The 537,216-nt window shown below is 42.9% G+C and overlaps 5 protein-coding genes, 1 long non-coding RNA gene, 1 other non-coding gene and 4 pseudogenes across 51 annotated transcripts; 7 read left to right on the forward strand and 4 right to left on the reverse strand.

Annotated features, from left to right (window-relative positions):
• The first annotated feature begins 2,583 nt into the window (after positions 1-2,583).
• Positions 2,584-17,945, forward strand: Heyl (hes related family bHLH transcription factor with YRPW motif like). Of its 4 annotated transcripts, none has more exons than XM_004851031.4 (5): positions 2,584-2,728; positions 8,804-8,870; positions 10,029-10,112; positions 11,428-11,509; positions 15,112-17,945. In XM_004851031.4, exons 1-5 carry the CDS (start codon positions 2,649-2,651, stop codon positions 15,783-15,785), a joined length of 987 nt encoding a protein of 328 aa, XP_004851088.1. In that variant the 5' UTR covers positions 2,584-2,648; the 3' UTR covers positions 15,786-17,945. The 4 variants fall into 4 exon arrangements, with proteins under 4 accessions (XP_004851088.1, XP_087071363.1, XP_004851089.1 ...); XM_087215237.1 differs by having other exon boundaries at positions 2,617-2,728; positions 8,808-8,870; XM_004851032.4 differs by lacking the exon at positions 2,584-2,728 and adding an exon at positions 2,738-6,441.
• A 1,995-nt stretch (positions 17,946-19,940) lies between these two features.
• LOC101714516 (caspase-3 pseudogene) lies at positions 19,941-24,208 on the forward strand (annotated as a pseudogene). Its single transcript, XR_015452722.1, has one exon. The product of XR_015452722.1 is annotated as a caspase-3 pseudogene (transcript).
• Positions 24,209-51,218: 27,010 nt separating this feature from the next.
• Positions 51,219-68,640, forward strand: Pabpc4 (poly(A) binding protein cytoplasmic 4). Of its 3 annotated transcripts, none has more exons than XM_004851025.4 (16): positions 51,219-51,858; positions 54,683-54,876; positions 56,514-56,629; positions 57,843-57,982; positions 58,344-58,438; positions 59,198-59,335; positions 60,344-60,439; positions 62,596-62,868; positions 63,922-64,009; positions 64,151-64,270; positions 64,762-64,848; positions 64,943-65,070; positions 66,666-66,759; positions 67,037-67,167; positions 67,406-67,508; positions 68,341-68,640. In XM_004851025.4, the coding sequence occupies exons 1-15, from the start codon at positions 51,666-51,668 to the stop codon at positions 67,493-67,495; spliced, it is 1,983 nt and encodes a 660-aa protein (XP_004851082.1). In that variant the 5' UTR covers positions 51,219-51,665; the 3' UTR covers positions 67,496-67,508; positions 68,341-68,640. The 3 variants fall into 3 exon arrangements, with proteins under 3 accessions (XP_004851082.1, XP_012929836.1, XP_012929837.1); XM_013074382.3 differs by having other exon boundaries at positions 51,505-51,858; positions 64,151-64,222; XM_013074383.3 differs by lacking the exon at positions 64,762-64,848 and having other exon boundaries at positions 51,505-51,858.
• On the forward strand, positions 60,691-60,824 carry LOC147827187 (small nucleolar RNA SNORA55). Its single transcript, XR_015452830.1, has one exon. It is a non-coding gene; the product is annotated as a small nucleolar RNA SNORA55 (small nucleolar RNA).
• Positions 68,641-86,319: 17,679 nt separating the features above from the next.
• On the forward strand, positions 86,320-88,987 carry LOC110350457 (uncharacterized). The gene is made up of 2 exons (XR_015452723.1): positions 86,320-88,436; positions 88,605-88,987. It is a non-coding gene; the product is annotated as an uncharacterized LOC110350457 (long non-coding RNA).
• A 1,284-nt stretch (positions 88,988-90,271) lies between these two features.
• LOC101711913 (bone morphogenetic protein 8B-like) lies at positions 90,272-117,769 on the reverse strand. Its single transcript, XM_087215239.1, has 7 exons — positions 117,093-117,769; positions 102,791-102,980; positions 102,256-102,404; positions 97,298-97,492; positions 96,759-96,838; positions 96,151-96,261; positions 90,272-94,036 (listed from the first exon to the last, which is right to left on the reverse strand). The coding sequence occupies exons 1-7, from the start codon at positions 117,421-117,423 to the stop codon at positions 93,887-93,889; spliced, it is 1,206 nt and encodes a 401-aa protein (XP_087071365.1). The 5' UTR covers positions 117,424-117,769; the 3' UTR covers positions 90,272-93,886.
• LOC147827188 (succinyl-CoA:3-ketoacid coenzyme A transferase 2, mitochondrial-like) lies at positions 98,125-101,246 on the reverse strand (annotated as a pseudogene).
• A 4,767-nt stretch (positions 117,770-122,536) lies between the features above and the next one.
• Positions 122,537-476,600, reverse strand: Macf1 (microtubule actin crosslinking factor 1). 37 transcript variants are annotated; one of them, XM_087214991.1, is made up of 102 exons: positions 476,423-476,530; positions 473,073-473,343; positions 351,573-351,634; positions 336,747-336,836; positions 334,901-334,996; positions 332,436-332,513; positions 328,643-328,735; positions 301,516-301,682; positions 300,717-300,829; positions 300,517-300,623; positions 299,576-299,695; positions 299,334-299,429; positions 298,592-298,719; positions 298,410-298,503; positions 297,889-298,043; positions 296,656-296,929; positions 295,440-295,568; positions 294,299-294,376; positions 292,762-292,923; positions 291,287-291,391; positions 290,269-290,364; positions 289,017-289,142; positions 286,241-286,393; positions 283,654-283,808; positions 281,095-281,221; positions 280,389-280,572; positions 279,814-279,983; positions 278,668-278,846; positions 277,434-277,572; positions 276,603-276,796; positions 275,327-275,489; positions 274,057-274,140; positions 271,290-271,397; positions 271,012-271,110; positions 269,051-269,203; positions 268,663-268,751; positions 266,120-266,255; positions 257,140-262,551; positions 256,346-256,495; positions 254,379-254,594; positions 254,142-254,291; positions 252,373-252,600; positions 249,897-250,046; positions 247,781-248,014; positions 246,352-246,576; positions 243,056-243,574; positions 241,889-242,065; positions 241,496-241,619; positions 239,972-240,180; positions 239,220-239,537; positions 234,481-234,647; positions 233,112-233,268; positions 229,895-230,012; positions 226,555-226,617; positions 225,432-225,673; positions 224,017-224,146; positions 223,134-223,333; positions 218,957-219,452; positions 216,976-218,447; positions 187,553-187,714; positions 187,197-187,367; positions 186,054-186,220; positions 182,047-182,206; positions 181,444-181,770; positions 180,307-180,391; positions 179,584-179,825; positions 178,740-178,946; positions 177,097-177,216; positions 176,130-176,237; positions 174,605-174,823; positions 167,087-167,290; positions 165,180-165,411; positions 164,308-164,534; positions 163,145-163,267; positions 162,946-163,047; positions 162,461-162,562; positions 162,194-162,367; positions 161,951-162,106; positions 161,608-161,805; positions 161,027-161,155; positions 159,810-159,983; positions 157,037-157,192; positions 156,748-156,954; positions 156,499-156,618; positions 155,358-155,527; positions 153,878-154,037; positions 152,090-152,284; positions 151,621-151,749; positions 150,541-150,684; positions 149,903-150,091; positions 146,891-147,011; positions 145,995-146,158; positions 144,453-144,615; positions 143,085-143,239; positions 142,379-142,453; positions 141,195-141,212; positions 138,067-138,184; positions 137,217-137,285; positions 128,762-128,973; positions 128,011-128,121; positions 124,703-124,832; positions 122,537-123,983 (listed from the first exon to the last, which is right to left on the reverse strand). In XM_087214991.1, exons 2-102 carry the CDS (start codon positions 473,290-473,292, stop codon positions 123,727-123,729), a joined length of 22,731 nt encoding a protein of 7,576 aa, XP_087071117.1. In that variant the 5' UTR covers positions 473,293-473,343; positions 476,423-476,530; the 3' UTR covers positions 122,537-123,726. The 37 variants fall into 37 exon arrangements, with proteins under 37 accessions (XP_087071117.1, XP_087071118.1, XP_087071120.1 ...); XM_087214992.1 differs by lacking the exon at positions 476,423-476,530 and adding an exon at positions 476,113-476,224; XM_087214994.1 differs by lacking the exon at positions 334,901-334,996 and having other exon boundaries at positions 476,423-476,600.
• Positions 436,231-438,007, forward strand: LOC101711544 (protein SET-like; annotated as a pseudogene).
• Positions 476,601-497,054: 20,454 nt separating the features above from the next.
• On the forward strand, positions 497,055-498,039 carry LOC101713349 (surfeit locus protein 1 pseudogene; annotated as a pseudogene).
• A 23,807-nt stretch (positions 498,040-521,846) lies between these two features.
• Ndufs5 (NADH:ubiquinone oxidoreductase subunit S5) lies at positions 521,847-529,548 on the reverse strand. Of its 3 annotated transcripts, none has more exons than XM_004851017.3 (4): positions 529,366-529,541; positions 529,195-529,271; positions 527,382-527,599; positions 521,847-522,065 (listed from the first exon to the last, which is right to left on the reverse strand). In XM_004851017.3, exons 3-4 carry the CDS (start codon positions 527,595-527,597, stop codon positions 521,961-521,963), a joined length of 321 nt encoding a protein of 106 aa, XP_004851074.1. In that variant the 5' UTR covers positions 527,598-527,599; positions 529,195-529,271; positions 529,366-529,541; the 3' UTR covers positions 521,847-521,960. The 3 variants fall into 3 exon arrangements, with proteins under 3 accessions (XP_004851074.1, XP_004851075.1, XP_004851073.1); XM_004851018.3 differs by having other exon boundaries at positions 529,374-529,539; XM_004851016.3 differs by lacking the exon at positions 529,195-529,271 and having other exon boundaries at positions 529,366-529,548.
• Between the last annotated feature and the right edge of the window lie 7,668 nt (positions 529,549-537,216).

The raw sequence follows: 537,216 nt of genomic DNA on the forward strand, positions 1-537,216 counted from the left end.
AAGGACATTTGATATTAGATGGAGATATTACTGAATGTTACCATTTGGGGGTACTACTTGCATCTAGCAGGGATGCTGCTGAACATTCTGCAATCCACAGAACAGGCCCACACAATAATTATCCATCCCAAAATGTCAGAAATGTCAAGGCTGGAAAACCCTGCACAGGTTTAGCACTACCCAATAAAAAATATCATGGGATGCCATGCTCAGCGGTTCCACCACCTGCCTCAAAAGCACAAGGTCCCAAGTTCAATCCCCGGTACAAAAAAATATATATATATATATATCAATGAGATACTTCACTTTTTAAAATTTTACTCTATGTCTTACCCATACTACACCCAGCAATTCAGGCCAGTCCCATTTCAAAGGCTTAATAGCCATATGTGGCTCTTGTCCATATATGGCTATTAAGCCCCTCGTAATGATGGGATGGCGCTAGGCTTAGTATTAGATCCTATAGCCTAATGTTGAAGAAGTCTATAGGGTAAATAAAACCTCACAGTTTGGCTCTGAGATCAAACTGCCTTGTTGAATTTCAGCCCTTTCATTTATTTATTTATTTTTAATGTAATTTCTACAACTCTCTCTCTCTTTCTTTTTTTTTTTTTTTTGGTACTGGGATTGAACTCGGGTCCTTGTGCTTGTACAGCAGGCGGGGAAACTACTGAGCTAAATCCCTGGCCAGCTCTTCCATTTATAACCTGTTGACCTTAGGCCGAAATGCCTCCAACTCTCTGATCTTTGTTTCTTTTTTGTAAAGTGGGGATAATACTATTACTATTTTGTAGGTTGTCAGGGATGAAATGAGTTAATACTTACAAAACACTTAGAGCCTTTTCTGGTATTACAGTAAGTGCTCAACAAATGTTAAATATTGCATTAGGCACCTTCTGTCCCCATCCACACTTTCTGGGCGGTCTCACCTGCTCGAATAGCTTTAAATGCCATCTGTTACCCAATGGCTTCCAAACTTAAGTAATTGGTTTAGACTTCTCTTCTGAACTCCAGACGCCCTGTTTAACTGTGCACTGTGATGATGTAGGACATCTCACAGGAACACATCCACACCAGAGTCCTTGACTTTCCCCTGAAACCTGCTCCTCTGCTAATCCTTGCTGCCCCAGCCAGGACACAGAGCAAATATCCCACTTGCTTCCTGCCCTCCCAGGGCATGCAGAGCACATAGATTGTGCACCTTCCATACTGATGGAGGTTTCTACTGCACCAGCCTGAGCATTTGGAAGAAGTGTACATAGCTGGGGTGACCACCAGGGCCTCCTGATAGGAACTGCTCATACCAGTTGTGTGCCAGTGTGTTCCTGTAGGTCTGTGTGTGCGTGTTTGTGTACCTTGCCAAGTGTGGGCCCACGTGGCAGGAAGCACAAGCATGTTCTTTCCCCCCAGGTAATGAAGCTTCCCCAATCAGGTCTTGCTATGGGGTGAAAGTTCAGTTATCCTCAGGCAATCAAGCCCTTTCTCTCCCACAGGAAAGGGAAGCTTCCTTCTGGGCTGTTCTGGTGGGCGGGATAAAGGGCAAAGACTTCTCTGGTATCCTGCCCACCACTCCAATCTTCATCTCCTCCTCCCTACCCAAGAAGTCGACTTTCTGGGACGCTCCATTCAGCTTCCTTCTGCAGTATGGGCTTCTCTGGGATACTGACCTCTGAGGAAGGCAGTTGACTTGTTCCCTGATTCCCTTCCCTAGGGGCAGGGCGGCTGGAACCTCCAGTTCATGAACAGTTTGGTCGGTTGTCAAAGAGGGGCCTGGAATGAGAGGCAAAGGTTCGCTCCCTTTCCCTGCCCTCCCCCAACTCCGAAGCTTCTGAAGGGGCCCTCTCCTGGGAGTGGTCTTGGCCTCCCAGGACAGTTCTGTCTCTGGTGAACTGGAACTGGAACCTGATTCCCAAGGACCTGACACCAACCACCACGGGCAAGTCAGGCCCTCGCGGACCTTGGCCAGAGCCCAACCTTCTCTGCAGGCCTGGCGGCAACCTGAGCTTCTGTTTCGGACTTGACCACAGCCTCTCACAGGTCTGAGTGCTCTGTGGTGTTTAAACACACACACACACACACACACACACACACACACACACACACACACTCCACTTGTTTTGGGATCCTAAGGGAGGAGCTGCTGGGGAGTTCCTATTGAGGAGCAGGTCACAGCCACCCTACCAACCTCGCCAAACCAAACTGTCCGAGGGCCCCAGAACCCTGGGAGGCAGGAAGGCACCTGGCTGGCCCTGGGGGAGGCTGGGACGTCGCAGAGCAGCGGCTCCACGCTCCAGCAGCTTCCAGGACGCACCAGGGACAGATTGGGACGCCCCTGCCACCCCGTGGGACCTCCCAGGGCACCTGCCCAAGGCCACCCAGTACGCTGAGGCCAAGGCAGAGCCGGACCTCCCAGCGGTCGGTCGGTGGGGGCGGTGACCGCCCGGGGCCTTCCCACGGCTCAGTGGCGCGTCACCGCGGGGGCGAGGGGGCGCCGGGGCGCCTAGGGCTGCGGTGCAGGAAGGGCCCTGGGAAAGGGCCGAGTAGGCGCCCCGGGGCGGGGCCGGGGCGGGGCCGGGGCGGGGCGGGGCGCGGCGGGCAGACTCAGAGCAGAGCACCCGGCGGTGGAGAGCTCGCAGCTTGCGCCCTCCATGAAGCGGCCCAGGGAGCAGAGGGGCTCTGACGGCGAGTCCGACGGACCCATCGACTTGGGCAGCGAGGGCCACCTGAGGTAAGGCCAGGGTGGGGGGCGCCTCGACCAGTTTCCGAGCAAGGACACTGGCCCCTGGGTCCCGCCTCTGAAGGGGCAGGTGCTCGACAGCTGGCAGGTGTGCGTGGGCGTGTGCGGGCGTGTGCAGCGTGTTGTGTTGCACAAGCGCGGGCGATTCCTGGATGTTCTGGGCTGTTTAGGGTTCTGGATGTTGAGATGGAGGTAGAGTTCAGCTCTGGGGTCTCATGGCCAGTTGGTGATGTTCTGTTGACGCCCCCGCCCCCTCGCAAGAAGGCCACTGATGCGTTTTCCTGAAGACATTAGGGAACCCCCATAGATTGTTGGTGCCACACTCCCTGTCTAGAACCTGCTTACGATGCAGAATAATCACACTTTCCCTATTTTACCTCGTTCAGGTGCAGTCTTCATGTAGTCCACAAAGCACAGGAAAGGAAATCTCTTGTCTTTTGAGCAAATTGGACTTTGGGAGTTGGGTTTGGGTATTGAGGTCGATACTGTCTGACTTGCAAGGACCTAGACTCCAATTCCGGTGCTCTGTCTTCCAAAACAACTTTGTTGGCAGTGTCCTTCAGCTCTTGGAAATATTCCCACCTCCTTCAAACCTGTAGAACAAACTGAGCTGGTACGGTTCTGCTACCCACCAGGTCTGTGAACTCTAAACTTCAGTTTCCTCATCTGCACAATGGGTATAAGCAATAGAACTGACTCAAGGGCTTAGCAAATGCTTTAAGGATGGCAGGGAATGTCTGGATACTACAGGCATGGGTTCCAGCTCCATCTCTGCTACCAACTCCCCTTGTAGCCAGCTTTCTCTCTCCTTCTTTCTCCTTTTCCTCTTCTTCCTCCTTGTCCTTTCTGGTGCTGGGGATGAAACCCAAGGCCTCACACATACTACACAAGTGGTCTTCCACTATGTAGCCTTGAGCTACTGGTTTCTCTGAGTCTGTCTCCTTACCAGTAAAATGTAAGAGGATGGATGTGGGAAGGGGAGAGCTGCCTCATCTCTCTTGCTCATTCAAATCTAACTTTCCAGAACAGAATTGGCAGGGGATTTGGTTCATTCTTAGGGGTGTTTTCTAAGGGCACTTTATGATTTCAGTGGTCTCCTGTTTTCTGAGATCGGGAGATCCTGGCTCAATCACAAACCTCTCTGGGGATATAGCTTAGTGGTAGAATGCTTCCCAAGCATGTGTAGGGCATGCACAGGGCCCTGGTTTTGATCCCCAGCACCATGAATAAATAAATTCAAAGTAAAACATCACCTACTACCAATTATTTGTAACTTATGATAGGGAGTAGGGCAATAGATATTCCTTTTACATCTTGTACATTAGGTTTTGGGTGTATAATATAATGTCCTATCACCAGATAAACCTTTTTAAATTTGTTTAACAGAAACTGCTATTTAGAAGGGAGAGTAGGGAGGGGAATGGGGAAAAAATAAGAACCAAGATATATCATGTAAAGGTACAAGATCCCAATGATGAATGTAACTGTTGTATACCTAAAATGTACAAATAAACTTAATGGGGAAAAAAAAAAAGAATCTGCTGTTTAGAGAAAGAAGTCTCTGAGCCTGTGACTATTAGCAGGGGATGGGTACAGCACCATGTGGTGGTGTAGAGGGAGCCTCAAATTCAGTGTCATCTGGTGCTCATGGATCAAAGGCACAAAATCAATGCCAGAGCACTAAGCTGATCAGAGCTGGCTTCTGTCTTCTGCCGGTTTGCAGCCTGGGCAGTGACTGCCAGGTCACACAAAAACTGGATAGAATAAAAGAGAGCCAGACTGGGCTGTGAGGGCACCTACATGGGAAGAGGTCTCTCACAACCAAATATGGCAGTGAGGGTTTCTCGAAGGTGTCACCGTTAGGGATAAGACATAAAGGGTCAATGGACAGTTTTTTCCTCTACAGCATTTTGCCATTGTAAGCCAGAGCCCATTTTTAGAGACTGTTCATAGAAGAGCAGACCGCTTGGAGGAGGAAAAGCAGTTGGACATCTGGCAGAGGCTGACTTATAGATGCCTCTTTGTGGCACTCCCCAAAGGGCCCTCCCCCCACCGGACATAAATGGTTCAATTCAGGGGCTGCTGAACGATGCCTGCTGTGGCCCAGACCCTGAGCTGGCATCAGGGCCCAGATGTATCCTGCTAGGCCTCTGCCCTCGGGGAACTCCCAGGGAAGAAGAGCTTTATGTACAGAGAAAGCCACATAAACAGTGACAAGGGCCACAGGGCTGGGGCAGCCAGCCATCTCAGGGTCAGAGGCAGGGCATAAATGCCCCACACTCAGAGACAGGCGAGCAAGAGCAGGCGGTGCTCAGTTGCCACCATGGAATCTGTTTGATGCTAGCATCTTGCCCCATCTGTGAGAATCACCACAGAGCTCCTGGCTGCACCTGGCCCTCTGATGCATGTTGGGTACAAACAGAGTACAGCTTCTTCTTTAACCGTCTGCAAACCCTAACCCTAACCCTAACCCTAATCAGCACCAGTCACATGCCAGACTGTGGGGCAGGTCTGGGTGTTTGCCATATGATTTAAGGCACATGGTGGCCTTTGAAGTCAGATAGATGGGAGTTTGGCTCTCTCCAATTTGTGCAAGCAACTTTGTACCTCTTTCTGAGCCTCAGTTTCCTTTCCTACAAAATAGAGATATAAATATCTGCCTCCCAGGGTGAGACTTTGACGTCATTTGTACATAAAGCATATAGCTCCTTCCCTTGGCCCAGGGGAATTTCCAATACATGCTGCTTTCAAAGGAGTGGAGGGGGCGACATACCTGCTGGTCTGAGGTAGCAGGGTCTAATGAGACAACTAGAAGTCTGAAGACTGGACTTACTGGGTTCATTCTTAACTCTTTTGTGTTTGTCACTCTACCTATAAAATGATTATTTTTTCCTAAAAATGAAATGGCCCAAATAATACCTTACAGGCCCATATGCAATGAATGAGACAAATGGATGTAGAAATGCTGTCTGAAACAAAAAGTACTGGCTATGAGATACACATGATGGACTCGTGAATGTTTGGGATACATTGGCAAGACCACTGAATGAAAAGGCAGTAGCTTTGGCTCTACTTCTGGATTCTCTTCTCATTTGGCCTGGGGGAGATCCCTTTCCATCTCTGAATGTTCTTATTTGGCAAATGGGCTCCGTGCCCTCTGAGATCTGTTCATTTGGGGCATTTGGAGTCTGCCTTTGGTTGATGCAAAATGAGTGGGGTCATAGGCCAGGGCTCCGTGGGGGAGTTCCCAGGTGGAATCAGCACTGGGGGTGTTCAGGATTGGCAGCCAGACCACTTGGAAAGCCATCTCGGCCCCAGAGACTGCCCTGAAACTCTGGCTGGGGCCTGAAAGAGGCCAGTGGAGCAGGTCTTGGTGGTCACTGTATCCTTTCGGGTCTGTGAAAATCTGCCTTATTTTCAGACTGTCAGGGGAGAGGCTTCCACCCCTCCTCCCAAGATCAGGGCCAGATCATAGGCTGAAGTGAGTGCTGGCCAGGAGCTTCGAGGAGAAGGAGACTGGAGAACTATTCAGACAGACAGGAAGTAGGACTTAAAAGGGAAAACAATGCTGAATTGGGAGCCAGAAGACATGGGTTCTCATGCTGCCTTTGCTCCTTTGCAGCTGCATGGGCTAGGCAAGCTGAGTTAGCTCCCTGAGGCTCAGCACCCTCATCTGTGAGATGGGACCTTCATGAGGCTCAAAGGTGAGAAACACATGTAGTGGTGCCAAGAAATTTATAAAGTGAGCTTTTCCTGTGAGATATAAGGGAGAGGTAGATGCTGCTGCAGAGAAAAACAGGCCAGAAGAAGGAATAACAGACCTGCCTTGCCCTGAAATGGGCGCATCAGCCTCTGACAGATGGTCCCTGGGGAGGGGTCCGGCTGAGAGCAGTGACGCACACACGGATAACCCAACACCCTGAGAGGAGCTTTATCCAACAATGGGAAACAAAGGGCACATTTCTTAGTGTGCCTTGGCTCTTGAGGCTTGTCCCCAGTGAACCAGGGAAGCTTTTTAAACAAGCTGCCCTACAGATCTCAGGATCTGGCCATCTGAGCTCTGGACCTAGCTGGCTGGGGCTTGCCTCCCCAGAGCTTTCCCAAGTTTTTTGCCAGCTCTGCTTGTCCAGATGTTTGGGTTGAAGATACCCTTTTCCAGATGTGGCCAGACAAAGCCAGGGCACAGCAGTAGGATCCAACAAATACAATCTGGTCTCTCCTTCTCTCTTTGAGGTGTTGATGAAAATGATCCAGCCTCAGATGCAAAGAAGATACCCACATGGGCTGACACCCTCCTAGTGAGCCACATATGCCCCTATTCCACAACGGCCTAGACTATAGATTTTATGGTGTTTGCAACTGTGTTCTTCAGTATGCCAAAGGCAAGGGCAGCAGGAGGATGCTCTACCATGGCTCTGCCATGCCCCAAGCACTTGCTGAGGCCTGGGATGACAACAGTGAATGAAACTGATGTGGTTCATGGCCTCATGGGGCCTATGGATTTGTTGGAGAAATAGACATTAATCTAATAACCATATGAGTACAAAAATAACTAACTGGCATAAATGCAGTGAATGCAGAAGGCTAGGAGTCTTGAGCAGGGGACATCTAGTAGGAAGGTAGATGCCAGAAAAGGCTCGCAAAGGAGGGGACATTTGAGTTGAGATCTGAGGGGAGAGGGAAACAGTAGCAGTGTGTGGAACTACAGGAAGGAGGTGATACACTCACAGGTCGGAGCATGCAGAGCAAGCCAGATTTGGATCTGAGAGGTGATGGGCCAGCTGGTCCACCTGAAGGATGGTGGCCTGAACACACTGGGAAGCCACTGAGAAGTTTTAAGAGTGACAAGGTCAGGCTTGCATTTAAATGACCATTGCCTGCAGAGGGACCAACAAGAGCCTGTTGCAGTCTTCTAGGTGAGAGAACTGTGGTCCTGAGAGGGGTTATGGACATAAAAAGGACAGACATGAGAAGTATTTTAGACATGACTGGGTTTTGATGTGAGGGTGAGGACAGAGGAAGAATCAAAGACAGTGCCAGTGTTCTGAAGTGGGGAATCCAGGGCATCAGGAAGCCAGTAAGGGGTTAAAGGCAAGGTCATGAGTTCCTGTTCAGATGCGTGCCCTTTGGCATCCAAAATGGCAGGGGAGGCATCTCGTCCAAAGCGATGGAGCTGAGCGAGAAAGGGCTGGGGCCCTGGGGCTAAATGGGGTTTCCCGGGCTCAAGAAGGATGCCTTAGTGCTGCCTGGCGAACTTCTCCGTTCTGAGGGAGCCTCTGGAACAAACACCCCTTGAGAGGTCTAGCAGTCAGGCTGGAGATTATTTTGGTCAAAGTCTGGGCAGGAAAGCTTCTTCTCCGTTGCGAGGCTCCTGGGTGGGGGCTATCATCCATCTTGCCGCCAGGGCTGCAGAGGAAGGGCCTCGGTGGGAGGGAGGCCGAGGTTACAGGCCAGGACTTCTGGGAGGCCAGAGCGAGTCCCAGAGCGTGCGAGAGGGGCCGGTGACCCAGATGCCGCCCCCTCGCCCCCGCCGCACCGCGTGGGAGGAGGCGGCAGCTGCAGGCCGGGCGGAGGGCGGAGGGCGGAGGGCGGTGCGCCGGCCCGTGGGAAGCGGCGGCATCTGCTCTTTCCACGCTCCTTCCCGGCGGCTCCCTGTGAAACCCAAGCCGCCCGTCCCAGCCCGGCCCGTGCCCTCCGCCGCCCGACCCCCTGGATCGGGTTGCAGGACCCGAGGGCCGCTCTGTGGTTCGCGGTTGCTTGCTCGAGGGCCGCCTCCGCGAAGGGACTGGGCCAGGCCAGCAGGTCAGGTCTGAGCCAAGATCGGACCTCGGGGTGGCGCGAGGCTGGGACGGGAGGCTTGGGGTGATGGGAGGACGTGGCCCGAGGAGAAATGGGCCCCAGGGAGAAAGTGGGAGCAGGCGCCTCTCCCACGACAGCCCTGCGGTACTGCACAGCCGAGAGCCTGCAGCCCCAGACGGTGCCTCCCACAGCCCGGCCTCTCAGGTCAGCTCAGGCCAGGGATGTGGCCCCCAGCTCTGAGAAACCAGCCTTTCTCTTCCTCTCCAGCCAGATGGCCAGGCCGCTGTCCACCCCCAGCCCTTCGCAGATGCAGGCCAGGAAGAAACGCAGAGGGGTGAGTGTCCGCCCTTAGGTTTGCCCTGAGTCCCCTGGGGTCTGGCCAGGGAAACCTGATCAGAAGCAGCACCCAAGGTACCTAGACCTGCCTGGGTTCGAATCCTGACTCTGCCAATGACTGTCTGGATGACTTAAGGCAAAGTGCTTAACCACTCTGAGCCTTGATTCCTCCTGGTGTAACTGGAGTAAGGACCAAACCTAAGGCAAGCTGAAATGAGTCAGTGCAATGCTTTCTGAGCAAAACTCAACACAGAGTAGCCTGATTACTTTCGTCCAGCTTCCCCTTCCACCTTATCCTCTGTCTCTTCTCTGAATCTAGAACTTTCCTTGGTCTAAGGAAGGGGAGGCAGATGAAAGAGGTACCCTACTTACTGCTCTCCATCTTTTTCTTTTCTTTTTTGCACTGTAATAGGGATTGAACTGAGAGCCTTCACACTGAGCTACATATCCAGCCAGTTTTTATTTTTTTATTTTGAGACAATGTCTCATTAAGTCAGTAAATTGCTCCCACAGGGCTCAAACTTGCCATCCTCCTGCCTCAGCCTCCCAGAATACTGGGTGGGATTACAGGCTTGTGCCACCATGCCCAGCTGATTGCCACTATCCATCTTATCCACCCTGTCTTTCCCCTTTGCACACTGGGAGTCTAGAGACCCAAGACCTGGCAGAGCGCAGCTGCGCTATGCACTTACCATCAGCCTTAGGCAGACCCTTGCACCAACATTCTGCTACCAGAAAGGGGGTTTGCGGTGGATGAGGCCCCTGCAGTGGGAAAGAGCAATACCTAGGGCTCTCAGACCCAGCAGCTAAAGGGGTAACCCTAGACCAGCTGGGGTCCCTAGGGCACATGCTGGTGGTGTGGCTGGTGTCCCCATTCTGATTGGATGGTGGCCTGCTGTACCAGTGGCTGAGCATTTCACATAGCATCCTACAGACCAAGACAAGAGATCTGAATTCTCCTTCCAGCTTGGCACTTTCTTGCTGTGTGACCTTAAGCACATTACTTGTTCCTTGCTGAGCCTCAGTTTCTTCTTCCCTAAAGTAAGACTAGATTAGCTCCCTCATGAGAAAATATAGTGTGGGAAAATACAAGTCAGTGTCCATCAGGGCATGCTGGAACCGATGTGCTTTTGTGTAACTTTTTGTCATTTTTCAGATCATAGAGAAACGGCGCCGAGACCGCATCAATAGCAGCCTTTCTGAATTGCGGCACTTGGTGCCCACCGCCTTTGAGAAACAGGTATTTCCAGTTGTGCTACAAGTCCTGAGTGGGTGACAGATACGGCTTGTTTCTCGTGGAATCTCTTATTGATGGGTAGTGGCTGCTGAGGTGCCATCTGTCACTGGCCAGGAGACAAGGAGAATGGAAACTCATACTCAGATGTCTCGGGTGTTGTAGCTTTATGTCTGACTTGTATCCATTTGAGCTGAATTCTAAATATAAACCTGAATTATAGAAGTTCTGCCAATTGCAGGTAAGGAAAATGAAACACAGAGTCACAAGTACTAGAAATTGTACTGAATCAGGGCCGGGGATTTAGCTCAGCTGCATAGTACCTGCCTGGCAAGTGCAAGGTCCTGAGTTCGATTCCTGGTACAAAAAATAAATTGTACCTTGCCAGGGATCTAGCTCAGTGGTTCCACCACCTGCCTTACAGGCACAAGTTCCCAAGTTCGATCCCCAGTACCAAAATAAAATTGTACCAAATCACACAGCTAGTAACTCGCAGAGCATAATTGGAGCACAAGACTGTGTGACATGTCTCCTGATGTTTCCAGAACTATTTGAAAGTGGAACGGGCTGATCAGGGAGTGAGCACTCTGTCATTGAATATGTTGGGTGGGGAGATTACACTGGGGAGTCAAACGGTTGAGTGAAAAAGCCTCAAAGATTCTTACCCTATGCCTCCAGGGTCCCAGGTTGTCTACCTTCCCTTAGACAGGGAGAAAAAGTCAATCAGTCACTGATGTTTACTAAAACCTCCATGGGACCAACCACGAACTAGACCTGTTGTCTACCCTCAAGGGGCTCACATGGAAAGTATGGCTCTGAGGCTTCCCCTGGGAGGCCTGGTGGTCCTGGAGGCCTAGGAAACATTTCATAAGAGAGACAAAGGAAGAACATATGCTTTGGGGCTGAGGTGGTGAACTAGGTCTTGGGCCCGCAGAGGATGAAGTTGGATTCCCAGGGGAGCTGGTCCAGGAGGCAGGTGGGTGGTGAGGGAAGAAGACGGGGATGTAGACAAGACCCTCTGGGGAGAGCATGCAGAGCAAGAAGAGAGGTGGGCCAACACATATGGAGCAGCACTGTTTTTAAGGAAAAGGAAGAGGCAAAGGGAAAGGGAAAGAAAGACACAAGTGGCATCATGGCAGGGGTTTCAGGAGGAAAGCTCAGCAGTGCAGTGGACAGGTAGACTGAGATGAGAACCAAAGCATCTTTCAGATCTGGAGGTGTCAGGCAATGGGAGGAAGGTGAGAATGCAGATAGGGAGGCTCATGACAACGGCCGGGCGAGGTAAGCTGGAGTCTGCACACTCTGCCTTCTGTACTCACAGGGCTCTTCCAAGCTGGAGAAAGCAGAGGTCTTGCAAATGACGGTGGATCACTTGAAAATGCTCCATGCCACTGGCGGGACAGGTACGGATGCTCTTCTCTCTTGGGAGTCATTTATACACGAAGTATCTTGAGGCTGGGCCCTGAGGATCCACTAGTGAGCGAGGCAGATGTGGTCCCTGCCCTGCTGGAGCTCAGTCTCCAAAGGGGCTGAAGCAGGCCTAGGTGAACGTTTGCTAAGCTCATCTCTCTTAGCCTCTCTCTCTCCACTTTGAGCATGGCCCTTGGCCCCAACCCTTCCCCCAGTCAGCTCCTCCCAGTCTTGAACCTACTTCTGTGTGACAGACTGTTCTATGTGCCTACCCCAGGGCATCTTAAGGAGTAGCCTGAATTGGGCTGGTGATGTAGCTCAGCTGTGCAGCACCTGCCTGGCAAGCATGAGGCCTCAAGTTCAATTCCCAGTACCAAAAAAATAAAAGTAAAAAAAGCTGGGAATGTAGCTCAGTGGAACCACGCCTGCCTGGCAAGCTCAAAGTCCTGAGTTTGATCCCTGGTACTGGAGGGAAGAAAAAGAAACAGCCTAAATTAGCTCTTTCTCCCTGGCCTCCCAGCCTGTGTCCAGTATGGGCCCCAAGGAGGGGACCTGACCAGGATTTCTAGCCACTGATATTTCTTTGGTGTCTCTACCCACTGGCCTAGACTCCTGTACTACTGTATCCATTTCAGAGCTAGGGGTGTGTCGAGCTCACGCCAGACTATTATAGAATACAATGTCACTCATGCCATTATTGCATTAGTCCATTACAATAAAATCATGGAACTGTGTGTTTAAAAAGACTTCCAGACAAATGGGAAATCTGTCTTGAAGCTTCTCTGTGTTAGGTGATTTTATAGTTGGGGAATCTTGAAAGTGGCCACAAAGATAACTGCTGTGACTTTTTAAAATATATGGTTAATGTTTAAATTTTTAAAATATATTACAGTAAAAGTCAAATTGCCATTAATCCCCCATCATTCTTGCCACTTTCTGAAGCAGTTCTAGAAGTCCTTTCTTGTAAGAATCTTTAGTTGTGCCGTAGTGGCTGTCTTAATATCCTGAAATTATTCAAAATGTTTACCTCTCATGGTCATTTTGACTTTGCAGGAGAGCCACAGGTCACATGGTGGCAGATCTGGTGTGTAAGGTGGATGGATAAGGATGCATTGTAATGTTTTTATGAACCTGTGTTTCCATGGGATAGCACACGACAGCAGCATTCACTGTATTTTTTATTACACCTTGTAAAAATATGAAAGACTTTCAGAAAGTGGCAAGAATGATAGGATAAGTGTGTTATAAGTGAGGGAGAGTATATTGATGGAGATTAATGGCAATGTGTCCTTTACTATAATAAATTTTTAAAATGCCAACTTCAAGCTGGGTATGGTGGCACACCCCTATAATCCTAGCACTCAGGAGGCTGAGGCGGGGGGGTCACTGTGAGTTTGAGGCCAGCCTAGGCTATATAGTGAATTGAAGGCCAGCCTAAACTATATAAGGAGGCCCTGTCTCAACAAAATAAAGCAAAACAAAATAAAAATTCAACTTCATCTTTTTTTTTTTCGGTACTGGGTATCGAACTCAGGACCTTGCACTTTCAAGGCAGGCGGTGGAACCACTGAGCTAAATCCCTGGCCCTTTCATCATATTTTTTGATCACCCCTATAAGTCCCAAAGACAATTTTCTACCCTGGAAGAGGACAGTTGCATTTTGAAAGGCCCAGCCTGGTACTTCTCAAGCTGTAGCATGCAGCCATATCCCTGGGAGCAGGCAGAGTTATGGCCACCAGCCTCTCCCCACCCCAGGGTTCTGAGGCAATAGGTCTGGCTTGGAGATTAGGAATTTGCAGAGTTTGACAAGCCTGCCTGATAACCTTGATGTAGATCATCCTCATGAAACTTTCCACCAAAGGAATGCATTGCTGTCCGTGGAGATTTCTGTGTCGAAGCATCCAGAGGGGGACATGTTTCAAATTACATTTGTGGTTACCTTATTAAAAGAAGTGATTAATATATGGGCAGCATTTTATAGCTTTCAAAATGCTTCCGTTTATGTTTTCTCCTTTGATTCTTACAAGAATCTGGAAGGTGAGGTTGTTCTTGTCACTACTGTCTGGCCCAGGACTAACAGGAAGATAAGAATTTGTAGTTTAGAGGAGCACAGAGTATGGACTTGAATCCTGGCTCTACTATTTATTAGCTTTATAACCTTAGACAAATGATTTAACCTCTATTCCTCAGTTTTTGCATCCCTAAAATGGCAATAGCAGGGCATGGGGGTCCATGCCTATAATCCCAGCACGCAGGAGGCTGAGGCAGGAGGATAGCAAGTTTAAGACTAGCCTGGCCAATTTAGCAACTTAACCAGACTCTCTCTCAAAATAAAAAATAAAAGTTGGGTGTGTAGCACATACCTGTAATCCAAGCCCTCGGGAGGCTGAGGAAGGAGAATCATTTTGAGTTCAAGACCAGCCTGGGCTACATAGTAAGTTCAAGGCCAGCATGAACTCATAGCAAGACCCTATCTTGGAAGGGGGGTAGGGATATAGCAAAGTGCAAAGGCCCTGGGTTAAGTCCCCATTATAGAAAATAAAATAAGTAGCAAACACTGAAAGGTAAGGGAATTTATGCACAATAGCCCAGCTAACTATACAGCAGGTCCAGGTCTCATCTGAAAGTTGGCCTGACTCCAAATATAACTGTCCCTCTGGGGGACCTCAGCCATGAACCCAGGACCAGTTTTTGCTGCCACAGTCATGAGGCCATGCTGGCTGGGCCTGTTTGCCAAGAAGTAGTGCAGAGAGGAGCAGTGAGTGTCAGCGCCTTGTGAGGGCCACCTGGTCCCTCACTGACATCAGGCCAAAGAGAGTGCTGGTCTGAGGGCAGCAGCTGAGGACCAGCGAGGGGGTCTGGCATCCCAGGCTGCCTTTGGAACCAGGGGCAAAAGCCAGGTGTAACAAGAGGCAAGGCAATAATGTAAGCAACAGCTACCTCTTCATTTATGTAGCATTTTCTTGTGTGTTATTTCATTTCACTCTCACAGCTCTGTGCAGAGTGTGCTATCCTCTCCCCATTTCATAGCTAAGTAAATTGAGGCACAGAGAGATGCAGACACTTGTCCATGGTCAGGCCTCTAGTTAAGTGACAGGGCCAGGATTTGAACCCGACTTCCAAAGACCTCATGCTTCACTGCTACACAATGCTACCTTCTCCAAGGGATTTCCGAACTCTTGTGGCTGTTGTCACCATCTCCCCTCCCCAAGTCTGCTCCCATCAGCAGGTGGGGTTTATTCTACACCTCCACATGCACACCCTTTTCACACCTGGCAAGTGTCTACTTAATGACATTGTCTTGGCCACTGAGTTTCTCCTTTGCATCATGAGTTCTCATGAAAACAGTACATTTTTATAGCTCCAAGTTCATAGTTTAGTGAACTCATTTGATCCTCACAATTCACCATCCTCCATCCCAGACAATTTTTATTTCCATTTTACACTTGGGAGATGGGCCTCGGAGAGGTATAGGGACAGGGCCAGGGTCACCGAGGGAATGAGTGGAAGGGGCAGATCCAGAACGCAGACTGCCCAGCCCAGGCTCTGCGCTTCTCCCCTGCTCACCATGCACTCATGGTGCCTCGCATTGCAGGATTCTTTGACGCCCGAGCCCTCGCAGTTGACTTCCGGAGCATTGGTTTCCGGGAGTGCCTCACGGAGGTCATCAGGTACCTGGGGGTCCTGGAAGGGCCCAGCAGCCGTGCAGACCCTGTCCGGATTCGCCTTCTCTCCCACCTCAACAGCTACGCAGCTGAGATGGAGCCTTCGCCCATACCCAGCAGCCCCCTGGCCTTGCCTGCGTGGCCTTGGTCCTTCTTCCATAGCTGCCCGGGGCTGCCGGCCCTGAACAGCCAGCTCGCCATTCTGGGAAGAGTGCCTAGCCCTGTGGTCCCCAGCACCTCCTCTCTTGCTTACCCCATCCCAGGCCTCCGAACCACACCCATGCGCAGAGCCTCTGGAGCCATCCTTCCAGCACGGAGGAATCTGCTGCCCAGTCGGGGGGCATCTTCCATCCAGAGGGCTCGTCCTCTGGAAAGGCCAGCTGCCCCTCTCCCTGTGGCCCCCAGCAGCAGGGCTTCCAGGAGCAGCCACCTCGTTCCCCTCCTGCAGTCTTCCTCCCCCACACCCCTTGGTGCTATGGGGTCCACTGCTAATGTGGCTGTTCCCGTCTCCAGGGCATCTTCTGAAGCACCAGCTGGGAGGCCTTTGGGAGCTGCGCTCTGCCGCTCCTGGGCCTCTGAAATCACTGAAATTGGTGCTTTCTGAGCTGCCCCCCTTCCCCCAGGAGCAAGGAAGCTCTAAAAAATGACACTACCCTTTCTGCTTTTGCTCCCCAGACAGGCTCTTCTGTTAAGGCCCCTTCCTCCTCCTCTGCTGACCCAGTCTGTCCACCTGGCTCCTCTCCCCTGGAGTTGATCTGATCCCAGAGGTTTGGTCCCATTTCTCACCTGTGCAGTGAGTCATGGTACCTCACGAGCCCCTACGAACTGTGCCCAGCCCCCTCTCACATCCAGTACGCATGGATCTTGGGTCTGAGGTCAAAGAGTTAGCATAAGGATCCCTTGGCTGGAGGCAGGCTGCCTCATATCCCGGAGACAGTAACTGAGCAAGGGCCACAACAGGTTTCTTGGGCACCCTGCCTGGCCCTGCCTGACTATCTTTGGCCACCGCACTCTCCACTGCAGCCCAGGCTGGGACCCTGGGGGCCCAGCAGGAGCGGCTGCCACTCTCCTGGTGCAGACATCAGCCCTCCTGCAGACCAGCAGACCCCTGCCCCAGGCTGGCTTGACCAGTGAGGCCAGGAGGTTTCTGGGCAACAGCAGAGCTCTGTGACAGGATGTCTGTCATGACTGCCAGGCCACAACAGCACTGCCGGCCAGGAGCCAGGGATGAACAAGCAAGGAGCACTCAGCTCCCTGCCACTGGCAGTCACCATCCTCCCTGTGTGTGGTCCCGCCCCGTGGGGTGCACAGTGCAGACCTCCACAGCCCACGTGGGCATCCTCTTGGGATTCAGCACCAGACGCCTGAGCTGCCTGTTTTGCATCGGCTTGCAGAGCCCAGACTGCTGCCACAGCCAAGGGCTGTCATGCTGGACAAAAATAACTGTGAGGAGGGCTAGGAGGAAGAACAATCCGAGGCGGCTGGGCCCTTCAAGGTCACACCGAAGGTCAAGGGCCTGAGATCCTGTTCACCCAGAGTCTGCACACTGGCTCTGCTCAGAAGCTGTTTCATTCCACAGCTCTGCCTTAGGCCACTTTCCTCTAACGGAAGAACAAAGGGCCTGGTGTCCATTCCTAGTGGAACAGCAGAGACTGGAGCGACATTCGGGGTTGCCACATTAGTTGACAAAGTGCAGAAACATTTCTGTACTCATTGGGGAGGACCCCACCCCCACCCTGTGCTTCTGAGTGCCGCAGGCACTGGGCATTTTCCCTGGGACCACCACCATATGGTTAATGCCCAGTGGACCCAAGGCTTTGGGTTCCCAAGCTGACCACTCATTAGCGCTCATGCCACACTGGTTATTAAATACTCTCCATGTCTCCGACCCAAGGCTCTCTGACCCCCAGCCTTTGATGGCTCCCACTCTCCTCAGGCTACAGTAAGGAGGCTCCTTGCAAACAAAGGTAGTTTACAAAACCCTGGGGCAAAGGGTCCTTTCAGAGAAGTGGGGCAGAGGGCAGAGGTTATTTGAGTGATCCAGAAAGCTCTTTTTAAAAGCAAGTTGCTCAGGAAGGACTAAAGAGGTAAGTACTCCTTTCATTTTTTAGCGAGGAGAGCCAGCTTGATCAGATGCAGTCCTGTGAACCCACCTGAGATGGGCGACAGCAAGGCAAGAGGGCCTCGCTGCAGAGTGGCTTATGGCAGGGGCTGCCCCTGAGAGAGGAGAAAGTGAGGGGAGCACAGTCACAGAGGCACCCAGGAGTTGGAAGAGGGGACAGGAAATGACAGAAGGCAAAGACCAGTCTCACCTGTCTCAGGAAGGAGCTCACTCAGGACAGGAAGAGGAAGTGCCCCCTGCTCCCCTCCCCCTCCCCACCCTGACCCTCCCTCTCCTCCTATCCGCTGCTCTCCAGCTGCTCCCTGGATCCCAGGGTGCCCTGCGGACCTGCAGTTTGGTGACCTCCTAGCCTGAGAGCCTAGCCAGGCCGTGGGAGACACATTTCCATGCTGCAGGTACCCAACTCTGAAACAGTCTGCTGACACTATTAAAAAGAGTTGGAAATGGCCCGGCACTTTCAGGGTTTTGCTTGGTCTCAGGTTTGTTCCCCTGAGAACTTGGTGGAAAGGTGACAGTGTGTTTGTTCCCAGCAGATGGGGTCTTGAGTCCTCTGTCTCTGTTCTCAGGCCTCCGTGGTACCCTGACTCTCCCCACGCCACCACAGGGGTGTTGCAGCCAATAAAGATTTAGTTCTTCTGGAAACCTCCAGTAGATTCTACGTAAAAATCTCGGGAGTCCATCCACTTGCAAGTCCCCAGCCACCATGCTGACCGGCCACATCTCTTCTCCCCTAGAGCACTGTCTCAGCCTCCACAGACTCTTCTAGCCTTGCCTCTTGGTCTGTCAATCAGTTCTTAACAAGCACAGAGAACCTGAATCATGGATCACATCATATCCACACTTCCTCTTTTTTTCCACAGATAGAATCCAAACTCTTCCTCTTTTGTTCCCAGTTCCCGACCCTACTTCAAGCCTCATTTCCCTCCAGGCCCAAACTTTTACTGCCACTTCTGCCCTCCTACCTTGCCTTTATTTCCTCACTATTCCAACCTTGCTCCCTCCTCTAGCAGCACCTCAAATATGCTGTTCCCTTCACCTAGAATGCTGTTCCCTGCCCTAGGCATGGCTAGCATCTTTGAACCCTCATGTCTTGGCTTAAATGTCACCTCTTTAGAGCCTTCCCTAACTACTATCCTTTAATAGTTAATCAATCTCAAAGGTCCCCATTTTTCCCTTTCCTTCTTGGGGTGTTGAGGACTAGGCTACATAACTCAGATCTCACAGTCTTGAGGTGGGTGTTATCTTGCCCCAGAAACAAGGAAGTATGTCAAAGGCTGTATGCCCCCTGGCTATGGGTAGAATGCAGATAACCCAGGACTCCTGAGGCAAGACAGCATCTGCTGAGGACAGTTGTCAATATACTGGCATTTGCCCTTAGAGAAAATCTGGTCCCTCATTAACTTAATCATTATCCACCCATTCTCTGTAGTTGCTGTTCCATGAAACACATGCTACCCCTCCTTCTGCACTTCTCACTGGCTAATAAAAGTGGGCCAATGCCAAGTTTTATTTGAGTCTGTCCACTAGAGACAGTCCTCCTCCTGGCCCCCCTTTACATCTTGAAAATTGTCCATCTCTTTCTTTTTATTCCTCGTCATTCTCCCCAAAAGGTAGCTGAGGGTCTGATCAGCCCTCAGTATCGGGGAGTTTGCCACTGTATATCCACTTGCGTGTTTCCTCACTGGCTAACTGCCCCATCCACTAGAATGTGAGCTCTTCGAGGCTGGGGACCACTTTTCTCTCTGTACCCAACACCAAGCACGGTGCCGGGCTCATCATCATCAGTATCCAGCTGGTGAGATGGGCGTGAAGAAGGCCCTCTGCAGTGAGTGAAGGTGGGTGAGCCTGGGCAGTAAAGGCAGACTTCATTACCAAACCCTGATTAGTGAGCTGTGGCCTTGAGCAGGTTCCTTAACCACCTTGAACTTCAACTTTCTCATCTGTAAAATAGGGAGAATACCGTAATGGCTGCTGCTAATTGAGCAGTAACTGTACCAGATATTCCTCGAGGCTTTCCTTGGAATGTCCCCCTTTTCCTGGTAGGAAACCAAGCCAAGGCACACTCTCATCTTGTCAGGTGTGGAGCGAGTGACACGACACCCACCCAGCCTTCCAGGAGGATTGCTGCAAGTTCAAGACCAGCCTGAACTGCATAGCAAGGCACTCGCTCTCTCTCGCTCTCTCTCTCTCTCACACACACACACACACACACACGCACACACACACGCACATGCACACACGCACACGCAGAACCACTGCGCAGGCCTCAAAACTATGATTTAACTGATCTGGGCAGGGCTCAGGAATTTCATTAGGAGGCATGAAGAGAAGAGATGGGATTTCTTTCCAAGTCAGGCAGATTTCCATTCAGTAGATGAACTCCAGCATAGGAGCCTAAAAAAGACTGATGCTTTCTGGGGTGCTAAGCAGAAATTAATTTCCACAAGGCCCTCTCTGTCTCCTGGCCCCTCTCCTAGGCCCTGGCCCATAGTAGACAACTAGAAACCTGCTGTGCATCTAAGGTTTGAGTACGGTTTGTCTCTGTAAGGGTCCCTAGTGATGGAAGGTGTGGTCCACAGGGTGGCTCTGTCCAGAGGCAGTAGCATCTTCAAGACATGGGCGGGTGGGTGGGAGCTCCTCAAGGTGTTGGTGCTATCCCTTTGGAAGGCTTGTGCCAGACTCTTTCCCTTAGCTTCTGTTGGAGCTATGACCATTTGCTCTTCCCCGAGGCCCTGCCACATTGTGTTTCTATCCATGCCCACACCAGAGGCCCAATCAACACCACTCCCCTGCCACTGCTTGATCTTGGACCTTGAACTTCGAAACTGTGAGGTAAACGAACCTCTTCTTTGTAAGTGGCTCCTGCAGATCATTCATTTCAGTGGCATAAAGCTAACTAACACATATGAGCTGAGGGCCTTGGGAACATATAACTCATTTAGGGTACACACTATATTTTTGTACAAAACTCAGGACGTTAGCTTCCTTTCCTCCTTTCTGGGGAAAGCAGATAGGAAAAAAAAAATCAGGTCCAGCTATCAGCTGATCCCAATAGTAAAAATAAGCCTTTTTTTTTTTTTTTTTTTGAGACAGGGTTTTACTATGCAGTTCAGGCTGGCTTTGAACTCACCATTAGCCAAAGCTGGCCTCGAACTTGCAGCAATCCTCCTGCCTCAGCCTCCCAAATGCTGGGATTACAGGTGTGTCCCTCATACCCCACACACTTGTTATTAAAACAGCCTCATCCAGAACCAAACCTAACTAAACCAGGTTGGCACAGGAGATAAAATTCATTTGGCTTCTGAGGACTAACTGGTGAGAAGATGAGCCTTTTACTCAGGCCTGAGTTAATGGGTACCAGACTTGGGGGTCTCCAGGCCTAGGGCCCGAACTGCCTGGCCCAGTACAGCGAGTGACCAGAGGTATTGGTGTTCCGTATGTGGCCCCAGGTATTGAGGACGGTGCTCTGTGCGGATGTCCCGTGTGGGGAAGCATGGGATGGGTGGGAAAGGGGCTGCAGCAGGCTCCCTAGAATGCAGCCCTGCGCTTGGGGTGCAGAGGGAGGAACCCCTTGGCCTCCCTGTGTGGCCAGAGTTGAGGCCCACTCCCAGCTGCCACAGTGACATCTCTGGCCAGGGCTGATGTCCAGACTTGGATATCAACAGCCAGTGTCCCAGAGGTGTCTAAAGTGGACATGGCCAAACCACACTCTGACATCTGCTGCCCTCGCGACACACATACCCTCAAATCTTTACAGCCTCAGGAAAGAGCAGCATGGTCCTCCTGGTTGCTCACAGCCGAAAGCCCTGGAGTCGTCCCTGACATCCCTCTTTTTCTGCCAACCCACGTCCCCTCTGCTAGCAAATCCCATCAGTTCTGCCTGCAGTGTATACCCAGAGTCTCTGTACTTCTCACACCCACTCTGCTACCTTGTTGAGCCCTTGATGGTCACTGTCTCCCCTCTGATACCATGGTAGCCTCCTGGGCTCCCTATCACCCACGCCCTCTTCCATCGTTCATCTCCTCAGAGCAGCCCCAGGGCCTTTGAACACAGGGCAGCTGAGGTCACCTTACTGCTCAGCCTCCTCCAATGACTTTCCAGGCTGCCTGAAGGACAGAGCCTTCTGCTAGCTCCCACCCCAGTCCTCACCTCCAGCCCTATCTCTCAGATCTCACCCATCCTCCGCTCCCCTCCACAACCCCAGCTTCTTTACTGTTCCTTAAAGGGGACAAAGTCCTCCCTCAGCGCCTTAGCCCTCACTCTGCCCACAGGCTCTGCTCCCAGATATCCATGTGGCTCCCAGATCCACACCACTGGCCCCTGCATCTCTTTGGGTTGTTTTTGAGACACTGTCCCACAGTGTAGCCCAGGCTGGCCTCAAATTCCTGACCTTCCTGGAGGTGGGTTCTGCTGGTTGGAGGCTGTGGGGCTGTGCATTAAGAAAAGTAGCCATGGAGAACACTGAAAACTCAGTGGGTGCAAAATTCATTAAAGATTTAGAAGCAAAGATCATACACGAAAGCAAATCAATGGACTCGGAATATCCTTGGATAATAGATACAAAATGGATTATCCTGAAATGGATTTATGTATAATTATTAATAATAAGAACTTTCGTAGAAGCACTGGAATGTCAGCTCAGTCTGGTACAGATGTAGATGCAGCAAACCTCAGAGAAATGAACTGGAAATATGAAGTGAGGAATAAAAATGATCTTACACATGAAGAAATTGTGGAATTGATATGCAATGTTTCTAAAGAAGATCATAGCAAAAGGAGCAGCTTTATTTGTGTAATTCTAAGCCATGGTGAAGAAGGAATAATTTTTGGAACAAATGGACCCATTGACCTGAAAATATTAACAAAGTTCTTCAGAGGGGATCTTTGTAGAAGTCAGCTGGAAAACCCACACTTTTCATTATTCAGGCCTGCCGGGGTACAGAACTGGACTGTGGCACTGAGACAGACCGTGGTATTGATGATGACATGGCATGCCAGAAAATACCAGTAGAGGCTGACTTCTTGTATGCATATTCCACGGCCCCAGGTTACTATTCCTGGTGAAATTCAAAGGATGAATCTGGCTTCATTCAGTCACTTTGTGCTCTGGTGAAATTGTATGCACACAAGCTTGAGTTTGCGCGTATTCTTACTTGGGTTAACCGGAAAGTAACAACAGAATTTGAACCCTTTTCCTACGACTCCACTTTTCATGCAAAGAAACAAATTCCATGTATTGTGTCCATGCTCACAAAAGAACTCTATTTTTATCACTAAAAAAAGGTTGACTTTTTAAAAGTTTGTATGCCAAGTGAGGAAACAATATAAATGGTACTGTATTTCCTTCTCTAACTGAATACTTCAGATGGTAGTTTGAATCATGCCATTTGCCCAGCAAAAGGACCACAATCCAGCTACCTCAGGCTCAAAATCAGGTAGTTGAAATTGAATTTAATAAGGAACAAATAAATATGGATATTGGAATAATCTCATGAAAAGATTATAGTAATTGTACACCTTTCATAATTAGCAACATTTTGTGATGATATGCTATGAATTTTCAAGTAATTATGAGGAACTTGAATATTGCAGGAATGAATTTTAATGATATTCCCCCTACACACTTGAGACTGTGCACTCTAGTTTTTGTCATACTGTAGAAATGATGATGTGGACTAATGTATCTTAGACCTTGAGGATCCATGGGCATGGTCAAAGGTTTGAAGCTTTATTTTAGAACTGATGTATGAAAAGGGATCAAGTGCATTTTAAAATCACTTACAGCTCATGGTTTTTGTGGTGTTTGTTCTGAGAATGTGCTGCTTATAAAAATAGTTATGTTTACTATTGAGAAAGAAAGAATATTTCAGAGAAAGTATGAGTAAACTGAGTTGATTCTTTTAAGGCTAACATGAAATATTCGTGGAGAGACAGAGTCATAACTATAAGGTGCTAAGATCTACCAGCATGTTTCTTCTCATTTGTTCTTATGCAAGTCAGATGAAATTTCTCTTCTTTTTTTTTTTTTTTTTTTTTTGGTACCGGGGATCGAACTCGGGTCCTTGTGCTTGCACAGCAGACAGCAAAACCACTGAGCTAAATCCCTGGCCCAAGTCAGATGAAATTTACACACCAGCAAACTATCTGAAGATCTACTATGTAAAAACCTCAAACTATTACTAACTAGGATGATATGAAGAAATTCTACAGGAACATACTAAAATATCATGTGCATAAGAAACAGTGAAATGTAAAGAAAAAACAGTAAGCGGATCAGCTGGGCAAGCTGTAATTTGAGAGAAGATGGTTTGAGCCTGAGCAGAGATGTGGGTCTGTCCAAACCAGGCAGAGCTACAGATGCCACTTCAGAAAAATCCTGCGAGATGGTTCCTTCAGGTGCATACAGTGTGTGTAGAAGATACTCCCAAGGCATGCGAGAAAGTAAACCAACTGAGAAACTTCTAAAATGAAGCTTTTCTGAAGAGTCACAAAAATTGTAATATTCATTGTAGTATAATTTGTAAGCATGCTCTTTTCTGTTGAAGTTTACAATCAGTGGGAAAATAGTGGTAACATTTTGTACTGTTACCTGAAATGAAAGGACCACAGCACGTAGGAGTTTAGAAGGATCAAATCAGAGCCTCTCTGGTGCATGTGGGGAAACTGCAGGCCAGAGCTCAGCCCCAGCCAGGGAGGCCAGGCTCCAAGCTTCCTCAGTTTGTGGAGGTGTTCAGCACTGCTGACTGAACCCGTGTGCTTCACCAGCTTTCAGACCAACCCAACATTTCACCAGAACTTTCTTTTGGCTCAAGGAAAGGAACTGACATTTGTAATTGACAACTATTTGTTTTGATAAGATCTATTAACTTTTTCTAAGTAAATGTAGCATGTAATGATATCCTAAGGTGAGTTTTTGTGTGACAATTTTGTAAAAGTTTTTTAATTTGCATTTTTATTTCAGAACATAAATTCAAACTTTAAAAAAAAATTCCTGACCTTCCTGCCTCAGTCTCCTAAGTGCTGAGGTTACAGGTATGTGTCAGGTAAAAGGGCTGAAGGCCAAGACCAGATGAGGCCACAACAAGCCTTTATTAGGGGAATAGATCTGCCAGGCTGTCTCTGAACAAAGGAGAGACAAAAGCAATATGGCCGGGGCAGGGAGAGTCTTTTATAGAGACTGGGGTGGGGGTTGTAGGGGCAGAGGTGGGGTTGAGTGAGGTAGTGACTAGCGAATGGAGGAGCCCATGATGTCACTAGGTGGTAGGAGGTGAGCGAGTATTAGGTTACTTTCTAGGCAGGAACAGGGGCATGCTGGGAAGAAGGGTTTATTCTTTGGTGGGAGCAACCATCTTGGCATGATGTCACACAGGGGAGGGGGCAAGGCACCATAGGAAGAGGGCAGCTACTATACATAATAGCTGCTGAGGTGGTGGGAGACCTATCAGTATGTACCACCTGCCCTGCTCTCCTTTGGATTTTGCTCAAGGTTGCTGCAGTGCAGCCTTCTCTGGGAGCCCCATTTTGAATGCAAGGCTTCTCCACCCTCAGCCTCCTGGTCCCCTTCCATGCTGTTCTTTGGCCATCTCCACACTCACACTAAGATAAATATTACTTTTTAAAATTTTGTGTATTTTGTATCTCCCTTCCTAGAATGCTCCAGGAGGCAGGGATTTTTATGTCATGCTATTCCCAGTACCCAGAGCACTGCTATTGGAACACAGCAATAATACAGTAGGGATGCATCATATGTCACTAATGAATAGTGAATACTGGTTGAGTTCATGATAGCTTGATTTGTTTTTGTTTTTTGAGACAGAGTCTCATTGTGTAGGTCAGGCTGGTCTTGAACTCACTGTGCAGCCCAGGCTGACCTCGAACTCATGGCAATATTTCCACCTTAGCCTCCTGAGTCCTGATGTTATAGCTGTGCATCATCATACCTGGCTGGAGACAGAATTTACCCAGATATCTTACTCCAAAAACTAAATTCTTTTTATTTTTTTAAGCTTTTTTTTTTTTTTCAGTACCAGGGATTGAATTTAGAACCTTGTGCTTGCCGGGCAGATGTGGTGCCACTGAGCCACATCCCCAGCCATCCAGAGACTAAATTCTTAGCAACTCTGCTCTGTTGCTTTCTTTTTTGTTTGTTTTTGGAAGATTTTTTTTTTAAACAGGGTCTCCCTACATAGCCCAGTCTTGGCCTTAAATTCACCATGCATCCCTGACTGACCTCAAACACGAGATGCTCCTCTTGCCTCAGCCTCCTAAGTTCCTGAGATTCTTAGCATGTGCCACCGCACTGTTGTTTTGGTTTAAAATGAATGAATTAGCCAGGCGTGGTGGCAGATGCCTAGAATCTCAGCATTTGGGAAGTTGAGGCAGGATTGCCCAAGTTCAAGCCCAGCCTGGCCTACATTGTGAGTTCAAGGCCAGTCTGAACTACACAGCAAGACCCTATTTCAAAACAAACAAAAACTAAACCAAAACAAAACAAAAGAACTAGGGAATGAATGAACGGGAGAAAGAATGGAAAAAAGTTTTTGTACCAAAATCAGTGAAATTTGGAGTCAGACAGACTGGGTTAAAATTCCTGATTTGCTATCTACTGAAATACATGGTTTGGACAATTTTGTTTGTTTGTTTTTAGGCAGGGTCTTGCTATGTAGTTCAAGCTGGCCTTGAACTCATCATATGGCCCAGGCTGGCCTTGATCGTCAGCACTGGGATTATAGGCGTGTACCACCAAGTTTCTGATCTTCATGGACAAAAAGGGGGTAAAAACTATGTTTTAACAACCTTATGTTAGCTGTCAGTAGTCCTTTTATTATGCATTAAATTCGTTATCCCTTACTGCCCTCTAGTGGCCAGTTAAAATGACAACGTCGTAACTGATGTGCAAAACAAATGCTCCTGGACTGTGGGGTTAAGTCCCGATACTGTAAACCCATATAAAGTTGAAAGTACAGCAAGCTGAAAACGCACTGAGTGCACCTAACCTCCCTCACAGGACAGCCCGCAGCACAGTCCACTGTGGGCGCTGGTTAAGAACCCCGACTGCGTGCCTGCCTAGGACCTGCTGTTTGCTGCCCGGCTCTTGTGCAGGAAGGCATATTGACAGCCCAGGAAAAGTCAAAATTTAAACTATGGTTTATACTGAATGCACATCACTTCTGCACCATCATGAAGTCAAAAATCGTAAGTCAAACCTGCAGCCAGACTTGGTGACGCAGGCCTGTAATCCCAGACCTCTGGGAGGCTGAGTCAAGAGAATGGCAAATTCGGCCGGGGATTTAGCTCAGTGGTTCCACCGCCTGCCTCGCAAGTGCAAGGACCCAAGTTCGATCCCCAGTACAAAAAAACAAAAAAAGGAGAATGGCAAGTTCGAGTCCAGCCAGGACGTCTTAGTGAGACCCTGTCTCAAAATAAGAAATTGAAAAATGAGCTGGGGATGTATCTCAGTGAGAGTTCAATACCCGCTGTGACAAATAAATACATAAATCCAACAAATGTCAAACCTGTAAGACAGAGTCTGTCAGTACAAAGGGCCCAACTGGTGTAAGCCTCAAACTGGTAGTTTCCAAAAATAAAACACCCAAAAACAGGCTCAGCAGGTTTTACAGTTGTCTTCCAGATCTTCAAAGTACATATTATCACTTTGCACCAATCAATGTTACATCTCAACTGGGGCATGGGTGCCCACATGTGTGGTCAAACATGATTCTGGATGTGTCCCTGAGGGTGTCTATGAGATTGACATTTGAATCAGTAGACTGAATAAAGTAGATTGCCAGGTGTGGCCCTGCACACCTGTAATCCCAGCACTCAGGAGGCTGAGGCAGGAGGATTGCTGGGAGTTCAAGGTCAGCCTGGACCACGTAGTGAGTTCAAGTCCAACCTGAACTACATAGCAGACCCTGTCTCAAAAAACCAAAGAAAAAATTAATAAAGCAGTTTGCCTGCCTAGTGTGGGTGGTCCTCATCCAATCAGTAGAAGGGGCAAATAGAACAAAAAGGCCAACCCTACTTCAAGTAAGAGGTCCTCCTACTGGACCACAAGAGCTAGGACGTGTGTCTTTTGCAGGTCTGGACTGGAGCCTATCTGCTCTCCTAGGTCTTCAGCTTGCAGATCTGAGACTTTTCAGTCTCCGCAATCACATGAGCTGATTTCTTAAAATAAATGAATAAATATAGCAGGCATGGTGGTACATGCCTATAATCCCAGCATTCTTGCAGGCTGAGGCAGGAGGATCACAAGTTTGATCCCAGTCTAGGCAACTTAGTGATGTAGTGAAACCTAGTCTCAAAATCAAAATAATTTTTTTAGAAAGGGATTGGTGATGCAGCTCAGCAGCACCACACCTGCCTTGCAAGTGCAAGGTCCTGAGTTTGATCTCAGGTACCAAAAAAAAGCCTGGGTTCAATCCCCAAAACCACAAGAAGGAGGAGGAGGAAGAAAAGGAAGAGACAGGAAACTAGAGGATCAGGGAAGAGCTAGTTCTTTTTTTGTTAGTTATTTGCGTGTGTGTGTGTGTGTGTGTGTGTGTGTGTGTGTGTGGTATTAAGGGTTGAATCACTTTCTTTCTCTTTCTTTCCTTTCTTCTCTCTCTCTCCTCCCTCCCCTCCCCTCCCCTGCCTTCCTTTCCTCGTTTTGCAGTACTGGGACTGAACCCAGGGGCTTTACACTGAGCTACATCCCCAGCCCATTTTTATTTTTTATTTTGAGACAGGGTCTTGCTAAGTTGCAGAGACTGGGCTGAAATTTACAATCCTCCTGCCTCAGCCTCCCAGAGCACTGGAATTCCTCAAGAGCACCACCACCACACAGCCAGTTGCTCTCTTTTGTAAGAATCCCTCTCCAGGGCTAGGGATTTAGCTCAGTGGTTCCGCCGCTGCCTCACCTCGCAAGTGGAAGGTCCCGAGTTCGATCCCCAGTATAAAAAAAAAAAGAATCCCTCTCTCTGGAGAATGAACTGAAATAAAAGACACTTGAGTTCATCTCACTTGAGGGCAGCACTCAAAGACCTAAACACTTCCCACCAGTCCTCACCTCTCAGCCTGTCACCAGCACTCCAGGGGGACCACGTTGCCACTTCCTAACCCCAGGAGGGACTCGCAGATGCAGCAGAGCTGGCTGGAAGGCCGCGCATACCTGAGTCCGAAGTGACTTTGGGAAAAGGCAAAGCTATGGAGCCTGCAAAAAAGATCTGTGGTTGCCATGGATTCCGGGGAGGGAGGGAGGATGGCAGAGCAGGGAGGATCCGTGAAGGTGGGGATGTGTCAGGCACACTTCCATCACAGACTTCTGTCACAGCCTCCCACCATGGAGAGGCCTGGGCTCCTCCGGTGGGGATGTGGGGACGCAGGTGCAGGGGATGCTGTGGCTTGGGGCATGGGAACTCCGTACTTTCCACTCAGTTTGGCTGTGAACCTAAAACTGCTCCCTCAAGATAAATGAAGACCTAAATACATGGAAATATAGAATTTGTTCATGGGTGGGAAAACTGGGTGTGGTTACGTATCATTCAGTCAGGTGTGATGGTGTGCCCCTTGCAGTCTTAGCACTCTGAGGCTGAGGCAGGAGGATCCCAAAGTACGAGCCAGGCCTGATCAGTTTAGCAATTTCATGAGACCCTGTCTCAAAATAAAAAATAAGAAAATGCTGGGGACATAGATCAGGGTGAAATACCACAAAAATAAGCCAAATAAATAAATAAATAAATAAATAATTTAAAGACTACTTTTGTTTTGTTGAGACAAGATCTCACTATGTAATCTAGGCTGGCCTTGAACTCATGGTGATCCTCCTGCCTCAGCTCCCCCGTGGTGCTGGGATTACAGTTGTGTGCCACTACCCCCTTCCTATTCTGATTTTTTTTAAACCTATCGGGGTTTTTCATGGAATTAGGCAAACTGATTCCAAATCCATATGGAAATGTGCAAGTCTAAGAAAATAAAAAGGAAGGGTGGAGGGGTAGGAGGAAAAGGGAAAAGAGAGAAACTAGAAATAAAGAAATACTGGTGCAAATTAAAACTACACACAGCCGGGCGTGGTGGCAAACACCTGTAATTCCAGCACTCAGGAGACTGTAGCTTGGGCTACACAGTGAGTTCAAGGACATTCTGAACATAGCAAGATCCTGTCTCAAAAAACCAAAGGAAAAAAAAAACTACACATATAGGTAAAAATTTTTAAAAATCCACTAGGTGTGGTAGTACACATCTGCAATCCCAGCTATGTGGGAGGCTGATGCAGGAGGATAGCAAGTTTAACTCCAGCCTGGACAAGTTACTGAAACTATCTCAAAATCAAATTTTAAAAAGCAAGCCAGTCATGGAAGCACAAACTTGTATTCCCAGTCCTCTGGGAGGCTGAGGCAGGAGGGTTATAAGTTTGTCTCGCCTGTGTAACTTAGCAAGACCCTGTGCCAAAATAAAAATAGAAATTGAAATTGAAATGAAAAGGAGGAGGTTGTAGGTTAGTGTGACGACCCTGGCTTCAATCCCCAGAGCTGCATTAACATATATTCAGGATTTTTTTTTTTTTAGCCATACTGGAGATTGAACCTAGAGCCTTCATACTGTCTTACTTTTTATTTTGAGACAGGGTCTCTCTAAGTCACCACGTTGCCCAGGCTGGGCTTAAACTTGTGATCCTCCTGCCTCAGTGTCCCAAAGTGCTAGAATTACAGCTGCGCACCTCCATGCCTGGCCGGTTAAGTGTACTGAATGCATTTGTTCCTTCTTTTTCTTTTTCATTTTTTCTTTAAATGCATTTTGACTTCTAATTTTTTTTTTTGTTTTTGGAAACAATGTCTCGGTATGTAGTTTCGCTGGCCTTGAACTATGTACCCCAGGCTGGCCTTGAACTTGCAGCAATCCTCCTGCCTCAGCCTCCCAAATGCTGGGATTATAGGGATATGCCACCCCACCTGGTGACTTCTAATATTTTCAATTTACAATTTACAATATAATCCAACTGTATGTTGAGGCACATCTATACTTGTACACTATTGATGGGAACAAAAATTAGTGCAAATATGGAAAACTGGCAGTTTCTTGAAAAACTAAAAAATAAGCCAAGCATGGTGGTGCACACCTATAATCTCAGCACTCAGGAGGCTGAGGCAGGAGGATTGCTGAGAGTTCAAGGGCAGCCTGGGCTACATAGTGAGATCAAGGCCAGTCTGAACTACTATAGCGAGACCCTGTCTCAAAATGTAAAAACAAAAACCACAACAGGGGTGTGGGGGGATTGAAGTGTGTTATGTATATGTACCAATCCTCTATAGTGAATGTAATCATAATGCACTGCAAACATGTACTAATAAAAGAAAAAAAGCCCAAGTACTAGTTTAATTCACTCACACACATAGGGTAATGGGCTAGATTTATTATCTTAAGTGATGGAAGTATCATTACATCACTCCATGGATATCAGAAAGCCCTGACATAATTTGAAGGCCACTTCACCTGTGCTGTATTTTCCCAAGTACCTATAACTTAAATCTAATCATGAGGAAAACATGGGACAAACACAGATTAGGGGACATTGTGCAGTTTACCTGGCCAGAACTCATCCAGACTACAGATATAAGTCATTTAAAAAACAATAACAGAATCAAAAGAAAGAAAATCAGAGGAACTGTCACATACCAGAGTAGACTGACAGGATATAACAACTAGATGTGATGTGGTGCTCTGTATTGAATCTTGAAACAAAAACAGAATATTAATGGGAAACGTGGTAAAATTCAAATAAAGTCTGGAGTTGTGTTTTTTTTAATAGGTCCAGGCAGGCAAGGGTGTGCCACTCAGTGGAGATGGCCATGGCAGGAAGGGGACACGGCATTCTAGAGCAGGCCACTCGGTGTGAAAATGTCAAAGAGCTGGCGCTACACCAGGAGATGACAGGGGGAGAACTGGATGAGGAGGGAGAGGAAAGCAGAGGCAAGCAGGTCTGGGAAGTGGAAGAGATTGGCCTGGGAGTGGCAGGACTGGATTTGCATTTTAGAAGATAACTGGCCGGAGTGCTGGGAATGGAGCCGGTGGGGAGGCCGGCTTGCAGGTGAGTGGGAGGAGAAGCAGGCAGGTCTGGAGGTCTTTCGAGGTAGGATGAGGAGCTGGGCCCGGTGAGTGGGGTGAGGAGGAAAACAGGCCAATGCCCAAATTCTGCTGGTTTGGGCAGCTGGGTGTGAGGAGGGCTGCTTGGAGGAACTGAGGGCTCCAGCCCCAGGGAGCCCTCCTAGGTCCTGGCCCCAGAGCTTCCGCTGTCCACCAGCTGTCTCCAGGCCTCTGGGAAGGTAGTGAATCACAGAGGCACTGTTGCAGAGGGACGGCCCGAGGATGAGGTGCTGGGAGGAGACCCAAGGCCAGGGAAGCTCAGCCAGGGCAGTGAGTCCTTGGACAGCACGCACCCAGTGCAAAGGTCAGGAGCGTGCAAGGCCCATGTGGCTGGAGCTGGAGCTGTAAGCCAGAAGGAGGCCTCCCAAGGGCCCTGGGCACTGGCACGCACCACCTTCCTGGACCCCGAGAAGCACCTGCATGCTGAGGGCACCAGAGTGGGTACACAGGAGCAGGCACGAGCAGACTGCGGCTCAGGCTGGGCCTCCGAGTCAGGGCAGCCTGCGGTTCATCCCGGAAGCAGCGTGGAGCTCAAGAGACCGGGCAGGCTGTGGGTCCAGGTGCAGGAGTCTGGCAGGGCTGATTGTCCAAACCTAGGAGAAGGGGAGATGCCCAGGGGGTGGAGCAGAGCCAGCTCTACTTGGAGCCTGCAATGGAGGGGCTGTTAAAACACAGGCTACCCAGCTCCTTGCCTGGAGCTTCTGACTCAGTGGGTCTTTGACCCCCGTCCCAATCCTATTCTGCCTGTTGACCTTAATCTTGTTCATCTTTGAGGACCGGGATGCCTGTAGGCCAGAAGTCACACGTCAGGCCAGTCGAGCTAGCTGAAACTGTTTGGATCTAAAGTGGTAGACAGATCAACACCAGGCAACCTCTACCTTCAGTATAATCCCATCTGTGATGGGTGTGGTGGCTCATGCCTGTAATCCCAGTACTAGGGAAGCTGAGGCAGGAGGATCTCAAATTCCAGACCAGGCTGGGCTACATGGTGAGTCTGAGGTTGGCCTGAACTACAAAGTGAAACTCTGCCTAGCTAAAAAAGAAAAAAAATTTTGCATGCTAAATCTCTCTCTCTCTCTCTCTCTCTCTCTCTCTCACACACACACACACACACACACACACACACACACACCCAGCACCATGATAACTGCCACAACAATAACCGAAAAGAACAAAAGGAGCAAAAAGGGATGGCACCCAAATACCTGGGAAATCTACACCTGTTTTCAGAGAAGATATGACCATTCTGCCCCTTTATTAATGTAGTCCTCCCTCTCATTTTATCTTGCATCTGTAACCTCCTGACCCCCCAAAAGGGTGAGGGGTTCACTTGTGAACCTCTGCCTTTCCTATTCTTGGCTAAGAAAAAAGTCTTTGCAGCTCAGTTGGTTCTGTCTTGTTATTGGTTCTACAGTTCTCAGGGGAAAAGGACCCAGTTTGGGGTTCGAAATCAGTAGCCCATCTGGGGTTGGGGCCTGTGAATTTCTTTTTTGTTGTTATGTTCTGTTTTGTTTTGTTTTTGAGACAGTGTCTCCCTACGTTGTCCAGGTTGGCCTGGAACTTGTCATCCTCCTGCCCCAGCTTCCCAATTGCTGGTGCTGTGTCCAGTGGATCAGGAGTCACCACAAACTTTGCTGGGCCTGTCTCTCTCCAAAATAGAACGAGGAAGAGGAGTCAGAAGTCATAGTGTAGAGCGAAAGCAGATTTATTACAGCAGTGCAAAGCCACTCTGGGGACAAGGGGCTTCAGAGCTGGGTGGCCTCTGGATATAGGACCGAAGTCCTGTCTTTATGGGGGGGGGACTGTCTCCACCCACCCACTTAATCAGTTAACGGGCTCATTGTTAAGGGTACAAGGTCATACAGTGCGTCCGGGAATTACTCCAAAAAGTTTAGGAATATTTCTGGATGTTCAAACCTCAGAGTGGCAATGGGAACAGTTTGAGAGCCGATCCAAGGTTATCTACAGAGTGGTGGGCTTGTTGCTTTAGAAGTAAAACCACAAAACTGCCTGCTCTTGGTCAAAGAAGCTACTTTTCTCCTCTCTTCTAAAAGAGTCCATGCCCTTTACTCTAACCTTATCTAAGAGTCCCATCTTCCCCTACACTGGGATTACTGTACTTCATTTCTTTTTGTTTTTGTTTTTATTTTTTGGTTTTGTGAGACAGGGTCTTGCTATGTAGTTCAGACTGATCTTGAACTCACTACATACCCCAGGCTGGCTTCAAACTTGAGGTGATCCTCCTGCCTCATTCTCCTGAATGCTGGGATCACAGGCATGCCCCACCACGCCCGGCTACTGTACTTCATTTCTAACAAATTCCTAACTGATTGTGATGGTCCAGAAACCATACTTAGTTGATAATCACATGGAGAGAATGGAGTGCCCAGCAATAAACAGGAATATCCAAGATGGATAGAGAAAAAGCAACTTGTAAAGAAATTGCCCAGAAGGGACAACTGGGCAACAGAAGTACAAGGAAATCATGGGATTACTTGAAAAGTATCTGTCCCCTCAGGAGGCCATAAGCTCCAGGAAGGCAGGGCCTAAGACTATCTTGGTCTCCACTGTATCCTCTATACAGAGCCTGGGATCAGAGGCATCACATTTGTTAGATGGAAAAGCCAGAAATCAGAAGCCAAGAAGGGAAGCATTTCAAGAAGGAAGTGGTCAGCCATGTTGAATGCTCCAGAAAGGCATCAAAATCGAAGCTGAACACGCCTTACCTACTCTAGAACCCCCACCCCCAGCACACCAATTTTTCCAGAGAACCGATGTCATCAGCCAAGAGCTGCCCCAGCTTTGTAGACACTGCCTCCCACCTTCCTTTCTTCTCCTCCTGGGAGGGACTGTGGAAGGCAGCACCCTCCTCTGTCCCAGCCTAACTCCTCCAGCAGAGACCCGGATCCCACCCCCGCCTCATTCCTTGCAGACTCTGCTTCTGATTCTTCACTCTCTCTGGGATCCACCACCTCTTCCCTTCGACCCTCTCGCCTCCTACAGTAGTGAACCTCCCCCTCTTGCCACCATCTTTAAAAGCCTCCCAGATAAATTCACGGATTGAGCACACACACCATGTCTCTGGTTCCCCTCAGTGCTCCTTCAAGGCCCTTTCCATGTGGGTGTCCCACAGGGTTTCACTGATCTACCTTCTCCCTTCCTCTCCCTTCTGGCATCATACATATGTCACAAACCTATGTGGCCATTGGTTCACTCAGCCAAAATTTCTGGTGTAATTCCCCCACGCCAAACATTGTGCTGGACAGTGCAGTAGAGCCTGAGCAAGTCATTGCCTTGGGCACTTTCTCTCTGAGCTACACCCAGCCACATCACTGCCTTCTGACCTGGTGCAATTGATAATCTAGAAAGACAGATGTACTAGAATTGACAGAGAACCTTACAGGCTCTGGAGGAAAACAGCACAATGCTGCCTTACAGAGGATTGTCATGAAAGACCTTTGCAAGGAGGTGATAATGTTACCAGGCTTCGGAACACTAGAGTCTCCTTCTAGAGGTGGATTCTAGGTTCTTTCCATCCTGAGAAAATAATTGTTTTTTTAAAAAAAAATGCAAAAAGGAAGCTAGGCATGGTGGCCCACACCTCTAGTCCCAGAACTCAGGAAGCTGAGACAGGAGGCTCGCCCCAAGTTCAAGGCCAGCCTGGGCTACATAGAGTTCAAGGCCAGCCTGGACTGCATAGCAAGACTCTGTCTCAAGAAAACCAAAAAGAGGTGTAAAAGGTAAGGAAGTTTTACATTTACTAAAGGTCTGAAAAGATAAGAAACATGCTCTGCACAGCAAGCTCGGGCCAACTGAAGTTAAGAAAAGGGATAGGTCCTGCAAACCACATGAGGGGTCACTGAAAGAGTTAACAGTGGTGTAGACTTGATGATGACCATATTTTTGTACCTCCCACTCCTCAGCCTGAGGTCAGGCCCAGGTCATCCTATCAAAAATCTGTAATTGAAGACAGCACTCTCTGATTGGTTCTACATGCAGGGCTTTGGGAACTGTTCTGTGTGGTGTGTACTGGAACTTTGTAGTTAGCAGGCCACACCTACTTCTCCAGCCACTTTGCCTCTCCCTGAACTCCTGCCTTAATAGTAGAAAAAATACAGGAGACCACTGTTTTACACTCTTGCTTTGGGTCCCAATACACAGCCTGAAAATCAAAACAGAGTCACTCATGTGACCACAGTCACTAACCTGAAACTGGGCTGTTTATCTGACCCAAGAAATCAGATTTAGATAACAGTCAAATTTCCCAAACAGGCCAATTTCAATGGTCAAGATAATGAAGTTCAGGGCCGGGGATTTAGCTCAGTGGTGCTGCCGCCTGGCCTGACTTACAAGCACAAGGTCCCAAATTCTATTCCTGGTAACAACTCCCCACCCCCCCAAAAATAAAGATAATGAAGTTGGCACTGCCTTGACCCTTACATGAAAAAAATAACCTAGCTGGGCATGGTGATGCATACTTGTAGTCCCAGTACTCTGGGTGGCTGAGGCAGGAGAATCCCAAATTGTAGCCCAGTCTGGGCAACTTGGTGACTTCGCAAGAACTTGTCTCAAAATAAAAAATACCCAGACCAGGTATTATGGTGTACACTTGTAATCCCAGCATGAAGGAGGCTGAGGCAGGAGGATCACCACATCCTAGAAGTCAGCCTAGGCTACATAGTGAGTTCAAGGCAGCCTGAACTACATAGTAAGACTCTGTAAAAAAAAAAAAACCAAAAAAACCCCAGCAACAAAAACAAATAAAACTCAAAAAAATTTAAAAGTAAATAAGTAAAAATGAATAAGTACATTAAAAAAGGGGTAGGGTGTAACTCAGTGTGCAGGCCCTGAGCTCACTCCCCAGTAACACACACAAAATCAGTTATTTTCCCTGCTATCTCCATGTTCCTGCCTTACAAGGAAAGTAACTTTGAAATAACCAGATTCCTTTGTTCTGCTTTTTTCAGCCTCCTTCTATCTATAAAACCAACCTCTTCTGCTCAGCCCGTAGGAACTTATTCTATTTTACACAATGAAGTATTGCCTAATTCTAGAATCAAAAATAAAGCCGATCAAGATTGCTAAACTGAATTGTTGTGATTTTGCTCTTTGACAAAGAACGTCTAAAGAATGAGAATGAGCCAGGTGGGGAAGAGCTGGGGAAGAGCCTGTGCAGAGGCACTGAGATGGAAAGGGTTCAAGGACAGGAAAAGGGCAAAGCCAATGGTTGGAGCATCACACACAAGGCTTAAAGTCGAAGACAATCATGGCTGGAGGGATGGCTATCAATATGGCTTTGCCCAGCCTTGGCAGCTGCAGTACAGAGCAACAACTGACTTTGTAGGAGTGAAGCATGGGATGGGGTTTTTGAAACTCTATTCTGGCTGCTGTGTGAAAAGTGGATGGGCACACCTGGAATCCCAGAGCTCTGGAGGCTAAGGTGGGAGGATTATGAGTTCAAGGCTGGCCTGGGCTACACAGTGAAACCCTGTCTCCAAAATCAATGGATCAGAACCAGCAATGGCTGCAGGCAGCCGTTGAAGAAACGGATCACCTCGGTCCAGGTGGGAACCACTGGCAGCAGCTCTCCTCCCAGGGCTGCCCAGGTTTGTAGGCCAAGCTCCCCAGGGGCACCCTCCCTCCACCAGAGTCCCTGTCCCTGGCAGAGTCCACATCATTTCCTCACCATCTACCCCACACTCTAATCTAGAGCCCTAGGAGGCCCTTTCTCCTCACCTTCCATTCAGTCTCTGACTCCTGTGGCTTCCACACCCTAAAGGCCTCTCAGAAGTGTTCTTTCTCCTCTGTCCCTGCTGTCACTGTCCTTGTTTGGCCTCCATTGAATATCCTCCTCATGAATATTTTCCTCCCCTTTCTTATGAGTTGTGCCTGCCACTGAAAAAAGATATGCAGAAGTCCGGCCAGGGGTGGTGGCCCACACCTGCAATCTCAGCATTCTGGGAGGCTGAGGCAGGAAGATCAAAAGTCGAGTCCCACCTGGGCAATTTAGAGAGATCCTGCCTCAAAATAAAAAACCAAAAAAAGGAAGAAAAGGGCTTTGTTTGGATGTAGCTTAGTGTGAAGGCTCTGGGTTCAATCCCCAGTGTCACACAAAATTTAAAAAGATATGCAGAAGTCCTGACCCCTAGGATTCAGAATGTGACCTTGTTTATGTAGGGTAGAAGAACTCATATATTTTCCCACCCATCAAAAGGTTGTGGCTGACACCCCTGTAAGAAAAGGCAGATGGAAAACGCAGTACAAATTTATCTAATCAAAGTTTTATGTGAAGATGGGCATGGTGGTGCACACCTATAATCCCAGCTACTCCAGAGGCTGAGACACAGGCATCACAAGGCTGATCCCAGCCTGGGCATTTAGTGATGTCTTGTCTCAAAATAAAAAATAAAAAGGGCTAGGAAGTAGCTCAATGTGAATGATCTGGGTTGAATCCCAGTACTGCCAAAAAGGAAGAAGCAAAGGTGAATTCCATTATACATTACAGAAGGAATATGGCTCTGCTGACACCCTTGATTTTGGATTTTTAGCTTCCAGAACTGTGAAACAAAGTACTGGTTTTTATGTGTTTGGTTGATTAGGGATTTTTTTTGAGGCAGGATCTCACTATGTAGTCAAGGCTGACTTCAAACTCACTATGTAGCCAGCCTGGCCTGGAACTCACCATCCTTTTGGCTAAGTCTCCTGAGGGCTGGAATCACAGGTGTACACCACCATGCTGGGCTAAATTCCATGGGGGGGCATGTTTTGTTTTTTGAGACAGGGTCTCACTATGTAGTTCAGGCTGGTCAAACTCGAGGTGATCCTCAAGCCTCAGCCTCCTGAGTACTGAGATTACAGGTGTGCGCCACCATGCCTGGCTCATTTTTAAAATATGGTTTGTTGAGACAGGGGTGTAGCTCAGCACCACAGCACTTGCCTGGCAAGCATGAGGTCCTGAGTTCAATCCTCAGTGTAAAAAAAAATTGCTTGGGCCTGGGATTTAGCTCAGTAGTGCCAAGGCTGCCTGGCAAGTGCAAGGTCCTGAGTTCAATCCCTGGTACCAAAAAAAAAAATCTGGTTTGTGGTACTAGTTTGTTATAGTCACGCTTAGACACTGTACTCCCTGAAGAGACAACCCACAATGTGGGAAAAAAATCTTCACCTGCTCTTCCTCAGGTCTACTATCTCGAATCTATAAAGAACTTAAAAAGATCAGACCTCCCAAATTTAAAGACCCAATCCAAAAATGGGCATCTGAAATGAACAGACATTTCTCGAAGTAGAAATAGCAAATAAATACATGAAAAAACAGTCAACATCAGTGGTCATTTGAGAGATGCAAATGAAAACAACGCTGAGATTCCACTTCACTCCAGAAAGAATGGCTGCTATCATGAAATCAACCAATAACAAATGCTGGCGGGGCTGTAGGGAAAGAGGAACCCTGCTCCACTGCTGGTGGGAGTGTCGACTGGTGCAACCACTGTGGAAATCAGTATGGAGATACCTCAAAGAACTAGGACTGGAAGTCCCATTTGACCCCACTATTCCCCTGCTGGGGATCTTCCCCAAAGAATTCAAAGAATCATACCACAGTGATATATGTGCGCCCATGTTCATAGCAGCACAGTTTGTGATAGCTAAAACTTGGAAACAGCCCAAATGCCCATCAACTGGAGACTGGATAAAGAAAATGTGTTTTTTTAATAAAATGGAGTACTACTCAGCCATAAAAAATGAGAAATTAGAGACATTTACAGCTAAGTGGATGCACATTGAGGCAATACTCTTAAGTGAAATAAATAGGACACACATGTGTAAATACCGAATAGTTTCTCTGGTGTGAGAAACTGAAAGTGTAAATAAGGACTAAATGTATAATAGGTAATGTGAAATAGGAAGAAAAGGGACAAGGGGGAAGGAAGTGGGAGGGCTAGGGGAAAGGATAGAAGGGAATGGGATTAATACGAGAAAATGGAAAAATAGGTACAAAATCTTTGTAAATAGGGAGGACTGGAGGGGGTGAAGGGAGGGCTGGGCAAGGGTGAAAAATAAGAACCAAGAGAGACTATGTAAAGGTGCAAATTTCCAATGATGAATGTCATTATATTGTATACCTAAAATGTACCAATGATTAGAATGAATAATCGATAATGTAAAATAGGAAGAAAAGGTCCACAGGGGTAGGGGTAGTGGGAGGGGCAGGGGAAAGGAAAGAAGGGAAAGGAAAAATGATGAGAAATGGAAAAAATGGAAATAAAGTCTTTGTAAATAGGGAAGTGTGGAGGGCATGAAGGGAGGGCTAGGAATGGGGAAAAAATAAGAACCAAGATGCATTATGTAAAGGTACAATTCCCAATGAGAAATGTAATTGTGTTGTATACCTATAATGTACCAATAAAAGAATTTAATACAAAAAAAAGACACTGTACGCCCACTATTTCAACTCCACACCAGCCACCTGAAAGAGCTTTCAATGTTTATACCACCTAGGTATAGTCTAATGTCCCCAGGACCCCAGGAGTATTGAGTTAGGAGATTAGAGAGTGGTGAAATTGGCTGGGGAAATAGACGTGATCTGTTAATTATGAGATCCCGGAACACACGCACAGGACAGTTCCAGATGCCCTGCATGTGGACTTCTCTCACAGGAACTCGAGCAGGTTTTCACTAGGATGACCTAGACCTGAGGTCAGCCTGAGGTGTGGGATCCCAGCGCCGCCTCTCAGGACCCATATGTAGAAGTTCTCAAGGGGTTCCTTGAGATTTGGGCAGTATAAAGGACGCACCGAAGCCACGGAGAGCTTGGCTTTCCCCACGGTAGCCCACCCTGTATTCTCCTAGGTGCACTTTTGTCTTGCTTTTTTCTCTCTTACTTGCCCCAAGCTCACTTTGCAGAGCCAGTTTCTCCCTCACTCTTCACTTCTCCTTTTTCAAATAAACTTTGCTACTGCTTTTCACTTGTTTCCTCCAATTCTTTAAGGTGAGAAGAACTTGCAAATCAGCTCCAGAAGGGGACTAGAGCACCACAAAACCCAGTAACATTTAATTGGTGAGCCACTTTTAGGAGAAGCTACCCAATAACAGTGGGAGTAAGGCATGAAAGATACTTTAAAAGATTTGGCTTCTAGCCACACCTCCACTTTATTTTTCTTTTGGTATTGGGGATTTAACCCAGGGCCTTGGCACTGAGCTAGTTCCTCAGCCCTTTTTTGGTTTTGTTTTTAGGATTTTTGTTTGTTTGGGTTTTTTTTTGAGTCAGACTCTCACTGTGTAATTCACACTGGCCTGGAACTCACAATGTAGCCCAGGCTGGCCTTGGGAGGGAGAGCTGCTGGGTATGGTGGCACTACTACCACGCAAGATTTAGCAGGAACAAGTTAGATCTACCCATGTTGTCATAGGTTCGTCCCCATGAAACTGTGTTAAGTACATAGCATCAATATGACCACAGAGAAATACAGAAGAGTTCTACAAAATAGTGACTCCATGCGGGAGGCAGAAATTTGGCTTTCGCCTTCTCCTGCCAGTGCTGGGATTGAACTCAGGGCCTTCACACTGAGCTACATCCCAAGCCCTTTTTTATTTCTCAGTCTCGGAGACAGGATCTGCATAATTCCCCAGGCTGAACTCAGATTTGCAATGTTCCCACTTTGGCCTCTCAGAGTGCCGGATGAGGATGACAGGTGTGTGCCACCACATACTGGCTCCTGGTAGGGTCACTTCAGTAAGTGTCAGTGAGAGGTATAGGCCAATTTATTAGGCAGAGCTAGAAAGAAAGAGAAAACAGGGAAGGGGCTTCCAGGTTGAAACATTCACAAAAGAAGGGAACCAGCTTTTATGGATTAGCTGAGGTGGGCTAGGATCTGGACCCTCATTATCTCAGTTTCGGTTTAGCAAGGTGGTTCTGAAGTCCTTATCACTTAATCCTGTCTCCATGAGTTGATTGTCTTTGCTCAGGGCAGGTCGAAGCTTTGTGGAGGTGCTGCTGGAATCCAAGGTGACCATAGGTTTAGGGGCAATGGCTGGTGACTTCTGGGTGCTTGCTGGTAGTTCAGTGTCCCTGTAAATCTCTTTATCTTATCTTGGTGTCCTCCATCTTGAAGGGGGTGAGATAGGTTGTGTAAATGTAGGGCTAATCAACCTTGTATTGCCAGCTTTCAGACAGACACTCCCTAAATGATTAGCATGCCCATATGCAGAGCTGAGCAAGGATCTGACTCCAAGCTTTTTTTTTTTTTTTTTTTTTTTTTTGGTACCTGGGCATTGAATTCGGGACCTTGTGCTTGCAAAGCAGGTGCAGGACCACTGAGCTAAATCCCCGGCCCTCCGACTCCAAGCTGTAAAGGAATAAAGAGACTACTGGTACAACCTGATGTAAGGCACATGCCTCTAATCCCAGCGTTCTGGAAGACTGAGCCAGGAGGATTTTAAATTCCAGTCTAGCCTGGGTAATTTAGCAATTTAGGGAGATCTTGTCTCAAAAATAAAAAATAAAAAGGGCTGGGGATATACTCTCAGTGTGAAGGTCCTGGATTCAATCCCCAGTGCCACAAAAGAGAGAGAGAAGAAATGAAGGTCAATCTTTGTTCGGCTCACCCATTGGGTAACCACAAGCCCAAATGAAGAGCCACTGCTTTTCAGCAAAAGCAGCTTTTTTTGTTTTTCAAAAAGCAATAGCTAGGCCGGGGATTTAGCTCAGTGGTTTCACCGCCTGCTGGGCAAGCACAAGGACCCAAGTTCGATCCTCTGTACCAAAAAAAAAAGCAATAGCTAACCGGGCAGTGGTGGAGCACTGTAATCCCAGCACTCAGGAGACTGAGGCAGGAGGATCACCAGGAGTCCAAGGCCAGCCTGGGATACATAACAAAACCCTGACTCAAACAAACAAATAAACGAACAACACCCCCCCAAAAAAAGCAGTGGGGAAGTTTATTTGAAAAAAGTGAAGAGTGAGGGAGAAACTGGCTCTGCAGAGTGAGCTTGGGGAGAGTAAAAGAGGAAAAAGCAAGATAAGAGTACACCCTGGGGGAAGCAGGGTGGGGTATCATGAGGAAAGCTACAATAGGATAGCCAAAAGTCAAGTTAATGAGTAAAAGGTTAAAGGACTGGGAATTTATCTTCAATCCCTATGGTGGTCTCTGTCTCAGATGGATGGATGGATGGATAAATGGATGAATGGGTCAAATTACATTTGAGCAACAAAGAAATTCACTCTCCAAAACAGAGTTTATTTGGTAATAGCAGAGAATTGCAATTCAGGAACCCAGGATACATGTTCTATGGCGGAGCATAGGTACATCCAAAGAGATTCGGGAAAAGAGAAGCTTTTTGTGTGGTTTGGTTTGGTCTTAGGGGTGCTAGGGATCTAATCTTGGTGTTGATCATGCTAGACAAGCACTCTAACATGGAGCTACATCCCTGGCCCAATACTTACTTATTTATTTTTGGCACCGGGGATCGAACTTGGGTCCTTGCGGTTGTGATGCAGGGGGCAAAACCACTGAGCTAAATCCCTGGCCCACTTATTTTATTTTCGGTTGTTTTTGTTTTGTTTTGTTTTGTTTTTTCAGTACCAGAGATCAAACTCAGGACCTTGCACTTGCCAGGCAGGCACAGCGTCATGGAGCTGCATCCCTGGTCCCTTATTTTTGTTTTTGTGTTTGTTTTTTGAGTGAGACAGGATCTCACTCTGTAGCCCACTCTGTCCTCAAACTCACAGCAATCCTCTTGCCTCAGGCTCCCAAGTGCTGGGACTACAGGTGTGCGCCACTATGCCAGCCAGATGTTGCATTTCTAAGAAGGTGATGAGAATGTGGGAGATTTTTACCAGAATGGCTGGAGATTTGGGACTTTTCTTGTAGAAGGCATCTATGTGGTTTTATTCCCACAGGCTGCCAAGGTCACTTTCTTCTGGGTGAGTGAGTTCTTTCCCAATATCAAATTCCAAGTGAAAAATTAGCACAAGAATATGAACTGGGAGCTGGGCATGGTGATCCCAGCTGAGGGAAGCTGAGGCAGGAAGATCACCTCAAGTTCAATGCCCGGAATACATAATGACTTCAAGGTCAGCCCGAACTGCATAGCGAGACGCTGTCTCAAAAAAACCAAACAGAGCCAGTGTGGTAGCGCAAGCCTACCTGAGGCCGGAGGATTGCCACAAGTTCGAGGCCAGCTTGGGCCACACAATGAGTCCAAAAAACGAAACAAAACAAAACAAAACAAACAAATAAACCAAAGAGTATGAATTGGGGCAAGTATAGCTGGCTTCTGTCAAGGGATGATTTGGTCAAACTATAAGTGGAGGCTGTTGAGCCATCCTTCATCTGGGACCTATTTCACAGAGAGACCATAGATAAAGGAGCCAAGCCACCCTGCAGAGCAACCGTGGAAGCTTCTCTTGAAGCAAATAGGAGTAGCACACAGTTTTCTACCAGTTACCAGTGGTCAGACGAAGAAGGAGCTACATAGCAACCTCTCGGGCCTAGCCTCGCTCCTTGGCAAAGGGTTTCTGATAGTATTCCCAGACTGTTTAGGGACTACCTGAAATGTGTAAGCCTCAATAAATGTCAGAGATTGTTATTATTAGCATCATTGTAGGCAGTATGAGAGAGCAAGAAAACACTTAACTCTCAGCCCACTCTTGCCGGCTTGGTGATCATGACTGGTGACTCTCCAGGGCTTAGAATAGTGCCTGGCATGTAGGAAGGACTCTGTGGCATCCGATGTTTGACATTACTTTCAAATAATAGTACTACATCAATTGCTTCTGGAAATGCCACGCTTTGAGAATGCTGTTTAGGGATCCCTAAAAGATTTCTACTTTGCAGTTTCCTTCCCCACTACCTAAACACACACACAATTCCAAGTTCCAGCCTCATTTAGGTGCTCACAGCAACCTTGAAAATTTTGCCTTATATATGATCCACTACCTACCAAATGCTTGTAGTGTACCTGCTACTATGCATATATGCAGTCCACATATGTTCCCTTTCTTTCTCTTTTTCTTTTTCTCTTTGTCTCTTGCTTTGTGGTACTGGTATTCAAACCCAAGGCCTTCACACTGAGCTACATCCCCAGTCTTGTTTTTTCATTTTCTGTTTGAGACAGGGTCTTGCTGCTTCACCAAATTCTCCTGGCTGGACTCAAACTTGCAATCTTCCTGCCTCAGCCACACGGAGTGCTGAGATTATAAGCATGTATCACCACACTCAGCTACTTGACCCCTTTTCTTTTTTCTTCTATTTCTTTTCTTTTTGTAGTACTATGATTGCACCCAAGTTACATCCCAAGCCCTTTTTTATTTTGAGACAGATCTTGCTAAATCACTAAATTACCAAGGATGGGCTTGAACTTGTCATTCTCCTGCCTCAGCCTCCCAGAGTGCTGGGATTATAAGTGTGGGCCACCACACCTGGTTTAAATTTGTGTTGTTGTTTTGTTTTTCAAGGTCTTTTTTTTTTTTTTTGAGACAGGCTCTCAAATTCAAACTGGGCTTGAATTCACTATGTAGCCCAGGCTGGCCTCGAATTTGTGGCAATCCTCCTGCCTCAGGCTCCCATGCTGAGATTATAGGCATATGCCACCAAGCCTGGCTGAGCTAGGGTCTGGCTATGTAGCCCAGGCTGGCCTTGAACTCACAGTGATTCTCCTGCCGCAGGCTCCCAGACACTGGGATTACAGGCATGTGTCAACACGCCCAGCTCTTAAATATTTCTTTAATCAAGACATTCCTTCACCTCCATGGCCCCTAATTTAATAGCTATCCTTTCACAAGTCTGCCCTTACACCTGCTCTCTAATCCTTTTTCATTCTGCAGCCAGAGAGTTAAAAAAAAAAAAAGTAATTTGAGCCAAGGTATTTCCTTCCTAAAATCTTGCAGTTTTAACTGGGTGTGGTGGCACACGCCTATAATCCCAGCACTGGGGAGGCTGAAGCAGGAGGATCACTGCAAGTTTGAGGCCAACCTGAATTGTATAGTGAGACCCTGTCTCAAAACAGCAACAACAAAAATCTTGTAGTTTTGCCTATGGATGAAGTGCAGTTTTGATCTCTGGATGAAGTAGATAAAGTTCAAAGGGTCTTGTGTCCTCTTTCTTTCCCTCCCACCCTTCCCCTTCCCTCCCTCCCTTCTTTCCTCTTCTTTTTGTCACATCATCTGAGAGCAAGCCCTCTTTTCTTCCCCTCACAGCCCACAGTCTATCCTATGGGCACAACAACACCCTACCTCAGGGCCTTTGTCCATGCTGTTCTCTTTGCCTTTGCTTTCCGGACTCCTTGCTCTCTTCAAATACAACTTGATAGCAACACTATTAACATCTATGCAGAAGATTTATCTGTATCATATATATTACCTTATTTCCGCAATGTTCTTATTACATATTAAAAGAGTTTATTAAGAAGATACTTAAGGAGCCAGGAATTTAGCTCAGCAGCATAGCGCCTGCCTGGCAAGCGCTAGGTCCTGAGTTCAATCTCTAGTACCAAAAAAAAAAAGATATTTATGGATTAGGAATCTGAGGGTCAGAGATGGGAACCAGCTTACTTAAGGTCACAGAAGTGATAAACTCTTGCTAGACAGTAAGCTTCACAAGAGCAAGGACTGTGAGTTTTGCTCGTCTCTGCCTAATATTCAGTTGTTTATGTAATGAATATTGGATGGACATTTAGTATACACCATACTAGGCATTATTCTAGGTTCTTGTTTTGGCAAAGCTTATGTACTGGGGAAAGACACACTAAACAGGGAACCTTTTACAGGTCAAGCATGTCTTATGCAAAAAGGTTGGACCAGGAGTGTTTGGGATTTCATATTATAGAATATTTGCATATGCGTAATGAGATATCAAGTCTTAGCAAGAAATCCGTTTATGTTTCACATACACCTCATATACAAGGCCCAAAGGTAATTTTATTTTTTTAATTAAAAATTTTTATTTTTGTTTTTTTGAGACAGGGTCTCATTATGTAGTCTAGGCTGACCTCAAACTCTCAGCAATCCTCCTGCCTCAGCCTCTGAGTGCTGGATTACAGGCATGTGCCACTATACCCAGCTGAAGGTAGTTTTATACAGTATTTTTCATGTACCTACCTCTCCTCTAACCCCTGCCCCATACTGGGGATGGAACTCAGGAATGCTCTACTAATCTACATCCCCAGTCCTTTTTAAATTTTTTTTTTCAAATTTTAAATTTAATTTTATTGGTACATTTTAGGTATACAATATAATGACATTCATCATTGGAAATTTGCCCCTTTGTATAATCTCTCTTGGTTCTTATTTTTTCCCTTCCCCTGCCCTCCCTTCAACCCCTCCATCCCTCCCTATTTACAAAGACTTTGTTTCCATTGTTTCATTTTCTCATATTAATTCCATTCCCTTCTTTCCTTTCCCCACCCCTCCCACTTCCCTTTCCCCTTTGCCCCTTTTCTTCCTATTTCACATTATCTATTATACCTTTTAGTCCTCATTTACACTTTCAGTTTCTCACACTAGAGAAACTATTCGGTATTTACACACGTGTGTCCTATTTATTTCACTTAAGAGTATTGCTTCAATGTGCATCTATTTAGTTATAAATGTCTCTAATTTTTCATTCTTTATGGCTGAGTAGTACTCCATTTTATTTTTTAAAAACCCCATATTCTCTTTATCCAGTCTCCAGTTTATGGGCATTTGGGCTGTTTCCAAGTTTTAGCTATTATAAACTGTGCTGCTATGAACTTGGGTACACATATATCACTGTGGTATGATTCTTCTAATTCTTTGGGGAAGATACCCAGCAGGGGAATAGCTGGGTCAAATGGGACCTCTACTCCTAGTTCTTTGAGGTTTTCTCCATAGGGATTTCCACAGTGTTTGCACCAGTCGACACTCCCACCAGCAGTGAAGCAGGGTTCCTCTTTCCCCACAGCCCCTCCAGCATTTGTTATTGGTTGATTTCATGAGAGCAGCCATTCTTTCTGGGGTGAGATGGAATCTCAGTGTTGTTTTCATTTGCATCTCTCCAATGACCAGTAATGTTGAACATTTTTTCATATGTTTATTTGCTATTTCTACTTCTTTGTCTGAGAAATGTCTGTTCATTTCAGATGCCCATTTTTGGACTGGGTCTTTAAATTTGGGAGGTCTGATTTTTTGAAGTTCTTTATAGATTCTAGATAGTAGACCTTTGTCTCAGGAACAGCAGATGAAAATTTTTTCCCACATTGTAGGTTGTCTCTTCACTCTGTCGGTGGTTTCTTTTGCTGTGCAGAAGCTTTTTAGTAAGAAGAGATCCCACTTGTTGATTGTGCTAGTTTACGGGCAACTGAGGTTTTGTTCATAAAATCTTTTCCTACACCAATGTCTTCAAGAGTTCTACCTAACCTCTCTTCCAGCTGGTTTAGTGTTTCTGTTTTAATATTTAGATCTTTGATCCATTTCAATTTTAGTTTAGTGCATGGTGAGAGATATAGGTCCAGTTTTAATCTTGGGCAAGTTGAAACCCAATGTTTCCAGCACCACTTATCAAAGAGGCTATCTTTCCTCCAGTGAGGGCATTTGGCTCCTTTGTCGAAGATGAGGTGACTGAGTGTGTCTGGAGTTGTTTCTGAATCTTCTAATCTGTTTCACTGGTCCTCAGGTCTGTTTCTTTGCCAGGACCATGCTGTTTTTATCACAGTAGCTTTGTAGTATAGTGTTTTGTTTTGTTTTTTAAATTGGGGGTTCTAATACCCCCTACCATGTCTCTGTTACCTAGAATTGCTTTTTCTATTCTGGGTCTCTCCTTGTTCCAAATGAATTTTTGGATTGTTTTCTCAAGGTCTGTGAAGTATGCTGCTGGGATTTCAATCGGGATTGCACTGAATCTATATAGCAGTTTTGGAAGTATGGCCATTATCACTATGTTGATCCTTCCTACCCAGGAGCAGGGGATGTCTTTCCATTTTCCAATATCATCTTCAATGTCTCTTTTCAGAGTGCTATAGTTTTCTGAGAAGAAGTCTTTGATTTTTGTTAGGTTGATTCCTAGATATTTCAGTTTTTTGGATGCTATTGTGAAAGGAATTGTTTGCCCTATTTCTCAGTGAGTCTGTTGTTCGTGTACAGAAAAGCTATTGATTTTTGTGTGTTGACCTTGTATCCAGCTACTTTACTGAATTTGCTAAAAGTCTAGAAGACTTTTGGTGGAGTTCTTGGGGTATTCTATATAGAGTATCATGTCATCTGCAAATAATGACAATTTGACTTCTTCATTTCCTACCTTTATTCCTTTTATTTCTTTCTCTTGTCTAATTGCCGTGGCTAATGTTTCCAAAACTATCTTGAACAGGAGTGGTGATAGTTGACATCCTTGTCTTGTTCCTGATTTTAGTGTGAAGGATTTCACTTTTTGACCATTTAGTATGATATTGGCTGTTGGATTTTCATAGATGGCTTTTAACAGATTGAGGTAGAGATTGTCTATTCCAATTTTTTGTAGGGTTTTTATCATAAATGTGTGTTGGATTTTTCTCCGTCTATGGGGATAATCATATGGTTTTTGTCCTTGGCTCTATTAATATAGTGTAGGGCCAGGGATTTAGCTCAGTGGTGCTGCCGCCTGCCTTGAAAGTGTAAGGTCTCAAGTTTGATCCCCGGTACCAAAAAAAAAAACATATTGATATACTGTATTACATTGATTGATTTGCATATGTTGAACCATCCCTGCATCCCTGGGATGAATCCCACTTGGTCAGGGTGTATGATCTTCTTGATGATCTTCTGCATTCTAAAATGGAAAACAGAAGAAATGGACAGATTCCTAGATACATATGCATTACCAAAGTTGAACATAGAAGACCTAAAAATTCTAAACAACCCAATATCAATCAATGAATTTGAAAACGTAATTAAAAGCTTACCAACTAAGAAAAGCCCTAATTGCTGACAGGGGCAAAAGAAAAGAAAAGCCCAGGTCCTGATGGCTTCACTGCTGAATTCTACAAGACATTTAGAGAGGAACTACTGCCACTACTATTTAAACTCATCAATGAAACTGAAAGGGAACCAATATTCCCGAATTCATTCCTGGAAGCAAGCATCACCTTAATCCCCAAAGCACAGAAATACCCAACTGAAAAAGAGAACTGTAGGGAACAGGGAAAGGGGATGTTACTAGAACCTCTGCAGTAAGTCCTAGTCTCCTGCGAGCCACCGCAGCACAAGGCGAATTACAGGAAAGGTAGAAAAATGAGACTTTGAGAAGAAGCTGAGCTTTAGGTCTGATCAGTGCTGCTCTGGGCAGCAAAGACGAAAGCCCCAGCTTACTACACCTTTTATTCAGTACATCGGGAGAAACAAATGTAACAAATGACTTGGGACAGAGAGTTCAGTACATCGTCCTAAACAAGATGTAACAAACAACTTGGGGAGAGTTCAGTACATCGGCATAAACAAGATGTAACAATCCAAGAACAATGAGGAACTGAGTAGATGAAGATTTTGTTCCTCCCAGGATGTCTTCAGCTGCTGTACTCTGGTCCTGGAGCATCACAGCATCACCTGGTCATTGAGGTCTCAGTTGTGACCAGAGGCAAAAATGGATTATGTCTCGGAATGCCACAGATGGGCTGTAGGCAGGAGAACCAAGCCTAGACATTAACTTCCTCTCACATACTGGAAACAGTACCACTACCACTACCACCACCACCACTGGGCATCAGTCCCAGGGCCTCGAACACTCGAGGCAAGCGCTGCACCACTGAGCTACCTCCACCCCCACCCCAGCCATAGAAAGTAATTTTTGACCTTTACATACAAACTAAATTTCCAAGAATCCCACTAGCACGTAAATAAAGGGGATGATTGTATCTTGTCTTATTGAAGTTTTATTAAAATTTGCCCATCTTTTCAGAAAAATCACACCACCCGTGGATACTTCTGCATTTCCATTGCCCTCCGTGAGTACATTCAAGGTCATGGTATTCTGAACTTTTCTGATAGTCGTCTTGTTTATTCCTGTCCAAACAGCTATATACTGAACCGCCTATTATTTCACTGTAGTCTGTTGTATGCTCCCTTATAATTACGCATTCCACTGCGGTCTTACACATTACTCCTATGGGCAGGTTAATGCATCCATGGGTCCTTTCCTATTGCCGGAGGACTGGGGTAGTGATGAGGGCGTTTCCATCTATTGGTTACGGAGAGAAGCCCTGGGGTCGGCCACAGCCGCCAGCAGGCGGTCCTCCGCACGCCAGGGGTCGCTGTAGCACCGAGCGGCCTCGCCGGGCCGCTCTCGCGTGGCCGCCCCGCCTCGGGCCCCCGGGCCGAGTGGGCGGGCACGACTGCGCCCAGGTCGCGAGGCGCCCTTCGACCAGCAGCGCCCGGGGCGGGCGGGTATAAATGGAGCGGTGGCTGCTCCAGCCGCCTCTCTCCGCCCCGGGTCGCCGCTGCCTGCGTCGCTTTCGGGCTCAGCAGCCTGAAGCAAAAAAAAAGAGAAAAAGATAAAAAAAAATCTGAAAACGCTTCAAAACCTTAAAAAAAAAAAAAGAAAAGAAAAAGCGAGTCCTCCTCAGAGAGCCCGCGGGGAAGTCACTTGCGCACGCTTCCGGCCTGCCCGCGCCCGGCGTCCGTCTGCGTCCGTCCGCTCGCCGGCCCGGTGGTGAGCCGCGCGCCCGCCTGCCCCCGGCCCTCCGCGCCCGCTCCTCCGTCCCGCCGCGCCGCGTGACACCGGCCCGCGTCCCCGCCCGCCAGCCCGCTGCACCACGTGTCCGCGCTGCCCTTCGCCGCCGCCCGGGGCTGGCCGCGTCGGCACCCGCAAAGATTCGGTTTCCCCTTCCCTGACTGCTGTAATCTTAAACCTCCGGGAGCCCGGGGCCTATATTTATCGAGAAACGCGTGTCCTTAAGGCCAACGTGGGCAGCCTCTGGGAGAATTTTTTTTTTTTTGCCCACCTCCAGTAGGGGATTTTCCTACTTGATAATTTTTTTTGTGTAATTTGGAGCTTCGAGCCAAGACAGCGGGAAATAACGAACTCCCGGGGAGGGCCATATTGTTTTTGAGAGCCTTTGTCTGGGTTTCTGCGTCCCGTGTGAGCCGGCTCCAAAGTCCCCGTGCTGCCTCGGAACCCCCCGGACTGTAGCTTCCCCCGGCGTCGCTCTGCCACCTGTGAGCCGCGGCGCGGGCCACGGCTCCGAGACGTGCCCCTTTTGTCCTGCGGTGGGCCCTGTGAGAAGTCCTCCTGGCGGGGCTCGGGGTGGTGGGGGGCGGGGAGATGAACGCTGCAGCCAGCAGCTACCCCATGGCCTCCCTCTACGTGGGCGATCTGCACTCGGACGTCACCGAGGCCATGCTATATGAAAAGTTCAGTCCGGCGGGCCCTGTGCTGTCCATCCGGGTCTGCCGCGATATGATCACCCGCCGCTCCCTGGGTTATGCCTACGTCAACTTCCAGCAGCCAGCTGACGGTGAGTAGAAGCAGTGCACACAGGTTCGCGGGATATGAGGGGACCCCAGAAGTCATCTTGGCAGGGAGGGGACATCGCGACCGTATGTTGGCACAGAAGCCTCAGTGGCGAGGAGAATGCGGGGATTTAGGACATAGGGCCTGATTTGTTGTCCTGACCAGAGTTTCAGTCTTGCTTCCACCACTTGCTGACCGCATGACCTTGGGCCACTCGGCTGGGAGGGGAGAGGTTGGAATCCAAGGAGGCTGTAAATCGGGATCCGAGTGAAGTTAACTTTATTGTTCTGTGACTTGTCCTGCTTCAGTGAGGTTAAGCTGTTACAGACCATGGCCTTGTCAGTGGGCACAGGCTGGTGCTTCTCTGAGGCAGGTGGATTGAAACAATGCCCTGTAGATTGCAAAGTTGCTAACTCCCCCCCACATTTACCCTGAACCAATAGAGTCTTGATTTTGTGCTAAGGGGTTGCTCCTCTGAGGCAGGTGGGAAGCCAGAGAAACAGTTCTGTGCCTGAAATCGGGAGAGGCGAGAGGTGCATGTGCTAGGCCAGCTCCTCCTCGTACGTTGGCCACTGGTGTGGAGGAGTTCTTTGCTCTGGATGAAGCTGTAGTCTGGGGAAGTATTTTAAAAGTCGAGTGGGCTGGTAATAATTATTGCCTCACCTGTCAGAACTCTGACTTCGTCCTGTCTGAAAAAGATAGGATCCCTGTAAGGGAAGAAGAACTGTAAAGGTTGATGGGAGCTTTGGGATTCCCATTACAGATGGTGGCCTTCCCTTGAGGCAGCCTAGAGGTATGCTGTAGGGATGGCCCCGGTGAGGCCTAAAGAGAGGAAACCTAATCAGAGACTGCATGTGACTTTAGATTAAAAGAACAACTGCAGAGACCATCACTGGGAGAAGCAAGTCATACTGTGGCAAAGGATCTGCAGGTTCCTATTTTTGTCCCCACTTTACTTTGTTCACTGTCAGGCAGTGTTACTCACCCAAGTTGTAGTTGCCACCAGAGATGTGGACTAATTGAGAGAGACTAGGCTAGTCAAATGTGCTGTGAGCTGAGTTCTGTCTCTTGCTACTGGAACACAAAGGAGGTAGTTGAGTGTAGCCTTTTTAGTGGGGAGTATTGGGTGTATTAGCTGTTGCCTGCCTTGACTGAACAAAAGTTGTGTCACTTAGAGATAGTAGAAGCCATTGGTCAGTGTGTCTGCCAACACATACCTCTGCCGGACTTCTGCCTGCTATAAATAAGTGTAGCCAGATTTGTCAGACTAAGCTGACTTGCCCTGTGCAGAACTGTCTGGAAATAGCCCAGGAGCTATGTTGAAATGGGCTTCTTTGCTGCTAACAAATCGAAGTTTGATGTTTCAGATGCTCAGATGTTTACCTGAACATTTCCTGACTTGGATCTGTCTTCCTTTTCCTGCCCTCAGTTCCCCTTACAAGGTAGCCCACCTTCTGATGAAGATGAGGAAGCTTGAAATGAGTGAAAAGAAATTCCATGGCTTATTGGTCATTTGGACTTGTGGAGATGCAGTTCTAGCCTTGGGGCTAGAAGTGGGCTCCCCCACAATACCTGCTTTAATCCCCTCATGGAGTTGTGGGTAGGGTCAGTCAGCCACTGTGATGAGATAACATAAGGACAGTTGTCACCAGTGAAAAGTATTTCTAGCCATCAGGAGATATGTTTTAGCTTCTGGTCTTCTATGTGGTCTCTGGTATAAACATGTACTTGACTGGGGAACTCACATCCCAATACACTAGATGGAGAGCCACCAGGGCAGTTGAATTGCTAGAATTCCATAGGACTCAGATAAAGCTTCAAAAGGTCTGAATACCACTAGGCACAGGGCCTGCTTATACTGTCCACCTAGAAGGTATGGCAATTTTTTTTTCCAGTAATAGAAATTGAACACAGGGACCAGCAAAGTTTCATCCTTTTTGCCCTGAAAATGCAGCAGAGGATGTTCCCTGTGTGTGACCGGTAGTGTCTGTAGGTGATGGATTTTTTTTTTTTCTCTAAATCACTTTCTGTTCTGAGAAATTGAAACTGGGCTGTGTAAGAAACTGGGCTGAATGCAGGGATAGCATCAGAAAATCTGGTATTAGTTTCTTAATCACTAGGTAACTGCACAGCTCAGCCACCCTGAACATCTCTTCCATTTTATAAAAAATGGGATTTCAGTTGTCCCACCTGAATCACACATTCTGGAGTCTCTATATTATAGCTTAATCAAAAAATGAGGTATTGGGCCAGGGACTTAGCTTAGTGTTTTCAGGGCCTGCCTTGCAAGCGCAAGCTCTGGAGTTCAATCCCTGGTACCAAAAAACAAAACAAAAAAATGAGATATTAAATCATTTTCTCTTGGTGCATGAAGGTCTCACCCCTCGCCTATGCTGGGGATTGAACCCAGGGCTTTCACACTGAGCTACATCTGACCCTTTTTTTTTCTTTTATTATTCTTTAAATTTTTTGTTTTATTTTATTTTTTTTGGTACTGGGGATCGAACTCGGGTCCTTGCGCTTACGAGGCAGGCAACGAAACCACTGAGCTAAATCCCTGGCCCTGTTTTTTTTATTCTGAAGCAGGGTCTTGCCAAGTTGCACAGGCTGGGCTCAAGCTTGTGATCCCTGTGTTTCAGCCTTCCAAAATGCTGGGTTTACAGGTGTGCACTGCACCTGGGGAAGGCCCATTTTAATAGAATTACCTTTTATCATTGATTACTTGGCAACATTGTGGAGTCACCTGTTTTCCCAGATAGTGGCAGTCACCTCTGCTATTATGAGTTGATGTTTTACACCCTTGATTGAAATGTGTTTCTTTCTTACAGCTGAGCGGGCCTTGGACACCATGAACTTTGATGTGATTAAAGGAAAGCCAATCCGTATCATGTGGTCCCAGAGGGATCCCTCTTTGAGAAAGTCTGGTGTGGGAAATGTCTTCATCAAGAACCTGGACAAATCTATAGATAACAAGGCACTTTATGATACCTTCTCTGCTTTTGGAAACATTCTGTCCTGTAAGGTAAATATTAATTAAGTTAATTCAGCAGAATGATTTTTTAAAATTTGTATTAGTATATGCTTCCAATTCACAGTTTACCATCATTTGGGGGAGTGGTTATATGTACATATTACAGCTTGTTCTTTGGTTTCTAATTTCGTTCCCTTCCCCTCTTTCCCTTTCTCCTCTAGTTCCCCATCACCTTTTACATACTTGTTGATATTATTTGTCTTAGCTTATGTTATAGCATATGTTTACATTGATCAGTGTTATAAGGATCATGTACATGTCACAGCTTTATTCCCCTCATTTCCCCTTCCCTTCCTGCTCACCCCTTGTCCTCCTTCCTTTGGACCACTTCCCTGTAGGTCAAGAAGCAGAATAATTATTGACTTTTTGTTTTTGTTTTGAGACAGGATCTCACTATATAGTTCAGACTGGGTTTGAACTCACTATTCAGTTCAGGCTGACCTCAAACTAATGGCAATCCTCTTGTCTCAGCCTCCCCAGTACTGGGATTACAGGCACACCCTACCACACCTGGCATTTTATTTTGTTTGTTTTTTGAGATAGAGTCTCCCTATGTGGGAAGGCTGGCCTTGAGTTCACGCTACCCTGCTTCAGCCTACTACTGAGTGCTGGGATTATAGACGTGTGTGCCACCACACCTGGCCATTATTGAATCCTGATATAAGATAAATACCAAGTGGGGAACTGCCATGGAATTGAGGCTAACACAGAATGGTAATTATCAAAATGCTAGACGTGGAATCTTAAAAGTTTCTGTAGGTAATCTCAGCCACATAGCTAGCAGGTGCTGTTGTGTTTGTTTATTCTTTCCTTGGCCTGAAACAACCTTCCTTTGACTTTGGAAGACTCAAAAGGTTATTTTGAGTGCCAGGTGTGGTGGCACACACCTATAATCTCAGCACTTGGAGGCTGAGGCAGAAGATCACTGAATTCAAGGCCAGCCTGAATTACATAGCAAGACCTTGTCTCAAAAAAAAAATTTTTTTTTAAAGGCTTTTTTGCTTTGGGTAAATGAGAACACCAGAGAAGTATGTATGATCTTCAGGAAGTTCTGCTTAAATTCAGCTGGGTCCTGTAGGTAGCACACACCTGGAATCTGAGATGTTTGGGAGATTTTGGCAGGAGGATCACAAGTTTGAGACCAGCCTGGATAACGTAGTGAGATCCTACCTCAAAATAAAATTTTTTAAAAGGCCAGGGGTGTATTTTAGGGGTAGAGCACTTGTTTAGCAAGCAAGTAAGGCCGTGGGTTCAATCCCTGATACTAGAGTAACAAAGAAGTATAGGTTTAGCCTTTTTCTTTTCCTGTTTATGTGAAGCACTTTGTGAAACATAAGATTGTGCGTGTTTACATGTCTGACACTATTCTGGCCTGAAATTCTTTTATAGTCAGGGAATGCATTGGTTTATACCCAGATCTCCTAAATATTTAATAAAAGAAAGTAAGAGGACATTTAGAATAGAAGCCCAGTAGTGCCAACTGTTTGTGAGTTGAGCACTTACTAGGTGCCTGGTGCTGTGCTCTGTGTTAAGGTGCTTCATAGCTGGTGCAGCTGGCTGTCTCAGACCACAGATGTATCTCTCGAGCAGGCCAACAGTGCTAAAATCATCTGCCTTTTCTTTGACAGGTGGTGTGTGACGAGAATGGCTCTAAGGGTTATGCCTTTGTCCACTTCGAGACCCAAGAGGCTGCAGACAAGGCCATCGAGAAGATGAATGGCATGCTTCTCAATGACCGCAAAGTGTGAGTGTCCCAGTCTGGAGCAACAACCATCGCATGAGCCAGCCGTGGCCCCACCTCGGTATTAACTGGCACACACAAGGCGGCTACTGGTTCTCTCGGCCCAAGTGTGGCCTGCTCCTACCTCTCCACTCCAGGGCTGGTGAGTCTCCCTGCCCGAGCTGTGGCAGCCCTTTTGACTCGCCAAGGCGGGCTCCCTGCCCATGCCATGGCCTGCCTGCTGCCTCTCCCTTAAAGGCATCCATCCATGGGTTTGTGAGCACCGGCAGCTGGGGCTGCTGGAGGCAGCTCTAAGCCCACTCTGAGCAGGGGTCTTGGCCAGCGACAGAGTGGAGAGGGCCCTGGGCTGACCAGGCACTGCATATTAGCTCTGTGACCTTGATTTCTTTTGACTCAGGTCTGTCCATGGGTCTTTCACTAGTTGTTGATGCCAAATTGTCCTTCTGATTCTCCATTCTTTAGCCTGTGACTCAGTGACCGATATAAGGCTGGCTCCACAGTAATACTAATCTGGTTACAGTGAAGACCCAATCACTTTGCAGAGACAGTTCGTAACAGATCTCGTTGCTTTGGTGCAGGCATTACTGTGGAATGGAGAGGGCCATGTGGTCATTAAGTACTACATATATGTGTTGGCTATTTCAAGCAAAAGTAATTTCTGTCCTTTGTGGTATTTGAGTAGGCTAGAGGTTGTGTTGTGTTTATAACGTCTGTGTGCCCAGTGGTGAATTAGTATAGGTAATCACAAAAAAAGAAATTTTAAAGTGTTCAGTATATGGAGGCATTTTCCTGTTAGACATACTAAAGTGAAATACAGCAAAATAACAAAGGTTATCTCTTCTTTCAACAATCTCACTCCTAGGACTAATCACTGTTAATAGTTTGGTTTGTATCCTTCCAGACCTTTTCTGTACATGTACATAGATGCACAGAAATGAACATTTTAAAAAAACATGGTCATCAGGTTTCTTCATGAAGGCAGTGTGATGTGGTAGGAGTGGCCCTGGGCTGGTCCTTGCAGGATATCCTTCCTGCCTCTTTCTCTTTCTGCTGGTTACTTGGGATGTCTCTGAGCCTCCCCTCTTGGTTGGTGGGGACCTCATGTATTTTAAACTGTTCTTTAACCTTTTAGCCTTTAACCTGTCTTCCCTGGGGCCCCTGGAAATCATGTTTTGTTCCCCCTAGGTGATCACTGTATTTCATGGTTTCTTTTTAGGTTTGTAGGCAGATTCAAGTCTCGAAAAGAGCGGGAGGCTGAGCTTGGAGCCAAAGCCAAGGAATTCACCAATGTTTATATCAAGAACTTTGGAGAAGAGGTGGATGATGAAAGTCTGAAGGAGCTATTCAGCCAGTTTGGTAAGTTGACATCCTGTACTCACATATCCCCTTTAATAGTCCACCAGCCCTAGAATACATCTGTTTTTACTTAGTCACACAGGCATTCAGACCCAGAAATAAAACACCTTATATGACAAAGATCACAAGGTGTAGAGATAGACTTCAGGCCTTGGCTTGGCTTCATCCTACCTCCTTCTAGTCCTAAGGCCATTTCAGCTGCTTGGTCAGAAGTAGAAGACCAGGTGTGGTACCTCTTTTTCTGTCTTAGATCTGTCTGGGTTCTGGCAGAGATTTGCTTCAAGTGGATTCCTAGAAAGAAGTCTTCTCCATGAGCTGTGGTAGAGATGGTGTCACTAATAGTTCTGTCCTTTGGTAATAGGTAAGACCCTAAGTGTCAAGGTGATGAGAGATCCCAGTGGGAAATCCAAAGGCTTTGGCTTTGTGAGTTACGAAAAACATGAGGATGCCAATAAGGTGAGAGTGCCCTAAGGGTTGGGAAGAGTCTGTAGGAGGTGGCCCCGGTGTGTGAGCAGAGCCTTGCTTAGCACATAGTAGAACAGAGCTAAAGTGGTCTGAGTGGTAGTGGATGCTCGATCTCTGGTATTGTCTTCTTGCGGGGGTGGATGTGTCATTTAACATTTTTTTTTTTTTTTTTTTTTTTTTTTTTTTTTGAGACAGTGTCTCGCTATGTAGTTCAGGCTGGGCTTGAACTCAGAGATCCTCCTGCCTCGGCCTCCCAAGGGCTGGTATTAACAGGCGTGCTATTCAGCTATTTAACTGTTTTTAAAGCACTTGCCATATCTGTCACCTCAGCTGTCAGCTGTTGAATGTAGGACAAATATTTGTTCCCATTTATAGGCAAGATAACTAAAGTCCAGAGAGTTGACCTGATTGTATAGCACAATAGCTACTTAATTGGCAAAGCAGTGTGCTAGGCTCTCAGCATATATCACTTAAATACTCACAGAAGAACCTGAGAAATTTAGTGACAGCCACATTCAAATTAGGGTCATATCACCATGTTTTCCTGCTTCAGCCTCTGAATGCTAGGATTACAGGTATGCACCACTATGCCTAGATCTCACTTAGTATTAACCCCAATGTTTAGCAGACTAGAGAGATGGAATAAAATTAATGAATGATTTTCTCAGGATATGTGGTTGAACTTACAGTGCTCCCAGTGAGGCCAGTGTCTCTGCAACTTGGTTTTAAAGTCATGGATTTCCTCTCTAGGCCGTGGAAGAAATGAATGGAAAAGAAATCAGTGGGAAGGTCATATTTGTAGGCCGTGCACAGAAGAAAGTAGAACGGCAGGCTGAATTAAAACGGAAATTTGAGCAGCTGAAACAGGAGAGAATTAGTCGATACCAGGTGAGGTGGTGTTGGGCCAGCCTGTCAGTAGGGTATTTACCGTCAAGTACATGCAAAGCACCCTGTGTTTAGCAGGCTTAAAAGGATCTGTACCAACCAGGTAAGGCAACAATTACTGAATAGGGACAAGAGACTTTTCATGTAGAAGCTCTATTCCAGAACCCTTGGCTGGTTGCTCCACAGTGTAGATTCCTTTTTACTTAAATGGTACCTCTAAACATGCAGTAATAAAAATAAAAGTTACAACGAATGGTACCCCTTGGTTAAGAGTAGTGGCGAGAGCGCTACGTGCATAAGTGGTCAGCCAGAGCATCTGTGGAGGATAACATGTGCCTGCATTGATGGTCTTATCAGTCTTGGGGCAGTAATTGCTCAACTTTGAGATTGCAACACAATTGTCTGCAGGACTTGTTTTTTCTTTTGTTTTTTTGAGACAGGGTCTCACTATGTAGTTCAGGCTGGCCTTGAACCTGCTACATAGCCCAAGCTGGCCTTAAACTTGGGGTAATCCTCCTACCTTGGCCTCCCAAGTGCTGAGATTACAGGCATGCACCACCACACCAGGCCAGACCCAACTTTTGTATGCATGAGTTCATACTCAACTTGTTGAAACATGGATTGCTAGGCTCCAAACCTAGAGTTCTAATTAATTGGGTTTAGGATCTAGCCTAGAAAATTTTTTCGCTCTACCCCCATATTGGGGCTCAAACCCAGGCCCTCCTGTCTGTTAGGCAAGCCTTCTACCACTGAGCTACATCCATAGCCCATTTTTTAGTTTTAGACAAGTTCTCATTAAGTTGTCCAGGCTGGCCTCAAACCTGAGATCCTCTTCCATCGGTCTCCTGAGTGCCTGGGATTACAGGAAGGTACTACTGCATTTGCAAGAATTTTCATTTCTGACAAGTTTCCAAACAGCTAGTGCTGCTGGTCTGGGGACCACAGTTTGGGAACCACTGTTGTAGAGAAATTGGATTTAGAAAGAAGTTAACAGTGATCCTTCTCTTTCAGGGTGTGAATCTCTACATTAAGAACTTGGATGACACCATTGATGATGAGAAATTAAGGAAAGAATTTTCTCCTTTTGGATCAATCACCAGTGCTAAGGTATTTCAGTATGGGATTTTGGGTTTGAAAACACTGTTAATACAGGTTTATTGATATTTGTTCCACTGAAGGGTCTAAATTAAGTGATAGTTCTGAGCGTACCCACGTTATTCCAGCATATTCCTCCTTGCCTTCAGTTATCCATTGGAGTAGTGTTTTAGAGAATATTTCATTAGGTCAGCATTACACTGTCTCTCACCCCTGAAGTGTGGTGTGGAGTCTGAGCCAGTCCTTCCCAGCTGCCCTTCTCTGCACCTAGATCTTTCCCATTCCTGCTGCTTTGTGCTGGCATGGGGACAGTTGGTGCTAAAACATGAGCAGAGAATATCCAGACAGGTTGTTTTCCATTTGTCTTGGGGCCTGTCTCTACAGCTCTGCCACATTTCTTCTTGAGAATGCAGGGATTTTGAAGATTTTGGAGCTGGGGTTGAACAACTTTTCGTGGTCTCACTAAGAAAAATGGGAGTGGAAGCTGAGCGTGTTGGTACACACCTGTCATCCCAGCACTTGAGAGACTGGTTCAGGATTGCCAGGAGTTTGAGACCAGCCTAGATTACATAGTTCAAGGCCAGTCTAAACTATATATAGCAAGACCCTGTCTCAAAAGAACAATGGGAGTGCAAAGTTTGTTTTTCCTTGTTTTGGTTGATATTCTTCGATCATATCAATTACGTCAGCAGGCTAAGTATAAGCCTCATTTTAAAGATAGGGAATGAATCCTGGAGCAAAAGAATGCTGACTACTTGGGGATGGTATGCTTTGTGGTCGAGGCACTTCAGGAGTGTGCTGGGGACTAGTGACATCTGGGAAGTTTCACATCGTGGAGGTGTAGATGCAGCAAAGTCCTTGGGATGATGAAAAAGGAGGCTGGGTGGCCTTGGCGTGCCCCTTTGCATAAGTTGCTCCCAACACTGGAACATTGTGCAAAGAACCTTTATCAGTTGCAGGGAGTTGACCAGGCCAGCTTAATGGGGTTTGTCCACTTCTCTTGGTCTCACTCCTTGACTGGTCCAATCAGTGCAAGGGATGATACTCTTCTTGTCTACATGCACACCTGACAATTTGGTATCTGTGAGAAGGTGAAAGGACCCTATTTTGAAGTTTCAGATACTGTTCTTTTGTTTTATTTTTATTAGTACGTACTTCCCATAAATAATGATCATATTCATCATAGGAAATTTATTTATTTATTGGGGGGGGTACCAGGGATAGAACTCAGGACCTTGTGCTTGTGAGGCAGCCGTGGTGGCACTGAGCTAAATCCCTGGTCCTGATGATACTTTTCTTGCTTCCCCGTATCTATCCTCTGTTTTACTCCTTATTTACCCTTTGGGTTTCTCGCAGAAGAGAAACAGTGCAATATTTAAACTTGTGCAGGCATCATTCTTGAGATTATGGTATAGAGCATTATTTTCACATACCTTACCGGCCTGCTTCACTAGTAGGAAGTTGTTGGATTGGTGCACATGTTGACCTTCAAGTCTTCCACTTCAGGGGGCTTGTTCAGGCCACTAAGATACAAAATGATGTGAAGCACATATAGACAGACATCAGGGAAAGTAACCCATTCAGCTGAGGGAAAAACAGCCATTAGTGAATGATTTAATTTTACTGGGAAAGTGGCTGCCTGAACCCAGTAGCTCTGTGGCTAATTTACAGCAGTATGTCTTGGAGTACACCATGGAAACTGAGGCTCAGAGCAGGTAAGACTAGAGTGAGATTCTGAGTTCCTTGTCTCAGCTAATTGTATCTCTTATTCCTGTTGAGTTAATTATGGCAGTCATTGATGGCCTTATTATTGAAATTTTGTTCATGAAGGCTTTGGACCAGATTAACTCCACAAATAAATTTCTCCACATTGTTGTCAAGGTTACCCAGGGGTATCCCTGTTGCCTAGGTATCAGGAAATGTCTTCAGATTCTGGTTTTACCATTAGTCATATAATGTTTAGGGGACTTTAGCATCACCTGGGGGCTTAAATAAAATTTCTAGGTACCTTAAAGGTACACCTTTATTGGCTTAGAGTACATCCTGGGTCACAATGCATCCCAGGCCTAGAATTGGTAGCTCTGGAGCAGTCCAGGTGTTTGGCTCTTCTGACTAGCTCCCCCTTCCCCATGTACACCTTTTCTTAGGTAGCTGGTCTCGTTTTGTAGGTAATGCTGGAGGATGGAAGAAGCAAAGGGTTTGGTTTTGTCTGTTTCTCATCTCCTGAGGAGGCAACCAAAGCAGTCACTGAAATGAATGGGCGCATCGTGGGTTCCAAGCCACTGTATGTTGCCCTAGCCCAGAGGAAGGAAGAGAGAAAGGCTCACCTAACCAACCAGTACATGCAGCGGGTGGCTGGAATGAGAGCACTCCCTGCCAATGCCATCTTAAACCAGTTCCAGCCTGCAGCTGGTGGCTACTTCGTGCCAGCAGTTCCACAGGTGGGTCCGCCTCATGATCATGGCTCCTGAGACCTGCCCATGACAGCAGTGCCTATATGCTGCAGTGGTTGGGGAGGGATTACTTTGGGCATTGGAGTTCTAGAATGTTAAAGACATTAAGTACAGGCCGGGGATTTAGCTCAGTGGTTCTGCCACCTGCATCACAAGAGCAAGGTCCTGAGTTCAATCCCCGTACCAAAAAAAAAAGACATTAAGTAAAAATGAGCCAGGTGTGGTGGCTGTAAGGCTATCATCCCAGCACCTTTTTTTTTCTTTTTTAATTTTGCCTCCCCCTCCCTGCCATCCCCACCTATCTCAACACTTGAGAGGCTGAGGCAAGAGGACCACAAGTTTGAGCCCAGCCTGGGCAACTTAGTGAAACCCTGTCTTAAAATGAAAACTTTAAAACAAAAAAACTAGGGATGTGGATCAGTGGTGCCACACCTGCCTGGCAAGTGTGAGGTCCTGAGTTCAGTTCCCAGTACCAGGAAAAATAAAAGAATAATAAAATATAGCTCAGCCAGTGTGAAGGCCCTGTTTTCAATCCCTAGTAACAATGCCCTGCCCTCCAAAAAAAGAAAATGAAGGATTTAACGATGATCATACATGCATAGTAGAAGAGATGAGTGAACTATCCTGATTAACCTGATGCTTCAGTTTTGTTTTTGTTTTTTTGGTACCGGGGATCGAACTCAGGACCTTGCTCTTGTGAGGCAGGCGGCAGAACCACTGAGCTAAATCCCTGGTGTGCTTCAGTTTTTGAGTAGAGATCCTTTATTCCAAATAGTTTAGGGGAGTTGTGGCAAACCTATGGCACGTGTGTTGTTTTTCTTTTAAGAAAGTTTTGTTTTGTTTTTCTAAAGAAAAACCTCAGAATTTGAGTTTAATTGCAGTTGTTGGCACTTTGCACTAAATAAGTGGGTTTTGGGTTACAGTTTGGACACTCATCTCTAAAAGGTTCACCATCACTGGCCTAGGGCCTAGTAGTAAGGTAAATTCTAGTGTGGGTTCAGGTCTGAAAAATAAAAGGGCTTAGGTGGTCTTTCCTTACAGGCTCAGGGAAGACCTCCATATTACACACCTAACCAGTTGGCACAGATGAGGCCTAATCCGCGCTGGCAGCAAGGTGGGAGACCTCAAGGTAGGTGATGAGCAGTGCTTGCCCAGGATGTACCTGGCCTGGTTTACCTGCTTTTCCCTGTGTGTATCTTGTGGGGCATAGCCTAGCTTCTTTTGGTCCATGTTGCTTGTCAGTAATAAGCAGTTTTTGTCTTAATACCAGGCTTCCAAGGAATGCCAAGTGCTATACGCCAGTCTGGGCCTCGTCCAACTCTTCGCCATCTGGCTCCAACTGGTAATGCTCCGGCCTCTCGTGGCCTCCCTACTACCACTCAGAGAGTCGGTGAGCAAACTGGCCTGTAGGAGTGTGGCCTGGGGAGGAGGGAGTCAGGATGATCAGCTCTGCCCTCGCTTGGTCAGTTTGTTGGGCTCAAGTGTGGAGCCCTGGTTCTGTTACCTTAGCTCTGTGTTTGGCTAGGTAGGTACTTCATTCAAAAGCAGAGAGCCAATGTGAGTTCTAGGTGTATTGGTTACTTTCACCATTCTTTGCTTACCAGCGACTCTTGTGAAAAACAGTATTTGTAGAAGTTTGCTAGCTGGATGATGACAGCCTATTTTTGGTGGGTTGGGGGATACAAGGAATCTTTTTTGCAGAGTGTCCTGTACTCCAAGATGTAGAAAAGTTGTGTTAGCCTTTGGCTTATCCTGAAAAGTAGCATTAGTGGCCCCGAGTGTGATGTGTCATGTGAACGTGCTTTGGAATCTCCTTCCATGGGACGTGGCCATTTGGACATTGGCCTCCAACACTGATGTGCATTTGCTGGTCTGTTGTAGGGTCTGAGTGCCCGGACCGCTTGGCTATGGACTTTGGTGGGGCTGGTGCCGCCCAGCAAGGGCTGACTGACAGCTGCCAGTCTGGAGGTGGTATTGGATGCACACAGAAGGGGGAAAGATGGGATTTGACGGGCCTTTGCCCAGACTGATGGGCTTTAATTGCATTTGTTCTTTCCTCAAGGTGTTCCCACAGCAGTGCCGAACCTTGCACCTCGGGCTGCAGTTGCTGCTGCTGCTCCTCGGGCTGTGGCACCATACAAGTATGCCTCCAGTGTCCGCAGCCCACACCCTGCCATACAGCCTCTGCAGGTGAGGCCACCAGATGCTGCTGAAGGCATTTGCCCCATTTCTACATGGTTTAAAAGATGTTTAGCTTTGATTCCTTTAATGGGTATTGGCATCCCTGCCTCCTGTGTTTTTGGTTTTGGGTTTTTTTTTTGTTTTGGGGGGTTTTTTTGGAAATGGGGTCTTGGCTATGTAGCCCAGGCTGGCCTTGAACTCATGGTGGTCCTTCTCCCTCAGCCTGCTGAGTACTAGAATTCTAGGCATATGCCACCAAGCCTGGCTGGGTGCTGTGTTCTGTGTGATGATTTGGAGACTCACTGAGAAATTGTTCTTTCAGAACAGTTCACTGGCCCACAGCAGGCAGCAGGTGCTTCCACTGCTGCTCGTGTGACACCTGTGCTGAGCTCTTTGAGCCCCCAGGTGTCTTTTCTATCTAGGACCATATTTGATCCTTGGCTGCTCTGCAGGATGATTGGGATAGCTGGTCGTGGTGGTGCACACCTGTAATCCCAACACTCAGGAGGCTGAGGCGGGAGCATTGCTGCGAGTTGGAGGCCAGCCTGGAGTTCAGGGTCAGCCTAAACTACATACCAAGATCCTGTTTTGTTTTGTTTTTTTAAAAGATGCTTGGGACATTAAGGCAGGAAATAACTTCAATTTAGAGTTAACAAATCCAGCATCAGGAGTATTAGGTGGGACAGGTGAGATTGCCTAGGCTGAAATTTGCAACCTTTAGAGCTGTGCTCTTAAAATGCAAACCAAGCTACAACCAGTTTGTTTCAGAGCTCAGCAGTTTTCTGTGGCAGGGCCATACTCAGCCTCTAGGTACATAATCTGCTTGATAGTTCATTTTTAGGTGTCCTCCTTCCCCATATTCTCAAAGGAATTTCCAAGAGCTTAATGCTGAGTGTGAGGTGTCTTCTGCATAGGCCCTACTTTGAGGGCTGTGTAATGAGCATTAACGTTGCATGTTGACAGTCCTCAAGCAGTTGATGTAATAAAAACATCTGTCACAATAAAGGTGGTAAAGGCTTTAATTAGAAATGTTTTGATGGCCTCTTTGACCCAGTCTGTATTGGAATTGACACTAAAAGAAAGTTTGAGGAAAGGCTACATGCAGAGATGTTTTCTGTGGTCTGATTTATAACACAGTCTTGAATTCTTGAGTAACCTGGGATGAGTCAGATGAAACATCAGCAGTGGTTGCTTAGCGTTACATTTGTTTCACGTTTTGGGTTTCTTTCCCTTCTGATAGCATGTCCTTTCTGTTTTGGGGGGATTTTGAGACAAAGTTTAGCTATGTATTCCAGGCTGTCCTTGAATTCACAGTAACCCACAATGGTCTCAAACGCACAGTGATCCTCCTGCCTCAGCCTCCGAAGTGCTGGGAATGCAGACATGTGCCACCTGCCCAGCTGGATAGCACATCCTTGCAGTGCAATTGATTGTATTTTAATGTCCATAGCATTCTATACCTCATGACCAAAATTCATGAAAACAAGAATAGCTACCTCCATTTTTCTTTCATATAAAGAATTTAGATGTTCAGATGTTGAGTGGTGAGCCACTGCCCAGCATCCTTTACTTGGTGCTAACCCACTGCCCATCCTGGTTTTCAGGCACCCCAGCCTGCAGTCCATGTGCAGGGGCAGGAGCCCCTGACTGCCTCCATGCTGGCTGCAGCACCCCCCCAGGAACAGAAGCAGATGCTGGGTGAGTCCCCATCAGCCTGTAAGAGGAGGGTGCCCAACCTGGACACCAGTGTCTGTTCACTGAGATCGCTTATTTTTCTTTTTTGTGGTACTTGGAATTAAACCCAGGGAGAACTGGACTATATCCTTAGCCTCCTTTTAAATTTTGAGACAGTCTTGCTACGTTAGTCGGGCTGGCCTCAAAACTTCTGGACTTCCTCCCTCGGCCCCCTGGGTTGGGAATTATAGGTGTGCACCACCAGTCTGACTTGGTCTTTTATTAACTGTCCTGTCCATAGGAGAACGCTTGTTCCCACTTATCCAAACAATGCATTCAAACCTGGCTGGCAAGATCACGGGCATGCTGCTGGAGATTGACAACTCGGAGCTGCTGCACATGCTCGAGTCCCCCGAGTCTCTCCGCTCCAAGGTGAGCTGCTTCTCAGATTCTGCAGTGACAGCTTTTGGCTTGGGAGGGTGGAGGGGACCTGGGCACTGGGTAGAGCAGAGATGGTATTCTGCCACCATGTCCCTCTTGTGCCTCACCCATGATTGAGGCTGCTAGTGTGGCTGCTGAGAAAGCTGTCAGCAGAGATCACTGGGCCTGGGTACCAGGGAGGGGCCAAGTGGCTCTCCTAAGTCACTGACCACCTGGAGGTTTCTCCTAGGTGGATGAAGCTGTGGCAGTTCTACAGGCTCATCATGCCAAGAAGGAAGCTGCCCAGAAGGTGGGCGCTGTTGCTGCTGCTACCTCTTAGACACGGAAAACATGTATGTTTGACTATTACATTTTCAGTGATCATTTTGCTTTGTATCTTTGTAAAAGAGGGAGGGAATGTTTCTGATATTTCACCTGTGGTTTGGCAGGCCATTGCCTGAGCCTCTCACCTGAATCAGTTACTATGGAACAAATGAAGTGGTTTTGAATTAAAGAACAAAGAGCTAGGCACAGTGGCCATGTACCTATAGTGCCAGCTACTTTGGAAGCTGAGGCAGGAGTATTTGGGCCCAGGAGTTTAAAGCCAGCCTAGGCAACATTGCAAGACCTATCTCAAAGGGAGGAAAAAAATTGTTTTCTCAAAGAGCACCTGGTCAGATCGTCTCAAGAATTAGCCTTGTTGACTCAGGTGTAGTGTATGTGCTTAACATGCACAAGGCCCTGGATTTGTTCCCCTGCACCCTTCCCCACTTGCTGGTCTCTGAAATAGTGATGAGTATACAAGGAGTTCTGGTCACATGCCAAAGCCTTACTGCTATGAGCATCATTTCCTGGTTTGGCCTGAGGCTGGGGAGGTTGTGAATATACCCACAGCTTAGTTCTGGGCACACAACAAGGCAGAGAGACCTTGGTGTTGAATCACAATCTCATGCCAGACAGCCCCACAGCAGACTGCAGTTACAGAATGTGCTTTCACTGCCTTATGGAGGCAGAGAGAGAGGGGCCTGGGTGAGTGAAATTCTAACACCTAGTGGTGGGTACAGGCAGGTAGGGAAAGGAGAGTAATGAGATTGAAAAGCTGTCTTCTAGAATACCTCTTTGTCAAGGGGTCTGAAAATTTCTTTTATTTGTGTTGGTGCTTTTTTTTTTTTTTTCCTTCTCCAGGATTGAAAAGCCAAATAATCCTTCATGGAATTCAGCTCAATGTTTGAAGACTTCCTAGTTTGTCCTATGGACCTCAACACCGAGAACCACAAGTTACAAATTGAATAGGTCATTTTGTATCAAAAGGTCAATTATGAAGCACCTAGAACTTTTCAATTATAAAAGTATATTCTCTGGGTTCTGCTACGGCCCAGACATTTTTTTTTCTATTGTGGGTTTTGATTTTTTTCCCCAGAAATTGGTTTTATTTGATGTACCCAAGTCTTAAGTTTCTCAATAAAGAAAAAAATCTCCATAAAACTGCCTCTGTCTTACCCATGTCACTGACCAATTTTATTCTGTAAGTTCTAGTTTTCACTGGAAGTTATCTTAGATGCAAGTAGGTTCAAATGAACTTAACCTATTTTTTTCCTATTTTGTTACTTATAAGCAAATAATTTAGGGTGAGCCAAGGTATCGATATAAATTGGACCATTGGAAAGAATGCCTAATGGCCCCCATTGAACTTAAGAGGGGATATTTAAATCTGGTACTTGATTTAAATCCAGGCCTTGGACCTGGCTCTGGAAAAGCTGGGGCACTGGGTTGGTATGTACCCAAGGACAGAGTGAGAGTTGGCTGATTAGCTCCCTTCCCATGCCCCTATCCCTTGTTTGAGTATTATCAGGTTGGGGCTTGTCCTGTCTGACCTCTCCTACCTCCCGTGGTCAGTTTGTCCTGCAAACAGGTCAGATCCAGGTGCCCAGGTTTTGCAACTTGTTTCCTCTAGCAATGGGAGAGTGCTCAGCGAGTAGATCTGTGGCAATTGCAAACAAGAGCTCAAGTCCTCAGTGTTTTGTGGGTCCTTTATTCCTCCGTGTCATAGTCACCTGGTAAGGTCAGCCAGTCAGACCCTACCCTGCCCTTGCAGTTTAGCTCACTTGGCCTCCAGCCCATCTCCTTTCCACCCTGTTTGTAGTGGCCTACCCAGGCAGTGTCTTTCCTTCAAATGTTCTTCCTTCTTGGCAGGCTCCTTTTGTTCTTTTTCCTTAAGAGCTGGTCTCACCTTAAGTTAACATTGTTTCAAAAAATTGATGTCCCTATTTTTTGACAATGTCATCCTTTGTTCCTATAGTTAATAACTCATAGTGGCTTTCCCCCATTACTAAGGATTGAACCCAGGGAGCACTGAGCTACATCCACAGCCCTTTCTTTTATATTTTTTTTTTCTTTAACAAGGTGTTGCTATGTAATTCAGGCTGGTCTTCAATTTATGGCAGTCCTCCTGCCTCAACCTCCCAAGTGCTGGGACTGTAGGCATGTACCACCACACCTGGCTTACCAGCCTTTCTTTTAAAGCTTATTTTGAGACAGGGTCTCAGTTGCCCAGGTCGGCCTCAGCCTCCAGACACAAGCCACCACTCCTTACTTGTGCTCAGTGCTGGCTGCTATAGCTCGCATGGGGAGAGGTGAAGGGATGGAGCCTGGGGCTTTTAGCAGCAGAACTGGGGATTAGATGGCTGCCTCCAGCAGGTAGGGGTGGGGTGGGGTAGGGTTTGGATTGATTAAGGGTGAGACAGTGGCCAGATCTCTTCCAAGGCCTTATCTTCAGCTTGTATGTGGTGCCTGCCTGCCCTGAGCGCTTGGCCACTTCTTACCCTAGACCCGGAGAAGTGGCTTCGTGGTCTTTCACTCTGACTTCATCCCAGGCTCTGGCTCCCATTTGTTCCCTAAACTCCATGGCCCTGGACCCTTAGAGGAAAGAGTTCCCAGAATAGCTGGGGAATTACAGAAGCAGTCTTAACCGTGGGGACAGGTGTAATAGTGGCCTATATTTACTATGAGAACAAGGCTTGGTGTTTTGGACAATGTCCTTTGGAAAGATGAAAGAAAACATCAGGGAGGCTTTGGAGTCAAGAGATGAGTTTGAAAAATCTAGAGTTAACCAGGGGCAGATAGTTTTTGCATTAGGGAAGCAGAGAAGCTGGAGAAGCAGGCAAGGCTCAGATCGTGAAGATCTTAAATGCCTGCCTCTTTTGGGTTTTGAGGTGCTTTTGAAGCATGCCAAGCAGAAGAGTGATATAATTAGATTTGTACTTGGGATCATGCTAGTGCTATAGAGGGCAGAGATACTGGAAACAGCCTGTTTTGGAAACATGGTAACCAGGAGCTAGATGGAGGTCTTGAGGGACAGGAGAGGAAGAGTGTACTTCACAAGTGATGTGTACCCAAAAGCTCCTTTCGTCTTCTCCCTGTTCTTATAGCAGCTGCACCACTCCCAAATGTGCTTGGATTAAAGGCCCACAACAATACAGTATGATCTCAATTACATTTGCAGAGTAGTTCCAAGTAAGGTCACAGTTTTAGGTCCAGGTTGTTAGGAAATTTGGGGGAATGCTCTTCAACCCGCCTTAGTGGCTGGGTAGTGGCAGTTACAGAGCGACAGGAAGTGCACATGAGTGAAGCCCATGAGGCCTGGCTCAAGATTCCCGTGAGTCAGAATCTGCTGGCCGCCTTGGCGTGGATTCCTGCTTTTCTGTGTGTATTTTTTCTCCCATCACCTGAGCACATATTCATATACCACCAGCTTTGGCAAGCAGTCCCTGCCCTTTATTGAACACACACAGCCTAGGAGACAGGAAAGGGAAGTGCGTCTTTGTCATGTGTTTTTGCTGCTGGGTTTTCACTTGAGCCCTAAGAATTGTTGAGCTGTAGACATGAACTTTTTCCTTGAGTTATTTCAGCAAGATGTTGCAGCAGCTGTCTTCAGGTTTTTGTTGTTGGTTGGAGGGAATTGAACCCAAGGCCTCACACAGATATATCCCTGGCCCAGTTTTTTATTTTCACATGCTCTTGCTAAGTTTCCCAGGCTGATCTCAAACCTAGTCCAAGGAACTCTCATATATCCTTTACCTCCTTATTAATTTACTTTTTGCCCCATGCTTCATCATTTTATGCACATACATACAACTACATATGTTCCCCATGTACTGGTTTTGAGTGGAAGTTGAAGATGTGCTGCTTTATTCCTAAATGCACCAGTGTATTTCCTAAGAACAAGACTGTTCCCTCACATAGTCATAGTGCGACAATTAAGATCACGCAATTTAGCATTGACGCGACACTAATCTTCTGGCCTTGTTCAGATTTCATCACTTTATAGGAGCGGAACGTTAGCAATCTTCCTCCTTAGTCACTGAATTCCTGCTCTTATTTGCAAGTCCCCCCGGTTCTCATTGTCTCTTTCCAGGGTGTTTCCCTGTACTCGAGTTTGCGTCTGGGTTGTGTTTTGGCAGGAACCTCACAGCCAGTGTGGTTTGTGTGTCCCACAAGGATGTTCATGATGGCAGCTCAGAGATGTTATCTTTGATCACTTAGTTCAGGAGATGTCTGCCAGGTTTCTTCTGGAAAGTTGTATATATTTTTAAGGTTAAATTGTATTTTATCCCATTCTGCCCCTCAAGCCCCTCCCCTCCCTACATGCAAAAGCTTTGTTGGAAAGTTACATATATTTTTTTTTTCTCAAAAAGTGAGTGTCTCAGACCCTGTTTGTTTTGGTTTGGTTTGGTTTGGTTTTTTTGGTACCAGGGATTGAACTCAAGACCTTGCGCTTGCGAGGCAAGCAGGGGAACCACTGAGCTAAATTCTTGGCCAGAAAGTTATGTTTTAAGGGCATAAATAAAACTTAAGTTTTTCTCCTCACTATAGCCAGTCTGTTGACAGTTATATTTTTCTTATTAAATATTCCTCATGACCCTTTTTTACCCATAATTTTTTTTTTTTCTAGTACTGGGCATTGAACCCACGGCCCTGTGCATGCTAGGCAAGCACTCTACCACTGAGCCAGATGACCCCCTGTTTTGGTCTTAATCAAGCTTTTTAAATGTTTATCAAAGTCATAGCTACATATACAATAATTTAAAGAAAATTGTCAGGTGTGGTGGCACAGGCCTGTAATCCGAGCACTCAGGAGCCTGAAGCAGGAGAATTACCACAAGTTCAGGCCAGCCTGGGCTACATAGTGAGTTTAAAGCCAATCTGAATTACAGAGCAAGACCCTATCTCAAAAAAAGAAAAAAGTCATTCTGTAGTTAGAAAACAAAACAGCCTTCTCCCCAGCCCCAAACATTGCCCTTTTTCTGTCCTGCCAGAGGCAGCATCCATTCTTTTAACTACTTACTTTGGATTTTATTGCTGTATTCCCAGAAAATATACTCTTGTTGCTACTGCTTCATTTTTGAGTTTTTGGCTGTTTTAGGTCAGATTTTTGGAAGCAGACTTCTGGAGATTTGCATATAGGGAATACACTGGAAATGGGCTCAAGAGCAACTCCTGTAAGAAGGAGGGAAGCAAATGGGGCAGTGAGGGCATGTGACCTGCCTCAGTCACATGGAAGGCTTAGTGATCCCACAACCAGGCAAGGGACCAGGCCTTTCCACCTCCTCATGAGTTCTGCCTGATCCCCAGGGCTGGAGTACCCTCAGTGGAGTAGCCCTTTCTGGCCAAGGCCATTTCTTGCTTGGCTGTCATCCTGAGGCTGGAGTGTCCAGCACTCCTGGGCCTGAGGGAGTCGAGCAGGGGATCTGAGTGGCGTCCCATAGCATCACCTAGAACAGCTCCTCCAGGACTCTGCTTAGTCTCTTCCTGGGAGAAATTAGAGAAAATAAGTGCAAAGTCAGTGGGGTGAACTATAGTCCCCGTTGCTGCTGTTGCTCCCAGATCTATAGCTGATACCCTCATTTCCCCTCTTACTGCCCGTTCTGGATTCTTCTTACCTAGGTGTCTCCTCTGCAGGTCTAAATGGCTAACCCCAGGGTGGGAGGAGATCCAGACTTTTATCTCTCAGGCTTGGCCTCCTGGTCATTATGCCCTACTCAGTCCACTGTTGCCTGTCAAAATTGGACAGAGAAATTCCCCTGGGTGCCAAGATGTTTTGACCAGCACACCTGCCTCCTGACGATCAGGGTCCATCATCCTGCCAAGACTTCAGCTCTTCACACCTGCTCTTCTCGGCACAAGGGACCTCACGTGATCAGGCAGCAGTCACAGCTCACAGTGTAATGGGTCTGCTTGTCTCTGCTAGAGAAAGTGTCCCTCAGAGAGCCAGGACCTCTTGGCCACAAAGCCTTGTGTTATAATGTTGGGAAGATGGTGGGGGGCCAGGAGTTGTAAGCCACCCCATCTAACTTCTACCCCTTGGTTCCAGGCTCCCAGGACATAGCATCTGGCAATACTAATTTGGGGTGGATCTTGTTCTTGTCTGGACAGGGTATTTCTAAGCTGGTATCTCATCTAAATGTTAAGCTCTTGGCATCTGTCAGTCTGAACCGTGTGGCATGTGGTAGGAACAGTGGATCCCAAGTTCATGTGCTGACTGCCTCACTTCTGTTGCTCTAAAATGGGTCCTTTGTTTTTTGGGGGGGGGGTTTTGTTACCGGGGATCGAACTTGGGTCCTTGCACTTGTGAGGCAGGCGGCAGAACCACTGAGCTAAATCCCTGGCCCAAGGGTCCTTTGTTTTTTTATTTGTTTGTTTTTGTTTTTAAATGGGTCCTTTAGTTTGATGTGACGTTGTACAGTGTCTTAGTTTGTGCTCCTTTAAAACACCAGAGACAGTGATTTATAAAGAACAGATTTATTTTCTCATAGGCCTGTCTGGAGACTGGGAAATCCAGTGTCAAGGTTCCAGCAGGTTCAGTTGTCTGTTGCTTCCAAGGTGGTGCCTTGTTGCTGCCTCCTCCCGAAGGGGAGGAATGCTGGGTCCTGCATGATAGAAGGTGGAAGGGCAAAAGGGCTGAAGGCTGCGTGAAGCCTCTTTTATAAGGATCTTGATCCTTTTCATAAGGACAGGTGCTCTCATGACCTAATCACCCCTTAAAGGGCCCCCTCTTAATACCATACCTTGACCTTTAAAGTTTCAGCACCTGCATTTCAGAGATGACACAGTAAGACCATAGCACAGTGTCCTATGTCATTTGATATGGTAAGCATGTGGATCATGGTGAGCTGAGGCTGTGTAGGCAGTAAGAGAAAACCCATATCTAGAATATCTTCTAATGCCTCTCAGGATGAATGACTCCCCCCTCCATGGTAGAAGGGGCTCAGGTAATCAATTTGCCACCAAGTGGCTGGTGGATCTTGAAGAAGGGTGTCAGTGTTGGTGTCAGTGTTCGTCTCAATTGCTCATGGTTCAGACATTTGGTGGTAGCAGTGACCAGATCAGCCTTGGTGAGTTAAGCCCATGTTATTCTCATGTACTTTCTCCCTCTGGTCACCATGTGTATTGGGCAGCTTTCCCCTGCTGAGACAAATACCTAACATAACTTAAGGAGAAGAAGTTTATCTTGGCTCACAGTTTCAGAGGTTTCAGTCCATGGTCACTTGTCTTCAAGGCAGAAAATGGCATGGTGCAACAGTGTGGGGAGGGAAGCTTCTCAACTAACAGCATCAGGGAAGCAGAGAGCAGGGAAGAGCACTGAGAAGAAGGGGCAGAGGTCAAGTAAACTCCCTAAGGTCATGCCTCTATGACTCATCCAGACATACCTAGAAGTGCTTTACTAATCTAGACATCTCTCAAGCCAATCAAGTTGACAATTGAGATTAACCATCACACCATGGTTACTTTGTTCATGTGCTGCTCTGCAGTGGCCCATGAGAGACACCACTTGATGTCTGCTCACAAGAGTCTCTGTTTATGAGTGGCTTAATATTTCTCTTGCTATAGGTGCTGTCTGTGTTGATGGCAAAGTTCTTCTGACTTCTTACCCACTGCCATGGTTCCAGCCACATGCTTCCTAACACCAGTCATCTGCCTGTTTTTTTTCCCGGTTCCTCACCTACTGTCCTAGCCATTTGTCACTGCCCTTGAATTTGTATAGATTCTTCATAGGGCTACCATCGTTTCCATACAAAGCTGTCACTTAAAGCTCTGCCTTTTGAGAGGAATTCCCCTCATCACTGTCCTTTGCGGTAACCTTGAGTAGGGATTTAGTAGCAGTCTACTTGCAGCTTGTCCCCATGTACTGAGCCAACCCATTGGTGACCCGAGCCTGTCCTTTTTCTTCCTTTGCTAGCTGCTCATAAGGGACCTCCTTGTGAGCATGGATGTGAACTGAAGAAGAGACACGGAGAGCTTGGATACCTGCCCGTGTAAGCTTGTTTGTGTCTCTAGCCTAGCTTGTGCCCAACCCTGAATGCACTGTGTCCACCCTATATGCATAGATCACTGCTGGACCCGCCAGTCCATATGGCTTTTTTTCTTTTTTTTTTTTGAGACAAGGTCTATGTAATTCAATCTGGGCTCAAACTCACTATGTAGGGCCAGGGATTTAGCTCAGTGGTGCTGCCACCTGCCTTGCAAGGAGAAGGTCCTGAGTTCAACCCCTGGTACTAAATAACAAAAACAACAACAACAACAAAACCCAAAAACCCAACTCACTATGTAGCCCAGGCTGGCATCAAACTCATGGTGATCCTCCTGCCTCAGCCTCTCAACTGCAGGGATTACAGGTGTATGCTGCCACACCTGGCTACCCTCATGCCTTCTTGAGTCCAGCAGAACCCAGGTTATGATGGACAGTTCTGGCCTTAGTCACTTGATGTCACGTGTTTGGATTTATTTTTTGAGACAGGGTCTCACTATGCAGTTCAGGCTGGCCCTAAACTCAGTATGTAGCCCAAATTGGCCTCGAATTCTCTCCAGTCCTTGCACTTGTCTCCCGAGTGCTGGGATTATAAGCAAATTATAGCCACCAGGCCTGGCTAATAATTTCTTGGAAAATTTTTTTTTCTCATCAACTGTATGTGAATGTTTATTGGGGAATTTGAAAGTCCAAATGAGTTGGGTGGATGCAACATGTCTGAAATTCTAGCACTCTGAGAGGCAAGGCAGGAGGTTTGCAGGTGTGAGCCTATCCTAGACAACTTTGACCCTATCTCAAAATTTAAAAAAAAAAAAAGCTGGGAATATAGCTCAGGGTGAAGGTCCTGGGTTCAATCCCCAGGGCCAAGAAACAAAAAAGAAAAAAGGCCAAGAGGATTTAAAATAATTCACCATCTGAGACATTGAAGGGCATCTAGATTCCCTAGTCCCTAACACCAGTAGTACTCCCACTATTACGGACAACCAAAAACATACCCTATAAATTTCAAATAGCCCCTAGGGGGCAGCATTACCCCACCAAGAGTCACAGATCCAGGCAATTGGGTCCAGTCTTAGGGCCTTCCTGGAAATCTGAGTTTGTCCACATTTGAGTCCCCTGGCTGATCGCTCCCTGCCTTCCAGACTCTTGTCCAGCTGTCTGCCTGTGGTCTTCACTGGGTATCCCATGGGCCCCTCAAACATCACAGGGCCAAAACAACTCTTCTCAAGGGTGGGGGATTTAGCTCAGTGGTTCCGCCGCCTGCCTCGCAAGTGCAAGGTCCCGAGTTCAATCCCTGGTACCAAAAAAAAAAAAAGGAAACAAAACAACTCTTCCCCACACTCTTCCTCCTCATCTTCCCTGTTTTGGTAAATGACACCACTGTCCATTTGGCTGCTGTCAGAAACTTAGGCCTCTCCCTTGACTCCTCTCCTGTGCCACCCATAGAGCACAACGGCCTCTTCACGGCATCTCCTGGGTCGACTGCTCCCTACCCTTCTGCCAGTACTAGGATCCTCCTAGCTGCTCTCTCTGCTTCCAGTGAGGCTTCTGCCCTATCATAGTCTAATTTTTGTGTGGTAGTCAGCACCATCCTTTTTTTTTTTTTTTTTTGGTACTGGAGATCAAACTCGGGTCCTTGCACTTGCAAGGCAGGTGACAGAACCACTGAGCTAAATCCCCGGCCCTGACCATCCTTTTAAAACATAAATCCCAGCCCTATATGGTGTTGCACGCCTATAATCTCAGCACTTGGAGAGGCTGAGGCAGGCAAATGGCAAGTTCAAGCCCAGCCTGGGCAACCTAGTGACTTAAAGAGACCCTGTCTCAAAATTTAAAAATAACAATAAATTAGATCCCTCCTTTGCTTGTGGATATCCAGTTGTTGTAGCACTGTTTGTTGAAAGGCTCTGCTTAGTTGGCTTTGTGGGAGCACATACCTATAATCCCAGCACTTGGGAGGCCAAGGCCAGACTGGACTGCATAGCGAGTTCAAGGCCAGTTTAGACAACTTAGTGAGACACCATGTAAGAAAGAAAAAAACCCAAAACAATAACAACAAAATTCTGTTTCTCCTGCTCAGTTTTCTTGGCATCCTTGGTGAATATCAAGTGACCGTAAATGTGAGGGTTTATTTCTGGACTATAATTCATTCCTGTCCATTCTTAGGCCATTACCACACTGACTTGAAATCTGTAGCTTTGGAGTAAGTTTTGAATTTAAGAAATGCTAGTTCTTGAACTTTGTTTTTCATTTTAAGATTGTTTTGCTTATTCTGGTTCTCTTGCATTGCCGTTTTAATTTTGGAATAAATGTGTCAATTTTTTTTGAAAAGAAAGTGAGCTCAGATTTTGATAGAGATTGCACTAAATCTATAGATCATCTCCGGAGTATCACTATCGTGGCAATATTAAGTCTTCTAATGCATTTGTGTAGGATGTCTTTCTATTTGTTTAGATCTTCAATTTCTTTAAAGGATGTTTTTTGGATTTCAGAGTATGAGCTTTATACTTCTTTTCAGCTTACTCCTAAGTATTTTATTATTTTTTTTGAGGGGGTGTACCAGGTATTGAACTCAGGTCCTTGTGCTTTTGAGGCAGGCACAGTGCCACTGAACTAAATCCCTGGCCCAGTATTTTATTATTTTTGATGTTACTTTGAGTGGAATTGTTTTCTTGATTTTATTTTCATGCTGTTCATTCCTAATGTATATAAATATAATTTGAGTTGGGTTTTTTTGGTACCAGGGATTGAACTCAGGACCTTGCCCTTTGAGGCAGGTGACAGAACCACTGATCTAAATCCCTGGGCTATAATTTGTTTTTATATACTTTTCGGGGGTTGAAACAGGGTCTTGCTATGTAGCTCAGGTTGTTCTTGAACTCACTATGTAGTCCAAGCTAGTCTTGAATTTGTGGCAATCGTCCTGCCTCAGCCTTCTGAGTGCTGGGATCACAGGTGTGTGCCACCACGCCCAGCCACATGTTTTTGTATACTGACCTTGTGTTTTGGAGCCTTCCTGAACCCGTTCATTAGTTTTAATAGTCTTAGTACATTCTTTAGGATTCTCTATATACAAGATTGTGTCATCTGCACACATAGGTTTACATTTTCCTTTCCAGTTGGACACCTTTCACTTCTTTCTAATTTTTTTTCCTGTGGTTGCCTACTAGAACCTCCAAGGTAATACTGAATAGAAGTAGTAAGGGCAGATATCACTGTTTTGCTCTTGATTTTAGAGGGAAAACATCCAGTCTTTTGCCATGTGATTTTTATTTTTTTGTATATGTTCTTTATCATATCAAGGAAGTTCTCTTTATATTCTTAGTTTATTGAGAGGTTTTAATCATTAAAGGGTGTTGGGTTTTGTCAAATGCTTTTTCTGCGTTATTGAGACAGTTGTGTCATTTTGTCCTTTATTCTATTGTGGCACATTATATTAATTGAGTTTTATATGTTAAGTCAACCTTATCTTCCTGAGATGAATCCACCTTTATCTTTTTTTATTTTACATAATTACTTATTTTGCTTTTTTAGTACACATTTGCAGTACGTGAACTTTACATTCATCTTATGGAGCAGGTACATGTACTTAAAACATCTTGATTCTTTTTCTTCCTCTTCCCCTTCTCACCCACCTCCTTTCCTCCATCTCTAGATCCCCTTTCCCCATTTTCATTATTGTTGTTACTGATATTATTATTTTAGTTTATGTTTGTGACATATAATGTTTAGATTCATTGATTTGGTACCTGTACATGACACCTCTTAGATCTTTTTATGTCCCCTTCCCCTCCTGGCCTCCTGCTCCCCCTTGGTCTCTTGGATCTCTTCCTATTTGTAAAAGATCTATCTCCCTGATTTCTTGTATCAGTCTTTTCTTTTTTGCCCTTTATTTGAATTTTGCATTACTCAAATGAGAGAAATCATACAGTGTTTAAGCTTGTGTGTCTGTTTCACTTAACATTATGTTTTCCAGGTGTATCCGTTTTCCTACAAATGTCTTGAATTTTCCTTCCTTATAGCTGAGTATATTCCATTATGTGTAGATAGCACATTTTCTTTATCCATTTATCTGTTGATGGACATGTAGGATGCTTCTAGGATTTAGCTATTATGAATTTTGCTGCATGTATTCCTGTGACATTGTGTCTTTCGTTCTTTGGGGACTATACCTAGAAGGGAAACAGCTGGGTCAAATGAAATTTTATTTTTAGCTTTTTTTTTTTTTCCAATAAATAGTTAAGTGTTCTTTTTTTTTTTTTTTTTTTGGTACCAGGGATTGAACTCGGGTCCTTGTGCTTGCACAGCAGGCAGCAAAACCACTGAGCTAAATCCCCGACCCATATTTTTAGCTTTTTAAGAAATTTTCATAATGGTTTTACTAGTATACATTCCCACAATGTAAATCAATTTGTTTTTTTTTTTTGTACCAGGGATTGAACTTGGGACCTTGAGCTTGTGAGGCAGGCGGCGGAACCACTGAGCTAAATCCCTGGGCCCCCACAAACAATGTAAAAGGGTTCCTTTTCCACCACAGCCATGCTAGCATTTGTTATTATTTGATATCTTGATGATTGCCATTCTTTCTGGTGTAAGATGAAATCCTAGCGTTGTTTTAATTTGCATTTTTCTAATGGCCAGAGATGTTGAACATTTTTGGATATGTTTATTGCACTTCTGAGAAGTGTCTATTTATTTTAGTTGCCCATTTTTGTTGTTGTTGTTGTTGTTTTGAGGCAGAGTCTCCCTTTGTAGTTCAGGCTGGCCCTGAACAAACTATGTAGCCCAGGCTGGCCTTGAACTCGCGGTGATCCTCCTGCCTCAGCCTCCTGATTGCTGGGATTACAGGCATGTGCCACCACACCTGGCTGGTTGCCCATTTTTTGACTAGGCTTTTTATTGGGGGGGTTCTAATTTTTTTGTTTTTATATATTCTAGATATTAGTCCTCTGTCTGAGGAATAGCTAAAAGAAGATTTTTCCCATTTTGTAGATTGTCTCTTCACTTTGTTGGTTCTTTTTGGGGGGCGGGTACTGGGGATCGAACTCAGGACCTTGCACTTGTGAGACAGGCGGTTGCACCACTGAGCTAAATCCCTGGCTGTTGGTTCTTTCTTTTGCTGTGCAGAAGCTTTTCAATTTGACATGATCTCATTTGTTGATTCTTTTGTTATTTCTTGTGCAATTGGAGTTCTGTTCACAAAGTACTTACCCACATCTTTTTTTTTAAGCAAAACCTTTATTGGTACATTTTAGATGTACATAATGATAACATTCATCATAGGAAATTTCTAACTGTACATGATATATCTTGCTTCTTTTTTCCCATTGTCATCCCCTTCAACCCCTCTTCTCTTCTTTATTTACAAAAACTTTGTTTCCATTTTTCCTTCTATTTTCTCTTTTTATCCTTGTCCCTTCCTATCTTTCTCCCTCCCCTCTCCCTTGTCCCCCTCCCCATTTGAACATTTTCTTCCCATTTCCAAATATCTAGTATACATTTTAGTCTTTATTTCCACTTTCAGTTTCTCACACCAGAGAAACAATGCAGTGTTTAAACATGTGTGTGTAATTTATTTCATTTAAGAGTATGGTCTCAAGGTCCATTCATTTAGCTATAAATGTCTCAAGCTCATCCTTTTATATGGCAGACTAGTATTCCATTGTATTAAAAAACCCACACATCTTCTTTAGCCATTCGTTGTTTGATGAGCATTTGGGCTGTTTCCAAGATTTAGCTATTATAAATTGTGCCACTATAAACATGGGTGGACATATATCTCTATGGCATGATGCTTTTAATTCTTTCAGGAGGATACCAAGAAGGGGAATAGCTGGGTTTAATGGAACCTCTAGTTTTAATCTTTTGAGGAATCTCCATACTGATTCCACAGTGATTGTACCAATCTACATTCCTACCAACAGTGAAGAAGGTTTCCTTTTTCCCCATGACCCACAGCATTTGTTATTTGTTGATTTCTTGGTAATAGCCATTCTTTTTGCGCTGAGGTGGAATCTTGGGATTATTTTAATTTACGTCTCTTGAATGACCAATGATGTTGAACATTTTTTTCATACATTTATTTCACATTTATACTTCTTCATCTGAGAAATGTCTGTTCATTTCAGATGCCCATTTTTGGATTGAGTCTTTAAATTGGGGGGAGGGTCTGATTTTTTTGAGTTCTTTATATATTCTAGATTTTAGTCCTTTGTCTAAGGAACAGCTGGAAAAATTTTTTCCCACACTGTGGGTTATCTCTTCTCTCTGTTGGTGGTTTCTTTTGCTGTGCAAAAGGTTTTTCAATAAGATGATATCTCAGTTGTTAATTCTTTGTGATATTTCCTGTGCAATTGGAGTTTTCTTCATAAAGTCTTTGCCTGCACCAATGTCTATAAGAGTTCTACCTAGTCTATCTTCCAGCAGATCTTGTGTTTCTGTTTTAATATTTAGATATTTGATTTATTTTTATTTGAGTTTAGTGCATGGTGAGAGATATGGGCCTAGTTATAATCTTTGGTATATGGAAAGCCAGTTTCCCAGCACCATTTATTAAGCAGGCGATATTTCCTCCAATGAAGGTGTTTGGCTCCTTTGTCAAAATAAGGTGGGTATGTCTGGAATTGTTTTTGGATCTTCTTTTTTTTTTTTTTTTTGGTCCCGGGGATCAAACTTGGGACCTTGTGCTTGCAAGGCAGGCGGTGGAACCACTGAGCTAAATCCCTGACCCCGCATCTTCTAATCTGTTCCATTGATCCTCAAGTCTTTTTTTTTCCTGTACCATGCTGTTTTTATCACAGTAGCTTTGTACTATAATTTCAAGTCAGGGATTGTAATGCCCCCTGCCTTGCCCTTGATGCCCAGAATTGATTTTGCTGTTTTAGGTCTCTTCTGGTTCCAAATAAATTTTAGAATTGTTTTCTCTAATTCTGTGGGATATGCTGTTGAAATTTTAATGGGGATTGCATTACATCTGTTTAACAATTTTGGAAGTATGGCCATTTTCACTGTATTGGTTCATCCTACCCCAGAACAAGGGATATCTTCTATTTTCTGATATCCTCTTTGATCTCCTTTTTCAAAGTGCTGCAGTTTTTCATGTAAAGGTCTGTATTTCCTTCATTAGATTGATTCCTAGGTGTTTCATTTTTTTTGGATGCTATTGTGAATGGTGTTGTTTCCCTAATTTCTCTCCCAGCGAGCTTGTTATTTGTGTATAGGAATGCTATTGATTTTTGAGTGCTGACTTTGTATCCAGATATACTACTGAATTTGGTTATTAAATCTAGAAGTCTTTTGGTGGAGTTTTTGAGGTCTTCTATGTCATCCACAAATAATGATAATTTAATTTCCTAATCTTATTCCTTTTATTTCTTTCTCTTGTCTAATTGCTCTGGCTAATGTTTCCAGAACTATGTTGAATAAGAGTGATGACAATGGACATCATCTTATTCCTGACTTTAGAGTGGAAGCCTTCAGTTTTTGTCCATTTAGTGTGATGTTGGCTGTTGGTTTGTCATAGATGGCTTTTATCAGACTGAGATAAAGACCATCTATTCCAATTTTGTTTTTATCATGAATGGGTGTTGGACTTTCTCAACCACTTTTTCTGCATCTATTGATATGATCATATGTTTTTGTCCTTGGCTCTGTTAATATGATGTATTACATTTATTGATTTGCTTATGTTGAACCATCCCTCCATTCCTGGGATGAATCCTACTTAGACATGGTATATACTCTTGATGATTTGCTGCATTCTGTTTGCTGGTATCTTATTGAAGATTTTTGCATCTATGTTCATTAGGGAGATTGGCCTGTAATTCTCCTTTTTTGGTTGGATCCTTCTCTGGTTTTTGTATCAGGGTAATATTCCAGGAATGAATTTGGGAGAATTGCTTTCCTTTCAATTTCATTAAAGAGTTTGAGAAGTAGCAGAATTAGGTCTTCTTTAAATTTCTTGTAGAATTTAGCAGTAAATCCATCAGGGCCGGGGATTTTTCTTTGTTGGTAGGTTTTTAATTACATCTTCAATTTCACTAACTGATATTGGTTTATTTAGAATTTTTATATATTCTTGGTTCAGCTTTGGTAATTCATATGTATCTAGGAATCTTTCCATTTCTTCTGTGTTTTCCATCTTATTGGAATACAGATTCTTGAAGTAGGTATTGATAATCCTCTGGATTTCTGCAGAATCTGTTGTGATTATACCCTTTCCATTCCTAATTGTATGGATTTGAGTCTTTCCTTTTTGTGATAAGGTTGGATAAGGGTTTGTCAATTTTATTTAATCTTTCCAAGGACCAACTATTCAATTAATTGTTTCTTTATATTGTTTTCTTTTTTTTTTTTTGGTACCGGGGATCAAACTTGGGACCTTGCACTTGCGCGGCAGGCGCCAGAACCACTGAGCTAAATCCCCAGCCCCCTTATATTGTTTTCTTAGTCTCTGTTGAATTAATTACTATTCTTATCTTTATAATTTCCTCCCTCATACAAGTTTTGGTCTTGACTTGCTCTTTTTTTCCTAGAAGCTTGAGGTTCAACATTAGGTTTTTATTTGAGCTTACTCTTTTTCTGATATAATAATTCACCACTATAAATTTCCCTCATAGGACAGCTTTCATTGTGTTCCATAAGTTTGTGTATGTTGTATTGAGATTATCATTTAATTGTAGAAGCTGTCTGATTTCTTCTTTAATTTCATCTGTGACCCATTAGATGTTCAGGAAAGTGGAGGGTTTTTTGGTACCAGTGATTGAACATGGTACCTTGTGCTTGCAAGGCAGGTGGTGGCACCACTGAGCTAAATCCCCAGGCCAGGAGGGTATTATTTAATTTCCATGGGTTTATGAAGTTCTTGTGGTTTCTTTTGCCATTGAGTTCCAATTTTATTGTGCTGTGGTCGGATAATATGCATGGGATAATTTCAGTTCCTTTGCATTTACTTAAGTATATTCTTTGAGCTAGTATGTGGTCTATTTTGGAGAACATCCCATGTGCAGCTGAGAAGAATGTGTATTCTGATGTTATTGGGTGGAACACTCTATAGATATTTACTAAGTCCATTTATTCAAATTTTGGTTCAGTTCTGATATTTCTTTGTTGATTTTTTTGTCTAGTTGATCTATTTGTGACCATAGGGTATTGAGATTCCCCCATTACAATTGTAGTAGTGTTTATTTGATTTTTCATGTCTGTTAATATTTGTTTTATATACTTGGGTGTGCTAGTGTTTGGTGCATATACATTTATGATTGTTATCTCTCCCTCTTGGATTGTTCCCTTTACAAGGAGGTAGTGATCTTCTTTGTCTCTCTTCATCAGTCTTGGCTTAAAATCCACTTTGTCAGCAAATAGAATAGCTACCCCTGCTTTTTTTGGGATTCCTGTTACATGGAGTATTGTTTTCCATCCTTTGACTTTGAGTCTATGAATTTCTTTTTGAATCAAATGTGGTTTTTTTAATGTGTTTCTTGTATGTAGCATATTTTTGGATCTTGCTTCTGATCCAGTCTGCCAGTCAGTTTGAAAATGACATTTTGTGGTAGTTATTAATCTATCACCTTTAGCTGTGTGAATTAAATCAAGATCGAGGACCAACCCAACATATATATAGTGAATAAAATCTTCAATATAACAACTTTACCCTTTGGGATGGGGAATTAGAAGGGGTTGGGGAGGGAGGGACAGATGGGAAGAAGGATAAGGGAAGGTTAGCAGTGTGGCCAGAGGACACAGGTGAGAAGGAAAAAGAGAATACTAGGAAAATAAAGAAGAACTTCAAATGAGGACCAAAACAGGGACAAAAATGGAAGATGAACAATGTGGGAGAGCAAGAGAGTGAGTGTAAGAGAGAGAGAAAGGAAAGAGAAAAGAAAGAAGAAAAGAAAAAAAGGAGAGAAAAACAAATATTTGCAAAGAGTAGGAAAAAAAATTAAAGATAAGGGGAGCAAAAGAAAAGAAAAGAGAAAAAAAACCAAACTAATAATACTAATTTTGGGAATAAAGAATAACAATGAAGATGAAGGGCCTCTTTCAGGGTATGTCTCTGCTGTCACAATAGACAACGTGGGTTGCAGTGTGCAGATATAAGTCAATGAGTCTCAGCAAGCTAGTCGCAGACCTGTGAGATTCAGGCAGATTTCTGGCTGCAAGTCCCAAGTTGAGCTCCCTGTCCTCCTGTAGGGTTGAACTCTGCAGAGTTGTATTGCAGGTTCCAGCTGCCCTTCCCCTGAAGATAGTCCCAGTCCTGATGGGAGGTGAAGATGACTCCAACTTACCCAGTACAGAGGTCTGGTGGTCCGGTGTCCTCTGCGTCTTTGTAGTTGGAACCAAGTGGCTGTACAGAGAAGAGGCCAGAGGAGCAGGGAGGGTGGTGGTGGTGGTGGTGGTGGTGGTGGTGTCCAGTGGATTGCTGCCGGGGGGTGGGGTGGGGTGGGGGCTGATTCGGCGTGTTTTGCATGACTCACAACCTTGGTACAGTGTCCACAGGCCTGCCTGTCTGCAGCAGGCTACTTGAGAAGTTTTCTATAAACAAAGTTTTTATTCCATGTGTGCCATCTTCTGGTTTCTAACTCCAATTAGTTTTAGGTTGGTCTTCTTAGTGTCATCTAGTAGCTGTCAGATGAACTTTCTTGTTCTCTTAATGGTTTTTAAGTCTTCTCTGAGCTATTTATCATAATTTACCATTTTTTCTTCCATTTCAGAAACCCTGACTTCACATTGGTCATTTCTGCAATTTATGAATTCCATACAATTTTTTATACCTAGTATTTCTGTCCAATACCTTTTCATGGAGTTTATATCTTTGGTAAATTTGTCATTCATGTTTTTAACCATTTTGGTCAGCTCTTCCAATTTTTTATTTGTTTCTCCTATATCCACATTGGTCATTTTATATGACAATTTCATGAACTTTTGGGTCATATCCTCTGAACTTCACAAGTTTCTTTACATCTTCTTTAACCAATTTGTAAAGCTCCTCTACTTAGTCTTTGTTTTCCTCTCCACTGGTTTCCTCTAGATCTGCCCTTGGGAGAGTGGGGAGATCTTGAGGGCCTTTTGTTGCCTCGTTTTCCCTGTGTATGTATGTGTATATATATGTAACTTTCTGTGTGTGCACATCTGAAGACTGAGGTCAGGTAGAGTGAGGAGAGATTGTAGTTCATGTGAAGAAAATCCTTTCCTTTCAATGATATGTTTGTGACTTTATTTGTCCAGAGATATTGTTCACTCCTGCTATTTAAATGGTTTGGACTCTGTCACTGTGTTGTGAGGAGAGAATTACTATTGGTAACAGTGTCATCAGATCTGATCATACATCACTTGTATGAGTTACACTTTGTATTTACACTTTCACCTGTTATCAGTTACCTTTACAGCCTACACTGTTTGTTATTAGCAGTTAATCTGCAATGTGGGAGGAGAGGGGAAGGGAAGAGAGAGAGGGACCGGTGAAAGAGGTGTAAGTCAGTAGGCAGAGAGATAGGAGAAATAATAATAAGTAAAAAACATGAGATCAGGGGTCAGGCCCTGTTAAGGTCTTTTATAGTTGGAGTGATGGGTTAATGTTGAGGGTTTTAAGAAGACATTTGTGGGGGGCAGGGCTGGGATGTAGGAAGAGGGAAATGTAATTTGCTGTTAAGGAAAGCTTCGAGGTTATCAGAACCTGTTGATTTGTTTGTGCATGTAAAAGGTGGAGAAGAGACAAGGGAAGACAGGGTCTAGGTTAGATCAGGAAGAACAAAAAGAAAATAGGACAGGAGGTTAACATGAGAGAAGATGGGAATGTCTGAGGGTGAGCAGAATATAAGGAAGAACTTCTTAAAAGAATTTTTAAAATGGGAGAAACAAGTAAAAATAGGAAAATGGTGTTGCTACAGATGCTAGAGTTCAAGTAAATCAAAGAAAAAAATAAAATGAAATGAAAGAAAATCTAGCGGGGACCTGGATCCAGCACTCTGACAAGAGAACATACATGCAAATTTGTCGTGCCTGCCATGCCACGGAGCCTGGGTGTCCACACAGTTCCCTTCTGGCCTTAGTTACAGTCACGTTGCAGGTGGCCACATAAGGACGTGGGCATGCACACAGGGTGGACTCTGTGGGCAGGCGGGAGGGGGTTGCTGGGCACAGGGTAGGGGTGCTTTCCTTGCCTGCAGTGAGTGCTGGAATGAAGCTTTCCTCAGTGTTGGGAGCTGGGGCAGGGGTGGGAGAGGCTGGTCTGTCCCAGGAGTCTGGCCTCTGCTGGGCTACTTGGGTCCTGAAGTCTGTTTGCTACACTTTCATATGGCAGCTGCTCCTCAGAGGAGCGAGGGGTGGGGGTGGTGGACCAGCCATGGCAGCACTGCGTCCCCTTTTCAACTATCCAAATGTTTGCTGTGACCTACATATATCGTCTTTCCTATTAATTTTCTGTTTCAAGATGTCATCCCCTCCCCACTCAGAATACCTTCATTATCAGGAAATCTTCACTGAGCATCTCCAATGTGACTCTGCTTCTAGTCTGTCATGTTAGATCAAGTCTCATTTATCTTTGAGTGGTTCTTTTCCACTAGATTGTGAGTTCCACCACGACTGGAGCCACTGTCCCCAGGGCTCCACAGGGATCTCATTGCCAAGCAGACAGTATTTGCTGAATGAACAAAATCAGTGAATGAAGGACAGATGAGTTTAAAATGACTGAAACAACCCTCTTCATCCTGTTTCACTGTCACCTGAGTGAAAGAAGGTGGCCACACCCACAGGTCTGTGCCCCTGAGAGTCTGCGCACAGCTGCCTGAGGGCTGGGAACAGGGTGGAGGGAGCTGATGGGGTCCCCCTCTCCCAGGCCTCCTCTCCATGGCCAACTCTGGCCCGAACACCAACGGCTCCCAGTTCTTCCTGACCTGTGACAAGACAGTGGCTGGATGGCAAGCACGTGGTGTTTGGGGAGGTCACCGAAGGCCTGGATGTCCTGTGGCAGATCGAGGTGAGTGGCGGGCACAGGCCCCTCCCCGGCCCTTGGTGAGCAGTCCTGTGGGAGGGTGGGGGCCGCTTCTGCCTGGTGGAAGGCGCAGGCGGGTGGGTTTCCCCAACCTCTTTAGTCTCTTCCCCTCACGCCCCTGACCCCGCCTCCTCCTCTGTTCCTCCCACAAAGGCCCAGGGCAGCAAGGACGGGAAGCCAAAGCAGAAGGTGATCATCTCCGACTGTGGGGAGTACATGTGAGGCGCCACCCCGCTCCCTCTCTGCTCCTGCCTGTGTGTCTGGGCTGGCACGGAGGGTGTCCTGTGTGAAGCAGACGGCACAGGGTCTCAGTTCCTCCTTGGGGCCAGCTCGGAGCAGCTCCTCCGCAGCGCGGCCTGGACTTGCTCTGGGTTCCTACAGGTGCGCTGTGGGCCTGGGAGCCAGCGCAGGTGCCGCCCTCCCCACCGTGGACAGCTGATTGTCCCCTGGCTTTCCCAGCGTGCGGTGCCAGGACCTGCCCTGGCCCATCTGAGGATCCTGGACACTTTCTCTGCTAAAATAAATCCTGATTCTTATATTGCTGCCTCCAGCCAGGCCCCACCTATTGAGGCCAGCAGGGGTCAGCATTTTCCCTCTGTCTGTCCTGAGGTTGAGCCTCTGGGGAGACACAGAGGCCCAGCACGGGCATAGAAGTGACAGCCGGGCAGACTGCCTGTCTTCTTTCCTGCTGGGTTAGCCCGGTTCCCTTCTGCTCCTACACAGCCACTCATGCGTCTAGTAGGTGCCTGTAATCAGTCCACTCATTTCACCGCAGAGCTACAGTTGGAATCAGACTCCCGAAGAATGTCAGCACCTGTTCTTTGCCAGGCACTGTGCTTGGTGCTGGGGAGGCATAAAAATCAAGACAGAGCCTCCAGCTGGCATCTTGCCTGGAGTTGGAGTCTGGTACCCTGTACCATTGGTGGCCTGACCTTGCCACCTCGCTGCATCTCTCACTGGCTGAAGCTGAGCCCTGCCAGTCACCAGAAACTCCCCACCTTGGGGTTGCTGCCTGCCCCAGGCTCCCTCCCAGGAGCTCCTGAATCAGGGATCTGCTGGGCAGGGCTGGTTCTCATTTTGAGTTGAGATCTGAATACACCTGGAGAGGAGGGAAGAAGCCTGCTGCCCCCAGCCCCAGTGTCCCCGGGCCAGCTCTGCCTCTCTGCCTGGCTGTGGGGCTTCTGCCCTCACTGGCCCTGGGCTGGCTCCCTTGGCTGGGATCAGGCAGGGACCTCTCGCCTTAACACAAATGTTCTGCTCACTGCTGATCAATCACAGTGCTTAGGACCAGGACAGTGAGGCCAGGGTAATACCAGCTTTTCAAGGCTGTTGTGATATCCATGAAGAAGATGGTGTGATGTCCTCTGCATGGCTGACTCCAGGGTGATGTGTGGGGACATGGAGCAGACTGGCTTGAGGTCCTAGGAGGAAGGACTGTTCACACAATCCTGTGGAACAAGGGCTACAACTGGGGTACAAGGAGGACCATGTCACTGAGGTTTGGCCAGGGAGGCAGTGGTGCCTCCCATTAGAGGCTTCCCCAGAAGTTACCCATTGGGTCCACTTGTGGCCTTATACTCTGAGGTCACCTGGACCTCCAAGGTAAGGTGTCTGTCTCCACCCTATCACCCAGCTCCCTTTGCACAGTCCTGCCCCTGCTCGTGCCAGGTGTGGTACAGAGGAAGAGAGACAGCTCCTGGCCCCTGGACTGGGTTAATGGCCACCTTGTGACCATGTCACCTGACCCAGGCTGCCTGCCACCATGAGGAGGGAGAAGGGCAGGATTGAAGGCATAGACTGCTACTAAAATCTGTGCTTTTAAAGAATATTTAATAACAAAATTTCCTAATATATCAAATTGTATAAATCAGATCCTAAGCAGGCATAGAGTATGACCCTAACTGTGAAAGATAGCCAGATATCATGTACAGACAGGTGTGTGTGTGTGTGTGTGTGTGTGTGTGTGTGTGTGTGTGTGTGTACCAAGAACAAAGGCTAGGAGGGCTTGTTAACACTGGTTACCATGTGTTGGGATTCTGGGGTGCTGTAATTTTTTCCCCTGAAATTTTCCCTAGCACACATGTAATGTTTTCTTGTGAGGAAAAATATTTTTAAAGAAGTGAGTATCGGGGACAAGGCAGGAGGCTCAAATGCCTGCTCGTGACTTTCCTGAAAGAAACCTTTGACAGAAAGTCTCCCTCAGCTTCCTGTACAGAGACAGTGGGCGCTGCTGTTACTAGCAGCGAAGGACCACGCCTGAGGGCCACCCCTGCCACTTCCTCAGCAGCGGCCCCAGTGCCCACACCATGGTCTGCCTCCATCCCCAGGCAGGCAGGAGTGCAGAGCTGCACCTCATCCCAAGGGAGTGAAGTTTGAAGAGAAGCATAGCAGGCACAAGGTGAGGAGGTGAGCAGCAGCCCGGGCACATCCTGGGAGGAGGGCCGTTCCTAGGAAGGCAGGCGGCCCAAACCTATGGGCACCTCTGACTCAAGGGAGGCCTCACAAGGGCAGGGTGGGTGCCAGCACCCCTTCATGAGGCAAGGGCGGGCTCAGGGCTGTGGCTAAGGTCTCCTGTCCACAGCTGCCTTTCCTGAAAATCATAGGGACGGTCTCTAAGGCACATTCCCCACATCCCTGCATAAAGACAAAAAGTAGGACTTTGCAAGCTAAGCTGGACATCACAGGGAAGATATCCACGGGGTTTGCCCCATACCCAGAGCCACCTCTGTACTCCACCTCCCCACAGTGTTTACTTACTGCTCCCAAGGCACTGGGGTGACCACCCGTAGTTTTCTTGTAATGTGAAGTCGAGAGAGTGTAACCCAGGCAGCCAGATGCAACCAAAGAACCAAGTAGCCTTGGTAACAACACTGACACCTCACAGGTTGTGTCCACAGCCACCTCTCTTCTTCAAGACCTTGTCTACTAGGTGCTATTTGGTGGCTGCCTGCATAGCTCATGTGTGAGGAGTGTGGCTATCAGGAAAGCCATGGCCACTGCACTTGTAGCGTCCTGAGGAAAAAGGAACCACATCCCAATCCTCACGTTCCTGCTTTGCACACCTCCCAGTAGGCACGACAGAGGTCAAACCATTCATGTCACGCACTTTCCTGGTGCCTCCAGAACGTACCAGGCTATTTGCTGGGCACTGAAGAGATCAATTCCTGGCACTTGTCTCATGGCTCCCAAGTCTCTGCTGCCTGACACTGGGAGGAAGGAGCCATTGGACAAGTTCTTAAGTCCCATCCTGGGGTGTTAGGCTGTGGGACAGGAGAGGGTCAGGATGACAGAAGGGCCTTTGGAATGACGGAATCCTGCCAGTTTGGAGTGGGATGTCCCCCAACAGGCAAAGTGTTAAAAGCCACAGTGCCCAGCTTGGCATTATTGGAAAGTGATAGAAACTTTGAGGTGGGGCCTAGCAGGAGGTCTTCTGGTCACTGGAGGTGCTTGGAAGAGGACAGGAGGATCCAGGTCCCTCCTCTCTCTCTAGCTTCCCAGAGGTGAATAGCTTTGCTTGGCATCTTACTCCCACCATGATGCACTGCCTCACCACAACCCTCAAAGCAATGGACCCAACAAACCATGGACTGAAACCTGGAGAGGGTGAGCTAAAATAAATCTTTCCTCCTTTTTATTATTGATTATCTCAAGGTTTGAATAGTTGATTTTTTGTGTGTGTGTGTGTGGTACTGGGGATTGAACCCAGGGCCTTAGGCATGCAACACAGGCTTGATTGTCTCAGGTATTTTGTTACAGTAACAAAAAGCCAACTATCACAAGTCCTGTGGGCTCATGTCAAAGATGGGAGACTGAAGTTTGGAGAAGAAGGGGGACTTGTTCAAACACTAAGTCTCTTGACATTCAGGCTTGTGTCCTGTCTATTCCCTGCCAATCCCTGAAGCCCTCGGTTCATGGGGAACTCACTATCTTGCAGACCGCCTGGGCCCACCTTTGCATACGTGGGACGGTGCCTTCATCTGCACTCACACAGGGAGGCCCTCTCTGGTCCCGATGGAGGGGTGCTATCCCGCAGCATGGCCCCAGCCTCTCCCCTACAGCCACACCTGCCTTCCCCAAGACCCGTCCTCAGGGGCACAGAGTGTGAACCCCAGAGATGTGTATCCCAGGGCTCACAGGTGGGTCCACTGGGGCTGGGTGTGGACAGGGGTGGGCCCAGGACCTGCTCTTAATAACACAGTGCAGGCAGCTGGACTCCGTATGTTCCAGTAGGTAAATTACAGGCTTAGCCAGTCCAAAATCAAATAAACACTCCAACTCCCAGAGGTCGCTCCAAGGAGAACAGCAGTTTCCCAGAACTATGAGGCTGAGACAAAGCTCCCCATCCAACCCAGCCAATTATCACCTGTCACTCCCTTGGGACAGGGGCCTTTTCTTTGACTCACAGGTGCAAGAAACAGGACATCCCAGGGTGACACAGACTTTGGTGACCAGCCTGTTCTTGATTCCTAGATGTAAGCAAACACTGACATTCCTCACCCTTGGCCCACACCTGGCCAGAGGCTGCCTAGTCACCATGCCCTGGGTGAAATAGATTGCTCCTCGCCTGGTGGTAGCCAACTGCAATCTGTGCTGAGGGTGTGGATGCCTTGTCCAGATGTGAAGAAGTCCCAGGTAGATCACTGATGTTGGCCACGGGCAAAGGCAGGCAGTTGGTGGCACCTGCTGTATGCCAGCCTGGGCCACCCCTGGAGCCACTGTCCTTGCTTCTCCCTAGAGGTAACCGTCTCAGTGCTCATCCCCAAGTGGGTCAGTTCGGTAAAGACCCCAAGGTTCTTTGCTTCTCTGGTAGTCATGCTCTTCCCCAGGCAGAAGGGCAAAGCAGAGGAAGACACATGCTCTCAAGGACCTCCAAGCTTCACCTTCAGTCATGGGGCCCAGCCATCTTCTTTTGCTGATAAGCCAACTGTGCCCATGGGCCAAGTTAGAGAAATCTAAAAACACTGTACTGAGGCCACGAGCAGGGCTAACTATGCCCTGGAAGTGTCCATGTGCTGCACCTGGGAAGGAGCAGAGCCATCCACACTCAGACCCTGTGGGCATGGGGCCCAAGTCAGTCCACCTAGGGCTCTAGCAGCTCTCAGACCTCCCAGGGTTGGCCATAGTCTGGGCCAGGAAGGCACAGGAGGGCCTAAGATAGGACTTCAGTGTGGACTTCAGACAGTGCAGTTGGCACAGCTGTGACCTGCTGTGTGCATTTGGTCCCAGGTGGTTGGGGGACAGCTAGCCACAACCCCACAAGGAGCAGAAAGACAGACCTGGAAAGGACCAGAAGCCTGGCAGGAAGTGAACAGGAAGTGAGTGTCCCACTACTCATGTCTGAGCTGTGACAGCATCTCAGGGTTGAGGGTTTCCTGCCTCTGCAGAGGGTCCTGATCCAGGGAGGAATGGCTGCAGGAGAGCATGTGGGCAGGGCTTCAGTGGCAGCCACAGGCCTTGACCACCATGTTGCGGTGCTTACGCAGGATGACGTTGTTGCTGCTGTCATAGTAGAGCACAGAGGTAGCACTCAGCTTGGTGGGTGCACAGCACGCCTTGGGGACTGCATCTGGCTTCATCAGGTGCACCTGGCCAGGGAGTGAGCACAGGCAGGTACATGAGCCTGGAGGCCTCCTCCCAGGTCCCGCGTGCTGTCACCTGACCCATCTTGCAGGTCTCAGTCCCCTCGCCTCTCCCAAGGTCATTCTACACCTGCAGCCAGGGTCCCCTGTGCACATCTGCCTCGCCCACCATGCCAGGACACTGCCCAGGCAACTGGCACAGCCATCCAGGTCCCGAACACCTGCTCCTCAGCTCTCCAGGCCCCTTGGCCACCCCTTGCCACATCGACTACCCCAGATGTGGGCAACTCTGTGTGTCCCCAGGACCCCTGCACCTGGGCACCCTCTGCAGCACCAGCTCCTCTGGGGCCTCTGCTTCCCACTCATCTCTGTGCTGCAACTACATCCCCAACGGGTCCCAACATGAGCTGTGGACGGGTGGTCTCCCCTCCAGACTCAGCCAGGAGTGAGCACAGAGCCAACGGAGAAGGCCTAAGGCTCCAGGGCCCCCTTGATGTGTTTGCTGCTCCTAACAACTCCCAGGGCAAGGATTATTCTTTGAAGATGACGAACTGAGCCACTGAGGCCCGAGGCCCATGGCGATCTCTGCATCTTCAGGCCCACGGGAAGGAGCCAGGAGGCGCCAGCAGCCCGTGATGGCCGATGGGCCCTAAGTAGCCACAACCCAGACAGGGCCTTCCCTGAGTGGGGACACCGGAGAGAGAAGTCAGGGCCCAGTTGCTGCCATTCCTTGCTCCCCCCACAGCCCTGGCTTCGCCAGATGGGCAGCGCCAAGGGAAGTGGCCTTTAATCCACCTGGTATCACAGACCAACTCCGGGTGTTCAAGGTCCCGTCCAGCCGTTCATTTGTTTGTTCCAGTGAGGATTTTTGTTTGTTTTTGTTTTGCAGTGCTGAGGGTTGATCCCAGGCCTCTTCCATGTTAGGCAAGGGCTCTACCACTGAGCTGCACCCCCACGCCCCACTTGATTCATTTTTGAGTCACACATCCACATCACATCCTGTGGGAAATGAAATCGGAAGTTGTGGAGCTTGTGGATGTGCATCTTTGGGGACGATCCCATGCCTGTGGGCCACAGCTTTCTCTGCCAAAAGTAGAACCACACTTGTCTCATGTTTGGACATGAGCCAGGAGGGGAGCCCAGGACTCCCAGGGAGTGAACGGCAGCATTTCACGGACACATGCGGCAGCCCAGTAACAAAAGTAGGGCTTCCGCGCCATGCAGCAGGAGCCCTGGTGACAACCTGAACTCAAAAAGGACACCTGGGGCTGGATGTGGTGGCGCAGGCCTGTAATCCTAGTACTCAGAAGGCTGAGGTAGGAGGATGATGTGAGTTTAAGACTAATATGGGCTACATAGTGAGTACAAGGCAGTGGACTACATAGTGAGGCCCTGTCTCAAAACACCGGAAAAGAAGGGCCAGGGATTTAGCTCAGTGGTTTTGCCGCCTGCTGTGCAAGTGCAAAGATCTGAGTTCAATCCCTGGTACCAAAAAATAAAACCAGAAAAGAAAAGAAAAAAGAAACAAAAGAAAAGACATGTGGCAGGGGGGTGCTGGACAGGGTGGCTGAGGGGCTGCACATGCCAAGCCAGGGGCTCAGACCTCGTCTGGAATAATTGGAAGGACACAGTTTCCTGGCCGAGAAGGATGTGTGTGGGCAGGTTCGATTGTGGTAGGAAGACCCCCTGGCTGCTGGGGGGACAGTGGCCCTGAGAGGTGGGCCTGGAGGGACCTGCTTTCTCCTCTTGGCCCTCGGGACCTCGAGGCTCCCTCCCCTTCCATATTGTGCCCCCAGCCCCAGCATCCCCCGGGGCTCCTTTTCCTGTCCAGGCTCTTGGGGCTGCTGGCTCTCCCTGACGTCTTGTCTGTCCTCAGGACCTAAGACCATCCATGAGCCACATCTCTCAAGGCTACTGAGTTTCACTCGGGACCTTTCTGTTCCACTCCACCTGCACAGGTCCCCTGGCCCACCCGACCCCACCATGTGGAGTCTGACCTACATGCCTGGGTCCCCACAGACAGCTCCTCTCTGTGGCTGCTGTCACCTCTTTCCCAGCTGACCAGGCCCCTGTTCAGGGCCCCCATCAACAAGCCAGGGCAGGATGGCTGTGGTACTGACCAGGGACTGCAGGATGGCGTGGTTGGTGGCGTTCATGCAGGAGTCCAGCGGGAAGGAGCACTCTCCCTCACAGTAGAAGGCCGAGTAGCCTTTGGGGGCGATGACCCAGTCCTGGGGGAACAGGAGGTCAGTCCCGTCCGTGTGCTCCCAGAGCCCCCAGCCCAGCTCCTGTCCCGGGACGACCCCAGGCAGCCTGTACCCTCCCTGAGCCTCAGGGCCCCCAAACCCACTCTTGGCCCCTCCTGAGCAGTGTCACCCCAGGGGCCTGAATCCACCCAGCGACCCTCAGCACACAGGGCTGGGCCTGAGCTCTGTCCCCATCGGCCCCTGTCCGCTCTGCTCTCTCCTCCCCAGTCTGTCCCCTCCATCCTGCCTGCTCCACACTTTCTGGAGCTGCAGTTGCAGCAAATGCTCGGAGGTTCTGCCCACCTGGCCTCAGTTTCCCTTTTGCAGCACGAGATTTTAGTTAGCTGAGGGTTCGTGTAGTCTCCATTTTTGTGGTTTTTGTGTACATAAACCATGAAAGTGGCACAGTCTCACTTTACTCCTCCCTCATGAAGGTGACCCCGGAGACCGACCAGGTCAGTCAGGGGAGGAGTCGGACTCACCAGCCAGCCCAGGTCCTGGAAGCTGACGTAGAGCTCGTGCCGCCGGCAAACCTGTCGGCCATGGGAGCCGTGGATGTCATCTGCAGGGACAGACGGCACAGGTCTTTTCTGGTGTTCCTGCTCTGTGCAGTTACCACGAGGTGATCCCAAGGTGAGGGGCACCCTCAGGGACACATTTGTCAAGTAAAGGAGCAACAGGAAATGAAAGCCTTGGTTCTCAGGAGTCCCAGCCCTGGATCCCTGGTCCCCCAACCCCAGCTCAGCAGCCTTCAGTGGCTCCTGATTCCTACAGAGAGGTGCCGTGCTCAGCCGGACCTGCCTTGTCTTCCAGCCTGGGGGGCTCTGGCCCCTCCACTGGGCAGCCAGGGAGGACCCTCGACCATTCCACAGCCTCTCCTGCTTCCCTCTGGAGATGCCTCGGGCTGCAGCCCACCCTCCTTCCACTCCGGCCCCACAGGGTCAGGGCCTCACGGTGAGGCCACCAGGGGCCCCTCCCTGTGAGGGAGGCCTCTCAGACCCAGGCCTGCCCCGGCCCTCACCAAAGATGCCTGGGAGTTTGTTCGGGTGCGGCAGCTCGTTGGTTTTCTTTGGCTGCCTCCTCTTCAGGGGCCGCACTGCTCGAGGGGCGCGGATGGGACTCGGGCTGGCCCTGAAGAAGGTGACCATGAAAGGCTGTCTGGCGCGTGGTGCCTGTCGCCCCAGCAGACTGGCCAGGCCAGGGTCCACGCTGTGCCCTGAGAGAGACAGGACAGAGGGTCGCTCACGGGGGTGATCCTGTCTTGGACACACAAGGACCTCTGTGCTCCTCAGAGGAGCTGGAGGCTGAGGACCTGGGGACCCCTGAGCCTCAGTTTCCTCATCTGAAGCCAGCTAATTTCAGCCCTGGCTCTCTGGAGGGCAGGTCTGGGAAGGGGGTGCGGGGTGCACAGGTGTCACAGTCAGGGATAAGTGTGACCCAGACTTTTGGGAAGCGTTGGACTGGTTTCAGTTTCCCCACTAATTCCCTAGGTAGTCTTTACAGCCACTCCATGTTTCCCACTTGACAGAAGACCCATCAGGGCCACTGACTGATGACCAGAGTCCACTGCTGGTGACGTTCAGAACAGGGCTGGCTCCTCAGGACCCAACGCCCTTGTCCTGGTCTCTGCCTGCACTTTCTGGGGAGGTGAATGTGAGACTAATGGCAGCACCAGCTCCAGGCACCAACTCTGCCCACCACGGCCCAGGGGCAGGGCACTCACTGCCTCCCTGATGCTCACACTGGGCACCAGTGCCAGCAGAGCCGACATCGGAACAAAGGCCCAGAGCCCAGCTCAGCCCGTGTCAGCCCCGTTGGGAAGGCCACGTTCATGGCCAAGGTGCTGGTTATAAAGAAAGGAAAGCTGCGGAGAGACATGGCCTGGGCTTCACCCAAAGGAGTGGAGCCTGTGACACTGGGATCTTAATCCCTTACTCTCCTGGCTGCCCTCCTGCCTGCTCCTGGACCTCGGCATTTTCACACTGCTGCTGGAGATTTCTGATGCCCAGGGCAGATCAGGTGGCCCCAGAGGTGTGGCACGCTGTGCCAGATGACATCCCATCCACCCTGGACTGTCTGTGGCTCCTCCCCAAGTGTCCCCTCCCTATCTCTGTGTTTTTTTGTTTTGGTACCGGAGATCGAACTCAGGACCTTGTGCTTTCGAGGCAGGCGGCAGAACCACTGAGCTAAATCTCCGGCCCCCCCTCCCTATCCCTGGATTCCAGGATATGACCCTTCCTTGGGTCGAGACTCCGATGGGGGCCTAGCGATGGTACCTGTGAACAGCTAGAATCCCCTGCTCTGAACAGCGCCTCTGGCTGTGAGCTGACGAAGTGCTCACTGCACACCAGGCTCTGCCTTCACAGTTCACACCCACACCCTGGGTCCTTTTTTTTCCACTTTAGTGTGTGCAACAGTAGATTGAGCATGGCATGCCCCACAGCCTGGCTGGGTTAGGAGGGAGGATGTCACATGAGGCCCCTTTGGGACTCCAGAAATGGCCACACTAGATCTCCTTTAAGGACAAGCCCCGGCCTTGAGGACCTTCCAGGAGGGTGCCAGCACCACTCTCCTCCCTCTGTCCCGTCCACTACCAGGTCCTATCCCATGGAGATGGTCCTGCCTTCCTTCTCGGACAACTGCACAGCTACCAGGAGAGGAGCACTGGAGGACGAGGGCAGGATGGAGGGAAGCAGAGCCCGAAACAAAATGGAGGGCCTGGGAAAAGAGCGGAGGAGCCACAGGAAAGGGTTTCCCCCAGGCAGCACTTCCGCTGCGAAGTCTCACTCAGCTTTGTATGCTTTTTGTGGCAGCAGTAAAGTGGCACCTTAAATGAACTCTGAGTGGGGTTCTTTTCTCCCTCATCATTTCCCCCTACAGCTTGTGATTCAGTTGTGAGGGAAAGAGTGGACCAGCAGCCTGCGAGGGGACCCTCTTGGCCGGGTGTGATTTGCTGTAAACATCACAGATGGCGGAGCAGGCACCGGCGTCCTCAGCGATGGTAGCAGGGGCTCTGCAGTACTCAGAAGACACTCGAGTGGAGCCTGGGTGTTCCCTGCCGTTTTTAATTAAATTCCCACGGCTCTGGTAGGACAGGGTATCCAGCAGTAGAAAGCCTGGGAGGAGAGCAGCACCCAGCTGGTGCCTGACAGCGCCCCCCTGTGGCTACCACTTCTCCCCACCAAACCCTAGGAGGCGCCCAGGAAACACACGGTGTGGCCAGGGGGCTCCCCGCTCATGGTGCCACCTGCTGCATGGGTCTGAGGTTCGGGGACACGGCAGAGGCACAGCCCGTGCTGGTCTTGACCTCGTCCACCGTCGAGCCCTCCCAGAGCTCCACCAGCGTCAGCCCTCTGTTCGGGTGCACGGCGAACACGGCCTTCTCGGTGATGACACGGTCCACGCAGCGCTTCCCAGTCACTGGCATGGTGCACTTGTTCAAGATTTTGGGGGTCTTTGCCTTCGTGCAGTGCTCCATGGTGACCACCACTTTGGTGTTGGCGCTGGACACCAAATCCATGGCTCCGCCCATCCCTTTCACCTTCTTTCCGGGTATCATCCAGTTGGCCAGGTCTCCGCGTATTTGGAAACCTGCATGGCGCCCAGCATGGTCAGCTGGATGTGGCCCCCGCGAATCATATAGCGAAGGAGTCATCGCTGGCGAAGAAAGAACCCCCAGGAATCACGGTGACCGTCTGCTTGCCCGCATTGATGACGTCCTCGTCCACCTGGTCTTTTAAGGGAAAGGGGCCCAAGCCCAGGATCCCGTTCTCACTGTGCAGATGAACCGTCATGTTGGGGCTGATGTAGTTGCTGGCCAGGAGAGGGATCCCTATGCCCAGGTTGGCGTACATGCCATCCTCGAATTCCAGAGCCGCCCGCTTGATGATCCGCGTCCTGACGTCGCCTGCGTCGCGGGCCTGAGCGCCTTCCCCTGTCCGCGTGGTTAAGCGCTCAGATTCTTTTCTCGTATTTGGGCCCCTTTATCACGCGACTGACATAAATGTTGGGCAGGTGGATGTCTTCGGGGCGGAAAGTGCCCACATCCACGATCTCCTCCACCTCCACCACCGAGACGTCGGCCGCCTTGCACATGGACACGTTGAAGTTCCTGGCGCTCCCGCGAAAGACCACGTTGCCCGCGCGGTCGGCCCTCCAGCCCTTGACCAGGGCGAAGTCGGCGCGGATGGCGCGCTCCAGCAGGTAGTGCCGCCCGCCGAACTCCCGCACCTCCCGCGGCTGGCTCAGCGAGGCCATGTGGCCGTCCGGGTAGTAGGCGATGGGGGCGCCGCCCTCCTGCACCAGCGTGCCGTAGCCCGTGGGCGTGTAGAAGGCGGGCACCCCGGCGCCGCCCGCGCGGATGCGCTCGGCCAGGGTGCCCTGCGGGGTCATCTCCAGCTCCAGCTCCAGCTCGCCCGCCAGGTACTGCTGCTCGCACAGGGCTCTCTCCCCCAGGTAGGAGCAGACCACGCGGCGCAGCAGGACGCCGCCAGCAGGACGCCGAGGCCGAAGTCGTCCACGCCCGCATTGCTGCTGACCAAGGTCAGGTTCTTCACGCCCACGTCCCGCAGCGCTGCGATCAGGTTCTCCGGGATTCCGCAGAGCCCGAAGCCCCCGAGCATGACGGTCGCCTCGTTCGAGACGCCCTTCAGCGCCTCCACCGGGTCGGTGCAGAACTGGACCCGCTCGGGGGGCTTGGTGGAGAAGCGGCGCGCGCAGCCTAGCCGCGAGGACGTCGAGCACCCGGCGGGGACGCGGCGGCCCAGAGCCGAGGTCAGGAGCCTCAGCGCAGCCATCATCCCCAGCGGCTGGAGAGGCGGGGACTGGCTGCTCGCCCCGCCCCCGAGCGCCCCCGAGCGCCCCCAGTGAAGCCGCCGCGCGTCGCAGAGCCCGGAGGGCGGGCAGCGGCAGGACCCCCGCGTGGGGTCGGCTCTGCTGGCCGCGCGTGCCAGGGTCCCGCTCCCCTTCCTGCCTGGGGAGCCGGGGCGGTCACTCCAAACCTTGCGTGCTTCGGAGACTGAGTATCTAATGACCCGGCGCTGCAGGCGACATGGTGGGGAGGGCGACAGCCACCCTCACTGAGCAGCCACCTTGTGCCAGCGGAGCACCCGTTTCATCCCGCTGACACCTAGGAGAGTGAGGGTGGCCCTACAGTTCCTTCACCGCTGGAACTCACTGGAGGGGACAGGAATTGGGCTCCTCCCCGGAACTGGGACTCTCAAAACCCTGAGCCCTGCTCAGCAGTAGAGCATTTGCCTAGCAATGGAGAGACCCTGGGTTCAGTCACTATTGTTGTAAAAAACATTAAACACCTGAGTCAGATCCTGTCATCTCCCACTGCTGTTAGATAAACTGCCCTAAAACCTCCAAACACCTTGTCCTGGTCACCCTAACTCACAGTGACCTCTGCCGACCCCTCCCAGTCTCCTCTCCTTCCAAGCCTCCCCCACCCCCACCTGCTCCTCCAGGTGGCCTCTTGCTGGACCTCAGGCAGCCAGTCTTGTGCCACCTTGGCCCTTTACCCCCACTGCCTGGTACAAAGGAAGCTCTCCCCAAATACTCGAGTGCCGGTGAGCAAACCTCACCTACAGATGAGGAAACTGAGGCGTAGAAAGGTCAGTAACATGCTGAGGTCACCTCAGGACATCAGAGAGCCACCAGCACTCCCCACTCAGAGCCAGTGGTCCAGTTGGCCCCCTCCCCTCCCCCTTCCCACCAGACCCACTGGGTGCCAAGGCTGCCCTGCTCCTGGGGAGGAAGCTTTGACTCCCCCTCCGCAGCTCACAGGCTCAGCAGGGGGACAGGAGGGACAGCAGCCCTGGCTGGGAGCCTCCTGCTGCCCAGGACCTCACTCTCCACCCCCCGAGTCCTCACAGTGGACACAGCCGGGATGGGACAGGCTCCCCAGTGCTGGGGCCTCTCATGGAACCACCTGCTGGAGCCTGGGCACGAACCCCCAGCCGAGCCCCCGAGTCTCACCGTCCAAGGTTTGCACATAGAGGCGGAGACCCAGGTCCTTGTTACGGTTCAACAACCAGCGGTCACTGGCTGCCGTGACGTCCAGCACCAGCCAGCCCTCGTCTCCTGCTCTGAGGGTCTGAAGATCCAAAAAGAACAAGTCAGACTCCCTGTGGACACGAAAGAACAATTAACCGAGGGTGGTGGGCCAGCCCCGCTGCCTTTGGGACCATTGCTGGAGCAGCCACCCTGCCTTGACTCTGGGCTGGGCTCCTTCCCTGCCTTCTGTCACTCATCCTCCACCCCAAACCATGTTTCTGTGCCCATGAGGAGGTGGGGAGACTGAGGCACAGTGGCTCAGGGACCCGTCCAAAGCCCCACAGCCAGGATGGCAAGGCAGGGTGTTCAGGCCCAGCCTCTTTCCAATCTGAGGCTGCTCTCCCAGAAGTACCCCTTTCCTCCTCTGGGAAATGCTCCCCAACCTGGGGCTGAGCAGGACACACTGACTGAGCCTTGACCAGGAGACAGAGGATGGGCCCAGGCCGAGGGACGGCACCTGTTGGAGTGCTCCTGGACCACCTCGAACACGCTGATGTGGAGAGTCGTGTTGAGCGAGTGGGTGCTGGGCACCTTATAAATCCGGAACTCAGCAGCTGTGACTGCCTCCCCGGCCGGGATCTGCATCAGATCAAAGCGGAACTCCTTCCAGTGAGGCTCCTGGTGACCCAGGGCGTGGTCACGTTCCACTGGAAGACAAATCGGGAGACAGGCGGTCTAGAGCAGCTGGGATGGCTTGGGCTCTGGAGTGGGAATCCAGGCAGCTTGGCCAGCTGTTCTGCAGCCTGTTTCAGGTTCTGCCCCAAGCACAGACAGGGCTCCACCAGGTCCACCAGGTTGGTGAGGAGCTCTGGCAAATGCCCAACAGACCCGTGCCCCAAACCCCACTTAAAACCCCCCACTGGGCCCCCTGCTGGCCTTGGGACCCACAGAGGAGACCGTGGACAGGCCCTGCCGTGGGAGCGCCGGGCTCAAGGGGAGGCAGACATCAGACCCAAGGCAGAAGGCCCTGGCCTGCTGGGGTGGGGGTCCAGGGGGGACATACAAGTGGCTGTATTTCAGTGGGACAGGGGCCACCCCAGGCTCACCCTGTTCCTGGGTGGGAAGTAGGGGAGCAGAGAGCTCTGAGCTGACAGCTGAGCCCGGCCTGAGGGCTGAGTGAGAATCTGCCTCGGTGTCCAGGGAGAGGACCCTGCAGAGGACAGGCCAGCAGAGCAAGGCCGAGGGCAGAGGGGCCTGAGTGCAAGGAAGGAGATCCACGGCCAGAAGCCGTAAGTTCCCTTAGAGGATATGGGGAAGGAGGCAGGAGGGTGGAGGAGGGAAGAAGAAACCCGGGGGTAGGACAAGAAGCTCCTGGGGAGGCCCAGTCAAGGGCTGGGGAAGCTGGAGGGTCCCAGGAATGGCAGGACCCAAGCAGGCTTCTTGGGGGAGGTGATTTCTGAACTGGCCCTGAAGGATGGGCAGGTGCCTTGGCAGGCGGAGGGCCTGGTGTGCACAGGGGAGGGCCTGGGAGCTCCCCCAGTCCTGCGGTATGGTGGCATCAGTGGGTCTGGCCAGGTCTGCCTGTGAGGTGGAACCCTGGGCTGGGGACACAGCTGTGCCTCTGGCCAGGGGGGAGCAGCGTAATCTGTGGGGGCACTGGAGGACCCCGTGGAGGCAGCGGTGAGGACTGAGGTGGGGCTCACTGCCAGGGGCGGCCTCTCAGTCTGGGCAAAGGCCGACATTGTGGCATGAATCCCACATTTGCCCAGCTGCACGGAAATGCCCAGGCTGATATATTTAGGGCAGTCTCCCTTTAGCCTCTCGTCACTTTCGAAAGCCAAAAATCTGTGTTTCCGGAGAGCAGGGCTGGGAGCCGCCCAAGTGCCTTGACCACAACCCGACACTGAGATTTTAATTATATTTGAGTGAGTCTTTTAAAAACCCTCTCTGGCTGCTGGGCTCAGTGACCACAAGTCAAGTTTAGCAAAGCACCAGGTTGTGCAGCCGGACGGATGTGGGGAGCACTTCCTGTCTCCGTGGTAGGGACCTGGCCCAGGGATGGACAGGGACACAGCTGTGCTGGGCAGGGCAGAGACAGGCACATTTGGGCAGGAGCAGGTGGGAGGCTTCATCCCCAGACCAGGGAGTTGAAGGTATGGTATGTTTGAGGTCACCCAGCATGTCAGGGTATCTTTTGAAGGTTCATTTTTCAGTCAGAACAGGGTCTTGAAAAATCTTTCTTCTTTCTCTATTTTTTGTGGTACAGATGATCAAACTCAAGTCCTTGTGCTTGGCCAGGCAGGCGTGGCGCCACTGAGCTACATCCCGGGCTCCTGAAATATCTTTTTTATAAACAAATGTATTCATTCACTCATTTGTTTATGTACAACACTGCCCTGGGCAGTGGGAAAACTGCAATGAACTAGGGTGATAAGGTCTTTGCACTAAAGGAATTTAAGGTCTAATGAAGGAAATGGACTAGATTTTAAAAAGAGGTAAAATAGCAATGTCGCTTCTTTTGTAGGTGATATGAAGGAGACAAGGTCATGGGCTCGAGATTAATGAGGAGGGTACCTATGCTTTTCACAGGGCCATTGAGAAAGAGTTAAGCTAGGTCTGGTTCCACGGGTACCTCTAAAAGTTTATTTTCCACAAAATTATAAAAGCTGCTCCAAATGTTCAGTGAACTTGCTTCAGTCTGGGAAAGGAGCAAATAGATCTACTTTCTGAATTGCCTTAATGTGGCTCTCAGAAAAATAGACAATTATGAATTATCAACCTGTGCCGACAGAACTCTGGGCCTCATCCTCCACCCTCTGAAGAAACCACCTCCGGCTCCCACACTTCTGGGAAAGGCTCACTGTGGGCAGGAGGTGGCATCCTTGGCTTTGGCACTGCCCCCCCCCCGCCCCCCTGCTGCCTGTCCCCATCCCAGGCCCTGCACCCGCCAGTCACAGGCTGGGTCTCCCTATGCCAAACCCTGCATTCATCTGCCTGACATCAACAAAACACTGGCTATTTTTGTTCCCTAGATGAAATTAGACTCACCCAGGAGACCTAAATCTGTCTTGTTTCTGACCAGAAGCATGACTTCAAAAGACACCCACCCTCCCGCTCCAGCTGAGAGTGGCTGTCAGGAGAATAGATTCTTCTGTCCTCTCTGACCTGCCCTGCCTCCCAGCAAACCCTTCCAATGGCCCCTGCCACGGTCCACAGGAGGACCTTGGCCAGCTGTCTGTCTGTCTGTCTGTCTCTCTCTCGTGACCTCTTGTACTTTCTGGCTGCAGACATCTTCCTCACAGAGGACCCTCCAGGCCACACTCTCCTGCAGCCCCCTGCTGCCATTTCTAAAGGCTGCTTTCCCTTCAGTCCCACTGGGGAGCTGCCTCCTCGGCCTCATCCTCCGTCCCTCACGGTTCCTTTCCCTTGAGCCAGGGGATCATGTTCCTGGCATAGCTGCCCCTCTGGAAAGCGAGCTCTTTGAGGGCAGAGGCTGAACATGTAGTGGACACGGGAGGCTCCCCCTCCTCAAGGCCCTGTGTTCTAGGGGCCCAGACAGGGGGTGGCTGCCTGTTCTTCCCCAGGGCTGCTTGTCCCCAGGACAGCAGCTCAGTGTGCAGCATTCACAGCCCCTTGGGCTGGGGCAACGCTGGTCTAGAAGTGACTTCCATGTCAAGTGTGCCTCTGTGAGAGGCCACTGATGTTTTCACACTGCTGTGGGACTTGCTTCCTCTCCCAGCTTGGCCTCTGAGAGTGGGGACAGGCTCCCCAGGGCCCTGGAGGTGGACAGGCTGGGCCTGTCTGACTGGTCCTGCTGGTAGCAAAGGCCCAGGGGCTCCACTTCACACCTAGAACAAGACCCTGGTCTCTGTGAACCCTGCAGGCCCCTGGAGGAGCCACACAATTGGTGACCTATCAGTTCTATGTGTTGAAGGGCTTTCTCCCGCCAGAAATCTCAGCCCTGTGGAGAGCAGGCCCAGGGTCTTTTCTGAGCTATCTCCAGCCAGATCTCATTGCTGACCTTCATAAGCTGTTCCATAAATGGCTCTGAACACATAATTACTGGCCCAGTCCTCAGATGGCTTCAGACCCTAAATTAAAAGGAAACACCCTCACAGGCCACCACATGAAGCCCGCCAAGGTCAAGAGTAGTTCCCAGGAGGGCCGGGGATTTTTCTCAGTGGTGCCCCACCTTCTTCACAGGTGAAAGGTCTTGAGTTCAATCTCCCGTACTGGGAAAAAAACAAAAACAAAAATAGTCCCCAGGAGATATGAAGAAGAAGGATGCAATTCCTCCAGTTGAAACCCAGGAAAGAACTGAAGTGTGAGAAGTTTCCAGAAGGACACTGCTTACTGAGAAACATGGCCTCTTGCTGTGAAGAGGCTTCTGCGAGGAGGTGGGCTGTGTGGGCCTCCCCACCCTGTGGCTCACCCCCACCAATGGGCAGGGGCCCAGAACTGGGCAGGCCTGCGGGCAACCCTTCACAGATGGGGAAACTGAGGTCCAGAAGAGGCAGTAACTTTGCCATTTGGTCACGTGTGAGGTTAGGGTCCCCAGGGTGGACTTTCAGGCTTGAGCCAATGTGACATGAGTGGCCTAGAGTTCAGCAGATGGCAACACTGGGATGGAGGGGTCACCTGTCAGCAAGTGGTCACCTGAAGCCACCTTCCTCCAGCAGGGCCTGCAGGTCTCAGGGGCCCAGCAAGGGCTCAGGGAGGGGCTAAGACAGAGAGGTCCAGCCCCACCTCTGTCCACTGGCAGGGCCCAGTCTCCATCGCTCCCGGGGCCCCCTGCCTCTTGCTGAGTTCCTCCTGCCCTTGCCTCTACCAGTCTGTGCAGAGCACCTGCCAGGCAGGGGCCGGGGACACAGAGAGGAAGGGGTGCCGAGTCAGATTTGGCCCATTTTAGGTTTTTCAGGCTTCCCCGGGATTAGGAGAAAGAGGGGCTAGATAGGCAGACAGGCAGAGAGAAACTAGAGTCCCAACTGACACACGATGGAGGAGGCGCACTCTCTTCACACAGGGTGCCCTGGGGAGAAGGGCCAGAGAACACTTTTCTAGAAACATTCAAGAATGGTGGAAAAATTCTGACAGGCAGAAACGGAGAACAGTCATCTGGGCAAAGGCATAAAGGTGAAACAATGCACTGGTTCCCACTGTTAAAGCACTGAACTAAGTGCCAGGCGCCGTGTTAGGCCTGTTACAGATGCCATTCCTCTTAATGCTTATGGAAGTCCTGTACATTAGTGATCAGTCCCTGCGACAAATTACTCAAATGGAGCAGCTAAAAACAGCAATCCTTTATTTCACATCATTTCTTAGGGCCTAGATGTAGGTCAGGGTCTGTCACAAGGTCACAAGGTGTCAGTCTCTCTGAAGACCTCATGGAGTTGCAGAGCTGGCTCCTGAGCTCACACATGTGCTGATGGCAGCACACTTGGGTTCCTCACTGGTGGGCTCTATAGGGCTGCTCACCACATGACTCCCCAGAAGGAGCAAGCCAAGAAAAACGACAGCTGCAGTCTTTTAGAACCCAATCCGGGCAGTGACACAGCAGCAGTGCTGGTCACACAGAGCAGTGGTGGTGATGGAGGGGAGCAGGGACCACCGAAGTCCACGATGGAGGCCACTACCGCAACGACGCAGGGAGATGCATTATTCACCGTTTTATAGATGAGAACATTGAAGATCAAGGAAGATGCCGAATTTGCATGAGGCCACAACCAGGAGGGACTGAGGTGGGATATGAACCTAGGCGTGTCTGACTCTAACATCTCTCTGTTTCTCCTCAGGGCCTCGCCAGGTGGGGGATGTGTCGAGGAACACAGAGGGCCTTAGCTGGGCTGGAATACTGCACTTTGAATGCCAGCCCAGGGGAACCTGAACTCTATTCTGACCTGAAGGAACACATAGGAGAATCCTGAGCAGGAAAAGCCATGATTAGATTTTCACTTAAGGAACTGGAGTTCCAAGAACATGAGAGGCCGCCTTCTCCTCCCACTTCCCTCTGTGTGAACACTTTCTCCTCTCACCTCCTTCCAAGTCACCTCCATCTTCTTTTAAGATCCAGCACAAATGTCTCCTCCGCCTCTCCAGCCTTCCTTGTCCTCCAGCCACAAGACCACGTCTCTCCCTCCTTTTCTGGCCTAATTTGTCTCCCACAAATGAGAGTGCTCTGTCTTTGGCACTGTTGAACCCTCATACCCACATTGGTTGAGTGGTGAAGGCCGTTTCTTCATTCCACGATAACTTATATCACCTGTGAACCTATCTTCCCATCTTTCCCAGTGAAACAAGCAGGCGTGGGGCCTGGCTGCGCTTCCTATTGGCTCTCAAGATAACCAGGAAGGGGCACGGCACACAGTAGGTTTCTGACAGTGTTTGCTAAGGACTGACACAGACTACTCATAAAACCCTTCACAATTCAACTTCCATACTCAGATCTTGCAGCCTTCAGCTTCCCCAGAGCCCTACTGTGTACAGGGTCCTGGGCTGTTCAGATGGAGCTGGCAGTTAAAGGAAGTGACTGAGTTTTATTTGGGTCTTGCCATTAACTGCTGGCCATGGGCTAAACAGAAACCAACAAAGGGGCCGGGGATTTAGGTCAGTGGTTGTGCTGCCTGCCTCATAAGCAGAAGGACCCGAGTTTGATCCCCAGTACCGAAAAAAAAAAAAAAAGCAGAAACCAACAAAGTTGACATTTATTGAGCGTTTACCAGGCACTCTTTTCAGCATGTTCTATACTGGTAGATGAACTCATTTATACCACTAACTAGCCTGTGAGGTAGGTCTCCCATTTCACAGATAAAGAAACTGAGGCACAGAGGAGGAAATAATTTAGACAAAATTCCTGTCAATATTATCTTAGGTTGGGCTCCCTGGGCCACAGACTCTGAGCTGGAAGGTTGACTGGGATGGGTCACCATTCTCTTTGCAGAGAATGAAGGGAGCAGGTTTGGACATAGCTTAATGGTGATGCAATCCCAAAAGGCCTCAGCCAATTCCCACTGCACGGGGGCAGATGGCCCTTTGGAGTTGTTCCTCCTTGCTGCACGGCAGCCAGATAGTCACACCTTCATGGAACACTGCTTGGAGGTGGGGTGCCCCAGGGAGGGATGTAAGTTTGGGCCCAGTCAACCAGTGCCTAGAGAAGGACTCAGCAGTGAGCTGTCGGCAGCCCACACTGCAGGCAGCTGGGCCAATGAGTGACCCCTGCTGACGGGAAGATGGAGGCAGCGCAGCAGCGTCCACTGAGGGCAGTGTGATGGGATGGGACCCAGGCCTCCCGATTCCGGAGCCGTGCTCTTCACTGCTCCACACAGTGGGTGATGGGGGTGGGAGGCTGAACAAGCGCAGCAGGCCTTTCCCTCCCCACGCTGGCTGCCACGAGTGACCACTGCAGGCACCTGTGAAGTTTCGTGCACCTTCACCTGTCCTCGCACTATGGAACAGGTATTAGTATCCTGATTTTAAAGGAGAGAAAACAGATGCAGTGGCTTTAATCTGTTCACCGTCTTGCAGCTCTCAAGGGGACGACCCAATGTGCCAGCTCCAAAGTAACCCACCACTCTGCCGCCCACCTCTGCGGCCAACCAGCCGCCCTCCAGGACCTGGTTTTCACACCTGTTCCTGTGGATCTGGTACCCAGGACCTGAGCTGTCACTTCCACTCTTTGAGACTCAGCTTCCTCCTTTGTCAGTGGGGTTGGGGTAACACTCATTTATTTTCAGAGGTGAGGGGAAAACACTGAGATGAGGGGTCAGCCACTGGAATCCACAAGGCCACACCATCTTGGTGGCCAGAGAGAGTGTGGGGGAAAGGGACCCACCTTCAACCTAGAAAACAACAAATATCTTTGGGCCTGTGGTCACTACAATAGTCACCTTTTAAGATAGGTAAAAGATTGTTAAATGAAAGAAAAAGTAGCAAGACAACTAGCAGTTATGTCCCACAATGTTAACAATATGAATGCAGTACAAACATTAGCATCCATATCGATAAAATATCGGGGCTGGTTTGGGATTGGAGGTGCAACACCAAAGGATTAGCACTGGTTTTCGATGATGTACAGAGTAGATTACTAGGGGCGTCCATATTTATATGTTCCTGAATATGTGGTCTGAATTTTTGCATAATGAAATGTTGTAATTTATACTATCTGAATTATTTATAAGGAATATGCATTAATAAAACCCACATTCCCTACCCCGGGACCAGGGATTGACTCAGGATCTTGCATTTGCGAGTCAGGCAGGGTGCCACTGAGCCAAACTCCCAGCCCCTAAAACCCATATTTTTAAACAGGTCTCTCTTTACATCACATGTTCACTCTTGTTATGTCTTGTATCTAAATGTCCTCCCAAAGCCTCATTTGGTCATAGGTGGGGCTTTTTGGAGGTGACTGGGATTAAAAGTGTGATGCTGGGGGTCGAGGGTTTAGCTCAGTGTTTCTGATGCCTGCCTCAGAAGCACAATGTCCCAAGTTTAATCCCCAGTACCAAAAAAAAAAAAAGTGTGATGCTGGGATTGAATGTGTGGTGCTGGGACTAGGGTACCCTGCCCTGGGTGTGGGAGGCACTAATCAATAGGATTCCACCCTGGAGAGAATATAAAGGGACTGAATGAAGCTGCTGTTGCTTGCTGGCTGTTCCTGCTTCTGCTGCTTGTTGTTGCTTGTGACCCTGCCAAGCCATGAGCTGATTCTCCCCTGTGATGCCCCTCTGCCATGCCACCCTGCTTTGGAACCAGCTGACTATGGACTAAAACCTCTATAAACTGAAATAAACTAACTTTGGGTGTCTGGTATTTTGTCTCAGCAAAAAGAAAAGTAACTAAGGCAGATTTTGGTACCAGAGAAGTGGGGTCGTTGCTGTGACATTACCTGGCCATGTGGCTGAAAAGCCTTTGGAACTGGCTTGTGGGAAGAGTCTGGAAAGGTTTGGAGATGTCAGCTGAAGAAGGATCCCTGCAATGCATTAAGCTGTACCTGATGGGAGATTCTGATCAGAGCTCAGAAGACCAGAATGCTGATAGAAATGCTGCCAGTAAAGAACAGGCTCAGGAGATTTCTGTTGGGAAGGTCTGCACTGGCTGTTGGGACTCCAAATCATGTTTGTTATGCTTTGGCAGAAAATTTGTCTGCATTTTGCTCATGTCCAAAGACTTTGCCTGAGGCTCAGACTAAATGTGCTGGACTAATAATCTTTCTGAAGAAATTTCAAGGCAGTCTAATGTTGAGGCGGTGGCATGGCTACTGTTGGGGCCTTTTAGTCAGATATATGTTAAGAATAAAGAGCAAAGAGCCCAGAAGAATGATTTAAAATGTTTTGAGTTTGGTCAAAAGGAAGCTCCAAAAAAGTTGAGGACTGCAAAGATGGAGAGAAGAACTTGGTTGCTGAGAAGGAACCAAGATGGGAAAAGATGGCCTGAGGACATCAAAGGAACCAGCAGGACTCCAGTCTTTGCAGCCTTGAAGTTGCAAAGGTGAAAGACCTTCCTTTGAGAAGAAAGCTCCAGGGCTGGGGATTTAGCTCAGCGGCACCACGCCTGCCTTGGAAGCCCAAGGTCCTGAATTCGATCCCCAGTACAAAAAAAAAAAAAAAAAGAAAAGAAAAGAAAGAAAGAAAGAAAAGAAAAGAAAGCTCCAGAGCACCATGTTCCAGAATGGCAGCAGCCTAAGGAAGTTTTTCCTTAGGATTTGGTTTTTAGTGCTCAGCAATCCAGGCACTCAACCCCTACAGCCAAGAGACAAGGAAGCTTGGCTATTGCTCCAGCTGGCAGCAGACCTTGGCAACACCCATGTGGTGCTGATTTTAGGTGCATGCAGAATGCAAGAGTTGTGGGGTCAGGAAGGCTTCCACCCAGATTTCAGAGGAAGGCCTGGGAGGCCCGGCAGTGGGCCCCTGAGAGGACAGTGTGTGAAGCTGTGAGTGTGAAGCTGAATGTACAGTGGAGACCCAGAAGGCTGGAGAAGCCAAGAACATGGATTATCTGAGGAAAGCTGCAAAGAGTGAGCAAAGCCAGCCCAAGAGAGAAGCCGTGGGAGCTACAACATCAGCATGCCATAGGGGTGGAGCCACCCAAGCCCTTTGGAGTTCACATCTTGCCTCACATTGTACCCCATGATGGACATGGAACCATGGAAATAAATGTTTGCTCTGCTGCATTTGGCATTTGCTTTGGTCCTGTTCCTTTCTATCCCTCTATTTGTACCTTTTGGAAGGGTAATGTTTATCTTGTGCCACTGAATGTTGGAACTGTTTAACTTTCTTTTCCTTCATACAGGGACTCACAGGTAAGAGTTTGCCTTAAATCTCGGAGGAGATTTTGGACTTGGGCTTTTCAGCAGTGCTGAAACTGTTAGGACTTTGGCACCTCTTGGAGATGGACTACATGCCTTTTGCATAAAGAGATGCGCATGACTCTTTTGAGGGCCAGGGGTGGAATGTTATGGCTTGTATCTAGATGTCCCTGGAGAGACTCATGGTCATAGGTAGGGCTTTTCAGAAGTGGCTGGATCTAGGTGATTAAGGCTGTGATGCTGGGATTAAGGAGGCCCCACCTTGGGTGTGAGTGCTACCTGCCCTGAGGGTGGTTAGCCTGGGTAGAATGTAAGGGACAGAAAGAGGAGACCTCTGTGGCTTTCTGCTGCTTCTGCTGCTACTTCCTGGGGCCTGCCCACCCTGCACGGACTATTTCTCCTTTGTGATGCCCCTCTGCCATGCCACCCTGCCTTAGAATCAGCTAACTGTGGACTGAAACCTCTGTGGACTGAAAACTGTGAGCTAAGTGAACCTCTCCTCCTTTAACTTGTGGATGTCGGGTATTTTCTCTTATCAAAGATAAAAGTAGCCAAGGCAACTTTTAATAGAGTCCATTTCAGCAGCATGGGCCAGGCCTGGGCTGCTTGGAGAAGCAGCTGCTATGTAGGGGTCAAACGTGGGATGTAGAGGCAGGGAGACAATCTGCTGTGTGGCCTTGGGGAAATCCTGTACCTTCTCTGTGGCTCCCTCTCTTTTTAAAGCACAGACGTGACAGTAATTGTGAGATGCACATGAAGGAACAGACGTGGCAGTCCTGGACATGGCTCATCACTGCACAGCATCTCACTCAAGTCCTCACAGCCCCCAAAATGAGGAACTGCGCTGTACAGAGCAGGAAACTGAGGCTCAAAGAGGTGGACAGGAAAGTCCAGATCACAGAGAGCAGATGCTGGAGTCAGGATGCATAATGTCTGCTGCGCCTAGGTCAGAAACCCCCACCCCGTCCTGTCGTCCCAGATGAGGCTGGGAAGGTCAGCCCTGCTCACCCAACGGTGGTCTTTTTGGCTCATGCCTGAGGGGGAAGACATTGTTCTCTGTTATGGCCCCAGCAAACAGAACTGGGCTGGCACAGAGTAGGTACTGACAACTATTTGTTGAATGAATGAGTGGGAAATGAAAGAATTTCCTAGTAGAGAACTAAGAAAAGTGACCCTGAAACCAAAGAGAGAAAGCATCGCCCTTCTAGGTCACAGGGCTGGCAAGGGCAGAGCAGGGCCCAGGCCAGGTCCCAAGTTTTCACTCAGCCCTGATTCTCCCAAATCCAAGAAGCACAGTTCATCACCATGCTGTCCTTGGTCCCCTGAGCCACGGGAATATTTAGTCTGGTTCACGAAAGAGTGAAGGTGGCACCACAGTGATCCGGCCTAGACTTCTGCCTGCTTGTGCCGCTCGAGCCTGCACTGTCTGTTTTTGTTTTTGTTTTGTTTTGTTTTAGTACTGGGGATCAAACTCAGGACCTTGTGCTTGCCAGGCAGGTCAGGCGCTTCTGAGCTACATCCCTTGCCTGACTGCACTGTCCGGAATGTGGCTGTGTCTCTGCACTGACCCGGGTGGGAGGATTCAGGAAGCCCATGCAGAGTGGTCCTCCCTGCCTCCTTCCCTCAGCTGAGACAATCGCACCCAGGGATGAGGTGATGTTGTGAGCAGGTGCCTCTGACAGCTGCAGGACCAGCCTGGGGGGCACCTTGCTTTTCTAACACCATCACTGCAGCCTGGATGGGAAAGCGGGGTCCAAGGAGGGAAGGGAAGGCCCGAGACATACAGAGCTCAGGGCAGGCCCAGGCAGTGGAGACTGGAAGCAGGGTCATGTGCTTGGACAGGGCTCTCCCCTCCCTGAGCACAGGGAAACCAGGCCCAAGATTCGTGTGCTCCCCACTGCCCCATTACTGCATCCAGCCCAGAGGAGCCAAGAGGGACAGCCTGGGATGGACAGACAGGCAGGCAGGGCAGCCAGCTCGGACTACAGCCACTGCTCCTAACTCGGCCCCTGCAACTCCTGTGGCTTCCTAAGGTACCTGCTCCTCGAGGGCCTGAACCCAAGCAGGAGGCCCTGGAGAACCTCAGGTTCTGGGTCCCTCAGCTGCCATCAACAGTCAGAGGCCTGCCAGGCACAGACCCAGCCACTCAGGAGCCAGATGAGGCCGATAGGAGAGGTGGGGCCAGAGCCAGCAGGTGTGGGAGCTGAGCGTGGGTGTGGACACTAAGTGTTGCAGCTGGCAGACCAAGTGGTGGTTCTGGGGCCCTGACCTTTGCGGTTGGGTGGGTGATTACCAGACAAACAACGCAGGCCAAGAGAGTTGTGGTGCAGTGAGAACGCAGAATACAGACGGCCCTTCTGCTGGAGCCACCCTCAGCCAGGGCTGCTGCTGAACAAAGACCTGCTTATTCATCCCACGGCATCCGAGGCGCAGGTCCTAAAGGATCACGTAGAGACAGCGTGGGAAGAAGTGGTGGATGAGCCCTGGGCGTGCTGTGTGGCTCAGGGGTGGCCTTTGGACCTCTCTGACCCATGAAATACATCTGGCAAAAGTTTCATATGTTGCCTGGACTAGTGAGAATCGAAGGCTGGGAAAGCTCATGTGGCCATTCTCCTTCCAAACTCTGTGGTCAGCTTTTAGAATCTATTTCTGGGTTTCAGTGTGTACAAGTTTTGGAGATTTCCTGTCACATCCACACCAAGGCTGGGGTGCACTGGGAAGGAGAAGGGTCCAAAGTGGCCAGGTGATGTTTGGCTCTCCAAGGGGAACAGGAGGGGCTCCTGCCAGTCCACCAAGCTGTCACCTAACTTTCAACCGCAAGGATGGCTGCCTAGGAGCCCCACTTCACAAGGAGGGGCCGAGGCTCAGAGAGGACTAGGGACTTCCCTAAGGTCACACAGCAGGGGTGGGTCCTGCTCCATTCCCAGCAATGGCTCCCACCAGGGCTGTGTATGCTTTGATGCGGGGGATGCTGGGGGAAGCGGCCATGGGCTGGGCAGTGACTCATTCTGATGGGTGGCTCGCCTGGGGGACATTCTTGGGCAAGTCCATTCACCCTGTTCTTGATCCTGAGCCCTGGGTCAGCCTGTTCTGAGGACGGAGTTCTGGTCACAGCCACAGATGGTCTCCTCTGTCCTCGGCCCCACCCTGCCCTCTAAGCAGGAAGGCAGCAGCCAGGTCCCACTGGACGGAGCCCTGTGCCAGGCCTGGCTCTCAGCACTGGGGAGGCACTGCTGCTCACTCCCCCACCTTGGGGGCCAACAGCTCTGGGTTAGGGACAGAGGTGAATCTGTGCCCTCTTCCCACCCTAGTGTAGGGAACATGGTCCAAATCTGGTGCACCAAATCTGGTGCTGTTGGTCCTTCGTGTTTCTCTGCCCAAACTCGTCAGAAAGCTCTCTCCACCCTGAAAGCCTGACTGAGGACAGAAATGTCACAACACTGCACATCCAGCCACCCCGGACCTGTCCTGGTTCGGCTGTGGGAAATGGACAGGGAGACTGTGGCTATTCACACGGGGCTGAGAGGATTACAAGCTACAGTGTGGGTGAAGCGGGCTGGTGGCCCGGGCAAGGGTCCTCTCCCTGCTCGAAGCCCCACTGTCTGGTCCCCACACAGCCTGCTGTCTGCCCCAGCCCAGACCCCTCCTGTCACCAGCCACTGACGGGAGACAAAGTGGATGAGGACCTGACCAGACTTAAGTACTCATGCCTGCAGATTAAAGGGCAGTGAGAAAATAGCTTTTCGACCTTAGGAGCAACTGGCTCCAAGGTTTGAAAAGAGTTCTGCAGACAGGAGGAGCCAGGCTTTGTCTGGGAGAAAGACCAGGGTCCAAGGTGCTGGGGCCCAGGCCAACAGGACCACAGTCCCCAGGCCATGGAGCTGAGGGTGTCCACTCCTTACCCGGCTTTCCCCTGACAGCGCACCCGACCCACAGGCTCCCTGCTGCACAGGGAAGCACCTGCTGTGGACTCAGGGCACTCGGGTCAGCACTGGTCACTCTGATGATGTGACCACGGGTTTTCATGCTGAACTTTGACCCTCTCCTTAGCACCGCCCTTATCACAGTGACAGCACCACGGCCTGTTTACTCATCTGTCTCCCAGGACCCGACTGTCTTTCTGGTGCCACCCAGGTGGGTCTGACACCACCAGGTTCCACTCGTGGGTGTGCTGCAGGTGGCTGAAGGCGGCCAGCTGGTAGACCACACCCCCAATGCTCCTGTCCCCCCACTGCCCAGGGAGCCCTGGGCCACCCCACAGACCTTCCGTGTCCTGACCACTGCAGTCCCCACGCTGGGGCACGTCGCACCCACTGCACCCTGACTGCCGGTCCTGGCCAGGGGGCTGGCACTGCCCTGAGACCCCACCTGCCCTGTTCGCTGGGCGCAGCCCAGGTTCACTCCTCGAGGGCCCGGCTGGAGGGGGCTGTCACCTCCCAGACAGCCCGCAGCAGCTCTCCCCTGGGAGGGCGCCGGGTCACCGCCGGGTCCCTGACGCCAAACCCACGGCCCCACTCACCCATGTTGACGAAGCTCATGACCAGGTCGGCGCGGCCCAGACGCCGCCCCCGGGGCCCGCCGTCCTCGTCGTCGTCGCCGGCCATGGCGTGGTAGAGGTCCAGCATGAAGAGCGGCGCGGACGCGGGCAGCCCGGCGGCGGCGGGCGGCGCGCGGGGCCGGGGTCGCCCGGGCAGCCCGAGCACCGCCAGGATCTCGCGCTGCATGTCGCGGCGCTCGCGCGCGCCCAGGTGACGCTGAGGACAGCCGTGCGGGGCCCGCGGGCCGGGGCTGCTGCCCAGCGCGCACAGCGCCAGGCCCAGGAGCCAGAGCGGCCCGGGGCGCGCGGCCATGGCGGGCGGGGAGCACTCGGCGGGGGCGCACGTGCTGCGCGGCCGGCCTGGGCCCGGGCGGGGCCGCCCCGACGGCGGCTGTGGGCCGGGCTCAGCGGGACCCGGCGGGCGTCGCCTGGGGTCGCGGCGGGATCCCCACGGCTCCCCCGCGCGGCACCTGTCGGGGCTCCCGACGGCTGACGAGGCCGGCACTGCCGCGGGACGGGGTGTACGGCGGGGCCTGAGGACGACCGGCTGACCTGCCTGTCCCTGCCGGGCCGCAAGTCCTGCGGAGGCCGAGTCCGGGCAGCGGCTTTCGCGGCTGGCGAGCTCGGTGGCGTTCGCAAGGCGGACCCGCGAGGAGCCTCAGCCGAGCCCGCCGTCTGCACCGCCCTCGGTGGCCGGACCAATGGGGGCTCGGGGGCGGGTCCAGGGCTGAGCCGACGCCCCCTAAAGGACGAAGGAGCCCCGGGGTGCGGCCCGGGGTGGGGATGGGTGCCCCGCGCAGTTCAGGCGTCGGAGTGGTCAGGACTGCTGGGCTCCCCACCCCTCCGCTGGCCACAGCTTTGGCCTCGCCTCGGAGACCCAGCGTCCCCACGCGGTTCTGGGAAAGCGGGAACCTGTGCTCCCGCGGGTGTGGCCTTTGTCACCCGCTGGTAGTACCACCCGGCTCCACACGCACCCCAGTCCCTCTGGAGGCTTCGCACCGGTGCCCACGCTGGCCTGAGGCTGGGCGCATTCATCGGCAGGAAGCTGCGGACCCTGGGGTCCTGGCCACCGCAGCTCCTCGCCTTCGCCAGGCGCCTTCGGCGGTCCCCGTGCGCCGCTGCGATGGCTCCTGATCTCTGTCGCCTCTCCCGGGGCTCCCACTCACCCTACTCCCGCGCGCTCGGGCTGTCGCCCCCGCTGGTCCCTGCTGTGCACTCCGCTGCTGATCCACTCGCCTCCGCCTCCAGCACGGCCCGCAGCTCTGGAGGCCCTCCTGGAGCACCCAGGAGCCACTTTCGTGCGTCCTCTCAGTTGTCCGCGGTGTGGAAGAGAAGGGGCCTCTCTGCGCACCTTCCGTCCCCTAGCGGCGCTCTCTGAGCATTGATTTGTAGGGGAGGGAGTGGCACCTAGCCTGAGCTCCAAAGGCTCGATGGACTTGCCCTGGGTTCACAGCAGTCAGTGGGAGCAGAGTGCTCCTGCAGAGGGAGTAGCTTGTGTCCAGGCTCCAAGACTCTGGGAAGCATCATAATGGCACTTGCCGCGTGCCAGGCATGTCCTGTGTTTGTTCCTTCTTGTTCACACATCATTATGGGATTCACACTACTGGAGCCCCCTCTTTTTAACAGATGAAACGGAGGCACACAGAGGCTTGGGGCCTTATCGCAGGTCACACGTCACGTCAGTGGAGCTGGGCTGGGGCAGGTGGCACCTGCAGGTTAGATGTTCAGCAGAGACTGGGGAGCTGGGACAAACACAGGCTGGGAGGACGGCACAGAGGGGTCACAAGGGCCATGGGGGTGGCCACAAGGGGCCCTGGGCAATTGTGGTGTTTCCCTTGTGGATTTGAGTTTACATCACTGCACATTAGGGTGTGTTGCCCATCCCCAAATCACATTTTAATGTAGTAATCACTTCAAATTTTTAAATATCAACTAAATTCTTACTATAACACTCTGCTGGTGCTTTAAACACATGCCTGCCTTATCTTTTACCCATCAGGTAAATTTCTATGTGGTCTGCAAGCCCCGCAGGGACATGGGTTTTAACCTATAAGGATAATGCAGGTCAGCCATGGAAAGTGACCGAGGGAAGATGAGAGCCAGGATGCAGAGTGCAGTGTGGATTGGAGGGACGGAGACCAGAGTCTGGGTCTGGACTCGGCAGCAGGTACAGGAATGAAGATGGAGGGAGAGGCTGACAGTCAGCTTCTGGTTGGGAAGGGCCAGAGGGCAGAGAAGAACGCTGTTTAGGAGGCTGAATCTACAGGGCGTGGTGAGTGGGGCAGTGGGCAGAGTCCAGGGCTTGCCCACGTAGCTTGGTCAGGAGCTGAGCCTCCTCCCGCACCCCCTTCACTGTCCTCTCTGCACCCTGGCCACCCTCTTGGCTCCCCCGGGTCCACAGCACACACAGCATTTGGATCCTGCTTTGCAGCCTGTAATTCCGGGCTGTGTTTTGTGCAGTGCTGGGCTCCCAGTTAGACTGCAAGCAGCCCTGCGTTGGGGCTGACTCTTTAGACAGAAGGCATTTCTCAGTTTAAGGTGAGGGTAGATGGCTGTGAGCTCTCCAAAGGGCTTCACGCGCCTGTAACTCTAAATAGCAGCCCGGTCCGCAATTCTATTCAGGAACCACCAGGGTGCGCTGCTCCGTGCTGGGCCCTCAGCCGAAATGAGGCAGACAAGACCCGACCCTTGAAGCAGTCCTCACTTTAACAGGGACGATCATCCTGAACTTGGGCACTTCCCCCTGCAGAATGAAAGCTGTGCTCCCAGAGGAGCGACAAAGTGCCTGGTAGGGCAGAGCAGGACCGGGGGAGGGGGGAGGGCAGTGTGAGAGGAACCCCGGAACTGGGAGGGAACGGAGGTGGGGTTTCTCAGAGGAAGTAGTGTCAAAACAAGGGCTTTCCCCTGGCACCTGGTGACTCTGTGTCCTTGGCAAGTTAGTCCGTCTCAGGCTGTTCCCCACCCATAAAAGGAGACTGGAGATCACGGGAATGGGGCGGGTATTAAATGAGAATGAACATAGACAGCTTAGCATAATCGCTGCCCTGTCGCAAGCCCTCCATGAACATCAGCTATCGTCATCACATCATTCAAGTTGCCAAATTTGTCTTTCCTTGTTTCTCAGAAGTGTATTTTAACCCTTTAATGGTGTGTTTCTACATGGTCTTGCACACAGGAGCTTGATGAGTGGAAATGCTTTCTGTGGGTGCTCCCACCAGCTGAGCTTTGGCAGGAAGACTCAGAGAAAACCTGTAAGGAAAAAAAAAAGTTCCTGCAAGATGGAGGTCAAACTGGTTCCAGCATGCTTCTGCTCCCAGGTGGCCTAGAGGTGGAAGCTATTCGGATGAAAACACTGTTCCACACTAAATTCTCTCAGCTTGAAGTTACCCAATTCCACAGGCAAGAGAAGCCTGACTCTTCACAGGCTGCACACTCCCTTTAATTTGAGCAAGTGACCTAAGTTTTGCCTATTCATTGATATTTTGCCAAATTCTAGTATTTTAAGGAGTATGACCTGAAACCAGACAAGTTGGCACATGCATGTAATCTTAGCACTCAGGAGGCTGAGGCAAGAGGACCACAGTGAGATCCTATCTCAAAAAAAAAAAAAAAAAAAAGACCCAATGACAAAGAATATAGATGTCCTGCATTTGTGCTCCCTTTCTCACATTCTCTAGCCTTTTCCCTATTAGAATCAGTTAATATTTGGTTGTTTTACACACTACAAAATCAAGTAAGGGGTAGAAGAAACAGGAAGTGCCAGATATGAATAGGAAGACAAAAGCAGGGAGATAATGTGACTTGGGAGAGCCCTCCACACTGGCATGGTTGGGCTTAGGTCCTGTTTTCTAAGGTTTGGGTGTCATTTTCTTAACAAGAGGCTCTCAACTGTAATCTGGTCAACCAGCTTCAGTAAAATATATGTTGGAAAATGCTGAGGATGAGCAGGGCTCTGTGGGAGAGTGAGATTCCTCACAGGGATACTGGGCCAAGAGGGAAGCCGTGTGGGAAGTGTTCTGGCGAAGGGAGGCCCACAGACAGGCAGCCAGGGAAGGGCCAAGCTCAAGGGAGTCAGGACGATTCAGTGAAGGATGATGGCCAGGCCAGGGCACTGGAGGCTCAACACATGCAGACCTCATAGATTAGTGAGATTTTCTTGCCCAGCAACAAGATATTCATACCCCTCTCTATAAAGACCTGCTACATACACTGAGCTCCTATAGGCTCACTTCTAACTCAAACTTTCCTGTTTGTAACCCCATAGGTTAATCTCAACTTGGCTGAAATGCAGTTGTTTGTGTATAAATCCCCAGAATCCCTTTGGCAATCCTTTTTGGGGCCCCTCCCAGGTTCATTTGCCTAGGGGCTATTTGCTTTCACTTTACAATAAACACAGCTTTCTGCTTTTGTGCTACAATAAATATGTCTACTCATCTCTCTGCCTTGTATTTCTGGGCTGAGAGAACCCACCACCTGTGTCATTTATTTTGTGATGTCAGGGAAATCACTTTCTCAAAATCCATTTTTCTCTCACGAGCACTGACTAGATCTTATACCCACTACCTATTTGAGTTTACCACTGTCTTCTACAATAATCAGGTGAAGCATGTTTTCATGTGATCCACAGGATGTCCTTGGGGCAGATACCTGCGCTGGCCTGTTCACTTGTGTAGTATGTCGCCAACTTCATGTGGGTAAAAAGAACAACCAGGGAAAATAAGGGTCACCTGACTAGGCAGTTAGGATTGGATCTATAGTTTGGCCAAACACCACTTTCGAGCAGGTGCCCACTGGACCACCCCTCTCCCATATAAACTGTGCCTGTCAGCTTCTGGGTGAGGACCCCAACAGTAATCTCTGACCAGCTCACTTAATATAAGTTCTTTCTCTGCCACTGCCTTGCCTCTTGATTCACCTGTCTTTGTTGAGTGGCCAGCAGCACTCAACAAGGCTTTTGTGTGGTAACAGGATGAGCCGTTTTGCTTTTCACCTCCGAAATTTTATCATTTAAACAAATTTCAGCATACTGAGAAACTGGTCCCAATCTCTCAAACCCCAGGATTTTGTGATTTCTAATATAAACATCTTACAGGCTAGTGTTTAATTATGTAAGTAGAACAGATACTCCACATATTTGTGTTAACAATATGTTTGCTGCCTTGTGAAATAAATAAGGATAAATTTTTTTTTTTTTTTTTTGGTACCGGGGATTAAACTTGGGTCCTTGTGCCTGCACAGCAGGCAGCGAAACCACTGAGCTAAATCCCCAGCCCTAAAATTTTTTTTTAACAATCCATGAGCTCTATAATTTATCCGTAATAGCTTGATTTGCATGGTGTGTCTGAATACCTACAACCCCATCAGACCCTGGATGACATTTAAATATTAGGTAAGAGTTGAGAAGAAAATCAGGAATTACAAAAACATTTGTTACTGCAAGCAATTTTAATATAAAAGTGTGTCTTGTTTTAAACAGTTCATTGGTAGAGCTTCAGTTTCTGCCTCAATTAAAACCAATTGAGATAATCACACAGCAACATGGTCGGAGCTGAAGAGAAACAGCAGCTAAAAAACAGGAGCCCCAGACAGCCCCTTTGTGGTCACTGGGTCAGTCGACTTTATTACGCACAAAAAAGACGGAAGCAAACAGGACTGGTGAACAAGTGTGCTGGTGAGCGCCATTCAAGGATGAGCGAGTATTTGTCTTAGGTCCACATTTTCAGAATAGGCTTGTGGAATTCGTTCCTCTGTGGGAAGTTGATGGACCATTTAAATAAATAGCAAAAATGCAGATAAACAAATTTGTAATCCACAACGCCACCAAGGAGTCTCCCTCACCAAAGGTCTGGGGCCTGGTGAGCACAGGAGCTACTGGTGGCAAGGCTGGATAGATACAAATCAGTTTAAAACCCCAATGTTCTGACATTTTCTGAACAGTTACATTTACCCCTGAATTCTAGTAGCTATGTGTCCTTCACACACCCAGTACTGAGACAGTATTCCAAGACAGCATTGCAATGAACTCCTTTGCTGTACTGTGTGTAAATGCTACCTAGATGAGGTTCCCTCTCTTCGGCTAAAATCACACAACATTAAAACAATGGAAACACAACTGAGTGCCTTCCCCCCTCCGTTCTTGCTAATTGAGGTGTCTGTGATTTACAAAAAGAGTTCCTTAAACACTGCAGGATTCTTATTTGTTTTTTTAATATAATTTATCTTGCTGAGACAGCAAGTCAAGTTTATAAAGAAGATGAATTTAGGCATAATCCTAAAAGATAAAGCAGGTTTACAACCCTGCACCACACAGAAACCCTATTTAGAGGCTTTTCTTTTTTTAATACATATTCGCATTTTGACCTTTTCATTTGTTTTCCTCAAATATTTCATTTCTGGGCCCCATCTATGACAGGGTTACCAGGAGGCAAATTTTATCTACATAAATATTCACATGGAAATAGTAACTTACAAAAAGAAAAAAAAATAAGGCAGCTTCATAACACAATTAATTCTTTTACACTTTTAACAATATAACCTCTCCCATTCAGAATAAATATACATCCAATGTATGGAGCAGGATTCAAAGTGGGTAGTGGCATGGGGTGCTTGTACAGTGTTATCGCTTGGGACCTGGAGTCCTGGGGGAGGCAGTGGTGGTCTTCTTAGACATGGTTGGGATTTTGGAAGGTTTGGTTAGCCCTCTCCTGGAGCTGCCCTGGCCACCAGCAGCGCTGCTCTCTGAGGTGTCTGAACAGGCCGACTGCGTCTCTAAAAGGTCAAAGTCAGAGGCATCACTTCCTCGCCGGCTGCTGGCACGACTCCCGGCTCTACTCCCAGCCCGGCTTCCAGGGCGACTGGCTGACTTTTTAGGGTCTGCAATTCAAGAAAAGAGCAGATGATATAATAGATTATAACAGAGACAATATGGGGGCAGCAGAAGTGACTAGAGTTCAGGATGCTGATCCTAACACTACCCAATTTGCTGTGTCCCCTTGGGCAAATCACAGCTTTTCTGAACCCTGGTTTCCACATCCACCCATCAGTCACTGAGCCTTTCCTGGCCTGCGAGTCTGCTTGAGAAACTTGCTTCTCAGAGTGGAAAGCAGATTCAGTCAGCAGCACTGTGATGTTCCAAGCCCCCAAAGCAGTCAGGTGGGGCTGCACAATCGCCCCAGCACCAGTGGATGAGCAGGTGAGTAGGTAATATGCGAGCAGGTGGAGAATGGAGACAAAGGAAGGGAAACACAGCCGGGAGAGATGCCAAAGCACCTAATGTAGGTGGTAAGAAGACGGAATCTTTCCATTACTTTCTGAGTTCACCACCAGCCATAAGAAATCCTAGCAAACTGCCTGCCCAACTCTGGCCCTTCTTACTTTCATACTTTTTAACTGTGATGCCAAGGACAGGTGGCCTAGCTTTATGTATCAAAGCACCTGCTCTCAAAAGGCAAAGCTAGAGCCGGTTGTAGCGATAGGAGAAGCAGCAAAGGTCTCTTGAACCGCAGGTCTCTTCAGGCATCGCACTGAGTGCTGTTTTCATTACTGGCTCCTCCCCTTGCCCCTCGACCCAATGCAGACTTCATGGGACTTACCTGCTCGATTAGTTTTGGCACCTGTGGAGGCTGGGGAAGAACTATTGCTGGTATCACCAGCAAGGGATGTTCGGCTAGAATGGAAAGTTGGTGTTGGTCGTTTCAACTTGCTGCCTGTTGATGGAATTATCTTTAAAAAAAAAAATTAAAAGGTCATATTTACTTGATGAAATCTTTGATAGATATTTAATTTTAAAAGGTCTACTTAAAAGCCTCTTTATATCCGCTCATTTGAAAAGCAAATTTAAAAGTCCAGGAAAACAAATACCTATTTTCTCAGTGTCCTAGGTCATGGATTTTTTCCCCCCCCCGGTACTGGGGATTGAGCTCAGGACCTTGTGCTTACAAGGCAGGTACAGCATCACTGAGCTAAATCTCTGGCCCTAGGTCGTGGATTTTGATGATTTTCAAAATAAAGACGTTAAATTCCAATTTAAAATTTCAAAATTTTATTCTGACAAATTTCTACTAGAAATGGAAAAAAAGTGCACCCTTCAACAGCTCAGCTGGTAGAGCGGAGGACTGTAGACCTGACAGAAATGGAAAAAAAAAAATCTCCAGATAGTAAGATTAGTATAATTATAATGAAACATGGTAAATGAATAAAGAAAAAGATCCAAATAATCATATGAATCAATGTTTTGGGGGTAGAAATTTGAAATACTGATAGATTCAAGTATTACTCCAACTTTTATCAGTAAGTAGGTATAATAACTTTAGTGAAGGCCTCTTGTTAGTCCATTTCCTCCAGAATTGGTAAAATGCAGATAAAATTACTTGACTTGTGGCTCAAATAGATGACGAGAGGCACTGGAAGTGGGACTGTGGTGTCAGGAACATGCCCTTGAACATGTAGCCATGAGACCTGGGTTTGTACCTGGGCCTGGGGATTGGACTGGTCCAGTCTGAATGAACCAGGCTGTGTCTCTGCTTCTCTCTCAGGAATCTGGACTCTCCTACTTCATTTCTTTTGCAGTCCTTGTTGTTTAGCCTACCCTGGGCACAATGGCTTCCTTGATGTTTGTCCAAAGGCACAGGGAGGTCTCTGGTCTTGACCACCTTGCTGTTCTTCCCCAGCAATATGTGTGGCTCCCTCCCTCACTTCCTTCAGCAGCCCTAGTTTCTGAAAGGATGACCTTTTCAGAGGTTTTGCCTCACTACTCCATATAGCTTGCACCTTTCTAATTTCTTCCTCTGCCTTTTTAACAACTCCCACCCCAGTACTGGGACTTGAACCCAGGGCCTTTACACTGAGCTACACCAAAAGCTCTTTTTTACATTTTGAGATGGGATCTTGCTAAGTTCTTAAGTTGCCTAGCCTGGCTCCCTGATGGTTTTTTTTTTTTTTTTTTTTGGTACTGGGGATAAAACTCAGGTCCTTGGGGTCCTTGGGCTTGCGCAGCAGGCGGCTAAACCACTGAGCTAAATCCCCGGCCCCCTGATGCTTTTTTTGGGGGGGAGGGGGCATAGCATTTACCTCTGCCTCATGTATGGCATACTTGCTCACTGCCTCTTTCCCTTGCACTACAGTGTCAACTTTATAAAAGCAAGGACTTTGTTTTATGCGCTTATATATCTTTAGCACCTAAAATTATCTAGCACAGAAGAGGGGCTCAATAAATCTTTGTTGAATGAATAAATGATTTGTAGAGGCATTTCCAAATCTGGAAGCGTTTTATATTATTACTGCTACCAGTAGGAGCTACATTTCCTATATGATTTTCTAAAAAAAGATATTTAGGGCTGGGGATTTAGCTCAGGGGCAACTCGCCTGCCTTGCAAGCACAAGGTCCTGAGTTTGATCCCCGGTATCAAGAAAAAAAAAAAAGATATTTAAGCAGACTAAATTTGGAGAAGAAAGAATATTTGAAGAATATTTGTTTTAAATATCATTCATGCCACATCATAAAATCAGTTGTGTACAGTTTTCCAGGACCTTTAAGATGTATATACAGATAGAAGAGTAAAGCAGCCCATCTCATTGTGTGTGCTGCATTTCTTTAATTTATAATGAAAAAGCAAAAGCGACAGGAAGTAATTAACAACTCAAGCACGAGCTCTCCTGGCCCAAGAGGCACCCCAGTTTCAGAAGCTATCATTCCTGAGCACTGCTGCTGGGAATCCACAGCCCAGAGACCCTGGGCTGGGTGTCCAGTCAGGACTCGCCTGGCTACAGGATACCAATGAGTAAATAAAGATGAAACTTCAAAATGAAACAAACATTACAACTTAAAGACAAAACAAGGCCATCTATCGGAACTGTATGAGAATTTGTACTTCAGAAATTAAACATTTAAAATTTTAGAAGTCTTAAGATTTTCATAAGACTGGAGCCACTATGGAAGAAGAAATGCAAAATCAGCACCTTGAGTCAAGATTTTAGTGGCAGTGGGTCCCGGGATCATGTTCTAAACCAGGAAGATTTCTGAACTGGAGTTTTTAGCTGGGAGTGAGATGGACCCCAAAGCAGCAGTTCATTCACAGCCACTGGCTTCTTGTGCCTCCTCAGTTCTCTGGCTGAAACTTTGCCTGATGAAAGTTCTGTGCTTTGAGGCGCAAGAACCCAATGCTTCCCCGTAGGAGGTAGAACGCAAATTATACTGCTATCAGGCAAGCTGTGCTGGTCCATGTTTTACTTCTGAAACACTGTTTTCCAAGTGTTTAGGCATTTTAATGGCTCCACTTAAAATGCTCATTTGCTGACATGGGTGTTCAAATGAAGGTGACAGAAACCCACATGCCTAGGGCAAGGTATTTGGAACCTAAAATCTGAGCCTCAGCAGTGGCCACTGATACTGCGCTTGGCTGAAGTAGACAGCACCCATGCTTTGGACCAGTGTGGCAGTACCAGCCACCCTGGGGAGGTGTCTCAGGGTAGGTGGCACCTACCACTCTTGTTCTAAGCAAAGATATACAACATTGGTGAACATACGCCATAGTTGAATTTCAAGAGTTCATAACTCATCTGGGTATCTGACATTTGGAGAGTCCAAGAGGCTTGATTATAAACAATATTAATAAATAAATAAATCATCAGGAATAATCATTATTTACCGTGCTGAATAAATGAAATGCTAAAGACTGTTATAAAGTTGTTAAAAGTTTTAGGCCTCTCTTATTGATCTCCAATTTCAGTGACCCCGAGTTAGAAACCCATGAAAACACTAGACTGGCAAATCAGCTGTGCCAGCAAGCACCAAAGACAGAAGACAGATGGGCTTATGTCAGGAAGAAGAGCAGGGCAGGGTCTTGCTGTAAGCGAGGGTCTCATCCTGACTGTGTCGCCACTCAGCAAAGCCATACTCTACCTCGGGGCTGGGCAGCTGGAGGTCAGGACAATGGCTGTCCCTGACAGGGGTGCCCGCTTTACTGTTTACCAACCAAGGTTTGTCATAACAGCGAGAGAACTGAAGTGAAGTCTGTGAAACAGAAATCCAAAGGGAAGGACAGGAACAATTTAAAGTGGAACAGAAAGGGAGCAAATTGGGAACAGAAAAAAATAAACGGAAGACACTAAATTTTAAAGAAACAGAAAACAAAATAAAATGCACATCAGTCCAACGGAACAAGAGGGATTAGATAGAAAGGCAACAACATTTTTCATTTATAACCCACTGTAATAGTAAATTTATCTCCAAAGTTAGTAACAGCTGCACAGACAGTGCCTGGATTTCCAAAATTAGTGACTGGATAGGCTCACACTCAAACTGGGAATAAGAGAAAGAAGTGTACCCAATGTAACCAGCCTGAATGCAAATTTTTTTTTTTTGGTACCGGGGATCGAACTCAGGTCCTTGCGCTTGCGCAGCAGGCAGCGAAACCACTGAGCTAAATTCCCAGCCCTGAATGCATATTTTAATAAATGTTCTTTATAATCATCTTAGGCTGTGTATCTGTGTACTGCCAGGGCTGGGCATTCTGGTCTAGGAGGTGCAGTTGGTCTGTACAGTATGTTTCTATGGCTCCTCTTCTCCCTAGTCTCTCAGAGGTTACCATGAACAGCGAACGCCTGCTAAGATGGCAATGGAGAAGGAGGTGACAAGGGGCGTCAGCACATACCTTTGTCCCGCTGGCTGGGGTGGCTGGTGAAGAGGGCATGGATGTACAACTGTGGTTACTTTGACTAGCACTTGAGCTGGAGCGGGTGGGAGAAGCTGCCCGGGAAGATGGTTTGGATCTTCGACCCCGTGATCGGAAAGGGGTCATTCCCTGGGATGCTCCCTCTGGTAGGATGAACTTCTCTCTAAGTTCAATGTTAGTTCTACCTCGTGCTAAAATGGGAATAAAGACACATGTATAAAGTCAGTTAATCTTAAAAATGTATCTCTGATGGTCATATTGCTGCTTGACCCCAGATAACAGTTAACTACATTATAGGCTTTGTACCATCTGTTTCTTCAAAAATAAAGATAAATTCATGACTTAACAGTGTTGCCATAATTCTAATCCCCAGCAGACATACTGACTAGAAAGACCCTGGCTTGCTGTAATAAACAAGTCTTTGTGTACAAAGTACCATCCTGTTCTGTTGTCATGGTCTTGCTCTGCCACTGTCCTCTGGGATAAGCATACTGTAGCTGGTCAAGGTGAAGCAGATGCAATAGTCCACAAGCCTCTGACATCAACCAAAACTCCCTCTTTTCTCTCTCATAGGACATGTGTACTTTTTGCTCAACTTTTTGCAGAGTATGTGGTAATGAAATAGTGGAGAAAATCACATTAGTCAAATCAACATTGTCTAGACTCTTCTGTTTGAATCCAGGCAATAACAATCCTAAAGAAAGGGCTCCAATAACTCAGGACAGTAAAATGATGAGAACAGAATTATTAAGAAGTAAACATGTGGGGAGAGAGAGAGAAAGAGATCAAGACCATGCACAAAATTTTCCAGTGAGAAATTGTTAAGTCAAAAACTAAAAGCAGTAAAAAGCTTAAGAGGCAAATGCAAGTAGGAAAGGAACATCCAGGTGGAAGACCCTGGAACCAGTATGAATGCTCACAGGTTCTGACTCATACCTTGCTAGAGCTGTAAGACCAGAAATTAAAATGTGGACTCAGTCAGAAGATTTCAAGTATAGCCATTATAATTATTAAATGAGAAAGACAATACTAATGAAAAAAAAAAAAACCAATCCTTTTGGAATATGTCCTTCCATTATTTCTCACTGAAAGATAAAATCCTACAATAATTTTTTACCAGTTCATCCACCCTAGACTTTTCACTTTGGGAAAGCACTAGAACTAGACATAGCTAAACATGGGACTGCTGTGGAACCCTGGGGAAAAGGAGCCATGAGAAACAAATTATTTTCTCCTCAACATATTACATGCTGATATATCAAAGTATCAGGTTAACATGTTCTGCTGGCTTGAACCACCAGTGTTATATGAATGACTGTCCCATCAGGTGGCCTGCACCACCCAAAGGGACTGTCCCATGTCATCTTATGGGACAGTCATGCATTTACCTCTGGTGGTTCAGAGCCACTCAATATCAAGACATGGATTGTGACCCCATCATGAACATGTTAAAAGCTCTGAGATACCAAAACTTCCCAGTCAGAGGCCAGGCTCACTAGAGGTGACCAGGCCAGTGGGTCTCTAAGGGGGCCAGCTTGCCTCATTGGTCTATGACTTAATGGTCCCTGAAGCACTCAAACTGTGTCCTTCCATCATGATGCAGTGTTTCCTTCCTCCTCAGGTGGCAACAAAACATGCCTTTCAAGGTTCATTCCCTGGCTACTAGTTCTCTACTCATCCGTTTTCCAGACTTCAGGTCTTTTCTCTGTATCTACACACATTAGCAGACTTTCATTCTCAAACAGTTTCCTTTAGCACTTTGAAATTTCAGTCAGGCAGCATACCACTAGGTACTATGGGAGCATGACTGACCTACACTTACTCATCTTCTGATGCTGAAGTGCCCAGCAATGGTAAATGTGCAGCAAGCACTGAGGAGCACTGAAGGGAAATTATTAATCAACTGAGAATACGGACACCCCAAAAGAACTGTATGTGGTTCTACGCCATAACAAATTTCAAGTGTGTGGCCTGAATCTTTAGTAAACATGTGATAGTTCATTCCCGAGCAAACTTCCAGAAAATGAAACAACAGAGGACACAAGAGGAAGACTGAAATGGCAACTTAGGTATGGTAATGATATTGTAAATGTTTTCAAAAGGGCTGCTGGTCTGGCCTGGTGGTGCATGTCTGAGCCAGCTACATGGAAGGGTGAGGCAGGAGGGCTGTTTGAGCTCAAGAGTATAAAACTATCCCAGGGCAACACAGTGAAACTCTGTCTCAAAACAGCAACAGCAGCAAAAAGCAGAGAGGGCTATCTGTAATAACAGTAACATTATGTTCTCCATGCACTGTTCAGTTTTACAAATGCTATCTCATACAATACTGGCCTTGACTGTCACTAGCACCCCTCCTTACAAACAACAGAATGGAGCCACCCACAGGATGAGGTCACCCCAAGCTGTTCCCAGTCACCCTGCAGCATCACCTATATTTGCCATCCCTGCTCACCTCCATCCCCACTACTCAGGGAAACTGCTGCCAAAGGACACTGAACACTATCAAATGGGGGCATTTTTAAATTACAGAAAGGTTTCAATGTACAGGAAAGTATAAACAGAACAAAAGCTGCTGGATCTCAAAATCCAGGGGACATCACCTTCAAAATGCTGATGTGCCTCTATTCCTTAGCATAATGGTGTATGTATTTTCATTACAAAAATGTCAGAAATGTCGCCTCAGTCTGTATACATCTCATATGAAATTTCAACTAGCTGTGAAGTATAATTTCATCATGTGGATACCAATTTATTTAACCAGTCCAATGTTGGATTCTTTTTTTTTTTTTTTGAGACAGGGTCTTGGTATGCAGTTCAGGCTGACTTCACACTCATTATGTAGCCCAGGCTGGCCTCAAACTTGAGGTGATCCTCCTGCTTCAGCCTCCCGAGTGCTGGGATTACAGGTGTGTGCCACTGTGCCCAGCAGTGTTACATTAAGTTTGTTTATAATTATTAAAATATATTCAATGCCCTAATAACTTATAGGACACATCCTTGCACATATTATGGTATTTCCTTAGGATAAATGTCTACAAGCAGATCTGCTGAGGAAAAGGATGCACATTCAGGGTAAAAACATGTAAATTCATGTATAAACTACATATCAAGGTTGACACATACCAGGTGATCTCCAAAATGTTACATATAGTACATTCAATCAACTTCCCCTTGGTCAGTCCTCTGTATTACTAAGGGGGTGGCTGGTAAAAGTGTGACAATCTGCACCTGTGAGGCCGAGTTCCATCCCCATTACCACACACACATAAGTCGGAAAATTTGATAGGTAAAAGCATCTCTGCTCTTGTAACTAATGCAGGGAACTGCTAACTGGTCTTCCTTTTTAAACACTCTTCTACCTTGGCTCTCAGAACACCTGCTCTCTTCATTCTCCTGCCTCCCTGCCTGCTCCTTAACCTTGCCATTCTCTGTAGTCCTGTTCTCCCTCTTGACCTTTCCCCTTGGTGGAAGCTCATCCCCTGACACTTTAGGGTCTTTCCTCACCCCTCATGCTTGTGTGGCTCATGAAGTGTCACCTCCACCCACCTCCAGCTGGGTGACAGCAGCTGCTTCCAGCCTGTCATCTTGTTCCCCATCACAGGCCCCCCACACTCAATAATCAGGGTGAATTTCTAAATAAAAGCTGTGTGTGTGGAGCCAATTTACTGCTTCAAGCAGAATCTCCCAGACTGAGCTTTCTGAGGTTTCTTAGGAGAGGGCTTTGGTAAACACTGGCCTCTGCACCGCCCCTTGGCACAGCCTGAATGCAGCCAGCACTGTCTGCTCTGAGAAGCCCTGCACTAGAAGAAACACACTTAGCTTTAACTCAGCATCCTCCAAATGCATCTGAACAAGACTTGTTTTCCTGAGGGCTGCCTCCTGGGGACCAGGCAGGCACTGTGGGATCAAGTGCCCCGCACTTGGTGGCCGGTGTCCATCACCTGGTCCCCGCTGCTGACCCTCACCAGTCTTATCTGGCTGCCAACCTCATACACATTGCCATCGTCAAGTAGGACTACTTGCAGTCCCGCTGCTAATGCTTCTGCTTGCCAGAACCTGTGGCTTCCTGGACTGAGAACATCCCACGCCCTCTGCACACCTGTCCAGTGTCCCCTGCCTACTACACAGCTGAACAGGTCGCCTGGCCCTTATGCCCCCTCTGCTTGCATGAGTAGATCCATTTCCCCTGGCTCACTCATGGTCTCACCCGAAGGCTGTGAGCTTTTCACAACAGGGACTGTCATCCACATGGCTTGTGGTTGGGGTTAACACATACCTGTGAAATGGAGTGGCCTCTATTTCTCTAAATTGACTCCAAAAAGGAGTAGGTTTTCAAACAATTCAAGAGACAAATCTCTCAACCTACATGAAGCCTTCCATTAAGAAGTGCTCATTATTTCATTAGGGATTAAGACCAGAAGCTCAAAGCCTTGTTGAAGTGTAGGATTCAGGGAGCTGCAAAGCTTGCTCTCTGGCACACCAGCACAATGCAAACCTGTGAGTTTCATCACTGAAACCACAAGGTTAAGTTCATGCATGCCAGGATCTACTGTAGATAGAACATAAAAGAAACAGCAATTTAAAAGCACAGAGACAAGGATCTATAGAAGCCAAGACTGGTAGTACATGCCTGTAATCCTAGTTACGAGGAAGGCTGAGGTAAGACAATTGTTGAGTTTGAGCCCAGACTGGTTAACTTAATTAATCTGATCACAGGATCCTATGCTGAGCTCCTACGTGAGACACAGAAGCTACCATGGAGCAGGGGCACTCTGATGCCTCATTAGACGGCGGATGAGGGCTCAAAGGGTGCCTTGCTTGCCTCCCAGCTTCAGGATGCTGGGAAAATCCAGTTCATCATGTTCCCAGTGTGTGCTTACATGTCATGAAGAAACAAACACAAGACATTCCCTGTTTACTCTGGGGATCTCTAGCCAATGGTCACCTCTAGGGGAGTATTTCACTGGCTGGAGAAGCTACAGGTAAGAGCAGATAATACAGTCTTTAGGCACCCGTCTCTCTTCTTTATTAAGACCCTATACCCTTAAGTTCACAATATTAAAATCCTATTTTGGGTGCTCTCCTCTCAGGAAAGGGGACAAAGAATGATTATCCTATGGCATTGCTGACCAAGGATAGCTTAATATGCCACAATTCCCAAGGGAATTTGTATTTTAAAAGAAAATAATTGAAGACGAAAGGAAATGACTCTTGGTAGGAATATTTTACACACATATTTTGGAGAAATAAAAGCTATTTCTTCAGAAATAGATGTAAAGCAAATGATCTTCAGAGTAAAATAGGAGTTAAAGAGGCAATTAATACCTTTACTCTGAAGAAGCCCAGAAATGCTAGGGGTGGGGACAACAAACACAGTTCAATAATTAGCAGCTGTGAATTAGTTTTGGGTGGCAATTCCAAAGGCAAAAAGTAAACATTTTTCTCAAATTAGAAGCCAATGTCAAATCCCAGTTAAGTTTACTAGAAAATGAATTTAGTAATAAAGATATTTTAGTATTTAGATTGCTTAAAACAATTCTCTTGCACAGGAAATTATATTCCTAAAGTTAGTAAAGGAGAATATTCCTAATAGATGTTATTATTATTATTATTTTTAGTGCAGGGGATCAAACCCTGGGCCTATTTGCACGCTAGGCAAGTGCTTTACCATTGAGATGACCCAAAATGAAAACATTATAGTAGTTGTGTGGTACAGTGTGAATGGACTTAACCATACACTTAAAAAGTTAAAATCATAAATTGTTTTTGACACAGGGCCTTGTTATGCATTTCAGGCTGGCCTTGAATTTGTAGTAATCCTCCTGCCTCAGCCTCCCCAGTGCTGGGATTAACAGCTGGCAAGTTTTAAACATGTATTTTACCAAAAAAAACAAAAAACAACAAAAAGAAACAGTTCTAAGTCAAATTGTGTCTTTTATATCTATATAAGTAAAAATTTCTAGATCTTCACTTATTTGGGGGAGGTAAAAGAAAAACACATATGGTACTCTCTCTAGGTCTAGGAATATCCATTTTTTTTAAGGCAGGAGCACTGTTTTTATTTCTACTCATGATTTCCTTTGTCACAGATGCATTCAGAAACTAAACTGATTGTGGCAGTACCAGAAGTTGTATAACTGGCAAATCTACCTAGTAGAATATTTCTACTTTTTACATCTGGCTAAAGGAACATACGGATTAAGTTCTTTCACTTTTCTCAGCAGCTATGTAAAAGCAGGCAACAAATGATACCACTATCATTTGTTGCACAATGGAATTAAGATCCTTGTCACAATTTTTGTCTTTTTTTTTTAAAGCAAAACATTTACTGGTACATTTTAGATATACATAATGATAACATTCACCATAAGGAATTTGTACCAGTACATGATATATTTTGCTGCTTCTTTTTTCTCCATTCCCCTCCCTCATGTACAAAAGCTTTGTTTCCATTGTCTTTTAGGTGTTTTCTTTTTTGGTACTGGGGATCGAACTCAGGACCTTCCACTTTCGAGCTTTCGAGGCAGGTGCCGGAACCACTGAGCTAAATCCCCGGCCCATCTTTTACGTGTTTTGAGACAAAGTGTTGGTCTGTAATTCAGGCTGGCTATGTAGCCCAGGCTGGCGTCAAACTCACAGCAATCCTGTCTCAGCCTCCTGAATGCTGGGACTAGAGGCATGCACCACCACACTTAGCCTTGGCACAAATTTTGTACCATCCATCCTCAGTATAACATTTTATATGGTCCAGAGGCCCAAGTAAATACAGAATAAATAATATAAAATTGCCAGGCGGGTTTTGAGGCCAGTCAGAGCCACATAGTGACTTCAAGGCCAGCCTGATCTCTGTAGCGAGACCCTGTGTCAAAAAAAACAAAACAACAAAAATATCCCCACAAAAACAAAACCCCAAAACTGTATCTCTACCTATAAATAAGATTCACCACAGTGCTTCCAGAAGCCACATTAATCCTAGAGAATCACAGATAGCTTCAAAGTAACTTCTCTTTTTGGTACTTACATTCATACAACTCACTACCATTCACTACAATCTTTAGGTGCTCACTTCCTAGCCCTATTTTTTATTGACTAGAAGTAACTCTGACATCTAAACTCCAGGGAGTGTTGTCCTTCACAGTCACTGGGTGGCCGTGATCACTAGGTTCCATGAGGGTAGGTGCTCCTGGAGAGAGGCAGGACAGCCTTACCTTGCTTGTTCTAAGGAATGCTGAAAAGGCTATCATGGTACACAGAAAACAGCCACTCCCCGACCCTCCCAAATTTCCTTGGGGTTCCAATTCTAGACAGTGAGATTAGGATAAGGCAAAGCAGTATTCTCCTTGGTCAGTAGCACAATGCTGTGAATAGAGCAGGCAGCAAATAAACAGGCACCGGAGGACTCCAAAATGCTACATGCAATGTATCTTTTGTTTAGTCCAATTATACGTGACAGGAAAAAGACGACCTTATTAATAGATCTGTAAAGGAATAATGTTTTTACTTAGTTAAAGTTAAAATGACACATTTTAGGGCTGGGGATTTTGATCCTTTCATTTAAAATAATGAAAAAAGATTTTAAAATAAAAATCATTGGTTTATGGTATAAGTTCTTCTAAAACTGATGAAACTGTTTAAGTTTTTATCAGAAAATGTATTTCTAAAATTAACCTATTTAAAAAAAACCTTCTAGTGGAAATTATCATTGCTTAGTTTTTCCTCTGATTATTAGAGGTAAATGCAGAATGAGTTAAAATAGCAAGAACAATTTATAGGCATATCTGAATTCATGTACGAATGGTAAATTTTAACTGTCTTCTCTAAGTGCTTTGGAGTATGACTATAAACCACTTCCAAAGAAGCTATGTAATTATACTGGAAACATTTATTTCTACTTGGCTTAGGAATAAGCCTGAATAAATTTAGCTATGCAGGCTGGACCACCAGTATACATACAATAAGGGATATGTGAGCCTCCAAGATATAGTGGTCAAGAGCACCTGCTGTAATCTGGGCCAGGCTAGATTAGAATCGTGTTTCTGCCATTACTGGCTGGATGTGTCTGAGAAAGTTATTTAAACTGTCTATGCCTCAATTTCCTATTTTGTAGAATGAACAGAGAGTATCTATATGTCATAGGGTGGTTATAAGAAAAAAATGTGTTATTACTTGTAAGATGCTTATAGTAGTGTGTGGTACAGAGAGCTATAGAAACATGTGTTAAATAGAAATTCAGAACAAATTCTTTAGATACTGTCTCAGTAGGAGTATTTCATGCCTTGTCAATGTAGCCTAGTTGGCAAAACGGTGGTTTTGCCATTTCTCGCATTCACCAAGGCGGCAGATGTCACAGAGCCAAGGCTGTTACAGTTTAGGAAGCAAAGCCATTCTCAAAGGACTAGAATGTGGGAAAGATGGTCAAAGCACAAAAGCCAACCTATGGGAGACTGACTGGAAATCGAAGAGCTGGAATCAGAGCGCTTTATTTTACTCCCAGGATGGTGAACTAGAATAAAAAATATATAAACAAACAAAGACAGAGCCGGAAATGCAGAAACTCATCAAGAAAAATAAACTGGCAGACAGCAGGGGAGCCTCCTGTACACTCACATGCAGCTCTGCTAACAGGAAAGAGGAAAGGATATAGCTGACCAGGATTTAGCAGGTGGGATTTGGTCATCCTCCCCTGGGTGCTCATATTACACTGACAGATTTCTTTCACCTTTGGGCTGGTGGGCTAGCCTTTTCATGGTTAGCAGGAAGATACTCCACAGGCTTGCCGAGGTGACCATCTGTCTTCAAAGTGTCCGGGCTGCTGGTAGGTGTCCTTTAATCTCCCTTCTGCTTAAGGGAGCTCACCAATCCTTCCCTGAATGGGAAGGCCCCAAAACTCTCCCTAGGTTTCAATCACAGGAATTCCAGGCAAAGGGATATGAGGTTGAGATAGAAGAATGCATAGGACCACCTCAGGCTCCCTGTTTTGGCTGGTATTAATGTAACAATCCAAACTGAAACATTTGGGCGATACTAACTGATCCATGCCCAGCTACATACCAATAAAATCTTTATTCTCATTTCTGTGTTCACCCCAACAGCATCAACCTCTCCAGTCTTTTTTCTCAGGCACCCCAAGTTTTGATCTGTGCTAGTGGATCAACACTTGAGCAGCTTGACAACAAAAAACAAAAAACAGACCCACCATCAATACTTTCTAAAGCACAAAGGATCAGAGGCGGGAGCCTAGCTAACATCCCACCATGTAATTCACACTCAGGATAGTTCTTTACCTCGGCAGGGATCATTTTTCACTAAAAATTCATCCAAGGCCATCCATCCTCCACCAACTCGGACCATCACTGTGCTGCGCAGAATGCGGACCAGCCGCAACTGCTGAGAATCCCCAAACTGTAGAATCAAGGGAAAGTTTAGTTAATAAGTAACACTCTCAAGTAGACCTATATTTTGTTTCCCCCAGGCAGACTGTATTCAGATGGGAACGACAACACCATAGTTTTGGCAGAATTTTAAACTCTTTGTTTTGTACTTGGACATTTTTATAAAAGGGTTAACAAATAGAAAAGCAGAAACATCAAGCAACAGACCAGTGTCTTGAAATACTTTCCACTGGGATAAAGTTAAGTCCTGATGGCCACACCTCTGCCCCTGTGTCATGAGGAGAGGGAAGGATAAGCAAATTGTGCACTCACTTTGATTTTCTTAAAGATTCTGCCCAAATTAGCACCCACATTCTGTTATGCTCATTTATTTTCCTAAAAGAGGATGCCAACTTCTGAATACAGTGTGCTCAAAAGTTAAATGGAGAACAGCAAATACTATGTCAAGCCTTAAGGAAGCCCCTGCAAAGCATCGTAATTGCAAGCTTAGAAGGAAATTTGATTTTTCTGGTTTTCAGAAGTGAATCCTAAATATTCTCTTAATTGTGATGGCATCAGCAGAAAAGGTTTCTTTAGCTGAGCAAATGCTTAGATAGTATTTAAATAAACATTTTAATCTCCTAAAATGATTATAAATAGTCTTCAATAATCATTCTGGACCTTAAAACATATCTTCCAATCTGTATTTTTTCCTTTCGTTTCTGCCTAACATTCCTCCGTCCCAGCGCTATATTAACATTTGGAGTTTCCTACTGTGTAAATTGCCCTCTTCCCAAAATGAAGTAAGAAACAATGAAAGAAAAGCATACTGAAATTCCCAAACAAGTATCAAACACTTGCTTAATTCAGAGAATGTGCCTGGGAGGTGGAGAAGAAACTGTTTAATTGCCTAATTAGGTTTTTCAATGCTATACAGGAGAACCATAACTCTGAAAAAAGGTAGAAAAATTGAAAGTGAGAAAAGGATGTCTAAGGACATATAACTGTCCTCCCTCAGTATTAATAAACTGGTGGTAATTCTACACATTCCCAAAGCTCACGTACTATTATACAGGCATAGAGACAAATATCTTTGTTCCTTCCCCCCCTAGGCATTTGCTTTGAAAATAAATAGCTCTTCCCAATTTGTCTCAGTCTTGGAAGTTTTATATAAGGTGACTCTGGTGACAGGATGGTGGCTTAGACACAGTACTATCTAGAGCTGTGAGGAAAGACATGCCCTGGACCAGGAAGGCAGCGCCGCCTGTCACAGAGGGAGCTGGTTTTGGGAAGCAGGGACCCCAGCACAGTGGAGTTTTCTCTGCAAAGGGGAAGAGAGACAAGGATATGCACCTGCATGCCCTCTACAGTCAACAAAAGGAAGCTGAGAACTTTAGAATATAAGGCCCTACAGTTTAATATTCCATTCACCTCTTTAATATCCTACAGAAGCTCTACCTGAAAGATTCTAACTTGCTTCTACTGAGCACTGGGGAAAGCAAGACTGACCTAAGGCACAGGGCAGAGTAGGTGGGGAAACTGAGGCTAAAGTGACAAGTAGTACGGTAGTTACAGTAGCTCTAAAAATGGGTACCTACAAAACAGGGCTGTGAGAGGGGCGGGGAACTCAGAACCAGAGTCCTGGGGGCCACTAATCACTACTTCCTCCTCCTATAGGGACTGGGGTTTTGGCCATGGCTTTGACATTAGCTGTGTGATAGTGGCATGCAATCTTTGAGGCCTCAGGTGCTTCGTACAAAAAATGAACTTCGTAATTCTGTTTGCAACATTAGAACTTATCGGATCTCTCCTGGGCAATAGGGCAGTGGAAGGTGTCAGCAGTCCTTCAGAGGGGCCCTAGTACCCAGAGGCTCAGTAGAAAGCAGGGCTGCTGGCTACTCTATTGCAGTGATTTACTTAAAGCAAATCTGACTATTCTCATCTTATTTTTTTTCTATCCCATTTTCCCACTGGCCCAGAACATTACTGTGGTTAGTAATCACTGCAGTGCCTGAAAACTTCAACTCTTAGTGTTTCTAATTCCATAGCAGAGAGGCAGGTTTTACTCATGCAGGTGCCTTCCACATTTGAAGACACAAGACCCAAGATTCTCATTAAGATCTGAAAGGTTAGAGTTACCAAGTGGAATCAAGGCATCCAATTTTTTATGTAAGTCTAATTTGATCCCATTAGATTTGGGCTGACTGGCCAGAATCAGCAAGCTTTAGACTATGGTCAACTATGACTTCCATACTACAATTCTCAGGTACGTTCTAATTATAAAAAACAATATATGTAGAAGTAGCTAAAAATATTAATTAAATTTTTTGTTTGTTTGTTTGAATACAGAATCTCATGCTGTAGTTCAGGCTGGACTTGAACTCATTATGTAGCCAAGGCTGGCCTTGAACTCACAATATTCCTCCTGCCTCAGCCTCTCAAAGTGCTGGGATTATAGGTGTGGGCCACCATACTTGCTGAAGTTGTATCTAAACTGACAGTACTAAAGTATCCCTAGAACTTTTTAACTTAGTGCACATTATAAAATTTGTGTTAACTATCAAAAGACGGATATAAATGAGAACTGTGCTGCTGTTAATCTTCCAATACAGAAGTTCAAGACTAGGCTTTTTTATAAGAGGAATGGATTTGATACCATGGCCTCAATTTTCCCTGACATATTACTTATAACTCAGTGGAGCATAATATAACCATCTTTAACCAATCTAATTTTAACCTTTTTTTTTCTTTTGGTACCAGGAATTGCACTCAGGGCCTTGTGCTTGCCAGGCAGGCGCTGCACCGTTGAGCTACAACCCTGGGCCTCCCATTTAATTTTAAATGAGAAAATTTTACTTTTTAAAAAAATCCTTTAGCTGTTGTGACAGCTTTGTGATTCTGGGCTGTTTTAGCAGTTTCTCCACTTGGTAAGACAACCAGAGGTGACCAGGCATGCTTTACATTACCATCCTCTCCCCACAGCAAAGAACAGGCAGCTACACAGACCATACCCACTGAGAACATCGCAAGGCACACTGTACCTGATTGCCGAGGAAGAACTACAGACAGTAAGAGTAAAGGATGGGGGGAAAAAAGAGAACATTTTGTCAAATTAACTCTAAGGAATGAAAATTATATCATGTTACCAGTCTTCTAAATACACAGACTGTATTCTTACTGAGCTCCTGTGTCAGGAACATGATTTTACAAATTAGTCAACCCTAAGTTTCCACTCTGTGTTGCTCTTGTTAGCTCATTTTTCTCACAGGTAACTAAACAGACAAGAAAATAAAACCTACCAGGCAAGCACAGGATTAGTCGGCACTAACGACATGCTCTGGATTGGGTTCCAGGCAGAGACGCCCAGCACTTCTCAGCTGACAGCAGCCTGGTGTGGATCTGGCACACTCTGAGGACATTTGGAGATGCCAAAGGAACCTGGACATTCCTGTGTTTCAGTCTAATCTCCTTGCCAATCATAGATTTTTCTTAGGACTCCTAGCAAGCTAGTGAATATATTTTAGCAGCCCTGTTTTTTTTTTTTTTTTTGGTACCAGGGACTCGGGTCCTTGCGCTTGCAAGGCAGGCAACGGAACCACTTAGCTAAATTCCTGGCCCAACCCTGTTTTTTTAATCCTTTCTACATTCCTGATTCTGGTTCTCAAAGAAGCTCAAATGCAAGTACAGTTCACTGTCAGTTACAGCCACACCAAGCATTTCAGGTTAAGGGAAAGTGGCTGCCTAGAGGATGTAGGTCTCATCTGTAGCCCAACTGAGAGCAGGCACAGTATTTGCTGAGGCCTTGATGCCGTCCCTACAACCATCTCCGAGCCTGGGAGCAACTCCAGCTCAGGATAATCAGCTCTGTGGGATGAATCATCAGTTGTTAGATAGATATGATTGTCTCCATAGATAACTTCATCCCCATTAAGGCTCATGTCTCCTATCTTGTCAAGAACAAGATACAGTCTACTGGGCATGGCAATTTTTCAGACAGAACTATGTAGGGCACAAAATAAGCTTAGCCCAACAGACACCCAACATTTGATATCTAGAGATGAGGGCTCAAGGGTGACCACATCTCAAGTCCATGGACACTGGCAGTCAAGCGCCAGGAGCGAGAAAGTGGGATCATCCAGTCTGCTTTGTGCCAAGCTGCTTTCACTCGTAAGGGCTATATCTGAGGAAACAACCACCACAGGGGAATGGTTCTTCTTTTCCTTACCCTGTATTTATTCTCTCCGATCTGCTCCACCTGAAATCTTTTTGCACACTTGCACTGAGCCACTTGTCTTGTGACCTATTGGTTGTGAACAACAACAACAAAATTATAAATGGCAGAGGAAGACTGCCTAGTCAGAGAACAAAAAAATTTTTTAAAACGTAAACAGAAATCTCATTCATTCTTCAATGCTGTGGTAGTGGGGTTTGAACTCAGGGTCTCTGCACTAAGAGTTATATCCCTAGCCTAGGCAGAACTGAAATCTGTGATCCTCCTGCCTCAGGCTCCCAGAGTGCTGAGATACAGGCATGAATCATCATGTCTGGCACACTGCACCCCTTACGTGCTACTTTTGAACACCCTGTCCCTCAATTCTGAGGTAGAGTGGGTGGTCAGGACTAAAATTAGTCCATCCGAAGTGATATGCTACCTGTGAACCAAGATGAGCACAATTCCCTGGAAAGGTTCTCTGGAGAGTTCAGAGCACCACAGGACATGACTATGGAGCAATCCACCTAGACTGAGCTACAGCTCAGCAGCCAGGGATCCTCTGGGGCTCCATCAGCAGTTGGTCCCAAAACAAAACTCCAAATAATCACCTCCCCAAGGCAAGTAGAAGGGATGATAATAGTAACTGCACCCAAACAAATTCAAGACAGTATAAACTTGATAGTCAAAAAAATACACTCAAAATAGTTATTCCCCATACCTCATCCTCAATTTTATCTGCATCGGTTGTGGGTCGGTAAGCATCCTTATTGGGATGGAGAGCAGCCACAAATTCATAGTAGTCAATATAGCCATCGCCATCCCGGTCAAAAATGTCAGCCACTGCGGTCATCTCTAACTTGGTGGTAGGGAACTCTGGAGAAAGGAACCATGGTTTGAAACATTAAGGTGGCTTAGTGGTTGGTGAGGAGTTATATAAATATTTAACACAAAAAATAAATTGTACTTTGATTTTTTTGAAAAATAGTATATGTTCACTTAAAAAAACTCTAAGAGATTCAAATTATAAAGATAAAAATCACTCAAAAATGTAGCAACCAGGGGGTAGTTACTGTTAAGATTCTGATATATTTGCTTAGAGATTCCCCTACCCACTGTGCAATTAAGAAAATAAAAGCAATATTTTAGATATACCAAAAGGCATAAAATATTACAACTCGTCTTAAGAATTTACTTATCTACTCCACTATCCTTAGATGTTTAGATTAGTCACTATTTCAGAGCAGTGAGCCTCTGGAATTAATAGGATAAGTTGTTTTTTTCTTCTATGTTTAGATTACTGCCTTAGATTCTTGACAAATTTCTTTCCACAGGGCAGTGTGAGTATTTATGGTACTCAGAGTGATTTATTAAAACAAAAATTGGATCACACTATTTCTCAGCTGAAAACAGATGGTTCTGAACTCTCCCACAAGGCCCTGCATGAACTGGCTGCTGCCCCCGCTTCCAATGTCCTCCTTGGCCACAACACTCCAACCACGCTAACGTTTCCATTGCTAGAACACGTCAGAGTCATCGCCACACAAGCGCTGTTCCTTTTATCTCTTACTCCTCCCATAAATCTTCATATGGGTTGAATCATTTTCATCATTTAGAGCTCAGCTCAAATTTTACCTCTGCAAATAGGCTATCTGTGACTATGGTGTGTGACTGCATAGCTCAAGAAATGTTCTGTGATCTTAGCAAGTCATTTAACATTATGCTTCACCTACATGTTCTGCTAACACCGTGTGAGCTGTTGCAGAGATGACAGAAACTGCTTTCATGAAAAAATTATTTTTTAAATGTTATTTAGATGCTCATTGTTCATAAAAGATTACTTCTTAGCCATACCTCAAATGTGTTTTGCTTGCCCCAATGTATCTATGAAGACTTTTTTTATTCCTAGTGAAATGGGTCTTCTCTTCACCAAAATGCTAGACCACTTTTAATACATGGTTTACATTACTTCTTCCTCAATACTATAGCTTTTACTTCAGAAGATTATCTTGTAGAATATCACAACTTCTACAAAGTAAGCGCAAGAAATTCAGGTGTGACTTGTGTTTGGAATTGCAAATGGACTCACTGGATGCTAAAATGCCATCAATAAACTCCTGACGTGTTATCTTCCCATCTTGGTCCTTGTCAATGCGCCGGAAGAAATCCATCACCCGGGACTTCTTGTGATTCATCCAACGCATGTACTTTTTCCTCCATACATCAAAGTCAAAGTTGGCAAATTCCTTCAACTAGACAGAAATCAGAAGTGTCAAAACGATCTATTGTTTTGGATCTTCCAAGCTGCCCAGGGCACACCAAAACTTTCATTCAGTGAAGCCATGCAGGCCTTCAAGAAGGGCAGCATCAGCATATCTACATGTGTCTCTTCTGTGAAGGCAAAATCTGGCTCCTTCACTTAAACCATGGTTGCTTACATGAGCTGCTGTATAATGCAGCAGCAGGAGAAACAGTAACTAAAAAACTACCTCAGAAAATACGGAGCACGCAGAACAAGAATGGGTGGAGCCAGGCTTGCTTTCCCTTTGGGCTTTGTCAAGAACCATCCTCTTAGATGTAAGGAAATGGATTCCATCCCAGAGGAGAGGTTTTAGGACCACTTACAGGTTGCTTTGAAAGGTACTATAAATCACACACAGGGCCACATCAGAAGGCTCATGTTTCCCACCATTTTCTGAGACTTGAGAAAATTAGAGCTAGATTGAAAGAATAGGAACCAAACCCTGTACCCAAGCATGTATCTTTGAATGGCACCAGAGGGAACAAACTGCCCACTTGATGTCTACGTTAAATGTTTGGCCTTCATAGAAAACAGCAGGCCTAGATAGTGGGCAGGGTGATTTTCAGCTACTTGGATTCCATTAGCAGTTCACATTCAGAATGACTTAATAGTGTGTAGCAGTTTTCCCACTGGTCTTTCAAATTCCAAAATTGGAAGGAATGGGAGAAAAAGGCATCAGAACCAAATATGCTTAAAACTCAATTGACCTATGGAAATAACAACAAAAAACGCAGAACACTCACTTCCGGGTATAGCTGCTTTGACAGGCACAAATAAAAAAATACAAAAGATATTAGAGGCTTGTTTTAAAAACTAGGAAATGCAGTATTATATTTTTTTATATGGGGTAATGATAATTCGAAATAGACTTGATTTCTGTGACCTAGTGAAGATAATAAGATTGTAACAAATGACTCTTATTTCATAACTGTGTAGCATTATCTGTATCTTTATATAAAGGGTTCAATAATGGTTAGTTCTGTGAAAAGCTACACATGTGGAGAAAACTTTTCAAAGTTATGTTCCTGATTCCTGACTAAAGCAAGATGCGGAAGGCGATCAGGGCAGCGGCCCAGCCCTCGTATAGACTGCCTGGTTTCTTGTTTTCTACAATCAAATCCCACAGCCTCCTCTGTTGTGAGTGGTTTTCCTAGGAATGTGTCTTTTCTCATTCAGGAGCTTGAAGAATGGGTACTGGCTCAGCACAGGTCTGACTCTACTTCTGGAGAAGCAGGTGGAGGTACATGGTCACAGTAAGAGGGACTCAGAAGGGCTATGTTTTGATTAGGAAAAAAAATATTCCTCGAAGGTCACTTATTGGAACATTACCTCCTCCAGTCGATCCAAGGCATCGTTCAGCTTCCGCTGGCGCTCCAGTGCTAACAACCACACCTGCTGCCAGCGGGCAGAGAGCTGGTTGATCCGTGGGTTTTTCGCTTCAGACTGTGAAAGAATTGGCATGGGAGGAGGTGTGGGCTGACTCAAAGGCTTCCCTAAAAAGAAAAATAATCACAAGATTAGAAAAGCTGGTTTTGTCCTTCCACAGAGAGAAACAACTATGTGCATGAACTCAGATCTTTATAATGCTATCCAGTCAGTAACTGAGAAAAGAAATGCAGGACTTGGCAAAATGAGGCATGGAGGTGTACTAACACCAACACTTGACCCTCCTCCCAGCCAACAAGTGTTTACCTGTCTCCTATGTATCGCCCACCAATTCTATTCTACCTTAATGAACTGGGGAGATATCAACTCAATGAAAAAGCAGTGGGTAATACAGGAACTTATTTGTGCTATAATTAAATCAGTGCAAAGCAAATGTAAATAGCACTGATGACCAAAACACTGAAAAGACCACTGCTGAAAGAACAGGCTCCACTACCTCAAAATTTCATACTAATTCAACAAACAGTAATCTAGTGTAAGAAAAGCGAGTTTCAAAAGAGATTTGGAAGCTGGGTGCGGTGGTGTACACCTGTAATACCAGCACTTAAGAGGCTGAGGCAGGAGGATTACCCTGAGTTTGAGCCCAGCCTGGACTACACAGTAAGTTCAAAGCCAGCCTGAACTAAGTGAGACCGTGTTTCAAAAAAAAAAAAAAAAAAAAAAAAAGATTTTGGTTCAAATCCAATATGAAAATCAAAAAGTTATTATTTTTATAGAATTTTGGAAAATGTTCATCTTCAACTAGCAGAAACATGCTAATTAGTGGGCTAGAAACATACTGCTACCACCGCGAGACTTCTCGATGAAAGGAGCATGGGTAGGTTCTACATTCTTCCTTTTGTATGTCTTGGTGACCCGGTCCACATCAGGTTGTTTTCGTGTCATCTCTTCCATAAATGTCTGTTAAGTACAAAAAATGGGAAAGAGTTGAGTTTTCTTTTGCACACAGGCAACTCCTTACTACTAAAGGCCAAGCCCATGACATACTACAGAAGTGACGGATTCCCTTGCATACTCTCATTACTTTTAAGAAATTTAATTTTGGGGCCGAGGATTTAGCTCAGTAGTTCTGGCACCAGCTTCGCAAGCCCAAGGTCCTGAGTTCGATCCCCAGTACCAAAAAAAGAAAAAGAAATTTAATTGAGCAAGAAACTTTATTAGGACTAAAGACCTGAAGAAGGAAGACATGGCCTCTAATTTCAAGGAACTCACAGCTCAGTGATAAAAACCAAAGACTCAGAGTGCTAATCCCAGAGAGGTCTCAAGGGATGCCTCACAAGACCATAAACGTTTAACATTATGTAATTCTTAACCAAGATTTTTTATGACTTAATTGCTTGGTGCTGGACTGCAGAGTACATAGGAAACAAAACAACACTGCAGGGAAGGGCGCAGTGTGGTGCTAACACTGCCTCCTTCGCCCGTTACACAGTCAGTACATTTGTGAACAACTATTTTCAAGGATGAAGTACATGAAGAGTAAAATTAGGTAAGAAATTTCTGATGAGCAACTTGAGAACTCATGAAGAACTGCAATCACTTACATCAAATCAGCCTGACACATCAGTTTCACAAAAACAAGGTCAAATATCCAACTAGCTTTATGTTGCCTTCTTTTTATGTTATAATAAACAAATCTTAAAAGGGAAGTTTTGTTAGTTATGTACATTAAGTATATTACATGTTTTATATGAGACCCAAAACAACTTGTCTTCACTCAGTGGGCCCAGGCAAGTCAAAAGGTTCAACACTCACACATTAGAAGATGATGGGGGGCAGCGGGGTGCAGCGAGAGACCAGCAATAAGCAGAGATTAGGAAACCATTGTAGTAATTGAGGCAAAACATTTGAAGGCCTGAACAAAGGAGAAATGATGAAGCCAAGAGGTATTTTGAAAGCAGGAGAGTTAAGATGTGGTGACAGGTTGGATGCAGGGGGAACAGGATACAGGGGAGACCTTACAGGCTTCTGTTTTGGGGAACTGGTTAAGGAAAGAAGCAGGTCTGAACGGAAAGGGTGGGGCCAGGCAAGGGGGCAAAGATAAAATGGAACTTTATTTAACTGTTTTGAGACAGGATCTTGCTATGTAGTTCAGGCTGGCCTTTGGCTTGCAGCAATCCTGCCTCAGCCTCCCAAGTGCTGGTACATGTGGGTGCCACTATGCCTAACATAAAAATGGAATTTTAGAGCCACTTCTAGCTTACTTTAAGTCTGGACTTCAAGAGGTAATGGTGGGCTGGGGATTTAGCTCAGTGGTTCTGGCGCCTGCCTCGCAAGTACAAGGTACCGAGTTTGATCCCCGGTACCAAAAAAAACAAACAAAAACTTTCCTTCTTAAGAGGTAATGGTGCTGGAGGTGAAGAAAAAGATGTGGAAATCCAGTTTATAGAGGACTCCTAAAGCTGCTGGACTAGATAAATCTCAGCAGTTTGAGAAGTGTGCCAAGAATGGAACTTCAGAGAACACCAACGTTAACAAGTACAGGAAGAGGGACTAAGAACAGTTAGAGAGATTAAAGAAAAAAAAGTAGAAGGACAGTGAAGTCAAAGGAGTTTTAAGAACAAAGAGCCAACTATGCCATATGTCCAATAAGACAAAGAGGAAGACGTGTATGGAACTGTGAGGTGGTCTGATGGGGTGAAAGGTAGACCACAGGGGCCTGTGGATTGAATGGGAACCAAGGAGAGAAGACAGGAATGCGAAGCCTTGGTGGAACATGAGGGAGGCAACAATGGCAGTAACTTAAGGGCAAACAGGGTTGAAGGAACATCTCTGAAAGCTTCAAAGGAAGAGTACACAGAAAGGGAGAGCTCAGAGACAAAAGGGGACTGTGGGGATAACTTATCTAAATGAGGACTCACCTTGACCAAGAGGAGGATGACCTTGAGATTACGAGTGTAGGTGTCAACATAGGTAAATCTCACCAAAGTATAGTGTGTTCTCACTTGCCAGAGTAATTTTCTACACAAACTAAAAAGGCTATATTGTCCAAGAGTAAAACTAAGTAAACTAAGTACATCCAAAGGAAATTACCATGGTTAAAAACTATACTTGCTTCCTAAGGACAAGCTATGAAGGTAACGTAACTGAGCTTTCACTCATTGTCTGGTGTGATGTGTCAGCTTAGCCCTTCCTCTCGGCTCAGGGAAGAGCTCTTTCTGAAGTCAGGTGTAATGAAGATAAGCCCTTGGCTCCAAGGAGGGCCAGTGGTGTGCATGCCCTGTGTAATCTCCTTGAGTGTGGGTGATACCTATGAAATGATGGAACAGTTACTCCTTTGATTACATTTCATTATATAAGATCCTGTCACAGCACACTGGATAGTTTTTCCTGTTGGTTTTGAAAACACAGTGAGAGGGCTCTGTGGTTATGACCCAAGGATAGCTTCTAGGACAGTGATGGGAAACCTTTTAGAGCTTTCAATGGTACAGCCTGCTGTGGCAAGTGTGCCGTAGGTTCACCAACGTTGCTCTAGGGGCTGAGAGCCACCAAGAAGATTGATAATTCAATCCTACAACTGCAAGGAACTGAGAGAACCTGGAAAAGGGCCCCAGACTTGACGCTGAGAACTGCAGTACTGACTGACACCTTGATTTCCGCCTACTGAGATTCCTAAGATGACTCAGCCAACTGATGACTGGACTCTTAACCCATGGAAACTAAGGTCAGAGTGAAATGTTTTAAGCAGCTAAGTCTATAGTAGTATGTGAAGCACAATTAAAAAAGGAGTGCACAGTGCAAAGGAAATGGGCTCCATGACTGCACAGAAAACACCAGTGAGGTTAGGATACCTGATGCTCAGCGATAAGGGCTTTAACTCTATCAATATTCTGAGGGATTGGTTCCTGATCTCGCTGAATGAGGGTGGTCTCAGCCCACTGGATCCATGCCAGAAGTTCTTCCAGGAGCTCAGCATTAGCCACCAGCTCTGACAAGGCAGTTTCCAGGCGCTGCTGGTGTTGCTTTGCCCATGTCAGGACCTGTGGAAAGAGAAGAAAACCATGGTCTCTTTTGGTCAAGCACATCCCTTGTTCCAAAGCTCCTTTTCATCTGATCTGCATGACTTTTTAGAGGAGAGACCACCCAAGCAGTTAAGAGGCTTCTCTCTTACTCCAGTGAGAAAATTCAGCTAAGAGGTACAACAAGCAGCCAGTTCTCCTATGAGTAGATTCAGTACATTCTAGTACACATAAGACTTCCCAGGAAGGAGGAAGCAAAACACACAATGTGTCTATCTGAATCACACATCACTATACCAGTACTATTCTTCCAGACTGCTGCACATTACCAAGACATCTTTACTAAAACGCCAACTTAAATTTTGTTCAGAAATGCATAATGAGTAAAAAATTCTGTATCTTAGGGAACAAGAAAGTTGTGTATTATTTTATTACTACAATCTCATATCCCTGGGTATATGGTGACTCACTTCCTCAAAGCGAGCTCGGATGATTGTGATCCAGTGTTTGATGGTCGTGATGCAGTCAGGATGGCAGACAGCCAGGATCACTTCTCCCATGGCTACTGCTGCATTCACATCCACTCGCTTTTCTTCCACTTTCTTCATAAATTCCTAAACAAACAAGATATAAAATCAAACACTAGGGCCGGGGATTTAGCTCTGGTTCTGGTGCCTGCCTCATAAGCACAAGGTCCCGAGTTAGATCCCCGGTACCAAAAAAAACCCAACAAACAACCAAACACTAAAGAAATGTACTCTGTCAGCACTATTCTCTCACACTAAGAGGGGAAAGAAATTTCAGCATATTTTTTTCACTATACATTGGCTTCTAAAAGCTTGTATGTAGGTGTCTCTGTATTTTCTTTTCCAGTTCTACAAGATGTGGAAAGGTGAAAGGTATTCTCAAAAAAGACACAAGGAACACAGAGGTATGTCCTTTTCTCTTCTGAGTTAGTTTCTCTCTTTTAAAAAACCGTATCTTTATTCCTTTCCACATTTATAAACATATTTGTCTTGGAAGAAATATAACGAAAGCTATAAAACACTACGATATTTTTTAAATACCCATATCAGGATACAATGACAAAACTAAGACTAAAATCTCTGGGTAGGTAACATGGAAACAAGAAAAGGAAACAGCATTTCCCACTTCATTAGGGCAGACTGAGGCCCCAGGTAACGGGTTATATTCTACAGCTTGGTAAGCAGTTCTTGGAGTCAGACCAAGGCCCAAAGCTAGAAATGTAAGTCAAACAAAGGGGAGAAGGAAAGAAAGGGAAATGGTCTGCATATTCTTTCTATAACAGTATGTTATTTTATTTGTTTACAACCAACATGAATCACTTTTGGAAACATTAATTATGTTCAAGGTGTCACAAAAACCACCATTCACTTCCCTTCTCATTCCCGCTAATGAATGCCCCATTCTGATTTTGCTCCTTTTTATACGAGGCTTGCTATTTCCAATCAAACCCTGCTTTTCTGTGTGGTGGGTCAACCCTCACTGTGATGCACAGCACAGGTCGCTGAGCCCTAGGCCTAGATTACCTTATGAGTATCAATGAGAGACTGCAGGGCTTCTGTGTCATCAGGAAGTGCCCCCCGGAAGCGAAGAGTTTGCTCTGCTTCAGAAAGCCACTCCAATAGCATGTGGACTGCGTCTCGAAACTCTTCAGCCTGAAATAACCAAGGATTATTTGGTTGGACCTCTCTCTGAAGCTGAGGTCCTAGACTTGGGGACATGCCAGGGAAAGGGTCTGGGACTGAACTCTTTAGTCTATCACAGGCAGTTCCTGCCCTGGTCAAAGCTCCACCAAGGTTATCTTTCATTTGTAGTTCTTCAAAAACCAGCTGCACTTGTTATTTCTCTAATGTTAATGAATATAAAAGTCCTGAAGAACATTCAGAGCATCAATTTTTTACTTATGTTCAATATTGGCTGATCATCATCATAAAGAAACTAGAACAAATATGCCCAGATTCCCTGGCTTGGGTTGGCTCCCAAAATGTCTCTTACTTGTTTTAAGGCCTGCTCGAGACGGCTTTGCTTGGAAACGGAGAGTTTACAAACAGTGTCCCAGCGAGTGCTCAGTTCCTGTAGCTGTCCTTTTACCCAAGTGGTGTCATCTCGACTATTCTCTATCAGTTCTCTACCTGACCGCTTCAGGACCTGAACAGTTCCTGTTCGCTTTCCTAGTTCCTTCTGGAAAACCTAGAAAAGTAGACAGGAGAAACAGTCTGTCTTATAAATATTTTGTTTGTGTTCAAGCAGTAAAACCACAGAGAAAAGTAATCATTTCCTTGTTAGGATCTAATCATGTGTCTTTTTTATCCACAGAGACAGGCAGAATGATATATAAGAAATAAGATGTGGGTCAGGCATTTATGAGTTGCATGACTCTGGATAACATTTCAACTCCTGGTTTCCTTATCTGTAAAATGGGAATAATTATACTAACATTTCTAAAATTATGGGATCTACACATGAACACACCTGAAACTTACAGAATAAGAATTTGATAACAGGAAACAAGGAGATCTTTTTTTCAAATGGGAGAGGGGAGAAGAGATGGAGGGAGTGGGGAGGAAGGGAAGGGGAAAGGGATTAAAAAAAGAGACAATTGAGGGGCCGAGGATTTAGCTCAGTGGTTCCGCCGCCTGCCTCCCAACCGCAAGGTGGATCCCAGAGTTTGATCCCTGGCATCAAATAAAAAAAAAAAAGAGAGAGAATTGAGGGAAAAAAATGGAAATACAGCTTCTGTGAATGGAAAGGGAAACAAGAGCTGGAGGGAACAGGGAGGGGTGGGAGGAGGAGGAGGAGAATAAAGAATTAAGATGTGTTATGTACATGTACAAACTACCTCAGATAAATGCAATCATTATGTACCGCAAACATCTACTAATAAAGAAATTAAAACGTGATATAAAAAAGAACTTGATATAATTTCTAGATAAAGTTGAATACTTTGTGTTGAAACAGGAGGATATATTGTGCAATGCAACATGACAGGTGTAGGTTACATTAAATAGTGCCAAAAAGAATGGTGAGCATGGTGTTAGGTTTCTTAGGTTCAAAAGTGGTTTAAAAAAAAAAATCTGTAAATTCTATTTTAGGTGTTAGTGGAACCTTAAGGGTCTCCTCCTGAATTTAAATTCATTTTGTGACTCAACCAAGACAAACAGAAAGAGAGAGAACCTCAAAGTAAAAGTTTATACATTGCCAAATCTGAATTAAACTAATTTTGGTAAATTCTTTGTGACTGATGCAGAATCTCAAAAAGTTTAAACACAGAAAGCAAGGAGCCACGGCAGCAAGGAGAGGATAGAGAGGAAGTGGATAGGAAAAAGAATTAAAATGTATTATGTTGCAGGGAATTTAGCTCCGTGGCACAGTGCCTGCCTGGCAAGCACAAGGTCCCAAGTTTGATTCCCAGTACTGGGGAAAAAATAATGTATTATGTATTAGTAGCAACTCCCCATAAGGACTATTATCATTATGTGCTACAAAAACGTACTAATAAAAAATAAAGGGCCAGGGATGTAGCTCAGTGGCACTGCGCCTGCCTAGCAAGCACAAGGTCCTGAGTTCTATCCTCAGTACTGAAAAAAGAAAAAAGAAGAGAAAAAAACCAAAAAACCCAACAAAACCAAACCTTGGGGGAAAAAACCCAAGAAGCTGCCTCTCAGCACAGTACAGCCTGTTAGTCTTTCTTTCTCCCCTAGTTGGTTAACAGAGACCAAAAGGCACACAGAGGTAGAAGATCCATAGCTTTGGCTTCTATGAAGCCTCAATGTCGCTCTTCACCTTGTGGGCATCCATGAGATTCATGACGAGGTCAAGGTCCCCATGCACGGGTTGGTCCTCTGCCAGCTGTGGCTCTACCTTGTACAACCAGTCAACCAATGCTTGCAATGCGTCCATGAATTGGCCTGAAAACAGCAGTGCTTCTTCCAACTTATGCTGTCTGAGAAAAGAACAAACTCCACCATTTTTAGGGATTCTTTCTTTTTGTTGAGACACAGCTTCACTCTGTGGTTAGGTTGGCCTAGATCTCCCTATCCTCTATCCTCAGCCTCCCAAGTGCTTGCTGGGATTACAGGTGTGCAACACCAGGCCTCGCTTTAGCAATTCTTTATATGAATAGCTCACAATTCTAACTACTGAAAAGGAATACTGCTTGAACTCTACATAGTGACTTCATGTTAGAACAATTAAGAGTAAAAGGTGACTGAGAGATGCAGACATTTCTTTTTCCATACAGACATTTAAAAAAAAATTTTGTTTTGTGTTGTTTTTTGAGACAGGGTCTCACTATGTAGTTCAGGATGGCCTTGGACTCTCTATGTAGCCCAGGCTGTCTTTGAACTTGCTGCAATCCTCCTGCTTCAGCCTCCCAAGTGCTGGGACTACAGGCTTGAGCCACCATGCCTGGTTTCACAGACATTTTTAAACCACTCTTTAGAATGTATTAAGCATAGTACAAGAGATGGGTATGGATGCCCCTGGAATCTTATAATCCAATAATAAAGGACATACCCTAACAACCCGAGGTCTGTGTTAATTACTTCATAGCTCCCTAAGCAGAAAATGACAGTTTTGGTAATGGCCTGGAGTCAGGAGTTGAACTCTTAGCTCTATATCATTTGTGTGACCCTGGCCATCTCTTTACCTTTTTGAAGCCCAGCTGCCTCATCAAAAAAGGTAGAACAAACAGTACATAGAAATTGTAATATTTAGCATAACATAGTGGTAGAGTGGATGAAAGTGTAACATAGGGCTAAAGTATATAGGTTCAAACCCCAGCTCTGCCACTTAGCTGAGTGACCTTGAGGGAGTTAAGAAACCTCTTGTGAACATTTCCTTATTTATAAAATGGGATTAAGAATAGTACCTACCGCACTGGTTCTGAGCTTTAATTTGGAAGCACTGTTTGGAACATACTCAGTAGTAACCCCTAAGGGTGGTTACTGTTATGCTTAAATGTATAAAGAAAATTGACAGAGTGCCTGACACAAAGTGAGAGTGTACAAAAAAATAAGTTATTGGTGTTACAAATTTGTGATTTATAAATATTTAGTCATGGAACTTCTGTTACTGTTGGCATGATTTTATAGGCCTCTCCCTTGCTAATACAGTAAGGTTCAAGTTTAAAATAAGAACTGTAATACGCTTTATTCAAATAACACCATAACAGTGAATTCATGATGCATGAACTTTATCATCACTTTAAGTCTTTCAGTTACTTTTGGCATGCTACTACCCTAAAGGGGGCATTCATGCTCACCGCTCTACAGACTTGCCACAAACAGTATCCCATTTGTCTCTGACTTCTCCCAGTAAGTTGTCAAGTTTCTGCGTATCATCACCAAGCAAAGTCTTCTCTTTCAATGCTCTCCCAGTTCTAATTGTAGTATCATACACAGGCTGTTTGCCACCAAGAGTTTTCTGAAACTCCTGTTTTCAGAAAGAAAAAATTAAACATATGATAAAATAAACAAATAAAACGATGTTAAAAAATAAATGTTACAAGGACCTGGGTTCAATCCTAGCACATAAAAAAATTAGATGAAGGGCCAGGGATTTAGCTCAGTGGTTCCGCTGCCTGCCTTGCAAGCGCAAGGACCCAAGTTCAATCCCTGGTACCGCCCCCCCCCCAAAATTAGATGATATCTTAATTTAGATCAACAACAAAAAATCTGAGTTTTCAGATTAGAAACCAAATACAGCTGGATGTGATGGCATATGTCTGTAATCCCAGCTACTTGGGAGGCTGAGGGAGGAGGACTCAAAATTCAAAGCCAGATTGGGCCAATTAATGATACTGTCTAAAAATGAAATAAAAAGGGAGTGCGGATGTAGCTCAGTGATAAGAGTGCTTGCCTAGTGTGTGAGGCCCTATATTTAATCCTTACTATTGCAAGAAAAATATACAGCATAAAAAAACTAAACCACACTAAAATTAACAATAACCTATCCTAAGAATTTCTTAATTTTGTGTTTATGCAATATACAGCAGTACACAGCAATTCTAAAAGCCTATAGTTTCAACTAGTTACTCCTACGACCGCTTTGCTTTTACTGTTACTTAAAAGAGCAATGTCACGGTTAGACAGCACCTAGATATAAATCCCCTTGGGGGGCTGGGGATTTAGCTCAGTGGTGCTGCTGCCTGCCTCGCTAGTGCAAGGTCCTGAGTTCAATTCCAGGTGCCAAAAAGAAAAGGAACCTTGGGGCTGTGTCTGGAGGTGTAACTCAGTGGTACAGCACTTGCCTAGCATATGCTAGGCCCTAGGTTTAATCCTCAGCACTGAGAAAAGAAAAAAGGAATCCTTCAACATCTTGTATTTAGCTCTGATTTCTAATCTTAAGTATGCTATAAGCTTTAATGAATATCAGCTCAGCACTTAAGAGCAATTAAGTTTTACCTTATGCTTAGAAAGCTGAAGTTTAATTTTGTCTGGGTCATTGGATATCTCCAGTTCTGAGTCTAGGTGACTCTCTGCATCTTCTAGCCAGTCAATCAACTTCTTCCAAGCTTCATGGAACTAAAATTATATAAGAAACATGTTGCAACAGGAACAAATAAACTACACAATCCATTTATGAGAACCATCCCAGAAACTCAAACATGCAGCCCAAGCTCATTTAATGAATTAACATCTTTTATAACTTACTTGTTTTGCCCGCTTCCTGGCATCATCTAGTGATCGTCCTCTTTCAATAGATCGCTGGACAACTTTCTCCCACCGAGACTGGACACTAACTAACAAATTCTTGATCAAAACAACATCCTGTTTTTGGCTAAGAAACTTTAACTGATTCCCTGTTTGATCCAGCTCAATGATGTGGTCTCGATGGGCATTCACTTCATTAGCAAAAACCTGAGGGAACAACATTGCTCTTTAAGATAAGAAAAAAAACTACTCCCTTTAAAAGGAAAGTAACACCATGAGTCGTAGTTACCTTGTGCTCTTCCATCTGGAAAAGGACAGTGTTTAAAATCAGGCTGGGAGGAGAAGCGATGTTTAAACTCTGCTCTGCTAGAGTGAGCCAGTTGATAAATTCTTGTAGGGAATTCTGGAATTCTGTTGCCAAGTTGAGGGCCTCTTCCAGCTTTAACTGAATTTACATATAAGACACACAAAAAGAAAAAGTGCGAAATTCAGGAATTATAGCTTCAATAACAAAAGCATGAATTGTACGCCAAATGAAATGACCTCTAAATAGGAAGCCTCATTTAGCCTCCAAACATGCCTTGTTTGTAAAGAAGTGGACATTTTAATGTTACTGTTTGAAACTGAAACAACTGGATAAGAACTCTGTGTAGAAAAACAAAGTGTATAATTAGCAGCTAAGTTTCTTTCTGGGACATGTAAGAACAGGCTAAACTATTCAACATGTGTACATGAACAGACCATTGTGGGGAGAGCTGCAACCTGCTCTGGGCAGGTGTCAGTTTCTTTTAATGTATTTTTTTGTGACGTAAAGATAGCTAAATGAAGTGCACACGGCTGTAAAGAAAATATCCACTGTGGTGCTGTCTGAATATGTTTTCAGAAATATGGCACACAAAATGCCTGGGTCTCAAATGTATGCTTATCCCACCAGTAGAAAAGGTAATGAGAAAAATTACAACAAAAACTGGGCAAAAATCTAATACCACTCTATGTAAATTTTCAGACACTTTGATCTAAATCAGAATGGCAAACAAATGGCACTCAGGACAAATGCTATTAACCAGGAACACACTTCAGTTCTAGAGTCCATAAACTCCATCCTCAGGGACTTCCACCCCCATGATCACTTTTTCTGCCAGCTCAACCCCCAGGCAGGCAAAGCAAAACAAACAGGCTGTTAAAAATTTATATCCAAGCTGGACCTGGTGGCACATGCCTGTAATCCCAGCACTCAGGAGGCTGAGGCAGGCAGTTCACCAAGTTGAAGGCCAGCCTGAACTACATTATCAAGACCCTGTCTCAAAAAATTAAAAAAAACAAAAACAAAAAAAAACAACACAAAAAAACCAACCAATCAACAAAGAATATATCCAAGCTGGGTACAGTGGTAAATGCCTGTAATCCCAGCTACTCAGAAGGCTGAGGCATGAGGATCAAAGTTCCAGGGGAGCCTGGGTAATTTATGAACTTAGCAAGGCCCTATCTAAAAATAAATATACATATTGAAAAATCTGGAGACTTAGTCCAGCACTCCTTGGGTTCAATCTTCAGTACTAGAAGGGGGAAAAATATATATCCAGAATATGTTAAAAATGAATGTATTCATAGAAAAAAATTCAAAACATACACCAAAATGTTAACTGCTATTAATTCTAGCTGATTGTATTAGATTATGATTTTTATTTTTCTCTTTGTGCTTTTAGGTTACTTTTGTGATCTCTCAAAAAACCTTTGGCTAAAGGTTACAAAAACGCACAGGGCTAGGAATGTAGCTCAGTAGTAGAGCACTTGCCTCAAATGCATTAGGACCTGGGTTTGATCCCTGGCACTGGGGCTGGGGGCAAACAGGAACTACACATTTTAAACAAGTCAGGTAGAAAATGGAAAGTAAGGTCGACCTTAAATCTGTCATAGAAATTAATATGCTCCAAGTTCCTAGCAATATAGCAATGTACAGTTTAATAAATGATTTCATAATCCTCAAATGTAATGCTCCTACAAAATCAGAAACAGCTATCCTTGACACCTGGCTTTGCTTGATCAGTTCTGATGATGACCAGCTAAGTCTTAAGGCATTCTGCCCTACTCTTAGGAAATGTCTTGATTATGAACCAGAATCTGCCTCAATTTCTCTAGTCTCAGTTCTGCATTCTGCCTGTGCAGGACTGTACACAGGTTAGAATATACTCATGTCCTTTGGCCATTCTTCATATTACAATCACCCAACCCCATGCTAGAAGGATTGAATGAAATTAATGCTTCTCTCAAAATGCTCATTTATATGTGTGAAATTCTGTCTTATGTCCTTCTGCTCATTAACTTCGTAACAATAGGGTCCATTCATTTTTTGTTACCACTATAAATTAGCACAGTGTCTGGCACATACTTCTAAGTAACTATTTATTGAGCAGTTGTGGCCAACAGGTTTGCATGCATACTTCAGTCAGTCTGACTAGCAAAAAACAGAGTAAAACTCTGTACTCATTAAAAAACATTGTTTTTAGGGAAATGTCTTGATCTTGATTGCTTTTCTCTATTATACGGAAGAAAACTTGATTTGGGGGGAATAGTGGGAAGTCCTGTAATTTACTTCTCTTTCAATTTTTAGTAAATTTCCATGCACACTGTACTTATACTAGAAATTAAATTCCTTGTGGAAAATTATTAGTCACAATCCTTACATGCCCTGTTCCCACCCTCCTAATCCCAACTCACCAACTCCAACAAGACCTTGTTTTAAGCAGTAACACAAATGGGTTGTTCATACGGGACACAAAGCCTATCATTGGAGAGTACTAGGCAGTAACATCTTAACTGGTAGAGAAATAATTATATAAGCAGTTGTCAGTAGAAATACTCATCAATGCATATTGACAAGGATGGAAAGAGAAATAGAAAAGATAGCTGGAATAGTATGAAGACAACTCTGAGGGTATCAGGTTCTACAACTTGTTACAATATACCAATCTTTGAAAAACCTTCATTGAAACAAGATGATAATTAGACTACCATTACTATCACCAAGTAAATTGTTCAAATACAGTGTTCGGTGGCAATACCTTTCTTTCCTCCATCTTGCTGCTGACCACATGCCATTTCTGTTCCAAGAGTGCTACACTCTGTTCCGTCTTTGAGCCAGACCCAGAATCATCACGGCTTAGGACCATGAGCCTGCCTTTGTCAAGTAGCTGATTGTAAGTCTCTTCCTTGGCTTTCAACTGGGAATACAGTTCCTACAAAAAAAGACAAGAAAGATATCAGTACCTATTCTCCAAAGACGCTAACTCAAACTTCACCAGTACAGTCTGGAAAAGCCCAGGAAGGTCTCATCTTCATTTAAAAGTTGCTTTTGTATTCAGTTCAACTGCTGAATATATCATTCTTCCTTGATACTAAAATAATTGTCACAAGCACGTAGAATAAAAACATTTAGGATCAAAAATGACACAAATAAACCACAATAATTTATTTAGAAATCATATTGTCAGCCAGGGATTTAGCTCAGTGGTTTTGCCACCTGCTGTGCAAGCGCAAGGAGCTGAGTTCGATCCCCGGTACCAAAAAAAAAAAAAAGAAATCATATCGCCTTTTGTTCTGAGTTTTGTTTTTTTTTTTGAGACAAGGTTTTGCTGGCTTTGAACCGGCAGAGATCCTCCTGCCTCAGCCTCCAAGTACTGGGATCACAGGCATGCACCATGCCCAGCTTCACCACACTTTCTTGAAATACTGTCAGAATCTCTGATTTCCCTTAACTCCACTGCATAGTGTTCTTAAATACAAACATACCTGTGCTACATATTTATCTTTTTTTTCTGGTAATGGAGACTGAATTTAGGGCCTGGTACATGCTAGACACATGCTCTACAACTAAACTATGTGCCCATCTCCTTATCTGTCTTCTTGATGCATCACCTTCTGTTTATATTATTATGTCGACCAGACAGGTCAACTCAAAATTTAGCAACTCACTTGTGCCCTTTTGGCTGACTTGCTCCAGTCACTACTGCCACCCATGGTATGGTATTATAGCCGGTAGATAAGCAGCAGTGCCCAAGTGTGTACTATATGTTGTTGGTAAAAATGAGCTCCTTTTTAGACGCTTAGATATATACATCCCTGTGAACTAAGAAAGAAGCCACTTGGGCTTGGGATTTAGCTCAGTGGCACTGCGCCTGCCTCCCAAGTGCAAGGTCCTGAGTTTGATCCCCAGTATCAAAAAAAAGAGAAGACAATGAATGTGGGGTGCTTATGCTCAATTTGAAGAAATCACCAATACCATATGTGTATCAAGTTGCTCCCTAGCAGTTTCAGGAAGTCCTCCTGTGGGCTTAGAGGCAGACAGCTGGCTCTCCATTTTAGTCAGTTCCAAGAGGAAATCTTCAATTTCACTGTGGAAACCTTGGGCCTTACGAGAGAAAGACATATCAGCAATGTAAGCAGTCAAGTATCAGCTTCAAATATAAACTGTAAAGAATCCTATAAGGATTTGTGAGGGAGGGACATGGGGATCCTCAGGTAGAGTTATTCTGTGACAGGTCTGGCACAATCTATTTGTTTACTGCTAGAATCTAGTAGAATCCTTCAGATCTCACTGTAACACAGTACATATCTGACCAACGGACTAACTGATTAAGGTACTGTTGAAGAGGGAGGAATTTGATACAGGAAAAAATGAAATCTGACAGGGTTGGTTATAGTGAAGATCTACTAATCCAAGAAGAGTCACCTAATAAAAACTTCTTTTCCAACAAATCTCATAGGGGTTTCTACCAGTGGTTTTCCTCTCTCTGACTTAGGTGTTCTCCCAGCTACAGTCACATGCAGACCTCCTCCTCCTAACTTGGATGGTGCACATACTTGCTGCAGTGTTGACTGAAGCTGCTGTTCCCTCTCCTCTGTTTTCTGTAGCACTGACTCCCAGCACTGGTTCATAGTTTCCAAGCGGCTTCGTAGGCTGCTGGCATCATCTCCAGCACTAGATTCAAGCAGCTCATTACCAGCTTTATTGACTGTTTCCACTGTGGCTTGATGAGCCAAAACATCATTTTTTAGAACCTAGAAGGTGTCGAATGACATTAATTTATCTCAATGAGCATCATCAAGCCTGGTTCTCTAAGGTATACAAGACATCAAAAAGCTGTTGGTGGCAATATCTGGTCTCAAAGAAACAGAGCTGGAGATGAAAAATGAAAATATTTACATGATGCTTTGCGAGCTCAACTTCAATGACTTTTGGGTCTCCACTTATGGGTCTCTGAGCATCCAGCAACTCTTCAGTGTGAGTCAGCCAGCCCATCAGTTCCTCTAAGGCATGCTGGAACTGGCCAAGGGCCAAGAGAGCACCTTCTAGCTTATGCTGCTCAGAACAAGACAAAAAGGGAAGATTCGTTAGGGGATTAGAAAGTAGCAGTACTTTGTTTACACCCTCAACCACTCGCCTTACCTGTCTGTAGGCAATTTTCTCACCCAGGTTCTCCCAGAGGTGTTTGAGTTCTGTCAGTGGTTCTCGTATAATGTCTCTGTCTGTTTCATCAGTAGCTTTCTTTAACATTAGTTCGCCCTGGTGATTGAGCTTCTCCATCTCAATTTGCTGTTGGTAAACTTCCACTTTGAACTCCTGTCAAAGATGTACTCAATGTTAATATCAAACCAAGCCTTTAGAAACTACCAAGAAGCAACTTTTCCGCCAAAGCTATTCTGAGATACAAACCTTCATCTCATTTAGCTGATCTTTAACAGTGTTGAGGTCAGTGCCGACAGGGGGCATAGTGCAGAGTTTGATCACAGTATTATCCAGCCAATCAAACATAGCCTAAAATAAAAAGACAAATGTAGAAAAAAAATAAATAAATAAAAACATGGCACCTGGAGAGATATCATTAACCTCGCTAACATTATATTTCATGATAACCTGGGCTTGGAACCTCTGGCAAACACTGCCTTAGTAAGGGCAGCTTTGTTGTGGAGCTAAATGAGTATAAATATGGTAAGAATGCATATGAGGACAAAAATGGCAAGAGGACTAGACACTTTTCTCATTAAAAGGAAAATTTGGCTGGAAACGTAGAAACAGCAGTGTCTCAGGTTTGAAAACACTGTGGTTCTGTGAAGGTGATCCACTTTTGCAATGTTTAGAAAACAACCAAGGCAAGATAGGACCTGTACTTCCTTGGTGGTCACCTCATGGTCTCTCACCTGAAGGGTGTCTTGATAATGCACAGCAGCTTGCATAGCATCCTCGAGTTTTTCGAGCCTCTCTTTCCATGTTTTGTTTAAGTTCTCCCAAGCATTATTCATCTAGGAGAAAAACATTCAATCAGATTCTTTAATTAATACCACCCTTCAGACTGAATCCACTAATGTTTCACCTGAATCCCTCAACCATTCTCCACACCTCATCAATGCTCTTCTTCACTTCGGGCTTCTCAGTTTCACCACAGGCAAAAATCAAATCTGCTCCAAGGATTCGAATAAATTCCAACTCCTCATGCAGACCGTCTGTCTCCTCCTTAATAGTCTACATGTAAAGGAACAGAACATGAGTCATAGCAGAAAGCAAAACAGAACTTTCCAAACTTACAGCCCATTGAGAGCAGACACTGAACAGAACTGTCACCCTCACAAACTTTCTTATTTTTTTCTCGCAAACTTTTAATACTCTTCATCTTTTGTTTTATCTAGATAGCACAGCTTCAGGCTCAAAGTGGCTAGTTGTTCATGTATATACAATATACACATATATATCAAATATTACATATACACATATAAATGATGAGCATACAATGATAAAATTGCAAGAGTAAAAATTTGGAGAGTATGGGAAAGATACAATGAGCTTTGATAATTTACTAACAGCTCACCCTTTTCTGCCTTCAAAAGATTATAATCCAGAGCCAGAAGTCTGTTAAGAGAGAAATATAAACAAGGGGGAAACAGTACCCTGCAAGTCACAAATGTCAGCAGTGACAGATGAGCATAACAGTAATGTTGGGCTATATAATCGTGAAGAAAGCTAGTTCTGTTCCAGATCCTAAAACATAGTTTCATGAGATGACATAGAAGAGTGAGGAGAGGAAAAGTTTCTGCATGGAAAAGTATCTAAAATTAAAATAAGAAATATGAAAGACAATACCAAGATATGCTTGGTTGTGCTAAGTGGGCTAGATGAAGTAAGATGTACACTCACTATAAACTAGACTACCCAGAAAGGCTAGAAAAAGAAGCCAGGTGTGAGGGTGCACACCTGTAATCCCAGCACTAAGGAGACTGAGGGAGGAGGACTGCTGGGACTTCAAGGCCAGCCTGGGCTACATAGTGAGTTCCTACCTTGTCAGGGAAAAAAACAAAACAAAACAAAAAAGCTAGAAAAAGGTATGCCATCCATTGAAAATCCAAGTATTTGTTTTCAAATGGAAAAAGTCTTAAAAAAAAAAACAAAACGAAAACTCCCAAAATACTTTCAAAGTACCCAGTTTGGCTAAATCAGCGAACACAACATACTTGAATAAAATGCTTTGCTAAAGGACACACATAAGAGAAGTTTTGTTTTTCTCTTACCTCAGCAGCTTCAACCTGTTGCTTGATGATGGATGGGTCAATGCCTGGGCTTTCTAAGTCATGGACAATATCCTGGGTGTCTCTGATGGTGGTCAAGAGAGCTGCCATATCATACCAGAATTTCTCCGCCAATTCAAGGACATCAAGGAATTTAATTTCTCGTTCTTCAGCCCGAGCTTTGATGTCCTCCCAGAAGAACACCATTTGATCCAGTTTGTCCTGAATTTCTGAGGGGGATAAAGAAGAGACGTGAACAGGACTTCTCTAAATACTTCAAAGCAGTCTCATCAGAAAATACATCTAATTCTGACATTTTCAGTGAAACTAAAAGCTGCCCTAAAATTTTCTAACTGATGGACAGTTTTCCGTCTTAGCTTTAACACTATTATTTCTACACTAACATTTACTGCTTCTGTTGGTCCCCCACAAAAAGGGACCACAGAAGCAGTACACAAATCCAACATAAAGGTGCCGCTGAGATTTAAAAAACAAAAAAAATAAAAACTCTAACTTACAAAAAGCCTGAGAGGGGAGCTCTACTTCCAGTATTCTGTGCTAGACTTGTATGCTTCCCATGGAAAGCGTTATAAAAGGTAGTTATGTTCTATCCACTATTGATACTGTAGTTTACTCACATGAGGGGTTAAAGGAGCATTTGTTTTCTGGCCTGGGAATCTAACTACCAATTGTAACCTTGTTTGAATGGGAAAATGTGTCCTGAATTCTAAATGACTTCCAAATGCCTTTGTGGAATACTCATTATTTGGGGCTGCCTTTATAGTCAATGAAATCTGGTAAGATGCTGGAGATAACTGCAGCTTGGAATTTATTCTGTTGACTTTTCTTTGAGAATAATTATATCCACCAAGCACCTTTTGCAGCCAGATCCTTGTCTGCTCCCTGAGATCGCCCAATGAGCTCTTCTCCACGGCGCTTCAGGGCCTCAAAAGATGGCTGCAGTTTTTCAAGTTCCATGGTGGCACTCTTATTGTCACTGATGCACTCTCTGATCTTGTCTACTTCAGCAGGGATCAGGGGTGGCATACGGAGGCGAGATGACAGATTCTCCAGCGTCTCCAACATGGGCTCGATTTTATCATGGAACTAAACAAAGTTGGAACATCAGCCAACACTGCAATACTTTGTCATACTTTGTAGCGAAATGTTAGGGAATAAGGACAAGGTACAAATCTACTACTGCTTGGGATAGCCTGTGCTCAACCTAGGCTGGTAGCTCTAAGTGTTGGGTTTAGGAAGGAAACCATTTTGGGCATAGTACACCAGAAATGGCTCATGGGGGGGGGGAGTGTTTAATTTAGGCGTCAAAAGAGGTTAAGCAATATACCAGAAATCAACTCAAATCATTAGCGCTGTCACACTATTTTTCCTACTACAACTAATATGACAAAAAGGGACAAGACCACGAAATCGGTGAGTCAGAATGTCAACATCTCAGATGACACTTGCATGCAACAGATCAGACCAACAAGTTAGATGCCCTTCACCAGCTGTGCACATGGATGGGGAACTTAATATGCTGCACGAGGCAGAGTTTAAAAGTATCATGGCATACAATTTAACAACTCACCGTATGGAACAGCCAGAAGGAAATGTTGGCATGATGAAAAGTAAGAAAGCCCAAATCTCACCTTATTCTAAAAGAACTATTACTACCTTCTCACTTTTCTGGTATTTTGAATAACATGACTAATTATAAAGCAAATTCTCATTTAAATCTGATGCAGAATGGGGAGAAAAGACAGCAAGCCAGTTAAGCATGCCTCTTAGAAGAAGCTATCTAAACCCAACTCTGGATTCATCACTTACTTAAAGTAAGATTTATCAATTTTATGTAGCCTATTAGATTCCATAACAAAATTATTTCCCATCACTTCTGGAATCCACCCCAAATGAAAGTGATAAAAATACACTGCAATGATACAATTTATTCTAATGTTAAGGGAAAATTCTTTATAAGTAATGGCCTCAATTTTCAGCTTTATAAGAACGCCCTAAGCCCAGTGGGGGTGGGTACCTTACCTCTGTAATCTGTTATGGTGGGCGCAGTCAACACAACAATGAAATGTGACGATGTGGGGAAGACAGGAGCAGGCAGCAACAACACAAAGTAACACATTCCACAATGTGAGTGAGAGATGGGACGGGAGGTAGGGGGAAAAACTTGAGTAAGTACAAATATTAACCAAGAATAATGACTAAACATAGGAATAAAATACCCAGACATGACAAAGTTCTACTAACAGTATTAGTTGAAAAGTTATGTAGTTACATGCTTTCAAGTGCACTAAAGTGTTTTATGCTTCTTTTTAGCTCTTTTCCCTAGTAAAGCATCTTTGTCTCAATTAGAAAGCTGGTAGTTTCTTGAGTAAGAAAGCTAATGTGCTATATCATTCTAAATCTCCAAGATAACAGGCCCAACAGCAACTGGACTTCTGTTGAGGCAGTAGCTGCTTTAGGATCTATCAGATAAATTTATCCAGAATCACCCCTGCTAAAAGATCATCACAATACGAAATTTTCAGGGAAATTAGCAACAAAAAATTATATACACCAGCAAAGATGCATTTTACCCCCCACAGAGCGTCAGTATGCCGATGTTCCTGAGAATACAAATGCAAGTAGGCAAAGCCTGCTGCTACTCTGTTGATAACGTATTACTGACACACTGGTCTGTATAGTCCAGAGTACACAGGCAAACCTGACACAAAGACCTGATTAGACTAGCAGACAGTTTTAAGGTCACAACAGTATAATATACCTGAGCAGACTGGGAAGTAGCCTCATCTAGAGCCACAGCCCGCTGACGCACTTCCTCTTTAATTTGGGCGTACATGTTTTCTGCTTGCTGGTATTTATCTTCCACCATTTTCCCTTCCTCTGGGTTTAACTCCTTTAGTTGTGGGCCAATCTTTAGAAGCTTATCAATATGAGGTTTGTGTTCAGCAATGGATTCCCTCAGTTGCTAAAGAAAGATATACGGATAAAAACATAATAAACAGGGCCGAAGGTGTAGCTCAGTGGTAGAGTAGACATTGTGCATATATGAGGCTCTGGGTTTGATCTCCAGCACCACAAAAAACAAAAACATAGTGAACATTTTATACCACTTTATTTATTTAGATACTTTGACCAGAGCTAGTATCAATTTTGAGAGGAAAAAAATAAATTGTGAATAATTAGAAAAACCCAGCATCTCACCATTTATAGGGAAATGGAAAAACACCTGTCTTCTTGGGCTCTAGTTCTCTTAAATTCTCATTCATGTTCTCTCTGACAGGGTCTCACTATGTAATTGAGGCTGGCCTTGAACTTGTGATCCTCCTGCCTCAGCCTTCCAAGTGTTGGAATTATAGGTGTGCATTACCATGCATAGCTAGTCTCTTCACTTTCTAAAACTAGTTCAGGTGTTCTCATCACCCTGGAAAGCCAGCCATGTCATACCAGTCTATTCTATTCTCTTCTTTACTTGCAAATAACTTTTTGTGCTATATTTTAATTTATATGGTTTATTATCTATTTACTACCCCAGACTGAGGGATATCAAACAGGATAAGCTATGAATTGCAACCATTTTGGTAATCTGACCACTCCTTGACTTTACTGTTAGCTACTTCCAGTTTAAATCTTTCACTTTTAGGAATATAGGAATAATAAAGATAGGCCGGGGATTTAGCTCAGTGGTTCCACCGCCTGCCTCTCAAGTGCAAGGACCCGAGTTCAATCCCCAGTACCAAAAAAAAAAAAAAAGAATAAACATCAGCACTAAACTAGAAATAATCATTAAAAATGCATCATTAAAGGTAATGAGTTGAAATGTGTATAAATTTCCCTGTCATTTTAACTATGCAGCAAATACTCTCTGACACTCCTTGATAGCTCTCACTCCAACTGGGGCCTAATGAGGTGGAGACATCCAACCACAGGCTCTGTGTGACAATACTGAACATCTGTGGAAATAGTTCAAATTTCTTTCAGTTTTAAAAAGGTGCAGTTTTGGCTTCTGGGCTGCCATACCACTGCCCCCAGCACAGAGGAGGCTTTCAGGCAGCTGTACCACCACCCCCAGTGCAGAGGAGGTGAGTCATGTGGGCGCCAGCAGCACACACATACACACACACACATCATCCCCATGCCCCCCTCCCCCAAAATGAGAAGACACGTAAACAAGTCTCAAAAACCAGACTTCCAGATCACCTATAGCAACCCCAAAGGGAAATGAGATGGAACACTCTGATACTCAACCACCTGGACTCCCTGAACTGGCAACAAAAGAGGATCTGGAAAAAATGAAATCAAATAATTTCTCAGATAACAGCAGAGATTGTGCCCATAGTGCAAGATATGATTATATAAATCTAGAGAGGACACAGATAAAAAAATAGAGGAGCTGAGGAACATGATGGAATCCCAACATAGGAAAGAAATGGAATAAATAAAACAGATGCAAACAGATTTCCAGGAGATTAAAAACTCCATTGAAAGTTTATGCAGCAGAATGACCCAATGTGAGGACAGAATTTCAAATATAGAAGATAAGATTGCAATTAGTGACCAGGAAAAGAAAAATTCCTTTAAAATTGTAAGGGACCACGAGAAATCAATCCAGCAGCTGCTAGACGATGCAAAGAAGAATAACAAGACTTGACTGGTGTCAATGAAGAAAGAGGAGAGAGTGCAGACACAAAAAAACTGTTCACAGAAGTGATGGCAGAAAACTTCCCAAGTAGGGGAAAATAACTTGACATACAGATAAGTGAGGCATATAGGACTCCAACTAGACTTGATAAAAAAAAAAAAAATCTACACATAGGCATATAATAGTTAAGATTCCAGAAACCCAACAGAAGAGCAAAATTCTACAAGCAGTGAGAGAAAAGAAACAAATCACCTACAAAGGAAAGCCCATCAGAATCACAGCACACTTCTCAATGCAAACCCTAAAGGCAAGAAGAGCTTGGAGTGACATATTTCAAGCCCTAAAGGAAAGCAGCCTCCAACCCAGAATGATGTACCCTACAAAACTATCTTTCAAAACTGATGGAGAAATAAGAAACTTTCATGACAAAGAGTACCTTAGGAACTTCATGAATACCAAACCAGCACTCCAAAAAATTTTAGACAATATCCTAGGAAAAGACAACAAGGATCACAACCCCAGGAAGCCCAGCAGAATGAATCCAATGGGCATGACAAGAAATTAAACACAAAGGGGGAGAATCCAACAAAAAGAAAAAGTCATGACAATGATAAGTCAATATGTGTCAGTTATAACCATCAATGTTGGTTTGGTTTTTTTGTATCAGGGATCGAACTCGGGTCCTTCTGCTTGCGAGGCAGGCACCGGAACCACTGAGCTAAATCCCCGGCTATAATCATCAATGTTAATGGTCTCAATTCACCAATCAAAAGAAATAGACTGGCAGAATGGGTCCAGAAGCAAGACCCAACAATATGCTGCATACAAGAAACACACTTAATTCAAAAAGAAAATCATAGACTGAAAGTTAAAGGGTGGAAAACTATTCTCTATGCGACAGGAACCTGAAAAAAAGCAGGAGTAGCTATCCTCTTTGCAGATCAAGTGGATTTCAAACCAACACTGATTAAGAGAGACAAAGAAGGACACTACATCCTTGTAAAAGGAACAATCCAACAGGAAGAGACGACAATCATTAATATATATGCACCAAACACTAGTGTACCAACTATATAAAACAAATACTAATGGACATGAAAAATCATATAAGCACTAATATAATAGTAGTGGGGAACCTGATACCCCACTGTCACAACTAGATCAACTAGACAAAAAATAAGCAATGAAATACTAGAACTCAATCAAACTCATGAACAAATGAACTTCACAGATGTTTACAGTGTTCCACCCCACAAAATCAGAATACACATTCTTTTCAGCTGCACACAGGTCGTTCACCAAAATAGACCACATATTTGCTCACAGAACATGTTTAAGTAAGTGCAAAGGAACTGAAGTTATCCCCTGTATATTATCAGACTACAGTGTGATGAAATTGGAGATCAATAGCAAAAGAAACCGCAAGAATTTCATAAACACATGGAAACTGACCAACACATTTCTGAATAACCAATGGATCACAGAGGAAATTAGAGAAGAAATCAGATACTTCCTATAATTAAATGACAATGCCAATACAACATATTGGAATCTATGGGACACAATGAAAGCAGTCTTACAAGGGAAATTCACAGTAGTGAATACTCATATTAAGAAAACAGAGTGACCCCAATTAAACAACCTGATGCTGAACCTCAAGCATCTAGAAAAAGAAGAGCAGGACAAACCCAAAACTCATACTAGGGAGGAAATTATAAAGATCAGAGCAGAAATCAATACAATGGAGACTAAGAGAACAATACAAAAAAAAAAAATCAATGAATCCAGGAGTTGGTTCTTCAAAAGAATAAACAAAATTGACAAATCCTTAGCCAACCTTATCAGGAAAAGGAAAGAAAAGGCCCAAATCCATGCAATTAGGAATGAAAAGGATGAAATTACAACGGACCCAGTAGAAATCCAGAGGCTCATCAATACCTACTTCGAGAACTTATACACCAATAAGATGGAAAACACAGAAGAAATGGACAGATTACTAGATACATATTAATTACCAAAGTTGAATAAGAAGACCTAAAACTTCTAAACAACCCAATATCAATCAGTGAAATTGAAAACATAATAATTAAAAACTTACCAACTAAGAAGAGGCCAGGTCCTGATGGCTTCACTGCTGAATTCTACAAGACATTTGGAGAGGAACTACTGCCACTACTGTTTAAACTCTTCAATGAAATTGAAAGGGAAGCAATACTCCCAAATTCATTCCTGGAAGCAAGCATCACCACCTTGATCCCCAAAGCAAAGAAAGACCCAACCGAAAAAGAGAACTACAGGCCAATCTCACTCATGAACATAGATGCAAAAATCATTAATAATATACTGGCAAACAGAATGCAGAAGATCATCAAGATCATACACCCTGACCAAGTGGAATTCATCCCAGGGATACAGGGATGGTTCAACATATGCAAATCAATCAATGTAATACACTATATCAATAGAGCCAAGGAGAAAAACCATATGATCATCTCAATAGATGCAGAAAAAGCATTTGACAAAATCCAACATGCCTTTATGATAAAAACAAAAAACTGGAATAGAGAGTCTCTACCTCAATCTGGTAAAAGCCATCTATGAAAAACCAACAGCCAATATCATATTAAATGGTCAAAAACTGAAATCCTTCACACTAAAATCAGGAACAAGACAAGGATGTCCACTATCACCACTCCTGTTCAATGTAGTTTTGGCAACATTAGCCATGGCAATTAGACAAGAGAAATAAATAAAAGGAATAAAGATAGGAAATGAAGAAGTCAAATTGTCATTATTTGCAGATGACATGATACTGTATATAGAAGATCCCCAGAACTCCACCAAAAGTCTTCTAGACTTAATAAACAAATTCAGTAAAGTAGCTAGATACAAGGTCAAAACACAAAAATCAATAGTTTTCCCCTAGACAAACAACAGAATCACTGAGAGAGAAATACGGCAAACAATTTCTTTCACAATGGTATCCAAAAAACTGAAATACCTAGGAATCAACCTAACAAAAGAAATCAAAGACCCCTTCTCTGAAAACTATAGTACTCTGAAAAAGAGACTGAAGATGATATTGAAAAATGGCAAGACATCCCTTGCTCCTGGGTAGGAAGAATCAACATAGTGAAAATGGCCATACTTCCAAAACTGCTATATAGATTCAATGCAATCCCAAGTGAAATCCCAGCAGCATACTTCACAGACCTTGAGAAAACAATCCAAAAATTCATTTGGAACAAGAAGAGACCTAGAATTGCTTTCTAGGCAACAGAGACATGGCAAGGGATATGACAACCCCCAACTTGAAACCATACTACAAAGCTACTGTGATAAAAACAGCATGGTACTGGCAAAGAAACAGACCTGAGGACCAGTGCAACAGATTAGAAGATGCAGAAACAATTCCAGACACACTCAGCCACCTCATCTTCAACAAAAGAGCCAAACATGCTCACTGGAGGAAAGACAACTCCAGACTCACTCAGCCACCTCATCTTTGACAAAGGAGCCAAACACGCTCACTGGAGGAAAGATCACCTCTTTAATAAATGGTGCTGGAAAAACTGGATTTCAACTTGCCCAAGATTAAAACTAGACCTCTCTCACCATGCACTACACTAAAATCAAAATAGATTGAAGATGTAAATATTAAAACAGAAATGCTGAAACGGTGGGATCAGAGGTTAGGTAGAACTCTTGAAGACATTGGTGTAGGAAAAGAGTTTATGAACAAAACCTCAGTTGTCCGTGAACTGGGACAAACAATCAACAAGTGGGATCTCTTCTTACTAAAAAGCTTCTGCACAGCAAGAGAAACCACCAATAATGTGAAGAGACAACCCACAATGTGGGAAAAAATCTTCACCTGTTGTTCCTCAGGCAAAGGTTTACTATCTGGAATCTATAAAGAACTTAAAAAAATCAGACCTCCCAAATTTAAAGACCCAATCCAAAAATGGGCATCTGAAATGAACAGACATTTCTCAGACAAAGAAGTAGAAATAGCAAATAAACATATGAAAAAATGTTCAACATCACTGGTCATTTGAGAGATGCAGACGAAAACAACACTGAGATTCCACCTCACCCCAGGAAGAATGGCTGCTATCGTGAAATCAACCAATAACAAATGCTGGCGGGGCTGTGGGGAAAGAGGAACCCTGCTCCACTGCTGGCGGGAGTGCTGACTGGTGCAACCACTGTGGAAATCTGTATGGAGATACCTCAAAGAACTAGGACTAGAAGTCCCATTTGACCCAACTATTCCCCTGCTGGGTATCTTCCCCAAAGAATTAAAAGAATCATACCACAGTAATATATGTGTACCCATGTTCATAGCAGAACAGTTTGTAATAGCTAAAACTTGGAAGCAGCCCAACTGCCCTTCAACTGGAGACTGGATAAAGAAAATGTGGTTCTTTAATAAAATGGAGTACTACTCAGCCATAAAAAATGAGAAACTAGAGAAATTCTAGCTAAATGGATGCACGTTGAGGCAATACTCTTAAATAGGACACAAATGTGTAAATATCAAAGTTTCTCTAGTGTGAGAAACTGAAAGTATAAATAAGGACTAAAAGGTATAACAGATAATGCGAAATAGGAAGAAAAGGGTCAAAGGGGAAGAAGGGTAAGTGGGAGGGGTAGGGGAAAGGAAAGAAGGGAATGGAATTAATAGGAGAAAATGAAAAAATGCTAACAAAGTCTTTGTAAATCGGTAGGGATGGAGGTATGGAAGGGAGGGCAGGGGAAGGGGGAAAAATAAGAACCAAAAGAGATTATGTAAAGGTGCAAATTTCCAATAATGAATGTCATTATATTGTATACCTAAAATGTACCAATAAAGTTAAATTTTAAAAAAAAAGGTGGTTTTTTTGGTTTGTTTTTGCAGTGCAGGGGATTGAACCTTATATACACTAGGCCAGTGGTGGCAAACCTACCATATGCGTGCCACATTGGACTGTTTTATATCACTGAAAGCTCTGGTACTGTGTTTTTCTTTTAATGTATGAGTTTTTTTTTTCTTTTTGGTACCGGGGATTGAACTTGGGTCCTTCTGCTTGTGAGGCAGGTGGTGGAACCACTGAGCTAAATTCCCGGCCCAAAAGCACATTCAATATTTTATTGGTTTCCTAAGTGGCCCAGTCAATTTTTTTTTTTTTTTGGTACCAGGGATAGAACTAGGGTCCTTGCGCTTGTGCAGCAGGCAGCGAAACCACTGAGCCAAATCCCCGGCCCCTGTATGAGTAGTTTTAAACCTCAGTATTCAGGTTTAATTGCAGTGTTGGCACTCTGTGATAAATAAGTGGGTTTTGGCTTACAGTTTGGGAACTCAGCCTCTAAAAGGTTCACCATCACTGCTCTAGGCAAACACTCTCCCACTAAGTTAGTTCTTACTTTTCCTCAGTAAAAGGATCTTGATGCCTCCATAACCTTATTCTGTAGTCAATTCATATTACATGCCAAAAGAAATAATTCAGCATGCATTTTTTTTGTGAAAATAAATTTTAACTGATTTAACTTTATAACATAAATGTTGTACCTAGTAGGCACTAATAAATATGTGGTTTTTGAAAAATATTACAGAACTCATTTCATTCTGCAATGCAATAAACTTGCTCTGTTCCTTACCCTCATTTCTTCTTGCTGCTGCCTGAGCTGTTCATGATCAATAGCTGGAGGAGGTAACTGTGCTATTAATGCTCGAGTTTCCTCAATCCAAGGGCTAAGATCTTCATAAGTTTCCCAAAACTGGTTCACCAAGACCTGTGCCCGCTCTAGGCGGGCATAGCGCTCAGAATTGAGTAGGCTAACGGCTTCATATTGCTGTATTAGAGATTCTGTCTTTTCCTAAGGGGTGAAAAATTGTAAAAATTAATTTAAGATGTTACTATTAAGAACTCTTAAGAAATGCAGGTATACCTATTAAAAGGAACACATACTAAATTATTAATAAATATGAACTAATATAATAAAGTTATGAGTGACTTTTTCTTTATATTTATTCAGATTTTTAAGTTTATCTATCATATATATATGTAATATTCTTTGTTTTGTTTTTTTTTTTTGGTACCGTGGATCGAACTTGGGACCTTGAGCTTGCAAGGTAGGCACCGGAACCACTGAGCGAAATCCCCGGCCCCATATGTAATATTCTTTTAATTTAAAAAATATGAACATAGCATAAAAGGTAATAAAACAGCACAAAAGAAGTTCAACAAAATTAACCTTTTAGCAATGACACACAAAAGTACAGGATCATTATGACAAGTTTAAAACTGAACACTTCAGAGGCTATGATAGAATTCTGATTTTATCAAAAAGACTCCAAGGGCCGGGGATTTTAGCTCAGTGGTTCTACTGGCTGCCTCGCAAGCGCAAGGATCTGAGTTTGATCCCTGGTACCAAAAATAAATAAATAAAATAAAGTCTCCAGAAACCTAGCATTTATGTTTCAAATGTTCAGGATGAGGAGCTCGCTCTATCTATCTATCTATCTATCTATCTATCTATTTATGGGGGTACCAGGGATTGAACTCGGGTACTTGCGCTTGCGGAGCAGGCAGTGGAACCACTAAGCTAAATACCCGACCTGAGGAGCTCAATTTATGAAGATTTCTAAGGAATCAGTGGTTAGCTGTATCCTTTATAAAAAATAAACTGGTCTACAAACTATCTTGGCCAATCCTTTCAAAACTAAGTATGACCTTTAGAGCAAGAAGAAGGCATTAGTATCTGCACATGGTTCTGAAAACACCTATCCTAAGTATCTTAAACAGTCACTCAAAGCTCATGCCTATGGACTAAAGATAAGCAGCAACTGTTAGGATGAAGATGGTTTTGCAACATATTTCACATTATACAGCACAGCTGTTTAGACATTTGTGTACATAAGGTGAGGAATCTTCAATTCTATAGAACATTAAGTTGGACTTTAAAAATCAGTAAATATGAAAATCCAGCAGGAAAAATGGTTAAAGCATTTTTTACGGCCAGGGATTTAGCTCAGTGGTTCCGCTGTCTGCCCTGCAGGAGCAAGGACCCAAGTTTGATCCCCAGTAGCAAAAAAAAAAAAACCACATTTTTTCACAATTATACTTCTAACTCACCATGATAAAGAAAATGAAAACAGAGTGAACAAATAACTGTAATTCACCTGTAATACAGCTTTCTGCTCCTCTCCACATGTACCAAAGATTTCACCACGGTGACTGAAGAGTTCATCCATAGAGTCTTTGTGTCGAATTATGTCAATGGAGAAAGCCTTTGAAAAGTAAACTATAGTTAAGTCAAGAAGTAAAAAGTCCCAGCATTCTGGGAGGCTGAAGTAGGAGGATCCCAAGTTTAAGCCCAACCTGGATAACTTACTGAGATCCTGTCACAATATAAAAAATAAAAAGGGCTGGAGTGTGGCTCAGTGTGAAGGCCTAGCACAACCAAAAAAACCCCAAAACCCAAAAACAAATAAACTCCACAAACAAAAAACCCCTGAGCTTGTTTGTGAAAGGTAAAATGCAAAATTATGAAAAGTTATTTGCTTCAAAGACATATAAAAAATTGTTCTGAGGCAGGCATGGTAGCACACATCTGTAATCTCAGCATTCTGGGAGGGTGAGGTAGGAGGATTTTGAGGTTGAGCCCAGCCTAGACAATCTAGTGAGACCCTGTCTCAAAAAATAAAAAAAGGCTAGGGCTGGGGATTTAACTCAGTGGTTCTGCCACCTGCCTTGCAAGCTCAAGGCCTTTGATCTCTGGTACACCCCACCCCCCAAATAAAAAATAAATAAATAAAAGGGCCAGGGGTATAGCTCAGAGGGCACCTAGGCCCTGGGCTTAATACCCAGTATTGAAAAAGAAAAAAAAAAAATCGACACTTTGCCAAAACATTTTTTCCCTCTTATATTACCCAGGAAATTGCTAACTATTCTTCCTGAATTAATAGGGCTATTTTTCACAAAGAAAAAAAAATTTCCTTACCCAGAACAAGCACAAATAAAATTAATTTCTACCTACATCATTCAACTTGGTTTGACCTAGGATAGTCAGAAACTCTCTCCTACTCACTCCAAGTACTGAGCATTCTCTTAGCTCAGGTCACAGTGGGCACTTGGCATTATACTCACCTTCTGTACCTGCAGCTGAGCTGTGGTCTGGTCTTGCTCAAGTCGAATTGGACCCAGGGCCATCAGTTTCCGTTTTGTTTCAGCAACCCAAGCTAGTTCTGAATCCGCAGCTTGTTCATACTAACAGACATTGTAGGAAAATGTGTTACATACAGCCAAGTCTGCTTCTTAGAACTGTAACTTATCTAACACAAAAAGTCCTGGATTTTCAGAAATATGGCTTGTATCTCATAAAGGAGTCAAAAGTGAGAATTTCATAAATCACAAATAAAGGTGTATACAAACTAGAACCGATCATCCTTCAGTTTCTTTAAAAGAAGCTACAGAACCCAGCTAGTGGTCCTCCGCTTAGAAACAACAGAAAAAGACACCCTTTAAGAGAAATATGTTTCTAATTAGAGTGTTTTCATGAGGCTGCACTCTTTCTGCCAATCCTTTTTATACCCAATCACTACACAACAGTTTTAGATGTTTAGATGAAGTTTAAAAGGGCAGTAAGCAGCTGAGTGAAGTTAGCTTGGAAGTACTTGCTCAGCTCCAGCAGGACAGGACCCTAAGAAGAACACCAGACATTTAAATGACTACACAACAGCAAAAACCAAGAACATGTTCTACATGACTACTGATCATGAGTGGCCCCCATCTTTTATTTTCTCATCTTTGCCATCCTATGCTAATATAGGTTGAGTATCTCTTAGCAGACATGCTTTAAACCAGAACTGTTTGAGATTTTAACATTTTCTGGATTTTGAAATATTTGTATAGACAGTTTTACTGGCTGAGCTTTCCAAGTCTGAAATGAGATTTTCAGATCAGGGATGTTCAATATATGTGTAAAGAGAAACATAAGTTCCTCTCAAACACAGTAAGTTGGCAAGGACCCGAGTTTGATCCCTGGTACCAAAAAAATAACAACAACAAACAAAACAAAACAAAACAAAACAAAACACAGTAAGGTGTATACTGAAATATCAGGCTAAAATTAAGGATAACCCTAAAAACATTGCGGATGTACTTGGAGTCAGAAAAAACTTCTGCACAGTTCTGAAAGCATTTGTTTCTCACTGTGAACCTGTGGAGTCACGTTATATGTGTGTGTATGCACACGCACATGTATGCACTATGGGACATTAATTGGCACACAGTCAACTATAGAGAAAAGTAAATTAACTTTTTTCCAGAAAGCAGGAAGGAAAAAACATCAAGAGAAATATGACACCTGTGTTTACTGAGAGGGTTCTATTTTGGATGGCTCTGCTATTTTGGTTTGCATATTTGATAGTAATTATAGTTCTTGGTTCCTTTCCCTTTGACATCTAATGCTAGCACAACTGATTGTGTCAAACTAAGACTACCATGCATTTGAACCATTTGGGTCTAGGTGCTATCAATTCCTCATCACTGTCAGCCCGATCACTAAGAAACGGCTTCACATAGACACTTCTCTATGTTTTTCTCTACTGAAAGAGGTCAAAAGTGTTTTGGGTCAAACTTGGACCCATCCTCACAAGCTCTACCCATATTTCCATCACTGAAATGTTTGTTGCATCATATTTACCCTTATCTCATTATTCACAGTATCAAACTTCATACATCTATCCCCATTGCATAAAATATTAATGCAGGGGAGTTATAAACATTACCTGTTGTGATCTCTGAATAGCAGCATCGATTTCATCCACCCTTTGTCCAACAGTGTCACTGATCAGTTTGTACTGCTCATTGGCACCGGACACAAGTTTATCCAGCCCTTCTCTGGCTCTCCAGGGCACCAGCTCTAAGAGGGCACGGCTCACCTCATTCACTGTGTCCAACACCAGCCTGTGCTCCATGACCTCTTTCTTCAATTCCTAAGGAAGGAAAAAGTTTTCAGGCCACACCTTGCTAAATTAAGCACATTAGCAGCTGTGCTGGGTAGAAAGTGCTATCTCTACTGCACATCCAGCAGGCCACTGACCTCCTTCTTTCAGTTACTTTTTTTTTTGGTCTCAGATTTTTCAATCTGAAGCCTGACTTTAGGCTTAGCTGCTGCTTATTTAGAACTATCTCTGAGATTTGAGTCAAGACTCTCTCTGGGTAAAAGAAATAGTGCTCCTTTTGTTTCTCCTTGCTTTAATAGAAACAATAAACAATCCTTTAACCACAGGCATTTGACTTAAAATACATGCACAATATTTCAGTGCTTCTAGAAGATCCTATAGGAGAATCAAATATAACCACAAAGCACACTTGAAAGAATGAGTTGTGAAGGTAAATTATAAAATGTTACATTATGAAGCAAACTCCCTAGGAATTTGAGATTCAATTTCTTTCTTCTTTAGACCACAGTAAGTGCTCTTATATTACACGTCTTTATGTCAAGTCTTATTGTCCATAAGTAAAATAAGAGGAGGCAGGCAGAAGTTTTTGTTTTAGATGTAAGGTAAAGGTGATAAAAAGGATTCTGACAAATCTTTCCTTCCTTTACCATGTGAAATAATAGCTCACCTTCTGTCTTTGCTGAAACTGGAGTATCTGCTCCCCTGTGGGAGACTGTCCTCCACTGGCTGCCAGCTCCTCCTCCACCTCTCTCAGCCACCCAGTCAGTTCCTCATATGTGGACTGGAACTTGGTGGCCAGTTGCCGGGCTTGCTCTAAAGTTCTGAGAGCCTTCGAGCTAGCAACTGTGATGTCCACATAGCGGGTTTTTATTCCATCCAGTTTCTCCTGGATAAGTAACACCTCTTCACCTGCAGAGAACAGCGAACAATTACTCACATTTAAGAAGTCTAGGGATGATGCTGTCCCTTTCATCACCTATCTTTAACCCAGAGCTTAAATTTCATAGATGCTCTTTCCCTCTGGTAGTGATTTCACTTAACATCCCACACTAAGGTTAAACTGAAAATAAACCTTCAATTGATAGAGGAAGTCACTTTAGACTGGAATCTAAGTTCAGCTGCAGGTGTTTTTAGATGTTCTCAGCACCTTGCAGTGAATGCTGGCATGTGACATACTGGCAGGCAGGGGAAGCATCGTCTACTACCAGATGTGAGACAACAAAGTCTTGTTGTTTTCAAGGAACACAGGTCATTAGCATCCTTGGAGCACTCGGTAATACAATCAGGGAATAACAAGCTTCTCATATATACAATCAGAAGTAGGTTGCTGCAGGGTATGTGACTGTGTTTGATACCAGAGAGGTACTAAGAGATGCACTTTTCAAAGTACCTGTGGTTTGTTTTAGAAGAGCCTGACCATTTTTAATAGCTTGATCTACATTCTTCTTTCTATTAACAATCTCTTCATTTAAAGCCTGAAAAGAAAGAATATCATTAATTCCAAAACTATGGCAAAACAAAGAAAAAAATGCGAGATCTTTAAGAGACCAAATTTAAAATAAAGAGATTAGCACCAGGTTAGTTTAAAATCAGATATTTGATTCCCTTATTATCTCTCTGGTTATCCCACTGGTTATCCAAAATAATTAAATCATGTAATTAGAGGTAAGCTTTCTTTTGTGGTGAATGAGATGTGACTTAGGATTTAATCAGTTTTACCAATGTATTGGTACCAAACCTGGACCCAATTAAATAAGAAGTGAAATTCAGCAAAAATGTCTACTGAGTCTAAAATAGAGTAAGACAAAAATTTTTTTTTGGTACTGGGGATCGAACTCCGGGCCTTGCACTTGCAGGGTAAGCAGCGGAACCACTGAGCTAAATCCCCAGCCCAAGACAAAAATATTTAAGAGGAAGAAGGAACAATTTGACTTAAATCAGGATCCTGGGTAAAAATTCTGCATATTTCAAGTTGATGAAGTAAAAGAATCTTAGATTATTTTAAAAAGTTGCTTTGCCTAGTTTCCCTAACCTCAAAGAGGTTTCACAAAGATAAACTGAAAAAGACACCCCACATATACATAAAACGATGACACAGAATCCCTAGAATTTGAGTATATAAATTCTAGAAATAGTCTAAAAATTCTATCTACACGATCAAATCCTGGGCACTATTTAGATAATATTGGTTTTGTTAAAGTATATTCTTTCATAAATCTGCTCAAATGGAAACCAAGTGCTATATTACCTAATGATGTAAATTATGAATTGAGATGGGGTCTAACTATACCCTTTACCATCTTCTAGAATCATTCAGTCAGTTTGTGAAATACAAATATTTTCATGGGCCTTCCAAAAAAGATTAGTACTAAACACCATGTATATAAACCGTGTACTTCTGTATAAAATAACGTTGAAGTGTTTGGAATGAAGAAAAAGAAAAAAGAAAAAGAAATGAAGTGAAACACAAACCAAAATGGCAAAGTAACTTAGTAACATAACCAATAAGAATGGAAAACACAAATACCAGGTGATCAGCATGCTGTTTCTGCAGGACATCCTGTCTGTAATCCTTTACGAACACTGAACTGAGCTTGTCCTCAACCTCAGCCAGCCAGTTGAGCACTTCCACCTCATCCTCCCCAAACAGTCTAGCATTGCACAGTGCTTGTTCAAGCAGTGCTGCCTTCCGACAGCACCGGTCTTGAATCTCACTGTATCGGGCCTGCAACAAGTCTAGCTTTTCTGACAGCACACCCTGTTCTGCAGGACAGGTCAGGGAGGACAAAGACTGTCCAATGTTCACTGCCTGGTGCACATCTGTTGTATGGTTTTCTATTTCTTCCTCCAGAGCCTAGAAATCCAGATGGAAAAAATGAATAGCAGGAACAAAACAAATGAAAGGCAAACATGAAGCAACGAATAACAAATGACATAACAAATTAAATAATTTAAAAAGTCACCTACTGAGGGGCAGAAATATTAGTTAATTTCTTTTACTTCAAGGATGTGGCTTTTCCAATTAATAATTTTGACCATATCTTAAATTAAAACAATGCTGCAGGTAATTTTAATCCCTAGGATTTCTACCTCCAGCTCTGTGCTTTCATTTATAGTAACTCCTTCCTACCTTATGCCGAATGATCTGTTGCTGTATTTTGGCAGTTTGAGTGCCAACAGGCTCCGAGTTAGCAAGCTTTTTCTCTGTGACAGATAAGAAGTCAGAAATAGGCTCAGCTGTCTCATGGAATTGTTTGGCCAGAATCAGGATATCTTCCAGCTGTTTTTGCCTACACAAATATAGAGAAGAGGCAGAAAAAACATTAAGATTCGGTATTAAATTCAGTAAAAGGATAATCTTTACCAGGTATAGTTTAAATGCCAACAGTAAATAGAACACACGGGGCACTCTGCTGTAGTAAAGGTTTACACAGCATTATTTTCTTATAATCTTGTCATAACCTTATAAGGTGGGCAAGGATATTATCCCACTACTATAAAAGAGAAAACTGACTCTGAAAGCTTAAAGAAAGATTCATCCAGTCACCACATGACTAGGGATTATAATCAGACATAATGTCCTCTCTCCTTATCACCTTGGCACATATCAAAATGTAATGTACTGACTGAACACACAGCCAAAATAGTTTTAAAAGACAAAAAAAAAAAAAAATCACTCTGTCTCTTGCTGCCACTGCTACCTTCATGTGTGAGTAAAGAGAATGAATACCTGAAGAGTTGAAGTAGTACAGTTCTACAGGCTAGAACTCCTTCCTCATCATCCAAACATCTAGCTAGGCTTCTGGTAATTTCAAGATGAGAACATAACTTTACATTCAAAATTGAGACATAAAACCAAAAAAAAAAAAAAAAAGAAAGAAAGAAAGAAAGAAAGAAAGAACCCAAATCTCAGACTGGCTGAATTTGCAAATACAAAAAGCCCAAAGACTGAAAATGCAGCCAGGTTCAGTGATACATGCCTGTAATCCTATCTACTCAGGAGGCTGAGGCAGGAGGATTGCAAGCTCAAGGCCAGCCTGGGCTAGTGAGATCCTGTCTCAAAATTAAAAATATTTTAAAAGGCAGGGAATGTATCTTAGCAGTAGAGTGCATAGCATGGGCAAGGCCCTGGCTTCAACTCTAGGACCACAACACACACATGGACTCTAAAATAAACTTTATAGCTCACTTGGAATCTTAACTTTTATTTAATATAACACCTATACTAAGCTTAGATTTCAAGTACTCTATAAATTAAAAGCAGCAAATTGCAAAGGGGAGATGCCTGGATGCTGGAGGCATCCAAACAAGAAAGAGATAGGAGCGAGGGATATAGCTCAGCAACACCGAACATGCCTGGCAAGCACAATGTTCTTAGTTTGATGGGGGTGATGGGGGTGATGGGGGTGATGGGGGTGATGGGGGTGGTGGTGGTGGTGGATGGTGCTGATTTTGAATTACTAAGAACAGACTGAATGACGCCATCTGACAAGGCCTGGGAATATGTTTTCTTTTTTTTTTGGTACCAGGGATCGAACTCCGGACCTTGTCCTTGTGAGGCAAGCGGCAGAACCACTGAGGTAAATCCCAGGCCCTCTTTCTTTCTTTTTTTTTGTACCAGAGATCAAACTCAGGACCTTGTGCTTGCGAGGCAGGCACAATGCAAGGCCTGGGACTATGTGATGGTACTTCAGTAAAACTTTACTGAACACCCACTTTGTGTTAGGCCTATGCTGAATGTAGTCAGAAACTTATTTTGATAAGACATGGTTTAAATAAGAAGATTTGGTACTTTTATGTAACAGAAATTCAATTATATTTCAATATAAAGAAAAACATATTTCTATTTTTTTTTTTTGGTCCCAGGGATCGAACTCAGGTCCTTGCGCTTGCGAGGCAGGCGAAAGAACCACTGAGCTAAATCCCGGCCCAAAAAACATATTTCTAAATGCTAGCGTTTTTAAGTGGCAATCTGGGAACAGAATTTCCTTTCCTAGTTCACTTATGCCAATCTTCAAAATATATCTTGAATCAATACAACTAAAAAATGTAAACTTAAACACCATTATTAAGCTGGAATTAAAAAAAAAAATCTCTCTAGTATCTATACCTGACTCATCGCAGATTTTGGAATCTGAAAGTTCAAAGAACTTAATGGAATAAAAACTTATGCTATTGAGAGCACTAAAATAATTTAGAAGCAGCAAATAATCAAAATTAAAGAATCTAATTGAAAGTCTTTACAACGCCTGTAACGAAGCTACTTATGGTGGCATATTCCTGTAATCCTAGCACTGGGAAGGCTGAGGCAGGAGATCACCATGAGGTTGAGGCCAGCCTGGGTTACATAGTGAGTTCAAGACCAGCCTGAACTACCCAGCAAGACTTTAGCTCAAAAAAAAAAAAAAAAAAAGACTTTAGCTCAAAAAAAGAAGCAGGGGTGGGGATATTTTTAGCTCAGTGGTTCTGCCATCTGCCTCACAAGCATAAAGTCCCGAGTTCAATCCCCAGTACCAAAAAACAAAACAAAACAAAAACCCCAAAACAAAAACAACAACAGAAAAAGAAGCAAATCATGACTTTAAGGAATTTATGGACCAGGAAGGTAAGTACACAAATATTGGCTATGACGAAAAATATAGATAGAGTTACGGCAATTAAGAAGCAGGAGAAATTATTCTATGCTGGGCGAATAAAGAACAGTTTCATGTTAGGGGGTAAAAACAAAAGGCATTTCATAGAGTAGGATACAAAGTCAGGAAACTGACAGGTGATATTGAAAGAACACAATACAGTTTACCTATTAATACAAGGAATGAGAAGAATAATAATGGAAACTAAGTAAGGTTGGTCAGGGTCAAATAGAAGACTTGAATGTTGAGTTAAAGCTTCAATTTTATTATATGGGGAACACAGAGTCTTTGAGACAAGATAGACATATACTTGAAAATGGCTCACCTGCCGCTGGGGGATGGGAAGAGGGAAAGACCTGAGGGTAAGCAGTAGAAAAGTGATTAGTTAGGAAGCTACCTCAATAGCCCAAAATGAGAGCTCATAAATCATGAACTGAGGTAGGAGAGAAGGAATTAGAAAATGGACAGTCAGGAAAAACAATGTAGAGGTAAAAAGGACATCATTTAGCATCCTTATACATGTCGGGCTCAAAGCGAGGATAGAGTGAAAGTGGGGTTGAAGTTTTAGGCCCAGGTAACTGGAGGCCAATGGTATATTAATGGCAGGGGACAGAAAAGGAAAAAAGCAGTGTAAATCTGGAAATAAAAATAAGTTAAATTCTTCAATTTTATTTCTCCTACTAATATGGGCAAGCTGTATTTTGCAACTCAGATGGTAAATAATCAAGTCACTGGCAGTTGGAAATAGAGACTGATGAGATAGTCATTTAAAGACTGCTGTTTCCTACTTAGAAAATTTAAAGGATACAACAAATGATCAAGTTTGCTACTCTCTTACTGATCTCTAGTATTTCTCTACTGATGATGAGGTAGCATTTATTTCTAAGACAGAGTACAAGCTAAAAGTAAAGACATTCATGTGACTTATTAAAGCTCAAGTGACACAAGGATTCCTTACAGTTATGGAAACAGAAAACACTTCCTTGGAAGAGGAAAGAATACTGCTTGTCTTTTGGTCAATTATTGAAGAATATCTATGCATCTTTTGAATACCCATATAATTAACAGAATAGAAGACTAGCCCCTAGATGCAGAAACATCTAGTATCAGAAAAGGCTAACAGAAAAGAAGTAGGAAAAATTTCAACTCCAATATCAAAAGCATCATTTAGAAATGTGAAGGGGGAGAAATGTTTCAAACACTCCTAAATTGGCTGGATTGTAGGAGTCTGTGTCTGTTGTTTAGAACTGCAGTAGAACAACCATGCCAATCAATAAGTGTTCCAGCTTCAGAAATTTATGGCTGGCTGAAGCTCAATTTCTGAGAGTGATTCTGGTTATGAAGATTATCTCTGAATACTTATCATTCTTCACACAAAAGCCGTAATACATCTTCTAAAGCTCCATATGAACCATCCAGGAGCTTGTAAAGCACTTCTATGATAGTAAAGTCAAACAGGATGTAACAAACTCAGACCCATTCCTCAAAAACCCATTGGTCTTACCTGGCTGCTGCCTTGCTGAGTAGTTCAATCCACCTACTTTCAAGACTCGCTAGCTGTCCAGTGATTTTCTCTCTATCAGCCAGCTCAGCAGACTGAGCTATTCTGTCTCCTTCTGCTTGAAGCATGTCTACTGTAGCCTTCCGATCATCTAGGAGCCGTTGGAGCAACTATGATACACACGTATGAAAAGAATAGTAAAAGTGAAAAGAATAGTAAAAGTTAAAAAAAATAGTAAAGATAATCTAAAAATCTGAAATAGGTAGAAAAAACAAAAACTATCCTGCCAAATCCCAAAATTAACTGAATAACACAAGTTTTTCCATCCTTGAGGCAAACATGAGATACAACATAGTTCCTACCACCTACACAAACTTTTCATACGCTAAACTTTTTAAATGGAACTGTGACTGTCATTATGTGATAAACAGGAAACTCCCTTTGAATCAAGAGAAAAGTATATAAAAAACATTAAGTGAGGTGAGAAATTAAGATAATCACTTCACAATGTGTATACAAATCAAAATATCACCTCCTAGGGCCAGGGATTTAGCTCAGTGGCACCACGCATACCTAACAAGTGCAAGGTCCTGAGTTCAATCCCCATTATGGGGGAAAAAAAAAAAAAATCACCGTCTACACTGTAAATATAATTCTTATGAATGATACATCAATAAATGTAGAAAAAATAAAATCTCCTTTGAGATAAACTTTTATAAAAAAGAAATATGCAAGCCAGGTGTGGTGGTTCGCACCTGTAATCCCAGCATTTGAGAAACTGAGGCTGGAGGGTCACCACTTTGAGGCCAGACTGAGCTTATGTAGTGAGTTCAAGGCCAGCCTGAACTACACAGGGGGACCCTGTTGCAAAAACCAAACAAAATGCACTGAAATAAGCTGTAAATGAAACACTGAAATTAGGATACATGAACAAGTCAATGTGTTCAGTCTAACATATGCCACAGTAAACTAGCAGATTCAACTAAGATGATAAAATTTGCCATCTACTTTTCTTTTCAGGATGATACAAAGTAGGCTGAGATTCTACTAAAACTCCTGACTCACTCCTTAAACTATAAACAAATATGTTGTCTACCACTCCCCACTCCCCACGGGTGTTTTATTTCACCGTCCCAACATTCTCACCTTCTGTTCTTGTATCTGTGCTTTCACCACTTTGTACTCAGCAGATGGAGGTTTCTGATTGGCTATCAGGTCCTCAGTGTCTGCCAACCAGCTAAGCAACGGGTCCAGGGCATCTTGAAACTTCCCACAATGCAACAAGGCCTCCTGTAGTTGTGCAATTCTTTGCGCAACCTGTGTCACAGACACAAGGCTCATTATGAGAAAGAACAGTTTTCAAGTAACTACTGATATCTTTTAGGAACTATGGATTTCAACAGCTAAATTTTTATTTGGATTCAGGTTCCAAGGAAACTTTACATTTAGACGTCTCAGGTGTCTGCTGGTCCTAGCATACTTACTGTCTCCTTGCCACTCACCTTTTTATTCAGTGTATTCCATCGAGCATTGATCTCTTCCATGTCATGTTCTAAACCTTGCACATCACAGTTTTTTCCTGCACTCTGAATTAATCCCTGGCCGAGTCCATTCACCTGCTGCAATTTCATCTGAAGAGGATCCACTTGTTCTTTCTGAAACATCTGAATAAATGCAAACCAAAGATTTAATTTAAAAGCCATCAGGCCCTCTACACCATATTGGTTATTCTTAAGAGATTTATGAGTTAATGAAGGAGGACAAGGAATAAAATGAAAAAAACAAAACCAAGTCATTGTGCAGTGAAGTATAACGGAAACATGTATCTTTCAATGTATCCTCTTATGAATGTTGAATTACAGAGTTATGGTACTACATAGGTCTTTAACCCAATGACTTATGGTTTTTAAATTTTTTGCTTAATTTTTAATGCAAAAAACTATAGGAATAGAGATGCATCAGATTCAAAATGCAAAATACTGTAAAATAAGTGCAAAGCATATGAGTCCTAAAAAGGATGAATGATACCAAATGATGAATATTTAAGATGAAAAATACCTTAGAGAATAGACTCAACTGATTACTAATAACAGACAATGCTCTTCTCTGACCAGGACCAATAAATCAATTAGTCAAAACACATTAACAGTGTGAAAAAAATGCCAAGCTCATAGTTTAATCCCCCTGTGGCCATTTAACTCCGTTCTGTTTCAGGGCCACAGACCACACACAGCCAATACTCTTGAAACAGTACTCCGATTACAAAGGGAAAAGGGCCAGCAATGTAGGGAAATGTCCCTCACATCTTCGGACACATGTTCTGAGTAAGATGCAGATAAAAGGTGATACTGTGTATGAAGATCATCTTCTTGGGAACAGTGTTAATAAGCAAAGCACATACTTTACTATAGCTAAGCACCATTACAACCTGGGACATTTCTACAAGGAAACAAAAAGAATCAAAAGAAAATGGTCCTTTGATAACACTAAGGGTCTTAAGAAAAAAATAAATACTTTTCACTAAAAGCGGATTTCTTTCAATTTACCAGAAGATTAAATAAAACCAGCTATATTCCAATAGCCTGGATATATTTCTGCTCTTTTCTTCCATACAAAGTTGCTTCAGTTTCAGTGCAACAGGTGAGTCAATTAAAGCCAAAGGATGATAGCAAACAGAAGAGGACAAAAATAAATGTGGAAGAAAAATGTAAGTTTGGATGACTAATTTTGGTCTATGTAAGACCACACAACACATCACACTAGGATTAGGAATCTGACTCTGGAAAGAATGGTTGGATAAATGAGTCAGCAAAAAGGGAAAGCCCTAGGGAACACTGGAAAGGGAAGGTTACAAAGGTAATTACCACTGCACTCCATTTTGTACTATAATTTGATTATACCATATTTTGTTAGGCAACACTACAAGGCAGTTCAGCTAAAATGACAGTTTTTCCAACATGGTTTCCAGAAAGAACAAGTGCCATAATTTCATTTTGTATCATTAAAGATGTTTTCACCAAAGGAAAATCAGAAGGGGGAACCTCCTAAATTAAAAGTTGCTTTGGTAGAATGAAATGATGGCGACTGGGGGAGGGGGTTTGGCAAAGCAAAGAAGGCAGGGAAACAGGTACAGAGGGAAGATGTCAAGTCCACTACGGCCAGCAAAGCTTTCATAAAGTAGAGCCAATTCTAATTTTGGATTTACACCAGGCATTTCTGTAATCCTAGCACTTGGAGACTGAAGCAGGAGGATTGCTGTAAATTCAAGGCCAGCCTAAACTAAATAGTGAGATCCTGCCCCAAAAAACCAAAAATAAATAAATGAGTAAATTTTTGGATTTATTTTGCTTACAAACATTTCCTATAAAAGCATTAGATATTCCTTCATTTCTCACCTCTACTCTATGGATTAAGCTGGCAGGGAAAATGGGTATTTGTCTCATCAATTTCCAGAAGCTGAAAGTTGAATAGGAAAGCACGTCTAAATAAATATTACCTAGATATTTATTTTGAGCACAAGCAGATTATTAAAGAAAGTAAATTTAAAAATACTTGCTCTCTTCTCTTCCAAATAAACGGTTTTGCAAAACCAATGTTTTCAGATACATTAAACTTCCTACTCCTTAGTCTTTCAGTTAGTGAAATGAGACGGTGCCATGTTATTAACTAAGCAAGCACTGGCAGACAATTTTCAGAGCAATAAACTTGCAAAAATTATTGCAATGCTGTAAGATGCAATAGGGACATAAAACAGAAAATTCCCAAAGAACTTCTAAAAACACTTTTATCTTTGGTGACATTGCATTCTTTCAGTGTTACCCTGATTTTTTTTTTTTTAATGTCCTTTGTTCTTTTTCCTTCACTTCTCAGCCCCACCTCAAATGTTGGAGTCTCTGGGGGTGGGGATGAGGTAATGATGCCAGTCGTAGGCCCTCTTCTTTCTATACTGTTCTGGGGCAATTCCATACATTCTCATGGCTTTAAAAATTAACTCTGATAAACAGGAGTCTCAACTTATATCTCTCTTCTGAATTTCAAATCTATATATCAACTGCCTTCTTACTGCCATACAAATGACTCACAAGCATCTCAAAACTAGCAGTTCCAGAGCAAAACAGTATCTCCTTTCCTGTCTCTGAATGTTTTCTCTCCTAAATTGCTAATTTATTATTGCTCTATCCACTGAGTTGTACAAACCAGAACCTAAGTCATCCTTGATAACTCCTCTCCCTCACCCTTAACACAAAAAAATTATCAATTATCAGGTCTTATTATTTCCATCCTCAAAATATTTGAGTCCATCCAATCATCTTCAAATCCCGATATCTTTTTTTTCAAAGTGCTCGTCACAGTGTGTGTGTGTATATAAATTTTTTTTTTCCCTTAATGTCTTGCCTCACCCACTATATGAGTTCCACAAGGGCAGGAACATGCCAATTCTAGTCACTGAAGGAGTGCAATACCTGGCACAGAGTAGATACTTGATACATATTTATTCCATGGATGAATAATTCCTTGTATAGAAATGTTAGGTGTTAGGGAAAGCAGACAAACCTATGAAGGTTCTGCCAATGAGCTGAGCATTCCCACTGAACTGATATAGCGGTCCTCCTCAATTTTTGCTTAAAAATTCCTTTGGAAAATTTTAATTTTACAGAACTATTTTATTAAAAAAATTTTTTTTTCTTCTTTTGAACTTTTGACTGGGACTAAGAATGAAGAAGTCTGTGAGTGAGTAGGAATTTAACCACAGACTGCTTTCACTTGGCCTCAGATCTCACTATAGAAATTTCACTGTTGCTATTAGAAAAAAAATGCATGTGTGTGCATCTGTACATACATGTACATGTAGTTCACTCTAAATCATATGATCACTTATAGAGTTCTAACTGTTTGTGTATGGAAGTGACAAGTTTGATTGCCTTTAAAACATTACTTCACCAATTTAGCACATCTGTATACTCATGTTAACTCAATAATGATGTTTCAATATTTTCAAAATAGTCTATACATTTTTTTTTGAGACAGGGTCTCACTATATAGTTCAGGCTGGTCTTGAACTTGTGGCAATCCTCTTACCTCAGCAGCCTCCCAAGTGCTGGGAATACAATGCCCAGCAGTTTCTATATTTTTATTAGTACATGTTTATAGTACATAATGACTACATTCATCTTAGTGAGTTGGTACATGTACATAACAGATCTTAATTCTTTTTTTTTTTTTTGGTACTGGGGATCAAACTCAGGACCTTGAGCTGGTGAGGAAGGCAGCGGAACCACTGAGCTAAATCCCCAGCCCAGCTCTTCATTCTTTTTATGTCCCCTTCCTTTCCTCACTCCCCCCCGACTCTTTCTTTTTTTTGTACAGAGATGTAGGTATCTGCTTGCTTCCAGATATTCCATAAAGTAACCACAATTCAAAGATGGATAACCTTATAGGCAGCTACCAGTTCCTTTTATCATTTTATTAGTCACTATTTCACAAAATGATTATCTCTTGCAGCTGGAAAGATCCTGCGATCTTATCTACCCCTGTCTACAGATTGCAGAAAAGATTCGAGGATTTCTCTGAATTTTTTCCCTTTACATAGATTTGACTGGCTCCTTAAAATTTAATCCCTTTATTTCATTGATTGTTGTTGTAGGTTTCATGCCAGAAACATTCTGTATTATAAAGAATGCCAGTGCTGCTGGGTGTGGTGGTGCATGCCTGTAATTTCAGTACTTTTGGACATTAAGGCAGGAGGACCACGAGTTCAAGGCCCACCTAGGCAACTTGGCAAGACCTTGTCTCAAAAAAAACATCCAGTAAAAAAGTTTATTGTCCTGACTTTGGAAAGGTTACCAGGATCTCAGTGATTACTGGAATCCCAAATTCATGCTAAGCAGGGGGATCTGTGGCAAATTTGGTACCTTGTAGGACCAATTAATTATTTTGTTGCTGTTAGCTACACATTTAATTGGTACTGTAGCAGACTAGGTTGCCCTGAAAAGCTCTGCAGTGGGGAAGATGAGAGAGCTCATTTTTCTTCTAACACCCTTTGATACCTCAGGAGATTGATAGTCAATAATAGTGCATGAAGGCTTTGAAGAAGGCATTGTTTCTGGTCCCGAGGATAGAATAAGATCAAAACAATTTCCTCACTCAGCCCTAACTGTATTAGATTAAACCTCTAAACCTTTCACTCTTTACCAATGACCAAATGACAACAGTAGAAAGTTGCTAATCTTTAATTTCTCTGGCTAAGAGGGCTCAAGATGTGGAACACTTCTCAACTGTTTCCTAACACATTCTACATTCTGACATCAAGAATCTTAAAGCTAAGAAAGACCCAGGAGGACATATTAGCCTAATTCTCTTGTTTTACAGATTAAGAAATGAGAGATCCAGGAAAACGACTTGCTTAAGAACACAAACATAATTTCACAAGATGACTGACTAAAATACCTCTATTTTTCCTAAGTTATTATGCCTGTGGATTTAAGAAACACATTTGCATTTAAAAATGATTTTAGCCAACCTGCTGTGGTGAATTCTACCTAACCAGCACATACATCTGAAGGGAAGAGGGGAAAATATGTCTGTTTTATGCACGTGGGGCTTTAAATGCTGTATCTCAAAGATTCTTCAGACTGGCTTTACCAAATGAAGACCCAGAATATCTATCCAATTTTCCAGACTACTTCAGGTTTCAAAGTTCACACTGTGGCCTCTAACTATGGACATCATTGATCAATGCGCACCTCTTGATTTTAGAACAAAACAAGCTTGCTGTGCATTTCAAAAGCAAAGTCATCCTTTCCTGCTAATAATCTATTAAAAAATGTAAACCAACAACTGTTTACATCCCTGGTGTCTTTGGGCTTGGCTTACCTGAACAAAAAAATAAAGCATCAGGCCGGTACCAAAAAAAACACAAAACATGAATTACAAAGTTTCAAAATTTTTCACCAGACAAAATTAAGATACACTTACGCCTAAACTTAATAGAAAGTCTAGAAATTATAAACCCACCCCTCTCCCACAAAAATTATCTGTGCAATTTCTCATTACTGCCAAGTCAGAGAACTAGCAGATCTCCCTTTCCTCTCTAGAAGAACCTAACTCAAAACAATGTGAGCAACAATTACCTCATTTGAATTTAATCCATCAGTTGCAGCCAGAGGCACTTTCCCATGTAGCACTGTGATAGGCACCTCTTTTATTCCAAAAGCTGAAGAATTAAGGTCTTCCTTGAACCACATGTCAGTGGGAGAAACATCCTCAAGAACATGAATTCCTTCTTCTGAGACAGGCACTGAGTCAGTGTGGGCACTGACTCTCAGGAAGGGTCTGCCAGTGGGGGAAACGTCCACAGCAGGCACTACAGTAGCTAGGGTGGCAGACCCTTCTGGGGTGGGCACTGTAGCAACTGGGGTGATCGCTTCCCCTGGGATGGGCAATGCAGCAGCTAGGGTGGGAGGTTCCTCTGGGGTGGAACCTGTGACAGCTAGAGTGTCAGGCTCCTCTAGGGCATGCCCTGCAGGAGCTGGGGAGGCAGGTTCCACTGCAGTACAATCAGGCTTCTCTGGGGTGGACACTCTGATCACTGGAGAATCAAGCTCCTCCAGGGCAGACAATGCAGCAGCTGGAGGGCCAGGCTCTTCACAGGTCTGTCCCCTAGCAGCTAGGGTGACAAGGCTTTCTAGGGTGTCATCTTCTTCTGTGATGGGTACTGTAGCAGCTGGAGCAGTCCCCTCTGGGGAAGACCCTTCAATATCTGGTACAGCCTCTTCTGTGATGGTTGTTGCAGCAGCTGGAGCAATCCCCCCTGAGGGGTACATTTCAGCAACTGGAACATTTCCTTTGGGAGCAAATACTGCAAGAGCTGGGGCAGCAGCCTCCACTGGGGTTGACAGTACAGCAGCGGTGACGTCCTCCTTTAAAATGACCACTGAAACAGCTGGGACATGGCCCTCTGTGGTAGTCACTGAAGCAACTGGGATGTCCTCCTCTGGGAAGGGAACTTTAGTGGTCACTACAGCAGTTCCCTCTGGGGCAGGCACTGCAGCAACTGGGATATCCTCCTCTAGGGTGGGCAGGGCAGCATCTAGGGCACCTTTTTCTACAGAGAGCACGGTAGTAGATGCAGCATGCCCCTGTAAGCTGGGCATCCATTCCTCTAAAACTGGTTCAGTACTACTAGTTTTGGTAACTTGTTCCTCTGGAAGGATACTCAGGAATGAATCAAAATCTCCCCTTTTCATCTCCTCTCCATGTGATGATGCCACATTCAGCTCAGGCTTTGTATCATTTGGAGTTTCTACTCCACCTCTACTATGTCTCAGTTCTCCAGCCAACAGGTTTGGACTCAGAGTCTCTGACTCTGGTGACTTTCTCTGGAGATCCCGAAAGACCTGCTCCGGGAAGTCACTATGACAATGTGCTGGGGCTCTGTCTCCCAAAACCTTGGCTTGACAATCCAGCTCTTTTGCCTTACCAACTTCACCACAAATTTTCTTCAAGGACAATTCAGAAGGGTCTACATTTCCCAAGGATGTCAAACTGTTACTTTCTTGATTAATAGCTCCTGTCTCATTTTCCAAATGTTTATCTGTTAGTAAGTTTGAATCAGATAACACCTCTACTTCAGGTCCTGAGGTTAAATCTGTTAGCTGACAGCTAAAAGCAAAAGTGAGAGGGACTCTCTCAATATACTCAACATTCTCAGCATGGCCGTAGTCTGCTTGGGTCAAATTGCCATTTTCTTTGGCTAGCTCAGAAGCAATAAAGCCTGATAGCTTTTCTTCACAAAAAGCCCTATGATCAGAGTTCAGCAGATCTCCCGGATCCAGCTCTCTCAGTGGCTCCAGGTCAGCTGGAGACTTAAATTTTCCCATAGTCTCGGGGCTAAAAGGCACTTTTTTACACTCCTTGCTAACTATGGAAGCGTCCCTCATGCTATTAGGATGAACAATAAATTCCATAGCATTAGTCACCTGAGAAGAATCCAGGGCATTAAAATATTCACAGTCCAATGCAGTATCACGGTCCTTTACATTTAGAAGGCCTCCATGCTGTTCCTTTCTTAAGGCAGCACCTGGAAAATAACTAATTATAAGTGAATTTTCTGCATTCTGGGCTGGGGCCAGCCCTTCAGAAGAGGCTTGATTCTGCAGCTCAACTGGAGGAGTTACTCCTTCTTCACATAAACACTCTTTTTCAAGTTCAAGAAACATCTGCACTGAATCTGTGTCAGAGAGCTGCTCTGCATCAACAGGATCAATATTACATTCTAATTCCGAAGTAAGACCCTCTAGTCCCTGAGCAGTTTTCTTCCTTTCATCAACAGCATCCTCACCTACAATAACACAACTGCAATTCAGGGGCAGTGTATCCTTGGGAACAGAAGACAACTGGTCTGTACTTGCCTGTGGGTCACCAGAGCAACAAATCTGACCAAGAGGTAGGTGGTCAAGAGTCCCCAGGACAGCAGCTAAGCAGTTAGCTACATCTTCCACCACTGGTACTGTGCTTGTTTGTTCTCTGTCTTCAAAACTATCTGCCAGGTTGTTCTCATTTGCCATTAGAAGAGTCTTTCCTTTCTCTGACAGTTTTTCTTCCTCCCACTCCTCAGCCTCCATCATGATCCATCGCTCATCCTCCTCAAACTTTAGCTCAGACTCTGTTTTTTCTCGCAGGCTGGGAGTTATGAGACTATGCAATTCTGGATCCAACAGCTCTTCACTAAGGCAAGGGGAGAGAGGTGGCATTTCCACAGTGCAGGCTGTATCCCCAAGGGGGTGCTGCTTCTCACTGAAGCCTCCTTTAGCTGAACTTTTGATGGCCCTGGGCCAGGTCGCACTTGAGAATCTGTGCTCCTCCATTACATCTGTGTTACCACTTGCTGCTGCAGCTTCTGACTCTAGAGGCTGGAATTCATAGGGAGAGCTCTCACTGTGCTGCTGGAATCTTAAGTCCTGGCAGTCTCCATTTAAATTTTTCACATCTTGCACTTCTAGAATACTTATAGATTTAGACACATGTTCCAAAGTTACCAACTCTGACTGAGGCTCTCCGTGATCCAAATGACCAGAACTTTCTGTTAATGCAGAACTGAATTCTTTCTTCTCTTGTAAAGAAGCATTTGAAGCACCAGCTTCTGAAACCTCACTGAGAGAAGCTTCCATCCTTTCTGCAAATTCTGGGAAGTTGGGTGGCATGAAAGACTTCCACGATCTCCTGTTAACATTGTCTTTGCGCTCTGCATTTGGCCTCCGTCTGGGTGGCACAGGAGCTGACTTCTGCACATCACTGCTTAGTTTTAATGCATCAAATATTATTCTCTCATCCAGCTTTTTGCCTTCTGATCCTCTAGATTCAAAAACATTAGATGCTGCTCCTAATGTACCATTGCTGGATATGGTGCTTCCTTCCATTTTTTCCATGGTGCTTTTTGAAGTCTGATTAAGCTTTGACCCCTGGTCAATCTGTTCATTTATCCTCATTGTATCATATATGGATCGCTGTGGAACATAGCAATCCTCTATATAGCCGTCCTCATCCTCCCCTTTCCCCAGGCAGGTGGGGTTCCGCCTTAAACAGTCTGGCCTGCTGAGTGGCTTACCCATACTTTCTCAATCAAGATGAACCATCAGTCTTTCAAGAGTTTTTTCATAGTTCCCCCAAAACGCATTCTCCATGAGTTAGTTATAAATCCTTTTATATGTTCACCTTCTAAACCACCAATTGCATCTGCTCTCCAGAAAGACCTGAGAGTTCAACTTTGAAAACATTCTGGGAGAAGCTCTAAGACAAACAGCTTTTTCCTCACAGGCTACCAGCCTCATTGTTGCAGACAGAGAAATGGTCTAATTTGATTAACAGACATAATTCTTTGTATGGCTTCTGGTTTTATTCTATTTTTAAAAGAGCACTGCTCTTTTGAATTCAGTCAGCAAAAATCATTTGATATTGACAAGTCTTATTCAATATCTAGTTCCACTCACTTCTCATCGAAGCAGAGTTGGAAGCAGCGAGTTTGTACTGACTGTAATAACAATGGCACAGCCTTTCTGGTCTTCGAGTATGGGCCAAGCTCCTAAGAATTCCTTTCATTTTATCCTCTGTTCAGTCCTGGAGAGTCCAGCTGGTCTGAATTAGCCATTCGTCCTCCCTAGTTGGGGTGTTTGGATTTGAACTGGGCTGGTCGGCGGATATTCCTGCAACTTTAAACACAGGAAGTCCTTCACTCGGGGCCAGCTCGGGGCTTCCTGTCTCCAAAACATCATGGCATTGTTGTGGCTCCTAGGCCAACCCTGCGCTGTGGCCGCCCAAGGCGAGTGGAGCCCTGCGCCGGGCCTTGCAGAAGGCGAGCAGGCTGCAGAAGCGGGCGAGAGGCTGTCAGAGGGGCTCACTCAGCACCGCCCGCTCCCCCCGCTCCGGGCCGCGCGCCCTGAGGGCCCGGGTCGCCTCACCGCAGGCTGGCAGGTGGCTCCCGGTCGCGCCGGCCTTGGTCCCGCGCTCAGGAAGTTAGTTTGTCCCTCCGGCAGCTGAGTCCCGTGTGCTGTGGGCGCCGCCTCCCCCGCCGCCGCCAGTCCCCGGCCCGCAGCCGCCGCGCCGTGGACTGCATGATAAGCAGCCGCCTCTATTCTCCACAGCGCCGCGGGTCCTGAGGCCCCGCCGTCCTCCCTGCCCGCAGCTGTCACGGTCCCGGCATGCAAACTTCTGGCTGGGAACAAAAGGCTCCGCTCCGGCCGGGCGGGGGGCGAACCCTCCTCCCTTGCGCAGCGCGGCCAGCTCCTCGCTGCTCACTGGAAGTGCCTGGCTGGCGGGCGGCTCTCCGCTTCCTTCCCGCGCCGCCGCCGCTGCACCGCCCCTGCGCCGCCCCGCCCGGGCAGCCCCCCTGGAGGCCGGGGAGCGCGCGGCGCGCAGTCAAGGGAAGGAGGGCGAGGGCGAGGGCGGGGGCGGGGCCGGGGGAAAGAGCGATTCCCCCCGCCCCCCCGAGAGGGGGTGGCGGCGAGGATTGGAGGCCGAGGCGCCGAAGGAGGGGCTTCTGCGGGACTCTGAGCTTCGGGTCCCGGGCGCCTTCCCCTCGGCTCCCGAAGTCCACACCCCCCGCCCCCCGGGGCCAGAGGGGAGGGCCCGCCCCGCCCCGCCCCGCCCCCCAGAGGGCGAGCCGAAGGGAGCCGCACCAGCGCGAGTCTCCGCCGAGCCGCGCAAATCCCCTGACAAAGGAGAGCCCCGCCCCCCCCCGCTAGCCCGGCCCCCTCAGCCCCCGCCTCGTTCCAACCCGCCTGGCTTAGAGCCCAGCCCAAGGGCGGGCGAACCCAGAAGGGGCGTCCCCGCCTTCCTCAGCCGGCCGGTTCTGGCAAGGGCACTCGGGGCCCCATTGCGCCGGGCCGGGGTAGGCTACAGTCCTTGCATTCGGTTCCAGTTCTGCCGCCAAAGGGTGACCTTAGTCTCTGCATTGTTACCTTTCGCGAGCTCCTTGCCCGACCGAACACTCCACCCTTACACCCAGCACCTTCCTGGTGTCCCAAGGAATTCACTTACGCTCGGAGACCAAGTTATTGGATAAACTCTAGGCACACACTACCTTCTCAAGTATATCATCAGGCCTTGGTACATTCTCCCTTAGGACTTCACCCATAGAGATATAAACTGGTGTCAATGACGGTGTGCGCATGTATAGGGAGCGGTGGCCCACACCCAGCCCAAACACCTGAGCGCCTTTATTGCTGCATACTTCCGAGAAACCTGAGCCTCCTTGGAGCCAGATGAAAAGCATGTGTCTGTATTTAAAGTCTTAAGAAAATATTAAAGTGTCGCACAATCCCATCCACAGTCTCAGCTTTTGGAAAAACCATCCAGTCACCCGCGACTGTTAAGAGTACTGTAAAAAGGGCACTCCAGGAGACTGTCCACTAGAGGAAGCTGTTTTCTCTGAAGATGTGCAGTGTACTCTGGTCTTTGTGATGATCATTCTAATTTTTAATTATTTGAGACAGGGTCTCGAAATGTAATTCAGGCTGGCTTTGAACTCACAGCAATCCACCTGCCTCAGCCTCCTGAATGTTGGGAATCATTCTCTTGATGAAGAAAAAAAAAAGTACTGGCCAGGTGTGGTGGCGCATGTCTGTGATCCCAGGACTCTGAAGGCTGAGGCAGGAGGATCACTTCGAGTTGGAGGCCAGAGTGAAATACGGCGTGAGACCAGTCTCGCAAAAAAGTCATAATATTAAAATATCTGAATCCCAGTTGGACGATGTAGTCAATATAGATGGTAAAACTTATGAAAAAATTATTTCTACTCTTTATACAAACAGTAAATGAAGTTGGTGTACAGAGATCTATCTGGCAATGAAACCTTGAGCTGAGCCCTAGGCTTTCTTGGGGAGCCAGAAAGGTCATCAGCAAAAATGAGATGCAGGCTGAAGTCTGATCACAATTAAGCTACTAAGAGATCTTTTTCTGGAAAATGTTTTACATTTCATTTCTCACTTCAAAAGATGCAGCTGATCAATTTTACTCATTCAAAGACAAAAGACCCTTTCCCAGGGCCAGGGACTTAGCTCAGTGCCTGCCTGGCAAGCGCAAGGTCCTGAGTTCAATCCCCAGTACTGGGTGGGGGGGGGGGGATTCCCCACCTGTAAACTGAAAGAGGGTGTAGGGAGGTAAACTAGATTTTGTCTTTTTTCTAGTCTTAATATTCTTTAGTTCTAAAACTATTAAAGGAGCTTTCCAGAATCCTGTGTCCAATTAGACCTAAACTAGAAACCTTGTTCTTTGAAGAACATGTAGTAGAAAGCAGTATAAATACTTAACTAGAGAGCAAGTTCCAGGAGATCTAATCAACATGAAGTATCTGAAGGGCTGGAACGTGGGAGGAAGGAAATTCTTTCTGGATGTCTTCTTAAACTGGTACACTAAGATCCATGGGCAGATTTTAAACCAACAAAGAGCTTTCTCACAGCAACTGAAAGAATAGGGTGTCCCCGGAAGGAGAGACTTTTCTGACCTTGGAGGTGTATGAGCAGAAATTCAAGCAATCATTTGGCAGAGATTTGGGGAAACAAATTTACAAATCCTCTACAATCTGTTCAGGATGTTTTAAGGTCCCTTCTAACGCTGGACCCACTGTGATCCGAAGGATTGATCAGCTTACAGATCTGATACTTAACAGTTCAAGGAATCAGGCTTTAACTTTCTTTTAATTATTCAGTACAACTGGAAAAACCCAGGGAAGTTAAGATCAATTTCACTAGGAAATCTCCCTGGCCAAATACATCCACTTAAAAGTGTTCGGATATCATAACAGTCTGTTTAGCATACCAGGGCCCCTCTGGTTGGAGGAATCTGAGGAATTCTGGCTCTGGACTAAGAGTGGGTGGTTATTCTATTATAAAGAATGATCTTGATGTGGACTCACAAACTTGATGGCCAGAAATTCCTTTCCTGTTTCCTCACCAACTCAGGTGCCAATCAATTCAGCTATTTCTTAGTTATTCCTTCCCTGTATCTATCCACCTTATTCTACTCTCATCAATGTGCTACATAAATAAATAGAACATTCCAGCAATTCTGAAGTTCAGATTCGAATTACTTATCAGCTTTAGTCACACTCTCTCTAATTAAGGCATTAGGAAAATATTTCCAAGAAACTTTCCAAAAGTTTAAACTTGGCCTATAGAAAGGACTACAGATAGTCATCCAACCCCCTCACCAGAAGAAACCTCAAAAACTTAAAAGCCAAAGAATTCTTCCCGAGTGCTTTGCTCCTTTTTAAAATCATCTGTTTAGAAAGAAATCAAGAGAGGATGTACAGTACAAGGTTTTTTCCTCCATATCTTTTTTTTTTTTTGGTATTGGTTCATGAGTTTCTCCTTAGTTTTTTTTTTTTGGTACCGGGGATCGAACTCGGGTCCTTGAGCTTGCGCAGCAGGTGGCGAAACCACTGAGCTAAATCCCCAGCCCTTCTCCTTAGTTTTGGTATGTGGAACTCTGCCAGTAGCCTGAGAGTGACTGAAATAAATGCCTGATACAGCTTTCAGGCTCTTATTGCTCTGATAGTTATAAAAGAAGAAGAAGAAAGAAGAAGAAGGAGAAGGAGAAGGAGAAAGAGAGGAGAACGAGAAGAGGAGGAGGGGGGGAGGGGTAGGGGAAGCATCTGTTCATTTTACACGTGGTGTGTAAACTTTTTAAAAGAGAGATACAGGAACTCCAGAGTACTTCTTCAGATGCTTTCTCCCACTCCTGAAACCATAAATATATGCATTCAGACAAAATTTCAAATTAGTTTCCAGTTAGTTGATTACAGAGCTTGAAGAATTCTCTACTCATGTTGAAATTCTTAAGAACAGAATTTGATGATGGATTTTCCTTCAGTGAACCTAACATAAAAGAATAGGCCTAGGGGCTGGGGATTTAGCTCAGTGGTTTCGCTGTCTGCTGCGCAAGTGCAAGGACTGGAGTTCGATCCCAGGTACCCCCAAAAAAGAGAATAGGCCTAGTCCTTCCCGGACCTTTAGCTCATTCCTGCTGTCTTCCTAATTAAAGGCAGCTGGGTGGAGTCTCCTCCCATCCTAACACAGCTCTCTTTCCAAGTTTTGGACCTGGCACTTTGTGTTTGTCTGCTCTAGATCTGAACCAGCAGCCCACTAAAATAATCTAGAGGCCTCATACCCACTCTTCCTTAGATTTCAAAATCCATCTTGATAGGGACTCTCTCCTATGAAGAATTCACTCCAAATAAAAGGATATGGAGGGCTGGGGATTTAGCTCAGTGGTGCCAGCGCCTGCCTCGCAAGCACAAGGTCCCGAGTTCGATCCCTGGTACCAAAAAAAAAGGATATGAAGGGGGCCGGGGATTTAGCTCAGTGGTTTTGCCGCCTGCTGCGCAAGTGCAAGGACCCGATTTCGATCCCCGGTAGCAAAAGTAAAAAAAAAAAAAAAAAAAAAAAAAGGATATGGAGGACTGGTTAGATCTTGTTCATTTTAAATCTACAGAATGCTTTTCATCTTAGGCTATCTAGACTTTACAAGCATTATTTAGTGTCAAGTGGGAACTCCAAAGTATTAGTCTGTGCCTGTTAGGCATCAGTCACTACCATCCTTTGGTGCTTTTATTATTATAAAGATGGCTACATGAGTGCCTCATAAAGCAACACAGCATGATGTGGATCTTGTTTTAAATGAGAAACTAAGGATTTTGATGTTATTTGAGCTCTCATGTATTCCCAAACCCAAGAGAAAACTTTCCATACACCGTGCAGGAACTCTCATGACCCCTGTAAACCCTTTCTAGCTTGTAGACTTTCCAAAAGACAGTGTATTAATTCTTCTAAGATTAACAGTTACCAAGACAGTGGTAATGACAAAAGCATGAGGTTTTGCAAGCTAGAAAAAACCTGACTGGGCCAGGGATTTAGCTCAGCGACACAGCACCTGCCTGGCAAGCATGAGGTTGTGACTTCGATCCCTGGTTCCAAAACAGCAACAACAACAACAACAACCACCACAACCCCAAAACAAACAAAAACAAAAACCCCCACCTTGATATATACCTGAAAGAATTAAAGTCAGCATACTACAGTGATATTTGCACACCCATGTTTATTAAGACACAATTCACAGTATTCAGGATATGGAACTATTTGGAGGAAAATGGATGAAACTGGAGATCATCATACTAAACAAAATAAGCCAGATGCAAAAAAGGCAAGTATCATATGTTTTCCTTAATATGTGGAATCTACAAAAAGATAATATGGAAGTAGAAAGAGACTATTATTAGAGGAAGATAAGAGGGCTGATGGACATACAAGAGGATAATGGGAGAATTTAACAAAAAATAAGTTATTAATTATATCATTAAGACAGCACAATGTTGACACAGTTTTATTGAGGTAAAAAGGTGTCCACTACACTGCAAGTCAAATAGCAGGTTACAAAATAGTATATGTGACAGTGCCAAATTTTAATTTTCAAAAATGCATTAACATATAGATATCAAGAAATTGTCTAGAATGGTGTTCACTTAACTGTTCTAATCCATCTCTGGGATTGGGATGCTACGCAAATTTTTCTTTCCATTTAAGAGTATTTTTTGACTTGTGCTATTATAAAATGTTTCTAATTTGAGGAAATTAACTGCTGTGAGATAATGAGTATGTTAATTAGCTTGAGTGTTGTAATGATTTCACAACATATATGTACAGTATCTCAAAAATGATACTGTATGCCTTAAATATGTATAATTTTGTCAACTATATTTAATTTTTTAAAAAGTAAAATTCTGGGGGAAAAAAAAGGAAAGCATAGTTCCTAAAAAAGCAAATTCTGGGCCGGGGATTTAGTGCAGTGGGTTCGCCGCCTGCTGCTCAAGTGCAAGGACCTGAGTTTGATCCCCGGACCAAAAAAAAAAAAGCAAATTCTATTTCAGCATGGCTTAAGTAGAGGGTGTACGAAAGGAAAAAATGGGAGATCAGAATGTTAAGTAGCTCAAGGCCAGTCCACGAAGGGTGCCAGGCCAAAGAGTTTATGCTTTATTCAGAAAACCATACTATATCAATATTTAATTAACTGAAACGTGTGTGTGTGTGTGTGTGGTTAAAATGGAACTACCTGTCTCATTTAAAAAAAACAACAACAAACCTTAACTGATAAATGAAATTCAGAGTGGTAAAATACACTTGTCTAAAATAAGACAATTAGTGAAAATAAGGCTGGATTCAAATTTGCTATCCTTCTGCCTCAGCATCACAAAGTGCTGGGATTATAGGCATGCATCACCACTCCTGGCTACAAGGTTGTAATCTTAGTTTTTTTTTTCATTTGTTTAACAAATATTAATTGGGATGGATCTACTATGTGCCCTAAACTATGCCAGGTAATAAGGAAAAAGTGATGAGCAAGACATGGTGGGGAGCCTACATTCTAGTAGTGGAGACCTTTGCTCACTTTAATTGCGTAACAGTACCCTGAAAGAAAAGCAAACAGTTCTGTAAGAGCATGGGTCAAGGGCCCTGACCTGGCCTGGAAGTTCAGGGGAAGCTTTCCTGAGAAAGTGATGGTGTGAACTTTCCCCTGAGACCAACTGACAGTAGTCTTTCTGCTTTCTTTCTTTGTTTTTCTTTCTGCTTTCAGGGGGGCATGACCATCACAAAGTTGCTTGGCATAAAACGCATCCCTGGATCGAATCTCTAAGGAATCTTAGTGCAGGAGTCCCCTCTCAAAATATAGAAAAATGTAGAATAAGTAATACAGAGATTTTTTTGAAAACTGACTCATTTTGTTACTAAAGCAAAAGCAGTTCTTAACATTGATCACAAACATACAACCTAGGTTTGAGTTTAAAAAATTAGGCTGGGGCTGAAGGTTTAGCTCAGTGGCACCAGTGCCTGCCTGGCAAGTGCAAGGTCCTGAGTTCAATCCCTGGTTCCAAAAAAAAAAAAAAAAGTAGGCTAAAAACCGCTCATCTTTAGGGTATGAACATCAAAACACTCACTTGAATGGATACAATGAATTCAAATACAAGAAAACATGTCAGTTCAGTTTCTTTGAATTCTGTCCTCTTTCCTTGACTCATACACACATATGACCAAATATTATAAACATGTATTTGGTCAAACTGTAAATAAAGGCTTTCTGTAAAACATCTCAATTTGGTATGAGACTTAGAAGAGAGATGAATTATTTGGGTTTAAACTGACTGCCTCTGAAACTAAGCTGATATTTTTCTCCTATACCTCAAATATTTTATTAAAGACTGATTAATACTAAGAGGTGTCTTTCCTAAAGATGCTGATGGGATACTTGCCATTTTATGGCAAGAGAGGAAGATTACATGGTTTATTAGAAAAGCTAATTAGGTCAAGGATCCTGAGATCATTAAAGCTGATCTGATGGGTAACTGGTGGCTGGGGTGGTCACAGAACTGGTAATGTCTTCTGGTCAGTTCTGGTTAATGATTTGAAAATAATATTGATTTATAGAGCACATAAGCCAAGGCCAAAGTGGCCTCAGAAAAACTTGCTGTCTCTGGGCTTCTAATAGGAATGAATACCTTCATAAATTAATGAATAAGTGAAAAACATGTAGATACATATGTGTACATGAAATATATTTGAAACTGTGTTAAGAATTCATAACCTAAACTTGCCGATGTACTGCTACTGTTTGGAAAAAAGCCCTACACTTATTCTGTAAAAAAAATGCTTAAGAAGGCTATCTACCCACTTGTTTCACTGCTGCCATAAACTCGTTTTATTTTATCTTCATAATTTCCATTTTTCCAAGAAAAGACCTAATCTAATCTAGTGTTGGGTCTTAGATCAAATCTTCTGAAGAATGGTCATCCCTAAACACAAAAGGAGATAACTGTTCTTTTAAAAAAGATTTTATAGCTGGGCATGGTGGTGCATGGCTATAATACCAGCACTCTGGGAGGCTGAAGGAAGAGGATGACATTCAAATTCAGCCCGGGCAACTTTTCAAGACTCCTGTCTCAAAATAAAAATAAGGGAATACATATAAAATAAAGGTCTGGGGATATAGCTCTGTATGAAGGCCCTGTGTTCAATCCTCAGTATCAAAAGGAAAAAAAATTGTGTAATATTCTAGTTTTTATGTCTGGATAAACTTAACTTTTTCTTTAAAAGGATACTACTACTTACTGAGCACCTAATATAAGCCTAGTTCTTTGGTCTATACAACTTCATTTAATTCCCATAAAAACTAATTATTTATCATTTTTCACATACTATAGTTGAAGTAACCAGGACATAAAAAGTTGAAGTAATTTTCCTCAAAGGCACTGAGCTTGTAAATGATAGTACCAGGATTCAAAGCTGAACATTTTCTTTTTTCAATTAAAAAATTTTTATTAATACATGTTTGTAATACACAATGACTACATTTCTACTTAGGGAGTTTGTATATGTACATAACACATCTTAATTCTTTTTTCTTCCCCCTCTCCTCCTATCCTTCCCTGTTCCCTCCAACTTCTGTTCTCCTTCCTGTTTGCAAAAGCTCTATTTCTCCTTTTTAATTCTCCTTTTTTCAGTCCTTTTTCTTTCTCTCCTTCCTTCCATCTTTTGTTCCCCTTCCCACTTGAAAAAAATATCCCTACTTCCTATTATCTATCTTTTATTTTCCTCCTTATATTTTGGGTTTCTCATATAAGAGAAATGATGTGATATTTAAACTCTGAGTGTCTGATTTATTTCACTTAACATTATGGTCTTGAGGTGTATCATTATGGTCTTATTGTCTCAGGTTTATCCTTCTTTATGGCAGAGTAGTACTCCACTACATGTAAATATCACATTTTCTTTATCCATTAATCTGTTGATGGGCAAGATTTAGTTATTATGAATTGTGCTGCTATAAACATGGGTATGCATGTATTACTGTAATATGATGACTTTAACTCTGTTGGGCAGATACCTAGAAGGGGAATAGCTGGGTCAAGTGGAATTTCTAGTTTTAGTTTTTTGAGGAATTTCCATACTGATCTCCATAGCAGTTAGACTTGTTTACATCCACTAGCAATGGAGGATTTGTTTTTCCTTTCAGCCTTGCCAGCATTTGTAATTTGATTTCTTGACAATGGCCATTCTTTCTACAATAAGATGGTACACCTCAATGTTGTTTTAATTTGCATTTCTCTAATGGGCAACAGAGTTGGATATTTCTGACTTAAAGCTGGGTTATTTTTTTCACTACACCAGACTGAAGCATGAGGAATCTTGTTAACTGTCAACTAATTGAGTAAATGACTATGGCTCTAAAATGATAAGTAAATACAAAAGAATCTATGAGATCTGGCTTTCTTCAATTACATATGAAGTGTCAAGTTTTTTTCTTAGTTTTGCTTTGTTTGGGCTAACACTAAAAGACTCTGCTAACACTAAGAGACTGCTCTCTACATATGCTGATTACCAGAAAAGAAAAGAGTTTACAGGGAAGGAGATGAGGAAAACCAGGCTAAGATTATACAGTAAGTCCCAACTTACAAACATTCGAGTTGTGAACTTTCACAAGTGTACTGCATAAGATTCACAGGTGTATTATTTAAGACTCACTTTGTTAGATTACAAATCAATCTGATGTGTCAGTGTTCTCCTGGAACAGAATTCGTAAGTTGGGGGCTTACTGCAATTTCTTCAGAACACAAAAAGATATACTTCATGTCTTGCAAAGCAGACAGGATTTTGAATCCTTATGAAAAATAAAGATCATTCATCCAATCAGTCAAATACTGGGGCTGGAGATGTGGCCCAATGGTAGAGTGGTTGCCTAGCATGCACAAGGACCTCAGTTCGATCCCCAGCACAGGAAACAAACAAAAACAAACTGTCAAATATTCACTAGTCTCCAAATATGCTATCTATTCTGAGAGGCAAAACACACACATATTAAGATGAGATATGGACAAATACATATAATTGGAAAGTAACAAAATTAGGCAATTTGTAGTAAATTGCAGCCAAAAGAGCCACACGTATTAAGTGATTTAGGTGATCGGGAGAAACAGTGAGCTGGAGTAATTAGAAAAGCTTAGTAAAGAGATGAGCTATACCTTCAAGTATGGGTAGAAATCAAACAGTTAAAATGTAGGAGGAGTGGGTTAAGTGGACAGGGTGGATGGTCTATATAGGAAACAAGATTGGAAAGACAGCAGGGATCAAATACATAGCCCAAGACTGGAGAAGAAAAGACTGGGGGCACAGAAATAAACCAGTTCTGAAGGATGCCACTATTTACTTCATATCAGATGGCTGATCAGTGGGAAAGATAAGCACTCACAGAAAGAGTGAATACAGGAAATTCACCTTGGAGACCCAAGTTTTAAAAGGCTACAGAATAATTTATGTCTGCTTTTTCTGTGAGAACCATGTGCATACACACTGGCTGTCCAATCATACCAGCTCTCTGCCTTCCTAACAGAAGGTTCTTTGTTCCAGACAGCCAGGCTCAAAAAAAGACAGAGTCTGATAAAATCACACTGAGATCAGTACTCTCAGCTGGTGCAGGGGCTGATTCCATTCCACAACACACCCTACCGGAAGTAGTTTCAGATACACAGCTGACTGATTTCCACAGCTGACTGATTTCCACCTTGCGGCAGGGTGGGGTGGGGACTGGTCAACCATAGAGAGAATTCTTTAGTTCCTGACTCAAATTAGTTCACCAAGATCCTGATATTATCCACTAAATCTGTATAATTCACTCTCAATAGCAATTATTTCTTAACTAATTTTTGAAAAAGGGGAGGAAAACCACAAAAGTTTCACTAGGCAGCATTCCAAAACTGTTTCATCAGTTAACTCTTCCTTGCCATGGAATCTGGAGGAAGACAAAAACCAAATCCTCTTTCTACAAGTGGGGTGAGTAATTTTTTCACTGTAAGGGGCTATCCTATGAACTACAGTATGTTTAGCAGCGCTCACTAAAAGCTAGTAGTAGGCAGCTTTCTCACTTATGACAATAAAAAATGTATCTGAATACTGCTGAATAGCCCCCCAGGTGACAACATGAACTGTGGTACCAAAAGGACTTTACAATCCCAATTCTATCCCAGTACCACAAAAGGAGGAGAAAAAAACAAACCATAAGCCAATCTCAACTTGAATGTTTACTTCCTGTATGACTTGGACAAATTGTTTTTACTTCTCCAAGTCTCAGTTTTCTGATTTGCAAATTGCGATTTTTAAATGTCAGATTTACAGAGGGGTCATTAGAAATCATGTAGATTCAGGTCTTTCTTGCTGTACTTAGCACTACCCTACAACTACTGCAATTCTCTGTGTGTATTCCCCATTGTTAACTAGAGACCACCTTAAGACACCAGCACCCAGGCAAGCCCTGGCACAGAGCTCAGGCTCAGTAAGGACAGGATGAAAAGGGCTGTGAAGCCCTTTTCTTCTAATCTGCACAAAAGGATTCATGAAGCATCACCATGTAGTACTCGTTCTCATTCCCTGGAGCCCCACACTTGAAATAGTACTAGTGGCAGGAAAATAGTTTGTGAGGGCCTGGGAATAAGTGTACCCTGTTAATTTTGCACAGCCAATATCAGAGATTCATATGTGAATAAACAAAACAAAATGCTATAGCAAAGTCTTAAGGAAGGTGGGGAGGAAGTACATTCTCCTCATAGCTACATTTTTCCAACCAGGACAGCTGAGACTTGGGAAGAATCCATTTGGGAGGAGAAAGCTGTATGGGATAGTGATGCTTTGGTGCAGTGACCTGCCTCGATTGCCTGTGGGACTCACTTTTTCCCTGAAGTAGCCAACTGTAACAATCAAGGGCCCATCTGAGCTACTCATCACACTTCCCAGAGGTTCAAGGCTTGCAGCTCGTGCACTAGCCAGCTACTCTGAAAGTGCCCAGGATAACCCTGGCACAATAGCACACACCTATAAATCCTAGTTACTTAGGAGGCTAAGGTAGGAGGATCACAAGGTCAAGGGCAGCCCAGACAAATTAGCAAGACCTTGTCTCAAGACAGAAATTAAGCAGGGGGTTGGGGACATAGGTAAGTGGTAGAATGCTGGCCTGGCATGTACAAGGCCCTGGGCACAATCTCTAGTATACAAAGTAAGAGAGAAAAAAAAAGCCCAGGATGCTTTTCTCCTTCGTATGATATGGTCTCAATGTGTTTGCCAAGCTAGTCTCAAACTTCTGGGCTCAAGGAATCCTCTTGTCCAGCTTCCTGAGAAGCTGGGACTATGGGCATCTGCCACTGCTCAGTTCCAGAATATTTTTCTGTAGCTCCAGGGCCAGGCTGAGACCATTACCATACACTTGAAGACACAACAAGAAACAGTACAGTTCTACAAATATGTGCTGATCTCAACCAAGTTCACAAATCAAATGCTCAATAATAAATACAAGAACTGTATAAGGTACATTCTAGTTTTCCTGGAAACAAACTTTTCTTCCTTCTTATACAAAATCATGTGATGAATTTTAGTTCTGAATGCTAGGTGCTGATACTGTATGTGAAGAATTTCAGTAAACTCAAATCAAACTGCTTAGTCCTTTTCTTTGGTTGAAGATATATTTGCTTGTTGCTTCATTTTATTTTTCATTTTCTGTTTTTTTGAGACAGGGTCTCATTGTGTAGTTCATGCTGGCCTTGATCTTACTGCTATGTAGTCCAGGCTGGCCTCAAACTTGTGGTGATCCTTCTGCCTCAGCTTCCCAAATGCTGGGATTACAGGTGTGTGCCACCACACCCAGCTTGCTTGTTGCTTTAAAATCTCCCATTGCTATCAAAATTTCCAGACATTTTTGTGAAATCTATCACTGCTCTCTTGAAGACTTTTCATTTTGTTTTACTACTTTCGCTGAGGCATAAGACCTCTTTAAGATGACATAATGGCTACAAGCCTGGGATTTTGCTTGCAATGCTTATATTTTAAAATATGAAGTGGCAATCCTTTAAAGGAGAGCTGGAAAAGATTCAATAAGAAACAAACTTAAAGGCTTCAGAGGCTCCTTTGCCTTCCCTCCATCCAGTTGGTATAGTGGGAGTGGAGAGGATTATTACACAGCATTGGAATTCGTCGTGGGGGTGGTGGTGGTCACATAAGGGTTATAAATATCTGCAGCCAAACTCTAGGTTGGCTGCAGAGAACAACTGATACACTGTAGTCACCACTTAAAGGCACAGAACAAGGAAGCTCCTTGAAGTATTTCCACAGAGGAAGTTCTTCTCTTCAGATATGTATCATCAGCCAAACATCTGCATCAACAACTGTAGGCAAATTTCACATGCCAGGGAAAGTGACTAGGAGATTTAAAGCCAGACACAGATTAACACCAGCTACAATAAAGAATCCAGGGGGCAGCCGAAAGGAAAGTTGATTTAGAGATGACTGTTGCCAGTATATAGTCATAATCAGATTATCAGGAGGCTGCTTGCTATATAAATATTTATCTTAATCCCCTAGTCTAGTATCCAACTGAATCACAAGGCAAGTGCCTCACACATTGGTGGCAATTTCCTTCTAGGGCAGTGGTTCTCAGGAGGGTGATTCTGGCTTTCAGGGGAGATTTGGCAATGACTAGAGATATTTTTGAAGCTATTTCTAGTAGTTACAGGTCAGAGATGCTGCTAAACCTCCTACCTACATTCCAAAAGACAACTCACTATAACAAAAAAACCCAGCCCAAATGTCAATAGTGCTGAGGTTGAGAAATCCAGTTCTAGGGTATTTTCTTCATTTCTTTGGATCCTACTTTTATTAGAGGTGCCTTGTTTAAGGAAGAAAGAAACAAAACAAGGCAGGCCATGTGGCAGCACAAGGAGGAGGGTGAGGCTGGGATTGAGTATGCCTACTTAGTTATCTTATCTTGGCTTCTGTAAAACTGGGGATGCCTAAAATTCCAAGGGACAGGTCCACCAGATTTCCCTTCTCTTCCAGGGCAGGCAGATAATACTGTCCTAATTTGCTTTGTTCTCTAGTGATTATACTCACTGATAAAACTGCAGATGTGCTGAAACTGCGTTTGCAATCATTTGAAAGGAAGGAGCAAGTACTTATGCGTAAACTGGCAGTCTTTGAGCTCCATGCTGGGCCCTGTCTTCCAAAGGTTTTCACATGTACTGATGGGACAGCCTAACCTTGCCTACTACAAGGCAAAAATTGAAAAAAGGGATGTAAATAAAGAATTTCCTTGTTCTGGTTTTATAGTAGGATATGTAGCTCTCCCAGACAGAAGCTACAAATGTACTGAGTCCCTGATCCTGAGCTCTGATTAGTCTGAATCAGGAGTGAGAATTGTCATATGGAAGCCTGTTGCTGCACCTAAAGCCCACCAGTCCAAAGAGAAGAAAGGAAAAATTTGGCTTGGATGCTTCAAATATACCATTAGGTGAAGTGAATGACTGTGAGAAACTCACAGAACCTAAAAAGGTTTCCATTTTCTGTTTTGGTTTTCTTGTCACTGAGAGATAGAATGAAGCCTGGCCTGAATCATACTCATGAACAGAGTGAATGAAGGTGCATACAGGTTTCTTGATGCTGCTTGTCAACGTGATGCCAAAACCACCATTTGCTTTCTGCCTGAAAGATCTGCATGGTTCTTGTCAGAGAGCAGGCATACAAGGGAGGGACACAGATAATACTCAAAATGTCAATTCTTGACAAGTAAAATTCCCACAGGGAATTTCAAAATGAGGAAAGTCTCTTGTTAGCACTGGACTTAATGGATTTTTACTTTTTCTAACCTTCCCAGGAAGGTGACATTGGGAGAATTCTTTGGCTCAAGTTTCAGTGATGAAAAGGTTCCTCCTTTCTCCTTAGCCTCCTGAGAGGCACATACTATTTCTTTTCCTCAATAATCACAGACTCTTGTTCATGAAAACAGAATTTCCTGAAGAGGTTAGCCAGGCCTTTCCTCCCAGTTTTCTGAAAACATCCTCAATACTCTCATTACGACTTCTGGAAAGGCTTCTTCCTCTCTCCTTCCAACTGAGAGCTGAACCCAGTAAAGGTCCTAATATAGGAGGGCTGGGGTCCTTATTTGCTCACAGTACAAAAGACTCTTTTCCAGGCTCATCCGATAGGTCAGGTCTTCGCTGGCTGACCAGGTTCTATATTCAGAGGTAACTGAGGGAAAGAAAATCTTCCCTAGGAATAATGACTTTTAATTGTTCCATGTTCTTTTAAGGAAGAAATAATTTTTCCCATAGACTAACTGCTGCGGCACGGATTTTTTAGCACAACTGCACAGTTCCCATAAGCCTGGAGGTTCACTTGACTGATCAAGACTTGACTGATCTGTCCACTGCAACTACTCCCAGTGGAGTTAGCCAGGTCAAACCAGAGCCTGTGGTTCTGTCCCACAGATTCATATCCTCTCCTCATGAATATGATCTGTTGACAGTATGATCTCATTAATGAAAGAAAGGGGCTAAAAACTTAAAACTAATAGTTTCAAATATTTATCTTCATTTTTTTCTTATTAAAAATAATCTGTATGTGAAGGCAGGGTCATAATTTATGTGTCTGATCTACTGCTGGACTACACAGGTCATTATCCCAGCAATGCAAAACTCGTATCATGAAAATGATTCAGTCCTTAGAATGGGTCCAAAAAGATCTCCCCTTTATGCAGCCTGTAAGAGGCTGTGGAATTGACAGAGGAGTTTTTTCCTCTCTCATTGTTTTCACTTCCCATGAGCTCAGCAGGAGCTCAGCCAGCAGTGCTCCTCCTCTCTTACCCAAGGACCTTTGCTGGAAGGAGGCAAAAACTCTTTAAAGCTCTTGACTTCCTTACAAGGTGGTCTGACTGATGGAACAGGGCTTTTTTCTGATGTGCATACCCAACTTGAAGGGGTACTGATCATTTTACAGTAACTACAAACTGACTTAACAGCTGATTATAATGGCACTCCATGCCTTCCTACTTTCCTACCCTGGATTCAGGCTTGCCTTGCCAACACCAGTCCACTACAGATAAACACCCTCTGCCAGTGCCCAGCTGACTGTCTCCTCCCAGTCTTTATATTCATAGTATTTGTGGTGGGGGCTTATTCTTAGAAACCAATGAAATGAGTTGGTTGTAACAAGGAACTAAGTTGGTACTGAACTCAGCACTATAAGGCAACATATGTTGGGACACAAAAAGTACAGTAATGTCCAGTTATTTCTTGAAATCTTCCAGCAATATAAAAATTCAGAATATTTCCAGAAACCAAGGAAAAGATGACTTGTTAACAAATTCAAGCCCTATGTATGCCTAACTGGAGGCTCTTCCTTGTATTTTAGCTAATAGTTAAGGCAATTTTAACAGGCTTGTTTACTTCATTTTCTAGGTCACTGAATTAGAAGGGAGAGGCAACAGACTTAATCCACTCTGTATCCATGGGGTATTGGTTCCAGAACCCCCCATATATAGAATCCACACATATTTAGATCTTTTATAGAAAATGGCATAGTATTTACATCTCCCCATACACTTTAAATCATGTAGGGCCGGGGATTTAGCTCAGTGGTTTTGCTGCCTGCTGTGCAAGTACAAGGACCTGAGTTCGATCCCCAGTACCAAAAAAAAACCAAACAAAAAACTGGAGTTCTAAGTCATGTCTAGATTATTTATGATACCCAATACAACGTAAATGTCATGGGAACAGTTAGTATACTGTATTATTTTAAAATTTGTATTATTTTCCATTGTCTTTCCCCCTTAAATATTACCAGTCTGGGGTTGGACGAACCTGCAGGTACAGAGCCAACTATAATTCTTGAAATCATGGTGGTTGGGGGGAAAAACTCAGAAATGACCACCCCCCACTCAGCTATACACAGCAACCCAACCAGTACCACAGTGAACAGGCCTTCAGGATTTCAATACAGCATTCAACTACACAGTAATATAAAACATTTAAAACAGTCCCAAATGTCTCTAATATATTTGAGAATATCACCATAGTAGAGAACAGTAAAAAATATTTTTTTTGGTACCGGGGATTGAACTCAGGACCTTGTGCTTGCCAGGCAGGCAGCAGAACCACTGAGCTAAATCACTGGCCCAGTAAAATCTTTTTAATGTTAACCTGCATTCAGAAATAAACAAACAAACTTAATGGTATGTACAATTCAGCACTGAGGAAAAAAATATAGCATTGAGAAAAGTAGGAAAATAAAATTTAAAATAATTCTTACACAAACTAGAATCTGGTTAAGAAATTATTTTGGTGCCTAAGAAGATAAACTTTAATTTTCTAAGAAATTCACTTGGTTGTCAGACAGTTAAAATTTTAAGTAATCCAGATCCAGGTGTGTTGGATAATGGATACATACTTACAGAATAAAGGCTCTGCTGTGAAGGAGCTGACAACAGAAAAGGAAAGAAAAACGCACAAGCTGACACAGGAAAGGCTGTCCTGTCCCTGGAACAATGAGGCAAGGGTGTTTCAAAAAGGAACATATACCTGCTCATGGGCTTGAATTTTCTCACTTTGCTATGGGAGCACATGCCTGTAATCCTAACACTCTGGGAGGCTGAAGAAAGAGGATTGAAAAATGAGCTCAGTCTGGGCAATTTAGCAAGTCAGTCTCTCTCTCTCTCTCTCTCTCTCTCTCTCTCTCTCTCTCTCTCTCTCTCTCTCTCTCTCCAGACAGATAGGCAGGCCGGCCTGGGGATATAGCTTAGTGTGAAGGCCTGGGTTTAATCCACAGGACCATAGAAAGAAAAGGAATCCAAACAATAATTTCTGTATACTATCTTCAAACGTGGTAAGGGGGCCTTCAATGTCTCACTTTAATGCTGAATGTCCCTTAGGCTCCTAGAAAGGCCCTTCTGAGTTTTGGGTTTTTTTTGGTACTGGGGATTGAACTTGGGTCCTTGCGCTTGCGAGGCAGGTGGCAGAACCACTGAGCTAAATCCCCAGCATGGCCCTTCTTAAACAGGTATCTTTCCGCAGCTGGATTATGTCTACCATGTGGCTCGGACCTGGTGCTAACACTTTTCCATCCATGCTTGCTTCTATCTATCTATCTATCTATCTATCTATCTATCTATCTATCTATCTACCTACCTACCTACCTACCTACCTACCCATCCATCCACTTACCTACCTACTTGCCCAGGCTGGACTTAAACTCACTATCTTCCTGCCTCATCCCAAAGTTTGAGATTACAGGCAGGTGCTACATAACCAGCTTCCATCCATGCTTCTAATATAGAATATGGATTCGCAGAAGCTTCGAGAACAAATTTTACTCTGATGGCAGGAGTGTTAGCTCTGTAAGTAGGAATAATTAACACTAGTGATGGAAATAAAAGTGCTCAAAATATCTTTTCCCAATTTATGCCATGTACTCTGAAGGGCACAATGGCAGAGGGTGGCAATTTTAGATATTTACAACAAAGAAAGCTCTTGTAAAAGGGCTTACATAGTGGGAGCCAAGACCCAAGAGAAAAGTGCTGAACCAGCAAATATACTTTAGGTTCCAGTCACCTAACCATTCTCTGTTGTTTTAATTCAGACTCACAATGCTGGCACTGGAAATTCTGATGCACGTGAATAACTAAAATATTTTAGTAATTAAGACAGTACTTCTTTTACACACAAAGAACTTGTACTTTTTAAGGATCTAGGGTGTATTTTCTCTCTTTTTTTGTGAGACAGGTTCTTGCTTTGTAGTGCAAGCTGGCCTTGAACCCATGGCAATCCTCTTGCCTCAACCTCTGTGTTGAGATTACAGGCCTGCGCCACCATGCCTGGCTCATCTGGAGTATATTCTTAAACTGCTTGCTGAAAGTGGGAAATTATTTGAAGCATGTTTCATTTAGTAAATTTAGTAAATTCATGAGAATTTTATGTTTTACTACATAATACATCAATAATTTCCCCCTGAAACCTGTAAAATCAACACTGTACAAGATGAGCCCATGTCCATCCTTATGGCTTCTCATAACTTATTTTGTTATTTCCTTTTTTTTTTGGTACCAGGGATCGAACTCAGGTCCTTGCGCTTGCCAGGCAGGTGAGGCACCACTGAGTTAAATCCCCAGCCCCTACTCATAACTTATTTTGAAAAACAAGCCCCCCCCAAAAAAAGAAAGAAAAAGAAAAAGAAGCACCTGAAGATATCTTCACTGCAGTTACCAAAACAGCCAATTTGCAATCTCAAGAAATCATAAAAGGAGATTCTCTGCATAAGAGACAAGGCTTAGGCATTTCTTTCTGTATGTTTAACTGGTTATAAAAACTGAAATAAACCACAACAAAAAACTGCTCAAATCAGTCTGCTCAGAAGTCCAAGATACTGTTTAGTTTTCAAATAGTGTGCTTTGGTGATAGAAGAATAAGGAAATCGGGGAAAAATGAAAATGCATGCTCAACTGGCATATAAGGTAATGGCAAAGAAATACACAAGATAGAAAAAGACTTCAAATAAACAAGGGTGAGACTTACTTTAAAATCTGCTAATTGTTGGTTGATGACATCCACTTCGGTCCCCACCACCCACTGGAGTGCCTCTCCTTCCTCTGCTGCAGTAGTCGCATCATTCAGTGCTTTCAATTTCCTGTAGAAGTCCTCTACACGGCCCAAGGTCAGCTCTAGTTGCTCCTGGCGAGCTTTCCCCCTCTCTGTCAGTTTGCTGCACTGTTTGTTCAGAGCTTCTAGCTCCCTCTTGAGACCCAACAAGTCCAGAGTCCCCTCTTCTTCCAGCATTTGTTGGCACTCTGCTTCAGAGGCTTCTATGTCAAACTTGAGGACTTGGATTTTGTTAAGGAATAATCGCACATCCTCAATTTGGGACTGGAGGCTATCTGTGTCTCTGCCAATAGCACCCATGCCATCTAGCTCATCGTCCAGGTCTGCCAAGTGAGAAAACATCTCTCGGACTCGGCAGTGAAACTGGCCAATGCCCTCCAGCTTGTTTTCCATTGCCATGCAACCACTGTTCACTCTTTGCTTCACTTCTAGGAACTCTTGCTGGGCAACCTCAGCTTGATGTAGAAGTTCGGAAGCATCAGATCCATCTGGGGCATCTTCTACCAGTCCCTGAGTGAAGTTCCTCAGATAGTCTACCTGAGGTTCTAGGGCCTGCAGCACTTCTTGCTGAGCCCTTAGCTTCTCCAGGTTCTTATTGCTACAGGCTTGAGAGCCCAGAGCATCAAAGATTTCAAGTTGATGTTTGGCTCCTTCAACCTTCTTTTCAATATTCTTCAAGCTTTCCTGGAACTCCTTGAGCCTCTGACTCATTTCTTCAAGCAGCCCTGCTTTGGCCTGTAGCTCTAGTGTAATGGCATCCATGTTCTGGTTGATCCCAGCCTTCTCATCCCGAATATCATCCTCATCTGTTTCTGAAGAATTGATCAGAATGTCAGCAGCACTATTCAGTATTTCCAGCAAAGAGCGGCGCTTCTCCACCTCACTCAGCATCGCCTTTGACCTCAGGAGACCGGACTCAAGTTGGACTGGGTCCAGAGTGACTTGCAACTCTGACAATTTGGCCTTACAATCTTCTATCCATGGCACAAGGTCTTCCACATGCCACTGATACTTCTGAGCTTTCTGCATACAGTCCTTGAGTCTGGACTGTCTATCAGCAGTTTTTTTACTAAGTTCTTCCCAGTGGCTTTTGAGTTCAACCATCTGGTTTTGTAAAGTCCTTTTTTCCTCTCCAGGAGGTACAGACAGCAGCAGAGATTCCCCCTCAGCCACAATCACCTCATACGAACCACTGTGTTGATTAAGGCTCTTTTGAAACTCTTCATTCTCTTGCAACTGAGACTGTATCTGCTCCAATTTTGCAGAAATTGGGCAGTTTTTTGCTTGTTGGCTTTGTTTCTCATCCAACCAAGCCCTCAGCTCATCAAACATTTGCTGAAACTGCTGGGTACTGGCAAGGGCAGCCTGGAGCCTGTTCATGCGATCAGCTAAAATGAAAAAAAATGAAACTGAAATTAATCAAGCCTGAACATGGCATTAAAAATGTTTGCTGAGGGTATATGAGAATCTACCATAGAGAGCCATGCAACTAGGCTCCTTCACATACTGTATCTTATTCAATCCCTATATCAATCTTCCAAGGTAACCGGTGTACTTCTAAGCCAGTATAAACTGATATAAAGAAAATAAAAAGGTTTTTTGGTGAATGTGCGTAACTCCATCTACTAGTACAACTATAGGCATAAGTCTACCTGATGACTGACTTTGTATTAGAGCTTTTATCACTAAGACTGTGCTGTGCAAAGCTCTACATATATCTAGTGTTCAATGTATAATAACCACAGCAGTTCTGCCATTGGAAGAAGAATCTGGCTAATACAATTCTGAGTCCAAAAGCTACTTAAGGGTCATCCTAGATTGCAGAGGCTGCCATTAAACCACTTTGTTTTTTCTTAGCACCAATAATGACAGAAGTGTGTTCTTCGTTCCAACTCACCTGCAAGGTCTTCTAAGCCTTGGAGTGGCAGGCTGACTGTCTCTAAACGTTTCTTCAGCTCATCCTTGAGGTACTGTTCACCAATAAGCACTGAGAGTGCATCACACAGTGTCTGGGCCTCCTTAATCTCACTGTCAAGTTGCTCCAAGTCAGATCGAATCTCACTGGTCTCCTCCAATTGCTGCTTTACAGCCTCAGGTTGAGCGCTGATGGCTGACTGGCCACTCAGTCGCTGTCCAACTGCTTTCACTTTCTCTGATAAGTCCTGCAGCAACTCTTGGTACTGGGTGCTTTTGACAATAGCTTGGTCAATTTGGCTGGAACGGGAATTCAGTTTATTGGTTAGGTCAACCCACTTCTGATTGATGCTCTGGAGTTCTTTCTGTACTTGGCTGGTGGATGGAGAGACATCTCCCGGGCCTGTTAGGATGCCCTGAGCTGCCTCATTCAGCTGCTCATGCTGTTGCCTGCGTGCTTCAAATTCCTTCAGCATAAACTGTAATAGAAACGACACCAATATGTTTACACAGAAAAAACACATCTAAAAGCAGTGTCAAAACAAAAACTGACTTTGGATTATGCCAACCTCTTTTGAAAAAAAGCCAGAAAACTCCAAGGACCAGACTACTAGACTGAGGGTGTATTACTTTTTTTTCTTTCTTTCTTTTTCTTTTTTGAGATAGGGTCTCGCTATGTAGTCCAGGCTGGCGTTGAACTCATGATTCTCCTGCCTCAGCCTCCCAAGTGCTGGGATTACATTTGTGTACATTATACCTGGCTGAGGCACTATTATTTTTAACAACTGTTTACTAAAAATTTATTTTGAAAAGATTGTTGATTGTATCTATTTTTTTTCTTATGTGTCCTATTTTGTTTTAATATCAGTTACTAAGATAAATGTGGGCTGGGAAACCAGAATGGTACTTATCAGCTTTGCTACACAACACCAGGCCTCTGATTTCAAAGTCTGGAACATTTGGTCCCAGAGCCAGCTATATGACTTGCTGGTTTGTCATTTCAAGTCTCAGTCCCTCCATTTCTTAGTTTCTTTATTGGAATTTCAATAGCACATATGATCTGTACATTATAGTATAACACAATTAGATAAAGATTTTCTTTGAAACAAGGACCAAGCTTTTATATCCATTTTCTATCCTCTGCAGCTCTCATCAAAAAAATGAGTACTGTATTACAGACTCTGGTGCTATAGCACCTGCATTCGAGTTCTGGCTACCACTCACTAGCTGTACAAACTTAGGAAAGTTTTTCGAAGTTGTTCACACCTCATCTTCCTCATCTGTAAGATGAGAATACTAAAGTACTTATCTTGGGTGTCGTAAAGATTAAATGAGAGCTGGGGATACAGCTCAGTGGTAGAGTACTTCCCTGGCAAGAATGAGGCCCTGGGTTCAAGCCCAGTAACACAAAGGAGAAAAAAAAAGATTAAATGTGATAATTTATGGAAAGTCCTCAGCATTTACACTTATACAAAAATAAGACACGACCTCAAGAAATAACAATTGTATAAACAATAAACTACAATAAAGTATAATAAAAGTAAAAATGATAAAACACTGACACGAACATGGAACATGTTACTGGGAAAGCATGGAGTAATGTTGATTAAATCTGTTGGGCATAACAAAAGTAGAAAAGGGAAATGAGAATGATGCCCCAGAGGTGACACCAAGGAATGAAGAGAAATTCTTCAGACTGTAATAGTGGTGAAAGGAGTGTGTTTGGGAGGGGTGAGTTACGACTATCAAAGGCACAGAGCCATTCAAGTTATAAGGGAAAAAACAACTTTCTGGTGTAGGTAGAAACCTGAGTATATGGGGACATAGAAATAAGGCTGATAAGACAAGTGGGGACCAGACTGTGAAAGGCCTTACATACTGAGCAGGTATTTGGAATTTGTTCAATAAGTAGATAAGAGTTATTGAGGATTTTAATATACTCAGGTATGTGATTCAGGGAGATAATTTGAGCCAGGTGTTGTGGTGCACCTCCATAATCCCAGATACTTGGGAAGCTGGGGCAGGAGGACCACAAGTTTAAGGCCAGCCTGGGAAACTCCATGAGACCCTGTCCCAAAATAAAAATTAAAAAAAGAGGCTGGCAGGCTGGGGATTTAGCTTAGTAGTTCCGTCGTCAGCCTCACAAGCTCAAGGTCCTGAGTCGATCTGCGGTACCAAAAAAAAAAAAAAAAAAAAAAAGAAAGGCTCTGGCCTGGGATTTAGCTCAGTAGATTTGCCACCTGCTGTGCAAGCGCAAGGACCTGAGTTCGATCCCTGGTTCCAAAAAAAAGAGGCTCAGTGGCAAAATGATTGCCTAGCATACATAAAGTTCTGAGTTCAATCCCCAGTACCCACCCCCTCCACACACAGATATTGATAACTGTGTGTGTGGAGGGAAGGGGGAATCCATCAAGAAGCTGTTCTGATGATGTAGTCTAGAGATAAAACCTATAGGTGGAATGGAGGAGATGAGAATAATGGTTTTCAAAGTACTGTTCAGGGAACCTTTGTAGGCTGAGGCCCTTTCAAGGAATCCTATGGACTCAAAAACTATTTTCATAATAATACTAAGATGTCATCTGCCTTTTTTTGTTTTTGTACTGGGGATCGAACTCAGGACCTTGCGCTTGAGAGGCAGGCGGCAGTGATCTGCCTTTTAAAATCCTTTTTTTCTTATGAACGTTTCATGGACCTTTCCAGAGGTTATCCGACATCTAATACAGCAACAGATTTGAACATATCATTTATATTAATGTGATTATCTTATGACTTATTTATTTTTGGTATGGGGATCAAACTCGGGACCTTGCGCTTGGGAAGGCAGGCGGTGGCACCACTGAGCTAAATCCCCAGCCCATTATGGCTGTTATTTTTAAACTAATAAATACATATTTTTGAAATTACTATTTTAATACAGTAAATATCAATAGATAAACATAACCTCTTTAAGGTCCTCAATAAATTTTTTTTTTTTTTTTGGTATCGGGGATTGAACTTGGGTCCTTGCGCCTGCGAGGCAGGCAGTGAAACCACTGAGCTAAATCCCTGGCCTGTCCTCAATAATTTTTAAGATTAAAAGACTGTTTTTAGACCAAAAAGTTTGAAAATCACGGGCTCAGAAGATTTTTTTGGTTTTTAATTTTTTAGTACATGTGCTACTGAAGTGAGCCCTTGTTTTTATTTTTGTTTTTGTTTTTTTTCGGTACCGGAGATGGAACTCAGGACCTTGCACTTGTGAGGCAGGCTTGGCCTTGAACGCATGGAGATCTTCCTGCCTTAGCCTACCAAGTGCTGGGATTATAGGCATGTGCCACCATGACCAGCTCAGAAAAATGTTTTTAACTAAAAGAGCTCTATAATTATGTGACTACAGGGGTTGAAAGGGTTCCTTCAAAAATTACTCTTAGGCTGAGGATGTAGCTCAGTGGCACTGAGCTAGCATGGCAAGGGCAAGGACCTGAGTTCGATCCTTGGTACCAAAAAATTACTCTTAGGTTTTAACTTAGGAGGCCTGATGAGAGGAGAGAAGAAATGGAATAGGTTTGGGAATGAAGTAGAACATGGAAAAGATTCTAGGTAGGGCTATGTCACTGGAAGTGACATCATTATTTTTAAGCTTTTTTTTCTTTTTGAGACAGGATCTCACTATGCAGACCTGACTAGCCTCTCCAGTAATCCTCCTCCTTCAGCCTTCTAACTAGTAAGATTACAGGTGTGTACCACTATGCCTGACTCTGGAAGTGTCATACTTTTGACCAATCTAAATTTCTATGACGTTAGGTGATTAAATACACTTTTTTATTTTTTGTGGTCTGGCCAACAGAAAATCTAATGCCAGCACACATAAGATACTATGTCAAGTAACATGGGTCAGTACTACTGGGGATTAAAATTCACTATGATTCTATAATTTAGTCAGAAAAATATTTCCTTTGTCATATTCACTCATCTTGTTGTCTGTTAATGATAACAGAGTTATTGGCTGTTTGGTATGACAGGCATCATGATAAACATTTCATTAAAACTAAGTAAAATGAGACTTTGAGAAATTAAAAGATTCACCCAGGGTCATATGAAATCTACTTGCTGTGAGCAGCATTCAAATCCAGGTCCACGTGACCCCAATTTCTTTGCTCTAAGTGTTAAGCACTAATGCTCACCTGGACCTGCTGCTTTTGTGCATTCAACATGTTGGGGTCAATAGACAGGGGCCCCAGCACTCCCATCATCAGCTCCTTCTCCATCAGCCAGGGTCGGAGCTGGGATTCTGCCACCTGGAAGCCAGCCAGATGGCTTGCAGATTCTTCTAGCTGCTTTTGCCGGGCCACAGTCACCTCAGTGGCTCTTTCCCATCGGGAGTCTGTATGGAGGAAATGAGAGAATGCAGTTCCTTTACTCTCAGCAACAACTGGCTTTGTCTCTAAATTATATTCTTCACATGCTACAGGAAATGACCCAGAAACATTATTTAACATTTGTTTAAAATTAAAAATAGCTTTTAAAAAGTTTTAACTAAAGTAATGCAAAACATTCTGTATCTTCATTAGAATGGTGGTAACATGGAACTGCACATGATAAAACTGCACAAAACCAAACACACACACACACACAAACATGTAGAGAGCATGTAAAATGTGCTACATATATTATAAAAGTAGCCTATTTAAAATTTACTGTATTATTCATGCTGATAAATTTTTTCATACTAATAAATATTTACCTATATTTCTTACGCATAGTTTTTCCTAACCCCTTTGTTGAATATTTAGGTTATCTTCCATTTTCACTTTTATCATCAATGCTTTCTTTAGTTTTTGATCAGAGTCAACTCTGTTTGGCTTGCTCTAGAAAGCTAGACTTCTTACTCCAAGTTTCTAAAAATTTTCCTTATTCAGGCTCCCTCTATGGCCCTATATGGATCTCTTCCTTAGTTACAAAATTTAACTGAACTTAATTCCTATTTTATAAGATATGCTCAAATTCTCTATTTGTTTTGGAGACAAGCAGTTTAAGTGAACATGAAATACTCCTGTGACAACTTACTGAGCTCCTCTTGCATTTTCTTCCAGTGTTCTGCTTCTTGTGAATTGGGATATGTCATAAGGAATCCAGCCAAGGCTTCCTTTACTTTTTGGATTTTTGGAGAATTCTGTTCCAATTCAGCCAGGAAGGCCTATGAGAAAAAACATCAGGCATGCCATGAGCTTCAGAGCAGGAAATAAAAAGTCATCTGTGTGTGTATTGTGTGTGTGTGCGTGTGTGTGTGTGTGTATGAAATGACTGGAAGACTGATTAGTAACTATAGGATATGCTCTGATTCTATCCATGACTTATTTTGTGATTTTAAGGTAGTTAACCTTTCTGCTTCAATATTTACTTTAAAATGAAAGTCTAGCCAGGTGTGGTGGTGCACCCTGTAATCCCAGCACTTGGGAGGCTGAGGTAGGATTGCCACAAGTTCAAAGACAACCTAGACTACATAGAGTTCAAGGTCAGCCTGAACTATACAGAGAGATCTTGTCTCAATAAAGGTTAAAAAATAGGCCCAGGGATTTAGCTCAGTGGTTCCGCCGCCTGTCTCGCAAGTGCAAGGTCCCGAGTTCAATCCCTGGTACCCCCCAAAAAATAAAAAAGAAAAAAAGAAAATAAAAATAAGTCAATCCATCAACTGAACCTAATAAGTAGGAATTTGCATTCCCTTATACACTATATGATGATGGCAATGTTTTGGTAGTTGGAGCACATAACATGCTACGGTCAACTATGCTCAATTTGTTTGTTTGTTTGTTTTTGGTACTGGGGATTGAACTCGGGACCTTGTGTTTTCAAGGCAGGTGGCAGAACCACTGAGCTAAATCCCCAGTCCCAATGCTCAACTGGAATATTAGAACTTTTGGAGAAAATTTCTTACAGGATCTTCTATGGTTTTACATCTTCTGACATTTTTCCTTGCCCCTACGTTAGTCTTAAGAATGAAGTATTAGGGGCTGGGGATTTGGCTTAGTGGTTCTGCTGCTTGCCTCACAAGCGCAAGGACCCGAGTTTGATCCCTGGTACCAAAAAAAAAAAAAATCACACAAAAAAAGAATGAAGTATAATTAGTGTTTTAGGTCCCTCCAAGAATAGAAAAGATGCTTTGATGAGAAGGCTCTCATGTAACATCATACAGCAAATGAGATCTCATTCTCAAAGAACTGGTAAATCTGGGGGTGTCTATTCTCTTTCTGCAAACATATCAGGTTTTGTTTCTGAACCTGACTTACAACAATTTCTCATTTCATAGGTAAGAAAATCCTGCAGGAAAGTTAAGGCGCGTTAAACATTTGGAAGCGATATACACTCTCATCACAGCCTAGACAGCTGGCCATATCTCACTCTTAGATTCCTTGCCTAGGGCAGGAACACTGGTGTAGCAGTCATTCCTTTTAGTGTTGAAATAGCTAATATAAACACAGTACCTTGTTAGATTCAGCTTGGGCTTTCACTGTTTCTGTCTTGGTTGGAGACAAAGTGGCATCCATGGCTTTCAGGACTTCCTCTTTTGATTCTAGCCACTGCAGCACTGAGCTTGCCTCCTCCTGAACTTCCTCCATTCTGCTGAGGATAGCCTGACGGCTTTCCTGCCGATCTTGAAGTACACCCCCCAGTTTCTCGTACTTCACATTTACATCTGACATGTCACACTGGATCTCCGTCAGATCTAGTATCACAGACACAGAAATCAGATTGGGAAAAGTGCTCCCTGTGGCTTCTCACTCTGGAACTTCTTGTCAGGATTAAGCATCTGTCCTACTCCTTTAGTTAACTAGTGATTATCTTCCTCCTAAACCACATACAAGTTTTTGTTTATGAAAAGCAAAAGAGCTCTCAATCTGCTTTCTGGTTTAGGCATTACACAACTCTAGAGTATACCGTAAGATGCTCAAAAAGAGTGGGAACAGCAAAAGTAAGGGGAGCACAATAAGAAGTCAACCATAGCATACTATCAGGGTTAATGGACTTGCAGCATTTTTCTGCTCTCTTTTCTCACAGCTACAAAGAAGTCACTCTGGGAAGTTGAGAGCGTCCCTAGATTACCTCTAGAATAGCTTCTTTTTTTTTTTTGGTACCAGGGATCGAACTCAGGACCTTGTGCTTGCGAGGCAGGCGCTGGAACCACTGAGCTAAATTCTCGGCTCAAGAATAGCTTCTTTATAATTTATTTTTTATTTTATATTTTTTCTGAGAATCGAACTCAGGACCTTGCATGTGCAAAGCAGATATAGCACCACTGAGCTAAATCCCTAGCCCACTTCTGTATAATTTAAAGATTCCTTTTTTTTTCCTCAAGGTCTCTCCCTATTGGTCTTATCTGGTGAGCTAGTATTTTCCCTCAGTACCGTCAGATCTGGGACTGCCAACCTATTTAGCCCATAGCCAGCAAGCAGAGCAGCATCACAGTTGCTCCTCCCCAGACTTTTGCCCTCACACCCCTCCTGGCAGCAGCAGTTCCTCCACACATATTGGAAAACACAGAGATGCAAACGAGAACATTGTCCTAACACACCCAACAAAGAGGCACTGTTGAAATGGCATTCTCACCTTTGCAGGTGTGGTATCCGTTTACACTGCCTACAGAGCTTCCTACAGAGGGCAGTATGGAACCTGAGCATAAGGACAGAGAGACAAACAGGGCAAGACCAACATGTTAGGAATACATACAGGCACTGCATTTGTTCTTAGACACTCACTTTAAGCTTGGGTATTAGGAAATTCACACAGCACAAGACAACATACTAACGGAAAGAGACAAATCATTTTAGCTGCCAGCCAACAAAATGTCACTTGAGGTGTTTCTTCAGCAATAATGATTCTTAATCTTTTCTAAAGGAAATTAAATTCTTAACTCTCCAACTAGAATTCTCTGGACCCTTCTCTAATTTTATGAAGTACTATTAAAATTATTGAGTCTTTTTTGGAGTGAGGATTTATAATAAAGCCAAAAAAATTCACCTTTAATATCAATGTCCTTTATTGTAATAAAAGTGAACAGTAAGTACAATTAACTTTTTTTTTTTTTTAATTTTGTGAGACAAGGTCTTGCTACGTAGTTCAGCCTGGGCTTGAACTCACTATGCAGGCCAGGCTGGCCTGGAACTCACAGCAATCCTCCTGCCTCAGCCTCCCCAGTGCTGGGATTACTGGCATGTGCCACCATGTCTGGTTTAGTAAGTACAATTAAGAACGTAAAAAGCAGTATCTATTTAATAAAGACATAAAAATTAGCTCTTATCATATTGTTCCTAAAGGAAGATTATGTTTTTCCTTTCCTGACCTATTCTAGTTCTCCTTACCCCACACAGAAAAAAAAGAAATTTTAAACGTTAATAAATCTGGCTCATAAGCATTCTCATAAATTCTGCTTTGGGCCTTTGGTTCTAATTATATTAATTTCACCTATATTCTCAAGTTGATCCCTTGTATTTCAGAAGAACTTCCAAGTTCAGTAAAAACCATGTCACAAAATTATAAAGATTATGCAGAAATCTGGGGAATATGCACAATATAGTATTACATTAAAAGGGGGTACAGCTCAGGGGTAAAATGCTTGCCTAGCATACATGAAGCCATAGGTTTGATCTCTATATTGAAGAAAAAAAGAATAAAGAATAAAACTCCTATGTACACTGATTACACTACACAAAAGTCATGTACAAGGTTAAATTAAAAACTACTTGTTAGGGTGGTGATTATAAGACTGAAATCTCAATGTTATTGTATTTTCAATTAAAAACCAGATGAAACAGAAAAATTATTTTCCATTGTAATGTGGTGATAACCAGGAAAAATAAAACTGGATTAGTAATTAGAAGAAAGTTCTAGCCAAGACTGTCACGAACTCAGTATGTAAGCCTTAGTCTATGGTCAGCATTTGGTTTACTCTCTAGGATAAGAAGACATTATTGTCTCTTTTGTAACTCTCACAGGATTATTGCAAAGAGGGCATAAGATGATGTACATGAAAAGTACTTCATGAAACAAAAAAGCTATACAAATGTAATGAATTGGAATGTTCAGTTTTTCAGTGTTGGAAGAGAATAATGAAAGAACTCAAGGTGGTGATTTTTCTCACTAATTTTAAAAGCACCTGGAAGTGCTTTAGGGATTCTGTAAATGTTTGGTTTAGAGTTAATATTTGGATAAATTTCTAACTATTAAGAAATGGCAACAAAACATGTTCAATTGTGGTGAAGGTCCTATCTTAACCTACTACCTTCAACCAGTTTATGTAGCTTTTTGTGGGAGAATAAGCAGCTCCTGATAGCTCTACATGTGTATTTAAACTTCTTTTTTCAGCTATTCACCAGTATTTTTTTTTTTTGGATACCAGGGATTGAACTTGGGACCTTGCACTTTCAAGGCAGGTGGCAGAACCACTGAGCTAAACCCCTGGCCCTCACCAGTATGACATAATATTCTAACTTGTACATGAACATCCCTGTATACTATTGTTCAAAGAAAAATAACTACAGTGTATTAAGCAAAATGATAAAAAACATGACTACAGTGCTTTAAAAGGCATCAAAAATGACTGATCTAAACCAGGAATCATCAAACCATAGTCTACCAGTCAAACCTGGCCCTTCAGCCAGGCATGGTGGTGCACACCTGTAATCCCATCACTTGGGGGGCTTAAGCAAGAAGATTGCTGTGAGTTCAAGGCCAGCCTGGGATACATAGTGAGTTGAAGATGGGCCTGAGCTACATAGTAAGAATTTGTCTCAAAAAACTGAAAGCAAACAAACAGAAAAAACCAAACCAAACAAACCAGGCCCTTCATCTGTTCTTGCAAACAAAGTTATTCGGGACATAGCTACACCTATTCATTTATATACTCTCTGTGGCTGCTTTTGTGCCAGTGGCAGGGGTACATAATTATGACAGAAACAGTATGGTCTGCAAACCTAAAATATTTATCTGGTACTTCACAGAAAAAGTGTACAGTTTTCTGATCTAATCACACTAATACTTCACTGAACTTAGAGGTTTATGTATTAGAGTATACAAATCATCTGTTTTCTAAAGTGTTGTTACTTTTGGATAGTTCCAAGAAATCTTTAACTTTTAGAGTTTTTTTTTTTGGTACTAGAGATTGAACTCGGGACCTTACACTTGAGAGGCAGGCGGCGGAACCACTGAGCCAAATCCCCAGCCCTAACTTTTAGAGTTTTAAAGAAAAGTAGCTGTTATCACCAGGAAAAAAGAAAGTCAACTTTTCCTTAAGTATTTAAGTGACTACAAAAGTATAATATCATAGTCTGCTAATAAAACCTATGGATGGGCCAGGGATTTAGCTCAGTGGTTCCGCTGCCTGTCTCTCAAGTACAAGGTCCTGAGTTCAATCCCTGGTACCAAAAAACCCCCAAAAAACCAAAAAACTTATGGTTTCCGATTAACAACTAGCAAGTGACTGTGAAATCATATCAGATTTTGCCTGAAAGATTTAACTTACAGCCAAAAATTATTCTCACATCTGGGCACAATCCTTGTGTCTGATTTGAAGAACTGCACCAGTCTCTGTTGTACCAATGCTGACTCTCAACACCTAGCTTTCCCTTAGATCTCACACTCATATGCACCCAAGGCTGACCCAAGACTAAAGATGATGCATATCTATCCTGTTCACACATCAAAGTGTCACAAGATGAAAATCCTATTTTAAACTCTTCTCTGTTCATTTGACAGTTCTAACTGGGCCAAATGGACCAAATGGAACAATGTTGTGTAGCAAACAGGAAAAGAGATCAGGCTGAGAGGAAGACTGCTTTGTGGCCCCCGTTTTTATAGCCAAGCTTGATTTTGACTTTAAATAAAAAGGCATCTCCCAAGGCCAAAAGCAAAGAGTGACATTTATCCGCTACATTTTGAAGAGCCTACTCACCTGTCTTGGCTGGGGAATCAGGTGCTGTGATCTCCGTGATGAGATTTTCTAAAGACGTGCCTTTGTGATTGATTTCTTCTACTAGTGTTCCTTTACTTGTCCAGTCATCTAGGAGACCCTGTTTTAAAGGACAAAATAGCTAAATTTAACACCTGGGGGACTTTTCCTCATAAGGAGGACAACTGTTCTATATAAATTACCCAAAGTTTTGACAAGCATTTAAGAGACCATGCTCTATATTTAGCCACTGTGTAATCCTGATATAGCCAGTCAAGGAATGAAAGAACAGAACCTAAAATTTTTAGGATATTTTGATCATTTGTTCATTCATCACTTATTTCTTTTTGTAGGTGGTAGTGGCAACTGAACCCAGGGCCTCACATGTGCTAGGTAAGTGCTCTGCCACTGAGCTACAGCTCCAGCTCTTTCTACTCTTTTATTTTGAGGAGAGGGATTTACTGACTTGCCCCGACTAAGCTCAAATTTGCAAGTCTCCTGCCCTCAACCTCTCAAGTGGCTGGATTACAGGTGTGCAAGGGCATACCTGGCCTCTCATTTACTACAGATCAGGCATTATGTCAAGCACTGGGATACAAGATAGGATTATGACAGTTTGTAGAACCAAGTGGTCAGATTACCAATTGCATTATAATATGATAAATGTTATTACAAAAATATGGTGAACTTTTTTTTTCTTTCTTTTTGGTACCAGGGATTGAACTTGGGAACCTTGTACTTCCAAGGCAGGTGGTGGACCCACCTTTGACACAAATACACAATGTAAAGCATAAGAAAATCAAACATACACACAAGTATATTAAGTCTGACTGTACTGTACTTCTGTACACTATCACACTGTACAGTAAGCATACAGCAGCACAACTGTGACAAGTGACAGACACATGAGCCACTTCCAAGATTTGTTCACATCTATGATGTTTGTAATGCAAGATCAGTTCATATCTGCAAGTTCACAACTCGAATGTTCATTAAATCAGGGACTTACTGTAATCACTCTTGATTCTTAAGGGCCAGTCTCAAAATTATATATGGACTTGAAGGAAATACATCTGTTGGACACCATGTGAACAACTATTATTAAGTTGTGAGCATGTGGAATTATTAGGTTGCTTTGAAGGTGTTTTTGGAGGGGTGGGACCTTGAAGTACCACAAAAAACTTCATGAAACACTAAGGGCAGCCTCTATAATTGCATGAGCCAATCTTTATAACATGTGTGTACGTATATATAAATATTAATGCAAATATGTATTCCAAAATGTATAGAGAGAGCCCCCCAAAAAATGTATTCATACTTCAGGAAAAGAAAAAATAATAAATGTCTAGAAGCTAATGATCCACTACAAGCACCTCTTATAATTGTAGAGGTCAAAGGCAACTTGTACTAATCTCATGATGTCTTAATAAATTTAATATTTAAAAAAATTATTTATTTCTTTTAATACAAAGCTTTGGCATTAGCAATTTTATGAAAAAATAAAATGTACTAAAAATAAACGCTTGTGTGGCATGATTGGTAAAGGATGCACAAAAATAGGTTCTTTTTTCGTCAAGGCAATCAGTCAGAAAGCAGTTTTTTCTTCTTCAAAACCATACTACCTCATTGGCATTCAATAAATTTAATATTAAGGGCCGGGGATTTAGCTCAGTGGTTCCGCTGCCTGCCTCACAAGCGCAAGGTCCTGAGTTTGATCCCTGGTACCCAAAAAAAAAAAATTTAACATTAAAATATTGATATAAGCTTTTCTTTTCCTGGAGTGTGTATACATTTTTTTGGCAGGCTCTGTATATATTCTACTGATCTGTTTTTCTGGAGAACCTTGATTAACACAGATGTGATTGAAATTCATTAATGAGTTCCAACATAATTATCAATTTATTTCATTTAACATGTATTAGACTGTTGAACCAATTTAACCCTGTCAAAAATAAAAACCCACAAAAAATGAAAAGCAATAAACACTAAGGGCAGTGTAAAGCAAGAAAGTTGGGAACCTCTTTCTTAGGGAATTGTAACAATAAATGTGCCTGGCACTTGCTTTGTGACAATAAATAAACTCTTCTTTTATCTGCTCAAGATAAAGCCTGCTTTTCTGAGAAAATAAAGACAAATACATAAGTGTTCATTAGAGGCAGATGTGGCTTATTTCAACAAAAAAGAAAAGATGTCACAGGTACAGGCAGAGGGTGGTTGACTGTGAATCAAAGATGATAAAAAAAGAGTTCTGCAGGGGATGAGAGGAAGACTAACTGCATTCTTGAAGGTATCTTCCAACCATGTTATTCTGATTTCTTTAGTAGCCACAGTATTGCTAGTTCTTTTCTCCTTAATTTTCTGATGATATGTCTGGTTACTTGATCAAGGATATTTGGTTTAATGCTCAAGTACACAATAAGAGTGTAAGCTTCTTAAAGACTGGACTTCGACCGTTCTTATTTATTTATTTACTTACTTACTTATTTTGGGGGGGTTTATTTTTTGGTACTGGGGATCAAAGACCATTCTTTTTTTCTTTTCTTTTCTTTTTTTTTTTTTGGTACCAGGGATCGAACTTGGGACCTTGTGCTTTCAAGGCAGGTGGGGGAACCACTGAGCTAAATCCCCACCCCAAGACCATTCTTTTTTAATGATGTCTTTTCCATTACCCATCACAGCATGAAAGGCATTCAATAAATAGCTGAAACTTCATAGATTTTCTTCCCAGATGATTTTATTTTATTTATTTTTTTGATACAGGGTCTCTATGTAGTTTTGGCTGGTCTTGAACTCACTATATAGTCCATGCTGGCCTGGACCTTGTAACAGTCCTCCTGCCTCAGCCTCCTGAGTGCTGGGATTACAGGCATGTGCCATCATGTCTGGCTTGATTTTGATTTTTAAATAGATGTTGTAGTGCTCAGTGCTGGGTAGAGAGGGCTAGGTGGGAATCACATGAAGAGAATGGAGAAATTTCTAATGCAAATGGGTATCTGGGATTCTTCTTTTTTTTTTGGTACCGGGGATCGAACTCAGGACTTGGTGCTTGCCAGGCAGGTGCAACATCACTGAGCTAAATCCCTGGCCATCTTGGATTTCTTCTTTTTTTTCCTTCATCTTGGATTTCTTATACTACCTCTACTCAGTAGCTGGAGATGAATTGGTACAAGCTTCCAAACTACTGTTTACCCAGAATACTGGAGCACTTTTGTTTACCTACCTTCAGGTGCTCAATCTGCTTTTCCAGCTCTTTAGCACTCATGAAAGTCTCTGAGGGTGGAATATTTCCTTCAGTTTCTCTCAGCCATTTTTGGAAAGTCCGAATCAGCTTCCGGAACTCATTTAACTGCTCCTGGCAAGATGATGCATCTTTCCCTCTGTCAACAAAGAAGTTTTGTTACTTGTTAGATTAAGTTTTGTAAAATCAATCTGAGGTGGAACTAGGTTCATTCTGGGACTTCAGGCATTGGTTTCCTAATAGGGCCCTTCCTTCCCATAATCTGTTCCATAGCAAGTTCGGCTGAACAACCACATATAATGTAGGAGAAGCATCAAACTCAGGAATCTGTTGCCCTTGTTTGGACATTTCTGGAGAAAGGAGTCTTCAATCTTACTCTAGGCTAAAGTGAAAGGGAGAAAAACTAAAGGGAGCCTGCTATTTAGGTACTATGATACAATGGAAAGAATGCATGCTTTGGATCTCAATTCCAGCTCTGCTACATTTTAGGTATTTGACTCTTTCAAGTCCTAACTCAGATGCTGAATCTGAGGCTCAGAGAAGTTAGGTGGTTAGCCCTATGGTAAAGCATATCCAAGAGTAAAATAAATCGAGGAGAAAGTTTGAAAATGGCCATGTCTGTCAGTCAGATGTTAACTCACAGATTTTGGTTCACTAAACGGCAAGAAAAACAAGCCTTAGTGGCCTTTGTCTTCAAACTCTCTACTTAATAACCTGCTGCTAAGTGTTGGTTTGAGTGACTGTTTTCCTCTAGCTATTAAGGCAGCCATCTGCTAAATTAAGATTTTATTTATGGCAAACCAAGATAAAATCTTATTCATACTCAAACTCAGGTGAGGTTTTTTTTAATGGGAAATCACATATTCCCTGGTGTGTCTTGAAAGAAAAATTTGTACTATTCTAAAACAGCAATTAAAGTGATCTGAACAAGCAAGTGGAATGCAAATATATCCCCTAATTATGTCCAGCAAGTCTCCTCTAATTTTTGTTTATTTCAAATTCTGCCACAATCCTACTTGCTGCCCTAAATTTGTTCTATTTCTTCAGAAAACCTGGGCTTTTGGCCAGAAAGGGTAGAAGGAACTCAGCTCCATTACTGAGAAGGAATTCACTGGTTAGCAACACAAAAACTACTAAATATCAAATGGATTGGGTAACTTTGGGTAAAAGCGGCATCTTTCCCTACCCCAGACTCAGGGCTTCAAGTACATTAGGCTCCCATGACAGTAGCAGAATTATGGATGCCTCCTTTATGAGGAAGAAAAAGATTATTCATCCTAAAGTAAGAACCTCCCTCCCCCGCTCCAAAACACCAATTCCTTAACAATGACCAAAACAGGTGAAAACTCACCTTTCTTGAACTGTCTTCTGAAGCTCTGTGAAGTCCTTTTTGAGATTCTGTACCTTGTTCTGGTGTTGGGACAAGTCCAGTGCAAAGCCACAAGAGCCCAGTGCAGTGACCAGATGCTCAAGAGTATCTAGGTTCTCCTGTTGGTCTTCCATTTCCAAAGTGAGCTCCTGTCCAGTAAGCAAAGAAATATATTAAATCATCTAATTCTTATAAATAAATATATTCAAGAAGATGACAGATACTCAGAAGCCTGGGGAAAATTCTCCCTAATCTGTAGAAAAAACCAGAGCAAACAAGAAAAGAGGCACACTTGCTAGGTTAACTCTTAGATCAAAATAATAAAATTGCTCTCCTCCAAACGAATGGAGGATAGCTAGGAATTACAAGAAGTCTTGTCTTCTTTTAAAAAATGTGTGAAGACTTGAGAGGCAACATGACAGGTTGAAAAGAACGAAAGTTTAGGAGTCAAACAGATCTGAGAATCAATCATGACTGTGTCACCTAACTAACTTGTGATTTTTTTCCAGCCATAGGGATTGAAGCCGGGGCTGTTGCATATCCCTGCCTCCCTTGTTTTATATTTTATTTTGAGATACGGTTTCATTAAGTTGCCAAGGCTGGGCTGGAATTTGTGATCCTCTGGCCTCACAGTATGCTGGAATTACAGGTATGTGCCCAGCTAGCCTGTGGTCTGAAGTCACTAAACTCTAAGGTTCTACAGTCTCTTCTGTAAAACAGAGAAACATATTATGCCCATTATTAACACTCTACTAAAGACATTAGCCAATGCAGATAAGGGAAAACCAAAGGAGTGATGAAAAGATATTTGCAGATTAAATGAAAGTATACTTGTAAAAAACCTAAAAGAATCAATTCAATAAGGTAGTAGGGTATAAAAATTACATAAAAATCAAGAATAAAAACTTCTCTTACAACAAAAAAGGCTCAATCTTAAGTCATCAAGTAACAAGAAAACACAAAATCTAAACATTAAAACACTTCTGAAAGACACAAAAGCAGACTTGAATGAGTGGAAAGACACCCATAAATACATACGCATGAATAAATATATATGTGTGTGTATATATTATATATATTATATATATATTATATATATAATATATATATGAATAAATACATTCAGTGTGACTCAGACAAAAATATCAGAGTTTTTCTCTCTAGAAATAATAAAGCTTAAGCTTACATGGAAAAATAAATGTACAACTATAGTTATGAAAAATCCTGAAAGTAAAAAAATTGAGGAGGGCTAGCAGCCCTACTAGATACTAACACAATAAGAAAGTCTCTGTAATTAAAAGTAGTATGCTATGGCACATGAACAGACATATCAGTGAAACAGAATAGAAAATCTACACGTACTCAGCATACAGAGCTTGCCTAAGCATGCATGATGCACTGGGTTCAATCCCCAGCACTGACCAAAAAAAAAAAAAAAAATCCAGAAGTAGTTTCAAATACATACAGAAATACTATATATGATAAAGATGGCTTTTCAATTCTAGAGAAAAGATAAGTGTTATGGCTTGCATCTAGATGTCCCTGCAAAACTTCATGTGCTCATAAGTGAGGCTTTGGGGAAGTACTGGGTCATGAGTGTGTGATAACGAGATTAGTGGCCTGATTGGTTTAATACAGATTGGTTTAGCATTGGTAGCTGAATGGATTTAATGAAAACAGATGCCCCATTCTGAGTGTGAGTGGCACCAAACAATAGGCTTATAGCTCTGATGATATCTAAATGGAAATATAAAGGAATATAAAAGGAAAGAAGAAAGGGTGTCTCACTGCTGCTGCTGCATCCTAACTCTTGCCTGCCATGCTATGGACTATTTCTCCTCTGCCATGCTGCTTTGCCTTGGAGCCAGCTGACTATGGAATGAAACCTCTACAAACAGCTAAAATCAACCTTTTCTCCTTTAGCTTGTGGGTATCAGGTATTTTGTCCCAGCAATGAGAAAGTAACCAAGATAGAGTTTTTAATAAGTTGTACTGGGAACAACTAGATAGATCTTGGAAAAAGATACAGAAATAAAAAAATCCATACTTGGATATGTTTTACCTATTATACTAGCAAAATTTCATATAAATGATTTTTTCTTTTTGAGACGGGTCCTGCTATGTAGTTTTAGTCTTGAACTCACTATATAGCCCCAACTGGCCTTGAACAGTGATTCTCCTGCCTCAGCCTCCTGAGTGTTGAGACTACAGGTGTATACCACCATGCCTGGCTATACTAGCAAAATTTCAAAAGCTTGATAACATATTATCAGATAGACTGTAAGAGAAACAGACACACATTCACAGACACTGCTAGTGGGGGATACAAAATGGTACAATCCCAAAGAATAGAAACTTGGTGTATTTAATAAAACACACAGATACTGTGTGCAAGGTTGTGTGGTACTGGGGACTGAACTCAGGGCCTTCACACTGAGTTGCATTCCAAGCCTTTGATTTATTTTGAGAGAGCATCATGTTAAATTGCCCAGGTTAGGCTTGAACTTGTGATCTGCCTCAGTATCCCAGAGTGCTGGGATTATAGGTGTATAGCCATTATACCCAGCTATGTTTATTTTTTGATGCAACAATTCCACTCTAGAAATTTATTCATAAAATATGCTTTCAGTAATATGGTGGAAAATGTACATAGTTTAATGAATTGTATAACAGCATAGTTTTGGTTTTTGTTGTTGTTTTGAGATAAGGTCTCACTATGTAGTCCACATTGGCCTTGAACTGACTATGTAGCGCAGGCTAGCCTTGAACTCATGGCGATTCTCCTAACTCAGCCTCCTGAGTGCTGGAATTACAGGCCTGTGCCACCACACCCAGCCTAGAACAATTTTGGAAACAACTACTGGAATCCCCACATGTGTAAGAGTCTCATTGAATAAACTATGATTTATCTGCACAGTAAGGGTATGTATTTTAAAAAATTAGTATCTCCACAATTGATATTTAATGATTTCCAGGAAATTTAGGTATAAGGACAAAGTGCAAAAGATCCTACAGTATGCCCTACTTTTTTGTAAGAAAGAATGAGAAGAAAGCATGTTCATTAAAAAAAAAAAAGGAAAAAAACCCCTATAATTCATTAGTATCAGGGTAAGTGAAAACGGGATAGGAAACAGAAAGGAAAATGACTTTTAAGCTGTATTAATGGTTCATATATTTAAAAATAAAATTGTACCAATAAAGACAAAAATCTTCACTTCTGTTTAGTATGCTGTTGGTAGAAATATTAGTGTGATTCCAAAATTCTTTTTTATTTATTATAGGATAAAGGCAGTATATTAGAATTGTTTGGAACTAGGATTCTCCCTATAGGGAAGAATATACAAAAGATGAAAAGATCCCTCTGGTGTTTAGTTGGTATTAGATTATCAGTGTGATCTCATGATATAAAACATATGGCCAGATATTAGCTAACATTATCCAGTAAAAGGACTCAGGAGAAATAACATGCCAGTAGTTCATCCAGTGTCCAGATTTTGGTCTGTAAATTGTATTCCCCACCAAAAGTTGGACTTCTTAGAAAAAAATTATTGATTTCAGGTATGGGACAAGGACATTACAAAGTGAACCTGAACTATTTTTTTTTTTTTTTTACTGATCTTTTATTTGGTTTTCTGGAGATAGTGTCTCACTATGTAGTTTAGGGTAGAATTGAACTCACTATGTAGCCAAGGCTGGTCTCGAACTCATAGCAATCCTCTTGCCTCAGCCTCCCAAGTGCTGGGACTGTAAGTGTGCACCACCACACCCAGCTTCTGAACTATCTTATTTTAGAAGAATGTAAGAAAGAAGTTGTATGTTGATAAGGACATGTCAAAAAGACATAAAGGTTCTCACTGACCAAATTTCGGGAAACTTTTCCCCATTATACGATGACATAAGTGCTCATAATGATACCATCTCTCTTTTATGTTTCTATAAAGATAAATAAAACAATTGGTGAATCTAGGTAAAAAGTATACTAATATTTATCAGACCATTCCTTCTACTTCTTTGTAACTTTGAAAATATTCAAAACAAAGTCCTCTAAATTTAGGAAACCAAACAAAATAATGAGATACCACTTTGAAACAGAAAAAAGCTTGGCTGAAAGCCCCAAGGCAGTGACATAGGATATAGGAACACTGAGGTACTACAGGTCGGAATGTGAGCTGGCACAACCTCAAAAAGAGCTCAGACTAGCCACTACTTAGTCAAATTAAGTAAATGCATATGCTATGACCCAGCACCTCTTCTCTTGGGTATTTATTTTGGTTAGCTGTTAATACTTTTCATTAAATATTTCTACCTCTGCACCTTCTAGGTACGCGGTAGGATTACATTTCCCAACCCCCTGAAAAAGTTAAGTGTGGGCATGTGAAACTTGCTTTGACTAATGAAATATAAATGCCTATGCTGTGCTCCCCTCCCCCTGCAACAGTAAACAGGAACGCTTAAGTCAGAGTGAAATCTGTCAACATGTATCTGTGAGTGGCTACAGTGAGCTGTGTATGCATGCTAATTTGGGTTGAACATGTAGTATGACTCAAAATTAATCCAGGCTGTTTTTTTTTAAAAACAAACCTAGTTTACAAGATGCCTGTGGTAATTCTCCATGATGGTGCAGGTAAAGCTTCCAATATCTGACTGGTACTGCACACACTCAGTAAATGTTGGTCTCTCCCCTTTATTCTGCAAACACAGCAAATACTGTATATCCTTACCTGGATCTGTTGGGAGAAATGTGCAATATCCTGATCTGGCTGATTCCCAGAAGCCAACATCCGACTTTTGTTTTCCATAAACTGCTGCAGCTTGTCAGAGAGCTGTTCAAACATCTCTGCCTGGGGCAGGAGCTTCTTTAAGGTACTCTCCTTCTCCTGCTGCTGTAGTCGGAGCTGTTCAAAGCGCTGGCTCACCTCCACCAGTTTGCCCTGTAGCACTGCCGCTGTGGTGCTGTCTGCTGTCTCCATGAACTGGGTCACCATCTCACAGGTGGCCTCCAAGCTGCTCTTTTGTCTAGCAATGTCCTGCTTCAATTTCTGTTATTGGGAACAAATCTGTCAGCTTTTGGCTCACTTATTCCAGGATACCTGAGCTACAAATTAATAATCTTTAATAACTACCACATTCTCCTTTCCAAAGAAGGGCTGGAGAATTGCAACAGAGCCTGCAGAATGCTACATGTCTTACCCCTTAGTTCTCCACCCATTCCACTATCTTTGTCATCACCATTTTCCTCAGTTTAAATAGTGGTTTGGGGGGAGAAGGAAACTGAGGAGAAATATCTACATATTCTACCACTGAGCTATACCTTAATAACAGAAATATGTTTACATGGATTAGTCCTCATCTCTAAATCTTATTAGAACATTCATAGGCATGAGTTCTCCTCCTGCTACTTTTTCAAAGCTATATAATTCATGACTCATGGCAAACACATCCTCTGTGCTAACTCTTGAGACACAGGTCTTACCATATTATTGGCCAGGGCTTCTTGGACGACGCCTGATGACAGTGATGTCACCTGCTCCCCTTCCAGGTTTTGTTCAACTTCCCTGATGGATTGCAGCAGGCTCTCTAGGCTTTCCTGGACGCTCTGCGACTGAGCAATCGCCTTCTGTAGCAGAGCAGAACGCTCAGCCAGACTGCAGGAAAGGCTCTGGAAATGGCTGAGTATGGAATCTGGAAAATCAAGGATGTGAGAAGAGTAAGAGTAAATATTATTTTTGGTTTTTACTTTTAAAAACTAATGTGTTTAAAATGTACAAATTAATTGTAATAATAATTGACAGCAACACAAACAGAAGGACTATGCTTGAGGTGCATTAATATTAGAGCCAAATTTAACAAGCATTAGTCATTTAGCATCTACTAAGAGTAAGAAATTGTGCTAATGTGGAAGACTAAAGATAATGGGATAAAAGAGCTTCAAGCAAAAAAAGAGAAAAAAGAAAAAAATAATTAAGGCTTTGGTCTCTGCCCTCTACAAACCTAAGATTCTAAAGCAGAGCATGGGCAGAGGATGGCAATACTAACTAGCCATAAAAATAAAATTGTAAGTGTTTCATTGGTAACAGAAGTACGTCCTAAAGAAACTCAGAAGGAAGAATTACTATGTTTTATTTTTTTCTTTTGAGGGATGAGGATGGTGGTTAGGATTTTATAAAGGAAATAACCTCTCAGGTATAACTCTTTGTCTTCTGGACAAGTCTGACACACACACATATAGTATAAAAATAATGTTTTAAAATATACAAATACATTATGAAATGGCTAAATCAAGTTATTTAACATATGCATTACCTTACATACTTATCACTTTTTGTGGTGAGAACACTTAAAATCTACTCTCTTAGCAAATTCCATGCATATAATATACTATTATTAACTATAGTCACTGCGATGTACCCTCAGGTATATACCCTCAGGTATATCTCGAAGCATGAACAAGATTTCATCATGCATGGTATGCATGAAATGTTAGCAGCTAAGCAACAGGAAAAACTTCACAAGGAATGTAATACATAAATGACTGGTTTACTTGGGAAATAAAGGAAGCAGGGTGTGGCTAGAAGGTAGATGTCTGGGAAAAATGGCTGAAGCCACACTGTAAATGTCTTTCAACAGTGTAAAAACAAAGTTAATTGGAGGATGAGCTATTTGATAAAAGTCTATGGCAAGGCTGGGGATTTAGCTCAATGGTTCCACCGCCTGCCTCGAAAGCGCAAAGACCCAGTTTGATCCCGGTTTCACAAAAAAAAAAAAAACAAAGAAAAGTCTATGGCTACTCATGGCTGTAACCTCAACTCCTAACTGAGCACTCAGATGCATGTATGACATAATGTATTACGTCAGTGGTGGCGAACCTATGGCATATGTGCTACAATGGGCTATTAATATTGAATGCTCTAAAAAGTTTGTCATCATTATGCTACCTTGTAGAAGAGAGGCTAATTTGAGGAATTAAGGGAACAATGTTGCTGTCCCTACTTAATACCTGTAGTTTCTTGAATATGCTTAGGGTCCAGGGCTGGCTCCCCTTCAATTTCCATAAAGTCACGAGCTACTTTTTGGAGCTTTTCTATAGGAACTTGGTGTTCAGCCAGTTCCTCTTGCAACTTCTGCTTGTCCATGAAAAAAGACAAAAGAACATCTAAGTGAGCAATTAAAGCCAATTCTGGTAAGTTAGAACTATTAAGCAGTTTTGTAAATATTTCTCAGTTTATTAACAACCCTATAAATATTAGAATAAAGTGTTTAGGGATCAGATATTCTCCAAAGCATCCCAACCACCACCTTTAATCTATACAAGTACTGGCTTTTCTTTGGGATACTCAGAGCCATGTGATCCAAGGCTTTGATGCTATGATCATAGTCTGTTCAGGCTTACCTTTGTCATTGTGAATTGCTGTTGCAGGACTCCAGGATCAGAAGCAACAGTATCTGAGAGGAGCTTCTCCACATTACCCTCACAAGTCTGTATCCAGGACTGTAGGCTGTCAGCACTGCTCTGGAATTGCTGATATTGGCCTAGTAGCATGTTTAGGTGAGAGCCCAATCGTGTACACTGTGCAGAGAAAGAAAAGCAGACCTGAAATGTTAGGCCAAAGGTAGTAGCTTCCTGAGTAGAGTGCAGAGAAAGAAGCCTAGGAGCGGGAATACATCTCAGTGGTAGAGCACTTGCCTGGCATGGGTTCAGTTCCCAGTACTGCAAAACGACAACCAAAAAAAGAAAAAAGAAAACAAAAAGCCTGGTTGCTACAGAAACTCACTGTAACTTGTCACAAATGTAGTGCCAGGCACCTTGGGTAGATGGGTAGCCTCAGTTCCTAACCCCAAGAGGGGTCCTCATAGTTTGTTCCCCACTATTTCTCTCACCCTTATTTTATACCCAGGAAGACTTTACATGTTGTATGACAAGCTGTCAAAGAAATCCACATCAGGTTGCAGGCAAAGTTAGGGACAAAAGTTACAAAAAGTGTTCCTTTTGGGGGATTAGAGATGTTGGCAGAAAGTATGACGGGTAAGAATCTACTAGATTCTAATTTTAGGAGGGAGAAGGAATTCTCTGGATAGGGAAGAAAATAAGGATGACTGTGTAGTTAAAGTTTTCCTGCATTATGTCTCCTGGGACAAGACAATACTGGTCAGAATACAGGACAGAAAGCATCTCCACCCTAACCACTGGTGTGAGACATACTCCCAATATCAGCAGAATCAGGTGTTAGCCCATTAGGCTACACATTCTGCATTTTTTGCATAGTTTATGAAAACCCACTGCCTGTGGTCTATATACAGTTTACCCACTGTGTTCTAGGGTTCTTATTCTGAGCCCCATTATTGTTACCCTGGAGGCTGACAGGATCTCCTCTATTTTTTTCCCCCCCTCAATACTAGGAACTGTACTGAGCTAGCCCCTTAAAAAAAATTTTTTTTTTGAGACAGGTCTCAGTAAGTCACTAAGCTGCCCAGACTGGCCTTGAACCTGTGATCCCCTTGCCTCAGTCCCCTAGAGTGCTGGGATTATAGGTGTGCACCACCACACCCAGTGTCTTACCTTTGAGTGGAGAGCAGTGTATCTTTCTGTTGCATCCTTCAGCTTCTCTTTCACTAAGTCTCTAGTTGTTGATGGTTCTTTGCTTTCCTCAGAGCTGTTTTCTGCATCCAAGACTTTCTGCCCGGAGATAGTCACAAATCTTAGGTCTCCTTTGTGGGAAATGACATCCTCTGAGAAGCTTCCCTGCTGATTTAGTAAGGAAGGTAGTGCTTCAGGGCCAATGCCTCCCTTATGCATGTTCTCTAGCTCTTTCTCAGACTGTTCCAGCCAGCTTTCAAACTCTCTGTGGTCCTCCAGGAATTTCTGCAGCTCATCCCGCAGTGTCTGCACCCGCTTCAGGTCTGTCTCGGACTGTGCCAAGGAAGCTGCATATTGCTCCTTAAGATCTCCTAGCTTCTCCTGCAGCTTCTGTTGATCCTCAGGTGTGAGATTGTGGCCATGCTGCTCCAGGAAGGCCTGAGCTGATTGGGTGGCCAGAATGAAATTTTGCTGCTGGGACAGCAATTCTTGGTGATGGGCCTGGTGAATAAACCCCCCCGACCAAAACAAAGGGAAGTCAGTAAGGAAACTTGAATAATTCGGTAATGCCTACAGCTACAGGTGAAGAGAGGTCTCTGTCTCTACTTCAACAAGACACCATAGATGAAATGAGATACACGAATACCAAAAAGATGTTATATGTCTTGAATAAAGACATACAGATAGTCATGGGTCAGAAATGTGGCCAGAACCTGACTCTCTTCACTAGACCCAAGTCTATGAGAATGTATAAATGGCCAACCAATAATGGAAGGGTTGAGTAACTAGATAAGCCATATGTATGACAATATAAAAATGCAAATACTTAGCTGTGAAATGTCACTTACATGTTCATGAAGACTTCCTACTAGGAAAGGCCTTGAAAAGTTAATTCATTAAATAGAGTATATTTCTGGATGTTATAGGTAATTTGCACTCTTTATTTTTATTGTTGTAGTGGTTTTTGTAAGCTTTATTTTTTTATAATGCTGGGGATTGAACCCACATCCTCACACATGCTAAGCAAGTGCTCTGCCACTGGGCTACACCCCTGGCTTTGCACTTTTTTATTTGAATGTGCTATGCCTATGGACATACATGTGTACCCTTTTTTTTATTCTAGTGTATAGCTGTGGGGTTTTGTTTTGAAACATGTTCTTCCAGAGCCTAACAAAAGACAGTAGGAGCTCAGTCAGTGTTCCTGACTGTGTATTTATATGCAAGTACCTAAAGCAGGACTGAGCCTAATTTTCTTTACAATACTATTTAGTTAGCTTCAGCAACCTGACAGCCTCAGTGTCTTACATCATCTAAGCAAAGTTAGATATTTTCCTTGAACTACTCAAGAGCGGTATGACAGCTCTGTCTGTATCACACCCACATGTCTCAGGTTCCAACCCATCACCCAGGAGTAAGTGGTTTCCTTCCTGGGCTGGAGATGCTACTTAGTTAGGCAGACTAGTCAGCAAGAGGTGTTAGGAGTCTCTATGACAGCAGAACTATCTCTGTTCTGTAGTGTAAGACTACCAGGGCTTTGGGAAACACTGCAGTGGATCTTCTGAGTACAGAAGTAGTAAGCAAGAGGCAGGATTTCTATTAATACAAAATAAAGCAATGAACCATACAGGCCTCTCAACAATATTCCTGGTAAGCCAAATTACAAAGATGTCACTATGAAAATATGTGATCCATGTATTTTGCAAGTGTCCTAAATACATAATCTTCTTTCAATCACTTAATATATTATGCCTATACATGCCAGTCAATGTTCTAAGAGATGGTTTGTCTTACTGGTTCCCTGGTTTATTTCCAATGTCTGGCATGTAGTTGGCACTCAGTATTTAGTGAGTGAATGCATAAACAGGTAGAGATAAATGGCAAGAAAGAAATGGTTTCTGCTTTCAATTCTAGTGTCCAGAAGGCAATATAGACCCAAAAAGAACAAACAAACAAAAACACCAAAAAAACAAGCCAAGAAAAACCAACCCAGAATGAGAAACACTACAATGTAAGAAGGATACACTAACTTTGGGGAACAGTAAAGAGTGCTTCCTAGAGGAAGTAATCTAAGCTGAGATCTGAAGCACAGCAACAAATTAGCTAAAACAGGTGCCTTTCCTTAGTTTCTTTCTTTTCTGTTTGGTTTTTTGAGAGAGTCTCGGTGTGTAGTTCAGGCTGGCCTCAAGCTCACTATGTAGCCCAGGCTGGCCTTGAACTCATGACAGTCCTCCTGCCTCAGCCTCTTGAGTGCTGGGATTACTGATGTGTGCCACCACACCTGGATTTTCTTATTTTCTATACCAGAGATACAAGAAGATTCCAAGAGCATGTAAAGGGCCAGGAGAATGAGAACACAGTATAGTCAACCAACTGAAAGGTATCCGTAGCTAGAGACTCAAGTGTGAAGGAAGGGAGAGATGAGGCCATATGAGGGAGAGAGGCAGTAAACCATGTTTTAACCAGAGGAATTTCAAACCATGTTAAAAAGTTTGGAATTAATTTGAGGGTAACAGAATCGTTGAAAGGGTTGAGCAGGGATATAATATTTTAGAAAGATCATTTAGTAGCATAGGGAATGGATTGGAGGGTAAAAACCAAGAGGCAAGAAAACCAGTAGAAGTTACAAAAATAATAAAGTGAAAGCTGACATTAGGTAAACCACAATATTTCAATAGTGATGAAGTAGTCTGGATAACTCTAAAAGAGATACAGGAAGCATGGGATTTGATGAAAAGATTCAATATAGAATAGTGAGGGAAAGAGGAATTTAGGGTGATGTCTAGTTCAGGCAATTAAGTAGGAAGATAGGAGAACACATTTAATTAGGGAGGGAGGTATAACAGGAAGTAAAAATTCCATTTTCTGGTTAAGGTGCTTGTGGCTCCAGATTACAAAGAAGCAGATGAATTTGTAAACTGTTTTAAAGCTCAGGACTGGCATCAGGGCTGAAGAGAAATCTGTACATGGAATTAATTAGTGCAACTGGTAACTGAAGTGTTGTGTGAGTGGATGAGACTACCCAAGGAAAGTACATTCTGAAAGATGAAAAGGATGGAAGCCTAACGGTACCTCAAAAACCAGCCAGAGGAAAAGAAGGGTGATGGAAACTAAGGGAGAAAGTATTTCAAGAGGAATAGCCAATAATCTCAAAGCCACTGAAACATCAAAGAAGACAAAACAGAGTACTTCTCACTGGATTTAGGGGAAAGGAAGTTGTGGTAACTTGCCCAGGGTGGAGGAGATTCCCCTAGCATAGCAAGGACAAGTTGACACCTCACCTTCATCTTCTCACACTGCCTGTCCAGGTTCTCCGGGGCATGGTTCACCCCCATGTGGCCATCAGTGGTATCCACAGCTCCTTTCATAAGGCTGGCTCCAGAGAGCGGCTCCATTCCTGGAAGGCTGGTCTGTGGCTGTCCACCAGATGAGCCCATGGAAGTCACCCAATTCAAGAGAGAGTCAATCTTACTCTTGTTCTCTGCCAGTTCCTTTGCTGCTTTACTCTGAAAGCCATAGAGGTAGTCTAGTGAGAAGACCTTAGTTAGCTATTAAACCACCTATTAAGTAAAGGTGGTGAGATTCTTGCTAACGAAAAAGAGCTGTTCTAATTCTGGGTATAAACTGTGTTTACACATACAAAAACTTATACCTTCTAAAACACATTGAAAATAATTATTTAAAATAATGTCTAGTTTTCATCTACATCTCACTGCTTCAAGAAAAAAAGGAGGAGTACTAAATCCTAGGATTTAAAAAGACTATTAAAAGATTGATTAGTCTTGCCACCCCACCAAGATTTCACAGAATCCTTTCTAGATATGTGAAAGTGATACACTGGTTTGACAGAATAAGAAATAGCATAGTCACATTCAGTTAACTGGTTATTCCCTAAAAGAAAAGCAGACTTCTTTCATCCTTATCTCAGTCAAACAGAACTTGTAGTTCTTAAACTTGCCTCTTGAATTCTATTTACTGGCTCTTCAACATTTTAATTAAGTGGGTCATGCCAAGTTGCACATTCATATATTTCAAAATTCCTCTACAGGAAGCTTATTTTTCTTTCCCATGCTCTTTGTCTCCCTCAGTGTCACAGCCTAAGGCTGAATGAAGGATGCAATGTAATCTGCTGGTGCTGATGCAGGGGCAGAGGACCACTAAGACTTTATTATTCTCTTTGATTTCTCCTGGTGCCACAATTCATATCATAACTATAGACACAACTGGACATAACATGTGGCCCACTAAAACTTCACAGATAGGGGCCAGGGATTTAGCTCAGGGGTTTCACCACCTGCTGTGCAAGAGCAAGGACCTGAGTTTGATCCGTGGTACAAAAAAAAAAACTTCACAGATATCTTTCCTAGCATCTTAGATCACCAATGTAGATTCATGTTACAAATATAATATTTGATTTTTCGTCTCTTAGGGTAATACCTTACTTAAGTTCTTTCAATAGCCAGAGTATTGAGTATACAAATAGCAAGGTTGTTTTGTTTGTTTGCTTTTTTTTGACTAATACGTACTTCTTGCTAACCTGAAGTCCTTCTGGATGTATCTTGTAAAAAGAAAGGCTGACTCAAGGATCTGGTCCTCAAGCAGCCCTTTTTTGTGACTATGCTCACTACAAGGCACTTTCCCCTCACCTTTTATGCACATACAGAAGTTTTATTTTGGCAAAACATCAAGTGTTATAGCATGGTGGTTTACCTTTTCAGTCTCCTGCTGTAAGGCTGAGCTCACTGCTTCCTCCAACTCCTTCTGGGCCACCCGTGTCTGTTCCTGGAGAGCCTCACATTGCTCCTTAGCTTGATGAAGTTTTTCCTGAAGAGCTGTCAACTCCTGGGGGCTCAGTTTCGTCTGGTTCTCTTCCAGAAACACTTCAATGTCTTTGACAACAGTGGTAAATGAAGTGGCATGATTCTGAATGTCTTCCTGTAAATCCTTAACACATGAAAAGAGGGATAGGCAGAGTCTTCAACTTTAGTGTAAGGATAAAGTTGCTAGGAGGACATATTTGCACATAGTTCCCAACTAAAATTTATTTAAGGTTTACACCTAAACCAATGCAAGACATTTTAAAACAATTAATTTTCTAGGCAAATATTAAGTACAGACAAAAAAAGAGATTGTCCATAAATGTGTTTGATAGCAGAGCTGTTCATTTTGCAGTGAGTTCACCACAAAGAGATCATTTATTCTTTTTTTTTTTTGAGAAAGGGTTTTGGTATGTATGTAGTTCAGGCTGGCTTTGAACTCACTATGTGGCCCAGGCTGGCCTCAAACTCATGGCAATCCTCCCACCTCAGCCTCCCAAGTGCTGGGATTAAAAAAGCATGTGCCACCATGCCTGGTGAGATCATTCATTCTATGAAGAAGAGTTGACAGCATGATTCTAGCAGAGCCAAGGACGTTTTGTTTTTTTGTTTTTGTTTTTATAGTAGTCTCCCTCTTGGAGAGAGCTTCACTTCACTCTCCCAAGGTTTCAGTAAATCATGGTCGACTATGGTCCAAAAATATTAAACAGAAAATTCCAGAAATAATTCATTAAGTTTTAAATTGTATGCCATTCTGAGCAGTGGGATGATTCTCACTCCATCCTGCTCTGTCCAGCCCAGAACATGAATCATCCCTTTAACCAGGGCAACCACACTGTATATGCTATCCACCAGTTAGTCACTTGGTAGCTGCTTCATTAGCTGCCTGATAACAGTGATTATATTCTAGAAACCCTTACTTTACATAATAATAGCCCCAAAGTACCAGAGTAGTGATGTTCTTCTTTTTTTTTTTTTTGGTACCGGGGATCGAACTTGGGACCTTGTGCTTGCAAGGCAGGCACCAGAACCACTGAGCTAAATCCCCGGCCCTATGTTCTTCTTTATTACAGTATACTGTAATAATTGTTCTACTTTAGTGTTAATTTTGGGTGTTAATATCTTACTGCGCCTCATTTATAAATTACAGTTTATTGTAGCTATATATATATAGGAAAAACATCATATAGGTTCACTACTATCTGTGGGTTCAGGCATGCTCTGGAAGTACTGGAACACACCTCCAGCAGGTAAGGGGGCACTACTGTACTCTCTTGGTTATCACCCCTTCTCCTTAATGTGGCTACAATGTCCTACATGATATGGGGCCCCGCCTATTTCTCCCACTTCATTGTGCACTAAGCTTCTTCTTGTTCTTTGCAGCCCAGCTGAAATAGCTTTCTTTCCCTTTTTATTTTTTGGCAGGGGGAGAGAGGGGCAGTACTGGGGACTGAACTCAGGGCCTTTGCACTGAGTGACATCCTCAGATCTCTTTTGAGACAGGGTCTTGCTAAGTTGCTAAATTGTCTAGGTTGGACTCGAATTTGTGATCCCCCTGTCTCAGCCTCCCACAGTACTGAGATTATAGGCATTTGCCACCATGCCCTGCTTTCTTTCTGTTCTTGAATATGCTGTGCTCAATGCCATTCCCACCTCAAGACCAATCATAAGCATCTGGTTGGTACATTTTCTTCTTTCCACTCCTTCATGCACTAACCCCTACATAGCTTTCACTTCTCAGTTAAAGTGACACTTCTTCAAGCTAATCTCTTCTCATATGCTAGACTAGACTGGGTGCCTCTGGTATGTATTCTCGTGAAGCTTTCTAGATACCACAGTTATTAGGTGTTCATTTTTTTGTGAGAATATACGTAACTATCTATCTCCCTCACCAGACAGTGAGCTTCATTAAGGTAGAAATGATGTCTGTTTACCACTGCTGCTGGCATAATGCAAGCTTTTGTAAGTATCTGTCTTCTGAAGGAATGAAAAGAGTAACTCACACTAACCTTCAAGTCACTTTGGTTCTTCTGCAAAGCAGAAAGATCTTGTTGGGAGGCTCTGCCCTGATGGCTCACCAGCGCTCTTTCTGCTTGTCCTACCCAGCTGCATAAATCCTCCAGTTTCTGATGACAAGTATTTTGTTGTTTCTGTAGAGTCTATTTGAAATGCAAAAGAGTCAAGAGACAATTAAAAATTCTTAATTTACATATATGTAACTCCCTGAAATGTAAAACAAGAAGATTTTATCTTAAGGATGGAAAAGATGGTGCAAGACCAGAACAGGAAAAGGCACAGAAATCATATTCAGGAAGCTCCCCTTATGTGAACAGTCTGTTGATCTAGGCCTCTGGATGGGATGATAAGCAGGGGCAGTTAAGAATACTCTTTTTTTTTCTTTTGGTACCAGGGATCAAGCTCAGGACCTTGCGCTTGTGAGGCAGGGGCTGGAACCACTGAGCTAAATCCCCGGCCCCAAGAATACTCTTTATTTAAGTTTGGGTCTGGGAGCTCCTTTGCCAGACTGCTACCATTATCTTTGAAAGTGGGAAATACTGAAAACCATGATTATGGTGATAATTGTGGTAAATTAGTGGTTTTCATTAATTCCTTCTCTAGAACCAGATGATTCGTTATATGTTAAGTCAAAACATGGAAAACTAGAAAAATTGGAGGAGAAAGAAGACCTGAATAATTCATAAGCTAACTGAGCTTAATAATTAAACTGACATTATAAATCAAATTCCTCAAAACTACAAGGACCCCAAAAATAGAATGATTATAGGCCAGGCATAAGGAGCTTGATTTGGCTATTTTGAGAAGGAAACTGCCCAAGAATAGCCACTGGCTCAGTCCTTGAGGTGTCTACACTGATATCACAGAAAAAGGCAGGCCCCAGGAGAGAGATGGAATATATTTCTGTGCCTGAACCTTTCCCCAGATCCCATCTCAGCTGCATGACACTGAAGCACCTAATTGAGTAATTGAGCATGATGTGTTCTCCTGACATCCTTCTAAAACCATTTTCCACCAGTTTCTGCCTTCTGATGGTGTTTTAGTCACCTGCACTTACAAACAGGTGCCAGATTTGGCCCTCTCTCTCCCTCTTTAGGATAAATAGAAGTTCTCTGGAAGAGAACTCCTAAGAGCTCTTCAGCTGTAAAACAGGATCTTCATGGGTTAGGATGGGTGCAGACTGAATCTGAAAAAAGCAAAGCAAACAAGTTAACACACAAACATACACATGCATTCAGGGCAAATATAGAGAGAAGCAGAGCATTTCTGACAATAACAAGGTTAATGAACATTGTGGAATTAATTTTGTGCTCAAGGAGAATGTTCACATGCAGTACTATCACTTGCTGCAGCTCAGAGGCCTACTCTGGATCTGGGCTGGGTCTTCAGTTAACTGAGACCAATCTACTTCATTAAGTATCCACAGGCTGCACCATGCTATAAAAATTACTAGACTAGGGCACTGTGCATGTTCAGATTTGGAAAGTAATTGTAAGCATTTCATTAGGATTTTATTTGAATTTCAATTAGTTTAAACATCTGTCCAGTAGTAGGGGACATGTGGTACTGACTAAATTTCCTTCAAGTCTGACTCAAAAGTTCAATTATATTTTGCACATTATTTAAGAAAGGAGTCCCTGAGACAGATTTCTTGGTGATAATGACAATTCTAACATTATTTTGCTGTATACCAACTTACTGTTCAAACAACAGAAGAAGCAGAAACATCATTCAAGGTATTCTAAGGTCATGATGTTACTATTAATGCACTTATGCTGAGTTTGAGTTTGTTGTGATGGAAGATTGTAGAATGATTATTAAGAGTTTTTTTAAAAAACTGTACAGCCCTGCTTCCATACACCATTTTCCATAACTGAATAAGTACCAGGAACTACAATGTGAAGAAAGGTTCTAGAAAATAATAATTTAACAATTGTTAATAATTACTATCACTCTGATAAATATTTCCTTGTTAGCTGTTTGAAGATTATCAAGACATTTTATTGCAAATCATTTGAACAGTTCCAGACCAAAACTGATTTTCAGAACTATTCTTAGCATGAGTTCAGAGTATCTTGATGTTCTTCACAGCCATTAAGAGTGAAGAAGGAGAAAGCAGTGGGAAGAAGGGGCTTGCTGTTATGATTTTCCTTTGAAAGTCAAAGACAGTGAGACAAAGTTAAGAGTACAGCCTCATGAAAACGAAAACACTTGCACATACAGTCACACATGAACACACATATATCCTCTCACACAAACACAAAATCAAAACCATGGAAAGAAAAACAGCCAGAAAAGCTTCTTTCTGGGTCAGAGCCATAGTGGCCTGAATGACATGAAATTTCAAAACTGGTAATGCCAGGCTGTAGGAATCATGATACTGTACATGGAAGCTGACCAGAAAACCCCCAAACAGGAGACATCCCAAAGACAAAATAAGCTCAGCTGCTGGTTCAGTCTGACATTAACCTGGGCTTCCTGCTGCATTTGTTGAAGGCAGCCCTGCAAGGCATCCGTCTGAGCTGCAGTCCGGTCCACAAGATCCTGGAAGGACCTCTGCAATTCATTCAGAAGCCTCAGCATTTGTCGATTCTGCTGAGGGGACAAATCCTGTGCATGCTCAGAGATAAAGAACTGAATATCAAAAGCAAGAGCATCCAACTGAGATTTCCTTTCAGCCATGGGTTGTTTCAAATCCTAAGGTCAGTAGGAAAAGGAAAAAAAGAAAAAGAAAACTTATATTTCTTTTTCCATGAGAAAAACTGTTGATTCTAATCAAAGAACCAAGAAAATGAGAGGATAACTTCCTCTACTTTTATAACTGGCACTGATGATCCTAGGGTCAAAATAGCATTGGAAGTTTCTATCAGTTCTCCAAATTCCTCATAAATATAATTAAGTTTCCTTTACTAGACCTTGATTTCCAAATGCAGTAAGTTTTCAATTATTTATGCTAACAGAATTGTACTATTGCTAATCTTCTTAAGATTCCTTTTAAAAAGTTTTGGAAAGTATAGCATGGATTTTTGGTCTGAGTGTATCTCATCTATTGTACTTTCTTAGATCTAAATATCTACTTGTATTTGTGCAGCAGTGAATTACTGGGAGGCTAGTACTAAGAAAATATACAACTTGATAATACTTGAAATACACAAATCTGATTTTTAGAGTAAACAATTGCTATTTATACATTCTTAAACTATGAGGAATTATAGTCAGATTTTCTTATAAAATAGTTACTGTTCTCTTAAAGTAGCACAAACTGTCCAAACAATAGTCACGTTTTTAGACAATGAAAATCATGTAATTTCTCACAAACATTTAGTGATCGTCAACTATGTTATAAAATAAAATATTCTGTAATACAGTTATTATTATGCAATAAAAACAGGGTATCTGTGAGCACACAGGCTTATGAAATTTCCACAAAGAAAACAAGATTAGACTGTCATTCTCTTCTAGAAGAAAATGCATAGAAGTTACAGTTGGGAGAGGGCACCAATGCATGCTTTTCTTAATATCAGGAAAAGAGAAAGGACAGATGAGGAGGAGGGGATACCTCTAATTCCTCCTGACTTTCTAAAGAGTTTAAGAGTGGGACCTGTCTCTACAGCACAAGGCTGATAAACTAGTGAATATTATCTGATGCAATGTTAAGTATAGCTACAAAAATAACATTGTTACAGAAAAACTCCCTAGATTCACTGTATAACTTTCTTCTCATCGACTAATAGGAAGAATCAATTAACTTGGAGCTTAAGAAGAAAAACATTTCTCTACATCAGAGGGTCAGCAAATTATGGTCTCCTGGCTAAATCTGGCCTACAAAGCTCAAAATATATATTATGTGGCCTTTAAACAAAAGTTTGGCAATTTATGCTATAGGTCACTGAACAGAAATTCTCCTGAAATTGGTACATGCATGTGTGTGTGCACATGCGTGTGTAGGATCAGATTTTGGGCAAAAAGGGACAGATCCTAGTTAATCAGTTACAAAGAGAAGATGAAGTTGATAATAATAGGCCATTCCATAGACTCTCTCAGAGAGTAGCTGAATGGAGAAATAATCATAATGATTAATCATAAGCTCCAGGGAGATGACAATTTTAAAAACTACATACAGCTGAAATAGAAAATCAGACTAAGACAGTGTAGATACTAGTTTCCTAGAACAAAAATAAAATTGATATAACTCAAAGGACAAATAAAACATGGCTGGGAATGGGTAGAGAGTTTACTTTATACTGTTGGAGAGAATGAGTCAGGCTGTCGACATCTGTTTCATTGTCACATTCTTTGTTGTTCAGAATAAGACTGCTATTGCCAACCCAGGCTCTCAGATCTTGAAGTTTGCCTTCTAGCTGTGTGTGCTGATTTAACACTGTAGTCTAAGAAATAAACAGCAAGTCAGGTTAGAAAACTCTTCAGGCCAGCCCAGGCTTTAAGAGCCTTTATGAATAAAAACAAGACACTACCTTTTTTACTTCCACAGCGTTCTGGAGATGGAGCAGTCTGGTGCTCCAAGTGTTGCTCACAGAGCTGAGAGACTTCTGAAGATTTTTGGCATCTTTCTCTAGAGCTTTCAACAGCTGAGTAGGGACTTCTTGAGGTTGGCTGACAATAATCGCGTTCACAGAGTCCAATTCCTGACTCACCGAGGTGGACAGGTCCTGTAGTTCCCTGTCTAATACCTGAGGGGACAAATGAGAGTTACCTTCAAAATCAAGACCAGCAATCTTGCCATATGGGAATCAGCTGTGAATACACTTCTCTTGCCTCATGTCTATAAAGAGATTTAGGGCTTAGAAAATGTTTTTATGTACATTCATCAGTTTCCTTGGTTCTCACAATCACTAATTCATGAGGTCAGCAGGACAGACATTATTATGGGTTTACAAAAAAAGATACCTCAGTACTTAATTTTTTTTTTTTTTTTTTTTTGCCTGAGCTGGAGCCAGGACTTAGGTCTTCCAACTTTGTGCAGTGTGTATCCTCCAGTACAATTCTCTGCCTCTCTGACACTGGTATTATTCCTTTCCCCTGGAGGTGCTATGCACAGGGTGATTTTATTTCTGAAACGGAAAATCAGATTTTTCCAAGAAAGGTAGGTACTGATATTGGACGAAAATAAAACTGATGTAACTTAAGCCAGGCATGCTGTTGGATGCTTGTTAATCCTAGCAACCCGGAAGATAAGGGAGCAGATCACTGGGACTTTGAAGCCAGCCTGGGATACACAGTGAGTTCAAGGTCAGCCTGAATTACATAGTGAGAGCCTGTCTCAAAAAACCAAACCAAAACAAACAAAATTGATACAACTCAAAGGACAAATAAAATGTGCTTTGGAACAGGTAAAATGTTTACTCATACTGATGGAGAGAGTGTTCTCAGATCTCTGTTCTCTGCTGGTGTTTCTGAATAAGTTTTTCTTTCTGAAGAGTTTCTAATTTGTTAAAGATACTTTTTCTTTCCTTTGTTTCAGCCTATCTTTTGTATTAGAAACTTTCTAGATGCTCATGTTTAAAATAATGCCCTAAAAAGCTGATGACACACTACATGCAGACTGCAGTTTTCACTGAGGATAATGCTGGCGGGCCATGCATTTGGGAAATTGCTCTATCAGTACTACTAGGTCTTTCCCTGTGGCCTGGTCAAATCATGGGGGATCCTACTAATTTGAGCATGGAATCCTTACTTTCAATTATGGCTATGTGCCTAGTCCAGACACACTCTGGATGATCTTCCTCAGAGGATGAACCTCTAGTTTTCTGTTGGAGCAGGGCATATACAATTGCCTATGTGAAATAAACTGGAAATCTGAGGGTCGAACTGCTTCATAAGCAGACTTTCAACCAATTACAATCATGCTTACCTGTTCATGATCATCTCTGCTTTCTGGGGCTACCAGAAAGCAAGGTTTTGGGGAATTCTGCAGTGAAAATTAGGTTGTTTCTTAGCTTCCTTCACTGCAAGTTTAAGACTGGGCTATCTCCAGTTTGCTTCCTAATTTCTAAAATTTTACTGCTGTTTTCTCCCCTTTTTGTGAGTTTGTGCATCTTAAGAGTATATATTTTTCTGATGTCTTACTGGAGTTCTGGAAAGTAACAGATTAATTTATATATCTAATCTACTTATTTATCCCCTGAATATTTCTTGCTTAAATTACTGCAAGTTTCCTAATCAATCAATCTGCCTTTGACCTTCATCATTCAATCCAAGATCACACAGATAACAAACGTCTGTCCAAAGTTTATTCAAATTTGTCCATTACACATCCTGTCTAGTCTGACCAAAGCTAGCCCCACAATATCTAATAAGAGTCTGAGTCTATTTACCCTGGAATGGAGAATTAGGCAGGTTCTTTAAAGCCTTGGAATCCTCAAGGAAGATGGGGGCAGCTAATTTGAAGCCAACAGGCCTGGTGGAAGTCTCTGGAACTTACCTTTGCCTGACACACCAGGTCCTGTAATTCTGCCAGATTAAGTCCCAAAGGTTGAATCTGTTTGGTCCTCATTTCAATGTCCCGTAACAGAGACAGATAGGATACCAGCTTCTCATCATGTTCTAAACAGAGTCGCCGGTTAAACACATTCTGTGGAGCCAAAAAGAAAATGTATTCAGTTGCCTCATTCTCCTTTAAGTAGGCTTTTAAAGTGGGTAGTTTCTTATTAAACAAACAGAAAATAGTAATTTTTACTACACATAAGATGGAGTGAAATGAAATGTTCTGTCCAAGTCAATCCAAATCAATAGACAAGTGATTTTATTAATTTCCTCAGAGAGTGGAAGCTTGTAACTATCAACTGACAAGCATCATTTTAGTAACATTTCCAAAAGCTATTCCAATTTTCAACTAGCATCCTCCCAGTATTTCAAATTAGCACCCATGTTAGTTTCTAATTTAAAACTCCTGGCTGAGGATGTGGCTCAATCGTACAGCACTTGCCTAGCAAGGCCTGGGTTCAATAATGAGCACCACAGAAAACATGCAAACAAACAAAAAAACCTACAAATTTCAAAAATACATTCACAATCAATGAATACCTAGTTTTCTAACGATTACATTATAAACAGACCATGATAAACAAAGTTATGTTAAAGAATTATCTAGTGCTCTACATTGAATATATTCATATAATTACACATATGCCAACTTAGTATATGGTTAAAGAGTTGTAGGATTAAAATGGTCATATTTTTTAAAAAACACAAACATACTCCTGCTGGGAGACTTACTTGAGTTGCTCTCAAGGGTTCTGGGTTTACACCTCCACTCCTCTTTCCCTTTCCTTCGGGTGCAGCTATGAAAAGAGTTTGTTCATTGAGCTTTTCCTGTGGTGTCTTCCCATCCAGTGTCACTGTAGAGCATGATGTCAGGGGACCTGCCATTTCTTCACTGATCTCCGGAACAGTAAGAGTAATGATGGCATCCTGATGCCCAGTACTCTCTTTCTGTGACACACCTTTGAGTAGTTTCTCTGGAAGAAGGGACACCAAGACTCTGGGACTTTTCTGTGTCACTCTGCCTTCAAGGGACCCTGTTTCTGGACCTGTAACTACAGGGTTTCCCACTTCTAGAAATTTCTCTTCATTTGTTTCCTGAGTTGTTACTATTTTAGATTTGAGAATTTCACAAAGTTCAGGATTGTCTTTGCTGTCCTGATAATGAAGGTCTTTCCTGTCTGAGGATTCTAGACAACTGTCTTCTTTTGGATCTACTCTAGCAACTGTAATTTTTTCTAATTTAAGAGCACTTGTCGGATCAAAAGGTACTTCTTGGTCTGACTTTTCTTTACATTCTTTAGATGGGAAAATCAGGTCTTTGGCTTCCTTGGTCTCAGAAGTAACACAGGAACCTCGGTAAAAGCTGATCTCTTGTCTGGTAGTTTCTTGGACAATCTTGTGTGCTTTGGAAATTCGTGATGTATCTGTAATTTGAGGTTTTCCAGCTAATTGTTGGTGGTGCAATTCTTCAGGTCTTGGGGTCACAGAAGAGAATGACTCACTTTGGGCCCTACCAGCAATTTTTTGAGATAAATTTTCTTTTGTTTTAAAAGTCAAAGAGAGGCTTACATTTTTTACTTTCTCTTCACTGACTTGTGTGGAGGTAAAGAATGTTAAAGCATCTTGATTTCCTACAGAAATTCCTTTAGGTGTCATTGGGAAAGAAGAGTCTTCAATTTTACAAATAACAGACAACTCCATATCTCTATCAGCTTCTTTCCCTTTTTCCTCTTTGAGCATTTCCACAGATCGACTCTTGATATTGGAGTCATGCTCATCTCTACCTGAAGTTTTCTGAGTCAACTTTTTTTCAGAAAAAACTGCTGGTTTGCACGTGTTGACACTTTTCTCTACAATCACTTCCCTCTTCTCTCTCTTACTTTTCTCCCTAGTATTCACTGGTTGGTCACTCAAAAATCTGCCTGGTGGTTTCCAATTAGACTCTTGTACTTCTGAAATCATTTCTTCTTGATTTTCTGTTACTTCTTCAGCATCCAGACCTGAGGTACACTGTTTCATATGAGTGATTATTTCTATTTGTGTCATTACTTTTTCCTGCTCTACATTTGTATTTTTTTCCATGTTATTTCTATCCACTTTGAGTTTAAAATCAGAAACTTCTGAATAAGGATGTGGCATTGAAAGTTGACTTGAGGATTTCCTATTAAGGTTACTAGGAATTATGATGCTCACAGATCCTGCAGTAGCTGGAGAAACTCTCCCTTTTTTATGATCCTTGCCCTCCAATTCAGAAATCTCTCTGCTCTTTTTTGCCTGCTCCCCACTGGAAATTTTTCCTTTAAACTTTTCTTGTGCAAAAAATCTCTCACTTTCTCTTTTATCACAACTCATCTCAGCAGTCTTGTTACAAGCAATTAACTTCTCCTTTCTTAGAAATTCATCCTTTAATTCACATACTTCAATTCCATCTTGTTTTTCGATAACAGCTATGTGATCACCAGACTTCACAGTATCTGTTTGGATCACAGTTGCTAGTTCAGGGCTGATAAATCCTTTCTCAACAGCTTCCTTTAAAGTCACTCTCTTATCATTATATATGTCAACAATTCCTCCATTTAACACTTGATGAGATGCAATAATTCTGGCCATGTTCTCATCCACCAATTTGTGTTCCAAAGCTGATGCCAATGTCAGTTTTTTTCCTGTAGCTGTATCTATGATTCCACCAGTATTTGCCTGAGCTTCCAAAACCTTCAATGTAGATACAAAGTCTACCTTTCCAAGCTGAATTGCTTCAGACAATGGAAGTACTTTGTCACTCACCCCATCTTTAATGTCTGAGAAGGGAATTACTTCCAGATATCTCTGTCCAGATTCAATATCAATCTTGCATTTCTTGACCAATTCTGAGTATGGAACAATTCTGTAATTCTCAGGATCTACAACCCCATGCATCATTCCTGAAGGCAATATTGCTTTATTAGTTATCAGTCTTTCTTTGTTAGCTTCTGCCAAGGTCAATCTCTGGCCAGAAATGAGATCCACAAAATTTTCACTAAAGCTCTGAATGTCTTGTATTTCTTTTTCAAAGTTTGGGGCAACAAGATCTAATTTTATGGCTTCGGAGAGAGGAAGTGTTTCCTTTATTTCAGGATGAAAAAATTGATGGAGGTTTACTTTCTCAATTTTTTTGAGTTCTTTGGCTAGATCTTCGCCAATCAAGCCATGTTTACAGGCATTATCAACAGAGAGTCTCATCCCAGATGCATGGTGAATAATACCTCCATCTACCACCTGCTTAGTCAACAAATGAATGACCTCTGCTTTCTCCAAAAGACCTCTGTCAATGGACTGTACAACTGTTAAAGGGGCTTTGCTGTCAGGGTCCACAACTCCTATTGTTTCCATTTGTAGACTGATTAATCTCTCCCTAACTGGTTTTTCAGTGTCTTTGCCTTTGGAAGCCTTCTCCAGAGTTATAAGCTCTGTCTGATCAGTAAAGTCTACCAGGCCAAGATTTGAGGCCAAAGTTACTGAAACTCTTTTGCCTCGTTTCAGGTCAACAATTCCACCAGTCACCACCTGCCCCTCTAAAATTCGGCTGGCTGTTTCCTTGTCAAGAAGTCCAATTCCAACTGCATCTTTTACAGAGCACAGCGTATGGGTCCGGGGGTCTAAGACACCACTTATAGCTTTGTCTGTCATGAGAACTTTATGTAATAATTTCTCACCCATCAAACCTTCATCAATGACTTCTTCAGTTGTCAAAGACTCACAGGTCTGAGAGTCGAAGAAGCCCCGAAACATGTTCATTTTTTCCATAAGTTTCACAGCAATGTGGCTGGGCACAATGCCTTGGGCTACTGCTTCATTTAGTAAGAGCTTCTGACCTGTTTGTTCATGAACAATACCACCATCTAGTAGCTGTGCACATAATATATTTAAGGTAGTGTCTTCAAGCAATTCTGAAGGATGATTACACAACAGGGAAGTTTCACTGTCATTATCTTCTGTCCCTATCTTTTCTAATATCATACTACCATCTGCAATGTTTTGTCCTTCTTGGCTTTGTTTATGATCACCTCTAGGCAGCAGCTTTTTATGTGACACTTTCTCTTCATCCAAAGAATGAATATTCGTATCATTTCCTGACTTTAATTCTGATTTTAAACCTAGAGATTTCTCTACTTGAAGTTGTGATTTTTTGCTTTGGGAATTTACGAGAGGTCTTTCAATTTCACTTGGGGTATATTCAACCTTAAAAGTCTTTGCTTTTTCTTTCTGACTTGTAAGGTAAGTTTTTCTGGGAGCTTGCCATTCTTCCTCTAGTGTTTCAACAGAAAAAACCTCTTTGCTAACCAAGGGCCCTTCTTCAGGAGGTACCACCAGGAGGAGTCTTCTGGTGTCATTTTCTCTGGTAGACACTTCTGTTTGGATTTCCTTTTTAGTACCTGACAACTGCCTTTGTAACTCTGACTTGACTTTATTTATAACTTTCAAAGCATCGACATTTGCATTAACCACATTTTGTTCTCCTACCAACAGATGCTTTTCAGGATTCTCTACAGAATATCCTGTTCCTGTATCAGTCTTTTTGCCCTTTGCTTCAGTTTCAGAGCAGTCTTCCTGATTGATACCTTCTTTGTTCTGAGATGAGAACTGGAGTTCACATGGCCTCACAGTAAGCCTATCATTGAAAGTTTCTGTGATGTTCCTATTCACTGATTCTTGCAATTCCTCATGAGTGTGTAGTCTTTCATGCCCAATTCCAAACACTACTGGAAGACCTGTGTGATATTCATCTCTGGATGTTAGAGTCTCCATCAGCTCTTGGTCTAACAGAAGCAATCTCTGTCCATTCTGCACATTAATATAGCTGTGAGTCATCAGGTGAAACAACAGCTTCTCACTATGGTTTCCCGTGGCCTCAGCTTGGCCTTTCCTGCATGGTAGAGCTGCTGCTCCAGAAGTAATGCTCAAGTCGTTTCTAACTGAAGAGTCTGTCAATTGCATGTTGGGCATTACATCAGGTATACAAATTGATTTTAAGTTATTGGTGAGATCTTCGTCCAAGATACCATTTTCTATTGCCTTCTTCCAGGACCAAATCTCTGTGGTTGCTGGTAGAAACAGAGCCTTAATATGCTGTCGATTACTAAGGATATTATGTGCTAGTTCAGTAGACACAATACCTTGTTCTAGGGCATCTGTAATTGGGAGGATCTCCCCCGAATCAGGCCATAACAATCCCATGAATGACCAGAGGGATTCTAGAATCACAAGGGCAATCTTAGCAGCTACTAGATCATTGCTCACTGCTTCATCTATTGTCATGCGATGCCCAGTGACAGTGTTGATGATGCCCCCTGTCTGCAGCTGCCTTATGAGGATAGCACAGGCCATATCTTGGTCAATCAAATTATGTCTTACAGTCTCTTCCACTGTAAGTCTATGTCCTGTTCTTGGATCTACTATGCCACCAGCAAAAAGCTGAGCTTCCAACAGCCGGACAGTGACTTGCCTATCTATTAGCCCTTCCTGAACAGCACGGAAAATGTTAACCTTCCGGCCTGACTTCAAGCTCACCATTCCCCCTGCTAACTGTTTCACAGGCAGTAATCTCAATCCTGATTCCTTATGGATAATACATCTCTGCATCAGATCCAGCAAACTGATTTTCTCAGCTGTGTTGGGGTCTATCAAATTCTTGGATGATCTCAGGTGAGACTCTATCAACGAATGAAGCCAAGTGGAAATGAGGCCCTGATGAAAAGCCTCCTCCAGGTTAATACAGTCCTCACTTGGGGAGAGACTGAAACCTCCACTTGCCAGGTGAGCTTCTAAGACTTTCAGTCCAACTCTCTCACTGATTATTCTCTTTTCAATTGCTTCCACCACAGAAAGAGGGCTTTTGCTTTCAGTATGCCTGATTACTAAGAACAGAGCATCCTGTAGCTCCAGGAGCTGCTGGTACATCTGGGAATTAATGAGGTTTCTGAGTAGACCCTCCTCCAAAGAGAGCGTTTCACTGGTCTCAGGGGCTATGAGGCCAGACATGATAACCTGGGACTCCAGGAGCACAAGGCCTGTGTCTTGGTCAATGAGGCCCTTTTGCATGGCTCTGAAGATGGGAAATATCTCCACTGTGCCTAGGTCAATCACTCCAGCAACTGCTCTGCAACCCTAGAGAAAAAATGAGAAAGAAAAAAAGAATCAAGAGTCATTGGTGAAGCACAACTATTATGAGGAATCATTCAAAGAACTACAGTAAATAAAATTCTGACCACAAGAAAAATGTAACCTGGGATAAGTCCTAACACATAGGAAATATTCTGTAGCAAGCCTGGCAGTGTTAATGTTAATTTTTTTTCCTAAATCGCAAGGCTAGAAGTTCAGAGATTACTTTTGAAACATGATACATAGCATTAAGCACATCTAAATGATAAGCTCTACAAAATGGCAAGCAGTTAAAGTGAGAGGACAGCTATTTCTAAAACTAAGTCACCGCGAAGTTTCTTTCATACACATACCAGGTCTCAAAAAGTGAGAATTCAACCCCATATAACAACGTCTCAGTGTTGCAACCCGCGCAGAAGACTCTGGAAGTAGCATTTCTCTGCTGACGGTACAACAGGATGGGTCCACAGGAAGACATGAGAGAGTTAAGCACCCCAACAGCCATGAAATAGCTAGGCATCCCAGTAAACAGACCTGTGAATACTACTTAAGCAACTGGCAATTGGGATAGTCACACTCTTGGTGGCCAATGCTAGCTTCTCCTCAGGCAATGGCTGTGAGTTAAATTAGTTCCAGAACTTGGAAGTAACAAGTCAATGATGGAACAGACTGGGGACCCTTGCCTCTTGAAACACTATTAACTTTTCCTCTGGTCTAGGGAAGAATGGATAGTAGAACCATGATGACAGCTACCACTTCTTATTAGGTTTTCTGAGGACTAATATTTAGTCCATGTAACAATTCTATGAAAGCATTTTGTCGGGGGGTGGGGTGGTTACCAGGGATTGAATTCAGGTCCTTGCGCTTGCCAGGCAGGCAGTAGAACCACTGAGCTAAATCCCCCGCCCCTATGAAAACAGCTTTTAATCTTCAGTTTGCAGATAAGAAAATGAGGTATAGGAAGTTAAATAATTTGACCAAGGTCACAAAACTAGTGAGTTCCAGAAATAAACCAAAGTGAGACTCTTAAATCTTGTGCTTTATATTGCCTCCACTCCATAGTTCCAGAGAAGCACACAGAGTCACTTCTTACACAGGAGTCAGGTCCTAAGATCAATAAATAAAGCAAAGCTTATACATTCTCAAAATTACCCTTGTACACACAAATACTAGAAACAGTTCCTGAAGATTTCCAATTTTGAAGACTCTTACTACGGAAATATGGTATTTAGAGTTCATGTTCATTATCTTTCTTATTCCTTTTTTGCAGTACTGAAGGTCAAATCCTAGCACTGGACTCCATTTCCAGCCTTTTTTATTTTGATAGGGTCACACTAAGTTGCTCAACCAGAACTTTAACTTGTGATCCTCCTGCCTCGGCCTCCCTCTGTGCTGCAATTACATGTACTACTATACCCAGCTTGAGATTTTCTTTAGGTGGCTTGTGTGTTCCTCATCAGACAGTGTTACTTTCCGAACATTATTTAATGCTATTTTCCCCCCAGTTTTGAGATTGAATTCAGGGTCTCATGTAAGCAAGGACTGTACATTGAGCTATGTCCCCAGCTCTTAATTAACTCTTAATAACTTATCCATGGAAGATCTTGGTGAAGTAATTGCCAATCACTTCCTTGTTTCCTAAATAATGCAAAAAGTATACTTTGCTCATTCAGTGTATAGGAACAGAACCTGAAGGTCAATAAACACTAGATGAATAAAATGTAGATGGATAGATAGTAAGAAAACCCTTAAAATCATTAAGTCATTTCCCCCAAATTTTAAAAACATGCATGAAGAATTTCAAGCTTAACGACTTCATACTGTGAGAATGCAGAACAGATAGCAAATGAGGCAATAGTAGATTTGGTTCACTTTTCTACTTCACTGTATGTGTTTAATGGAATAGCTGACAATTGACATATGACTGAGATATCTGAGAGATTCCTTTCAGAAAATCCATGTAAAGCCTTTTCAAAAGCAGACAATATGACAAAGAGAAGGACTATGGTAAGAACTTTTAATTTCTTCTGTGAGTTTCAAGGAATTCCAGAAATGCTGATATTGAAAAAAAGCCTGGATTGTAGCAAAAGAGAAAAGGCCACACTGTTTCTTCCAATGCCCTCATAACGAGAATAGGCAGGCAGCACTGAGCTGGGAAGTAATCCAGAGAAATCCATTCAGTGCAACCAAACATGGACATTCTGACCTGAAGAGCATTAATGACAGAGAGAAAGGAGGAAAGAAAACATAAAAGGCTTCTACTTACCAGAGTTGCAGGGCACGCCTCGGGCAGATAAGAGATAGAGCTTTATGGAGCAGCTCAGCCGTATCACACACACAGTGTAAGCTTGGTGTTAGCGTCCAGCATGCGACTGTTTGTTTTTTGCAAAAAAGAACCCCAAACAGGTCGTCCTCTTTTCCCTTTGTGCATTTGTGCTTAAACTCCAAAGGGTTAGTGAAACTTGTAAGCAAGGATGTCAGTTAATCAGAACAATACTTCACATGAAACACACACACAGTACAGGGGGACACATCATGCTCAATGTAGTGGTGCTCAGCAGCTTATCTTTCTTATTTTCTTATCCCCCCTCTTTTTAACCTTTCAAAATGAGAACTGGATATTCTCAGCAAGCAACTGTTAAAACTTTTCACATACTCCCTTATATGGTGAAGCAACAAGCCATTAAAAGTGGGTCACCTTACATAGGGAATGTTATACCAGCACATACTTTTTGGAAATATACTATCAAATCAGAGCTGGTTTTGTTTTGTAGTCTTTATAGCTCTGGCTAACTGTGTACAAATTTATATCCAAGGACAAGAGTCATGGCATATTTTGTCTGAAAATCATTTTGAGCATTATTTGATTCAAATGTGATGATCACATGAGCTTAAATTTTGGTCCTCCCCATGTAAATTGGCCATTGCTTCACAACATAGGAAATAAGCAGGCAAACACACATATATATCCCAAAGACACATGTATATAATACGGTAAGTGTACACATACACAAGTATCCAGAACTTAGGACAACCAACAGCTATTATAACGACTTTCATATGGTCCAGGACATGAACATGGAGTGGTAACTGGTAAAGATGTCACGTGATGGGATGACCATGGGTGAGGGGAACCAGTGTTTCAGTCAGCGAAATTAATCTACCAGTTAGTTGTGAAACAGTACACTGTTCACTGTACAGAGAGAAGAAGTTCACAGCTATTTTTTCCAATATTCACCTCTTTTAGCTACCAATTTAGGGTAACAATGTCACAAAGGAGTAATCCTATTGTCCTTTGATCAGATTCATGACTGCTTTTTGCCAAAAAATGGCAAAAAACAGTGAGTCAAGTCTAAAGACTGCCATAAATGCCATCTGGTGTTTTTGACTGACTAACACATCATGGAACCCCATTAAAGAAACACAGGACAAATGGTTGCTAAGGTAAGGTTAAAAATTAAGTCATATTGGTCATAGGAAGCTAGTGATTGTGACTCTCAATCAATCAGCACAGCTGCTTTCATACCACTTTAGAAGTACCTTCCCAACACATGGAGACAAAAACTAAAAATACCTTTTGTTCTGTTTGCTGAGCCAACTGGCTCTGGAGCTGCTGAAGCTGGTTTGCTGAGCCATCACAAAGGTCATGGTAAGTTTTGTTCAGTGCATTCAATTGCTCAGAAATCTGCTCCTTCTCTTTTTCCGACAGCCTAGAAGATGCACATTAAAGTTCTTTAAGAAAAAATTGTCCAAACTCTCCTTTACTGCCTCAAAACTGTTACTTCAGTAACAGTCTTGAACAGTCTTGAACAGATTACCTGGCCACTCTTCTGTATTCCTTGATGACATCTCGTAGTTTACTGGCTATCTCAAATCAAGTCATGCTAATGCTAGGCCACCCTTGGCTTACAATCCTGCAACCTCCTCAATCCAAATGACCTCCTCTCTACTCAGCCTTATCAACACACAGCAAACCTGTACCTTGCCATCATCTGGCATTATTCTACTTCATCTTAGACTGCAACAATCCACTATATGATTATGCCTCATCTTCCTATTTTGTATTTCTTTACTTCTTCTATACCATACTCTCTTTAAAATAAAATATTTTAAACTGATAGTCTAACAAACTTTAGAATTTTTATTTTCCTGTTACCTGTCCAGCTTTACCAAATTTTACTATTTAACTATACTTGATTTTAGATGCTTTTCCAAGAAAAGATATTATTGATAAAATTAAAGTCAACTGTGTATTTGTCATCAAGTCCATTCATTTCCATGTCTCCCCAGAGTTAATAATCTCTTGGGCCGGGGATTTAGCTCAGTGGTTCCGGCACCTGCCTCGCAAGTGCAAGGTCCCGAGTTTGATCCCCAGTACCAAAAAAAAATAAGCTCAGTACAGAGTTAATGATCTCTTGAACTGGGGTCAGTCCTACAACTTGTTTTTTCATTCTGTATTATATGTGAAAATGAACTATGTTGACTCAAGTTAGAACTATTCATCAACTCATCGAAACTCTCCAAGCTCTCCATGATTCTTCCATTTGTTCTTAAATCTATCACTTCTATTATCTTCAGTTTCTTCTCTTTGGAGTCCAGATGCCCCCACCTGGGTCCATCTTCTTAATCAGTTCTAGTGCCACTGGGCTAACTCCCCAGCCCTCCTTACTATTATTCTTCTACTATCCACTCAATATTCTGAGCAAACATCCCAACGCAATCAAATCAAGTTCATCTGAGGCTCAATAATGCTTAACAATCTTCTTGGGAGTTTGCAGCCAATACCTTCTTCCTTTAGCCCCAGCACTCCTTAATTTTCATGACATCCCTCTGCCTATTTCAAAGAGAACATACATATACACAACTGGATGCTACTTCTCTCACTGACTGGCTTCACGCCTAACAAAATTACCTTACGTACACCTTGCCTAATTCATCCCTCATACTTCAGAGGAAAAGCTGTCTCAATTCCTGATCAAGGTTACACTTTCTATCCATCATGAATTTCACTCTCTCCCATCCTCTGGAAGCTTTCTTTTGTTTGTCCTTATAACTCAGGCTATAAACACACGTGTCCCCAATCTTCTTAGAAAACAAGGCTTTCTTCATTATATATTTCACTTAATTATTCGCTGCATTATCTCTTTTGTTCCTCTGGCCAAGCTTTGAAAGAGTGGTCTAACTTCACTATTACTGATTTCCTACCTTTCATTTGTTGTTCCTCTTACTAAATCTGAAATCATCTCCCAACTTTTCGCATGAACCCTCCAAAACTTCTAACTTGCCAAATTTAATTGATAGTTTTCAAACTTTGACTTCTGACTACTCCCCCCCTCTTTAGAACTCTCTTGGGCCGTGGGATATTACTCATCAAAGTTTTCCTTTTCCTTCTCTTAGGCTTCCTGTATACACTGAAAAGCCCTGAAAGCCCATTTTAGGTTAATCTACTATTTCAGTTTCTACTATGCTGATGACTCAGATCAGTGTCACTTTAGACTTCTGTCATTAATTCTAAACATATATGCAGCTGGCCTTTGGATCCCTTTGGGGAAGCACATAAGGCATGGATCAATGTAGTCACCTAAGAAACACTAGTTATCTCCACTCTAACAACCTATAGTTTACACTCAAAATGTCTGATACAAAAGGTACCCTCTTCTCCTTCAACCTATGCTTTTCCTGTATTCCCTATCATGGTTAGTAGCATCATTATATAACCCAAGTCAGAGGCCTAGGAATTGTATCTGATGATTTTCACACGTCATCAAACCCACAGACTCACTGTCCTTAATATCTCTTGAATCTTTGTCTCCTTCCCTCCAGCCTTCTTCATCATTTCTTCCCCTCATTATCAGGACAGCCTCTTAATTTGGCTCTCATCTTGTAACCTTGCCCATATTAATCCTTTTTCTGTGTAACTGTTCTGGAAACTCTATCCAAAAATCCAATCATTTAAAATTTCTCCCCATCATCAACAGGGTAAAATGTAAACTACTCAGTATGACCTCCAAGGCTCTTCAAAATCTGGATCTTGCTGCTTTGAATTCTCCAGTCTGAATACTCACCATGACCCTCCCTGAGTCCCAAGATGAAGCATACCTTACATTTAATACTCACTTATGACCATGCTTAGCCAAGAAGATTTGTGAAGTTTTAATGGCCTCAGAAATTTGTTCTTTCTTGGTTGTCAACTCTTCTGCCAGAACCTGTATGGTAGGGATAAAGAGGTAACTCAAGGATTAAAAAGTATAACATTATTTGAGATAATTTTTTTTAAAAATCATAGGAAAAATACAACTTAGGTCAGATATTATTACTGATGGGCTATGGCTGGTCTTAAAAAGGCAGAACAACAAAGTTGACTTTGAAGTTTCTCTAAGTGCTCAAAATTATCATTTACTAAGGTAACAGCTGCTTCTGGAAAGGCCCACATGTGACTTGCTGTTTTTCTGGTGCATTCCCACACATTATTCCACCTGCAGAGTGCAACTGGCCTTTCACTCACCTGCTGTTCCCAAATAGCCTTTTCAATATCTGTGGATTCTTTGGTGTGGAACAAATCAATTTTCCCTTGTGTATTCCTTGCCAGGGTAGATACCCAACCCAAAAGTTCTTTAACCTTCTCCACATGCTCTTGTTTTTCCTCTTCTACCACTTTCTACAAAGGGAAATAGAAAATCAGTACTCTGGTCAATGTCTCATTAAATTGGCATGACTTCAGACTTCCTAAAACAGACGCAAAAATTTCTACTTTGCACAAATAGTACCTTGCATATGTTCACAATTCTTAGGCTTACCAGTGAAGAGACTGAAGCCAAAAAAGATTATAAAGTAAGCATTAACAAAAAGGATGTCTTTTAATTTACACAGGGAAAATATGATAAGGTTAATGTTTTTAATAGTATTTCTATGAGTGGTTGAGTATTCACAAACTCTGCAAACATATAGATTTTTATAATTATAAAAGACTACACACAACAAATTCAATCAAATCTGAAATGCATAATATATGTACTCCTAATCTTATTTCCCTAGAAGTTTGATACATATACTTCTAATCTTGTTTCTATACCATACTGTGTATTTGTTTTATAGCTTTTTTACTGAAATCATAATACATTATAAATATCTTTCCATGTCAATTCACTTAAATCTATTTCATGTTGGGCATAATGGTGCATGCCTACAATCCCAGCCTATGGCAGACTGAGGTAAAAGAATTGCTGCGAGTACGAGGCCAGCCTGGACCACATAGTGAGACCCTGTCTCGTAACACCCGTTCCCCAAATCTATTTCATTATTTTAAACAACATTATAGCTTTCCATAGCATGAAATCTGGAAGTTTCAATATTTTCTTTTAACAAATTATATTTTATTAAAGGTCTCTGATCACATTTCTACCATAAAGATATTTAGAAGGGGAGGTAAGTGTGGTGGCACATGCCTGTAATCCCAGCACTCAGGATTAGGCTGAGGCAGGAGGACTGCAGTGAGTTCAAGACCAGCCTGGACTACAGTGACACCCTGTCTCAAAAAAAACTAAAAACCAGGAGTGCTGGATAAAATACAGTCAACCCCCATTATTCACAGATTCTGTATTTGTAAATTTGTCTTCTCACTAAAATTTATTTTTTCTCAAAAATCAGTACAGTATTTATGGTACTTTATGGCATTCCGAACAATGCACAGAAGGGTAAAACATTTTAGTTGCCTAATGCATGTTATGGAGTAGAATAAAGTGTGGCACTTGACCTTCTTGTTTCGGTTGTCTTACTGTAAATCAGTATAGTTTTGACAATCTATTACATGTCATGTTTCCTACATTTTTTGTGGTGATTTCACTATTTAAAATGGCTCTAAGGTAGTACTGAAGTGCTGCCCAGTGTTCCTCAGCACAAGAAGACTATAACATGCTTTATGGAGAAAAAACATTTTTGTTCAGACATGAGTTACAGCGTTGTTGGCTGTGACTTCAGTGTTACTGAACCAACAATACATTTTTTAAAAAGTGTTAGACAAAACATACATAAAACAAAGTTATATATTGATCTCTTTATAAAAATGCAAAGATCAGCAAGAATGTAACTATTTCTCTAAAAGCAATGGTTCAGTATTCAATAATGCGGCAACTCTGTAAAACATGATTATTGAAAATAATGAAAACCCACTGTGCATGCATGTTAAATTTTTGTGGGTTTTTTTTGGTACCAGGAATCAAACTCAAGACCTTGCGCTTGCCAGGCAGTGGTCCCACTGAGTTACATCCCTGGCCCTGCACGTTAAATGTTGACAGATGAAGTATAGATGATGATGATGATGATGATGATGACAACAATTTTGTGGTACTGGGGATTGAACTCAGGGCCTCAAACATGCTAAGCGAGCGCTCTACCACTGAGCTACATCCCCAGCGCTAGGATTTTTAACTGAACTTTCAAGATGATTCAGGACCCAAATATCCTCACCTCTTCCTCCTCCAATCGCCGGAGTGCATCACTGATATATTTCACATGCTGAGTTGTTAAGGTCACCAATGCTGTGTAACGAGTCCTCAGGTCCATGAACTAGTTCAAAAGAACAATTTAGACAAATTATCAGCCAGAAAAGTAAATTTTAATAATTAATTTTCATGGAGTCATATGCTCAACAGGAAGGTGGGCCCTAAATCAAACTGCAAGGCCTCCACAAATGAAATCTTTCTTAAAGGAAGACAGTGGCGTATTCCCTTTCCCCAGCCATTCACCTCTTGTGTAATGGCATCTGAAGAGGAAAGCATGCGACGGCGTTTGCCAGGGGACTTCTGCTGTGACTCCACAAAGGCTTTGTATGTCATCAGTTGCAATTCGTAGTCCTGAGAGAGGAAGAGATTTCATTACATTTAGTTAAGGAGTTTTAGCTTATATATATCATGCAACAAACCACAGCATTTTATTGCTGGAAAATATGCTGGTAGTCATTCAGACTAGAGATTTAAAAATTTCCTTTAAAAGGGCCAGACAGAAAACATTAGGCCATACTCTATTATAACTGCAATTTTAAATAAATGCAGCTACAGACAATAGATAAGTGAAAGAATGTGGCTGTGTTGCAATAAAACTCTACTTAAGGACCCTGAAAAATTGACGTTCATATAATTTAAATGTGTCGTATTTTTTGGTCTTCTTTTGATTTTTTTCTATCATTTCTCATAGCCAGTACGCAGGCTAGAGCTAGTCCTTGGGACCTGTTAACTTCTGAGCCTACAATTTATGGTTCACCTTCATCTCATTCATGGGGAAATTGAAACCTCAAGAGGGAAAATAAATTTCCCTAATTAACTCTGTAGGTGAGTAGCAGATTAAATTAGAATCTGTCTTTTAATCCCTCAGTAGATGTTTTTCTCATCTCTTGTGCTACTGTGCCACTTCCTCTGCAACCCTGAGTGCTGCTCTAGTCCAGGGCTCTTCCTCTCGCGTGACTGGGGTAAGAACTCCTTATAGTCTCACTGCTTCTAGTCTCACCTCCAATTTTCATCCTGCCGCCATAATACCTTTTCCAAAACACAAAGATGACAATATTGTTCCTCCAATTATCAGGTTTCAATGACCTAGAGCAAAGCTTCCCAAACATTAACATGCATACAAATCATCTGGGGACCTTATTAAAATGCAGAATCTGACTTAGTAGGTCTGAGAGCCTGCATTTCTGGCAATCTCCCAGGTGATGCTGATACTACGGCTCAAAGACAACATTTTAGAGAACAAACACAAAAGCTAAAGCCAAAATAGCTAAATAAGACCTTTCATAGGTGAGCCCCAACCTTGCTGGTCATTTTCCACAGCTGCTACTTCTCAGGTTCTATATTTCTTCTTCTTTTATTATTATTGTTGTTGTTATTGTTATTACTATTTTGGGCTCCTGTGTGTATGTAGAGCTGAGGATCAAGCCCAGGCCCTTGTGCCTGATAAGCAAACCTATACCCCAGGCTACATGTACCATGTATTTTCTAGGTACACCAGAATACCTGCTATTTTCCTTATATAATCATGTATTTTCATTCCTCCTGTGCCTTTTATTAAAGAGTTTCTTTGCCTACAATGTTATACTCCTATCATCTATTTAGAAAATTCTACACGGGAGAAAAACAAAACAAAAACCATGAAATGAGTCCTTAAGGAAACATAAAAAACACAGTAGTTGTAATAAAATATTAGTAATAACAACAACTACTCCCATTTGCTGAGTGTATTTTCAGTTTGAGGCAGTGTCCTATGTATACTTATCTTATTTAACCTTAATAGTCACTCAGTGAGATACTGTTCCCATTTTATAGATACAACAGAAACTCAAGAGGCCAAGTATCTGCACAAAATCTCAAACCTGGAATATTAGGATTTGAACTCAGTATTTTCTGATAACAATCATCTGTTATTTACCCAAAAAAGTATGCCATCATTTGTTGAACTATTATAGGGCTTGCCATTGTTTTGAGTATAACACTGTACATACAGTGAACGGCAAGTCAGAAAAAAATCTTATCCCCTCCCCTAAAAAAATCTTATTCCCCTAGATCTGAAGATTCTAATGAAAAAAATCACATAAGTAAATATATAATGATCTTAAATTGTTTTTCTTTAGAGTTGAAGTCAGAGAAAAAGGGGCCAGATTATGTATGGCATTATAAATGACATAAAGATTTGAAATTTTATTATGAATATGATATGAAATTATCAGATCATTTAAAATAAGGAATTCTGTGACCCAATTTACCATATTTCATCTGTCATAAAATGTACATTTTCCTCACATTTTCAGTTTCTCTAACATTCAACTTATCTTATAATCAATGGTATTTCGTATAATTGCCAGTTTCTTTTTATTCTGGTATGCAAAAAATTATGATGTATAAAAAATTATGATTATAAAATCAATGGTGTCTCAGTGACAGGGAATATGTTCTAAAAAAATAAATCCAGCTCCCACGTGGGAAAATACCCTGTTAGGGAAGGAATAGAAGTAAGATACTGGTTTAGCAGTACTGCAATAGTCAAGGGAAGATTCTTTACTTAGATGTGAATTAGGGAGAGAGAGGAGCTATAATGATAGGTAGATTCAGAAACAAATGGAGACAAAGCCAATAAAGAGAACTTATAGACTATGCATAAAGTTTAAGGCAAAAAGAAGGGTTAAGAGTGATTCTTGGGCTTTTTGCTCCACCAGTTTGGAAAACCAGAGACACTATTTCCTGAGATAGGCAAGACATGTGAGAAGTGCATTTGAGAAGAAAATACAAACGTTCTGTTTTTGACATGGCAAATTTGACAGGACTGTTGTCATTCAAATGGAGGCTCTTGAAATCACAGACAGTGTCTGAGCATCCTCAAACAAGGGGCTACAGGAAGTACACATGTATTTACAGAGGATGGAGTGATCCTCTAGCAGAAGAGTTGTTTAATTTGTTCAAAAACAGAATTAAAGTCACAATGCAGATTTTTTCTAAGCTTGAGATCACTTATGTGTGGTATACTTACTTTCACAATAGTGGAGTATTGTTGGGAAAATTTTTGACACTGGTCCAGTTTTGTCTGATTTCTCTCAATTTCTGCAAATAGATCCTAGGAACGTAAGTATCACAACATTATCATCAGTGAAACAGCTGAGCATTTATTATGTACTAAGGCAGCAGTTAAAAAAAAAAATCTCAGCTGTATCGGAATCATTAAGAAGGCTGGTTAAAATACAGGTTGCTGGCTGCCAGCTTCAGTTTCTGATTCAGTAAACCTGTGGTGAGGCCCTAAGAACTTCATTTCCAACATATTGCCAGGTGAGGCCAATCTTTCTGTTCTGGGGTCCACAATTTTTTTTTTTTTTTTTTTTTTTTTTAGTTGAGACAGAGTCTTGCTGCGTACAGTAGTTTAGGCTCGTTTTCAACTCATTATGTACCAAGGCTGGCCTTGAACCTTAGCCTCCCAAGTGCTGGGGTGACAGGCATGCATCGCCATGCATCATCTGGCAGCTCCACACTTTGAGAACCACTGTTTCTAGTATTTTACATGTATCACTTCATTTAATCCTAATGACAATAACTTTATAAGGTAGTTAAGTGATTAATGAACTATGTTCATTTTATGGGTAAGGAAGTAGAATACGGAGAGGCAAGAAATGTATTCAAGGTTTCACAGCTAGAAGGTAAGTGAGACAAAACTGGAGCTGGGACAATATAATCTTAAGCACGATGTGACACATAAAAAAAATACCAACCAAATACGGTTTGAACAAAATTAATTTTCTTCCACTCATAACTTCCCCTAGGTTTTCAAAATCCCATAGTCTTAATTCTTGTAAAATAAAGTATCAAAAAAACATCCAGGTGTACTTGTGCATGCCTGTAATCCCAGCACTCTGAGAGGCTAGGGAAGGAGGACTGAAAGTTCAAGTCCAGCCTGAGCAATTTAGTGACTTTGTATTAAAATTTTAAAAATTTTTATAGGACTAGAGGTGTGGCATTCAGTGCAGAGGTCCTGAGTTCAATCCCTAGTATTGCCAAAAAGAAAAGCTAAAAGATTTAACTTGTCCACCTAATGATTTCAATATATAGTCATATATAGTCAGGATCAAAGGAACCCAACAAGTCCCGCTGGCCTAAATGCTAAACTGGCATCTTTATAATATCTGTTTGAACCACTCTAAGCAGTGACTTAGAATGTCTTGCTCTTTGGGGAAGCTTTAAACTGCTAGAACATCACCCTCTTTTATGATGAACTAACATTCTCCACTACCATGGTGGTAAGCCATACCCACCGTCTGCTGGCTGAGCTGCTCCGACAGCACTCTGCTGTCCTCTGCCTGGCCTGGCTTCATCATTTCCTGCTGGGCAGTGGTTTCTTCAATCCACTTGATCAGAGTTCCATGGCAGGCTCTGTAATCTCCCAGAACTTCTTGGATACTTTCTAGCTCAGACTGACTGGAGGAGCAAAGGGAAACTGATATCAGAGATCTTATTACAAACACAATACAGGAAATGTAATTCCCTCCTTTTGCCTGGGCTTCCACTTAGGCTTGACAGAACAATGCAACTTCATTTCTGGAAATAAGCGATGCAAGACTGACACTTAAACATGTACTTACTGCCCTAAAAGTGAGAAATCAGTTGGAACCAACTAGCCCTGGAAACCCTCTCATGGCTTGGCATCCCATGATAGTCCTTGTCCCCTGTTTCATCTAGATTGCCAAATAGGTGGTACTGGTGGTACACATGTATGTACCCATGAGAGAGTATGCTTTATGAATACTACACAACAGCTATGCTTTATGAAATCACTGTAATTTCTTGGGGCAGAGAATGGGAAAAGTGAAAAATAATAGTTGCTATTTACACATGTATGTACCCATGAGAGAGTATGGTTTATGAACACTACACAACAGCTATGCTTTATGAATCACTGTAATTTCTTGGGGCAGAGAATGGGAAAAGTGAAAAAAAGTAGTTGCTATTTACTTGTATTATTTTAATCAGCCTTGGGATAATAATTCAACTTATATGAATCGATAAGCCCTTCTGTCTATTTCCCTACCCAGCTTAGCCTCAGAAAAGTATAGCTTTCTGCCTTGTTTATTCAATCTGTCGTCAGAAAGAATCTCAAGTAACAGAAATAACACCACCAATTAGCAAATACAATGGAAACAAGAAATTCTGCAAAGCCCCACTCTGAAAATGGCTCATATTTAGATTCAAATCTAGTAAAACAAGAACCACAATCAGGATCATTACATGACCTTCATGTCTATATTATAAAAGCCATTGTGAGTATGGCTTAACTAGATCAGATGTAGGATCTAGGAAAGGCACTGTTAATAGGACCATCACTGCTAATTCCAAGGCAAGCTTCAAGTCTGTCTTGGGGTTAATGGTCCCCATTTTCTGTCACTTATCTTATTCATAATTAATACTATTCTTAAATTTCTGTACCTCCCTATCAATTCCTGCCTTTAAAAATGAATACATAGATGTAACTCTATTTTTTTAAGTCCTGGTTCCCAAACCCTAAGAGGAGAAAAAGTTGGGGCCGCCACTCACCGGGTCTCCAACTGGGCGATGACACGGTGCCAACGTTCCTGTAGCTGAGAGCCTTTTTCCTGATAGCGCTCCAAATCGAGGCTTCGCTCTGGTGTCAGATGACTCAGCTGCTCTACTACTACCTTGGCCTTGGCGATTTCTTCATCCAGGACTGAGAACACTGAATTCTTGTCCTTCACATCACTAAGCCAGTGCTATTAAAATATAAGCACAGAAACAGGTTAAATATTTTCCATGCTTAAAAGCACTCGGACTAAGGGAAGAACTAGGACATTTCTGCAGTGGACTCTACAGTGTAACTGTGACTCAGAAACTAGGTCATAAAGTATTTGTGCCAGAAATGCCTACACAAGTCATGGTCTCTGCTTTTTTGATGCATGCCGGACAGCCAGGGGCAGGCATATCATACAGAAAAATGTGCAAAGACCTTGTATTTGAAATCAGGATAAATTATTTATCCAGTTGAGTCTCTCACCTATAAAGAGAGATAAATATCCCTCCCCAGCCACCTCACAGAGTGGATTGTGAGAATCAGGTGAGGTAATAGCTAAATGCTTCACAAACCTGCATCACAACCACTGTTTGTGTTCAATCAAGTCATGATTTTATGCGGTGGGGGGGTAAATTCAAAGGAATAGTCTTTTCCCTTTCTAGCTAGATATATTTCTTAATACTTTCTTCTTTTTGTACATGTTAAAATACATTAAGTATGATATTTTGTCCAGTTCAGATGCAAAGTTAAGTCAGTATGCCATTCAAAATTGCATTTCTCTGCTAGCTGAAAGCAATGGCTATGTTAGATCAACCTCCTAAGAAACCAGAACAACTGACCCGTAATGTGGACCGATGGGATTCCAGAGCTGAGAGATCTGCTGGTACTGCTTCTTCTTGACTCAGCTTGATTTCATAACCTTTGACCAAGAGTTCAGCATCCTGTATGCTACGCACTATGACATCAATTGTCTTTAATCTGTGGGGATAAAACTTTTCTTCATCAGCATGTGAATTTTAAGACTTTAGTTATATACTAGAATGCCATAGAGAGGTTCACAAATGTAACTTACTAAGTCGATCTCACCATTATTGGATAATGAGGTTTTATAAAAACATCTTGTAAAGAGATAAAAATACCTCCTCAATCCTGCTGGCAATTTAAGACAATTCAAAATGAAGTTCTAGGGCTGGGGATTTAGCTTAGTGGTGCCATGCCTGCCTCATAAGAGCAAGGTCCTGAGTTCAATCCCTGGTACCCTCCCCGTCATGAAGTTCTAAGTGGGCCCGGGACACACACACAAGTGGTGGACTCATGGAGAGGTTATGAGGCCAGAAACCCACATAACACGGAAGTGTCTCAGATGTGTCATGCCAGATCATGGGTAGAGATGGGTGGGTAGGAGGAAGACATTTAAACACTAACATCTAATTAAGCTGGAAACTTTTTTTCTTTTTTTCCGGTACCAAGGATCAAACTCAGGACCTTACACTTGCCAAGCAGGTGCAGGGCCACTGAGCTACAACCCTGGCCCTGGAAATTTTTCTTTTTAATGTTTAGTCTTTTTCCCTTTGTCTTAATGCCTTTAAGAGTTATTCTCAGAGGTATCTTTTCAAACAGAAATAAGGTACAAAATAATGCTAACACTGCAAATTCATTCCTAATCCATATCACTTATTCAACGCTGTCCAAATGAACCCACTCTGTGTTACTAGGAACTAAAGTCAAGACTTCTTGCCATAGGTGTGCCCTCTTAGCTGGCCATGGTGGTTCATGCCTGTAATCCTAGCACTCTAGGAGGCTGAGGCAAGAGGACTGCAAGTATGAGCTCAGCTTGGGCAACTTAGTGGACTTAGCGAGACCATCTCAAAAATAAAAAATTTAAAAGGGGGTTGAGATATAGCTCAGTGCCAAGGTCCTGGGTCCAATCCCCAGTACCAGAGAAAGAAAACAAACAAACAAACAAACGATTTCCAATTCTTCTGAATTACTCATGAAACACTCCAGGCTCTTCCCCATCTGATCCCAATGAAAATATATTGCTGTATGGACCCAGAATTTCAGCTCACTCACTTATTCAGATAGACAACAGAGAGACCGTAGACATGGTCCATCTTCTCCACCAGCAGATTCAGCTCTGAACGCAGAGTTGGGACACTTGAACCAGAAGGAGACTGATGGAGGAAGCTGTTGCATTTTGTGCAAACAGCATCCAACTCAGATCTCAGTTGCTGCAAATCCTCTTGAGTGTGCTGTCAGGAATAAGAACACAATAAAGGCAGAGACAGAACTAAACAAGATATTAGAAAACAGGCCTTATTTTATTTTATTTTTTAGACAGGGTCCCACTATGTAGTTCAGGCCTTAAATTCATTATGTAGCCAGGCTGGCTTCATAGAGCTACCTCACACCATCCCAAGCACAACTGTTCTAGTAAACATTCTAAATTCCTTCAGTAATGTTTGCTGGGAAATTTAAAAATATACTAGTTACTACCCTATAGCCCATATTTTATACTAAGTTGCTAAATGTGTCTTCAACCTTTTATTTTTCTTTTATTATAATACAGGCCAAAAACCAGGACCATGACTTGCATGCCACAGAGTACTTAATAAAGCAAAATTTGTTACTTTTATTTCAAGAATACTATATTTTATAGCATTTTACTTTTCCTAGGAAGTTCATACTATATGTACTCATTGTTTAAATTTCTAAACAATTCTGTGACTTATGCATTATTGTCTCCATTTTACAACAAAGAAAACTAAGAATGAGTTAGTTTACTCAAAGTCACAAATACTATGTGCAGTGGAGCCCACGCTAGAATCTTAGTCTTTCTGTATATTTACTGAGTCATAGGACTGAATGTCACTATGCTTAGATATAAGTCATAGAAAGCAACACAGGCACATAAGGGATAGAAGTATCTCTACTAAGTAAATGTAAAATACATAGCCCAAATGCAATGCTTAGAACAATTTACCAGTCCCCCTGCCTTCTCAAGTCTATAGGAAACTAATCAATTCAGCAATACACTTGAGACTGAAAACATGCTTCTCCTTAGGTAAAAAGTGTGCATAGGATGCAAGGAAGAATTTCTGAGTTGTACTGTCATGAGTCTCTGGCCTCATTTCCCAGGGTCCATACTCTTCTGCCATCCAATTGACGTGAAAGCACTGACTCTGCCGCTAGCACCCACACCTTTCTCCTGGGGCTTACCTCTTGCTCTGCAATCCTTAACGCAATCTCCTGCCGGGCATCTCTGTCAGTCCTAGAGCTGGCTGGACACTGAATTTGTTTGATCAGCCTCTGCTCACACTCCTCCAGGCGAAGCCGGATATTTTTCAGCTCTGATATGTATATCTTAGCCACAGTTTCCTCCTTGTCCTCTGTGAATGCACAGGCACAGAGAACCATTAAGCGCCATTATCAGTGATCAACAAAGCTAAGGACAACGAAGCCCCCTCAGACAGAGGGTACTAATAACTCCAGCAGACCAGATATCCCACTGATGAAAGCTAGGTCTCATCTCTTTTAGAGAAATTGCCTGATTCTATAGTCCAAGCATTTTAAATGGTCTTTTAAGGACCCAAATATGTTATATTCACAAGAAAATGTGACAGGTTAATTAGTAATAGCAACCGAAATATCAGCATCCACAATTTGAGAATTCATCTCTATAAGGTTTTCTCTAATTCAAGGTGGTATTACTTTGTAGTTTGTATGAAGGGTCTAGCACCACCTCTTAAGATCCTCATTCCATTGTTTTCCCTCCCTTGTCCTAGTGCACACACCATTCTCCATGGACTTCATCAGGTGCTGGAAGTGGGCTTTACAAGTTTCCACCTCCTCTTCTAAGCGCAGGCGATCAGACACTGAGAAGAGTGCAGAGTCATGACTATCCTGCAGAAAGTCTTCATAGTGGGCTTGGAGGTTTTTCATTACCTGGTGGCACTCCCCTGGTGCTAAGGAGCGAAGCTAGACAGAAGAAGCCAGAAGTATCTTCAATAAAACAGGAACATAACACTTTCTTCCTATCTATTAAGGTCTACCATATACGTATACAAAATGGTGCAGAAATTGTAATTGTAAACACTTTTGATTTTCACAAACTGAATCCATCCATGTAATGAGTATTCAGATCAAAAAACACAATATTACTAGCACCCCAGGAGCACTCTTTGTGCCTCAGTGGATGTGACAGTTAGTAACTTAGTCCACCATTTTGTATCTACTACATAGTTTTATGCAAAGAAGATGTCTGTCCTGCAGAGTGAAAAGAAACCTGCAACCTCCCTTTGCCAACCATGTTATTTATTTCCATCAGGAATACCCTTAACTATTTAAGCTGCTAATTCTAGTGCCAAAGATTCTCAATTCCCTAAACCTGAAACAGAGCTTTTGATTCATTCCCTTTGGCTGGGAAGAAGTAAAGAGAAAAACTTCTTCTGAAAAACTTCCCAATAGGATGCAAATGAGAGGTAACATTTTCACAATTACCTTTTCTAGGTTCCAGGTCTGCACAAGGTCAAGGTCTTTCTGAAGGTAGTTCCAGGAGATAAGGCTTTTGGTGTTAACATGTAGCTGATGCCAAAGGGCCATAACCTTCTGGTAAGACTGTTCCACCCTAAAACAACAGGGAACCTGGCTATAGCTTTTTATAAGACTTGAGTTCCACAAGAGAGGCCTTCTTCAAAAAAACATGACTGCTTTTACTAGAACTGAGCTTACAGTTAAGCAAAGGCAATGTGCTCTGACAACATAGGAATTTTTATAGATAAATTAACTGAGATCTCCAATTTGGATTTGCTACAGTATTATGTATATCATATTCATATATATTTAATAATCTCAAACATGTTACTGAATATAGTACAATTACAAGTTAGAAAGGGGTATAGGATTAAAACTGATTAACATATGGTAAGTGCAGGTACCAATGTCCCCAAATAAACCACCTATCATCATGTAATCTTAACATGCACTAGTAAAATATTTATAAAACATGGAACTCCATTAATAGACAAAATTTTGGGGGTTTTTATTCATTGAAAATACATAATTTATTTTATTTTTTGGTACTGGGGATCGAACTCGGGTCCTTGCGCTTGCACAGCAGGTGGCAAAACCACTGAGCTAAATCTCCGGCCCAAAAATACATATTTTAGCCTGGCATGGTGGCACATGCCCATAATCCCAGCACTTGGGAGGCTGAGGCAGAAGGATCTCCACGAGTTTGAAGCCAGCCTGGACTACATAGTGACTTCAAGGCCAGCCTGACCTACATAGCTAGACTGTCCCCAAAAAAAAAAAAAATTAAGTAAAAGAAATAACCAGGGAGCACACCAGGCAGAGAAAAGTGCAGATAAAACAATCCCATTTGGAATTGTAGAAAAATGATGATAATAGTAATGTTTAAAAGTGGTTTGCTATGTTCTATAAATTTACAAAAATGCTAAAATGTTTAAAAGTTAATAGCAGGCTGAGGATGTAGCTCAGTGGCACTGAGCCTGCCTGGCCTGGCCAAGTGCAAGGTCCTGAGTTCGATCCCTGGTACCAAAAAAAAAAAGTTAATAGCAATTTAAGTTTATTTGGTATTCCAAAGGAAATTACAGCACGCTGGACTTGAGAAGGAGTTTTCTTAAGTATCCCAGGCCTAATTCAATCTCAATGTCTGGAAGACCTGCAGACACACAGATACTCACTCTTGCTAAGTTACCCTGATTTTACTCAAGTTGAGAAGATATTAAGTATAAAGAATACGATGGGAAAGTAGAAGCAGGACATTATTTAAATGAGATTAAGCCCATTAATTTAGCTTCCCATTCTTAAAAAAAAAAAAAAAAACCCTGAAATTTCACTACCTTGAAATAAAAAGTTCAGGGAATCTCAAAAGGCTAAAAACAGGGCCGAGGGTTTAGCTCAGTGGTTCCGCCACCTGCCTTGCAAGCACAAGGTCCCGAGTTCGATCCCCAATACCAAAAAAAAAAAAAAAAAGGACTAAAAACAAAAAGAAAAAAGCAAAAAATAAAAGAACATTAGAGAATCAGCTCATCAAGTCCAACACTTGGACTCATTCACTCTTTAATTCAACAACCATTTGGTGAGTTCCTACAATGTACCAGGAATAGTTCAGTTCTAGATTACAAACCACCTGAAGGAAGCAGAAAATACAAAAGTCCTCAGGTAAGAATACCCTTGCTGTGTTTGAAAAACAGGAAAAATGGCAAGAGTGCAAGAAGTGTGGCAGAAAATGAGGTCAGAGAGGTGAGATGTGCCTGGTTCACAATGATACCCTGGAATGCTCAGCTGCATGTAGTAACAAATTGAAGAGTCAATATTAAAACAATTGTGACAAAACTACATTCAGAAGAGAAAAGAAGTTATGCGTGTGTGTTTAAAGCTAAATGTTAATTTCCCATAGTAAGAAAGTTGAAAAAAAATCAAAAAGTATCAGGAAAAACATCAATTTTTTTAGAAATTCGGAGTTAAAGCCCAGAAAAACCTGCTAACAGAATTGAAAATAGTTGTCTCTGCCAGGTAGAACCCTTGGGTGGGGGAGATGACTGCTCATTTTCTGTTCCTTCCCTCCTCCTCCTCTCGTTTACGAGACCAGGTCTTGCTGTTACCCAGGCTGATCCCAAACTCCTGAGCTCAAGGGATTCTCCTGTTCCGGCCTTCCAAGTAGCTGGGATTAGAGGCACACGCCACCACACCTGGCTAGTTTTCATTATAATAAGCTTCGCCGTATAACCCAATTTTCTACATTGTGAACATAAATCACTTTAATATAAAGTAGCTGTCACTACAAAAATCAACCCTCTGAGAGTAAGCTGTTTGTAACCAAGAATTCTTTTAAAAAGGAGTATCACTGAATTATTGAAGATCTACTGTGGCTGGCAACTGAGACTTGATTTCCCTAACAGGAGGAGGACTTTCCCAGAAGAAACGTTACAATTTTCTCGCTCTGTTCAGGGAGATCACAAATGCAGTCTCATGGCTCCTAAGTTCACCTAAGACAAACAGCACAGATGGCGACACTTAGCTGAGCACAGTTACCTGCTGGCCATTTCAACAGCATCCTTATTGGGCGCGGGGATGAGGAAGCAGACTGATGGCACCATTGCCTCATTCCCTGTGGGACTGATCACCTTCCATTTGGTCCGCTGAGAATTATCTTCCAGCACACACTCATCGTTCTTGCAAATAGTGATCTGAAGGGACAAAGTCGTAAGTTATTGCTAATGGAGAAGCCAACAACTTATTTCCGGTACTTGATCCCAAGGCTATGAAATTCTTAAGGAAAAACAAATCTGTTTAAGAAAAGATCTGCATCACTTTAGTGAGGATTTCTGATTTTATAAATATACAATACATCAAATAAATCAAAGAAACAAGTGTTTATTAAATTCCTGTTGCATGAGAAATAACTTAGTATATGAGTTATAAGGAGACTATAACACCCTCAAGAGCCAAGAGTAGTGGCGCACACCTGTAATCCCACCACTTGAATGGCTGAGGTAGGGAGAATCACCATGAGTTCAAGGCCAGCCTGAACTACATTAACAAGATCCTGTCTCAAAACAAAACAAAACAAAGCAACCAACAAACCAAATAAACAAACAAAAATCCTCAAGAGGAATTTCCATACCAAAAACTATTAAGAGTAAAAATTGTCCAAGTGCCCATCAACTGGAAACTGGATAAAGAAGATGTGGTTTTTCTTTTATAAAATGGAGTACTACTGAGCCATAAAGAACGAGAAACTAGAGTCATTTATAGCTAAATGGATGCATATTGAGGCCATACTCTTAAGTGAAATAAATAAGACACACATGTGTAAATACCCAATAGTTTCTCTAGTGTGAGAAACCGAGAGTGTAAATAAGGACTAAAAGGATTAATAACTAATAAATGATACTTTGAAAGTGGAAAAGGTCCAAAGGGGAAGGACCTTTGGGAGGTGGGAGGGGAAAGGGAAAGGAAAGAATGGAAAGGAAAAATTATGAGAAAAGAAAAAAATAATGGAAATGAAGTATGTAAATAGGGAAGGGTTTAGGGGTGAAGGGCACACAGGTAATGGGGAAAAAATAAGAACCAAGATACATCATGTACAGGTACAAGCACCCAAAGATAAATGTAAATGTACTGTATACCTAAAATGTACCAATAAAAGAATTTAAGAAAAAAAAAAAAGTCAAAATTAAGGGACATATATAATCACAGCATTACTTTTTTGAAATTTCTCACTCTTTTCCTATCATTCCACTCAGATTCCTGAAATGTTTAAGCATTTTGGACTCATCAATATTTTCTCTTCAAAGATATGTAATCAATATTATTATTCCTATTTTGGAGACAGAAAAATGCAGTCTTACTCTTTTCCTTTTATTCACTTATTCTTTTGCATACAAATTTTTGTGGAGTACCCGGTATTGTGCCTCCAAGTGTGCTAGATCACTAGAAATAAAAATGGCACAATGGTATGCATATTGTGGAATGTATATTCCACATACTCTGCTGGGGTACGCAGCCATGATACTGTCTGACAAATGCTATTCACCAGGCAATGTTGCAAAGGACATGACTTGAGTCTTGGTTAGGTGCAGAGGACCATAATACTGATTATGCCCAAAGCAAGGTGTAAAGAGTTAACCCCTCAATTGGCTTGTTTATAGAAGTGAGTCTGGCTGATACCTACATGCCAAGGTCAGGGTAACTCACACCCAAATTCTGTTTCCACAACTAAAACCTTCAGACTAGAAGGATAATGTTCTAATTACAATCATATATTTTGTCTATTCTGTTCCTAATTTGAGAATGCTTTGTCTTATCTTTTATGAGCCTTGTTTATATTAATTTCCATAGACACCACACATTGCCTTTACCCAACTGACTGCCAATAAAAGTCAGTGCCTGAAACTGGCCAGTGCCTTTGTCGGTCAAACCAGCATTGATCGTCCTGGCACCCCCACTTTCTCTCTCTTAGTTCTGCTCTTAGTGTATTTTTTTCTCAGGCCTTCGTTCCACACTGGCCAGGTAGGGGCTAGGAACCTGACTACAGGGGTCTCTGGCAGTTAGGGAGGTAAAGACAGACTATTCCAGATCTTAGAGCCACTCTGAGGAGTTTAGGACTTTCTCCCACAAACGATGACAAACTGTAGGACTTAAGCAGAAGAATGTGATTTATTTGTTTGGTTTTGTTTTAAAGTATCATGCTAGTGGTAGGATAAAAACGCTCTAAAATTAAGAAGGGTGACAAAATAATTCAAATGAAAGAAACTTATGATCTAACTTAGGGTGGTAGCAGCAGGAGCAGAAAGTACATTTAAGGGCTATTTATAAGGTAGTATTGACTTGGTGGTCCTACTTACTAACTGTGGGGATAAGAAGGGCAAGGAAGATAAGGATATCTCCCAAGTTTCAGGAAGTCCCACTCTTTGTCAACTTGGTAATTGGGGGATGGTGGTGCCAATCGCTGAGGCAGGAAGCAGGTCAAGATTGAGGTGAAGCCTTGTTTTTTAATAATCAAAGGGATCTGAGCATTGTTAAATTCCAAATGTCTATAACTTGCTCTTTTCCTAAAATCATAACCCTTACTGAAGGCCTCCCTTCTCTCCTTCCCTCAAGAGGAAAGGCTCCTCACCTCAATCTGCCGATAGTCACAGATGGCCTTCACAGAAATGGTGCTCTTTAGCACATGGTCTGGACTGCGTGGCTTTAGTTGAATGATGGCTTTTGATCTCCCAACAAGACTGGCAACGGAACTCTTGGACTGTATAAGCTGCTCCTTTTCATCCTACAAAATGAGAATAACAAAAAGACATTAATGGTGCTACTCAGGGTCAGCAAGTCAACAATGAAAACTCAGTGCTCCACTCCCTTGAGAATGTCATTTCTCAGTTAAGTAGGGATCCTTGATGGAGCTATCTTAAAGATTTAGACAAGAATAAAGAAAAAAAGGAGAGAACACTGCTGTTTTCTACCAAGTACTTTTGTACTCTAAATTTGCATATTTCTCCCTGTTCCCCTTTTAATGACCCGTAAGCCCACATGCAGAAATAAAACAAAGACAAACTTCTAGTTGTCAAATACATCTATATAGCTAATAAAGGATTTCTTCAAATATGGTTCAGAGAATGCGGAAGTTAAAAACAATATAATAACAATATTATATAATATTAATATATTATTATTATTATTTCTCAGTGGTAGAAATCAGCCTCTCCCTTTCTACTTAGGAGAAGCTAAAGTTAAGCAATTTAACATTTTAAAAATAATTCCATCTCCTAAGTTCTATTCTACATATTTTACTTTCTTAAATCAAGTTAAGCTTTCTAGAGAGATCTTAGTTCTTTAACCAACAACTCACAAACAAATGCTGAAGGCATTTGGTGAAGGCAAATGGTGAAGGCATCATGATAATTTAAGGTGTACCTTTAGAAGCTTGCCATGCGGTATTCATGTAAATTGGATTGGTTTGAATGAAGTAACATGCAAAGCTGAAACTGTCAAATCTCTGCAAACCCAATTATTTTAAAACCTAATGAACTTCTTGGTCAGCAAAACTGATAGTAATCTACTACCAAATTTCATTAGAGAGTAAATGATAGCCTTTATCTATTAAACAGGATGTTTCAATCCCATTGTGAGGCATAACCGTTCCTAGAAGAAGGCTTTCTTAGGATGGATGTAAACATGATGAGAGTAAAGAGTTAATGTTAAGAAATGTCATTAAAGAATTAAGAATATGCCAGTAAAGAAAAAGAAATGCTTAAACAAACTACCTGTGCCTGTCCCCGGGAGCATGATTGGAAGAAATACAACTTTAACTTATTAGTTAAGAAAGAGGAATGGAATACATCAGAGAAGACAGCCATACTTCCATACTTGAGAGCTGGTCTACCCATTTCAGTTTCCTTACAATAAAGATGTCAATTTCTGTCTAACCCACATCTCAAGCTGCAGAGACCAAGTGCTGAGCATGGTAAAGTTCTGAAAAGAACCAGAAGCCAGGACAGATGCTCCCGAACCTGACGGACAAGCTGAAGACAAGCTGAGGAGCAGACCCAGGTGACTCCATGCCCCGATGACGCCATCAACCTGATGCCCCTGACCTGGAGAGGAGGGAACAGAGCAGCGACCCTCGAGAAGAGAAGATAGGACAATTGCAGAGTTACCCTATGACAGGAAGGTACTCTGTGGGAAGGAAGAGATAAATGCCAAGGATTATATTCCTCCTTCCTACTTGCAGTACCTCTCAGAGAGACATTTTAAAGACAACAACTAGAAATTTAGGCTTTTATCCTTCATCACAAATTAATTAAATTAACATTCTATATGCCCAGGTAGAGACTGAATGTAAACCCATACACAGGTTTACAATACTTGAAAGTGTTTAAAGGGGAAGAGTGTGGCTCAGTGCTACAGCACTTGCCTAGCATGTTCAAGGCTCTAGGTTTAATCCCCAGCACTGCAAAAAAATAAAAAAATAAAATAAAAACAAACTGTATTAGGTTATTATTCTGAATCTAGTCAGAAATTTCTATTGAATTGTGAGAATTCTCTAGTTTCTCACACAGGAAAAGTAATTTCCCTATTGCAAACACATTTCTGTCTTAATCTAAGGTAGAACTGTGCTCTTGTCTTGCCAACTCCATGTAATACATTCAGTAAATGCAAGTAGTTCTGCTACTGATTTTACAACCAGTACTCCTGAAGGAATAATTCATTGGAGAAAATGAATATAAAGTTGATTTGGATTAAATACTGGAAGTAAAACTATTTTTAAAGTTAATATTGCTACATAAATAAACTGGATAAATACTGCATTACCTCTAAATAAGATTTTTTTTTTTTGGTACCGGGGATCGAACTCGGGACCTTAAGCTTTCGAGGTAGGTGGTGGAACCACTGAGCTAAATCCCTGGCCCTAAATAAGATTTTAATATTGGCCTTAATTAAATCAGATTTCTAATACTTCATCATTATCAAAACAAAATAACCAAGGAGGAAAAATTAGACTCAGGTTGATTTTACTTTTTAGAATTCTCTTTTGTGTAAGAGAGTAAAAACAAACTGATACTAGCTAATCTCTGTCAACCCTGTTTTTCATGCTTTACACTTCATCCTTGGTTCCAACTACTGCATTAAAATAGGAAAGATGCAAAGAAAGTATGATGAGCACCAAGTGGCTCAGGGGGAGATGACTGGTAGCATACCCAAGGAAATCTTGTTAAAACTTCTTTAAGGAAAGGAAAGCGAAAAAGAGAGAGAACAAAACTCATTAAACTGTTTGAATGTGAGCCAGACTTTGTTATAAGAATGGCCCACTGCTCTGGAGCTCTCAAGGATATAAACAGCAGCAGCTGACAGGTTTACTGTTTCTCAGAAATAAGCATCCCCACTGAGACAACACCCACCATGGAGTCCTGGAGCAGGTCCTCAAGGCGGGACAAGCTGGTGTTGTGGTCACAGGAGTATTTTCGTTTGATGGAGTCTTGGAGGTTCTTCAAGAATGTCTCAAGGTCTCGGGCATCACTGAAGAACTGTGGGAACACAAAGGAGAGGACTTGTGTGTGACACCTCAGAATGCCCAGATTTAACTCAGAAAGAATCTTACTATGTTGACCTGGGCAAACTCTACTGGCTACACTCTACTGAATCAGTGATCGTTCATTACTAAGGCCACAACAGTATAAACTGAAAGGCCTAAAAAGCTGTAAAGCTGTATCAGTCAGGCATGTTGGCACACACCTGTAACCCCAGCACTCAGGAGGCTGAGGCAGGATTGCCAGAAGTTCAAGGCCAGCCTGGGTTACATAGTGACTTCAAAGCCAGCCTGAACTACAGAGACCCTGTCTCAAAAAACAAGAGTGCTACTGCCTGTCTCGCAAGCACAACTACATAGTAAGACCCCATCTCAAAGAAAACAATGCAAAGCAAAGCAAAACAGCCACGCAGCTAAAATGTTCAGGATGATACACAAAGCCTAGAGTTTGAATGAGCCATTGTTTCAATTCAAGGATATGATTACAAAATGATCAGAGACTATTTAATTTAGAGCAAAAACAGAGATAATATCTTATTTCGTCCTCTACCCTTATCCAAAATAAGCAGTGTATTCTTTCATAGTGTGATGGATTGAGGAGTAGGATGAGGTCTTAAAATTTTACAGCTCCTCTCAGCAAGAGGTGGAGTCTAGATCTCCCCCATGAAGTGGGGCATGGCCATGTGACTTACTTTGACCAATGGTTATCAACAAGTGTGACAGAAATGGAAAAAGTACTTGTGCACCGGGTCTTGCTCTTTCTTGCTGCTTCTAGGATACAGGCACTTTGTGAAGAAGGCTATGCAATGCTAGAGAAACATGCTCTTGCAGCCTGTCACTGCAGCCAACTGTCAGACATTTGAGTGATGGTATTTGGGATCAAGTAGTCCCCTACATGTCTGCTAGCTGCCTGCAGCCACACATATAACAAGCAAAATGAAGAGAATCACTCAGCTGATCCAGCCTCAAACTGGGCTAACTAAATGATTTTTGTTTTAAGCAATTGAAGCTTTTTTTTTATTTAGGTAGGTTACACAATTAATGAAAGCTAACTGATACAGATGTGTTTTTAAACTCACCTTCACCAAAGATGTGCACACACATTCACACAAAGCCCATCATACCTGAAAGTAAGCTGTATTCTCCTTCACATGCTGTTCAACACACAAGCACAGCTGCTTCATCCACTGTAACTGGGACTGGACAGCAGCACTGTATGCCTGCAACAACCAAGCACACAGACACAGGGCATAAGTTGAACAGACTCAATGTACAGTATATGTGCGATGCTTCTCCCACATACAATTCTGCTAATGATGGAAAAGCCAACAGAAGAGACAAAGAGATACATGACTGGCATCTGCAAAATGCTTCCCATAAGAAGGATTGCCTTTTATGCAAACTGGTTTTCTCAGAAGGAGTTACACAGAAAAGGTCTCTTCACATGCACCAGCAACTAAATCAGCGAGGCAGAAAAACCTAGGCATAAATAAATCCCTTCCAGGCTGGGGATTTAGCTCAGTGGATTTAGCCTGCTGCGCAAGCACAAGGACCTGAGTTCGATCCCTGGTACCAAAACAAACAACCAAAAATCAAAACAAAACAATAAATCCCTTCTGGATTCTTCTACTCTTTCTCTTCTTTGGGCAAAACCATTATACCAACTAGAGGCAGGATGAGTCTGGATAGTTATATGAAGGAATATTGTCCAAATCACTTTCCTCCATGAAGTCAGGATCAATATTACACTGTTTTTCCTAGTATTCTTCTTAGACTATCAAAACTGTTTGCAGGTTTTTAAAGGCTACAGAATAGTCTGAGATAAAAAGGAAGATGCAGGACAAATGATCCCTGACATTTCCTCCCAACCAGTGATGGGAACCTTTTAGAGTGCCCAAATTGTAACCCAAAACCCATGTATTTATCAAAAAGTGTCAACACCACAATTAAACCTGCATACTGAGGTTTTATTTTAGAAAAACCAACTCATACATTAACATCTTTTGTCTTAAAAACAGCACACATACCATAAATTCATCAACACTGCTCTAGACCTTTCAACAGAGTGAAGCCTCCAATCTGAATATTTTTATAACAATAACTTCTGAGTATTTGACTTTCACACATGTGCAAGTTACATACCTCTACTGTCTGCTTGGCTGGGTGGTTTTCAAGTGACAGCAGTTCTGCTGTGTCTTGTAGAGACTGAAACACATCTTGCTTCTCCTCCAGTTCCATCATCAACTCCTGAAAATTCAATTCGGTTTTAGAACTGACTTAAGTGTACTAAGGGAAGGGGTAGTAATAAAGAAAAAGTAGGGTGCCCTGCCCTATTTTAAGGAGCCTACAACATAGGATTGGTGCCAAACTGAGACGTATAAACAGCACATGCTGAATTTTGGAAAAGGGCCAAATGCTGGAATTAGTAGAAAATGATTCACAAAGGACACGGACCTGAGCCAGATCTGAATAAAGTAGGGGAACAATGAATGAACACTGAAGGCAGAGAAAGGAGATAAACGTGGCTGGGGAAGACAGCTCACATCAGCACCACATCAGTGCACGATGAGAGCGGGATTATTGACCCAAGGGCTCTGCTCAGACAATCCCCTCAGCCTGCAATGCCTCCTCTGCCCCTAAATTCTATTAATACTATGGGACCCAATTTAGGTGCCTGTTTTTCTGTGAAATCTTACTATCAGATTTATCCTTTCTCCTTGATGCTTCCAAGGCACTTTCTTTATATGTTTATTATAGCTTAATTTCAGTTTTCACAGACTTCACTTCTTTTTTCTTCAGAAGAATCATATGACCTCTCCAATTAGAAGAAACTCATTTTTTAAGAACCTCAAATTAATGAAATTAAAGTAACTAAAGTGAGTGTTAGTAAAAACATCTTCTATTTGTATTGGGTTTATGAAATTATTAACAACCCGAGGTATGACAATACTGAAAACAGCAAAAATACCCCTACTTGCTTGTCTACACCTTTCATTGAAAAGTAGTGCCTCACTGTTCTGTGACTATTCCTGTCCACTTTACAAATTAAGAGGTTGAGATCGGAATGTTATTGAATGAATTAACGAAGAGAATTCAGGAATTTGTGGGAAGCCAAGAGTATAACCCAGTCAAAAAATACTAAGTCCTCTACATAGTACATTGCCCAGATTAACTTACTGAGTCTTACTCAACCTTTTATACAACCTTATAAAGTGGATATTATCCTCTTTTACAAAGATCCAGAGATTAAATGACTTGCTCAAGGTCATGGAGCTGGTTAGTAAAGAAATGAGAACTTAAACTTAGGTCCGTCTCACTCCAAAGGATATAATCTTAACCACAAACTGTACTGCTTCTGAAATGACTGACCGTGCACATTGCTGCTCTTTTCACCCAAGACACTGCCTTTCTAAATGCACTCCAAATAAATTAATTCTGAGGATCTATTGCATCTCTCTCCATATACATTTCTCACATGCATGGATGCATTAAGGAGGATCCCTATTTCCATTTATCAGACTGCAATTCAGAAGCCCAGGCTCCTGAGGCAGGCTAGCTTTTCTGTTTCCTTCTGCTGCTATTAAATAAACATGACAGGCCTGCTGCGCTAGACTCACAGAGAAGTAATTCCTCTTGGCTGAGATACTGGGATTGTTGTCACTCCAGTCATATGCTAGTTCTTCCTCCTCCTTTTCATTCAACCAGATCAACTCAGCTGTAGCTCTGGAGACAAATTTATGTAGGCTCTGAAGGTGCCTCATCCGGAAACTAGAAGTCTCCTAGATAAGACAAGGGTTATAAGGTTAGACTGCCCGTCTTTGGATCTGTAGATAATAGCAAATTTAACATCAAAGAAAATAATCTGGGAAATGAATATAGCTTGCTTTTTCTCTTTCATTCTTTATGGTACTGAGGACTGAACCCAGGACCTAATGCATGTTAGGCAAATTTTCAACTGCTGAGCTACACCCAAGCTCCTAGCCTGCCTTTTAATTTCTGGGTTCTTTTCTATAGACTCAAGTTTTGTACAAGATGGATCATGTCACTCTTTGGCAGGAGACAGAATAAGGCTTTTGTGGGGACTGAAGGAAAAACAATCATCCTGGGCCTTTCCTACTCCAGAGAATCTTGATACTCAGAAATGAAAAAAAAAAACCAACAGCAGATAGGAAGTAAGTCCTGTTATGGTTTAAATCTGGAATGTCCCCTGAAAGCCTCATGTATTCACAGGTGGAGCTCTTGGAAGGTGATTGGAACATGGAGGTAAGTTCAGTTGCTAAGGGTGCTACTGGGAGGTGGGGCCTGATTGGAAGAGGCAGGTCATTGGGAAAGTGACCTGGAAGAGTGCATCTCTTTCCCTGGCTTCTCCCTTCTTTCTCTGCTTCCTAGCTGCCATGAGATGAGGAGGTTTTCCTCCACAGCAGGCTCTCCCATCATGCTCTTTGTGCATTTGAGTCTGCCAAACATGAACTGAAACTTCTAAACCTGTGAGACAAAATAAACCTCTCCTCCTTCAAGCTGTGGGTGGGTATCAGATATTGTAACCCAGTGATGTGAAAGTGACCAAAGACAAATACCCTATTAATCTCAACCTTTTTTTTTTTTGCTTAAATTCTTTTATTGGTACATTTTAGGTATACAATACATTTACATTTATCATTGGGTGCTTGTACCTACCTGTACATGATTTATCTTGGTTCTTATTTTTTCCCCATTCCATGTGCTCCCTTCCCCTCTTCCACCCTTCCCTATTTACAAAGACTTTGTTTCCATTTTTTCCTTTCTCACAATTTTTCCTTTCCCTTCTTTCCTTTCCCCTTCCCCTCGCACTTCCCCTACCCCTTTGGACCTTTTCTTCCTATTTCGAATTTTCAACTATTCGTCAAACTTTTCATTTTTGTGTCTTAAAACACATATGGCCACTGCTTTGGTAAATAGGATAGCTAGGATAGGTTCTTCTTATTTTAAATTTTCCACAGCAGTGGTTTCTAACTCATAAAGAAAATGGAAAACATTACACAAATGTTCAACTAAACAGTAAATGATATAACCTAATAAAGAGAAAAATAAAACACAGCCAAACCATGTGCTTTTGGTTATTTGGAGGGAACTGATTCTTATAAGCAGAAACTAAACCAGTCAGTCAAAACTCACCTTCAATTTACAATACTGCATTTCCAGCTTTCCAAGAGTTTCAACATAGCTGGAATGGAAATTCTGAGACATTTTTCCCTGAAAGGAAGGAAAGAAATTTTTAAAAATTTGGAGAATGAGTAAATTATAATGTATGGTTTCAACTGTACAAATAATATGTCTGTGCACAGGTAAAAACTGGCTGCTCTGGGCCGGGGATTTAGCTCAGTGGTTCCGCCGCCTGCCTTGCAAGTGCAAGGTCCCAAGTTCCATCCCCAGTACCAAAAAAAAAGGACTGACTGCTCTTTGAAAGTAGAAGCTTAGACAACAAATCTCTGGATCATAATTTATAGCCTGGGGCAGCAATACGTGGGCAATAGTTCAGTAGGGTAATCACAACGATGTGAGAGACCTTCCAGGAATTCTGGGAGGCTTTAAAGCAAAACCTACACCTGATGATTACCAAACTACTGAACTGCTTTCTTGAAAGGGAGAGCTGAAATAAAAAATGGGAAGATCATCAGCTCTCTACTACATGCAAACAGCAAGGAAAAAGAGCATGAATTTTTGGAGGTAGAAGGCTTGAGGTATTTTTTGTTTTGTTTTGTTTTTTAAGACAGGGTCTCACAATGTAATCCAGGCTGGCCTTGAACTTTCGATATTCCTGCTAAACTTCCAAAGTGCTGGGATTCCAGGCATGCGCTATCATGCTGGGCTTAACAGCCTGAATTTAAACAGTTTCTACTAATTACTAATTCTGACCTTAGCTTCCACTATCACTTTTCTTTTCAGTATAAAGGGCTCAGTTAAAAAATATTTTTTTTTACAAGGCTATTTCAAAGATTAACAGAAACACTTAATGTAGAAAGGAAATTTTCTGCGAGGTATTATTCATTATTCTCATTCTTTTTGTTTTGTTTTTTGTTTTTGGCTTTTTGAGGCAAAGTCTCACTATGTAGCTTAGGCTGGCCTTGACCTCATAATGATCTTCCTGCCTCAGCCTCCAGACTTCTGGAATTACTGGTGTGTACCACCATACCTGGCTATCATTCTCATTCTTTTCCAGAGGCCCTTCTCCTAAGAGATAGCTGCATCATACATACCCAGCCTACTCCCTGGCCCACTTGTCCCAAACATAATGTTGATTCTGAATACTACACACCTCATACAATCTGGCCTCTTTGACACTTGAGCCCAGTTCTTCTACACTGGTGTGGATGTGCTGCTGAGCTTCTAGTTGCAACTCCACACTAGGCAGGTCATTGCCCCACTCTGCTCGCTCCAGTTTCATCTAAAAATGAAAAAATATAGATAGGTTGTAATTTATCACTGAGTAGGCAGGAAAAGAAAATGGTCAAAACCAATGTTTAGACAAGGTGGCTAGGGGTAGAAGAATGGGCAAAAGGACATCTAAACCATCTCCATCATTCCACGGCTTTTTACAGGAGAATATGCCACAAATCACCCCTATAGAGCTGGAGAAGAAAGCCCACATACTGCAGCAGTGGAAGGGTATGAGAATATAGTCCTGAGTTTATCAATCAGAAAGGGGTCTTAGACTAAAAATGCTTAAACTTTATAATTTAGGCATTTCCCTTTATGGAGTATTTTCATTTCACAATCAGACTAGATATAAGAAAAAAACATTTGAAAATATTTTGTTTCATTCATTCACAGCATCAACTATTAGCCAATGTAATAAAATTTTAGAATAGTAAGCTTGTCTTTAAGTATTTTTATTTATTGGTACATGTGACCATCTTGGGATAGAAAAAATTTAATATAAAACAAAAGGCTTAGACATCAAATTTGAACCATTATCCTAGAATACAATAAATAGCACCTTTGGAAATATAGAACAGAGGGGGCTTGCTTAAACTTAAACCTTTAAGCTGGGCATTGTGACACATGCCTGTAATCCCAGCACTCGGGAGGCTGAGGAAGCAGGATTGCTGTGAGTTCAAGGCCAGCCTGGGTTACATAGTGAGTATAAGGCCAGCCTAAACTACATAGCGAGACCTTGCCTCAAAAAAACAAAAAGAGAATTAATAATAAAAAATGAGTAATTTCCTTTGGTAATGAAAATTTCATTAATGATAACCTGAGATTTACAGACACTGTGATTTTTCCAATGAGCTCTCAAGACACAGCTGAAGGGAACACATTCCCCAAAGCCTCCAAATTAGAGAAGCCTATCCTATACACAGAGGTACTGTGAGAAACTGTACTGATCCTATACATTTAAGATTTAAGGAGAGGGATCTTAGGTCCAGGCAGGATCAGTAATTAAAGGAAAATGTATCAAGGTCCAGCAAACTGCTGGGTCCAGTAAACATCAATGCACTACATGAGCTTTTTGGACACTGGCATACACCCACCTGCATCTCTTCTACCCAAGATAGCAGTTCATACACAAATCGGAGATTGCCTTCGTCTTCAGAGGAGGAGATAGACACAAGTTCAGCCCGAGTCATGGGCTTTCGGAACCAGGAGGTAGAAGAATGGGTTCCCTTGGTCAGGGAATCTGCTTTCAGATGAGTAGTGGTTAAAGTAGAGGATGGAGCCAATTCAAGTGAAGTGAAATGGCCCTTCCGGTACAAGTTTGTACACTCTAGACGCAAAGTAACAAGCTCATCCTGTAGACGCATGACCCTACAGTGGAAGAGGAGAAAAAAGGAAGAGGCTTAAATTTATAACACACATAAAATAAAATTCTCACTATCCTTAGACAAGAACATGGTAAAAATAAAAGTGAGATCATAACAGAAAAAGTGTTTTGAAAACATGTTATATGTTTATAACATAATCAAAATCTTGACTATCCACTAGATAAGAATATGGTAGAAATAAAAGTGAGATCATAAGAGGAAAAGTGCCTTGAAAAAGTGAAAGTGTTAAATGAATGCAAAAGGATATTATGTCTTCATCAATTTGGAATAAATTACAGAGTTAAGAACTACTTTCACAATCTTTTTTTTTTTTTTTTTGGTACTGGGAATCAAGCTCAGGGCGTCAGGCTTGCTCAGGTGCTGTACCACTAAGCTACATCCCCAGCCCAATTTTCATAATTCTTGAGAGGTATAACAGAATAAACAATAGACCACCATGTGACTTCAGATAATCCTCACCCTCTCTGTGTATCTCAGTTTCTTCTGCAGAATGAGTGCACTGGATCACCAGGATTTCTAAACCAGATACGCTATTTCAGTCTTGCAGATCATTCTAAAATAGGTGGGGATATCCACAACAATTGAGGAATCCTGCAGGCGCTTAGTGGGAGGGGTGTGCAATAATGGAAACTTTCCTCTACCATGAGAATTTTCCTGCCCAAAATATGTACAAACAGTATCCCCATTGAAACATGGATCTCTAATGCCCAAGTTGTAAGATTCAGGGTCTATCTCTTGCTCCACTCTTGTTTCTTCTTTTTTCTTTTTCTTTTAGTCTTTTGAGAGGTCTTACTATATAATCTTCTCTGGCCTTAAACTTGTGGTGACCCTCCTGCCACAGCCTCCTGGCTGCTGGAATTACAAGCATGTACCATCACATCCAGCTTGACTGCTCTTGATTAAGCAAGAGCAAACCTTCCATGTGAGTCCCTTGTTCCTTACCTAAAGGCCAGCTCTTCTAGCTGGTAGTAATTTTCATCCCGTAGGATTTGGAGATCCACCTGCAGCTGCCTGATGAGACTTTCACACTCCTGAATGTACATGATGACATCTGACTCGCACTGTACTGTCTGTCCTGACTCCAGATGAACAGCATCCTGCAAGAGAAATGGGAAATAAAGGCAGGAAAACTAAATCCCACAGGATTGAGGGGGCAAAGGGGCCCACTGCACTTCCAAAAAAAAGGAAAGTAACATAACTAGATTCCCCAACTGTTAATATGACCATTAGAGCAGAGGATGAGAAGTGGAAAACACATGAATAAGAAGTACGACAGCTGGGCATGGTGGTGCACGCCTGCAATCCCAGCACTTGGGAGGCTGAGGCAAGAGGACTGCTGTGAATTCAAGGCCAGCCTGGGCTACATAGTGAGTTCAAGGCCAGCCTGAACTACACAGCAAGACCTTGTCTCAAAAAAAAAAAAAAAAAAAAAAAAAAAAAAGTGGGACAAAACAGAGACTTACAGCCTGCAGAGTATTCTTAGCTAGTGTCAGTTTTTCTTCACAGTTCAAAGCACCATTCTGGATTTTGTTTGCAATTTGTAGCAGCAATTCCAGCCTAAAACAAAGTAAAAAACCATAGTCAAGTGAAAGGCTTACACCAGCAAGGTAAGAAATATCAGATCACACCCAAGCCCTGTACCCACCTCTCCACAGCTGGCCGGAGGGATTTCTCTCGCTCCAGCATCTCAATGATGAGTTTTCCCCACTCTTCTTCCACATCATTGGGGTGATAACCTTGAGGCAGCTTAATTCTGCCAAATTCAATCCACACCTGAAAGAGATACTTTTCAGTCCAAAACCACAGCCATGCTCTCAGGCCCATTTTCATGTATACTTTTTACTTTGATTCTTCCTCCTTTACCCAGCCAACCAGCAGCTTTTACCCACTATCTAATATGGAAAAACAATCAAATATTTAGCAATGCCTCATCTTGAAGTGAGAGGAAAAAAAAAAAAAAATCACCTCTAAAATGTAGAAATTACCTGTTCTAAATCCTTCTGTTCCTTCACACTTTCTATAAATCTTCCTTGTCAATAATCTCCATTCTACAAAGTTAAATCCCTATCTACAGCTTCAAATTCTCTAGGCATCAAAATGTGAAGGGAAATCTCTTCCCTTTTCACTCCAGGAAAAATTGAGCTTTCTTGTAAAAAAGCAGAGAAACCCACAAAACTCAGGATTTCTGAATAAATGTATGCCATTTAATAAGTTCTTTTAAAAAAAAACAGATGGTTGATACTGCTGCTTTATTGTAACTTTTCAAGACCACATTGAGGGTTCTGCTGTCTATGCAGGTTGGAGACAGAACACAGGGAATCTGACTGGGCAGAAAGCAACAACAGTGAAAACCAGCAAACTAAAAGTCAAAGATAAAATTTCCTTACCTCTAATAATTTATATAATTCCTCAATTCTTCCTTTTTCTCTCTCCTTGGCCAAAATTTCTGTCTCTTTGAAGTGTATATATTGGTTATAAAGTGCCTACAAATTAATATTTGATGAATGAATAGATGGATACAAGAAAAGGGCCTAGTTTTTCATTATACTTCACCCAGAACCATTAGCAACAAGGTCAGGCTTATTCTATGGAAAGAATTTATAAGAGCAATTTAAGTGCGTGACTTTACCTTTAGTTCAACAGGGTTCTGGGGGAAAGATTTATCTGACATCAGAATTGTATGCTGTTTGATCCAGGGAATGAGGGAGTCCACACGGCTTTGGTATTCTTGCCACCTAGAGTCCACTTCCTATTGCCAGAAGGTAAACATCACAAATCTGATTAGCAATATCTAGAACAAGCACAGGAGAAAGTAGCTCAGGTCACCCCAAACCATATAAAATCCTTTTCCTCTAATTGCCTAGGCAGCTGCTCACTTTAATGGTCACAGTCCCAGTTTCAAAGCTCCTCAAGGACTCTCAGGCCAGCATTCAATATCCCGACATCTAGAAAGGCTACAGACCAAGCTACTAAAAATATTCAGAAAAGAGATCTCTGATATATCTAAATATGCTAATATTAGTGTCTGAAAAAAACCACTGCCCCCATAGCTGGGGATGAAAACGATATTCTCTGCTGGCATTTAGCACCAAATAATCTGTGCTAGGTGATACAAAATCTGCAATACCTAGGGGGTCTTTCTTAGGGACTCGAGGCAAAGTCTATTATTATCATTATTAATGTTGTTATTATTTTGTTTTTTTGAGACAAGGTCTCACTGGCCTTGAATTTATTATGTAACCCAGGCTGGCCTTGAACTTGTGATGATCCTCCTGCTTCAGCCTCCTAGGTGCTGGGATTACAGTACTATCACACCTCTCTACAATGCCCATTGTGATAAAGAAAATGTGGATTCAGGCAGCTTTGTATAAAAGTGCCCTGTATACAATGAAAACTTAAGAAACACTATCCACGGCCGGGGATTTAGTTCAGTGGTGCCAACGCCTGCATCACAAGCGCAAGGTCCCGAGTACCATCCCTGGTACCAAAAAAACAAAGAAACACTGTCCAAGCAGTGCATTCCGGCCAAATAAATCAAATCCAGAGGTACTGTAGAAAATGTTCTTTTACCATAGCACCGATCCCTTCTCCACCTTCAGGGACTTTGGGGAAGGCATCATAGATTGAAGAGACATAAGTGATTACAGACTTTTCGTCTGGAGATGGTACGTCCACATCTGAGAGAACAGACAAGAAATGTGTTAGTCAGAACTGCAAGGAGAAGAAACAGTGGCTTTATGGCTAACATACTCGGTTCAGTGAACTCTCACCTTCTGCATCTAGCAACCGGGTGACCCCTAGTCTCTCGGCCACTTCAAAAGCCTGTTCCAGATTCTCTCGGTTGCTTTGGATTTGCACCCTCTCCATATCCACCAGATCAGGTCTGTAAAAGTTCACCAAGGCACAGAAAAATCTGTCACACACAAGTTCATACAAAGAAAAACACTTAAAAAGTTCCCAGAGCTGAAAAATACTGAGCAAGTTAAGAAACAAAGCAGGAGGTTTCAATTCCTATCTTCCTGGGCTAGGGATTTAGCCCTGTGGTACTGCCTCATAAGCGCAAGGTCCCGAGGTTCAATCCCCAGTACAAAAAACCCCCCCAAAACAAAAAACCATACCCAATTCCTATCTTCCTCCCTCAACTTACTCCAAGCCACTTGCTTGTCCTCAGCCCCCACACTTCCTGGACTTCGCACTTGCTCTTTCCTTCAACTAGAGTGCTCTGGCCCAGAGGTCCACACACCTCATTCTTGATGTCCACATCAGAGACCATCCCAGACCACATTTGCCCAAACTACCACTGGCCCCTCACTATCCACTGCGTGACATCAGGAGTTTATTTGTTTGTTGCCTATTCTCTCCCCTGGAAGGTAGAACTTTGGTTATTCTGTTCAGTGCTATCTTTGCTCAGAGCCTGGGATAGTAGGAGGTTAATAAAGATTTCCTTTTCAAGTGAATACATAAATCACAGCTTAATTTTTGATTGAGGAGGGAAATAGCATTATAATTTTTATAAGAAAGAGGTAAGAGGAAGCCTTTCCAGAACCACTGAAATTCAACTGTACTTACCTGTATCGGTGAATAAGTGCATTGAACATCTTCCCATCACTCCAGCAGGAAGAGAAGTTGGTGCATTTGATTCCCGTGTAACCAGCTGTCACCTTCTGAGTCCACAGGAGGAGCTTCTCCTTGGCTGACATGTCCCCTGACTCCCCACTAATGTAGATGTCAGAGATCTGCCAAAAGACAAGGAAGGCATGGAGTAACTGAAAACAAATAAATAAGATGAAGGGTTTCAACTTTCTCTTCTCTAAACACTGTGGTTCACCAAGGAAGAGGGTGATCCAACTCTGGCAGCTATGTAGATGACAACTCCAACATACACTCTCTTGGCTTTTTTGGGGCGGCAAAGGAATGCACATTAAAACCATAAGAAGTTATTTTTTACCTATCAAACTAGGAAAGATTTGTTTGTAATGATACTAAACAGAATTGGGGAGAATATCTAAAATTGGATATTCTCATCCTACCACCAGTGAGAATATAAATGGCATAAATTCTCTGGATGTCAATTTTGATTCAAAAGCTTTAAAGAGGGCCGGGGATTTAGCTCAGGAGTTTCGCTGCCTGCTGCTCAAGTGCAAGGATCCGAGTTCGATCCCTGGTACCAAACAAAAAAAAAAAAAAAAGAGGCACTTTTTGGGGCCAGGGATTTAGCTCAGTGGTTCCACCGCCTGCCTCGCAAGCTAAGGACCCGAGTTTGATCCCCAGTACCAAAAAAAAAAACAACAAAAAACCCCACAAAAGCTTTAAAGAATATATACAACTTGTTAGAAATTCATCAGATAAATGTACAAAAGAAATTTATACAGGGCCGGGGATTTAGCTCAGTGGTTTCGCTGCCTGCTGCGCAAGCGCAAGGACCCAAGTTTGATCCCCGGTACCAAAAAAAAAGAAATTTATACAAAATATGATAAGCAAGAGCAAAAAATTAGAACCAAATTAAAATGGGAATAATACAGACCATCTCTGGGGGAGAGGGGGTTGTGACAATCAAAAAGACTATAAAGTGTTTAACCCAAACTCAGGGTTATGCTCAACAAATAGGAGTTCCTTTACTTCTTTTTTTTCCCCTTTACTTCTTCATTGTATGGATGAGGGTCTTCAATTCTTCCCTGTCACAGCACTGACAGTCTGCATCATCATTTAATTGAACTTTGTCTTACACTTCTGACTATTATTTCATATATTTAATCTTACCTCTTCAAGAATGTAAGCTTCCTGAGGGGCTGACACTACATCTTAACAATCAAAACTATCTAAAACTCAATAGCAGCCCCTATGAGACAGGGCTCCTTGCCGCTGGGCTCATTTAAGTAGCAGCCAGGATGTTGTGCAAGAAATAACCTCCAACTCTTAAGACACTGAGCATGGCCCTTCCAAATATTGCCTATTCGCCAGTGTGTTGTGCTGGGGACCTAACATGCTTTAATTTATAATTATTTGGAGGCTAGGTGTGGTGGCACACACCTGTAATCCTAGCACTTGGGAGACTGAGGCAGGAGGATAGCTGTGAATTAGAGGTCAGTCTAGGCTACCTAGTGAGTTCAAAGCCAGTCTGAACTACATAGCAAGACCCTGTCTCAAAAAACCCAAACCAAACCAAAACCAAAAAAAATCAAAAAAACCCCAAAATAATAATAATAATTTATAATTATTTGGTTTATAAATGAAATGGTAAAAATAAACAAATAAAGGATTTGAGGGCAAAGCCTACCTAGAATCCAGAGTCAAAAGGCTAATTCAAAACAGTGTGTAAAGTAAGTTTAAGCTAATGTTAACAAGTGTTTCCCTGCAGTAAGATTATGAATAATTTTATTTCCTATTTTTCTTTTTTTTAAGACTTTAAAAAATGACCACACTTTATTTTTATAATGAAAAATATAAAATAATCCTGATTAACAAGAGAGGAATGTCCCCTCAGGCAAATCACTAAAGCCTCTGCACTCAGCTTTTCCCATATTTAATACAGGATAGTAGCTTTTTCATGGGGTCCATCTATGGATTAAATAAGATGATGTTGGTAGTGCTTAGAGAACCAGTATTTCTTTCCCATAATAACAAAAGAGTACTCTCAGCATAATCTTGGGTCCCAGTGTTTGGAGCAGGGAAGGCATGGGCATGTCAATATATATGTTGTCTGTCAGGTGTAGCAGCCTTCCTAGTGGATATCAAGGATATCAACAGTAAGACACCTCTGAGTATGGGAATACCAACTATACAAATTCAACTCAAGGGGGCTGGGGATTCAGCCCAGCGGTTCTGGCACCTGCTTCGCAAGCGCGAGGTCCCGAGTTCGATCCCTGGTTCCAAAAACAAAACAAACAAACTCAAGAAATGAGATTATCCATCAGCACAACATACAGTATGTCCCTGACTTATGATGGCTCAACTTAATGAATGTTCACTTTTTATTTATTGTCATCACTGGGGGTTGAACCTAGGGCCTCATGTATGCTAGGCAAGTGTCCTACCACTAAGTTACCCCCAGCCATTTTTTATTTTTGAAACAGGGTCTTGCTATGTTGCCCAGGCTGGCCTCAAACTTGCCATCCTCCTGCCTCAGCCTGCTGAGGAGCTACGACAAGCATGTGCCACCATACTTGGCTTGGACCTGATGATTTTTCAATTTTATAATGGCTCCAAAGTATGATACCATACAACTATTTTTTTTCACTTTTAATATAGTATTCAATAAGTTATATTAGATATTAAATATTTTATTATGAGAGGTTTTCCATCATGTTAGATGATTTTGCTCAATTGTAGGTTAATGTAAGTGGTGTTCTGGGCAGTTTAAGGCAGGCTAGTTTAGTAGGTTACATATATTAAATGCATTTCTGACAGGATTTTTTTGATTTATGCTGACCTTATCAAGATGTAACCCCACTGTAAGTTGAGGAACATCTGTATTTTTAAATCTGAAAAAATGAGGTAAGGAATTTAATACTCTATTGAGACTAAAATAACACTGTAGACTACTAAATGTTGTTCTGAAGACAGACTATGAAAACGGAAGAGTACAGGAAGCTTGCATGAAGTCAAAAAGGAAATCCAAGAAGTACTGCTCCTACACCTGCAAAGGTGAAATGCTGCCCTAGATGGCATATTTGAGGGCAGAGCATCCTCATCATGCCCTTGACAGGTGGAGCCTACAGGAGAAATCCGGCTATCACACTTTGATGATGCAGGCTAGTTAAGACCATTTCACAAATCTACTTTCCACTCTCCAGTCCTCTGCTCTGACTCCATGTTCTCCTGACAACCTTAAGATTATTATATGCTTCCCATACAAATACTCCAAAAACATGCACTGAGTGGTAGATGGCAAATACACAAAAATGTGGCAATTAAAATTGTTTTTTGTTTGTTTGTTTTTGGTACCGGGGATCGAACTCAGGTCCTTACGCTTGCGCAGCAGGCGATGAAACCACTGAGCTGAATCCCCAGCCCAAAATTCTCTGTTTTGAGGGCCGGGGATTTAGCTCAGTGGTCCCGCTGCCCGCCTCACAAGCACAAGGTTCTGAGTTCAATCCCCGGTACCAAAAAAAAAAAATTCTGTTTTGAGAGAAGGTTCCACTATATAGTTCAGGCTGGCCTTGAATTCACTATGTAGTCCACACTAGCCTTGAACTCACAGTGATCCTCCTGTCTCAGCCTCTTAAGTGCAAAGATTACAGGTGCATACTACCACATCCCATTTAAAATTCTTTCACATCAACCAAACTCTTGCTTCTGTGATCAGTGTGAGTCAATCCCACAAAATTCAATCTACTCTAAGAATACTTGAAGTGCATATGGAGGCAGTATGAAGCTGCAAAGCTGAGGACTAATATGGCTCATGCTGCCCAAGCCATCAATCATCCTGTGACCCTGAAAGAATCAGTCCCTCGGGCCGGGGATGTAGCTCAGTGGTTCCGGCGCCTGCGCAAGGTCCCAAGTTCGATCCCCGGTACCCCCCCAAAAAAAACATCAGTCCCTCTCTAGTACCAATTCCATTCCAGTTCCCTTTAATAAGATCTCTAGCTGCCTATTTTAATGGCTAAATGATACTCAACAATAACATATCCTCATACTTTCATAGCAACTATTTCATGTACATATTAAGAAGGCAAAATGTTGGGAATAGGAAATAAATTTGGTGAAGTAAAAATGAATTTGAATAAGCAAAATGAAATCTGAGTATATGGGCTCTTTATCAAAAAACTAAATTCCAATTAGTTAATTGACAATGTATGCCTGGCACAACTATACCCCATCTCTCTGATGATATTTCCTACCTGCAAATCACAGTATTACTCTATACTGCACTTAAACTACTTCAATCAACAGCTTTACTTCAGATTTTCAGCACAGCTGTAATGAGACAGGGAAATACTTGGCTCTCTCAGGGAAAGGAAAAACACTCTGTTAGGATTAGAGCTCTTTCTAGACTAAAATAAATGTGAAAAATGGGATTATCATTACAACCATCTCAGTAATTAAATATGGCTTCTGCCCATCTCTTCTTATATCACTCACATGTCATGTGTATGCACAGTGTTGTCCTTTGGGCTCTGTGGAAGAATTGACCTTAATTTCCCAAAGGCAGAAATTCAGCTTCAGTTGTAGGAAGCTTTCTCACTTATATGGATTTTAAGCAGGAAGCCATTCGGGGAGAGCATAGCCTCAATACTATGCCACAGACTAAGGTACATCTACTTGAATTTTCTTTCACTCACACTTTCCAAGGTCTGGTTAATTCCTTTCCTGAAGCATGGCCAGAAACTTAATATTTCCTAATTTTTTACAAGTATATGTTTGCAGTACATAATTACATTCATTGTGGGGAGTTGGTACATGTATGTAACACATCTTAATTTTTTTTCATCCTCTTTCCTTCCCTTCCCTCCTTCCTCCCTCATCTCTTGGTCTCCTTCCCTTTTGAAAAAGATCTATCTACCTGTTTCCTATTATCCATCTTTTATTTATACTTTGGGTTTCTCATTTAGGAGAAACCATATGATATTTGTTCAGTAAGTACTTTATTAATTGGACAACATCTCAGGCTGGGGATTTAGGTCAGTGGCACCGCGTCTGCCTCGCAAGAGCAAAGTCCTGAGGAGTTCGATCCCTGGTACTTCAAATAAATAAATAAATACAAAATAATAAATAATTGGACAGCATCTTAACCCTATGCCAGACACCATAGAGAACAAAATAACACACATATTATTTATTCATTCTGTCATTTTTCAAGCAATCACTGCATACTAGGAGCTGTTTAAGTTCTTAGTGTCTCAAAGTAAAGACAGCCACAGACCTTAAGGTCAAGTGATTTAGTTGGGGAGATAATTTAGAGAGAGAGGGATGTTGTGACAGAGGTAAGTTAGCAACCCTAACTAGCAATGACAGGAACTTCTTAGAGATGATAGCACCTCGGCCAGAGTTTTAGTGAGTGTAAGTTAGCCAAGCAAAAAAGGATAAAATAAACATGTTTGTCCAGTAAGAACTTAGTTGAGAAATGTCCTATTTGATTAAAATAAGGCTATCCCAAATGACAACAGATGGGTGAATGTAAGAGAGACAGAGAAAGGCCTTTGTAGTCGTCTTTAAATTTAGAAATTTATTACACCTATATACTTATTTAAAATTAAGCAGTGTATCTAGTTCATTAATTTAGCATTAATACTTTTTCTGCCTTTACGTTTAAAAATATGCTATTCAAACTTCACATGCAAAACAAAACAAATACAAGAAAAACTTCACATGTCATTGATATCAATGTCTTTTTCATCAATAAAGCTATTTTGTGAGTGAACTTTCTAGAAAATGTTGTCTACATTTCCTCTTAAGATTTTCAAGATATAATGGCACTTTTCAGAGTCTATGCTATCTCAGGAAATTTCACTCAAAACCATAAGAATGCAGTTATATAACACTGGATTTTTTTTTTCTCATTCATTTTACTGATGTTTATTTATAATCTTCCTAATGTGACCAAAAGCTCTGTTTGTGTATTTTGCTTTGTTTGTTTTGAGACAGGGTCTTGCTATGCCATCCAGGCATAAGTTTTACTTGTGGTTCTTGGGAATATAACCTCCTAATCAAAGTGTTGAATGTAATTTTATACAAGCCTTAACATAAAAAAACTTTTAAAAAATTACTCGTATCACTTACAAAACATACACAAACAGTAGTAGCCAGGCGTGGTGGCATATGCCTGTAATCCCAGCACTCAGGATGCTTAGGCAGGAGGAACGCCATGAGTTTGGTAGTGAGACCTCGTCTCAAAAACAAAAGGAGGAGGAGGAAGAGAAAGGGGGGGGGGAAAGAAGAAGAGGAGGAAGAGGAGAGGAAGGGGAAGGGAAAGGGAAAGGAGGCAGGAGGGAAAGGAAGCAGGAGGGAAAGGAAGGAGGAGGAAGAAGAAGAGGGAGGAGGAGAGGAGGAGAAGGAAGTCCTCAATAAAATTTCAAAGACATTCTTCACAAAACTAGAAAAACAAATCCTAAAACTCATATGGAAATGCAAAAGATTCAGAAGAGCCAGAGCAATCCTAAGCAAAAAGAGCAAGGTTGAGGCACCACAATATGAATTTCACATTATACTACAAAGGTACAGTAAACAAACAAACAAACAAAAAAAGCCCCCAAAACACCACACAGACCAATGGAACAGAACAGGGGACATAGAAAGAAGAGAAGACAGCTCTTTAATAAATGGTGCTAGGAAAACTATCTATATATAGAAGATTAAAACCAGATCCTTACCTTTCACCCTGTACAAAAATCAATTCAAAGGGCTAGGGATATAGCTCAAGTGGCAGTGCTTCCCTAGCATGCACAAGGACATAGGTTCAATTCCAACTATCACCAGAAAACAAACAAAAAAATTCAATTCAAAATGGATCAAAGACTTAGGTACTAAGGTCTGAAACTGAAAACTACCAAAGAAAACAAAGGGAAAATACTTGAGGCCACAGGCACAGGAAAAGACTTCCTTGAACAGGGCTCCAATAACAGAGGAAATAATCAACAAATCAACAAATGGGATTACATCAAATTAAAAAATTTCTGCACATCAACCTTTAAAACAAAACTTCATATGAACTTAAAAAAAAGAGCTTTATTAATAGGATTGTTATTAAACTTTTCAAAAAGAACAAAAAGTTGTTTGCACAGCAAGGAAAACAACAGAATAAAGAGACAGCTTATAGAAATGGGATAAAAATCTGACAGCTACTCTTCTCACAGAGAATTAATATCTAGAATATATGAAGAACTCAAAAAAACTTAACTCCAAAAACAAAACAAACAAACAAAAAATCAAACAGCCCAGTCAATAAATGAGCAAATGAAATAAACAGATACTTTTCAAAAGAAGAAGTGCAAATGACCAATGAGTATATGAAAAAATGTTCAAAATCTTTAGCTATTAGGGAAATGCAAATCAAAACAACACTGAGATTCCATTTCATCCCAGTCAGAACAGCTATCAATCAAAAGTCTACAAAAAACAATAAATGGCTAGGATGTGGGGGTAAGGATGTAGGGAGAGGAATACCTATACACTGCTGACGGCAATGTAAATGAGTACAGACAATATGGAAATCACTATGTAGGTTCCTCAAAAAAAAAAAAAAAAAAAAAAAAAAAAAGAGCTACCACCATTTGATCTAGTTATATCACTCCTTGGTATTTACCCAAAAAATTAGTCCGCATACTACAGAGATACCTGTATACACATGTTTATTGTACAATCCACAATATCCATGTTTATTTACAATTCTCAATAGCCAAAATAGGTAGGTGTCCATCAACAGGTGAACAGATAAAGAACTTGTGGTATATATGCACTATGGTGGTTAAGCTTAATTGTGTCAACCTGATTGGCTTGGGAGCCACCCAGGGGATTAGTAAAGTACAGTTCTGGGTGTGTCTGGATAGATCATGGAAGCATAACCTTGAGGTCTTTATGTGGTTCCTTGTTCTTTCCTCTCTGGTACTGTTTCCCTGCTCTGCTTCCTGGCATCTTTGTTCTAACACATCCTTCTACCATGATGTTTCTGCCGCAGAACCAGATAACCATGAACTGACTTTCCTGAAACCATGAGCCAAATTAAATCTCCCCTTCTTTTAAGCTGTGGGCATCAGGTATTGTGTCTCAGCAATGGGAAAGTTAACCAAGACATATACAACAGTCATAAAGAAGAATGAAATTATGTCATTTGCAGGAAAATGGATGGAATTGAAGATCATCATGTTAAGATAAATAAGCCAGACTCAGACAAGCATCATATAGTTTTCATAATATGTAAAATATAAAAAAGATGATATGATATTCAGAAATGGTGGGGCATACCTGCAATCCCAGCACTCTGGGAAGCTAAGGCAGGAGGATCATAGGTTTGAGCCCAACCTGGGCAACTTAGCGCAAGACCCTATCTCAAAATAAAGATAATTTTAAAAAGCACACAAGGTAGGAAGCAGGGAATGTAGCTTAGAGCAAAGGCCCTGGGTTCAATCCCAGTATTTGGGGAGGGGGTGTTAAAGTAGAAGAAAAACTATTATTAAGTAAGAGGAGTGGAAGTGAGATGTGAGAAACGGTAATGGGAGGATGGAGAAAAGAATTATTAATTATGTCCTTCAAAAATCATGATGTTAACATGAATTTGAGGTGAAAAGGTATCCACTACCCTCCATTATGTGAAACAGCAGGTTACAAAATATTATATATGGCATTGACAATTTTTTTTCACAAATGCATTAACATGCAGAGATATCTAGAATGGTATTCACTTAACTGTTTTAATCTGCCTCTGGGTACATATGCCGAGCATATTTTTTTTTTTGTTTAAGAATATTTTGACTTGCATCATTATAAAAATGTTCCTAAGTGGAGAAAATTAAAATTTCTGTAATTATGTAAGTGATGGATATGTTAATCAGCTTGATTATGGTAATCCGTTCACAACATATATGTATCTCAAAACATGATGCTGTGTACACCTTAAACATAAGATTTTATTTGTTAATTATACAAAAAAAAAGCAGAAAGTGAAAGCACAGTGCCCAGCTAGAGGGACCCAATGGCAGCTGTGTTTGTGTATTTGTGAGGAATAGAGAAAAAAGAAGGGCTGGGGATTTAGCTCAGTGGTGCCACTGCCTGCCTCGCAAGCACAAGGTCCCAAGTTCGATCACCAGTACCAAAAAAAAAAAAAAAGACTGAGAAAAAAGGTGTTTATTACCAATATGAGAGTTAGGTAAAGGTAAGAGTGTGTTCTCTTCAGTATTTAAATTCAGAGTCTTGAAGATCTCACAAGAGACTATAACTAGAATGGAAAGTCTAGATCATAGGATATGAGCATTTTTCCATTCCACTAGATGTTGTCAAATTTCTCTCTAGCACCAATTTATACTTTTACCCACAGGCTATGAGAAGGTTTTCCCATCACTCTACGTCCTTGCCTACCCTAGGTATTTTCAGACTTTTTACTGTCTGTCAATCTGATGGGTAGCTTACCTTTTTAATTTTTATATCCTTCATCAGTAGTTAGATTCTTCTTACAGCACGAGGCATTCTGATTTCCTTTTTTGTGAACTGCATGGTCCCGGGCTTTCCGCTATTTTTCTACAAGGACACCTGCCTTATTCTTGTTTATTTGTAGAGATTCTTTCAATAATAGTACTAATGACTAACGTTTTATTGTGCTTTACTCGTACTACCTCATATAATTCTCACAACAACCCTGCAACATACACATATACTATTCTCATCCTTAATTTACAAACAATTAAATTATAGCACAGAGAATTAAGTAACTTGTCCAAGGTATATTGCTAGTAAGTGACAGAGCTAGAATTCAAATCAAGCCAATCCAGCTCCACATTCTTAACCACTTCACCTGTATAACATTTCATATGTACTCAATATTAACCCCTTTTCAGTCAGTATATGCATTAATAACTTTACCATTATTATTAAATTTATTTATATACAATTTACTTTTGTAACTTTTCCTTTTTTATACAATTTTATTCTTCTTAATGTCCCACCTGAAATGGAAATTTTCTTATATATGCAAAATGAGACAGAACAGTGTAATATGCCACTCTGTAGCCATCACCCAGTTTCAACCATTATCAACACATAACTATTTTGTTTCATCCACACTCCACCCACTTCACCCCTCCCCTATTATGAAGCCAATCCCACACATATTCTTTCCTCTATAAACAATTCAGTAGTTATCTCTAAATCTCTAAAAGATAAGGACTCTAATATCACAACACTGTTACATCTAAAAAATAATGATGTTTTAGTAATACTGTTAAATAACTTCTTTTTTTTTGTGGTACCGGGGATTAAACTCAGGATCTTACGCTTGCCAGGCAGGCATGGTGCCACTGAGCTACATATCCCTGGCTTGTTAAGTAACATTTTTTAAAAAGAACAAAAGCCATTCTTTTTTTTTTTGGTACCAGGGAACAAACTCAGGTCCTTGCACTTGGAGGCAGGAGGCAGAACCACTGAGCTAAATCACTGGCCCCAAAAGCCATTCTTGAACAAGGCTCTGACTATAACTTTTAACTTCTGCATTCTTCTAATAATCCCTTTGTTTTTGCATTTTTTATAATATAAAACTAATATTATTAAAATAATACTGTCTATATGAATTTTTTTTCTTTTTTTTGGAGACAGTGTCTTGCTATATATACTCCAGGCTGGCCTTGAACTTACCATGTAGCCCAGGCTAGCCCCAAACTCATGTCAGTTCTTCTGCCTCAGCATCCTGAGTACTGGAATTACAGATGTGCACCACCAGCACCCATTTATTGTTGTGGGGAGCAGGAATCCTGGGAATTGAAAGCAGGGACTTTGCACTGAGCTGCATCTCCAGCCCTTTTTTATTTTAAGACAGGGTCTGTTCTCACTAAGTTACCCAGTCTAGGTTCAAACTTGTGATCCTTCTGCCTCAGCTTCCCAAGTAGCTGGAATTACGCATGTGTGCACTGCACTGGCTTCTCTATAACTAAAAAGGACAAATGGGAAAGGGATGGTTGTAAACTGAAAAGGCTGAGCCCAGAAAACAATATACCAATTGATCTCTCATCATTTCTAGCCCCCAGCATTGCCGTCTACTCACTTGAAGTTGTAGGAATATGGCAAGGACACTGATACAGAGTCAAATTCTTCATTCTATGTGGTCCACTAACAATGTGGGCAGGAAATTGGTGGTGGGAGCCAAGATGGGGAGGAGGATAGGATTTTCAACATTTTTCCTTGTTCAAATGAGCCAGGTATTAAGGGTACTAATGGCAGCGAGGAGTGAGAATTCCTGAGAGAAGGAAAGGGCAAGAGAAGACCTCTGTCTGACATCAAAGTATAATCGCTATTAGCCTGTTTCCATCCAGCTCCAAATCCTACTCTACTTATCTTTCTGAAAACCATTTTGTCAGCTGGTCTCTGTCACCCTGTTTCTGTATTAACTATTTTCAGACTAGGAGAGTATTAATTGCATCAGTCAAACAGGAAAGCAGGCTACATTTATCTTCTATTATCTAATCCTCACACTCAGTAAAAATCAACTCCCATTTCTTGATATCCTGAGAAGCCGCAAAACCCATTGTAAAGTTTACATCTGGCCCTAGCCTAGTCCCACTCCCATCATTACACTGTGGACTAATCAACAGGAGGGAGAATGTGGGCTGAGTCCTAACAAGGACAGAGACCACTGTGCAACTTGAATTGTTTTCTGAGAGGGCTTACTGTGCTGACACATTAAAAACAAAACAAACACCAAAAGAAGCAAGCAAACAAAACAAACACCACTGAGCTGCATACAGACTCCTTTTTAGGAAAGTGCTGGTGCATGACTGCCACAGCTGCTCTTCTGACTGTGTCCTCCCCACGCTCCAGACAGACACTTGCTTTGAGCCTTGACCCATGATTACACACAAGCCTATAGGGTCAGAACACCCTTTGTCTCTTTGGCTGTTGCTGCTCTAGAGTCTGTGAACAGCTTGCTAGTGAGGGGAGCAGCTCCCTAAAGACACAGTTCCTCCACAGACTATGAGAGTTTTAGCCCCTTGACTTTAAGGACATTGATTCTGTTAAGATTTCACACTAACAACAACAAAAAAAGATTTCATACTAACTCTTGAGAAGTGACTTATGTCATACAGGATGGTCCAGTCCCCACATCATATGATGAACACAGAGCTTCAGAAACAGGTAACTGCCTTAAGATTCTGTCACTCAGCTTTTCAGCCTTGTTTATATCTAAGTAGTCTGGCTGTACCTCAATGAAAAAGTATGGGGGTTAGATGCAGAGGATGGCTGCCTAGAAAAACATCACACACCAATTTGACTCACATGCTCAATAGCAAAAGAGTCACACTGCTATTGACTCTTGTCAACCAGACTGTGATCCAAAGGATTCTCCCAATACTTTTTTAAAAACTCCTCAGTGCTGGGCATGGTGGCACATGCCTGTAATCCCAGCACTCAGGAGGCTGAGGTAGGAGGATTACCTTGAGTTTGAGGTTAGCCTGGGCTCCATAGTGAATTCAAGGCCCACGTGAAGTATATATAGAGACCCTGACTCAACAAAGCAAAACTAAACTAAACTAAACACTCCTCAGAGTTGTACATAATTTTCATTCTCATTATGGAGATCCAACTGGTACAGAGATGCTACTGTTACCTATAGTCCACTATGTAAGGTTGATTTCCACCAAGAGTACCTAAAATGTTTTACTCCAAACTTGTGAAAACCCCACATTATAGGTATCCTATAATACTGTTAAGACTCCACAATATCAACTTTAATGGCAGCAGTATTAAAAGAGGAAACTAGCTTGGCAGGTGGTTTTATCCCCAGCTATTCAACATCTACTCCTTAAAAAGATAAAAACTGACTTTGACTCTTCCTCTTATCTAATGAAACCCAAATACTGTACACCCCAACCCCATAGCCTCACTGTCTTCCTTGCTACCTAACACACACTTGCATGTACACATATTTTTATGAGGCCCATGGAGCCTCTTGCCTATCCATATAACATACTTTTTCAATGCCATCTTTTCTCTAAACTGTTAGAAGTCTCCAAACTCCCAACAGAGGACACTGAGATGGCCTTCCCATGGGGTAAATCTATCCCCAGGGGAAATTTTCATCACAGATCAGCATTATCAGGGCAGCTATGCAATATCAGTTGCCCATAGCCTAGCCAAGAAAGTGCCCTACTTCATCTTCCACCTCACCTTTTGCTGTTCTGAGATTCCGAGCAGAGGCCACCATGCCAATAAAAGTTCTTCAGCCATGAGTGAACTACAACATCAATCCTCTACACGCTCAAACATCTACATGCTACATGTTATGCCACCAGGATCTTGGTGTTCCCTTATCTCATCATCCAGATTTCTGAATTCTCATTGATTCTTGACCTTTGGAAACATTTATAGCTACCAAAACCACCACCTATGTCTGACCACATACTTCACAAACAAAATGTTAAATATGTTAAAACCTCAAACAATTTCAAGCACAAAACAAGCTTTCAAGCCAGACATGGTGGTGCACGCCTGTAATACCAGCCCTTGAGAGGCTGAGGCAAAAGGATCACAAGTTTGAGGATACGTAGTAAGTTCGAGAGCAGCCAAAACTGTATATCAAGGCATTGTCTCAAAAAACCAGGTTTTTTTCCCTATTCTATACCCACCCCCATTAACTCCATGCCCTAATCCTGCAAAGCAGAGGAGGATGAGCCTTCTCCTCCCAGACAGACACAAAATGAGTGCTGTCATTAGCCTTTTCTCCACAGGAGAGGGATTACATCACTAGTAGTAGGAGCACAGCTCTCTAGAGAGAAGGGCAAGCGCACTGAAGACAGCTGCCCACCTCCATCCCTTCAACATCCCTCAGCCTTCCATACTAATTTCAGAGACTCTCTGAGACCTCTTTCTCCCCTCTTGTGCTTCATCACAACTCTCTGCAGCAAAGAAGCAGGTAAACAGCCCTGCCTGAGAGTAAGGACTAAGTAAGTAGTGCTGCACCTTAAGAATCAACCCTGCCAGGTGGCTCCAGCAATTATGCTACTTGGCTAACCAGAAGCACAAATTCCTCAGAGACAACAAGACTTGGTTGCAAGTGTCGAAGGATGTACCTGAAATAGATGCTGCTTGCCAAGCCCCAGAAGTCAGTAACTTACAGTACCCTACATGGGGGGAAATCTGAGAAGCACCAGGATTCTCACTGCTCACCATAATCCATTTTTATAGGCTGGAGGACCAGGAATCCAGGACAGTGGTTACATGCCCACCTACCTCCTCCACACCCCATGATGGGGTGTGGCTTGCCTCCAAAGAAAGAGTGCCATCCTCTTCTGAGAAGGATGTAGAGCTCTTTTCAGGTTCTGTATCTTTAGGCTGGATCCCATGTAAGTGTAGCCCATCACTACCGTAGCCAGAGGATGAGGGCAAAACGCTCACAGTCATGCCACTGACAGACAAATCACTCTGAGAAGCCGGTAATCTGGGACCCTGAGGGGGTGCTCGACCCACATGGGCAGGCTCTGTGCATCTAGGGCCTCCTGACTGGCCCAGTAGTAAAAAAGAAACAGAACTTTCAGCAGTCCGGGAACCTGTCTGAGGGGCTCTCAAAATACTATTGGTTCCTTCCCCCACATTCCACCCCTCTGAAAGTTGGTCCTGATTTCTTGTGTCAGTGGAGTAGTCTATCCCAGGCAAAGTGCTACTCCAAAATCCAAGCAGAATGCCTCCCCTTTCCACTGCAGTCTCTTCTTGCAAAGGCAGAAGCACAGCTCTGCTGCTGCAGGATGCTGTCCGTGGAAATTCCACCAGTTGGCTCACTGATTTCTCACAGTTCCTCTCTGCTGGGTTATCAAGCAGGTGAGCAATGACAGTCATGCCTTCTTCCAGGGAATCCCAGACCTCTCCAGCAACTGATGACTCATTCTCTAACAAAAGGTGAGCAGTCTGGATCTCCCCTTGGAATCTCTCCTTCACCTGCACAATCATTCCCGGATCCCCCCCCTGTGTGTTCAGGGCTGAGTCCGTAGGCAGCAAAATATCTGAGGGGGGATGCTTTGGCCCTCCCACTCCGTCCTCTTTGAGACTCACTGTGAACTTCGTTAGGCTTTCAGTCTCTTTAGTGACTCCAGGTCCTTCCAAGGGTTCTTCCTTGTGAGATGCCTGCAGAATAGGGATTTTCTTCCCCTTCCACTTCCTTTTGAACCGAACCCTTTTCTTAGGAGATATAGGAGCCTTCTCTGGAACAGCTATTGACTCTTTCGGCTCCTTAACACAGCCCAGTGAATTTCCCATTTCTTTCCTCTCCTAATCTCAGCAAAAATGCAGCTAAACCAGTCCTGGGATCCCAGAAAAATGCCAACGTTGGCTTCATCGGGTCCGATGCACATTTATAAACATGCACTATGCCGGCAATCCCTCCAATTCTTTCTCCCTCCCTCCCTGCCTCTCTATCTCTCTGTCTCTTCCTGCTGCTGCCGATTCAGACAGCCATCTTACAGGCTCAGAGCTGCAACAAGACAAATTCAAAGCATCTCACTGCAGTTCAGAAATCACTTGACCTAAAAGCAGACAGAAACCGGATTGGCTGCAGCTTCCTCTCTCCAAATATGAGGTAATTGGAGCACTGCCCTCAGTAACACAAACAGAAAGCAAAAGGGAGCCAGAAACCTGGGGAGGGGGAAAACAGGAGAGGGTGAGGAGGAACAGGGGAATGTAAGAGTAAATGGGAAAGGGAGGGGAAGAGAGGTAATGTGAAGGGAGGAGGATGAGAACAATATCAAAAAGGGAAAAAGCAACCAGCTCAGCTGGTTCCAACCAGCAAGGAAAGGGAAGGATCACGGAGAGGGAGGGCTGGGAAAGCTGCAATTATGGCTTCTAAACTACGAAATCAAATAATTTTAATTGTTGCACCAAGATGTACAAAGGAAAATATTAAGAAGATATACATAATCTCAGTTTTTTCAGATCATGATACAATTATTTTTACCTAATTCATTAAATTTTTTAACGATACAATTATTTTAATCAAATTTTAACCCAAAGAGACCAGAGCCTACTCCCAGTTTAAAATAAAAAGAAAGAAAAGAAACAGGCTTTGAAGATCTAGCCTCTTGTAGCATTTACTTCCCTCCTCTTCCCTAAAAAAAGGAAAGAAAAGATTTGTTAATTCAATTGGCCAATGACACATAGAGGAAAAACCTGGCATCCAGTTTTGAGTATAGTATGTAAAGCTTAATGGGAATGATATTTCTTCCAAACACAACAGAGAAACAAGATCTCCGATGACCAGCATTTGACACAAATGCTCAGCAGTAATCACGGATGGTGCAGCTGCCACCAACAGCTAACACTTTTTTGCACACCTGTTATGTGCCTGTTATGTGAACAAAGATTATCTCATTTAACCCTCACAGTAACTACATGAGATCAAAACTATTGCTCTATATTCATTCACGCAGATAAAGAAATAATGTTTTAAAAAGTTGATTAATCTGCCCAAGGTTAAACACCTACTAAGTGGAAAAACCAGATGTGAACTTGTTTAAGACTTTTTCATTTCAACCCCATGAATGTTACCTCACCTTCTAATTATAGCAGGGATGGAAATCTGTACCCAGGGATGGAAATCTCCATAAAATAGATTCTGAAATAGCAACTGGACTTCGATTGGGCCATGAGTGCCAACAAAGGAGTAACGCTCGCCACCAAATGGGAGAAAGAGGAGCTTCTGAAAATGAGAAAGATATTTACTCCAACTGCATCAGAGAAGGAAGTCTAAATTAGATTGTAAAAGTCAGACTAAAACATTAATCTGTGATATCAACAGGATTTCTTCACCTATAGTACAGTGTCTGACAGATGAGCAAAAACTGTAATTCAAAGGGCTCTAAACGAAGTCAAAGAAAGGAGGTTTGTTGCATGTTTCTTCCATGTCGCTGCTTTTTCCCTCTGTGGTTCTTGGGATTGAACTCAGGGCCTTATGTTTGTGAGGCAAGTGCTCTATCACTGAGCCACATCTCCAGCACAATTCTGTTTTTTTTCTTTTTCTTTCTTTTTTAAGACAGATGTCTCACTATGTTGCCCAAGCTGGCCTTAAACTCCTGCTTCAGGCTTCTGAGTAGCTGGGACTATGGGCACATGCTGCCATACCTGGAGTGCTGTTGATTCTGTACCACAAATATCCAGACCACACAACAGAGGTGCAACCTGCTTGGCTCAGCATAAGCCCTCAAGACTTGTGGCAACACAGTTCTACCCATCTTTCCTGGGGACCTTCAACATGGCCTCCACAGAAGGAAAGCAGTGAGAAGCCCTAAAGTGTATAGCCCCTCTGAAGGCCCCCACCTGCCTCCTAAGTACAGCGGGGAATTTTCCCTAACTTTTCCTTTAAGGCTGACTGCAAGGCTGCAGTGCCATCTTATGGCTGTCAGCGCAGCATGAAACAAGAGAAGAGGGCATGGGAAATTCAGACAGCAAATAATTTAACTGGCAAAAATCTGACATTATAGCATGAAGTTCTCTAGGAAGCTTCACTCCACCAATGAAGAAAATGGGAACTTTTAAATTGCATGTCCCAAGGCCTGAACTTGAATTTTATTAATAAAATAAATATACGCAAACCAAATGCTTGAAACTACTGAAAATGAGGCAAGAGAAACAGCTGCTTAACATAATTCCTACTACTATAGCATTTCTCTGAGAAGCTTCACAGAATCTAGCACATTTACCTCTGTGAACATTTTTCTTTTTTAAACTTCTGTCGGACACATTAGGCCTTTGCTTCCTCCTGCCCCATAGAAAAACTGATTTAGGATAGAAGCAGAGATTGCAGTAGAGTATAACTAGGTTCAAATTTCCAGCTCGGTTAACTTACAAGCTAAGTAGCTTAACTAATTTACTAGGTGATTCAATTTCCTTACCTGTGAAATGTGGACATTACCACCTACTTAATGGAATTGTAGACAGAGCTAATGAAATAATGTCTATAAAGTATTTGGCTCAGTGCCTGGCCTACAGCAAATCCCTTTTTTTTTTCCTATCTGTTTGGAGCTAAAAGCTATCAGACACCCTCAGGCTACAAGGGGATCCCAATATACTCTTTCCTGATAAGGCTCTAAGGAATGGAGCTGTGTTCCCTGACCCAAAGCCTGAATGTTTGTTTGTCCTTCTTAGGAGCAGCTTCCACTATCTTACTAAGTTAACTCTGATCACAAAACTGACCACTTTCTCAATTAGGTTGGGTCCTACTGCTTTCTAGGAAAGCAGACTTTTGGGTTCTACCTATTCTTCATATCTTCTCCTTTGGCTTTTTCCAGTTAACTGTTTATTGCCCATAGTTCTCTCCTAGAACAGCCATTCATGAATGAAAGAGCTCATTCATTCATTCATTCCACAAACATGAATGGTGCCTCATCTAATATGCAGAGCATAAAGTGCCATGAAGTGCACAAAAATTTAGGCCTCAAGTCTAGACAGCTAAAACTGCCCTTTACCTGAACTCTTTGGATTTTTTTTCTAAATGCTAGACCTATACTATATTTAATGAACATGAGAGTTGGAAAACTAATTTTGTTACAGTATGACTCTAAAGAACTGGTACTATCATGCAGAAAAACTAAATAACATATAAAATATATAAAAATGGTCTTGGGTAAAACTAACATAAGGAATCCTATTTTATTATTGGGATGGGCAACCCAAAGAAGTCAGATGAACTCTGTTTTAGTTTCCTCATCTGAAGAAGGGGCTCAAGAAAATAGCACAGTGTATTTATCTGGTCTATTGACCTCATGGGTTTGAGAATATCATGAAATAATCCATTCACTTAACAAATATTTACTGAGTGACTATTCTGTGCCAAGCAAAGACTAGAAGAGACAATATCCTTGCCATTCTTAAATTCACTCCTGGTCCAGAGATCAGACAGCAAATAAACAAGTAAATACGTATTATGTCTAACAGTAATTTTACCCAACAAAAATACTGTAGGTCATACAGTCCTGAGAGCAACTGGGCAAAATACAGGCAAGTCGAAGGAAAGTCTACAACCTAACAGTTCCAGTCCAGGTATCTATCTCAAAAACCCTGTCTTTCATATAGAATGTTCACTACAGCAATGAGTGCTTTATTTATACAACTAAATACTATACTGCGAATAATAGCTCTATTGGACCACTATTGTGGGGGAGCACCACTCACACTATATTCTACATAAGTTAGTTAATATGAATAAATCAAGCCTCCCTTCATCATCATAGATAAACCTCAAAAACAAATTTTAGTCTAAAACAGAAGCAGGATATACAGAAATTACTATCTGAAATATAAAACATGCAAACACTGCACATATGGTTTATAGTACCTCAGCTGCTATAAACACACAAAAGCATATATAGAAATGACATCCACAAACTTCAGATAGTATTTATCTAGGGAGTAGACAGGCCAAGGAAATTGGCTATATCAGAAATGTTTTAGTGAAAAAGAGTGAAAAAAACTCCAAAACAAGTATAAGAAAATATTAACATGTTTAATTGTGAAGGTTAAATACACATATGAGAATCTCCTACACTTTTCTGAGTACCTGAAATTTTCCTACCTAAAAACTCAAATTAAAATACAAAGAATTCCTACCATACAGCGTGTATTTTAAAATACACGTTAGAGCACCTTAGAAACCATAAACCTCTCTAAGAAGATATCAATACTACCAGTATCATCAGTGGTGGCAAATTTTTAATGATGAACCAGTATCTCCAACTGAATGCTCCCTTGAGAGGACACTTACCACTATATCTACAGGTGTAATATTGTTCTACTTCATCAGCACCTGTAACAGACTGGCTGAAGTGACTACTTTGCTGATCTCTAACATGTGACATCTCTATTAACATTTGATATCTCTACTCCATATCCATTTGGCTTGAGTTCTCAATAAGAACAGCTAACAGGTATTTATACAAGATAAATTAAAACATAAACACAAGATAGTCAAATCAGCATTACTTATCAGATCCAAAAAATGAACACATGACCATCAACTCCTGAATAAGTACACAAAATAATCCAGAATACTATTCAACAATAAAATAAACTACTGACACATGCTACAACATAAGTGAAGCTCAAAAATATTATGCTTAGTGAAAGAAGCCAAATGCAAAAGATCACGATTCTATTTATATGGACTATTCAGAATAGACAAATCTAGAGATAGAAAATAAATTAGTGATTGCCCAAGGGTGGTGATGGGAGGAGGGAATAACTGTAAAGGAACAAGAGGGATAATGAAAATGTTCCAAAACTGGATTATGGTAATAGCTATAAAGCTCATAAAAATCGCTGAATTATGCAATTAAAATGGTTTGATTTTATGATATGTAAATTATACCTCAATAAAATTTTTATAGTTATAAAAAAATGAAGTTGTGTAAAATAAAGAATGCACGTTTTCCTAAAGTAAACAAACAATATGATAACAAAAAATAACTAAAAAGGTTTTTAAAGCAGCTAATTATAAAGAAAGGGAAGAAACAGGGTGGAAAGGCCAAAAATAGGAGCTGGACTTCTCTGAATACACCATGTATTCTTTTAAAACTTCCCTCTGAAACAATGTAAATGATCTACATAGAGTGAAATAGAACAAAAAGAGCAATTTCGGCTGGGCATGGTGGCACACACCTATAATCCCAGTGTTCCCAGTGCTGGGGAGGCTGAGGCAGGAGGATCGCTATTTGAGGCCAGCCTGGGCTCTATAGTGAGTTCAAGGCCAGCCTAAACTACATACCAAGACCTTGTCTGGATAAAAAAAAAGCAATCCCTGGGCCAGGGATTTAGCTCAGTGGCACTGCGCCTGCCTTGCAAGCGCAAGGTCCTGAGTTTGTTCCCCGGCACCTCCCCCCAAAAAAGCAATTCCTAAAAACTGAAAACAAACACCAATGAACCTAACTGTTCATTTAGTTGGTGACTTAATGGCACAAAGAACAATTACTTCCAATGGCTTTAAAATATTTTAAGGACAGAAAGAACTACAAAGAGATCAGAAACTTCTAAGTAATATTGTTAATAACATTAATACTATTATTTTCTTTTTCTTTTTCTTTTTTTTCTTAGCTCAGAACCACTGAGCTAAATCCCCGCCCCCTATACTGTTATTTTCATTCAGGTATATTATATATATGTCCACATAAGGAAAGGGAATAATTACATTACTGTTGTTAGGATCAAGAAATTCAGTGTAAGAAAAAAAAGAATACAAAGTAAAGAAAATAAATAAAACCCGAAATCCTAAATTTGATTCAGAAGTATCAGTATAAATTAATGACTTTTTAAAAAACAGATAAATACAGGTACTGTTCAGTTTTAACAGTAGGAGAACCCTAGAAACAATGAGCAACCTAGCAGCACTTGGATTGTGGTCAGAAATAAAGAATTAGTTCTCTGAAGAAACAAAATTTCGGGCCTGGGACAGGAAATATACAAATAAAGTATGAGACATCTTATCACACAAGAAATAAAAGAAATTATCAAAGGCTACTGAGGTCATGCTGAAGGACTGAGAGTTAACTTGAAAAGCTCATATTGGCCAAAGATGCAGCTATCTGAGTATTAGGAAGAATGAGAACTATAGTTGACAGGAACATATTAAGTCTGTTAAAAATTCATTGAGTTGCAGTGACATTTTTAAAAAAGGGTCAATAAAGAAACTTTCACTGGTGACCTCTGAAGAATCTTAGGGAACCAGTTGACATAGAAAGTCAGCTGACATAGAAAATCAGCAAAGCTGGCTGCAAAAGTAGGCATGACCTGTTAATTACAAGATCCCAGATACATGTGAAGAACAGTTTCCAAAGCCCTGCATTTGGACTTCTGTCATGAGAACTTGGACAGGCTTTCACTAGGATGCCCTAGACCTGAGGTCAGCCTGAGACGTGGGATCCCAGCGGTGCCTCTCAAGATCCAGTTTTCAGGTTTCCTCAAGATTTGGACAGTATAAAAGGACAAAGATAAAAAATAAATAAGTATTTTTTTAAAAAAAGACAGAGATGCCAAGAAGAGTCTGCTCTCTGGCTTTCCTCACAATAGCCCACCCTGCTTTCCCCAGGGTGTTCTTTTACCTTGTTTTTTCCTCTGCAGAGCCAGTTTCTCCCTCACTCTCCACTTTTACTTTTTCAAATAACTTTGCCATTGATTTTTGCTTGTTTCATTCAATTCTCTGAGATGAAAAGAACCTGGAATCCAACTCCAGGAGAAGTGAGCAACCTAAAACCCAGTAACATTTGACTGGTGAGCCACTTTTAGAAGGAGTTCTGCGATAACATAATGTTCTGAAAACTGACACAGGGAAACATGGGATTATCTATTTTGCCTATCCCTCAGGGTAATCGGTGAGGTGAAATTCTAGTTTATAAAAAGTATTCCAGCTAAATAATGAAGGATTAGCAGAATTAGAATATCACCATTTTGCAATCTCTAATGAAATAATGGAATTAGCAATGGTGATCAGTATCTACAATAAAACTGTTAGGTGTTGGGCTAACAGGAAACACAGAATAAATCAGTCAGGTTGATAACACCCAAATGCACTTATCAATCTTAATATTCCCGAAAAAAGACAGTATGTGCATCCTGATGGGAAGCAATAAAAGTACAGATCGTCACCATCCTTGCAAAACAACCCAGACCAAACCAACCAACCAACCAACAAAACCCAAAACCTAGACTTGATTTCTTCAGCAAATCACTGAGAAGTCCATTTAATGCAATATGTAGACCTTGTTTGGATGCTAATCCAAACTAACTATTTTTTTACATGAAGTAATTCAGAACATCTAAACATTGATCAGATATCTGACAAGTTTTACAAAAGTAATTTTTAAGTTGTGATATTTTGGTGATTTGCTTAAACAAAGAGCCCTTATCATTCAGATATACACACTGAAATATTTATGGATGAAATTATACAAGGTCTGGGATTTCCTTCAAAGGGGTACAAGGAGTAGATAAGGATGTAGATGAAATAGTTTTTTAATTATATTAGCTAATAATTATTGAGGTATGCATATATGGCACTTCTTTAGACCATTTCCTCTATTTTTATAAATATTTAAAGTTTTTCCTAACAATTCTTTTTCCTAGTGCTGGGGATTGAACTCAGAGTCTCACTATAGTAGGCAAATACTCTAACAGTGAGCTATATTTCATAAAATTTTTTTAAACAAAGAAAAAAATATTTTCATCATGGAGTTGTTCTGGAAGAGAAATATTCCATTACTCCCATCTCCACTGTCTCATCAAAATTTTAACAACTGATTATTCATTATGTGACCCTTAGCCCCTCCCCCCGCCTCCCTTTTTTTGAGACAGGGTCTCAAAATGTAGTTCAGGCAGCCTTGAACTCACTATGTAGCACTGGCTGGCCTCGAACTCAGAAATCATCCTGCCTCTGCATCCTGAGTGCTAGAATTACAGTTGTGTGCCACCACACCCAGCCAAATTTCCTCTTTTAAATAGATTTAGTTGTAATCAGGGTAAACAGAAACACAGTGGATATTACCTCATGCCTATGAGACTAACATTAGGCACTTACAATGAGGGCAGTTTTAAGGTTAAAAAACAAACAATACTTTTCTTTAAAAAAAAAAAAAGTCCTCTGTTCAACAAAGACTTTGGTCCTACCTTGCCAGAGATTACTCATCAAGGTCAGATTCCTGGTTATCCCTATATTTAAAGCTTGCCTCAAAACATCTTGTGGAAGAACCAATACAGTGAAAATGGCCATACTTCCAAAACTACTATATAGATTTAATGCAATGCCGACTGAAATTCCAACAATATATTTCACAGAACTAGAGAAAACAATCCAAAAATTCATTTGGAACCAGAAGAGACCCAGAATAGCAAAAGCAATTCTAGGCAACACAGACATGGCTGGGGGTATTACAATCCTCAACTTGAAACTATACTACAAAGCTACTGTGATAAAAACAGCATGGTGCTGGCAAAGAAACAGACCCGAAGATCAGTGGAATAGATTAGAAGATGCAGAAATAACTCCAGACATACTCAGCCACCTCATCTTTGACAAAGGAGCTAACCACCTCATTGGAGGAAAGATAGCCTATTTAATAAATGGTGTTGGAAAAACTGGATTTCAACCTGCCAAAGATTAAAACTACACCCATACCTATCACCATGCACTAAACTAAGACAGATGTGGATTAAAAATCTAAATATTAAGACAGAAACACTAAATTTGCTGGAAGATAAGTTACGTAGAACTCTTGAAGACATTGGCATAGGAAAAGACTTTATGAACAAAACCTCAGTAGCACAGGAACTTGCACAAAGAATCAACAACTGGGATCTCATCTCATTAAAAAGCTTCTGCACTGCAAGAGAAACCACCAACAGAGCTAAGAGACAACCTACAATGTGGGAAAAAATTTTCAGCAGCTGTACCTTAGACAAAGGATTACTATCTAGAATATAATAAAAAACTGAAAAAAATCAGACCCCCCAAAATTCAAAGACCCAATTCAAATATGGGCATCTGAAATGAACAGACATTTCTCAGACAAAGAAGTAAAAGCAGCAAATAAATATATGAAAAAATGTTCAATATCACTGGTTATTCGAGAGATACAGATGAAAACAACACTGAGATTCCACCTCACCCCAGAAAGAATGGCTGCTATCAAGAAATCATCCAATATCGCTTCTTGGCCTTTTGGCTAAGATCAAGTGAAGAAATCATCCAATAATAAATGCTGGGGGCGTAGGGGGAGAGGAACCCTTCTCCACTGTTGGTAGGAGTGCAGACTGGTGCAACCACTGTGGAAATCAGTATGGAGATACCTCAAAGAACTAGGCTTAGAGGTCCCATTTGACTCAGCTATTCCCCTGCTGGGTATCTTCCCAAAAGAATTAAAAGAATCATATCATAGCGATATATATGTGCACCCATGTTTGTAGTGGCACAGTTTGTAATTGCTAATGCTTGGAAAAAGCCCAAGTGCCCATCAACTAGAAAATGGAAAAAGAAGATGTGGGTTTTTTTATAAAATGGAGTACTACTCAGCCATAAAGAATGAGAAACTAGAGACATTTATAGCTAAATGGATACACATTGAGGCCATACTCTTAAGTGAAATAAATAGGACACACATGTGTAAATATCAAATAATTTCTCTAGTGTGAGAAACTGAAAGTGTAATTAAGGATTAAAATGATTAAAATGAGTAATTGATAATTTGAAATAGGAAGAAAGGGGTAGGGGTAGCAGGAGGGGGAGGGGAGAGATCAGAGTTACAGGCTGGAATCTGGAAAGAATCCTTATATAGATTGTGTTTAAAACTATAGGAAGAGATGTAGATAGAGACTAGGCTGGAGCTCATCAGTGGGTTGGGAAGGAAGAGTCATTGAGATCAAAGGAGAGAAGGATGTGTTTCCAGAAGAAGCACATACAGCTATGTACAGTACACAGTACTCGATAGTGTGATAAATGACTGTTACTGTTTTATGTACTTATCATAACATGCTGTGCTTTTCATCCTTTAGAGCATAATTCTTATATAAGAGTTTACTGTAAAACAGTGTGCTGCTATGCCAGTGGTAAACTCATGTATCTCGTGTTTAACCGCGTGTTTGGATAATATCAAGGGGCCATCACAGATGTTTGATGTATACCTTCTCAGTTTGCACTTAGAAGTTGGCACTCTGGTACTTTGCAATACACATGGATGAAATTGCCTAATAACATATTTCTCAGATTATATTTCCATCACGTGTCACATGACTGTATTGAAATTTAAATTTAAAAAAAAATTGGCCTATGTGGAGTCTACTAGCTAATTAGAATTTTTTTCAGTCCACTATTTGTTCAATATTAGTTTTGAAAATCTTTCTAAAACAAATCATATCCTTTGATGTCTTGTTAATGCTTGAGATGTTTTTTTAAATTATATGGAAAAATGTTTAAGCACTTTTCAGTTTTGCTTTGGTTGAGTTCTATTATATTTGAATAGTATTATAGTTTTTTTTCCTTGCATTGCTTTTCTTTGAATAATTTTAGTTTTTGTATATGTGTGTGTTTAGTGAATGATAGTAAAGTTATACACTAAAAAAAAAAAATCTTGTGGCACCACAAAAATGGACATTACCTCCACATACTCTTGACCCTGCCCAGGGTGCAGTGACAGCACTAGCTCCAAACCAGAGTCTGAAGAAACAAACCTATGCTCTCAAGTTTTCTCAGGTCCTAGAAATTCAAGGACACTTGCTGTTCTGCCTGCAACCAGAAGGTGGCACTAACTATCTAAATAAGAAGTCACATTGGCCTCAGCCCTGGAGTCAGTGACTTCAGTTACTACAGTAGTCTTCTTTGCCCTCTGCAGGAGTACTCTCTTTAATTCATCAGCCTACTGCACAGCAATTGGATAATGGAGAGCTGCCAGAGAAACAGCTTTGTTTGGGTGGGCTAGAAGTGATTTAAAAGAACAGCCTTTTATGAAAAATATGGCTGTTCTTTTCCAGCACCAATCCAAACTTTAAAAGGATTTGCCATCTTAGGCATGGAAAGCAACAAGAAGGCCATGTGGCTATGTGAATACTTGGAGATGACACTGCTGGTGGGTATGATGACTGCCACAAGGCTGTGCTTACAGAGCATATACAAATCCAGCCACTAAGGTGCTATAACCAATCAGACTTGTTTAAAGATTAGAGATGAGGAAAAGTCCTACTTCAAAGCAGGATTATGAACCTTTGTGCCATGAAGTCCAATACCTGAAGTCCCTAAAAAGCCCAGTTTTGACTTAGCTGAGCAAACAGACTTTCAATACCTAGAATGCCAAGGACAGGGGCAAACCACAAACAGGTAGAAAATCCCTCCATTTCATTATGCAAATAATTAGGAAGTTCTGGATTTAGGATATAACAACTTGTATCCAGGCCAACCTTAATTTTCCATCCTAACTCCCACCCACCTTTGTTCAGTGTCAAATACAGAGACAGAAGGTTGGGTGCTGCCTGGGGGAGGCAGTGTAACTTCCTAGGCTGTGTCCAAACTGAGCAACGGCAACAAAAACTTCATAAACCTTACCTGGAAATGCAAAATAATGGTCCAGATCAGGCCCAGGGTCAGCTTGGGGTTGCCATCTGTGATGTCATCATTGCGAATATTCACTAGCTTCACCTGAAAAAGAAAAGTTGATCTCAAAGTCCTGGGACTTTAAGTTTTGATTTGATTTTTACACATATGCGTTATTTACATATAGTTAAGTTACCTTTTGGTGTAAGAGTCTGAGTTTCAAAACGTGTAAATTCATGTAACCACCACACCCACCAGTTCCATCATCCCAAAAGGGTCTCTTATGCTGGCCCCTAGTTATGCTTTTTCCAGAATGCCACACAAACAGAATCATACAGTCTGTAACCTTTTTATGTTGGGTTATCTTTTTTCTCCTCAACACAATGCCCTTGAGATTCCAATCCAAGTTGTTGAATAGTTTGCATATTTTTTCTAAGTAATATTTCATCTGTGTAGATAGCATACCCTGTGTTTATCCATAGAAGGGCTTCTGGATTGTTTGTAGCCTCTTATATTCACATACAGGTTTTTATGTTAGCACATATTTTCATTTCTATAAATTCTTAGAAGTGGGATTGCTGGATCATACCTTTATAAGAGTGGCTACACCGTTTTGCATTCTCACCAGCAAAATAAGCTTGAATGGACATGGCATTATAAGTTGCTTTTTAAATTAAATAATCAGAAAGGGGGGGAGAGAGGGAGAGAGGGAGAGAGGGAGAGAGGGAGAGAGAGGGAGAGAGAGGGAGAGAGAGGGAGAGAGGGAGAGAGGGAGAGAGAGGGAGAGAGGGAGAGAGGGAGAGAGGGAGAGAGGGAGAGAGGGAGAGAGGGAGAGAGGGAGAGAGGGAGAGAGGGAGAGAGGGAGAGAGGGAGAGAGGGAGAGAGGGAGAGAGGGAGAGAGGGAGAGAGGGAGAGAGGGAGAGAGGGAGAGAGGGAGAGAGGGAGAGAGAGAGGGAGGGAGAGAGAGAGAGAGAAAGAGAGAGAGAGATCCGTAACAGCCTGGCCTGCTCTCACCTCCAGTTTCCTTCCTTTGTCACAAATATCCCTACCTGCTATACCTCCCCATCTCTGCTTTACCCCAATCTCATTCCAAAGATACAGTGTACAAAGATACACAAAGGGTCTCCCTCTCCGTTGTGTGATCAATTGTGCCTGTGTGCTAGAAACTAAAGGGTTTGGTTTCCTGGGACACAGGATTTCCTGTCGTACTGTCATGGAATTTCTGTTCAACTGTGACAAACTGTCCTTCAGCTGTCCTCCCTTTATCTCTTCCCTGTGGCTGGGTGAGGTGGCATATACCTGTAATCCCAGCACTCAAGGAGGCTGAGGCAGGAGGATTGCTCCAAGTTACAGGCCAGCCTAGGCTACACAGTGAGTTCAAGGCCAGCCTGAACTACATAGTGAGACCCTGTCTCAAAGAGAAAAAGAGGAAAAAAACAAAAACAGAAACATGATCTCTCAAATAGAAACCTCACTTCTCCCATACACAATGTTATGTGGGCTAATTCTTTCCCTTTCAGTATCTCAGTCTCCTGTATCTTGGGATAAGGGTTGGTGAGTGGGGATGGGAGAATCTCTCTTTCCAGCCTGAGAATTCAGTTTTTCTAATCAACAGTCATTAACAACCTAGAGCTTGTGGACTGGCAGTATCAACCAAGTCCACATTCCCCAGTCCCACCTCTGTCAGGTTTCCCCTCTGATTGAGAAGTCTACCTCCTTGGGCAGACCACCTTCTAATCTCTACTAATATTCCTCCATGACTTCAGCAGCTAGCTCTTGTTCTTATTTCCTACCTCATTATCTGCCCTCTTCCTTCCTTCTTTTCTTTCTTTCCTTCTTAAATTTAGACAGAGTCTTGTTCTGTAATTCAAGCTGGTCTTGAACATACTCTGTAGCCTAGTTTGACCTTGCACTCGAAGTGATCCTCCTGCCTCAGCCTCCCAAGTCCTGGGATTACAACCATGCACCACCATGCCTGGCTCCATCTGCCACCTTTCCTGACAATTTCAGCATCATGTTGATGATTCAAATATCACCCTATTATGCACAACTTGCTGTCTTCTTGGGTCTGAAGGTTTTCGTTTCAACCTACTTTGGATAACTAACTGTATAGCCACAACCTGGACCTCACCCCTACCAAGAAGTGCTCCGGAGATCCCTCCACTCTTCTCTGAGTCCCAAGTTCTTACTTGCCCAGATTTCCATTCTGTCTCAGTAATCAAATTGATTCTTTGTCCTTATTAACACTTCTAGCTAATCGATTCTTCTCAATTTACCTTGTCTATTAAAGCCCCATGAGGTTGCTTTAACTGCACACAGACATGTTAAAGCTGCTTCCTCTGGCACCCTGCACACTTCTACAGCCTCCACTTTTCCTATCATTCATCATTTGTTAGTTTCTTTCAACAAACACTTATTAAGTGCCAATTATGAACCATTCATTATGATAGATGCTGAACGTAAAATGTTAAGACCATCTCCCTGTCTTCCTTGAACGTACAGTAAACCTGAAGCAAACAAAAATAACAGTAGTGAATGTTACATTAGAACATCAGAACTGCCTGAGTTAATGAGAACTGCTGATAAGAATAACAAAAATGAACTGACTCCAAAAATGGGCAAGCTGTTTAATGTCATGTTGATCATTGCTGTTGCTTGGCAACCTAGCTATACCAAACCTTTTCCTCAGGTCACTCTGAGGAGAGGAACCCTCTGACTCCCTCAGCTACCTTCCTCCCTACTATAAGCCATCTCTGTACCTTCTCTCCTCCTCTGTCCTCCTCACAGTATCGCAAAACAAGACACTCTCTTTTCTTTTTAAAGATAACAACATCAATTGTGCTCCCGTTCTAATGCTCCAATCCCCAGATTTGGTTTCATCAGTTACAAAGCAATGGGAGAAAGGAGCATGTGTAGAAACCAGCAAGGACAGCAGGAGGAACACTAAGCCACAGCTGAGTTAAAGTCTCAGCTCTAATCTATCTTGCATGGTTTGTGGCAGGTCATTCAAGCTGTCTCAGTCTCTTCACCTATAATCGAAGAAACTGGACTACTAGGTCTTTAAGGTACCTAATAAAGGAAACGATCTATGATTCTTAATACACTTCACACTTATTTTCAGTCTTACACTCTTCACTGGCTTCTCCTCCTTTCTAAAAATGTATTGTTTTCTTTCTTTTCTTATTTAGGGAGGGAAAAACTTTTCTTCTTCCTATATGTAGGTCCACTATAAATACTTTTCTATTCTATTAAAACCATTCTCTTGCTGGGGATTTAGCTCAGTGGTTCCGCTGCCTGCCTCTCAAGTGCAAGGTCCATCCAGAGTTCGATCCCGGTACAAACAAAAACAAAAACAAATAAACAAATAAACAAAACTATTCACTTAGATCACCACTGCTTAAGGGCTATGACCTTTTTCTCAGACCTGATGTATACCCAATAATCCAGACTACTCCCTCACCCTGTTTTCATGATAATATAGCATTTTGTGATGCTACATTTTTTTCCCCCCATTTTCTTCCCTGGTTTGTTTTTTATCTTCATTTTGACTAAGGTGGCCTACAAGATTCCATCTTTAGCATCTTGTTCATGAACACTGTCCCTCAAAGCCACAAATTCTATGTAAAGTCTACTAAATGACTTGTTCAACCATAAGACAACTGCTCATGAACAAGTTAAGATTCAGAACTGGGTCAGTCAGATTTATTATTTACTCAGGGCTTCCTAGTGGCACAAGAACATCTCTAAATAGGACCTGAAGGCCAACATTTCCTGGTAAAATAGGGAAAGTATGAGATGATCTTACCTGTCGTTGCTTTAGGAAGTCGAGGGCAATCTGCACATTCTGCAGCCTGTGAAAACGCATTCTGCCCTTCTCTCGGGGCTACAAAATAAAAAGGATGCTAATTTTAGTTATACCAATTTATTCACATATGCCCTTCCTTCTTTCATTGCAAAGACTAGAAGACCACACAAGAATTGTTCATGACTAAAGCCAGGCGTGGGGCACTACATAAAGCATCCTTAAAAGCAAGACCTGTGTGTGCTTCACTAGTCTCTCCGTGGCCTCCAAAATGCCTTGCACACACTATGCATCCTACAGACACAATCCTGTTAGACTACTAATGTTGAGCCAGTGTCACAGTGTCTCCACAGGTTCTTCTATAGTTATAGGTGGCAGAGCTTGATTCTGAATATGAGGTTAATGAGAACAAAGATTATATATAGCTCGCTGGCTCCTAAAATCACAGGTAAATGCTACTGTAGGGAAAAGGCAGAAAGTCCTAACCGCATATTGCATAGGAGAGGTGGAGCCAACCTTATTACAAACCAAGCCAAAGGAGCTCAACTAGAGGTAGCCAATTTCTAATCATACAGAAGAGGAGTTGCATATGCTAAAGAAAATTGGAAAAAAAAAATTCCAAAATGGAGAGAAAAATTAGGAAATACCAATCTCCCATGAAGACAGGTATCACTGTAGAAAAGATGCCCTATATCCTGCCATGAAATACCCAGAGTAAACAAAACTTTTATAGCAGAGGTCTGTTCAAGATATTTAAAGACAATTATTTTCTGCTTTCAATCATGTGTGTCACACAACCCAGGGGAGAAAAGCTTTCTCCATTCAGTACCTCTGGTACCCTGTACTGGCCTCCAATTATTACCTACTGGAAAGTGAATAGTCTGTTCATCTAGCAAGTACTACTGGAATGGCTATCTGACTCTGAACATGTTCTTCTGCTTTCTCTAAATTTTTATTTATTTATTTTTATTTTTGAGATAGGGCTTGCTATGTAGCCCAGGCTGGCCTCACAGGCATGCAACACCACATCTGGCTCCAATATTGCATTTATTTTACTTTTTAACTAGGCACAAGACTGGCATAACTGTCACTAGATAATACCTAATTCATTTATACATGCAAAATGGTACCATTAAAGGCCAAAATAATAAGGTGGTGGCTGTCTGCACAGAGGAAGCATTGTTCCAGGTTTAAATGGGCAAAAAGTAGCCCAGCACACAGAGGGTGGTGGGAGCCCCTGTCTAACCATCCTCCAATACTTCTAAACAAGATTCCCTGAGGACAATGATCTGCAGAAATGCTAGGGTTTCTCTAAGCAACAGGATGATTTCTTGAATCAAAGGTTTAGGGGGCAAAAAATCTTTCTAGCAGGAATCACTTCTAAGTCATTTCAGCTCAACTAGTTGTGAATATGGCTTAAAGGATAACAGGGTCAAAACCTATGGCACACATGCAGCAGCAGGCTATTTGTACCACTGAAAGCTCTAAAAGGTTCCTCAAAAGGCAATGAGAAGTTAGATCAATTAGATGAAAAGATAACTTTAAACTGGGCATGGTGGCACACACCTGTAATCCCAGTACTCAGGAGGCTGAACTCAAAAATCAAAACAAAACATGGCTTTAAGAGGACAGAAGCCAGGTGTGGTGGCACATGCCTGTTATCTCAGCATCTGAGAGACTGAGGCAAGAGGACTGCAGTGAGTTTGAGGCCAGCCTGGGGTACATAATGAGTTCAAGGACACCCTGAACTACATAGAGAGACCCTGTTTCAAAAAAACAAAGTAACAACAAAAAAAGGGAAAGAAAATGGGGCTATTGTCTACTCCCTGATTCTGAAGAAAGATTATGGATTGTAATTTACTGTCTATAAGCAGAAAATGTTCCTCTTATACATGCTAATCTTTAATTCTAAAACACCCTCCACCAAAAATAAAAACAAATAGCCTAAAATCATGCAAGTTAAATCTCTGTCCTTTACAATAACTAGAAATATTATTGGCCAAGCCATAGTATATCCATGCAGTGAGTTTGCAAACAACAGACTTTCAAAAACAAATGGCCTGTGTGGTAGAGCCTAGAGGCCAGATTGGTGGAGAAAGAGCACCTGTTAGTCTGGATTGTGGAGCTGTGAGCAATTAATTGTCATGCTGTCAACTAAACTTTCCACGGTTTTGAAAGCCACCAGAAAGTTACGGGTCTCCAGGTTACAAAGGGACTTGGTATCTCCAAACATCATGACTCTTTTTGTGCCAACCATTCTCAGATAACCAAAATAATTCCCACTCGAGGATCATCTAACAGTGGCAAGAGGCACAATTAGTTTTAACCACTTTCTTTGGGACCCAAATTCCCAAGTGGAAATAGGAGGCAATTGGTGACTGAGTAACCTGGGGACCTCTGGAGAACCTCAGCCTCTCTGATGGCCCTGCAGTGCCAGCAGGGACGCTAGCATTCCCAGGAGGACCTACTACATCATCATCATCTTCCTCCTCCTGCTCCTCGTTGTTTGCATGGCGCCAGGAGGGCATGCTCACCAGACGGAGGGTCTTCAGGCCGGCTGGCTCCTGTGGCCACCAACCAAGGCAAAGACACAACAGAGGAACAGGAAATGCACAACACAAAGATGAAATGGAAATGAATGCAATATCTAAGAAAAAGGTGAAAACAAATATGAAAATACCCTCCCACCTCCAAAAGAGATACAAAACCAAATCAAGACCAGAACAGATGGTTACACTGAACGCTTTTTATGTTGAAACACATCTTCAATTCTCCATGGGCACCTACCCTCTCTGTTTTTGTGAATCAACTAAGAGAGAAAATGATGGATGAGAATAACAATGAAAGAAGTATTTGGATGGCTTTGAGGGAAAAAAATGATAGCCTGTATCTTTCTAAATACTTACAGAATTTCAAGGGTTAGGGAAAAAATATATATTGGAGCAGTTTTTACCTGTTTTGTAAGCAATATCAACAAAAAGGATCGTTTTTCAATATAAAATCATTATAAGTTCATCAAATATATCATATTTATCTAATATATAATCTTATGAGTGATAAAGAAAGAGTCCAACATAATGAATATGAAATTCTGATTATTTACTACATTTATAAATAAGGGTGAGAGAAAAGCCAGAATTACATGTGCTAGCTGTGCTATAAGAGCTGTGAATTTTGGCTACTAAAAATATATATAATTAATTCTGCTGCAAGATGGGGGAAGGAAAGGAGGAGGAAGAAAAGGAGGAAGAGGAATAGGAAGAAGAGGAAGAGGAAGCAGCAGCAACAAAACAAAAGGCCCAGAGGAAGCCAAGTCCCAATCCTAGAAGGAGCAAACATCACTTAAACAGTGATATCTTATGTGCCAAATTCCGTTCTTTAAACACAACAAACAATGACTAAGAATTCACCAAAGGCAGCAAGTAGGCTGGGATTCAGACTACTGAAGCCGTGTGCCTCTTCAGTTCTCTTTCCCCACAGATATTTCCAATATTCGACACTGCGCTTTTCCAAGTGAAAATTACACCGTCTATGACACTAGTAAAAGATTATAGTAAACCGAACAGGGACACTTGCTTCCATCAGGCTCAAATATATGAAGCAAAGGGCACAAGGCTAGATTATTTTGATCCCTCAAACATAGAAAGGGTAAGAACTATGATCCGACAAGCTAAGAGCTAAGCCAGGATTTGCCTTCAGATATGAAAGTGTTTCCCCAAATAATCTTTAATGTATTTTAGGAGGAGGCAGGCATATTTCATTATCCAAGGAGCCTATAGGTACTGCTCTCCAGGGCTTGGCTCAGAGATGAACCTCTCCACTCTGTGCAACTCAGTGAATCACAGAAGGGAGAAAGTGACACAAGCTGGAAAAAAATAACTCAAAACACACCTGGGGTTTTAAATGTACTCTTCAGGTCCTTAGCTGAATACAGAAAAAATTTCTTGAAAATCACAATAGATGAGGAAATGGAAAGAGTCTATATAGACTGCAAATAAATGTGAACCTAAGGTTCCTAAAATACCAATATCTACAAATACATGAAGAATAAGAAGAAATACGCAGATATAAAAGAAATATAATTGATTCCTGATTTCATCAAGGCATGAAAATATACAATATACCAATAAAAATGTCATTTGTAAACTATAAATCTCAGAAATAAAGCCCACCAATAATATCTTCTATGTCTTCCTCCCAACTAGTTGAGCAAGCATTGTGAGGCCACTGGCCCAGCATTCAGCAAGATGAACTCATCTGGCACTAACAGGGCCATATTTATAGGCCACTGGTCAGGAGAAGAGAGACACTCACCAATTTGATGCCCGAGAGGACTTCTAGCAGAGAGATCAGGTTGTGGCCATCTCGCAGGTCTTCATAAAGATCATTGATGTGCTTGCGGACCTGGGAAGGAGAGTAAAGTAGACTGGTTTTTATTTGATTTGGAATCATTTTATGAACCATACAAGAATTTCTGATCCCAGGTAAATACAAATTAAAGAATTTGAAACCAGAAGCAATAAAATAATAAAATTTGTGAATCTTCAAGTTGAAGTAAAATATATATGAAATGGTAACACCAAGCTGGGCATGATGGCACATGCCTGTAATCCCAGCACTTGGGAGGCTGAGACAGGAGGACTACCACAAATTGGAGGCCAACCTGGGTACATAGTAAGTTCAGGGTCAGCCTGAACTGCAGAGCAAGACCCTGCATCGAAAGAAAGAAAGGGGAGGGGGAGGAAGAGGAGGAGGAAGAGAAAAGACCACAAGTGTTTGTGTTTAGTAAAGCCAGATCTATTAGACACTGTAAACAAAACTGAGCAATATTCTGGACAAGGAGAAGGGGAATCTTAATTATCCTGAAACATCTCAGGAATTACTATGAGCCAAAATGTGATCAAATAGCTAATGATGGACAAAGTTCAGCCAGAGTCACACAAACTTTCCAGTGTGCTGAAAAGAAACTAAATGTTGGGTACTCAATGCTTCCTAAGGTCTCCCTCCAATTTAAACACTCTCTTAACAAACACTTCTAAAGTGAATTGGAGAATTGTTTTCCTTGCAGAAAAACTGATTTCAATCTTATAATTTAAGGTATGGAAACACAAATCTCACTTTGGAAAAAAGTGTGGTTAATATGAAGCACTCTGCTAAATGATTTCTATGTTATTTCATCTATCCATCACATCTGTGAAGTATTATTATGGGGGGCTAAAATAGGGTCTTGCTATATAGTTCAAACTCACTATGTAGTTCGAGGCTAGCCTGGAACTTGCAGCAATCCTCCTGCCTCAATCTCCCAAGTCCTGGGATTACAGGCATGCACCACTGCAAAGTATTATTATTATATTCTTTGTTACACACAAGGAAACAAGTTACAAAGAGATTTAAGTGTTTGCCCAAAGTCATCACGTAGACTGATTGTAGAGTCTTTAACTATTATGCTTTATGATCAGCCACCATCTCATTTCATTTGTTCAAAGTCATCAAATAGAACGACTGATTTTAGAGTCTTTATTTCATATGCTTTATGATCAGCCAAAATCTCATTTTATTTAATCAAAAAAAGTACCTTCTGAAGATTATTATCCTCATTCCATAGAAGGAACAGAGAAGTTGAGAATCTAAAAAGTTTGGGTCATATAACTCTAAATTAGGCAAGATCAACACTTTTTATTAAGTGGGAGTTGGTCTTCTGGGGTTTTTTTCCTCTAAGTTTATCAACAACTTTGCTAAGTGATGCTTACAACACAGAATCAGAAGACTGCTAATTTGGGTAGGGTATTAGAAGATGCTGCTCAAAGAATATAGAGTTTCAGCTAGGAATAAGTTGTGGAGATCTGATGTAAAACAAAGTGACTCTATGGTTAATAATAATTAACTATATACTTGGAAATTGCTAATAGGATAGATCTTAAATGTTCTCACCATTAGAAAAAGAGAACTACGTGACATGTTAGATTTACATAATCATCACCATAAAAATAAAATTTTTACTTGCCAATTATATTTCAATAAAGCTGGAAAGATAATCAGAAGGTTGATAGAAATGGCAAGAAGATTGACTTTTTACACAAATAATTTTCTAGACAACAACAGAAATAGTTACTTGCCAGGGATTTAGCTCAGTGGTTTCACCACCTGCTGCGCAAGCGCAAGGACCCAAGTTCGATCCCCGGTACCAAAAAAAAAAAAGAATGAAGTTGAATAGAAATAGTTACTTGCAGAAGTATAAATTTACTAGACTTTTTCAGGTAGAAGCTAGGATTTGAATTTTAAAAAATATTTTAACGGAAAACTAAAGTCCTTTCCAATTATAATATTCAAGGTAGCACTCAAAGCAGAATGGGAATTGAAAAAGATCAAGGCTAGAGACATCTGGGAAGACTTCCAGAAAGAGATGAGACTTAAAGGATCAGCAAATATTTCGGCAGAAAGAAAAAAGATTTAAAAAAAATATGAGACTAGGTACAGAAGAAGAAATATGCAAAATGTGTGTTTGCCTGTGTGGAGAAATAAGGTGACAGGTAGAATGTCCATCTGGAGAAAATGCATCATTACAGACTGGACAAAAACTTTCAAATACTGAAAGAATATTGTAGTAGACTTAGGCATGAACACTTATAAAGTTAATCTGCAATACTATACCTTTTTAATCTTCCCATCACTTTATTATGTCTAGACAGTGAATACAACAAGACACTCAGCTCAGGCATGTAGCATTTGCTGATTTCCATCTTATAAATATTCCCACCACAACCAATTTCAAGCTGTGATGTTGGGCCAAAATGTATGGTAGCACACCATTATTTTCACAATAGTGACACAACAGACATAATTAATCTCAAGAGCCCAGACAATAACATGAGTAAAATAATTACAAAGAGCTTTGAGTATGTATAGTATTACTTTTATTTTAAATATAATTTGTTTAGATATAAGTTCACGTAACTTTTTTTTTTTTTGGTTTTTTTTGGTTTTGTTTTTTGGTACCAGGGATTGAACTCGAGACCTTGTGCTTTCGAGGCAGGCGCCAGAACTACTGAGCTAAATCCCTGGCCCAACATAACTTAGTTTTTAATAATGGCTTAGATGCCGAGGATTTAGCTCAGTGGTTTCGCCGCTTGCTTCGCAAGCACAAGGACCTGAGTTCAATCCCCAGTACAAAAAAAAAATAATAATAATGGCTTAGAAATCAGCTCACAAAATTGCTGAAAATTTAACATTTGGCTCCCGTGAGTCCCTATAGACTGCCTCCAACATATCAGTAGCTCCAAGATTTCAAGCTTATATTTGGAACAATCAGCATACTCAACTAACAGAAATAAGATCGTAAGTGTTGGACAGGGAGTAGATTTTAAAAGTTCATTTTAAAACGTTGAATTTAAAATGGCAGTGAAGAGGGGGTAGGGAAAGGAAAGAAGGGACAAGAAAAAATAATAAAAGGAAAAAATAGAAATAGAGCTTTTGTTAAAAAAAGGAGGTAAGAGGGGTTGAAGGGATGGAGAGAAGAACGGGGAAAAAAGAAGAACCAAGATATATCATATACAGGTACAAATTCCTTATGATGAATGTTATCATTATGTATATCTAAAACGTACCAATAAAATTTTAAAAATAAAATAAAATGGCAGTGAAAGAACTACAAATGGAAATGTTCTTGAAGCAGCTGGAAATAACAAAATTCAATTTGGGTCAGCTGAGAACTTGAATTGAGAAGTATGCATAGAGGTGCTAGCTAAAGACATGGGAAATCTTGAGTTTTCTGGGTTAGGGACAAGAAAAAAGAACAGAGCGCTAAGGACTGAGCCCTGAGGTCCAAAATTAGAAAACAGGAGAGATGGAAAAGCAATTAACAGGGGTGGGGCATGGTGGTAGAACAGAAGCAATGAAAGAGATGGGGAGGAAAAAACCAAAAACAAAAAAAAAATTAAAAATACTAAGAGTTTAACCAAGGCAGGGATGACTTGTAGAACTGAATGCTAAAGCAGGAAGGGATCAAAGAGGACAACTAAGAAAAGACTTTTGAATGTTCCTACAAACCAGTAAAAGTAAGTGTGTGTGTATGTGAATAATCTTCAAAAAAGTGGTGCATGCTGGAAATGTAGCTCAGTGGTTCTGCCGCCTGCCTCGCAAGCACAACTTCCGGAGTTCGATCTCTGGTACCAAAAAAAAAAAAAAAAAAGAAAAAAAAGTGGGGCAATGGAAATGAATGACAGTTTTAAAAAGTCAGAAAATATTAAGTAGCTAATATTAAGACAAGGGACAACCAAGTTAAATGAGGTTTGTTTTTCTTTTTAAATCACACACTTCATCTTCACTTTAGGTATTATCGCAATAAATACTACACATATACTTGAAGTTATGTATTTATGTGATTTTATTTCTTTTTTTCAATCTCAGGAAACTAGTACATTAACTTGATATGCATGATTCTTCTTTTTGTTTTGTTTTGCTGACATGTTGCCCACACTGGTCTCAAACTCCAGAGTTCAGGCAATCCTCCTGTTTCAGCCTTCCTTCCAAGGAGCTTGGACTGCAAGTGTGTGTGTGACAGACACCACACCCAGCTTTCCCCTGTAATTTTTATTATATTTGCTATTATTCTTCCATAAGTACTTTCATTTTTTTTCCTTTTTAAAAAGCTCTACATAGCTGGGAAACTGACGCACAACAATTTTGAGTTGAAGGCCAGCCTGGGTGCACAATGAGTTCAAGATCAGCCTGGACTACAGAGCGAGATCCCGTTTCCCGTTTCAAAAACCAAAAAGAAAAAAACAAACTAAAACTAAAAACTAAATAAAGAAAGAAAAAGCTGTATATAATTTGGAAAAAAGGAGGGATTTATTTTTGATAGATAAGATCTGAACATAAGTAGAAAACTTGGGAGTGGGCTTTAAGAGCTTGAGAATTTAGTGAGGCCATGTTATTGTGAGGTTAAGTACCCCAGAGTCCTGAAAAGAAAAAGGAGGCACCTTTAAATGTAAAGTTAATTGTACATCAAGGCCTTAACAGCTCCTTAAAATTCAAGATTTGGACTGGCATAGTGGCACACACCTTTAATCCCAGCACTTGGGAGGCAGAGGCAGGATTCTTTGAGTTCCAGGCCAGCCTGAGCTACACAGTGAGTTCAAGGTCCACTTGAACTACAAAGTGAAACCCTGTCTCAAAAAATAAAAAAATTAAATAAAATTTCAGTTTTGCTTTACATCTATGACAGCAAAATTTAAACACATTATAAGAAATTTAGATAAGTACTAGTGTATTATGTCTCTCAATGTTCCTTTCAGTATAATAACCATATAACTACGAAAATAAAATGAAACTATCTTAAAGACATAGAGATAACGGGGAAGGGAATATAGTTTTTCTGGTTTTTTCCCCCCTCCCTGGAGAATTTCTAACAATAGTCTGTTTCCAAAGCGTATTGGACACAGCTCTGCCTACCGAAGGATAAAGAACTAGTTAATGTTTACTGCGTACTTCTCTATCAGAAAATTTTCAGATGCAGCGATGAAACATGGAAGGCTCAATTAACACCCCAAAATCATGAAGCTACCAGAACCCAGGCTGATCTAATCCAGGTCTACCTCATTCCAAAGTCTTTCCTTCAACACATACTCATTTGTTTCTGACATTTTCCACAAATCTCTCAAGACAAATTACAGTAGTATAAGCATCACAAGTTTAGAGCAGTCACCTAGTAAAGCCAACAGTACTCAAGAATCAATATAGGTGTTATTTCCAACAAATAATCACGCTTGTCTCTCAACAAATAAGTGAACAACTTCAACTATCCAGGGCCTCACCTGTTTGCACACCCTTAGAAAAAGCACAATTAAAATTAATGAATGTCTCAAAGAAGATATATAAATGCCTAACAAATAATGAAAAGATGTTCAACATCATCAGCCATAAGGAAAATATAAATCAAAACCAAAACGATCATATCTTCTAGGATCCTTATAATTAAAAAGACAAATAATAAGGATTAGCAAGGATGCAGATAAAGTAGAATCCTCAGCCACTGCTGGTGGGGATATGAAATAGTGCAGGCACCCTGGAAAATAATCTGCTGGTTCTTCCAAAGGCTAGCCAACGTTACCATGTGGCACAGTAATTCCATTCCTAGGTGTGTAACTCAAGAGAACTGAAAACACATGTCCAAACAAAAACTTGTAAATCAATATACATATCAGCATTGTTCACAACAGCCAAAAAGTAAAAACAACACAAGGAACAGCAAGGAATATCCTCCAGCAATACAGAGATATGAAATACTAATATATGCTACAACATGGATGAACCTTGAAAACAGTAAGCTAAGAATTTAGTCACAATGGATCACATATCGTTTGACTTCATTTATTTGGGATATCTGGAATAAGCAAATCTATAGGGACACAAAGTAGACTGGTAGTTGCCTAGGGCTGAGGGAAGCCTGTGAAGAGTTTGGAGCTGATGCGTAAGGGATACAGCATTTCCTTTTGGGATAATGAAAACGTCCTAAAAATTGATGGTAGTGATAGTTGCACAACTCTGTAAATAAACCAAATGTCACTCAGTGGTATTCTTTCAATGGGTGGCTTGTGTAATGTGCTAATTAAGTCTTCACAAAGCTATTTTAAAAATTAGCAAATGACTAAATTTTAAGACAACTCCACCTTAACCCAGGTCAATCACCTTCAATCCTCATGCACCAATAAACCAAGGAAAATCTGCTCCTTTTCTTTTTGTTTTTTGGGGTTTCTTGGGGTTTTTTTGGAAACAGGGTCTCGCTCTATAATTCAGGCTAGCCTTAAACTCGCTACGCAGCCCAGGCTGACCTCAAACTTGCAGCCATCCTCCTACATCAGCTTCCCTATAGGCGTAGGCCACCACACCTGGCTTCTTCCCGTTTTTTAAAGACTGCCTTAAAGTTTTGAAAAATAAACAGCTTTCTTCAATTCTTGAGTGGCTTTAACAAAGGAAATAAACTGCACTTATGTGCTTAGAATCAGAATCTGATCCCACAGGGACTTTAAACATGACTTACCTCTAATTTATCCAGTTTACAGATGAGAAAACTGTTGTCTAGAGAAGTACCTGAAAAAATCATTTAGCCAAGAACCATCCATCAGAGCTGGCCCCAGATCTCTGTCTTCTTATTCCCATTTGTGTTTCTTCCTTTTAAAAGGTTTCTACAATGCTTGATCAGTCAATATGACATATCATCAGTATTATTAAATAATGAGAAACCCTCTTAACAACAACAAAGAAGCAATGATTGTGATGTGGTATTCTTTGATATCTACAGAAAACTTGGTCCAGAAAAGCTTTCCTATAAAACTATGTATTAAAAGGAAACACAAGCAGTTCAATTTCCTTGTACCACTGTATACTGGAGCAAAAAACAGGTGAGAAGAGAAAGTTTTAAAGACAAAGTATGGCACACTCCTGTAATCCCAGCACTCTGGGAAGAAGGGGGAGGAAGATCACAAGTTTGAGCCCCACCTGGGAAATTTAGCAAGACCTTGTCTTAAAATAAAATTGAAAAGGGGCTAGGGATATAGTTCAGCGCAAAGGCCATCAGTTCAATACCCAGCACCACAAAACAAAACACAACACAACACAGATACAGAGAGGACCGGGAATGTAGCTCAGTGACACAGCACCTGCCTGACAAGTGGGAGGCCCCGAGTTCAATTCCCAGTACCAAAAAAAAAAAAAAGATAAAGGGAAAACGAGCTTCATAATGAGGTGGATTTCCGATTTGGCAGATTCCTAAACTATAAAAGGGGAATTCCATACTGATTCACTGACTAAGTGCCTCTTTGAGGAAAAATCTAACACTAAAAGAGATTATATTTGTCTTAGACTTCCCACTTTGGAAAGATCTGTGCTCAAATGCAAGGAATGAGTGAAGGCTGGTAACCCTTATGCAATTAGGAGTCGGTGAGTCTTTGCAGCTAAAAATTCAATGGTCTATTTTCACTTTCTTTTTTTTTTTGTCTTTTTTCGTGCAGGGGATCGAACTTGGGACCTTGCGCTTGCGAGGCTGGCGCCGGAACCACTGAGCTAAATCCCCGGGCCTCAATGGTCTATTTAAAAAACTTCCTAAACTGAGGAACCCTAATCGTGGTATTATAGATGTTAAGTTAGGTAGAAATATTATAGGCAGACAAGAGTAGGCCCTTGAGGAAATCAATACAGAGAATGAGAACACATTACAACTGTGGCTGGAGGCTCATCTGTTGGAGGCCAGGCCTCGAGATAAAGGAATGACCAAGCCTGCATACCTCCCCAGGGGATAAGATAAATGGGATAGGCTGGTCCAATAAAGTCTAGATAGATATCAGTCACCCCAGTGGGTGACCAAGACCTTCTAATCCATCTGGTCTTTGTTCTTTCCATGTACATTGCTATGTGAGCTGCTTCCTTATTGCATCATTATTACCTAAGCAGCTATATTTGTAATTTTATTGTTTATTCATAGTTTTGACCCACATTGTACCAACCTCCTGATTTTGCTGTATAAAACTTCCTTTGAGAAGTGTTCTAGTTGACAATCCACTTTCGGGTCCCCTCCTGTCTCTCAGGAGCACTCTCTCAATAAAGTTTTTCTACTCTTAATCTTCATTGTTCCTTAGAATTCATTCTTCGATTTTGGGGGACACGAACTCAGCATACCACGTATCTAGTAGGTTGGAGTTATATCATTTCCCCTGTATCAGAGGTACTAGCCTACCCTGATTAACAGATTCTCTGAGGATGAGGGTGGTTCTAAAGTGCACCAAAGGTAACTATACTTAATAGGCTGGCACTTAAGCATAGAGTAGAGAATCAAGATAAAACCTAAACCCGGGTTGGGGATTTAGCTCAGTGGCACCGCGCCTGCCTCGTAAGTACAAGGTCCTGAGTTCAATCCCGGTACCAAAAAAAAAAAAAAAAAAAGCAAAAAACCCTCAACCCCAACGCAGGCCCAAAACCTTCAGTGGGAACTGAGGTGAGTTTGGAGTGAAATCAAGCCCTGACAGTAACCACATCCAGGCAGAGAGACCCACAGCCCACCACCATCAGGTCACACTCAGAAAGGACAATACTTTTCCTCAGTCTTATTATAACCAGGCACTGTATCGTTGTTGCCCCAGCCTCCTCTGACATTTCCTACTGACGTGAAGACTCAAAGAAGTGAGAAAGTTCATGAAGCATTTGGGGAGAAGCAGACAGTTTCTCACAGGCACAGCAGAACTATGCAGCAGACAGTAACGAGAACCATTAGTTCTCCTGTGTTCAACTAGATCCTCAAAAACAAAGGAAAGTTATAAACAGTAGTGAACATCTGGAGTTTGAAAACTTTTGCTGGTATATCTGGAATTCAAACTAATATTCTAGAAAGTTTAGTGCCTTTTAGATTGCATACATGAATAAAAATGAAAAGAATTAATTCTTAGATTAAATATTTGCCTTTCTTTTACATGTGCTAACCTTTTAAGTCAATAGGAACTAACCAGAAAGAGAATTTCTCCTCCTGAGGCACGTACACGCTCATCTTTTTTTTATTTGGGTTTGTTTTTTTTTTGGTACCGGGAATCGAACTCGGGTCCTTGCATTTGTGAGGCAGGCATCGGAACCACTGAGCTAAATCCCCAGCCCCCTCATCTTTTTTTTATGTTCTCTTTAAGAAAATACACTGCATTGGTTACCAAGATCTGGGATGTGGCATAGATAATTTAAATCTCTAGATTTCTCTTTTTGATGGTTCTGACACAATAAACATAACTCCTGGGTCTGTGGGCTTGCCTTATAAATTAGGTTTATATATTTCATAACATGTGCATTCTTAACAAATCTCTTTTAAGACTGAATAAACAAAAAATAAATAAATAAATAAATAAAGACTGGATAAACAACAAAACAACATTCTTAATTAATAAAGATGAATCAGTTTTCTTATTCCAGAACAAAATGTTTCCCAAATGAATATCTGAGACCCAAGAGATCCTATGTCAATTAAGCCAAGAACCTGGGGGGCTTAATTGTTTTTGGTTTTATTTTCTGAGACAGGATCTTACTATGTAGCCCAGGCTGGCCTTGAACTCATGGAAATCTCCCCACCTCAGCCTCCCAGGTGCTAGATTAGAGGCCACTACATCCAGCTCTGGGAGGCTTAAGTAGTTTTGATATTACATTAATCTACTGGACAAAGACAGCATTAATCTGGTCATACTTGAACAGCCAATCAAAAGATGCCTGAGTTGCAAAAATCAAATCTTGATCCCTAATCTACCTTAAAGTTCAAAGAATTCCAGCTTAGAGCAATGATTCTAACTAGCAGTGAATCTCTCTCTCTCTAAAATATTCCAAAGTGAAAAAAAAATCCTGTTGGGAAAAAAAAAATGCTGCTGGAATCATAAGGCTGGCAGCCTGAGAAGCGATGAAAAATAGCCAAGGGTTTAAGTAAAGCTCTGGCTGGTCTCCAATGTTTAACAATCCTATGGTGTGTTCCTCTACCCCCCCTCCCATCCCCCACCCCAGCCCTGCTGGGCCTCCTGTCATCACACAGCACTGAAGCTGAGGTCCAACAGGCAGCAGCAGCAGCGACAAGTGAGCAGCAGGGAGCCACAGCCTTTGAATTCAACGACAAAGTTCAAGGAACAAACTTGAGGCAGATTAATTCGGTTCTTCCTGTGGTTAGAGCCAGGTACGAAAGGAGAGTAAGTGAGGGGCATGTTCAGTGAAAGACCTAGTAATTCTGACTGGAGGACTCATGACTGACTCTTAGCTCCACTCCTCACTAGCTCTATGGTCTTGGGAAAGTCACTTTACTGGTCTTACTCTCATTCTCCTTATTTGTGAAAACAGAATATAAAATACCTTTTTCTGTCCGTGGGGACACTGTAAGGATCAAGTCTGATAAAACGTGCTTCATGAACTATAAAGCACCACCAAATATTATTTACACAAGGTAACAAATAATGGCTACTTCTCATGGCTCTGTGTAGCACCCAACAGAGGAAACTGACACATGAACACACAGGCGTCTCTTCAAAGCAGTACTGACTAGGAATGAAATTGCAGTTGATTTAGTCTGAGGGACAGAAGAGTCTCAGGAAGCATTTACTGGAGTTCAGCCTAGGCAGGTAAGTAGTAAGTAGTCAGTAGCTAGGCACTGCATTCCAGCGAGAGAAAAACAAAGAGGTGTGAAAGCGCACAAGGATTAGGGGGCAGTGTGTTGTCATGTGTGGCTATAGTACAGGCTACACGGGAGAGTCTACCTGGAAATGAAAATGGACAGGCAGGTTGGAAACAGGCTGTGCATGGCTTTGCACTAGGAGAGTTAGGTATCATCAACAAGAGACAACGAGTAGCCCCTGAAGGAATTTAAAGAAGAGAATAGCCATTTTTGTTTGTCTTTCTCTCTGCCTCTTTCCCTTTGCCCTGATACTATAAGAACATAGTATATTATCTGCCTTCAAGCTATAATCTACCAGAAAGATATAATGTACATAAACGCTATCACAAGCTGGGTATACATAAAAGCTACACACCACTTAGAAAAAAAAAAAAATCTCACCACTTAGGAAGCTGAGCTAAGAGGATCTCTGAGAGTTCAAGGCTAGCCTGGGCTACAGAGTGATTTCAAGGCCAGTTTAAACTACACAGTGAGACCTAGTCTCCAAAAAACAAACAAACAAACAAAAACTGCTATCATAGAAATGCATAAGGAATATAGCAAGGAGCACAAAGAAAAGGGTAGCTGACCCCACATGCGACAGAAAAACATTTAAGGTGTTAAGTCAGTGTTATACAAGCAGAATAGACTTTGGGAAGGTATTCCAGGCATAGAGGACAGCAGAGCAAAAATATACAGCCATAAAATAGCATGCCACATAATTTAGCAAGAGCTTAACATATGATGAGAATTTGGCATTATGAGCCTAGAAAGGTGGGGGGAAACAAGGGCTAGTACTCTAGGTTAAGAGCATGTGTCAGACTTCAGACTGCCTGGATCCTAAAATTTCAATCCGACTCTTTCTAGCAGTGTGATCTTGAACAATATACATACCCTCTCTAAATCTCATTCGTCTCACAGATAAAATGGGCATATTAATAGAGCCTACAGCATAAGGCTACTGGAGGATTAAATGAGATAATCCATGTAAAGGACTTAGTATAAGATGCTGGATTTCTAGGAATCCCTCAATGAACTATTACTACTACTACTACTATAGAATATTTTGCTAGGAACACTTACAGTGGTCAAGGCAGGAGACAAAGAAGCCCTGAACAAGAACAAGGGTTACAGATATGGGACAGACAGACACAAGCAGTCTTTCTGAGCTGGAAGTTACTAATTAGGCTTGGTAAAAAGGGAGAGCCTGGGGGCAGTACTGAATCAAGTACTACGATTCTAAGTCCCTAACCTCCACAACTAGGTACATAAGCAGACATATTTATCATTCCTGAGCCTGATGGTACACACCTGTGATCTCAGTATTTGGGAGGCTGAGGCAGGAGGATCACTTTGAGTTCTAAGGCCAGCCTGGGCTACACTGCAAGTTCAAGGCCAGCCTGAACCACACAGTGAGAACCTGCCTCAAAAAAAAAAAAAAAAAAAATTAAAAAAGAAATATTCATCATTTGGGATGTGTCAAATACAGCATATTCCTGGGTACATGAATGTGCCCAGTATACTGTGAGGAATGCATATTGTTTGGCTTGGGAAAGAATGAGTGAAACAGCAAAGCTGTGTGACTGCTTCTTTATTCAGTACTTGAAGTTTGAAAAATCACCCTTACCTTTAGTTCTCGCTACTTAAGTGCCCTGAAGAGCCATGCTTGATTTAAGTACTCATCTCCTGAGCTACAGTTTCCTTAACAATAGACAGACATATGGCCCACAGAGGAAAGAAAACCCTAATCCATCATATTTTTTGTCAATACATTTACAAGCATGTGGCTTCAGGGATGCACCCGTTTGAGGTTTAGCTACCACATCTAGTATGTAACAAATGAGAGAAATGCAGAAAAATGAAGTAGGGGACACACAAAAAGAACAGGAAAATAAAGCCTCATAAAAAGAGAAAGAGAGAGTAGTGGCCTGATAACTTTAGTTTTCATAAAGTCCAGCTTTATCTAGACATCAGATTGTGTGAGATCATCCCGTATGCACTTCTAATTGTGCTTCTTTGTACTTCAGCAACCAAACAATCCCTGTGACTAAAATAAGTGAGACTGCTCAAGAATACAGAGAACAAGGCAAGAAAACGGCCAGCGTTAGGGTCCTGGGAACACCACATGGAAGGTCAGAGAGAAGAGGCAAAAAAAGCATTCAGAACGGGAAGGGGTGACTTGGGAAAAAGCAGTGTCCTAAAAGTCAATGTAAAGGTTTCAAGAAACAAACAGCAGTGTCAAATGCTTCAGAGAAACCAAATCAGAGGAAGATGAAACTAGGTTACTGGACATGGCAATTAAGAGATCACTGGCAACCTTTCCCAGAGCAGCAGGGATTATCAGAGCTCACAAACTGTCCTTCAGAACTGACTGATCAAGTAGGCCTACCAGTTATCCTCAGGTGGGTCTTTAATGTGCTTCTGCTTGACTTTTAATGAAGTTTTCTCCCACATGGTTTGTATCTTGAACTACATGGTGGTAAAATTCAAACTGAACATTTACGATTTATGAGCTTTAGAGAATAAAATCCCTTGCCGGGCATGGTGGTGCACGCCTGTGATCCCAGCACTTGGTGAAGCAGGAGGATTGCCACAAGTTCAATGAGTTCAAGGTCAGTCTGAACTACACAGAAAATAAAATCCCCTTTCTCCCATCCTTACTTAGTAATGAGATTTAAAAATAAAAATACGACATCACTGGTCATTTGAGAGATGCAGATGAAAACAACACTGAGATTCCACCTCACTCCAGAAAGAATGTCTGCTCTCAAGAAATTATCCAATAACAAATGCTGGCGGGGTTGGTGCAACCACTGTGGCGATCGATCAGTGTGGAGATACCTGAAAAAACTAGGATCAGAGGTCCCATTTGACCCAGCTATTCCCCTGCTGGGTATCGTCCCCCAAAAATTAAGAGAATCATACCACAGTGATATATGTGCACCCATGTTTATGGCAGCACAATTTGTAATGGCTAAAACTTGGAAGCAGCCCAACTGCCCATCAACTGGAGACTGGATTTTTTTTTAATAAAATGGAGTACTACTCAGCCATAAAGAATGAGAAACTAGAGCCATTTATAGCTAAATGGATGCACTTTGAGGCCATACTCTTAAGTGAAGTAAACAGGACACACATGTGTAAATATCAAATAGTTTGTCTGGTGTAAGAAACTGAAAGTGTAAATAAGGATCAAAATGTATAAAAGACAATGTGAAACAGGAAGAAAAGGTCTAAAGGGGAAGAGAAAGTGGGAGGAGTAGGGGAAAGGAAAGAAGGGAAAGGAAAAGATATGAGAAAAGGAGAAAATGGAAACAAAATCTTTGTAAATAGGGAAAGGTGGAGGGGTTGAATGGAGGGCAGGGGAATGGGGAAAAAATAAGAACCAAGATATATCATGCAAAGGTACAAGATCCCAATGATGAATTTCATCATATTGTATACCTAAAATGTATACCAATAAACTTAATGGAAAAAAAAAGTTAACCAAATAATAAGCTATTTTTCCGTAGTTCATTATTTGGAGCTATAGAATTAGGAGGATTTTGTACTTACTGCTTATACAATACTACCTTGATAATTTTCTTTATGGTAAAGGAAAATCATCTCTTTAAAAAAATAAATGAATAAATAAAAATAAAAATATAGGGGTATATCAAACAATTTTTTTTAAGTTGGCAATAAAGTGTTCTTAGAATCATTCCAAGCATCCTCAACCTCAGCCTTCTGGGGTAGTAGCATATAATATGGTTGTTTCCATAGCCATGACTATAATGGAAGGAAGGAAGGAAGGAAGGAAGGAAGGAAGGAAGGAAGGAAGGAAGGAAGACAGACGGACTGGAGGGAGGGAGGGAATATGCACATCTTCAAGACTGGCACAAGGCAAGCAATGTAAACTATCCAAGAGAAGGGGAATTAGACTCAGCTTAGGAGCCCTAAGAGGTGCTAGGGCCACATACATGACATACATGAAGGAGTCCTACCTTCATCAAGTGCTTGTTGACCCACTTGGTGAATGTTTTCTTCTGAACCCGGTCCCGCTCATCTGCAAAGGAAACAGAGAAGAAGGGCTCAGGTATGTGCAAGAAACAAGTTCTGGGGCCGGGGATTTAGCTCAGTGGTTACAGCATCTGCCTTACAACCGAAAAGTCCCAAGTTCAATCCCCAGTAAAAGAAACAAGTTCCCAGTCCCCTGCTTGCCCACACCTGTTTTTTAAGGACCACTTTAAAATGTTGATTCTTAAACCAGGTGTGAGAGTGTATGCTTGTATCCCAACACTTGACAGGCTGGAGCAGGAGTATCACTGCAAGTTTGAGGCCAGCCTGAGCTAAAAAGTGAGTTTGAGGCTAGCCTGAACTATATAGCAAGATGTCTCAAAAAAACAAAACAAGTTGGGGATTTAGCTCAGTGGTTTCGCCACCTGCTGCACAAGCACAAGGACCCAAGTTCGATCACCGGTACCAAAAACAAACAAACAAAAAACAAACAACAGTTGTCTTTAACCACAGAACGACAGGACAGTCAGTGACTTATTAGGAAGGCTCGGTCTGTCCAACTTTTCTCTGTGGTTCTGACCATGCTGTTATTTTACAGATTAGAATCATGTGCTTTAAAAATCCTATCACAGCAACATCTCCTGAGCACCATAATCTGAGCAGAGTAGGAAGCACAGTGATTCTTGATTGCTTCACAACAAGCTCTAAAGGTCAAAGCTGTGAAGGCCATCATAAGGAGTGGGGAGGCCTTGGCACATGGGTTTCATCTCTCTCTCCATCCACCAATCTGCTTGAGCAATGCTCCACTGTCACCTTCCCCTGCCCCAGTTATTTCCTGCATGCCACCTCCCTCACCAGCAGAACTCTCAAAGCTGTCTAGTTTACAATCATTGCACATCTGTTCCCTCCCTTCCTTCTCCTAAGAGGAAACAGAGGCAAACTCCCCTACTTTCTCAGTTGTTTTCACCTAACTGTCAATACCTGGCCTGACTTCTCCAGACGCCCTGTCCTGTAGAGGACTCACTTTTTCCTACTCCAGCCAGTTCTCCAGAGTCACTTCTAGAATATTCAGCCCTGATCCTTTTTTTTTACTAGAAGCCACACTATAAACAAAGTTAGTATCTTACATACATCTACAGTATTCTTGAGATAATGGAAAATCCATTACCTCATAAGATAGCACACCAATTTAATAGTTCTATTAAGTGCCATAATCTGCTTCCTTTAAATTCTACCTATTGGATTTTATGTGGGACTGTTAAAAAAATTTTAAGTCGACTCTATTTTTCACTTTAGGTTTACAAATATTTGAAGCCAAGATTCTTATTAGATTTTACCACTATCACGCCAACATATTTTGATCTTTTTAGCTACCAATTCAGTCATCTAGTACCTACATCATCTTTTTCAGGCCCATGTCACCTACAAACTAAATCAGAATCAGTTGGACTAGTTCCAGCTAAATCACTGGCACTAATACCATTTATTTTCTCTGCATGCTACTCTATTTCTCTTCCTCCTTACCTCTCCAAGTACTATTTATTCTTTAAAATCCAATCTGTTCATTCACTCATTTATTCTTTGGATAAATATTAAGGACCAAGCTGATAGGTACTTTAGACTCTAATAAAAGAAATATTAATGTAGCTGGGCATGGTGGTATATGCCTATAATCTCAGCACTTGGAAGCCTGAGACAGGAGGATAGCCGTGAGTTTGAGGCTGGCCTGGGCTACATAGTGAGTTCAAGGCCAGCCTGAATTACATGATGAGACCCTGTCTCAAAAAAAAAGTCACAATCCCTACAAAGAACTTCAATGCCGTTTGATATGTGCTGTAACAAGTAAGCAGACAGCACTCCCCGAGTAGGGAAGGGAAACATGGAAGGTAGTGAAAGTTTTCCAGAAGCGTAACTAACCTTAAAAGATGACTAGAAGTTAACCAGAAAGAGAAGGGAAATGGGCAAAGTTGTTACATGAAGTTATTATCTCATACAAATTCAAGGAGACAACAGCTTATATTCAGAGAAATGCATAGAATTAATAATGGTTGAAAGTCAGGATGTTTATTAAGTAATGAAGAGACTTAAAAACTCGGTAAGATGGCATGTGCCAAATCATGACCTTTCATATTGTGTCTTATAGGTAGGAAGAGGCACTGAAAGATTTTAAATAAGAGACTGACATGATCAGAGCTGTGTTTGAAAAAAATTATTCTGGCTACCTTTCCTGACAGCTTCAGTTCCCAGTAATCTCTTTGTCCTCCAAATTTTACAGTACTTACTATATTAATCACTAAATCAGCATTTATATAATTTTAATATTCTTATTCTTACATCACCAGTGAGATCATTAACTTGTTGAAGAAAAAGACCATGCTTTACTTTATTTACATCACCCACAACATCCAACAGCTAAAGCTTTACAAATCAAGATCTAAAAACAAAAACTAAAACAAAGAAAACTTTCTCAATTGGCCAGTGTATAAACAGAAGACTGGCTAAATAAAAAATGAAATAAGAACTGAGTTACCTAGAAGAATTCAGTGCAATATGTAAAAACCTCAAAACTCTAGTAAGTATCAGCTGTGTGCTGGGATGTGCAGCCATGATGGAAACATTATAGCTAACTGGAAGTTCTGACCACTACATTTTCACCAATAGCAGACCCATACTGCTTAGCTACACTAACTACCCCCATCATAAGCACCTCTGATTCTAGTTTTACAAAATTCTCACACCAAAGACACAGGTTTTGTTTCTTGGTTTTTTCTCAGAATTTCTCTCATAAAAATTATACAAACAGGGCCAGGGATTTAGCTCAGTGGCGCCGTGTTGTGCTTGCATCCCAAGCGCAAGGTCCTGAGTTCAATCCCCAGAGCCAAAAAAAAAAAAAAATTATACAAATAGGTCATATAATTCACAAATGAAAAAAGCTGACAAATTTTCTTTTAAATTAGTAGATTCTGTTTTGTGGTTTTTTTGGTACTGGAGATCGAACTCGGGTCCATGCGCTTGCAGGGCAGGCTGCAGAACCACTGAGCTAAATCCCCAGCCCTAAAATTAGTAGATTCTGAATAGGTGGAATTTACTTGACTTCTTTTTGGTCCACTGCCTTGTTCTTTTAGACTTGAAGATGTGAGTTGTGTGACTAAGTCTTTCAAGCTCACTACCCATAGGTTTTTCTGTTCATCTCCTGACTTAAACATCAGCATAAGGGGCTATTTTGCAGTGCCTACCTACATTTTAACAAGGCCTTCCAAGAATATACTGCCCTAGAGCAGTGAATCTATGGCACGCCATAGCGGGGTATCTGTTATCAATGAAAGCTCTAAAAGGTTCACCTGCAGCTGAGCCTGGTGGAGCACACCTGTAATCCCAGCACTCAGGAGGCTGAGGCAGGAGGATTGCTGCCAACTCAAGGCCAGCCTGAACTATATAGCGAGACCCTGTCTCAAAAAATAAAATAAAAATTAATTAATTAATAATAAAAGGTTCACCATCACTGCCCTAGAGAAACTTGATAGCCACACATCAATCATGCTTCTCAAAGATAAATAACTGCCTTTCAATTTTGGAGGAAAAGAATCAAAGTATATTTTCTGAATAGAATTATTAAAAGCAACATGACTACATGCCCTTCCAAAACCAGCTGAGCTATATGTTCCCCAGAAAAGGGTTTCATAGAACTCCTTTGCCTGTAGGAGTGAAGGATCTTTTTTTAAGATCCTATGTTAGCAGGCTTACCAACTGAATGAAAGCTCATTTCCTAACTTAACCACCAGCATAACAGGCTATTACAGTGCCTACCTAGAGTTCAACAACAATATTTTAGCAAGGAATTTCAGTGGGAAAACCAAGAAAAACCTTAACTATTACACAGAACTTCACCATGCTCGAAACAGCTCAGACTTTCAAACTATTCAGCAAGTTTTAGGTTTGGCTTCCTATACATAAATCCCTACTTCAATTCTAGGCCTAACCTAGCTCACTCCACCTAACAGTGAAGGTAAAATTCTCAGAAAATACCCTTATGTGAGAGGGCAAAATTCATTTGGAAATTTCTTATAATCTCAGGTCTAACAAAGGTATTTATCTAGTATCTTGGTTTTTTGTGGGGGGTTTTTTTGGTACCGGGGATCAAACTTGGGTCCTTGCACTTGCACAGCAGGCAGCAGAACCACTGAGCTAAATCCCCGGCCCTATCTAGTATCTTACTTGCTTGGTGTTATTAATTATTAAATTTCTAAATTATAAGGCTGTAATTGGAAGGATTTAGTACTTGTTTTCAATTTCATTAAGACTACCACTACACTGCATGCCTCTGGGCACAAAGCTACCAATATCTACTCTAATTTTCTTTGTTTCAGTTTCACTGGCAGAGATGTCCCTCCTTGTAACCTAAGTCCATCCTTCTATCTCACATCTGGATCCTACCTCTTCCCTCTTCTTGGGAACTTAACTCAACAAGTATCCCCTGCCTGCATACCTTCAACTCCCCCTCTCCGCCAGCTCTCTTCCCTGGGCTTCCAGAACAAGTATGATGACAAAGCTCAGACTCTACTTCCTCACCTCCTACTCACTGATCTGGCTATAGCTTCCAACCCCACAGATTCACTGTTCCTGCTCTGCCCACAGTCACTGACTACCAACCTAGTGGGTGGTTTTGCATCCTTTCTCATTCGAATTCTCTGTGTCAGAAGACAATGCTGATCATTCCTTTATCTTTTAAACCAGTTGTTCTTTTTTGTGGTACTGGAGATTGAACCGAGGACTTCTACACTGAGCCACATCCCCAGTCCTTTTTTATTTTTTAACCTTAAGACAGGGTCTTGCTAAATTGCCCAAACTGGACTTGAACTTGTGACATCACCCCACTCCTGCACCACGCCCCCGGCCCTCTCAGAGTGCTGGGATTATGCACCACCATTCCCAGACATGCTCTCCTTGAATCTAGTGTTCCTCCTCCTTTGGTTTTTCTCTCTCTTTTGCTCACTCCTTAAATGTTTATTCATCTTTGGTCCTCTATAATTTTTATTCTATATTATAGCTTCTTAAGATATCCATGGATCTCCATTGATGGGCTTGGGGTGGGGATCATAAAAACAACAAAAGTATATGCAAAGCTTTTGGTGTTATAGTGGAGGGGATCATTGCTTTTAAAAAATTAAAAGTTAAGAATACCTATTCTCTACCTTCTCCCAGAATGATTTAATCTATTCCCATGGTTCCAACTATAATCTATACACAGATAATTCCCAGATCCATATCTTCAGCCCAGGTCTTTAACACCACTCTCACATATCAAATTGCCTCCTAAAAATTTCATGCTCATCTCAAACTCATTCATCTGAAACAGAACTCTTTTTGTTTCTGACAGATTTCCTTGGTACAATCCATCCTTCTCAATGCTGCCAAGACTTATTTTGTTATGGTCCACCTTAAAACCCTCCAATGAGTCTTTATTCTGCCTATATATTAGTAGTAAAAATCTATTGAACACATACTTATGTGCTAAGCACCTTTCATATATTCTTTCTAATGCTCAGCAACCCTTTAAGCATTACTTTAACAGAGAGATAAAGTCCAGAGAAGATAAGCAACTTGTCCAAAACCACAAAGTCAGGAATGGACTCACATTTGAACCCAACTCTTTCCAGTGCCAAACCCTGATGCCTCCATTCAGGATAACATTCAAACTTTTAGCTTGATATGATTCCTTCCTGCCACTTATTTCTCTCCACCCTTCCATGAAAACTTTTAACTTGCAGCCTTTTTTTTTTTTTAATCCCCCAAATGGGGCATGTTTTCTTGTACTTTCATGCCTTTGCACATACTGTTCCTTCTGCATGGAATATACCTCCCCTTTTTCATTCTTAGCATTCAATTCAATTCAACTGTCACCGCCTCTAAAATATTTTCCCATCCCCTACATACAATGGTTTAGGTGATTATTGTATAATATCACAATTTACTAGTCTCTGTCCTACTCTACAAGGAGCAATTTGAGAATAGGAGTGGTACAGAATGAAAGCTGCATTTGAGATGCAAAGTTCTATGTTCTGATCCAACAACCTAACCTATCCACAAGGTCTCACTACATCATGAAATCATTCAAAAACAAATGAAAAGAAAACCTCTGCTTGTTTCCCTGAGGGCAACCAAAAAAATCACAAGTTCTTAGGAAGCCCAGAAGCACCAGTCATCTAGAAATCTAAAAGGATACACCCAAGCTGACAGAGAAGGGGAAGAGGGTGTTGAAATAGGTCTATTCTGTGACCTTATGAAGTTTACAATTAGTAGTAAGAGACTATTATGTAAATAATTAAAAACACTGAGCAAATAAGCTATCAGATACACACTGCACAAAATGATACTAAAGCATAAACACAGAGTTAAGTAATTCAGTCAGAGAGAAGAGTTCAGGGAAGGTGGGAAGGTGTGGTATCTGAATTAATTCTTGAATGACAAGTAGGATTCTGGCAGGCCAAAAAGGGGCTAAATAAGGCATTCCAAACAAGAAAAAAAACATCAGCTGTGATTTGGATATACCTAAGTAAACACCATATGTTTAGGGAATGCTATGGCTAGATAGATCATACGTTTAGTAACGTAATGAGAAAGTAGGCTAGGAAGGTTACTAGATGAGGTCAAATCATGGAGGACCCCGATAATGACAAGTATGGGCTCATTTAAAATCGACAGATGTTACTGAAGTTTTCTAAACTAGCATGTTTTGGGAAGATAGGCCTGGTTTGGGGCTGAAGGCCAGACTGCACCATAATTATACTAAGAGGTGGAAAAACCACTTAGAGATCTACTGTGACAGACAAGAAAAAAAACCAAAGGCAGAGGCAGCAGGGAAGTAAAGAAGACAAAGAGATTCACAAGACAATGTAGAGCCAGAACCAATGACCCTTAAGTATCCCTTAGATGTGGTAGGGTAAAGAAAGGGAGAGTTCAAGACAACTGTTCCTAGCCAGAGAAATTAAAGAAGAGTTTTATCTTTAGATAATAAAAATAAGAGGCACAAATTTGATGTGGGTAAGTTGGGTCAAGTAAAAGACAAAGAACAGAATGTTAGCAAGAGCTTCCAGCAGATAGTTGAAATCTTAGGTCTACAGTCCAGAAAAGTGGTCAGAATTGAAGACACAGATTCCATAGCTGAAGCTATGGCAAGTAGAGTACACAGCCTGTTTCAACAAATTTTTCTAACTCACTACTTGATCCACATAGCCCTCCAGTCAGAATCCTTGAGTGACTATCAAAAGACCAAAGGATCAAGTCCAGCTCTTTAGTTTTCTTATTCAACAAAGCCCTCTACAGCCCTATGAAACTCAACTCCTATTTCGATTTACTATGTTTTAGGTACAGAGATAAGACCTGTACCTCTCAAACCTCTAGTCTTCATACTCAGCTACATCCCAGCCCTTTTTTATTTTGAGACAGGGTCTTGCTAAGTAGCCTAGGCTAGGCTAGAACTGGTGAGCCTCCTGCCTCATCCTCCCCAAATACTGTTGGGAGTGTAGGCATGCATGACCAGGCCTGGCTCCTTCCAACAATATCTTTATATTCCTCCCTGAGTGACTCAACTACAACCTTTCTGATTCCATTGTTTCCAAATATAATTTTCACATCCCTGCCTTTATTTACCCCTTTCACCCACCTGGAATATCTTTCTTCCTCCTCTTAGATTATCCAAGTAGAGGCCTCCTTTCAAGATCTCGATGAAAGCCCACTCCTCCCTGACTATTTCAGCCACACCAGCCACCTCCTTTAAGGGCCTGTGGCACTTAATAGTTTGCTCCATTTATTTGGTAGGTGTCGGATATCTCTGCATGTGAGTCCCATTTCCTACCTGCTCTGGGCCCCTTCTAGTCAAGATCCATATTTAGCAAATATACACTGAGAGCTCAATACATGTCAAGGTTATAGCAATATAATTAATATAATATAATAAATATAATATAATAAGTGGAGATTCAGCTGCTTAGATGAGCTCAAGCCACACATGAGAAGGCATACCGGGGAGCGGCCCTACAAGTGTGAGGCCTGCCCCAAGAGTTTCGCCAGATCTGATCACCTGACACAGCATCAGAGTCCATAGAACATTTCGCCTAGGACTGGAGCCCAGCAGTCTATGAGGAACCATGCACAGATACAAAATTCCCTCTGAGCCTTTGCTCTTGTGTCCTACCCACCACTGCACTGACACATAATAGATGCTGGATGTTTGTCAATGCTTTCTTTGAAGTTTTTAGTTTTTCTAAAGCTCATGAGAAATACATGTGTTTTTTCATGAAAACTGAGTAATAGGGTCAGGAATGTAGCTCAGCAGCACAGCAACTGCCTAGCAAGCATGAGGCCCTAGGTTCGATTCCTGATACCAAAAACAAAAAAACGGAGTAATAACAATTCCATAAATATAGAAGCACTTTTTCATTCCCCTCTCTAGGGCAATGCTTTCTGTGTGCTGTGAGTCTTGGATTTTGCTCTGTAAATTGGTCAAAACTATATCGTGCCAGGTGTGAATGCCCACAACGGATGTCAAGAAAAAGGGGAGGTGGGAGTTAATGAGGTAGAGTGGTGTCATGTCACACTTGGTATGCCAGAGACCAGAACTGTTGCAGAGACACTGGAAGGTCCGTGTGGGCATTGGCCTGTGAACAGACTCAGTCCAAGGATTCTGGTGGACCAATGCATCCCATGTGAGGAGTTCCTATGAAGTCTCCCCAGTAACAATGGCTCTTGCCCAGGAATGATCACCAGCTCCTGCAAGGAGCCTGTGGACTTAATGAATTTCACTCTAGGACAGCTCCAAGAAGTCCTTTTGACCTTATGGCTTGATTTTGCTCCTCTGCTTAAAGACAGGGTCTCGATAGTTTCAGTTTCAATAAAAGTCATTTGTACTACTGTTGAATTTGATGCCAAAGTGTAAATCAGTGTCTGACTGTGAGTGCTATAATATATTATAGTAGAATGGGAGCTGCATGTGTCATTAAGTGTTTGATATCTGACTCAAACCTAGAGGCTGCACTTGTTGAAAAAGTGAGATAAATTTAATAAACATTTCTGATCCAAAAAAGCACAAAGAATTGTGTGAGGCCTATCTCACTTAGCATTTGACTTAATCCTCACAATGCTATCCAAGTGTGCATTACTTATCCTCATAACTCAGAAGTTTAATGCTCAGAGGGAGCATTATTATTATTATTAATTTTATTATTATTCATTATTATTAACTTTTCTAAAGTTACACAGTAATTAGAATTAAGATTTAAATCCAAGTCTGTCAGGCTCTGTCAGACGTGTGATCACTACATGCTACTGCCTCCATGAAATTATTATAAGGCAACACAATATAGTCCTATACAGTCTCCAGGGAAAAGGAGAGATACAAACTATCACTGTAATAAAAATTCAAGAAAGACATCCAGCCAGGTGTGGTGCTGCACACACATAACCCCAGCATTTGGGTGGTCGAGGCAGGAGAATAACTGTGATCACTTCAAGGCCAGACTGCACTACATACATAATGAGTTCAAGGCCAGCCTGGACTGCATAGTGAGAGGCTATCTCAGGAAAGGGGGAAAAAAAAAAAAAAAAAGAAAGACATCTACCACCAACGGTTAGTACAGACTGAGAAAGTCTCAATGAGGACTGATTGGATTTATGGAAGTGAAAACTCTAGAAACTTCAATGCAAATTTAAATTTTTACCTTGTATCTTAGAAAAATCTGATCTATATCAATGACAGTTCTCTGGACTATTAGGAATCAGAAAACATGGGGTAGGGCCGGGGATTTAACTCAGTGGTGCCACGCCTGCCTTGCAAGTGCAAGGTCCTAAATTTGATCCCCAGTACAAAAAAAACCCTGTAGAAAACATGGGGCAAAAGTTATATAAGGAAATAAAACATGCTCACACTTAGCAAGCCCAAGGCTGAGGGTTTGCTGACCAGCACCCACATTACCAAAAGAGACAGAAGCCAGGGTGGTAGCAAAAGAGCCCCATAGATGGACGGAGAGACATACATAGAGAATGGAAGAGAGAGAAAAGATAAATATTTTCTAGAATACTCACTGGAAAAACTAAATATTTCATATTACAAAGAGAAACAGAGTTTTAAGAATCCTCAAAAATCATCTTAAAGTCATCAAGGCCCAGAGAGATTAAAGAATTTAGACAAAGTCACAGGGGCACAACCAGGTCTCTACAACTTGGATTTTCTGATCTCTAGTCTATAGCTCTTACCTTTTTCTGAAACAGTATCCATCTCCTGTCATTAAGCCTGAATTACATCAATAAAATGAGTTTGGACTAAGCCAATGGCTTTACCAATCTATGAACTAGCCATCTCAAACATCCACCTGGAGAGCTTTGTAAAAAGTACAAGTCAAGCAAACTGTGCAAGAGCAGTGTCTGTATCTCTGGACAAAATTCAACCACGCGATGCATCTCTGGCTCCCTTCTCAGAATGGGGCCACAGGCCTGTGGCCAGCATCTAGGCTCACAATAGGGAGCTACTCTCTCCACCATCAGGCACCCTAAGCAAAGAAATAAAACATATGCAAAGGAGTCTTTACTCCAGCAATCCAGGTGTCTTTTTGTGTGCCTGGTTTCGTACAGGAATAAGTGATGACTAACACTGTTTAATATTATAAACATTGCATACACATTACTACAACTGCCAACCAGGATTTATTAACCCTTAAATAGGAGGTACTGAATTAAATTCATGATTCGGAGTGTATTTTTGTTTGTTTTTGAGACAGGGTTTCCCTACGTACTTCAGGCTGGCCTTGAACTCAATATGTAACCCAGGCTGGCCTCTAACTTTCAACGATCCTCTTGCCTCAGCCTCCCCAGTGCTGGGATTACATCGGGCACCACCACACCTGGCTCAATAAAATTCCTGATTTCCTTACACTTCTCTGTTGATTACAGAAAAAGAGCCTTTGGGCTCTACACTTATCTCTGAGCACTTTCTGATATAGATTACTAAGGCTGGGCGGGGGTGGTGCATACTTGTAATCCTAGCACTCAGAAGGCTGAGGCAGGATTGCTAAAGCCAGTTTGGGCTACACAGTGAGTTCAAGGCCAGCTTGGACTACACAGTGATACTCTGTTTCAAAACCAATAAACAAACAAACAAACAAACAAACATACATACATCAGATACAGATTACTCTTTCAGGTCCCAGGGTAAAAAGGCTAGATAAAAGATAAAAGGCTAAAGAGCATGACAATAATTGGCTAAAACTGCCACCCTTGTGCTCCAAAAATAGTATAGCACCAATTAATTTCTTAAAAACATTGGAAGCACTGGCCTAGCAGTCAGAAAGTATCTGCTAGACATGGCAGCATATACCTGTAATCCCAGGACTCAGGAGGCTGAGGCAGGAGAATCACTGCAAGTTCAAGGCCAGCCTCAGTTACACAAAGAGTGAAAAGCTAGCCTGGACTATATAATGAGACCCTGTCTCTGAAAAAAAAAAAAAAAAGGACAACAACAAATCAAAACCCCAATCCTAGCAGTCAGGAGGTATCAAAACCCCAGTTATGCTCCTCTCCTCTCCACTTCTTCTGAGGTCCCCTCTCTATCAAAATGATGGTGATTTCAACGTTAATAAAAAATTTGCCTAATTTGGATCATGATTTTATTCCACTTTAGAGACTCAAAAGTATAAAATAAAAAGATAATAGATTATTAAACCAGTGGTTTCCCAAACTTAGATCTCACAGGCTAGTAAATGTTCCAAAGAAAGTCTAACATGAAGTTGCAAACTTTTTACTTTGCTATGGATATCTTTAAAATTTACCATCTAGGGCTGGGGATTTAGCTCAGTGGTTCTGTTGCCTGCCTCGAAAGCACAAGGACCCGAGTTCAATCCCCGGTACCAAAAACAAACAAACAAAAAAATAAAATTTACCATCTAATAACTATGCTTCATAAAATAAATGCTATTTTAACATTAAAAAGTAGGAAGACAATTTCAGAATAAAGAACACTTCTTTAAGTGATTTTAGCTTCATGAAAAGCACACTACATCCCTCTTCTACTTTTCATTTTACAAAAAGATCAGTGAATTGATGCTTAGTCCAGTACCAGTTTGTACATCCTATAGTTTGGAAATCAGGAAACCTATGGCCACTTGCTCAAGGTCAGAGAATGTTATTTAAAGAATGTTATTTAAATGAACTCTTTTCCCTGTCAGAGGAGATCTAAGTCATAGTTAATAGGATTCTCTCCCTAGCTAGCTCTTCTATAGGTCCCTGTCCGCAGATCATCTTCAACTGTTTTTCTCTCTGTTACACTGGCAGAAGAGAATGTAAGAGAATTAGCAATAGGCCCCAAAGAGGAAACATAGGCCATGACTCCTCCCTTCCACCACTCCCAGCTTGCTCAGGGTAGACTCTGAACGTAAGAAACCAACTTCTGCTAAAAATATACCCTGGACTTTCAGCACCATGCAACATATCTTAAAAGTAGCTTCCTGACACAGGCAGAAAGAAGCATGAGCATGAATTCAGTCTCTATAAAAAGTTCCACTTCCAAAGCTTGAGCTCTTAACTGCCAGTCACTACAAGCTTAAAACGTTCCCCAGGAAGTAGGGAACCCCGTCTATCTCACTCCACATTTTAATAAGCCCAAAGGTTATAACACCTTCAGGACTTTAAAGGCTGTGTATTCCTATGAGTCAAAGAGAACAAGGCCTATATAGGATTCTCAGGCCCAGACAAGAAAAAAAACCCCTCACATACTAACCCATACAGCACATGAGGCAAACCAGGTGGGCGTTGAACTCGTGCTCATCTTGGTAACTGGGCCACATGGTGACCCAAGTCAGTCGGCCCCACCTAAAGGAGGATGTCCTGAAGAACCTCCAGCTAGTGGCCTGGGCACCCCCTGCAGGTCCTCAAAGAGGGCTGTGAGGTGAAGAGAGGCAGGCAGCCTAAGAGCTAGGCAATGAACAGAGAGAAGAAACAGAAGTAGCTCCACCCACAACTTCCTACTGACCTCCTTCTTCCCTTGAGGTCAGAGAGGAAGCTCCTCCCTAGGGCACTTCCAAACACAGAGTCTAGGTCTTCAGGCAAAGAGCACACTATCCCAAAGTGGCATCAATTCAGCATTCGCAGACCAACAGCACATTCAGAGGTGGGAGCTTTCATACATAAAAGTCCAGTCAAAGTATCAAGGAAGCAGACAGAAGCTGGTCCTTGAGTTACCTTCCATTTGAAAAGCAGAAGCTTGTAACCGGGTAAATCTTCGACTGTTGCTGAGAGCTGGGAGGCTATCATGGTTTACTGCCAAGTCAGGAACAGTGCACCCATTGCCCAACTACCTGCTCCTCAGGCTTGCCTCTTCTCAAGCAGTGCATCTAAAGTGTGACCGAAACTGAGAAGGTCTCATGATAGAGCAGGCACCTACGATGTCCACTGCCAAATTTCCTAGATTCCAAAGGGAGGCTCCCTTCCCCGAACTTTTGGCTGCCCAAAGGGAAGAGTCACAGATGATTCCTTGTACTTTAGAGAGCACCCCAGGACCAGCCATCCTCTGGCGGAGATTAGCTCCGTAGACTCCAGCAACTTCAGAGTTACTGTTTGCTTGTGTTCCGCTGTTTCCCCTCTGCCTGCCAGGAATGGCATCCCAAAACCTCCTTCCTCTTCCCAGATCCTCCCACTTTGTCTTTACAGTGAGCACACTTAACTCAGCTGTGCCAGAAATCCCTTTATCCATCAGTGGAAGGCTGCTTGCTTGTTTGTCCAACTTGTTTTCCGAGTCTTGGCTAATTGTACCAGACACTGGAATGTTCAAGAAGCACAATGAAAGGCTTTTTCACTCAGATAGCCCACCCCATCTACTGCTTCTTTACAGTTCTGACCCAACTAGAGGTTTGAAGAGCAGAGCCTCTGTGGATGCTAGGACAGACAGACAATCCAATCCTGCCCTGTACCACTCGAAAAGGCCCCACTCATGATAAGGGTCTAATCACCGGCCCTCTCCTCTAGCTCCCTAAATAGAACAACTTCTTTAGGCTAATGCTGCCTTCAAACCTGTTTCCAAAGGCAAGGAGGGAGGGGCAGCACCCAGGAATGCAAGTTTCTGGATATCAGCCCAAAAGACTACAAGTGAAAACGAACAAACATCAGCTTACCTAGTAGGCTACTCGGTTTAAGTAAGCCCTGTGACCTCCACAGTCACCTGACAACTTCCTTCACTCCCGACATGGCATCCCTCCCACCTACAAACTCCTAATAATCCTGTTACTGGTTACTAAGAAAGGGCCTCACAGCTGACTTTATCCTTCCTTAACTAAGCTCTTGGTCACCCTGATAACCTATGGCAAAAGTACTCAGTTTATCCCCCTTATTACCTACTTCTTAGCCTTGGAGAAGAGTCCTCCTACAAAGCTACCTTGCCCTAGGAAAAAGAATACATAAGAAATAGGAAAGAGAGAAGAAAAGGGATGAACATTTCCTGATTCATATTTAGTAACATTTTCTTTTATCATACTGAAATTCCCGGAGTGCAAGGACTCTTGTTTTCATACCTCAGTCTCTAGCACAGTTGGTTGGCACTAAATAAGTTAAGCTAAAATTAACTGAGTATCTACTTTAACTGTTTACAGGTAATGTGCCAAGAACTTTCAATAGCATTTCATTTAATCCCAACAACAGTTTTCTAAGAAATGAATTATCATTTTAATTTCAATGACAAAATACACTAAAATATAAAAGGTTAAGTAGCTTGACCAAGATTAGCGATTTATTTGCCCTTGGGCCCGGGATTTAGCTCAGTGGCAAGGTCCTGAGTTTGATCCCCATCCCTGGTTGGGGGAGGGGGATGACAGATATTTATCTGTCCTGCTCCAAAGTTGTGTTTTTTGTTATACTCTGTTGTCTCTGAGAGGGACCTAACCCAGAAAAACTAAGCTAGGTGTAAGAGCTGCATATATATATGGTGGTACAATATTCTCAGGGAAATTAAGAAATAAAGTCCTAACTTTGGCTGACTGGAGATTTAGGGTACATCTCAAACAAATATATGGGGCAACTTCTAGAAAAATTGAATAGGTTCTGGGCTTCAACAGTGAAGCTGCTAGTGACAGAAGAGGACAGGACTTTGATCAAGACCATCAGCTCTTAATTATCCAGGGAAGATGGACTGGTAAGGTGCTTATATAGGCCATTCTACATTTTTGCCCAACTTTTCATCACTTCACGTTAAAAGTAGGAAAAAGTGAATCTGGCTGCTACCAGTAGATCTTGAACAGTTGAGTGGAGGGAAAAGGCTCAAGCCAATGTTAGACATATGGCTGGAAGTTATCAGAGAATTTATAGCTACTGGCTTTCTTATAATAGCATAGAAAATTAAAGCTATATATTAAATTTCTTTTCTAAAATGCCAAAGTCAGCCAGGTGTGGTGGCGCATGCCTGAAATCCCAGTACGGGGGAGGCTGAGCCAGGAGGATTCCACAAGTTCAGGCCAGACTGGGATACACAGCGAGTTTAAGGCCAGCCTGGAATTCACGACGAGACCCTGTCTTTAAAAAACCAAAACACCCTCCCCTGGTTGCTTTTGCTGTCTTCTGCTACCTTGAAGCCAGTCAATTATAGACTGAAACCTCCATGAACTAATCATTTTTTAGCCATCCTTTTCTTGAGCAAGTTCTAGTAAAGAAATCTTGCCCAGTCCCAGTGCCTACATATGTTGGCTCCATTCCTGGAAGTTCCTCTGGCAGCTTTCCACCTTGTCATTTTGCCTCTCCACTCTCCCTTTCAGATATGCAGCATATTCAGGAAGAAAACTTATCCTCCCCACCACTGGGTCCTCCCAACTATCTGCAAGGGTCCAAAGATTCTGCCAGTACTAGTAGCAAGAACTCTTCTTGTGACACGGATGACTTTGTTTTGGTTCCACACAACATCTCGTCAGACCACTCATGTGAGAATCTTTTCTCCTTATTCACACTGTATTTCTTAATTTACTAGATTAACATTTTTAAACCCTCATATCATACTTTCTTGTGTAGAGCACCTTGTCAAATGGGCATTTTATTTACTTGTTGGTATTGGAATTATATACCTACCTTTCTAAAATCTACTCAACTATCTTCTACAAAAAGCTAATTTTGGATTCTGAAGGTACATGAAAATTTTATAAGAAAATATTTGTATTTTTGTTTGTATCCAAATAGAAAGAAATAGAGAAGCCAGAAAAAGGAGTGAAATTACTTTAAGGAAAGGAATTAAAGAAAGAACTCATTTGGCAAAGAAAAACAAAACAAAACAAAAAACCTAAAAGTCAGAGGAGTCTTAAAAACAGTTTAGGTATTTTTTAGGAAATACATTCAGGAAAAAATTCAGGAATGAGCTTCAAAAATATTTAGGAAAATTTTTATAAAGGAATTAGGACCCAGGTTAGATAAATACAGTCATTGTTCTTTGGAATAGTAAAAGACACCAGAAAATGAACAGAAGATGTTAGATAGAATTGTTTTGTTTTGGTACTGGGGATCGAACTCGAGTCCTTGCGCTTTTGAGGCAGGCGGCAGAACCACTGAGCTAAATCCCCGGCCCTAGATAGAATTGTTAACAAAAAAGAAACTGATTTGGACATGAAAGAACAGGATCAGAGGAGCTGGAGATTATTTGGTTACGTTACTAACTGAGTAATGTCAAGTACTGTGTGCAGAAGTTTACACGAAGAGGTCTGTTTAGTTGTTTGTCAGATACTTATTTAATAAAGTGCTTCTGCTGGGTGATGTGCTTGTTGAGGAGGCCATAATCCCTAGACTGAACAATTTAAGGAAAGCATGGACCACATATGCACAATTTATTATCAGTGCTGTGAGAACAAAGATCAACTAACTTAAAAATCATCCAGTACAGTGGCTGGTTTTATTTATTTACAAGAACTAAAATTTTAAAAGTTATGAAATATTTCAAAAGAAAATTCAATACTTGATCATATGCTCAAGTCACCACTGGGCTGTGTTGCTTTTATATATGTCAACATTTTGCCATATTTGTTTTAAATGCCTTTTCTAAGGATAAAAAATACCATAGCTAAATACCAAAAAAACCCACCACCCATCCTACTATTAAGGATATAAAAGCAAATAGAGAAGTCTTTCTAATGTATAAAATGATTCATAATATGTTACTAACTTTATGTACTCCCACATTGGTTCTGTCACAATTTACTAATTTCCAACTACAAAATTTTGTTTTGTCCCAGCAGCCCTCAGGAAGGTAGCATGTCTTCAATGATAATTTTTTGTAAAAAAAATTGTAATAGAAAACAACTACAGTAAGACTCCAACTCAAGAACATTCCAGGTACGAACTTTCACAGGTGTACTGTATCAGATTCATAGGTGTACTGTGTAAGACTTACTTTGTTGAATTGTAAACGAATTCGACTTATGAACATTCTACTGGAATGGAACTCATTCATAAGGTAGGGACTTAATGTACATAGTTCTGGCCATTTGCAAAATGTATTCTAAGAAGTAAGTCAAGCTGGTTGTGGTGGCGCATGCCCGTAATCCCAGCACTTGGGAGGCTGAGGCAGGAGGACTGCCATGAGTTCAAGGCCAGCACCCACTACATGGCAAGACCTTGTCTCAAAAACCATGCGACATTATAAACCCTATTTTGCAGATGAGAAAACAGGCTCAGATAAATGAATGTCAGTTGGTAGGATCACAGCTATGACAAAAATACAGTCTGATTCCATGTTCAACCAGCTCTCAACCACAATTCCATACTACCTCCAAGTACAGGTTACAGGAATATAGTGCCAAAAAGCACAGAATAAAATTAGAAATCTTTGTTTTGTTTCTTCTCATACAGACTAAAAATCTGAAGTTGTGTGGAGTTAAACAACCTGTTGAAAATTACATAGTAATAAGCAGAAAAGCCATGACTTAGAGCTCAGATCTTTTGACTCCGAGTTCAGTGGTTTTTCTACTATCCTGCACAAATGGGGGGGGGGGGGGAAGCAAAGGAATAAAAAGATAAAGACTCCACCTTGATTGAAGCATCTAATGCTATAATTATTTAAGCAAAGATATATTAGCTATATGACCACTAGTTTAAATATTTATTGAAAGCCAGTTGTGGTGACACACACTTGTAATCCAAGCACTCAGGATGCTGAGGCAGGAGGATCACTGCGAGTTCAAGGCCAGCCTGCACTACATGAGTTCAAGGCCAGCCTACACTGCATAGTGAGACCCAGTCTCGAGACACCAAAATTTTAAAAAACATTTTAAATTGAATGTCTATTACATGCTTAATAAATCTATAGACAACACAAACGGAAGGCGCACAGCTAATACTATAAATGGAGAAAGTAAAGTTCAAAGAAATATGAAAAAGGCTGAAATATGAAGAAGGCTGCACCAAATTTCACAGAACAAAACTTAACTATGATATCTACAGACCAAGTACTAAAGTTCAAAAAGACCAAAGGCATAGCACTGACTAGAGGGGAGATCACAATTCACAATAAGGTTTGGTTATTTTGTAAATGATCTGAAGTTTAATATGACCCAATAGAAGGAATAAATTGCTTTTTTTAAAAAAGTGATGCTATCTTAGGTTTTACTTCATGCATTCCAGATCTAGGGATTATGTGTGGTCCTCCTAGTGGGATGCTGGAAATAGAAAGTACCTTAAGAGATCAGATTTTCCAAACCTTTCATTTTACCAATAAAGAAAACAAATAAAAACCATAGAGAGAGAAAATTTCTTCTTTTCATAAACACAAAAAAACTCAAATGTTCTTCTCAGGTAACTATAAAGCCCTTTTCCTATTTACACTGTAACGATGAGAGATAGTATAAATTAAGACAACACTGCATCATTGAGTTAACTTATACCTAAGCATCTACCTTAGAGTACATATCAAATAACCCAAGCCTTCTAAACATACACAGAGCAGGGCATAGTTCTCACTACAGCTAATGGCTAATGCTATGTTAATTCTTTCATTTATTTATTCAAGTAATATTTACTGACACCCATTTTGTTTTGAGCACTTAAAATACAGAGATGAATGAGACTCCTTGTTCTCTAAGATCTTATAGGCTAATAGAATCCAACTGGTGGCAAGACAGGGAAGCTAAGCCAGATGGTAAGACAAGTTTGAATAAGTAAAGCACCGAGGCACAGAAGAGGAACTCCTTCCAGTCAAGGAAGACTCCAGAGGCAGTAACTGATTACCTTGAAGGACAAACACCAAGAAGCCCAGGTGAAGAGAAGATTTCAGGCAGAGAGTTACGCTTTTTTAAATAACTCTAGAATGCTGGGTGCCTCTAAGGCCAAGACAGGAAATGAAACTTGTGAAACAGGAAAGCAACATAAAAACCCTTTCATTTCAGGCTGAAGAGTCTAAACTTTCTTCTAAAAGCAGTGGGGAAGCCTGGATGGATTTTAAGCAAAAGAGTGACACAGACAGCTCTGTTTTAGAAAAATCACTGTGGCTAGAGTTACAAGACAGGATAGGGTGGATGAAGGAGGTTATTTCAAGTCTAGAGGAAAAAAAAAAATACTCACATGAAGACAGTAAGAGGTTCTGGAAATAATGTGACAATATTTGTGAACACATGTGTAGACAGTGTATATTAAATATATTTAATATTTTAAATACTAATTGAGTTTTAAGCCCTGTCTTATAGATATTATATGGCTTTAGTACAAACTGTGCCCTCTTTATCTTGTTTTTATCTGCTAATGAAGCTGTGACTTGGGGAGATGGGTGTAAAAGCCACATATCATTAATCACCGGTGATTTCTTCACCACCTCTCTGCCACACTCCCTTCATCCTCCCTTTCACCCCCGACATGACCACCACACATTTTCAAACCAAAAACCAAAAATTTAACTTCCCAGAGGGAGTACTAGGCATTTTTAAATATAAGCTAGCCTAATATCTAAAAGAGGCAGCAGATTTGATCTTTGCTAGGCAGAATCTGGACTAAAAGGTATGAGTTACAAAGGGACTTCAGTTTAAGAAAGAGTTCCCTAGCCAGGCATGGTGGTGAAAACCTGTGATTCCAGCACTTGGGAAGCTGAGGCAGGAGGATCGCTACAAGTTCGAGGGCAGCCTGGGCATCATAGTGAGTTCAAGGACAGCCTGAACTACACAGCAAGACCCTGTCTCAAAAAAACCAACTGATTACCCTCAATATCTAAAACCATGTCCATTCTTTATACTATGTAAATGTGAAAAGAAAGTGCGACAAGAACAAAACTTTCAATACACACATACCACACCAGTATTACAATATCGCCATATACCGATGTGCCACCCACTCACTACAAATTATGGACTGAACATCTGAGCCCACACAACTGAGCTTTGCCTGGAATCTGTTAGGCACAGGACCTATATTCTATAATATATTCCAATTTTTTTTTAAGAAGGCCAGAAAGAGACTTTTCTTTTTGGTAGTTGCTATGTAGAGTTCAGGCTGGCCTTGAACTCACTACGTGGCACAGGCTGGCCTCGAATTCATGGTGATCCTCTGGCCTTGGGCTCCCGAGTGCAGGGATTTACAGGCGTGTGCCACCACACCTGAAGGAAAATTCTCATATTTTTAATCATGTATACATTTATGATCACTACAAATATATACAGGAGATGGTGGACTATTCAGTCATATCCAATTGGAAGGAAGTACTATAGCATAATAAATTATTTTTTGAAATATCTTTAAATAAATGGAATATATCTTAAAATTGGAACAGTAATATGGGCTAAAAACCTCTTAAGTATTTCCATATTCCATGGAAGATTTGGTATTCATAACTTCCAACTGAAGAGCTCGAATTTGCTTGCAATCTCAGCACTGAGGGAGTTCCTGAAGCAGGGGGAATCACAAGTTTCAGTCTTGCAAATTCAAGTTCTGCAATTTAGAGATTCTGTCGATAGGTAGGTAGGTAGGTAGACAGATAGAAAGAAAGAAAGAAATATAAATAAATGGGCTGGGAGTATAGCTCAGTGGCAGAGACCCCCCCCTCCCATTTGAGTCTCCAGTACTACAAAAAAAGAAAAGAAAAGCTATAATTTTACAGATAAATTGAACATACATATTCCTAACAGCTATTAGTTAGTAGAGTCAAAGTTGTTTTACATAAATAAAAAGCTTTTACAATGCATTTTTTTCTTTTCATTTCAATATATTTCATTGCTGTTTACGAAATTAGTATTTCTAAAACAAAAATGAAAGCACTTAAATGATAATGGCTCTTTTCTATAGAAAATCCAAAATATTAAGTAATTAGTGGCTTAGAAATGTCATTACCATAATGTAACGGGAAACAAAGGTACAGCTTTTTGAGTCTACGTGACATTTTCTCATTGCATATGATATATAATAGCACCAAATAACTCAAGCCTAGCATCACTGCTTTCTAAGTTCAAATGTAGGAAACCCAAAGAAAGGAAAAAGTGAAGAAATAGAAAAAGAAAAGGCACACTAAAAAAAATGAAACAAAAAAGAAAAAAACAAAAGGAAAGCCACTTTGGGGTACCATTTTAAGTGCACCATCATGTGAACAAACATATTTCCAGATGTCCATCTCTGTTTCTACTGACAGAGATACACACTGGGATCTTGACTATAGTATTTAGTCAAAAGCTTTTCCTGGGAATTACTGGAAAGGACACTGGGAAATGACGGAATAACCTAATTCTGTTATTCATGAACTTCTAATGAAAAGCTAAGTAAAAAGTCATCAAATCTCCATTTTAACTTGTCAGAGCCACAGTAACAAATGTCTAAATGCCTTGACATAAAGGTAATGAGCTGACAACAGTGACTCAGAATTAAGTTACTCAGAGCTGATCCCTACACTGGGCAGTTAGAAGTAAAGGGAGCACAATGTAACTAACAGCAATATGGGAAGAAAAAGTGCCCTGGCACCATTAAAAGTTATTATTTTTGGTTTTATTTTCAATTTTCAGAACCCAATTCCTTGGAGAAGAGAACAGTTATCTTCTAGCACTGAACAGGCCAACTTGGATGCACAGCTAAACTATGCAGCTGCTCCAGGGGAAAGGAACAGAATCAAACCATCTCAGAAAGAACTCAAGGACCCAGTGTTCCAGGATGCACCTCAGCAAGGAACACTACTCAACCGCTTCCTTTTATGACCTTTCTTCCTCTGCCTTTTCTCACCCCAAAATACACTAAATCCAGAAACCACTCCAATCCCACAAGTCGTCTCAACTGTATCTGGAAGACTATGATAGAGTTACTGGGTTTGGTTAAAAGTAAGGATCCAAGCAACTACTGTCAGATTGAGAGAGTAAAAAAAGGGGCCCGGGGTTTAGCTCAGTGGTTCCGCCGCCTGCCTCGGCAAGCACAAGGTCCCAAGTTCGATCCCTAGTACCAAAAAAAAAAAAAGAGAGAAAGTGAAAAAGGAAGACCTGAATCTCTGAGGAAGATACACAAGGCAGCAGAGCAGCCACTTCCCTCCAGCTTCGGGCCCAGACATCACCTCATCTAACCAGCACCCTGGAGCCAGACAACCCTGAGAGCAGGAGAGTCTAAATCCCAGAGATCCGGAGCCCAGTTTCCTCAATATGTCCACACAGTCCAGTCTGACAGGCAGCCCAGCTGAAGGGCACACTGGCCCTTTAAGGACCTCCAGGTCCTCACAGCCCCACAGCTGACTAAAGAATGGGCACCAGTTGGTTACCTGCTCTTCCTCTGGCACACCTCTTCCAGTACAGAACACCGGCAATTCCAAGAATGTGAGTCAAAATAAAGATGGTTGGTGGCAAAAAAGATGAATCTAAAAAAGGCATTTTCAGGCCTGTCCTTTCTTCTCCCTAAGTTAGCCACGAGCCAGCTCAGGGCTGCCTCTAGATGCCTTTCTCCTGAGGTTACTGCTGTCCTGCGCTATCAGCACAGAGGCAGAGGCCCAGGGCTTCGCGTCAGAAGTTTCCTGCCAGCTTGTCCTCCATCTCGCCTCTGACTGCTTTTGAGCAGGCAGTAGTGGCCTGGGACTGAAACAGAACAGTGTATCTCAGACAAAGCCCAGGAAACAACCAGCTTAGGCGTGGGGGAGGGGCGGGGAAGAGGAGCAGAGAGCAGAAAGGACTGCCCCAGCCAGTGTCACGCTGACTCAAACCTCTATCTTAGGCATCCTCGGTCAGCTTAAACAAACCTCAGACCCTTCTACAAGAAGGGAGTGTGCCAGAGGACGTCACACCCCTAACTTTCCATTCCCAGCCCACTTGGAATACCAGACTTCAGGATGCAGCCAGCACAGACGCACTAGGAACTTCTTGCAGGGAGCATCCTGGCCCAGCTGGAGGGCAACCCTTCCACAGCCACAACCCGGGGGGTGTGTGCCACTGCAGAGAGAATGCACACAGAACAGACCCCAAGAAACAGACCGGACAGCGATGGTCAGGAGAGCCAACTGCTGGGACATAGTGCGGGAGGGCACTTTTCCAGGGTTACCTGGAAAACCTACCAATCAGGAACTCAAGGACAGCAAAAAGCAATGCCTTCCACAGAACCAGGGCATGGGCACAGTAGAAACAACCAAAAACACATTACCACTATATACTGACTAGAATGGCTCAACTTAAAAAGGGTGATAATGCCAAGTGTTGGCAAGGATGTAAAACAAACAGAACTCTAAGACACTGGAATGGGTGTTTTAAGTTGGCATACACACTCTAGAAAAGTTTGGGTAGATTCTTATAAAGTTAAGCATACACATACCAGAAATCTCACTCCTAGGTATTTTCCCAAATGACAACACATATGTCCACACAAAGACCTGTATATGAATGTTTATAGCAACATTATTCAAAATAAATAAAAACTGGAAAATAACCCAAATATCTACCAAAACTTATAAAACTTATAACTGGTAAAACTTTTAAAGTTACTACATCCACACAATGGACCGCTACTGTGCAATAAGAAGGAACTACTATGTGCTTGCTTCGCCAGCACACTAAATACATTCAACCACATGGGTGATCTCTAAAGTATTACTCTACATGAAGAATACAAGCACAAAAGACTATGTAACTGCACAATTCCATTTATGTGAAATTCTAGAAAATGACTATAAGAATAGAAATCAGAAGGGATCAGGGAAGAGAACTGATTACAAAGAGAACTGAAAGGGGTGTGGAAATGTTCTGTGTTTATTATGATAGTAGTTCCATGGCTGTATACATTTGTCTAAACTCATTAAACTGTACACACACAAGAGTGAATTTTATACATATAAATTATTCTTCAACAAACCTAACAAACATAGAACACATTTAAAGATTGGAAAGTTTACACAACCTAAATTGAATATGCGAAGGTCTCACAATACCACTGCATCTCTCTGTATCTACTTCTCTCTGAAAAGGTATTTTACAAAGTATGGTGAGGACACACAACAGAACCCTGAAGAATACATCTGATGTCCTCTGTGATGTCTAGCATCCTCTACTTAGAGAAAGTAAAGATTATACAGTTTCATCTGTCTACCAAACTAGTCTTTGTTTCTAGGATGTCTATTACACTACGGGTGCTGCACTGTCACAAGCATTAAAAAAGGCAAATTCCTTTATATATCTGTTGTTACCTTTTTTTCCTAATAAAATGGAAGGGCTTTAGATCTGAATAACCCACTACAGAGATAGATAATAAAATATCCTTTGATGGAGGAACCAATACAACAGGAACTTTTTAATACAGTATCAAGATATCTATACTTGTGTAATAATCTCATTTCATTCATCAAATATTCACTTCATACTATGTGCCAGGTCCTGTTCTAGGTCCCAGGGACATAGTAAGAACAAAACAAAGACCTTGTCCTCACAAGAGGACAGAAAAAAAATACAAACAAGTAAATATACAATTTGTCACATTAACGCTATGGAGAGCTAGGTGTGGTGGCACACTCCTGCAATCCCAGCACTCAGGAGACAGAAACAGGAGGATCACCAAGAGTTCAAGGCCATACTGGGGTACACAGTGAGTTCAAGGCCAGCCTAAACTACATAGCAAGACCCTGTCTCAAAAAAACAAAAACAAGCAAACAAAAACTACTATGGAGAATACTGAAGGAGGTAAAGAGCAGAAAGGGGTGCCAGTGACAGTTTATACTACAGATACAATATGGTCAGAGAAGCCTCTCTAATAATGTGGCATTTAAGCAGTGCTCTAAAGAACATAAACAAAAAGTCTTAAGACTATCTGAAGAAAGGATGAGCCAAAACCAGCCAGTACGAAGACCTTGAGGCAGAAGTATGTTTGATATGTACAGGGAATATCAAGAAAGCTGGAAAGGGCCAGGGATTTAACTCAGTGGTTCCGCCACCTGCCTCACAAGGCCAAGGTCCCAAGTTTGATCCCCGGTACCAAAAAAAACCCAAACAAACAAACAAATAAAAAAGAAAGCTGGAAAGGTTGGAGCTAAAGGGAGAAAGGAGAGAGTATCAAGAGATAAGGCCAGAGAGGGGGTCAGATCACCTAGGGCCTTGCAGGCCATTTGTTAAACCTTCTGTTTTTATTTTAAGTGAAAGGGGAAGCCTTTTGGGGTTTTATGTGGGACAGTGACATGATTTAGCTTGGGGTCTGGTACAGAAAGCTCTTCCTCCTAGGAAATGGGATGCAGTGGGAAAGGGGGCCGTCCTCTATCCTAGCATGTAACACATCAAAGTTCCATGTTCGTGGGGAACCTGGGGCTAAACCATTCGTAGATGACCTGCTATAAAACAGAGCAGTGAGGGAGATGTAGGGTCAAAAGAGAACTCTCCTGGCGTGTGACAGATAAATGAAATGCAAGTGTTTGCTAAAGTAATAAGCAGGGCCACGGATTTAGCTCAGTGGTTCCGCCACCTGCCTCACAAGTTCCGAGTTCAATCCCCAGTACCAAAAAAAGGGAATAAGCACTCTAGAGGAAAACACGATGCTGCAGTACAGTACAGACTAACTTAAGGCTACCTCTCTGATTAAATAGATGACTTCATTCATTCATATAATTAAAACATACAGAGCCTATGCAAGATACCATGGACAAAACGATTACTGCAACACTCCCCTTACAGCGGAGAATCAGAGAAGCTTCCGGGCCCTGATGTTCAAAGATGGATGAGTCTGTAGGGGAAACTAACATTTATTAAGCAGCCACTATAAAGCACCTTATTTTTTAATTAATTTAATTCCCATAAATATCCCTGGGACATATATACTATTGTCTTCATTCCATACACTAAGAACTTGAGGCTCAGAAAAGCCATTACTTTGCTAAGGTCACAAAGTAAGAAAGAAGATGAACTATCTAAAAACTTGTATCTGCCTGATTTCCAATCAATGTACTTTATCATACTGCCTCACCTTGCTAAAAAGTTCAGGCAAAGTAAGCACAATGTGTAAACTTAACTTTAGGCTAAGCAATTTGGGATATTTATAGTTTGAAATACGTCTTTTATAAGGGTTAGCATCTGAATAGTTCTACCAGGCTCTAAAGAAAGAATTTTAGGGCCAGGGATTTAGCTCAGTGGCACCATGCCTGCCTCACAAGCAGTTCAATCCCCGGTACTGGAGAAAAAAGAAAAAGAAAAAAAAGAAAAGAAAGAAAGGAAAGGAAGAAAGAGAAAGAATTAATTTAACTTCAGTATAACACAGTACATGCCAGTGCAGTTTATGTCACCACTTCACAACAATACACACGTTCACCATATTTTCATTTCCCAAAGTGAAAGCCATTTCTCTACCCTATTCTGCTGGCAGAAGTTATTATAAAACTGTCATTAGAAAATAGAAGGAAAAAATGGAAACAAAGCTTTTGTACACAGGCAGGGGAAGGAGGTTGAGGGGGAAATGGGATAAAATTTATTTTTAAAAAAGAAAATAATAAACCACATTCATGCCATTCAGATATACCTGGGAAATCCAAAGCACTCAAATATCAACGTACATTCCTAGTCGGTCTTCATTTTGTTTTGGTTTGGTTTTTGGAGACAGGGTTTCACTATGTAGTTCAGGCTGGCCTTAAACTCACTATGTAGCCCAGGCTGGCCTGGAACTTGCAGCGTTCCTCCTGCCTCAGCCTCCAGAGTGCTGGGATTACAACCATACACTGCCACACCTAGTTTAGCCTTTATTATTAGAGAAGATAGTGAAAAATATCTAGACTTATTAAAGATTTTCCTAAGATGGTATGCTATATTTTGGATACATTACTTTTCTACATATGACAGGTAAGAGGTTTGTTTATGACCTTTCGGTGTGCATGTAGGTATAAATGTATGAAGGAAAGAGAAGGGGAGGCCAATGCATTTGTGAAAATAAATAGACGTTTTATTTAGCAAAACTAAGACGGATCTGTATACTGTCATTACAGGAAGTGGTTAGAAACTGGCAGGAGACAGCGACTGGTTTTCCTTTTAGAGATCTTTTATTATAAAAAGAACAGGCCATATAAAGTCACATTTAGCACCCCCCCCCAGGATATCCCTCACTAACAGCAAATTGGGGCAGGGTCCCAAACCACCAAAGAAGCCTTATGGAAGCAATGCTCAGACCGGCAACAGGATCTTAGACCTGCCTCTCTTTGAGATGACTTCACTCACAGGAACTCAGGATGGCCTCCCATAACTGTTAACCACAAGAAATCCCAAAACAAGGCAACACCCCAGAACCTTTTCTGTGTTTGTAAATAAGACCAAATCAAGCCCACAAAAAGATAAGCTGCATGTTTTATTTAAACTACTATGGAGTTTTATTTGGTTTCAAAATGTTATCAACAAGCAGCATAACTGCAACAGACACAAACTGAAAGTTTAAGATGTACCATAATCTAGGGGGGGAAATGTGCCCACAAAGAAAGAAGGCGTTAAAAAAAATAGCAGATAGGGGCCAGGGATTTAGCTCAGTGGTTCTGCCACCTACCTCACAAGTGTAAGGTCCTGAGTTCAATCCCTGGTACCAAAAATAAAAAATAAAAAAATAATTAAAAAATAGCAGATAGGGCTGGGGATTTAGCTCAGTGGTGCCACCACCTGCCTTGCAAGTGCCAGGTCCCAAGTTCAATCCCCGGTACCAAAAAAAACAAGAAAAAAAACCCCCAAAATTGCAGACATAGATAGGTATGTCCACAGACATAGATACATGGACAAGTTACTCAATTTGAGGGAATCCCAATTTCCTATTGTAAAATAATAATATAACTGATAGAGCTATATGAAGGATTAAATAAATTAATGCACTTAATGTGCCTGATATATAATTACTCAATAATTACTGGCTATTACTGTCATTATTTTAAGGAGCAACAAATAATTTCTGTCCACAAAGGCCTCTAAATGTTGCTCAGACTGTACCAAACTTTGGCACACTGATAATTTATCTAATTATGATCTAAATAATCTAGCACAATTTATCTAATCCTAGTCTCCTACCTGCCAATCCTGTCCTTACTCATCACAAGATTAACCTCCCTGAAACATCTTCATAACTTGATTATTCATAATTACATTCTAAAACTTTTAATTTCTTCCTGTCAGCAATTTAGGTCCAAAACTGTGGCTTCACAATATTTCTCTCACTAACCTTGCAGTGTTCTTCCTTTCCATCTCTAATAATCAAAATCCTATTCCTATTTTAAAGCCGACACTTCCACAGAACCATCCCTCCTCCTCTGTTAGAAATAAACAGTCCTCCCTGGAGCTTTTATTATGCTTTATCTGTTTCTCTTTCATGTTTAGCACTTTACAATACAGGTTAGAACAGCTTAATTCTTCACATGGTTAAGTTTTTGAAGGTTGATAAATATCTGCTCTCCTTTATAAAATTCTAGTCACTAAATGACTATTTCTGGAATGAGTGAATAATTAATGAAAAAGAGTGGGCTCTAACAAGCACTGCACAAGCCTGTAATCCCAACACTCAAGATTTTGTGGTTAAAATCGATGTGTTCCTATTTCCTATTATCTATCTTTTATTCTGCTCTTTATTTACACTTTGCATTTCCCAAATAAGAGAAACCATGCAATATTTAAGCTTGCATGTCTTTTTTATTTCACTTAACATTATGTCTCCAGTTGCAGGGAGACTGATCTTTTGCAAATGGAAAGGGACCAAGAGATGGAGGAAGGTGGGAAGAGCAAGTTAAAAAGAAGATGTGTTGTGCACATGTACCAACTCCCCACAAGGAACATAATCATTATGTATTATAAACATGCACTAACAAAAATTTAAAAATAGATGCATTCCCATAAGGAATGTTTATATTCTGAGAATAAGCATAGTTTGTTGGATTCAGTTTTGTTTTTCTTGTGTGTGCACTCCCCTCTATATTTCATGATTGCACAACACTTTTTTTTTTTAAGACAAGGTCTTGCTATGTAGTTCTGGCTAGCCTTGATCTCACTATGAAATTCTTTTTTTTTTTGCACCAGGGATTCAATTCAGGTCCTTGGGGTTGTGAGGCAGGCAGCGGAACCACTGAGCTAAATTCCCGGCCCTGGACTTGATCTCACTATGGAGCCCAGGCTGGCCTCGAATTCCTGGTGATCATTCTGCCTCAACCTCCCTAGTGTTAGGATTCCAAGTATGCACCACCACATCCAGTGCTTCAGAAGCTGGTTTATAAATTCAGAAAATAGGGCCGGGGATTTAGCTCAGTGGTTTCGCCACCTGCTGTGCAAGCGCAAGGACCCGAGTTTGATCCCCGGTATCTAATTAATTAATTAATTCAGAAAATATACTTCTGCATATCTCTCCAGATATGGATTCTGCCCAACATACTCTGGTTAGCCTTTGTGCCTACCTCAACAACTGAAGCTCTTAATCTTTGAGAAAGAGAAAGAGAAAAAAAGAAAGAAAACCAAGCTAAAGAGAAAGGCTAGAAAATAAAGTGGGGGCCGGGGATCTAGCTCAGTGGTTTCGCCGCCTGCTACACAAGTGCAGGGACCCAAGTTCAATCCCCGGTACCAAAAAAAAAAAAAAAAAGAAAGTGGGAGATGTTCTGGATAGCATTTCTAGAACTGGACTCTTTTTATTTTTAGGTACCAGGGATCGAACTTGCGCTTGCAAAGCAGTCATGGCACCACTGAACTAAATCCCCGGCCCTAGAACTCAACTCTTAAACCCATGTGCCTCTCTGTCTCTTTGCCCAAGACCCTCATCATAATCTGTTAACCAATCCTAGAATCAAATTCTGACTTCATCATCTCTAGCTGTGTGTCACTGAACCAATTAATCTCTTTAATCCTGTTTCTTCATCTATAAAATGGGAATAATAAAATTACCTCTTTGCAGTGTTAATAGTGAGGGTTAAATGAGAAAGTGTGTGGAATATTTGGGAAATAGTAAGCTTTAACTATTGAAAAGACATTAAATGTTAATTAACGCTAGCTATTGTTACTGTCATTGCTCCACAAGAGCTTTGTGCCCTAGCAGAGCATTAACTCATCTTTAGTGACAAAGATAGTCAAGGTAGAGTGTTTAACACTTTTTTTTTTTCTGGTAATAAGGTTTTACATTTATTAAAGATAGGAAAAGAAAAAGGCTCTGCAGAGTGAACTTGGGCCAAGTAAAAGTAGAAAAAGAAGTATGCTCTACAGGAGAAAGTGGGCTGCAGTGAGAGAACACAGTAGCCTAAGTGTTTACCACGTCTAAGCCACCAACTCAATGGATAAATCAAAGTATGTGTCAAGGGCACTGCTTCAGAAAGGGAAAGGAAGAGACTATCTAGTCGACCTCAATAGCCGTATTACCATTCTAAGTAATCCCTCTCTCTAGAATATTGACCATTTCCCCCCAACAAATTAATAAGATGTATAGCTATTAATTTTTTACAGGAAACTCTGGCAGTCAACACATTAAAATACAGAGAGAATGGGGCTGGGGATGTAGCTCAGTGGCGCTGCGGCTGCCTTGCAAGCACAAGGTCCTGGGTTCAATGCCCAGTACTGAATGAATGAATGAATGAATAAATAAATAAATAAATAACACAAAGGAAAGAAGCTCCATCTATGGGGACTGCTCCTGAATCTTGTCAACGACTGTTACTTTTGTCCAAAAATATTTCTCATTCCCAGTGAATGCACAGTAAAGAAGAGTTCGCATCTCTTACTGATCCTAAATGTATTTTTCAAATGCTTTCCAAATAGAAACCAAAAGCAAAATGGTCTCAATTTGAAATATCTTTAGTGTGGTCTGGCTAAGAACAGGTGACCAACCTTAGCTGACTGGACACACTTAAGATGGCAGAATGACATGAGTTTTATATGGCCATGCAGCTCATAAAGGGTCAAGAGCTCAACAATGAGGTAACCTTGCAGGCCTGTGTCTGCCAATAAAGTGATGTTCAAGGTCAGAAAAAGCACCCAGCTGGGTCTGGTGATGCAAGCCTGTAATCTCAGCACTTAAGAAGCTGAGGCAGGATGATCACTGCAAGTTCAAGGCCAGCCTGGGCTATGTATAATAAGACACTGTTCTCAAAAAACCAATGAGCCCAGGCCAACATGAGAGAGGTAGACAAACTATCCATGGAAACCAGGTTTTGCACACAAACAGCCAATTATAGGTCTCTATAAGATTGTTTTCCAGACCCTGACAGTAACCCTAAATGAAAAGGTGAAAGAATTTGCCACCTGACAACAAAGGTGAACCTGTCAGCTTCTTTCCACCTGCTTGCTGACCCCTGGAGCCTGGTCAGAACACTAATCCACAACAAAGAGTTACTTTAGCCTTTCTCAGGGTAGTCTACCACCAGGCTCTGCTTCCTACCTAATAAAAACTGCTTCCATGACCTCTCACCAGGAAGGATCACAGTCAAATGAAAGGTGCCCCACAGGGACTCCCCTAGTAATTAGTAATGATCTGGGGACCTTAAGGGAAACTACCTACTATTTCTGTATTTAAGGTTCCTAATATGTACAATGTATATAAAAATGTTTCTCTGAGTGGTTATCAAGATTAAATAAGGATTACCTGTACCTGTAAAGTACCTAGGCATATATCAGATGCTTAAGACAATTTTCTTTCCTTTCATTTTTAAAAAAATTGCTACTCAAATTTCATTCATTAAACCAATTCTATCTCAGCCTTTGATTTCATTCTTCACCTTTCATATGGAATAATTTAATACTAATATCCCTAACTATACAAAACAAACATTAAGGGACATGAAAAACCAAATAAACACTAATACAGCTGTAGTGGAGGACCTCAATACCCCACTGCCACATACAGACAGATCATCTAGACAAAAAATCAACAATGAAATAATAGGGCCAGGGATTTAGTTCAGTGGTTCCACCACCTGCCTCACAACTGCAAGGACCTGAGTTCAATCCCCGGTACCAAACAAAACAAAAAAACAATGAAATACTAGAACTGAACCAAGCTTTTGAACAAATGGACTTTATAGACGTCTACAGAGTGTTCCACCCCACAAAATCAGAATATACATTCTTTTTGGCTGCACACGGGTCATTCTCCAAAATAGACCTCATGTGGAATAACTGAAATACTCAGTAAACCCATGAAGTTCTTAATACAAGTTCACAGCTTTTGTTTCTACTCTAATTCCTTAAAAGACAAAACAAAACAAAACAAAACCTCAAGGTACAAAGACACCAGGACAAAGACAAAGTATCTGATTGGTCTTCCCTAGGATTAGTGACAGTTTCTCTCATTTAGATCCTAAACCCTCAGCAACCCCTACTGGACAAAGATAGAGAAGAGTAAGTTTTATAGCCAAGACAAAGGACAGGCTGTTACTCTTACTCTAGTGAAATACACATAGAACCATCATTATACAAGCTCAACTTGTCTCAAAATCTACATACACCCATGGCACAGAAGGCAACAATGCTGAGCCCAGTCTGCTCATTCCTTTCATGGAAAACAGAATCACACAGGTGGCCGGCATAATGGCTGCCCCAAATGGACCCTCAGTGTTTATGGCTTTGTGATGAATCCTTACAGAGAAAACAGCAGACAGAGAGGAACCAATTCTTGGCACACAACCCCTCCCCCTTGCCCCCAGCACCCTGCAATTTTCCATTCCCAGATCTGACTCACTCTCAGCATAGCCCCAACTATCCGCCAGCAGCCAGGGGTACTATGTCTGCCTGGTGAGTAACGCTTCCCCAGTGCATTCTCCCAGCTGCCTCTGACTGAACAAGTCATAAAAGGAAATCTGGGTAGTAGTTTAAGTTTTCAGAACACATGGCCCATCCTGAAAACAGGGAAAGCTCCTCTCAGCCCCCTGTAGAGACTCAGAGTTACTGGTAAATTCCCTCTAATGACGGCCAGGTGGCAATGCAGAAACAGGCAAAGGCAGAAATGCCAGTGAGTATAATAAATCCCTCCCCTCTAAAATCCAGAGACCATGAGCTAGATGTGGTGGTTCACACCTGTAATCCCAGCACTGGAGAGGCTGAGTAGGACTGCGCTGAGTTCAACGCCAGCCTGGGCTATACAGTCAGTTTGAAGGCCAGCTTGAACTAAGATAGTGGGATCCTGTCTCAAAACACCTAAGTGAATAAATGAAATAAAAATAAAATCCAGGGACCACAACTTCTACTTGGGATAAAACCAAGTGATGGGCATAAGGCAGCACCCAACCCAGCCTACAGGTTGGTGGTTATGGTTCATTCCACCACAAAATGTGGGTTTAGCACTAGCTCTGCTTTGTGGAAAAATAAACCAGCCCCATTATCAGACTATCTGCCATCACCCTGACGTAAAGCCAAATCTTAGAGGAAGAAGTAGCTTCTTGTGTACCTGCCCATCCTCACTCAAGTACCCAAAGTAAGGTGAGGAAAAGGACATCATCTGGTTTTATACTCAACAACTCTGAGACAGTAGTTGTAGCTCAACTTTCCCCCAACTGTTTTACCCGGAGTAGCAACTCCCTAAAACATCTACACACCCAGCGCAAACATTCTGGAAATAGCTGCCAAGAGCTAAGTAAGAGAGAGGAATGGAGGACGATCTTTAAAACAGACAATTTACTTCAAAGATACTCTGAGCAGGGAAGGAGAGTAAGTAAAAAGAATTAAGATGTGTTATGTACATGTTCCAACTCCCTACAATGAATGCAATCATTAAGTACTAGAAAGATGTATCAATAATGATAAATATTTTTAAAGACATTGTGAGCAATAATCTCTGGTGAATGGTTAAACAGCAAAATCTTAATTAATTAGGACCCAACTAGGTCAGTACTCTATTGTGTGGCCAAAAAAAGGTCCAATTTCCCAAATGCATCAGATCTCTGATTTTAAAAGTTTTCTTGAAATCAGGGTCCTTTAAGCAGAGTTACCTACATTTTTTCTTACCTATAATCTGGCATCTCTGATGCTCTTTACCTTGCAAGAAAACCATTAGACAGTTTAGTTTTTTGTTTTTGTTTTGGGCTTTTTTTTTTTTTTAAACAAAATCCAGAATATCCAAGCTCCAGATTTATTAGGAAGGACAGAAAGGAAGGAGGGAGGGAAGGAGAAAGGGAAAAAGAGTAAAAGAAAGAAAATTACATATGGTATAACTAGTTACTAATGACAAAACAATACAAAAATTTTCAACAAGAATGAAACAATAGCACCCTCTGATTAACTCTGGATTGACAAGAACATTTAATTAAGTATATTATCAGATGTTGGCAATGTATTTATTAATTAATTAGGGAACTAGAAAATGAGGTCATAGATCTGGTTCTGTTCATAGCTTATTATATGACTTTACGATCATTTAACCACACCCGATCAGCTTACTCATTCATTATAAAATGCGTTGACGTTCTAGATTCTAAATTCTTTTTCAGTTCTAAATTTCTGTGGTTCTATGAAATATTTAGTTGCCTTGGTGGCATGTAAATTTCAATTCCTAGCACTAGAAAAATAATAATACTAATAAAATATTAAATTTTAGCTTCTTTCTGCTAAATGCCAGCAGGAAATGGGAAACAATAAGAAACAAGGTAAGCTGTACAGAGAACCAAGAAAAGCTTGAGAGGGGAAAAAGTGGTACAAGATGAGGCTGAGAATGAGACTGGTTTGAAGTCTTCAGGCCCAGATGAGGCTGAAGACAGTGTGCCTCAGTGGAAACAGGGTATAAAGTGAAATTCGGCATAATGAACGATTGACTCTTCCCCAATGTCCCAGATCCTGCTTGGCAAGGCCAAAGCCCTGGTTACCAGGCTTCAAAGGCCCTAGGCAGGAGACTGGCCAATTCCACGCTGGAGAAATCAAGCACAGGTGTACCTGGTTATTCATTAAGAACATACCAGTCAACAAGTGCCACCAATCAGCCAACTCCAAAACACCAAAAAACATGACAGACATTTTAAGAGAACCTCTAACATGAAAGAGACCAAACAATCGAAGACTGACACAAGAGACAGCATTGGAAGCCAAGGAAAACACTTTTGTTGCTGTTTGTGCAGCCCTGTAGAGCAAACCCAGGACTAAGCTATATTTCCAGTCCTTTTTTAATTTTTTATTTTAAAACAGGGTCTTGCTTATTAAATTGCCAGGCTAGGTTCAAACTTATTCACCTTTTCTTTTGGTTTTTTGAGACAGGGTCTCACTATGTAGTTCAGACTGGCCTTGAATTCACTATGCAGGCTGGCCTCGAACTCACAACTGCCTCTGCCTCCTGAGTGCTGGGATTACAGGAATGTATCACTGAACCCAGCTAAAATACTAAAAAACAAAAAACCGGGCCCAGGGATTTAGCTCAGTGGCACCTCACCTGCTTCGCAAGCACAAGGTCCCGAGTTCAATCCCGGTACCAAAAAAAAAAAGCTGAAAACAGGGCCAGGGATTTAGGTCAGCGGTTTCGCCACCTGGGGCGCAAGCGCAAGGACCCTGTTCGATCCTCGGTACCAAAAAAAAAAAAAGCCGAAAAAGAAAACAGAAAGGAACAAATTATCAAAGAAGTATTTAATTAAAGATGCATTTTCAAATTTTGTGTGTGTGTTTCCAAGTTGTAAAAGCTGAGAACTCAACTTAGCACATTAACAAAGACTTTCAAAAATGCACAGCAACATAACATTTCAGAATGGGGGCAAAAATAAAATCCCAAAAGCTACTAAAAAGAAAAACAAGTCTCAATCAAAAAGCAAGAGCCAGGGAGCTAGGAATGTAGCTCAGTGGTAAAGTACGAGTTTAGCATGTACAAGGTTCTAGGTTCAATGCCCCAGCACCACAAGCGAGCAAGCAATCAAGAACCTAACAGATTAGACTTCAGCAGCAAACAAGGAGGAGGAGTACCCCCAAAGTTATGATGGAAAGTGACCTGCAACCTAGAACTCTATTCCCAAACTCTTAATCAAATGAAAATAAAGATATACTCAGATAAGCAGTCTCAAAAATATTTATCTTCTATATACCCTTTCTTAGGAAGCTACTCTAAAATACACCCAACAACAACAATGGAGTAAACCATGAAAAATAACCTGAGTTTCTGGTAACAGGGGGCCCAATAGGGAGGAGAGGTGAAGAAATTTCCAAGGGTGATGGTAAAGTCCTAAGATGATGTTTTGTTTTGTGGGTTTTTTGTTTTTGTTTTTGGTTTTTTTGGGTACCAGGGATCAAACTCAGGACCTTGCACTTTTGAGGCAGGCGCTGGAACCACTGAGCTAAATCCCCAGCTGTTTTGTTTTGTTTTGAGACAGGATCTTGCTATGTAGTTCAGGCTGGCCTTGAACTCAAAGCAATCCTGTCTCACCCTCAGCTGGGCTTATAGGCATGTACCCCATGCCTGACTGATGACAGCTTTAAAAAAAGGTGTTAAAAGCAACCCAGTCTAAAGTTGTATTTAGGGTCAGGGATGTAGCTCAGTGGTGCCACACCTGCCTGGCAAGTGCTAGGTCCTGAGTTTGATCCCTGGTAGGGCATGCATGCATGCATGCATAAATAAATAAATAGATAGATAAATTAATTAATTAAATAAAGTTGGATTTTTAAAAAGCTACTAGAGAGTGTTGTCAAAGAAAATACTAAAAGAGAATAGAAAGGAAAAAATGGAAACAAAGCTTTTGTAAATAAGGAGGGGAAGAGGGGATAAAAGGAAGGGTGGGAAATGGGAAAAAAAGAAGCAAGACATATCATGTATAGGCACAAATTCCCTCCGATGTAATCATTATGTATATTTAAAATGTACCAATTTAAAATACATACATACATACATACAGAACTCAAAGTTTATTTGATATGTTTTATTAACATACTGAAACAGCAGTCGAAGAGTCTCATGGAAGAGTCATGGCAGTACATACATAGAACAGTAAACACAACAGGATAAAATAAAGCCAGGCATGGTGGTAATACCTATAATCCCAGAACTTCGAAGCCTGGGGCAGGAGGATGGCTAGTTGGAAGCCAGCCTAGGCAACTTAGTAAGACCCTGTGTCAAACAAAGAAAAAAAAAAGATAAAACAATTATTAAGTCCAGGAAAAATAGCTAAGAAAGGAAATGGAGTCATACTACTCACTTCAGCTTTAAGCAGTATTTCTATAATCCTAATAATCTAAGCACTGAATATCATGTAATGGCAATAATGTATGATAATGGCAACAAAGGTACACAAAAAGTGTGGTGTAGGAGATGGAGATAAAAAGAATGAAACTCTAATTTTCTATAATAAAAAACTAGCAAAACCAAAAAATCAAGAATCATGATCCCAACACTGGGGAGGCTGAGGCAGGAGGATCTCCATGAATTTGAGGCCAGCCTGGGCTACATGGTGAGTCCAAGGTCAGCCTGCACTACATAGTGAGAGCTTGTCTCCTCAAAATAAAAACAAAAGGAGGAAGAGGGATATGGGAAGGGGAGAAGGAGGAACAAGAAAAGAAAAAAGGAGGAAAGAGGAAGAAAGAAGAGGAGAAGGAGAAGAAGCAGAAGCAGCAGCAGCAGCAGCATTATCATCATCATCAGTAAAAGAGTATATCTAAAAAATGTAACAGAAAATATTCAAAGAAACAGCTAAATGACCTGGAAGCAGTTCTCTGAGGTGAGGAGGATAGGACAAGGATTATTTCTGCTATAAGCATTATAGTAACATCTGATCTTTTAAAGTAAAAATATGCATAATTTTAACTAAAACTTGGGCTGAATTATGGAGCATTTTAAGCGACCAGATTAGTTTGGATATGTAATAATGAGCCCCTAATGGAGTGATTTTCCTCCCCAGCCAAAAGTAATCAGATATTCAGAATGCCAGCCCCAACATGGATGCCCTAACATTCTGATTAACTGGGGTTTCAGAATACTTCTCCCTTCCCTCAAGATGAAAGGCCTTCAGTTGATAACCAAAGGACAAAGGATCTACCTATCTTTAGCGGCAGGTACAAGAAATCTCCTCCTGCTCCAACTCATCTGACTCAGTGGGTCAGGGTGACCTCTGAAACAGAATTACACAGACTGTCCTCAGGGCATCCAAATCAAACCTACCCCAGGAAGAATTTCTCCCTTCAGGTATGTTATTTCAAGGAGAGATGTAGGAAGAAGGAATGCTAGCAAGGAGGAGGAATATTGGTAACATTCTCTTAGAAATAAGTTCTCTGACTCAGTCTCGCCTGACTGAATTCCTTTCAACTCTGCTCTGAAGATCAGTTTTCATCTCACAGCGTATGTAGTAGTACTGTCAAAAAACAGAACAAGTACTATCAAAAGGGACATTCAGAGAATAAGAATGGTGGTACACACCTGTAATCCCAGTACCTGGGAGGCTGAGCCAGGAGGCTATCCATGAGTTCAAGGCCAACCTGAACACACAAAAAGACCCTATCTCAAAATACAAAACAAACAAACCCAGAACTCCATTATTAGTAAGAAGGAGGCAACAACTGAAGGCAGGACCAAGAAATAAGTAAAGCTTTTCTTCCTCCCCTCAAATTGCAGTTGTTAATGTTTCCTGTCTTGCTTTTATCTTATGCTTTTGGTGGTGTCCTTTGCAACCTAAAAATCTCCTAACTCCACACATCTTCAGATGAACAATTGGTAAAGCACAAAAGCAACAACTGATACTGCTAAGACATCTCTCCCAGCACCTTCTTTAAGAGGCCTGGAACTGAAGGCAAAGCACTAACAATAAAGATGCTTTCTTTTCTTTTGCTTAAACTATTGATTTAGCCTATTGATTTAATCTCACAATCATACAAAGTAGTCTGGTAGGTGCTAATGCAGTGACTAGGGGCACTCTTTTACAAATTCGGAGCCTGCACCAGGCATGGTGAGGCACTTCTGTAATTCTACCTATTTGGGAGGCTGAAGCAGGAGGATTCCACAGCCAAGGCCAGACTGAGCAACTTTGTGAGACCCTGGCTCAAAAAAATAAAAATTAAAAGGGCTAGGGTTGTAGCTTTGGTAAAGTATTTTCCTAGAATCCATGAAGCCCTGGGGTTAATCCACAGTAGCACAAGGGAGGAGGGGGATAGAAGGAGCCTGAATACTTAATCTACTTTACTGCTTTGCAATATAAAAAGATATCAATAATTATTTATCTTTCCTCTTGACTGTAACTCCCCCTATCACTTAACAGTTTTATACATACACAGCATCGGAGAGCCCTCTACTTGAAGGGGAGAGAAATAAACTTAGGTGGGGTAGAGCAAAGATCCAACTCTTGTCAAAACACCAAAGGGAACAAGAGTACTCTGGGCAATAATGTTAAATCCCTGAAATCTGACCTTCAGATGTCAAAGCAAGTTCCTGTATCTAAATATATCAAGGAAACTGTCACGCCTCTAAACCAACCACCACAACATGTGAGGCTGATTCCAAGACACAGACCTGCTGTTAGCCATGGAACTGATGCACAGAGTGTAAGAACCAAACATGGCATGGAAAGAAGTCCACGACCGGCGCAGGGTGCTGTCAGCCAGCTGTCAGCCACAGATACACCCAAGACAAGCACAGACTCGAACCACATGCTCTGAGGCCACAGGAACAGCACTGCCCTGACTAGGGCTCCTGAGAAAGGAGCTAATAAACAGGAGATGTTTCCCATGATCTATGCCAGTCAATCATCCTGACTGCCTAGGCAATCACACCATTCACCTTCCAGCACCTCAATCAAGGTTCCTGTCTCCACCTGCTTCTCTGACATCACCCTGTCATTAAATATTCTTTGAAATTTCTTTGATGGAAAAATGAGTCACTTCTTGCCAACACAGGCCCGAGCCTCTTTCGGGCACGCCATTTTTTCTTGCAAAGCTCTGGGGGCAGGGCGCCACCGAGAGGCTCTTCCAGCTACTATCTCCACATCTCCCAGGAAAGAATGCCTCAGTGTGAGCTCACAGCCTGGAGGGAAAATGGGCAAGAGAAGAAAGAAGAGAGATTCTTGGTGGAGCTGGGAATAGGGCTGGGAACCAGAACATCAACTGGATACTCTAGTTAGAAGAATGAAGAACTAGAGCAAGACACAGACAGGCCCTACTGAGGTAGAAAGCAAACGCCTCCGAATGTGTACCTTAAAAGATCTGGTTCCTGACACAAACTGCCATCAACTACTCTTCAGGAAGAAATGACTACACAAACCTGAGGCTCTGGGCAACAGTAACCTACCCAGTGTTCAAAACAGCCATACTACAAGTTCAAGATTTACAGTGGCAGGGATAAACGACCAAGTCAAAACTGATGAAACGCTATTCACACATATAAATCATTCTAATAGTGTGACACCAGCTTCACTGGGGCTGAGTTAGCATACTGTACAAGTCACCCTTTTAAAGTCTACACTTCAGTAGATTTTAACATACTCATAAAATTGTACAACCATCACTATTATCTAATTGTAGGACATTTCATCACCCTTAAAAGAAACCTTATACCAACCAGCAGTCACTTGCAACTCCCCTTCTCCCAACCCCTAGCAACCACTAATCTACTTATTGTCTTTATGGATTTGCCTATTCTGTATAAATAGAATAAAATAGTATAAGGCCTTTAGTGCCTAGCTTCTTTCACTTAGCCCAATAGTCTCAAGATCAGTACATCTCTACTTCCAAAATGTTCTATGGTACAGATATGACACATTTTGTTTATCCATTCATCAGTTGATAGATATTTGGGTAATATGCATTATTATGAATACTGCTATGAATTTTTGTATACAAGTTTTCTGTGAATATATATTTTCAATTCTCTTGAGTATGTATTTAGGAGCATCGCTAGGTCATGTGGCAATTTTGTTTAACTTCTTGAGGAACTATCAAATTGTTTTCTAAACCAGCTGCACTGTTTTATGTATCAGGGGTTCAATTTCTCCACATCCTCACTGGTTTTTTTATTGTAGCTATTGTAGTGGACATGAAGTGGTACCTCCTTGTGGTTTTGATTTGCATTTCCCTAAAGATTAATGATGTGGATCATCCTTTCATTGTGCATATTGGTTACCTATATATTTTCTTTGGAGAAAGAGGTATTCAAATCCTTAAGCCTGTTTTTTTGAGTGGGTTGTCTTTTTATTATTGAGTTCTAAGAGTGCTTGTTTGTTTGTTTGTTTGTTTTGAGACAGGGTCTGACTATGTAGTTCAGGCTGGCCTGAACTCAAGGTGATCCTTATACATAACTAATTCTCAACCTTACTGGTAGGAATCACCATTCTCATTTTACAGAAGAGGAAAACTAAGACTTTAAGTAATTGTCCAAGGTCACACAGCTATTTAATAGCAAAGGTGGATTCAAATCCAGGCCTCCTCAACTTTCTAGCTGGTGCTTTTCCTACCAGTCCCATGGCTTTCCAATTTCCCAAATCTCTTAACTACCCTTCAACCCAAAGCCTTCAAGAAAGAATACACAGGGCCGGGGATTTACCTCAGTGGTTTCGCCGCCTGCTGCGCAAGCGCAAGACACTGAGTTCAATCCCCGGTACCAAAAAAAAAAAAAAAAAAAAAGAAAGAAAGAATACACAGATAGATACACAGAAAGGCAGCTGAGTCCTACTCAATTCTATTCTGAGTGGAATAAGTTTTCCTAGACCAAAGGGAGCAACAAGGAGGTGAGGGAAGAGAGCTGGTAGAATATGAATAAAAACAAATGGACATCAGTAAAGAAGCTGTGTGGGAGTTCACCTTGCTGCTGAAAATGAAACTGAATAAGAGCAAGCAGCCCTGGCCAACAAAGATAAGATGACTTCAGTCATGATGGCAAACTTTTTTCCTGAAGATTTCCTATTTCTCCACTGTAAGAAGTTAAAACAACACTTAATTACCATTTAATCATTCTCCACAAGTTCGCTGTGGGTTTTTTTTTTTTAACTTCTAATACTCTAAATGTCTCCAGCACACTCCTAGAAAACCCTGGAAAGGAACTAAAGAGACCATCAAGAGATGACTAAAGCTGACAAGTACAAGGAAATGTTCAAATAGCATAAGTCTACAAAGCCACTTTACTATTAAGAAGTTTTATATGAAGGTCACATGCCACTTGTTTCTTCATCTTTCTAACTGGACACCTAATTCATGCCATGGCCTTGCCTCAGGAAGGGACTCTAGGAGAGAGATAGGAGACCAGAATTTTCCTCCTGAGGGTCAGGACATTAAAACTGCTGGAATGTGTTTGGTAAGGGGGTGGGGGTGGGGGTCGGTCTCAGCAGCTGAAAGCCTCCACAGGGAATTCAGGGAGAACAACTGCTTTCCCTCAACAGCAGTTATTAATTTAAAAATAAACGTGTAGCTCTCATGACTTAAGAATCTCCTGGGAAAGAATGGTGCCAAATCCAGCAACTATTTGCTCTACTGGAGTGAACTAGAGAGGGAAAAAGAAGAATAATGCTCTTACTATCCCTCAAAAAATACAACAGGACAACAACACTGAGATTCCACCTCACCCCAGAAAGAATGGCTGCTATCAACAAATCAACAAATAACAAATGCTGGCGGGGTTGTGGGGAGAAAGGAACCCTTCTCCATTGCTGGTAGGAGTGCAGACTGTTGCAACCACTGTGGAAGTCAGTATGGAGATACCTCAAAGAACTAGGACTAGAGGTTCCATTTGACCCAGCTATTTCCCTGGTGGGTATCTTCCCAAAAGAATTAAAAGAATCATACCACAGTGATATATGTGCACCCATGTTCATAGCGGCACAGTTTGTAATAGCTAAAGCTTGGAAACAGCCCAAGTGCCCATCAACTGGAAACTGGATAAAGAAAATGTGGTTTTTTTATAAAATGGAGTACTACTCAGCCATAAAGAATGAAAAACTAGAGTTGTTTATAGCTAAATGGATGCATATCAAGGCCATACTCTTAAGTGAAATAAATAGGACACACATGTAAATACCGAATAGTTTCACTAGTGTGAGAAGCTGATAGTGTAAACAAGGGTTAAAATGATTAAAATGAATAATTGATAATTTGAAATAGGAAAAAAGGTCCAAAGACGAAGGAGTGAAGGGAGGGGGAAGGGGAAAGGAAAAGAGGGAAAGGAAAAACTATTAGAAAAAAAAAAAAAGGAAATGAAATCTATGTAAATAGTGAAGGGTGGAGGGGGTGAAGGGTGTACAGGTAATGGGGGAAAAAAAATAAGAACCAAGATACATCATGTACAGGTACAAACACCCAATGATAAATGTAGATGAACTGTATACCTAAAATGTATCAATAAAAGAACTAAAAAAAAAAGGAAGAAATACAACAGGACAAAAGACATGGGAAATCCCAAATTGACTTCCTTAAGAGCAAATATAACTATCAAACATTTCTATATTTCTTCTGCTTCAACTTTCAGGAAGAATACTGACACATCTGCATCCTCTGTGAAATATGATTATGTTAATATGTTAAAGTATTCTGAAAAGGAAAAGCTACATTGTGACTGTCAAGTGGTCTCCTGCCCAGCATCTATGGGCTCCCTGTCTTCATGAGGACAGGCACACTACCTAGAAACCTCGCGTTCCTCTCATGGAATTGATAAATAGAAGCCAGGAAAGAGTAAACGTTTCCCTGACAGCCTAGATTCTACAGAAATCCCCTTCTGTTTCAGTGATCTCATTTCTCAACTTGATTGAAGTAACTTACCACCCCAGATTCTTGGAAACTGTCATTTTACTTATTTATTGCCATGGTAGTACAGCTTTCCTTTGGAGCCAAAGAGCTACAGGATTTCACCATTATTCTCACCCAAATGATTCTTAGTACTTGAGTGTCACTGAGAACATGCTAGGGCACTTTAGAAGGCACTGGCTCTCCTATTCACAATTCCTGATAGAGATAGCAAAGTAAACAATGCACAGAACAAAGCTGAAATGTGTCCACAAAGTCACCTCTTGGAGCTGACTCTGAAAGCTGGCTATGTTACCAATGTCAACCAGAAACTGGAAGTGAAGATTGTAGCCCTGTCTTCCTCCATGAATACAAACACTCCTACCACCATCATCACCACAATCTCTTTCTCATTAGCAAATAAAAAAAATTTTTTTGAACAATTCATGGAGTAGCTCCCGGACCTCTTGCTGATGCTGGGTTATTGTACAGCAGTAACTAGGGACTGAAACAGTTTCATTTATATACGAAGCACCCATCTAAAAAACTCCTGCTACTGAAACACTTGGTTGGTCAGCAAATGATCCCAAACTCATAATATCATAAAAAGACACATGAGGAACTGAGCCCCCTTGGGAAAGTCAGAGGATACCTGTGTCCCAAGCCACACAGCTAGTTACTGACAAGCTGAAACCATCACCCAGGTTCCTGACATCTAGTTGAATGCCCTTCCTCCAGATCACATTGCTTTGCCTTTGAAGGCTTGGAAAGGAGCAATCCTTTTCGATCTTTTTTTTTGGTACTGGGGATCAAACTCAGGACCTTGCGCTTTCGAGGCAGGTGCTGGAACCACTGAGCTAAATTAAATCCCTGGCCCTTGCAAGATCTTTTAACTGTTGTTTTTTGTTCTGTTTTTCTCCACAAGTTAGTAGAGAATCTGAGAGGAGGAAAGTTCATTATGATTACAGAATCTAAATAAAGAGGACTATGAAGAGTCCTCTCCCCAAGCTCCTTTAATGAATCCTGAACACTGAAAATAGTTAAAAAATAGAACAGACAGACACACAAGTAAGCACTCAAGGTAAGAGAAGAATTGCTGAAAGCTATAAAATGGGTTTAGAAGAAGAAGGTAAAGACTAAAACACCTGGAATAGGAATAAGAAAAAAAGGCAGAAAAGATATAGTAGAAGGGCCAGGAATTTAGCTCAGTGGTTCTGCCACCTGCCTCGCAAGCACAAGGTCCCAAGTTGAATCCCTGGTACCAAAAAAAAGATATAACAGAATCACAACACACTTGCATTTAGTAATACGAAGCTAACCAGAGAAAGACAACGAATTTAAATAGGACAGAGTATTACCCACAATTCCACTTAATGACATTTTTATTCCAGGTGAACATGACATAAGAGGACTTGACTCAGAAGCTTCTACAAATCTCAGTTCACATGTACATCTCACACTGTGGGCACCCTGAATGTTAAAGTTGATTCTAGTATTTTAGAATACTTAATTTTTTCATATAAAATGTCCCCTACTCACAGCCAACTATTCTATGTGGTATCACAACTCTGTCTTTTCATGTACACAAAATCATGTTTATATACTTTGTTTTTTGTCTGTGGGGGTTTTTTTGGTACTAGGGATCGAACTCAGGACCTTGCTCTTGCAAGGCCGGCACTGAAACCACTGAGCTAAATCCCCAGCCCCATGTTTATATACTTTGATTTCTAGGTCATTTATTTTTCAAGAACAATTTTGATTAGTTGGTATTTTCACTTTATGTGCAGACTTTGTAACTTAACTTCCTCCTGCAAAAAAGATGAGACTTCACCTTGCAGAAGAGAAGAGAGACAAGTGGAAAGCCAGCCAAGGAAGTCCTTCCTAACAGCTGGACCAAGTAGAAAGGGGCAAGAAAGAGACAAAAATCTACATTTCTATGTCACTTCCTACTAAACTACTCTACTACTCTTGCAATCTGGGCAAGGAGGTAGCAGCTCATAAGAAGGCCAGGTAACTCCACATGTGTCTTACTAATAGCTAAGGAAACACAGTGGCCAGGCATCCGCTCGAACCTCCAGTGATAACACTCTTCAGACCTGGTTAGCGATCACTGGGCCCAGCCTCGGCCCTGGGGCTACCCTCCTATTTACTGAGATGCTTCCTATTTCTCTTACCACTTTGTATTTGGAGGGCTAGCGGCAACCCGCTACGGTTTGTTTCAGGCTCCCTTGGTGCACAAGAAACATTGCTGCGCTCAGAAAAAGAATGAGAAAGTTTCCGGTACCCGCCCCCCAAAAAAGAATGAGAAAGTAGCTAACTTTCTGTACTCATGACTTATGCCCACCCCGCAGATAGGAACTGCTTCTGCCAAAGAATAAGTTCCTCACAATGAAATGAATTCTCTTGATGACTGATATTCAACTAAGAATCTGAGCCCCTATGATTTGTCCACATAAAGATATATCTCTTCCTTTATCTGACTGATGAAAGGTCACACCTAATGGGAACATCTGCTTTCTTTTCATTTTAAAAAGACAAAGGTCCAATTTTGCTAATGGTTAGAAAATCACATTTAGAATCAGTAATCAGGAAAATGAAGCTACACTTAGGGGCTAGGGGTATAGCTCAGCGGAAGAGCTCTTAGCCTAGCATGCACAAGGACTTGGTTTGATCCCCAGCTGCTGAGCTATGCTCAGTATTTGCAATAGACAGTAATAGTAATGTTTACTGACATGACCACTTATAATGTCCTAACTACTGTCCACATGCTAACTAATTCAATCCTCACTGCAGTGTACTTTATAAAAATGGTACTATTCCCATTTTATAGCTGTGAAACTCTGGCCTAAACAGAAAAAGTATCTTGCCAAATCACACCAAGTGACGCTGCAGGATTCAAGGACAAATCAGTACTGCACCACCTGTGAGACTCACTTTTGTTTGTTTTGTTTTGTTTGTTCTGGTACCAGGGATTGAACTTGGGTCCTTGCGCTTGGGAGGCAAGCCGGGGGAACCACTGAGCTAAATCCCCAGCCCTGTTTTGTTTTTTTGAGACAGAGTTTTGCTGAGTAGTTCAGGCTGGCCTTGAACTTAACAGCAATTCTGTCTGAGCCTCCCAAGTGCTGGAATTACAGGTGTGTGCCACCACAACAGGTGGAGAATCACTGTTGTGGATGGACTTCATGAAAGATCAGAAGAGAAAAAGGCTAGTAGAAGTAATCATCAAAAATTGGACAAATGGGACCAGGGATTTAGCTCTATGGTTCCACTGCCTGCCTTGCAAGCACAAGGACCAGAGTTCGATCCCCGGTACCAAAAACAAAACAAAATAAAAATTGGACAAACTTTGCTGTTATTCACTTCTGCACAACGAACAGCAAAATACAATGAAATTTCTATTGAGCTATTTATTGTGTTCCCCCAAACCACTCAAACGCAGCACCTTCAGAGACTCTCAAGTCTTGTCACTGCAACCTATGGGAGGAAGGGAAGGAGACAGGGAGGCAGGGGAGGTAGGGGAAGAGGGAAGAGAGAAGAGAGAAGAGAGAGGAGAGACTGCCTTAATCAAAAGCCCTTTTCTTCTGGCAGACAAAAGGCCTTGGTATTTGCAGGGACAGACTAGTTATTCTTAACACTAACCAAAGATTCTTTGGCAGAGGAAAGAAATATGAAAATATTAGGCTTGTGCTCTGGGCCTCTGTAGCCTACTAAGAAAAGCCAGCCCACTGGAAAACAAGCACAGTCGCCCCTCAGTAACTATAGGCCTTCAGTTCATTCTAAAGTCTAGAAAGAGAACAGAGGCCTGCTGCTGATTGTCTATCCCCTTTTCGCCCTTCCCTCTCCCAGAGAAGAGACTTTTTGAAGTGTATACAGAAAAATCCATCTGAAGATACAGACACAGATAAGTTCTGACACTGAGGAAAAAGCAGGAAGTTGTGGGTGGAAGAGGGTGGCCATCAGGCCTGACTCCTGCACTCTCACTGACCTCTAGCATCTCACCCCAAATCAAGAGAATTTCAGCACTTTCCAAAGGAAACAGTTATCTCACAATTCTTCCCAAGACTTTCTCCACTTAACACTGGGGTTTGGAGACACAGGGTGGTCCTGAATGGTCGGTCCTAAGTGGTTTCCATTTTCCCAGCAGACAGAGAAAAATTAAGAATATTTTGTTAAATTGGTCATGAAAGAAAAGAGGAAGGGGAAACAGTCGACTTAAAGACAAGAAGCCCCAGCAGTACTAACCTCAGATACAGCTGGGCTAAACTCGCAATCTGTAACACTCCAACTTCACCCTTTGCACAAACAGTTAACAGTATAATAAAGTCCCTGGGAGCCTTTGTTCTGTTGTTCTTATTTTTTGAGACAGGGTCTTGCTATATAGTTCAGACTGGCCTTCAGCTCACGGTGTAGCCCAGGCTCACCTTGAACTCGCAGTGATCCTCCTTTCTCCGCCTCCCAAGTGCTGGGATTACAGGTGCGCACCACCATGGCTCCCTGAAGCCTTTATACCCAGCCAACAAGCATCTTCACCTTGTTGCTTTTCACAGGAAATTGTAAACTAAACTACTAGGAGGCCACAGGTCTGATGATACACCTAGCAGCCAGGACTCTGTCAGAGTGTATGAAGAATCTCAGCCTGGTCTTGAAATTCCCTGAAGAGAGCAGCCCAAAATAACGTGTGATTATCATCTATAGTATCACCAAACCTTGACGTGTTAACCCATGAGGTAATAAGGCCACATGCAGCTCCACTGCTGGATCATCCCCTGATTACCCTGGAAATAGGTCCTAGTCTTGCTCCCAGGCAGTATCAAAGGCCAATAGAGTGAAAGACACTGTTTGACCAAGCACAATCCACCACCAAGTTTTGAAAGTCTGACAGAGACATATACTAGGCTCTCAAATATTCAGATAAACAAAACACTTCAACTGCTATAATTAATTATTTCCCATACAGAAAGTAGAAGTACCAGAGAAAATTCCAGGCAGTAGGAAAAGAGGGAAAAAATTTTTCTCTGCTATTCCCTGCAATCAGGCACAAATCCTGCAACAAATAATGCTCCCTTCTATATAAAATTAATTACTTGACTGTCCTCCAACAAAGGTAAATAATGGCCACATTATCCTAAATCAGGGACAATGATTCTTCTGCAGCTGATCGGAAACATACAGAATCCTCCAAGAGATGGCAGCACAGTCAGGGAAGTGTCAGTTGTAGCATTTTCTACTAATTGCAACAACATGAAACGATTGAAATATTCAACAACAAGGGAAAGGCTAAGTTAAGTCAACAAGTTAAGTTAAAATTATAATGGCTGTAAGGAAAAACTAAAAAAAATCCTTTTAATGTTACATGAAAACGCCTTGCAAATAGATATGTATAGTACATCCAAAGTGAAAGCAGCTGGATACAAAAGGCCACATAACTCTATTTATATAAAATATCCAGAATAGGCAAATCCAAAATAGGCAAATCAGATAGCAGATTAGTGGTTCCTAGGGCTTAGGGGCGGGAGTAGAGACTGCTTAATGGACACAGGATGTCCATCTGGGGTTATGAAAAAAATTCTTGAATTAGATAATTTTGATGGCTACATAATATTGTGAATACAATTTAAGGTCAATTAATTGCATACTGAAAAATGATTACAATGGTAAATTTTATGTATATTTTATCACAATTTAAAAATTGCATCAAAAAAGGAAAAAAAAATATTTTAAAAAATTGTTAATTGCATCCAAAAAATACACACAAAAATTAAAATTGTGTAGAAGTAAATATGGACCAGAAAGGAACACAGACAAGTCCCAACATGTTACAAATGGGACTTTAGGGCCGGGGGTTTAGCTCAGTGGTTCCGCTGCCTGCCTCGCAAGCACAAGGTCCTGAGTTCAATCCCTGGTACCAAAAAAAAAAAAAAAAAAAATGGTACTTCAGCCGGGGGTTTAGCTCAGTGGTTCTAGCACCTGCCCTGCAAGCACAAGGTCACGAGTTCGATCCCTGGTACCAAAAAAAAAAAAAGGGACTTCACTGATGTTAGACAATAAAATCAAGAAAGGAAAATAAAAATACCAGAAGCAAACAGTCAGTTCTGCAGCCACAATCACAAGCCTGCAAACAAGTGTCTACTGAGTGGGGGACAAGTTACATAGTTCATCAGGCACCCAGAACAGCAGGTGTGTACGCTATGGGGTAAGTGAGAGGTCGAAGGCCAACCTCAGCCCAGGCTTCTAATCCTCCTTAGAAACACTTCCTAGGGCAAAGAAACCATCTGTTTCAACAAAGCCTGGAGCCCTAGAAGCAGATTAACTTCCTTCCTTGCTATCCTCCTACAGATGGGCTTCATCTAATAGGAACTGATTTTATTTTTTAAAAATCCCTCTAAATGACAGAAAATAAATTCTATGAGGGAGGGGACTTCGTTTTATTCACTAGTATACCCCTAATACTTAGAATAAATGATTATAAATGGATCCTTGATAAATTATTTGCTGAATTAATCCAATAAATGCCTCTTTCCTATAATAGTTGTTTTATCTGTGCCATATTTTCTGAAGTCTCTCTCTTGTCATTTGTCCTCAGAATCCTGCCTGGCTTCCTCAAATCCAGTCCACCAACAAATACTTGTCTAGCTGCCTGTTTATGCATAATATAACCAGTTCTGTTACTATGTCGTTTGTTGCTAGATCCTATTGCCCAGCACAGCACCCATGGAAGGTACTACACGTATTTGTCAAAACATTTGAGTACTGTTTATTTATTCATTTAATGGTGCTGGAGATTGAACCCAGGGCCTTACATATGCTAGGCAAGTGCTCTTATCACTGAGCTATATACCCAGCCCTATTTATTTATTTACTTACTTACTTTTTGAGACAGGTCTCATTAAGTTGCCCAGGCTGGCTGGCCTCAAACTTGTGATCCTCTTGACTCAGTCTCCCAAGGAACTGTGATTATAGACGTGTGTGATCACATCCCTGGTCACCATACTTTATAAGGACTCAGTAATGAGCAATTAGCTAGGCTTGAGCGAGGCACCTTCAGAGTTATAAAAATATGACGTCTATAAAACAGCCCCCTCAAAAGACTCACAATTTCAGTAGACAAAACTAGTATGGGAAAGTGATACATGAACTTGGACTTCAAAAATCAGAGATCTTCATGAGACCAAAGAACTGACATGAAGCTAGCAGCACTGGATAATCTGAAGTCAGTATGAAGAACAAGAGTGTTCTAGGTAAAGAGAACTCTACAAGAAAAAGCAAGAGGGGAGAAGAGTGAATGAGGGATGTCAAGGCACAACGAGAAGATGGATTTCTTTGGACTGAAGGTGTGGTTCTAGGAAATTATGTGACATAAACCTAGATAAGTAAGAAGGGGTCAGGGCATAAAAGGCCTATTTATAAAATATGGATTTTCAGTTACAGGAAATACTAAGGAAGTAGATGCTAGAATTAACTGGAAGGGACAGACAACACAAGAAACAAAATATGAGGCAGCTGCTGTAATTAAGTGTGAGGTAATAAATGACTGGACTAGAATCAAGGCAAGGGAAATGGAGAGGAAAGGGCAAATTTATGAGACATTCTGAAGAAACAAAGTACTCAGTGGTGGACTGAAAATGGGGGTGTAGATTAAGAAAGAAATATCAAAGATGTCTCCAGGGTTTCTGATCTTGGAGACTGGAAGAATGTGAACACAGCTGTCAAAAACAGGAACTAAAGGAGAGAGGCCAAGTCTAAACTGGTTTAGAAAAATATTGAGTTTGCACTGCAGTGTGGTGGCACGTGCCTGTGATCCCAGCACTCGGGAGGCTGAGGCAGGAGGATCACCTCAATTCTGAGACCAGCCTGGGCTACACAGTGAGTTCAAGGCCAGCCTGACCTACACAGGGAGATCCTGTCTCAAAAAACCAATATTGAGTTTGAGGTGATATGTAAGTACACATACTCTATGGTCAACTGAAAAAGTAAAGATTGAAAGTTTGAGGGTATTTTTTTAACATACAATGGACTATTACTCAACCTTAAAGGGGAAGGAAATCCTGTCATATGGGACAATGTGAATGAAACTTGAGGACAACATGTTATGTGAAAAAAGGCAGTCATAGAAGGTCAAATACTGCATGATTCCATTCACATGAAGTATTTAAGCAGGCAAACTCAGAAAAGCAGGAAGCACCATGGCGGCTGTCAGGGGATAAGGGGAGAGTTGCTATAAATGACTATAGCATTTCAAGTCATACAAGATGAAGTAGTTCTAGCGATCTATTATACAAGAATGTGTATTCAGTTAACAACACTGCACTGTATTTTAAAACTTTTATTTTTGGAGATAGGCTCTAACTATATAGCCCAGCCCAGTGCCAAACTCACAATCCTTTTGCCTCATCCTCCTGAATGGTGGTACTACAGGTATGTGCCACCACACCCAGCTTCTATATACTTAAAACTTTGCTGTTGGGCTGGGGATTTAGCTCAGTGGTTCCACTGCCTGCCTCACAAGCGCAAGGACCCGAGTTCAATCCCCGGTACCAAAAAAAAAAAAAGCTTCTGCACAAAGAAAGAGTTTGAGGTATAGCTCAGTAATAGATAGTGCTCAGCATGCAGGAGACCCTGGGTTCAACCCCTAAGGCTCTACCACTCCCCCATATACCCAACTACAGCCATCAGATAGGTAAAAGAAAATAATAAAATGCCTTCACTGATGCTAAAGGAAGAGAATACTGTAAACAGGCAGGGATACAATCAACAACAGCCAATGCCGATACTCCAACACAGAACGGGGTCAACATTCCAAATTGGTCAGTAAAGAGTTATAAAGATGGAGCCCTGAGCCAGGTACAGGAGCCAGAAGAATTTCCAAGAAACAGATGCCCTACACAGAGGTAAAGGGGTTCTTTTTTTTCCCTCTTATCACTGACAGATGCCTTGAGCTGCTGGTTGCAAGCTATTCCACGGGCCTCAGGCTGGAGCACATCTGAGCACCCTCAGCAAGCACTGTAAAACATTAGGGTCAGATTCAAGCTGAGCTGTGGAAGTAAATGGATCTCCACTTCCAGCTCCTCATTTCTCTCACCTCACTGCATCCTGAATAAACTAAAATCAGGTACACCGTATAATTTAGCTGTAGCTCTAGATACTTACAGATGATCATTCACACTGCTGCCACAGTTAAGACTCTTAACTTCCTATGAAGCTGACCCCCCCCCACACACACCTGCCAAAAAAAACCACTCCTAAGTGTTTAGATCATTCCTTTGGTCTTAAAAATATCAAGTGCCCTCTACTGCCTACATTAAACCTTAGTCCTTTAAAACACAGATTAAACTTTCTATCTCAGCCTTATCTCTCACCCTAAGCAACTATCCATTTTCCCCAGACTCCACTATGTATAACGCTTCTCATTCTTTTCTGGAAAAAGAGCAGGCTTTTATGACTCTATTTCTTTGCACACCCTGTTGTATTCCCAGAATACCTTTTTGCCTGCCTGCCTGCCTGCCTGCCTGCCTTCCTTCCTTCCTTCCATACAGGGGATCAAACTTGGGACCTTGCACTTTTGAGGCAGGCAGTAGCACCACTGAGCTAAATCCCCGGCCCTCTTTTCTCCTGTCTTAAATAGCAAATACCTACCCAACTTCAAGTCTGAGCTCAAATACCAATTCCACCACAGTGCTTTCCCAATAACCCATTATGCTGCTAACAATAACCCATTATGCTGCTAACAGTGATCATACCACCATTTTTTCTCACAGTATTTTGTTCATATTTCTATAAATTGTGCGTGATCAAAAAATATGGTGAATATATCAGGCCTGGTAGTACATGCTATACTCCCAGCGCTCAGGAGGTTGAGGCAAGAGGATCACTGCCAGTTCAAGGTTAGCTTGGTCTACACAGCAAGACTCTGGTTCAAATAAAAACAAAACAAAACAAACAAATAAAAATATATAGTGAATTTTTCCATTTAAAAATTAAGAACAAAGGAATGAATGTGTTTAAAGTACGGAGGAATATTTTAAGGATTAATGGCAGTGTCTTTTACTGTAATAATGTTTTAAATTTAAATATTCACTGTATATTTTGATCCATCTGTCTGTCTGTCTGTCTGTCTGTGTTTTCTTGAAAAGGTCTGGCATACAGGAGGTTCTCAATGTAAAGAAGGAGATGGGGACTTCCAATGAAGGAACAGAAAGCATGGAATGCCACTGGGAGTGAGACAGTTAACTGACAACAAATTATAAAAAATGATCTTTCAAATCAAAGGATTTCAAGTTACGCCAAGCCAGGAAGTCTAAAAGGTTCCTGCTATTCTACAGTGAGTGAAAGATGGTGTTTAACCACTGGTATTCAGTCTGTGGAACGTCTCCACAGTTGCTCTGATGAGTAACAGATGTGCAACTGGGATTATTAGACTCGGTTTCTACCTGGGGAGTGGCCAACAGAAACTGTGGCAGAATAGTGCGGACAAGGGCCTTCACTTTTCAATACTAATACCTCCAAAACAACACAAGGCAAAAGACTGAGAAAATGGTAACTTACACTTTGTCAGCCGTACTACCAAAGAACTGCACCAAACATGTCAAACCAGCAGCCAACAGAAACCAACCCCTAGGTGAATTCCTGCTGATGGCCCTCTCTAGCCTGGTGACGTGCAGTAAGGACAGAATGAACTTTAACAGGACAAACTGCCAACCATTCAAACAAGCACAGGTCCACCAGATGCCTAGTGCTGTAAAAGATGTTGACAGGCCTCACCCAAGAAGCACGCCGCCGACTCCCAAAGTCCCTGCACTGGATGGGATTACTCCATTGTGACTGATAGGTTTGCTTAATGGCTCTGGGAATGGGAGGGGCAGGTAATTCTCACTGTGAAGGATGCAACCCTGTTGGTGACTCAAGCCATTTTCCACTATCCTGGCTGCGACCCCTGCACGTACAAGTCCCACACATGTGCCTTCTTCTCTCAGGCATCAAGCTAGTTGCCAAACAACAGTAAGCTTATCTGTTATCACCTAGAAAACCTCACATTGTCTGCTACAGGACATCAACCCTAAAGCAGTAACAGGAACATACCCTCACTGATTCCATGATTCTACCCTGAGGTCTCAAGTTAACAGAACCCAATTTGCACGTGACTAGTATGTTGATTCAGAGAGATGTTGACAGGGAAGTCTATTTTATCAGTCAAGCTGGTCCAACTTAATTTGCTAGGTGCTAGCTTAGTCAAAGCAGGAAACAGGCTGGATGTGGTGGCACACACCTGTAATCCCAGCACTTGGGAGGCTGAGGCAGAAGGATTTCTTCGAGTTTGAGGCCAGCCTAGGCTACATAGTGAGTTCAAGGGCAGTGTGGACTACATAAGGAGACCCTATCTCAAAAAAACCAAAATAAATAAATAAAATAAAATTAAAGCAGGGAAACAGAATCTTTATCTGGTACTAATCTGGATTCTAACATAGGATTCCTACACGGCACTAACTGGGTCAGTCTTGGTACTGCATTTCCTAATCAATATCAGCAGATCTCTCAGCACAAGAGAAAAAAAGTACTAGAGTTGGAAGGCTCATTGAAGTCATTTAAATGCCTGGAGCTTCTGGAAGAAAAGCTTCAGAGTACAACAATGCAGTGATATGATGAGGACATGTTGGAGCTGCTGACTAAGTGACAGAGACAATTGGCACCTGTTCTGCCATGAAATTAACTGGATAACAAAACACCAGAGCCAGCTGGCCTGTAAGCTTGAAGATAAGCTATCCCTAGAGCGCAAAAGCATTCAATTTACAGGTATCCTCCTCTTACCCCACAAAAGCTTATAAAACTCAACATTCAGAGCCTATAATACATGTATTAAGATCCAATAATTCCAATTTCAGAAATCTATCCAAAACAACAAAAATCAGAGATTCACAGAAAAATTTATTTACAAGGATGATCGTTATCACTTTAGCAATGAAAAGTTAGAAAGGTATATACCTCACAATTGGGTAATGTTAAAATAAATGATACTATTACTTGATGAAATTCTATACAGCTATTAAAAGTCATGCTATATAAAACAAGCACAATGGCAAATGCCTGCAATCCCAGCTATTCAGGAGACTGAGGCAGGAGGACTGTGAGCAAGGCCAGCCTGGGCAACACATAGAGCCCATCTCAAAACAAAACAAAGCAAAATCATGCTATGGAAAATAGTTAAAGGCAAAAAGAATGCTCACAAAATAATAAAGAGCAAGATACTAAACTGCATTATAATAATAACAAATATATACAAACAAAATTTAAAATATGTGTGCATAGAAATAAGACTGGATGGAAATATAGTAATATATGAGCATGGTAATCTGAGGGTTGAGGTATTTTGGTAATCCCCTCCCACCCCCCGGCTTTCAAGTGGATGTTCAAAGTAAAGAGAAAGATGATTTGATGAACATTCTAATAAAACCAAAAAGGTCTGTGTTCATTCTTAGTAGTCACCTTTTTCACTAAGTCAACAATATCCTTGCTGTGCAAAATATACTGAGGACCCCTCATCTGGAACTGCCTATAGACAAAGCGTGCCATCTTTCTAGTGTATTTAGCAGTATATTTTCATTCTTTGTGACTGGATTTAAGTTTGGCTCCAGATGTCAGAAGTATGGCAGGCTTGGGAAATGTAAGTTGAAGCCCTCTAGAAGCAGCAGCAGCAGTGGAATATACTCCACCTACAATCCTGGCATCAAAGCACCAAAGATTCAGAGGAAATAGGGACCAAAACTTCAAAAACATGTACAACATCTCTATTCTCCATGGGATTCCCTTCAACAGTTACTCACTAGGTAATGACTATACGCTGAACCATGTCATGAAAAGCAAAAGTCAGTACCAAAATGAAGAGGAGATCCAACGACCTCTTTCTGTCAGCCCTTCTGGAATACACAAAGATGTAGGTAAAATGAAAAGGGACGCAGCTAAGCACAAGTGTATGAAACTCAACCTACAGGAACATTTGATTGGTATCTAACTCTGCCCAACACCCCCCATCACTGCATATTATACATTTTCTGCAATGAAGACTACTGAACAGTACATATATTACACACGTGAATGAAGTATTTACTGAAAGATTAGAAACACAACACAGTTTAAGAAGGGTAGTAGGGAGAAAAAAGATCTATTACTCTCATTCCAAAGCACCACATTGTTGCTCTCATAACAGAAAGGTGCATAGGTGTGTTTTATACACACCCTTGGGTGGGCGTTCTTCCCTGCCTTATATGGTCAGCAGCACACCGACATTAACCATTTTGGCTGACATACTCCCAGGCATTATTACCAAGAACCCTGTTCTCAGGCTAGCCAAGCCATGGATTGATACAGGTTAAGCACCCAGAGCACTGTCTAGTCCATAAGTAACATTTACTGAATGCTTACATTATGTCTAGTATCAGTACTGCTGTTGTCATCTTATCTCAAGCATCCTAACTAAACTATGGTAAGAGCATGTTAAGACCTGGAGCCAAACGTGGATGGATGGATGGATGGATGCACAATTCATGACCCAGAATGTGACCTGGTCCACCTCATCCTGGCACAAAGCAGCAACAAAGACTGTGATTCAAAGAAGTATTTGTGAGAGGAGCAAGCAAGAGGTAGAGCCCTGACCATTTTTCAAACACCGAACCTAGTATATACACATAGCTTCCTGTTTAATGCCCACAACAATGAGTGCTTCTGAGTTCATCCTAGAGGTGTAGAACCAGAAGGATGTGGTACAGAACCCAGTATCTGGAGTGGGAAGAGTGGAAGAGGAGGACCTGCTACTGTGGTCTTTTCTCTGATTTCAATCTCACACAGGACACTTCCCACAATAAGTATGCCTTGTCTGTTACTCATTCATTCCTAGCAATGTTATTCATTCCTAGTACAAACAGGGAATGGAGGGAGAAAAAAAATTACCATATAGCAGAGATGGCAAACCTACAGCACAAGTGCTACAGCACGCTGTTTGTATCACTGAAAGCTCTAAAAGGTTTTCCATCACTGTATTATAGGGTGGGCTGAGAAAACATGATTGTCAAGCTAGTTTCAAAACAATCACTTTCAAAAGCAGAAATGTTTCCAAAGGTGCAATTTCAAATTTTTACACCCCTGAAAAAAATTAAGCCAAGAGCCACATGTTTCATTAGCCTACAAAGAAAGGAGAATCAGAGGAAACTTTGGACCAAAACAACTCTTACTTAGTAAAAAAAAGACTCTCTCCTCCTAGCATTGCCTTACAGAAGGAGAAGGGCTTCCAGGAATTATACCTGACTTTTGTTCCTAAAGCACACACAACAGAGAGTTATGACTGGTGTGGTCTCCTGAGAGCCTCAAGACTATACCTGGGTCACTCCTAAACCTAATTCACATAGACCATGGCCATTCTACTATGGTTAACTGTTTATCTAAACCCTTGACACAAAGGGAACCAAAAAGAAAAGTTATACGTACTCTCAAATTCTATGGACAAGTAAATCTCATATAGTTCCATCTACTCTACCACCTATCTGTCATCAGAAAGCCTTAGTGGTTTTCTATCAGAAGAATGACATTAAGGATAAAAAAACTGTAAAGCTACACTGGAAAGCTCAGTGTCTAGGAGAAGCCCAAGATTCCTACTGAGTTCTTCTACTAAAGGAATATGCAGGTTGATCAGGTTCTGTATGCCTGCCACCAGTTTTACAAACAAAAGAGGGAAAAGCTCCTGCTGTTGGATGGCCACTACCCCCAGGAATATAGAAGGATTCCTCTTAAAACTTTAAATAGGGCAAGAGAAAGAAGCTTTTGTGTGGGACAAGGGTACAATCCAGCACCTCCCTTCATGTAGTTCCTAAAGTCTCAAGGACTAGAAGAGCTGCTGAGAAGAATCACTGATATCTGCCCCCTATTCCCATCTCCTCCCCATGAGACTGGGTGAAGAATCCAGACCTCTTCTGCCCTCTTAAAATCTCCTTTGACAGGGAAATGAGAGAACAGTTAATGTAATTCATTCTTGGTAAGACCTGTCTGATATATGATGAGCTTGCAGAGCCCTGAACCTCAAAGGGATTGGCTCCAAGTGTCAGAAATTCATGAGGGGGAAAAAAGTTCTATGAGTGAGGGAAGAGAAAAGGAAAGAGAATATAGAAATCAACAGAACAGTTTATATCTGAACAGGCTGAATATGCCTTATTGAAATTCTTGAGGGCAGAAGTGTTTCAGATTTCAGATTTGGGGAGTGGGTCAGTGTACAGACTTTACCAGTTAAGTGTCCCTAATCCAAAGATTTGAAATCCAAAATGCTCCAAAATCTGAAACTTTTTGAGTTTCATGTCAGCACTCAACAAGTTTAAGATTTCAGAGCCTTTCAGACTTGAATGTTCAACCTATAATATCCCTCTATATCATAAAAAGTTCACATATGTTACCTAGAAACAGAGTTCTTCAACAGCTAGTAAATGAAGGTAAAATATCACATATCCTGCCAGAAAGGGAATCCAGATCTCCTGCCCACACCCTGTCTGCCACTCCTCTCAAGCCTGAAAAAGCCCCCTTTATCCTTTTCCTCCCTCTTCACACCACATGTTCCATTAGCCCTGCAAAAAAAGTCAAGACAATTAAGAGGAAACTCTGGACTAAAGCAACTCTCATTTAGGGAGTGAAAAAGGACTCAAAATGTAGCTCTGAGTCCAGAATCCTGACTGCTGATGAAAGAGGAATTATGAGTACCCTCCTAGGCACATGGAAATATAACTACCTGTCAATTAGAAAAGGATAAGTAATGTTTCATTCATTTTCCTCCTTAGTAGCCACAAAGAATCCTGCATTGTCACATCTGATTACATTCTTCTCATCTGGTCGGTGAAAAGTTTGTCAAGACATAAAGAAAACACTATGTTCTTTAAATATTATTTTACTAAAAAACAGCCTGCGGGGCAAGGGATTTAGCTCAGTGGTTCCGCTGGCTGCCTTGCAAGCGCAAGGACCCAAATTCCATCCCCGGTACCAAAAAAAAAAAAAGCAGCCTGCTTCAAAGTCATTAATTTCACAAAGCCATCTATATTCTTTCACTGATCCCCTTCCCACTTTCTGTTTTTACCAAATGGTACCCTAACTCAATGTAGACACAGGCAATTAGAAAACCTGCCCAAGAAACCTAGCTAGTCCTAGGTGAGGCTGCAGGGCCAATGACAAGAGCTTTCTTCACTGCTGGGTTGCCTCAGAGAAAGCAGCTGAGCCCTGCCCAGCTAGGTAGCAGCGGGTATTTCTTAAATGTACATTCAAACAAAAGAAGCGGGTGCTGCTGAAATACCCAAGGGGACCTGACTCCAACTCACTTAGGATTGCATTTATAAAGTACTCCTTAAGCACAATTGCCTTAACTTATAAAGAACATGGCCAGCTTAGAGCAGGAGGTTTTTCTAAGCCTGAAAGTTGTCGATGGAAAGTAAAGACCCACACAACAAATAGCAGCACCACAGTTGAGTGTTCCCCAAGACAGCCAGGACAAAGGGCAGCCTGAAGCCTGGAATACCTCGCAGGTTGTTGAGTCCCTCCAGGAACTTCTGGTACTTGTAAGCATTCATGTCTGGCCCAGCTGTGTTGCTTCAGTGGCTGGAAACAGGCACCATGGTACAGTGACAGCTGAGAAGTGAGAGCTGCAAACCGACTGTCTCCACTCCAGCCCCCAGGAACTGGACTTTGACACACTTATAAGTGACGACACCAGCAGAGCCTCATTACGTTACAGCCCTTTGTGCACCCTCATTTGTTGCTGAGAGCGGAAATACCTCCCCAGGAGAGGCCAGCTCCTCCTTTGTGCAAAGGAGCTACAAGACCACAACAGCCTTTGTCTATCATCTGCCACCTTGGCTCTCTCCAGTCCCCGGACCAAGCTCCACTTAGATTATTGCTCCTCCTGCTTAAACTCTAGGAGAAATGCTTAAAAGCTTTTTAGGACACCAACTAGGGGTTCATTTAACATTTGACAATGAAATCTTTAAAGGGCCACACACACCACAAGAATGTCACCACAACAGGAGCTCGTGGGCAAATATCACATGATAAAGGGACAGGTTTCGCAAAACAAATGACCAACACTGCACTTTACTTAAAGCAGTAATGTTTACAGCCTGGAATACAGCCACACAACACAGGTGACCGCCTATCAGCACAGGCCAAGGTGAGAAGAAAGCAGCAGAACCTACCAAGCTCATTCCCTAAATGCTGAACCCTAACAGTCAGAGGGACAGGACCTTCTCCAGAGATAACTGGGGAGAAAAAGCAACTCAGACATTACCACATGCCCCCCACTTTAGGCACGAGTTTATGCAGCCACTTTGTTTTTTAGTTGCTTTCAACCTGCAGAGGTTGTGGGTCAGGTGTTACCCCTAAGAATATTTAAGATGACTCTGTGTTCTGCCAGGCATGGTGGGCAAATACCTGTAATCCCAGTGCTCGAGAGGCTGAGGCAGGGGGATCGTCACAAGTTGAAGGCCAGCCTGAGCTACATAGTAAACTCAAGACCAGCCTGGATTACACTGTCTCAAAAACCAAAAAAAAAGAAGTCTATATATCTCAGATCAGGCATAACCCTCAAAGGGTTCATGTATCAGTAGCTGCTGCAAATTTCTTTCTACTCTGCGAGCCTCAAAAAAAAAAAAGATAGGGCCAGGGATTTAGCTCAGTGGTTCTGCCGCCTGCCTCGAAGGCTCAAGGACCAGAGTTCGATCCCCAGTACCAAAAAAAAAAAGACCCCTGCAACAATCACGGGCTCCTAAAATTAAGGCTATACATATTATAATTAGAGGAGAAACATTGATATTTCTATAACATTTTTGTTATAAGGAACTCAAACTGGCTTATCTTCGTTACCATACTCATCTTTGAAAATGTTTTTATGTCACATTTCATTGCAACTTTTCATTTATACATGAGAAGGGAGACAGAAGCTAAATAATCTGCCCCAAAGCCAGATGTGATGGTACATTCTATAATCCCAGCTACTTTAAAAAAGAAAATCCCAGCTATTCAGGAGGCTGAGGTAGGAGGATTACAAGTTTGAGGCTAGCCTAGCCAAATTAATGAGATCCTATCTCAAAATAAAATAAAAAGGGATGGGAATGTACCACAAGGAGTGCTTGCCTAGCTTGTGTGAGGCTCTGTTTATAATCCTCAATGCCATGAGGGAAAAATAAAGTCTGTCCCAAAGTCACACATCAGCCCAATGAGAGGACATGGAAAAAACCTGTATCATAGGGCTGGGGATGAAGCTCAAGCGTAGCTCACCTAGCTGAGAGGCCCTGGGTTCAAGTTCCAGGATGGGGCTGAGGGCTGGGTGGCAAATCTGTTTCCCTAATCTGAGCTTGGTAGCCCCAGCTCACCTTACCATGACAGCCTTGATATCCTAGAGACTCAGGAGAAACTAATGGAGTCAGCCCTCACTGAACAACCCCTTGAAAGAGACAGGCACCTACCCCACTCCACACCCCCCACCAAACTTTTTTTTTTTTTTTGCAGTACTAGGGATTGAACTCAGGACCTTGCGCAGTGCCACTGGGCTAAATCCTCAGCCCCTAACTCTTTTTTTCAAACCTGGCTGGCTCACAGGCTGCCATGCAGTGATCTAGGTTAGAATTCACACTGTACCAAATATAATTTTGTGCAAAACTTACAATTAAACAGGTTGGATATAAGTGGAGAAATCATGTGACTAGATTATGAAAACAAAATGAGGGCCAGGAATTTAGCTCAGTGGTTCTGCCACCTGCCTCACAAGCACAAGGTCCTGAGTTCGATCCCCGGTACCAAAAAGAAAGAAAGAAAGAAAGAAAAGAAAAGAAAACAAAACAAAACAAAATGAAAGACACTCACTTAGAGGGATCAGGCAAAGTAACTTTAATAGCTGCTAGAATAATACAAAGGGAAAAATAATAAAAATAACCCAAGCTTTCGTGCCTTCCAGTGCTACCAGATAATAGTAACAACAAGGTAGCCAGCCACACTGTACCAATCTGAGTATATGGAGTCTCGGCGAAACACAAACGTAAGTTTCCTTTTCTTAGAGAACTTACGGCCAAGATAAATAGGCTAAAAAGGATTGTAATGCTTAAAAAATATAAGACAACAAGATACAGTAAAAAGGACAAATATAGATTCTACAATGTACTATTGTTAAAATCATAGTATCTCTAAAATCATCTGGTCCAACAGACCAGATCTGCTTCACGGAGCCTAGATTCTTCATTTGTGAAATAAAGCTGTGTGCGAAATGAAAAAGAAAAACATTAAATAATATTCAGATCATGTGTGCCTCTTTTTCTGGAGCTTTTCAACTTATTTCTCCAGTAAAAATATAGATCACATGGTATGCTGAAAAAAACTTTAGTTATAAAGTCAATACCTAGATTTGGAGTCTATCTCACAACTCAACTTTGCCTCTAACAAGCTGATGTGAGCAGGAACCCCAAGTTTTTATAAAATGCTAGTTCTCAATTTTTTTTTTTAAACTGAGGACTGAGCCCAGGGAGCACTGAGCTACATCCCCAGCTCTTTTTTATTTTGAGACAGGGTCTTGATGGGCATGGTGGCACACGTCTGTAAACTCAGCACTCAGGAGGCTAAGGCAGGTGGGTCAACATGAGTTGGAGGCCATCCTGGGGTACAAAGTGAGTTCAAGGCCAACCTGAACTACACAGGAAGACCCTGGAGAGAGAGAGAGAAAGGGAGGAAGAGAGGGGGAGAGAGAGAGAGAGAGAGAGAGAGAGAGAGAGAGAGAGAGAGAGATTGACTGACATTGACATTAAATTGCCCAGGTTGGTCTTAAATCTCCTGCCTCAGTCTTAATTTTTTTTGCGGGGAAGAGGTTACAGAGCTCTCTGAAAATTTGATGGAAACTGAAGATACTCTTCCCTAAAAGAAGACACAAATTCAACTACACACAAACTTCTGTTGACTAGTGGAGAGGGGTCAATGAACCTCAAGTAAAGAACTCCTGATCTTATTTCTAAGATCTCTTCTGTGTCATGATTTAGAAGCAATTAGCACAATGCAATCTGAACATAGTGCCAAAGAGAACATGGTATAAAGGAACGAACAGTCAGCCAGAGATGAGCTGGGTCCTCTGCTGTAAGTCTACTTACAGATTCTCCCTACCTTGAGGAGAAAAGCAGATGAGACAACAGCAATCTAATAACAAGAACTGATTTAAAATAGCCACTCTAACTAAGTGCATTTAAAAGACAACACATGCTGGTTTGCCATTTCCTCTGAGTTGCACCATTAAACTTGTTTAATAGCATTTCATCAGATAAAAATTAAACAAATACAAGGATGTTTGGAATTATGAAATAAGTGATGGTTCCAGCTTGAAGCTCTTAAGGATGAAGATAGGGTTTGGGGTGGGACAAAGGTCTGGACTCCACTTGCATCCTTAGAAACAGGGACCTTTCCCCAGAAACAGCATTTCAAAGCTGCCGAGTCCAATACCTCTATATCCTCTCCATGACTGCTTATCGTTTATCTCCCAGTAGGTCTCACAAAGGCGAACTATGAGCAATAACGTCAGGTGCTAAAAGAGATTCTGCCCTAAGTTCCAGGCACACAGGGCTTCAATCTGGCAGTCTATAGGCACTCTCTAGCCAGCTGCTGACAAAGGAGAGAAAAAGGTCCTGCTGCCTCCAACGGCCTTTACAAAGGCACAGACACCTAGGAGTGGAGTGGAGCGTGACTGAATGCAGCCACGCCAGAAAGTGCAGGCTACAATGCATGAGATGTGGTCCTGAGGGCTTCTGACTCTTCTGTGACAGGATGACTGTTAAAAAGGAATACCTTGCCGTGCCCTGGAGTGGGCTCACCTGGAGTGGGCTCACGGACAGAGGACAAAATCCTGCTTCTAACACAGGAGAGCAAGTTTGCCAATACAGTACAACTGAGAAGATCTAAGACAATGAGAGAATGAGTCCTAAATTGGAGCTCCTACAATTCCCCAAAGACCCTCTAGAAACCAGTACCTCCCACAATTCGTTTGAAGCAATCCTCCCCAAAACAAAGTCCTCTTCCAACGAGCACCCCACTATCAGGCCAGGGAAATTAAACCTTGGCAGCCAGATTAAGGAATCTGTTCAATCATTGTTTCATATATACTTGTTGCATTTTTACCAGGTACTAGACACTGACTTACATTCTGGGCACACAAAAATCAGTTTCCTGAAAGACAGCAAGGGAAGAAAGGAAAAGATTCTCAGATTCAGAGAAACAGGGGTCATGGAGTCACCAACCTAAAGGCACAGCTAACTTCCAACTGCTCACTCTCCAGATGAACCCTGAAGGGACAAGGTTAAGGGACACAAAAAGTAACTCCCCTCACATAAATACATCAGTTTTCTTTGAGGGAGAACTGATACCCTGACAGCCAGTTGCCATTATTATTCCACAGCAGCTGCTGGCCCAGGAAAAGAGCAAAAATGTCTCCAGTGACTTCAGAAGCCAGTAACTAAAGCAGATGCCAAGTTCAGAGTACTATTCAGGGAGCAACAATGATCACTTTCTTCACTGTCTCCCCAAGGCAGCAGAATCTGAGGGACAGAAGGGTTCAGTTACACCTTGTCCTTCTGCTGGAGAGAAAATAAGTTTACCATGTGAAGAAAGGTTTCTCCCAGGGCCAAAGCTGTCTCTATAGGACTGAAGTGAGAAAACAAAGAAGCAGGTCTCATGCCTGGACAGAGAGGACTAAGCTGGCAAGATCAAAGGAAACTTTTAAAGTAAAAATCTGGCCACAAGGGCCCAAGAAGCTCCACCCACCCGGCCCTCAGCCAAGGCCTACAGAAGCGCTAGTTTGGGTTAGACCTACTCAACAGGGCCCAACAACAAGTACAAAGAGAACCCGTACTTTAGAGCACAGCCCCTCAAATCAGCTCACTCTTCTTGGTCCTTCTCTTTTCGGCTGTGTGGTCCATGGAGAAATGGATGCATCTTGAGCTATTTCCTCCCTATACTGGTTACGTAATACTACAGGCCAAACAAGATGAACAATGAACAAATTGGGCATAACAGCAAACACTTGTAATCCTAACTACTTGGGGGGCTGAGGCAGGATCTCAAGTTTGAGGCCAGCTGGGCAACTTAGTGAGATATTGTCATAAAATTTAAAAATCTGGTGGCTTGGCTCAAGGGTAGAATACTTCCCTAACATTTGTGAGGCCCTAGGTGCAAGCTTCAGAACAAAAGAATTAAAGGAAAGAAAGAAGGCAGGTAGGCAGGTAGGCAAGGAGGAAAAAGAAAAGAAAGAAATACCAAGCAATTGGCAGGTACGCCTACATGTTGTCAGATTCTATCCCAGTCTGAGATGAAAGTTCCCTTCTCAGTCTATAAAAATCACAAAATAATCTAAAAGCCTCAATATCAAGCATTCTGAAGACCTAAGAAAAAAATCAGAGATAAGAATCACCTACTACCAGAAGGTGACAGACCTCCAGCAGAGATGAGAGAGAAGGAAATTTATTTCAACAAAAGCACAATGAAACAGCCCCAAGCATGCAGGTGTAGTAGAGGTCAACAGGTTCTCCAGCTCCCCCATGACAGCTACTTCATCCCCTCTCAAGACCTACAGGACTAGCTAGGTGTGGTGGTACATGTAATCCCAACACTTGGGAGGCTGAGGCAGGAGGACTGCTGTGAGTTTGAGGCCAGCCTGGGCTACATAATGAGTTCAAGGCCAGCCTGAACTATATAGCAAGGCCCTGTCTTACAAAAAAAAAAAGACCTACAGAATACAGGTGCATCTCCAAGTCAACTAAAAGTAGACATCTGCTTCAGAGAACTACATTTGGTTATTCTGACACACCTAGAGGAAGAAAAGTACTTGCAGGTTCAATTACTCTGAGCTCCTCTGCTAGAAAATCAAACATGTCTCTAAAAACACAGGCAGCAACTTCCAGTAGCATTCTTTTGTTGCTTCAGAGAAGAGGAAGGAGGCAAAATAAACATTTTTGAGAAGTTAGAATCCAGATACTAAAAATAATATAAAGGAATTTTCCTCTGAAGCTGCCCTTTGCTAACAATCTAAGAACATCTAAGGTAAGATACATGGTGGTGATCCAAGGATGGTAAAATAGGAGTCCTGAGAAATCTGTGTAAGATTTCTGTGTGTTAAGGAAATGCCAAAAGTATCTGCTAGACAGAACTGCAATGAGAGTATCAACATCTATTTAATGAGTAGTGGGTATGTCTGTACTTGCTAATTATTTGTACCTGTCTATATGCTTGAAATATTCATAGTAATACATTTAAAAATGAAAGCAGTGAATTACACTATCCATCAAATTTACAAAGATGTATTCCCTTCCACCCACAAGTCCCTATCTAAAAACCTTCTCTAAAGATAGCCATATGCAAAAGACAACTGTAAAAAAATATAAAAAATTTTTTTAAACTCAACCATTCAGAAACCAGAATTCACCCTAGAGACAATGGAAAACCATTAAAAGAGTCACTTGGAAGTGACTTTTTTCCCGGTGGTAATGGGAATCAAACCCAGGGCCTTCACACTGAGCTACAACTCCAGCTCCTTTTATTTTTTATTTTAAGAGAGAGCCTTGCTAAGTTGTCCAGGAAGGACTGGAACTTGTAATATTTCTGCCTCAGCCTCCCAGAGTGCTAGGATTACAGGTATGCATCACCTCACCTAGCAGAAGTGACTTTTTCTATAATCAGATTTTAATTACAGAAAGAGGACACTAGCCAAGTATGGAGGCGCACACCTATAATCCCAGCACTTGGGAGGCTGAGGTAGGAGAATCACTGTGAGTTTCAGGCTAGCCTGAAATACATAGCAAGACCCTGTCTCAAAAAAAAAAAAAAAAAATCAAAGGAAAAAAACAAAACAAAAACAAAGAGCATCCTAGGGCCAGGGATGTAGCTCAGTGGTAGAGCACTTGCCCAGCATGTTGAAGGTCATTGCCTGGCAGGCCAATACTCAGTATCACAAAGAGAAAAAAAAAAATCTGACAGTGGTGAAAAGAAAGGAAGCAAGACAGAAGGAGGACCAGCTAGGACACTGTTATAGTGATATGTTGAAATATAATGACCATTACAGAGACATGTACAAAGTACTACAAGAACTCAGCTGAGAAGGCAGGTTAAATTTTTCCTGGTTGGGATAGGCAGAAAGTAGGATACCAAAGCTGGTCACTTGTAAGGTGGGACAAATGACTACAGTATGAATAAGAGTTTGTGAGGCAGGTAAAGCAGAAAGCATATTCAAGAGGGAAGAAAATGGCATCAACAAGGGATGAAACTGAGGATCCATTTCTAAGAGATGTGGCATGATTGCTAGCAGAAGCCAGAGAGGATGAAGATCTGAAATAGGGAACGGGTCCAACCAGGAAAGCAGTTACTGAGGTTTTTCTGAGCTAGACAAACAGAAACTTGTGTCCAGTTAGATGTGGAAAATGAAAGAAGACAAGAAAGCAAGCAAACAAAAAAACAGAATTCCCTAGTCTGGGCAAACAGGTGGAGAGTGATAGTGATACAGTACTGGTATCTGAGATGAGTATATGGGAAGAGAAGCAGGTTTGGGCAAGGGAAAGAAGGGAGATGATGATAACCTCAGTTTGGGATAGGTTATATTAGAATTTCTAGACTTCAAAGAGGAAAAGTACAGTAGTCATTTAGAAATACAAGCCTGGCCAGGTGTGGTGGTACACGCTTCAGCAATTGAAAGGCTGAGGCAGGAGGATCACAGCAAGTTCAAGGCCTGTCTGGGCTATATAGTGAGTTCAAGGCCAGCCTGAATAGAGTGAGACCCTGTCTCAAAAAAAAAGAATGAACAGAAATACAAGCCTGAACCTCAGGGAAAAGCTCATATTTAGAGACTCTGATTTGAGAGTCATCATTATACACATAACGTTGACAAATAAAATCATCTAAGCAGTAAATTGGTCCAGGGAAAGCACAAGATCCGAAGAGTGGCAAATAACTGTGACACCTGAAAAGAGGTTACCAAATTCTGCAAGTAAGTCATCAGAAGCGATACTGATTTCAACTGGGATGATGGGCACGAGCTGGTTATGGTAGGTCAAGATGGCTAAAGAAAGATAAGAAACAATATTAAAATTTAATGGTTAAAACTAAGCAAACAAAAAGCAGAGAAAGCTACCCTGAAAAAAAGACAGACTCAGGGTCGGGGATTTAGCTCAGTGGTTCCACCGCCTGCTTTGCAAGCACAAGGTCCCGAGTTCGATCCCCGGTACCAAAAAAAAGAAAACTTTTTTTTTTTTTTTTTAAAGAAACTTTTTCTGAGGATGGAGAAAACCTGAATAGATTTATAAGAGAAGAGTCACTAACTAAAGAGAAAAGACTAAGAATCTGAAACATACAACACTCAAAGACCTGCCTCTGAAATAAATAGGCAGGAATGATGAAAGGACTAGTAACGATTACAGATAAATCAAGAGGTAAAGGTGTGGAAAGTAAAAGACTTATTCGGTGGAGTGGTGAGTTAGAGAAGAGTGGTGGAAGTCTGAAATAAATGCTGCAGGGAAAGGGAATAGGAGTCAACCAGAAGAGAATCAAGATGTGGTTGGTGCTCATAAATCTGTAAAGAAGCCTGTCAGCACAGTGCTATGCCTCAGTGGAGAAAGTGAACATGGGTCCAGCCCTACAGAAAAAGAAGGGAAGGAGGAAGAAACAGACCCAAGTATATCTGTATAAGGATTGTACAGGCTAGGTCAGTAAGATGCTGACCTCATAAAAGGGCTGGTAGACTGGAAGCAGCAGAGCCCAGGTTTCACAGGCAAACAGTAATGGAAGAAGTGAAAGAAAGGTTATGACCAGTCTATCAGATTTCTAGAAGGAACAGAGCAATTTCAGGTAACCTAAAATACTCTTCCTTCAAAAGATGTATTCATCTATAAGACCAAAACTGATGCCATACTCATTTCCAGGCCAAGCTCTAAACTGGTTCTTCAAATAGATGATACCTCAAGGGGAATTCCAGTGAGAAAGGGAAGGAGTTGGGTTCTCCTCCTAAGCTTCCTCCTTCCTTTGAGATTTGATCTGCACCTCTGGGCACAATATCAATAACTTTTCTTTTTATTGACTGGGGATTATTGGGTGTCCTCATGTATGCGGAATTGCTGAAAATAAAAATTTAAGAAAACTGTTTAATTACTAGTTTGGCAAGTCCCTCAGGGGTCTTAAGGGCAATTGCTTCCCAGGGGTGTTCTTCACAGCTCTTTAGATACGTCCCCCAGAGCTAAGTAAGCTACAGAGTTAAGTACAGCTCAAACATAAAATTCAACAGGGACCGCTTTGCAAGCGCGAGGTCCTGAGTTCGATCCCTAACACACAAAAGAAAAATTCAACAGGGAAGCAGAAGTTGGAACCTGCTAACAAGGTAAGTGACATTCAGTGCAAAGAGAAAGGTTGAAGGTTAGGGATGTAGCTCAGAGGTACAGTGCTTGCCTAACATTCTCCTGGGGTCCCAGTACTGGGGGAGGATGGTGCTGAAAGGTTAAATTTAATCCTTGATTCCTTGCCTTGCAATGAGAGGAAAAATAAAACAAGCTACTTATTTACTCCCTAAGATTCAGGCTCCCACCTAGCCTATTATTGCAGTCTGGTACAAAAAGCACAAAGAAACTTGAATCCCCTTAAAGACCTCCAAATTAACCAGATCATTGCCCACCCCCCATCAAATGACTGCTGGCTTATACTGTATGATTCACTCTACAAGCTCAACTTCCTTCCACACCTTCCATCATCCAAAAGACAAAGGATACAGTGATTATAAAAGGTAACTTCTGTTATTAAAGTGGTCTGTAAGAAGGTTAAGAATCCAAGAGCTGTTTAGGCACTTGGATAAGCATCTGGGATTTGGGCCTCACACCGGCCTAGTCTGCCATTCCATTTGGAGGGACATGAGCCCTGCTGTGGAAGATGTTTGTTTAATGAGGCTCTGGTTCACCTTCACTTGGGTCTCTGCCTTTCTTTGCTCACAAACACTTAATTGTCCCTGAAAAGTAGGTCACAGTGCCTTGTGGAACAATCTGGAGACTGCTAAGACCCAGCCTATCACTCCAACAGCCCAAAGAGGGCCAAGCCGTGTCTGGGAGACCAAGACCAGTCAACAGTGCATTGTGCCAAGAGCACTCTAGGTGCTCTAGGCGGCAACCTGGCTACTGCCTTTCCTAGGAGGTGACTCAGCGGCTGGGGAGAGAAGACGCCCAAGATATGAGGCTCATGTGAGTTCAGGAAATAGCTGCTCCACTTGGATGGCTAATGAGGTGTTCCTAATCATCCCCAAATGAAGGGAGCAAGAGGTGAACAACCAGAATGCTAAACTCTTCCCCACTGTTCATATGGTCCCTTCTGTAGAATACCAAGCATAGCTCAACCATAAATGGAGTTGCCTGAATGTCTCCCCACTCCTTCCCCCAAATATATGCTTCAGGACACCCAAAAATAAACACTGCCTCTTACCATAACCTAGAAGCACATTCTTAGCACCATAAGCTGTCATTTGGGCAAAAAGAAGCGTTAAATCTTTGTGCCAAACAGACCATCCATCCAAAACGTTAAGGTAAGAGAGACTCCTCTCTCAAATCTCCAACCTTCTAACTGGCTAGTTCACTAAATATAGGATATTGCTTCAAAGTCAAAAAGAAGGGGCTCCAGAGAATGAGGCGACAGAGGGCTGGCAGTCTGGGAAACAGCCACTAGAGGGTCAGCTGTCCAGCTGGCTCTGGAATCTGAAGATTTCTAAACCTAACAACTGCTTTTCTCAGCAAGAATCAGAAGTATGTGTGGCAGCTGCGGAGGATAAAGGCTGCGGAGCCCAGCTTCAGAAGCCAGCAGCAAACCACTTCCTTGGCCATGGTTCCCCACAAAAAGCAAATGCTGCCAGGACCTTCACCCTGGGTCCGGATACCACCTCAAAGAAAGGAATAGGAAAAGGAACTGGTTATCTCTTTGGCAGGCAGTGTGTGGACACCCCTCTCTCTCTCCCCAAGGTCTCTGGTAGTGAAACCAAAACCAGTGACAACCCCAACCTTGTAAACTCTGTCTATATAACTTCTAATTATCTTGTAGTCTCACGCACATGTCCTCCTCTTGCTCCCTCTTCTCTATCTCCCCTGTGCCCCAGCATACACACACTTCACTTCTCCGAATCTAAAGGTCCTTTAGACTCAGAACCGTATCATCGAATACCTAACTTCATATTGTGTTTTATTATTAGATTTAGTCTAATGGACTCTATAATCTACTGAGGAAAGAACACGTCTTATGACTGTATGCTCTGAGCACCATTTTAAGCATTTTACACATCTTATTTCATTCAATTTCCTCAAGAATCCACAATGTGGGTGCTATCAGTAAACATTTTACAAGCTGGCCATGATGGCACAGGCTTGTAATCCTAGCATTCTGGGAGGCTGTGGCAGGAGGATCACCGACAGTTTGAGGCCAGCCTGGGCTACATAGTGAGTTCAAGGCTACATAATGAAACCTTGTCCCCCAAATAAAAGGAATTTGCCTAAGTTCTGCTAATAAATGGTACAGTACAGATAAGGCTGCGGGCAGCCTGAGTCCACATCCTCAGCCCCAGTGTTCTACACCAGTGGTCCTCAAACCAGCACCACCCACATCCCAAAAACTTGTCAAAAACACAAATTCTCAAACCCCACCCTAGACTCAGTACAGACTGACTTATACCAGGGTAGGACCCAGCAATCTGTTTTAACAAGCCCTTCAGGTGTTCTGATACAGGCACAAGTTTGAGAACCACAGCAGTATATTCTCACGCTATGCTTCTTTGGTTTTTCTGTATTTGAGCCACACTCAATATAGAGAGGAGTCCAGGAGGAACTTAATAGCGTAAAAATAACCTGAACAACTTATTATAGCATAATGGTTATGAGTGTGTGGATTATACAACCAGACTGCCTGTCAGCGTGCGACACAGCTCTGCTGCCTATCAGCTGTGCGTCCTCAGGCAAGTCATTATGCCTTTCTGTTCCTAACTTTCACTAAGTATAAAATGGAGATAAGTTACAAAGATTAAATAAATTAGTATTAGGGATGGGGTGTAGCTTAGTGTTGAAGCATTTGCCTGGCATGCATGAGACTCTGGGTTCAAACCCTAGCACCATATATAAAAAAAAGTTAACAGGTCCGGGGATTTAGCTCAGTGATGCCACTGCCTGCCTCACAAGCACAAGGTCCTGAGTTCAATCCCCAGTGCCAATAAAAAAAGTTAACAAAGCATTTATAAATTATCTCATAGGTTAACAACAGCTTAGCAAATGTCACATAAACTTTTATTAACTATGGTCTTTAACCCATTTTTTCAATTAGATTCAACAAATAGTTACTAGGCTTGCATGTGCCAGGCACACACATTCTGCAACATCTCCCCAGCTCATCATCAGTCTTCCAACAAATGTTCTGATGCCCTTGGTATATGCAGTACAGTATGGCACTAACGTGTCCTTTAAGGATAGCACAAAGTCATAGTCCAGATATGTCATTTACACAAGTAACTCTAGCACACAGTAGTAGTAAGAATCATAAGATAGCACACTGTTCAGTGCAAAGACACGGGATTAGAGGCTGTGAGATTTACTTTCTGTTCCAGCTCTGGGTGACCTCAGGCAAATCATTTAATTTTCCTGAGCCTCAGTTTCCTCAGTTGTAAAACAGTGATAAAAAACTATCTCTGAGGTTCAAAAGAGCTAGTATATGTGAAGCATTTTGTGAAAGGTTGTGTGAGGTGTCCATTTCAGCACTATTATTTTTAAGTATATTTATTTCAATAACACTGCATAAGTTCAGGAAGATATTACTTGTACTTGAGTTAATTAGGAAAGGCTACACACAAAAAATGGTATGCAAGATGGATATGGAAAGACAAATAAGATGTAGAAATGAAAAGGCCAATCCAAGCATCAGAAACAGCACAAGCAAAGGCATGAAGTGGGAAAGGTAATACATGTACAGGAACAACACTAGTCCACTGAGCTGGAATAGGAAGACTAATGGGAGATAACATGAAAAAAGTAGGAAAAGAATAAAAAAGAGGAAAAGAATTTGTCACCCCCCCAAATACACACACATATACAAGCATCTCTGACAATTCAAGTAGGAGTCATTGATGAAACAGTTACAACTAACTTAAGGATTGATCTGTAAATTTGAAGTATTTAATACACACTGAACTCCATTTACATGGGATGATTAGAGCCAACTATATCATATATGGAACATGGAAGACCTATGCATTCGTTGAGCAAGCAGGGGACACATCATAGTGGTCATTTACCTCCCCCACCACCACCTTTGGTATGAGGGATCAAACTTAGGACCTTGCACTTCCTAGGCAGGCAGGGTGCCACTGAGCTATACCCCCGGCCCTGAAATACCTATAATTACAAAGCTTGTATAGATTACTCTTCATCAGAGCTTCTCACTGGGAATTCAAGAGACAACTCATACATTGTTTAGAATGCACACCTGTAATTCCAGCACTCGGGAGGCTAAGGCAGGAGGATTGCCATGAGTTCAAGGCTAGCCTGAACTAAAGTGAGATCCTGTCTCAAAAAACAAAACAAAACAAAAAGATTGTTTTGGCCTTTACAACCAATCTTTTGATATGATTATTCAAATAAAAGAATGCATTCATTTAATACCAGCCAAAAAATGAAATAAAAAGGCCTCAACCTTCTCGGTCATTTTTCAAGCATTTGTCTGGACCTCAATTCAAATACAGTATAATGTACCTTCACTTTGTATCATTTTCACTCATTGTTTTTGCATTTGAGATACTGGGGATTGAACTGAGGACCTCTGCATTGAGCTACAAGCTTGTTTTTTATTTTCTATTTTGAGACAGGGCCTCCCTAAGTCACGAAGTTAGCTGGGCTGGGCTCAAACTTGCTAAATCTCCTGCCTTAGCCTCCTAGAATTACAGAGGTGTACCACCACACCCTGATCACTATTTTTGTACAGGAAAGTATTCTACTTTTAATGCAGCAATTCTTACTTGCCAAAAAACATCTGAAAGAAAAAAATAAATTTGGCCTGAGGAGGTAGCTCAGTGGTATAGTACTTACACAGCATGCACGGGGCCTGGGTTCTATTCCCATCATCACAAAATAAATAAATCAATAAACTTAACACACTGTGAAAAAGTCCATTTTTAGTCAACAAAGAGTAAATATAACCCGTTGAGCAAGTCAAATATTTTATACTTAAAATACAATTCTCAGTTTTGCATAAAGAAAGTTGCATTAGGAAAACACATGCACTTTCTAAGGAACAAGCAGAAGGCGAAGTTCAAATTTTAAACTGAACACTCAAGTGTTTGCCTTTTTCCCACTGTCACACAAGTGCCCCCTACTGTCAGTCGTATTTAATAAATGTTTCTCTAAAGCTTTTTTTTTAAGATTCATTTTTCAGCTAGGGTATGGTGGCACACGCCTGTAATCCCAGCTACAGGGAAGGCTAAACCAGAGAATGGCAAATTCAAGGCCAGCCTGGGAAACTTAGTGAGACTCTGTCTCAAAATAAAATTTAAAAATGGATGGAAAGGAGCTCAATGAGAGTGCCTGGTTAGCACAGGAAGCCCTGGGTTCCACTCCCAGTACCAAAAAAAAAAAAAAGATTATTTTAGATCCTCTCCTATAGTGCCCTTTCCAAAGCACTTTTTCTTTCTTTCTTTTTTTTTTTTTTTGGCTAGAGATTGAGCCTAGGCATTCTTTACCGCTGAAACACATCCCAGAACTTTTGTTTGAGACAAGGTCTCCTAAGTTGCCCAGGCCTGCCTCAAACTTGCATCGTCCTCCCTCAATCTCCTGAGAAGTTGGGATTACAGGTATGCACCACCATGCCAAACACGAACGTAATGTTTTAGTCCTATGTACATACACAGTATTAATAAGTAAAACTAAATGTGATCTTTATTAATGCAATATGGAATTAATTTGCTTACATATGTTGACAGCATAAGATCAGCCTGAATAGCACCTGAAAGTTAAATGGTATAGAAGCAGGAATATGAGAGCAGACTTATTTGGGTAAGGGAGTATAATGAGGGAATATAAACCCAATGACACTGTAGTCCTCTCAAGCACAGAGAACTGAGGATAAACCAATATAAATTCCCTTTCCCCTATAAACCAACCAGAGTCCACAGCTAGAGGTCAAGGAGTTTGAAGGGGCTCCACCTCTTTCTCACCCTCCACCTCATGTCCAGCGTAAGTATAGTGCACAAAAGCTTGGGCTCCTGGACTTTTCCAGGTCTCTTTTAGGCCTGATGATAGGCAGAGAAAGAGACACTCCAAGAACCTGCCTAAGCTATAAAGATTCTTCTGCTAAGGTTCTGTGTATCTCAACCCCTCTGAAGACCTTTTCCATCATCCTGGGCTCCCTGTTATCAATCTATATATCCTCATGGTGAGCTGGGTGAAGGGGAACCCAGAGGGGAACATACAGCTTCTACACTGTGTCAACTATCAATGATGAGATATCTGCATGTATATACACATGTACATATATGTATGTATGTATGTATCTTTACCTACAGGCACACGTGTGCATGCATGCACACACATACCCCTTATAAAATGCTATGCTGGTTGAGCTACACTGCCATTCATTGTGTTCACCACTCCACAGCTATACAGACTGGAATTCTCTCACAGTCCCTCACCTATACAAAATAAACCAAGATTCTGGTTATGTCACCACCGAAAGAATACCAAAGGAGAGAAAGTAGGAAGTTACACACATACAAGAGCCATCTGCCCTTGGGAAACATTAGGCTAGGAGGCAATATATTTTCCCCTAGAGTTCTGCCAGGCCTGGACCCTCTGTAAGCAGTTCTGTGGGTTAATCATTTGTTAGACTCCTATCAAGGTAGATCCTATTGATACGGAAAAGTTTTAGATAACTTAATAGATTGAATATTAAGGTAGTTGTAGAAGCAAAATAAGTAATGCGTTCTTTTAAGATTTGCTTTTCCTGTAACTCTTTGTTTAAGGTGAAGATTATCTGACTCTAACCAGTAACTTCATTAACCTAACAAAGTTACCGTGCCAGGATGAATTTACAATGTATATGGCCTATCTTGTGTCTGTGACTTGTAAGTAGGAACTGGAATTGTATTTACATATCAAAGACCACTAGGGATGAGATAATGGCTAAAAGGGACATAAAAAGGGAAATGCTGAACAAAGGGGGTGCAGATATTGACCAGACTGGTTTCTGGCATGCCCGTCCGCTCGCGAGAAGAAATTTTATTATTTTATCCAAATTCTGTGTCTCTGTGTATTTCTTTCCGAGATTTCCGTAACACTATGACCAAAACCCAGAGAGGCAAAGTCAACACACAAACAGTATTGTTCTATTTCACCCTCTTCTTCCCAGCTTTGAAGATAGTTTAGAGATTCAATTCAATAGCAGCAGTATTTAAAATAATCATTATTAGCCATTCAAATGACTATCAACAGGTGAATGGATAAATAAAATGTACTATATGTATATAATGGAATATTATTTAGCCTCAAAAGGAAGGAAATTCTGATGCTGTAACATGGGTGAATTTTGAAGGTATTATGCTAAGTCACAGAAGCACAAATACTGTATGATTCCACTTATGTGAAGGACCTAGTGCAGTCAATTTCATAGAAACGGAAAGTAGAATGGTAGAATGCCAGGGAATGAGAAAGGTAAGAGAAACTATTATTTCATGGGAACAGAATTTCAATTTCAGATGATAAAAAAAATTCTGGAAATAGATGATAGTGGTAGTCATACAATAATATAAATGTATCTGATGCCACTGAGCTACATACTTAAAAATGGTTAAAATAGTCCATTTTATGCTATGTGTATTTTACCACAATAAAAAAAACCCATATTGCTGTCAGACATAACAGTACACATTTATAGCCCCAGCTACTAGAGAAGCTGAGGCAAGAGGGTCTCAAGTTCAAAGCCAGCCTAGGTAATTTAGTAAGACTCTGTCTTAAACTTTTAAAAAGGGATAGGGCTGTAGCTCAGTGCTCCCTGGGTTCAAGCCCACATACCTGGAAGAAATTATATTGCTATGATGACTCCTACTGATGAAAGTTAGCTATAATTACATACCTAATATGTGCTGAGTAGTGTGCTTTATATATATATTAACTCACTTAACCTTTACAGAAATGCTGCAAGATGGTTATTACCACAAATATTTTGCAAATAAGGAATTAGGAGCCAGGTGTGGTGGTGCAGGCCTGTGACCTCAGCACTCAGGAGGCAGAGGCAGGAAGATTGTTGGGAGTTCAAAGCCAGTCTGGACTACATAGTGAGTTCAAGGCCAGTCTGAACTATATAGTAAGAACCTGTCTCAAAAAAAAAAAAAAAAAAAAAAGGAAATTAGGAAAAACACAGCCAGTTGAGAGGTTAAGAGACTATCTAGGGTCACAGACCAAATGAGTACCCAGAGCCAGAATTCCAAAACCAAGACTCCAAGGATTTTTTTTTTTTTAAAGGTACTGGGGATTGAATTTTTAAGAACTTCAAGATCAATTTTAAAATCTGAAAGTTAATTTAAAAAGAAAAATAATCTAAGAAAGTCTGTTTTTAAAAAAAGGACTAGAAGTTAGTACATTACAAGATTAGACCCTAGGTCCCCAAACATTAAGCAAAGCTCCACTTGATGCAAAAGGGATCACAGTGGCTTCCTGCCCATTCCTCCTCTGCTTTCGCAGCAGAAGGAGCGAGAACAGGCCAGACTGGATGGATGGCTCTTGGTTCGGAACACAGGCGTGCTGCACAGCTCCACAGGTAGCACCACTTCCTACCAACCCCTCCCAGAGAGGAAGGCACAGGGTTAGCTGCTAAGGACAGAGGACAAGAAACCTGGACAGCCAGATTCCAAACTCAGCTCATGTCCCTCGGTCAGGGCTCAAGAAGGGCATCCTGCCAGGTTCCATTCCAAGGGTGGTATCCTTCCACCAGAGAATAACAATTGCTTCCTAGTGGACTTAGGTACAAGAAAGGCTAGCCAGACAATGTGACAAGAGAGGAGTTCACAACATGTAGGTCTCCAGGAGGACCCAGCTTTTCTGACCTATGTGAGAGAAAGAAGGCACTCTATCACCATAGGTCAACTAGGCATAGCCCAGCAAAGGGATTCAAAACAATCCTTTTAGGTCTGTGACTCTCCCAGAGGAACAAGGAAGCTTGGGTTCATGGATATGCTTTGAATTCTTCAAATGAAAGCCATTCTGATGAAAACAAAAGCTGCCTCCTTCCTTCCCACCACCTCACCCCAACTGATTTATAGTTACCAAGTGTCTCCTGGTATTCAGAAAGTATGCTCTCAAACAGGAAATGAAAAAAATATCCATTTCTTCCAGAAGGAAGAGGGAGGAATCACAGTCTTAGACAGGAAATCAGCTGATCAGGCTCTAAGCCATGGAGCTCAGGGAAGCAACTTTTCCTTCTCTTACCAGGGATATGAAGTCTATTTCCTCTCAAACTTCAGTCACCTCCTGTGTAAGTATTTCCAAGCCAGGCCATCTTGTTATGGAGTCCTGGGTATTCACTAATTAAATGGAGAAAAGGATAGCACCCCATGCCTTAATGCCAAGCAAAAGGACAAGCCACAAACTTCCTACTTTTTGTTGATAGAAGGAAAAGAACACAAAAGTTACATCTGCACAATAACCAAAGAAACACAAAGAATATTTTCCAACAGCTACAGGTGACCCAAATATTTAAAGTCTTTATCCACCCCATCTGGGGTTGTGCTGGGTGTGGGGCAGATACCAGAGGAGCCATTAAAACTTTCTCGTTTGACAACAGCAATCATCATCATAACTGCTGGACAGTTCTGCAGTGCCTGGCTAGCAGGGGCCCAAGACCTGCTTTCCCAACCCCAATCTAATCTTGAGTCCTTCCCTTTGCTAAGGGCTATATCTTCATTTGAGAGGACTGAGCAAGTTATCTCTGTCCCTACAAAGGTCACAGTGACTAGAAGCCTTATCCAAGGTCATCAGCTAGGAAGGCATGTTCTCCCACAGCAAGGAACTGCAAAACAACTGTTTTTCAAAATATTCTTGGGCAACAAAAGTCTCTATTTCCTAGCCACAAAAACTGCTTTATCTCTCTCCAATTCATCCAGATTTTTCTACTGTCTCCCAATTCAGTGTGCCAGGCATGCATCTGTCTGCCCTTAATGCATTTAAAGCAGCCATCCAGTATTCAACTTAACATACATCTAAAAACACTTACTTTGAGCTGGGCACTGCGCTAAAACATCAGGGACACAAGGATAAGTAAGCCGTCATCCCAGCTCTCAAGGTACTCAGACTTATGGAGAGCAGAAAGGCAAATAACTAACCAGGCATGGTGGTGCATGCCTGTAATCCCAGCACTCTGGGAGGCTGAGAGGCAGGAGGATCGTAAACTGAAGTCCAGCCTGGGCAACTTAGTGAGATCATCTCAAAATATAAAATTTTGGGGGATATACCTCAGTACAAAGCCCCAGGGTTTAATGGGGGATGGGAGGAGCAGGTGGGCAAATAAACTTATTCAGAGAGATGAGTAACATCAAAAGGCAGAGTGTGGAGGGCCTGGAATTTAGCTCAGTGGTTTTGCTGCCTGCTGCGCAAGGGCAAGGACCAAGTTCAATCCCTGGTACCAAAAAAAAAAAAAAAAAAAGACAGAGTGTATGTTTCAACTCCTTTGCCTATCAGCCACAGCATCTAGGGATACTTGGCTTACCCAGTAAAGGAACTTTTCTCTCAAGGAACCCCTGAAAGTATGTTTACCTTCTTCATTCCCAACTTAACATCTCCAAATGATGCTGTCCACAATTCCAAGGCTGTAAATTGCTATGGCATGTAAGAAGAGCTCCACAGTAGAAGAGAATCCTTTCGTCAGCTGAGGAAGTTCTACAAAACCACACCCTGAAAATTTGACCTGAACAATGAGATGAGTGTGTAAACCTTTCCCTGATGTTTGTTCCTCCCAGGGCCAGAGAATGGAACATGTAGGAGTATTTATCTCAAGAGACAGAAAGGAGTAGACATCAAAACCCACATTATTCCCATGGACCAGATCTCTCCCACCAAGACAGTCTCAGTAATTTTCTTCTTCCCTCCGGATTAGTTGGCAGCTAAATCATCCCACAAAAAGTAGGGAGGCATCTAGCCTAAATAATGTGCTTTTAAAAAGATTTTTTTGAGGGCCGGGGATTTAGCTCAGTGGTTTCGCCGCCTGCTGTGCAAGCACAAGGACCTGAGTTCGAGCCCCAGTACCAAAAAAAAAAAAAAGATATTTGAAAACTAAAAGCCCAATCATCACAAATGTATTAGGGTCTTGGCCATATTTGTACTCTGTTTAAAACACCATTAAGCCCCATCTTCTGATAATGAGATATCTACAAACAGGGAAAAAAAAAAATCAAGTCTCAGAGTGACCTTTTCCCTTGCAGGGACAGATATCAGCCCCCAACATAAGCCTTCTCTGGGTCCTCATTACTCAGAACAAAAGAATAAAGAATGGAGTGAGGTCTCTTTATCAATAAAAAGAACAGATCGTCATATTAGGAGGCCCCAAGACCCCTAAATCAAGCAATCAAAATATTCTGCCTCCTCAGCCATAAGAGTTTAACAATCACATTCCATTTCCTTTTCTCTGCCTTCCTACTATTTGGGGAGGGGAGAGGAGTAGAAAGATGGATTCTATTCAGGTCTGGGTAGCTAAGGCAGGGTGTCTACTGCACCTAGGCCTCACAAACTGAAGGGTGAGCGATTTACAGTGCATGGTGGGAGGTACCAGTGAAGGAGGGAAGGAAGAAGTAAGGGAGTATGGCTAAAAACAGGAGGTTTATACAACTTCAGCAGCAACCTAGCAGGTGCAAGGAGGCCGGAAGCCTTTTCTCCAGACTCATTCTAATGAGAAAGTGAGTAGCTGGGTGGTTCAGTTTTATTGCAAAGTTAATAATAAATGGCAATTAATAACTGGTTTGCCCCCAGAGAAGCTGGTTTATCAAATTAGCCTACTGCTAAGACGCTGCTCTCGTTACACCATCCTTTTATTTATGGTTTTAATAAAGCCAAACCCCCGCATGCTCCCATCCATCCCCTTTTCTGCCCTCCTCCTACACTTAGTATCTCTCTTCCCCAGCGTTAAGTCTGAATCCCATCCAGTAAGGGAGGAAACACAACCTGCTGCACAGGCATTTCGTGTGCCGACACTCCCGGCACACACCCCATCCTGACAGGCAGCCAAGATGATGTCAGCCAGCTGAGTGTTCCCTCAGGCTTCCGGCTCTGGGCACCTTTAAAAAGAGTCGTATTAACAAAATCTAATCCCATCAACATTTGGTGATTACCTGCTGAATGTTGGGCACTGCACTAGTCAAAATGGGGAATAGAAGAATATATCATAACCCACAAGCCCCAGCAGCACCATTTAATTGGACAAATACATGAAAAATTAAATAACAAAAAATAAAATACAAGCCAGGTCTGGTGGCACATACCTGTAACCCCAACTCTCTGGGAGGCTGAGGCAGAGGGATCGCGCAAGTTCAAGGACAGCCTGGGAAATTTAGCAACTATTATTTATTAGCAACTTTTTTTTTTTGGTACCGGGGATCAATCTCAGGACCTTGCTTGTGAAGCAGGCAGTGGAACCACTGAGCTAAATCCCTGGCCCTAGCAACTATTATTTATTTTATAAAAAATTAAAAGGGGCTGAAATTGTAGTTCAGTGTGAAAGCCCTGCATTCAATTCCCTGGGCTGCAAAATAAAATCCCAGAGGTGGTACACAGCATTTCATGGTCAACTAACAAATGAGTGTTACAGTCATACTGAATTCAGAAGCAGAATGAGTGACCACAGGTAAGTATGGTTTTCCAAAGGATTATGGGAAAGAGAGGCCATGAGCTGAGCTCCAAAGACATGTAGCACTTTACTAGGAAGTAGGAGAAGGATCTTACGGGAAGGGTGCTCTAACAGAGACACAAATCCCAAGCTTTAAATGAAGACTCATAAGTAAACCGGACACAGCCAGCTGTGGTGGCATATGTCTATAATCCAGCACTCTAGGAGGCTGAGGCAAAAGGACTGAGTTCAGGCCCAGCCTAGACCTAGCAAGACCCTATCTCAAAATTTAAAAATGTTTAGGCCAGGGATGTAGCTCAGCAGTGCACTGCCTGCCTGGCAAGTGCAAGGCCCTGAGTTCAATTCCCAATACCAAAAAAACAAAGTGAAAAAAAAGGACCCCTCCACCACCACCCCAAAAAAAACCCTTAAAATTTAAAATTTTTTAGAAGGGCTAGGGATGTAGTTTAGTGCAAAGGGCCTGGGTTCAATCCCTGGTACTAAAGTAAGTAATAAACAAACAACAAACAAGTAAGACACTCCTGAAACATGAGGAGATATAAGCAACATGAAGTACAGGAGGTACAGGGAAAGTTCCAGGGTAAGCCTGGGAAAGACAAAAATGGGAAGAACGTACACTCACTCACACTTGAACAGTTGTGACCCTGACCAGTGGGACTAAACGGAGAAAAGAAAAACTAGAAAACTTTCTTTTTTCTTTGTAATTTCTACTTAAATTCATTATAATAAATAGCTATAATTTTGTAAAAATCATAGAGATAAACACAGTAGGCCTGTATTTCTTTCTCTTAAGTTCAAATTCTAGGACATTCTCTTTTAAAGTAACTAACAATGTCCCACATCTGACTAGGCCAAACCCACTAGTTAAAAAGTGCCAACTGACATCACACTCCCATTCTTATTCACAAACAATAAGGGCTCACAGCATGCAAGTAAAGGTCACTTCCCTGACCCTTTCAGTTGGCAAGATTCCAGAACTAGAAGATTTAGAGAAAAGGAGACTCGGGGCAGGAAAGGTATAATAACATGGTTAAGAGTTGGAGTTCTGAAGTCCAACAAAGCTAGATTTGAAAGCCTGCTCTACCATTAACTAGGTATGACCTTGGACAAATTGTTTCACTGACTGAGCCTCACTTTCTTCTTCCGTAAAATAAGGATAATGCTTTGTGGGGTTTTTATGAGAATTAAATAGAGTAATGTATACAAACTGATTAACACAGTCCCTGGCACACAGTAAAAACTCAACTAATAGGAGTTATTATTATTATTAACCCATTCGGCCCAGAAAACGGAGGCATCTCCTACCTGATCTACAAACCAAAGTCCATTTGAGATATTTCCTAAATGCTACCACAACCAAAGTTCAAATAGGACAAGAGGTGAACCTGAGTTTACCAAGGCAATCTTAGTAATAAGCTTCCTTCCTTTCTTTCCTTTCCTTCCTTCCTTCCTTTTTTGGTACCGGCAATCGAACTCAGGACCTTGCGCTTGCCAGGCAGGTGCCTCGCAGCTGAGCTACATCCCCAGCCCTGTAATAAGCTTTAAAAGACCAGCACAAGTAATTTTCATATACACACTTCTCTCCAGGCTAGAAAACAGCTAAACGATCTGTTAAAAATTGAATGTAGGAGGTGGAGGAGGCGGCTCGGGGAGAGCGAGCAGCGAGCCGAAGCGCGAGTGAGGGAGCTGAACCGCCCGCCCGCCTCCCCTCCGCTAGCAGGAGCCCCGGCCGGGCCGGCAGGGGCCCCCCGCCCCTCCCTGGTCGTCAGGCCGCGAGGGCAGAGCGAGCGAGAGCGCGAGGGGGAGGGCGAGCGAGCCGCGCCGGGAGGAGGCGGCCGGACCGAGCGGGCGCCCGCGCATGTGGCCTGAGGGAAGCGGCCTGCCCGCCCGGCCCCTTCGCCTTCCCTTCTCTCCCCCTCCCTGCTCCCCCGACCGCGCAGCGGCCAAAGTCAGTAAAAAAGAGCTCAACTCCAACCACGAGGGGGTCGACGAGACCTCAAAAAAGGAACAACAAGAAGCAATTGAACATATTGATGAAGTACAAAATGAAATAGACTCAATGAACAACCCAGTGAGGAGATATTGAAAGTAGAACAGAAATATAACAAACTCTGCCAACCATTTTTTCAGAAGAGGTCAGAACTGATCGCCAAAATCTCCAATTTTTGGGTAACAACATTTGTTAACCATCCACAAGTGTCTGCACCGCTTGGGGAGGAAGACGAAGAGGCATTGCATTATTTGACCAGAGTCGAAGTGACAGAATTTGAAGATATAAACTCAGGTTACAGAATAGATTTTTATTTTGATGAAAATCCTTACTTCGAAAATAAAGTTCTCTCCAAAGAATTTCATCTGAATGAGAGTGGTGATCCATCTTCAAAGTCCACTGAAATCAAATGGAAATCTGGAAAGGATTTGACCAAACGTTCAAGTCAAACAGAATAAAGCCAGTAGGAAGAGGCAGCATGAAGAACCCAAGAGCTTCTTTACGGTTTACCCATCATTCTGATGCAGGTGCAGAGGAGTTAGGAGAGGTCATCAAAGATGATATCTGGCCAAATCTCTTGCAGTACTACTTGGTTCCTGATATGGATGATGAGGAAGGGGAAGGAGAAGATGATGATGATGAAGAAGAAGAAGGATTGGAAGACACTGATAAAGAAGGGGATGAGGATGAAGGTGAAGATGAAGATGATGAAGGGGAAGAAGGAGAGGATGAAGGAGAAGATGACTAATTGAACACTGATGGATTCCAACCTTCTTTTTTTTCAAAAAATTTTCTCCAGTCCCTGGAAGCAAGTTGCAGTCTTTTTTCCCCCTCTTGTGCTCAGTCGCCCTGTTCTTGAAGTCTCTTCTCAAACACCATGGTTCTCGACTTACTTTGTGGGGAGATACCTTGAACAGAATACAATGGGAAAAGGGTCTCTACAACCTTCTGTCCTAAATTCACTTTGATCCCCTCCTGTCTCACACAAACTGTATGGAATCAACACCACCGTGCTCTGTGGGAAAAAAGAAAACCCTTCCACTCCCTTCACTCTGCGGGAAGCTGGAGAGCGCTTGGCCCCTGTGTAGTAGTGCATATAAGTCTAGCTCTTTTCCTCCTTTCTCTGTATATTGGGCTCAGAGGTTGCACTGTCTCTATGTGAATATGGACAGTTAGCATTTACCAACACGTACCTGTCTACTTTCTCATTTAATAAAAGAAAAAAAAAAACTTTAAAAAATTGGGTATAGAACGTCAGCAAAGGGTGGGTTTGAGATGCTTGGGTGGGTTAAGCGGGCATTTGACAACATGGCTTCTCCTTTGGCATGTTTAATTGTGATGTTAACAGACATCCTTGCAGTTTAAGATGACACTTTTAAAATAAAATCCTCTCCTAATGATGACTTGAGCCCTGCCACTTGATGGGAGAATCAGCAGAACCTGTAGGGTCTTATTTGGAATTGACATTCTCTATTGTAATTTTGCTGGTTTATTTTTAAATTCTTTTTTTGTTTTCTCTGGAAAGGAAAAGGTGATATGCAGTTTTAAGTGTTCAAAGTGAAAAAAAAAGTTCAAAGTGTACAAGTTGCTTTGTTACAATAAAACTACATGTGTATGCGAAAAGAAAAAAAAAAGAAATTGAATGTACTGTATCTCCAAAAGAGATACTGAAGTCCTAACTCCTAAAAACTACCACGATTTGCAAGCGCAAGGACCCGAGTTCAATTGTCGGTACACAAAAAACAAAAAAAACCCTACTACTGTAACTTTATTACTGTTTCTGAGGTGATGTCTTACTATGTTGCCCAGGATGGTCTCAAACTCCTAGGCTCCAGTGATCCTCGTGCCTCAGCCCCCCAAGTAGCTACAACAGGCCCATTTAGCTTGTGACTTTACTTTTAAAAAGGGTGTTTACGGGGGCAGGGGATGTACCTCAGTGGCACTGCACCTGCCTTCCAAGCACAAGATCCTGAGTTTGAGCCCCAGTCCGGGGGGTGGGGGGGTTACAAATAATCAAGATGAGGTCACTAGGGTAAGCCCTACCACAGTAAAACTGGTGTTCTTATATAAAGGGGACATTTAGACACAGATCCCTACTGCTGTTGTGAAACATAGAGAACGCATCATCTACAAGTCAAAAAATACCTGAGGCTACTGAAAGCAGAGAGAGGGAGGAACAGATTCTCCCTTATGGCCTTCAGAAGGAACGAAGTTTGCTAACAATGTGAATTCAGACTTCTCCCCTCCAGAACTGTAAACCAATAAATTTCTACTGAAGCCACCCAGTTTGTTTTACTCTATTATAGCAGCTCAGGCAATTATCATCTTTTAAAAAGAAAAAGAAAGGCATTTATCCTATTATAAACTATGTATTTTGAGAAGTAATTTTAATCTAAAAATAAAAGGGGGGTCATTTAAAAATGGCTACCTGGGCTGGGGATTTAGCTCAGTGGTTCCGCCAACTGCCTCGAAAGCACAAGGTCCTGAGTTTGATCCCCAGTACTAAAAAAAAAAAAAAATGGCTACCTGTATACTTCTCATCTCCTAAGAGTGCGGCCACCATTACAGTCAGTAGGACTAAGTGAGATTGTAAATTAAATCCTTTTAATCTAGTACATCTACTTTCCTAATCATCACCTGTATGAAAAAAAGGAAAGAGAACTTTTGGATACTGAGTATCCACTGAGTGCCAAAATACATAATATCTTACTCAAATCTCACAACATCCCCACAAGGTGCGACCTATTCTCCCCACTAATGGGAAAATCAATGTTTAGAATGGCTAAATAAGTCGCTCAAGGTCATATAGCCTGAAAGTGGCTGAGCCAGAATTTAAACCCCTTGTTCTTAATTATACCAGCCTGCTTGAAGAGTTTTTAAAAATTTATTTTTTGCAATGCTGGGAATCAAATCCAGGACCAAACAGGCAAGCACTCTACTATGGAGCTACATGCCACCCCGCTTCTTTTTTTAAGACAGGACTTCCCCAAGTTGCCCAGGATGGGCTCAAACTTCTGATCCTCCTGCTTCAGCCTCTCAAGTAGTTGGGATTACAGGTGTGCACCACCATCCACACCTTGAACAAGTAAATTTTTTTTTTTTTCAGTTTTTTAAGACAAGGTCTCACTATGTAGTCCCAGCTAGCCTTGAACTATGTATGTAGCCTCGGCTGGTCTCAAACTGACAGTTATCCTTCTGCCTCAGCCTCCCCAGTGCTAAGATTATAGGCACGAGTCACCAGACCCATTTTTGGGGTTTTTTTATTTTATTTTATTTTTGAGACAGGATCTCACTATGTAGTTCAGACTGGCCTCGAACTCACTATGTAGCCCAGGCTGGCCTCAAACTCTCATGGCAATCCTCCTGCCATAGCCTCCTAAGTACTAGTATTACAGGCACATACCACCAGCCAAGTTTGAGCAAGTAATTTTTGTTATTGTTGTTGTTGTTTTTTGGGGGGCTTGGTACCAGAGATCGAACTCGGGACCTTGCGCTTGTGAGGCAGGCAGCAGAACCACTGAGCTAAGTCCTCAGCTTGAGCAAGTAATTTAAATCAATTCCCTAGATAACAATTTTCTTTTGAACTTTTGATTAAAATTACTATGTATTAAATGAATCACTGACAAGACTAAAATCTCATCTAATCCATCCATTTTTAGAAGGAAAGAGACCTAAAAAAGGACAGTTATTTGATCAAGGTCACAAATTTGTGGCAAATCAGGTATCCAATCAGTTTCCTGATTTCCATTACATCATATAAATTTGAGATCAATAGCACATGAAAACAGAAAGCACAGTCACCAAGTAGCACACGTCTGTAATCCTAGCACTAAGGAGGCTCAGACAGTAGGATCACAAATTCAAGACCAGCCTGAACTACATAGTGAGTTCAAGGCCAGCCTGGACTACATAGTGAGGCCCTATCTCAAGAAAGAAAAAGAAATAAGAGAACGAAGGAAGGGAGGGAGAAAATAGCACAGATGCAGGAAACAGACTCCCTCAGTTCAAATCTCAGCTTTGTCACTACCTGGCTATGTGGCCATGAGTAAGTCACTGAATCTCTTCTATTCTGTTTCATCATCTGCAAATGGAGATAATGCTTTTTTCACATGGCTGCTCTAAGGATTGAATGGATTAACAGATGCATGAAGTACTTAAAATAGTGCCTGGCACATTAATAAAAGTGCTGTGTTAACTGCTGCTGCTGCCACAACCACTGTTAAATAATACTAAGCAAAACACAGAGCATAGATACACTGACTACAGCTTTATAAAACTGTAGACAAATGCGCTCATTCAGAGATAATGAATGAGAGAAGAAGCTATTTCTGTAAGTATGCCTAATTTGATTATTAGTAATAACATTCACTGAATATTTACTCAATGCCAGCCTCAGTGTTTGGTATGTTACAGACATTACTAAATTTCATTAAAAATAAGACACCATCAATTGCTATAAGTTCGCCCAGTATCTTATTTACTCTCCTCAATATCCCTATGAGTGGGCTGGGGATGTAGCTCAGTAGTGCAGCACTTGTCTAGCATCCACAAGGCCCTGGGTTCAGTCGCCAGCACCACCTAAAAAAATAAAATAAGTCCTATGAGGTAGAATTTTCTACTGTTCTACAAGTGAGAAACTGAGTCACAAAGAGGGTAAACAATATAACCAAGCCTATAAAGTTAATCAATGGCCAAACCAGGTTTCAATGCCAGGTCTGTTATACTCCTAAGACCTTTGTGCTTAACCACTTAATCACAAACTTGGTGTTTCTCATTTATTTTCCCAATACTGAGAACTGAACTTAGGGAATGCTAAGGATACACTCAGCTCCTTTTATTTGTGATCCTCTTGCCTCAGTTTCCCAAGTACTGGAATTACAACCACCACACCCAGTATGCTTCTCAAACTTTAATGTACACCAGGTGTGGTGGCACATATCTGTAATCCCAGCACTCAGGAGGCTAACGGAGGACTGCCACAAGTTCAAGGCCAGCATGGGCCACACAGTGAGACCCTGTCTCCAAAACAAAACAAAACAAACAACAACAAGCTTTAACGTGCACATATACATCTGGGAATCTTGCTGCAATGAAAATTAATTCCACTGGCCTGTGGTGGACCCTAAGGTTTCTTGTTTTAAAAAACAGTGCAAGCCAGAAAGATCCTGCTTTCTAACAAACTTGCAGAAGCTGCTGACCCTGAACCACTACTGAAGACCAAACTACTCTGCTTCACTTGGCAACTCCTCTTCTGTCTCCTGAATCTCCACACTCCTCCCAGGCCCCATCTTGGTAATCAGTTAATGGAAGGGGCCAGAATTCCCAGGTCCTTCCCTGGCCCTCTCAGCTTGGTCTTTAACTTCCTTCCTAAGGTAGGCAACAAAGCTACTAGCGAGGAAACTAACAAGGTTTCAAAACAAATGACTGCAGAATCTAAGGAGCCTTCTGTAAGGAAAAATAAAATCTGAACCTTATGTCTGGATGATTTGGGGTGACTCGCTGCCAAATGAAATGCTTCATCACCTCTCGGTCTTTTAAGGGCAAGTGAAGCTTCTGGAGTAAACTGGGTTATTTACTCCCATCATTTCTCTGAGGGTGATAGGTGTGACTTGCCTCTGCCCTCACTCTCCATTTAGGTTTCTGAGCAACACAGGTAATTATGATCTGCCTACTTACTACTGTACTCAAAACAGCTAGTTTCAATTGGGCTGTCTGTTCTCACTCTGCCTGTCCTACATCTCAGATGCTGCTTTTGCTGTGGTTTTGGTGCTTAAGAGCACTACCAAGCACACTCAGGAGTGGCTGCACGCTACTGTCTATACCTGTTCTGGAACTCTGGCTAAAGAGGAAGCCTAAAATATGAGTTATATAGAGTATAACCGAGGGAAGGTACTGTGCAGGTGCAGGATAGTGTCTCAAGAGCCCTACAGACTTCTCTACTACCACAGGCCCACTGCTCCATGAGGTTGTCTTATGGGAAACAGCTTCCACAACTCTACATGAGCTGTCTGACTTGCAAATCTTAAAGCAATTTAGGCCACAAATCCAAAAATTATTCTGTGCTTTAAGAGGGCCCATTGCCAAGTGAAGTTAATCATACTGGGTTCAGTCACTTATCAGCTGTGAGACCCTTAGGGAAGTCATTTAGGTTCAAGCCTCAATTTCATCTGTAAAATCTACCAGTATCACTGGAGTGTTACTGTTATAAAGAGCGTTAGTAAGGGCTCAATACAGATTCACCTCCTTCCTTTTCCTTCACCCATTCCTGCTCACAAGGATAAAGCCAAGACCCCAATACACATTAATGCCAAATCACATAAGCAACTGTGACTAAGCATGGTTTCATTAAAAAAAAAAAAAAAATCACTCACATCATGAAGAGATCTGGCTGTAGCACTACTAGTTATATGACCTTGAACAAGTTACTGTGACTCCTTCCCAGGCCTCTTTTCCTTACCAGGAACAAGAGTGACATGAACTGACCACGAGATAATAGCAGGAGTTCCAGGTGTAAGTTGAAATAGAATTACATTTCAAAGGGAAAAGTGAGTTTGTAAAATGGAGGTAAGGGGCTTGAGTTGTTCTAAAATTCTATGAGATGGAAGTTAGAAGATGGGTTAGGGAACCTTATTATATACATTACAATTCCCCATCTGATCACAGCATTTTGGTCTTAAACTCTGAATATACATCATATTTAATACACACAAAGCACTCAGCAGACAACCAAATCCTGCACATATTAGAGAGTCAGAGCTTTAAAAGGAACTCCTAAAGAACAGTTGGTTCAGTTTCCTGCCTTGGAGAATGAAGAATTAAACTATCCATGGCAGTGCCTGCCCAATATACTCCTCACAATCTAATCCTATAACCCTTAAGCTCACTGGAATTTCTTTTTTCTTTCTTTCTTTTTTCCCCCCCATTACCATGGATTGAACCTAGGGCCTTGTACATGCTAGACACTCTACCATTGAGCTACATTCCCATCCCTGGAACTTCTACTATTGTCTAATACAAGTTGAGCATTTCCTAATTCAAAAAGCCACAATCTGAAATGCTCCAAAATCTAAAATTCTTTGAGCACTGATATGATCTCACAAGTGAAAATTCTACATCTGACTGGTTGCAACCAAAATGCAGGTGCACTAGGCCAGGCATGTTAACACAACTGTAATCCCAGCACTGAGGAGGAGGCTGAGGCAAGGGGATCATCACAAATTCAAGGCCAGCCTGGACTACACAGTGAGACCCTGTCTCAAAAAATCAAAATAGATAAACAAAAATAAGTATTTTTTTTAAAACACAGGTGCACTAAAAATATTTTATAAGGCTGGGAGTGGTAGAATATGTACTTAGTACGTAAGACACTTTGAGTTCAATCTCTAGCACCAAAATAAATAATTTTTAAAATAAAAATATTATATAAAATTACATTCAGGCCATATAGTATATATGAAGCAAATAATGTTGGGTTTAGGTTTGGGTCCCATCCCCAAGATAACTCATTATGTAATACAAATAATCCCAAATCTGAAATCCAAAATACTTCTGGTCCCAAGCATTTAGGGTAAGGATCATATTCAACCTGTAGTATATTGTTTTGTTCTGTTGAGACAGGGTCTCACCATGTAGTTCAGAGTGGCCTTGAACTCAGTATGTAGCCCAGGCTGGCCTCAAACTCACGGCGATCCTCCTGACTCAGCCTCCCAAGTGGTGCTGGGATTACAGGCATGTGCCATCACACCCAGCCTCAACCTGTACTATATTCTGATTTTAGACATAATTTTGCAGGGTGAGCAATCATGTATACCAAATCTTTGTGCACAGCAATCGCTTAAACATTCCTCAAGTGCGTACACATGCTAGGCACTGTGTTCAGCAAGGCTAGAAAACAGTGAGCTTAATAGAGGAGCTAACCATCAACTAAGGAAGGAGAAAGATTAACCATATGGGAAGAGAGGGTCAGGAAAAGCTTCCTAACAATAACGCTATCTGAATTATGTTCAATACGGTAAACTGGAATGTGCTGGTAGATGAGGTTAACAGGTGAAAGAGGAATTCTAGGCAGAGAGAAAATCATGAACAAAGAAAACCACAGAGACATTCTCCCACCTAGCATGCTAACACAGCTGAACATAGCCCCATCCTGACAAAGAGAAAATGCATGGAAAATGAGGTTACAGAACCAGGCAGGGATTAAACCAACACAGATTTTTTATTCATGCTTGGACTTTATCATATAGGCAATAAAAACCAGTGAAGGGATTTTTAAACAGGGAATAGACATGATTAGTTTTGTATTTTTCCAGGATGCATGTGAAAAAAAGACTGATAAAGAAAAAGTGGAGGGCTGAGGATTTAGCTCAGTGGTTCTGACGCCTGCCTCGCAAGTGCAAGGTCCCAAGTTTGATCCCTTGTACCAAAAAAAAAAAAAAGAAAGAAAAAGTGGAGTCAGGCCAGTTAATAGTAACTATGCAGCAGTCCAATAATAGATGATAAGGGCTTGCACTCCTGTATTAGCAGTGGACTGAGCAGGAAAGATGACAGATGGAGAGATAGATAGGAGATAAAACTAATAGAACTTGGTGAAAGACTGGACTCTTGGGCAGTGTGAAGGTCAGGAAGAGACAGAAAACCTGGGCTTCTGGCTTAGACCACTAGATGGATGGGGAAGGCATTCATTGAGGTGGGAACATAGGAGAACAAGCAGGTCCAGAGAGAGTCAACGATGCTCATTTTGGACACACCAAGTTTGTGATGTTCATGGACTACCTCCTGGAAAAACTCCTCTGTAAAAGGTGCTAGAAGTTGCTAGACATACTAAGAAATATAACAACTACCACCCTTTACAATGTGGCTCAATTCGTGAAGTGTATCATATGTATCCTGTTTAACACAATTGAGACCTTCAAAGAGATCACAATTAAGTTGGGCTATTCTATGCATATGAGGTTAAATAACAAAAGCATAAGAAATGCTGTAATGGGGCCGGAGACTTAGCTCAGTGGTTCTGCTGCCTGCCTCACAAGCGGAAGGTCCTGAGTTCAATCCCTGGTATCCGCCCCCCAAAAAAAGAAACGCTGTAAGGTGGTTTCTGTTTATGATGAATTGCAAGAAAAACACTTGTTATATTTAAAGACCATAATCAAATCACCACTCAGCACTCCAATCTCTCGAACTTTTATTTAACTTTCCATATTATCACCGGCATATTTGTTGAAGGTATTATACATCTTTACAAATCAGAAAATGAGATACAATCAACAAGTGGGAATCTAATGCTCCCTCTGTCTCTCACCTGCAGGAAAGGTGGAGGGGGATTTCCAGTCACTGACAGTTCCCTATTCCTAATAAAGGCAGTACTACATGGATGCTGTTACTATACAATTAACAGTAATAAAATCAATAAAAACAATGAACCAATCCTCTGAGAGATGTGAGGATCTCAAAGCACCACAGCTAGACTAGTCTGCTCCCTCTTTTACATTTGACAAACTAAGCAGCAACAGCCAGAACAGGTCCATTGTTCTTGCTTTGTAGAAGTGGCTCAGGCCAGGCCAGACCAGCTTCTTCCCAACCAACACTGACCCAGTGTCCAGGCTGAGGTGGCCTTGGCTGCTGCTTAGTTAGTGGTGTTTGTAAGCACACAAGTGTTTGTAATAGGTCTGGGACGAATGTCCTCATGTTACAAAGATAACTGTACAGAGGAGCCAAACCTTCCAGGTGCTCTCCCCACAGGAAACTGGAGCCTGCATCTTCAGCCACAGGTCACCACAGAGTGAGGGCCCCAATTGGATCCTTTCCTGGATCCTTTCCTGGCCATTGGAAAAGATAACATGGTGAAACGGTCCCACAGGACCAAGGACATTAGAGAGACACTGCCTGACACCAAAGGGCCATGGGTGCCAGCTCCTGCCATAATCCTGTCTCTGTCAGTTCCTTCCCCCCTTTGACTCAGTCTCAGTAAGATACGATTTTGCCAGGCATAATGGTGCATGCCTATAATCCCAGCATGCAGGAGGCTGAGGCAGGAGGAGCGCTGTAAATTTGAGGCCAACTGGGTCTACACAGTGAGGCCAAGGCCAGCCTAAACTACACAACAAGACTTTGTCAAAAAAAAAAAAGATAGCTACCTGAGGAATAACCATCCATTATTTGTCATTACTATATGTTGTAAACCCTTAGAAGGCAGAGTTTATGACTCTACTTATTTACTTATAACAAACTACAATCAAAGTTTCTTTATATAAGCATTTTTGTTAACAGTGATGACGGTGATTCTAGAGAATTTATAAATGCAAAATAGCAGACCCTAAATAGGCCATCTACTACAAAATACACACACACACACACACACACACGCACACACACACACAAACACACACCCCCTTACAGGACAGAGACAAAAAATGCACAAAGTAAGTCAAACAAGAAACTGGAACAAAATCAAAGATCCTCCAAATTAGTGGAGACAAACCTTCCACTCCCTGGAGTGACTCACGTCAAGTTTATCTGATAGAGTCCAAATTTTAAAAACAAGGAGAAAGCAAGTCACACTGAGGAGAACATGGCAATTGACAACCAAAGCATGTGGAACCTGCCAGAAAGTGTAAGACTTGAGTCAATCCTGAACTGGACCTAATATATTAGGAAATACCCTCTACACTGGACTAAAAGTGAAAAAGACCCAAGCAAGTGGAGGACAAAGGGTAACCAATACTCTTTTTAGACATAAAGGTCAGAGAAACTCTGAAGGACACTATCACCATCTTAAAGGTAGTAATTATACTGAACCTCTTAAGCCAGAAAGGGTTCTGAGTCATGAGAACAATCCATCACGGTTTTCTCCCTGCCAAAATAAACAAGAAGGAGGCTATATCTCCCACAATAGCCCTCTGTCCAAATCTTGCAAGAAACTTGGGTCTTCACAAGGCCAGTCCAAACAGAATGGGGTATACTAATCCCACAATATACACAAAAAGCAAAGCCCACAAATGTTTCCAAACTCAACTACCCTGGAGAATAGTGAAGGTGGTCTATGGGATTTATACAGACGGTAGCCCTGAGGTTCACTCTCAAACCAATGAATCTTGCAATCTCCATGACAGATACCAAGTTGGGGGTGGGGTGGGTAAAGAGTCAAGGTGCCCCTATCAGGGGCTGTGGTTGTAGCTCAGTGGTAGAGTGTATGCCTGAGGCCCTGGGCTCCATTCTTATCTCACATACACAGAAACACACACATATATACACACACACTGCCCCGTGCACAAAAATCAAACTAACAAATACACAAGAATTAATTTCTGCTCAGTGCTTTGCTAACTGATATAAAGGAATGCAAAAGTTACATACATGGTTTTTGCCCTGAAGGAGCATATCATTTTGCTGGTTTTACAAAATACAAGTCAGGCAAAGAACCAAATAATCGATAATCAAGTAGGTGCTACATTTTATGCATGCATGCATGCATGCATGCATGTGTGCACGCACACACACCCATATACACACACACCCCACATAAAACTCCACCCTTCTCTCCTTTCTCCTGACTCTTGGCAAATACCAGCCCCTACTTCACAGAGAGAATAAGAGTATCAGGGAGAATTCTCTCAAGTCCCTACTGTTTGTTTGCCTGTTTGTTTTGAGACAGGGTGTTGCTCTGTAGTCCAGGATGGCCTTGAACTCACTATGTAGCCCAGGCTGGCCTCAGCCTCCCATGTGGTAGGATTACATGCGTGTGCCACCATGTCTGGCCTCAAGTCCCTGCTCTTCTAACCAACCAACTGTACCACCAGCATTCTTGTCTTTTCCTCTGGTCTTTTTCTTTTTTTTTTCCCCCGCTCTGGTCTTTTTCAAAGGCAACTCTTTCGACTCAGGATCCCAATGCTCCATCCTGTATTCTCTCCCTTCTCTGAAGTTTATTAATCTCTCCTTCTCTATCCACTCCTTCCAAACAACACTTAAAAGTGCTTGAGTCTTCCTATGTTTCAAAAAACAAACAAAACTCCCTCCCCATAACACAAGTGCTTCTCCATAAGGCCTTCCTCCTCTCTGCCCTTCAAAGTCAGTTTTCAAAGTTCACTGACTCCTCTGACTCCATTTCTGTACTTCCCATTCACTTCCTGCAACTCCACAGAAAATGCTCCAGTAAAAGTGACCTTCACGGACTGGGGATTTAGTTCAGTGGTTCCACTGCCTGCCTTGCAAACCCAAGGCCCCAAATTCGATCCCTGGTATCAAAAAAAAAAAAAGAGTGACCTTCATAAGGAACAACAGAGTCCATGACCCATAGTCTAGGTCTGGCTTGGCCTCTGTGCAATCTGACAGAGACACACCCTACACACCACACCCTCCTAGAAATTCGCTTCTGTCCTGTTCCTCCTACCTCTTTGGCTACTCCCTTTTTTTAGACGGCTTCCTTCCAGGGACCTTCTTCCTCTACTCCTGAAACTACCCTCCCTGTGGAATTCCCCCAGAATTTTTGTTTCCAACCTCTTCTCACTGTACATCCATTCCCTAAGTAATCTCCTTCTCTAGTCCTGTGGCTTTGAGTCAATAAACTGATCTCTGCCTCATCTTGAATGCTCTCGCGCTGCACAGGCTGGGTCACTAGCTGCCTACCTCACCATTCTACCCAGCATCTCTCAGAAACCTCCACCCCAAAGCACCCGAAACTGAACTGAACTGAACCTCTCCGCATCCTTGATGGCACCATTTCACCACAAATAACCTTCCTCTTATATTCCCTATTTTAGTTTATGACTCCACTCACCCACTCACAGATATCCAAGCCAGAAACCTGCAAGTCATCCTAGGTTCTTCCCTCTCCCTAATATACACCATTCAGTTAGTCATCAAAACATATGACTCTTACCCCTCAACATTCCCGACTTGCCCACTTTACTACATTACCTTTTTAATTTTTTTTTATTTTTTTAGAAACAGGGTCTCGCTATATGATTACAGGCATGCACCACCATACCTGGCTACATTGCCACTTTAACAGCATGAGTTCAATCATTCTCTGTCTCAATTTTGAGAGCGTCCTGTGGTCACTACTCTTGCCCTATCTAACCCCCCTTTATACTGCTGCCAGAGAAGAAGTATTCCTAAAATGTAACCCTAATCATAGCCTTCTTTCCCAAAAGCCTTCAGTGGCTCCCAAAAGCCTTTAGGAAAAGTCCGAAGTCCCCAGTACAGTGCCACATGCCTGTAATCCTTTTGGGAGGCTGAGACAGGAGGATTTTGAAGTCAAATCCAGTCTGGACAGTTTAGTGACTTAGTGAGACCCTGTCTCAAAATAAAAAAGGACTAGGGATGTAACTCAGTGCAAAGCTCTGAGTGCAACACCCAGTACCACCACCAAAAAAAAAAAAAAGCCCAAACTCTATATAGTACAACACACAAAGCAAATCAACATTTTTAGCTCTGCCCACATTTTCTATCTCATCTAATTTCTCCTTCCTTAATATCCTATACTTCAATCTTGCCCTATATTCCCTCTCCTCAGCCCCTTCTGTTCAGGCTGGCCAGAATGCCCCTGAGCCAAACTTTTTGTTTTTTGTTTTTGTTTTAAGGCAAGGTCTCACTATGTAGTCCAGGCTGGCCTCAAACTCGTGGCGATCCTCTGCCTCAGGTTCTTGAGTGCTGAGACTGCAGGTGTGTACCACCATGCCCAGCTGAGCCAGGGTCTCAAAATCTTTAGGTAACAGCTCAGGCTTCAATTCCTCTGGTACCTTCTTACCCTGGCTACACTGGTATTCCTCTTCCCTACCACAGCTCCTGCATTTACCTATAATACAACATTCCTGACAACAAAGGCACTGTCAGTCTGCCAACATGTAGCCCCCATTAGCCTCTAAGATCACAAAGATGTATGGACATATCTTTGTTTCCTGGGCACATGGCCTAGTCCCGGTTCAGAGTAGAAATTCAACAGATGTTTTTATTTTTGGTTTTTTTTGGTACCAGGGATCGAACTCGGGTCCTTGCACTTGCGCAGCAGGCAGCGAAACCACTGAGCTAAATCCAAAGCCCTCAATAGATGTTTTTAATTAAGTGAACAAATAGCTCCTCCAAGCAAACCCTCAGTTTATACCCTGGATTAGCAAATCAAGATCTAACCCAAGATTTCAGAGGAGATTTACAGGATTTCTTATACTAGTCTTGCCAGGTATTTATTACCAAAAGCATTCAATAATGTTATCCAGGGAATGGATAGGTGACCTGGGGCACTCAGCATTTGCTAATTTTTTAAAAGTAAAGGCTGAGAAACATAACCTCAAGTCCCAGCCCTCTTACAAATTCAGGGGTGAAATCTTTAAAAGATTATTCTTATACAAGAAAGAGAATTTTGTTTTGGAAGAGCTCTAGGATGACGAGTAATTCTTTTAAAGGTAAAATGTTAACTGGGAATATAGTTCAGTGGTAGAGTACTTGCCTAGCATGTGTGAGGCTCTGGATTCAATCTATAGCATGGCCAAAAAAAAAAAGAGGTAAAATCCTCTAGAAGCAACGTCAGTATCTAACCTTAAGTCCCTGCACCTGTCCAAAATGTTTCCCAACAAACCCCTCTCCTTAAAAGTCATCCCTTAATCTAACCTTATGACTTGATTGCAATAGTGGCCTCTCTATTGGCTGGCTTCCACAAAACAGATATCCACTCTCATCCACATCTACATAACCTCCACATCAACCCTGCCCATTTTATAAAACTTGGGTTCTTCGTTCTGATATTTAGGACCTTCTGCCCCTAGCCCTAATCTTGATCTCATTCTTTCAATGCTTCTAAGTGGCCCATCATTGTCCCCAATACCGCTTACCCCAACACAGTAACTCTTATAGGCACTAACAGAATATAGCACACAGGGAGCTTTTCACTGTTGTTGACTGACTACAAAACATAGCCAAAGAAAATCACTAACTACATGTCTAAGTCCAACATGTTCCCGCAGGTTGGAACCCATCTGAACTTCAAAAGACATTTCAGGCAAGCTCATTCTTTTCATCAACACAGAGATTTACCTTTCTGAACAAAAATCACTATAGAAATCAGCTATGGTAAAGAGGGAATCCAACAATACAGCTGGCAAAGCCCTTGACCAAAAGAAAGATGATGCCTGGGGCCGGGGATTTAGCTCAGTGGTTTCACTGCCTGCTGCGCAAGCGCAAGGACCCGAGTTCGATCCCCGGCACCAAGAAAAAAAAAAAAAGATGATGACTGACAGATTCATTAACTTGTCTTAGGCCACTACTGAAATCATCCCTGCTAAGTGAAACATCCTTGATGACTGACACATGGTCATGCACAAGAAAGCAATTTGAACACAGAAAGCATAATAAATGCTTGTGCCCAAAGAGCAGATTTATACTGTAAAATAATTTTATGTAGCCAGAAGAAGTGAAGGGTGTCAGAACCAAAGCTGGGCAAAGGGGCCTGTCCTTAAATGCTCTATTCTCTCCCAGGCAGAGCACATCCACAGGCTGGTCAGCCTGCCCAGCCTGCCTTTTTGCCCCAACCCATAGCTTCCCACACACACACCTAAGGAAAGCATTTCACCTAAAACCGTATATACATTCCTATATTTATGACAGTCTTCCACATTAAACATGTTACTTTCATAATATGAAAAAAAATTTAAATATAAATCAAAAGCATTGATATGATTGTCCCTTATATTGAGAGAAATTTCCTGCCAATCAACAATATACACAAGAAGTATACCAGGTGTGGTGGTGTACTCTTGTAACCCCAGAACTCGGGAAGCTGAGGCGGGAAGGTCACCATGAGTTCGAGGCCAGCCTGAGCTACATAGTAAGTTCAAGGCTGGCCTGAACTACCTAATGAGACTGTCTCAAAACACTAAATAAATAAATAAATAAATATATATATATATATATATATATATAGGCCCCACACTATTAGCACATAAACTAGTGGTGGCAAAACTACAACACGCATGCTGCAGGAGGCTGTTTATATCACTGAAAGATCTAAAAGGTTTACCATCACTGGCATAAACCCTCATTAAGGAAACAGTTCTATCAGAAGTGAGGCAACTCAAGAATACTATAAAACACCTGGGTATGGTGCCACATACCTGTAATCCCAGCATTTAGGAGTCTGAAACAGGAAGATCAAAAGTTCAAACCCAGTGTGGGTTACATAGCTAGACAAGGTCAGGCTGGATTACACACCAAGACCCTATCACAAACAGCAACAACAACAAAGAATACTACAAAAGTATTGTATGTAATTCAGAGACTGTGAGGTTGATTTTTTTTTTTGAGGTTGATGTTTTAAGATCAGAAAAGGGAACCATCAATGTCTGATGGAGTAACAGAAAAAAGCTGTATGAAAGATGCAGTTCTCCAGCTTTAGCTTTAATTTAAAAAGAAAAGATGGCAGCCAGGTATGGTAGCATATCCCTGTAATCCCAGCACTCTGGAAGGCTGAGTCAAGAGGATCACAAATTCCAGCCAAGCCTGGACAATTTAACAACTTAGTGAGAACTTGTCTCAAAATAAAAAATTAAAAAAGGGGCTGCAAAAACTCCAAAAACCTTGGGTTCAATCCCCAGTACCACAAAAAATAAAAATAAGAGCGCCGGGGATTTAGCTCAGTGGTTTCACCGGCTGCGGTGCAAGCACAAGGATCCAAGTTCGAGCCTCGATACCAAAAAATAAAAATAAAAATAAAATAAAAATAAGAAAAAAGGGTAAGATTTGAATAATCAGAAAGGGAAAGGTCATTCTAGGCAGAGGGGACATAAAGAAAGGCACCGAGGCAGGTGTGAGGAGCTGAGGGAAGGACTGCTGAGACGGCTGCCATCAGTGGTCCAGTTGATATGCAGGACAAGACAATGTATGGAAAGCTCTGAAAGCTAGACACAAAGAATAGGAGGTTCATTGTAATTTATTCCAGAAACTGAAAAGAAAGCTCTGGAAAGAAAATAACATTTTATTAGAAGCAAAAATAAATAAACCAGAATAAACATTCTTACATCCTAAAAGCCACGCCAATGGGCCTGAAGTGGCTATTCCAGACCATGAAATCAGTAACTATACAACTGAGGTCCCAACTCCAATCAAAACCATGAAAGAGCCAAGTGTGTTGGCACAACCTGTATTCCCCTACTGTACTCTGGGAGGCTGAAGCAGAAGGATCACACGTTCCAGACCACTTTAGGCAATTCAGCTACTTAGTGAGACCCTGTCTCACAAAGTACAAAGGGCTGGGGGTGTAGCTCAAGTCCAAAGATCCTAGGTTCATTCCCCAGTAGCACACATATATAAAAACAGAGAAAGATAAGGTTGCTAGAAAGATAGCTACATGGTAGAACATTTGCCTAGCATGTGCAAAGCAAAAAAAAAAAAAAAGTGAGCAAAAGCTTTAGCGCATCATTCACCCTAGTTACAACACAGCTCAATATATATAATTATGAGAAGCTGAAAGAAACAGCCAGAAGGGCTGGGGATTTAGCTCAGCGGTGCCACCGCCTGCCACCTGCCTCTCAAGTCCCAAGTCATGAGTTGACCCCCTGTACCAAAAAAAAAGAAAGCACCAGGATTTTTTCTTTCCCCCATAATATGGAATGAGAACCCAGAGCCTTTGGACTGAGCTACATTCCCAGCCTTTTAAAAAAATATTTTTATTCTGAGATAGTATCTCACTAAGTCACTAAGTTGCCGAGGCTGGACTCGAACTTCTGATCTTCCTGGCTCAGCCTCCCAGAGTGCTGGGATTATACGTGTGTACCACTACACCTGGCAGGCCAGGACATTTGATCTTGGATGTTTCCCAGATGTGTACCAAGATCTGTAAAACCTAGAACTAGCACTGAAAAACACCAGGATAACAGGTCTCAGCTGATGCAGTTCCCTTACTTGTGTTACAGCACTGGCCAAGCAAGTCCAAAATGAAGGCACCAGTTCTCATAAGCACTATTACTACATGTACACATTTTATCATTTCAACAGCATGATGTGGCCAAAGCTTGAGATTTCCCAGCTAATGGACTTGACTCACTTTCTGAATTCATGGTGTCCATGTCCAGAAATAGCAATTACTCTATTGTTCTGTCTAGAAGCAATCCACTCCAACTCTAGGACTCATTCTAAAAAGGAACTTAAACACTGAGTCTACATTTAACTGGGAGGTTTCTTCAGGGCATCACTTAGGTAAACAAACCCAAATCCTCAGCCTACATTTTTCAATCACTGTGTTAGCAAAATATCATCACTATACTACATTACTTTTCAGATACTTACACAATTCTAAGAATCTTATATAACATAAAACTAGGGGCCAGGGATTTAGCTCAGTGGTTCCGCCGGCTGCCTTGCAAGCGGAAGGATCCAAGTTCGATCCCTGGTACCAAAAAAGAAAAAAACAAACATAAAACTTCTCCCACAATAAATGGAAAGTAAATTCTCCACAGTTCACAGATCTGGAAATATAGGTCAATTCCACTATGTAACTGTACTTCAAGTGGCTGAAAACTAACAACAATGATACTAACAATTATAACAACAATTACATTTTACTAACATTTTCACAATTATCTTGCTTAAGCCAAATGCATGCTCTAATTTTAAAACTTATTAATGTGAAATCTACATCTAGAAATCTGGCACCTAGGTCCTGTTCAGTCTCTATGCCTAAACTTAGCCATCTGTATAAAACCATCCTTGCAAGAAATAAAACTCAAATAAGATAAGGAATACAAAATATAAAGTATTATATACATATAAGTGTTGTTAAACACACCAACAGTACATTTGTATTCTCATGAAACCAAATAAGTTGAATATTATCAGCCCTGTTTTAACAGATTAAAACCCTAAAGATCAGAGAGGTGAAGGAATCTTTCTAAAGTCAAAGAGTACAAGTGCAGAACTGACTGAAGCCCAAGAATGAAGAAATCTAAAGTCTAGTTTAGTAGCCTTTTCATTACAGTATATCAAACTTCCTTGTGAGTTGTGCATATGAAGCCAAGAGTGGTGGCACATGACTATAGACTCAGCTACTTTAGAGACTGAGGTAAGAGGATCACTTAAGCTCACAAGTTTGAGATCAACCGAAGCAACATAGCCACAACTTGTTTCAAAAAAAGTTGTTTATTTTAAAAAGTTGTAAGGGGCCAGGAATTTAGCTCAGTGGCACTGTGCCTGCCTTGCAAGCACAAGGTTCTGAGTTTGATCCCCAATACCAAAAAAAAAAAAAATTAAAAATAAAGTTATGTATTAATATGTAGAATGTAGACCCTTCACAACTTTTTATATGGAGTGCAGACCCTTCACTCCTATGTGCAGTAAGTTCTGCAAGTTCTTTTCTGTAATGTGCTAAACAAAGATCATCCTAACTAGTTTCATATAACCTGTGGCACACCTAGTGACAACTCTTAAATTTCTAAGTACCAGATAGTCAATGTTACCAATGTTGAAATGTGAATGTTCTTTTATTCCTAGCCTACTCTAGCACATGAAGATTCTTTAGTCTTTAAGGTTTTATGAAAGCAGAAAGTCTAATTCTGTCTGAATCAATGTATGTATTTCTCTGCTTAACCAACCACCGTGAATCCAGTTGTGTTCGTTTTTAAACCTCAACTCTAAAACCTAAAACAATGCCCCTATATGGCAGCTTCCTCAGAAGAGTGTCTATTCTAGAAGAGAAATCAGATCCTGGTTCTACATCTCTGATTATTCCTTCTCAGTTCCCTCTAGTATTTATTGAGACCTCAGTCCACAGAAAAGAAAACGCTGTGGCTGGCCATATCATCACCTGGATGAAATAGTCCTTGAAACAACTCACCTCTCTTGCTTGCATATTTACCAACCAACCATCTGATTACTAAGCTTCAAAAGTACTTTGTTATAGAAAGAGGGTGCCCTGGACAGCAATGTAAGAATCCCAATCACTGGACAGATATTCCCTTACTATGAATTAATAGAACTAGCTTACCAGTTGTTGCTTTTTCTCAACTTTCAATGACTCCCCCACCACCTATGAAATAAAGCCATAAAAGAATCTACAAGTTGGACCCTGGTTCTTCACAGCATCATGTGCTCCCACCAAAACTCTACCCCTTTAGTCATACCCTAACTACTTTCATTTGTTAGACACCTCCATTCACTCACACCTTCAAGCCTTCAGATGGGCTACTTATGCCCTCTCCCCTCCCCACTTTCTTTCATCGGGCTAAATCCTATTCATTCCTAAAAGTTTCCTCAAGTGTTGCCTCCTTTGTCAAATCTCCCAGTGGGTCTGGGGGGTTTAGCTCAGCAGTAGAGTGCTTGCCTAATGCGCATGCACAGGAGGCCCAGTACTACAAAAAAAAAAAAAAACTTTCAATGAACCCTGTGGAGCTATTCTTCCTTCCTGTTTCTATAGTACTTCACTCATCTTTGTGCTAGCACTTATCACAGTGTCAAATTGTTTGCATGTATCTTTCCTTTGCTAGATGTGAATAATCAAGGGCAGCAACCAGATCTCATTCATATTTCTGGCGTCTCCAATGCCTAACACTGTGTCACAACCAGAAAAAAATCAGTAATTGTTTGTTGGAAGATATATCCTGGTTCTCTCAGTTGCTGCCCACTCTAAAATATCAGGATCCAGAATTATTATCTAATGCCTCCTGTTTACCAGCCAGCTATTTGAAAGAGCCTTTGGGATATTTAGGAAATGAGGGAGAACATTTATGACCATGCTGAATCATCTAAACCTGCCAACTCCATGCTCACTACCAATACACAGGGCAACAGTTGCCAAGCACAGTTCTGGAAAATTCATGCCTGATAACCATTCCTAATGCAGCTGTGATAGGCATAGCTCTGTTCCCTTCACACTGCAAATGCATTATTTCCCTTTTCACTTTTACCTCTTCCAGGGACAGCTTCTGCAGGTGAAAAATTTAGTATTCCTTCTGTATATGAGAATACTACTTTGTAGAATGAAGTGATTAAAAATTATTGGCAAGAAAAAAAAATTATTGGCAAGAGAAAGAAGAGTTCCAAGTAAGCTAGAGGCCAATGAGGGTCTAGGACTCTATCATCATCATTATCTATTTCCCCATCTCTCTCCAAAATTAATCCTTTGTATTATCCTCAAACTACTTCCCTGGTCACTCTATGGATTCCAGCACACTCCTCTGTTTAGGGAAACAGTTCTCCTTTCTAATTTTTTTTTTTTTTTTTTTTTGGTACCGGGGATCAAACTCGGGTCCTTGCGCTTGCAAGGCAGGCGGCGGAACCACTGAGCTAAATCCCTGGCCCAAACAGTTCTCCTATTAAGGTAGCAAAGACATTTTTTTAGTCTGGGAAATGCAAGAATTCCATATGGCAAAGTAACAAAGGCTGAAAAGCTAAGCCACCCTGCCTTACCAATGAGTATGGGGGTGGGGGGGTCCTGCACCTATCACAGACTCCACAACCCTCTCATACTACAAGTTAACTTACTTTGTCCAACCTTTTACTCCTCTCCAGGAAAGGGATCTGCCTAGAAAGAATCAAATCCTGTACACACCTAAGCAAAATCCTTCAGAGGAAAGCCAAACTGAGTGAGCCAGCTGAAATGACTGAACACCAGGGACCCCTCCTGAAACAAGCCCTACTTCCCCCTTCTTTCTCCATTTCTTTTGTCAGGGAGTGCAACTTCCTTTCAGCTGAGGGCCACCGGCAATATGATCCAGTGAGGTACTGAGATTTCTTCACCCATTTTTGTTTTAATTCTGCTGGTTTAAAGCTGTCATAGCCTGAGACAGTCCCAGTGTATCTCCCCTCTGAAGAGTGTGATGTTGCTCAAAAGCCTGCAAAGGAAACTTAATGGAACTATTCACTGGGCAGTATTTTTTCAATGAAGTTCAGCAGCACAATCTAACCTCTTTGTGCTCTAAAGTGAACCGCATTTCTTAAAAGAAAGACCACAGGGGGCTGACAGAAAACTTGCTGCAGGCAGGAAAAACTGGACAGCTTACAGGAGCTGATGCAGAAGGGAACAAGTTTGTTCTAGCAAGTCCATTTTAGCATTTTGCCTATTTGTTTTTTTCCTGCTGTATTCCCAAGCAGAACTCTCAAGCCACCAAGAAAAAAAAAAAAAAAAAAAAAAAAAAAGGGAGAGAGAGACACACACAGGTTTTACAGCTTCTTCATTTGTTTCCCTTCACTGGGTAGGTGTCGTAAACAAGAATGCTGGACTCAGTCATAAGGGCTGAAGTTTCCTCTCCTTCAGATGAAAAGAAATGAAAGGCTAGTCCCAAGGGCCTGAGCTAAATAAAATAGGAGAAAAGTGCTGCCTATGTAGTTTCTGGGAAAATCTCCACCTTTGGGAAAAGCACAACTGCCACCCAAAGCAAAATCCCAGAACTGGATGCTAAAGATCAAAGCAGGGGTCTCCCGAGGCCACACACCCCTGGCTGCCACTTAGGGAACCTACAACAGTTAGGGAAATGCAGTCCCCAGCCCCTCTGGCCTGTCAAAACTTTCTCCGCATTATACTCAAGGTGCAGATTAGGCATTAACTTGCAGAAGTGCTTCGCAAGACAGCCTCCAGGGGCTGAAACCCGAGCCCCAAGACCAATCTTTACTTTTGAGGGGGGAAAAAAAGGAAAAAAGCAATAGCCCCCCTAGCGGGATCAGGCCCGGACCCAGAGGGAGATGGGGGGGGGCTCCCCACCAAAAATTGCACACTCAAGGGCACCGACGCCCGCCTGACCCCCAAAGACCCTCGGAGACTCGGGGAGACAAAAGCGGGCGAGCGCTCAGTGGGCGGGCGGGCGGCGGTCGGAGCTCCGGGGAGGAAGAGCGCGGAGGGCAGACGGGTGGCTTCCCTCGTGCCCAACTCCTCCTCCTCCTCCTCCCCGCGACTCCCCACAGCGGTCGGTCTCCCGAGCCGGCTCCTCGTCTCGCCTCCCACCACCTGGGGCCAGATAATAGGGGAACTGCTGTAACCGGGGACACGAAGGCGCCGGCCGCCGCAGGACAGGGCTCCCGAGGCTCACCTCAACTCTGTAAAAAAAAAAAAACCGGCCCCAGAAGCGGGGGCGCGACCCCGCCCGGCCGCCCCACCTGCCGCCAGCCGAGTGCCCAGGCTCCCCAGCCACGCCGCGCCGGCCGGACTCCGGCCCCAGCCCTACCTTTGTAGCGCTCCAGCACATCCTCGTACGCCTGCACGAACTCCTTCTCCTGGCTGCGGTTGGCCGGCTGCTGCCCCGGCACGTAGCCGGCCATGGCCGCCCGCGCCGCGCTCCGCCCGGGCCCCGGGGGACGCCGGTTCCAGGCCCGGGCGCTGAGGCAACGGCGGCGGCAGCCCCAGCCTCGGCCTTTGTGCTCGCTCTCCGCCTGCCTGCCTCGCTCGGTCCGGCAGTCGCGCTCCTCTTGCTCCTCGGCCCGCTCGCGCTCCGCCGGCCACGGCTCGCGTTTCCGCCTCCCCACCCCTCGGCTCCGCTCCTCCCTCGGCCCGCCCCGGCGCGGCGGCGGCGGCGGCGGCCCCGGCCCCTCCTGTCAGGAGGGCCCCTCCTGTCAGGAGCGCCGGCCGGGCCGGCTCCCCGCCCCTCCGCCCGCGGCGTTCTCGTCCCCCGGGTTGCGGTCGGCTAGGCCCGGGCCGCCCTCACGGATCCCGCGGAGCTGGAGTAGGGAGCCTGCGCGAGGCCGGCGGGGTCGGAGGCCCCCGCGTCGGGACCGAAGGCAGGCGGGTCGACGCGGCAGGGAGACCTCCGGCCGCCTCGCGGGGTGGGTGGCTGGGCGGGCAGCCCCAGTCAGTGCTGACCCACCCGGGGAGCCGGGACAAAGGAGGCAGCCCCCAGGCTGGGGGGAAGCCGAGCCGGGCCTGTGCGGCTGCTGGAGGAACCTTGGGAAAGCGCAAGACGCCTCAGCTCCCAGAGCTAGAAGCAGGACAAGGGCTAGACCCAGACAGGGCTGCGGTGAGGCCGCAGGGAACTGTGCGGCCACAAAGGGTGCCCGAAACAAAAGGTTGTCCAGAAGCAGAAAAAACTGAAATGGAAGTGAGGGGTCAGACGCTTCACCGAAAAGTAAACCAGGCCAAGGAGCAGAGCCTGAGAAATGACAACTGAAGGAAAAATGAAAACAGGATTCTGACTGCACTGTGGGGTGAACAAGACAGACAGGAGGTCTTAAATCTAGAGAAGGCAAACCAACAGGATTATTAAACTGTGACAACCATCCGAACAGAGAGACTTAGATCAGAAGGGAACAGACTGAAGGAGGACTGTTAGAGAACAAAGAAAAGGATTCTGGAGCATAAACAGGGAAGCCAATTATTTTCTGTCATCAGGGAAAAGGAAACGGTAAAGGAAGGAAACTGGTAAATAGAGGTAGGAATTTATTTGGGACCATTTTGAGAAGGGAGTTCCAACATCATGTGCCCTCTGTTCAGTTGTGTATCTATTGTTCAGTCCCAACAGTGGTGAGAGCAGTAAATGAGAAAACCAGGTAAATGTAGGTGGACACTTTTAAGCCACAATTGGCCTAAAATTCTACCATTACCCTCCCCACGTTAACTTGATTTTTCAGGGAATGGAGAGGGGATTGTGGTAAGAATTTAGGCTGGTTGATATCACAATAAGGGCACATAAGCAAGTTTAAAAATAAAAATTATTCACCACTGAGCAGCCAAAATTGAGACTTAGGCTTTCACTTCAGTTCCTAGTCTGAAGAGTTTGAAGGAGGGAGAAGATTCTCACCCCAGGGCAGGGATTGTACCTTTGTGCCTGGTGAGCAATGCCAACTACCTAGTCAATACTCAGTACATTCATAACAAGAAAAAGAAATGATGCTTTTCACTTAATAGGTGTGCTAATTAGGTTTTCACATCACATCATGAGCAGAAATCGGGTGAGCAAGTCATTAATCATATCTTTTTCCATCAAATATTGCTGAGCTGCCCAAGTTCTAGGCATGACCATACAGGGAAGAGACTGAAAGAGGAAAGGGAGGATCTGTGGACAAATGCTCATTTCCTTCCAATTTAATCTTGTGTGAGGGGGGAAAAAAAGCTATTTCACATTTTGTTGTCAGCTAATGAGCTCAGATTATGAAAAGAAGGGTAATAAATTTAAGGTATATATATTTTTTCAATAAATAAACTTTTAGTGAAAAACAAGATGAAGGAGTTGGTGATTGATAGCACAAGCACATTTTTCATAAACAGCAGAGATTATAGAAATGCTAACTCTGGGGATCTTGACTGTATCAGTGCTGAGTCACTGCATTTCCTATATTATTTTATACCAGTAGGGCTAAGAAGGCCCAGACACAAACACACATCCACACACCTCCACCCTCACCCCCTACAGACATCTGCCTCCTTGTTTTTTTCATTGCAGCAAATAGACAAGTCTCACCACCATCACCACCAGCATCCCAGGGCTGCTACATACACTGACTGCTTTGGGAACAGGTTCCTCAAGAATTGCGATTGCTGCTTGCTAAAGGTGAGGAAATAACAGAAGCACGAAGGAAGATTCCACTCTGCGAATCAGGCTGTTAAAATGTGGGCAGGGACCCCCCCACCCTCCCAGTTAAGATTCTCACTATGATACATGGTAATCAAAGAAGAAAGTTCTGGTTTGGGTTGTGGTTAAAGTGGCTTCCCTCGCTCAAGTTACTTTCTTGACAAAATTTGCATTTAAATGCCCCCCAAGAGTTTGAAGTAATGCCTTCTTCTAATGAATGGGAAGGGGTAAGTCTGCATGTTTGGCTGATGTTCCTGTTTTATACAGAGAAAATTTTACAAGGCTAGAGGAACAAATGGCTACTGGGAGGATGGGAAAAAAGGAAGCCTGCGACAAGGAGGTTTTTCTTTTTTTGTTTTGTTTTTCAAGCAAGAGTTAATTTATAGCCAGACCACACAATTGAGAAAGCTCAATTGTGCTTTCTCCTTTTGGCCTGTGATTCTTCCTTTGCTCCTGATTGGTGAGCCTGCTGTCCTATACAGTATTTCTAAGGAGGTTGCAATGGAGGAAGCAGGAGGCAGGATGCACTCAGGAGACCATCTAGTGGGAAAGAAGGGTAAAACAAGAAATAAAGGACAAGGACTTCCTTGGAGTCTTCCTCTTCTTGTCAAGCGTCCTTCTCTCAAAGCCCTGCCACTTTAATTCCTTTCAGCTCAAAAGTAGTCTTTGCCTCAGGCTTTCCCCCCTGCTTTTCTCCACTGGCTGGAACCGTTTCTCTCCTCCTTTAGCAGACTCACTTTTTGGGGGGTGGAAGTGGGAGACTGAGAATCCAATTCAGTGCTCAGGATGTGAGGGCACTGGCTGTGACATCTGTCACCCCACTGATCGCCATGATTGATTCGGCTGATCTGGCTGGCCAGGCGGGTGTCCCCTTCCTCCCTCACCACTCCATGTGCATCCCTCCCAAAGCTGTGCACTCCATCTAAGAGGATGACCACCCCCCCAAAGAGGAAGACCCTTTCCTCAGTCAAGGGTATACCAGCAGCTGTGCTCCCCCGAACCTAGGTTCTCCCTAGAACCTCCTAACAAGCTCTCAATTCAGTGTTCAGTCAAGGCTCAAGGGCTGAGGGCACGTACTTTGTGCACACAGAAGAAAGGAATGCAAAATCATTTCTCTGCTAGTGCCCCTCCCCAACCTCTGGAAGGCTCACCCACAGCACTTCTTCAGTTTGGCTCATGCTACACTATTTTGCATGTGTTAATGGATGCTGTATAAATAAATGTGCTAGTAGGGTGTGAGAGAGAGACAGAGAGAAAGTGTGCGTGCGTGTGTGTGTTCTTCCACTCCTTCTTGCAAGGGTAAGCTGTCTCCTATGCTTTTTACATTCCCCAATAGGAGCTGATGCCAGATATGGAAGGGGCTGCCCCTGCTCTTGGAAGAAAACTGCCTAGTTCTAGTCTTAGGAGTTCTGCCTCCAGGCCTAACTCCACCAGTCTCTCGGGCACAGGCTTTGTCCAATCTCAGCCAAAGCTCCCTTTATGCCCAGCTCCTGGAAACCCTTTCTAAGCTTTGCCTCAAGTTCCCAAATCTACGCAGGGTAAGAAGCCTTTCCCCACTCTCACACTGCCCTCTTCTGTTCAGAAAGTGAAAGAGCTCAATTTAAGAAGCCTGGATGGTGCCAGCCACCCAGGAAGACAAGATCCTTGCCACCAGGCAGCATGTCACCATAGCAACCCTCAAAATGGTTACCCAGCCATCTGGGTAACCATAGCAACTGGCCAATTCTCTCCACCTCAGCCTCTCCCTAGGCCGTCTCCCCTGACTTATGAGAACCAGTCCCAAAGAATCTCCAGTCCTTACTGGTGGACATGAACAGAGGTAGACCCCTGACAGGCAGCTGTCCCAAGGGGCCTTGGAATGCCTCACTCACCTGGGCTTCCCAGGCACAGTGGAGACAGTGGGTGTGAAGACACTCTGTGAACCTTGAAGTGCTGCACAGATGTTAGCTATCATTACTCTACTGTTCCTTGGAATGAAGGAGGCAGTGAGTTGCCCTAAAGCCATTCCCTGCTTGGCCCTGACTGCCTGGGAGATCTTGGGCAAGTTAGTGAACTCTTCAGGTGTCCACCTCCTTCCTCTACAGTAGCTCTCTGCCCCCTAAAGCTGTATTGAAGATGGGTCCAACACAACACGTGACGTGCCAAAAACAGTTGGCATTAGGACCATAACAATACTAATTAGAAAAGGTACTGGCCACTCTGATGTTTCCCAGCCTCCGTGTGAATAAAACTGCTGTATTGTGCGTCTTGGAGGGGGCACCATAGCTAACATGAGCCTCACTCAACCACATTCAATTTCCCTTCCTGCTCTGGGGCAGGAGAAGGTTTCATCCTGAGTGGGGTCCCCTGAGTGGGGTCCCCAGAGTTCCTACCAAGCAGGGCTGCAGGCAGTCTGCACCCTTTGGGCAGTTGGGAGGTTCCCCAAACTGGGAGGTGTGGCAATTTACCTATGAGGTAGCCCTCCATTTACATGATCTCCCCTTCACACACCCTGCCCCAAAACCTCTAAAGGGGTAGGGACCAGAGCATAGAACTCAGCACAAATCCCCAAGGCCCCAAGAGCCCCTAGAAAGCAATGCTCCCAAGTGAGAACACATTTACCACCATCAAGGTAGGCCTGGGGCTCCAGCCACTCTCATAAAAACAGAATTCCTTCCTCCTTGATTTTAAAGATTTCCATCATATTATTGCATCTCAAATTCAGACTCTCAAAATTGACTCTTCAAAATCCATTTTTGGGATACTTTCCTCAATTAAGGTTGCAGGGTCTTGATTCAAACCCAGGGTCCACAAGCTTCAGATGTTTTGATAAAATACACAGACACTACCCTCAGAAATCATCTTCTAGTCACAGATCAAGACAGCTGTAGCCTGAAGCTGACCTGCAGAGACCAAAGGATCCCACAGCAACATTAAGAGGGACCCACTGTCCCCAGGACTGGCCTTGGCAGTAAGAATTCCTCACAGAGCCTCTAGGCAGTGGATCAAGGGGCACTGGCTCTGATGTTCAGATGTGGGCTCTGAGTAATGTGGGCAGGTAAATTGATATATTTACACTGGGGGGGAAGGTGGTATAATATAATGGTTAAAATGTGCGGCACCTGCAATCCTTGCACTCAGGAGGCTGAGGCAGGAGGATCAAGAGTTCAATACCAGCCTGGGCTACATAGCTAGATCCTGTTTCAAAAAACCAAAAGAAGAGAAGAGAAAAGACAAGGCAGGGAAAAGTACATGATTACCCTAACATTTCTTTTACATAACTGGGAAGGCAGAGATAGAGTATACAAGTGAAAGACTGGCCATGACTGGCCATAATTCTTGTTTCTGGGTGATAAGTGTTCAGCAATATATTATTCTCCCTACTTCTCTAATATATGTCTGATGCATTCTAAGAAGTGCCTAAAGCATGGCACTAAGCAGGTGCAAGGGGCATTACTATACATGTGGGGTTCCACACTCTGCGTAGTGCTGACTCAGCTCTACTATTTGCTTACTGGATGATCTCAGACAAGTTCCTTACCTTTCTGTTGAGAACAGCAACTACTACCCAGGGTTCTGTGAGGATTAAATGACGTATGTAAAATGCCTGGCCCATGTCTAGGACTCTGCACAGTGGCTTTTCCAGCAATTATTTACTAGGGGATTCCAGGTGGCATCAGCTCTCAGAAGCTCCTGAACTGAGTCCAGAGTTCACTCTGCAACCCACCCTATGGATTCTTTAACTTTGAGGGGACGGGGAGTTGAGACAGGGTCTCCCTATGTCATCCAGACTGGCCTTGAACTCACTATGTAGCCCAGGCTGGCCTCAAACTTGCAGTGATCCTCCTGCCTGAGCCTCCTGGGTGCTGAAATTATAGGTATGTGCCATCATGTCCATCAAGGATTCTTTAATTTTTAACTCCCACCAGCTGTTCTCTTTTCATTTTCCTTCCTTCCATCTTACCAAGGCCAAAGAAAGGTGAGCAAGAACAGAAACAAGTAACAGGCATGTACTCTCTGTGTTCAGATTGTCTGGCAAGTTATTTCTTTTCCAAGTCTCAGGTCAAATGTTGTCTTTAGCCGATCATAGAGGTGCACATCTATAATCCCAGCCCTCTGGAAGGCTGAGGCAGAGGATCACAAGTTCAAGTCCAGGGCCAAGGATTTAGCTCAGTGGTTCCACCGCCTGCCTCACAAGTGGAGGGACCTGAGTTCAATCCCCGGTACCAAACAAAACAAAACAAAACAAAACAAGTTCAAGTCCAGCCTGAGCAATTTAGTAACTTAGCAAGACCCTCTCTCAAAATAAAAAATAAAAAGGGTCTAGGGATGTAGCTAAGTGTGAAGGCCCTGGGTTCATACACAGTACTGCCAAAAACCAAAACAAAAAAAAAACAGCATCATTGCTCTGAGCCTGTAAGAGGCAGGAGTAGGAGGCCCTTCTCGCTCAGAACTTCCTCCAGACTCTCTTTGGATTAAGCGTAGCACAGCTCAGGCTGGACCCTGACTGCCTTCACAGGCAGGGGCTGGCTCTGAAGCCTAGTCTGAGCCCAGGACAAGGCACTTTCCAGCAGTGTCTGTTAAATGAGCAAGTGCACGATCAACCAATAAGCAGGGGATAAATCAGGACATCACAGATGAATGAGTCTGTGAGTAAATGAATGGCATTCATTAGAATAACTGCAGACTCTGGGCCAGCTCTCTTGCCTCCCCACACCCCTTAACAAAGAGAAAGTGAGGCTTGGTGAGGTTAGAAACTCTGCAGGGTCTCCAACTGGTAAGAGAGCGACAAAACGAGGATTCTGGGACTGAGAATTTAGCTCAGTGGTTCTGCTGCCTCCCTCACAAGCGGCAAGGTCCCAAGTTCGATGCCCTGTACCAAAAAAAAAAACGAGGATTCTAACTAACTCTAAAGCCACTGAAGAAGCTAAGACAGGAAGATCACAAGTTCCAGATCAGCATGGGCAATTTAGAGAGACCCTATCCCCAGCACCTTACTTTTTTTTTTTTAAAGTGAGCAACTGTGGAAATGGACAAATGAGGGAATAAGAAGGGAGGGTGCGCCCAGAGACACATGCACTGAGGCTCCAGGGAGAGCCCTTTGACCACAAGGTAGAAGACCATTACATTCTGGAGTAGGAGCAGAGCACAGTTGAGGACAGAATATCAGCACAAGCTGGGCATGGTGGCACCCGCCTATAATCCTAACACTCTGTGAGGCTGAGGCAGGAAGATTGTAAGTTGGAGCTCCATTTGGGCAATTATTTAGTGAAACCCTGTCCCAAAATAAAATAAAAAGAGGCAGAGATATAGTTCAGAGCAAATGTCTTGGGTTCATTCCCCAGTATCACCAAAAAAAAGAGAGAGACAGAGAGGAGAAAGAACATCAGCCCATAATCACTGTTACAGGGGCTCTAGACCTTCTCTGCAGCAGCATCCTCAGGCCAGGGAGAGTCCAGCCAGGGGCACCCCTTCCAATCTGACAGGAGAACCAGGGTAAAACTGCCTGGCTTTTAACTGACAGGTGACAACAGGCAGTGGCAGGGCCAAATCATGGCAGGTCCTAGCCACAGCAAAAAGGAAAAGAGGCCACCAGCCAGGCTCAGCATAACACCTGGATTACTAATGCTAACATCTAGGTACGTTCACAGACCTTTCTCCAAGGGAAGACTGCTGAAATACACAGAAATCCAACCCTAGATCCTACTGCGGTGTCAGCTCTGGGCCCATAAGCCCGAGAAATGACAGCCTTCTGCAGTTCTTAAAGTAACTAGCACTTTCCCTGTGTTCCTAACCTCTGGAACAGAGGCATGAGCCAGAATGCCATGCTAAACCTTTCTCTGCATCACCTGAAAGTCACTAGAAAAGCAATGGCATAAAGTCAGCATTGCACCTTGCAATGCAGCAACCACCTCCTAGGGTCCCACAGGGCCCCTGAGCCGCACAGAAAAGACAGATTGGCTGTCTGTTCTGCCACCTGCACAGAATTCTGCCCACGTGGTCTTTTTCTATCCCTGCAGCTAATGTGACCCAGATTTACTTTCAAAGAGCCAAAGCTGAGCTGGTGGTGTGTAGCTACAATTCATTCTGTCCCACTTTCAGGGGACTCTCCTGCTACTGAAACCAAGCTCCAGGACAGGACCAGGGATCTGAGAACACTGCTAGGAAACAGAGAAGCTGGGAAGGGGGAGGAGCCCCTCAGAAGAGCCTGGGGCAAGATGGGTTGTCTGCTCAGGAATAAGGGTTCCCAGTGAGGCTGGTTTTAGGGTTCCATTTCCCATGGCGACATTCCATTCTTCCTGTCCACGGCTTAGACAGAATAAACCATTTCCATCTGTTCTCTAACAAAGGCCTGGAATGAACAAAAGAAAGGGACAGAACGAAGATGCTCAGGGCCTCTGGCCTCCTAGAGCCTCCACTGCCTCTTCTGGTTGCCAGCGACGTTACTAGAAATGACTCTGCTAAGTGCAGTAACTGACATGTGAACCTGTGCTTCTCCATCTCCTTTTGCTCTCCATTCAGTGGTCACTGGAAGCAAGTTCATTGCCTCCCTATTACACATAAGGAAACTGAGACTCCAAGAAGTGAAGTCATTTGCCTATGTTTTCTCGTTTGATTGTTTTGAGACAAGGTCTCGATATATAGTTTGGTCTGGTCTTGAACTCATCATGTGGCTCAGGCTGACCTCCAACTTACAGCAATCCTCCTGCCTCAGCCTCTTGAGTGCTGAGATTACAGGCATACACCACTACTCCCGGCTGTGTACATTTTCTGACGCTACATCTAATTGTCTCCACACTTGCCTGGCACACAGCTGGGGCTCAATCCATTTTTGTACTGAATAAATGAACAAATGAAGAAGCTGAGAGGTGCCTGAGGGATGTCTTCGAGCTTTCCCCTCCTCGGAGCAGGCTTTCTCCTCTGACCTGACACCACCCTCTCAGGGTGTCTGCCTCAGGGCAGAAGGGCAAGATGGGGCTTGGAATGTAGCAATCTCGAGATCTGGTGGGGGGAATGAACTTGGAGACAATAAACTTTAATATAAAGCCAACAAGAGCTGGAGAGAGGGGCTGGGGATTTAGCTCAGTGGCACCATGCCTGCCTCATAAGCGCAAGGTCCTGAGATCGATCCCTGGTACCAAAAAAGAGCTAGAGAGGGATCTAACAAAAGGATCGGGGAAGGCTTCCTGGAAGAGGCCACAATGGAGCAGATGTTGGGAATCACTGCAGCAGCACCTGCTGAGGGCCCCTGAAATGAATCCCACAGATGCTTCCCACTGGCTAACTAAGAGACTCATCCTTAGCCTGAGTCCCTGTGCTCCCTGCCTTCACGATACATACAGGGATGTAGTTAACATTTTCCTTCTGTTCTCTCAACTAGACTGAGTTCCATGAAGACAGGACCACATCTTTAGCTATCTTTGAATATATCATGACAAGAACAAGAAAGGCCTTGAATATGTGATGTAGGATGAATGAATACCTTTTTGAATTTTTTATTTTTTGGTACCAGGGATCGAACTCGGGACCTTGAGCTTGCAAGGCAGGCACTGGAACCACTGAGCTAAATCCCCAGCCCGGATTAATGAATACCACCTGATGGATTGTGAATCCCTTCTGCACAAAACCCGACCCTACTCCAAAAAAAAATTTACTTCTATCTGCAGGAATCTAGTTATAATAAGTACACAGAACTGCAATGTAACAACTGTAAATGGTGAACCCTAGAGTTGCACGGTACAAAACTATGTGAAACCTGTCCTGCACCTGTTTTTCTTCCACTCTCCATAGGCCCCCAAGGAATGCAGCCCTTTTCCCACCCCACCCCCCATTTCTACACTTTGGGGTTATACTCCCTGCTAAAATAACCTCCCCAGCTTCCCCTTCCTGGCTGCCCTCCATCAGTAAGGATAGTCTGCTGTTTGCTAAGGAGAGAGAGCCAGCAGGGAAAAGGCCAAATTCCTTCCATCTTTGTTGCTGCCCTCCCCTTGAGGCCTCTCTCAGAAGTGACTAGAAGTCTCTCAGGTGATTCAGAATACCAGGTCAGCTATTAGGGGGTCATCTGCAGAAGAGTCAGACTGGCCTGCTTGCCTAAGGAATGCAAATAGCTGTATGTTTGGACTTAGAAGCTCTGTGTCTGTGTGACTCTGGGCAAGCCCCTAAGGCCTCTGGGCCTCAGCTCATACAGAGAAACGGTGCTTTCATACATGACTCTTGTTACATTTCAGTGTGGCTGGGCTTAGAGATTTGGGAATGGGCCTGGCAAAGAAGAAGAAGGAGGGAAAGAATGGATAGAAAGGATGAAGACAGGGAGCCAGAAGGAAGAATCAGGTTGCAGAACGTGTGGAGCCCCAAGAATCTTCTTGACTTTGCCCACAGAGACCAGCAGGTTTCTTGGCCCTGACTTGCCTCTCTCCTGTGACAGATGGCGCCAGCAGGGCGCCTCCATCAGGCCTCTCAACCAAGGGCAAGGCTCTGAGACCAGCTCAAAACACAGAGGGAGCAGGGAAAGAGGAGTCACTGCATTTGGTAAGACTGACTCAGACACCCCCACCTGGCTTCCTAACCCAGACCCAGGGGAAGGAGAAAACTGTACAGGCCACAGATGGCTTCCAGGGTGAGCCGACTTCATTTCCTCCCAAAAGAGAAGAGCTGCTGCAGAGAGCCTGAGAGCATTCAGTGTCTCCCAGTCATGCCCCTCACGCTTGGCAAGGCTGCTTTTCTCACTACTCTGGCGGGGCCCCCACAAGATTCTAAAAATCACACAGAAACTTCAGCCAGTCCCCAAAGTAGCAGTCCCGCCTCATCTCTGCTGCCTCTCTTCTCTCCTTTGGAAGAAACGCGCCTGACTGCAGCACACAAGTTATTTTTAACCGTGGTGATCTCCTCATTTTCATCCTGACCAGCCCAGCCCCCTACTCAAGACAGACTCAGGATACAAAGATCGAAGCCAGCACCCTTCCTTTCCTTCACTTGATCCAGTGGGGTCCTGAAAGGCTCTGCCTGGGAATTAAACCCCTTCACATCCACTCTTAGTCTAGGCTCAGAATCTTAAACAGCAGGGCCTCCTCAGAGAAGATGGAAGGAAAAGGCATCGAAAAGCGACACAAGTAACAGAGAGTGGTGGAGGATGGAGTGGGGCATATAAGGAAGAAGGAAGCATCAGTGCTGCCTTCAGGAGGAGAGAACTATGAGTCAGAGGCTCCTGAGTCATAGCCCCTCAAGACTGGGGACAAGTAAAGCCATTCCTTCTTCTTAGGGACAGCTCTGAAGCTCTAGAACTAGCTGGTGCTGCTGGCCCATAGGGCTTGAGAACTCCCTCCAAGGGCTCCCTATTGCATAATAGAAGTAGATCCAAACTGCAGCTTGCCTGCCACCACTGTCTCCTCCCTCAGAGCTCGTGCTTGCTAAAATCCTTCCCTGCTTACTTGAGCCCACATAACCCTCTCCCTATCTAACTTCTCATTATAGCCCACTGCCTGTTCCTAATCACAATCTGTCACGTTACCCTCTCAATACTCCTTACACTCACTCAGTCATTCAACACTGGTTGATCTCTAGCATAAGCAAAGACCTATTCGAGTCATGTCGGGATCAACACACAAACAAGCCACCGTCCTGAATGGTTAAGTCCTGAGGGAGGGACAGGCTCCCTGTGAGTTAACCGCTGTACTGTGCGAGAGAACACGGAGGAGCCAAAAGTATGAATATGAGAGCGGAGGAGGGAGCTCTGGATACCACTGGGGGCATTAGGGACAGAGGAGGCGGCAGTTAAAAGAGAAGGAGGGGTAACCAGCATCTTGCAGAGAAGAAAATGAAAGCATGGAAGTTGGATCCTGCAAGCTGCAGACCTCTGGAGAACAAGTTCCAGTACAGTATGGCAGGGTGCTGGGGGGATAGAGGGGACAGTAGGTAGGGTGGAAGAGGTAGAATAGAGCCTGGTTTTGATGGGCCTTTATTCCACATTCAAGAAGGACCCAAAGATGGTTTAAAAACAGCTGAGTAATAGGGTTAGGTTTGTGTTTGAAAATAAACTACTGGGCCAGGGATTTAGCTCAGTGGTTTTGCTGCCTGCTGGGCAAGCACAAGGACCCGAGTTCAATCCCCAGTACCAAAAAAAAAAAAAAAAAAGTATGAAAATAAACTACTCTGCTGGTCATGTAGAAGAAGTGGGGAAGACTATTAGGTGGTTAGCTGGAAGGTCAAGGTGATGGAAGATAAAGTGGAAGGGGCATTATTTGAGAGACACAAAGGAGGCAGAGGGACAGGACTTTACCACGGGTAGAAAGCAGGTGATGTCACTAAATTAGCTGCAGGCATTGCTCTTTCTTTCTATCCTCACTATGATACCAGTGCCTCGGGAGATGTTGAGCACACCCTAGGGAGGCAGCTCTGGATACCTTCAGCACAAGCAGTGACTTTCTGCACGGTGTCCCTGAACAGGGGCATTCTTAAGGAGACTGGTGATCAGAGAAGATAAGGGAGTCACACAGCTGGTCAGTAACATCTTGCCTCTCTGCTCCAACGCCCACACTCATAACCAGTGCACCTGCTTGGCAAAGGAAAACTGGGCTCTTCCCAGCACAGGCCCCCCACTCCTGACGCAGAGCCGAGGGAGGTGCCCAACACTTTTGGAAGGCAATATGAGTGACACTGCCCTCTCAAAAGACTTCATTGTGAGAAAATAATACAACAGAAGTCAGAAGTTATTATTCTTAACCATGTTCACAGCAGTATTGCTTACTATGGCCAAAAAGTAGGAGGAAAAGAGTAGGGCTTGGAAAAATCATGAAATATTATACAGCCTTGAAAGGTAACTATAAGGTCTGATGTTATATGGAAAATCTCTCTGATATGAGAGTAAATGAAGAGTCAGATCCAGGCCACGAAGGCAACTACATAAAAAACATAACAGAGGGGTAAAGGAAGAAGATCCAGAAATGAGAACAGGTCTCATGTTAGCACAGGGGAAATAGATTTTCCCCTTCTGAGCTTTTCTTCAACACTGTCATCATTTTGCCAACAGTAATAAATTAGATTCCAGCTGGCTTGATCTGAGGACCCCTCCGCCTCCCACCCAGGCAAGGGATGCACAATGGCCCATGCGTCCCACACATCCACAGCATCCAGCTTCCGGGGCACCTCTCTTACCAGCAACTCTGACTACAGCACGCTCTGCGGGGTCCAGCACCGAATCCTGGCTTTTCCTCTTTTTCTGCTCATGCAGTGGCAAGTTCCAGGGCAAGGTGTCCCCCGGGGGACAGGGAGACAGGCTCCCTGATCGCTCACTCCGGTAAGACCGCTCGCTCCGACATGACCGCTCACTCCGACAGGATCGTTCACTGAGTGTTTCTTCATCGGAGGAAGACATGGTCTAGGTGAGAGCTGCAGCAGGAGGGCCTGGGAATCCAACAGCAGGGATCTGGAGGAGGAAAGGATGAGTGTGAAGGATCGAAGGGATCACACAAGGAACACTGGGACTTGGAAAGCAGAGATCCTAGTCCTGGTTTTGCCACTAACTTGACCTCTACCTATCTGAAATTCAGTTTCTCCCCCTGCAAAATGAGATAAGGATAATACATGCCAAAAGCAATTCATGCCAGGCATAGTCTCATACTTCGGAGGCTGAGGCAGGAGAATCACCGCAAGTTCAAGGCCAGCCTGAACTACACAACAAGACCCTGCCTCAAAAAACCAAAAATAACCAATTCAGGGAATTTGGGAGAAACGATATAGGTAACATATATAAAGATATCTATATGTTTTAAAATACTGTATGAATGTTAGCTCCCACTACTAGTTACCACTATTATTGTTATTTAGAACACACAAGATTAAATTCGGGGCCGGGGATTTAGCTCAGTGTTTTCACTGCCTAGCGCAAGGACCCGAGTTCAATCTCCGGTACCAAAAAAAAAATGATTAAGTTCACAGGCCTCATAGATTAAAAAAAAAAGTTGGTTCAAATCTACTCCACCACTCACCAGCTGTCTGACCCTCGAGAAGCCATTTAATCTCTTCAGCCTCAGCATCCTCGTCTGTAAAATGGGGATAATGCTAGCATCTAACCTTCCAGGGCTGTTCGTGGAAGCTAAATGAGATCCTGCACATTAAGTGCTTAACACTGGCTGGTGCCCAGTAAGTACACAATAAACAGCATCTTATGCTACATTCCCCTTCTACTTAGCTCCCAGGAATCCTATAAAAGCAAAATGGGGCAACAGATGGGACATACTTTCAAAAAGCTAAAGCAGGAACTCAATGGCAGGCATGAAACAAAGCACAAGCTAGAATAGAAATTCCTGCATTTCTCCAGCAGACATATTAGACACAGTACTAAACTTAAAACACCTAGGTATAAATTCTGGTTTGGCCGTTTACAATTGATGTGATCAAGGGCAAGTCACTCCACTTCTCAGAGACTCAGTTTCATCATCTGCAAAATGGGGGTAATATTCTACCTTAGAAGATATCTTAAGAACACAGTGAAACAGGCTGGTGCCATACTTGGCACGGCAGACAGCAGGCAGTAGGTAAAATATTCATTGGCTCACTCCAAGGGCTGGTACGGGAATAAGTCGCACAGTGTGGGGGTGGGGAGATGGTACAGTTTTTCTGGTCAGTTTAACTAGTAGAGGGAGTTGAGTGGAAACATAATCATTCTGAGGCCAGCTGGGCTCCACCAGCCAGAATGGGCAGCCTTCCCTCAGCCAGGCCAAGCTCACTTCCTAGAACCATCTGCTACACATGGCCCACCACCCCAAGGGCTCCGTAAGAGCCGAGATGCCTCGCATGCCTGCAGCTGTCAGCCTTCCTAGGGCCCCAAATCCAACCTGAGTAGCCAGCTCTCACTGGCTCCAGGGAAGGCAGGAGATGTGGACGACTGGTATGATGGGAAATACCTGCACACAGGGCTGTGTGGGGACAGGGAGGGGGCCTAAATGGCTGGACCCTACGGATCTCTGGCACAGCTCCTCCTGGATTCTGGGACTCTCCGCCTGGAGGCAGCAAGGGGAAGAGACAGCCTCCTGGGTCACTGGCAGATCCCCATCATAAGCACCGAACTCAGAGATAACAAAAGAAACATTAAAAGGTTCAGGAAGGCTCTAGGCAGCCTAAGGCAGACAAAACTGCCCTGCCTGGTCAGCGCGCCACCCTCTATCAGCAGCAAAGGGGCCCTCTTCCCAGGGAGGACCAAGAAGGGATCTGCTAGAGGTGGAAAGGAAAGAACTCAGGTTCTGGCACCGCTCTGCCCTTTATCCCAGCGTTCCCCTCCCCCCTTTACCTTCCGGCGCCCCTCCTAGGCCCTATAGCCAGGTCAGGTTCTGAAGAGCCAGCCCCAACCTCTGGAAACTCAGGCTGCGCTGCCACCCTACCCTCCGCCCCAGGCAGGCAAATGCTCCTCCTCTCAGACCACCTGCTTCATTCCAGAGCCGCCCATTCACCTCCCAAACGCCCATTTTACTACAAAGACCCGCTGAGCCAAGGCCTCTCCAGCAGGAACCATCCGTCCCGTCTACCTGGCTCGGCCTCTGGATCCTCTTACACACACACCTGTTTGACCTCGGGTCTCCGGTCCCACCCTTCGGTTACCCAGGTCATGCCATCAATTCCCATTCAATCGAGCGCGCGCCCACGCCCCCAACCCATCCCGAAGGCCGAAGGCCGGGTCTGTGACGGGCACCGGCCCTGGCGCTGGCCCACTGCGGCCTCCCCACTTCGCCCCATCCCTTTCCCCACGGCCGGGCGAGGGGTGCGCCCGCGACACGGTGGCGCGGGTGGGTCCGCGTGCTCGCCGCGAGTGGCTGACAAAGAGCGGGGACGCGTGCCGAAGGACCCACAGGGAGCCAGGGCCAGCATCGAGTCCCGGGCCCGCAGGCGACCTTCCGCGCCCGGCCCTGCCCGCTCCTGCGGGTTCTTCGCCAGGCCCCGGCAGGGCTCGGTGCCCGTTTTCCCAAGAAGTCCGCCTCTCGGCGGCCCCGCCAGGGCACCCAGCTCCGCACGCGCTGCGTTCCCGGCGAGGGGGCCGCAGGTGCGAAGCCGGACGGTGATTGCCGTGCCAGTCACCCGCTGCCCACGGCGCCCGGTTGGGGCGCGGCCACCACGCGCGATCCCTCGCCGCGCCCCATCGCGCCCTGCACCCTGCGCGCCGGCCCGGGAGCCCCGATCCCGCGCCGCGCCCGCGCCTTACCCTGCGAGCCGGAGCGGGAGGAAGACTGGCCGGAGAAGGCGGCGGCAGCGGGGGCGGCGTCGGGCGCGCCCGGCGGGAGCGCGGCGGCGGAGGGGAGCGGCTCCCACAATGGCCGAACTCGCGGCGCCGAGCCCCCCACCCCCAGCGTCCTAGCGGCGGAGGTAGCGGAGCCGGCGCAGCCGCCCAACCCGCTCCCCCGCCCCCAGCGCCGACGCCGTCCCCCGCCCCCCGAGGCACTCGCCGCCCTGCACCCCACCCCGCGCCTCAGCGCGCCCCGCGGGTCTGCTGCCCCGTGCCGTTCTGCACTGACCTCGCGTCCTCCTGCTGACCCCGAGCGCCTTCTCTCTGTCGCTCCCCCTGCAACTCCTCCCAGGCGGCACCCAGGGTCCCCTAGGCCAATTCACACCCCCACATTACCCGCCCTCGGCTCCGGCGACCTCTCCGCCCTGGCCTGGCGGCCACTCGCTAACCCAGGCCGGCCTCCGGCCTCCCCCCCCCCCCCCCCCGGGAGCGCTCTGCAGCCAGGCCCAGAGTCGCTCTCCAGGATGCCGGCTGCCTCTCTGCCTGAGCCCATTCTGGAATAACCTTCGCCTGGCCTCCTTTTGCCCACTTCCCCTAACCCACATTCTGTCCCCACTTCTGGGTCCCCTCGAGGAGAATGCCCTGCAGGAATTGAATGCAGGAAGAACCCGAGGGAGACTCCATCTTCCCCGCAGAGAAAAAGGGAAGAGGGGAGCCAGGCCCCAGGCTGGGAATTCAGACTATAGATTAGACCCAGCCAGCCCTAGGCGGAGCCTTGGAGGAAGCTTCATTCACTGACAGAGCACTTATTAAGCTCCTTCTGAATACATGCACTGATGATACAGAAAATAAAATCCAGGAGTACCTTCCATCCTCCTGCTACAGAACAGTGAACATCCGCCGGGTGTGGACATGCATTGCCTGTGATTCCAGTACAGGTACTTGGGAAGCTGAAGCAGGAGGATCGCCTGGGCTACATACAGTAGTGAGTTCAAGGCCAGCCTGTACTATAAAGCAAGACCTTATCTCAAAAAAAAAAGTGAACATGTCCAGACAGGGAGGGAATTTGTCTAGATCATTGCTCTAGTAATCTGCACAGAAACAGCCTGGTAACTAGGTGTTTTACATGTTTGATGGCAAATCTAAAAATTAATTCATTTAGCAAACTTCTACTGACCATCTACCATGTTCCAGGCCCCATGCTGGGTATGGAAGATACAAGGAAGAGCAAGATGCATCTGATCCTTGCCCATTGACTCCACTGGGCTGACAGTCCCGCGGGACAGATGGCCAGAAGTCCACATATCCCATGAGACAGCGTTATGATCTTTCATCCATAAATGCAGAACCGAGGTTAGGTGATTTACTCAAAATCAAATAGGGAGAAAGTGGGTGATCCCAGGACTGGACCCCTGTTTTCAATTCCATATCCCTGGTTCTTTTTCACTATAATGGTTGGGGAAGAATGTGTGTTGGCATAATTTGCAGATGCCCTTGCACTTCATGCTGAGAAATTTGGCCTAAATTTTATGATTATGAATAGCCAAGAAAGGTGTCAAAGTAGAAGAGTTAAAGTAGTTGACAAGCAGGTGCCCGGTGAGTATGGATGGTGACGCAGGGAGACCACTGCAGCAGCGCCTCAGGCTGGGGTACATATCGGTGGCAGAACCTTTGCAAAGCTTGTGCAAGGCTCTAGGTTCCATCCCTAGCAATACACACACACACACATGCACATGAGCACACATACAAGGTAATAAGGCTCTGCACCTTGGTTAGGACAGTGGGAATGGGGAGGGATGTTTTCTACCTGCTAGGTTTCTGTGTTTACATTCAGCCTGTCACATTAAATAAGAGAAGGAACCACTATTTACTAGCAATGCTCTGGGCATTTTGTAATATTATGCCATTAAATGGTCGCCAAAACTCCTTTGCAGTAAGTATCTTGAATATCTTTTACAGATAAGGAAACAAGACTTTGAGAGATGAAATGACTTACTGAAGTCCACGAAGCACACTAGTGTTGGAACTGTTTTTGAGTTCAGGCCTGACTCTTGCCAAATCTCATGCTGTAACCATTGCCCTGCGCTTGTTGTGGCTTCCGACAGTAAGAACCCAGGTCCTTTGAAACACCAAAGATCTCTGAGATACCACTGAGAATTTTTCTGTTTTTTCCTTTTTGTTTTTCTTTGTTATTTTTTGGTGGGGGGGGGTTGTTTTGAAGCAGGCTCTTGCTAAATTGTCCAGGCTGACCTTGAACTCACAATCCTCAAGCCTCAGCCTCCTGAGTGCTGAGATTACAGACATGTGCCACCCTGTCCAGCTGCCTTGCAGACGTCTTCAGAAAGATCAGAAGTCCACAGTTGTAACCTAAATTGTACCTGGGCCAGTAGTACAGGTTCCTATGTAGGACATCTTCACAGAAGCCTGCAGAGTTCCAGGAAAATTCTGCAGCCTGATTCTGAAGTTCCTGTGGGACCATGGAATATTAGCCTTCACAGAGAAGGAAATCTTGTTATTTGCAACAAGTAGGATGAAGCCAGAGGACATTATGTTAAGTGGAATGAGCCAGGTACAGAAAGACAGATGCAGTCATGATCTCACTTACATGTGGACTTTTAAGTCTTGAACTCAAAGAGGCAGAGAATAGAATGGTAGTTATCAGGGGGAAGGGAAGTTGGCGAGACGTTGGTCAAAGGATACAAAATTTCAGTTAGGAAAGGTTCAAACAATTTATTGTACAACATGGTAACTATAGTTAATAAGAATGTCATGTGAGCCAGGGACAGTGGCACAAGCCTGCAATCCCAGCTACTCAGCTACTCAGAAGGCTGAGGCAGGAGGACTGCAAGTTTGAGGCCAGCCTGGGCTATATAGCAAGATCCTGTCTCAAAAAAATCCTGTCAGGGCTGGGGATTTAGCTCAGTGGTTCCAGCGCCTGCCTCACAAGCTCAAGGACCCGAGTTCAATCCCCGGTACCAAAAAAAAAAAAAAATCCTGTCAACAACAAAAAACAATCATGTTGGGATTAGGAGTGTAGCTCATTGGTAAAGCACTCATCTAGCAGGGTTCAATCCTCAGCACCACCACCACCCCCAAAAGGCAAGCATGCTGTAAGTGCTAACTATTTGTAGCTTTGTCAATTAAAAATAAATTTTAGGGCTGGGGATTTAGCTCAGTGGTTCCACCACCTGCCTCACAAGCACAAGGTCCCGAGTTCGATCCCTGATACCAAAAAAAAAAAAAAATGCTCAAAAATAAATTTAAAAAATAAAGCTCCTATGGGCGATGAGGCACAGAGGCATAAAACTGAAGAGTTGGTTTCAGCCTAGAAGCAGTGCCATGCTGTTTGCTTGATGAGAGGAATATGGACGCAGGGAAGATGGGGACCTGAACTCAGTCTCCACAGGCCCTGGAGGTGTGAGCAGGACCCTGGGTGAGAGGCTCACCTGGAGGCTCAGGAAAGTGCTGAGGGATCATCTAGGAAGCCAGAAGGCCCAGTCACTCTGCCTAGAGGGCATCAGAGCTCAGTGCCCTTCCCAAATCTGACCCCTGTCCTGTCCTGAATTATTCATGTTGTGAGCTGAGAGAAGGTGGAGCTTCCGGAAGCTTCTGGGTTTAGGACATTCAGCTGTGAATCCCCAGGGCTGTGTCTTTGGCTCCCACAGCACTGCCCTGGGATTGAGCCACTGGTGAGATATGCCAAGTTTTTTGTAACTGGCAGCTGCCCAGTAACCTTAGGCTACTGGGTTTCAATTCATTTCAGCAATTTTTTATTGAGGAATACTATGTGCTGGGGAAACTTCTGGGTTCTGCTGGGAAGACAGAAGTAAATCCAATCAAGACTTTGTCCTTGAAGAGTCACAGGATGGTAGGGGTGGCAGGCACTTTAAAAAAATTGCTTTCCGGGCTGAGGATTTAGCTCAGTGGTTCCGACACCTGCCTCGCAAGTGCAAGGTCCTGAGTTCGCTCCCCAGTACCAAAAAAAAAAATTGCTTTCCACAAAACCCAGCAGGTCTGGGGACACCCCCTCCATCTCAGCAACTCAGCCAAGGCCCCTGCTCACTCCAGCCAGTGCAGGTGCCCCTGGAACCTCATGTCCCAACACCTGAGCAGGGTCCTTCTTGGGGCTTCAAGGGGGCACAAAACAACTTCTTGTTTTGTTTTTGGTACTGGGGCTCAAACTCAGGACCTTGCACTTTCAAGCCAGGCACCGGAACCACTGAGCTAAATCCCCGGCCCACAAAACAACTTCTTACCATCAGGTCTGTGTGGCATCATAACCTGGGCCCCCAGCTGGCAAGGTGAGCAACAGCTTCCAGGTCACACCAGGAGATGACATCCATCCACAACACTGAGTAAGCATAGACTCCATCCCAGGTATCAAGCTTACTGCTGGTGGATCAAAACTGAATCAGACCTGGGGCCAGGGATTTAGCTCAGTGGCTCTAAAACCTGTCTCACAAGCGCAAGGTCTCAAGTTGAATCCCTGGTACCAAAAAAAAAAAAAAAAAGAATCAGATAGCTACTGCCCTTGCCCTCGAGCTGCTCACAGTCTGGGTGCAGAGAGAGATAGAAATCAGCTTGATTCTGCTGAGATGGGGAGTACAGAGCACTATGAGGAGTGGAGAAAAGGAATGTTCCCCAGAAGCTGGAGCTGGGTAATTTTTTTGTTTTTTGAGACAAGGTCTCGCTATGCAGTTCAGCCTGGCCTTGAACTCACTATGTAGCCCAGCTTGGCCTCAAACTCATGGCGATCCTCCTGCCTCAGTCTCCCAGCTGCTGGGATCACAGGTGTGTGCCACCACAGCCAGCTCAGAGGCTAATTTTATCAGGCCTGCATCCTTGTCTTTTAGGTCCTTGCCTAAATGAAATGCTTTCAGTTACCTAGCTTAGTGGAAAAGCTTTATTCTTCCATACTGGACCTCTCTTTAGACCAGTAATGGGGAGTTTGAGACAAAGTCTTGCTATATTTGCAGTGTGAACTTGAACTCATTATGCAGCCCAGGCTGGTCTGAAACTTGTAATCCTCCTGCCTCAGCCTCCCCGATGTACTACCCTGCCCAACTGCCACATAGATTCTTTTTCCTTTCCTTTCTTTTTTTTCTTTTTTTGTTGTTGTTTTTGTTTTTTGGTTTTTGGAGACAAGGCCTCGCTATGTAGTTCAGACTGGCCTCGAACTCAACATGTAGCCCCAGCTGGTCCCACATAGGTTCTTTTTTTTTTTTCAGGTACTGGGGATCTAACTTAGGTCCTGGCACTTGTGAGGCAGGCAGTGATCCCCGGCCCCACATAGATTCTTGACAGCTGTCTCCTACCACCTGTAAGCAGGTTCCTTTTCCAATTTATTTCAACTTGGAAAATGGTTCAACTACCTACTGAGTTTACTCAAATCCAATGTCTAGAACTTTGATTATTATTGCAATGCTGAGGAAATGAACCCAAGGCTTTCTGTGTGCTAGGCCAGCATTCTAGCCCTGAGCTACTCCCCAGGAGGCCTAGATACTCATTTTGTTTTGTTTTGTTTCGTTTTTGAGATAGAGTCTCACTGTGTATCCCAGGCTCAGATCCTCCTGCTTCACCCTCCCAACTTCTGGAACTATAGTCATGCACCACAGTGCCTGGCTTAGAAGTTATTCTTGGTTTTTGTCCCTCTCACCCTGCTCATCCCCATCAGCAAGGTCTGACAACCTGCCTCCATAATACAGTGTATCTTGAACTCATCTGCTTCTTCCGTCTTTCCATCGACACCTTGGTCTGACCACTGCCCTCTCTCTCCTGGACCAGTGCATCAGCCTCTGAATGGCTTCCTGTTCCCACTCTTGCTCCCTCCCCTGTTTCTATTCCTGTGGCAGCCAAAGATGAAGGTTTTTTTTTTTTGTTCTGATACTGGGGATCAAACTCAGGGCCTTGCACTTGCCAGGCAGGCCCAGTGCCACTGAGCTACATCCCTGGTCCCCAAGAATGAATATAAATCATGCCAGGTCACCACACACAGCTCCAATTTGCACTTTATTTTATTTTTTTTTTTCCAGTACAGAGGATAAAACTCAGGACCTTGCACTTGCCAGGCAGACCCAGCGCCACTGAGCGATATCCCCAGCTGCACTTTAGATTTAAATAGAAACACTTTACAGTGGCCCTTAATGCACACCATGACCTGCCCCTTGCTTATCCCTCAGACCTATCTTAGGACCCCTTGCTCACTGTATTCCAATGAATCAGACCTTCTTCCCTCTGTTCCTTCCTTCCTTCTGGTCCTCTACCAGGTGAGTCTCATTCCTATTCTAGGGCTGTGTGTGTGTGTATGTGTGTGTGTGGTGCTGGGGATTGAACTCAGGGTCTTCACACTGAGCTACATGACCAACCCTTTTTAATGCTGTATTTTGAGACAGTCTCTGACTAGGTTACTATGTCGCTCAGGCTGGGCTCCAACTTGTGATCCTCCTTCCTGAGTGCTGGGATCACAGGTGTGCACCACCATGCTGACCACCATGGGGCTTTGCAGAGCTGTCCCGGATGCATGGACTCCTGCTCTTCCTAAGGTCTTGGCATAACTGGCACCTTATTCACAATCTAGGATTTATCTGAAGTCACTTTCTCTTTTTGACCATCTCCCTAAAGTAGCCCCTAATTTTAAGCTTTGTTTTATGTTCTTCATAACGTATATTGCTTTGCCATATGCATCTTGCTTGCTCCTCTTCTTTCCTTTCTTTCCTTTTATTTTTTTCATTCACTCTTTCTTTTTTCAGTATTGGGGAGCACTCCACCACTGAGCTATATTCCCAGTTCTTTTTATATATTTATTTGTTCTGAGACAAGGATTCACTTCAGTGCCCAGGCTGGCCTGGAACCTGTGGTCCCCCTGCCTCAGCCTCCCAAGTAGCTGTGATGATCAGCCTGTGCCACCACTTCCAGCTCATTTCTTTTTTCTTTTATTTTAGTACCAGAGATCAAACTCAAGACCTTGTGCTTTTCAGGCAGGTGGCAGAACCACTGAGCTAAATCCCTGGGCCTACTTATTTGTTTTCTGTCTCCTCTACCAGGATATAAGTTCCGCAAGAATGAAGACCTCACTGCTCACATCTGTATTTCTTAGTGTACATGTTCCTTCATGTAGATTTTTTTTGGTAGGGAAGCAGTACTGGAGTTTGAAACCAGGGCTCATGCATGCTAGACAAGTCCTCTATCACTAAGCTACATTCCTATTCCTGTTTATTTACTTGTTTGGTATTATTCATTTATATTGTATTTTGAAAGAGGGTCTTAATCACTAAGTTGCCCAGGCTGAGCCTGAATTTACCATCCTCCTGCCTCAGACTCCTGAGTAGCTAAAATCACAGACATGCACCACCATGCCCATGCCCAGTTTAATATACACTTGTTAATGAATGAATGATTGAGTGAATGCAGTGAGTGAGGACAACAGGGAAGAGACTTGATATGCAAAACTCAGTATGTTCTTTTTTTTTTGGTACTGGGGATCGAACTCAAGTCCTTGTGCTTGTGCAGCAGGCGGCGAAACCACTGAGCCAAATCCCCAGCCCTCGGCATGTTCAAAGATTTGAAGTTGACAGAAAATAAGATGCTCAAGAAATTGTACAACAGGGCCGGGGATTTAGCTCAGTGGTGCCACCACCTGCCTCAAAAGCTCAAGTTCCCAAGTTCAATCCCCATACCAAAAAAACCACAAAAAACAAAAAAAGAAATTGTACAATATTCAAAATAGTTGGCATGAAGAGAGATGGGGGTGAATTGTCCAAACTAAGGCTGGAAGAGCCAGGCATGGTGGTACATGCCTGTAATCCTAACACTTGGGAGGCTGAGCCAGGAGGATAGCTGGAAGTTTGAGGCCAACCTGGACTATATGGTGAGTTCAAGACCAGCCTGAACTACATAGAAAGACCTTGTCTCAAAAAAACTATAAAAAATAAAAAATAAAAATAAGGGCCAGGGATTTAGCTCAGTGGTTTCACTGCCTGCTTCACAAGTGCGAGGACCGGAGTTTGATCCCTGGTACCAAAAATAAATAAATAAATAAAATTTAAAAAAAATAAAAATAAGGCTGGAGAAGTATTTACGAGAGATTATAAAGAATATTAGATTTTGGGGCCAGGGATTTAGCTCAGTGGTTCCGCCACCTGCCTCGAAAGCTCAAGGTCCCAAGTTCAATCCCTGGTACCAAAAAAAAAAAAAAAAAAGAATATTTGATTTCTGGGCCAGGGATTTAGCTTAGTGGTTTCATCGCCTGCTGTGCAAGCACAAGGACCTGAGTTCAATCCCCAATACCAAAAAAAAAGAGTAAAGAATATTTGATTTCAAACTCAAGTTCCAAGAGAAGTCACTGGAGACTTTTTGTTTGTTTGAGATAGGGTCACACTATGTACCCCAGGATGGCCTTGAACTCACTGAACTCACCGTGATCTGCCTATCTCCACTTCCTGAGTGCTCCAATTACAGGCATGTACCACCATGCCCAGCCACTGGCAGTCATCGTCCCCCACCCTCCACCGCCTTCCAGGTACCAGGAATCAAACTCAGGACCTTGCGATTACAAGGCAGGCGCGATCCACTGAGCTAAATCCCGGGCCCACCACTGGGGACTTTTAAACAGGGAAGACTTAACCCAGTTTACATTTGTCTTAGTCGATTTTCTCCTGCAGTAAGGGAATACCACAGGCTGGTAAATTAGAAACAATAGAAGTTTACATGGTTTACAGTGTGGGACACCAGGAAGTTTAAGATCCAAGAGGCCACGTGTCTCTAATCCTGAGATCCTGAGATAGAAGAATGGCAAATTCCAGCCCAGCTTGGGCAATTTCTTTCTTTTACTTTTGTTTTATTTTGTTTTGTTTTGTTTTTTTCCTTCAGGACCAGGTATCCAACTCAGGACCTTGTGCTTGTGAGGCAGGTGTGACACCACTGAGCTAAATCCCCGGCCCTTTATTTTGTTTTGCTTTGAGATAGGGTCTCACTATGTAGTTGGGGCTGGCCTTGAACTCACTATGTCGTTTAGGTTGCTCTCAAACTCATGACAATCCTCCTGCTTCAGCCAACTAAGTGCTAGAATTACAGGCTTGCACCACTGTCTTGCAGCCTGGGCAATTTAGCAAGACACTGTCTCAAAAAGAATTTCTTTTAAAGGGCTAGGGTTGTACCTCAGTGCAAAAACCCTGGGTTCAATCCCCAATACCACAAAAAAGGGGGCTTACATCTGGTGAGGGCCTTTTTGCTATGTCCTAACATCAGGGAAGGCATCATATGGCAAGAGAGCATGAGACAGAGAGAGGAGGAGGAGGAAAGGGTATGAGCCCCAGCCCTTGTAACTCACTCTTGCAACAACAGCCTCAATTCTTCATGAGAGTCACGGCCCGTGACCTAATCACCTCCTAAAGATCCTCCCTTTCAAATGGTTACCATAGCAATTAAATGTCATCAGATGTTTTGGAGGAGATGTTTAAACCATAGCACTAGAAGAGGGAATGATACCATGTGTTCATGAGTTGACGGAATCAATATTGTTAAAGTGGCCAGATTACCAAAAGTGATCTACAGACTCACTGTCATTCCCATCAGAATACCAGTAATATTCTTCACAGAACTGGAAAAATGACCCTACAGTTCATTTGGAAACATGGAAGACTCAGCCAAAGCAGTCCTGTGAAAAGAGCAGGGCTGGAGGCATCACAATACCCAATTTCAAATTATACTGCAAAGCTGTAGTAATGAAAACAACATGGTGCTTGCTCAGAAACAGCCACCTATACCAGTGAAATGGAATAGAGGACACAAAAAGAAATCCAGGCAGCTACGTCCATCTGATTCTTCACAAAGGAGCCAAAAAATGTGCGTTGGAGAAAAGATAGCCTCTTTAACAAATGGTGCTGGGAAAACCAGATATCCATTAGGTAGAAGATTGAAACTAGGAACCTATCAGGGCCAGGGATTTAGCTCAGTGGTTCTGGTGCCTGCCTCGAAAGCGCAAGGTTCTGAGTTCAATCCCTAGTACCAAAAAAAAAAAAAAAGAAAAGAAAAAAAAACTACGAACCTATTTCTCGCCCTGTACAAAAGTCAATTCAAAATGGACTGAAGACCTAAGTATAAAACCTGAAACTTTGGACCAGAGATTTCACTCAATGACATTGCACCTGCCTTGCAAGCACAAGGTCCTGAGTTCAATCCCCAGTACCAAAAAAGAAAAAGAAAACATAAGGGAAGCACTTGAAGCCATGCCCATAAGCAAGACTTCCTCAATAGGACTCTAGTAGCACAAAAAATAATAGCAAGAATCAGCAAATGGGACTATATCAAGTTAAAAAGTCTTTATACAGCAAAGGAAACAACCAACAGAGTGAAGAGATAACCTACAGAATGGGAGAAAATCTTTGCCAGCTACCTTTTCAACAAAGCATTAATATCTAATATATATTAAAAACTGAAAGCTGGGCACGGATAGTGGCTCATACTTGTAATTCCAGCACTCTGGGAGGCTGAGGCAGGATGATCGCAAGTTCAAGCCCAGCCTGGACAATTTAGTGAGTTGGCAAGAACCTGCCTCAAAAAAAAAAAAAAAAAAAAAAAAGGTTTGGAAATGTAGCTCAGTGTGAAGCTAGGTTCAATCCTCAGTTCTGCAAACAAACAAGCAAATAGGTATGGTGGCGCATGCCTGTAATCCTAGCACTTGGCTGACTGAGGCAGGAGGATCCCTGCAAGTTCAAGTTCAAGACCAACCTGGGCTACACAGTGAGCTCAAGACCATCCTGAACTACATAGGGAGATCTTGTCTCAAAAAAAAACAAAACAGGGGCTGGGGATTTAGCTCAGTGGTTCTGCCGCCTGCCTCGAAAGCACAAGTTCCCGAGTTCCATCCCCAGTACCAAAAAACAAACAAACAAATAAACAAAAATGCACACATAAGAAACTTTGACACTGGGCTGGGGATTTAGCTCAGTGGTTCTGCTGCCTGCCTTGCAAGCACAAGGTCCCGAGTTCAATCCCCGGTACCAAAAAAAAAAAAAATTCCAAGAAACTTTAACACTAAAACATCAAATAGCCAAATTAATAAATGAACATTTGGATCAAGCAGATACTTCTCAAGATTACAAATGGCCAATAAGTACATAAAAAATGTTCAACATCTTTATAACTAGGGAAGTGCAAATCAAAACTACTGTAGAATCCATTTCATTCCAGTCAGAGTGACTATCAAGATTACAAGGGCCGGAGATTTAGCTCAGTAGTTCTGCCACCTGCCTCGAAAGCACAAGGTCCTGAGTTCAATTCCCAGTACCAAAAAAAGACTAAAAAACACACCAGGTGTGGTGGTGCACAACTGTGATCCCAGAACCCGGGAGGCTGAGATAGGAGGATTGCCATGAGTTTGAGGACAGCCTGGGCTACACAATGAGTTTGAGGCCAGCTTGAACTACATAGTGAGACCCTGTCTCAAACACCCCTCCCCCCAAAAAACCCTATAAAACACAATGGCGGCATGTGGTGCACACTTATAATCCCAGCACTCAGGAGGCTGAGGCAGGAAGATTGCTGCAAGTTTGAAGCTGGACTGGACTATATAGTGAGTTCAAGCCCAGCCTGGACTACATTGCAAAACCCTGTATCAAAAAAATAAATAAATAAAAAAGGATGTGTTGGCAAAGATGGGGGCCGATGCAAGGGGACTTTACAATGCTAGTGGAAATGTAAATTAGTACAGTCACTATGGAAATCAGCATGGAGGTTCCTCAAAAAAACTAGAACTAGAACTACATATGACCCAGCTATATCACTCCTTAGTATGTACCTGAAGGAATTAAAGTCTGCATACAGCAAGTATCCTTTGCAGTGCCTGGTGCAGCTCAGTTCACAATAGTCAAGACATGGAACAAGCCAAGTTGCCCCCCAACAAAGACAGTTTTCAAAAGCCGTGTGTCGGGCTGGGGATTTAGCTCAGTGGTTTCGCCGCCTGCTGTGCAAGCGCAAGGACCCGAGTTCGATCCCCAGTACTGAAGAAAAAAAAAAAAGCCGTGTGTGGTCCCAGCCTTGGTCTGTACAGTGTGGAAGAAGAGTGTTGCAGGCAAAGGAAATAGCAGGTGCAGAAGCACACACAGGCAGAAAGGCAGGAGTGCAGTCCTCGTGTCTGAGGAGAGCCGGTGGGGGCAGGAAGGAGCGGGGTGGGTGGGCAGCTTGGGAGAGGATGAGGCCGGCTGGAGAAGGACAGGAGCAGGTCCAGGGGGCCTTGTACAAAGCAATCTGAGAATAGTCTAAGTGTGACTGGGAAGCCACTGCAGGGCTCTAGAAAGCCACGTGTTAAGTCTCCTTGCAATATGAAATGCCGTGCAGTTGTTGGTTATCACTATAGGTTTTCAATCTCAGGGGAGACAATGCAGGGCCTAGAGCCCTCTTCCACTGCGCAGGAAAACCAGTTCGATCTTTCCAGTTTCACATTCACAGATCAGGGGCAAAGAAACCAGAAAGCACAGCAAGATGCTGAGGCTGAGGCTGAGGCTGAGGACGGGGCATGAGCAGGCACCAAGGACTTTGGGAGTAGGAGCCAGGCTGGCGTGAGTTGAAGGGAGAGGAGATGAAGGGAAAGAGAAATGATAGAGTAGTAATAGAGGGTGTGGAATCGGCAGTTTGTTGGCTGTTTTATTCATTTGTTTTGAGACAGTCACCCTCAGGCCCCACCAGAGATGACCCTGGCAGGGCCCGCCGCCAACACCCATTGCTTCTCCAAGCTCCTGGGCTCCAGCTAGGAACCACTACTTATAGCCTACCTCTCCTTTGCACTCCTCTCTCCATCCCTATTCCTAGGGGCTGAGTCACTCCTCCTCTGAGACCTTCTGCTCCAGCCTCCTGATTCTGCCATGCAAAACTTGACATATCCACTTGCATGGAACCCTCACAGTTCCAGCGGAGTGCCGCGTGCTTTGCATTTATTGGCATGGTCAGTCCTTACAACCTTCAAGGTATGTGCTGTTCTCATCCTGTTTTACACAGGGTGGGGAATTGGGGCTGAGAGAGCACCAATGTCTCCTGGAAGGTCTCACTTACAGCTAGAAAGTGTTGGAGGAAAGATTTGCCCCAGATCTGTCTGTTGCAAACACTGACCCACTCTATGATGATGTTACTCTGCCCCGTCTCTGTCTGCCTCTCTCTGTCTCTGTCTGTCTCTGTCTGTTCTGTCTGTCTGTCTCTCTCATATTGAGGATTGAACACATACACATGCACTCTACCATTGAGCCACATCCCCAGTCCTTTTCATATTTTGAGACAGGGTCTTGCTAAGATGTCCAGGCTGGATTTGAACCTGGAATCCTCCTGCTTCAGTATCCTACATAGGTGGGATTACAGGACTACAACATGTTGTCTTTTAGATGTCAGGAATAGAGCTAGATACTTTGCAGATCATTTCTCATTTGGACAGTGGATTGTGGCATAAACAGCAGAAATGGGGCTCATAATACTCTGTGGGGATTATTTTCAAGGGAGAACTACAAACCAGGCATGGTGGCTCATGCCTGTAATCTCAGCACTCTGGGAGGCTGAGGCGGGAGGATTGCAAGTGTGTGCCTAGTTTGTACAACTAGTTAGTTAGCAAGATCCTATCTTGAAGTAAAATATAAGAAAGGGCAATATAGCTCAGTGAGAAGATTCTGGGTCAAATGCTCAGTGCCACCACTGAAACACAAAATTCATTCATTTTGAATGAATCTAGCCTCTCTAAGGGAGGTCGAAGAAGACCAAAAGCAGAATCAGGAAAAAGAACAAGTGTGTGGAACTAGCCCAGGCCAAGGCTTGGTTGTAGGAAAAAGACAAACCCTAAGTCTCAGCCTGAGCACACACTTGTGATCCTGGCACACAGGAGGCCAAGGCAGGGGGATCTTGAGCTCAAGGACAGCCTGGACAATTTAGCGAGATCCTTTCTAAAAAACAAACAATTCTTGCAGGCACAAGGTCCCGAGTTCGATCTCTGGTACCAAAAAACAACAACAACAACAACAACAACAACAAAAGCCCTGGTTTCTGAATCAGAGTCCACACTCATGGCTTCTTCCCCAACCCCAGTGGAAGAGGATTTTGTAAACTAAGCTCAACCCAATCAAGACATTCCAGGGCCGGGGATTTAGCTCAGTGGCACCATGTCTGCCTCGAAAACACAAGGTCCTGAGTTTGATCCCTGATACCGAAAAAAAAAAAGGCATTCCACTTCTCGAACACAATAATAAATTCAGAAAAGACATAAGAAGCTGCTTTATTCTTTATAAACAACTGTATACTATTATTTTATTGTATGAATGTATCAAAATTAAGCCAGTGGCCAGACATGGTGATGCACACCTGTCATCACAGCACTCTGGAGGCCGAGGCAGGTAGATCCCTGTGAGTTTGAGGCCAGCCTGGGATATACATAGCGAGACTCTGTCTCAAAAAAAAATAGATCAGGGCTGGGGATTTAGCTCAGTGGTTCTGCCACCTGCCTCGCAAGTGCAAAGGTCCCAAGTTCGATCCCCGGTACCAAAAAAAAAAAAAATAGGCCAGTGCACTATTTATAGTGACTTCCAATCTTTTCCTAACAGTCATGTCATAAATAACGTTGTATACATCAGTTCCCACAGATATGCTGTATATGACTCACAAATTCTCAGAAGGGGAATTCCCTAACCCCAAAGGTGACTGCCTTTATAATTTTCAAAGATACTACCAAATTTTCTACTGTTAAGTTTATACCAACCAATTTATACTCCCTTCTGAAATATATTCTCTTTTTTGTTAGGTTTGTTTTTTTTTTTTTTTGAGACAGGGTCTCTTTATGTAGTTCAGGCCAGCCTCGAACTTGTGTAATTTTCCTGCCTCAGCCTCCTGAGTGCTGGAATAACAGGCGTGTGCTACCATCCCTGACTCTGAATTATATTCTGGTTTTTTTGTTGTTGTTTTTAGTACCAGGGATCGAACTCAGGTTCTTGTGCTTGCAAGGCAGCCGGAAGAACCACTGAGCTAAATCCTCGGCCCTCTGAAATATATTCTGATCAAAGCAATATTATTGAATTTTTAAGTGCAATTTTTTTTTTTTTTGGTACCGGGGATCGAACTCAGGTCCTTGCACTTGTGCAGCAGGCAGCGAAACCACTGAGCTAAATTCCCGGCCCTTAAGTGCAATTTTTAATCCTTGACAGAGTGATTAGTAAAAAATGGAAAGCCAGCCCAGTTTTAATCTATATTGTTCCTATAATGAGCGAGAGTAAGCCAGTTTTCATAGGTTTAAGAGTGTTTTTTAAGGGGCCGGGGATTTAGCTCAGTAGTTTCACCACCTGCCTCACAAGCAGAAGGACCCGAGTTTGATCTCTGGTACCAAAAAAAAAAAAAAAAAAAAAAGAGTATTTTTTAAAATCCTACAACCATATTTTAAAAATTCTCTAAAGAAGTAAACATTTATCTCCCTGACCCCAGATCTATGAAGCAATTGCTGTTAAAGTGTTAGTGTATATTCTTTCAGACTTTTTCCCAGAAGTGATCTTTGGCTGTTTTAACTGATAAATTGTTTGATATTAATAGGTTGAGCTGAGGTGGAAAAGGCTCCCATTTAAGTACCTTTACCTACTGTCTTCACCCCAAATTGGTTCATTTACCCATTTCTGCTTAAATACAAAATTCCCCTTCGTATCACAAATAGCTGTGTATTTCCCTGAACACATGGTATTACTATTCATCAGTGGCAACAGATTCTTGGTTGGCTGCTGGGTTCAGTGAACTGTAAGGACTAGGAGGGTTAAAAAGACATAGAAGCTGGCCCGGAGATTTAGCTCAGTGGTTCTGTCGCCTGCCTTGCAAACGCAAGGACCTGAGTTCCATCCCCGGTACCAAAAAAATAAATAAATAAAATAAAGACATAGAAGCTGGGCTAGGGATTTAGCTCAGTGGTGCCACCACCTGCCTGGCAAGCGCAAGGTCCAGAGTTCGAAAACCAGTACCAAAAATAAAAAGATATAAAAGTCCCTGCCCTGCAGCTCACAGCCCAATCGGGAATCAGGATATAGGTAGAAAAAAATAATTTGCACAGTACGAAGAGCAGTGACCTTTGATCCGGATTTCCTGCACTGGATTCCTGCAGCATTAGCTGTCCAGGATGAGAGGACATAATCTAGGGTCAGTTGGTTTTTCTTGCTTTCTGCTAGGGCCACAAAGAGTGAATGGTGCAGGTGTGTGAGCAAGAGACAGTCTCAGTGACCCCATTAGGCTGCAGGCCAGAGTGTGCAGGCCTCCCACAGTCCTCTGCGCACCTCCATTAGTAAACATTTGCCTACTTCTCTTCCATATCAGATGTCAGGAGCAGCAGAATCCTGGCATCGATGCACTCAGTAGTCTATGTTGATCTATAAGGTTTGGGGTAGCAAGAGGTAGAATAGTCCAGTGTTTGGCCTAGGAACACTCAGGTTGAAAACTGATACGGCATATTTTATTTTCTCCACATATGTTTGTCGCCTTTTTGTTTTTCAACTTTAAAAACTCAACTGTAGGGGTCTAGGGATATGGCTCAGTGGCGCCGCACCTGCCTGGCAAGTGCAAGGTCCTGAGTTCGATTGCCCATACTGCAAAAAAAACCCCAAAAACCCAAAACTCAACTGTATTGGGGTACAACTTTTTTTTCTGAGGCAGGGTCTTGCTATGTAGTTCAGACTGGACTTAAACTCACTATGTAGCCCATGCTGGCCTCAAACTCACCACAATCTTCCTGCCTCAGCCTCCCGAGTGCTGGGATTACAGGCGTGTGCCACCATGCCCAGCCTGGGGTACGATTGATATACATGACCCATGTTAAGGGTCTGGTTAGAGGAGTTTTGAGAGCAGTATTCACCCACACAGCCACTACCACAATCATAACATAGAACAGACTCACCATTTCTAAATGTTGCCTCATACTAATTAACTTATTTTTAACTTTTATTCTAAAATACCCATAAATTTACAGGAAGTCAGAAAGATTGGGCAGAGAACCCACGTACTCTTCACCCATTTTCCTACTGTGGCTGCATCTTACACAATTAGAATACAGTATCAAAAGCAGGAAATTTACACAGTATACTGTGAATAAATAGTTCTAGGACATTTTATCACAGTTAGATTCTCGTTACTACCACTGCAACCAAGCAACCTCTCCACAAAGACCTCCCTCCTTCCGTGTCTTTATAGCCACACTCCCTCCCCTCCTTCTTCCTGCAAGCACTGCTCTATTTCCACCTTTATAATCTTGTCATTTTGAGAAAGTTATGTAAAAGAATTATACAGCGTGTCCTCTTTTGAGATGGCTCTTTTCATTGACCCTCGAGAGGCATCTAAATTGCTGTATCAAGCTGGTCCCTCCTTATTGCTGAGTAGTATCCCATGGTGCATTTGCTTCCTAGAGCTGCCATAATAAATTATCACACACTTGGTGGCTTAAAAACAACAGACAGGGTTGGGGATTTAGCTCAGTGGTTTCGCTGCCTGCTGCGCAAGCGCAAGGACCTGAGTTCGATCCCCGGTACAAAGAAAAAAAAACAAAAACAAAAACAGACATTTATTCTCTTATAGTTCTGGAGACCAGAAGTCTAGCATGGAGCTGTCGCAGGGCCACACTCTCTCCAAATGCTCTAGGGAAGAATGTGTCCTGCCTTCTGCCAGCTTCTGTTAGTTCCAGCACCTCCTTGGTTTGTAGTTGCATAACTCGTCATCACTTTAGTTTTGTTTTATTTTGTTTTTTTGAGATAGAGTTTTGCTATGCTGCCCAAGCTGGCCTCAAAATTCAGGCCGGGGATTTAACTCAGTGGCGCCACAGCCTGCCTTGCAAGTGCAAGGTCCCTAGTTCAATCCCCAGTACCAAAAAAAAAAAATTCCTGGGCTCAAGTGATCCTCCTGCCTCAGCTTCCTGCATAGCTAGGACCATAGGATCATAGGCATGGACCATCATGCCTGGCTCCAATCACCACTTTTTTCTTAACATGGTCTTTTTTGGGTGGTGGTGTTTTGAGACAGGTTCTCACTATGTAGTTCAGACTGGGTCTTGAACTCACTGTGGAGCCCAGGCTGGCCTTGAACTCATGGCGATCCTCCTGCCTCAGCCTCCTAAGAGCTGGTCTTCCATGCACCACCACACTTGGCCAACATGGCCTTCTTTACTATGTCTGTCTGGGTCTCCTTCTCCTTCTTCTGCTATTTCTGCTACCTCAATTTCCCTCTCTCTCTCTCTCTCTCTCTCTCTCTCTCTCTCTCTCTCTCTCTCTGTTATTTTTTTTTTCTGGTACTGGGGATCAAACTCAGAACCTTGCACTTTCGAAGCAGGCGAGGTGCCACTGAGCTAAATCCTTGGCCTACCTCTGTCATTGTGATATGTATGTGTGTTTGAGTGTGTGTCGAGGATCACACTGAGGGCCTTGCATGTGCTAAGTAAGCACAGTATGCACTGTGCTACACATCCAGCCCTCCTCTCGTCTCGCATAAAGACATTTGTTGAATTTAGGCCCCACGCAGATCGCCCATGATGATTTCATCTCAAGATCTTTAATCACATCTGGAAAGTCCTCCCCACCCTTTAAAGTAAGGCCACACATACAGGCGGTGGCTTTACAAAGTTAACAGGAGTTAAAGGTGACCAATTACACATGATACGGATGTACCACAGTGTGTTTAACCATTTAGTTGAGGCGCATATGGTTGTTTCCAGCTTTTGACCATTACAAATAAAGCCTCCATGAATAATCATGTCCATGTTCTTGTGCAGATATGTTTTCGTTTATCTGGGAAAGATGGCAAGAAGTACAATTTTTGGGTTATGTGGTAAGGCTATATTTAGTTTTTGATTTTTTTTTTTTTTTTATTTTTTTGGTACTGGGGATCGAGCTTGGGACCTTGTACTTTTTGAGGCAGGTGGCGGAACAACTGAGCTAAATCCCCAGCCCTAATATATTTAGTTTTTAAACAAAACGCCAAATTGGTTTACAGAGTGGCTGCTCCATTTTACATTTCCATGAGCAGCATGCGAGAGACTCAGTTTTCTCTCATCCTTACCCGTATTAGGAATTGTCCCTGGTTTTATTTTAGCTGTTCTTACAAGTAAATAATGATACATCATTATGGCCTCAATTGGCATTTCCAGTGGCTAGTGATGTTGGATATTCTTCCTTGTGTTTCTTTGCCTCCTGTACATTCTCTTTGGTGAAATGTCTCTTCAAGGAACTCTTACATATTCTTGCTTGGAATGTAAATTAGCACAGCCATTATGGAAAACAATGTGGAGAGTCCTCAAAAGTTAAAATTAGAACTGTCATATAATTCAGCAATTTCACCTACCAAAGGAGAGGAAATCAATATTCCAAAAAGATACTTGCATTCCCATGTTTATTGCAGCACTATTCAAAACAGCCAAAATATGGAATCAACTGAGATGCTCTTCAGTAGGCAAATGGGTAAAGAAAATATGGTACATTAGACAATGGAATACTATTCAGACATGAAAAAGTGTGACCACCTGACATTTACAACGACCTGGATGAAACTGGAGATCATTATGTTGAGGGAAACCATCCAGACACAGAAAGACAAGTTTCAAATGTTCTCACTCAATCTTGGAAACGAATAAACCAACCTCACAGAAAAACAGGATGAAATAGTAGCAATGAGAGGCCAGGAAGTGGAGAAAGAGACCCAAGGAGGGGCACCACGCACAGAGCAGAAGGATCGCTCCTGGCTCATCTTTGACCCGGTAAGTAACTATTGGGCAAAACAAACCATGATACATTTCACAATGACTAGGACATGTGAAAATGATTAATGGTTGCAGAGACGGAAATGCTCACTGTCAATTTATAGAAACAAGATTGATTTTTGTATGTTGATCCTTTTTCTGTGACCTGCTGAACTTGCTTATTAGTTCTTGGGGCTTTTTTGTTTTGTAGATTCCTTGAATGTCATCTACAAACAAGACAGTCTTATTTCTTCCTTGCTGATCTGTATGCCTCTTGATTTTTTTGTCTCTCTTTTTTTTTGGTACGGGGGATCAAACTTGGGACCTTGCAATTGTGAATCAGGCGGCAGAACCACTGAGCTCAGTCCCTGGCCCTATCTCTCTCTCTTTAGAGAATGACATTTTTAAATTTTATGTTTTTAGTACATATTTGCCACACATAATGATCACATTCAGCACAGGAAATTTGCACCTATGCATAATATATCTTAATTCTTTTTTTCCCATTCCTCTCTACTACCTTCAACTCTTCATCCCCTCTCCATTTACAAAATCTGTTCACATTTTTCCCTTCCGTCCCTCCTCTCCCCCACCGCCCGTTCTTCTCCCATTTGACATGTTCTTTCTACTTCCCAGTGTCTAGCCTCCATTTTGCTCCTTATTTACTCTTCCCACACAAGAGAAAAAGAGCAATATTGTTTTTTCAAATTTTTAATTCATTTTAATTTCTGAAACTTTAAATTTCAAGACCATTTGGAGGACAGAGTAAAGCAACACTTTGAAATCAAATGTACACATCACCAAAACCAGGGAGAAAGTGAGTGATGTCTCTCGCAAGGTACAGAATCCCCATCTAGCAATGAAATCCAATATGTGTCTCTAAGTCGGGGAAGAAAGAGTAGGATGGCATCCTCCCACCCATGCAAGGCCACGGAGCCTGCGGGAAGGTCATCTCTTCTGGCACCGCACCAAAGGGGCTTCCGGCAAGCTCAAAAAGAGCACTGTTTAAACATGTGTGTCTCATCTATTTCATGTAAAATTATGGTCTCTAAATGTGTCCGTTTACCTAAAAATGTCCCAAGTTTATCCTTCTTTATAGCAGAGTAGTAGTACTCCATTGTATATAAAAACCACATTGGACCGGGGATTTAGCTCAGTGGTTCCGGCGCCTGCCTCGCAAGCGCAAGGTCTCGAGTTCGATCCCCGGTACCAAACAAAACGAAACAAAACACATTTGTCCCTGGTGGCAAGAACGATGGCGGCGGGGGCTCCTCGAATGCTGGGGCTGCAGGCCACGAGGCTGCTCGGCGCGGCGTGCGTGGAGCCGGCCTGCGCCTCCCAGAGTGTCCTCGAGGTTCCCCCCGCCCAGGGCAGTGCTGTAAAACTTCCTCAGGGGTGGCATGGATGCCAAGCAGGTGCGGCAGCTCTGCAGCAGAAGCCCCGGCCACAAAGGCAGAAGCTGACTCCGTCCTCCATGAGTCACAGGATGCTTCTCATCCCTGTGACCACCTTTGGCCTGGGCACGTGGCAGGTCCAGCGTCGGAAATGGAAGCTGAAACTGATCGCAGAATTAGTCTCGAGCCATGGCTGAGCCCATTCCTCTGCCGGCAGACCTGGTGGAGCTGAAGAATCTGGAGTATAGGCCAGTGAAGGTCAGGGGGCACTTTGGCCACTCCAAGGAGCTGTACATGATGTCCCGGACCATGGTGGACCCTGCCCGAGAAGCCCGCGAGGCCAGCCGCATCTCCTCCTCAGCCGAGACTGGGGCCTTTGTAGTCACCTCGTTCCACTGCGCTGACCTGGGAGTCACCATCCTGGTAAACAGACGATTTGTCCCCAGAAAGAAGGTGAATCCTGAGACCCAGCAGAAAGGCCAGGTTGAGGGAGAAGTGGCCCTAACTGGGGTGGTGAGGCTGACAGAAACCAGGAAGCCCTTTGTCCCGGAGAACAACCCAGAAAGGAACCACTGGCATTACCGGTACCTGGAGGCCATTGCCAGGACCACAGGCGCAGACCCCATTTTCATAGATGCAGATTTCAAGAGCACTGTCCCTGGAGGACACATTGGAGGTCAAACCAGAGTCACCACGTGGAATGAGCACATGCAGTACATCATTACCTGGTATAGGCTGTGTGCAGCTACATCATACCTATGGTGTAAGAAGTTTCTACACCAGACACCTGGTTTGTGACAGGCTCAGTACAGCCTTGCCCCTATTTAAAATAAAGAGCTTGCTTGTGAAAGAAAAAATAAAATAAAATAAAAATAAAAACCACATTTTCTTTATCCATTCAACCATTGATGGGCATTTGGCCTGCTTCCAAGATTGAACTATTATAAATTGTGCTGCTTTATAAACATAGGTTGATTGGTTGTGGTGGCACAGCCCTGTAATCCCAGAACTTGGGAGGCTGAACCAGGAGGATTGCTATGAGGTCAAGGCCAACCTGGGCTACATAGTATGTTCAATGCCAGCCCGAATTACAGAGCGAGACCCTGTCTCAAAAAACAGCAACAACAAAAAAATGGTTATACATATATCACTGTGGTATGATGCTTTTTTTTTTTTTCGGTATGACGCTTTTAACTCTTTCAGGAAGATACCTAAAAGGGGAATAGCTAGGTCAAATGGAACCTCTAGTTTTAGTTTTTTGAGGAATCTCCATACTGATTTCCAAACTGGTTGAACCAATTTACACTTCCACCAACAAAGGAGAAGGGTTCCTTTTTCTCCTCAGCCTCACCAGCATTTGTTATTGGTTGATTTCTTGATGACAGCTATTCTTTCTGGAGTGAGGTGGAATCTCAGTGGTTTGGTTTTTTTTGGTACCGGAGATTGAATGCGGGTCCTTGCGCTGAGCTAAATCCCCGGTCTCCCCCCTTATTCTTAAAGGATTGTTTCATGAAATACAGGATTCCAAGTTCACAGCTTTTTCCTTTCAGCACTTGAAAACTGTGCCCCTTCCTCCTCCTCCACACTGCCTGATGAGAAATCCACTATCACTGAATCGTTTCCCCTGCAGGTCAAGGGTCATTTCTCTCTGGCTGCTTTCAAGAGGTTTGTTTTTTTTTGGTACCGGGGATTGAACTCAGGACCTTGTGCTTGTGAGGCAGGTGGCAGAACCACTGAGCTAAATCCCTGGCCCTTCAGTTTATTTTCTTCTGTTGTCCAGATTAGATAATTTCTAGTGTCTTGTCTTCAAATTCACTGACTCTTTCCTCTGCCTTCTCTATTTTGTTATTGAGCCTATTTATTGAGTTTTAAATTTTAGTCATTGTAGTGTTTGGGCCTAAAATTTCCATTTAGTTCTTCTTTGTGTATTATAGAGACACAACACCGGACACTCTCAGAGAAACGCTCCCCTAGGCAGCTTCCTTGTTGGGGAGCATCACAGAGTGCCCTCACTCAAAGCCTGACAGGAGCTGACCACACACTAGCTGATCTGCCCTAGCCTGTTGCTGCTAAGCTACGAACGCGAGCTGTATGTGGCTACACGATTGCTGTAGGCTACTGGAACCAATTATTTGTGCATCTAAACGCACCTAAACATAGAAAAGATACAGTAAAAATACAGCGTAAAAGAATCCTGTACCAGAACTTTCCATGTACAAGCCCGCTGACCCATCCTATACCAGCTCTTACCATGTACAAGTCACAGACCGGAAGTTGCTCTGGGTGCATCACTGAGCCAGGGGAAGCGGCATACGAGGTCTGGGACCTCACTGAGCACTGCCCTGTACTTCCTGGGTAGACTTGGGGCACACTGCGTTTATTGTAAAGGCTCCTTCTGAGCTTACTATAACTTTTTTTATTTTATGTACTTTTAAAAGGATTTAAGGTTTTGACTCTTTTTTTTTTTTGGTACCTCGGATCAAACTCGGGTCCTTCCACTTGCGAGGCAGGCGGCGAAACCACTGAGCTAAATCCCCAGCCCAAGTTTTTGACTCTTATGATAACACTTAGCTTAAATACACCCACGGTACAGTTGTGTAAAAGTATTTCTTTATATTCTTAGTCTATTAGAATTTTTTTTGAAGATTTTTTTTTCATTTCTTCTCTTTATTCCTTTTATTTCTTTATCTTGCCTAACTAATTGCTGTGGCTAATGTTTCCAAAACTATATAGAACAGGAGTGGTGTGAAGATTTTTTTTTTTGTATCAGGAATTGAACTCAGGGCCTTGTGCTTGCCAGGCAGGCGCTGCGCCACTGAGCTACATCCCCGGCCCTTATTTTAAAGATTTTTAATTTTGTACTTTTAAAACTTTTTTTGTTAAAGGCTAAAACACAAACACAAACATTAGCCTAGGCCAGTGATGGCAAAGAGTTTAGAGCTTTCAATGCTACAAACAGCCTGCTGCAGCATGGGTATCATAGTTGGCCACCACTGGCCTAAGCCTACTTAGTATCATTGATGCCACTGCCTTCCACCCCATGTCCTATCCCACTAGAAGGTCTTCAGGGGTAATGACATGCATGGTGCTGTCCCTCCTATGACGGCAATGCTTTCTTTTAGAGGCCCCACCCCAGGAATTGAGCTCAGGACCTTGCCCTTGCCAGGCAGGCAAGGCACCACTGAGCTACATCCCCGGCCCTAGAGTCTCTCTTGAAGGACCAGCCTGAGCCTCTTCTTGAACAGGTCCCACTCTGCAGAAATATGTCCAGGGTGGTTTGCTTTGTTTCTTTTCTTTTCTTTTTTTAATCATAGATTTCCTTGTAAGCAGATAATGCACCATGAACATTCATTAATTAAAAAAAAACACAACCTTTTGGCATCGGGGTCCCTGCTTTCAAATATTTATTTACTTATTTATTTTTTGAGATGAGGTCTCACCCTATTGCCCAAGCTGGCTTTTGTTTTGTTTTGTTTTGTTTGTATTTTGAGACAAAGTCTTGCTATGTAGTTCAGGTTGGCCTCAAACTCACTGTGTAGCTCAGGCTGGCCTAGAATTCATGTCGATCTTCCTGCCTCAGCCTCCAGAGTGCTGGAATTACAAGTGTGTGCCACCATGCCAGGCTCAAAGATGAACCTCCTAAGTGTCTTCTTAAGGACAGCATTCATATACTCCTTGATGATATCATGTGGAGCCCAAGCATGTGTTTTGGTTTTTTGTTCATTTTGGTGCTGAGGATTGACCCAGGGCCATGTGTGTGCTCACCATGTGTTGTACCACCAAGCTAGCTACCTCCCCAGCCTCAAGCAAGAGTCTTGATGCAGTCAGAGAGGTCACACCTTCCGGAACTGCCCAGCAGCTTCTCAGTGTGCTCCTCTGCTGCAGCAACAGCCTGCTCAAAGGTGTAACCTAGGTACTGACAGTTAAAAACTGCCACAACTAGGGCTGGGGATTTAGCGCGGTGGTTCTGCCACCTGCCTCGCAAGCACAAGGTCTTGAGTTTAATCCCCGGTACCAAAAAACGAGTTGTGCCAGTTTATTTATTTATTTTGGTACTGGGGATCAAACTCGGGACCTTGCACTTGTGAGGTAAATCCCTGGCCCTACAACTCTTTAATCCATTGGATTGATCAAAGAGGAGGTATTTGAGGGAGAAATGCCATTTTGAAATTGGAATAAAGATTGCCAATAAAAGGAGGATGTGTGGGAGCATTAGCATTTGAAAGCAAAACTTTGGGAGGTATTTCTCCTTTTCGGAGGCAGGGATCAAACACAGGACCTCACATGTGCTGGCACTTCCTCCACCACTGAGCTAAATTCCCAGCCTGCACCTTGAAAGATAGGTTATCCTCCAAACATTACTTTCCATCTCCCTGCCAGAGCGAGTAGGGAGGGCATCTTGGAAGAGGAGCTGGGTCATCCATGACTTCATCGCTCCTGTGGGACCCTGGCAGTGTGTGTTATTGAAGACCTGGGGCTCTTACTATGCCAGATCACGAAGGATGACAATTTATGGGCTGCAACAACACCCCAAGCAAGGCTTATCCTGTCCTTAAAAGCTGGAATCTTGGCGCTGAATTGGCCTCCTTGTGGATGAAAGTCCTTTTAGGCATCTGTTTCTAGAATAGCAAATGCTCCTCCAAATTGAAGATTTGCTCTGGCAGGTGATTTTCTTCCACAATCAGCTTATCTAGAGTTTCCAAAAATTCTTCAGCTGTGTTAACATTGGCACTCACAGACTCATCGCTCACTTTCACATTGTGTGAATAAAGATTCTTGAATTGCTTAAACTGCCCAGAGCCAGTAAATTCAACATCACAATCGAGCATTCTTTCAACATTGCAAGATTTTTGTTTTGACCCTGATTACCATGGTGCTGAGATGAATACACTTCTATGTTTGACCCTCAGTCCAGGCATTAGAAGCTTCTCCATAGCTGGTAGAGGCCTTGAATTTTTGTTAGTGTCTGGTCCTGCAATGAAGCAGATTTTTTTTTTTTTTTTTTTTGGTACCGGGGATCTAACTCGGGTCCTTGCGCTTGCGCAGCAGGCGGCGAAACCACTGAGCTAAATCCCTGGCTTTTTTTTTTTTTTTTTTTGAGACAGGGTCTTGCTATTTGTTGGGGACCAAGCTGTGTAAGGAAATGTTGGGGACCAGGCTATGTGACTTAGCTCCCGCAGGCTTGAGGCCGGTGTGGCTTGCTTTAGGAATAGGGAAGTATGTGGAAGACTGCATGTTTCTTGGCTATGTGGGGAAAGCTCCCAATCACAGTACTCCTGAGGCAAGATAACATCTGCTGAGGACAATGCAAAGAAATGCAGGAATCCAGGTATGGGGAAGGATTTAATCCCCATTAACTTGCTCCTCATTTTTTATTGCCCTATTTTAACTGCAGGCCGTTCCAAGACAAGTACACTATCCCTCCCCCTGTGCTTCTTGCTGGCTAATAAAAGCAGGCCAACCAAGGCAGGCTTCTCCTGGTCCCCTTTATACCTTGAATATTGTCTCTGTCTCTTTCTTTTATTCTGTCTTCCCCCCATCCAAGGGCCCCAGCAGCTATCTAGTCCAGGTTGGCCTTGAACTCACTATGTAGCTCAGGCTGGCCTCGAACTCATGGCAATCCTCCTGAGTGCTGGAATTACAGCCAGGTGCCATCACACCCAGCTGAATCAGATCTTTAACAGCTTCTAGCACTTTGGTTTTGGTTGTTTGTGATACTGGGGATTGAGCTCAGGGCCTTCTCACCAAGCTACATCCCAGCCCCACCCCTTTAATTTATTTGGAGACAGTGTCTCACTAGTTGCTGAATTTCTCAGACTGGACCCAAACTTGGATCCTCCTGCTCAGCCTCTCAGAATGCTGGGATTATAGGCAAGCACCACCACTCCTGATTCCAGCACTTTGTTCTTGTTCTTTAAGATTGCAGCTGTGGTGGAATGGGACATGTCTAATTGGGAGAAACAATGACTTTTCACCTTCCTGGTCCTTAATCACTTTTATTTTCATTTCCAGGCCAATCACTCAAAATAGACACTTACCGGCAGCATTAGCAGTGGGCTTCATACCTCAGGAGCCATGCTGAACAAAAAAACACAAATAAAACCCAACAGAGGAGAAAAGGATATGAGACTGCTTCTGGTGTGACACAGGATACTGCTTTACAGTAAACTTTAAAAGTAGATGGAGAACAACCTAACAATGAGAAGCAGAATACAGTAAAGATGTGCTATATTTTCACTGTTGTGGTTTTGAGACAAGGTCTCTCTATGTAATCCGGGGTGGCCTCGAACTCAGGATCCTCCTGCCACAGGCTCCTACTGTACTTTTAAATATCTGGCAGCTCAGTAGGTTTTTCTGCATCAGCTTCATTACAGACACAGAATACTGTGTTGGGCTATGACTTTATACTGGATAAGATGTCACCAGGAGGTAAGAATACTTCTGCTTCATTATAATCTTACAGGGTCACGTTATACATGTGGGACATAGTTGACCAAAACATCATGTGCCCATGACCAAATTGATGTGTTGACATTTCCAGATACTTTGTATTTTTTTCATTCGTTACAAGTATGTTCACGTTTGGACACATTGTACACACTGAGGCATTTTTATGACGGGTGCTTCAAAATCCTCTTCCAATAATTCTAATATAATTTTGGGGGGGCCAAGTCACTTTATTGGGTGCTTAGAGGTGGGGAGAAGGCAATGAAAATACACTTAAGGCAATGAGATCTGACGTCCTTGGCAGGGCTGGATCTCTCCAGTTCTGCTATCGCCAGAAGCTCTAATATCATTTTGATGTGGGTGTCTACAGATTCTATTTCCTTATTCAAATCAGATTTCTCAGGCTCTTGGTGTGACAAGTGACTATGGATTGAGATTCTGGAATCTCCACTTGGCCTCCACAGACACCTGGTGCTGGAGGGGCTCCTTCCGGCTGCTGGGCAGTGGTGGGAGTCTGGTTTCCTGTTAGGCCTTCACTGATGTGGCACCCGCTGGGTGGGACTCCACTGACACTGTGGGGTGAGATGGCCTTGTTGCTGACTATTGGTGAAAGACCCGAGTGAATGATGAGGCCTCTCCTGACTGCATGCTGGAGGGGAGATGGCACTTTTTTACTCGCCTTCTCCCCTTGGCCTCTGCTGTGGAGTCTAAAGTCCATCTATCTCTCTTGGCTGTGCCTTTCCTGGCCCTCTGACTAGAGAAGGCAGGCTTTTCTTGGGGCTCTTTATTTGTCAGCTTTGAGTTGCTGGCATTTCCAGACCAAAAAACATTCAGGAAGCTCACTGCTCTGCTGCTCCTTGGGCCCTCGGGTACCCAGGTGGTCTCTTTCTTCTTGTTCAGCCTTCCTGTGTTTGTTTTATACAGTGTGTGGGTTTTTTTGGTGGGGGAAGGTGTAGGTTTTTAGCTGTACTTAGCAGGAGGACTAGGGAGAAATATATCTGCTCCATCTTTCCAGACGTGGAGTTGTTTCCCATACTTAAAAAACCTTGGGTTGGGATTTAGCTCAGTGGTTCCACCACCTGCCTCGCAAGCTGAGAACCTGGGTTCGATCCCCCGTACCAAAAAAAAAAAAGGGCTGGGGATTTAGCTCAGTGGTTTCACCGACTGCTGCGCAAGCACAAGGACCAGAGTTCCATCCCCAGTACCAAAAAAAAACAAAAACAAAAACAAAACCCTTAAAGTTAGCGTTTAAAAATCACAGCTTTCGTAGGCTTCTGGTTTCTCATGAAGCACTGGGAGACAAGTCATCCTGGGCTTGCACTTCTGCTTGGAAACAATCGGTAGGATCTGGGTATCCTCAGGCCTGTAGAGGGTGATACCCTTTTTACAAGCTTACAAGGGCCTCCATCACTCATCCTCACTTGACCTACAGGTCTGAATTTGAGACCTCTGTATCAGAACCTGTGTTTCGTATCCAGGAAGTGTTGGCCACAGCAAAGACTGGACGTGACACAGGGAGTCCTTGGCAGGATCCTTAAAGGATTCTGCTACATCATTGCAGAAATGTTCTTCTTTCCCAGAAGAAAAGCTCTGCTTTAGCACACACTGTTCTAAGCAGTTAAAAAAAACCAAAAAAACCCTCCTTTCTCACTGAGCATGATGATGCATGCTCGTAATCCCAGCACTTTGGAGGCTGAGGCAGGAAGACTACCGTGAGTTCAAGGCCAGCCTGGGCTACATAATGAGTTCAAATTCTGCCTCAATTACACAGTGAAACCCTGTCTGAAAAAAACAAAAAACTAAAATAAAAACCAAAACCAAAACAGGGCTGGGGATATAGCTCAGTAGAATAGTGCCTGCCTGGCAAGTATGAGGCCCTGAGTTTGATTCCTGGTACCAAAGGGGGAAAAAAAAAAAAGAAAGACAAGAAGGGCTAGAAATGTAGCTCAGTGGCACCACACCTGCCTGGCAAGCCCAAGGTCCTGAGTTCGATCCCTGGTACCAAAAAAAAAAATGAAAAAAAACTCAAAACCAAAACACTCCTTTCTCTCATTTTTGGAAATAGCTAGCTCGTTTCTCCCCTTAAGGTAATGCTAATCATGCCTTAGAGTGAAGCCCTCCAGCCCTTTCAGGTTAGAAGCGCCTCAGAGGAGCCTAGTAGCTCATAGAAACAAGTAAGTTAGCTGAAGCCATGGATTTTCAGTGGCTACAGATAAGACCCAAGGGGAAGAAGTACCCCCAGCCAGATCCTAGTAATGTGGAAGCGTCAGTGGCCTGCACGAGAGACCTAAAACTGGTTCATTTCTGTTAGTCAGCTTCCCATCACTATAACAAAATGCCTGCAATAAAGAGCTTGTATAGAAGAAAGGGGTTTTTGGCTCATGATTTCAGATGTTTTCGTCTATGGTCTTTGACTCTGTTGCTTTGGGTCTGTGGCAACACAATGCATCATGGCATGGAGCACACAGTGGAGGGGCCTCTTCACCTGCTGGCCAGAAAGCAAAGGACACAGAGTAAGGGCCTAGGATTCCAATATCCCCTTCAGGGATGCACCCCACGTGACCTAACTTCCTCCACTAGGCCTCACCTCTTGAGATTTCACCACCTCCCAACAGTGCCACAGGCTGGTGACCAAGACTTTAACACATGAGCCTTTAGGGGACTTAGAACCCGAACTATAGCAGCTTATCACAGATTCAAGCAAGTGGCTCTGTTAGCCCAGCCAGCTCTGCCAGTTCAGCTCCAAATCCTGTCCGCCCCAGTGAGGCAGCAGCATTGCTCTCAAGGCAGGTGTTTTCAAACTTTTGGGTTCATTGACCCCTTTGGGGAACAGGATGCTTCAGGATCCACCTAGCACCTTTGATTGGGTGCACTTGGGCTTCTTCCTGAAAGAAATATCAAGAGGCAGCCACTGCTGCTCCTAGCCACAGCCAAGAAAGTATGTGCAGCCTCTCTGCTCTGCCCTGTCAGAGCAAGGCCAACAGTAGATGCCAGGCAGAGCTTCCTGCAAAGGCCTGGGCTCCTCTGAGATGCTGTCGCCTAGGGGACCAAAAACACAGCATCTGGTCTGTCAACAAGGACCTCAGCTCAACATATCTCGAAGGTCATTCTCCTCAGCCACCATTCCATGTGCCTGCCACAAGGACAGAGCACTAGTTTCAGACTAGGAGGAAACTCAGCTCCAGGTGGCCTTGGTCACAGATAACTTATTAATACTAATCAGAAAGCTGGGGATTTAGCTCAGTGGTTCTGCCGCTTGCCTCGAAAGCGCAAAGTCCCCAGCACCCCGCCCGCCCCCAAAAAAACTAATCAGGAGGAGGAGGGGTGATTGGAGGTGCAAAGGGAAGGGGAAAAAAGAAGCAGCAGCAAAACCCATCATTTATCTAGTATCCTTTGTATTCAAAGTTGTTTTGGTTAAATGCTCTGTGTATGTGTGTAGACATTTGTGTGTGTGTGTGTGTGTGTCTTTCTGTGCCTGTGTGTGTGTGTGTCCGTTCACATAACAGGGAAATTCTATGAAGTAGAATGGTTTATACTTTGAAACCGAAGAAACTGCAGCTCAGAGAGGCTAGGTGACTTGCTGAAGGTCACACAGCTAGAAAGAGCAGGATTTTGAATCCAGATCTTTCTGCCTCTGTGCTGGGTATGTTCTTCTGGCCCCTCCAGTTCTGCTTGTTACTGTTGTTACTCACTCTACTTTGTACCCCAGGAGATGGAGCAGACGACATCAGTGGGCTCCCTGGTCCTCTGCATCTGGTTGGGTCTGACTAGTGAGGAGCTCAGGTAGGTGGGGGATCAGATGGAGAGAGGAGCAGGAAGCCTGGGTGCTTACTCTCCCAGCTCCCTCTGTGGAACTGCTGCAGATGGCGCTTCTGGTCCTGGCTACGAAGCTGTCAAGGCTTCCACAGCCACCCCCTCCCCTTGCCTCTGCAGCCGGAGGTGTGCGGTGTGCCTTCTCCTTTGCAGTTTCCTAAACTCACTTTAAATCATCTGAATCCAATACGCCAACTGTTCCCTATTGCTCTCCACACCATGCATGGATTCGATTTTCAGGTTAATCCCATCATTCATTCAGAGCCCTGGCTGGGCCTTACCTGAAAAACACTGGCCCTGGCGGGAGCAGTGTAACCAGGCTCAGCGCTAGGGAGCGGCTCCCCCTGCCGCTCTGGTCACCAGCCTGTCTGTAGTCCCACTGACAGGGCCTCTGCTCAGGCCTTGCCTGTGGAACTGATCCCAGGCTACATGGAGGCCGCGCTGGGAGACCTCGTGCCCCACAAAACCTGCTCTGGGCCAGCCCGACCCAGACTGTGATTCGAGATGCTTGATGTTATGATGCAAGCAACATGTGCACTGACTTGTGGCTCCACACACAGTTTTGTGACTTTGGGTTCTCCTTGTCCCGTCTATGGCTGAAGGAGTTTCTCTGGCAGCAGGACCCTGACATCCAGGGTCGCTCTGGTCCTCTGCTCGCACCAGCAGATGAGACCCTCCAAGGGACAAGCAGATTCAAGGTAAGTGAACCCAGCCTAGGTCACTTCTGCTCTAATGTCTGTATTTTTTTGTTTGTTTGTTTTTGGTACTGGGGATCGAACTCGGGTCCTTGCACCTGCAAGGCAGGCAGTGGAACCACTGAGCTAAATCCTGGCCCTATCTGTATTTTTTAAGTAACAACTTTAAGTAACAACTACAGGAACTTGAATGGACACTGGCATTAAACAAGTCCTCTAGGTGCCAAGCAAGGGAGAAGGGACAGGACTTTTTTTTCATTAGTACATGTTTGTAGCACATAATGATAACATTTCTTGTGGGGAGTTGGTACATGTACTTAACACATCTGAATTCACTTTTCATCCCTTTCCCTACCCCTCTCTTCCCAACTCCCTTCATCTTTTGTTCTCCTTTCTCTCTTTTTTTGTTTTTGTTTGTTTGTTTTGTTTTTTTGAGACAAGGTCTCACTCTGTAGTTCAGGCTGGCCTTGAACTCACTATGTAGCCCAGGCTGAGCTTGAACTGTCAGCAATCCTCCTGCCTCAGCCTCCCAAGGGCTGGGATTTTCTTTTTCTTTCTTTTTTTTTTTTGGTACTGGGGATCGAACTCGGGTCCTTGCACTTTCGAGGCAGGTGGCAGAACCACTGAGCTAAATCCCCAGTCCTAGAATTTTTTTTTGAGACCATCTTTCTTTTTTTTTTTTTGGTACCGGGGATTGAACTTGGGTCCTAGTGCTTGTGCAGCAGTGAGACCATCTTACTATGTAGCCCATTGTCAGCTCCATCTGTCTTTTTTGTTTATTTTTGAGACAAGCTCTCCCGATAAGTAGTCCAGGCTGGCCTTGAATTCACAGTAATCCTCCTGCCTCGGCCTCTCCAGTGCTAGGATCCCAGGCATATGGCACTATGCCCAGCTCTATCTGTCTTTAGTAGAGTTTGCATAGATGGAATCATACAATATGTTCTCTTTCTATCTGTCTTCTTTCACTAAGAATAGTTTTTCGGTTTTATTGTTTGTTGTTTTGGTTTTTTTCCTCAGTGCTAGCTTTTAACTTGGGCCTCATGCATACTTTAAAAAAAAAAAATTGTATCAATAAGCAACATCCCCAGCCCAAGAACAGAGTTTAAGAATCAGCTGGGCATAGTGACACATTCCTTCAATCTCAGCACTTGGGAGGTTGAGGCAGGAGGATCGCCATAAGTTCAAGGCCACCCTAGGATACATAGAGAGTTCAAGGCCAGCCTAAACTACATAGTAAGATCCTGTCACCAAAAAAAAAAAAAAAAAAAAATCATCTATGTGCTTGCACATTTCCACAGCTTATTCTTTTTTTATTTTTAAGGTAGTATTTCATTATGTAGATATATCTGAATTTCTTTATCTGATTGATGATCATATGGGCTGTTCACTATAAAAATTATATATAGGAGGGGGCCGGGGATTTTTTGTTTTGTTTTGTTTTGGTTTTTTTGGTGCCGGGGATCAAACTCAGATCCTTCCACTTGCGCAGCAGGCGGCGAAACCACTGGGCTAAAGGGGCCGGGGATTTAGCTCAGTGGTTTCAATGCCTGCTATGCAAGCGCAAGGACCCAAGTTCAATCTCCGGTACCAAAAAAAAAACCCTATGTTTGATGACTGTCTTATGTACAGTATGCACATGTGCATATATATATGCATATTTACATGTGTGTACATATTTGTATACATATGGATAGTTTACTTGTATTTCTGCAGGTTTTGGGGGGTTTTTTTGGTACCAGGGATCGAACTCTGGTCCTTGCACTTGTGCATCAGGCGGTGAAACCACTGAGCTAAATCCCCGGACCATCTGCAGATTTGTTATGAAAAGCCTAACAAGCTGGTCCTGTGTGGTGGTATGCCTGTAATCCCAGCACTCAGTAAGGTTTAAGCATGATTACAAGTTCACACCCAGGCTGAGCAACTTAGTGCCTTAGAGAGACGCTGTCTCAAAACTTTAAAAAGAGATATTGCTCAGGGCAAAGCTCCAGGATTCAATCCCCATTATTAAATAAAAAAAAAAAAAAAAAGATGAACAACACGATTGTTTGATGTGGTTTGGTTTGGGTCTTGGTGCTGGGGACTGAACCCATGGCCCTGCACATACTAGGCAGTCATACTGTCACTCTAGCAGACCCCCCAGACAATTTTTTTTTTTTTGGCACCGGGAACCAAGCTTGGGACCTTGCGCTTTCAAGGGAGGTGGCAGAACCACTGAGCTAAATCCCCCGGCCAGACAATTTTTTTTTAAAGACAGGTTCTCCCTATGTAGTCCAGGTTGGCCTCAAATTCATGATCCTCCTTCCTCAGCCTCCTACAGTTCTGAGATTACAGGTACACCATATATATATATATATATAAATATATATATAATTTTTTTTGGTACCAGGGATCGAACTTGGGTCCTTACGCTTGCGCAGCAGTCAGTGAAACCACTGAGCTAAATCCCTGGTCCTATATATAATTTTTTTTTTTTTTGGTACCGGAGATCGAACTCAGGTCCTTGTGCTTGTGCAGCAGGCGACGAAACCACTGAGCTAAATCCCCAGCCAAACGTAGGTATTTTGAAGATTTTTCTCAGTCTCCCCCCCCCCCCCAACCCAGTCTGCTTCATTTGCCTATATTGTTTCTCTGACTTTCTCATTTTCAGTACTGGGAATTAAATCTAGGGCTTTGCCAAGCATCCTACCACTGAGCTACATTTGGAGGGTTTTTTTGGGGTTTTTTTGAGACAGGGTCTCGCTAGGTAGTTCAGACTGGCCTTGAACTCACTGTGTAGCCCAGGCTGGCCTTGAATTCACAGTGATCCTCCTCCCTCAGCCTCCCGAGTGCTGGGACTATAAGGATGCACCGCCATGCCCAGCTTGCAGCTGTTTTATATTATTTTGTTTTGATACAGGGTCTAAATTGCCCAAGCTGGCCTTGAACTTGTGACCCTTCTTGTCTCGGCTTCCAGATTAGTTGGGATTACAGGCATGTACACCATGCCTGGCCTGTATTCATCCTCTTCATAGTGTCTTTTGATAAACAGAAGTTGTTTTGTTTCGTTTTTTAGTACCGGGGATTAAACCCAGAGCCTCATGCATGCCAGCCATGCATTCTACCCCTGAGCTACATCCTCAGCTCAGAAGTTAAACATTTTTTTTCCTTCTCTCCCCACTCTGTCCTAGTACTGAGGATTGAACCCAGGGCCTTTGCACTGAGCTGCATCCCCAATCCTTTTTATTTTTATTTTGAGACAGGTTGGCATTAAGTTGCTGAATTGCCCAGGCTGGGCTTGAGTCTGCAATCCTCCTACCTCAGCCTCCCAGACCTCTGGGATTACAGGCCTGTACAATCATATCTGGTTTAAGTTTTAACTTTCATGAAATTCACCTCCCTTCTCAGTTTTTCTGAATGGTAGATGATTTGTGTTCTTTTGGAGATATCTTTGTATTTTTTTTCCTAGAACTATGCTACTGAAACCAAAGGAAAATGTGAATAAATTCTCTTGCTTCCAGTTATTTGTTTTTAGCTCCAGTTTTAAGTGATTACATAGCTAAGCAGTATACTCCCATTTGCTCTGCCATAGCAGGCTTCTCATATTTGTGTCATGATGCTAAAGTTACCTAAGTTGTCTTTCAGGCAATGGGAGACATTTTGTCTAACTCACATAGCTAACTACTGACCCTTCTTCACTTGGACTTGCACAGCTGTTCAGCGGATGACCTTTTGAGGACAGCGGGGTAAAACTCCACTCTCAGAGCAGGGCAATGCCACCATTTTCTGAACAGGGGTCTTTGGGAGAGCCATGGAATTTGGACACATACAGACCACTTACTACTTCACTTCCCCCTTAACTCTGATCACCTTTCCCCATGTCTCAGACTTCCCTATTTCTTTTGCTGTATCCTTTGCTAGAAGTAAGTCACTGTCTTAGTTACTTTTCTCACTATTGAGACAAAATACCCAACAACCAAAGTTAAGAAGGGAAAGGTTTATTTAGCTTACAGTTTGGAGAGGTTTCAGTCCATAATTGGCTGGCTCCAAGGCAGAATGGATGGCAGAGGGGCATCGCAGAGAAGAAACACATGGCGTGCACAAGGTACCAAAAGCAACAAGAGACTTTAACAACATCTTTGTGTTCCTTTTATCCTATCCAGATTACTGAGATTAGGGCGGTGCCAAACCAATCACACATGTAGTGGTTTAGTAATCACAGGGCCTTAGCCCTAGCATCACACATTCCAGGTTCAGCCACCTCTGAAAAAGAAAGCCCTACCTCATCTACATGAGGCTTTGGGGGCACATCTAGACACAAGCTGTAACAGTCACTAAGAGGACTTATATAAGAACACAAATATCAAGGGTTGGGGATCTTGAGAGTTATTTTATTTTATTTTTCTTTACTTATGAGATAGGATCTTGCTAAGATGCCCAGATGCCTTGAACTTGTAATCCTCCTGCCCTAGCTTCCTAAGTAGCTAGCATCACAGGCGTGTGCCACTACACCCAATTTAAGAGTCATTTTAAAATAAATAAAATATTTTAAAATAAATAAATAAATAATTTTGGAGACAGAATCTCACTATGCAGTTCAGACTAGCTTTGAAGTCACTATGCAGCCCAGGCTGGCCTTGAACTCACAGTGATCCTCCTGCCTCAGTCTCCCTAGTGCTGGGAGCACAAGGTGTGTGCCACCATGGCTGGCTAAAAGTCATTTTTGAAACAGTCTACCAGTCTTCTTTAGTTTTTCTTATCATTATTTTGTAGTTTTCAGGGACATTAAGAGAAGAAAAATGTTATCATTCATATTTATTCACATACTACTTGTGAATTGTTAGTATGGTTGGGTATAAGCAGACTTTTTTATTCTCTGTCCTATTTACCTCATCTAGTTTCTTTTATCCTATTCTTTTTTTTTTTCTGACTTTTTAGGTTGTGAAATACACAGCTAAATTTATTAAGTATTTCATTCTTTTTTATTTCATTCTTTTTGATACTGTTGTGCATAGCTTTTTTTTTTAAAAAAAATTAAATGCTCTATATATTTAAGGAAAGATTATTTTAAATGGGGCAGGGAGGTCAGTGTGAGAAATACTTGATTCAACTCCTGAAAAACATTTGACATGCCAAGTGCTGTCCCAGACCTAAGTTAGAGATAGGATAGGAGTGAAGGTGAACCAGCAACATCTCCCGAGTGAAAATGGAGACATGAAGGTGTCAGGGAAGGGTTCAGAGAGGGCCCTCGAGCTGAGGACCAGGAGGTGGAAAGTGACTTTGTCAGGACTAGAAGGGCTTCTAGGCTGACCAGAACATCTTCCTGCAGGAAGTAGGAAAAGGCACTGAGCACCCGGTGTTACAGAGCAAATAGGTATGTAGTGCTGGAGAGGGCTGGACTGGGGGAAGGAGCTGAAAAAGCTAAAAAATGGTGGGGCAGCCTGGCCAAAGAATGTGATTTACCTTGCAAAGACATGTACCTATGTCAAATTTTAGGCATATTTTGCTGCATCGAGGAGTGTCCTTTTGATTTTTTTTTGGTACTGGGGATCAAACTCGGGTCCTTGCACTTGTGCAGCAGGTGGTGAAACCACTGAGCTAAATCACCAGCCCCTCCTTTTGACTCTAATTATAAATTTATAATGCTTGACATTACCCCATGGCTAATTATTCTGTTCTTTATTTATATCCAATCTTTTTTCTCTCTGCTTTAGATATTTGGTGTTGTTTTTTTTTTTTTAATTGAGACAGGGTCTGTCTGTGTAATGCAGAGTGCTATTCAACTCACTATGTAATCCAGGCTGGTCACAGCCTTGAATTCACAGCAATCCTCCTGCCTCAGCCTCCTTAGTGCTGGGATCATACACATGTGCCACCACATCCAGTTTAAGAATAATTTTTAAGGGGCCGGGGATTTAGCTCAGTGGTTTCGTTGCCTGCTGTGCAAGCACAATGACCCGAGTTCAATTCCTGGTACCAAAAAAAAAAAAAAGAATAATTTTAAAATTTCTCCCAAAGTAGAAGCTTCTTCCTCTAAGAATCAGAGACTGATCATTTAGATTTGTCTTAGAGTAGAGCTGAGTGGGGTGCTCCGAACTTTAATCAAATGGACTTCATGTTATTAACCCAACTCTAAATCTCCTAGACACTACCTTTTTATCTTCTTGGGCAGGTTGAGCTGGGAAGGGGTCCTGGACTTCCAGGTATTTTTTGTGTATGCAGTAACTCTGACAGGGTCCCAGAAGACAAACACTCCATGACTACACAGGACTATGTTTATCAGCTCCACCTCTGTGTTTATCTTCTGAACAAATTTTGGGGGGAGGCAGCAGAGCTGAGCCAAATGTTTGTGTTGCCCCGCATGCCAAGCTCTTCTGTCACTCCACATCACAGGTTTACACCAGGTGATTTCTCCTGAGCCCTGGAGTCTTCCCATCAGTGACAGGCCCACCCACCCCAGGGCCAGGGGTACCTCCTGGGCCGGGATCTGCCCAGCACCCTGCCCATCTATGAATTCTCTCTGGAATTCAGTTCACCAAGGCTGTCTACATATACCACTTTTTTTGTAAGTCCCAAAGAAACCTATGATTGTTTTGTCCAGGTTTTTCTTGTTATCACAGGCATCCTAAGGACTTGAAATAAACAGGAAGTCTAGTCCTAGAATCAAATCCTGCCTGTAGTGCTACTTGACAACAGGTAAACTATCTTTCTAATCTTCAGTTTCCTAAGCTGTAAAATGAGGTAACTTTGATACTTTACTATTCAGTGGTGTCTCTTTCCTTTGCAAGTCACTGAACAGCCATTTAAAATAGCTTAAAAAAAAGAATTTATTGGCTTCCCTAACTTCAATGTGTAGGGAGAGAGCTCCTCTTAGGAAGGACTGAAGACAGAAGCTCATGTTCCCACAAGGGAATTTTTCTGTCTCTCAACTTGGCCTCTTCATCTATTAAATATACCTTTATGTTTCTTGTCTGTGGTGAAGCAGGTACTTAAGAAATACTTGTTGCCAATGTTTAAAGGACTAAAATATTTATAGAACTTACATCTAAATCCAGAGGAAACACCCTTCCTCTCTCCCAGGATTCTTTTTTTTTTTTTTTAACTATTATAAATATATATATATTTTTGGTACTGGGGATCGAACTCTGGACCTTATGCTTGCAAGGCAGGCAGCGGAACCACTGAGTTAAATCCCTAGCCCTTCTCCCAGGAGTCTAATAAAGTTTCAGTCATTGATTCTAACTGGGACATGTGCTTGATTTAGAACATTCTTGAAAATACAGAAAGAAAGAAAGAAAAATTCAGAAATATGAATGATTTGCTACCATTTACTTTAGGTGGAGAAAAATGAAATGTTTTTATGGGCATATTTTCATTATATATCCTTTGTACCTTTTTGAATTTTTTCTTTTTTTCTAGTACCAGGGATTGAACTCAGGACCTTGCACTTGCCAGGCAGGTGTGGTGCTACTGAGCTACATCTCCAGCCCAGAACCTTTTTTAATTCTGAACAGCATAAATAACTTGTTTTAAAAATCCAATGAAAAATTTTAATGTATTTGCCAAAGCACAAAGCACTTGGGACTTTCTCTTGTGCCTTGTATACTTAGTTATGGCAGTCAGGGTTAAAAAGCACTGGCAATGCCTGTATTCCCATCACTCTGGGAGGCTGAGGCAGGAGGATTACAAATTTGATCCCAGCCTGGCAATTTAGTGAGACCCTCACTTAAATAAAAAAAATTGAAAAAGAGCTTGGATGTAGCTCAGTGTGAAAGTCCTACGTTCAATCCTCAATGCCATTAAAAGAAAGAAAAGAAAAGAGAAAAGGCAAAGGCCAGGATGTATCTCAGTGGTACAGCTGTGGTGCTCAACGACCAGCACCACAAAAACATCAAAAGAGCACAGGCAGTAGGGGTCCTATTTACCCAGGTGCAGGGAAGGATAACAGGAAAAGCTGTTTTGAGGAAGCAAGTAACTTGCTCTCTTAGTTGTTGTTGCTTTGTTTCCTGTCTCTATGTTGCCCTGGCTGGTTTTAAACACCTGGATTCAAGTGATCTTCCCACCTCAGCCACCCGAATAGCTGGGACTATGCTCAGCTTCCTTTGAAGTTTTTAATCAACTATAAAAGGCCTCACAGCTTCCCGACTCTCCTGTTCCCCAGTCTGCTCTGTTCTATACCAACCTACTGGTCAGATAAGTATATGGGGAGGGGCAGTACTGGGGCCTTCTCACTGAACTACTTCCCCAGGCTTTTTATTTTTACATAGTTTTTTAAATTTTGAGACAGTGTCTTGCTAAATTAAGTGTCCAGGTTGGGCTTGAATTTGTGACCATCCTGCCTCAGCCTCCCAGAGCGCTGGTCTCATTAAGCTACCCAGGCTGGTCTAAAACTTGTGATCCTCCTTCCTTAGCTTTCCAAGTAGCTTGGGATTACAGATGTGGGCCACCACACCCAGCTAAAATAGTCTTAAATCTATTTTGGGGGGTACTTTTTGTTTTTTTCAGACAAGCTCTTGGTCTTTAATTCAGGCTGGCCTTGAGCTCACTCTATAGCCCAGGCTGGGCTTGAAATTGCAGCAATCCTTCTGCCTCAGCCTCCTGTGTGCTGGAACTACAGGTGGGCACCACCATGGCTGGCTAGCTTTTTAAAAAACTATTTAAAAATTATATATTAGCCAAGCACAGTGGTATGCACCTGTTAGGTGTCTTGTACTGGGGAGACTGAGGTGGGAGGAATGGCTGAACCCAGTTCAAGACCAGCCTGGGCAACATAACAAGACCCCATATCAACAAATTTATTATTTTTCATGGTGCTGGGGGTTGAGCCCAGTGCACATGCTCTGTTCCTGAGCTACACTCCTACCCTGTCTCTGCTGGTTCTTGTTCAAACTGCTTAAAGAACAGTGGTGGCAGAGCTGGCTCAAACATTTCTGACCTACTTTCTCCAAAAAAAAAAAAAAGGGCAATTAAAGGTACAAAGATGCACAGGTAAGAGGTGGGGCTTCTTGTCCTAGAGCTGTTTATGGCTACCTGATATAAATGAAGTCTTTTGATGTGCTGTAAAGGCGTCAAGTCAATGCTTCTAACAAACAGTTAAATACAGTATTCTTTTACTCATGTTCTACCTTTAGGTAAACACAACTTAATGGGATCTGCTTTCCCTTCATTCTATTACCCGGGGCTCAGGAATAACAATATATGTTTGAAAGGGCCTGTGCCTGTTCTAGGCTTTGATTTATATTCTGATTTTCTCTCTGACACTTCCAATTGAGTGAGCATACAAATATATACATGCAGTGAGTGTCATTTTGGACTTAAAAACATCACAAGCTTTTGTGCACACAGGGTCACAGCATGAGACCTCCTTTGCTGGAGGGACACCAGCTTGCTTCTGTATTATGACTAATAGATTAGTAAGTTTAAGGAAATGCTGCTTGGCTGGAGACTTGGCCTGTAAAAAGAGGAATAAGCAAGGGCTTGATCAAATGTCAAATCCTAGGCTTCCAAGAGACAATGTAATTTCTCTTTTGAGGATAACCTTATATTTAAATTGATATTTATGACTCAAAATGCTGCAGGACTAATAACCATATAAAGAGTAAGAGAACAATCCCATTTAAAATAGCATGAAAGGGGCCAGGGATTTAGCTCAGTGGTTCCGCCACCTGCCTTGGAAGCACAAGGACCCGAGTTTGATCCCTGGTACCAAAAAAAAAAAGTAAAATAGCATGAAAAAGAACACAATACAGCTAATGCAAAGTATAAAAACATTTCTAAAAGAAATTAAAGACATAAATAAATGAAAAGACATTCTGTGTTCATGGATTGGAACATTTAATACTATTGAGATGTCAGTAGTATCCATATCAATCTATAGATTTAATACAATTCCCATCAAAATCTCAACGACTTTTCTTTTTTTCATAGAAATAGAAAAACTCAGGGGGTGGGGATTTAGCTCAGTGGTTCTGCTGCCTGTCTCGCAAGCAGAAGGACCTGAGTTTGATCCCTGGTACCAAAAAAAAAAAAAAAAAAGAAATAGAAAAACTCAGGGCAGGGAGTTATTTATTTATTTATTTATTTTGGTTCTAGGGATCGAACTCCAGACCTTGAGCTTTCGAGGCAGGCAGTGGAACCGCTGAGCTAAATCCCCAGCCTAGGGGATTTGCCCTTCCAAGTACAAGGTCCCGAGTTCGATCTCTGGTACCAAAAAAAGAAAAATTCATCCCAAAATTCATGGCATCTCAAGGGACCATGAATAACCAAAATATACCCCCCCAAAAAAAGCCAGAGGACTCACACTTCCTGATGATGCACGCCTATAATCCCAGCACACAGGAGGCTGAAAAAGGAGGATTGCTGTGAGTTTGAGGCCAACGTGAGTTACAGAGTGAGTTCAAGGCCAGACTGAACTAAATAGCAAGACCTTGTTTCAAAAAAAAAAAAAAAATCAAGGCTAGCCTGAACTACATAGTGAGGAGTTGGCTCAAAACACAAAACTATAAAGCTACAGTAATCAAAACAGTGCTGTACTGGTGGAAGACAAACAGATCAAAGGAATAGAAGACAGCTGAGAAACAGATCCTCATATATATGGTTAAATGGTTTAGGAAAAGGGTGCCAAAGGTGGGCATGGTGGCATATGCCTGTAATCACAGCACATGGGAGGCTGAGGCAGGAGGTTGAGCATGAGTGAGGCTAGCCTGGACTGGCATTGGAGAAGCTGAGGCAAGAGGATCACTGAGTTTGAGGCCAGCCTGGGCTACACAGTGAGTTCAAGGCCAGCCTGAACTACATAGCAAGACCTCGTCTCAAGGGCCTGGGATTTAGCTCAGTGGTTTCGCTTCCTGGTGAGCAGGCGCAAGGACCCGAGTTTGATCCCCGGTACCAAAAAAAAAAAAATGCCAGGGATGTAGTTCAGTGGCTCAATGCCTTGGCAAACATAAGGCCTGGAATTTGATTCCCGGTACAGAAAAAAAAAGGAGAGAGAGGAGAGAGAGGAGAGAGAGAGAAAGAAAGATGGGAGGGAGGAGGGAAGAAAGGCAGGCAGCCTGGAAGTAAAATCAAGAACAGGACAAGGTGTCCACTGTCACCTCTTTTTTCTTTAGACAAGGTCTCACTTTGTGTTCAGGCTAGACTCAAACTCATGGTGATCCTCCTGCCTCTGCTTCCCAAGTGCTGGAATTACAGGTGTGCGCCACCACTCCCGGCAACCACTCTTTTTTTCTTTTTTCAAATACAAAATATTTATTACACAAAAAAGTAATAACTGGGGGCGGGGATTTAGCTCAGTGGTTTCGCCACCTGATGCACAAGCGCAAGGACGCAAGTTTGATCCCTGGTGCAAAAAAGGAAAAGTACTGTTATTTCATAACTCTTAAAAAAAAAAACTTTTTTTTTTTTTTTTGGTACCAGGGATCGAACTCGGGACCTTCTGCTTGCGAGGCAGGTGGTGGAACCACTGAGCTAAATCCCCAGCCAAGACATATTTTTATTATTCAAACTAACTTACTTCACTTCCAAGTTACAAAAGTTACAAAATTTTGGTTTAAAAAATGCTTCTCTATGACTGCCTCGATTTATTTTGCTATGTCATAACAAAAAGTATCTTTGAAATGCTTTGGATATTTAAATGGATGTTTGTAACATAAATTTATATAAATAACTTTTATATCAATAACAGCCCAACATATACCCTCCCTAAACACCCTTTTAGTAGAAACAGGAACCATTAATGATGCAGAATAAAACTTACAGTACCTCTCAATTTATATACAGCACAATAAGCAATCTGACTAGGCTAGTAATATTTAAAGAATATGGTTAGTCTCGCTTCCCTGGTATCACTGAATATGCTAATACTCTCATCAAATGAATAGTATTTCCATTATCTCATATTTCCCTCTATATTCCTTGTCTCCTGGTTGGAATAGCCCCGTGTGGGATATGTAGGCTCAGAACCTGTTGGTCTTATGCTTTTTGTTTGTTCTTCCCAACCTTTGGTAAATTTGTAAAGCCTAGAGGGATCTTTACTAACATTATTTTCAAACTTTTCCTTTAATTTTGCCAGTCTTCTTTGTTTTTCTGACTTTTCCTCTTCTTTTGGTTGCCTATCTAGAATTTTCAATTCTGGCAACCACTCTTATTCAGTATAGTTCAGGAGACATTAGCCAGAGCAATTAGACAAGAGAAAGAAATAAAAGAAATAAGGATGGAAAAGGAAGATGTTAAATTATCATTGTTTGCAGATGACACGATACTATACATAGAAGACTCTAAATATTTCATCAAGACTTCTAGATTTAATAACCAAATTCAGTAGTGTAGCTGGATACAAAGTCAACACTCAGAAATCAATAGCATTGCTATACACAAATAACAAACTCACTGAGAGAGAAATTAGGGAATCACCACCATTCACAATAGCATCCAAAAAAAAGAAATACTTAAGAATTAATCTAACAAATGAAGTAAAAAACCTCTACATTGAAAACTACAGCACTATGAAAAAGGAGATTGAAGAGGGTATCAAAAAATGTAAAGACATCCCTTATTCTTGGGTAGGAAGAACCAATATAGTGAAAATGGCCATACCTCCAAAATTGTTATACTGATTTAATGCAATTCTGATTTTAAAAAAATTCCAATAGCATATCTCAGAGAATTAGAGAAAACAATCCTAAAATTCATTTGGAACCAGAAGAGATCTAGAACAGCAAAAGCAATCCTGGACAATAAGGGCAAGGCAGGGGGCATCACAATCCCTGACTTGAAATTATACTGCAAAGCTACTGTGATAAAAAACAAAAACAAAAAACCCCAGCATGGTACTGGCAAAAAAAAAAGCCAATGCAACAGATTAGAAGATGAAGAAACAACTCCAAACATACTCAGCCACCTTATCTTTGACAAAAGAGCCAAACACCTTCATTGGAGGAAAGATAGCCTCTTTAAAAATGGTCCTGGAAAAAACGCTTTCCACATGCTGAAGATTGTAACTATAGACCCATATCTTTCATCATGCACTAAACTCAAATCAAAATGGATCAAAGATCTAAATATTAAAACAGAAACACTAAATCCACTGTTTTAACTGCCTCCTCCTCCCAGACCAAGTTTGTGTTTTCTGGAAGATAAACCATAATGCAAGCACCGAGAACACTCCAATTTCTTAAATAAATAAGTTATTATTATTACTTTGGTGGTACTGGGGATTGAATCCAAGTCTTCAATGAACTTTAGCCCCACCCCTACCCCTTTTAAAAAATTAAAAAAAAATTTTTTTTTGTACCGGGGATCGAACTTGGGACCTTGCGCTTGTGAGGCAGACAGTGGAACCACTGAGCTAAATCTGTGGCCCCAAAATTTAAAATTTTAAAACAGAGTCTCACTAAACTGTTAAATTGTCCAGACTGGGCTTGAATTTGCAATCCTCCTGCTTCAGCCTCCCTGAGTGCTGGAATTACAGGCACACGCCACTGCACCTGGCTCAGATAACTTTTTTTTTTCAAATAACATATTTAAAGTACCTCATTCACAGTAAGCATTCAGAAAATGTTAATTATTCCTTCAATGCTAATTTTTTAAACACAAGTAGAGGCAGTTTTCCAAAATTAAAAAACAAGATGCAATCTCATTATTGGAAAAGTATGATTTAAGAAAAAACAGAGCAAGTAGGACGGAATATTCCTTTATTTTTACACATCTGACAAAGAGCTTTGCGGTGAACAATCTTTCCAGTGGAAAACAGCATGAACATCAGCCTCCAGCCATTGGCAGCTGCCCTGCTCAGGGTCCAGGCTCCTCCTTGCCTAAGTGGTGAGGTGGAGGGGTGTAAGTCCCTTCCTTTATTAGCTTAGCCCGCTGCCGCTTGATCATACTCATGCGTTGTATCTGTCCAAAGGAAAAGAAAAGCACTTCAAGTAGAGGGAAATATGCACCAGCAAGCAAGAAAGCCACTTTTGGTTTCATTCCCTAACCTCACCTCACCTCCACCCTTTACTGGAGTGGACCCAGGGCCTTCACAGTGAGCTACATCCCTAGCTCTTTTCTTAGTTTGAGACAGGGTTTTGCTAAATCACTAAATTGCCCAGGTTGGGCTTGAACTTGTCAGCCTCCTGCCTCAGCTTCCCAGAGTGCTAGAATCATAGGCAAGTGCCACCATATCTGGTTTGGTGTCATTTCTAAGCTCTGGAAGGCTTTTCATTCTAGAGGGCCTCTGAGATGAAGTCTTTTTCGTTCTTCTCTTTTTTGGTGCTGGAGATTGAACAGGGCCTGTCCATGCTAAGCTAGTGCTCTACCACTGACCCAGCCCCTGCCCTAAAGCCCAACTTTAAAGAACTTGAAATTGCTTCCCAGGGTTTTTAACAAATTTCTAGCATACATAATAATGCCTTCTTAAAATCTAATATCTAAAATGCCTTGTGTGTCTATATTTATAAAGATAGATAGGTATACACAGCATATTACATGGATTCAGTATTTACAAAAACTTTAAAAGGAGTATTTTCACGAAATCTTCTCAAATACATATTAAAAGTGAAGATCATCTTACAGTTTATATATTCCTGACTTCTCCGTATGAAAGTGGCACTGTTGCTCCGTAAGTGTTCATAGGTATGAAGGAACCAAAAACAGTCAATATGAAGTCTTTTTTATAAAAACGCAAAGGGGCCGGGGATTTAGCTCAGTGGTTCCACCACCTGCCTCAAAAGCACAAAGTCCTGAGTTCAATCCCCAGTACCAAAAAAAATTAAATAAATAAATAAATAAATAAGAGAAACGCAAAGGCCCCTAAGTGCACAGCTACTAGTCACTGCTGAGCCCCAAGTTCTGTTTGTTCTCTTCAGATTGGCCACTGGCTGCTTCCCAACAAATCAGAGCCATGCTACGGAACCTTGCCAAAGCTACAGCAATAAGCTGGCTGCTAGATTCTGTGACATAGAAACTACTTACACATAGTGATGGCATTATTCCTCTGACCAAAGCTCTTCAATAGCTTCTCTTCTTACTAAGAGAAAATAATGCCTTATAGTGACTACTCTTCTGACTTTATTTCTTAAAACCTTTCCCCTAGCTCTCTCCTTTCCTATTCAAAGGCTTCTGCACTTGCTGTTCCCTCAACTTGGAACATTTTCCCCTTGTATCTACATGGCTTTAAGTCTCTGCCCGAATGTCCTTTACTGCTGAGCTCTTCTCTGACTACTCCAATATTTTTTTTTTTTTTTTTGGTACCAGGGATCGAACTTGGGTCCTTGTAGTTGCACAGCATGCAGCAAAACCACTGAGCTAAATCCCTGGCCCCAAGACTACTCCAATATTTAACTTAGCTCCCCACAACACATTCCATCCTTCCCTATTGCACTTATCAATTTTTTTTGGGGGGGGGGAGTACGAGGGATCAAACTCAGGACCTTGTGCTTTTGAGGCAGGCGGCGGAACCACCACTGAGCTAAATCCCCTGCCCTTGCACTTATCAATTTTATTAGTTAATTTTGTCCTTCCTCCCACTAGAATATAAGCTTCATGAAGTCAGGGATTTCTTGCTGTTTTGTTTACTGCTAAATTCTTTTTTTGGGGAGTACTGGGAATTGAACTCAGGATCCTGTGTTTGCCAGGCAGGCACGGCACCACTGAGCTAAATCCCTGGCCCTTACTGCTATATTCTTTTTTTGTGTGTGTGGTACCAGGGATCGAACTCAGGACCTTGCACTTGCAAGGTAGGCATGGTGCCACTGAGCTAAATCCTTGGCCCTTCTGCTATATTCTTAATTGTCTAGAATAGTTCTTGACATAATAGGTACTCCAATATATATATATTTTAAAGGTAACTTATGTACATTTTATTTCAAGAAAGACATAAAATAGCATAAAGATGCCCAGATACCCTAAAGATAAATACATTTCAGGGCCAGGGATTTAGCTCAGTGGTTCCACCGTCTGCCTCATAAGCGCAAGGACCTGAGTTCAAACCCCAGTACCAAAAAAAAAAAAAGATAAATACATTTCAAAGATTCTCATTAAAATGAATCTGTAGTATTTTTTCCTGCAAGCAAAATACCTTTCTTTAAATTTAAAAAAAAAAATCAGTTTCTGAATCACAAATACTTTTGCTTTTTTTTTTTGGTATGGGGATCAAACTTGGGACCTTGCACTTGTGAGGCAGGCGGTGGAACCACTGAGCTAAATCCCCGGCCCTAGTTAGGTTTTTTTTTTGGTATTGGGAATCAAACTCGGTACTTTGTGCTTGTGAGGCAGGTAGTGGAACCACTGAGCTAAATCCCCAGCCCTCTTTAGCTTTTTTTTTTGCAGAAAACCTGCCACGGTTATTTTTTAATGAATAAGGATTTTCCATCCAATACTTTTTAAATGAATGACTTTCTTTTCCCAAATGCATGAAGAAAATTAGTATATTCAGTAAATATCTCATTAACCTCAAAGAAGTAGTCTCTAGAACTGTGGTTAAAAAAAAAAAATCCCCGGATATCCTAAATACTGATATAAACATTTACCATTTAAGACTACATTCTTACCATTTCTCTACTGAAGTCTCTCAACAGAGGACTAGTCAGGGTTGAGGTATGACACCATACAACAAACCTTTCTGAGCCAGAAGCAATAGCCACTTAGTGGGGCTGGAGGCACGTTCACTAGTGGAGTGTGTGGTCGGCATACGAGAGGCTCCGTTCAACCCACAGTACCAAAAATGAACAAAACACACCCATAAGAAAATTTTAAAAATTAAAAAAATTATCACTTAGTGTTGTGAATAAAAAGCAGAAGCTCTGGTGCAGTCTTATCAGGCTAAAATCCCAATTCCACCATAATGAACTGTAATTCTTATAATTAGCAGCTTTAGAATTTAGGCAATGTCCTCACTTTGCCTTACACATGCTAGGGAAATGCTCTGCCACTGAGATACATTCCCAACTTTTCTCAAAAAAATTTTTTTTTGGTACCGGGGATCAAACTCAGGACCTTGTGCTTGTGAGGTGGCTAGAGGAACCACTGAGCTAAATCCCCAGCCCGCCTTTCTCAAATTTTTAATTGTATAATGGCTGAGAATAGTAATAGTAACTCATCTCATAGAATTGGGGGGGCAACACTAGGGACTGAACCCGGGGCCTTCACATTGAGCTATAATCCCCCCAGTCCTTCAAAAAAGATTTTGTTTGTTTTTTGAGACAGGGTATCACTGTGTAATTCAGGCTGTCCCTGAACTCACTATGTAGCCCAGGCTGGCCTTGAATGTGCAGTAATCCTCCCACCTCAGCCTCTGCATTGCTAGGATTACAGGCATGGACTACCATGCCCAGATAAAAAAAGTTTTAAGGGGCCAGTGATTTAGCTCAGTGATTTCCCCGCCTACTGTGCAAGCGCAAGGACCCGAGTTTGATCCCCAGTACCAAAAAAAAAAAGTTTAAAAAAAACTTTTCTGACAGTCTCCCTAAGTTGACCAGGCTAGGCTCAAACTTATGATCCTTTTGCCTCAGCCCTCAGGCCTGGCTTCACAGGATTGTTCATGCTAAGAATTCAGAACAGTGTTTGATTCCAATTCCCTGATTCACTAGTTTCTTTACCTATAGAAGGTATCCAAGTCCTTGAAGGCAGCCTCTAAAATGGTAACTTACTTATTTATAAACTCACTGGAGTAGGAGGTGAGCCTAAAGCAAATTCTAATTTTTCCAGGTCAGGAAAACAAGATCAAGAAGGGCAAGTGACTTATTCAAAGTCACAAAACTACTGGCTGCAGAACCAGAATCAGAACCTGGGTCTCCTAACTCTTAATCCAATGTTCTTTCCACTTCACGCAGTTTCCTCTTGCTGTAAAAATTTTCAGATTTAGGTAAAATTTCGATATGAACAACAAATAACTGGGAACCAGAGAGAAATTAAGGTATGTTGTGAAATAAATAGTTGCATGGTGCCCAACTATAAACTTCGCTGAGTCCCTCAGTAGTACAGTACTAAAATATTAGCTAATGATCACTATTCCTATGACAGCAATACAAAAATGCTACCTGACACTTCCTCATTCCTTCCAAGATTGGCTTCACTGTATCTAAATGCCAACAGCAGATGCTAAGAGAGAAGAATTTTAAAATTTTTGATTTAAGCCAGGCATGGTGGCACACACTAGTAACCCAACAATCTGGGAGGCCAAGACAGGAGCATCCCAAATTCGAGTTCAGTCTGGGCAACTTAGTGAGACCTTGTCTCAAAATGAAAAATATAAAATGGGTTGGGGATGTGGCTCAGTGTAAAGGCCATTGGTTTAATCTCTAGCATGAGGAGGAGGAGAGGAAGGAAGACAAAGATGAGGACCAGATAACTTCGCCATAAATTTAAATGAAAATCTAAATTATCTCCCTGAACTCCAAGAAGCTGAAAATAATAAAAGCATTTCTATTTGGAGGTAGTTGTGGTGGCACACTTGTAGTCCCAGCCACCTGAGAGGATGAGGCAGGAGTACTTGAGCCCATGAATCTGGGACCACCCCAGCCAACACAACAAGACAGTGTCTCAAATAAAATAAAATAAAAATAAAATAAAATAAACTTCTATTTGTTATATCTAGAACACAGCAATAGGCAAAATGATAGCCCAAACACAAAGATTTCTTCTCTAAAAGAGAATAGGGCCTTTTATATTATACAACTCATGCAACTTGAGAGGTGGACACCATGCTGCTATTTTTTTCCTACATCTTTGGTTAGGCTTATTTAAAGCAATCTCATTAAGATCTCTATCTTGTTCAGGGTATTAAACAAATCCAGAGATTGTAATATGTTTACTGTAATAGGTCTGCTGGGCTTAACTTCTCCAATAAGGGCTCAATAAACTTGAAGAAATATTTTCACCCAAAGATTTTCAAGGACAAACATTCAAAGCTGGTTGATAGTCTTTGCTTTATATTCTACTGAAGAAATGGACACACATATATGCAATTTATAACCTGGTGGCTACAGCATGGTACAATGGTAGGGAACATCTGAGAGAAGATGAGGAAGAACACTGAGGAAGAGGCCCTCCTTAGATCTAAAAGCACTTACCTTCCTTGTCATGGATCCTGAATAGAAAAGATGTTTCACCATAAATGTTTTGCCAATTTACAATGGCCACACCACTGCCTAATAACCCATTTAAAACACTTAAGAGTACCCCCAAAGAAACAAAGAAATTCAGCTCCCATCACCACTGTTTCCTCACCGTCTTCTGCCGAAGCAAACATTCCACCAAATCATCATGCTCTATCTTGCACTCTTTCTCCGCCCGGATAGCACCAATTCCATGTGCACATTCTAGCCATTCTTTTTCAAAAGCATGGCATCGAGAAGCAAGTTTGTAGGGCTGTTCAGCACTTTGGATTGTCATGTGACGATCTAAATTAATGCCCAGTCTTTTCTGCACATCAAAGAAAGGCATGGCTGTAAGGGAAGATAAAAATAATAACAGTAATAATGCCGTAAAAGTACAATCAAATGAAACATTCTTTAGAACTAAAACTAAAAAATAATGTACAATAATTCTGATATTGATGGGGGTCTTTTTTTGTCACAAGTCAAAGAAGTGTTTATGTTTTGACTGAATAATCCTAATTCTCTGAAACAGGTCTGAAGAAAACTGAGGTACAAGCACAAAACATTACTTTTTTTGTTTGGTTTTTTTTTTTTTGTAGTGGGATTTAACCCAAAGCCTTTGCACTGAGCTACATCCCAGCCCTTATTTATTTATTTATTTATTTGGTAGTGGGGATTGAACTCTGGTCCTTGAGCTTGTGAGCAGGTGGTGGGACCACTGAGCTAAATCCCTGGACCCCAGCCCTTATTTTAAAATTTTGACACAGGGTCTCGCTAAATCGTTAAATTACCCAGTCTGGGCTCAAATTTGCAATCCTAGTGCCTCAGCCTCCCAGAGTGCTGGGATTACAGGTGTGAACCACCACGATCACCTTTTTACATTTTTCTATCCATTCTTTTTTTTTTTTTGATACCGGGAATTGAACTCGGGACCTTGTGGTTTCGAGGCAGGCGGTGGAACCACTGAGCTAAATCTCTGGCCCCTTTCTATCCATTCTTTCTATAGCAACCTGGATGACACTTCTGAGAAACCTTCCTGAACCCAGTCTCCCTCCTGTGTTCCTACAGTACTCTCAACTTCCGCAAGAGTATTGTGCAGATCAATGGACTATTTATTTGAATGTCTCTCCTACTGGACAATGAGTCAATGAGTACTCAGTAGAATATGGCAGATATTGGGAAAAAAGAATAATATACATAGTAAATATATAATTATGTTAAGTAAAAGGAGAAAGGAGAGAGGGAGGAGAGGGAAGGGAGAGAGACAAAGAAAGAGGAGAGAAGGCGGGTGGATAACAACACTAAAGGGAGAAAAACTAAGGGAAAAAAACTGTTTAAAGAAGAGCACGTACACACACACACACACACACAAATGTGAGTGTAACTGAACATGCACAGTAGATTTACTGATGAATTCAATGTCTGTTTCTTTTACTGAGGAATTACATTCCAGGCTCTGAGATGGGGGAAAGCAGCTCAACATATGTACGCACTACAGTCACACATTGAGAACCGGGAACACACTGGAAGGAACACAAAACAGGTAAAAGCTTAAAGGAAGAAGCATCCAGAAGACTTAAAAATGCACGAGAGGGCCGGGGATTTAGCTCAGTGGTTACGCCGCCTGCCTCTCAAGCCCAAGGTTCCGAGTTCCATCCCCGGTACCAAAAAAAAAAAAAAAAAAAATGCATGAGACAGATGACGAGTTCCCCAAGTGAAGGTCAGTGGACAGAGTACTCCAGCAGAGCAAAAGAATGAGTTACAGCGGGAGGCGCTGGGTATGCCGGGGCACTGAGGCCCGAGTAGTTGGAACGCAGAAGAATGAAATGAGCTAAAGAGGCTGGCGCGGCCGAATTAGGCAGGCGCTTGAAGGCCCGGAAAAGGGGTGCAGATTTCTGGTTAAAAAACAGAAGTTCAAAGCATTGGTCAAGCAAAGAACTAACCTGGAGAGAGGTGCAAGCTCCACGCGTCGGGGACAATGGCTGTGTAGGTGAAGGGGCCCAGGAAAGAAGAGACACGCCTAGAAGAGGGAGACACCCAAACCGAGAGGAAGTTTGTCAAGAGACCTCATAAGGAAGCTCCTTAAGTGCCGCGTTGAAATTAGCAGCTCTTACCGACCCACCGGAACGCCCTTGTCTCTCACAGGCCACAGCTTCAGGACGACGGACTACAGACGTAGTCGCCTGCCGCAAAGTATGCCTGCCGCGCGACGTTTGCAGCGCGACGGCGGGGGCCGGTCTTCCCTCCGCCGAAGCGCCCCGGAAACTGTAGAAACCAAGCACATCGATCTTCGCCTGAGTGCTTATGTGCCTTGGCCACTGGAGACACTAAGAACGGATAAGCTGACCTTCCCTAGGCGACTGCTTTAAAGGCTTCGCCAGTAGTGATTCCTAGCCCTCTTACGACAGTTATGATTGTGATTGTGACTTGACGAAGGCCACACGGATTGTGAACCGCAGCTAGAAGATTCTGGCTACGGTGCTGCTGTGTGATCGTGGAAGGTTTCCTAACCTCAGTTTCCTCTTCGGTTGAGAAGCTAATAATAGTATGGTTGCTAGAGCGACTAAACGAATTATGCGGAAAGCACTGAGGCAGTGGCTGGTACATGGAACGTGCTCAAGATGGTCATAGTTCTTTGATGTCTGAGTTTCTAAAAGTTTGTAGATAGATCACTACCAGATCCTCCTCTGTTCCACAACTTCCAGTGGTGTGTGTGAACGGGATACCAAGTTTGTGTGATATACTTGGGGGTGTGGGAAGAAAATACTAGAATATTTATATATTTTTATCTTATCTCTTAGATTTTGTCCTTATTGTATAAATTTGTATGTAACGCCTAACATCGTTTCAGTGGTATATGTAAGTAACTTGGAAATATTTGGGGTTTGGGCAGAATATTTTCTCCCTTTTCAGTGGTGTGCTGTCAAAAACGTTTAGAGAGGGTCCAGTCTTTCTAACCTTCCAACCGCATTGCACAAAGCCCCCTGCTTAATGTCCCAACCAGGAGCTTGCTGTTCCAGGCAAAGTCCTGCAGTCTGGCCTCTTTGTCTTTTGACTCCTTTCTCCTGGAATAACAGCTTTTCCACCCATACCACTTTTCATGTTCATTTCCTGCTTTGCTTAAGGACTTCTGCATAGATCCCGCCTCCCCGCCATGGGTTAACTGATCCCAAGGCCAAGGATCACCCATTCTGGGGAAGATTTCTAAGGTCCACACCTTTCAGGGTTTTTTTTAAAGCATGCCAGCTCTCCCCTCCACCTAACCTATCACATATGTGTTCTACATGAAACCCCAGTTTCAATTCAACTAGAATTTCTTTTTTTGGCGGGGGGGGGAGTACCGGGGATTGAACTCAGTACGTTGCACTTGCCAGGCAGGCAGCGGAACAATTGAGCTAAATCCCCGGCCCTCAACTAGAATTTTTTGAGCACCTGATGCATGGAGGATTATGGCTCCAACTGGTAACCCATGACTCCTTACCACAAAGTACTAGTGGCAAGGTACTGATCACACCCTTTCTAATTTCTCATTCCATCTCTTCTTCCCTCCTTCCTTCTCCCACCTCTCTCTTTTTTGTGATGCTGGGGATCTAACCCAGGGCCTCGAATCTTACATGCAAAGCAAGTGCTCTGTCACCGAATTCTACACTCCCAGCCCTCCCCCTTTTCTTGTTCTTGGTAGTATGATCTTCACAACCACTTAGGGAAGAAAAACTCTTGAACTGTGTAGCAGATATTCCTCCAACAGAGTTACAGTTTGTTTCTTACTTTCAAGGAGGAAGGAAGGACAAAACAAAGGAAAGAGTCATTCTGCCTAGGCCTGTGTGGTATCTATATTTCAAGAGAAGATCAAAATTCTTGGTTTTGGTATTCAAGACCTTTCATCACCTGGTTTCTTTTCATTTCCAAACACTAAGATCTGCTGCCTACCACCCCTAAAGTCTTGACCTCAGCCATTCAGATTTGCTTCCAAATTTTGTAGGAGTGGTTTCTTCTACCTGAAATGATTCCCACTCACTTGCTGCAACCTTCCCACACTCTCCCAGGCAAACGCATTATCTATTAATACCCGGTTCATCTCACCATTTTCTGGCGAACTTTCCTACTTCCTCAAGCATTTATTAAACTTGTGATGGTGGGGGGGGTACTGAGGGATCGAACCTACTGTACTACATCCCCCAGCCCTTTATTCTTTTTGAGATAGGATCTTGTTAAGTTGCCTAAACCGGGCTTAAGATCCTGCTGCTTCAATCTTCCCTCAATGCTGGGTTTACAGACATGTGTCACCGTGCCCGGCCCCACACGCTTTTAAGGTCCTGCCAGACCTGCGAACTTTCACTGTAGATATGGAAAAGTGTGACCACTGAGGCCTCCTCCATTGAATTGTGCAGACAGACAGATCCATGTGGGCGGCAACTTTTCCTTAACCGCAAAGGCTGCGAAACTACAACTCCCAGAACCCCACGCGAGAGCCACGCCTGTCCCTTTGCTTCGGTGCCACAGGCTGCCGTGTTCTGGTGCTTACGTCTTACGCCACCACCAGCAACGAAACCCCCGTCCCCCGGGTGCGTTGCCGCCTCCTCTCCTGCTAGCCGTGCGGGTCTTTAGCTTTTTGGGACTGTAAATGAGGTCGAATGATTTTATCCTGGGCCCTCGTCTTCTAGTTCATCTTCAGGACGAGACTCCGAGATCTCGTAGAACACAAGGCAGTTCTTAGCGAACTCTTAATATAAACCTGCTCCATCTTCAAAGCACAGTGGAGCGAGGCTTCAAGTCCTAACCGGAGGCCTCCAGTCCCCCCCCCCCCCCATCCCAGCTACTGCTTGAGCACTGGGCGCCTGGATGTCAGAGGCGGGGCCGTCTAACACCCCACCACCACCCGGGTCCTACCCGCCCCCCACCCTCCACCCCAGTCTTACCCGCAGGGTTTCCTCTTCGTCATTAGCTGAGAAGCGTTTTAACGCTGCCATTTTACAAATTGGCCATCTATAATTTAACACATTGGAAACTTTAAGTCTGTATCTGCTGCACAGATTTGAAATAACAGGGTTGCCTGTGGAGCCTAGCACATTTGGGGAAGACAGCGAGTTTGTGAATTCCCCACCCGAAACCTGGAAAGTGAGCTATACGGTAGACAGACCAGAGAAACGATGTAATCTGAAAGATGAATATCTAAACAAAAAGAATGTGCCATCTGGGGATGGAGGAAATATCAAACTGAACAAGTGAAACAATCAGGACTCTCTTGATGTAAACGACAGTAAGTTGGAGAGGAGGGCTGTGCTAGGCTCTTGATGACAGATAACTTGAGGTTGATAAAATACTACGTTCCAGGGGCAGGGATTTAGCTCAGTGGTTCTGCTGCCTGCCTCACAAGTGCAAGGTCCCAAGTTTGATCCTTGGTACCACACACACACACAAAATATTGCGTTCCATATGGAGCTGCCTCTGGATATTTTTTCTTTCTTTTTTGAGACAAAGTCTAGCTCTGTGGACCAGGCTGGCCTCGAACTTGTGGGACTCTTAGCCTCGCAAGTGCTGGGATCACAGGTGTACACCACCACACCTGGCTTGCCTCTTGATTTTAATTAGGCTTCCCAGGTGCTGTGATTACAAGAAGAAACCCCACTGCTCTGACCAAAGGGGCAGCTCATTCCACCTGACATACATTCTCATCAGTTACCCTGGGCTCCGGTTTTATAGAGCAATATAACTTTATTAGTGAGTCAGCATTCCTGAGATCAGGGTAATTATCCTAGCTGAAGGGAACCTGCCAGGGCAGCTGAGTAGCCTTCCCCAGGAAACACCCTGCTGTCTAGACGCACCCAGATACTTAAGAAAATAAGAAATTTTATTACATTTCTGTCCACTAGACTACAGACATAGCCTACAGAAGGCTCAAAATTATTTGACCTGGGAGTTAAGGGTAGGGTTTCAGGTAGCTGAATGAAGATTAGCCACATATAGTTCAGACTTTGTATTTTTGCCATTTTTTTTCTTTAGTATTGGGGACTGTACCCAAGGGCATTGTACCTCTTAGCTACATCCCAGCTCTTTTCCATTTTTGAGACAGGGTCTTGCTTCGTAGTGCAGGCTGGCCTCAAACTGCTTGAGGCTCCCCAGTGCTGGGATTACAGACAGGTGCTACCTTTTCTTCACTTTTGTTATTTTGAGACAGGGTCTCACTATGTGGTTCAGGCTGGCCCTGAACTATGTAGCCCAGGCTGGCCTCAGCCTCCCAAGTGCTGAGATTTATAGGTGTGTGCCACCATACCTGGCACATTCACTTTTAAATCTTGGGTTAACTTGTTTACATGCCTTGACTCTCAATAATATAAGCACAAGAGCAGGGGCCTTGTCTGTCAAATTGATAGATACATTCCAAAGACCTGGAATAGTACTTGGCAAATAGCAGGTACTCAAACATTAATCAAATGAATAAGTAACTCTGCCTTCAAGAGGGAAGAAGGAAATTGAGACCTGAGCAGGCATTTGCCAAGTGAGAAGGAAATTAATTCCAGGCAGAGAACAATAGAAGCACAAGAAAAATGATGGGTTGCTTATGGGTTGCTGGGACAGTCTTAGGGAAATTTTCAGTAGTTGGTACAAGAACTAGTTTCTTTAATAGTGAACTTAAGAGAATCTATCTCCCCACCCCAAAGGGAACCAGCAGCAGGTATGGAATTGGAATGGATTAGATAAATTAAGGGCAAAGACAAGGCAAATCAAAAAGGATCTCTGGATGTGTGCTAAGGGGACAAGAAGATTAAAAAGCAATGGACGGGCTGGGGATTTAGCTCAGTGGTTTCACCACCTGCTGCGCAAGCACAAGGACCAGAGTTTGATCCCCAGTACCAAAAAAAAAAGCAATGGACTTAGGTGAAGCTATTACCACGCTAAATCATCCTTCCCAATCAATGTACAGGTCTCATTACTTCAGTTTTTTTTGTGGGCGCCAGGGATGAAACTAAGGGCCTTGCACATACATGCCAGACAAGTGCTCTTCCAGAGATATACCTCCCAACTCCAAAATGAGGGTGTTTGCTTGTTTGGGACAGGGTCTTGCTATGTATATGTAGCCCAGGATGGCCTCAAACTTGTGGCAATCCCCCACCGCAGCCTCCTGAGTGCTGGGATTACAGGCATGCCCCATCACATCTAGCTTGGGCTTTTAAAAACTCAAATATCTGTTCTCCACAAATAAAAAGCACAAAAGACACTAGTAATGCTTACTGAATGAGAAACACTCAAAAGCTGATATAAATACAGATTTCCCTACTATGTCCCATTCACATAGTCACGTTGGGTACCAAGTCAGGTTAGCTAACAGCCTGATGAAATAAGGAACACTCTGGAACTTTCATTCTAGGAATGAAACCATGAAATTAGGATCAAACTGTTAAGGCCAACTAAAAAAGCAGATGAGGGAACTAGGATGTAGCTATGATAAAGCATTTATGCTTAGCATGCTGCATGGCCTGGGTTCAAGCCCTCTTCACACCGCTCCCATCAGCTAAAATGATAAAAATCATTTTTTTCAAAGCATTAAAAAGCTGAGAAGATAATGAGCCAAAGTTAGATACTGAAATGATTACTCACCTTCCCTGTAATTATTGGCTAATTACTTGAAGTATGGCGTGGGGTGGGTAGGTGGAGATTTTGCCCTAAACCCACACATTTCTCCTTTATCCAAACTTATCCAAGGTCAAGTTTAACTAAAGCTCTATGACTAGGTAAGCATGCTCTGAAGCCACTTCTACAAGAGGGATCCCCAGGGCAGCAGAGAAGTTGAAATGAATGATATCTCACAAACCATCTTTAAATGCTTATAATCTTCTGACAAACATCAAACTCTCACGTTCACTGGACACAGGGGTGCATGCCTGCAATCCCAGGAGGCTGAAGCAGGAGTATCACCTGGGAAACTATATGGTTTCCAAAAATGAAAAGGGTTGGAAATGTTGCTCAGTGAGGAAGCCCTGAGTTCAATCTCCAATACCTACCCACTGAAAAAGGAAAGAAAAAATTTTCACATTCACTTTGAACCTAAAATTTCAAACTAACTGGTCATTCTGAATATTTTCCCATCCCTAAATAGTATGCCCTGTCCCTTCATGATCCATCAGAATCATTGGTCTAAAGTTGTTCATTGACTTTTTCTATAAAATACTCAATGTTTTCATTTTTAAGATTAGGATTTTTTTCATCATACTTCAACATAATGTATAAATTTCCTAGAATGACAAATGAGGGCAAGTGTCCACCAAACCACAATATAACAAGGATTATAAATGAAATGTTTTGCCTTTTTTCTCTAAGTTTATTCACAGTACAGGGTAGGGGTGGCAAACTTCCATAAAGGGCCAGACTGGGTATTTTCAGCTCTGTGGCCCGCACTGTGGTCTTTGTTGCACATATGAAGGGGCAGTATAAAAGTAGCCATGGATGCAGAGGTATGGCAGTGTTCTCATAAAACTTGAAAACAGGCCATGGTTTACTGACCCCTGGTACAGTGAACATACAACATATACCAAGTAGTGAAAAGCATTACTGAATTCATTTGTCATTCATCTTTTGTTACTTACACAAATCCTTCAAAGTACAAATTGTAGTAAGATAATGTGTGACAGTAATGTTAACAAGAGACTGTAAAACTGACAATCACTACTGCAGGCAAGGTTTGTTTTGGCCCTCAGACTTGATGAAGACCACTATAAAGGAACCTGTTGGAGTTAGGGGAGTCACTCAGTGGTAGACTGCTTGGCTTGTGTGATGTTCTGGGTTCAATCACCAGCACTGCAAATAAAAATAAACCTATGTAACATGTAAAAGTTCATATTCTATGCCCCAAATTGTTCTAAATACTTTCTTTAGATAAACTATTTCTCATTTGGAAACAAAACCCAATGCTACACATTCCATTAGCCCCATTTTACAGATAAACTATGGCTCCAAGAATAATTTGGCAAGGTTTAACGAGCAAACTGGCAAGACAGCAGGGACTAAACCCACATCCAAAGGCAACCATTCCCTTCACTTTGATGCCAGCCAACCAATCCTCCACGATGGGCAGAGAAGACTCAAGTACACAAGGTTTGCCCAAATTTGTTTTGATTTGTTGCAGTGCTGGAGATTTAAGCCAGGGAACACACTAAGAGCTGTTACTAGGGAGCCACACCACTAGCCCCAAAATCTTGTAACCTCTTATGCTGTCATTGGGGAGCTATCAATACTTATTACTGCCTCGGAAATTTTGACCTACCTTTTACTCCTCTGACCAAGGCACTGATACTTAACTCTTTTCATTGCCCTTAAGCTTAAGATGTTACTAAAAGAGGGTAACACATAGAATTGAAACAGAGCTTTTTTTTTTTGGTACTGGGGATCAAACTCAGTGCTTACGCAGCAGGCGGTGAAACCACTGAGCTAAATCCCTGGCCCAAAACAGCTTTTTAATTAGCTCACTAGATACGACTATTTTTTTGTATTGAGGCTTCAACCCAGGGGCTTAGGCATGCTGGGCAAGTGCTCTACTGCTGGAGCTACGTCCCTAGCTTTTTATTATTATCATTGTTTATTTTGAGACAGGGTCTGGCTGTTGCCCAGGCTGGCCTGGAACTTGTGATCCTCTTGCCTCAGCTTCTTGAGTAGCTGGGATTAGACATGTGCCATTGTGCTCAGTTTAGATATGGCTATTCTCAAACCACAGGTTCTGGTGGATCCTTATAGATTTTGTAAATTTTCTTCTTCCTTGGGCCAAAATTTCTAGAGAACTTAAGTTCAAACTCTAGAAATCAAGGTCTATCAAAAAACTCTTTCTTTTACCAGTCTAGGACCTACTTACTAGGTTTCAACACCCCATTTTCCATCCTAGAAATTGTCTTTTCTCTAGATTTTAACACCAAACAAATGTGTAGTCCTTTTTACAGATCCTAAAACCCCATATCCCTAGAAGGCAGCCTTAT

This window comes from Heterocephalus glaber, unplaced genomic scaffold, assembly GCF_053883595.1.
Source record: "Heterocephalus glaber isolate CG9 unplaced genomic scaffold, H.glaber_assembly_v1.0 deba00001452, whole genome shotgun sequence".
Taxonomy (NCBI): Eukaryota; Metazoa; Chordata; class Mammalia; order Rodentia; family Bathyergidae; genus Heterocephalus; species Heterocephalus glaber.

Bases quoted from the DNA above. Each gene is read 5' to 3' on its own strand.
- Ndufs5 (XM_004851016.3), bottom strand. From the start codon at position 527,597: ATGCCTTTCTTTGATGTGCAGAAAAGACTGGGCATTAATTTAGATCGT. The intron at 522,066-527,381 runs GTGAGGAAACAG...TCCTTTGGACAG, and splicing joins GTTTGCTTCGGCAGAAGACG to ATACAACGCATGAGTATGAT.
- Macf1 (XM_087214980.1), bottom strand. From the start codon at position 316,833: ATGGGAAATTCACTGGGCTGTGTTAAGGAGCCGAAAGAGTCAATAGCT. The intron at 274,141-275,326 runs GTGGGTATGGCT...TTACGTTCCTAG, and splicing joins AGCAGCTCAGCCAGCAGACG to GATCTATTTGCAGAAATTGA. The intron at 226,618-229,894 runs GTGAGTAGGCTC...CCTTATGCTCAG, and splicing joins TGATTCCCCAGCCAAGACAG to GTTCCATACTGCCCTCTGTA.
- Heyl (XM_004851031.4), top strand. From the start codon at position 2,649: ATGAAGCGGCCCAGGGAGCAGAGGGGCTCTGACGGCGAGTCCGACGGA. The intron at 2,729-8,803 runs GTAAGGCCAGGG...CTTCCTCTCCAG, and splicing joins GGCAGCGAGGGCCACCTGAG to CCAGATGGCCAGGCCGCTGT. The intron at 11,510-15,111 runs GTACGGATGCTC...CTCGCATTGCAG, and splicing joins CCATGCCACTGGCGGGACAG to GATTCTTTGACGCCCGAGCC.
- LOC101711913 (XM_087215239.1), bottom strand. From the start codon at position 117,423: ATGGCCGCGCGCCCCGGGCCGCTCTGGCTCCTGGGCCTGGCGCTGTGC. The intron at 102,405-102,790 runs GTGCCGTCCCTC...TCGTGTCCACAG, and splicing joins GTCCAGGAGCACTCCAACAG to GGAGTCTGACTTGTTCTTTT. The intron at 96,262-96,758 runs GTGAGTCCGACT...CTGTTCCCCCAG, and splicing joins TCCAGGACCTGGGCTGGCTG to GACTGGGTCATCGCCCCCAA.
- Pabpc4 (XM_004851025.4), top strand. From the start codon at position 51,666: ATGAACGCTGCAGCCAGCAGCTACCCCATGGCCTCCCTCTACGTGGGC. The intron at 56,630-57,842 runs GTGAGTGTCCCA...GTTTCTTTTTAG, and splicing joins CTTCTCAATGACCGCAAAGT to GTTTGTAGGCAGATTCAAGT. The intron at 64,271-64,761 runs GTGAGCAAACTG...GGTCTGTTGTAG, and splicing joins TACTACCACTCAGAGAGTCG to GGTCTGAGTGCCCGGACCGC.